This window comes from Anopheles coustani, chromosome 3 (genome assembly GCF_943734705.1).
Source record: "Anopheles coustani chromosome 3, idAnoCousDA_361_x.2, whole genome shotgun sequence".
Classification (NCBI taxonomy): Eukaryota; Metazoa; Arthropoda; class Insecta; order Diptera; family Culicidae; genus Anopheles; species Anopheles coustani.
This window is the reverse complement of record NC_071288.1, coordinates 43,379,120-43,844,221: the sequence shown is the minus strand read 5'-3', so window position 1 is coordinate 43,844,221 and position 465,102 is coordinate 43,379,120. Positions and strand designations below refer to the sequence as shown.

Sequence of the window (465,102 nt, the reverse complement as noted above, 5' to 3'; positions counted from 1 at the left end):
AAAACGCCGTATGGTCGGTACCTCGATGAGATTAAAAGCAAAACCCAAAAAGATAGAAATGCTCAAAAACGTTGCCCTTCATAATCGCTTCCCACATCAGCAGGCATGGCTGTAACGTTATCAGTGCTTGGTGTAGGAAAGGCAACACACACCGCATTGTCATGTGCGTACCCATCACCGGTACACAGGGTTGCAGATGTTGTTGTTTGATGTTGTGCTCATGGCGTTACAATGATAACGGGTTGCATAACACGCCGGCTCTGTCATCGTTTTATCTTGAGTTGTGATTTATGCTTAAGAAAAATAAAATCAGAGAAAAAGGTCGATATCTCACAATCCACAACGGTTTGGGACCCCTTCCTCCGGTGCTTCCCTAGTGATTGTGTTTACATTTCTCGGACCGTTTCACAACGAACAAACATTTCTAGGCAATCAGTTTTCCTTTTCCTGCGCTTATCAAAACTATCTGTTTGAACAGAATTTGAATAGGAATTATATTTCATAGAATGTAAATGATAACAATGTATGTGTAGGATTTCTAAGGAAGTTAACTGTCTTGCTACCAGGAATTCGTATACTCGTAAACATTTATTTTCCCGCAAATCCAAAAGATAAGAATTCACATAGTCTGCCTGAAGTGACGTTCCTTTTAGTTATTTTGAAATTACAACTAGATCTGGGGCTATGGCAAGATCGATTCAAAGACAGGTCAAAGGGTTAAAGCTACTCCGCTGACGCGCTTAATAGTGCACCGCTTGGAACAATTGCAAGGTGTTCGGTTAGGACACCTGATAAGAAGACCTATACGGTGGATTCGCGGAGAGCTCTACAAATGCCCTTTTCCTTCTATTTTATTCTATTTTTAGGGTTTATGCAAGTCATAAAAATAAATAGAGGTATTCATTTTTAACGCGATGATTTTGTTCCAAGTTTATGCCCGGACATACTTTTAGTGATTTTCTATCCCAATATTTATCTGCAACCATATCAAGATGTTTCGACGAGACTATCTTCATATGGAATCAGCCTTCGGGTATGCCTCACCCATCCAGCTCTTCCTGCTTTGATCCGGCTCTGTTGTTTCGTTTGATGTTATTGCTAACTAGCACTACCGAAAAGAATGAATAAACAGTTAAACACATTATCAACTACATGAGTTGATGAATTTGTACATTTCAATTGTTTCAATGGAAATGTACAATTGCACATTTTGCATTAAGACTTTCCCTAACACGCACCGTGCATGTTTTGTAAAAGAACATTGTACGGAACAAGATTGCAACAATATTTGACGTTGTTTATCACAACACCACACTGCTAGACGAGAATGTAAACACAGTGCAGCTTCTTCGTCACACTCATTCGGTGTGATGCACATATCCACACACGGGAAACATAGGCTGTTCGTATTGACAACTGGCTAAACAGTACAATTTGGACGCCGGGGAAATTTCTGCTCCGCCATTGTTGTAACAGTTGGTTTGAAAATAACAACAAACGTACGAGATTTTCGCAAAAATCTCTTAAACAAAATAGATAATTTAAAATTCTAGATCACATTGTCGCGCGAATAGAAACTGCTCGTCTTCGTGAAGTCATGGGATATGGAGCCTGTTGGTCGCCATAATTGGCGAAATTAAGTATGATGGTCTTCCACATGCGCAGCCTTCTTCCAGAACCTATACCAAACGCCTCAATTGCTTGGTCTGTTGATGAAACATACCAAATTTGCAGTTTTATCCCACTTTCCTGGCTGCTCGTAGGAGCTAAACAAAATCACATCAGTCAAAAAAAAAAAAAAAATCCCACGGTTTTCGGCTCGTTACATCGTATGCTGCGACCTCTATTTTCATTAATCTTGGGCTATAGTCTAAGGATAAGATCCATCTGCCTACATCAACATTATTCATTCATACTTGCTTTTCCTGCTGCGCATTTCGGTCATGTTCAACAGACGCGTAATAGTTTCACAACTTTTTTGCAAGAAATTCATCATTGAACATGATTCTTCTTTTGGCCGTTGGATTATGTTAATTTGGCCATTTAATGAATTATTAAAAATAATTTCTTGTTAAAACCGGATAACTGAGGTTATTCCGAATCATCACCGCTTTTGATAGTATCTGTCTGCTAATGTCTGCCGGGAAAATGGGGCTCTCGAAATAGCAAGATGGTGCTGCACGCGCGCATCAGGCTCGCATCGGAGATTCCATGCTCTCCTGCTCAAATGGCGACGTCATGACCATCGCACCGGCGTCGCGGTTCGTTGTGTTGCCAAAGCGTCATCATCCTCGACCGTACACGAACACAGAACAGCGACCAGTTAGGCGACCGCCTACGGAATGACCACCGCGGGGTGTCTAGATGGCGCACAATGGTACCGCGTAGTGACCGTTCGTGGACGAATGTGCGGATATTTTCTCTCTTTACTCGACCCGTTGGGACAGCGGATTGTCCGGCGGTTGTTGCTTTGTTGTGTTCCCGTGGTCCACTATCTCATCGTCTGTTTGTATGTGTGTTTGTGTGTGCGTCTACCGGTTACGGTAGCGAGGGGGGTGCTAGTTGGATGAATCTGCTCTGCACACCTCACGCGCGCGCGCTCCTCGTGCCCACCGTTCAAACCGCGAGACGAAAACTCCGAACCGTGCCGAGCCTCGAGGCACGGAACACGAAGCTGGTCTTTTAGTACATGCGTGACTGTGACGGTGAACGGAGTGCACGTGATGTAATATATAGCTGGCCGCGTGTTTGGTGAAGGTATTCCGAGCCGACTCGTTTCGGCGCTTGCATTCAAATCCGACTCGTTCTCATTCACCCGGATGCTCGGCGAGCAATCAATCGCTTGTGTGACAAACAAATCGACACAACGAACCAGCTGTCTGCGATGCGGTTCGATGGAAGCAAGATTGATCACTTATTGATGGTGAAACGTCAAGTGTCAGACTGAGCGTATCCGCTTAGTAGCGCGTGAGACGGTTTTCAGCAATAATAATTAAGACACCTTTCTGCGGTAAAATCAGTTCAAAGTAGCCAACTTCCGAAAGAAAAGGTATTCAAAGTGTCTACTTAGGTTTAACAGCTACTAAAGTCTCGTTCACCTTGGTGTCGGCAAGAACGGGCTATCTTTTTTCTTTGTGATGTTCTTGCGAAGGAAGGCGAATATTTGACGTTGTTTATTACTGCTTACGTTGCCTGGTTGCTCCAAGTAGCTCCAAGTCGGAAACCAAAGGCAACGGAACGGTGGCATCGGCGTCGTTGTTGTTGCGATGTGTTGCTGCTGCTGGCTTGATTGAATAAATGCGCACTGGAACCTGCACTCCTAGCCTCCTTGCCGACACAAGAAAGTAATACCCCAATTGGGGGCCAAGTACGGACGGAAAGAATAGAGGATACCTATCCAGCAGATGTGCTGGGTTGACGGACAGGGAGGGAACGCCTTGTGGCGACAATTGTGTGTCCCGTGAACAAATCAAGAGATTTTATATTCCCGTTTACTCCACCGTTACGGAACGAGAAGTGCGTAGCAACCTTGCTTCATTTGCGACCGTCAAAGGAGTTGACATTGCACACGCAGTGAGTGAAAGCGTAAGTAGTGAGTGAAAGACGCCATCTTCATTACGGAAAACTATCAGCAGGCCGGAAGTGGATCGATGTGAAAGGATGGTGTAAATGTTTGCATGAAGCGTCGTGTACAGTCCAGCTCGTGCTAAGTGAAGCCACGACAGGGAAAAAGCAGCCACCGTTTACGATTTGCAACCGTTCCTGACTCACCAGCCATGTTTGATCCATATCCCGCTGGGAGCCTCGTTAATCAAGGTAGGTTTGCCCCGCGTTTATTTACTCTTTAATTAGCACTACTCCAGCAAACCGGTGGCGCTCGCCTACATGGCGATGGTTCTCCGCCCTTCCAACCGCGTGGCAGGTTGGGGCGACCGTGAAACGATTTGGATTAAAGGTTACCCAGCACCAAAAGCAGGGCTCGATGAGACGCTCCGGCGCTAAACGCGGCATGCGGTCGAGGACGAGGGTCGGTTTGAAAACATGCCGGTGTTTTAATGCCACACTAATAGCCGATGAGCGGTGTCGATGATGGCGAACAAAACGTAAAACCACCGCAATGCGTTCCGCCATTAATCGACACGCGTGTGGGAGGGCCATCGGGGTGCGGGTTTGGCGCGTTGGCCACGCGACCCCACCGCGGTCGGACCAACGAATGACAAACTGCCGGTTACGGTAATGCTACGCCAGGATTAACCTCGTCCGCCGAAGGGGATGCGACAGTCTGCCTCAACCGTGCCTCAACGGGCATCGAACTGTTTATGGGTCAAATCCCACTTCCCACCCCTTTTGAGGGCGATGTTATCGAGATGGAGAGAATTAACTTGGTTACTTGGCGTTTTGCACAATTTTGGATATCTTGGTTTTGGAATGGAAACAAAAAGATTTTGATTTTAATTTTGTTTTTAAGAGATTTTAATTAGTCTCTCCGGGGAAGGGGAAGGTACTCCCAGCTCTCAGCAACAGTCTCAAACTCCGCTTGAATCGAAAGCAAAATAAAATTAATTTCTCTTCTTATATGACATATTCTTAATGATACGGCTTATCGAGTAAAACTCCCTCATTGAGTAAATCGAGATAACATTTTAATATGAGATGTTTATAATGTTGCTACATCATCAGAACTTCCCGCAGAAAATACGACGCTAAAAATGTTGTGCCTGACGCCGACAAAATGCTATGCCAGCTTACTTATCATCCCTTGCAGAGAAGTCTACTTACTGACGGGACAGAAAGGTCCAAAGTTATGGACTCGATGTAACCACCAATTAAGTCATTCCACTACTCCGGTACGAAAAGTAGGGACAGGGGGTAATGGAAAAGACGCATTCTCGTCGTGGGGTGGCCAGGTAATTGGGTCAGCCGGACAAGTTTGAACCAGCAATTTGACACTCGGTGAGAAATTTGTGTATCTCTCCTTCCCATCTCCACCCGGGAACTGCTTTCACTGAATTTTGGCAAACATTTTTAATATGCCTTTATGAGCCGGTGCTTTGGTCCGCCGTGGCACGATGCTGGACGACCATGGTGGGAAGCTACTCGTAAATCACTGCGATCATCTGGCCACTTTGAGGCTGCAGCATTCTGGGCCATCTCTTTGTGCGGGTGCTTTGATGATGGAAGCGCAAAATGATAAAAAGTGACGTTGATCCATGATTCATTTAGGCCTCTCTTAGGGAGAGTTTGTTTTATTCTGTTTGTCCCTAGGGAAAAGTAACTTCTGAATTTATGACGTTAATTTGGTGCTTTCAGTATAGGGTCGATAGGATTCTAAAGGTTTGGCGCAGGTTTGAAGTTTTTTTTTAATTTGTCATATTTTGTTGAAGGTAAAATTTGGGGTTCGTTCTCTGCCAAACCAATTATGTGTTTGCCTCTCCAAATCCCCTAGAAAATACATTCAATCGCTGTCATAAGCAATCGTTTGATCCAATATAATTAATTGTCGTTTGGTTGGATTTAAAATCAATTAAAGAAAATGTACGAGGCAAAACATTGTAATCATAAATTTAATAACATTATCAACCAGTTCAATTTGAACCGCAAAAAAGCACACATATATTTTCTTTTCACTGTGCCGTAAAACCATCGATTTGTAAATAAATATAAATAGCTATCCAATACCACATCACGCGCGATTGTTTTCTGCAAAATTAAATCCAATCATTGAATCACTTTCCGTCGGTTTGATTGACCACTGAAAAGCAATAAGCCAATATGTTACCCTCGTAATATTGATATCTTTTTTTAACGCCACATTCATCGGCGTTTGATGAGTTTCCAATCGACATCATCACCTTCCGAACGGTTTTATCTAGGAAAGAAATCACTTAGCGTCTGTTTGATTTTTACAAACAAGGAGTTGCCCTGAAGTTGCGCATGAGTTAGGGCAGGACATTAATCGTTCACCGATTTCTGAGCTATGGCATCGAAAAACTTGAGATATTGTTTTCAGAATCGTCAGTCAAACGAAACCCCTCCCCATCGCGCGGGACAAGTGATTGATGAAAGTTTTCCGGCCGAGTGAATCCCGGTGAAAATGCAAGTTGATGAACGTGTGCCACCCCCTCGTTTTGGCGAATCCGTTGCGTCCGTTTCGAACGGTTTTCCGTTTCGGTTCGCAAATCGATAGATCGTCAGCAGCCGACGCGAAGCGAATCGATTGCGAAGGAGTGGGTTGACCTAAATTCTGGTCGCTCGGACCAAGTGGCGAACAAAATTGTCCAGATGGACCAACCGAGGGTGAGGGGAAAGAAGGAAAAGGAGGCACTCCGGGAAATCTCGCCCGGCATGGCTTAAATGTGTACCCGTAAATCCTACCGTGTACGTGTACCGACTGCATTCGCAGGGGATTTGGCGAGTCCAGGAAGCGCGACCATCCTGGTGCGAATCGGGATCACCTCGTTTGGATCGGAACGTGGGATTTGGAAAATACCACTCGAAATGGACCATACGAAATCCTCCGTCGGATCGATTGGTGCTAGGAAACGGTCTCGGAATTTCATCAGTCGAGCAGCAAAACTGTACGCTTCAGGACCAAATCCGACGTGATAAATTGAGGTACATCCGCGTTTCGGTGCGTTTGTTTCTCCGGCTTAAGCGAGGAATAACCCCATAGATGGTGAAAATCAAATGTGAGCGCCACGAGTGTATCCCAAATACGTCCCGTAATCAATTTGGTGCGTTCCGAGTGTGCGAAGCTGTCTTATGTCCATTCACCCAAAATTACATATGTACTCTATATTAATGTCCTGTAATTTATTGGATGTATCTTTGCCATAAATATTTACCTTTCAAAGGAGATTGTTTTTAACATATTTACGATACAGTTAGAAGACTGTGGCCTTGAAGTATGCTTATAGGTATTAAACCAATAGCCAATCTAAGCATAGATAGGATTTACAAAGTCATTTTGAATCATTTCCTCCTCATAGCACATGATCACTTGGAATGTCATAAATAGGTGAAGTTATAAGACTGCTTCCAGACTTTCCTATCAAAGCGGGCAGGACAATACCGCACTGAGTTTTGTGATTATAATCCAATCCAGTGTTATTTTATTCTAGAAACGTGTACCAGATTGTGCTACCTTTACCAAGACTACGCGAAATTCTGTATACGCCCGGTAACGTCTCCATGCATCTTTTCCTCCCAGCTCTGAACCGCACAGCAAGTCCAGATTGAGAGTCCGTTAGATGTGCAATATATGTACGGAACGTGGATGTAAGGGTTCCGTAGGGTAATTACGGTGTGGATGATGGCGGAACGGGGCACACCACGGGGACATTCCTATTGTGTGGACTATTTTTAGGCGACTGGTCGATTTGCGCGACATATACAATTTTAGGTAGCGACTCCGGTCTGAACTCTATCTGCTCGTGCACGCCGGGGCAATCGAGTTTGTTGCTAAGTGGTCCATATTGAAATGAATTTGAATATGTTAGCTTATTTCGCTTTTTGTCACATAAGTTCTAGCCGTATGGCTCTTCTCAACATGTTTTTATGGGCAAAGAGTATGAGTTGCTAGCTTTGGAGATAATTTGTTTGATGGCATGACAAATTGTTTTATTTAATTTCTACTTATGATGTTGTTGCTTCAAATAAGAATAAATTAATTTTAGTTACAACGGTACTTATGTGGTATTCCCCATCATTACGAACAAATGAAATTCTATCGCAAATCCCAAAGGTGTCAATCGCAATTTAGTCGCGCGATTATTGTATTTGCTGTTTCAGGCGGATTATCTTTCATTGCACACAAAGTGCTTCCCATTTACCGCGATTTCACGTAACAACATTTCTGGCGCTATCGCATCGCATACCATCGGATTCCCTTCTGCTACCACGCAATTGTTAAACACGATTTTATGACACACAACATGCAATTATCTCATTCTACCAATTAAAATGAGGCCAGATTTATTATCACACGCGCAAAACCGGCCGACCATCACGTCGTTTCGATCAGAACTGTCTACAAAAAAAAAACATAAACAAAAAATCCCCACTCTCCACCACCTCCGTCCGCCCACCCTTGGGGTAAATTAATTGAACCACTTTAGGTTGGTTCCATCAATCGGAGTAAATGATTCGTATCTTCCACGGCCCCCGGGAGCGCCGTCGAAATCGCTTCATCCGCCGGTTCGCTTTGGAGTGGAAATGGAAAATGTCATGCCCATGGCATCGCCGTGCCGCCGAGTTTTCCATCAAAGTGTGAAGCCTATATCTTCATCGACGTGTTTTAACAGCTTGTAACACATACGTAACGTTGCTTGATTTGCTGACGAACGAACTTGCCCAATGGTTAATTAGCGAGTGTAATGTCATCCGTTTTGCAGACGAACATTGACGAGGGCACTACAATTGCAAAACGCTCGGGGGTTATTTGTTCGTATTGCTACACTGTTCCGATTCATTTCTTCACCACCTTCCGTGTCCCAAACCGAGCAGATATGATTTACCCCCAATCAACATCCCCAAATGCGTATCAATTCTCATTGTTAGCGTGTCATTATAATCCATCATCATCATAACCAAATTAAATGCCCTCCAATCCGGTGACACCGCAATCTATCCACCTACCCGTCGGTCACCTCCTGGAGGCGAGTTTTATCTGAATTGAAGCAATCGCATTAGAGATAACGTCCCTGAATGGGGTGGGAGGGTGTGTGCTTAGTGGCTCCAATATCGGAGTGAAACGGTTCACGTAACTCCGGCCGTGGGCCGACACTCAGGATTCGGGATCGAGCCATCGTGTAGGAGCTCGCCGTCGTTTGTGTAGGCTCCTCGATTTCATGTCCAATTTTGGCCCGACCTTGAGCCACGATGCGGACGGTTTGCTGCTGGTGTTGATGGCAGAAGTAATAATCCGGATATTGACGGCCATTACCTTCTATTTCCTTCTATTAAGTCTAGTGTAATTTCGACATACAATCGTAAGCATAAGCTACTAATTTCTAGTTGATTGGGCTACTGGGTTGTCGAAGCTATCGTTCCTATGGCGAATCCCTCATCGGGCCGTGCATTGAAATAGGGTAAATGTTCACGAGCGAACATTAAGTTAAATTACGTGGAACTAAAGTTGTTGTTACTACAATAACGAATTCAACTTCAGCATGAGATGAATTTTGTTATATATTTCACGTGGTGTATGAAAAGTGTACACTTATAAGTAACAACTATAGTTTCGGAACTGTGAACTTGTCGAATGAAGACTGCGAACTGAAATCGTACATGCAACCGATATTTTATTGTCCAAACAAACGTTGTGGATTTCCGACGGCAACGATTATTTCCGTATGGGCGAGCTGCGCAGTGCTGCAATAAAGTACGATCCGACGTGTTCTGTAGACTTCTACCAATTCTTATCATTTGCAAGTCAGTCCTCTCCTGGATGGAAGCTGCACACAATTCGCTTCACGTGGAACTGTTCTGTTATTTTGTTTTGCTCCGAAGTAAAACAGGAACAGAGAATGCATACCAACCATAAAAGGGGAGTACATTATCATCCGTCAAGTCCGATGCACACATGACATGCATGAAAGTGTGGCAATCTGGCACGTCGGTGATGCAACCGATGCGGATGCGAACTCTTCTCGGCGAGCGCAAAGTGCAATGGTGCAGTCTTGTACCAGTCTGCCACTGATGGACAGCAGATGAGGATTTGTTTGGCATCGTTTTTATTTTTATTTCCACTCAGATAGCTACAGCCAGCTTTCGTTGGCTTTCCTATAGAACATCCTTTTTGGTGTTTGAAATTTTTATGTTTCCTTGACGTGAACAGCATCATACATGTTTTATTCAAGCATTTACTTTCAGCAATTGTATGCTTCAGTATCTGGTTCGCATGAAACAAGCCTTTTATTGCCTCACTCACTAGTGTTTTTGTATTCCACATTGCTTCCACTCGTCAAATTTCCCCAACGTCATATGTCGGGCTTGATGTTACCATTTACTTACTGTCGGTCTGTTTTCAATTCGTTCATCAAGCTAAAGAATTCTCACATAGCTTAGCTTGGTCGAGTTCCCTAACAGCAGTAATCCCTTTTGATGGAAGATATTTACGCATAAAAAACATTCCCTTTTCGACGTGTGAACCGTGTGTAACGCCCCGTAACGCCCTCCGGGCATGTTAATTCATTAGCCTACATAGGCGCACATAGGTCACGGTGGGAATGTGGTAGGTGTCAGTGCCAAAATAAAAACCCACCCGATTGGCGTGTGTCGATGTTGATTAAGTGAACCGGACGAATGTCTCTCTCTCCGAGTGAAGATCCGGTCCATCACCTGAACGTCCAAATGATGGTCAAAAAACAAACAAAAAACAACATGTTAAAAAGTACACTCAATAAAACGTTTCATCAGAAACACCCCAGAAGGAGGGCAGAATGGTAAAGGTAAACATGAAAACCCACCGCCTCCGTGTAGGTGGTATTGGTTCGGCCTGTAGCCTGGTCCTTGCCTTTCCCTCTCGAGCTCGTCCGAAGCGGAACGTTGGATGTTGACATTGAATTTGCATTTCGGCTGCACTGCTGCCCTCGTCTCACATTGCGGCCCGGGACGAGGGTACGATGCGACGGAAGCTGCATGCAACGGTCGCTGGCTAACGAGGGCACTTCGGTTAGGCTTCAGTAGACGATTTCCGGCCGATTTCTGGGCCACCATTGGAGGGCGCTCCAGTTTGGTTTTGTTTTATGCGCTCCGCTTCGCCGCTTTCCGGCGCAATCAAAGTGTAGAATTCGGCGCGATATTGGTGTGATGCAATGTTTAGCGAGGTGTAAGTGATTCTTGATCGACTTTTAGTCAAGGGAAACGTGTTTGGCTTGTTTTTTGGCATACATTTATCCCGCGTCAAAATCGTTTTGGATGACCTTTGTAACACATTTGGGGTGTTTGTTTGAGCTTGCTTCTGTAATCCACTTCAGAGAAACAACTCAAAACTATCCTCACAGTAGCTTAGGATTTAAAGCGATCCCAAACAGCTTCGACCCTTCCTGAAAATGAACTATAAAGCAAAACTTTTCTTAAACACTTTCGCTCCTGATGGGCTATTTCCGTATAACTCCAAATAGGGGCCGCACAAATTTTCTGAACCCATGGCCCGATCGCCTGCTTATGGTTCGGGCGCATCTGCTAGTGACACTATCCGTGGTCAATCGTTGTGAAATTGAATGTGTCAAGTTGGGATGGCTGGACCCGACTCGGGGCTCGATTCTGATCAAGAAAATATGCATCGGTATTTGGTATACCAGCCGAAAATCCCCAGACCCAGTGGCTTATGGTTCGAATTTCGCAACCTAGCAGGGAACTCATGACACGATGGACAACACAGTAATAGAAGGACAACGTACGTTTTACTATTCTATGCATGGAAAATCTGTACAAGTCAGCATACGGAATTGGTCAGGTTGAAATAAAGAAAGACCGACGCTGGGACCGGACGATACGATAACTCCGTTACGGTGCTGCATTTTGGAGTTTCGGCTGGCACCGTAATCTAAGATTCAGTTACTGACGGCGACCTCAGGCTATTCCGAATGTTTCACCCAGAGAGATATAAAAAAGGGAAAGCATCTAGGAGACAAGTCAGTGTGTCATCCACCAGCGGGAAATGTAGTCCCCCACAGCATAGGTATAGCGTTTGCCGGGCAGTTTCAACCGGCCGGCTTGGCCTTGGAACGATTGATAGAAGTCGTTGAACTGAAAACTTTGGTTTACACTTTTGGTATTTTTGATGCGCTTTGAACTTACAATTCTTGCAGAATGTTCTCTAGATGCAAGAACTGTCGGAGATAGGGCTGGTTGTAATGTACCTACAATGTTGCTTTTAAATCTACCTTGTATGATCTACCTTTGCCAAATGAAAATCATACATTGTAATTTCCGAGTAGGATGACCTAGTTTCTCCAACGATAAACAAAAAAGAAGGTAGAAAACCAATCAAGCATACAAGAAAGGTGTCCCTCCTCTGCTGACCCAGGTTTCTGCATCGGCCGTATCGTTATGTTCCAGTGGAAACCTACCGTGACAATGTAGGGCTTAATCAGAAACCTATCCATATCGTTCCGGGTGGCTCGAACGTCGTCGTAGGTCTTCGGAAAATTGAAAAAAAAACCCATCCCCCTAACCAAAAACCAACACCCACGTGAGGTGTACACTTCTACCGACAATTGGTGTAAATTATCTTTTACCTACCACCAACTTCCTTCCCCCGGCCCGGGATAGTGTATGCAAATGGTGCAACGATAAAGTAACGACTTCTAAGCAATTGTCCGGTGCAATCGGTGGCCTTTCCGGCGCATTCCGGTGTCGCTTGCAGTCTGCATTTTAAACAGTTGCGTACCGTCCACGCCATTCGATCCGGGCTCCGGCGAGGCAAGTTGTGAGTGATTCTTTACCTTTACCAACCGTCGCCAGTTTCCGACCGCCAGCGTTATGCCACGCAGTTTGCCAACAGTTTTGTGTGTGATGGAATGTGACCTTTTGTGCCGATGGGATTCCTACCGTCCGTGAGTTGCCTGGGCATCCTTCCCTCAGCGGAACTGGTGATCCGTGCGCTCTGAAAAGCGATGAAATACGGTAAACACTTTGTGGTAGTTTGTTGATTGTATTCTAAATATGCGTCCTATACGAAGGGGCGAGCGACAGTTGAACGCTTGGTTCCTGGCTCAACCAGTTTGTCTGTTGACAGCTCGTTCGAGTTTGTCTGCAAAAACGATACGGCACAACTGGCTACCGCCGGTGGCGCAACTCGAAAGAAAGTGGTGAAAGTGACTCTCGACCGGAGGTCGTGGTCGCATGTCAACGTATAACACGTGTGAAGTGTCCACCATTTTCCATTGTTCGGAGGGAACCGAAAGCAAACAATCATAGCCCCTTGACTACAATTTATTTGGTGTGCGAAAGATGCTTATCGACGCAACAAAACCCATATCTGGCGAATGTTGTCCAATTTAAAGCATGGGAAGGTCCAACCCATAATCCTATCGTTATGGCCGGAAGCCGTTTGGGGGGATTTTCCAAAACAATTCACTACCGAACGATAAGCCAGGTATATTCGCACCGAATAACAGAATTTACGATTGCCGCATTCCATTTGTAACACGTGGTAGTTTGCCGAAAATCATCGCTAAAAGACGTTACACCGGTTCTGAAATCGTATCGCGGTTATGGTACTTTTAGATAACACCACTTTTAGGGTTTACGATTAAAATAGAATCTAATCGTTTAAGCGTGGAGAAGCTTATCGAGCAATGTAACATTTTGTGAAATCATCTACACGATTGAATTCATCATTTGCTCGACAAAAGCAACAGACAAATTATACGAATTTAAAGTGTTGTTGTTGTTGAATGAAAGCAAAAGTCTTCCATTCATCCTATGTTTTTATCTTCACATCAAACACACTTCAACTGCGTTACAGCTGATAAGGATTACGTGTACACAGCGATCTTTCCGTGCGGCCTCTAACGAGTGATAATTAAACTCACAGTAATACGAACACGTTGGAAACCCTCGACGCAATTACTACCCAGAACGAGAAAGGCCATCCTCCCTGGGAAGTACTTTTTATTTCAGTTCTTTCGTAGAACTGGTGCCTCATTCTTGTGCTAGTTCTCCACCGCTGGGTTTTATCGTCGGAACGTCCGCAAAAAGAGCTGCGAAAGCAAGTGACAGCGGTAATCTGTCGGGAAGCTGTGTGCGATGATCCGACAAGCTCGTGCCGAGTGTCGTGACTCTGCGCCGCTGTTGGGGCATAGCAGAACCGGGACTACTCTTCACACTTCATCTGTGTCGGGTGAAAGATTTTGCGCGGCGTGTGTTCGCCAAAGTGTCACTCGGGGAGTTTACCCTGTTTAGCCATACGTAAACGAAATGCGATTCTGTTCGCAGCGGCCATTAAATCCGTTTTAATTATTTCCTCTTATCTCTTCTCATTCAAGTGTGAAATGAGTGGGGTTGTGTGAAACACATGTTTTACTAAAAGTACTTGACCATTACTCAAGTGTTAACTCAGCCGTTCCTTGAGGCAGGTTGTATTAGCATCTTTATTACTTTTTAAAACCCTCAACAACGGCCTACTTAAGAGTCATTGTAATCTTTTAGCCATTGAATTGAAGAGATGTGAATTTCTTAGTGCCAATTTTTATTGTGATTGTTTATTAGGTAATGTTTTACCGAAACTATGCTTCGTAAATCCCAACATTCTGATGGTTTCTTTTAAAATATCAGGTTTAAAAATGTTCTCATATGTTAACATGCGAAACAGTCGAACCATCCACAGTTGCCATCACTCTTAATAGAGGTTTGAGCTGGGCAAATATGGCGTCATGGGCTCTTGTCATCACATAACGGCTCGAGATCCGATGTAAGATCATTTGTGCAGAAATCCCCTCTTGCTGGCACGACGGTTTGCGTTCCGGAGATGGTAAGTAATGAGGCAGAAGTTACATAATTGCACCCACCTTCAGTCGCAGTTCATCCAAAGCGGTACATGCTTCGAGGGGGGGGGGCACGAAGATAAAAGGAGGAGATTCTTGACATACACGATTTGATCCGGATACTAAATTCAGTTCTACCATGGTGGAGCGTTTCTGAGGGGGGGTTGATATCGCCTATGGGACGATTACAACAAGCACGCAGCCGGGGTCGGCTAGCGGAAGGGGAACTTGAGAAAATGTTCAACGATATCAGGCCGCACACCACGAAGCGTTCCATTCTACTCGAAAGGGCTTTGAAATTCGATGTAATTCTCGCCATTTCCTACGAGCTCATTAATGCCATTGTGTATCTCACGCTCCGGCCTTCTTCCCTTTAACTCTTCCATCACCTCCCTACCCGCTGCTTCCTATCACCTTGTTATCTATTGAAGTCGGTGGAATCCAAATTGCAAACGGGGGTGAAAGAAAACTCCGATGCATACACACACCCACTCATCCCATCATATGGGGTGGATAAAAAATACCCTGCACTTGGGGAGAAAATGGAGCGTGAAAATGGATGCAACTTGAACCTAGTTCTCTGTGTGTAGGTGAACCTCTTCAAACACTTATCATGCCCACGTTATTGCTCCATTCGGTTTTCCCAAAACCGCACGGGGACGCGAACGGGCCAAATTAAATGAGCATTCAGTTTTCCAATCCAATTTCTGACGCGTGTATTCCGCCCCGTGTGTTGTGGGCTGCGACTGCCTGGAGGGGATGGAAAATGTGACACACACGAAAACGACCCGTTAGCGTGACGCGATTTCGTAACGCGGCTGTAATCGTTTAGTACAAGCGTGTGCTTGCCCTACACATTTGACAGTCGTTTTGTTTTCCCGTGGTTTGTGGTTTTTCTTTCGAAAGCAAGGTAGGTGGTTTTCGTGTGTAGATGTTACACAAGCGACGTACTTGATTTAGGTTGATATTCGGCTTCCAAAACATCGTTGTCAATCGGTAAGGACGATCGAGTCACTGTCTGTAAGGACTTACGTCCGGCCTTAAAGTTGTGGTATTTCGTAAGCAATCCATTTTCACATTCTGCCCATTTCAACATGATCATTTAGAGCAGGGATCGGCACACGTTTTCCAAAAAGGGCCAGATGATTTAAAGGAAACCGTAGGCGCGGGGCGGATACTTTAAACGATGCTTTAATGTTTTCACCCCCTTTGTAATGGAGAGTGGAACTTTTTAAATAGCAAAGTTACATAAAAAGTGGGAAAAGATAAAGTATTTAAAATGTTATCGATAAACATATAACAGGAACACCTCGTTAAACAATTTTCATCTTCATTTTTCGGGAAGAAAACAAACCTGGCAAATCCGATAAAAATTGGGATGGGTTTTTTTTGTATGAAGCACTAAAATATTCTTACGGGCCGGATAAAATAATTTGGCGGGCCGGATTTGGCCCGCGGGCCGCACTTTGCCGACCTCTGATTTAGAGCCAAACATTTCGTTCTATTCTGGTACACATTTGCAGTTTGATGGAGACTTTGCTAAAAAGAATTCAGCATTAAATTTTGATGCAACTCTGATATCAAATCCGTTGAAAAACTGTGATCTTAATTTAAGAATAGAAATAGCAATGGCTGTGTGAAATTTAAAAAAAAACATGCCCAAAAAATGAACCATAAAGTAAAGAGTATTACAGTACTATTATGCACATTTATAATACTTGTTTTCATTTAAACACGTTTTGTAGAATGTTTGTTTCGTAAGCGAATAAGATCTCTATTCAATAATCGAAATATCAAACCACCAAAACAAGCAAATATAATTTATCACAAACAAGGGATAAATCCTACAAAATTAACTCCTTCCTTTCGAATGTTTACAACCAGACGGACGTCGGCGAAGCAACAGCGTCTTAACGCACGGTCATTATGCCAAAGCCAACACCTGCCGGCAAGGTGATTTGTGCAACGCAACCCGCCCGCCCGCAACGGAAGGATGTGGGATGGATTTTATTTATTCAGTTACAACGCGTAATAAAGTACCTTCCGGCGCGCCGGAACACCAAATTGAAATCCGAAAGAAAGGGAGAAGAAAAACGCAAGAACCTATCGTCTACCGAACGTTTCGGGCGCACTTTCGGTGCTTCGGCGGCCGCGTCGGCAACAGCTAGCTGGAAGATGATATTTTAACGGCCACAATTTTCACCAGCCCGCAGCCGGCAGCACGCCCGGGCCCGGGTGAATGTCTGCGCCGGGTGGAGAAAATTACCCTGGGTGTAATAATCGCACGCCCGGCACCGGCAGATCGTATGGCAAGGTCCACCCGAAAACGATACTAAACCCGTAACTTGGCTGATACCGGGTGCCGGGCCGGGCAAGTGGGCGGTGAGCAGCTGTGTGCCATGTCCCACCGAAGCCCCAAAAACAACATACACAATGCGCTGCTGGTGAAACACAAACATGTTGGCGCTAGAGCCGATTGAAGCCGCAACGGAAAGCGAAGTCGTGGAAGGTGGAAAGCTAGAAATGCACTTTGGTAATGGAAACGCCCCAATCGTTGTCTTTGCGTTGCGTGAAAATGCATCCTTCTGCTACCGGTATCGCATCCACGGGAAGATCATAAAACGGAACGGGAATGTCACCGACGAAGCACATATCTTCCCCGGACAGTCCGCGTCCGGCCATGCTCGACCGGAGCAGTTCCGTGCAGAGATAGTAATGACCGTGCCTGGGTCACAAAATGTCCAACCGTAAATGCAAACCATATGATGCTGCCGCTTTTTCCGAATGAGGAAAAGCCGGCGTCTATTACTGCTTGATGAAATCTGCTTGCGTTCGGAACGGGACATATTACTGGGGGGTGTGCACTTCTTTGCTCCGTAAAACAAGTATTATGGCTGAAAAGGAGACACGGTTGTCATCACACGCCGGGTGGTTGTGCTACTGGTTTTTATCGTTTTCCCTTGTTCTTTCCTACAAAACCATCCGGTTTTACTGTTAGTTTCGATGCAGAACATGTGCAGTTTGCACTGGTATGCAAAGTTATATTGCTTTTTTGTACTTCCAGTTTGCGTGCTACTTTCGCGAGCTCTACAGATCGTTTGCGATTTCATTAGAATCTCTGCTATTTTTACAATTCTTCTGTAAATTTATCAATTTTGCCACAATCTTTTCCATTTTTTAAATTTCAAGCATCCAATTTATTAATTTAATTTATCCAATCTAATGGGTTGCAATTATCTTTTAACTAGTCTTAAAAATTGAACGCACACATTACGTAAAAGATGGTTTACCGAATCAGCAGATGCAGTCATTTTTACAGTTTTTCAAAGAAATTTTCAATTTTACTTGTTGTCAGTGACTTTTTTCTGTCACGTTTAAACATTCACTGTGTGTTAAACTTTTACTGTTGATCTGTATATTGAAGTATTTTGCAATTCTTGCTCATTCATTCATATTTATGTATATTTTTCCTTTTCTGTTACTCCTATTGCAACTTTTAGGACTTTTTGATATTACTCAGTTCTTCAAAACCACGATTTCATTAACATTCCCAGAATATCCGATTCGTGGATTGTTTAATATTTTTTATATCTATGAAAATATGTACCTTGCCAATTGTTCTCGGTAGGAGTTTATATAACGCAATGCTCATCACATTCCAAACATCTAGGAGCAGATTTATGGCATACCTCACGAGCATTATGTTTAAATGAGCCACCCATCTCGAATAAATTGCATCCCGTATGCTATGAATTATAGCTCCGATGATGGCATAGCCTCGGATCCTTGAAAAATCCCCTTGTTTTCTGCAGCTTCTGCAGCTCAACGGCACAAAGATTACTTCTGCAGCTCAACGGCACATTGCATGGAGACGCCCAGTCACTCCCAGCTTGTAAATTTAATCGAACACACGCACACAACCTGACACACCCCAACATTGATCTCTGCGGTCAGGACGTCTATCTTTAGGTCCTTCACTCCCCACCACAGGAGGCGACATTATTCGATTAGATCTGTATCACCATTGCAATGGAACGCTCTTGTGTAGTTTGACTTTATGCTCTGCTTAAGGTGTACGTTTCCTCTTCGGCAACGCGTTTTCTTTGTTCTCCCCGTCAGTTCCGCTTCCCATGTCCTTGTCGAGGGGTTGGGGCGATGAATTATCGTCCTATTTTCGCAAAACTACGCCCGAAGCTGCACCGTTTCCTCGTTGATTACATACCGGCCGGAAGATTCGTGTGTAGACCTTCAACTGCAGGCCATCAGAGTTCGCCCCCGTCCCTTCATAAGATATATATATTTTTTGTTTAATTTTTTTTCTTAGTACAGAGATGTCACAGGTCATACGGAAGGCCTGAGGAAGGAAAATGGTGCACCTGCGGGACGAAGGGCTTATGGGGAGATTTTCCCTATCTACGGCCCGAGCCCTCGACCAACCGCTTGGGCACGTGGGACTTTATTAGATCTGTGTTGTGCAATGCAAAAGGCTAAGCCCTCGGGTGGCTTTTCCGCCCGATGGAAACCGATCGCCCGGGCTGGACCTTTTGAAACCCGGGCCTCCGGTCCCTTCGCTCCCACGGGAATGAAATATTCACCGAGGATGCACTGGCCCATAGATGACGCCATAAATAAACGATGGATAGATTCGACTCGATTTCGTGTTTCATTTGGCCGGTTTGTTATCTGTTTCACTTTTGTTGTTCCGTTTGCCCGTACCGTGGCCGCTCCAACGAATGGTTCCATTTCGAACCACCAGCAAATCAGGGTCCAACTGCACGCTGGCTATCGCAATTGTGACCGACCGGTGCCATTTGTCCATGCACGCCCTGCCACACCTTGCCCAGTTTTTCCCCTTCGTCGACCCGTGTTTGTTCGACGGTATGTTTGATGGGTGATAAATTACCTTCAGCTTGCATTCGTCCGCACCTCACGGACCGAAGCGTGCCATTTGATTTGATAAGTTTCTATTCTACGAAAGCTTTTTTATTTTTCCACACTCGCATTTTCAGTAGAACGTTTTTTATCAGCTTGGTTCCGGGCACGCTGCGATGCACCTGCAGCTGCGGAAGAAAAATGAGTTACCATTAATAATGGATTTCAATTAGACGCCCACATGCAGCGATGACGTTCGCGTCCCTTCGAAACGAGCACCCTTTTTTGCCGAACTCACGCCACTCTGTGACCTTTCACTTTTGCTGCTTGTTTTTAACTTCTTCCCTGTTTTCATAAAGAAACCCAGTTCAAATTGCATATTCAGCGCACTCTCGTCTCAACATTATTTTTTATTTCTCATTTCCACGACTTTGTGCCTGTGTCACGCCGAACCGAGAATCTTCCACCGTCGCGATCCAACGAGCTCGAACGGTCGCTATTCCCGGCACGTTTTCTCGCGAGGCAAGCGGTAAAGTGGCATGGAATTTAAGTAAACGAAATTAAAGCACGATGGTCGCCGCTGTTTGTTTCACAACGATCAGGACCGTGTTTTCCCCAATCCTCGGAAGGATCAAGACGATCAGTGTCGCGGGCGGAACAGATGTCGTATGTGATGGGACTAAATTCATCCAATTTGTCGAAGGAGTTTCTTCGAAAACAAAAAAAAACACCCACCCATCATTTCCGTCCGGGAAAATGAATACGAACCAGCCCGTTTCTCCGTCGTTTGTCAGTGGGGCTTTGGCAGCGTTTTCCTTCCAGTTCTTTCCGCCTTCCGAGGGGTGGTAGGCTCTGATAACATTATTCCAGCCGCTGACATCCAGATCCCGACCCGGGCCGGATTTATTATCCATTCCGATAACGGACGCGCTCCGACGGGGGTGGGGAAACGATGAACATTTCTTCCACGTTCCACCGAAATATGAAATGTCACCGGAGAAGTGCTGTCGGAAAATGTTAAGCTTTCGCTGGGTTCCCACATGGTGGAAAATTAAAAGCCCACCTACACAAACTGTGTGAAAGCCTCCCCAAGGGACCGAATGATTTCACATGCAGGTACGCCACGAGTTGGTTGTTGATAAGAAATAAGGAAAAAAAACACGGTGGGAAAATAAACATAAAGAATGATTCGCGGGAAGGGACAATCATTTGCCATTCAGCGAGGGTTTTGTTTTTCGGGACCGTATGTTAATATTGGTTGTTTTCACAAGACCACAATTGTTTCCGAGAGGCTGCGTCGATGTTTATGCAAAGGTTAACTAAAGCTTAAAGTTGCTTTTTCCTTTCTACACGCAAATGTAACGTTTTGCGTTTCGATGGTTTTTAAATGTTAGAAAAAGAACTAAAATGGAGTCATCCATGAATTTAAAACATAAGTGTTCCATCTTCAGAGAGCTGACAACTGGGAACACCCTTCAGCGGCTATCGAAGCGGATATATTATTTATGTAACTCATCCTCACGCTAACCCCATTCATACGCAGCCCGCCTTCAAATGATTGATGTTCTCGAACAGGAAACACCGGAAGAATTCTCCATCCTTCTTCGTCCGATAAACTTCCGGTCCTTTGCGATCGCTTACAAGGAAGAAACGAACGTTGTGAAGCATCATCATTACTGGACACTACTGGAAAGATGGGCTTCCCGCCACATCCGGCCCGTTCGGTTATGAGATCGATCGATTTTTCGTGTTCTCAAGAGTGAGGTTAGGGTTGAGGGAGGGTTTGTGCTTCGGAATGTTCGCTACTAATGAAACAGTGTCGAAACAAACGTTTATTAGTGTTCGGAAAGCATTATGCCTAACGGGTTTCGCTAGAGGCGGGCTGGGAAAACAGGGCCCCGGGACCAATTAAGGATGATTTATACAATCGTATATTTTGTGCATTTCGCAACGGCGTAGAAATGGGATGGTCTCCCTTTTCCCAGCGACAAAGTGTTTCACCGGAAGAGTGTAAATACTGTCTCCTGCGAGTGGGACCCAAGATGGGGCCTCGTAATAAATCAACATCCGTCAAAAACTGTGTACGGTGCTGGGAAGCGAATGAACCCCCGTTTCGACCGACATAGACTTAAGCCCATGGAAAGCCGCCATTCGTTTATATGGTTCAAAGAAATGGGATCTCGAACCGGGCCGGAAAATGGGGACCTAAAACGACCGAATGCTACCTCCTTCGTACGAGGATCTAGAGGCTGAAATCGACCGACCGCAAAGCCGAGTTGTGCAAATATCAAACCATGCTGCTGGTTGAAGCTCTCATTGGAGCTGACATTTACCTCGGACGAATGAAAGTTTTGCCGACAATTGAATGCACGTGGGAAATGGGACGCTGGCGCTGTTACCGTCACAAGGATTTTTCTCCTCTGCACCTTCACCTCTGCCGGTAATCTTCTGGTACAGCGGAAAATGGAGCCGTTACCTGTCCACATCTTTCTTGGCTTCTTTCATTTTTATTTCTCTCCAGTTTTCCCCTTCGTAAGCGCATTCACTTCCCGCTTTTTTGCGGGATCTCGAGCGCGCACTCAATAACGCCCCAAGCACGAGGGGCACTGAAATTGACATCAAACTCAATAAAGCGTCCCACTTTAGTGCGCCTGCATTGAACGCCCGGGCGGAAAAGCACTTCTCGTTGGTTTCGTAGCTCAAATTCGTGCTCAGTTGATTTCTGACGCTGTACAAATCTGGAAAAGCATTTAAGAAAATCTAGTTCAAACAACGTCTATGTTTAAGTAAGGTGCGCTCTTTGAGAGTCTGTAATTTTTAAGAAAGAGTTTATGAGTTACAAATAACACTTGCAATAATGAGAAAACAAAAATTTCAAAAGATTGAAAAACTAAAATCATCCTCAAACAGTTGCTATGCGAAGTATATAAAAATTCAATGTAAAAATAAACTCTCATAAAATACTAAATCATATCAACTACAATCAGAAGCATCCTGTGGACCTGTGAAAGACCATTAGAGAGGATCACAGTTGATCTCTACATGCGTGCAACCTTTTTCTTGTGTTGAGTATGTTAAAAAAAACACATGACTTTGATTTAAATATAATTAATGTTTAATAATTCAATTTTAAAATTGTTTTATTGGTATTCTTTCTTTTTGGGAAATTACTGTTGGAAAGTTAATTGGACAATACAATAAAACAATTTTCCAAATTTCAAGATCAACCTAAAAGCCTTAACGTTTCTTTATGTAACACATTTTCAACAGTTCAATATATGTAATTTTGATTAATTTTTAATCCATTTCAAAAATATTATAACAAAAACATGTCACACGAAATGTGACATAAAAATCGTACTTAATCGCGACACAATTATAAAGAACAAACTAAAAAAGTTGTTTAATTTTTAACCATGTTTTTTATTCTCTACTTGTTTTGCTGTAATACATAACAAATATGTTTCATTTTCCGTTCGGAAGGTCCGTCTTCGAAAACTTTTCGCTTCCAGTGCAGAAAAATCAACTAACGAAGCAGGTCAACAATTTGCTCCTTGTTATCGTTGGTTTTTCCCCCCCGTTCGGAAGGTTCTGCGGTACACCGGAGTGCTCCGATAGTGCTTCTTCCGGTGAGAAGGATTTTATTTTCAGTTTTATCCTGAACAGCACTTTACCGACCAAGGCCCAGCTCCTGTGCCGTTGGATGCAGAAAACCACATACACTTTAATGCTGTCCAGCTGCCGCTTTCTCAGCTCGCTTTCGTCCGGTGGCATGCCAGCATAATTCATGAGCCAGCGAACTGATTGGCCGAACGGCGATTTGAGTGTAACCGACTCCACCGTATCGCCGAACTTGACCTAAAACTTTCGTTCGTTCGTTGTATAGTCCTTTTTTATTCTACTTCTCGATGCACTGAGTGTATGGGGAACGTTGAAACGGAAGACTTGTCCTCCGGAAGGAACTTGCAAGGATAAAGAAAATAGCAAATCGATAACAATAATTGCACACTTGCGTGGATCCTCGACGCTTTGTCGCCCACTTTTCCGATCACTCCGTCGGTCGATGTTTCGCTCGGATTCAAGCATGAAGAAGTCGTCCAGCCGTGATGGAAAACTGTACGAGTATGGCTATTTCCACCCTTCTGTACCGGCTAGATCGATGGATAATTGACTTTTATCGACAGAAGCTAAAAATAGTCATCGAACCGCTTGTACCATCCGCAAACCGATGCTCTTGAACCACCACGGTACCTTATACCAAGCAAGAAAAAGATACGACGTATGCCGGATGTCTACTTTACGCGAAAAATAAATTCTACCCTAATGCCAAAACATAAACTCTTGGCGAATGAACTAATGCAGCCGGGCAATCACGAGGGATGGAAAATCTCTTAAGATTGTAAACTCGGCCCGGGATTATTATGACTCGGTCGGAGGAAAAGCAGCGCGTTCCTAAAACGCCCGCGGCCAGCAGGGCGATGGAATTTTCCCGTGCGCTTCCGCCGTCCGATGCTGCAGGAAATTTAAATTAGATTTCTATTTGCGATCCTTAAAGCCAGCGTTTGTTTGGCTTTCGCTTCCATTCGCTGGATCTGCTGTTTATCCACGGGAAAAAGGCTTTCCCCTTCCCGTCTGCGGGGCGTTATCATAAATCCCGATGGCGTTTATTCGCAAGAAGATTGCGAACGTCGTCTTTATTACTTCCCCTCGCAAAGTGTTCCATTTTCTGGTAATTTACTTTCATCCCGGATTTGGGTGAAACGAAAGTGACGCATGAAACACTCGTCCGAGGCTTTAATTGCCGCCCAGTCGTCCGGGGTAGTGTTTTCCCCGCTTTTCTGCAATTTACAACATAGTTGAAACATCCTGGGACGTTTATTTGCAAAACAGTCGGCTCTCCACACATTGTTTGACTGATGCATCGGAACGAGACAAAAAAAAGCGGATGAAACAATTTAAACAATTTCATCCAATTCCAGCAAGCATCACTTTCCGGAATTCCGGAACCCTCCGATCCGGCCCGGACACGGTCCCATGCTGGTCCGGAAGTTCGGTGGAAAGTCCAGGATATGTCGGTTGGTGGTCGTTGCTTTAAAGTGCGTCATTTGGATTCGCATGGATTATTCAAAACGTTTAACGTCACCCACCCCCGTCCCACCGCTGCACACTTTGTCAGTTCCGTTCCGGTTCTGGCCACTTGCTGGTCGAAGTTTCAAATGGAAGCACCATGACTGTCGCCCCCCGTGTCTTGACCCCTCCACTCCGAAGAGTTGGTATTCACTTTCCGTGTGGCAGGTCTTCATGTTTCCATTTTATGTATCCATGTTTATGGGCCCTGTGACTCGTGGTTCAACCATTTCCCCGGTGTGCTTTTTCTCCCGAAGTTGAGACATTAAAATTGGCCGGACTTTTAATTACTCCTCGTGCCGCTCCCTGCCGAACCGAGTGGGAAGCGATAGCACGATTTCCCTGTGCGGATGAAGGATCGGGCAAGCCGACCAGATGAGTCGAACGGAACGATGTGAAACATTTTCATTTGAGTCATTGAGAATTCATGTTCGGAAGCGAATTTCCGGCGGGCGGAAAGTCAAAGGCGTTCGCTTCGACGGTGAGTTTCACGATGAATTTAACTGCTACGCCCATTATGATTTATATTAACAGCAATAAATCAAGTGGCGGTACAGGGCAATTAATAGGAGAGGTTTTTCATCCGAAAATTCGGCCAAACCGTTTCGTAAGCGTGCAAAGCAGAAAGGGATGATTTAATTTACAATTAAAATTCCAGTGACGGAAAGCAAGCGCTATTTTTCACATTCTTGTTTTTGAAGACACGATCTATGAATGTTTAATGTTTCAAACCATTCGTTATTGAAAACAAAAAACACATCTTCCCAGACGGTGCTCCGTATTCCGCGACTTCTGCTACTGTCGATCATTTTTAAAGTACGAAAATATCATTACCGTTTGACGTGCCACATCCATTTGCGAATGCTCACTTCCTGCCTGGCAGCAGGAAACCGGTCCCATCATCAAATATTCTCTTTGTTGTGTTAAAAGCTTCGCCGATGATCCTGCGGCGTGTAAAAACGTGGTTTCTACTCGCTTATTCATTTTTTATTTGTTTGAAAATACATGTTTTGATACTTTAAAGAAGCGAAGGGAAGAAAGCTTTGACTCCTGGGCGGTGTCACTTCTAATGGACGCAGGCGAAACACTCTGTAGTTTCGTTCGAGAAAAGTGCCACGACTGGAAAACGGTTCGGTGCGAATGAAGCAATCTACGATGCGACGACCGAACGGAACAGCCTCAATTCAATTCAATTTGTCCACCGCCACTTTTCGGGGTTTTCTCGCCTGGGAAATGGAAAATGACAGGTGACGATGAATGGTTGGTAGGTTACGGTGTTGGTAGATGAAAAAGTCCTTAAGTATGCCCAGATTTATTATGAGAGGCTTTTCATGCAAATTATTGTCTTCGCTCAAAGTTTTTTCACAGTTTTTCATAAAATGTTTATCATATTCTGATACAACGCTACCTAACTGTGATTCAATACTTGATCCTTATGATTGTTCTAAAGATTATAGAAGTTTCGTTTAGATGAATATATTTAAGGTTTGTTTTCAAACTCTCATCAAACCACCTTCAGACGGAATCACTCGCACAACTCTTCTAATCCCTTGCAACGAGCTTTTTCCATTTATCTCACTTCATTCGAATCCTCAAAAAAGTTTAGCATTTGCGGATGCGAAACTTTGCTCTCCTCTCGTGAAAAAATAAATATCCTACAAAACCACCCTTACACGTCATCATTGACGAAAGTTCAATTCCCACCGGAAGTTTCCAGGGTTCCCGGTTCGCGGAGCAATTCTTCAATTTCTCGACGAACGGAAGGAAAACGCATACCTAAGAAGATAAGCGGGGAACAGGGAAGAAAACTTTTTTCTCAGCCAGAGACTTTCTTTACTCTGGCCAGTTTTTCTTTCCCCTGTCAGTTTCAATCAGGACGAGTTATGGCAGCCATCTTGATGCCTCGTCGCCAGCTGGTGTGGGATTTGAGGAGAAAGGTTGATCTTTCTCTTTTGTCGCTTCCGTCGGTAAACGGTTTTTAAGTGAAATTCAGCGACAGCGAAAATGTATTTCTGATCGTACTTTGAAACGAAGAGTGAACCTTTTATTGTCTGCTTCATTTAGAGTGATTTTACATTCAGTTTATTTGTGTGATGAAAATGTTCGTATAATTTACAACTTATAAAGTTTGACCATGTTTCGTACATACTGTTTTTAAAGATTTTTACTTCTTTTATCGCTTGATTCAACCTACAATTTTGCTGTGAACAAGAATTTTAAGCCTTTTAACACGTTGACTGCTAGGTGTTTTTAGCACACTTTTTAGTATGCTAATTTTTTTTATTAAATTTATATTTATATTTAAATATATAACGTATAAAATCAACGGCAGAGAACTGAGCAAAGCAACGTCAATAGAGCTAACCAAGCTTCTCAAAGAATGAGTTTTTAATATTACTATATTTGTTATGTTGCATTTTCATTTACTTATGGGACAAAAACTTTTTAGAACTAACGACAGCTAGCTATAAAAAATGATAGCCTTGGCAGTCAACGTGTTAAACTAAATTAATCATTTCAAATACATTTTCTTAACAAGATGACTGTCACCCAAAAATCGGGTGACAGCAACAATACTCATCAGCCCTTTACACTAACATAGTAGTAGGCTTGTATAATAGTAGGCTATAATAATTACTAAAATGTATCTTTTGGGAAGCCTAGTGTTAGCTTAGGTTTCAAAAACCTTTTTTTAACCAACCCATTTTTAACAAAAATGATTGTACTAAAAATCTGTACTAAACCAGCGTGACAGTCAACAAGCTAAAATCTAAATCATTTTGCTAAACCAGGAAACCATGTTATAGATAATTGGTTAATGAGACATATTTTTATACAAACAATACAAATGTACAAACTCAAACTAGATTTCATGTGTCATTAGTCCCATAGAAAAGTAAAATAACTTATGTTCTACCGCTCAACAAGCAAGCTATTACTATACATTTTGCTAATGATGTAACAGCTTTCTTTGAGCGAAGCGTGTTAATTCCATTTATTAATATCTGCAAACTACACCAACCTTTCCTCGTCATCCAATCATGTGTGATTAGTGGCGCTTCCGTAATGTGCTTCGTAGGGTTTAAATTAATTTTCTCCTTCTTTATCCACCCATCATTTGCAGATGCTACCGGGTGCAGCTAAGCAGCAAACGGAGACGTCCAGCTTGAAGGCAGGACCTTGGAACCTCGGGAGCACTCGCCAGACCCAACCCTCGGTCTCCGCTCGCAACGATAAGCTGGCATCGGCAGGACACCTTGCAGCGTAGTTCAGTGTGCAACAACGTCCGTCGTACGATGCACTCCCGTTTTTGCGGTGCATTCAACACTCACTTCCTGCTTCCGGTACAAACGAAACATTACGACTGCTTTCGTCAGCCAGAAGGTGAACTTTCCGCTTGCGTACTTCCAGTGAAGTGTACGAAGCCAGGCCGCTACAAATACGCACCAATTTTCCTGGTGAAGTGAAAGTCCGTCTCAAGCGGACGTGCTTGGTGTTGTGAACGCCATCGGGGACATAGAAAGTCATACGCTATGACGCCGGAACAGAGATCCATTTAGCGTAAAAGCAAGCGAACGGATACATCCCTTTGACGAAAAACGGATTACCGAACGGGAGGGGGAAAAAATAGTGAATAGTTCCCGAGCGGGCGGGCGAGTTCCTGGTCAACCAAACCACCAACACACATACGCCAAAGGGCGCTGGAAAAAAAAAATACAAATAACACTCCGCCCCGGAGTGTGGTGTAAAGCCGCAGGGACCTCTTGGCAAGCAAGGACAGCCGAGTGGACAACGTTATATGATGAGAGGTAAGTGTCACGTACAAAATCAGAGGATGGGAAAGGGTGGAGGGAGGGAATGAAGAGGTATAGGATATTGGGCACAGGTTGCATGTTGGGGAATTGAAACGTTAGCGCTGACCGGAAGCCGGTACATGCGATCCGGACATGTTCCGGCTTTGAAATGAAACCAACGTATTCCATGGTTGGTTCGTTTTTCTATTGGTTTTGTTTTTTTTTGTTTTTTGTTATCTTTTCCCTCATACGAAATTGTTTTACCTTTTTTTAACCACGACGTGTGAAAAGACAGCGAAAGGTGGACAAGCCTGAAACAGCAAACGTAACGTTGGACATTTCCTTTACTTTCGTCGCCAAAAAACGAAATAAAAAAGCACCAATTCACCCGCAACGATAACATCTGCGCGAACCAAAGTAACATTTTCCTCCCAAAGGCCCGGTGACATCCGTACACTTCCCGTTGGGAATGTGTGTTTGTGTGTTTTGTGTCCTCATAAAGAAAAAAAACATCCCGAGAAGATTCATTTCCGGCCCAGCAGAGAGAGAGATGGCTGGCAAACGAAACGAACGGAATGTTTTTGTGCGGCAATGTTAGCGCATGTTTCATGGTTTGCCGGTTGTAAAGCCGTGTCTCGGCGGACCGGTCGCCAAATCTTGGCCTTGCCAGCGAGCCAAAGATGAAAGAGAAAAGTCCATGGGACGGAGAACGTCTTGTGATGTCTGTTTTTCTTCCGTTCCCCTGCCATTTCCGTTGCGTCGCGTTCGTTTGCGCGCTGCGGTTTTCCGTGGTAGCTGGTTCCGGTATGCGGTTTTTCGCCGGGGAAAATGTTTGCCAAATTTTCTGACACACCTAACCCCACTCCCTCGCTTACCTCTCTTCCTGGTGGAAGAAGAGTTCCCACTGAAACCACATTCCGTCGGAGAACTGTGCTTCTTCGCTTCTCACGCGGAAATTAATGAAAAGCGAACAGCCCACGACACGAGCCCACCTTCTCCCGCGAGGGCTGGTTGGGAAATTAATCCATTTCATCGAATTAGCTGTGTACTCTGGTGGCTGTTAGTTTTTTTTTGTCAATTTTATGTTTTATGTGCCTCACCCTCCCCTGAGAGGTGGCGGGATTCGCGTCGGAGTATCTGCCCAACAAAGGCACATGCGTCCCAAGCAATACATTGGTAGAAGTTTTGTTTCTGCTTTGTGGGAAAATGAGCGATGCCAATAAAAAATCTTACCAACATTTTCTTTACCCAGTCGCTTCGGCCTGATGGTTGACGGAGGTTTGGGAAAGTTTACTGCAGCACCCGCAAACCGAAAGCCAGGCACGTGAACTTGCCTAATTTATAACTTTTCTCCCCAAATTAATGTCCCTCCAGGGTCGTAGCGTGGCTGTTTTCGCGTCGCTCGCGAAATGGCTGCTCGGGGATGAATATTTTACGCACGGTGGTTGTCTGATTGGAACCAGCAGTAAAAATTGTTAGTATTTAGTCTCGTTTTTGCTTGCCCAATGGGCAGCCGGTAACGTTTGCGCCATTCAATGGGCTGCGTTTTAATATTTCAGAAGTATCCAACAGGAGCCGTAATTAAACCAATGTATCGCACTTAAAAGTTGTTTCAAACAGACAAATTGACGAAAAAAAAATTGAGTTAAGGCTTTTCAGGTTGCTCAAAAGTCTATTAAATACAAACTGCAGACATGATTCGCTTTCAACTGACACACCTTACATTTGAAAGATAAAAATTGATTCTTAAAATCGAACCACCAAGAGGGAAAGTATGAAAAACGAACTGTACGAAGAGTAAAACCATGCTATAAGATGAAAAATAGGTTTTTTAGGAAAACAGTGGAAATATCAGGAATATATGCCCGCCTATAATCAGTTTCATTTTTAAGATTTTCATTTCATTCAATTCAATATAATTTATTTGTCTAATATCTGGTTCGTCAAATTGTTCTTAACATAACCCGAGAACCTCAACATAACCCAAGAACTCTGAAACAAAACATAAAGGACGTATTTAAAAAGAAAAACTGATAATCGTAGAAAATCTTTTATGAACTAATCTCTTCTAATTCCACAATTTAAATACATTTTTAAGATAACAGGACGAATATCACTTTACTAGTATTACTTTAAGCATGGACGTATAACTTGGAAGGAAGACTGGCTGATTTTGTGAAAAGTGTCTAAAATAATTATCAAAGACTTTTTAATTCAAACACATGTGTTACATTTAACCATTTTAATTCTCTGTTATTTCCATCGTCATTCTGTCCTTCTTACAAATGCCAGACCCCTTATTCAATCAAATGCTTACGTTCAACAACATTCTCTCCTTTCCTGGTGAATCTCGTGCACAATCTGAAAGGCAAAGTATTTTCCGTCCCTACTTCCGTTAATATTACCAGCTGTTGCGTCAGCTTTGGGCAATAATCAACCGCGATATGCCAGCTGTCTCGATGGCTCCGGGATTTGAGCGACTTCTTCGAGCGCGAAAGGTCAAAAACTTTCCCGCAAAAGCAAGCTCCAGCTTAGGACGCTAAGAAACTGGAAGACGTTATTGGTGAACGGCATACGGAAAATAAGGATATACCCAGCTGGTGCTCGCACCTTCTCCGGAATCGATAACTGCGCGTTACGAAATTCATTTCCGCCTCCGAATCGTTATCACACAAACGTGAAATGTGCTTTTCGAACGAATTAGGTGGGAAAAAAGTTCAGCTAACATCCCTTTTCAATCCCTCAAATGTTACGAACCGCGTCTTATGGTGTCCGAATGATAGAATTCAATTCATTTTGATGGTTTCTCAAGCACGCTGAAACTCTCCGGACACCAGTCATCCAGTTGTTTCATGCAAAACGCTGTTGAAGCTGCTTCTTAAGGCAACCTAGAACTTTTACACACGCTTCGTTCGAAGGAAAGATGGCGTACATAATTCCAGGTTTTACTAGGTATGCTTTAAGCCTTTAAATAGACCCAAATCTCACGCGATATAGCAAGGGAATGGCACTTAATATATCGATGGGAAGAAAAATTAAAATAAAACAGATAAAATCCACTGGTGCGAAACGATTCCGGCACAAATGTGTGACACCGCTCAGCTTCGGGAAAAGAAGCTCTATCCGTGGAGTTGGAATTACGGTGTTACGGGTTGTTATCCTGCTTTTTTTATGACTCACCAGCGCGCCGGAAGCGCTCGATCGAGTGGCAGATTGAGGTTAGATGTTTCGTGTTATAGTAAAAACAAAAAAAAACAAAAAGTTCTCACCATTCCACACCATCCGGAGCCATCCGTTGGTGGGCGCATACGTTACGGATTGCGAAAAACCCCATCGCCACCATCGGGCGATGGCACTTTTCGGAGCGTTTTCGCATTTTTACCAACGACCCGAGCGTTTGTTAAATATGCTGGCAAAGCGTGGCACAAACACAGTTCCATTGAAAACATCGTTAAAAACAACCTCCCGAAAACAAGCGCAGCCCGAAAGTTTTGGCGCCCCAATTTCAGGACCTGCGAAAAGTGTGTGTGTGTGTGTGTGTGTGTGTGTGTGTGTGTGTGTGTGTGTTGGAAAAAAAAAGTTGGCCCCGCCGGGCAGATTACTGCGTTTTCCGTTCCCTTCGTTCGTCTTGTGTTTGTGTTTTTGAATCCATGATTTTGGACCACCGATTTTTTTCTGACATTTTTATAACGGTTGACATGTCTTTATCGACAGCCGACAGCAATATAAACTTTGAGTAATATTTTCATCCCATGGAGCGTCCATTGCACCCAACGTGCCGAAAGATGGTTTGATGAAGGCTCGCGCTGTATTCGGAGCCGAAATTCGCACCGCATTCGGATTTTGACAAAAGTTCAATGGCCTGTCTTTTCTGCGAACCAAACAAGAAAGAAATCAATACCATCGTTCGATTGATAACCTCCTTTTGGGGCTCTCCATCCAATAAAAGTTAACGGTCGGAATATTCTACTGTTTACAGAAGTTAACACCTATCCTGAAGTATATAAACAAGGTGATTTGAAACTATGTGGACATAAGAAATGATTCTAAGAAAAACCAAGCACAGCTTCTAAAACTCGACCACATTTCAAATTTACTTTCGATATTTCAATCTTAATCTCAAAACGCCACAAATACTACTTTCCGTGTTATTTTTTATTTTTTAATTTCAAGTTTTACGTGCCGTATTGTAATATTTTCCGTATTATTAAACAATTCCGCTGCGCGTCGTTTATTTCGAGTGTACCTGCTTCGAAAACACGTTCTCACGTGTTTGTAAACTTTTATTCATATATTTGATATTTGATTTCATATACTAATCGATGCTATTGATCCAATTTTTTTCTTATTATTGACAATTTTTGCTGATCACAATCACAAATAATGCATATGAAAACTTATCATCATTTAATATAACAAATCCTAGATTTTTTCGAAAAAATTTTTCCTCGGTTCTAGACCAAACACTATACAAAACCGCAAAAAAAAATGTGACAATTTTTTGAGCTATCTTCACAACTTGGCAGGACTGTGAAGGGGTTAAATACATATATAACAGAAAATTTCTCTGTTTTCGGTTGTAAAATGTAACCTCAATCAACAATATATTTCCAAGAAAATCTTATTTTTGACTTAATTTGAAAATTAGTATTTTAAATGATTTGAGAACACATTTTATTGTTTGAAAAATAATGTTTGCGATTCGAAATTGAAATTACAGTGTTAAATAAGAGGACTGTTGAAAAAGTCATTTTTTTAAATAATTATTTAGAGGAGGAATTTTAGTTCAAGATTTCTTGTAGGATTATAAATTTTCCTTGACTATTAAAAGGTATTGTACAAGCAGAGTGATTTGTACAGCTTCAATAACTGTAATTAAAAGTAAACGATGAAAATTCAACGCCAAAAATAATCCTTAAATACTATTTCAATTTCGAAACTCAAACAAATCGGATATCCATTCAATGTTCACTCGTTTGTGTGGTTTGTCTCTGATGGTATAAACTGCGTCCCGAAAGTACGCTTCAATATTTTAAATCGCCATCAACACCAGGAAATGCTAAAGCGCACAGTTTGTGCTAATACCTTCATAAGCAGATTTACTCGATCCCCTTTCTGTCCCGCCTTTTCTCATAATCTGAAACTTTTCCTCCATCCTTTCGCTGCAGGTCGACGAATACCGATCGCACTACCGAACACTGGCGCACTGTCCCGCAGACGACATACGCTGTACATCCGCTCCGCCATAATTGTCTTCATTCTGTTTGCGTTCCTGCAGTTCCACGTGATAAACTATGGTAAGCTAACCGGCCGGTCCGGGCGCAGGATCCCGTCACTAATCGATCCGACACTTCCGCACCTTCCGCAGACTCCTCCGATAGCGCGTCCAACGATAGCACCAACTATTCGACGGCAGCGATCCTGCAGATGGTGCCGCCGGTGTTTCACAAATACTTGACCGGAAAGCCTCGCAACTCCACGCACGGTACGTATACTGGGGGCCACTTTGGTTCGGAGCTTAGGAATTCGGGAGAAAATGACTGCCCACGTTGTTTCCGCTTATCATCACCGGGTTCTAACCGATCGAAGCTAGGGGGTGATGTTCTCACCCCGCAAGTCTCCACGGGCCAATTTCGGCAAAATTTGATCTTGTCAAGTCATTAAAGTGACTCAGCCCTGGTCTGGTTCGATGCGGTTGGCTGGCAATCGACTGGAGGCCGTTGTCCGGACATACGTTTCCCAAACCATCGGCTCGGATTGAAGAATAATCATTTATCATTTATCGCTTCGAAAGGGGTCTCACGTGGAGAACCACGTCGCTGGAGCCGGACCGTAACGCCGGGAAGAGAACGGATAACTACATCCAACATTAATGGAACATTGTGAACTTTTGCACCCTCCCTGCCCTTAACCCGAGGCATCTGTGCTATTGGTTTTTCCAACAAACAGTGCCAAAAGGGAAGAACCTATGAATAATTCCGACGCGATAAGTTCAACGGCTCAACCAGTTGCACCTAATTAAATATTGAGCATCCTTTTGTAACTCAATTACCGCCGCGGAAGCGAGAGGCTCGTTCGTGGTTGCAGGAAACTTTCAACTCAAGCCAGCGAAGATGTTACAACGAATTGTTTTGGCGGAAAAATCCTTCCTCGAGACGCTGAAATATTCGCAAAGAAAAAGAGGTTTTGATGGAAAGTTGCATGAGTAATTTTGAAACGTTTTTTTCTCCAGCATTTCTTTGCGCTTGTTGAAAATTGTGTTTCTCACTTTCAAATACGATTACTGCTTCGAATAACGCCAACAAACGCGAAGAAGGATAATATCCGCCCGAGCGAAGTGAATATACTTTTCTGTTTCCCTTCGAACGCCGGTTTTCAGAAGGGAAAAAATTGTTTCCAAATAAAATTACAACTATGAAACTTCTTCTCGCACACAGTTTATTCATGCGAAACGAAAATGAAAAACTGAAGTCCTTCAGCATGTTTCCGTGGCAAAAAAAAACTGTGGATGCAAATGACGCAAAAACATTTACGGTGTTACGTATACTTTCCTACCCTCGCACCAGGCACCGCTGTGCCCCCGTTCCGTTGCATAACGTAATGGAAATCGGATTTATTGCCTTTTTTCTTCCCCATCCTTCGGTGGGACCGATGCTTGCTTTGTATAGTCCTTGTCCATTTCCACCAGCGCCCGGTGATAAGGGCTGTGGAAATGGCCACAGCACGCGATAAACGTAGTGCACCGAAATGCACTGTCTTCGAAAGGCGGCCAGCCCGCGGGAAAACAGGGAAAGCTTTTCCACCTTTTCCACACCGAAAAGCGTGTCACTTTTGATGAAAATTGTGTTGGGAATGATTACGATTTTCGGTTCCCTGTTTTTCCTCGCTTACTTTCCGCTTTCTTTTCATCGTATTTACACCTTTCGGATGCCTCGCGAACCATTGCCTCACGGTGACAGCCGGGAATTGATTTCATGTCCAATTGCAAGCGACATGACGAGGAGAAACGTACAATTTTGATGCGAACAACGATTAACACACCGATTGAGAAGGTGGAACATTTGCATATGCCCGAAAGTATGTGCTTGGCATCCGTTTTAACGTGATGGACACGTGGCGTAGTGAATTCAGATAATAACACCTTTTTCCAATTCCACAACGGGGCTTCATTTTTTTTTTCATTTTTTGTGCAGATATTTCCCAAAGAGTTACGTAGCGTTAATCGCAGGGTTATCAGCATACAAAAAGGAAATCGTTTTTATTTGTAGAATATCGTATTTAATGAGATTTTTAAATATATTTAGGCATAAAGTTTCAGCTGAAAATAATCGGACAATTGTTTAAAATCTTATTATCTTGTTCAGTGCATCCCTACAAGTTTTAATTACTGAAAGCAAATCAATGGTAATCATTACAGACTTAGATATTGATCAAGAAAATGGAAACGTCCGATGTCAAAATGTTTTGCGATTTTCTTTAGAGATTAGTTTACACTGACTTCAATGTTATTATATTTATAAGTTCGTCGGAAAGGAAACAAAAATCACGTATATTCTGTTAACATTACTATGAGTCCTATGATTTATTGAAGACATCTTTCGGTTAGGACAAAATCACATCCAATGTAAACAATTACTATCACCCTACTTCCGTGTCTAACTTGCTAACACTTGCACTCGTTTATTTTATGTTTCCACTTGCAGGCCAAAACGGGACCCATGTCGGAGGCGAGGGGCCCCGGACGGCCAACATCAGCGAGATCCTGCGCATGATACAACGCTACAATGAATTCCAGACGGTCCTGAACGAGGACATCTACGGTCCATTACAAAATGATTCTGTGATAATAGTAGTGCAGGTGAGTGCAGCCGACGCTGGGATCGGGTTATCGGTGGGACGGGAACTTTAGGGCTAGCGTGTCGGTTTCTTGCGGCACGGCGACCTCACCGGAATGCGCTTCAGGCGCATCTGGTGGCACCCGGTCGTCCGCTTGCCGATCACCATCATGTGCTCCTCCTGTAGCTGCTGCAGCTCCAGGTCGTCGTAGCGTCGGGCAACCTCATCGGCGTCCGCGTCGTTGTCGTCCTCGTCGTCCGGTACGTCCATCGACTGACCCCGGCTCAACCGGAAGCGGCAGGAGCAACTGGTGGTGGTGCTGCTAGTGGTGGCCGTCCCACCGATAGTGTTAGTGTTGGACGTGGTTCTACTGCTGAGCCGCCCCAGACGTCCCTGGGAGCGTTGCTGCTCGAGTGACGCAATCCGGGCCGCCGTGCGGACGATGAACGCGCTCGTAAGCATATCGTAGGGTCGTATCTGCCAGATCTGCGGCGGCGGATAGTCCTGGTGGAGGCGCGTGATCCGGTTGCGTGCGGACTCGCCGATTCGGACCTGTGGCCAGCGGTGCTCGTGCCGTAGCGTCTCCTCCAGCAGCTCCCAGTGGTTGGCGTAGTTGACGGTGGACCGAAGGTGCACATTGAAGTCCCGCGGGTGTTCCACCTGATGCCGGACGCCGCTCCTTCGCGACTCCGAACCGGGAAGCAGCGACTGGGAATGGTCATGAAATTCAAATCACAAAAGTGGGAGTAAAAAGTATATGATGAATTCATTATCGTGGACGATATTGACGTCCCGACGAGGTGGTTGGAACCAGGTGAACCCAGTTTATTTCTGATAGAACGAAGCAAAAGACTGTGTAAAGTACAACCAGAATATTGTAGACAAGTTCAATATGGAAAAATCTTCGTCTTCAAGCTTTTCTGGGTGAAATACTAAAGAACCTGAACTTGAGTATTTAGGAGAATCCAACTGTCTGATACTGATGTCAATATGTGCATGAGATACTTTCCAATTTCTAAGACAATACAACTGCGAATTAAATAGACCACGGACTTGCACGAGATCGAAAACCTAGAGGTGTGGTTGGAAACGGATGATCCCAGTCTACTTCTGACAGAAGCAACCTAGAAGATATCTAAAGTACTATCAGAGTATTGTAGAAAAGTTCACTATGGAAACATTTCCTGAGTGAAGGACTAGAGAACCTAAGGTTGAGAATTTTGAAGAAAACCAAATCTAACTTTCTGTTACTAATGTCGATGCTCAGGGTACTATTCAATTTATTAGCCAATACAACTCTGAATTAAATAGACTAGGGAATTCTATCAATATCCAGATCTTTACTCTTTTCGAGTTTCGATAATCTGGTCTTTCCTAAGAATTTTAACTGAAACCAGACACTCACATCTGGTTGAATGCCTTGGATTACCAACAACCCTGTCCGTCGCGGATTATAGTGCATTACTCTGGTGTTGTGTTGCAAAGTGACGTTTTGTAAAACATAGACCAAAAGAGGGGAACAATTTCAGAAACTCTTATGCTTTCAAAAGTTGTCCAGAGGATCGTCATCACCAGTCCGGTAGACAAGACATCGATAGTCCAAGCCATCATTGACACAGCCCCAATACTTACCAGAACGGTCGCCCAGAACTTCCTGCGCGGTACGCGGCCCGCCAACATTCGTCGGATCGCCAGCTCGCTCAGGCTGAACAGTGTGTCGGGGGTTGTGTGGGCGCTCCGGGGAATCCTGTCGCACCGTCGCCGCAACCCGCATCCACCCGGTAACGTTTCCGTAGAAATGGTAAATGAAAAACGAATGAAAAAAACCGTGAACGAACGTTCATCCCTTGTACCAGCTGCCGGCTGTTGTTTGCCTTCGTTCCACAATCGACGTCACAGGGCGCCCAGACGTGGCCAGGGTGTCCTCGCACCGGATGACTTCGCAAAGGACGTAAGCGAACGCATCACCGCGTTCAGCGGCAAAAGTCAACTGCTGCCGCCATTGTTTAATAGAGCGGACGGGAAATTAAAAGTTTCTTCCAGCGACCCGTAAAGCGTCCCGGACTCCAGCCGAAGCGGGAAGCTTAAAATTTCCACCGTCCTATACCTGGGGAGTGGGCGGGTGCAAATAACTTCCGTAATTGGTTAACTCTATGCAAGTGCATGTGCACGGGAGACTATGGGTTGTTTGTGTTGTTTTCATTTTGGCCTTTCGCGTCCCCAGACTCTTGCCCCACAATGTTGATCCAAGGGTGGGAGCGAGGCCGCAGAGGAAAATTGATGTGGCAACCTGGTCGACCGCTCGGAGCCAAGGTCGCCGGTGGCAGGTTCCAGCATAATAAATTGTGGCCAACGCCACGCTTTTCCACACCTTCGTGGGAGTGCTTTTGCCTTTGTGTCGGGAAACTACACTACAGCGTATTGGATAATAATTTTAGCCAACAAATTTGCATGTCCACGTTTTCCATGGCATGGTTTTCCGCTGCTGGCGTGCCTGGCGTGGTGCAATGTATGAACACGTATTTCATTATATAGTGTGTGGTTTTAGAGCGTACATATTCAGTCCAGCTATCCTCCCGACTCGCGAAATAGATGAGTTTAAATTTGTAATTTAAAATAAAGTTCACATGCAACAGTTTTCACACGAGGTTATTTAAAGTTCTGGTTGACACGGACGGTCACTATGCACATTTCATTCGCCACCGTTTTTAAAAAACCCTTTCTAACCTTTTTTCCAAGAAATAGACATTCAAAAACGCATGGTTAAATCCTGACGACTAGAAGCGCTTCTTCACCAACATTCCAAAAAAAAAAAAATTACGACTAGAAGCGCTACTTGACCAAGATTCCCAAAAGAAGTTGCTTCCTTTATTGCCAGCCTGAGACCGCTTCCGGAAGATTAAATCTTGATAACCGGAGGATTACTGTGCTATCATGCCTTTACCACCCTCACCACCTATACATACACACGGAAGCTAAGGATGTTCTTGAACACGATCAGTCACGACCTGGTCGAGGTTGAATCCCTCTCGAAATAGTCCAACGTGTCCAACGGGAGGATATCAAATATCTTCTTGGGTGGAAAACTAATTGCACACTTGTCCACATAAACACACACACACCTACACCTCCTGGCGGGATTTTGTTCTCGCAGTTACTTACCTTCTCCTGCTTCGATACTTCTTGCACTTCGGCTCAAAGTCGGCTGGAAGCTGAAACCTAATCACATTCATCCTGCCGACCAGGTGGCTAACTAGATCTTCTTTTTCACGCTAGAGCCCCCTTGAGATTTCTCCCCCTTTCTACCCCAACGCACCGAACTGACCTTCCGACCCGGGAAAACCTTCTGCACACGCGGACGGAGTGCCCGCTGCTGCCGACCACTCGAGGCACCGAGTTTGGAATGAAATCGATTCAACTCTTGCCCCGGGCAGCGAACCACCTGGGGAACCCTTTACCCTCTCCTCCCCCTGTCCCCATGGACGACCTCGAATATGGCGGAACATACACACACACACAAAACACTGCCGAAAAAAAGGCACAAACTTGGACCGATTGGACGCTTTTTCAATAATAACCGTTCGTTTGGTTTATGGCTCGGTGGGGTGGGGAACACGGTGGCCCTACGCCTGGTCACAATGAAAGCCTCCGAAATTTTGGCTCCTGGCCTACCATAATAACAACAATAATAACCAGGTACCGGTTGGAGAGAGAGAAAAAAAATACAACCAATTCCACAAACACACACACAAGCTTTTCCAGGGGAGGGGATCGTGGGTTGTTGGGGGGGAAGGGGACTTCCAGATCGGATCCGGAAACCGGATCGTCATCCAGTGGTGCCAGTGCTGGCCGGGTGGGAGAGGGCGGGGAAAGACGTATTATAATTCCGGACGTCCTAAATATGTCCGTTTCATGCTTTTCCCCGCCCACCCCAGGATCCACCCTTCTTACCCCCTTCCCCCTTCGGTTTCATCCTCGTTCAGACCTACGTTTATGCAGGCGATGGTTCTGCCGATGGTTGGTTTTTCGTGTCACTTCCCCTTTCATAAACCGGCCTCCAAATCCCTCCCCCCCCCACCGCTCTCGACAAAACCAAATCGAAAGTTTATCGTTTCGAAACCGTTCGACTCCGTACGGTGACGTTATTATAGGTCAGGATTGCACCGTCGGTCGTTCTCCGTCGCGCGTGGAGCAAGTTTTGATTATGGTTCGGTTCCAGTGGCGCAGCAAAGCTGAAACAACCCATCCGTAGCCGCGGATGGGCCAAACTTCGCACCGATACGCTGAACGTTAATTATCCAGCGATAAATTTTCCACTTTTAGTATGAAGAAAACGACGGGATTGGCGAAATCAACCACATAAGAAAGGCAACTTCTAGAGAAAAGAAGAATCCTTTTCATCGCGCGCCTGAAACTGATATTTGTGTCGTTAGCAAGATTTAATGTTACTATCTTTGCCGGTTCCGCTACGAGAACAAAGGGAATTTTGTTCAGAAATCGATATTTCTTCATTTTCCTATATTCTTTATTGACTTTGACTATCTTAACTTTTGCAACAAGTGAGAATTGAAAATAAGTTAATATTACATAAACCAAACCATGGGTCAATACAAAAATTGTATTGGATATTTTTCCACATATTACCTCAATCTTAACGTACAAGATATTACAACGTAGAACTAACGTAGAAATCTATGTATACACACAAGCGAGTGATAACAAGTTTTCATTAAGTAAAGTAATAGCTCTTTGGTCTTCTATTTTTGAAAAGCCTTTGGTGATAGTTTAGTAATTTGAATCAAAATTTCTTCCCCTTTTTTGAAACTACTTGAATGTTCATTGTGGAAGAATATTTTGTTGGCCTGTTCTGCCAAATTCCATCGTGGTTGCCTACCACTGGATGGAAGGTTGGTAGGTTCATTCGCCACTCGAATTTCCATCGGGTGAGTTAATTTTTTTATTCGCTCCCTTTCGACGGCACACCCGGATCGACTCCAGCTCGGGACGGAACAGAAAGGACGCTCTAGCCGGGCAAACCGATGCGCTGCTGGTTATTAGTCGCAAATGCAAATCAAATTCGGTCGTCATCGGCACGGAAGAGAACATAAAATTCGCTCACCGTTCTCACCCGCTCCTTGCCCGTTTGCCTTCCCCCCATACCCCGGGTGGTACGAAAGAATCCCCGGGAGGGATAGCATGACCCGTTCGGAATCCAGAAGGCAAGATCGAAAGTGAACCGAAAACAGAACAACGAAGCGATGGAAAGTGGCAGCGGCACCTTCGGGACTGGAAGCTAAAAAGTTCCCTATCACCTTTCGACCCGGAAGTGGTTTTCTGCTATTATTTTTCGTTCTGTTTTTTTTTTCTCTGTGTGTGTCATCCATTCCAGGCCAGGCCGTTCTCCTGATCCGTGCTAATTCTATCGCGAACGATTTGAGCACGTTCCTACGTTTGAGTGTGGCCATATTAGAGAGAGTATGTGTGGGTGTGTGTGCAGTATGGAGGAAAAAAAACATGCCGGAAGGTATTAAGAAATTTGATGAGAAACGAGAAAATATCCCACGGTGTGTCATCCGTTCGTCGAAAACTGACTCCTGGAGCCAAATCAGGTCGAAAACGTGCCGTTCGCGGGGAAGTTTCAGTGGGATTAAAAATATCGTTTTCTTTTTCCATTCCCCGTTCGTGGCATTGCTTTGCATAAATGCTGAATCGTGGAATTATTAAACCACCCACCGCAAGCCGAAGGGGGTTTATTGTTTACGCTTCCGTAACTTTTGCTCCCCCAATTGCTGGCGATCAGAACGAAAATCGGCTTCTAGGGTGGTGACGGGATGGAAACTGTGCGGGATAAGAAAGCATTTTTGGCATCCCCGTCAGCTCGGTTCGCGATTATTATTACACTTTAATTTTTCGTCAATAGACGTTGCTTGAAAGTTTCTTTTTCGCTTAATTAAAAATGCTACGTATAGGAAGCTTGATGGAGAGGTTTTTTTGTATTCCGGACTTTCGCTGAGGCGTAAATGTATTTAAATCAGTAGGCATTATATACATTTATTCAGTAAGAGGGAATTTAAAAATGTTTCCATTTTTATAGTAACTTTAATTTTATTGACCTGCAAGCTTGCATTTAATATTTGCATTGGCACTTTTTTAAATTTCCAAAATTGTTAAAAATATTGCTGACGATGTTATCATCTTGATTATTTCCTTCCTATATTCGAAAATGTATCGATGTCTGAATTAATTTTCGGGATCTTTTTTATAATTCTTTTTCTAATTCTACACATCCTTTTACTTTTAACTAATGGGCACTGATAACGCTAGAAAACAGATCATCATACTCTATCTAATTTAACATTTTTGTAGTGAACAATTTGGGACGAAAGCTAGCGAAATAGTTCGTTTTGTGGAGCATTCGTTCATTGAATGTCGCATCATTAACAGTCATTAGTTGCTGATTACAACACTGTGGTCTTGAGGGAAAAAGTCTCCACAAACGCTTGAGAGAGCTTATATCGTATCAACGAACATCATGGCACAAGCACACACTAAGAGCCTCGTTAGTAGGTTTACTGCACATTGTAAGGACTCAGGAAAATCGACGATTGATCACCGTCTCAAGATCAAAGTTGACCGATGGAAAGGGCTGTCATTTGCGTCACGGTAATGTAATAACCCGTGCCAGGACGGGCGGTTATTTGCGTAAGAGCGAATGGCCAACGAACGAATGGCCCCGAGTCCCGGGTATTCGAAGACGTGTGGGTGAAGCAATATGGGCCCGCCTCGACCGTGACTCAATTATTACTCCATTAAACCCCGCCAGTACGGAGCGCCAGTAATTGCCAATGTCGCACAATGGCTCTGTAACTAGCCGAAGGTCGAACGTGGCGACAATGACCAGGCGCCTCCATCGGTGGCACAAAAAGCTGGCGCACTAATAACGAATGTTGCCGGCGTGGTTACCGGCTTCATTATAAATGAGTTTCGGTGGCTAGTCCCTGGCTGAGTCGGTGGCACGTGCCTTCTTTATGCCGGGTGCAGCAAATGCTGCAATGGACAGCTTTCTGGAACCGAAGGAGCTTACGTTGCATGCGGAAAATTCTCGCCGTACGGCACGCCACCGAAGAGAATGTTTTCATTTAATTCCCGAGAAAACCCAGTGGTGCCCGAATGCTCGTAATCAAAATGGCAAACACGAACAAGAGGGCGTTGAAGGCTGCGTTGTGGCTCCACTGGCCAAGTCTTACCTATCTAGCAAACGTTCAGCTTCGTTAGCAATGCGTTCTCCAGAGGGTAACAAGCGGGGATTTATCAAGGTTTTCATCCCAACTTAACCGCAACTATTCTTCATTTAAATTTCTCGAGAATCCAATTGTATAGGATTATTATGTTACGATTTAGAAGCATTTGCCTTACATCATATTCAGAAACTTTATCGTTTTTTATACAAACAGATTGCTGCTATTTGTTTTTTATTTGAAAACCTCTTTTCTTCTCGATGAGATCATTTTTTCAATCATTTTAGATACATTGACTTGCTTCATTATAAATATCGTAATAACTGAGTGCTTAAAACATAATTTACTTATGTATTCCTAAGTAAATTCTCTCGGATGGATACGAAACCGCAAAGGGGGTTCCTCGTTTGAAAAAAATCGTTTTGAGACGCTCGATAAACCATAAGAACTTTGAAGTAATTTATTTTTTTATGGTACAATTAACATAGTTAACCGTAAAACAAATATGTATTTAACATTGTCGCAACACGCTAAACAATTATGTATTTAACATTGGTATTACTAGTTCATGCCCAGTGTCCATGTTTAAGGTCATTTGAATAGTTTTGTTATGTGAATATAGTCGATTTGAACCACAAGATATTTCAATTTATTTATTTTTCCTTCCCATTTGGTTCCTTGCATTTCCAGGTACACAAAAGGATAACTTACTTACGGCATTTAATTGTAAGTTTGGCCCAAGCGAGGGACATTTCACGCACGCTGCTCGTCTTCTCGCACGATTTCTACGACGACGACATCAACGATCTGGTGCAGAGCATAGACTTCTGCAAGGTGATGCAAGTACGTACCCGCGCTCTGTGCGAACATTCCCATGCCGAGCAGAAAATTTAGTTGACCACCATTTTGTTACTGTTTCTAATAATTTTCCTTTCCCCCCCAACGGAACGTCGGGGAACGTTCAGATATTCTATCCCTTCTCGATACAGACCCATCCGAACGAGTTTCCCGGAGCCGATCCCGGCGATTGCCCGCGGGACATTAAGAAAGAGCAGTAAGTTTCACAACTTGTGGCTACCGAGCGTGGCATGTTTGTCCTCCGTGTTTCATGGCGTTCCATTTCCCCCCTTCTCCCCTGCCAGGGCGCTGCTGCGAAAGTGCAACAATGCGCTGCACCCGGACCTGTACGGCCACTACCGGGAGGCAAAGTTCACCCAAACCAAACACCACTGGTGGTGGAAGGCGAACCGAGTGTTTGACCAGCTGGAGGTCACCAAGTACCATACGGGTGAGTTACGCTCGAGGGGGAAGTTGGAATTGTTTTCATTGTAGCTTACGAACCTTTCGTCTTTCGGCTGTACGCCATTTTCCACCGTCCATTTCCCTTTGCGCAGGTATGGTGGTATTTCTCGAAGAGGACCACTACGTGGCGGAAGATTTCCTGCACATCCTGGAGCTCATGTTCCGGAAGTCGCAAGACCTGTGCTCGAAGTGCAACATCCTCTCGCTGGGCACGTATCTGAAAACGTTCAACTACTACACGTACAACAAGAAGGTAAATTTCGGGCGAAAAGGTATTTCAAAAGAATGCCAAAGAAAAAGAGGATGGGCGTGTGTGTGTTTGTGTATGTGTGTATGAGAGAGAGAGAGAGAGAGTGAGAGAGACAGTATAGTGGGAAAAAATTAGTACAAACTAGTGTTGTGCTTAATGAATCTTTTGGCGAGATTCATTCATATGAATCTTTTACCTAAGATTCATTCAGATGGATTCATGAATCTTTGCGGATTCGAATATTCAAAGCTTAATGAATCCTTCGAAACCTTAATGAATCTTCATGAATCTTTCATGGTTCTGTCATGAATCTCCCCGATTCTGTCATAGGCGTGGACAATGAGACCAAAAAAAAAAAAAAAAAGGTGGTCCCTCAACCGACTTTTGGTTGGTGACTTTACACCATTTGGTGTGTCTTTGGGATTCATGAATCTCGCGGCGAAAGATTCATGAATCCCTTATAAGGCAGAGATTCATTCAGATTCATGAATCTGAATCCGATTTACACAACTCTAGTACAAACACCTTCGGCACTGTTTGCAATTTTACACTAGAAGCAAGTTAAACAAAAAGCAAACGCCTGCTGCCTTTTATTTTGGTGCTGATAAAAAAAAATACGTAAAACTTTTTTCCGAACCTTTCGGAAAGGAAGCAGAGTCCTTGAAGCGGCAAGGGAAACCACATGCCACATTTAGCTCACAACAGAAGCACACTGAGCACAATGAAGCGTTGTGACACAGTTTTCGTTTCCGGCACACATTTTATCGAATCGCTACTGATCCACACGAAAAAATAGACTTTTTCCTAAGAAGAAACATCGAAACACTTTAAACGTACCGATCTTCTCGAAAGCAATGATGTGCGAGAGGAATTCGGTTTCGTTACCTTTTACCACCTGTACAGTATCGTTCCGATGTATGTTTTGCCAAGATCATGTTTGCGTTGTTTAGTGTCTATTTGGTCCATATTGTTTCGTTTCGTATCACACACTATCAACACACTTTCAAAACCCTCACCGAATAGGCACATAAGTTTGTTTAGGTAAAAAAAACAGCCAACCAAACAAATGTGACGAAACTATTGATTAACCCTTTACAGGTATTTTCAGGATTGAAAGATAGGAACGGAAAGAATTTATTCCGCGAAAAAAAACCCTACTCCGGTGTACAATAACTGATTTGAGAAAACAAACCAACCATGAAAATGGATTATCATATCGAAGGATATCAATTTAGAACAGTTGCTATCGGAATATGGATGAAAATCATATTTTATGAAAATATTTATGGCTACACGATGTCTAAATTTCAATAAGTTCAGCTTATCAATACACCTTAAAGATTGAAATCAATTTATTCATGATTATAAAAAATAAGTTCACGTGATCGGCCGACATTGTTGGAGTATTCTATTTTTCAAACTATTGTAGCAATTTAAAAAATCGAAAGGTTAATGAGGAAACAAATGAATTATGAAAATATGTTGGCTCTTAATGTTTTACGTAGCCATAAAAATTGAGTTACAACATCCACATAATTTAAAAAGATTAGAGAAAAGTAAAATGTCAGGTAACGTAAAGGGACCATCGTCGCGTATACCAACTCACTCAATCCGTACCTTCCTTTCACGAACAGCATACCACAACCCGTTCACCATACAGCGCAAGCTTTTTGCCTTATCACGCCTTAGAGAAGAGGCTTAACCGCCAGATAGAACGACACCCCCCATCGCCGCTTTGCAAATGTATAAATTTTCACATTGAACAATTCACCACACTAACGCCTCGTAACGCTACCGTTACGGTCACGATCGGGAATCGGCTGTGTGCTTACATCAGTCACCCAATCGATGTTGGATGTTTTCCGTGTCGATGTACTGTTGTTTAAGTGTCACAATGGGGGCGAGGAAACAAAGCGCTCCATCACACTGTCCCACTAACCCCCGTACACCCAAGCACACGTACAGAACTGTCACTTACCTTTAGCTGCTTTTTGCGGAAAGTTATACAAGAATATTTTCTTTCTCTTCGATCCGGCCCCTAAACTAACGGTAACAATGTATGTTACATGGGACCACTATCATCATCATCATCATCATCATCATCATCATCATCATCATCTTCACCGTCATCATCTTCATTACCATCATCCTCATCAACCACAATCGCATCGCTGATCTGGGGCTGTCACTCGATCACACGATCGAATAAATTCACCAGTCCTTCGCCAACGGTTGGTATGCGAGGGTCAAAGGGAACCGAATGGGCGGGTTTGCCCCGGGGAGAGCATTCCCTGCCGAGCACGCTCGTAGGTCGCGGGGATCCTTTTCCTTCTCCGCTTCGTACAATGCGCTCGATCGAAGCCAGAAGTCAACGTCGGACTTTCCGGCAAAGCCGCGTTCGGGAACGGTTGATGTGAGCACACTACTCGATCAGACTTTGGACGTGCCCGTGGACTCGGTAAATGTTTTTCGCGTAGTCCCGCACCAGCGCGCACTTCTTCCCGTGGACGTGCCCCTATGGTCCGATCCCTTCTCTCGCGCGAGTCATTCGTTTGAGGCTCACGGCAACGATATCGCTACGTTGTCGGACGTGCGTAACGGTTTTCTGAACACTCCTTCCAATCCCTGGCAACGCCGGCGTCCCTTGCAGCATCAGCACCAGCAGCAGAAGCTTCTCCAGCAGCAGCGCCAACTTCAGCAGCAACAGCAACTGCAACGTCAGCAGCAACAGCGTCAGGAACTGCAGCAACAGCAGCAGCAGGGACAACAGGTGCCACAGACACAGGTCACCACCGAAAAGTACGCGTCCCAGTCGCAATGGGGCTACCAGGTGTTACCGACACTGTACTCGATCTATCAGAAGGTAGCCACCGGTCAAGGAAACCTTTTTTTACTTCTACTCCCCCATCTACCACCGCTATCCACTGCAGATATGTTTGCCTTCTTCTTCTTCTTAAAACAACTACTATTGTTTTAGTTTCTGTATGCTATTATACCACTGCTAATGCTACTACCTTTTGTCTCCGTTACTACCGTTACTACCACTACTTCTACTACATACCACCCGTATTGCTATTTCTTGAAAGCCATTTAAGTTCTTACGTTTGCATCCAACCACCTGATTGATTCTATTTCGTATTCGCAAGCGAAAGTATGTTTCCTTTTCTCTAATCACTGTTGATCGTTTCTTTTACGTTACGTTGCTATGGTTGCGTTGCTATCGTTGCGTTACTTACGGTGGTGCGTTACTTTCGCTAAGTGTCATCCTTGGTTTGGCATAACTTTTAATCCTTCGCTCTATGTTTTTTTCCTTTCCTTGTGGGCAAAAAGAGTAAGAACTTTCATCTTTACGCACCCTGTGCGGTTAAGTTTGGTTTTAAATATTATTTGTCCAGTTAAAGAGGGTTGGTAATTTTTTTCAGACATCTTATGCACTTGTTTTACTAGTGTTGATTGTACCTCACATCGGACGCCCCACAACATCAAACAGCAAAACATATTTCTTTGATAATCACTTCGGATGATTGGTAATTGACAATAAAGTAGAAATGATCTAAATACTCCTATGTTACCTCCGAAGCTGTGCAATAGAAAAAAGCACTCCTTTCAGCAGGATAACCAACGGACATTAGTCGCTATTGTTTGATTCTTTCCACTCGATGCACACTCGCCAACAATTGCGCTGGCGATCCGTTGTGCGATTTTATAGCCTACACGGAAATGGAAACACTTCCAACTCCCGGTGCTGAAACGTACATTTCCCGTAGGTACAATAAAGCCTTCTGCGGGTCATCATTACCGTCCCGGTCCCTTCTCGTAGCCCGTCTAGGGTCGGGACGTGCGCTTCCCGGAAGATGCCGGAAGCTTACGCCATGGGCAGCGTTTAATTATTGAATGCATCATGCAAATCCAGTGCACCGTCTTGCACCTGTAGCCCATTGTCATTCACCCACGTAGCGATATATGTAATGCACCGTCCATTGTCGGCCAACCCAGGCACACACACACACCTACATACCAACTCAGTTTTGCATGGCACCATTTTTGCAACGCTTGCAGCACCCGCCTACCAGAATGCGTTCCCATCCGAATCCATCCTTTCCATGGCTTTCCCTCACTCAAACCATCATCACTATCACTATACTCAGGTCCGATCCCATCCTTTAGCATACTAATCATGTTTACCCTTCGATGCACATAACGCATATGTCATCCCCGTTATCTCTGTGTAGCGTTATCGCACGTGACGCTCGATTGGTGTTTGCCTTGTTTAGTGTTACTTTGGGGATTTTTTTTTGTGTTGGTCTAATGTACAGATTAATTTTTAAGTGAACTCCACTCCGCCCCACTGAGGTAGTCGTTTTTTACCTAAGTGTGTGTGTGTGTGTTAGTGTATTTTTGTACAAATGTGTTGGTCTTGGGTTAGGAAGAAACATTTGAGTGAACTATTTTTTTTTTCTATTTGTACTAGTTATAACTTTTTCCTTTCTTATGCCACAATGTCACATAGACGGTTTGGAACTTTGATTGTTTTGAAATGGTACCACTAGCATAGTTTAGACCTGGTTGCCTGCACGTTCCCGTTACGTTGCGTTACCCGCTGTGTCCCTGCCAAAAAGAGGCTTAAATAAAATACCCTTCGTAGTGCTGCCGTCTCAACTACCGTGTATGGTGTATGGTGGTTATACCTTCCTTCCTATCCTTCCCGTGCGCAGGTTGAGGTGACGCCGTGGGTAAGCAGCAAGCACAACATGGGCATGACGTTCAACCGCACCACGTGGTACGACATCGTGCGCTGCGCGCGCCACTTCTGCGAGTACGACGACTACAACTGGGACTGGTCGCTGCAGCACGTGTCGCAGCAGTGTCTGAAGCAGAAGCTGCACGTGATGGTCGTCAAGGGTCCGCGGGTGTTTCACATCGGCGAATGGTAAGCGAGTGCAAATCTGTCCGTACTCCGATCATACGTTGAACGTTTTTTTTTTCTTTTCCGTTTACAGCGGTGTGCATCACAAAAAGAGCAACTGCGAGTCGAACCAGGTGATCTCGAAGGTGCAGAAGGTCCTGAAGGCGGCCCGTGGCTCGCAGCAGCTGTTTCCACGGTCAATTTCGCTCACGCAAACGAGCCTGGTGAAGAAGACGAAGCTACGCAAGGGCAACGGCGGCTGGGGAGACCAGCGAGATCACCAGCTTTGCTTCAACATGACCCTGGTCGGGCGGTAATGCGCGCTGGAACCGTACACCGCAGGGCATCCTTCCACGATACGCACATTCCTTTCTGGCTGCGCATAGACCGTTCGTGCATGCGAACTACAACGACGATTTTGTGAGCAACCATAATAGCAAAGAAAATACACACCCCATGTTTTAGGGAGAGGATCCGGTAACAGCTCAGACCAAAGTTACGTTTATAGTTTTACGGTTTTGTTTTCCACTTGCGTAGGGTAAGTTAGCCAATCGTTCTCATTGTTTTGTGTAGTTGGTAAGACACAGCAGCTCGGAGAAGTGGTTATTTTTAACGCATGTTACCAAAAAAAACAGGAGGCAGTTCCCCAGGCCAGAATATAAAGTATTAGGTTTAACGCGGCAATATGTCCCCAAAGTTCCACGAAGAGCGAACAGCTTAAGCCCCAAACAGGAGGTTATTACCGTCAAACTAATTGGCAATAGAATGATCCCGTTGATGCAATAAGTGAGAAATTGTGTGTATTTCGAATGGCCTAAATATGATGATGAGGATTCGAGTCCATAAGCGAATATATCGGCCACCACTCGCAGCCGGTGGTCTGACCGTAGCGATTTTACACCTCCGGACTGCTAATTGAAAATGTACCGTACACCTTATTCGAGGCCCGAAATGTGGAACTAACATTCAATCAGCCACCGTTCTAGTCAATAGCACCATGCTTTCGTTCTGTGAAGTGTGTTATTACCCGTCTGCATTGGCAATAGGATTTTCCTTCAAGGAAGGAAGTAGGAAAAGTGTGATTCGAAACGGGGTACCATTTGTTGTTGAACTTGTGCGACTAACGCGTTGTGTTTTTCGTTTTCTTTTGTACCCTGGCGCGGTAGGCGAAATCGGCCGGTAAGACATGCGGTTCGTTTTAGGCGTTTTGAAAAAAGGAATGCTAGGTGTTCCGAACGGTTCCCGAATGTCCCCAAATTTGCGGTAGTCAGTAAGTGTGATGTTAGATGTAATGGTAACGAAAACAATAAAACTAAGTAAAAAAGCACACCAAATAAACGAAAACGATTGTACATACAAGTATGGAAAGTCTTCGAGTTTTTCATGGGTATAATTTTCGTCCAATCTTAAAATTAAACCCATTAATCTCAATGAACCACAACGGGACATTAACTTCATTCGAAGATATGGATCATGTGGAATGGTCAGCGAACAAAACAACGGAAGAATCACTCGATTGAATCTTAATCGTTATCATCTTCGCGCATGTTTTTAACAATCTTGTATTTTATTTGCAAATTTTGCAAAAAAAACTCGCCGCTTCAACACAACTCGGGGATCGTGCTGCACGGGGATCGGATTGTTGATTCCGATTTTGCCCGAAATGAATCACAGAGCCATTGAGTCTGCGCTAGAGTGCCCACCACTATGCATTGTGTTTGTGTTGGTGGCCCTCCGTATTAAAGTTCCAAGTGTACACTCATATTGTTACAATATCATAGTATATGCGTTTTACAATCCATAACAATCTATTTTTTCCTTCAATTCACAATTCGCCGTGTTTGCGGGTCTGTGGCGCTTGTTCGTTCCCTTCGTTCGGTCGTGTCGGTCGCACGTACGTTTCCGTGGCTCGTTGTCGCCGATTGAATTAAATTATCTTCCCGTCAGCTCGGCTCCGTTCCGGCATCTTCCGCATATTTACAGTGACACCAGTGTGAACGCGCTAAAACGGTGGAATAATCTTCGCAAATAACGGGGGGGAATATCAAAGGAATTTAGTGGTGCTACGAAGAAGACAACCTAAAGAACCATGTCGTCGTTCGCTTTGCGACTTGCTCCCCGGTTTGCCGGTAAATCGGCCAACCAGCTCCTGGCGGCGGCCGCGGCCCAAAAGAAAACCTACTTCACCTACTCGAACCAAATCTCGCAACCGCTCGAACGGCAACCGAAGTACACCACTCCCGAGGAAGCGGTCAAAGTCATCAAATCAGGTAAAGGGCTGATTGCTCGGACATTATGAGGCACCCTTTCCGGCCCGTCAGCACTGGCAGGAAAACGTTGATAATGCATACGGTCCACGGCAAATAACGTCATGCAGAACAAAACATCATCTTAAACTTCGATGCTAGAACTACCGTAGATCACAAACCAACGCTCAAGGTTGAATTCGGAAGAAATTAATCGAGAGGCCGTTACGCAATACGTCGAGCTTCCTTCCCGACATACGCACCTTTTGGTCGGTGACGTCTACCATTGCGATTGCGGCAGTGCCATTCTATGTCCGGATAGAAATTGCCAGTGATTCTTCGATGCTGTCCTTCTAATGATTAACTGGTACTGGTTTTACTTATTCCAAAATGTTTGTTTTCGTTTGGCCGGTGTCATTGGCCAAGTGAACTTTGGTGGTTGTTCCCGGTTAAAAACATCGGCTGCCTCTGATAATCGCCCTGCTTCGCGGGGAGACTTATGACCGTACTGTCCTACATAATCTGTTTCATCTGTTCCACTATCGAAATGTAATGACCAAAGACCGACGAGCTGCAGCTGTGACTGTTTGCCAACGTCATCACACAGCGGCTGATTGGATCATTTCCGTGTGTTATATTCCCTTTAAAAGCATACCGTGTACGTTCCGGGAGTTGGAAACGAGCCCCGGGCACAACACTGTTCGCTTGAAACGCGATTAGCGGATGGTGGACTTTGACACACCGAACGAAAAGGAAAGATGGACAAGGAACGAACAAAGTTCGTCCGTAAAAACCGGCGCAGCGAGGAAATGATTGACCCATGACTGTTGTGATGTTTTCTAGTTTTCCTCATCGCAGTTAGCTCTGATTTAGCTAGAATCAACTACAACTTATCAATAAACTTTTTCCAGAAGAAATCAATCTTTCGAATCCATTCCCCCGTATGTCAAATAAACATTTCGTTCCAAGATAAACATGCAGGAAACTGCAATGAACTGGACATGTTTATTTTTTCATAATCCACCGGTATGGTGCTAACTGAAGTGTGATAAGTGAGGGACCTAATTGTGTGATAACTCAATGTGGGAGCTTCAAAAAGGCATCCGCCGATGTGTAAATTGTCGGTTTCACTTGAAGAAATCGTGCCTCCACCATGGTGCACCGGAAGCCAAAAGGGTGGACAGATTTTCACAGGTGTACAACTTGAACCCCTCAGAACGACACAACAAAAACATGAGTATCTTCGAATGTCAATGTCGCGTCCAAACACACCGCGGTTCGCTTTGGCTGGGTGGAATCGGAAAGCATCCACAACACATTACCCAAAAGAGAGTTAATTTTAGAACGTCTATTTTTTTCCTCCCCCTATAAAAACCCACAGTTTTTCTTGGGAAAACTTTTCTAGGTCAGTGGGTGAAGATTGAGGAATCCCTATTACGGGCCCTTCGGTATGGCACGCCCACATTCGTGTGTTTTTTTTAAATCCTTGAATAGAATTAGATAGTTTGTTGTCACCGGTTCCCAACCGGGGAGGGCCGTAACCGGTTTCAAGGTTCACCCGACGCAAACCAGTTCTATACTTATTCCATTAGTATGCAACATCGCAAAATCTCGAACATCTTACCGAGCAAAACATCGAATCCCAATTTAAAGGAATGGTCAAATTCCATTTTCCTGTGCCTTTCCATGTGGATTAGCCATGTGGATCTAGATTCTTTTTTAACCAGATGATTTGGTAGTATGGCTCCGCGCTTCAGGATTCCCTTAAATTATTTAACAACTTTCCAATACAGAGGATTTCGTTTGTCGGTCAATTGCCCTTCCGAGCCGCTAAACTACCCATCTTTTATGGGGCGAATTACGAACGACATGCAATCGAAAAACCGGTGTGTTGCATCTCAAATGTCTGTACTTGCACCATGCGGTGCCGTTTTCGATCGCACGAGTTGCATTCTGGCCAAGGCAACGACAAATGATGACGCGACTGCCGCATAGGTCATTGAGTGCATCGCACGCATGCACACGCCGTAAATGTATGCAAGGGAATTATTTAAGTTTGTTAAATTTGCTTTTGTGGGCTACGAGCGTGCCATTCCGAAATGGAGGTCTGAATTTTTAAAGAAACATAAAACACTGTGTACACTTCGTAGATATCAAAAGGAATGAAACCACTCAAATCTCGATCGTAGGTTATCGCCAAAACATCAGAGTATTTGTTTTCTTTAGTGTACATCCTTGTCCTTGATATGTTTTTGTCTCAAAACAATCCCTCCAAAGTAGAAAAAAAATCAACAAATCTTTTTTCTTACGTTTCTAAATAACAGTAATTCAAAAATTTAAAAAATTATGTATCTCATGTTCATTAAAAGTTAAACGTTCTAATATTATAACTACGGATAAATTCCAACATACACTTCACAAACCCAACTACAAAAACGTACCACTTTGTTATTGAACAATCCGTGAAACGTGATTGACGAGCGTGTTGCAGGCCATATTTTTAGTTACTTCAGAACCTATCATCGAAGAACATCGGTGGCGTTTGAAGCAAAACCCCCACACGTGCTGTTGTTGAGAAAGGCAAATAAAAGCTGCTTGATCAGCTGATGCTAGCAGAGTTTGTTGTTGGTGAAGCGTACTAATTGATAAAACCTCACATTCGTCGATCGGTTAAATGAATACTTCACGAACTACAAACAAACAAACATAGATTCATTTCCTCAACCATCGGTTACATGGTCATGGGTAGGAAATCATATTTTTCAGAAAAAGGATGGAAATACATTGGAGGCGATTTTTGTTCTCTCACTCAATCAACAGACAGCAATCTAGCGTTTGTCTTTAAACCGTTTTTTTTTACAATTTCCTTCTGCATAGTTATTAAGATTAGATACGGCTTATCTGCAGACATCTGGCCGTAACCTTCGTTTGGATAACAATGTTACGGAACGGTAGATGATGAGCTGCTTGGATTGCACTTTAAAGTAGACTGTTAAAAATCTTTATTTCAAATGTATACTACACAAGTTCTCCGAATTCGAGACGAGAAAAACTGTTTTGTTTAGAGAAAAAAATAAAATGTTTCAATCTTTGTCATTACCTGTTCAACCAAAAATAATCGCTAACAACAAATATGCTACTCTACTTTTATCCTATACCGCACCAATAAACCCGTAGTATGAAAAGTGGAAAAAGTATGTCATGTTTAACTGAAATGCTCTGCTAGTACATCTTTCCGTATGGCACGAAATCAAAGTTCTGACTCGGCACGTTTCCTTGCTTACTCGTAGGTGATGTCGTGTTTGCCCAGGGAGCCGCTGCAACCCCGATCACGCTGCTGGACGCGATGACGAAGCACGGCATGGAGAACAACCTGCGCGATATCACCGTAGCGCACATGCACACCGAGGGACCAGCATCATACTGCAAGCCGGAGTGCAAGGACGTGTTCCGCTCAAAGTCCCTGTTCATGGGCGGCAATGTGCGGGCGGCGGTGGCCGACGGTCGCGGTGATGCCGTACCGATCTTTCTGCACGAAATTCCGCTGCTGTTCCGCCGCAAGCTGATCCAGCCGGATGTGGCGATCGTGTCGGTGTCGCCGCCGGATCAGCACGGTTACTGCACGCTCGGTACCAGCGTCGACTGCGTCCGGGCCGCCCTGGAGAACTCGAAGGTGATCATCGCACAGGTAAACAAGCAGATGCCGCGCACGTTCGGTGACAGCATTATCCACGAGTCCCACTTCGACTATGCGGTCAACGTGGACATTCCGCTGCCGGAGCACGGTGGCCACGCGATGTCCGAGGTCGAGACGAAGATTGGCAAGCTGATCGCGGAAAACCTGGTCGAAGATGGGGCGACGCTGCAGATGGGCATCGGCAACATCCCGGACGCGGTACTAAACGCACTGCACAACCACAAGGACCTCGGTATTCACTCGGAGATGTTCGCCGGCGGTGTTGTTGATCTGGTGCGCAAGGGATGTGTTACGAACGACAAGAAAACGTACCACCGTGGACGCATCGTGGGCTCGTTCCTGATCGGCACGAAGAAACTGTACGACTTTGTGGACAACAATCCTTTCATCGGTGAGTGTTGGTGTACGTCAAGACAGCGAAATGTCTCTTTTCAACACGATTCTACCGCCTGCTTTGTTTTCGTTGCAGAAATGTTGGAAATTAACTACGTCAACAATGTCGGCATTATCGCCCGCAACCCAAAAATGACGGCCATCAACTCGGCCATCGAGGTTGACCTGACCGGACAGGTGTGTGCCGATTCGATCGGCACGCGCATGTACTCCGGCTTCGGTGGCCAGGTGGACTTTATCCGGGGAGCGGCCGAAGGTTTCGACGGAAAGGGTAAACCCATCATCGCTCTGCCATCAGTCACCAACAAGGGCCAGAGCAAGATTTCACCGATTCTTAAACCAGGTGGGTAAATTTATTAGGTGTCCATTTATATTTCTTGTTTAGCTCACACAACTTTACTAACATTTGTCCTAGTATCTTTGAAATATGCAATACAGTTGTAAGCATTAATTTCCACGGGTCACATTGATCAAGCGTTACACTTTTGCTGTTTATAATTTTAAACCGCTCTGTTGGCAATAATATTCACCCTACACTTCTCGTTATTTTTGCAGGCGCTGGCGTGGTCACCTCCCGTGCCCACGTGCACTACGTCGTCACTGAGTACGGTATTGCCAACCTGTTCGGACGCAGCTTGCGTCAGCGTGCGTACGCTCTGATCCAGATTGCGCACCCGGAACATCGAGAAGCTCTCGAAAAGGCCGCCTTCGAGCGCCTGAAAACGATGCCCACCCCGAACTAAATGGTCCCACTTTTGCACCGGTGGCATCATTAGCGGCATCATCATCAGCACCATTATCATCCTCTCAACGCACCAATCCGAAATGCATTGCGTATTCGCTTGGATGGCTAGGCGGAACCAAAACCCTCCCGGTGCTGAAGTGAACATTTCGGTCGATATCGATTCAAAGCAATGAATTATTTAATCGAAGCACGCGTTGCACACACCAATATCACGTTGCAAATTTTGGGGAGGAACACAAACACACACACAGGACAAGAAAAAAACCCGCGCTTGGAGGGTGAAAAAGTCAAGCATAAAGTTCTTTATCGTTATCTTTTTTAATTATTTTAATCTGTTTAAAACGAAATTTACAATGTGGCTTCACGTCCTCGGCAGCTTCGATGGAGTAACTCTCTCATCGAGGTAAAAATTGAACAACTCTTTCTGTCGTAAAAATTATCAGCGAAATTACCAAATAAAGCAATTTATCGTTAAAGGATTTATTCTTTTTTTTTGTTTGGCTAGTTTGTAAAATTTTGCGAGACCAACTGAAGCAAGTAAAAAAAATGAAATCATAGAATATACAGCAAAACTGCCATGCGAAATGAAATCAAATTTCCTTCATGCAAAATATGCTTTTGGAGGGTAGATCGACTGGTCCGGAACTAGGGATAATAATACCTTCAATCACATTAAATGCAACATTTAACGTTCCAATTATAGAGCGAATTCTGCCAACTCACCAACTTCGGTCGCATATCGTTACAGACCGTGATGGATAGGAAACAATGAAAGTTCGCAAACACACGTGAAACTAATAAAATGCGTTTGTTCCTCTATAAGCAGCTAGCACTGACCACGGTAGTCAATAGTGGAAGGACCTAACTTACTAAAAATTTGTTAGAAAAAAATTATTAGGACAGAAACTAGTAGATAACATGTTTGAAATAACACAAAAAATCACAAATTAACATGAAACGAACTAGCTCTCAATCAAACCTGGTGCATTGCCTAGATAACAACTAATAGCTGTAGAACGGGAAGTTAAGGGCGTATGTTTTGCGTAAGACACAATGGGTAGATCTTTAGCAGTGTAACCATATTAAATGCGTAACAGTAGTAGCAGCAACAAACAGTGTTCAAAGTAAATTCCGAACGTTTGAATCGGAGCCTCAGAATCAGCTTTTGAAATAAAGTCATTACATTATTGAAATTGAACGTTGGATTTTGAAAGCTGGAACCTGGAATGTTATTGTGCCCGAGGGAAACCCAAACCCAAACCAATTACCCTCGACAAAGTGGGGAAACCTTCGCCTAATTTAATTATCAACCATTTCGATGTCCATTCCTTCGTCCGAAACCGGTTGAATTTAAAAGGCTCTAAAACATGTTGGTTTGTCACGATTTCAGCAAGGTCTTACCAACAGAGGTTTCCGCAATCATTAAAAGTAACCTTCAGGAAACGCATTAAACGGGCAATAAAATGATCCGTACCCTCTTTCTTCGTGCCGCACTATAATCGCAAACACGTTGATTGAATCTACCAAGTTCCTCGAAAAGTTTGGTGTCGTTCGCGAGCTCTCTCGTAGAACGTTTTAGCCTAAAGGTAGATAATTTCAACAGCAATTTTAAATTGTTTCCGTTAGACCAACCGTCCGTGCAAGCCAGAGGTTTCCCGCGTCGACACTGATTACAAACATTGATTTACACAGTAGTTGGGAATTTCTTTTATTAGTTGATTTTATTTCTTAGTTCATTTCTGTCCATGGTTGATGAATAATGGCCGCACTTACTGTCGATTGAGCGCAATGTGTAGAGAACTGTTTGTATCTGTTTTCTGTTCCGCAAACAGATTTGTGCAGCTCATTTGTTTCCACAGCTTGCTTTTCTTTTTTTTTTTTTGGTAAAATTATGTTCATGCTTTAGTAGATCCTTGCCATCATTATTTGCCTAATGGCTACGAAATTTACGATTTTTAATGATGTTCCAAATGCCACCTTCCCCTGTGAAACGCTGGACCAGGTAGGAAGACACCGGTTGCCCGTTAGGTTGTATTTCATTTCACGCACTATCCTCGCCATTACTTACATGAGAACTGTCTGAGATGAGCTGTTCTATGACACCCCTTTGTTGAAGCAGTCACAGCAAACTATGTTTTTCCAACTTTGAAGAAAAGGATTAAACCCCAACCCCGGCTGTGGATCCACGAAAACTCGGAGTAGCGCAAATAAATCAAAAAGTGAACGTCCCGCAGCCACAACACGCTGTGTGTTGCCAAAGCAAAGTGTAAGCCTTCCACCAATTCGTTTACCCATTCTTCGGCCTTTAATTTTTACAGTCGTTTATTTTAGTTTTCAATTTGACCTGTCCAGGGCAATTGTCCCAGTAGTGTCTGAACATCTTTCCTTTCTTCCCTTTTTTTTTGTTTGTGTTCATACGTGCACTATGGCTAAATAGTATTTATAGCATTAATTATCTTCAAACGCATTCGGGAGTCCGCTGTTCAGAGATACCGATAGTCAAGGGTAGAGCGCACTCCGCACTGGTGGATAGTGTTGAAAAGCAAGGAATATTTACCGCAACCGTTGATGCGACAAAAGGGGGGGGGTGACAATTATTATTCTACTACTCATTCGTTAGTTCTCCGCCATGCCAACGATTGGACACCCCTGCCTGTTCACCCAAGGAACGGGCGAAGAACAGGAGAAGTTTAAATTGAATTGTGAAGGAGAAAGACGCCAACTCGTCTGTTTAACCTGGGGGGCTGTGCTCTGTTTGGTGCCAAGGAGCCAACCAGATGTGTGTCTCATAAACCTATCGACGTTTCTCGGATTTTGCATTCCGGTTGGTTTAGGTAGTTTTGTAAGTGGGGGATGATTTGCTGGCGGTTCTTTTGTTTTGTTTTTTTTGTTGATTTTTATCTTTTGTAATACATATGATTAAAGTGTGGTGAGGAATGACACGCTTTAAAGTGTCGACACAGAGTGGACACACCACGGCGCCGCTTATTTCCTCTTTCGGTTTTTGTCATTGCCCGCCGGCCCTCCGGCACCACCCGCCGCCGGTTTGCCGGGACCCTTCGAGTTGTTGGTCAGTTTTGGCTTCTTCTTCTGTTGCGCGCCATCCTCATCCTCATCCTCGTCGGCCTCCTCCTCGTCCAGTCCCTCCTCCTCCAGCTCCTCCATGTCCTCGAACTCCTCCACCAGCGAACCGAGCAGGTGCTGACCGTGAATGTGCACCGGTCCCTTGCCCTCGACCAGCGTAAATGTGACGGGTGCGTCGGAGAACTCCAGATCCATGCGGCACTGTCGCGTCTCGCCCACCTTCAACACGGCAATCGGAATGCGGAGCGTGTCGCGGATGGTCATCGTCTCAACCTGTACCACATTAAACTCGTCGGCGGCCGCTTCGTGCCCCAGGATGCACTGTTTAATTACGAGCTTATGCGTCCTCGGGTAGCTTTCGGACTTATTCTCCGGATCCCAGGTCACTGTTTTGTTTCCCTCCTTCAGGGTCGCTCCTGCAAGATAGAAAAGAAGAAAAAAAAAGTTAAGAATAAGGACCCCATAAAAAATGCACGCAAATAAGGTTCTCAACATCAACAATTTAAAATGTTCATAAGCATCGCCCATTAAGTTCGTCCTAACATTTCGAAGAAATTAACAAATTCAACGTACACACCGGTGGAAAAGCAAGCGCCGCCATTTCCATGGCATTTTTTCCCATAACCCTTCAACAAGCGCCGATAGAGGCGCGCGAGCGAGTTGTGTGTTTAAAGCCGGGGAAAAGCGGAACAGGACGAAGTAAACAAAAACGAAAACTGTTCTGCACCGCTGCACGCACACACGCTCATAGCAACCGGGCACCGACGCGTGCATCGTTTATAACCGTACGAGTGTTAGTTTTTTTTAAATATCTTTTCTTTTGTATTTCAGTAATTATGCTTACGAAAAAAGGCGCTAACGAGGAAATGACCAAGCGTAGAGATTATTCGGGAAGGCTGCGTTAAAATGATACCCCACGGGGTAGTCTCCTCGTTTGCGTACTCATGTGTCAAACAGAATAAAAGATAACCTCATATTGAGGCTGCAGAACAAGCACAGCTTCAAGCTTTGTAAAAAGCAAAAAAAAAAAATGAGTACCGTTCCGTTGGAGGAAATTAAGGTTCTTGAGAAAGTAGAACAGAATGCCGGCTGGATTACTCAATGGTCAATTCATTCGTTGCCGGGTGGGGGGTCGATACTGCATAAGGGACTACCGGCATGGCGGCTCAAACGATGCTCCGCGACGCCATGAGAGCTCATCATCAAACGTACGTAACCTCGAATAAAATCTCGAATCAACACAAGAGTTGAAATATGCTGCCCGGGGGGCCCTGAAAACGCCACCATATAGTCCAGCTTTTGGAAACAAGCTTTGAAGCACGGTTATATGGCGATGGCGACGGCCATTGACGACCGACTCGGATTGGTCGTTTACGGTGAAGCGCGTGCGGTACCCGCGGTGCGGTTGGCGGCATTTTGCACCGTCACTGTACGCTCGAATATCTCTCGAAATAAATCGCACCCCGAGCCGAACTGCATCGTAATGGGTAGAAAACAACTTTTACTCACCGTAGAAGTACTCGTCGGCCATTTTAATGTGCGGATGGTTAACTTTTACAAGATTTTCTTCAGCGAAGCAAATGGACGCACGACAACTTTGCACCACGTTAGGGCTACCAAGAGAATGATATCGACATCCGTTTTCACTAGTGTTGGCAGAATCGGGATTCGGAAGATCCGAAGATTCAATCCCTAGACGGTTTCTTAGAATCCCATTCGAATCCCATTTGACGAATTCTACAGATTTGATTTGTTTGGAATTCGAATCATATTTGATTTGTTTGGAATTCGAATCAGATTTGATTTGTTTGGGACTCGTATCAGATTTAATTGGTTTGGGGCAGTTTATTTGAATTATATGTGACTCATTGTAGACACGAGGTGAGTCGAAATAGTCACGCAACAACTCGATCTAGAGACAATGTGATTGATTTCAATTTACTCAAACCGAACGCTGGGTAGAATAGATTGGACATGGATTCAGTTTTTTGCGCGATTTTAATTAGTAAGTTGATTTTCAAGATCAACAGAACTACTTACAGCGGTGAACCTGACTTGGGAAACGTGTGGCAAGTTTTTATTACGGAAAAAGCGAGTTATCAGTTGTCATTTGATGGGGATTCAGATTAGGATAAACGATTGGTTCACATCGTCTCGCGACTGTTTTATAGATTGGGACTCGGATTTGGGGCTTGCATTTACCCACCACTAGAACGAATCTGACAGCGCAGCTTGGCATCAACAAGATTCTGAAACCTTGGTCACAATTTGAAATACAGTCTGTTCCCGAGTTACGCGGTTTTTGCGTTCCACAGAAATCCGCGTATCTCGAATTTCCGCGTATCTCGAATATTGCTTGACACATAGTTTATATTAGGAGTTAAGAGATCGAGCTATTGTGTACATGTATCATAGAATATTCAAAATTTTTCTTTGTCCATTAATATGAATGCAATGCAAGCGTATTCAAACTACATAAATTGCAACAAACGAAATTAAAAGCGTAAGTTATGCAAATGTGTAATTTACACATTTTTTCGTGTGGTTGTGCATCTCAGGAATTTAAATCGATGTAATAAACCCAATCTACTGTCAAATTTTGAAAACCGCGTATCTCCGAATCCGCGTAAGTCGAGAACCGCGTAACTCGAGAACAGACTGTAATGGGTGAAAAAGTAATTTGTTAATAACTTTTTAGTGCCTTGGCCAATTTTAGAAATAGACCCCTTAAATGAGTGGTCTTTTGAAGGCAACAATAAAAGGTCTTTTCATCTGGTTGGCAAACGGATTTGTTAATGCCACAGTTCAATTTATCTCTCTCCAAGCAGATTTTACCAGAACTAACTAAAACAAATAACTGGAAATATGATTGGCAATAACAGAAACAAACGCATCATCACTTTATTCATGTTGCTGGTAAAGATTCTTTTTCGATTCTATTCCATTCCATACTCTGGGTCCACACTACAGCGCTACGTCGCCTGACAGGAGCTGAACTCCATATAAAAAAAAACCTTGCGCGATGTCGCGCGAATCGCGCTATGTTTTTTTTTGCATGGAGTTCAGCGCCTGTAACACGCCTTCCAGACTGCACCGTCGCGTAACGCGACGTCGCCTGACAGGCGCTGAACTCCATGCAAAAAAAACCTAGCGAGATTCGCGCGACATCGCGCAAGGTTTTTTTTATATGGAGTTCAGCTCCTGTCAGGCGACGTCGCGCTGTAGTGTGGACCCCGAGATAGACAGCAAACGATGGTAGTCTACTGTGGCCACAAACAAATTAATTTAAAAATTGAAAAAAGGTGCATTAATCTATTGAATCTGATTACTAAAGTAAAAGCTTGATTAGGCAAATCTTTAAAAATATGATAAAATAAACAAATAAAAATCCGTTACACTAATCGTAGGCATGTAATTGCTGTAGGAAACGTAACGGTAGTTTCAAAACATAAATTTATGTCGTACTAGCTGATTAACCCGATTTCATCCGGGTAGAAATAAATTCCAAACTGAAGAGTGTTTGCATTCAGTATCAGTTTTCAGTTTTGCAATTTTAAATTTTATTATGTGCTGAAAATTTTAGTATTAATTTTAGTCGACGATACCATGTAAATATACATTTTGCATTCATTACTTAAATGCTTGCACTAAGCTGGAAGAACAGTTAAAATTAATCCATTAAAGCAAGTATGAGACAAACTGTGCCTAAACCACAGTTGGACCAGGACAACAGATAATCGACTATTATTTAAGAGGCCCTCTACCATCACCCCGCAATAATTACGGTGTTAAATACAGTCGGACGTCGATTATCCGGGGCCGGATTAACCGGTGGGCGGATTATCCGGGGGTCTTGCAACTGACAACTGCACAACCGGGCTAACATGTTTCCATGAATATTAGGTTGGTTCACAACATTTTGTAGCAATAATGTGTCAAATAAATTTTATCGGATCGAAAATAGCAATAAAAATACCATAGGAAAATAATTCAAACATTTTTTATGATTAATCAACTAACTGGAACTGGTCAAAAGTGAACTAGCCGAGACTCAAACCAGGTATTATAAACGTATTTTAGTATATGTTCGATTATCCGTGGAATTCGGTTATCCGGGGACCTCTCGGTCCCGACACCCCCGGATAATCGACGTTCACCTGTAGTGTCTTTTTTAAAATCCGTCACATCTGTCGTGGCATCATCATGTTTTAGATATTTTCTATCGTTCAGGTGATAGAAAATTATAGGCAGGAAGGAGGCATAAGAATGTTGGACCTTTCGCACTTGAAAATTTGGCTTTCTTATAATTATGTTTGGTTGATTTGATTTGACCGATTTTGTATGATTGGGAATATTTATTCCGTAGGAGAGATGAGATTGAGCACTCAAACTGTGACCATTCGATTTAGTAACCCCAAATTGTAGAAAAATGATACCCATATTGCATTGTAACCATTGTTGAGCTAGAAGGCAGGATGGTAGCCCTCCTTACCCCTTCCGCCAAATGGATGAAATATTATCACATGATGGCTAAATGTCAAAATAGTGTGTGGTCCAATTTTTGTAAGAACCCATTCCATAAATGACGAATTATTATTATTTTTCATCATTTTAAGCGAAAGGTGTTCGAAAAAGGGGCAGGGGCATTCGGCAAAAAGGGGCATTCGAAAGAATAAAAAATTAGCAACATTCCAGTAAAGTTTGGTACAAATAGACTTAGTAGATTTTGCGTAGCATACATATGATAAGAATGCACTTTTTTTCGTTTAGAGCATTGCTATTTTTTTTACTGAAGAGGAGAATGGTAAAGGGAGTCTGAGGTAAGATTGAACATTAAGAGTGAAGCCATTCGATTTAGAGACCATGAATAACTCGAAATTGATACCCATATTGCATTTTTCCGATTTTTGGGGTAGGGGGTAATATGAGAGCACCCCCTTTCCCCTTCCCCTAGATGGATGAAATTTTAACCCATGGTATGTCCCTATGTAATTAATATTTGTACCATGTTTTGTGAAAATCCGTTCAATAATTGTTGAACTATAATTGTTTTTCATTAATTTCAGAGGGTAGGTGTTCGGGAGGGGTAGGGAGGTATGAGGATATCAACAAACGAAGTTCAGATCATTCAATCCTGGAAAATTAGCTACCTTCCTGCCAAGTTTGGTGTAAATCGGCTCGGTAGATTTCGCGTGATGCGAGCACATACATATATATATATATATATACAGACAACGGTGACTTTTATATATTAGATTCTAAAATGTCAAAATTGCATAAACACAAAAGAATAAACAAACACCACATAAAAACATAAGCGCATCTGGCGTCGTGTGGGGAATGTAACCCGGTAACAGGACAAGATTCAGTTGAATGTAGTGAATAGTTTTAGTGGAACATCGTTCCCAAAATGCATTTTAAATCTTGTATATTTATATTTTCCGTGATATGGAATGAATGCTGTGTTGGAGGACTAATGCATTTGGATGGGCAAGCATCATCGGCTTTAGTTGAAAAGGGGAAAAAACAACTCGAGGTTAGTTGGGAACCATTTTAAATATCCAAAGTGATAAAACCTATTTCCTTTGCAGTCTTTGAAGGCGAAAACTCTCCTCCCACAGTATGGAAACTGTTGGGTGAAATCATTGGAGGTTTTAGCAGACGGCTGTCGCTCACTTTCCGACGCGGTGCATATCGACATAGCGCTGCGGTTTACCGGCTGCTTTATGGAAATGTCCGGCCAAGAGGATTCACCGGACTGCGTTACCGAGCGGACGGAAGCATTGAAAAAACTATGCATGAGCCAACTGTCTGATCGCACCTTCACCGTATACACGGAGTTCTTTACCCAAACACAAAACATGTGTTTTTTCCTGCAAAACCAAAACTGGCACAGCGAAACCGAACGTACGATCAACCGATTGAGTAGCTTTTCGCGTGCCGCTGGAGAGCAGTTGCAACTGGTGAACGATATGCAAGATGCACTTTTACTGGAACAACACAAACAGTACGCGTTGCAAATGGAACTAATGCGTATCGGACAAAACCTTTCCGATTCACTTAACGGCTCACAGCAGACGATAGTGAGGTTGACCCAAGAATTAAAACACTCCACCGAACAACATTCGCTAGTGCTTGAGGAATTGTTTCGCGAATTCCATCAGTTGCATCGATGGATCGTCGGCCGTTACGCTTTCGTGGATGGGTTGATATTCTACATTTGCTATGTCTTTTTCGTCCTGTTACTCTCGTCCTTAAAACGTACCGCTGATGCTAGAGGGCCTCTTATGGCAATTGTTGTGATGGGTCTGTGCTTAGAATGGTCCCTGTACAAGCATCAAGAAATAAGAAACGATATTAAACAAGACAATTACCGATGGATCATTCGACAAATGAGTTTTATCACTTCCATTATAATACTTCTTTATTATGCATATCGGTTCAAAGATTTCTCACGCCATATGCTGACACAAATAAGGGAGCAAAATCGAATAATTATGGAACACATTATTCGCAGGAAAGTTAATAATTACAGCATTGATTCACAAAGAAGTAACGTACTGATCGAAGAAAATATTGTAAATGAACGTCGGACGTCTAGTAGTCAATCTTTCTCCTTTGAGGAAGTCAAGCGTGTACCAAAGAGAACGACCGAAACACGAGTTGAATCGCCTACCTCGACGCGGTACAATTTGAGGAAAAAATAACTTGCCATGATCGCCATTGCTTAGTTTTTAAAATGTTTTTCTCACTGCACAATTATTTATTTGCTATTTATTATAATTTAATTCCATTTTATACCGTACGGTAACGCTTAAACCGCAACGTAAAGTTTCAGAATTTTACATTCCAAGGAAAGTACCAAAGCATAACATCTTCGCAACATTCTTTTTAGCATGCGACCTAATATATTGTAAATTATGCAAACTACTTGCCAACCTGTAGTGAAACAAATCTGTCGAAATTCGTGCTATTTTTGTAGGTGATAAATTTAATTACGTTTACGACTTACAAAAAAACTAAGAGGTATGCAAACTAAATATATTTTGTTCCAAAGCAACATGGTATTATTTTATTGATATTCCACGAATCCTCCGTTGGAAGTGTATTCTCGACTCCGGGTCGGTGGTAAAATATTAGTATAAACCTTCATAGTAATGCTTATCCGCTTCGTAGATACGCTCCAGCACCTCGTCGACTTTCACGTCCGTGAAGCGTTCGACCCACGACTGAATGTATCCGGAGAAGTTGGCTTCGTATGTTTTCAACTTAACGTTGCCTGAATCCGATTCCACTTCCGTGTTCGCCTGTAGGAAGATCAATCGTGGTTTCTTATGGAGCAGCACAATGTCCCTCCACTTGGCCCACGGGTGCGAACCACCTTCCGACACTTCCGAGTAGTGGTTGTACATATCGGTGGCCGCCTTTATATTTCCGGTCGATTTGTAGAACTGCAGCTTCAGCAGAAACTTGCGGATGGCCTCCTTTCCGACAGTTTCGATCTTGCTGCGGTCGAACTTGAGCAACAGATTCTTGCCTTCCTCAGTCTCCTGCACGTTGACCAAACCCTCGCCGGCTTCTAGCAATACCTTCATGATGACAAAACGGGCCTGATAGTGGGCCTGTAGCCAAGCTTTCTGGGCCGGATTGTACAGTTCCATCGCCACTCCAACGCCACCCCAAACAAGTAGCAACCAGTTGACGTAGATAATGTTCTCAATCTCCTGTTCATCCGTATGGCCGAAGATCTTCAGTACGTCACGATTCAGGCAGAGATACAGTCCGACCGCTTCGGCACGGCACTCTTCGTACGAGGAACCGAGCGATTTGAACTTCGAATCATATGTTTCTCCCGGTTCGTACCAACAGTCAACTGGTTCGCCGGTTAGCGGATTCGTCAGCTTTTTCAAATCAAAATTGTACTCGCCCGCCTCGTTGATGCGCAACAGTTTTCCGCTTCCATGACCGAGCAGCTCGTGAAGACCGACCTGAACCTCGAACGCTGCCGCCTTGTACTTCTTCATCAAGGCTTGATCCTCTTCCGTTAGGAAGGGAATCGCATCGGTTTTGTTCGTATTTGCAAGCACATTGCCGAGGGATACATTTTTAAAGCCTTCATCCTGACGAATCTCATCATCTGCAATGAAAATTAAATGTTGAACCACTTTTTGTCAAAAACCATTTTCCCACGCATAGAAGACACGACTGCTTACAGTTGGGAATGTTGATACCACATGGTACGCCCGATCCGGCAAACGTAAGTATATCTAGGGACGTAAAGTCCGGCTTGAGGTAAGAATCTTTCTCGTAATCCTCACCCCACGGTAGCAGTTTGATGAAACTTTCCGCGTTCGTCACAAGCGTCCCAAACTTGGCCGACATCTCCTTGTTTACCATAGCTACAAAACCTTCGAATTCTCCACGCTGCCCAACGGGATCTCGGTACGTTTCGATGAATCCAATGTACGTCTCAATAACCGGTCCCTTATCCTTGATCCAGTATCGCGATCCTGTTTTGTGCGCATCTAGACTGCCCTGGCGGAAGCTTTCAACGTATGCCTCGATCATGTGCTCTTGGTTCTCGTTGGCGCAGTGCTTTTTGGCTTCCTCCAGCGCATCAGCAACCAGTTGCATCAGTTCCTTGTAGTCCCCCCGTGTGATTTTAAAAATGCATCCCTTATACTCTTCCGGTTCACGCGTCAAGCCCTTCTTGTCACCTTCCTCGCTCGAAGCCAGCTTGATGTCGTAAACCGTCTTGCCATTCTCTTCCGTTTTGAACGTACGGCAAATGTACGCCTCGAACTTTTGCTCCTTCATCCATTCGCTAATGAGCTCCGTATCTTCACGCGTTACATTGCTTGAAAAATATGTCGTTACGCCGGCGTCACAAAGCCCGAGCGTTTTCGTACGCTCCGTAAGCAGGAAGATGGGAACCTTTGTCCGTTCCCACAGCGAACCAACCAACTCGTTGTTTGCCTTATAAGCAGCGGAGTGCTTGACGATCAACTCGAACTTATCTTCATCGAGGTTCGGGACGATTTTACTGTCACCCATTCCTTTGTAGTTACCGGCGTTCGCCAGGAACCCGCAGGTGTATACCAAGAATGCCTACAGAAAGATGGATCCGTCATCTGATTACGATTTATTTACAACAGGAAGCTTGCCGATCTTGGGCAAACAACCGCGATAAGATAAACGCTCAGTCCATCGTTCTTTTCCTTGTTCAAATACTCACCGTAAACTCATCTTCTGCCACGCCAGCAGAAACGGCAGATTCTTTCAATGTCTCCACTGACTCAGCTAGGAAGATCCGGTGCAACAGGGAAAAAATGAGGGGCGATTCGGGACTTGATTGAACCAATGCAACCAATCCGCCAGTCCATGATGCCTACAGGAACCACATTAAAGAAAAGTAAATTAAAACCCATAGCAGAGTGCTGAGTCAGCGCAAAATATATTTTACCTTGCTGAAGAAGTGGGCATATTGCTTCTCTTTCTCCGTGAGATTGTTGAAAGCGGTGGCACATTCAAGCTCGACGATCGGTTGGGTGTTGGGTAGGACGTACTGCGCCTTGTCGGACATATTCAAAAATGCCTTTTGCAGCGACTTTGTTTCTGCTTCGATTAACGATGTTACTCCTTCGAATGGAAATGAAAGATTAGCACAGAAAACAAAGTGAACAAAATCAGGAAAATTAGCACGACTGATGCGGAGGTCCTACAAAATGATGAGACGGCAATACTGCCGATTATTTGGCATTCGGTAGACAACAGTGCGGCTGTCATTTGCCTTGAACTGACAGTTATGGAAGCGAGAGTATTTCTTATTTCTAACAATTTTTATGTAATCTTCAACCATTTGTTAAACTTATCAATCTCTATCTAAAACAATCTTATCATACCATTTCATGCTGATGATGTGAAAGAATCACAAATTTTACTTAATTTTAGTACTGGCCGTTGGAGAAAACTGGCAGCCTATCAAAAAGCCAAAATGACAACCGATGCTGGCACTTTGGCTAGCCCAAGTTGTCAAAGCAAGCCGTCGCGTTCGCGCGCTTTTCTCTTGCCTACCAGTAGCAACAGCAGTCATGTAGTGAGTTTTGTATTCCTCGAAAAAATAGTCCTAAAACACATTAAAATGGTGTCTATAGAAACAATACGCGAACAGTTCGATGAGCTAGGCATCGAACCTTCAGATGAGATTATTAACAAGAGTAAGAAAGGATGTGATCACTGCAATATTCAGTGATTTTGGTTACTTGCGTCAACAACGTTACAATTACGATTTTTATTCCGCTTCTTTGTAGGTATCGAGATCTGTATCAACAACGATATCAACGATCCGGTTGAGTTTGTAGAGCAATGGATGGCGTACAGTGTTTCGAAGTTAGGTGGCGCCGAACCCACGGTCGCTTTTCTAAACGAAATGGAGGCTCATGAGTACACGAGCAAATCCTCGCGGAAAGCTAAAGTAAGCAGTCTAGCTGGTGTTCCACTGGGTAATGTGGCGTCCCCACGTTTGGACACAAAAGTGGCCAAAATAACAACATACCGAAACGTGGATTCTACGGAGCAGGATGTGCTAGAAATGTATGGCTGCATAACACCAAAGGTAAGTGATTTAACTATTTTCTATAATTTAGCTTTATAAGAAGCGGTAAAGTTGTATGATAATTTATATTGCACCATTGGATGTTTATATGCTACTTTTAATGGTTGCTTTTAAAATGTTACATCCAAACTTGTCATTCACAAGTTGATCGTACAGTAAAAGTCCCAACAAAAAGTCTACCTAAAGCAGGGTTATCGAACTATGCAATAGAACTAGCACACATCGTAAACGTACCTTTAAATGCCTCCCGGATTGTTGAACGTAAATCTTTCTGCTCGAAACATGAATGCAGTTCGGCAGAAGGAAAAAAGTAGAGAAATGTGAGATCGTTAAACTGAAGAATCAAAACAAAGAAGTATCCCCCACCCCAAACCCCAGCTACCTCTGGTGGCTTGTATGTGTGCAAGAGGTCATTGGCAACGGATCGCCGGAAGACAAAAGCTGAAGAACCAACGAGCGCCATAATACCATGAGTACTATCCCCTTCAACATTTTCTTTTGCCGATAACAAAAGAGATTCTTTTGGTAGCTCCAATAAAGTATCCCCTGCGGCTCATCGATGTCGATCGTCTCCCCTCCAGGTTTCGGGACACAGCACAACGTCAAAACAAGACTCTTTAGTCTTATCGAACGATGATGATGATGATGACTGTTGTGGTGATGATCGCATCCGCTTGGCCATTGCACTACGTGGTAATGCATTCTCTTTCGTAAGCATCGTTCGTGCTGCATCTCGGCACGATCTTAGCATTATTGCAGCTCAAGAACGCAACACAACATCCCCCTCTTGCCGTCTGGTTGGGGGAGGAGTGAAGGGATCGTATTCAATTTTCTTTCATCGCGCCCTTTCGCAACGCCTGGAAGCGCATGCCAAGCTAGTTGTATTGAAAAGGCAATACGTAAATAAGGGCACACGCGCTCATATACAGAGAAAAACCTTGAACCGAAGCTTCAAAGAAAGCATTACTGCAAAATAAACCCCGATGCAAATTATTTGACCGGAAAGTTAGACGACCCTTGGCAGATTATTTTAGTTTCACTTAGTTTGTTTTGAGACCTGGCATGTGATACACCCTTTGTATATATCTAATCCATGACCCATATCTATTGAATGGTGTTCTTTGGTGATATCGGTTTTTAACTGTTTTCCATCCTTGCATCCACCTCGGACTGAATTGTATATAAAAAAATATTGTTTGGAAATGTTGGAGGTTTCATGTTTGCGGAAGCGTTGAAATCTTTCGTCTGAACTTCTAAGGAATTGAGTGTAACCTTTTTCTGTATGCTTCAATATGTTCATTTCATTCTTGCTGAAGTTCAAATTTGATTAATGTCTCAACCAAACTAGAACTCACATTCTTCGTTTCTTTCCCACTGATGTTTAAAAGAACTTTGTGGCGTTTAAATGTTTAAATTGACCAGGAAAAGCTCGCAATGGATTTGAGGTGATTTTCCTAAAGTTAAAATAAAACAAAAATGTCACAATAGTCATTGTCCAGTTGCGATACAGTTTGTTATATGCAATTGTTGATGCTACAACAGATCATGTTGGTGTTGATGCAAAAGAAATCAAACATGCGATTGAGAAACGCTGCCCTTGACCAATTGCACACTGAAGGAAGCGTCAGGGCGAAAACATGGCGAGTGTTGTAATCTTAGTCCACAGGTACTGATTACCGATAATTTGGAGCTTCCTCTCTCATTCGCGCACATAAAAACACACACACTCAAGTGCAAAAGCCTACCGTTGCCCTGAGGATCACATGATCGTTGGTTGTTTTCGCGTTTGAATTCTTCCCCGGTTCCGTCGTAGAGGGGTTGGTACTTCCTTCGCGGGGTGAGTTCTTTTTTTCTACGGCTCGGTTCTCACGCCAAAAGCCCTGATCGTCCTTACTTCTGCCCATCGCCATCACCTGCCTGTCGCTTTCCGCGCGGCTTCGGTTGGATTCGCCGGCATCGGATATCTTTCGTGTCAGCAACGTTTTCTTATGTACAGGAAAGAGCCAGGTGAAGCCATCCCGGTCTATTCCCCTTTTTCCTCCCCGACTGTCTTACGATACACAGCCCGTGTGGTTCCTGGTGGCAAGGGAGAACTTGTAAGTGTGCGGTTTTTGTAACGAACCCAAGCGCACACGTCTACCAAACAATTTTCAGTGCGCGAAACCGAACCTGTACCATCGGCCCAACTGTGCTGGCCAACTTAAAGGAATGGAATATTCTACTGTCTTGGAACTCTTGAGGAAAATGAACAACATTAACGTAGGAACGTGAACAAATGAAAAGGGGCAGTTGTACTGTAAGGGAAAAGTGTTGTCATAACTCCTTTCCTTTGGTCCATCGGCTGGCATCCTGTGAGTAAAAGCGAAGCGATATAGAAACAAGCATTTTCCAAAAGACGCCATCGACTTTTGTCTGCGCGTAAGCATATCTTTCGCATGTGCTGGTGTCCCTTTTTACAATACCCTAAGAAACCATCATACACATACACAGATAGAAGCACCTGCAAATGATCGTGCCTCGCTCGCCGATCCCCTGCTAATATAATCTTGCGCCTTTTCTGTGCAGAGCCGAAACATCCGTAGAAGGTTGTTTTCCCCTTGGTTCTTTGCTACGATTACATTCTCCTTCTTCTTCCCTTCTGATGTTTACGACACAACAACTCGGCTGGGCAAGGTGGAAGAGAAGCAGGAAAGCCGCTCGTTGGTTGTAAAATTTTGAACTTGCTCAACCGACGGTCGGACAATGGACCAGAGAAAGGTAGCCAACCACCTCCTCCACCACCACCATCCACATGCTTGCCTGCCCTCCCTGTGGCTTCCCAGGAAGCTGGGATGCTGCGCCCTTCGGGTGACCATTCGCTCACCTTTGGGAGTGTCCTGTATCCTGTCTTGTGTGTTTTTAAGAAGCTTCGTTTGCTCATAAACAGGGCAGTAATGAATATTCGACCGTTTTCGTTGCTGTCCATGAATTTGTACCGAATACTTCTCATACAATTATTACGATTTCTTATAACAATGAGTCTTTAAGGGGTTCACATTTTTAAGGGGTAGTGTAGCGAATACACATATTTTCCTCCTTACACTCATTTACGGATCGTTTATTCACCTGGGTGTAGGATTGCTTTCAATCCGCTGTCTTATTTCTCCCTACGCTTGTGATGTCCGAGGGCAGTGTTTCTGTTTTAATGCTGCATGCATGTCTTTACCACCTTCCACTCGCCCCGCCACGACTGTCCTCATCATGTATGTTGTTTTCCCCGCATTTTATTTTCCTACACTCGCTTCGTTTGGTCCGGAATTAAAGGACGCACCGTAAACATATATCCACGTGAAAGAATCTTTCCCTCTCGGTGTGGTGTAGCATAAAGGGTCATCCTCGTCGAGGTCACCACCGTTGGTCCGCTTCCATTAACGGGCTTACGTTCTCCAGCATCGCCTTGCTCAGACCCGGTTTCCCCCCGCACGCATCGCGTGCTTTTCTTGCTGCGGTTTTGTTTTTCTTTCGTTTTCTTGTCTTTTTGTTTTGTCTAGTGGCTTCTTTACCGTCGCTCCCTTTATCAATTCCACTTCCACTTCGAAACCACTTCCAGAATATCGTTCGTGGTGGGTTGTAATGATTTTAGAAAAGTAAAAAATGAAAGGTAATGGAAGATTTTTTTCCGCCTTCGTGTTCAGCCAACAATCCAGCACGCAAGCTCAGCACCTTCAGCGTAATTTTGTTGTTGTTGCAAGTAATAGTTTCTACCGCCCCCCCCCCCCACCCCCACCCAAACCCCCCCCCCTCCCGCCCTGCCAGCCATTCACGATACTTGTGGTTCGTCTTTTAGGAACATAAAGAAAAATGTACCTTTCCATTCTCTTCATCGACGATCATCGCGGCGATCTTTTCTCCTCCATCGTGGAGGAGAGCGATCTAGCGTCTTCGTTATGTAAAAGTCCTCTGTCCTGTGCTCGGTGTGCTCGGTGTGTTGGTGCTTATTAACCGTTCTTCTCCTTCCAAAACCACCTGCACATTGCCCGGCGTCTTATGTATCAACATGTTTTCACACGAAATCGCACACACAGCCAGAGACGAATCCGGCTCTTCTCTCAGGGTCATGCAGCACAAGAAGCTCTCCTGTAAAGCCAACCCAAGCGCGGCGTCTTTCGTGTAATAACCGTTGGCAACATTGCGTTCGCGAACGGCAAAACGTGAAAGCCAACGAAGCACATGATGCAAACGGGCAATTAAGGTAGCAGAGTGTAGGAAATTCTGTTACAGTTGCGAAAGACCCAAGCACTGTGTTTTATGGTGGAAGAACTGTACCGTTTGGTACCACATTTATCTTAACATAAAGATAGTCAACTGTTTGTGACAAAGAAAACTTTGGGGAAAAGGACTTCTTTCTGCTGTACACAGTTTTGTATACTTTAGGCTTTCCTTTTCGTCTTGTCGTTGCAATCTTTTATGGTTGGGGACTTTGGGGCTATTGGATCGAACTAGGATATATCAAACGACAAAAGTTTTTCGACCGTTTTCGGCTGCACCAAAACCGCCAACAATGCCATCAGGGTTAAGATACATTTCGTAACCAGTGGTGTATCGATGGTTGGTAGCCCAGAAAATTATGGCACTGTTTCCAGCACGAGCATGTAGTGGTGCTGATGATCGACCAAAGTTGCCAATGTGTGTATCGGGGCCGGTGGTTGATCTCTTCGCATCAAACCATTCTACGATCCATCATCACGATACGAAGGAGTATCCATCATCCAGAAAGCCCAAATCATAAGGAAGCAGTGAACCCAAGCCAAAGATTTGAATATAAAAGGTAGCGCAGATAAAAACGAACAAAACGAAAAGAAGCCCACATTGGTGATGCAAAGGAAAATCTAAATCCTATTAAGACTATGTTACATGATGGACCATCGCTTGAGCTTGTTTGTCTTGAATAAAATTCGACAAACACTAGCTATAAGATAATCATTCTATTTGGTATGGATATTTAAAAATAACTGAATATTTTTGAAAGCATTTCTCCGCGGTTTCATCTACATGAGTGTGATGTTTGAATTATCAATTTGAATTCCTTCCATCGTTGGAGTGCTCGGAGCTTTTTTCTAACATCACACTGTTTCAAGGCTGTCTAGACGATCGCGACCGTTGCTGATATTTCAACCGTCCTTTTTCAGTTGGATATGCTAGTGTTTTCTTTTAGTTCGTACACGTTTTGTTGTTCATACTAAGCATATTTCAGGTTTCCTTTGCAACAGACGATTTATTTTGGCATTCACCGTTTTTTTTTTGCTCTCTAAATCATTTCTACGGTTCGTCCCCTTTTTCTGCATTTTTTTTACCTCTTCGCTTCTTCATCGCAAAATCCGCTATCCTGTACTTCTCGTTTATTATTCTTTATCTTCATGCCTCAAAATGCGTGCTTCATAGTTTATGAGAGTTTGACCAGTGTTGCGGACCATCCAACGTCGATCGACGGGGAAGAGTTGAACGACTTTTTCTGTTTCGGCCGAATAGAAAACGGTGGAATAACTCTGCGTTTAAAGCGTGCTAGAGTCGTCCCATAGCGTTTTTCCTTTTACAGGAGGAGGGTTTTCCACTCTGCATGCCATTATCTTGCCATTCCGCTTCTTGGCTCCCGGGGCTTGCAATACAAATCTCAAGCGCACGTGAAGCGTGGTGTGAAGTAAGTTTTCCGTTTGTTTCAGTATTTTTCCACTCCAGCTGTTACTAGCGTTGGCATTGTTTTGCGAAACCGAGCATAGCATTTGCAACAGATACAACGTACACTAAGTCCGAATCGGTAATACTGGATTAACTACTACGAATTTTCCAAAAAAAGCAATGCCCATAGTGATGTTTAAAAGGTTCCACTATCTCTAGTAAAAAATTAAACAATCTTAAATTCTTGATGGTTCTAACCTCACTAACCAATTGCCCATCGTCAGAGGTTTTCCTTCTGCGGCCAGTTTCTGGCGGATGTATGTTGCTGGGACGAACAAATCTCGATTTAGTTGCATGACTAGACTTTATTTCATCGGAAGCTAATCAAGTCTTTCCTTTCCTTCGCACTCTACCTTCGGTTCTGCCGGGGTAGCACGGGTTGGTCTTATAGCTAAAGGTTGTGTGGTAATATCCGGGGCGGTTTGAAGTTTTTTTAAATTCTTTTCTTTGCCGTACCACATTCTAGTTTGCTGTGTTTTTTTTTTGCGCTGAGTTTTCGGTAACACCGTCAAACCAAGGCAACAAACAGCATGCCCAGCACCCGTGGAAGAAGAGTATCTGTAACGGACATCATGGTCTTTAGTTCCACTGACGTCAGGAAATCGGTTGAAGCGTGCGAACAGAACCAGAAAAGGCGCTCGAAAATGATCATTTTCACGTTTTTTAATCGCCATGGCCGGTCCAATGTAGAGCTACAATAGTTTGCAGGATTTTCAGAAGGGAGGTTTTCCAGCTCACAATACACAAGAGTACTGGCTTTCTCTCCTTTTCCATGTTGATTTTCAACTTTACGGCCACGTGTTTTGTTCGTCAAAACGACATCCTTGTTTAGTGTGTTTCTTTATTTTAACTCTGTTCTATCCTTTTCAGCAAATGAATTATGGGCCCCTTTTCCTTTTTTACTAATTTTTTATACATTTGTTTGCAAGACTAGATACACATAGTTTGGTGTGTGCTAAATTTAGCTAAAATCGTTTAGATAGGTATTGTACGCTATAATGTAAGGTTTTGAAGAGGAAAACCTGAACAAGATTGACTAATTGGATGGATGGTCCTCAAAGTTCAACTTTTTCTAACTTATTCTTTTTTGAAAATCAAATTTTCTACACCTTGTTAAAGTATAATATTATTCATGCTTGTTCACTATATCCCGTCATCAGCAAATGCCGGCCAATTACAATTTTTGTTTCGAGACACCCTGTACAATGGTGTCGGTTTCCCTCCTGTTTTAGTCCAAGTTTCAGTTAGTACGTGGTTTATCAATTGAATAGAAATAATAGTAGATTGAAAATGTTTTTTTAACTCATAAGGCTGCTTTTAAATCTGGATTATTCTTTCACTTGGATTGGTAAGAAGTTCTTTTTGTCGATAAAATTGTCAAAATGTAATCCCTTTTTCCCCCGACACTGACACATCCACACGAGAGGCGCGAAAAAAATAACACAAGCCGCACATACCTACACACAATAAGAACTGGTGAGTATATAGAAAGTTCGTCGATTAATGAGAGAGTAGGAAGGACTATCCAATTATTTCACGCTGGTAGCGACACACTAGAGCAGGATAGCGATGCTCCTAGAGCGAATCTTTTGCAAAATCGTTGTCTCTCAGCTTGCACGACTGACTTGCCATCTCACTTCGTCGTACTACTTCTCAACTTCTCATGTGTCGGTATCCGGTTGGCTTGGTCAGAGCGAGAACGCACAACGTCAACTCGCTCCGTAACTTAACGTAAGTTGTGTGCGCAGTTGGTTAAGCGATGTACATAAGCCGGTCAAGGCACAAATACCAGCGCAGCAGAGCTGATCACGACATAGGGGACTGGAGAAATAGATGTAATGCAATGATGGATTTAGTTTAGCGTCGTCTGTTCTGTGGTTCGTTGTGTTACGGAATGGCTTTGCTTTTGAACAAGGGCTGCATGGAACGTTGGTTTTGGCGGTTCTCTGCTTCCGCCGTGGCGGACCCTTGCTTTTGTTTCACCACGTCGATGACCCCCGTATCACTACCGCACCGTTGAAAAGGCGTACAATGCGCCTTTTGGAACTATTCCTCGTAAGTTTAGCATTTTCCATGTGAGATTGAAAAATGATTTAGCTAAAAGTAAAAGCTACAACCAGTGTCTTGAAAGAAGAACAAAATGGAGTTGAACAGAACAATGAATGGTTACGGTTACCCTTCACGGCGAGAGTCCAATGGCCTCTTTTGGACAATCGGTGTTCTGTGTATTCGACTGTCGATGCTAATGAACTCGCGCAAAGTTCCGTGTAATTTACTGCCAGACACGGCAAGAGTGCAAATCGCAAGTACTGCTTATGCCCCGCGATCATGGAGAAAAAAAGCCGTATGATTGCAAAAGAAAAGAAAAATGGCCGCCGCCTGTGGAAGCGGCCCCAAGCGCCCCGTTTGTGTGACTTCAGCAAATTGGCGGCAGAGAGTGGCGAGCGTTGGAATCCGTAACGTCACCCCTTCTTGGATCCCTCCCGACAGCACACCACGATCACCGCCAACCAACAACCGGCGGACACTTGAAAGCGCGCGCCTTCCTGTCCGGCCCTGTCCTATTCTGTCTCGCGATACGTCGTCATCGTTCGCCGTCGCCATGCCGGCACTGTTGCTTGCACGGATTTGTGCTCACGCACACCAGGTCAAGCGCTTGCGCGCGTGTAGTTGAGCCTAATTAACGGTCGTTCGCGGAGCAGTGTCTTCTCTGGAATCGAGGAAAGGAAGTCGTGCGTTGCTGTGATTGTTGAAAACATTTTTTTCTCGAAACAGTTATTCGTCGTGCTTTCGATATGTTCTACACGTGATTTTTTCGGTGGTTCTTTTGCGCACTGGATAAAAGAACAACCAAGCTAGTTGAGATCGTGTGGAGTGAGCAATCTGATAACCCTACGTACTGGACTATTGGACGTTGGATCACCCCGTTGGATCAACTGCAGAGTTTTGGTTCGTCGAAGAAATAAGAGTAAGTGTAGTGAACCGTTGTCGGTATGTGGAGTGGTTATTTAATATGGAGTATTTACTGCTTATCGTCATTTTAGAGGATATTAGAATAGTATCAATGAATAATGTGAAGAAAGCAGATTATATCGAACAAAAACCGTATTATAGAAAACATGAAAGCGAAAACAGCGCGCGCGCATGTTTTGGGTGACTGAACCGTGTTCACATCAAAGAAGCAAAGAAACCAGACAAAGCCTACTTGGAAACCGAGTGGCAATCGAAGTTTCGCATCTGGAGTGATAAAGACAGAAAGCGTGTTGTTGGTTGGTTTCTCCGTTTCGAGTTGTTTCCCTCCGTTTGTGCCGCCTTTTGAATTCTGCCATTCTGTGGCCGGCGTATTGATGCATTGCGTGATAGGGGATCGTTCTTGGCTCGTTACTTTACGACGAGAGGGGAGACACAACAGCAAAGCATGAACAGTAGTTTTTCGATTATACTTCAATTGAAACGCTACGACGAAGCTGACGGACAAAGAAAGCGGATGGTCAAATTGGCATACGAGATCGACAAAAACGTAGTGAATTTCTCAGAATGCGTCGAAAATAGTTTTCTGTGTAAAATGTAGCGTTTCTCGGATGTGTACCGAATTTTCATATCGTCGTTTCATAGCTCTGGTATTAACCAGAAATTTGAGTGAATCGAAAGACGCGTTAATGTGTGCGTGTGTGTACCGCCACGATTCTTTACGATCAAAGCCACGATCCCATGACACGTGCGCGCCCTTGATGAATCTTCTAGTTAGTTTCATCATGTTATCACACATCTTTCCCAGCGCGCACGATGCTTCTGAAGTACATCGGTAGATGACCCCTGTTTGAATAGTCCGCGCCGGAACCCATACAGCTAAATGGCCAACGTCGCTATGTAAACTGGTGAATAACACACAAAGACTGCACACATCTTATGATGAAGATTTTTTTAATTTGTTGGCCAAGAACACTAGACGAGAGCGATGATATTGATAACATCACAGATGATTTTCTTTCGCGTGGATCTGGGACCGTAGTTGTCATAGCATTTTACGCCTTACTTGCTTGATTACTTTAAAACACTTGCACTGATTTAGTCAGCCAAAATGACGGTCAGTTGATTAAAAATAAACTAGTTCTGGAAAGGCCCGCCAGACATTGACTAATGAAGTATTTTTTCAGGCGTTATGTTTTTCCATAGTTTTATATCTGTGTATCTCACTCGGCGTTGCAGTTGTGTAGTGAAACGAACCTAAGTTTTCCGCGGCGCTACCAGCGCAGGAACCGGCTAAAAGAGACGATGTCGTTGATAGAAACTTGCGCATGCACCACGCGTGTGCTCGCCGGCGAGTTCTTCGGTCCACCACTTTTGTTTTCTTCCCCGCGACATCAACGAACACATGCTCTGCCGCATTGCGTCACAAGAATCGATGGACCGAACTAGGGAGGAACACACATCTTGTGTATGTAACAATGAGGCTGGGAGGATGATGCGGTGCATGGATAGCTCTATCTCGCTTTGATAATGGTATATTCGGTACCCTGTTCCGAGCACACTGAGAGAAGGAAAAAGATAAGGACCTCATAGTAACCGCAAGGACGTAAGCAGGCGCAGAGATGAGGCGAGGGTTGCCAGCTTGCTGGAGCACAAACATATGCGCGCTGATAATTCTGTGAACTACCGGGTTCGCTATCGACAGTCAGTCCCGTATTCCCCGGTCATAAGTTCTCTGTTGGATGAATGGCGGTGGTGGCTTGTGCTACTGCCAATAGATAGGGCTGTGGCGGAGGTAGAGTTGAAGACCGGAGGGGTACCATCATATTTCTAGATAATCTGCCGCGTGTGTCGACTGCTTACTGCTTATTGAGTCAATAGATTACCGTCACCATTCCCCTTGAAATATCCATTTAGAGATGTAGTTTTATGGCAATGCACCAACGTTATCCGTATGACGGCCCGTGTCATTTTTTTGTTTAAGACGTGGATAAAGCTACAGTTTTATTTAATACTTGAGTAAAGGATTTTTTTTTTATATAAAAAAGAGGATCTTAACTCACAAGCCATTTGCGGTATAAAGAACTAACCGAAGAAAAGCGACGGCGACGATGCGCGCAGGAAGTAGCAAATCGATTCGCCTCAGCATCATCAGCTACCACAAACAACCGAACTGCCGGGTTGGCCAGCACACACATAGGGGCGCGCAAAGGCAAATCTCTAATAATGGGGTTGGGAAAAATGCCATCATCACTGTCGTCATCATCATTGCCATCATCATCACCGCTGCTCTTAATGCGTTACTACTGCGGTAGTCCGAGACGTTTTCCAGGAGGAAGCAAAAGCAACAAGTCGCTGGGGTTTTTCTTAAACACCATCATCATCATCATCGCCGCCATCTTGCTTGTTCGTCGCCGCCATTTTTCACACAGCTCTCGCAACCGTATCGTCCAGCTTCGGATGGTGTCCGGTGTGTGTGGTTTCCATGGGGCGCATCAAAGAGCATGTAAAAAATTGTCTTAGCTGCTGACTTGTCGATATTCGTTCGAAAGCCACTGAGGTGTACTGTTTCTTTTAATTACAAAACTCCATACAAACACCACACACACACAACCGGGCTTTTGCTGCCCATGCACATGCCTAACGCCATGGAGATGCCGGTCCGCGCGTCAAGCCTTCTTCGATCTTTTCTTGTCTACTCTGTTCGCGTCTGTTTTCTGATCTTCACTTCCTTCTCAGAGAGTAAAATCGACGAAACACAGCGAATCACAAGAGAGAGGAAAGGAAAGAGTGAGTTGGAGCTTAAAGAAAGAAGCTCACCTGAGTGCGGCAAGCAGCGCGCCAGGGTTAGGGGTAGTAGCAAGAAAGCTCTTTCCATTTTCTTCCTACCCGCAGCATCACTTTCGGTCATCGTTAAGGATCACTGTGGTTAGGTGATGTTGTAAAAAACGCTATGACCGTTCTCCATGACGCTAGCGCTTTATGAACCATCATCGGCGATGGTTGGTCTATGGTGTAGAGAAGAGGTGTAGTATTGGGTACTTGTATTGGACGGTAACGACTTTCGCGCTCCTATACAGTCGGTGGACCGGAATATACAGAATCGGAATGGTTCTTTTCGGACTCGAGAAAAGCCCTTATATTAGCCTCGCGACGGTTCACGGTGGAAGAGGAAGAATTCGATATGCGAAACAGCATAAAAAAGAGAACACTGATCAGACGTCTACGCTGAGGGAAAAGGCAGCAACCCCACGTAAGAGGGAGAAACAATTAATTTCCTTTGGCTTGCTTTTGAAATACAAAGAGGAGGAGGTGAACGGGTAAAGAATTAAAATCATCGTGGACTAGGGAAAAAAGGTAGCACATCCGTGTTATGTGTGCGTGTGTTTGTGGCTGTTCGCCTCTGCTTACGGGAGTGAAGAAAGGGCAAGGGACGGGGACTTGAAATGGTAGGGTAAAGAGTTGTTGTTTTTCTGGAAGAAAGAATGATTGGTCAAGGCATTATTATTAAGGGTTGACCGTTTCTTCATCGTGCGCGTCGTCCTTAGGCCAAGAGAAGCCAAAACGAATCGAAAAACAACAGATACAGCTTTGGTAAGAGTAAGACAGACAGCAAGCGCAAAAAAGATACGGTCTTCGCCACCGCACCATCAAAACCCGCTATCGGAAAATATGGGGGGGGTATACGATCGCGCGCGGTCGCGTGGATTTTTTCTTTAACTCTTTCCGCGGATGTTGCTGGATCAGCATATTTACCCTCCCTTTACTTTCTAGAGCGCGCGTGCCTCGGTCATCGTCTCTTTCGTCATCGATGCGGTTTTCTTTTCTTCCGCAGTAGTCGACGACTTTGTTTCACGTTTTGGTGCCCTGAGAAGAACGTGCAAAACAAGCGAACACGCTTGTGTGTACGCTACGGGGGTAGTTTGTTGCTGTAGTTGGGGTTTATTTCCAAGTGAACTGTCGGGTTCGCCACGATCGTTTGTGTTCGAAAGGAAAGATTACAGAATTCGAGATGCGCGCAGTAGGCAACAGAAAAAGAAAACTTTTGTGTACTATTTTTATTTAGCACTACAAAATGGTTGTAATCATTCTTTATGTTTTCTGTTTACGATGTTTGTTTGTCTTTTTCTTTTTGGCCTCCAAATCTTCGCGATTGTGGTAAATATGTCCGATTTGTTGTTGAAATTGAACTGTATGTAATAATGGCCGAACCGAAACTGGATGGACTTTTGCAACGCTTTAGTATTTTCCCTTGTAGTTCTATACAATGTTCATTGTTGTCATCAGCTTCCACAAGTAATTTACTACATAATTATGTTTTCAGTGTTGCGTTTTCATAATATATATTTGTGTGTGTACGAGTGGGACAGAGAAAAGGAAACAGAGAACTTGGGCGAGAAAACGACAATAAGCAACTATTCCGCATCGCGTCTCTGTGTGTTCCTCCTTTAATCGCGATCTTTTCTGGGGCTTTCAAAAAGAAGCTTCTCTGCTCTGGGTTCCACACAAAACAAGTGCTTGTTTTTTGTTCCTCTCTTTTCTGCTTATGCGAGGAAATAAGTTTTGCTGCCTTCAAGTGGTCCGTTTTATTTTTCATTCTTGGCTTGTGGTCGATTCTACGGAAAGGTCGTCAACCTTCGCCTTGATTTTCCGCCATACCCTTCTATCTCGCTGCTGTATGGCTGGGTGGCCTCTCTGGACCTGGACACTCTGCTGTGCTCTGGGGGTGGTGAAAAGCCAAATACGGCGCCTGCCCAACCCGAGCGAGTAGGGGAATGTAAATCTTTGTGTACATCGTGGCAACATTTCATGAACATGGGCTAGAAAAAATAGGTATGGTTTTGTTACGATCAGTTATGAATTTCCGTCACTATGAAAGGTGTTGGAAAAAGAAAGATTCGTGTGGTTTTAAGGGTTGCAAAACTTCAAAAGGAATGGAATTCAACTTTATTATCTTTTCAAAATTTTAATGCAAACTTACAACCGAAAAAGTGGGTGTGGAACGGAAATAGCTTTGAAGAAAATGTATTACAATACAGCCATATGTGTCATATAAGCACGTGTATTGCAACATTTGTAGTAAAAAATATAACGGTCAACAAATACTCTACCAACATGATTCATCCATGGTATGAGATATCCCAATTGAGGGGTAATCTCGTGAAAAAAGATGAGTAAAACAAGCGAAACCTCACCCTGCTTGTCATCCGAAAACAGTTGAAATAAGTAAAGTATGAGAAAATCGAAGTGTAATAATCATTGTCAAATTTAAAATTTTGTAATAATAATCTTATCGAAGACAGAAGCGTTCAAGTTGGTTTGGAGCAAAAATAAAATTGAAATAAACGTGAGCTAAAAACAATTCTCCATTGCGCCGATAATGGGTGTGAATCTAGTGCCTTCACAGTGTTTTCTATATTGTGACTAGATCCACACTCATTAACGAAACTCTGGAAGCACATCGGAAAAAACGCGGCGAAGTGAATTTCTGACGAAAAAGTGTGCATCACAGTATGCGGAAGCGTCATCTCTAATGGAATCTAAACATACCTCGTCGTGCGGTCCTTCGAAATGCAGTGCCATGTGGTCGTGTATGAAGCTCCTCTTGTTGGTTTCGCGTGCGGCCGCCCCGGTGATTGTTGCATTTAAGAAACATAGTCAAATTTGGTGCCAATTAAACCCGATGTCAAAACAATCATTCTTCATCATCATATTCCCGTGAGAAATTCAATTACATGGCGTCCGGTTTGGGTCGAATGAAATCACTTTGAATTTTGCTTTCTTTACACAACAGTCGTCTAAATGTTCAGATAAAACTTTTAAATTTGTTTTTAGGATAAAAAAACTACCTTTTACAAAAATAAGTCGAGAGAAGTCGAATAGAGAGAGAACATACCACCGATGTCCTCCTTTTACAGGTCGTGATCATCATATGTAACACATGGAGGGAGGGTAAATCCAGGAAAACAGGAAAACCAGCATCATCATATATGCTTCCTCGCGATGGAGTAGTGAAAACCAGCTCTCTAAGCTGCACGAGAAGAATCATTCGACATCATCAACACACATTCACAAACTCCACTTTGTGGGCGAACATGTTTCTAGTGCACGGTTTCAGTTAAAGTTTCGTGACTAGATTACATGCTCGTCTATTAAGTTGAGATCAAACGGCGATCGAGTATAGAGGAGTCGACACCCCAGGAAGGAAAGGAGTTTTTACACGGTATATAACGGTGACCTGCATCGACAGCGGGAGTGTGTAGTGTTTTCATCGGCCGTGGGAATCGGGCAGAGCATAACGAACCGCGTGTGTGATAATCGTGTCTTCTAAACCAAACGAAAACTAACCATCCCTTGCTCCCCTCAGATATGTGGAAGACTCGGACAACAAAGTAAAACGATTTTTTATAGCGAGGATATGCTGGTTTTGATCATACGAGAAACGATTCATTATTGAAAAATTGAGATAGCTAAAGGAAGAAATCTTCTATAGAAGTATACGAAGTTTTCTTCTTCAAGTTGGGTTCCAAACACCCTAAATACTCCACCGTTCTTAAACCGATTTAATTCAAGGGGAGTAAAAAAAACGATGATTTTATGTTGTACAACCTTATGTGTTGTAGCAGTAGAAAAAAGGTACAAATAGGCGCGGAAAACGGAAAACCGGCCTTTACTGTCACAAACAAATATCGGGGAATAAAAAAATAAATAAATAAATAAACTTTCCATCAACCATACAGGGTGGCCACTCAACCGGGAAAACCGGGAAAACCGGGAATCAGCCTTGAATTTAATTTTTCCGGGAAAAAAACCGGGAAAACCGGGAATATTTTTCATATAATATTTTTTTGAGATTTACATATTTTATTCTCGTAGCGTAATTAAATTTTCCTTTAAAATTGTCACTACATTTCAATTGTTAAGGGCGACATTTGTTGTCAGCTGTTTGAAGGTCCAATGTATCCATATTGCGTTTTCGTTTCTTCCAGTAGTGCCGGCGTAGAGGCAAAGCGAGAAAGCATGATGATTTTGTCGCCAGGGAAGCAATGTGTACGAAAGACAAACGCATCGAGGGTTAACATTCGTAACATGGTAACGGGGATTTCCAGTTGAAATTGTAAAAGCATTGATCATCTGTTTAAACACTCGATATGAAATGGCAAAGCAACCAAATGTCTTTGTATATGCTTCAGATAGTAGCCAAAACAGTTATTTTAAATCTAGTAAATCTACTAGCTGAAAAGCTAATCGCTTCCTATGATATTGTACGAAAATATTCACAGCGTTCAAATCCGTCCTTTGAAATTTCAATTGCAAACTCCTGTCCTTCTACCAATATTTCCTGATGAGATCCTTTATCCTGTTGAGTTTATAAGGTTGCTTGTTTCGGGACGATCGCACGCGGTGCAATCTCTTGCTTCACTTGTTATGAATGTGTCACTATGGATGTACCTTTCGGATGTGATCTGATCGATTTATATGCTTGCAGATATACGGAAATAATTATGTATGTTTCATTCTATTTGTCAGTAATGGTTTGATATGGATAAAGGTTTTTGTTTTACCTTTAACTGTTAACCACTCTCTAGCAGGTGTATTGGTTGTTTTGGTATGGGATCTCATTGTATTGCGGCATTCGCTAGACGAGTGTGCTGATCAGTTTTTATTCTTGGTGAAATGTAGCTCATTTGAGTTGTTGGTGTGTTTGCATAAAATTTTGATAACGTGAATCATTTGTATCGACGTGTTTATGAACGTGTCTTTTGATAGAAATATTAGAAGATGTACAACAGGTATGCTACATCTCCCTTCTTTTGTTGAAAAATGTTATGATTAAGCAAATTCTATGAGCGAAGGAAAAACATTTTTCATTTCTAATTTTGAGCCGAATTAAAAATTAATTTGTTATTTATGTCATTAATGAAGTTGTTCTTTAACATTTTTATAAGGATTTTCTTTTAAAACATATACGCTCAAGCAATGTGTGTTGTTGCAATGAAAGTTCAGTTTACGATGCTCTATAATCCCAAACCGTATGTGTTGTCCCTGTTTTCCTTCGGTTTTTCAATAGTTTTTGTTTTTGAAAATTTTGAAGTTATTTCCTAAAAGTATTCTTTAAGACATAACTTACATGCAGTTTTGACCTACCTAAAAAACCATAGAGACATATAACAGCCAAGTTTATCTACTATAAGCAATCGAAATGTAGTGAACCTGCATAAACTAGAAAAAACCGGGAAAAGCTGGGAAAAAACCTGGAAAACCGGGAAAAAACCGGGAATTTGAAATCATAATCTGAGTGGACACCCTGACCATAGTAGACACATCTTTCTAAGATTACCGATAGTTTGTAACATATGCATTTAATTGATTTCTGTCGTTTAATTTCAGACGAAAAAATCTACATCTTATTTGCAACAAAACAAAAACACCCCGGAATGCATTCGAGGAGGAAGTGCATTTACAACCGTTACCTATTCGCCACTGTAAGTAAAATGGGATAAAATATCAGAAAAATGTACGAACTAAAATCATCAAAAGATCACAATAGTCATCAACTGATTGTTCTTCTTTGTTTCTTAACCCTATTCTTAAAGATCCACATCATTGAAGAAAGTCGCTCCCGATGCACCGAGCAAATCCGGCCAGGTCGTGTACACGTACGGCAATGCGCAGCTGCTGAAACAGATCAATTGGTTGCCCTCCGGCGCATCGGACGACGCGGATGCAAAGACCGAAAGCGAGAAGCGCACGAAAGAATCGGCTGGCAATGAAAGACACCACCGCGCGGGCGGAGTGAGCGTGTCCTTCAAGGCGGAAAAGTTCGCGAACGATAGCAGCAAGTACATGTTTGATTCTAGCTACGATCGTGTGATGATTCTGAGCGATCGGATCTACGAAACTGGGAACGCCATTTGTCGCCGGTTGGTTGAGGAAACCGATGCCAAACGGGAGAACACTACAGATGCGGACAGTGCCGGATTAGGTGCATCTTCGAACTCCTCCACGTCGAAGACGGTCGAGGAAGGGGACGAGGAAAATGGACAAGTTCAGGTGAACCACGAAGACGACACCACAAGTTCGTGGTTTGACGGGGTGAAGGTGTGTCACGTGGATTATCCGAGTTCGGAACCCATCCGTGTTCTGGGAAGAATCGTTGCGGACGAACCAGCTGCTGGTGGAGAAGCTCCTCAGAAGAGCACGACCAATCGGTTGTTGTCAATCGTTGATTTTGACGAAAACACGCTGCGCTGGACAAGGCTGGACCTCAGCAAGATCGTCACTCCCGGCTGGTCGCTCTTTCCGGGCCAAACCGTCCTGCTAGAGGGTATCAACCCCCGGGGGACGCTGTTTACGGTGCAGCGAATACATCACGAGCGGATACTCACCCTTCCACGCACTCCGATCGGTCTCGAGCGGCCGATAACGATGGTTATAGCGAGTGCGCCATTCACCGACCGGGACGATCTGTTGTACGAGAAACTGTCCGGGCTTTTACAGTACTGTACGAGCGATCCACCCGACGTGCTGCTGTTGACCGGTCCATTTGCGGACGCCAGTTGTTCGCTGTATGCGGATGTTGCGGAACCGTTTGAAGAGTACTTCGAGAAAATCATCGCCACGATCATGGGTGCGGTCGGTGGTCGGACGGAGGTGTGCATCGTGGCGAACCACGACGACCTGGTCGGTTCGTTCGTATATCCCACGCTGCCGTATAAGGTGGGAAGTTTTTACAAGAACCTACACCTGCTGCCTGACCCGTGTGTGATCAACGTCGGCGAGGGACTCGAGGTCGGCGTTACCACGGTGGATATCATCAAGCAGCTGATGGATGCGGAGTGTACGGCGGCGGGTGGTGGAAGCGATAAGATCAAACGCGCGTATAACCATCTCTTCCATCAGGCGACGTTCTACCCGTTGAATCCACCACCGGAGGATGTACCGCTCGATGTGGACATGTTGAACGAATACGGACGGTTGAATCGCGTCCCCAACATTATGGTGTGTCCCAGTGCCTTGAACCGATACGTGCGGGTAGGTGTTACTAAATGCAAAATATACAACAAGTGTTGCCTCCCTACCAACGAATTTCTTAACCATTTGCCTTTTATTCTGTCCATTCGCTATAGGAAATCAATCGATGCGTATGCATAAACCCGGGCTTCGTGGACGGTCACTCAATCGAGGGGGGGTCGTACGCCCGGTTGATCATCCATCCACCGGATACCAGCAGCGAGCCGCAGGATAACAAAGTATCGACTACCACCTCATCGCAACATCAGCCATTACCAACGAGCTACATCGGATGCCAGATTATCAAAACATGAGCCTGTAAGAAACTGGATGCTCTTTTTTAATAAATTGAAGTGTGTGAACCGAACAGACAAGAATGAAAATCGAATTTTAAACCTTATGTGTGGTGCTTTTTTGCGGATGACATTAATGTATGTTCTTTTTAGCTAAGGTTAATGCCACGTAGCAAGAAATGAACTATTGAGAACTTACTAAGAAAGGGGAGAAGTGGTTAAGATTTACTGCTACACTCCCTCCAAGTCGTTTACGTACAAATTTGACGTGTTCTACGTTTACGTGACGCGATGATGGTTTTTTTCGGTGGCAGCTGCTTTTATTTCAACTTACCGTATTTTCACGTTGATTATACTAAATTTATCTTCCAAAATTAACTCTCTGAAGTGGTGTAGGGTTGTGCTGTATTAAACATTACTTTTTGTATTAGAAGTGACATTTCCAACTCGTATTATTATTTTTTTGCAGATTAAAATCTTTTAAAAGATATCTTCAATTGTGTTTCATTTAATTCTTTATTTGCGTAAAAATTGTCCCGTTTTACATCTTTTTTTTTACTCAATTCGTTCAGCATAATGTCCCCGTGTCTCGTGTGTGTACGTGTATTATGTCCCCTTATCCCCTGCATAATCATCACAGCATTTCCCTCCAGAGTTAGATTAATTTGAATATGCTCTTTTTTTTTTTAGAAAAAAAAAACCTAATCTTCCTCTCCTCGGTAGTGGTCGGGGAATACCTTCAGCGGAGCACGTGAAATACTATATGCTTTGCCTGTTACTGCAACTGTTCCGGTCGGTGGAAGCCAGAGACGCGCGAGTCCGTAGTGTTGTGCTTCTACTGCTGTGTAAGGAGTATGAACTTGGATTGACTGCTGGTGTGTCTGTTGGGTGGGTGAGATTTCGCAACATTGTGTCCAACTGGTTCCAACTATTATTTCCCGGCTGTAGCTGGTGTTTTAATTTTTTTTTGTTTTACTTCATCTGCCCTGCAGATTACTGGAAATAGTTTTACATAAAAATAGGCTTATTTGCTCTTTGTTTGTCTTTACTGATTTTGTGTTTTGCTTTGTTTTTATCTTTTGCTGATGGTTTCTTCGGCCCTGCTTGCGCGGACCGAACATGTAGTACTTTTATTTGTTCGATTGCTTGTATTTCCGGTAGGTGTAATTGGGTTACAAAAGTTTGTTTTCTTTCCATACTTTTTCTTTTCCTTGCATCCTTATCAGATCAGGTACTTCCCCAAGTAAACGGCGGTTAACATTTCTACATACTAGTGAGAAGATGGAGTAAAAGTATTATTCGATACAGTAGTTTAGCAGCCCCCCCTCTCGATGGCGTGCAGAAGAAGCAAAGTAATGTACCTCGATGGGAACAATAATAGAGCATATTCGCCCTCGTGTGTCTCTATGCTGCGGATACATCCACAGTTCGTCTTGCTGCAAAGAAACTTTTGCGCGATAATTGAAATAGCCCATTCGGGAAGAAATTGTTGTAGTTTTATGCGCATCATAATTGAAGTTGTAAGTATAGTTGCGTGTGGGACGATCATCACACAAGTCGTCAATTAAGGGACATTTTATAGATGCAAAACCGACGGGGAGCAGCAAGAAAAAATGACTAACTTTAAAATAATAGGTAAGACGTATTCGAAAGGGAGTTGAAAAAAAACTATTGAAAGGGAAAACCGTTTACCCGTTCTAAAAAGCGGTTTCTTTTCTAATTTCAGCCGAGTGTTGCAATGGCAGGCAGAGGCCTGCTTGGAGGCAAGAAACAAGAGGGAAGCGTGCCCACTACCAGCTTTTCTATTGGATGCAGGTTTTCCGGGTTCCGAGATGAAATGGTCTCCAGTAATCTCACAGCACCCAACTCCATCTCATTGCAGCACGACGCTGGCCATGCCGCCAGCCAGAGTCCCCCTTGTGCCTCCAACGTCGGCCACAGCAGCACCCTCAGTTACACACGGTTGATCGACGATCACATTCAGCTGCTGGTGGTCCCGTGGTCATTGCTGCCGATCGAATGTTGACTGCAATCGTTGCTGGAGAATCCGCTGCTGCTGTTACTGGCGCTGCTGTACGAACTGTAGAGGTCAGGGATTTCTGGCAGGATACGGTTGTACTGAGCCGCTCGGTTTCGCGTTGTCTTCTGTTCCTGCTGCGCCGACAACGACGACGCGGGTGTCCTTGCCCGGAACGACGTCGACGGAGGCAGCAGAGCCGGTAGTTTCAGCACACTGTCAACGATGGCGTCGGGACGCACGTGCTCCGGCACGTCATCCATGGTCCGATCGCCAACGATCCGCTGCTCCGACGGTAACGGCAGCCACACCGTCGCGCCCAAGTTCGCCTCAATTCCGCCCTAAAGTGGTAGTGTGGTGTGTTTGTGTGTATGGTTTGTTTGTTCGTTCCATTCATTCCGTTCGTTCGTTCGTATATCGCACATACACACCGCCCATGCACACATACCCATGCATACACACATACACAACGCGCATATCCCCAAGAGGAGCAGCAGCAGCAGGGGACACCACCAACGTCATCGTGTTGGCGGATCAGGAAGGATACACGTGTTTGGATTTTTTTTTAAATCGTAGCATGGTTTTGTTTTTCGTTTTGGTCGATACGCCGATTTCATGCATCGTCCGCCACCGGGGAGAGTTCATCACGATCGGCAGAGCAGCATCATTTATCATCGATAGGTTTAACGTATCGGATACGTCGTTCGAAACAGTAGTAAAATATATTTACCAATAACGCCCGTAATTTAATGGAACCCCTCCCGGAATACCATCCAAATATTGTTGTCATCCAATACCACACGATCATCATCGCCATCATCCGCATTGACGTCACGGGACACACAGGACACACGGGGTTCGCAGGATGTTGATGTTGGTAGTCATTTTTTTTTGTTTCCGTTTGATCGATCATCAGCAATGGTTTTTTTCGGGTGTGTTGGGTCCAGATACCGATTGGCGGCCATAGTAGAAGTAGTAGTAGTGGTAGTAGTAGAAGTAGTAGAAGTTGTCGGTTTCAGGAAAACGGGAATGGGAAGGAAAGTTTTGCTTCAATCAAATGAAATCAAACTAGAGAATACTTGCGTACTACATATTGCGTACGCGTTATATAGATTTGTATGTGGTTGGTTTAGAAGAAAAAATATGGCACACCTTCGCCATAGTACACGCATATATTTGTCGCTTCACTTTGTTCATATTTGGTAATCGATTGCGCGGGAGCTACGTACTGTTCAATGTTTGATAAAAATGTATTTTTTTGTCAAAGGTTGTGCTAGAACTAGTATTTTTCGCTAACGATTTTTATTTATGAACCTTGTATTAGCATGACATGAGAAAATCATAAGAAACATTTCAAACTTGCGCGAAACGTGCAGCCCGGGTCACAATGGTTCCGATCGGTTATGGTTTGGAATAACAACAGGAGTAGATATTTAAGCAAAACATGTTCCATTTCCACTCTTAAATTGCAATTGTTGTACATAGGTACGGACGGAAAGACACAGTCGTATTGGGATCGGATGGAATGCGAGAAGGAGATATTATTTAATTCAATCAATAAGGGGAACAACTTACCGTTACCGTGTTTTTCTTTTGTATTTGGTTAAACATTACTTTGACTTGTGGTTACGTACAAACCCAATTTTTGGTTGGGTGCTGCATTCGTTAATTTCTACAATTAGAATGGCGCTATAGGAGGAGGTTGTGGTTTGGTAAAGGGTAGTAGTACAAGTAGTCGAAGATCATGGAGAGCAACAAATGGGAAATGGGAGTTAAATTTACAATTTCAAACAAACTCTCAAACGCCTCGCGTTCTTCATTTCACCCACCCACCCACGCTAAGTTTTCATTCACTCGGTGGTACTTACATACGCACACGCACAAAAGGAAAGTTTCACTCGAGAGCAAGTTAGCGGTGAGAGGGCGATGTGATGCTAATTTGTTTGCATTTTCTTTGTTTTCTGATTTTTTTTTCCTTCTTCAGGTGGATCGATCTCTAGGAGCAGACATGTAGTATCCCCATTACGCGTGGATGAAGGATGACATGCGGATGGGAGAGTTCCGGCGGTCTCGGATGTGCTGTCCGGTCGGGCCTTTGTGGTTTTGTGTGTGTGTGCCGTTTGTGTTACCGTGATCGTACTGTTGGCGATGGCCGTGAACGCTTTTTCCGGATGGACAGACACACACACGCACACGCATAACTTTTTAATGGTAGTACATATGAGATGGAAAAGAGGAAAATCTGAGCGCCTGTCCGTGTCTCCCCGGGGCTAGTGATACTTTTGCATGTCAGAGGTGTCATATGCCAGTAGAGTAGCATTTTTTAAGCAATTGGTTTTTGAAGAGACACGATTTCTCCATGTGAATTCGAATAGATTATCATTATAGAGGAAAGTTTTGTGAGTAGTTTAAAACATGGCAACAATTTTTTGCATCATTAGACTATCGAACCTCTTTACTTATAGGGCATGTGCATAAATAAATAATACATTTTGAAACTTTTTACATGCTTGAAGAGCTCAGAGGAATACAGTCAATATAGAATTTTCTTAATGATCTCAAAAATTTTAACCCACTTCAAAAGGCAACGCAAAATTACATGTTAGATACTATGTATGAAGTTTGTGTTATTGTACCTTTCAACTTAAAAAGGAAAACCAACTAATGCGAAATACAGTGTAGCATTAGATACCATAATGTAATTCAAATCATAAATCGAAAATATTTTACGCTGATGCCTCTGACATGCAGTGTATATTTCCCGAAGATGCAAGGATGTGCGCAAATGGATGATGGATGTAGCTCTGGAGAAGCCATGATGTGATGGAGAGAGATAGAAAGAGATATACCTGTGCTGGTGGATTATGTCTCGTGGGTCGCCGTTTGCCCGGTTCCGATCCTCGTCCCCTGTGGGGTCCCCCTAGTGGGGACCTGGATCGCTATTGCGGCGGTGTCCAAACCAGTCTCTCTACCTCTCTCCTTCTCCCTACTACCTCGCCGTGTCTTGTTTGTTATGTTTTACCGATTAGCAAAGACGCCACATTACCATTTATCCCCACAGCCCTCGAAACACTCACCGCCGCCGGTGACACACTGACGGACGTGGCGACGACGGATCGTTCGCTTGTCGTGGTTGGCGATTCGGCACTCACCTGAATGTCGGTCTCGAGCTTGTCGCCAATCATCACGCACTGGCCGGGCGGTACACCTAGATAGTGGCAAGCTGCGTAAAAGATATTACGATCGGGCTTGGCCCACGGTAAGTCAGAGGATACCAGTATGCAGTCGAAGTACTTGTTCAGCGCCAGCCGGTCGATCTTTTCCCACTGCGCCGCGGTCGGGCCGTTCGTGATGATACCGAGCAGGTACTGGAGCCGGAGCGTCTGCAGCATAGTTTGGACCTCGGCCGGGATGGCCAGGTAACGGTAGCGCCACTCGAGCCAGCGTCCGTACAGCTCCCCGGCCAGCTGCTTGTGCGTGCCGGGCAGCACGTCGTACCAGAGCTGCGAGCGCCACTGGGCCAGCGCCATGTCCGGGTTGTCCGGGCAGCGCCGGAACGCGGTCAGGTAGTTGGTGGCCGTCTCGTTTGCCACCTCGCGACTGAAACCATGGTCTTGGTGCAGCAGGTCGGCCACCTGAAGGAGAGAAAAAGGATAAGAATGGGAGAGAGTTACTAAACGAACGAGATGATCTGTGAGTAGCAAAACCCTCAGCCGGGTGCGATCATCGAAGCCAATGTTTATCGAAACCGACTGTAGGCAATAACGGAGGAATGCAATAACAAAAACCGGGAGAAAAATAAGCACCGGAATGTACAGTAAAGTTGAATGTTTATGGCGATCTGCAGATTACGCACAGCCAGACAGATCGATCGATTGATCTTTGAAATTTGGCAGACTTTTATTGCCTATTGGTTCGAATTATTAAATTAAAATATTATGATAGAAGCTTTGAATTGCGCCTAGAAATATTTTTCCAAATTATATTGTTGTTTCATGAGAAAATCATATTGTATGTAGTGTAAATAAGAACTTACGTTTTCAAAATTATCTTTTCCTAGAATTATCGTTATCTAGAATAGAAACACGTTTGGCAAGCTGCCAAAATTTGAAATCAATTGCTTGGTAAAACAAAACTTCGTTGGCATTGACTGCAAGGTAGTTTAAATAGCAATGAAGAGAATGACCATATATATAGTCCAGTAACCGTACTGTGGCTCTTTTCTGTGACCCTAAAGCGTAAAAATAGGTGCCTGATCCAGGAGGATGATGCACATCATAGAGTTATTTATGACCGAATTCTACTATTCCAACCCATCTTGGCAATGATCGTTAATGTTCTCCCACCATTTGAAGGATGTCAGGCAATCGTGTAATGAAAAAATGAAACAAATACTCCATCAAATAGTATGAGCATCGCGAAACGAGAAAAACAAGCTGTAAAACAGGGTCAAACATTTCTCCACCGAATTTTGTTGCACCCGTGCACTTGGATTCGTTCGTGGCCAGCGTAGTGGACGTGGTTGGCTCGGTTTAATGATACTTTTTTGCCTCAGAATCGCCAACAAGGCTGAGGAAAACAACCCCCCCCTCTCACATTATGCGCAGAAGGTGGATGCCACTGCGGGCAGCAAATGACTACCAGTCTACCAATTTCCCACCGCTGCACATTTCTCCGACGTACACGAAGAAATTTGTTTCTATTTTCGGATTTGCTTGTGCTCCATGGAAACAACACCAACCCACTGATGCTGGCGGCTGTACGAACAGCCGTCTTTGTCGCCGTGAGTTGTATTTGGCCCCATTTTCACACAAATGGGTAGATGATCGCACTGATCTCTCGGATGCGTCGGATAATAGCCAAGAATGGAAAAGTGCATCATCGTTCGCTCGCGTCGTGTAAATGGTTACAACACCCGCCACAAGAGGTCGTGCGCACCTGTAGAGCTAGATCTTCTTAGGTAGGTTGCTTGGATCGATATTATTTTAAGACTGAATTTTTATAAAAATGAAACGTGCATATAGGTCGAAATACTATTACTAGAGATCCTGTGGGTTGGTTTTAGCTGTGTTTCAGGCAAAGGATCGAAAAGAAAATTTAAATCTGATGGGCGGATCCCCAAGACATTTTTTCCATCTAATTTTCTGTAGCAGTGAACAAGGGGCAGTTTCTCCAAAACAAAAAAATAATGTTTAGATCACCAACTACTGAAGGACAGATCGAGCAACGTTTTTCTAGCACCACTCTTTTGTCCCGTTGGACCATCCCATACTTCTCCCGGCGGGATTTATACCCCAAGGGTTTCTTCGCTTGAATTGGTATGACGATGGAGCCGTGTGGTGCAAGTGTGGAATAAGTGACTGCGACACATTCGCCACTCCGTTTGCTTGGAGAGGGGCCACCTTTCCTTAGCACTTCCCAGCCTTTATTCTTTGCTCTAACCAAATTTCCAACTCGCCGAAAGCCGATGACGATGTAGTTTGAGTTAGAGCTCGTCCACGGACCGGCACACCGCCACGCACCATGCGCTTGAGGAAAGTTCTATATTTAACGTTCGGGGGAAAACGGCTAACACCGAGCAACGAAAACGCAAGCGCAAAGTCTCACGATCCCACGTTGTTGTGCAGAGTAGAGAGAAATTGTTCGATTGAGACCGGCTTTCGTGTTTCTTTCTTAGTTTTTCTTTCCCGCAACTAATCTAATTCTTAGTGATGTTTTCCGTATTGGATTTTTTTTGCACCGCACAGCTAAAAGTAGGCCATCAGAAGCGGATGGACATGGTTCGTTGCTGGAATAAAATTCGGTACCATTGTGGTACCGTTTTGATAATTCAAAGTTGCAACGTTACACTCCTGGCCGACTACGAGACGAAACTAAAGGCAGGTTTTTATATGTAGAAAACACTCTTTTTATTACTTCGTTCTTATGGCAACACCTCCTTTCCCATACTTTTTGTTTGTATCAACATACAGGCACGCTATAAGCGAGAATGATTAATTATAAAATAGATGGATTTAAAAATGCAGCGAAATTCACAAATCAAGGCAGATGAATCGGGGACGCATGAAAGAACGGGAGGGAAAAGAAAGAAAATGTGTGATTCAGCATATGTCGGCTCCCTGTGGCGCCCCACAACCTACACAACCAGAGTTTAGTCTCCAAAGAGTTTCTTGCCGAGGTCCATCATTCGGTGGTTGCGACACACTTTCAGTGCGTCGGCCTTTTTGAGCACGGGCGCGACGGCCGGATTGGCATCGACAAGTTGACCCAGGAAATCTTCGTAGGCCAGCTTCACGTTTGGCGGCAGCGTGCCGATCTTCACCTTCCGCAGCGTCTCGATGATGCCCTCGGCCCAGCCGCTCTCGATGGCAAACTCGGAGATCCACGGTATCAGCCGGATAATGCCGCTCATGGTTTGCATACCGAGGAACCACAGCTCCATGATCTCGAACCAGTGCTCCTTGTACTGGAGCGAGACGACCAGCGCCTGCGGGTCGTTCGACTCATCGATGTTGTAAGCGTCCCAGAGGAAGCGGATCGTCGTCTGGATGTAGCGGCAGATGGAGAAGTCGTTCTTCTTGATCTTGGACGACTGCTGCTTGAGCAGTAACAGCCCCAGTACCGCCAGGTGGCCGTGCATGACGAGGTTGTCGGGTGTGTCCTTCAGCTCCGGAAGGTGCTCGAAGATGAAGCGCAGCAGCTGCGCGAACAGGGCACTTTCCTCGACCAGCTTCGCCTCCAGCACGGTGATGTTCATCAGGATGTTACACAGGCTCACGATCGCTGTCCGGGAGTCGCGCATGTCGTCCAGTTGCTGCGGTGTCATCTCCGGATCGGGCTCATTCATGCGCTTAAGGCGCTCAGCGCGCGGCACCGGTGGCTTCTTGTAGTGCGCGATCGACCAGTGAAATAGCAGGCAGTCGTATAGGACCTGCTCTTCCTTTTCACGCAGAAAGATTTGGCGCGCCTCATCCTCGACCACCAGGTGGCAAATCGCCGGCAGCATCACGCGCAGAACGTCAGCTGGTGGCTGCTGCTCGTGATCATCCACGTTGTCAGCCTTGTGAGCGACTCGGTAGTCACGCGATTCGTAGAACGATTCGTTGGCCAGCTTAAACAAGAACGGCAACACCTTTGCGGCGTGATTTTTCATCGCGGTAGGTTCCTGCGCCATCCAGGCCGTCAGTACTCGCACCATGGCGTACGCAAACGCTTTCTCCGCCTTCTGCAACCGGTCCTTCTTGGTGTCGTTGGCAAGCTTGACAAGCACGCCAAGCACACCGGAGAATGCACCCTTCAATCCAGTGTACACCTGCTGCTTGTCCTTCTGGTCCAGGTCGAGTTGGTCGGTCGACATGTAATTGATCGACAGCTCGAGTATGATGAAGCAGGACGTGATAAGGTCCGCCTGCTGCATGCACTGGTTAAAGCTCTTGTTGTCCATTTGCATGCGCACCTCGATCGCGGCCAATTGCAGTAGTAGTAAGAAGAACTTCTTCGGGTTCTCAGTATCGTGCAGGGTCCACTCGATGCCCAGCACATCGACCGCGTTGGCTGCCAGCTTGAGCGCGGGATCACGCTGTGCCTTGCCGATCTTGCTGGTAAGAATATCGCTGATACCCTTGTAGAGACATTCAGGCCAAATTTCGCCCTGTACCGTGCGCGAGACAAGATCGCGCCGGCAATGGAACAGCAGGGCGCTGATCATTTCCGCTAGCTCGAACTTGCGCTCCGCGTGATCCGTCTCAAAGTCGAGCGAAACACGTTGCAGCAGCGCGTGGAACAGCTTCGGGTCGGCATTGTCCCACGAGTTAGCACCGAAGCGAGCAACCAGCGTCACGATCAGCGTCAGAGCCTCGTCGATCTGGAAGCTACGCTGCGTGTACACCTGTGCCATCTTAGTGATGATGTCGTGCTGGCGCAGTGCGAGTCGGCCACTCTCGTACAGCGAGATACTTTGCAGACACTGGTACGCCTCGTTGATCACGATCAGGTTGTCATCGTACTCGTCGTCATCGCAAGTCGATACGATCCCCAGGAAGACCGGGATGCTGTCCAGCATATCCTGGTGCGTCGCTAGCTGCTCGTCCTCGCAGAAGCAGCTCAGAATCGAAAGTGCCACGCTCTGGTAGACGGAGGCCGGACAGTCATCCGGAACGTCCTTGCTGGTGAGCAGCTTGCGCAGAAACTCGAACCCGATCGACTCGAACAGCATCCGCTTGCCGGCCTGGTTGCAATCCTTGCCCTTGATCAGTTTCGTTACCATGAACAGTGCGGCAAACTTTTCCGTGTCACTTTTCGCATTCTTCAGAATCAGCGAGCACTTTTTAATGGGTTCACTCACTTCGCCCGACATTTTGTTTGGTGCTTTTCTAAAACGTTTTCTTCAATTAATACCGTGTTTCGTGTCGTTCGTTTTCAGATACGTCGATCGGCGTGCCACAGAGACAGTCGATTCTTCTTCTACTCCACCACACTGCTTCGATTTGCTCCAAATTTAGAGTTTTTCTCTAGTCTAATAAACCCCTAAGCAAAGTCCCGGATCACCAGTGTATCGAATCACGAACCGTACCGTAGCGCGCCGTGTTCTCGACTGACTTGGAATATCGGAGGAAAATGTTCTCAACATTCCCATCCGAAAAGCGGAAAATATCGTGCCGTGTCGGCACGGGTTCTCTCCGGCGAGGGAAAATTTTCCACTGACGAAGAGATGAACTTGCGTGAAAATAGATTCTCTCTTCTCGGATCAGTGAAATTTTTTCACGAAACTACCGGCCACACGCGCGTCACATTCCCACCCTCGTGGTGGAGGAACTCTTCCTCTTTGGAAGGAATGATTTTCACTGCTTCCCCCTAGACCGTGTACGGAAGTAAACAAAACCCACGCAGCAGCATCGGCAGTAGTGCATAACAGGGTTATTTTGATGAATTTCCACTTGTTTTGAGTTCTCGCGCCATCAATAGCGTGCGGGGAACTTTAATAGATCGACGACTTATTCGAAAGCGTTTTCCGGCAAGAAAAAACAACACAACTCACATAGCCCGAACGCAAAGTGAAGAAATATAAATAAAACTTGAGAAAAATCACCGCGAGCTGCGAGGAGGCCGCGGACGGATGAACTAGCACGTGCGCAAATCGCAACGAAATGTCAAAATCGTGTTTCACGTTCATTTCTGTTTCGAAGGTACAACCCTTGAAGAGGCGGGACAAAATCTAAAGAGCTTGTTTTTGCCCCTGAAACCAGTTTTCATCCAAATGGTAAACTTAGAGATCGCAGTCAAACGACGTGGCAAAATTTACTTAACTATTTTAAGAAAATCTATCGTTTCTATAGCACTTGTGTCAACCGCACAAAGCTACGTGACACCTGCCATACCATTGGCCACCAAGGGTTAACATACACCCTGCGTGTGCAGACACGGAAGGTAGGATTTTCCGTGCTTCAACTGCACGTTTTTCACATTAAAGCACCATTTTTAGATCATCATTCACTGATCGCTCTACAAGCGTGGCGTACTGCGCGGTACAGCAATTTAAAGCGACATTGTAATTGAATTGACCCGCAGGGTCAAACAATTCCATTCCATAGACCGATTTCAGACGTATAGCAGTAGCTCCCGTAGTTTACACTCCTATCACTTCAAAATTCCATCCAACACACATTCATTACGTAAGTTTGTTACCAGAATACACATTTATCTGACTAGACCGTGCCCTTTGTTGCTCTTATGGGCCAAGCAAATGCTGCACTTACCTTGCTGCATGCCTTTGCATCGGCTTTCCTGGTTGCAATCAGAGTATTGTCAAGGTCGAAGAAAATCGCTGAAATCTTCGAATCACAGCTGAGCCTCTTGATAGCACCACGGAATGTAGACATGTTGTGAGATATGCCTGTTATTGTTACGTTTTGTTTATTGTTTTGATGCTACGCACGAGCGTTTGCTTTTGTTTGCGCCCTTTAAATGCAGTAGTGGCTTCACAGCGTTCTGCTGACTCGACTACAGTCAGGCGAATGGGGGATGTTCTAGCAAGTGGCTCGATGAGTTGTTGGTCTAACACATCCTCCTGATGAACACAAACGGTAGAGAACCTCTATTGAACAATACAAATTGTAGTAATAATTTTGTTATCACTATGATATACGATTATGAAAACAGATTAGAAATGGTATAAGCCCAACTGAATGTTAAAGTTTTTATTTAATTTCCAATGATTATTTCAATTGAATACAAAACAGTAGACCATAGGATAATATTACCTCGACAGGTGAAAATCCCGATGAACGCAACTTCTGTGGTTCACTTCGTTTGACAGCTAGGGATGAATACATGCGTAACGTTTCGTAACGTCTGAAATGTTTAAACAATAGAATTTTCCCGCGGTTTGTTAGTTTTAAGCTGGCATTGGTTTAGTGGCGATATGTTATCAGAGAGTAGCAGACCAGATACTTCTAGTTAATTTTATAAGTTTCTCCCTTTTTTTTAAAGTAATGCTGAGGTGTTTGGAGTTGCGAAATGTCCGAAGTGTTCTAATTTGTGTGTTACCTTTACAAAAATGGTCTGTTTAGTTATAAAAAAAACATGTTTCGCTATAGACTACAGGAGTATAAAGTTGCTAAAAGTGCATATGTTTGACGCTAGTGGACTTTACAACCATCGAATTGGACCTGCAACTCTGTGAGCTGAACAATGTTCTCCTTGCAACGTATGTAAGTTATAACTTACTTTTAATTTCCAAGTAATTACTTGTTCCATTTTTTATACAAAAATACGGTCACCATTATGCTTTGACTAGCATATCCTCCACCTGCATGTTTATTGTTGAACCGATAACTTTTGTTTTACAGTTTTGCCTTCTTTTCGTTAACAAAAATATCCGGGGTGAGAATAAGCGCATTTCCAGGAACGCAAGCGTACTGGGCAAAATCTTTCACCCCCTCTTCCGCTAGTACTTCATCGTCGATAAAGAACCGGCCGGTGCTAACTCCCGGTGGGCGAGATAAAATCGCATACGCAGCATCAGCCATGATATCGGGTTTTCTCGCATAGGAATGACCTTCTTTTCCGTGAAGCATCTCCACCGCTGCAGTAAAAACGATCGTACGGGGCCACAAAGCATTGACAGAAATGTTGGCGGTCTCATACTCCCGGGCCATACCGAGAACACACATTGACATCCCGTACTTGGCCATCGTATAGGCAACATGATTACTAAACCAATGGGGTTCCATGTTTAACGGCGGCGAGATGTTTAAAATATGGGCATGTCGACTCTTGCGCAGGTACGGGAGACATTCTTTTGACCTGAAAAAGTTTTATCCCGGTCAATATATCCCCCTAGATCGGTACAATTGTCACTTACACGAGAAAAGTTCCCCTGGTGTTGATATTGTGCATCAAATCGTATCGCTTCATATCCGTTTCCTCAGTAGGTGTTAGCGAAATAGCACTCGCATTGTTGATCAGGATATCGATACCGCCAAATGTGGCAACTGCTTTCTTCACTGCAGCCCGCACCGCTTCCTCACTGCGCACATCCACTATGCACGGCAAGGCCTTTCCACCAGCGGCCTCAACTAAATAATGACATAGAATGATAAGATAAAAATCTGTCTCCCGATGTAAGGATGATCTTACTTTCGGCAGCTGCTGTGTAGATCGTTCCTGGTAGCTTTGGATGTGGTTCGGCTGTTTTGGCCGCCAACACAATGTTTGCTCCATCGCGAGCTGCTTTCAGAGCGATCGCTTTCCCAATTCCACGGGAGGCTCCAGTTATAAACAGGGTCAAACCAGCAAGTTTCCTTCAACAGAGATCGGCAGTCGATTAATGTTTCAAATCCCAATCCTACTAATCCGTCTACTCTTACCCGTTGTTTTGCATTTTTGCGTTTAACCTTTTACCTAGAGGAGAACCTGTCTCTACAGATGTGAACTTTAGCACCACCTAGTCCGACCGTCATTGACTGTTGGTTCGTGTACGGTCGGAGGATGACTTGAAGCACTGTTATCTACCCTTTTACCTCCTGCACCAGCTAGTCAGCCACTTCTGTCGTTTGTTCCACCGGCAGGCATATAAACATTTGATAGCAGCACGGATGGGATCGAGATTTTGGACAAAGTATGTGTTTGTTGAATGGAGCTTACGCGTATCAGATGCTTACAGGTTGCTGACATTAAATTGGTCACTGCCCTCCAATGAAGTTTGTGGAGCTTGTCTGTCAAAATGATAATTAAAATCATTTTGAAATGTTGCTTTCAGTTTTTTACGGTACTTATTAAAGATAGAAGATGTAAATGCTTTTCTATACAACAAAAAAACTATCTTTATCCTTTTGTATGTAATTAGGTGGTTTTATTAGAAGGAACAGTTTCTTCGATTTCGTTCCGTTGATGATATGATTTGAAATATTGTTTGATCAATTTAGTTGCTCTGTTCTGTTCATAGTATAACACATTGTCAAAGATAAATAATACATCATCAAACTATTCATCCCAGAAACGAACTGTCTAAATTTTAACAAGCATGCATTTTCAAACCACCGCCTGTTTGCAGTGTGACGTTGATCCACTTATCAGCTTCTAGAATACCTTTCGCCTTTTGTAAAATGGTTGCCGGGAGTAGTTGTTAAAAAAATGACTACAGTTTTGCCTTCTTTTTGTCAACAAATATAGTCGAAGTAAGGGTGGGCGAATTTTTCGGAACATGAGCATATTGAGCCAAATCCTTCACACCCTCTTCCGCTAGTACTTCTTCATCAAGGAAAAATCTTCCGGTGGTGACTCCTGGTGGGCGGCACAGAATCGCATACGCAGCATCAGCCATGATTTGCGGGCTCCTCGCATATGTAATGCTTTCCTTTCCACGACGCACCTCCACCGCTGTGGTAAAAACAATCTTGCGAGGCCATAGAGCGTTTACGGAAATGTTGGCGCTCTCATACTCCCGGGCCATACCTAGAACACACATCGACATTCCGTACTTGGCGATCGTGTAGGCTACGTGGTCGCTAAACATTTCCGGGTCCATGTCTAGCGGTGGCGACATGTTTAAAATATGGGCATGTCGACTCTTGCGCAGATACGGGAGACATTCTTTTGACCTGGAATATGTGAATTTATCATATACTACTTTGCGCTACGATCAATAGAATACCATCTTACACGAGAAAAGTTCCCCTGGTGTTGATATTGTGCATCAAATCGTATCGCTTCATATCCGTTTCCTCAGTCGGCGTTAGCGCAATAGCACTCGCATTGTTGATCAGGATATCGATACCGCCAAATGTGGCAACTGCTTTCTTCACTGCGGCCCGCACCGCTTCCTCACTGCGCACATCCACTATGCACGGCAAGGCCTTTCCACCAGCGGCCTCAACTATAAATAATGGAATAGAATGATAAGATAAAAATCTGTCTCCTGATGTAAAGATGATCTTACTTTCGGCAGCTGCTGTGTAGATCGTTCCTGGTAGCTTTGGATGTGGTTCGGCTGTTTTGGCCGCCAACACAATATTTGCCCCATCGCGAGCTGCTTTCAGAGCGATCGCTTTCCCAATTCCACGGGAGGCTCCAGTGATGAACAACGTCAAGCCAGCAAGTTTCCTTCAACAGAGACCGGCTGTCGATTAATGTTTCATTCAGTAAGCATAAGCCAATTGTCTACACTTACCCGTTGTTTTGCATTCTTAACTGTCACCCTTCTGGTTTTAAGGGAAGGGGGACCAGTTCTGCAGATGTAAAACTTAGAAGTAATTGATGACCACGACCACAACTGACTACCGCTACTCCTTGAACGTTGAATGACTTAAAGCAATATTATCTACAAATGTACCTATCTCGCTGGTACCTCACTCCCTTTGGTCGCATATTTTGCTATTTACATTCGGTTGTACTTCTGTAGATGTTTTTGGCACCATACACTTTTGGAATATTGTGACGATGTAGTAGTAGTAGTAGAAGATAACTTAATCAGGTGCGTGAATTGTCGGCCTAGGAGCTCTCAACGAGATTGGAGAGAATTTTGTATTGTTCCGCATTAAGAGAACAGTTTGATTGAAACTTAGATTTCATAGAATTTTTAATTATTTAATATTCATTTATTTGATAGGTTTTCAATCACGTTTGGATGTTTTTGATGCCCATCAAAATGGTTTTGAGGTAGTTTCAAAGATGGTTCTGGTAAATTTAGGTTCACACCTGTTCATAAGTCAACATTAAAATTTATATTGAGTCTGAAAAATAAAATAAACCAATGAGTGAATGTGTTTAGGTGTAGTGATGTTAGCAAAATATAAATCATTTATTAAACCCTGCATCTCACAATGAAACAAAAGAAATCATAAGATAAATACATTAAACTCCCTCACATGCACACACTCATACACACCCCGCCTAAAGCTTGGCCTTCAGACCACCCATAAGCTTCTCCAGTTTCATTGCCTTCTGTAGATCGCCGGAGATCTTCAGCTTGCCCGTCATAAATGCATTCGCCGGCTTCAGCTTACCGGTGAACATATCGAAGAAGTGCTTCGAGTCCATCGTCAACACGGCATCAGCCTTCGACGGTGGGTTTCCCTTCCCCACCTGGCCGGTACCATTCTTCAGATCGGCAAACCACGTGCCGGCCTCTTCACCCTTCACCTTAAACTCGTACACTGCGCCGGTCTTGCGCACGATCTCTTCGCTCAACATGGATTCGATTTTCTGGAACAGACCTTCAATTTTGCCACCGGCCGCAGCTGCCTGGGGTTTCTTGAGCGATGCCGCATGACTTCCTTCCGCCGCAAACTCAACCAACTTCTCGGGCGCAACGTCGAGGAAGAAATCGGGCATCAGCTTGTCGGCGTTCTCGGGCACACAGGCGTACTGCTTCAGGTCGGTAATTCCTTCCGCCGTCAGCACCTCATCGTCGATCAAAAATTTACCACTCTGCTTTTTCGGTTCCTTCGACAGGATGGCGTACGCTGCGTCGGCCATGATATCGGGCTTGCGTGAAAATTGATCACTTTCTTTGCCGGTCAGCATCTCCATGGCGGCGGTGAAGATCGCCGTCCGAGGCCATAGGGCATTGACGGCAATGTTTGCGCTCTCGAACTCCTTCGCCATACCGAGCACGCACATCGACATGCCATACTTGGCCATCGTGTAGGCGACATGATTGCTGAACCAGTGCGGAACCATGTTTAGCGGGGGTGAAATGTTCAGGATGTGCGCGTGGTTGCTTTTGCGAAGGTAAGGAATGCATTCTTTGGACCTAAAGGGTAAGGAACATATGAGGACAAACTTGTTTACTAGGGGCTAACACAGCCATAAAGAGCATGTTCTACTTACACCAGGAATGTACCTCTTGTGTTGATGCTATGCATCAGATCGTAACGTTTCATGTCGGTTTGTTCCGTGGGTGTAAGGGAAATTGCACTGGCATTGTTGACTAAAATATCGATGCCACCGAACTGGGCAACGGCATTCTGGATAGCTGTGCGGACTGCTGCCTCGTCGCGGACATCTACAACACAGGGCAGGGCTTTGCCACCAGCTGCTTCAACTATAAAAGAAGATTGATGGTGTAAAAAATGATTCCCATAGAAGATTTTTGGCTCATTAAATTAATGAGCGCCAATTACGTTAAGTTTTTTGCCTCACTGCCTAACAAATTTTATCCAGTTACTTACTCTCCTTTGCCGCTGTGTAGATTGTTCCGGGTAGCTTAGGATGTGGTTCGGCCGTCTTCGCGGCGACAACTATGTTTGCACCATCCTGGGCAGCCTTCAAGGCAATCGCCTTACCGATGCCTCTCGATGCGCCCGTAATGAAGAGAGTGCGCCCGGCAAGTTTTCTATAATTTTGATAAAGAAATGCAACAAAAAACAACGAAGGTTTTAAAAAAGGTGTAACATGTTGTAATGTGCCGAAACAGGTCGATGTAAGCATAGAGTGCCAGAAAACCGGTTTGTCTCTTCCGTAAACACACACAGTTCCGAGACGGTTATTGTTGTGGAAGGAAAGACTATCATTCGTCCATCGATCTTCCGACGTGGCAGGCAGCACATCGGCGATCGATCATGCAGAAAAGATGCTTATGCTTCATGGTAAAATTCACATGCAACCACAGCGTCTACTGACCGCAACAAACAGCACACAGAAGGACAAGCTTATAATCGCTGTACCGTGATGCTGATCGACCTTTGTACCCGGACGATATTACGTTATCTGACGCCGGCATGGCAGATAACGCTGCCAGAGTCAAAGTCCCGACCAAAAGCGAAAGGATTCATTGACTTCGGGCGATGAATTAACCAAATTATCCTTCTTATCACTCGGATTTTACTTACCCTGTGTTGATCATTTTTCGTTTTGGCAGTGTTGGTCGTAACTGGTTGTGATGGGTGGAACGAGGTGCACGGACGGGGTGATGTAAATAAATTGAACAGAGAGGGGAATGACTTTCCCGGTCTAGCTTCCCTACGTGAATGACAGTGAAAACATTCCGGAACGCCGCATTTGGTGTGCGTTTCGTTCAAAAGGGATCAAAGTCTACCTCCTACGGTCCATAGAGTTGGAGGTAGAGTGTCTGCTAAACGTTTTCCCCATTTTTTAGTTAAAATGGCACACCAGAACTGTCGATTACTATCAGATTTGTAAACATGTTTTCCATTACAAGCTTGTTTCATTTACGAGCTATAATTCGTTTTTATCATTTCAACATCGCTTCGATTTGTGTATGTTATACAACCTTGCCTCAAGAAACCTTGAACCATACTGACATGGCTATTCCCGGTGAAAATAGTATACTATAAAATGGCCTATTTTTATGTATGCTATGAAACACATGGTGTGCTTTATCGATAAACAAAGAATTGCTCAAACGATTTTGTTTCACTAAGTAGCAATGTAGTGTTTGTGTATGATAACTGATAAAAATTTAATATCCCAATGAAAGGTTATTTTGTGGATTAAAATAAAGCTTTAGCAAAGGCGTAGTATATAAGACTCCGTGGCGCAACGGTAGCGCGTCTGACTCCAGATCAGAAGGTTGCGTGTTCAAATCACGTCGGGGTCATCTTTTTTGGTTGGAATTTTAAATTTCCTGAGAGCTTTAAATTATTGGCGAAAACGTATCATTTTGTCTAAATACATCATTAAAATAGCTAATGCTTTTTCTGGTTACTCGGCGGTCCATGGTTATTGATCTTATCTTGGGATACATCAGTACGGTAGTTTTCAACAACATATCCAAATCCTGCAGTTTTCTTGGCTCCACATGTTTTGATAGTGTGTATTATCGTAGGTTGGAGCACATCTGAGTTCAGACCAGTTTCTTATTTATGTTGTTTGAAATCAATATAAAAAATTTTCTGTGGATGATTAAAAAAATCGCCTGCCCCGAGTGAGGATCGAACTCACGACCTTAAGATTATGAGACTTACGCGCTACCGACTGCGCTATCGAGGCTTGCGAAAGTGGGTTCTTATATAGCTTTAAAAGCCGCACTATTGATCACAACAACTGAAATCGCCTGCTTTAGGGCTGGCACACTAATAAACACTAGTAAGTCATCATAAAAAAACATTGTTCAAGAGATTTTACACTTTAAGTGTGACATTCGTATGTATAGGAACCAAAAGCATCATTTCTTACATTCATTAGAAATACTTTTATGCATAATTAACATCGCGAGATAAATGGTAAAATATCTTTAGATTTCCGAAACCTCGTATCGGATAGTTGGCTGAGCTGTCGTTCAGTTGTTTGTTTATATAGATCGGAAACTTTGATAGTAAATCGATTTACAGTTGACCGGCGTTTCCGGTTTGATGTTTACGGGTCTTTTTGCCCATCCTTCGAAATGGGTTGTTGCTATTATCTGTGTTCAGTGGGGTAAACTGATCCAAACGTAAGAAACCGTAACGCCGAACATATAAATCGATGGATGGCAATAAGATTCTTGTGAATCTCGTCCGGATGCATCTGAAATTTGCCTCTGCTGTTGCTCGCACGTACCTCTTTGTGTGTGCAGAAGTGTACGCTCCAAACGGCAATGATCGGGAGTAAAAATATTTATACATGAACCCGTACCAAATTCCCATAAACCTCTCCTAGTCTGTAGGATGTGTAAGTAGGAGAAGGGATAAGATATCGAATAAAGAAGAAGGAAACGCGCGCGTCCGTTCCGAATTGACGATGGGGGTGGCCATCTGGTTTTTTCTTCGACTTATCTCCGTGGAAAGCGATTAGAATGTATCTAATATTAGCCATTGCGCATCCGCACGCGCATGAAACACGAAAGATACCAACATACCACCGAGGTCTCCCGTCACCTTTGTGGCCAAGTTAGGGAAATACACCCGAAGCGGTGGCTGTTATTCTACATCGCACGGTTCAAATTTCGGATAATTATACTGCAAAAATGAGACACCCCAAAACAAGAACACAAAACACGCTGGAGTATATTTTGAAGCCGATCTTTTACTTTATTCCCAGAACTCTATCGTTTAGTTTATCTCTCTAATCTAAAATGGCACAGCCTCCCTGGTTCTTGCTAGAATTGAGATGAAAAGCAGCGGAGAAATGCAGCAGCAAGTGAGTAAGTACTGGAAAGTATTTTGTATATTTACACAGTTCATTTGGTTTCTGTTACCGATAGTATCTAGAGAAGTTATATATTTTTTTAAAAGATCCCAAATGGATTGGATTTCCTTTTCCTCTGCCGCCCAATGTTTATCTAATACATGTGCTAAATTATGCGAAGCATTCGTAGTATGTTTTGTAGATTATGTTTTGCATAGTTTTGTCATTTTCGGGACTGCTTTTAAATGTCTTAATCTTTCATTCCGCCTAGCTCGGTTGTTGCGCAAAGATGGAATATTTACGTCACCTATTGAACCAAAAATAATTTTCACTGTTTTCCATTTGACAGTTTGTAGACATATATAATTTCATTTGTTTGATTTGGAACACAAAAACACCATTGCTGGACGCGTTCATCCAAAATGAAATCTTCCTTTTCTTGTCGCGAAAGGACAGTATGTGCCTCATCGCCCTTGCGGCGTTTACTTGATCGTAGTTTTGGTTTCCAGCGCCCAAACGTGCTGCGGCCATCCGGTACGTCCTTTCACCTTCCGTGCGCCATTGCTGACATCTCCGTTGGTGGAAAGATTCTGTGGAAAATGAAACGAAAAACACGAAAAGAGAGTCACAATACAATTAGCATTATTGACAAATGATTTCTAAGTGAAGCCTTAAGCCTATGCCTCATGGGTGGGAAGAACAAGAGAGACGGTATAAAGTATTTTTCAACGGCCAAAGGAAAACGCCGCCGATCCCAACATGTCAGCGTTATGCGAAGTTTCTCACGAAAAGTTTCACGCACTTCGTTTGTCCCGCACCATTACTCTGGCGGCTTCGTTCTAGGATGGATCGTGGCTATGAGATTTGTAATCGGAAAATGGGTTTCCACTTGAGATAACATTACTTTCAGTTGTACCGAAACACTCTTCGCGTGTCCCCCCGTCGAAGGAACCGATGGGAACTTCAGCTTTTGTGACGATTAAAATCGATGGGTTAAAAGATTCAGTTTTGAGAATATATATCCGTTTCTATTGCTCGTTTTGCTCGTTGTTAGATAAAAAGATTTTTTCCGATCCGCGGTTGGTGCTTCCAGCGATCAAAGGGCGCTACATCAATCAAAGAAATGTGGGACAACTCCGATCCCGGAAAATGACGGGCGGAAATAAACTATAGGTCTGGCGCTTCATACTCTACAGTAATGGGTTCTTCCTACGCAGTAGGAAGTAAATATACCGCTGCCTGCGGGATGAAGATCAGCATCGAGCAAGTTATCATCATTTGTCTGATGAAAATTTTCAAGTGCAGTTTTATCGTTCGAACGTTCCCTTTCGTTCCCTTTCCCGCCCCAATGTCAAGTGGTTTTCTGCATGCTCATGGGAAGCAAGCTAAGCTACACGTTCGTTATGGAAAAATGGATAGTGTTTTGATTACCCCATGGGATGGAAGCGGCGTATGGGACAATTTTTAATACCGAAAGTGTACTGTCGTACGATATACCGTATTGTGGTACGTTGAGTGGATCTTCCCGTTTTGGACCGAGCAACACTTCAAGTTTTACTTCCGCAGGAATCGTTTCATCTGCGAGGCACCGCCGCTGAAAGTTACGGGCTGATTGAAAGGCTTCTCAGCCAGAAAGATGTTTAAAGTCTGAGCCAGTTATTTATATCAATTGTTCGTATTTTCTTTCACTTCCAGGCAGGTTGCATATGTTTCCAGTAACAAATGGGTTTACATATTTCATTTCTATAAGCAGGGAACAAGGTTTTTTAATTGCCGAAGGTAAAAAAAAAACTAGAACAGGTTGCTAATTGGAACAAGGAGAATCGAAGGTAGGAATTTTAAGTAATTTAATAAATACCAATGCACCGAAAATGGGCGTCGTTAATGATGTTTTCGGGGTTTTAAACGATGTTGATGTCGACGGTTCAATCATTTGACCTCATTTATCACATAGTTGCACCCTCGCGGTTGACGATCACTCATCGCTCTTTTTTTGCCACGTGCCCACTACATGGGGGGTTACATTACATACTGTTACATGATACATCCTTCTTCGCTAAGCGATGCAAGGAGCATGCGCATACAATCGGCAGGCGGGAGATGATGAAAAAGGGGCGTTTCTGATATTGGTGACAAGTCAAGACGGTGGGTGGAAATTGTTGTTGTGTAAGCGTGATTAAATTGGTAATCTGAGGTTGGCAACTTCGAAGACTCCGTGGCGCAACGGTAGCGCGTCTGACTCCAGATCAGAAGGTTGCGTGTTCAAATCACGTCGGGGTCAATACAAATCCATAAGAGTCTCTTTTTTGCCGCATTCTCTATGTTTTATATTATTTTTCAAATGGCTCGTGCAGGAAAACACTTTAACATACTTTCAAAATTAAAGTTTGTAGCATTCTCAGCTCCGTTAATCCGTGCTATATTTATTGTACGATTTTGGTTCTGTATTACTTTCCTTCTGTGCATCTATGTTTTAGCAAATAGTTTGTTTGTGTTTCCGTCATATTTTTCTTATCTAGATTATACTACTTATGGTATTTATACTCTCGTTCATACCTGTAAAGTGGATTAATTATGCTCTTCTGCAATCCAGGTACGAGGCAGTTTCTGAAAATATCAAATTCTGGATGTCCTATCGTTCTGTCAAAACGCCATACATTCACACAAAAAATCATATTTCCGAAGGGGAGGTAAAAAAATACTACCTGCCCCGAGTGAGGCTCGAACTCACGACCTTAAGATTATGAGACTTACGCGCTGCCTACTGCGCCATCGAGGCTTGTGACGAAGGTCGTGCTATTTCGCATCCACTCGCTTTTGCTCGCAACAAAGGTTCTATCTTTTGGTTCTTCCTCGCTGACGAGATATATCCCGCCATCCTTTGGGCGTTCATTTTCCCACCCAAATCGTGGTCACACATACACACACACACACGCTTTTCTCCTTCCGCCGTAATTGGCGTTCGATGTTCCAAGATGGACTGAACGTTGGTCAATCCGTGCACAGTGCAGCACGCAGACCCTTTTTCCCAACCCTCGACACACTCTCGGGTCCGCTCTTCTCGTGAAAAAGGGGCCGGAAAAGTCGTTAACAATCGTTTAAATAAAAGGAAAGAGTAATAAAACACCCCTTAAACGACCGAACAGGTCCCAACAGGAGTCAAGTGCGATTGTGTTGCATTGTGGGTTTGCGGGTATGACAAAACAATCAGCGAATTAACTGCCATTGCATCAGCATCATCATCCAGTGGCACGCGGCGTGGAAATGGTGTTGCTTTTTCCAAACAACAAACCCACGGTTGCATTGCGCGAATAATCTAATTACTCGCTATTAGTGGGCACTTTGCGGTATTAAATAAGTTGTATCTTCTGACGCGGCTCCGGGGCTGTGTGACTGCCGAGGGTAATGAAAACCCGTGGAAATATTCACACCCTCGACACCACCCGCCCCGATGGATATTTGTCTGCTTTCGAGCGGGCTGCCAAGGCGGGTGCTAAAACCAGACCCGATTCGGTTGGTTGGCGCTACAAGAACTGGTGTGCAACTGTTGTTTGGTTGCTGTTGCCGATTCCATCCTTGTACGCACCGAAAATAGAAGCGCTGGTTTTCCAGACTGTTGGTGAACGGGATCTTTCTTCCCTCCCCCCTTCTCCGATTTCCGTTTGATTTGGACGTCCCTGTCATCTGAATTATGCGCCAACGCAAACGAGCGGAGCATAAACCAGACTCTACCCATAAAGATAATGATTCAATTAAGAATATTTCCCCGTTTCATCCCCCCGGTTGCAAGCAAAAAGCTTAGCTTTCGTTTCACTTCCAAAAACTGCCGAAATTAACTTAATATTCTACTCCCCGCTTATGGGAAGGAATCGGCAACTTCCAGTGGCTGGCTGGCCACTATCTAGCTGGTACTTACTTGCATCAGCGTCTTCTGGGCGCGTCGTTCGGCGTTGATCTTGCGCGACGAGGGCACCAATTCCGCTCGGAAGTCGCACGACGGGTCCTGGTTTCCGTTGACGACCGCCAGCAGATGGGCGATGTAGGAGATGGCTAGCCGAAGAGTTTTAATCTGTCCGGAGAAGGGAAGGGCGCAACCATTAATAGTGATTCATTATCGTTTTCATGTGTACATTGTGTTCTTTAGCACTTTTGGATCAACGTTTAGAAGAAGCTTCGCAAATGTGGTTAGGGTTCTGGTTTTGGTCAAATGTAAAATTAGCTACTTTTTAGCTCACATTGTTTAACCAAGTGTGTCAGTATCTATCCAGCTGCGTAGAAGACCCTTGGGAGAAATATGATTTGCCTTCCTTTGAGCGAAAGTTCAACATTTTCTACTTTAAAATGTTGTCTTTTACAAGCCAAGCTTCTAAGGTACAAAATTCTACCATACCTTGGATAGTTTGGTATCGTTCGGCACGTTCGGGATGCGATCCCTCAGCGAGCTGTAGGCCGAGTTGATGCTCTGCGTCCGGCGACGCTCCTTTTTGTTGGCGGTGTTGCGGCGCTTGACCACGCGAACGACGGGCAGTCCGTTGCCGGGGATCACTCCGGTCGATGATGGGGTCACCTGGAGGTGCGCCGAATGATCTTCGCCACCAGTGCCGGATACAATGTCCAGCGATGTTCCATTCCCTCCGCCGTAGTATCCTTCGTCAGGGATGTAAGCTGTTTGCGCGTGCAAAGAAATAGTGCAGGATTTGATGTTGTTAAACATGGATTGATTAATTTTATGTTAAAATCAAATTTTTGAACTCATTTTTTCTACCTAACGAAGAACGATTTTACATGTTCGCTAATATATTCATAACCATTTAAAATTGTACAAATATGAAGTAGGAGAACAATATCATCAACGAGGAAATTTCAATAACAGCATTTTGGTTTTTTTGTTGTAGAACAATTTCTGATACTAACCTGTTTATTTTTCAAGCATGAAAACAAGGCTTTAAATTGTTGCTAATGGTTTAAACTAACAATCATTCAATAACCTATCTTATATTGTTGTCACATTTGAACAAACATTTATCACATAAAAGAAAACAATGTTTAAGTTTTCGTCTAAATGCTTTATAGACGTTGCGAAAGATGAAACGTTGCATTAAAGGCAGATTCTTTGGCATATTGTTTATATTTCGCATCCCAACAAGTTTTTTCATCAACTTTAATTGTCATTAATTAAAATAAGTATTGAAATCTCACTGCTGCTAATTACGCAGATGGGGGTGTATCATGATTGTTCCATTTTCCTATTTGCAAAAGATTAATTAAGAAAACTTTAGCAGAAGTATTATGTCCCTGCTTTTGATGCTCTTTCGTTGTTATTCATCATTTCCTTCATAACTGTGTTTTTACACCTATTTGATCTAAATCATTTTTATCTGAGCTTTGCGAGCAAGCAATCTAATCTTTGCTACTGATCTTTGCGCATGTTGAACAATGAACAAATTTGATAAGAGAGTACTTATCATCGAAGATACATGTAAAAACTATGTAGTGTTCAGTATGATGTGAATAAGTGTTCAAGTGGTACACCAAACTCTGTCTTGAGTAGTACTTTTGGACACAAGTTTATAGTGTAATGAACCATTTACCAACCTAACTTACCGGCGCCTTTGTCGTAAACCATCGTGCAGTACATGGACGGTGGCGTTTGTTGGTGCTGGTGGTGATGATGCTGGTGTGGTTGGTGCTGTCCATCGTGTGCCAAAAGTCGGGGCTGGTGGTGATAGCCGGCGTTCGGATGACCTCCGTAGGGTGACGAAGACGTCGACGGGGATGCGGACGAAGACGACGACGAAGACGATGAGCAGGAGGCGACGGACGAGTAGGAAGACGACTGGTCGGCCGGTTGGATGGTCGCGGATGGGATGTGTCGAAGGCCCGGACGCACCAGGACACCCCCCGTACTGCCGCCGAGCCCCAGCGCCGTTTGGGTCATCGCTGCCGAAAGCGGTTGGGGCGGTGGCGGTGTCGAGTAGCGATCCCGGTGGGTGGGATCCGGTTGCGATTCACTCGAGCTGCACGGTGACCCCCAGTAGCCTTCTTCTTCCAGTAGGATGCCGTGGCCACCGTGACCGTTCACCGGCGTTCCTGCTGCTGACGGGGAGAATAGAAAAAAAAGAAACGGGAAAAAGGCCATCAGTATAGACAAGCGGGGTTCCGAAGCAGCAAGTTTTCCCTCCAACGTGAAACAACAATAATAAACAAATCCCACCGCTCGGTGCGTGCGTTCGTTTTCCCGGGGTCGTTGGTCAAGTGTGGTTTAGGATGGAAAGGTAAGTTTATGAAGTAGAGAAAAAAGGACTATTTACTTCATCTTACCGAGAGTTTTTACTTTCAGTGACCTCAACACGAGCGAGCGCGTAAAGAAGAGCAACGTTTCCCCGGAAGGCCAGGAAAAAACCCGACCCCAAAAGCAGTGTATCGTATCTTAATGATTTGTTTACCATAGGCGTACGATACAATCACAGTCAATGGTGTCTCGAGTCGTGCGGAGTTTTCCTTCAGTTCTTCTTGCCTAATTCTGGACGGAAAAAGAATATCGTCACCGTCGGGTTGTCGAAAGGCGCACAAGGAAGGCGCACGCACGACCGTACAAAGCACATAAATCCCGGACCGTTGTTTATGTTTGGTTTGGCGGCGACAGAACGGGAGAGAGAAAAGGTCGGTGAAAAATTCGAAACAAATTCAGGGCCACAGTGCACTTGCCACGGAACCACCAACAACCGGCACCTTCCTTCGATGGGAAATCGGTGTATTTTTTCCGAAAAGGATGGGAAATGATAGAAAGCAAAGTATGAGCAACGAAAGGATTAGGATAATTCCCCCGTGTGGGATCGTAAGGAGCGTGAAAAGTGTCCGGTTTCCGGAACTCGTCGGGCTGCTGCTGAATCCTTTACACCCAAACCCCGTTATTCGATAGCCTTGCGTTTGCGGGCTGTGGAAAATGAGAAGCTGTTGAAGATACCACCTCTTGAGCGTAACATTACTACGTTCAAAGTGTGTTACTCGACTAGAGAAAGTCTCGGTGAACTAACGACAGCGCAACAAGGACTCGCATTCATTCAAAATACTGACAACCGTCTGATTTCCTGACTGCTAGCATGATGAATGAGTGATGTTGTTTATTTTCGGTGATGATTTTTCGGTCGATTTAAGATGTTTCTGATTGTAATCTGGTTTTACTCGTGTGGCTGCTTAATGCCGGTAGAGTACGACGGTGTCAGGATATCGCTACTTGAGAATGTTTATGTTAAGAGAAAGTAGGAAGACGGAAGTATCCCTTTCACGGTACAACGCTAGCTGAATGTTTTCCGGAAAAAGGAAAACGGGATAGTATTGGGTTTGTTTAGCATAAGAGGTTGCATTTTGGTTTTAACTACGGACTGTTGATAAAGCAATGAACGAATGGAAGCTAAAAATTTGGAAAAAAAAAAATTCAGTTGCATCGGCCGGGAATCGAACCCGGGCCGCCCGCGTGGCAGGCGAGCATTCTACCACTGAACCACCGATGCTTGTTGTAGAGGTGGGTTATTATTTAGAATAGTATGTGCAAACATGGCCTTATCACAATGTGAAAGATAAGAATCTAGAATACACGACAAAATGCCATGGAAGTACAAAAATCTCTTTTATTTGATACTACAGATAGTCAACAGCATCAAACACAATTTTGGTACGTTGTCTGTGAGTGTATAAAATCATATATGATATATGAAAAAGCACCGTCATACACATGGTTAATTTCATGTTCGTCCTATTGGTAATATCCACACCCAATGGCCATCTTCAGGCACCCTCATTTCGTCAACATTGTATTCAAAATCACCAAACGATTAGTCACGATTGCCGGGAAATAGTATCGAAAAATATCAAATACACCTCCACGCCATGAGTCTTCTCAGCGGTGAGTGACGGATTATTGATGGACCCTAGGATTCGGTTACCTCAAACGTAATGAAAGTTATCATCAAACTGCTGCAGAGCGACCACAGGCCGGCGCAAGTAAAACTCCAACGTAAACTGTGAAACGAAGCGAGCATTGCACTAGTGCGCCGGAACAGTCCCGTCCCTGGGCAATGCCGTGGTTCCTCTTTTTTACGGCCGGAAGATCCCAGAAGCCCCCGGGAAGTATGCGGACGGGAACGTGTGTTCCCGGGACCTTGGGTGTTATCGGCACTGGGTTGTTTGTTTTGGAGCTACCGTTCGAGCCGCTTGACGGAGGTAATAATTCGGCTAAATTTAGAGAGTTCCTGTTGAACTCTCTTCATCGAGGTATTTTTCTTTTTCCACCTCGTCCATCTCTTGGGTGGTTTATTGTTATACCGTTCGTTTACTTCATAGTTGCCTAAACTTTTCTTTTGTATACAAAAAGAAATAATCCTTCAACAGCCGGCCGAATGGGTTTTTTTCGGAAAGCGAGTCTCGAAACACAGCTCTTCTGCAGGAGCATATAAGAAAGTATTCTGGTAAAATTTTACAGTTTTGAGGGTTTGAATTTGAAAAAGGAAGTAGCTAATTTTACGCGCTCCTGTCGAATGTCATTTTGGGAGAAATATTCAATATAATAATCTCTTTGAATTGATCAAACTTTGTAACACTTCTAAGGGCTTATTAAAAATTCTATTTATGTTTCTAAATCAATCACACCGTCGAAAAACACACGTTGATTTGCACACCTGGGTTTTGTGAATCTGCTGGGTAAAGCTGCGTATAGTAGCCACCATTGGTTTCATAGTACGGATCCGGATCACAAACACGTTGACAAAGATCACCACCGTCCGACGAGGCCGATTCAAAACTGGACATCTTGTTGTACATTTGGAAACACTCTTCAGCTGGTAATTGTCTTCTCGTTCTTTTATTGATAATGATATTTCTGATCGTTTGCAATTCTTTTTTTTCACGTCAACTTGCCAGTTTGAATATTTTTGTTTTCACTTTTTTTAGTTTAATTTTTGTAGCATCATTTTCTCAACGCTTTACTTTTCTACATGACACCCGTTGTCACATTTAAAACGATTTATGAAAAAACTCCTTTCACCAGTTTCGTCATATTGAACTTATTTTGAATAATACACATCACCTCAAGAGGAATGAATGAATCTCGGGAAAATGTTCTGAACCGCTTTCACGCACGCACGGTTCAAGCACTCGACGAAGACTAATGCGCTTCCTTACGTCTAACTTACGTTGTTGGTTTGAATATTGCGCTGTTCAGTCCTCGGAGAAATGCATTCCCGCCGTTCTAACCGAAACCGTTTCCCATCGAAACGTTCTGCCGCCTGCTCTGATTGGACGATTGAACCATGGAGGTGGAAAATTCATAAGACGCACAGTTTCCTCTGTTTTCTTTCTGTTCGCCTTGCTGATATTGGTTTTTCCGTGCATTGGTGCAGGGGCATAATATGGTAATATTTACGTTGAACTGTTTCTGCTGCAATTTAAAAGCAAAATGACGGTGAAAAAAAATGTGTTTGCTAAATGCTCCATCTCGAACTGTTGGGAAAACACACATAGTGCTATCTCTTTCCCGGTAGGCCACGCCCTTTTACGCAAGGCAAATATCCGCAAAAGTGTGCGGAGCGGCTTAGTTTTTCCACCGGAGCGAGACTGTTCAATACAAGGGTGCATTTTCCTATTCACGCCTGTGGGATGCGAGCACGAGTTTTAGCAAGTGAAATAATTATGAAAACAATTTTGCGCTAGGCAGAATTTTTAAAAAGTAAACTGAAATGGAAAACATAACCATGTGGAAACGTAGATAATTTCAAGTTTTGAAAACGTAGATTAACAGTTATAAACATAAAGGAAACTATTTAATTTAAAATATCTTCAACGATGATTCACTTATCGAAAACTGCACACCTTCCATTCCACAATCAAGGAAATTCAATTACTCAAAAACTAACTCATTTAAAAAAAAACACCTAGTGTTTAATACAGTTATGGGAATCAATCGTTAAAACAGTGTTTCGAATAAAATAAATTTTTATTTTTACATCCTTTTGTATTGCATAGCTCATCAGTTTGCATCAGTTAAATGCATAGCTGAAACGGGTTAGGAATTTCGAGAAGGACAAATGAATAGGTATCGAGGTCGAAAGGATCGTTGGGTTGATTTTTCCACTTGAAACATCACTGACGCATCATTTTCAACATTGGAAAATTTCAAAGAGCAAGACAATCGTTGGCGGCATTTCCAAGGGTACATTTGGTTGATGATACGATTTCTTTAACCTTTTCTCTCTTAACTGTGAATGGTCGTGCATCTTTTTGTGAACTGTGCAACGGATGCATTTTCCCTTTCGCCACAAGTGTGTCTTCTGCATTTTCCACCGTGAATCACCCGAGGCATACAAGCAATCTGTTTACATGAGGTTAGACACGACCAGGAAAAGTGATCCGTCGGATTCAAGTGGTTTCGTGTCATTTTCTTGGTTTGTACCACATTTTTCCGGCGTTTTGGATGAAAGAACAGGTTAAAAATAATTAGTTAGTGGCCTTAGTTGAGTACATCGGATATGTGTGGAAAGACAAATTTACATATCAAAATTTAATTGTATATGAAGGTAATGAATTTCATATTACAAATATAAATGCCATAATGTCAAGATGCCGTTGAAGTCTGTGCGATAAAGTTATTGTTTTCATTTGTTTGTGCCAATAACCACTTCAAGCTGGATTTGGAGAAAGGCCACACAAACCGAAATAATGCTCATAAATTTTAAAAGGCTCGAAACCAAGCGTTGAAATTTATTGCTTTTCTCCTTCGAGTGTGGCCATAGTTGTTGAGAGGTTAGTATTCGTCCTTTTTCAGCCTGACGCCGTCGTCTCAGGAGACAGGCGGCTTTCGACTGCACACACATTTCGTCAACTGCTTCCACATGTTTCAAGTGCAATCACCATAGTTGAAACGAGAGTGTCAAAACATTGCCTATCGTCCGTGGCTAGAAATATTTGTGGTGAGGACGAATGGTCGAATTCCACTGTTGTGGGTTTGATACAGTATTTATTGTTTTTCTTTGTTAAAAAAAAGACGGTAGGGGAAATGTCGTGGAATTCCTCCATAAGTCTATTCAAAGCAAGAACTTAGATTTACACAGTATTTACGGCAAAAAGTCTATTGTACATTACATTTGAACATGTCTACAGTATGTACCTTTGAACAAATCTGTTTTGCTTTAAGGTTGAAGATGTTTCTAACCAAGGAGTATGCAAATATTTGTAGAATTAAAATTGCAGTAGAACCAACTAAATTTAATTGAACAATGAACATTACAGACAACCTGTTGTTCGATCGGTCTGATGTGAAACATTTAAAAGTAGCTAAAGTGAGGTTCGAAGTACGACTACTTTTCAAAGTTTATAAATAATAATCCGGTTGAACTTTAGTACAGTTACATACTTGAATTTATCAAATACAATTTACCACATTGAATTGAACAAACCTTTGTACCATCGCCAGTCCTAGCCGTTATTTCAACGTTAACTAATGACAATTGATTGATGTTTACTGACATATCTATGGGTTTATTTCTTACATTTTATTCTTACAAAATATTGGTATTTTACTTTTCTGTGTGTCTTGACGTGTTAATAGATAATTTATGTATGTTTTGATTTATTATAATATCTATCTTTTCAAATCGCTAGGTTCAACGATTCCTATTATAGGAACTAGTGGGTTCAGTGTGGTTGCGTTTAAATTTAAAAATGTGATTCAGTGACTTGTATAGAGGGTAGTTGGCGACTCACAAATATGACTTTGCGAGCTATATTGTGAGCTGTTGCGCATATTTTGCGTGTGTAGTTCGGTGAGAAGTGTAATGTACAGTCGAACCTCTCTGAGTCTAGAATCCCTTTTAAATTCTGTTATAATTTAAAAAAAAATTAAGCTAAAACAAGAATTTAAAACTCTTCGTGCACAACACAAGTATGTCGAGTAGAAAATACAAACCTACAGTTCACAACTAACATGCAATATACTTTTTTTATGATTGATTTTCAATTAAAATGCATTGAAATCACTTCTTTTTCTTGGTTCCCAAATTCTGCCCCATGGGAAGCTTTGTTACTGAAGTGCCTGTTTGATTTGATTCTCTGTACCTAGTTTGTGTTTTTAATACGCATACCTAGCAACAGTAACGTGTTGTACCTACCGTTCCCCGTTACAGTTACTACTGTCGCTATATCGGACCGCGTCAGTTGCAAGAGGACTGCCGAAGGTGAAGCACGTTCGCCTGTAGTGCTGAGTAAGAAATAGCTTTTTTCGAAAATTAAAGAGACGTACTGTAATAAGGGGTGTGTGAGTGTGTGATCAGCTGTTGTTGTGGGGCATAGGAAATTTATTGAAATGGCCGTCACGGCAATGCTGGAGAAGAAATCGAACATCACTGAGGCTTTGTGGAGTGGAAATGAAATGAATCTCTTTGTCACCGTTTAAATGGATTATCCTGTGATTGTCATGAAGGGGGGGTTTACGTGTTTGCAACCCCAGTCGGTCTTATCGAGTGGTAGAGTGTTAAACATGCGCTTGTGCAATATCTAGTTGCATTAATTGATAGTTATACAGAACGAGTGTAATTTAGCACAGCTGTGGACATCGATTATTTAGTATCCAGTGTATTTGACCCTTGTTATTAGCAATCGCACACATTCGCGATTCCACGCAGCAGTGTATGTGCAGCGAGGGGCGGCTTTGTTGTCTAGGGGCGCGGTGCATTATTGTTTCTTGTGCGATGCGTGGATCCATCCGCGCCGTGGGCTGTATTGTTGGAAGAAAATCGGCATGTTGAAAGGTAGTCTCGTGCGAAGAACTACCTTTGGACCAGCTGACAGCTCGTGTCGCAGTGCGTCGAACTGTTGCAGTTTGTGTGTTTTGCCGCGCACCACACATTTTGCATGTGCATTTTTGTTAGTGTCTATTTTTCGTTGTGTCGTTTCACTCGGCCCATCGTGTTTCCGTTTCGTTCCCTCTGTGGTTCGGACCGGCGTGTTGAGTGGAAAATTTTCGTTTCCTTTCTTGTGTGTTATGTAAAAAATCAACGGGTACCGAAAACGTCGTCTCGAAAAGGGATGACGCAGGTTTTCCCATCTGACGAATGCCGTTTAGAGTGACGCAGAAGACTCCTCGCAAATTGTCTATCGGCACGATGGCACCGGGCAACCGTGTGCTGCCTGCTGCGTGTGTCCTTATCTCCAACTAACGTGTGGGAAGGCGGGCGTGTAACACGTGAAAAACGAAGGCAAAGAAAAACAAACGACAAACCAAACAAATTAAAACGAACCAAAATAAAGCAAGTCCGAAAAGTCAATGTCAATGACGCGCACAAATTGAATGTTGTTTAGCACACCTCAGGGGGGAGCGAGAGTAATGCCATCGAGACCTTTTTGCCACGGAGAGAGCGGAGCGGAAAATAGAGAAAAGTCTATTCGGCTTCGCAGCTGATCGAAATTTTTCGCACAAAGCCACGACAGCTGGTTTTTTGTTTTTGCCGTGGCAGTAGTAGTGTGTCGTCTCGTGAGTAAAGACGCGCATCGATCTGTGATCTTTGCTGATCGATTGGCGTTCTATTTTCTTCGGGAATGTGGATTCTGGTTGGTGCTTTTGTGTCTGAAATTCTCTTGGTAGTTACGCGAACGAGTTCTCAATAGTGCATCAGTGCAGGACATGCCATAAATGGCACGTGTTAGCTAGAAAAAAAATAAAGCAATTTTTGTCTGTACGCGAATTTGTGTGAATATGTTCCGACTGCGCTATATAATTCTCTATGTCGTTTTCTTTTAAATTTTTAGTGTTTTCGCCTTTGGTTAGTGATAAATTTTACGTTTGAGTGTGCCCCAGCGTTGATTGTATAGCAAAAGGCTCATCAGAACCTTAGTTCCGTTCGTTTACTTTTATCCTTCCGAATGGTTCCACCCGACCGGAGACACTTTCGTTTATTTTCCCCACGTGGAACACTGTAGTGGTGCATATTAGCCAGCGCGACGGTTGGTTATGTGACACATCGACGCAGAGAGAATTGTGGTTCGGCGGCAACAACAATAGAACGCGATCGCGAGATAGATCACACACCCGTATCTCCCGGGGCACAGGTAAAGCGCTAATTAATTTGTACATTCAAACGGGGGCTTTGGTGCTTCACACCAAATTAGTTGATATTTCTCACCGCGCCAGGGTGTGAGATACGGCCGAAGCCACCGGCATTGGCGTTGGAAACGTGTCGGTGGCCCGTTTGCTTATACCACCCGAGAAATAAACAACATTATCGAAGTGGCCACCAACAGAGGTGAAGGAATCGAATCGGGGCCCGATAACGCGGTGATAAGGTGATATCCTGCGTTTGAGCTTCTGGTTGGTTGGGGCACGTCGTTGTTCGCTGGCACTGAAACGCTGTAGGTCAAGGCAATCCAACCGACTGATAAAGATTTTTGGGGAATATTTAAAAAAGATGTTGGGCCAATGTGGGTTTAAAGGTGGCTTTGGTAAAATTTATCAACAAACTTGTACATCAAAAGGTCTTGTGAACAGTTTATTCTTTAAAAGATTTATTATGTTTCGTTTAGTCAATTTTAAACCGGCAAAAGATAATATTAAAATGTTGAAAACATATTTTTATGTTAATTTCAATTGATTGTGTTCGATATTTTTCAATCTTAATTCACTGATTGTTTGAAATTAACATAAACACGCAAGTAAATTACAAAAAATCAACAACTGTATATTCGCATTTTGTATCCCTTATATCTAAAATATCGTATATTTACGAAAGATGCATTATTATGCTAAACGGTGTTTTTTGCCTTCTAAGACTTAAATAGGTTTGGAAATGATTGTACATTTTTCCAATGCCAGGTTTCCAGGCCACATGTTTGTTAAGCTTTTCACGTTGTTTTAAATAAAATGCGTTACAAGTTAAAGGATTAATAGTTCGTTGAAATAAATATACATTTGTGTTTGTGTCTAAGACTATGTTTCAAACATCTTGCCTGTTGAAACACGATAAGACATAAAAAAAAATCAAATGAAATGTCAGAAGAAAAAAACCTCAATCTTGACGACCTACCCTATACATGTTTCTGTTAGGGAACACCATTGGAAGCTCAGCTCAAACCTTCAATCGAAAGCACTTCTTGTTGTCGACAAGACTGCAAATTGCATGTTTCTCCAACGCAGCTGTTCCAGCTCCAAGTGCTGTTCGTTTTCGAGGACAAAGATTTACTCCAGAGAAGTGCACGGCAGTTGCGTGTCTCTAACGCTTAAACGCACGATATGTCTCACTCCTTCAGGAATATAAATGACAACTGCAGACCGTGCTCCATCCCGTCCAGACGTTCACGCTCCTTGCTGATGCTGCGAAGGGTGATACTTTATGCCAACAACATCCACTCAACAAGCAAACACACTTTCACGGCGTATCGTTGGGAAGTTGTATGATAATTCAAACAAGGAATGAATAAAAAAACACACGTCAACAAGTAGGAGACGTTTACTGGTGGAGTTCAAGGGCAGCATCGATTGGTGGATTGGCCTAGAGCACGCATTTTGCTCCCGTTGAAAATGTCGTCTAACATTGATCGGATGTGGGAAGACGACTATGTGGCTAAAAAGGGCGGTGAGGCCGGCCTCGGACGAGTTTATTGTGGAATGCTCGATCAACCAACCGGAAACGAGCGAAAGAAAACGACTCCATTATTCAACAACAGCCTTATTCGTGCCCTTGAGTTGATCGACACGGTCCGTATTACTGTGTGTGGTTTTGTGAACCTCGTTGTTAAGTTGGAATAAAAATACGATCGCAGACAACATCCTTGACGACTGTGAGGAAGCCTAATGGGGGTCATCCATCGGTTGTTAAAAGGCGTAATGTGCTGCTTCGTAAAACAGAACCAGCATTTTATTAGTCCGTTGAACAAAGCGACTGGCAACAAGGCAGGCTTTTTAACGATTGCAGTTGATTGTTGCTTTAATACTTTTTGATTTGAACAAGGTGATACCTTGTTCCATATTTTCCAAAGATAATAGCGAGAATAAGTTACACCTCTGATTTGTACATCAAGGAATTTTTTCCTATAAAAACCATAGATTCCAAATTTGTAATGAGAAATCAATAGTCGCCCACCCGGAAAGGATGACGAAATAGTTCTACCATAATGCCGGTACTATTCACGCAACGTTCATACACCATGTAATAGTGTTCGGCTTCGTTTGCATTCGTCGATTGCCTCCGTTCCACCAGGTCCAATGACCGGAAAATTGGCTTCGAAGCACCCGGAACACCAACCGTAGACGAGAGGGAGCTCCGAACGCGTCGTGGCCCTTGCTTTCCACGGACACAAGGGCTGAACACAAGGGGGCCGGTTCGTAATGATCGCAAATCACACCCCCGGTGTGTCTCTTCTGGCCACTTCAGCCGCGTGCCGGTTTGCCATCGACAGGATGTTAGGTGTAATTGTTGTGAGTTGCCAGCCAACCACGGCCATGGTGTTGTTGTGCAACTGTTGTTGACGGGTGGAAGCTGTTTCGCAATGATAATTGTCCTTCTAGGAATGGTGTTGGGGAACTTTTGCTATGCGGCGGACAGAGGGTGCATAATAAGGGAAAATACCTGCCTGCGAAAACGTTGATGTAAGTACAACGAGCAAATAAAATGCAACGACATGACGATCATTAATGACCGCCTTCGATCAGCTGATGGAAAAGGGATTTTGCTATTTTGTTCGCAGAATTGTCGTATCACGATCGGTAATGATTATGTTGTACACGGACGTGAGCAAGGCGAATTTATTACGTATCTCAGGGTTAACGTTGTTCGAATCTCTTACAAAATGATCTTACTATGAAGGGTTGGCTAGTGAAAATTCGCTACACAAATTATTAGCGTTAACATGACATGTTTGCAAAAGGATGAGAAAGAGCTAACCAGTTAACATCAAGAATACATCAAATTGAATGTTTTAGAAACATCAAAATATATATATATATATATATATATAACTTGATTACGAAGAGTTTGAACAAGTATAACATTTTAAATGAATAGGGACTGACAAAAGACTAAATTGTAGATAGATTGGAGAAAATATATTGAGCTTGTTTTTCATTTTTGTGTGAGCCTCTGTGATTAAATAACTTTTTTATAAAAATTATGCTTTTTATTTTAAAGCGAGTAACAAGCGAGTGAAATTTTACTCTACTCGAAACGTTTTATTTGTTATTATTTTCATTAAAAAACATATTTTAAACCCAAGAAAAGGTACTAAGATTGTTCGGATTCAGCGAACATTCATATCATATTGGTTATCTTTCTTCTCCAAGGTAAAATTACAGCTTTCTTAAAGCCTTAAGGCGCCTTTTGAATTTTCCAACCAAGATTCGCGTTAGCTGAAAACTTACCTTCACCTTTAAAGTGATGATGTCTGTTTGGATTTACTGTTTTTAAAAACATTTTTAAATATACTTTTAACATAAAAGTAACAGTAGAAATATAATAGAAAAATGAGTCCAAAGTGGTTCCAGGCAATCATGCCAAGATGTTATTATATTCTCTGCACAGTCATCTTGTTTTTTGTGAACAGACCATCGGGACAGCCGTAGTGGTAAACGATGTTTTTCCTAGTGTGTTTCCTAGAAAATCGGACCATTTTCACATCGACGGTACAAAAAAAGTAAAACCGATTATATTTATATTTTTCCCTTCGTGGAAGGATGACACTTTTGGACCGCTTTCTGGTTCGTTTTGGAAATTTTCCAATGGAGTAACAAGTCCGATCGATGATTCACCCCCAAAATTTTCCCTCATATTTCGGACTCGGATTGCTTCGCCGGACGTTTTCGATTTGTTGTGCGTCGCACGTGTGTCTGCCCCGATATTTTACCTACCTTTGCGCCCGTAGACACCCGGGTTCCGTCACCTGACATGGTGGCCTAATTGCAATTAGAGTGGACAGTGAGTGGGGGTTTCTTTTTATCTATCATAGATGTGCGCTTCTCGAAATCACTTTTTCAGTCCAGCTTAGGCAAAGTTTTGGGCAAAATGCCAACGTACCGTGTGCGGTAGAACGCGATTAGGAAAAAGAAAAGGAATGCTTGCACTTGCATTTGATGATTAATGTGTGTAGGATTGGATGTTCCTTTTCTCACCGAATTGAGATGGGAGCAACGGTTTCTCTTTTATGGATGCAGGAATATTTTGATCGTGAATTGAACTCGTAAAACACTTGTGAACTGTGAAACGGAGAAGATCACATTTTATTGTTCGATTTTAGTAGTGGTTGGTTGGTTGGTTGGTTGGTGTAAAACATTTATTTCCAACACCCAGGCAACAGTCATTTGCAAAAGCTAACGAGCTAGTTGTTAACTTTGGGTTCAAACGAAGTGAAGCCAACCGAAAAACATGATACCAACGTCATGCGATTCGAATGTCGACGCAAATGGTTGTGACTGTCGTTAACGGCCGGTGGCATGGTGGTGGTTCTGTGAGACGACATTGTGAGGGGAAAAATGGACGAGGTAGAAGGACAAAGACCCGCCATCCGCGGTTTAGAACGAGGCCGAGTTCGATCGGCTACAAATCACGCCATTTGGGGGTAGGGTTTGGTGCATCATCATGATTCATGGAAGAGGGAGGTCCTACGGTTGGTAGCTTTTTTTTCGCATGCAACCATTGCAACGAAGTTCAACGACACCATCCACAGGGCAGGGTGTTGCGGGCCGCATGGATTGGAGGGGTTGTACACGTCTGTAAACGCGGAACGCTGTGAGGACAACTGGGGCATTATGGGGAGCAATGTTTTCGGTGCAACAAAGGTAGGATAAGAAAAAAAGGGTTTGTTGTCAACTGTGGAGGGGGTTTGGAGAAAATAAAAAAACTTCATCGTTACCATCGCCGTTGCTTGTTGCTGGGCAGCAGAATAATAAATCACGTTTTGAGGCTTAGACGCGCCCGCGCACGAAGGTTAAGGCTTTTTTTGCATACTTTAAAGACGTCAAATATCAATCACCTCTTAGGAGACGAAATTGTTTGCTCCGACGCTGCTCAGGCTCTGGTATTTTTTCAAAATAAATATTCCACATCAATCGATTAGTTACTTTACGTGAATGAAATGAGCATTGTATAGGTTACGCTTAAAAAGAAAAGTCATACTTTTATCGTTTATTTGTGTACGGTTTTTGATTTCTACGCTATTAACACTTTGAATTCAGATAAGTTAGAAAATAAATTTGCCAACCAAATGGTAAGAAAAAGACGGTTTCCTTAGTCCTGATGTACGGTGAATATCTACTATCTCATAAATTAACAATTCAAAAGCCTCGGCCTCGGCACCCACCTCGGCTATTAACATGTTCGAACTTTGACACCTTTTGGTGGTCATGACTTAATTATATTTACAAATCACCAAATCGATGATAAACCACAAAAGTTACTTTTTAGCGAGGATCAACTAATTAGGTTTTTTTTGTGGACAAACATTCCAATGCTCAAATGTGAAGCAACGTTTATAGAAAACAATAAATGGACCCGATGGAACTGCGAGTGAGTTATGAATTTGATTGGATACGCGTTTGATGATTGAAAAAAATAATAATGAAGATAGCGCTAAGATATTTGCATGGTCGAAAAAGGCTTTATTTAAATACCCACCGTTTTGGTGCTTCTCTTTTAAAGACCTTCCTATTTCGTTTATTTTCTCCAAAGTCGAAAGCCCTTGTGCGCTAAGGTACGGGTTCAGAATGCCATCCAAATAGCACGACACCACGGAATTGCGTCGCATAACGAAGCGTTAAACATGCGTTATTTGCATACCACAATTTACCCGAAATATGTTGCCTAACGTGGATGCCAGGTAGTACTGACAATTATTTTATCTACCTCCCACGTGGCTGACCTACTCTTGCAACTACAACACGCACCTACGGGACGAATGCAAACACTTGCTCGTACGAACCGTACTCTTATCAGCCCACATCGTCATCCGGGATGCGTAATTACCATCTCGTCATGCTCTGGTGCTGGCACTACTGGCCGACATTTTACACCTACCCTCGGGTAGGTGGGGTGGTTTATTTTGTTGTAGTATTTTCCCCCGACGTTGAGGCATACGTTATCAGCTCTTCTCGTGTTCATCATCATCTTTGGGGAAGTCCGGCAAGGGAAGAAAAAAAAAATCCGCAAACAAAAACATTCGTGGATCGAGTGGCAGCGCCAAGGTCAGTGCTATCACCCTAGTATTGCTATTATCATCGTTTCCTATCGTCTTCGTCGTAGGGGAGGTGTACTTTGGTGGTGATGACTCTAGCGTGAGGTGTGCTCTGGAGGAAACAAGATAGATCTGTAAATAATCGCGTGTGACAGGTGTAATGCGAAGTTCGTCATTTTCCACGAATCGGTTGGAAAACATACCGTCTCGGGGTGATCGGGGAGGCGGGATGGTTTCTGGGTGAAACTGGTGACATGCTCTGGCACAGATACGTACAGTGTATACCGGCGGCCTGATATGCGGCACTATGGTCGTAATCCTCTGTACACAACCGCTAAGACCCGGAACATCCGTCTTAAAATCTTTTGACAAACATCGTCTGGGCTGTTGAGAGATTTCTGACAGCCTAAGGATCGTGTGGGAAATATCATGATTCGAAACAATGTTTCGACAGACTGCGTTCATGAAGAGAGTTACAATTTAGAACTAGAGTTAGATTGTTGGTTACACGAATGGATGGCAATAGTCAAAGGCGGTTTTTAAAGCTATCAAACAACAGAAAAGTATACCAAATAAATGGTCTTTGCTGGTTAAAAATTTGTTTAATATGTAAAAACAATTTCCTCTTAAGAAAACATGAAAAAGGGTGTACTTTCGTTAACTACAAATATGTCGGTGTGCCACAGCTGCAGCGCGGATGGCCCGGTCTTGCCATCTGTAATGTAACTGTAATTGGTTCTCCTCCAAGCCACTGAAATCGAAGTATTTGGGCATGTAACTGTAAATGTTTTTGTTACCATAAATTGCGCCCGATTAAGAGAACAAAGATATTTAGCGGAAAGTTTGTTTAAGCTAAGATATTGCTATCTTTCGTAAGCATCCATCATTAATTAGAGCAAATGTTTTAAATTAATCCTGTTAAATCAGTAAAAAAAAGTACAATAATTGGTATGCAAAATATACGAAAAGAATTTACAATTTTACATTTACACAATTTACATCAATTGTCGTCGTTTACTTACATTTCGCATATCGATGGTTTATATTGTAGTGAATAAAAGAATGTGCTGTTAGTGCAATTAATTCAATTATATTATTGTTTTACTTTTTCCGGAATGTTTGCAGAAAAATCTTTTTTTTTTTTCATTTTCCGGTCGATAACAAAAATGTTTTTCGAAATATGAAAATTTTATAATTATTTTTCAGCAAGAAAACAGCGGAAAAGTAATTATAAAATTTTGATTGCCTAAAATGTGAAGTAAAATTAGGTAGAAATATACTAACGTACAGGTAACGCCTCTGAGGACGTCACTGACCGCACGGTTGAGCACACCGAGGACGCGAAACAAGCGGTCTATCATCCGTACGAAAAACGAAACCTTGTGCGTCTGCTGTGAAAAACGAAACCTTGCGCTGCTGTGTCCTTGTTCCGTTCACGGAAACGCTCACGTTTTACCCGTTTCGTCCACCGCACGCCGCCGATAGATCACCGCCACCCCCGGGTCCGTTGTCATACTATGGGCAGGCTAATCCGTTGTCATAGTTTGGCTCTTAGCGACGTAAGCCCAACCTAAAACGAAAAAAAATCCCCCTGACGAGCACACGCGCGCTTACGTCCGGGGAGGGCGCCAAATTGGCCACATGAGCCATATATTAGACATTAAGGTGGATACGGTTCGTGGGTTTGCCTTAGTTGTAAAGCTGGCCAAATGCCAGCAGAGGCCTAAGGTAGTGGTGGTGGGTGGGTTGGTGTCATAGTGTGTTAGTGATCGAAAGTAAGACATCTTCGCCTCGGAGTGCCGGCAGTTGTGTCGCAATGCCGGCTGCTCTCGCGAGTCGGCCTCGCATCATGGCGCGATATCTTCCACTCCCCGGGCTCGTATGTAACGTTCGTTTGGAGGAGAAAATGTTATCAGCCTTGTTCAATGTCAGCTTTGGAAGGAACGGAGAACAGAGGGCGGGGGAGAGTTGTGTACGTTCGTGGGGGAAAGGCAAACGGGCAAGCATGAACTTTGCGCTTCCTTTTCCATAGCGATGCGATTGTTATGGCCCGTGGTTTGCTTTAGCATTTACGAAGAAAAACTGGATCCGGCGGCACCGATGCCTTGAGGGTGACATGTTTGGCTTCTGTTTTTTTTTGTACACGACTCCTTTTTTTAACGGGAGGCTTCCTTGAACTTACGTCGAGAGTTGGTTGTTAGCACAATTTCACCGGAACAACACGTGCTGTCGGTGTGTTTTTCTTTATTCAAAGAAATCCGCATGTGTAACCCTCAACTCACCAGGATTCTTTTTTCTTTCCGCTTATTTTTCCAGTGAAAACATTAGCTGCTCCACCGGCAAAAAGGAGCTCGGGGGAAAGGAAGTTCCCACACCGCCGCCTCGTGGACATCCTGTGGTGTGGTCGAGCCGGCACCGGATGGAATCATCGTCCGCAGCGTGGCAACTGGTGCTGCACCGAACCCGGCAACGAACAGCGGTTGAAACATTGTGCGCCCCCCAACGGCCGGTCGGTGGGCGTCACGGGAGGAACCTCACATGCCGCACGGACGCCACTCGTCAGTAGTAGCTCCCATCAACCTCAGTGAATCGTCCGCCCTGCGTTCCGACGGCTGCCATTAGGCCATCTTCCCGCAGCAGCAACGTAATGGGTGAAGAAAGCCTCGAACGTAGCGATGCGGGTGGGAAGGTCCTGCAGCCGCACGTGGCCGACTACAGTCCGGTACGGACGCATCATCAGCCCGAGCAGGAGCCGGATGAAGGGCTGCAGCAGCAGGCTCCGGAGGGTGGCAATCAGCAAAATGAAATCGGAAGCCTTGGGCTGAAAACTGTTGGTAAGTTGGCATGGACACTTACGTCGATCTGCATTCTTGAGTTTATTTTAGTTTACCTATGGACCAGTCCAGTTCCCCGAACTGAATCAAGCGCCTCCCTGCCGCACGAGAAGAGTTCAAAAGTGTGTTGGCACGTGGAACCAAACCGTAACTTATTGCGTGACAATCGAACCACACCGGCAAGATACACACTACGAAAAAGACGTACACATCCCGGCGAAATTCATTTGCGTCCCATGACTCGATTAGATCTCATCGAGGTTGTTATGATGGCGTTACCAACCCGCGCTGAAGGGAACGAACGCAAATGTGTCTCCGAGTGTGCCATGCGAAATGATTAAGGTCAATTGAATTGCTGCCGGGCAGCTTGAGAAACGGCGTAGCAGCGCGCTAAAGATGCTGGCCCGGCCCTAACGAGACACACGCACCCTGTCTTGTGACGCATGGCGTTGGTGGTGGGCAACTGCTTTTCCCGAAGCAGCAGCTCTTATCGAATGTTCCAGGAAACACTGACCACGGGTACGCGTTATTGGAGCAGAGTAGCGATTGTTGATTGTAGTGATGAGCAATTCCTTGGTTTTTACGCCTCCTCCCGCTTCGTGCGCCATAGTTGACGATGATTAATCTGTTTTTCGTTGGCGCGTTTTTGAAGGCCCGGTCCTTTAGGGCAGTGCGTCTAATATAATGTTAAAATTGGAGCACGTTTGATTTGTTGTTTTGACCTTTTCGTGGTCCCAGGGCGCAAATACCGCAGATGGGTATCGGTTGTTTGTTTTGTTGCAAAGTTTGTCTACGACGTGAAATTAATTCTCCTAGCAATGGCGTTATTGAAAGTTGATGACGTCTGAAGATTATGTTTTAATTCGTTGGACACTCTTTGTATTCGCCTTTTATAAGTTGGACGGCTGCGGGTTCAGGTTAGATGAAACCACGTTTTAACAGCGTAGGACGGTGCAGGTACGCGTAAAAGTGAAAGGGAAAGTTATTCACGCGCGAGCAAAGCGACAAACTAATTAGGTTAGGACAGCAACGATTGATTGCGCGGCTCCCGAAACATTTTGTGCTTACGAACGCGACCTTATTTGGTGTAAATGTTGGTCAAGGACAGTGTCTGTAGATACTGGTGTGTTGTTGTTAGTATAAAAGGTAGCAACAGTGTCCCATCCATGAGATGACTTTTACGGACAGTAACGAAAAGTTGTAAATGTCATGTAAATGGCCATAAAAGTATTCAAAGGATCCCCAGTGTGGGCCACGGGTAACCGAGCCGGTACGGCAAATGGCAAATGAAACCGGTTGAGTGGAAAAAATTGGCGCATAAACAGGACACCGTTTTGCCGAACCGAATTTGTGCCACTTTGTTGGCGCTGATGCATCGGGACGGAAGCAGCGTGTTAGGACGTGCTTCCCTATTTATAGGACGTAACCCACATTTTGGATGGCGTGAAGCGATAGGGCGTGGAAACAAAAGAAAAAAAGAAGAAGAGATTGTAATTCAGACGGATTTTGTGAGTGCTTTTCCTTCCGCCTTCACAAAGAAATCGATATTGAGTGTAATTGCGAACGAATAATGATAGTTTTGTGATGCTGTCCGGTTCATTTCGTGCTGTGGAATATCATTCATCCGCTTTTCATGTGTCCGACATCCAAGTACGCAGCGCGATCTTAGATGGCATTGAAATTTCGCCACAGCATTCATCCACCGTTGATCAATGTCTCCAACGAGATGGCTCATTGCACGCAATCGACCTGATAATCATCAGAGCGTGGCAACAGGCGGATGTGTTTGCTGTCTAATAACCAACCGGTCCCGGAGATAGTCGCCATCGGCGTAACACGCGGATGGTCGGAGATAAAATCGACGTTTACGAATCGGTCCCTTGGCGGGGGCCGCATGTCTGCTCAATTGGTCACTTGATTGACCGGGGAACAAACGTTATCAGTTGACCGTAGATACAGATGACCGAGCGGTGAAGATAGTGCTGGCCTTCAAACCGGGCTATCGTGCAATCGATAAACAAAGGGGTCTTTGCAGGGAGTCTTTTTCCTCGAGGACTTGGGATTGCCTGGTATTTGTCATTCGCATTATTTAAGGTTTGTTTAACGTTGCCCTTCTGCCTGGGACCTGTCTTATTTTGATAACAAACTAAGGGAAATGATTTTACGTATAATATTAACTCTTGGAAATTAATTTTATAATAAAATGTGACGTGCAAAACTCTTGCTTTAAAATATAGGAATGAAAACTGTCGAAAATCGAATAGAAAAATTTCTTAATCAATTATAAACAAGTAAATTTGGCTTCTTTCTTTGGTTACCTTAATCATTAGATAAGTGCCGAAGAGTCACAACGCCTCAATATATGCGAAACGCTTTTTTCTGTAAATTTTCACTTCCTTCAATGGTGCATCCTTTTGTTTGTCGAGTAGATAAACTTTTTAAAATTTAAAGTACCACCGTTAATGTCATGCCTAAATCTAGACATTTTATATATGTATTGTATGATAACTTTTCGAGTGTTTTGGATTCTTCCCGCGATCTTTGCTTTCTGCTGCATATTTTATGATTACTCGTTAGTTTTACAACCTTCAATTTTCTTCTCCTAACTCCTTCAGTATGTTTGTTTAGTTTAAAAGTACAATTCTTTTTCAATTCTCTAACTCCATGTCACACTCCATACAGTCGTGTAGAGGCCATAACACTTTCGGATAGTTGTTATTATTGCGGATTGATTGTAGTCGGCTGCGCGTATTTACGAAGCACGTTTGTGCAATTCGTTGAACTTTATTTACTTGACTTTCAGTTCGCAGGAAAGTGGCGTGATAAGAATTCCATTATGCCCCCATCAACGATGCAATAAGCTGAACGGTGAGGCGCAATTTTGTCTCCCCGAGTGACGTGATGCGGGCATGCCGTTGATAACAAGATGCCGCCTCGTGCTGGCAAGAGAGGGAGGGGAGGTGGCAAAGAAACATGAAACCATTTGCTTGCAAACACTTGGTCGTCTAAGTAGTTGCGTGTTGTGTGAACTTTGGAATCGCGTGTGGAACGTCTCACAGGCTTTGCACAGGCGTGAATCAGCTGATTGCCACTGAGCAGGGGAGGCAAGGCATCAGAAGAAATACATTTATTGATTTAGTGTGATGAAGTGCTGGAGCGTGGTTGGGGACATTATTAAATTTGAGCGATTTTTTTTAGATGAAGTATTCTACCATGGGGTAGAGATAGAAAGGATTAAGTTCATCTGAAGCTTTTTTTATCCCATGGGCTAAGGTGTCCTCATGTCTATACTTAAACCATTTCCATTTAAAGATGGAAAGAAGGAATCATTGGGAATGTAAGAGGGAAACGCCAAATGGAACGAATAAAAATAGCACCGTCTTATCTACTACCATCGTTCGCCTCTCTTTGTGCTCAGCTCTGCGTTCCCTTTTTAAAAATCCTCGTCGTCAAATTTTCTTTGGACATTCACTCGGACGTGTGCCACACTGACGATGGAAGTGATGCGTCCATCGCTTGACCGTCGGTCTATTTTGGTGATGCCGCCCCAGCCAACGATACAGGTTCACGAACGCAAGTGTCCAAAACTGGCTCACGGGTTTTCCAATTTCCAATGCGTGTACTGCTGACCATCCACGTCGCGCTGTCCATCCGTTTCCGATCGGCAGTTAAGTTTTGCACATACCGTGAATTTATTCTCCCCTCCCTGGATGACACACCATCTTCCGTCAGCCAACGGCGAAGCGCACAAGGTTAAGGTTGTCTGAGCGATTTAGTCGTCGACACGTCCGAAGGTGAACTGCACGCCTGGGAGAGGGGGGGGGGGGGGGAGGAGGACGATCACGTTCACATTTCTTTTTCGTGGTCGCAAGTATTTTTACCTCCATCTCGTTGGAAACCGCGGTCAAATTGGCGAATGTACGTCGTCGTCATCGGGCGCGATGGGAGTGTGTGCATTATTTACGTCTGACCCACAAAAGAAGTCAACGGTTTGTCGTTTGAGTTATTTTTTTTCGTGCACTCTTATTAGTAGAAAAAATGTGGTGATCCAAATCACATTTAATCCGCACATTCCAAACGGAAGATTCTGTACTGTTTGTGTTACCTAACGGTTTGCGGAGGCATCTTTGACCGACCGGACATCATCCGGGGAGGTGTCAAATCTTGGCTGGAATCTTCCAATCCATCCACTTTGTTCGGAACTTCGCGCAAACAGTCGAAGCAAAGGAAGCGGTTAACTTGTGAAGTACGCAAATGTAAACGAAACGAAGAGAGCCTTTATGTTGTTGTTTTTTTCTCCGGCGGAACCGGAACCGACTGGTTTCGCTGGCTCATGCGCACATGCTTTGTTTACGTTTTGTTGTTGATGTTGTGTGGTGTGAAAATGCACATCGAATCACTGCTGGCTGCGATGAACACTTGTTAAGAGTTTCGCACATAGCACGAGTTTGGTCTACTTATGTCGTTCTCTATTCTTCAGTTAACGTTAGTTTTATTACCTAAACGTTTACAAATTTTCCATATCAATATTTTCAAAATATATTATTAATATTATTCGCAAGAGTATTTTTTAGATTTTTGTTTGCTACAGACAAATTGTGTATTGCTTTAGAAATCCCTAAAATTGGGGAGCAAAAGACAACAAAAAGCCATGTAACACAGCAGGCACAGGTTGCCTTCAAAATTCTCCAACAAGGGGAGAGCGTTGGCTGCGGCTCTTTAGTGTTAGCAACAGGCTGCGTACACGGAAGGTTCGTGTATTGGCTATAACGTAGTTCGTTATCACGATTTGTAATTTGTTGTTGCGAATACAATTTCTAATAATTCCACCGAAGTTTAATTGTTCTATTTTGTTTCTGTTCCGTTATTAAACATGAAGAATAATCAAGCAAAATAACAAAATCTTACGGTTGCGGTTTAAAAGTATGAAGACGGTGTAGAAAATTAAAGAAAATCTCTTTATGTTATGCAACACACAAGTTTAATTCTTATACTTACTATCTCCTTTCTTCTTGTAGATCCGGCACCAGCCATCGCTACAGTGAAGGATGAAACAAACACGCTCAATAGGGTGCACCCGCCGGCCCTGGTGCTGGTGCCACAGGAAAACTCGCCCGCCCGCAACCAACCCGTAAGCGCGGCCGAAGAAAGCACACTCCCCAACGAGACGGGCGAAAGGAATGGAGGTACCGTGGCGCTGTTGCCCCGCAACGGAAGTGCGGTAAAGTTCGGTCGCAGCGTTTCGAACAGCACTTTCCAACCGAACGGCCACGGTGGAGGACCGGCGCCCGACAACAAGGAGCTCGATCCGGAGGACGGGACGAACGAGGACGACTACGAGCTGGTGCCCCCGGACGGAGGTTGGGGTTGGCTCGTGCTGGCCGGCTCGATGCTGGTCAACATCCTCGTGCCGGGCACGATCAAGAGCTTCGGCGTGCTTTTCGTCGAGTTCCTGGAAGCGTTCCAGGCGTCACCGTCGGCCGCCGCCTGGATTCCGGCCCTGTGCTACTTCCTGTACAGCTCGCTCGGTCCGCTGTCCAGCATTCTGTCGGTGAAGTACAGCTACCGCACGGTGACGATCGTCGGTGGGACGTTCGCGGCGGTCGGTATGATTATCACCTACTGGGCGACCTCGGTCAACTACCTGTACGTGAGCTACGGCGTGCTGGTCGGGACGGGCGCTGGCCTTTCCTTCCCGCCGACCGTCTACATCGTGACGTCGTACTTTGTGCGCCTGCGGGGCCTCGCGAACGGTCTGTGCATTTCGGGCAGTGCGCTCGGGTCGATCATCCTGCCGCCGGTGCTTCGCTTTCTGCTCGAAACGTACGGCTACCGGGGGGCCTGTCTCATCATGGGAGGCATCACGCTCAACGTCTGGGTAGCGGCCATCTTCTACGAGCCGGTTGAGAAGCACATGAAGCGCGTCCGGAAGCGTATCCTACCGCAGCTCGACGAAGAAAACGAACCCCTTGCCACGGTGCACCGGGGTGCCGGAGGTGGTGGAGGCGAGGACACCATCCTTGAGGAGTGCGAATCGAACGATACGGATCCGCCGGGCGCAGTGGAGGATCCGGATCTTGCCCGGCAATCATCAACGCGCCAGCTGGCGGCAGGCAGCAAGAAGCCCAAGTTTGCCATCATGGGCGACGACACGCCAACCATCTCGACGCCAACGCTCGAGCACAAATCGCCCGACATTTTCCGCTTCAATCCGAAGAACGGCCTGCTGGATGGGTTCGCCCGGAGCGTCTCGGCGGCGGCCGTCCCCGTTTCGTACGGGCGTGACAAAGAGGAGCTGCTCGGTGGTGGAGGCGGCGATGGAGGGAGCACACGCCGCCAGCGGAAGATTAGCACACCGATCAAGGAGGAACACCGGAACCTTACCTTTACGAGTCAGCTCAGCTCGACTTCGATTCCGCCGAACGACAGCTCGACCGGGCTCGGGTCGTACTTTCGGCTGAACCGGTTGAACTCGATTCGTAGCGGGCTGCATGGGCACGGCGGAGGGACATCGAACACGACGGGGGCATCCGGCCGAGCGCCAAAGCGATCACCCTCGACGAGCAGCTTCCAGTACATGAGCACGCCGTTCCACGGTAGCACACTGTCCACGCACCAACCGAAGGAGTTTGCCTCCCATCTGTCGCTGCGTTCGTTCGGGGGGAGTGTAACGCGTGGCAAGTCGAATGCCGCCGGTGGTGACGATGACCCCACGAATGCCGGCGGCACGATCGCCGACGGCACCGGCGGAGCTGATGGGAAGAAGGATGGCAAATCGAGCGGTGGCGGGGCCAGCATGGGAAAGACATTCTTCGACCTTTCGCTGCTTTCCGATCCCACCTACCTGGTGATCCTCATCTCGAACTCGACCAACGCCATCGGGTACACGAATTTCATCATCCTCCTACCGGCGTACGCCATTTCGCTCGGGTTCGACAAAAGCCTGGCTGCTTACCTGCTCTCGATCGTGTCCACGCTCGATCTGGTCGGTCGGATCGGTGGTTCCGCCCTGTCCGACACCAATCTCATCCCGAAGACGTGGTACTTCGTCGGTGGCCTGTCGATCAGCGGGCTGGCGTTGGCGCTGCTACCGACGGTGCGCGACTACACGATGGTCAGCGTGTTCTGCGGGCTGTTCGGGCTAGCGTCCGGCACGTACGTGGGCATTACGGCGGTCATTATGGCGGACATGCTCGGTACCGAGCGGCTCACCTCGTCCTACGGTATCAGCCTGTTCGTGAACGGTATCCTGCAGCTCGTTGGGCCACCGATCTGTGGCGTTATCTTCGAGCAGATGGGACGCTACCAGCCACTGTTTACGGCGCTCGGATTTATCCTACTCGGTGGTTCTGCCCTGTGGGGCTTTATGCCGTTCATTAACCGGCAGAAGCGTCGGAAGGCGGCGGCGGAGGCGGCGGCAGCTGAAATCGAAAAGGAAACACTGAACAACAAACAAGGGACAACGTTGTCCCCGGTACGAGGCAACCATGAGGACGATAATGACAACGACGACGACGACGACAATGGCGGCCCGAAAAGCACCGGAAAATCGCTCATTGCCGCCTAAATCCATTCATGACGATCGGGTCCCGTGTGGAGGAGAATTTGTTTTACTTTGTAGACGCTAGCATTTTAGTATTCAATATGACAATTCTTCGCATGGAAAGGAACCAAACCTCAAACCTTGGACGACGAAACAACCAGTTTCGTTCAGCATCCTGCCTTTTCCGTGCAGAAAGCACACGACGGACAGGATACGGTTCTTTGTGTGTATGTGTTTGTATGTGCAAAAGCTAAGAAACGCTAGTATTAAAGACCAAGCATCCAGAGACCAAGGGAAAAAGGAGGGCGAAACCAACAAACAGAAAGTGACCATAAACTAACGTAAGAGCAAGCGAGGCAGAAAAGAAGGAAAGTAGATCGCAGTAGTCGAATTTTAAGAAGAAAAACAAAAACGCGTCAACGGACCGTAAAAATACCTTACATGAATCAAAGAAGCGCGAAACCGGATGGTAGTAGGCGTTGGAGAAGCTATATGAAATAGTATTACATACGCGTGGTGGTGAATATAAGATGAAAGTGCGATTTGTGAAAGACCACCAACTCCTTGCTGAACAGTTTGAGCTAACACAACTTAATCAATTAATCTTAAGCAAAACGGTGAATACAGGCCAGATCCTGGGTTCGCCCGAAACAGCTGTACAAGGCGGAAGGTCGGCAACCGGTTGCTATGTTTATATTCTAAATTGACATTTCATTGCTTAAGGTGCCTCCTGACTGTTGCCTGGATTAAAGAGAGCTAGAATATCGATCGCAGCTTGTCCTTCTCTCTTCCTCTCTCTTTGTTTTTCCTCATCCAGGATCAGCCAAAAGTGTGCACGATTAGACAATTTTCCCGGCGAAGTAAAATAGAGTTAGTCGACGCTCAAATCAATCATACTATACTCCTTCGTGGAGAAAGGAAACGGAGAAGAGGAACACTAATAAGGATGAATCAGAAATGTGTGCATGTGTGCTTGATTGTGTGCGCGATATTGTGTGATTGAAGCCGAGCGAAAAGGGAAAAGCATTTTAAATGTTTCGTAGAACAATGTAAGAAAGTTAGGGTTTATCGTTGCTTTACCGAAGCCAAGGACGGATGTATACAGGACCGATAGAATAGCGCGAGATGCCATAGAAAAATGATATGACTTCCGCTCAATCAGTTAACGACGATGACCGACGGGGAAGACGTGTTTCTTCGTTTGTTGGACACACACTGTGGCCGTTTGAGTGCGCGGAAGGCTAGCTATAGTTAGTGCTCCGGATGCAATTGATGAACCTCTCTTCGGGAAGAACACAAGAAAATTACCAAAACTGCGGTGCGTAGCAACCGTGGGGGGTTTCTTTTTTAGGGTTAAGTGCGATATTATGTGTAGAAATGAAATATTAATATTTTTTGTCAGGCGGAACTCAAACAGGATGTAGATAAAGTACCGATACAATATATATATAGAACAAGCGATATAAATGTTCACTGACCAAATTCTTAATTTGATCCGAACCGTTACACTTATTCCGATGTTATGTTTATATAAACATAAATCGAGAATGGTAAGTTCACAAATACCCAACAGTTCTGATCAGTTTTTTTTAAATAACAAGAATAAAACAGAAAATTGTGGCAAATGGCGATCAACATCGGTTTAACTTGTATGTAAAAATTCTAATATTGACAATGGAAATCGGTCCGAAATCAAGCGAATATTGTGCGATTTCGATTGATCATACCAGGAGATCAGGATCGCCAGGAGGTAACCGAAAGTGGATCACTAATATTAGTGGTGGCCTCTTTCTGTCCCTTGGTATGCCCGACCATTCCAACGTTATCACACCGATGACATAATACTCGACGCTGATTGGTTGGATTTGCGCAGCTTCCTTTGGGGACACCAGATGGCATCTCCTATCAAACCTGCGACCCTGGTACGAACACGGCCAAAAAAGAAATATTTTGCGTCCGAGTTTTACGTGAAATGCTGATCGATTCCGATGTTTAACACCAGGAGATACGGATTGCAAGAAGGTGTCCTACATCCACACTTTTTTCTCTTTCCGGCGCCTTGGCTGAAGCGCACCTTGAAGCCTTTGGCACATTTTGAAGAATGAAATTGAACTAAATGCAATTTAAAAACACCTTTTAAATCGGGAACAACAAATATCGAACAATCAAACGCATCGCCATTGCAAGAATATTTACCCATGCACGCGTGTTCTTTTTTTTACATTTATTCGCTTCAGTTATACTTTATTTAAATCAGAACATCTTCATATACACTGTCCGTTATGCAGAATACAGGGTTCGCGCCACGACGCCTCCCACAACTCCGTACTGTTTTATTCTTTTTTTTTTGTTGTTGTTTATATACGCTTTCAGTTTAATGTTTTGTGAGATTTCCGTGGTTCTCTCGGGTTGAATGTTTCCTTCCATAAACGTCCGAGGTCTTACGAATAAGTTCGATTCGCATTCGTATGCTTCGTGGTTTCGGGAAGAGGTTTTCACGCGGGGCACACGTTCGTTCGTTCGTTAATTCGTTAGATTTGCTGTAGGTGTTTACTGCGAGTTTACTTAACACGTTTGCTGCTTCCACCGCGAGAAACAGCAATGTTGATTTATGTGTCGTTTTGTTTCATTATTTCAATGTTTGCTTCCTCCAGGCATGTTTTCTCTTATATATTTACTTTACTCTTTTTTTTTCTTTATAAAACAACGGCGATGTTCAACAACGATTCGTGTTGATTAATGGCTAAATCATTGCAAAGACTGGGAAAAAATACTAGAGCAGACAGGATTTTTATATATTTTCTAAACATGAGATTTCCACAAGTGGCCTTTCTTCTCGCAAACGCAAAAGTTTCGAAATGTAATCTCCAGGGGGTTCTATTTAATGATTATTCGTGCGTTTTCCCTTCGCTCTGGTGTAGGTGAAACATTAACCGTTACATGGATGAAACGACTTCCGTTATTCGCCAACGAAACCCTGTGACCTCGCATAGTACCATCTTGTGTTCCGGGTGTTGACAATTGCAGTATTGAAAAAGATAAACAAAAATGCACACACATTCATACAAACACAGCTTTGCTCTTATACATTTTAACCCCTAACCTATTGCAACATGATCGGGAGTGGTTAGGATTTCCGGTTAACCACACGATTTACAGGGGACACAAACATTCACGAAGGCATATCAGCGTTATCTCAAGTACACTCACAGTTTGTTAGGCTCCTTATTTTGTAACGCAACATCGAAAAAGAGGTTAGCCATTTCCCGAGGGAAAGCATTTCACATCGATATCGGTTCATTTTATTGTGGTGTGTGTGTGTTTTTTTAAGTTTCTCTTGAAATGTTACTATAGAAACTAGTGTTACTGGAGGTAAGAAAAATTACTTGGATGGTAAGGTGCACAACACATCGAAATGGTAAGGAGCACAGCATATTCTTGCGTAGAAATGACAAAGGACACGACTGCGGTGAGTGCTGTAGGATCGACTTTAACTAAACCGACCACAAACTCCAAACGCAACCTGTCTGTGCACATTACATTGCACCCGTTTTTGTCCACAATCAACCTGATTTGCTGCATAATGTTGGTTTCTTCTCAAAAGTGTTTGTTTGTGATACTTTCCGAGCGGCTTTAGTTTGATGTCATTCCACCTTTACCTGATGCAGTTTACTTTCACATTTTGTTATGTCAATTTGATCTGAACCTTGAATCTCTCCACGCTGGTGTGCTCTTATGTTTTATCTTCGTCTTCCTGTTGTGTAACAAAATCTGACTTCATCCCCACGCCATATGGTAACATTGTATTATTAGCTGTTTTCTTTTTTTTCTTCTGTTATGATGATACAATTAGTGGTTCCGTCGTCGGTCGGAATCTTGTCCTTGCTTTGATCGATGTTTGTCGCGAGATGATTATTGGTTGAGTGCTTATTTCCTTCCCTACTCTTATGTTCTCTCCGGTTGGTCAGTGAAACGGACTGAAGCGATGGTAACCGATTCTACACGTATTAAAAATAATTCAAATACGAGCTAGAGCGTATTAAATTGGCCCCAAAAAAAAGTAAGACAACCTAACATTAAACCAGCACGGGTGAAACGGTTTGTTTCGTTAAATGCCTCCGCACGCCTACTGAGTCCCTTTTCTAATAAAAGAGGGAGTGTCATCTAGTTCGAAAAAAAGTTCATTGCGAACGTGATCCCACAAAAACCGGTACATTTGTTTCGCGAATAAATGCTCATCTCTTTGAAACGGACAACAAGTATCGTCTAGTAGCCAAGTAAACAATTACCGTCTGCTAAGAAGAAAACTAGCATAGTTGAATCCTGTTGGCAAATTTTCGGAATTACTTTTTCTGTGATTTTGATTTGAACAGATTGCTAGTTTTCACTATGTCTTCTCTTTAGTTTTACGTTCAAGCACCTATGTTCTGCATTTCTTCCTTCGCTTCTACCATCGTTCAATTCTATACTTTTACAGCCCTACCATATGCCTACTGCCAGTGTGTTCGAAACTTTTTTTTTCCCCTTTTGTCCATTAGTAGCTCTGTTGTCCATTTTGTTTGTGGTTGTTTGGTTTTTTGTAGGATTTGGATTTTGGGGTTTTTTTTTGTACGGTTCCACCCGTTGTCCGCCTCGCGTGTTGAACGTGTTTTGCCATCGCTACCGTCAATAGTTACTTCTTATATAAGGAGTATAAAAAATATACATTTTTCTGATTTTACGTTTTGTTGTTTAACTCTCTCTCTATCCCTCGTTCTCTTTCCTGCTCGCTCTCTCTTGTTTTTAATTTCCTTTCCCTTTTTTTACGTCACGTTTCTGTTGGCTAGAGCTACACACTACGCACACGCCGTTCGTTTGTTGTCTACAGTTTTAGTTTCACTTTAGTTGTTCTCCTTTAAGGTTTGCTTCGTTCACTACTTCACTACTCTGCTTTAGCTAGGTATGTGGGTACATTTGCTCCATTTATTTGTTCGCTTGCTCCACCAGTAGCTGATCTGTCTGTTGATCTTTGTTGGGTTGAATTGTGTTGTTTTTATGTTTTACCGTTTGTTTGTTGCTTCATTCTACAAAATTCTGAGCTCGAAAAGAAAAATATTACACCTATTCCTAGTGGAGAGCTGGACGGGACGAGAGCGGGGGACCGCGTCTAAGAAGGAAAAGATACTTTGGCGCTAGTTGAAAGCTGCTCACTCAGCTGTGCCTGTCTCCACCTATCGCGATCTTTACCGCTACGTTCGGTACACTCTGTTAGAGGAGGCTTTCTACAGTTCGCTACACGCAAGCGGATACTTCTGGCTGTCTGTTTGTTTGTGTTTTGTTTTTTGGTTCAGCAAAGAAGATTTTTATGGAAGAGATGGATAGTTTGACGAGATGCTAAAGATGCTATTTTACATAGACAGAAAACGTCTGCGTGGTTCGATTCGCTTCTAGGCTCGATCGTGATGTTTGTTTGTTTGGATTTATACAGATGTACTTGTGTATGTATGTGTGTGAGTGTGTTTGGTTTGGGGATACATTTGGTATGTTTTAATGATGCATCCCGGGCTCTGCTTCTATATCGCTAATGCTATGGCATCCTTGAACTGGGAGAGACTTTCTATTACTTAATGACATCGAGTAAAGCCACGAGTTGACACACTTTAAAAGGGAAAATGAAAGCACCTGCTTTCGGAGGGCGGAGGAGTCTAAGAAATCTGTATCGTACGCGAATCGTGTTTCTTAACGCTTAACGTAACGCGGTTGAGTGTACGAGTGGTATAACGAAATCTCTCAAAGACTAGCGTGTGGGTACTAGGGAATCTTATGTCTCATGTGTATAGTTTGGATGACCAGACGAGACGGACCGATACGCGTTGGAGCTGCATCAGCCACCATGTATAAACGGGCGAGTGGCGCGGTTTTTTGACTACACTTTACACGATCGAAAAATTTTGTTTAAAAAAAAAAGAACTGTCCCCAGTAGGAACGAAAACTATTTAAGCTAATAAAGATCGTTAATACACTAGCTAAAACTTTAGCTCGCCGTTTATTTTACTATCTTCGCGGGGATAATAAACTTTGTCCTATAACATATCCGTCCTGTCTCGCCCATGTCGACGGGATGCTTTTTTTTAAATGTGTTTGCTACTTTTCTTCTTTAGGGTTTGTACGTTTTACGAACGACGACATCGTGCGGTCCCTAACGGGGGGCAGGTACCTGAACACTGTGTTACATAAATGTTTAGTTTGTTTTTTTTTCTCTCTCTTCGATTCGCCCAAAAATGTTGTCCATTTTTACCCCACATTACTTGCTTGCGAACTTAAAACAGTGCCGTGTGTTATGTTGTTCCACATTGAACTATGTTTTGCCACATTGAACTTCGCACCAGAATTAGCCAATTCGATTGTAAGAGTAAACTTTTGGTGTTGCTTTTTCCTTTCTTCTTTCTCTGCCTTGTCAAACATTTAAAAGTTCGAACGTCACGTTGAAAGTTTAAATTGAATAATGTTTGCGTCTCTTTCGCACAGGGTTTAAAGAGATGTTTGGAAATATAGGTTTATAAATGCAAAATTGTTTCGCAGCGATTTATGTTTTGCTAGTTTGCTTGTAACCGTTTGTAAGACCGTAAAAAGATGGGTATCGTTTTTTTTTTCTTTTCGCGAATAACGAGGGATGTGTGGCAAAAAGGTACAAGGAGGTGAGATAAAAGATCCAAACGAATAACATACGAGTGCACTGGGTGAACATAATACGAGAAAAATATCTGTACCTAACGAAAACTACCACCGTTTGCGCGTTTAATTACCCTGCGTTTGTGTTACGAGAAAAAAAGTGTTTGAGTTGTTTAACCATTAAAGGGTGTACTAGTCCCAAAGGTTGCAATATTTGGTTGACTTTAAACAGTTTTGCTAGTTTTTACTTTCTGCTGGTGGTCGATTTTGACCTCGTCACGATCCCGTGTCAAGTTGGACATTTTGCTAACTCATTCTGGAGGTGAAGGTGGGGTTTTTAAAACACGCAAACGTACGGTTAACAAAAGAAAATTTAACTGCCTCTCTTAAATATGGTTCGGGGAAGCATATGATTTTTAACAAAATATCGATTAAACAAGATATAACTTAAAGCTAAGCAACAAAAGTACCGTTAAATGTTCATACCCATAGCCCAAAACAAACCAGAAAGGTTAAGAAAGTAATATACGCAATAATAGAGTGAAATTAACTGAAACAAGTTACGCTAGTTGTAAATATCGTTTGAATATCCATGATCCTTATTTGTTTCGCATGCTGTCTCTTTCTTGTTTTCTTTTCATATATTCTCGTATATCGATTTGGAAACGTACTGCATTGAAGTATGGTTAGAAAAGGTAAAGCTAGAAAAGTAAACGCTTCAAATTTCTCCCGCCTATATAGTCTCAAGTTAACTGTGTATCCATATTTGTTGGGTGTGTGTGTGTTTGTGTGTTGGGGTGTATGTGTATGTTTTTCCACGTTGTCCTGGTTTGTGTAACCGATCGCTTCGGTGTGCTGTGTGCCTTCCGTCCTTCCGGAAGGCTTGTTCCAAAACAGCTTGTTCCGTCAGAAGGAGCGCGTCACGGTTCACGTTCACAAACCGGAAACTGTTACACTCTCGCGTCCGTCACTTTATTATGCCTTTGCTCCGGGGATTTTGCCGAGCACCTTCGACAGGTCGACCCCGGTCAGGGCGTTGATGGCCGGCGGCAACTGTCCGACGAGGCGCGCCACATCTCCCGTCGTCTGATCGTTTCCACCGATCAGGACAATTTCCTCCGTCTTCGCCAGCGGGGCGGCCACTTCGGCAGCGATCTACAAATGGAAAAAACATGATTAGAAACAAACCGATATGATTTAGTTCATTATATAGGGTTTGTTAAGAATATGTTTCCTTTTTTTGCTCGAAGAGTGTGTTTCATGTTGTAGTGCTCGAGTTTTGTTTCAATTAATTATACAAATTCGCGTGGAAAACCAACGAACAAAAGTGTATGTTGGAGGCACCTCGATTCTTACAGCTTGGCAAAGAAAAAACTGATGCATAAGCAAAAAAAAGGATGAATCCTACCTTCGGCAGTGATTCAAGCACGATGTTCATGATGGCCGCATCGCCGTACATCTTGTAGACATTCGCCTTCATGCGCATCCGCTCGGCTTCCGCCTTGCCGACCTGCTCGATGGCGTACGCCTCGGCGGCACCGATCTTCTTGATGCGCTCGGCCTCAGCCCGCGCCACTTCGACCGTCTGCGTGCGCTTGCCCTCCGCGATCGCCTGCACGCGGAAGCTTTCCGCCTCCGCCGGCAGCTTCACCGTCGCCGACAGCTCGCAGTCCTTGCGGTTGATCTCCTGCGTTTCGATCTCGATCTGCTTGCGACGCTCGACGATGTCGATCTGGATCTCCTCGTTACGAATTCGCTGGCGGATCTTGGCCGCCTGCAGCTCGTACGCCAGCTGTGACTCCGCTTTCTGTGAATTAGAAACGCCAAATTAGTCCCGGTACTACCACCCTCTCCCTCGAAAAGTCTCCCCGCTTACCGCCGTGTTAATCTCCTGGTCAAAGTTGGCCTTCTGCAGCTTGTACATGCGCGCGTTGTCCTCGATCTTCGTGTCGGTGGAGTACTTCACGTCCATGGCGCTCTTCTCGCACTCGGCCTCCCGGATGCCGGCGTCCCGGTTCGCCTCGGCAACGCCCGCGTCCGCGTCTCGTTTCACGCTCGCCGTCTGCGCCTTGCCGAGCGACTGCAGGTACTGCACATCGTCGTACACGTCCTTGATCGTGAAGGACAGGATCTCGATGCCCATCCGGCCGACGTCAGGGGCCGCGACCTCGCGCACCAGTGCCGCGAACTGGTCGCGGTCTTTGTACACCTCCTCGACTGTAAGAGTTCCTGTTTGCCGGAAAAGAAATTGTGAAAACGGTTAGTGTTTACGACAACATTGTTGGGATATTGAAACATACATCTCCCGTGTTCAAGCAAGATGAAGAAGATAATATTGTCACACCGATTTTGTCCATTACTTCATATTAAAAGTTTACAACGGAGATGGAAGTGTTCAAATAAAAGGGTCGAGTTCTAAACTTATTTATTTTTCTTATTCCTAACTATAGTTATGATCATTCACAGCTATTCTCCTGGTATTGCATTTTTTTTCTTTTTTATTGCGTCGTATTACCTTAGTTGTCTCATCTGTATCGCTACGACGGGATTTTGCATATTCTTCTTAAAGAATACAATGTGCTACAGTTGAATTTTGTGTAGATATCATTTGTTTCTAACACATCACCAAGTCCAATAATGCTACCAAGCGGAAAACCTGAGCTAGAAATAGCCTTTGAAACTAAATCAAGTACAACATGGATTATATAATCCATCTGACAGGATGTTGAAAAATGACTGGAGGTAATGCTAACACGGTGTGGTCTACTAGTTAGTATATGCTAATTTATGATTGAATGCTATACAGCCAACTGCATTTGTTTAAGGTATGTCTCGGACATTTGCAAACATTGTCAAATTGTAACTTCATTTGATCAAGCACGTTGTTATGCATACGTTGATGTATAGAAAAGCTCGTTGACAGATTTGTTCGATTAGCATTTTAACTTATACTATGCTTACAAGAATATATACTATATTTGATTACGATCCTGTCTTGATTGCGAAATGCATTGCGATAACTTTTCGCATCTCTTATTGTATATCCTTTATAAGAATCACTTATAGATAAGTGATAAAACAGTCAGATTAAAATAACGAAAGAATATGTGTTGAAAAATAAAGTGACAAGATAAAGTGCCCACTTTAGTTTTTGTATAGTTAGGATAAAAATAAATTATAATAAATGCATTTTTATATTTAATGTGTACCTTTGACATTCAGAACCAATTCAATGGGCTTTGGAATGTTTTACATCAGATTTTGAAGGTGTAGACGATCTAATTTTTCCAAAGTGCGTAGACACTTTATGAAAAACTCAAAATTTTGAAGTAGGCATTTTATCCTGTCGCTGTTTGTTTCAACATATTTGTATTTATTTTTTCCATAAGTGAGGCTTTTAACGGATATACAAAACAAGATACTAAAACTAATCACAATGCATTTGCTTGGATTTGAACGAAAATGTTGAGCAACAATCAAGGATCTCAAGGGTGAGATATCAGTTACGTCAATTTATGGTTAAATTATACCAACAAATTAATTTTGAAACAGGCATTGATGCTATCGTTGACTAACATGATCTAATTGTTAACTCACTCGATCGGATTAAGGCTCGCCAATTTGATAAATAACTTTGGGTTTGCTTTCCTAAAAGCTTTCCTCTTTTCTAAATTCATTCTAATCCTAGACTACATATGTTCTGAACCTGTCATTGTCAAACTTGTTCTGAGTGTGAAATAATTTGATCGAATTCAATCTGACACGATTTCATGCATACATATGTGGTTGAATTCTACCCACAAATCTAATTTTGAAACAGATTGTGCTTGATACATTCGATGCAATTAATGATCGGTAGGTTCGATTAGTAATAAAGCCACAAGAACTTTTTGCCAACTCTCAACACAAGCATACCTCAGGACCTCAGGTGGTACATTTGATTTTTTGAACATTCATTTTGAGCTCATTTCATTCATTAGAGCGCTAGTATTGAATTATAATCACAATTTTACGCTCTCCAATTAACATTCCAACATGGAAGTGCATTTGGAGTGCTTCATAGTAGAGGTTTTTTTGTTGCATTTGCTTGTCGTGTGTGTTGGTCGCATTTTCCACGTTAATAAAATAACTACCACACGACGCAACATTGACCTAAATTTATTTGAACTTGACTCATCATCACATTGTAAAAAAAACTCACAAAATTCACACGTACGCCCACGGTGGTGACACTCTAACGTGTACAAAAGGGTCCCAGCGTTAGATTCACCTCTGCCGAGAGCGAGAAAACGGTGTAATTGAGCTAAATAAATGCTGTTGCCCTTGCCAGACCTTTGCTTGTTGAGCCAATTGATGATGGAGTGAGAGACCGTCGATCCAAATATAACCATTTCGGAAAGAAAAGCAACTTAACAAAGGGAATTAAGATGTCGTCTAACACCCTTTATTTGTTAACGTTAAACTGTTCGTCCTTCGGCAGCGAAACGTGGTATGGAAATTTGAATGTGATTTTGATGGAACCGTCTCCGGCAAAAAAGGCCCCACCGTTAGTGATTTTCGTTGCTCGAGTATGTTTTTGGGGTTCGAGCGATTGATTACCTTTTGATGATACCATACGTGGCGCCAAATATCATGCCCAGCTGCAGCATGCCCATCCAAACCAGTCCCATCTGTGGCCAATCGTTAGCAGGAGTTCGTTGCCAAAGAAGACGTGACCGAGGGAAACACTTCACGTGCAATACAGGGGGGTGTTTTTAACACTGTTTGTTGTCACTCTATACTTCGTATTTGTATTTTTAATCGATGGTACAAGCACCACTTATCTTTTCCAATCCAACGGTTATAATCGCAACTGAGGGAAATAATCACACTCGTAAATAAATAAGTACGATCCACAAGAAACTAGAATTCCAGCATTACAATGTAACAAGTTCGCAATCGATAAGGCAACGTCGACTTGCAACCATCAGTTGGCTACTTTATGAACGACATGCCACAAACACACATAACGGCACTGAGAACACTGTACCCGATGCACTTTGCATACTGCACTTATGCTTAAAGCCAAGGCAAACCGACCAAGAACTCGTTCTTCACGGTCACTTCCGATTGCAGTGTGCACAACTCACTGTCGTAAAGTGAAGTAAAGCCTAGTAACTCGCTGTCGATATCCACCGGGTTGGCAGCCGACCGTGGCCGAGGATCATTTGCGAATGAAAACGTAGTAAAACGAACCTCAAGCTATATACCGACTGGAACCCGGAACCCCCGATCGGTTATTGGTATTATTGGGGCAACTGTGCAATTTCCGTGCTAAGCCAAGTTCCGCACCGCAATCACAGGTGCAATTGACGAGCAGGATTATTCGTCAAATCGCGCTGCAACCATCGCACCGCATCGCTTATCAGCGCATTGGCACAATTGTCTATGAAGTCAGTCTGCATGGCTGATAATAAATCATACAGCTGACAGTGAACTGCAGCATTCTTCGCTAGTCTTATCTCGGACAATATAAGAACCCGCGTGGCGGGTTTTGCGCGGTGTGTTGATTGCCACCCCAGCAAACCAGTCTCAGCTGGAGCTATCTTTCTTATCCGACGTCTTATCGTTGCCAAAAATAAGCTCTAACCCCCGTTTGGGTGAGACGATTCATTGCCAACGACCATTGTGGACTTTGTATGAGCTTTGGACGGGAACTAAACTACAGCAATTCAAGCAGTGGCCCTGTTCGTGATTAGAATTCTCAGAAAAATCGCGTGTTTCCCCTTTTTTGGGGGGGAAGGCCCAACATCGTTATCAATAATGTTTAAATATCAAACATTTTTAGCCGGCGATGAGAAGGAGCACAACTTTCAGTAAAAGAAAAATCGATAAAATACATTTCCGGGTACGTGGACATAAACATCATCGGATGGCCTGGGGGAGCGCATAAACAACGTGACAAGAAATTGGCATTAACAGACATCCTCCTCAAGCATGGCTTCTTGCAGAACAAGCCTATGTCAAGGAATGCTTAGAGAGTAGTACCGACTAGTTTCATAGGGAAGTAGTCAGACAGTTATTTGCCAAACAGAGGCAAAAAGTGACTGCCCTTTGTTGACCGGAGCTATAGTTTACTTTTGTCCACTATGATTGCGAAGAGTGGACGTCAATGGTCTTTTGAATATGACATGAACCGCTGCAGAGTTTGGCGTACTTGCCGAGGATGACGTCGGTAGATCGCTAATCTACGGCATGTCGTCCTCATCCACTTGGTCTTGGGTGAACGGACCGTTCGCCGGAGTGGCGAATCGGACATGTTGAGTCGATTCTCCGTTACACAACACTTGCACTTGAAGGGGTTGAATATACTTTCATTTGCGAACTGTCAACGCTGTAACGTGTTTGAATAGCTAGAAGTTTGTTATAAGGTTGGCTGCACTTTCACTATGTTTGAGAGAATCGATTGATCTGTTGGACACACAATATCGACACTTTTACCATCGATTGCAGAACGTGTGGGAACGGGTTGGAACTGCCAGTAACCGGAAGATACTTGTGCTTGTAGGAGGAAACCTCAGGCAACCTTGGGTAACGCTTGCTAGTACTCGCTTATCAATGTTTACCGCCCGACGGCGCTTGACAGACTGACGAGCAGCGACGGGTGAATGGAGCATCGAACCGAAAAGCAGCGTGAGTAGTGAGCCGGCAGAGACACCGGGTGAGATCTCGCGTTTGTGAAACGTTGATTCCACCATCGCGCGAGGACGTACAGAAAGGCGCGAATTTAACAAAGATTCCATTCTTGTACGTCACAACATAGGTCACAATATACGTCACACAACATGCCCTTCAATTTCAGGAACTCGTTCAGGTCGCATGTTTGGTGGTCCTAACGGTCGTTATACAAGACGATGTGCGCAAACCCGTAATCGAACTGGGGGAAAACACATTGTTGCATAAATAAACAACATAGAATAGGTCAACGAAAGAGCCGGTATGTCTTTTTTGTGGTCTGTATTGTAGAAAGTTACTGTGTAATACTTTGAAATTAAATTTTTCCTCTTTGAAATACTTAAACTTGACACATATTTTGTTAAACTAGTTCCTCTATGCATGATGAAATGCATGACGCAAATGAGTCAGCAGCATGCAACAGTGGCGCAGCCCTTAATCGAAACGGGGAGGCAAACCCATTCTTTCTTTTTCTCAAATTGCACACTTCTGCACATTCGGGCGGACGTGACTTTGATCCGTTTAGTCATGGCCGACGAGATGGCATTCCGCGTGTTCGGTGATCAGGCCATCGAAATCGCTTGCCGAACGAAAGCATTACTTTTGTTGATATACATATTTTCGGGTTCTTCGGTTTCCATCGCTTCTATTTATTTTACCTCATTCGTTTGCCACGTGGTAAACTGTTGGGATGGTTCTTCACTCCAAGATTTTTTTTTTCAAAATTTTTTCACTTCTCTTTTTACACTCCAAGACAAAACCACCGAAACTGGGTCCATTGACTGTGTATGAGACTGAACATGGGTAATTGGAGGACAGAAATATATTATTTTGGTCCAGCAACTGCACATATGCACGAGAGGTTCGGACAATGACGTGTGACAAAAGTGTGTCCCAAGGGATTAACATCCCATTTGTTTAATAGGACCAAAATAGAACGGATGTTGATGAATGATGACGATACATGACTTCACAAAAACAGTGATGACAAGGGAAATGTAATTCACGCCAGAGATGTACAGAAAATAAGGAAAGTAGTGTAATCAATCCAACCCAGTAATTTATTGACCAACTAAACATTTCTCCCAATACTCCTTGGCAACAGTCCTTGGCTGTCGAAGATCTAATGACCATCAATTTACCACCCGTAATGAAGTTAATCGAATCATATATCCATTTCTTCTGGCGGTGACAGCTTGCTCCGCTATTACAGAACCATCGCTGCATCGACGCCACTACTTACCGAGGATGGCTCGCAGGTGGCCCTCGAGCGTTTGCAGGATTGTCATCTTGATCTCCTTCACCGATTTGCCCAGGAATTGTTCGCTGGCGGTACCGAGCAGCTCGTCGGCCTGATGGTGAAAATAATAGACGTTCATCATCTATAAGAAAAAGAAATGAAACGAGAAAGAAAGACAAACAGTCGGGGATGAGAAACGGCTATCCGTCGCGAGGCCCGTTTGGGAGTTGAGTTTGGCTAGGCTCTTTTAGTTGATTTTGGTTTTTGGCTCAACAGTCATTCAAAGACTAAACAAAAACGAACTGTTCCGACAGAGAGTCACATCAAGTGGCTATTCGGTGTGCCGGGTCCCTAATGCAGAAGGCTTGCTGCGCTGAACACGCTCAAATGCTTGCTATTGCTTGCTGGCTTGCTGGCTTGCTTGCTTGCTTGCTTGATCTGAGGCTCCTAAGTAACGGCTAAACCGAATGATTTCAGTGCATACGAGAAAGAGGAAGGCTGTTCGAAAGTGCCGAACGTGTAAGAAAATGAAAATCTTCCTTCCGTGAATATGAACAACAAGATTTAGGTAAAAATTGCAAGACAATACGAAACCAAGATAGTCATATTCTGTAATGTTTTGTGTTTTTTAAATAATACATAAACATATTTGATTGTCTGCATCTTCTTTTTATATTTATGAGCGATACGTGAGAAATTGAACACAAAAATTGAAGAGCGAGTCATAAAATAAACCAAATTAATGTAGGTCATGGAGCAGATTTAAGATTCATCTTTTTATTGATTATTTGTTATTTCACTTTAGTGTGATGTATGCATGTTTCTATTGATTTAAAAGTTTTAAGGCATTTCTTGATTATTTCTTAAAAGAAAGAGGATACATTTTATTTTAAAAGTAATTTTCATTCCACTCAGGGTTCAAAATTTGAAGAAACTGTAAGTTGCATTTATTTTAAACTATTTTGGAAAAGAAAAAGGAGTAAAAACACGCACGCGTTGCAACCCTAACGGTTGGCAATTTTCTAGAGCTATTGAGCGATAGAAGATTGAGAAAAAATAGGGCACATGGTACAAAACGAACCATTTCAAAACAGGTAAAGATTGGAAAGAATGTCAACTATACAAAATCACACACACCGGTCAGCCAATGGAACTCACTATGGCACGCGACTGGACACACGAAATAATAAGACTAGTTAACGAAACAAAAAAAGAGATGAATCAACTAAACCGAACGTAAAACCTCAAACGGCAAGCACTCTAAAAAACGGGTTCAAGGCAGATTTAATCAAATCTTGGACCGTACTGTCGATCCCTAAACGGATGGTACACAACAACAAAAAATTCGTGGTAAAACAAATGCTGTCCTATGCGAGCATCCGAATAGTTATGGTGGGCTTTTTATTAAAATAGTTGTTCTAGCATCATCGCATCATTTCATGACCGAACGCTAGTGCAGACCGCTAATCTGGTCCGATACTATTGGCTAGCTAGCTCTAAGATGGGGTAAACTAAAGGTCTGCCGAGAGACGAAAAGAAAACCAAACGGAAATAGTGACGGATATTGGTGATGATGGCGCATTGATGGTGGCGGAAAGGCAAGCGGAAAGAGGGAGATCGGGAGTATGGAAGAGACGGGGAGGCGAGGTTAACTAGGAAGGTTGATGAATGATAACCGACTGAAGAGGGAAGCTAATTTCTTTTTCATTTCTTTTTCTTATAGAAACAATAAAATAAACATGTAGGAAAATGGAAATTAAATAAGATTGTAAAATTAATTATGACAGATAAAGAAAGAGATAAAAGGCATTAAAAAATATATAAAACTGTTAACAAAGCAAACAACGACTACTACTGCCGAGGGAGGCTAAAAAAGAGAGACAAAAGTATAAGATGAAAACAGAAGATATTAAGCAGCATATAAGTACAATCGCTACAAACTACAAAAGGCGCACTACTAGCAGAAAAGAAGACATTTGCAGAAGACTCCACAGCTTGCGGTGTGTTTCGATGCTGAAAACAATAAGCAAACTATAAATCCAGCTGCTCCAAGTTTGCGTAACAACTAGCACCGAATAAGTTTACGGGATGCTAAACGGCGGAAGCAGAATCGAACGCACTGACTGAAGAGCAGGACCAGCGCCATCAGGGCAATCATCGTGAGGAGAGTGATGTTCGCTTTCGTTAACCCAAGGCTCCGGTAGAACTCGTGCCGATAGTTGCACGCCAGCGGACCATTCCGGCTGTAGCTCATCGTGTACGGAAGCGAGCTATCGTGCAATCGCTTGTGCACCGTCCAGAGGGGAGCATAGATGGCGGTCTGGTAGAGTCGGCGGTAGTCTTCGAAGTGGCGCATCGTGTGCCCAACCACCAGCATACCCTCCGAGACGCTGTTGTTCCCGTGCTCGTAGCATCCGTACACGACGGCAAACTTGCCCGGCCGGGCGTACACCAGCTGCAGGTGGGTCTGGTGTGGAACCGGGGTGGCGGGCAAGACATCCGGTGCGACCGGAGCGACCTCGGTGCTCTCGGGACAATCGCACGCGAGCGTAATGTTGATGTAGTCCGGCGTCCAGTCCAGGTGCGCCCGCAGACAGTAGCCGTACGGTGTGTGGTTGCGAAACACGACAAACGGGTTGCCGGGCAGACGATCGGGCACGAGCTGGAAGATGGAACCGCTGAGGGAGAATCCTCTCGCCGACAGCTCGACCGATGGTAGGGATTCGCAGTGTCCGTCACGGGTGATCGCCAACAGGGAACGTCCGGCGAGAAGCAGCAGCGCAACCGGCAACATTCGAGCGGACCACATCGGAATTGGAGGTGACTACGCGTGACTATACGAGGAACTTTTACGAATGAGACACTACCCTCCAATGACCATTGACCAGGGGAAAACACTAGGGTCCGCTTCATCAGGATATGGTAGCCTTCCATTCACAAGGTAATCGACAAATTCATCAAATCGTAATTATCGAACCACTATCCAACATAAAAGCATACAGGGAAAGTAAAGGCACCAGCTAAAGCGCTACCTGGTGGAACGGCAAAGCGGCCAGATGGAGCCGAAGGGAAAACGAACGTGCGTGATAGTATCCGCATTGTGAAGGTGGAGTAGTGAGTGTTCAGCTTGCTAACGGAAAATCACATTAACGGCCAGGACAACGCTAAGAAGACGATAGCTAAACGCACATCGACACACACAGACACTTGTTGCTCTAAAAGGAAAGTTGCCAGCAAAGGTGATCGCACACACACACACACACGCACTAGTGCTAGAGTTACATCAAGATGCTAGGTAAAAGATGAACTAGGAACTTACTTTTTCGTTCTTCATCTAAAAATAAAATCAGACAGTAAATTGCTATCGGATAAAACGGAGGGTTCTTATGTCTAAACGCCTACGGAAGGATTCAAACGTGTTATTAAAGGGAAGACGGAAGCGCACGCGCCCGAGACGATCCGAATTTGGGTTACATTTTGCGCGGGGGTAGGGAATCGCAAAGGAAGGCCGCACTACGGTACTATCTAAGTAAACGCCACAATGCAACTATCACTTACTCCAATCGTCATGCAGATACAATCACGCTGTAAGACTCCCGCCGTAGGAACGAAAGTGATACAAGGAAATGATACAAAACAAAGTTCTAAGATGGCGGCGTGGGTTTGATATTAGGTTTAGTTGTTGTTGTTGTTGTTGTTGCAACTACCATTACCAGATACCAACGTCGCGTTTTTGCTTTGAATTCTTGGCAGCAGATAAATATAGGTTCATAAAAAAAGGAAACCAAAAAACCCAATCGAACTGCCTGTAGGGTGTGAAATAGGATACCATGCTAGTAAAGAAATATTAGTAATAAACTAGAATCGTTAAAGAAAAGTATAAAAAATGTGTAGAAATATCAGTAGAAATACTTATTAGTTTGCAGTATGTAGTGAGAGAAAGAAAAAACAACACTATCAAAAAGACAATTACACTAAATAAAAAAAGAGCCGTTAGTTAGTTAAACTGACGGGCCAAACACGATGGTGGGTCATTTTTTTCTGCGGCACGCTACAAAATACAACACTATAAAAGTAAAGAAAATTTAACGTAGAAAGAACGAAACCAAAGGAGGAAAAAACGTAACGCCACACAATCGGAACTACTCGAACCTGCCGCCCCGAGAACAGGGCAGGGTCGGTTGTCCGGTTTCGGTGACGTTTTTGCTATAAATACCTTCATGATTTTGCACTGTGCCACGCCGGTGACGGTGAGCGGGACGCCCTGGGCCGTTTCGACCATTTCGCACATCGGATTGAGGGTCATCACTTCCAGCGAGAGGCGCTGAACATCGGTTACCAGCCACCAGGCCCATGCCCAGCCGCCAACGATGGTGCGTTTCTTCGTCGAGCCGCAACATCCACCTGGGGAGCGGAGAGAAAAGGTCGGTAAAAGAAGGGAAACATATGTTGGTAAGTTGGGACAATTCTTCTCGCGGGGTCCTTCGTACCGAAGGATGTTCGACGACGCTGGGTTTTTGTTATGAGATGGAAGAACCGCTTGTTAAATGTTGCTCCCGAAAAGGAAGTGTTATGAAGATTGCATAAATTTAGGCGCACCGTTCACATCGGGTTTTTCTTCGGAAACGGCTGCACAAATCGTGCAGTAGTGACGCTTTTCTTGATGCTGTCACCAAATTGTTTTGAGTTTGAGTGCACACTAGATGATTTCACTACGGGTGCTTTTAACAAATTGAAATTTATTACTTGAGTCACGCGTGTCAATCGGGCAGGTTGTTTGGAGGGAAGTTGCTGAGAGTATCACGACAGAACATCCAAGCGCAGACAGTGGAGTATTTTTTCCGCTAACTTGTTTCACCGATACCATTTGTTACACGATTCGAAGCATTTTTCTCAAACAAAACACTAAAATAAAATATGTTTGTTGAGGAAGTTTTGCAAAGATTCTCTGCAAACAAATTTTTTCGAATAAAATTGAAAAGAAAAGATTATTTTAATATATAATATTCTTTGCAGATATCCAGAAAAGTCGTAACAGTAGAACCAAGTCCGGGTGGAGGCAGACGGGCAGGTTTGTCCGATTATTCGGAAAGTATTTGCGTAGAGAAGGAAGTGTATGCGGTTGCAGCTGTTCAAAGCCCGTTCGTGTGCGTGAATGTAGATGTCCGTTCCGATCATGGCTTCCACCCAACATGTGACGCGGTCTTCGGCCCGACTGGCTGGAAAAACTGATCCGTTGTCCATTGTGAAACCGATTAAAAAGACTGCAGCCTCCTCTATTACCAAGAGAATTGACGAGATCGGCGAAAAGGTTGAACTCATGGCTTCCGAATTGGATCGAGAGCGTGAATCTCGTCGGGTGTTGGAGGCGCTGCTCAGCGAGAAAATTGAACTCCTGGTTACTGAATTGGACCGAGAGCGTCAATCTCGACAGGCACTTGAGGTGTTGCTCATGCAGCAGCAGCAGCAGCAGCAGCAGCAGCAGCAGCAGTATTCTGTCCAGCATGAACAACAGCAGGAGCAGCAGCAGCAGCAGCAGCAGCAGCAGCAGCAGCAGCAGCAGCAGCAGCAGCAGCAGCAACAGCAGCAGCAGCAGCAGCAGCATCAAGAGCAAACTGACGCGCCTTACACGATCGTAAAGAGAAGGCGCAGGGACAAGCGTAAGGGTAAGGGTAACTCATCGAAGGCTACACAAGAGACTGTCTTTCTAGCTGGCGAGAAGTTTCCACGAAAGAAACGCGCGAAACCGGAAGCGATCTGTGTGTCCCCAGCTCCCGGGGTGGGATATAAAGAGATATATTTCGCAGTACGGAACGATCAAAGGATCTCCAAGTTTATTAAGAAGGGAAACCGAACCGTGAAAGACGAGCTTGTGATGGTCCTTACGCGAGATGCGGATGGAATGGCCACTAAACAAATTTTAGAAGAGATCGTTCCAGTAGGGTGTAAAGTGTCCCTCTTGGTAGAGTCCGTGAGCATTGTCATCCGAGGGATCGACATGCTCACATCAAAGGAGGAAGTAGCTGAGGCCATGACTGAAAAGCTGAATATCCCAGTTACTGCTGAAGCGGTCCGACTACGAAGATATGCCCAAGGCGATCAGAAAGCGTTGGTGCGAGTGCCGAAGAGACTCGTCGACGCCATCGTCGGTAGTAGATTGAAGATCGGCTATTCAGTCTGCAGGATACAAGGAGCAGAACAGCAACGCCTAGAGGATGTTCAGTGCGTCAAATGCCTACTTCGTGGGCACTACGCTCGTGATTGCAAGGGCCCAGACCGCTCCAGAATATGTCGTCGGTGCGGAACGGAAGGCCACAAAGCTAAGGGCTGCAACAAAGCGGCGAAGTGCATAACCTGCGGTGGGCCACACCACACGGGAGCTGCACAATGTGGATCCCAGCCATCATTTTCGCAGTAATTCAGCTAAATCTGCGGCAGAGCCGGGTGGCTCAGGACCTGCTCACTCAGCTTGCTCGTGTGAAAGAGTCGGACGTAGCTCTATTGTCTGACTTCTACCGCTTGCCCCAGAACAACGGGAACTGGGTTGCAGACCCTGTGACTAGGACGGCGATAGTAGCACTTGGAAATCACCCGGTACAGAAAGTGCACTGCGTGGTAGAAGGTATGGTGGCGGCTGACGTGAACGGCATCACGTTTGTTAGCTGCTACGCTCCTCCCGCGTGGGATTTGGCAAGGTTCCGGACTCTCATGGAGGCGATTGTGTCAGCGGTACGCGGATGCCCACGAATTGTTCTTGCAGGCGACTTCAACGCGTCGGCCGTGGACTGGGGTCGTCGAAATACTTGCCGCCGAGGAGAAGAACTACTTGCGACGGCCGAACTGCTCGGTGTAAGATTGCTTAACCGGGGCAATAGACCAACCTTTGTCGGCAACGGAGTAGCTGCACCGTCGATACCGGATGTGACGTTCGCAAGCTCCAATATCGCGGCTCCCGAAGACTGGCAGGTGCTCAGTGATTACACGAACAGCGATCATCGTGCCATTATGTTTAAGGTCGGTTCTTCTCGAGCGACGAGATCCTCAAGAATGGACCGTCGCGCACCACAACAGAGTGGAAGATGGGACGCGACGACATTTGTCCCTGAAATCTTTATTCACTCCTTACGAGCTCACCGATTCGACGAGTTGGCGAACGACCCAGCAACGATGATACGGCTGATAACGCGAGCGTGCGACGAAACAATGCCACGAATCAGCGGATTTCGTGACCGCACAAACGCATACTGGTGGACAACGGAAATTGAAGGGTTACTGTCATCATGTAAGCGCGCCGAGGCGGTTCTGAAGCGCACTAGGAACGAAGCGTTACGCGAGACGAGAATCGAGTTGCTGCGCGCAGCCAGGAAGGCACTACGCTTGGCTATCAACATCAGCAAGCGCCGGTGCGCGGATGAACTAGCAGCTTCCGTCGAAGACAATCCTTGGGGGGATGGGTACCGCATTGTCATGTCATGGGTGCGGGGCGCGCGTGTACCTCAAGAGAAAAATCCCGAGATTCTCGGGAGAATAGTCGATGAACTTTTCCCAACGCATCCACCAATGGTTTGGCCGGAATCATCCGATAACCCCATCGCAGTCTGCCGACCAGTGACGGAAGAGGAGCTGGTTAATATTGCATCCGGTATGCATCCCAAAAAGGCTCCAGGCCCTGACGGTATCATGAATGTTGCTGCCACTGCGGCGATAAGAGCGTTCCCAGAAGTGTTCCGTCGCATTTTCCAGGACTGTCTCGATCGCGGCCACTTTCCGGACCAATGGAAACATCAGCGGCTTGTTCTGCTACCTAAACCTGGAAAACCACCCGGACGACCGTCATCTTTTCGACCACTGTGCATGCTGGACACCGTTGGCAAAGTGTTCGAGCGTGTTATCCTTAGTCGTCTCAACGATCATTTGGAAGACGACCCTAATGGTCCGCATCTCTCTGCCCGTCAATTTGGGTTCCGAAAGGGGAGATCGACGGTAGAGGCGATCCAGGAGGTGGTGGCCAGAGGCAGACATGCAATGTCTTTTGGACGAACCAATCGGCGAGATCCGCGATGCTGCATGGTAGTGACATTAGACGTTCGAAATGCATTCAACTCGGCTAGTTGGAGCGTGATCGGAGAGGCTCTTCACAACAAGCAGACACCCGACTTCTTGATGCGGATCCTCCGAAGTTACTTCGAAAACAGAGTGCTCCATTACGCCACTGATACGGGGACCAGATCGCGCGCAGTCACAGCTGGGGTGCCACAGGGCTCGATATTGGGTCCGACGCTGTGGAACGCAATGTACGACGGTGTGCTGGACGTGGAGCTGCCAGCGGGATCATCCATCGTGGGATTTGCCGACGACCTTGTGCTGACCGTCGCTGGTCGCACACCAGAGGAAGCAGCCAATGAAGCTAGTCGTGCTATCACCTCGGTGCAGCGGTGGATACAGGATCACTCGTTATCACTGGCGGTTGACAAGACCGAGATTGTGATGGTGAGTAGCCTGCGGCGTGGACATCCGCGCATTCCTGTTCGTGTCGGGGACGTCGTCATCAGTTCGCAGCGCAGTATTCGATACCTGGGAGTCAAGATCGAGGACCATCTCCTGTGGACACCGCATATTATACACGTCACGGAGAAAGCCACCAAAGTGAACAGGGTTCTTCAGTATCTACTGAAAAACCACGGAGGCCCATCTAGTACCCGAAGGCGAACATTGGCGAGCGTTGCTTCCTCCATAATGCGGTATGCGGCGCCAGCTTGGTACTCAGCGCTGAATATCCAAAGTAACCGCAGATTATTAAACCGTGTGGACCGCATGTCAACTAAGATGGTCGCTAGCTGTTTCCGGAGTGTGAGGTATGAGGTTGCCAGCGTTGCAGCAAGCATGCCACCTATATGCTTGTTGATCGACGAGGACCACCGGTGCTACGAAGCCAGAAGTCAAACAGGAAGAGCGGCAAAAGATATACGTAAGGAGCAACGAACTGTCACATACTCGAGGTGGCAACTTGAGTGGGATGACATCGCCATGCAGACGTCAGCTAGCCGGTTCGTAAAGTGGGCGCATCGTCTTCTACCCGAAATAGAGCCATGGGCAACCCGGAGTCATGGGCTGGTTAACTTTCACCTGTCCCAGGTACTCACGGGTCACGGATTCTTTCACGAATTTTTGTTCGTGAAGGGGTTTGCTCAATCCCCGGACTGCATCAGGTGTACAGGGGTCGTCGAATCGGCAGAGCACGTGCTATTCGAATGCCCAAGGTTTGACGAGGTTCGCAACCGTTTGCTGTGTGGGTTCGGGTTGATCCCCGTCTCAGCGGACAACCTGCAAGCGTATATGCTTCATAGTCGCGAGTCGTGGAATCGTGTCGCAACAGCAGCTTCGGAAATAACCAGGGTGCTACAGCACGAATGGCGAGTCGAGCAGCAACAACGAGCTACTGCAGCAGCAGCAGCGACAAGAGCAGACGCAGCGGAAGCGGCGTGGAGACGGGGACAGAGTCGGCCCAGGCGGATTGGGGGCATCCCGAGACATCGACCGGCTCTGGCTGCCCGGCTTCATGCAATGGCGCCTAATGCAAGAGTAGCCTGGAACAGAGAACATCGGAATCTACTCCAACGTATGAGGCGGCTGCGGAACAGGACGGTCCGACGAAGAAACCATGAAGTGCTCGAGCGTAGAAACGAGGCGATGCTACGCGTGCTCGAGGCGGTCAATGAGCAGGAGCTGGAGGATGCCAGACGCGACCTCGCTACTGCAAATGCTCAGCTAGTGCCACCACAACCGGCGCAGAGGAACCGCTCGCGACGACGCAACCATGTGAGGCGTCAACCTGAACAGGTCCTTCCTCCAACTCCGAGATAAGTCGGGAGGGAAAATGCTGGGAGCTTCCAGCGTGTGCTTCGGGAAGGTTTTTAGGGGGTAGTAAACGGGAGTAATTCAATTGGTGGGCAACCATGTCAATTGTATCCCGTTTGAGTCCATCGTCGAGAGCAGGATAACTTTGGTCTGTTGATCCAAAGGTTGTCTAGAAGCCTCTCGGCGACATTCGCTTTCCCCCTTCAGGGGATCGTCGCGTGCCACAACGTCCGTAAAAGGAGATTTTTGTCTTTCCGAAACCCTACCATCCTAGCTCTACCTTATTGGTGCACATGCGGGATGGGGACAAGGGGTCAGAGAGGTCGCCTTAGAGGTCGATCATATAAAAAAAAAAAAATATGTTTGCCAATAAACCTAAGATCGAATTATCTAGCGGGTTCCTCCCGCCCCATTTGCTTCGTTGTAATTGGCTGAGGTAAAAAAAGCTTTTAATGTTTGCATCGGGACGAGAGCCTACGGCATACCTCCTGCAAGAAAAACGGAAAGAAAATGGAATGTATAGAAGGACAAAAACAACCACTCGTTGAGCGGTGAGACGAACGCGACGTGCATCATCGAGAACACGTTTTCGCAGCTCCAAGCCCGTTTGCTTTTCCACACCGTACACATGTAAATGCAAATGGTATATGGGATGAAAGGTACACCAAGACATTTAAACAGACAGTGAGCAAACAAAACACACGCGTTAGTGAATCACCGGCTTCTGCGTGAATGATAGAGCGATTGGGAGTTTTCTCTGGCCCGGATAAGCGAAGGGCACGAGCGCCATACACTAAACGGAAAGTGAAGTTGGCAAGTGCGTCCGGTGCGTGGTAAAATGCACGTACGCAAACCTTGTGGTTCAGACCACCGTCAGTGCTGCGTCCTGTCCACTGGGCTGTCCGCTTAGGAAAATGGCCAACTAATACGGAGCAGGAAAATCACGGTGCTGAACCGGTTGAACCGGGCCAGCCCGCGGTCAACGTACCGCTCTGCAAACGGTGGTTACGGCGAAATCGTCCGACTGTAACATTGACATTGGACTTATAATTTTGTTCACCTCTGAACAGGTCTGCCTCAAAACCTGTGCGTGTTTTTGTTGCTTTTAAAGCAGATTTAATTCTTTAACCTCATAAATCTACAAGCTGAAAAGGGTGCTTTTTGGTATAATTTAGCCCTTTTTTCCAAAAGTTACGTCCTTATCTAAGCAGTGAAGTCTTTTGAATCATAATAGCCTTTTGAATTTTTATCATTTCACGATTCTTGTGAACTATCATACAATCCAATTTGAAAGTAAATAAGTTCGAAGGTTGTTAAATACGATCGAATTCAATAAGAAATTGAAATAGTCGTTTTTTAATGTAGACTGCAAATATGGATGCTGTAAGGACTTAACATTTTCCACTTCACTTTTGGTCTCGCAGTAGTTTTCCGACCCGGGGAGAACGTTTCAAAGGCACAGATTGAGAAACATCCAAAGCCACCAGGGATCGCACCTTGTGACTCATTCTGGTGGACGGCTACAATTTATTGTGAAAAAAACATGATGTTATAATGTGCGGTTTTTCAAGTCCAATGCCATTACCGAATACAGTTCAGCTTAGGGACAGAACCCGCGGACCACAACAAGCCGTGATCCATGAAAAGTCCCTATCGAAGCTACACCGCGGCGAAAGGCAGCGAACGAAAAAGCGAGACAGGTTCGTTGCAGAAGATAGCCAGCGGAGATGGTAACGGTATCACCGAAGAAGGGAATCCAACGTACATCCGATTCAACCCTCTCTGCCCCGCGTGGTGTCGGGAACTAGCGGGGGGGCGGTCAGACGGCCATACCACGACCAATAAAACCCGAACCGAGCGGATGGAGCAGCAACGCTGTATCGAAAGCGCAAACTCCCAACATTCCGCCGGATCGCCCGGATCGAACGCGACGACGTTCGTCAGTCGCTCTCCAGCTTTCTTCGACCGCTGAACCCCTTTGCCGAGTGCGTAAGCCTTCCGTTTTTGTGTTGTGTTTTGTCCGTTGATTTGCTGCAGCACTCGGTGTTCCTCTCGGTGCAACATAGTCGACATCCGTGCGTGCGTGCTTGAAATACTTGACTCCACCAGAATAGAAGAAGAGGACTCACGGGACACGAGCCAACGGCTTTGGGGCGCGAGGAAGTAACAACGTGAACGGAGGACAGATCGTCTTCGAGGTTGAACAAAAGCGGCTGGAAGGTGGAAGTCGCATAATATCTAGAACGGGAGAAACCTCGCACGGGGGACCTACTTTCGAAAGAACGCCCGGACCGGACTTGGAGGAGGAGTTGGTTGCGAGTGTGTTTGTGATTCGGTGGTGGACCATGCTGCATGCATTAACGTGTGTCCATATGCACGGTTTCGGGGCAGGGCAGATAACGGGCGGCCGGTTGCGGGACGACGGTTTCTGTGCTTATGACCCATTTTCTTGTTTTGGGATGCGGGCGGGAAATTGAGTCGCCAACACCGCTAGCTTTAGCTGCTCAGCTGAGTGTGAAGTGCGTTAAAGTGTGCTGAAATCCGGACAAAGGCACGGACCAATTGATGTGCGTTTTTAAAAACTCAACTTTTACTTAATAATAAATTGACTTTAAGTCCATGAACAAAACAATCAAAAAGTCGTTATTTAAGTTCCACAAACTGGCGAGCCGAATCAAGTGGAAAAGTAGTTAAAAATGAACCAGGGAAGAGCTCAAAACCAATAGAAAGCTGCAGCGGCCAATTTTCGACACAAGCCACAAGACAAGCCATCATCAAAACAACGGAACTGCATAATTCAACCCGACCGGACCGGTTTTTGGTGTGTGCTTTCCTCGCTTGCCGACGTTTCATGCGCTCAACTCTTTTCGACAACGCTTCCCTCTCGCCACACGTTTTGGGGCGTCCCTGTCCGATATCTCGCGATGCAAGCGATCCGTCAGTGCGCGCTCGGGAGGAAATGAAACTAGTTTCGTTTCGCCTTTTATGATCTCCCGGCGCGTTTGGTATTATGTTTAGAGGTTAAGGTCGTTGGCACCGGTTTGTTGTGGGGCTTGAAAGTCTCGAAGGTGTCAAACGTCAAGAGGATCTCTTCCGTGACCTAACCAACCCACACCCGAGCCCCGCAGAGGGAACTGCTAAGCCCTTCCATTCCGGTAGAAGATGAAAGTGACAGAAAGTGAGCGGTCATCGACGTGTCAACAGTTTTCCCTTTGGGGCCGAGATCAAGCTTCAGTGTGTGTACGTGTGAGAACTGGTGGTGCTGTAAGGGCTGTACCTACGCGCGTTTCATGTTGCACCAACAGAAAGTCACGGCAACTTCCGACCGGGCGAAAGTCCTACAAACTGGTTCGTGTTTTTATGTGCCATTTGGGTATTCTTGCCTTACGCAAGCGGCAATGTAACGTAATTTGGGAGACGCTTTCACAACGCCGCAAATGGTTATGACGGTTTTGATGGTTCCTTTTTTCCTCCCCCCACCAGCGCCCCAAATTAACTTCCGTTGGGTCGCGTCTCAAAAAGGAGATTAATTAACGACAATTTCGGCAGCCGATTGGACACACTTTTCACTAGTTTAAGCGACGGTAACGAGTGACAGAAGTGTTTTACAATTTCCCCTCACGTAGCGCGTCCCGGGGTGGGCTTTTTAATAGCAACGTATAAACTCGCCATGGCCATCACGGACAAACGGCGGGTACTTTCCAACCCACGGTCGCGGCGGCGGCGGCTGACAGCGACAAATTTTTCGGCAATCGTACGTGATCTGGTGCAGTTCGTCGAATTCGGTCGAAAACGGCGCTGCCCATTTAATTCTACCCACTCGGCCGAATCGTGGTGCAGCGTGGTGTACCGCGACCTAATCTCGCCCAACGTCAACTGGGTGACATAAGCGAACGAGCGGCGATTTCACGACATTTATCGGGCCCACTATCGCAATCGATCATCGTCGCCGCGAAAGTGCCCACGTTTATATCGCCGTCCAAACGTGCTACTCTACTCTACCTGCCATGTGGGCGCGCATTCACGTGGTTTCCTTTAGGGACGGGCTGCTGGCCGGAGGAAAACCCATCGCTTAGCGGAGTATCACGAAAGTCGATATGTCCTACGCATATTTAAGTGAGCTCCATTTGGCAATGGTGTGTATGTAATGATTAGTGCACTGTGAATCATTATTATTATGGATGGAACAATTTTATGGCAGCAGCTGCATCCGTTCGGTAATGCAACGAAATAGGTGTAAATGATGAAGAAATATAGAAAGCAAGCGTGTGTACCATGAACACAACTGTTAATGAAACAATGTGAAATTCAACAGTAAAAATTTATACTTGTAAATAAAAGCAGATCGGCTGAACAAGAGTTCTCTCACAATGGACCAAAACAATACTTCTTCTTGGCGTAACGACCTCTTGGTCATGCCTGCCCCCGTTAAGGGCTTACGAGACTTGTTTCCCTGTTGTAGTACGTGGATAGTTAGTCTTCTCGTACAGGGGAGAGTCCGGTCTCGGTTGGGATTCGAACCCACGCCGTCGAGGTGGTGAGCCCCGGCGTGGGCCGATTTTCTAACCGGCGCTACCGCTCGGCTATCGCGGACCCCCGCGACTAAAACAATAGTGGTAGCTTTTTAGGAGAACAGTGTAAGAGTGTGGAAGATTTCTACAGGCCCACAAATCCACGTAGATGGCAAAAGTCAATGAAAAAAGGCGAAGATAATTAGACGATATTTGCAACACTCACATTCAAATATGTCAACAGTTTTGGTGAGATGCAAATTTCACTTTCATTGGAAATTAAGCGCTAATCATTAAAGAAAACTGTTGTTTTGGTCAGTTGTGACGAAAACGTGAGAAACTATTCGATCAATTAACACATTTCTTTGTTTCGTTAAAATTTAGGTACGTCGAAGGTGGCTCCGTGAAAGGGATAACACAGCGAATATGTTTAAAAGAATGTGTGCAAGAAAGGCTAGCGGTTAGTGGTTAACTTCGCAAAGTGAAAAATTCTTTTTTGTTGTATGTAATTGATGCGAGAACACCAAGAGACTGACGTCTTGATGACTCGTAATTATCCTGGACACAAACCAACCTAGCTAGCGACAGAACCTAATTGTTGTGGTCTATTTGAAACAGTGCAAAAGTGACGACGAATTGAAGACACAGACAAAGAGGCAACAGTGAATCCTTGGCAACCGTGTGTGTCGTGTTAGTATAACCCCTCGGGAGTTCACTTCAGGATGAGTGAACTTGTCGGTGCGGCCATTGGGTCGGTGGCGACGGCCGCCTCGAGCGTTGGCTGGTTCGTGCCGATGCTGGTCGCGGCGATCGCGTACTTCCAGTACGAGGAGTTCATGGATCCGGAGGCGCGCGTCATCGACGTGCCGACCGAGGTGATGCTGGATAAGTACGACTTCATCATAATAGGTGCCGGGTCGGCCGGTAGGTTGAATGGACCGTTGATGGCAGCTGTCGTTGGTCGAAAGTGATCGTGACCGTTTCTTCTTCTTAATGTCGACGCAGGGGCCGTTCTGGCTAATCGTCTAACGGAGGTGGAAAATTGGAACGTGTTGCTGCTGGAGGCGGGAGGTGACGAGACGGAGATATCGGAGGTACCGTTGATGGCCGGTTACCTGCAACTGAGCAAACTCGACTGGAAGTACAAATCGGAACCTTCGGGAACGTTCTGTTTAGGTTTGTGACTGTCATAGAGGAGCTCCGCAGAATGAATGCTACTAACTCGTGTCGCTTTTCTCCATGGCAGGCATGAACGGAGGTCGATGCAATTGGCCCCGGGGGAAAGTACTCGGTGGGTCGAGCGTACTCAACTACATGCTGTACCTGCGCGGCAACAAGAAGGACTACGACAACTGGGAGTCGATGGGCAACGCCGGTTGGGGCTACAAGGATGCGCTGTACTACTTCAAGAAATCGGAGGACAACACCAACCCGTACCTGGCGAACACTCCGTACCACGCAACGGGTGGCTATCTGACGATTGGAGAAGCACCATACCATACGCCACTAGCGGCGGCCTTCGTGGAGGCGGGTGTCGAGATGGGGTACGAAAATCGGGACCTGAATGGCGCTAAGCAGACCGGATTCATGATCGCACAGGGTACGATCCGTCGTGGGGGACGTTGCAGCACGGGCAAGGCGTTCCTCAGGCCGGCCCGCCTGCGCACCAACCTACACGTGGCCATGTTTGCGCACGTAACGCGCGTCATGATCGATCCGATCAGCAAGATCGCCTTCGGCGTCGAGTTTCTGCGGGACCGTAAGATCCACCATGTGCGAGCCTCGAAGGAGGTAATCGTGTCCGGAGGCTCGGTAAACTCACCGCAGATATTGATGCTTTCGGGCATCGGTCCGAAAAGCGAACTGGCAAAGCACCGGATACCGCTGATCAAGGATCTTCCGGTTGGCGAGAACCTGCAGGATCACATCGGGCTCGGCGGGTTGACGTTTATGGTGAACCAACCGGTGTCGATCGTGGAGAACCGGTACCACTCGATGTCGACCGTGCTGCAGTACGCCGTGCTCGGCCAGGGTCCGCTGACCATTCTCGGTGGCGTCGAGGGGCTGGCGTTCGTCAACACCAAGTACGTGAACGCCTCGGACGACTATCCGGACATCGAGTTTCACTTCGTGTCCGGCTCGACGAACTCGGACGGCGGCAACCAGCTGCGCAAGGCGCACGGGCTAACCGAGGCGTTCTATAACGCCGTCTTCAAGCCAATCAACAACATGGACGCGTGGAGTATCATCCCGATGCTGCTGCGACCGCGCAGTGTCGGCACGATCAAGCTGCGCAGTGCCAACCCGCTCGACTACCCGTACATTTATCCGAACTATCTGCACGACGAGCACGATATGCGGACGCTCGTCGAGGGTGTCAAGATCGCGTACGCACTGTCGCGCACCCAGACAATGCAGAAGTACGCCTCCACGCTGAGCGCCTACAAGTTCCCGGGCTGCGGACACATCCAGATGTTTACCGATCTGTACTGGGAGTGCATGATACGGCACTATACCTGCACGATCTACCACCCGGTCGGTACGTGCAAGATGGGTCCGTACTGGGACAAGCAGGCCGTCGTCGACCCGCAGCTGCGGGTGTACGGGATCCGGGGGTTGCGCGTGATCGACGCCAGCATTATGCCAAAATTAGTCAGTGCCAACACGAACGCACCGGTGATCATGATCGCCGAGAAGGGCGCCGATATGATCAAGGATTTCTGGATAAAGCGCGGCGTGGCATAGGGCGTCGTGCGTGTCCACGATATTACACCTCTGCTTGATCTGTCTCTCAAGCAAATCTGTGTAAAAAAAAGTCTCTTATCTTAGCGTTAGTGGTATGTGTGGATGCGGGAAGTCAAATGTGAAAACTGTGCGAACGAGAGAAGCATGTGTGAGACCCTTGGAATAAGTGATTTAATTTATTGACAGAACCAGTTATGTAGATCAGTGGAACTAGAGCAGGGGTCGGCATACATTTCCTAAAAGGGCCGGATGATTAAAAAGAAATCGAAAGCGCGAGCCGGAAACCTTAAACGGTTATTTAATGTTTTCAAAGCAGTACTAAACCCTTTTCAATGAAGTATCAACTTTCTAAATAGTAAAGTTACATAAGATAAAACATTTCAAATTTTATCGTTAAAGTTTTTGAAACATCCTACTTATTTTCGTTGAAGCTTGTTCCTTTTCAATATATGAATTTTGGTTTGTGGAACTGTAGCTTTATTTTTTCAATTGTACTTCAAACCAATCCTCTACTCAATTTTTTAAAAGTATCTTAGTTTTACTTGCGTACTCTCAGTGATTAAAATAACTCCGCTTCGAGAAGTTTATAATATTGCGAGCCTTATGCTATTTCGAAATGGCTTTGAAGATTGTATTCCTTGAATGCAGGTATTTTGGACACAAAGTAAACGAGTAATTGCCACCAGAGTTTGGAGGAGACTCATGAGGCTAGGAAATTTTAGAACGATCAAAGTCTAACAAAAAGTATACGAGAAAGTCACTTGGTATTGAAAACCACGTTCAACTATTTAATTCTTCATTTTTGGGAGGAAAAAAAACCTAACATCGTGAAAAAATTCGATTCAAATTAAGAAGGATTATTTGTATGAAGCATAACAAAATAAAATCAGTGTGCGGGCCGGACTTTGCCGACCCTTGATCTGGAGTATAATAATAAAAAGATTAAACACTCATGATACTATAAATGGCCTTAATTAAATCACCGTAAAGCTAATCTTCAAGTATCGTAAGGCATTTTCTGTACACGGTTTCCCTTCATCGCTGCCGCAGAATAATCGTAAAAGATCGTGCTACACTGGCGCAGTTCATCGGCATGGGCGGTAAGGTCGGCCGCGTAGGCCGCCTTCACGATATCGGCCGCTTTCTCCGCCGTGGCGATGGTCGGCACGTTGGTGTTGCCGGTAGGGATGACGGGAAAAATGCTGGCATCCACAACGCGTAATCCTCCGACGTGGTGAACCCGCAGGAATCGATCTACCACCGCCTGCGGATCGGTGACCGGGCCCATCTTGGCCGTACCGCACGGATGGTAGATAGTTTGCGTGTAGTGGCGCACGAGGCAGCTGAAGAACTCGTCCTCGTTTGGCACCGAATCTCGCCGGCATGGCGAACGCGAGTAGTCGAGCAGTGTGGCGTTGATTCGACGCATGGCGGCCGTCTGGGCGAGGTTTTGGGCAAATTTCAATCCCTCAATCTAGGCACGTCGACGGTGCGAAAAAAGATGCATACACACAATAAAAGAAACCAAGTGCAGCTCACACGAGGATGTTCCACTGTCGAGCGTTTTCTTACCAATATCTGCATATCCCGTGGATCGGCAAAGTAGTTGGGATATATCCGAATGTGATCCCGGGGGCGTTTGCTCGCCAACTCCAACCATCCGGTGCTGTATGGACGCGAGAGCATTGGAATAACCATGTAGGAGTTCTGGTAGACCTGCTGCTCGTACACCTCGCCGTAATACTGATCGGAGATGCTCGAACCACGCTTGCCAAACCTTCCTCCGTCCGTGAGGTCCGATATGCTGGCGAGAAACACCTCAACATCAGGCCAATCGGTCGACGGATCTTGATACTTGGTGTTGAGAAAACCTATCACTTCGCACAGCGGCATACCGTACAGGGGACCATTCTGTTCGAGCAGAAACCGCCGAAGCGTGTCTACACCGACCGATTGGGCGAAATCGTATGCCACTGGGCTTGCACCGGACGGTGGTTGGACGGTGTAGCCACCTGCGCCGGTTGCCACGTGGTCTTGTAGGTTTCGCCCCACTCCGGGCAGCTCCTGTAAGACCGGTATGTTGTGGCGCTCGAGCTGCTTACGGGGTCCCACACCTGACAGCATCAACAGCTGTGGACTGTTCAGTGCACCAGCGGAGAGGATAACTTCCTTCGAGACCATCACGTAGAAGCGGCGGTTGTCCTTCTCAAATTGCACACCGTAGGCGCGTTTGTCGACGGGATCGATCAGAATCTTTTCGACCATGCTGTTGATGGAGATATGCAGGTTTTTGCGAGCTGCGGCCGGTCTCAGGTAGCCCTTGGCCGTACTACAGCGAAGCCCGTCCCGGATGGACCCGTGCGGCACGGCGAAACCACTCTGCACCGGTCCATTCATTTCACCGTAGCGATTCGTAAGGCCCATCTCTTTCAAGCCCTCCAGCAGGTATCCCTGCAGTGCCGTATGGTACCGGTATCGTTCCACCGTGATGGGACCACCGGTGCTGTGGTATGACAGGTTGCTAAAACTGGGATCGCGCATATCCTCCAGCTTTAGGAAGTAGGGCAGCATATCGTCGTAACCCCAGCCCGGATTGCCCAACTCACGCCAACCATCGTAGTCCCGCCGATTCCCGCGCACATACAACATGGCATTGATGGTCGAGCTGCCCCCTAGTGCCTTACCGCGGGGCCACCGGCACCGGTGCTCTTCCATCGCGAGACAAAACTCTTGCGACGGTTCCGTGCGAAACTTCCAATCGACGCGCGACGTCTGCAGGGTCGGATAGAGGAATGGCACCTCCGTCAGAAACGTTTCGTCCGTACCGGCCTCCAGCAGCAGCACATCCCAGTGGCATATCTCCGACAGCCGAGCGGCCATGACAGCACCGGCCGAACCGGCACCGATCACCACGAAGTCGTAGATGTCCTGTACGAACGCGCCCGGGATGGGTTGAACGCGATTGTGAAAGTCGACGATGTCGGGCCGCTGGAGCCAGATACTGGCGTCAATCAGCAGCAAAAACACCGTGCCGAGTCGCGAGCTGTAGAGCAAACGCGTCCGGACCTCGTACGTAGCGACGCCGTTCATCTTTCCCAAATAGAGGTAGAACGAATACACTCCGAATAACAAAACCAACGAATTCCCGACGCTCCGAAAAACCGAATTATGCACCAGCCAAGGGCACCATCGCAACTGGACGACGGAGCGTCCTTACATTTGCATGATTGGTAGACAAGTTTGTTTTGATCTTTTTTGTGAACTCATTCTATGTGCAGGGCGCAGAGCCAACACCCTTCTAGAACATTTGATATCTATGTTATTTACAACGTACAATAAAGCCTTCTGAAGTAAGGGAAGATAAGCAGACCTTCGAGGAAACTACATTGGAAAAATTCAGATAGGCAAATTGTTAATTTAAAAGCCGTGAATCTGATGCAAGATTTGTAGTTGAAGTTTCGGTGCTCGGCGTAAAGCCCTACCGATCGCATGCAGTTCGACCTCGATTCACAGCAAACGGTAGCTAGCAATTATGCCGAACGCAGCAGTTTTGCGTGGAACGGTTGAAAACTGCCGATCGGTAGCGTCACTCGTGACAACTCCGATCAACAGTGCGCGGTGTAGTGTCGATCGAACCGTTCGGCGGAAAGTGGTTGAATCGAAAACGAAAAGTGATTGTCGTCCACCCGGCTCAAGCACCAAGTAAGAGAGTGCAAAACGATGGGTTTCGGGCCGGTTGAAAGCCACAACACCAGGATGCGCATCATGCTGACGCGTCCAACCAACGTGCTGATCATGCTGCTGCTGGACGCGTGCATCTGGCTGCAGCGCACGGACGTGGTCGACTTCCGGAATCGCGTGCAAGACATACCGTCGCAGTTCATCTACGACGTGTACGACTTCGTGGTGATCGGTGGCGGGAGCGCGGGTGCCGCGGTGGCCGCCCGGTTGTCGGAGGTGTGCGACTGGAACGTGCTGCTGCTGGAGGCGGGCACGGACGAGACGTTTCTGAGCGACCTGCCGTACCTGTACCCGGTGCTGCAGAAGGGCCGGCTGGATTGGATGTTCGAGACGGAGCCGAACGAGCGGTTTTGCCAGGGAATGCATGGGAATCGGTGCAGTTGGCCACGGGGTAAGGTGCTCGGTGGTTCGTCGGTGCTGAACGCGATGATGTACGTGCGCGGCAACCCGGAGGATTACGATGGCTGGGAGCGGCTCGGCAATGCCGGTTGGAGCTGGAAGGACGTGCTGCCGTACTTTGTGAAGATGGAAAACGTGCGCGATCCGAAGATCGCCAACAAACCGTGGCACGGTCGGACCGGTCCAATGACGGTGGAGCTGTTCCGGAACCACTCGTCGCTGCAGGCGTACTTTTTGCGCGCGGTAAAGGAGCTGGGCGTGCAGTTGGCGGACGATATCAACGGGCCCGACCAGCTCGTGTTTGCGCCCTTGCACGGCTCCGTCCGGGATGGGTTGCGGTGCAGTACGGCCAAGGGATACCTGCGCCCGGTTGCGAACCGGAAGAATCTGCACATCTCTATGAACTCCGTCGTGGAGAAGGTGCTGATTGATCCGCGCGATAAGCGCGCCTATGCCGTGCTCTTCCGGAAGGGTGACCGTCGCCAGTACGTGCTGGTGACGAAGGAGGTGATACTTTCGGCGGGGGCACTCAACAGCCCGCACCTGCTGATGCTCTCCGGCGTGGGTCCACGCGACCAGCTGGAGGCGCACGGTATTCGGGTGATCCACGAGCTTCCCGGCGTAGGCCAAAACCTGCAGGACCATGTGGCGGCCGGTGGTGGTGTGTTTCTGATCCACAACCCAGCCGGTCCAACACCTCTCTCGATTCGGCTGATCGAGGTGGCGGACGTGTCGACGGCACGCGACTTCCTGTTCCACAACCAGGGCCGGCTGGTGGCGATGCCTTCGTGCGAGGTGATGGGCTTCATCAATACCAAGTATAACCCACCGGGGAGCAAGCGGGGCGATGTGCAGATATTCATGTCCGCCCAGTCCGACATCTCCGACGGTGGGACGGAAGGGATGGCCGGTGCCGGCCTTACCTACGACTACTACGCACGCAATTTCGAGTCCTGGGTGTACCACGACTCATTTCTAGTCATGCCGCTGCTGATGCGACCGGAAAGCCGTGGATGGCTTCAACTAGCCAGTGCCGACCCGATGGAGAAGATTAAGATATATCCCAACTACTTCGCGGTCGATCGTGATCTGGATATATTGGTAAAACGCGACTACACGGAAGTTTGAATCAAAGCACTTACTTCGAACTATGCTCTTGTTATTTTTCTCCATTTCTTCATCCATTCTAGGTTGAAGGGCTCAAGTTCGGAGTTAAGGTAGCACAAACGTCAGTGATGCGAACGCTGAACGCAACTTTTATCTACGACACGTTGCATGGTGACACGTGCCAGGGACGTACTGGAGATGACTTCTTCCGATGTCTCATCCAGCACTACTCGCAGACCATCTACCACCCGGTCGGGACGGCCAAAATGGGTCCAGCTACGGACCGTATGGCGGTTGTGGACGAGCAGTTACGAGTGCACGGCATCGGTGGCCTCCGCGTGGTGGACGCCAGTATAATGCCAACGATCACGACGGGCAACACGAACGCACCGGTGATCATGATAGCAGAGCGGGCATCAGATCTGATCAAGTTCGCTCACCTACCGGCACTGCTAAGGGAGGAGCACTATCGGCAATGCGATAGCTATAACTTCCAATACCATCCGCACGGTAGAGACACGATGCCGGGTTCGGAAGCACAAGCATCGCCGAAGGTTGCAAATCGTAGAGGGTAATCACAAAATATCCGTTCGTACCATTGTAAACCCCTTCAGGTAATCAACCAAACCCGGTGTCTGTGCTTAAGAAGCAACCAACAGATCATCCTTCTTATTTTATTAGTTGATAGAAATTGTTTAATTTTAGATTACCGATGCAGAAACAAACCTTTAACAATGAATACGGGGACAGAGAAGAAGTATTAAAACGATAACTAAATGGATGAATTTCATTCATCCTGCTATAGCGAATTTCAATTTATTTTTCTCACATTAATCCGAAGACATTCTCAGTTATACATTGAGGGTTAAGTAGGTTATATAAATTGCGTGCACAAAAACACATTTCGCAAACCCATTCTTGGAAACGTTCACAGATCGTACAGTTATTTGTTTGACGTTGCACAGAGTGGCGTCGACAAGGCGCAAGTAAAAATCTCTACTGGCATTCCTTATAAGCCGAGTGCGAATACATTACATCTTCCGTGGTGCCTTTGTGTTTGGAGATTATTTAAAGTGGTCTTAAAAAGATTCTGGTTTTTGGAACAAGAACGGGACATTTAACGGCACAGTGAGGCAAGATACCCCAGGGGGTTAATCTATTTTAAGCTGAATTAAGCCAAAATACATTGAGTTATATAATGTGTTTATTAACGTATCCATCTAATACATTCTATGTGAATTTTACGGCACAACAAAGGTATAAAGGTTTTGCTAAGGCGGTTTGCCCTGTTTTAGCATTAATTTTTTTTTTTTATGTGGCACGACATCCCCTAGTGGGACAAGGCCTCTCTCCGAAGAGAGTTTGTGTGACCGAAAGACGGTATATTATAGATCGGTGGTCAGCCGTTCGTAATACCGGAGGGTGCCAGACTCGAGATTCGATCCCACACCTGTGGTGTGGTGTTTCCTCGCGCTACCGCTGCGCCATGGGCACCCCCTTTTTAGCATTAATAGATCGGTAAAAATATTCAATAACTGTTCGAAAACCAGCAACGAACTTATACCCAAACTGTCTTTCCAAATTCTCGAAACTGTCTTTAAAATACATCTAATACAAAATTCAAACCAATGTGTGTTATGCGGGTTCAATATCGAACGCCCCACAATTGTCAACGGAGTAAAAACCAAAAGGACCTTCGTAAACCTTATTTAATAAAAATATTTTTTTTTTCATTTTCATTTCAATAATCATTTTAATGTTTAAAAATCCAACTATGAATGAATTTTGAATTTTTAAATGAATGAAATGGAAGAAAATGATATTTTTCGCTTAAGGGGGGCATGTTGCCCCACATTACCTTATATCTACAGAACCGAACCCTTTGTCAATACAGCATTATACCGTTAGTTATCTTGATTTTTTTCGGGGTTGCAAAAACCAAACTCGCAGCCATCGAGCAAATGTGTAATCCAATGTAATCTTGTGCAGTCGAACTTCTCTCTTCACCATAATTCGTTGGTTGATTTATTGTGTTAGGTAGCTACAAATATGGATAAAACCGGTTTTTTTGGTACATACATAAAAGCTTGACCTATCATCCACAGGATATATGTATGTGTACCTGCTTCACAGTGCACTTTGCCTGTTCGTGATATAAAACCAAGCCATGCACTCGAGACGAACTGCAGTTTACCAGTGGCAATGTAGAACGTGGAAGATACCATCAGCAAACCTTTTTCTTTCTAAGTCATTCGATATCAGAAATACTCACAGCGATTACGAATAAGGGGTTTCACGGGATGGATAGCGTTCTTAACGGGCAATGTGCCTCACCAAGTATAGGACCGGCCAACCAGCTGTTTGGGTTGCTGTTGCAGACGATTCTGACGGCGCAGTGCACGATTTCCACGCCGGACATGTGGCCCAAGGACTACGGTCCGACGGCCCTAGTCCATGGGTTGGACGATTACGATTTTGTGATCATTGGAGCTGGATCAGGCGGCTCTGTAATGGCCAATCGGTTGACGGAGAATCCAGTGTGGAAGGTGCTGCTGCTCGAGGCCGGCGGAGATCCTCCGATCGAGTCGGAGGTAGGTTATTAGAGGTGGCTGTAACAGATGCATGTCATCGTCCAGGAAGTTTATTGATATATTTCTGTTTTCGTCTTTCCCTTCGTTAGCTACCATTTTTGTTTTTGAGCTTGCAACATACGCCCTACGATTGGCAATTCTACGCAAGGTCTCGGAAGGCGCGAGCCTGCCGTGCGTCACCAAAAGGATGCTATTGGCCACGGGGCAAAATGCTAGGCGGCTCAGGGGCGATGAACGGAATGGTGTACATGCGGGGCAACGCACGGGACTACGATGATTGGGAAGCACGTGGCAATCCGGGTTGGGGTTGGAAAACGGCTCTTCGGTACTTCCGCAAGTCCGAGGACAATCGCGATCCGAAAGTGGTGCGGAACGGAAAATATCATGGCACCGGTGGATATCTGACGGTGGTTTCCGCTGCAGGAGATTCGGCCGGAATGCAGCGGATGTTCGAAGCGGTGCAAGAAGTCGGTTACCCGGTGCTGGCGGACTTTAATGCCGGAGGACGGATTGGCTTCGGGCGCATGCAGCGCACCATAGTGAACGGGACACGGTGCAGTCCGGCGAAGGCTTTCCTCGTGCCGGCCAAACAGCGGCCCAATCTGCAAGTGATCAAGAACGCGCTGGTAACAAAAATCTTGTTCGATCAATCGAAACGTGCATCAGCGATTCAGTTCACTATGGGCAATGGCGAAATACGCTCCGTAAAAGTGAAACGGGAAGCAATTTTGTCGGCAGGAGTCATCAACACACCGAAGTTGCTAATGCTGTCAGGAATTGGGCGGGAGAAGCATCTTCGTGTGCACAACATTCCGTTGATCTCCGATCTTCCCGTTGGACGCAAGCTGCAGGATCACGTCACCGTGCCAGTGATTTTTAAATTCAACAGAGACGTGGCCGCAAATTCAAGCCTTCCAACGGATATTTTCGAGTATCTTTTGCACCGTGCTGGTCCACTGTCCGAGCCAGGACTGACCGGACTTGTTGGCTTTGTGAACACACTAGACCCTCACGATCCGTATCCGAACGTGCAGTATCACCACTTGTATTCGCCGAAACGGTCTGGTAATGTGAACACTTTTCTCATTGCAGCAGAAATCAACGAAACCGTTGGACGCGTGCCAGCGATGGCGAATGCTGAGACAGACCTTCTTATGGTGCTAGCTGTTCTTATCAAGCCTAAATCGTGGGGAAGCGTAAAGCTACAGTCATCTAATCCACAGGATGAACCGAAAATCGAGGCGGGCTATCTATACCACCAGGACGACGTACGGGCGCTCATCGGGGCGATACGCGTTCAACAAAAAATTATGTCGACTCGTGCAGCGGCACCATTCAAGCCCGAGTTGCTGAAGTTGGATCTTCCGGCGTGCAAACGATTCCCGTTTGATTCCAACGCGTACTGGGAGTGCTACACTCGAGAGGTGTCCTTTACACTGTACCATACTGTTGGGACTGCCAAGATGGGTCCGGACGGTGACCCCAACGCAGTGGTCGATTCCCGTTTACGAGTTCGTGGCGTTCGAGGACTGCGTGTAGTGGACGCCAGCGTGATGCCGGAGATTGTGAGAGGCAATACGAACGCTCCAACTATCATGATCGCCGAGAAAGCATCCGACATGGTGAAGGAGGACAACCGAGGCAACCTCTAGAATTGTTGCCGATATAAGAATGAATGTTTAGCGGATTATATTCGAATCTATGATAAGGTCTGCTTTATCTTTCGATTCCGTGACATCAAGATCGTTTTTAGTAATGACGATCCCTAACAGGTTCATTAGATTCTATTCTACGAGTTACGTGGACATGGTCTGAAATCGAACCGTGCCGGTACACCAATTCGAAATATACATTTGATCCCGTAGATCCCCTAATCGTAGCATATAGCGTTGGTATAGCTTGTTGTGTTTACCATCATCCGACAGATTTTGCAAAAAAGACCAGCGTGAATGAGTTCATTTGACAAACAGTTTACAGCTAACCAGTAAGAGTCCAAGAGATTTATTGCTTGGGAATCTCCGGCGGCCTAATTATATTGTTTAGCCAGTTGTTATAATAGCAGCCTTATGAAGTTGTCAAAACAATAGTCAAAAAACAACCTATGCTTCCTGTGTGTGGATATGTGCATCACACCGAGTGTGTGTGTTGAAGAAGCTGCGCGATGTTTGCATTCTCGTCTAGCAGTGTCATGTTGTGATAAACAACGCAAAGTATTGTTGCAAACTTGTTCAGTACAAAGTCCACATATACAGCATGTACGGTGCATATTAGGGAAAGTTTAGGTTTAATAGAAAGTGTAGAATTGGAACGCAATACGTCGAGCATAACGTCGCCTTCTAGGTTCATCGGCTCCTCACAAAATATCATCTTCAGCTTATGGAAACTATAACTACGTAAGAATGTTTTCATACGATTTGTTTGTTAACCCAAACTTCATCCAATCATGTGTTCAACTCATTCTATTCCTCAGTACTAGTTAGCAATTACAACAAACGGACCAATGCAGAATTAAAGCAGGAAGAGCTGGATGGGTGAGACATTTCACCTCAACGCCGTCCAGACATAAATTTGTAATAAAATCAACATGGTAAAAATAAACAACTCTAATTATCTGTGTGGGTTGTATACAGCTTGAAAATAGAAAAAATAGAAGGGAAAGGGCATATGTAAAACTCTCTGCTATAGGTCCTCTTTTCAAGTTCCCTAACAGAGCACCTTGCAATTGTTCTATGCGGTGGACTTTTAACGATTTTGTGTCGGCGGGCTCGGTGTCTTTTTATTGCCTCACAACTACAGGGGAAACATCTGTCATGCAAAACAAGAAGAAACATCTAGAGTGATCGAACGCTGGCATCGGGAATATGGTAGAGCAGAAAATTTTACGTCTTCGAGATACCTGCGACCGAGCAGCGGCAGTTCGCTTCCGTTCGTCGGCCAGAGTGGAGCAGATTGGACTGCTGCTCACGTAGTGATTCTGTACGCCCAGTAGCTAATCGGACGTGTGTACCTTCTTTGCATAGACAGCATCACACAACGAGCAAAACGCAGTTTCGTAACGATAAACCGAAAGACTCAGATCGAGTGCAGTATCAGTGGATACGAAACATTCAAGGATGGAAGCTCTTATTGGCGGCCAGTGTGCCTCTCAGAGCCTGGGACCCGCCAACCAGCTGTTTGGACTGCTCGTGCAGACAATCCTGGCGGCACAGTGCGCTATCTCTCCTCCGGACATGTGGCCCAATGATTATGGCCCAACGGCCCTTGCCCAGGAGTTGGATGAGTACGACTTTGTGATCATTGGCGCTGGCTCGGCCGGGTCTGTGATGGCCAATCGTTTGTCTGAGAACCCAGCGTGGAAGGTACTGCTGCTCGAGGCTGGAGGAGATCCACCGATCGAGTCGGAGGTAAGTTATGGGGTTGCTTCACGATGCGTGTTTCCTACTAACTAACGCACCCGATTTGGCTTTGGTGGTAGATGGCAAAAAGGTCGCTTATTAATGTAACGCTTACATTCGCTTGCCTATTTTGTAGACGTATTTTGTGTTTAAATTTTCTAATTATTACCCCACTCTAGATTCCTTTTACGTTTTTGAGTTTGCAACATACGCCCTACGATTGGAGTTACTATGCAGAATCGACTAACGCGCGCGCTTGTCGTGCGTCACCAAACGGCTGCTATTGGCCACGGGGTAAAATGTTAGGTGGTTCTGGGGCGATGAATGCTATGGTGTACATGCGAGGAAACTCACGGGACTACGATGATTGGGAAGCACGTGGCAATCCGGGATGGGGTTGGAAATCAGCCCTCCAGTACTTCCGCAAGTCCGAGGACAATCGCGATCCGAAAGTGGTGCGGAACGGAAAATATCATGGCACCGGTGGATATCTGACGGTGGTTTCCGCTGCAGGAGATTCGGCCGGAATGCAGCGCATGTTGAAAGCTTCACAAGAAGCCGGATACCCGGTACTGACGGACTTTAATGCAAACAAATACATCGGTTTCGGGCGCATGCAGCGCACCATAGTGAACGCGACACGGTGCAGTCCGGCGAAGGCTTTCCTTGTGCCGGCCAAACAGCGGCCCAATCTGCAAGTGATCAAGAACGCGCTGGTAACGAAAATTCTGTTTGATGAAACAAAACGCGTATCCTCGATTCAATTCAGGTACAGTAATGGTGAAATTCGCTCCGCGCAAGTAAAAAGAGAAGCAATTGTTTCGGCTGGTGCCATTAATACACCACAATTGCTCATGCTGTCAGGCATTGGACGTGAGGAGGATCTCAGTCCGTACAACATTCCGTTGGTCTCCGATCTTCCCGTTGGACGAAAGATGCAGGATCACGTCGTCGTACCGCTGATTTTTAAATTAAACAGGGACGTGACCGCGAACTCTAGCCTGGTGAAGAGTACCTACGAGTATTTTTTGGACCGTGCTGGTCCACTAACGGAGGAAGGTTTATTCGGCCTCGTTGGCTTTGTGAACACCTTTGATCGTCGCGATCCATACCCGAACATACAGTTCCACCACATTTACGGCCCAGCGCGATCCGACCCGAAGAGTAGTATCCTTTATGTATCAACAATCAACGAAACGATTCTGCGTGTTCCCGCGATGGCTAACGCGCAGTCTGACATTGTTATTGCTATATCCGCTCTCCTCAAACCTAAATCGTGGGGAAGCGTACGGTTACAGTCGTCCAACCCACAGGACAAACCGAAAATCGAGGCGGGTTATCTCTACCACCAGGACGATGTTCGTGCACTCATTGGTGCGATACGGGTCCAGCAGAGGCTTTGGTCGACCCGTGCAGCGGCACCATTTCAGCCGGAGTTACTGAAGTTGGATCTTACGGCGTGCAACCAGTTGCAGTATGACACCGACGCGTACTGGGAGTGCTACGCTAGAGAGATGTCTGCGACGCTGTACCATCCGGTTGGGACGGCCAAGATGGGTCCGGACGGCGACCCCAACGCAGTGGTAGATTCCCGCTTGCGAGTTCGTGGCGTCCGAGGGCTGCGCGTAGTGGACGCCAGCGTGATGCCGGAGATTGTTAGTGGCAATACGAACGCTCCAACTATCATGATCGCCGAGAAAGCATCCGACATGGTGAAGGAGGACAATCGAGGCAACCTCTAGAACCTTGTTACCGATATAAGAAAGAATGTTAAACGATGTGTACTATATTCGAATCTAGTATAAAGTCTGCTATATCATTGTATTCACTGACATAAAGATCGGTTTTATTAATGACTATCAATAACAGTTCAATTAGATTCTATTCTACGAGTTACGTGGACTTGGTCTGAATTCAAACCATCGTGCACACATGAAAGCTCAAGAACATGTTCAATGACTCAGATATTTACTATTTATTTTGATGTCGAACGGTGCTGATACTTTACTTACTTTCATTAATTGGCGCTAGAACCGCTGAGCGGTCTTGGCCTGACGACGCCCCATCCGAAAAGTCTCACGGCATCTACGCCATCCTTCCAACTCAATTTACGCCTACTACGCCTTTTCTGTCCTTGGGGACAGCGTAAAAGGACTTTACGGACTGTGTCGCCCGGTGCCATTCGTATGACATGACTAACCCCCCGGAGCATGGCGAGTCTAATTCGTTGTACGATAGTGGGGTCTTCGTACAATTCATAGAGCTCGTCATTAAATCGGCTCCTCCATTGTCCCTTCTCTTACATATGCGTGAGCACATATGAATGTTCGGTATAGTCCCAGCTTCGACTGTCTTAACAGCAATCATGAATGGTAAAGATTTCTCAGACTGTAATATGACCGGTTGGCTGCCAGCACACTAGTCCAAATTTCATTTTCAATGCTGTTGTAGGTGTTGGCCTTTGACCGAAGATAGGTGAAATGTTGGACGACTTCAAAAGTGCGTTCACCTACTTGTCCTGAACTAATCATCCTGATTTTTCCCTCTATAATCTGCGGTTCGAGGTTATTCGCCGCTTGCTCAATCCTTTGGTATGCTTCTGCTGCTTAGGAAAGCCTTCTACCACTAATATCAATATCATCAACGCATGCCAAGATCTGGATTAACTTATAGAAGATGGTCCTCGAACTTTCCACCTCCGAGTCTCGGATGGCTCTCTCTAGCGCTAGGTTGAAGGGTATGCAAGCAAGCCCATCCCCTTGGCGCAGTGGTAGCAAAGGATGTACAAAGGTTTTCTATCCACCTTCACCTGACAAGTGACGTTGGTTTTGGTCAATCAATCTTGGTAATTAATTTAACGCCTATTTCAAAAGAGCTCACGGCTTGATACAGTTTTACCCTGGCTATGCGGTTTTAAAATCAATGAAGAAATGGAAAGTATTTTGTTGTTACTCTGCTATCTTTTCCAGGACTTGATGATGAAAGGACCGAATGATGAAGATCTGATCAGTGGTTGATCTCCCTCTGCGGAATCATCTCTGTAAGTTTCCTACTATCTCTACAGCGTATGGGTCAATTCATTCTTGGAGAACGAGGGAGAATATCCCCTGTAGTTCCTGCAGTCTAACTTAGCTCTCTTTTTAACCCCATATACGGTATATGATGCCGATATTCCAGACAAACGGCATCAATTGTAAAAAAAAGTATCAATTCGCTATCCCATATCTCACATATCAGCCGATGAATTTCGTTCTCTAGATATGCGCTTCCGTGTGCCAGGCGACTTGTTGTCCTTGAGGCGACAGATAGCCTTTCGTTAATAAATAAATAAATAAATAAATAAATAAATAAATAAATAAATAAATAAATAAATAAATAGATTGTTGACCAAATCTCTATCCTTGCTGCGCCAGCAGGTCATCTTCATAGTAAAGGTGCCTCGGTGGGCTGCAATCGCTTGGTAAAACCGTCTTGTGAGTCCGAAACACACTCTGGTTTCCTCGAGTTTTTGAATTTTAGCATCCTCCCACAATTGATTTTTTACCGTGCTGATACACCAATTCGAAATATACATTCGATCCCGTGGATCCCCCAATCGTGGCATGTGCGTTTGTACAGTCGTGTTTACGAACGTTGTGGTACTACGCGAGACAGTACAAGTCTTGCATAATATCGCACAACAGATGTAGCGAAAAAGACCAGCAAGAATGAACTTATTTGACAAACAGCTAACAGCCAACCGATGTTTTTAAGTAAATGTTATGTAACGAATGTTTTTAAGCAAAAGCAAAAAGATAGCTGCCTGCCGTTGTTTGCTAAAAACACAGTCGAACAAAATCCGAATTATGGCGATGCGAAATAAGTTGCATAACGAAAAATGGAAACTGAACAACACTGGCAATTTGCTTCGAAGAAAGAAAGCGCAGAACGGTCCATTTGTAGCAGAATATTATAATCTGGTAACACAACAATGTTAGGGAAGTCAGTAAACTGGAGGTATCACAACAGAACATGTCAGAACATGTTCAACAATAATATGTTGCACCAATTAAAGCAAATTATGGATTGATGAATTCACGCACAATCCAATACGAAACAACGAGAGCACGACATTGTTGATAAGCGTAGCGTTCTGCAAGATGTTGTAAACAATCTTCAATTGTTTACACGATCAGCATAAGATCCGAACACGTATCTTAGAATCAAAAGAAGGTTAAACACAACATTGAAAAAATAACGAAATAACTAAATTCGAATTGAAACATAGTAGCGCAGATCAAGTATTAGCCAACGCGTAACATAAACATACGACCGCCCACTTACAACAAATAACCATAGCACAATGCTTGACCAAAACTAGCAACAGTTTATACAAAATATAATAAGTTGGCCACAAAACAAGTATACATAAGCTGACCAGACCGAACATGATATTCAGTAGGCCAGTCACAATTCAACAGTTGACCAGTTCATCAATCGGGCGGAAACCAAAATCAGTGAATGTTCAGTGTTTGAGAAGTTATCACACATTTAAATTAATTTAATCTACCTTAAGCATAGATGCAGCACAATGAAAAACAAGTAATGTTACATAGGCGTTTCATTATGTTGTATGAAGGATCTACTATTCAATAACCATTGACGTAAAGGTGGGGCCACGACAGAACTCGGCCCATGAGCGCGCTCACCACCTTAACGGTGTGGGTTCGAATCCCAACCGAGACCGGACCCTCCCCTGTACGAGAGGACTGACTATCCACGTACACAAAGGGAAAAAAACTAGTAAGCCAGTAAGTGCCGGCATGACCAAAGATGGTCGTTACGCTAAGAAGAAGAAAACGTACATTAATATAGAAATTTAGTAACATTAGTTTAGTTTGCATGACACGTGATGAGCCCTACAGTTAAAGGTAGATCTAGTTTGAGGTAATAGTATCACACCGAATACCTCACTCAAAAGAATCATGTTTACGATTCAACACCTTACCGTGAATGGTTGCAAACAGCGACAAGTAAACCGAAAAACAAACACAAACGCAGTTGAATATACTAAGATGAGGAATACATTCTAGGTTAGAGATAATGTACGTTTTGTGTGTACGTTAATGTACAAACAAACATCAACCAACCTCGACAAAAAGATGATCTGGAAAGCTGCTTCTGTAATATGCAAATAGAACATCACATGAATCAATTCAGTGGTTCACAAAAAAAGAACAAAAATTAACCATTGGAGAAAAGTCGTTGTAAACAATTTGTACGATGCAAACCAAAGAGGCTTATTAATTTATAATATTTCTTGCCTTGTGTGCAATGAAAGCTAATATGATGATCGGTTTGCAACTGAACCCGATAAACTGCCTGTTATCATATACATGCAATGTTAACAAATTATCTTGAAAAAGACAAAGAAAGTTTAACCATACTAGAATTACGGTACGCCTTAGGCGTATCGATCTTGTTGAGTGTGTATTGAATGTTACTGGTGTTATCTGGTATTCGAACTAAAAAACAACCTAAACGACGTCACCCAAGGGTGAATAATTGATATACTACATGGGCAACCAGAGGATGCTGCCACGGGACTTCGGCGTCTTTTCATTGCCTCACAACTACAGGGGAAACATCTATCATGCTAAACAGGAAGAAACATGTAGTGTAGAGTGAACGAACGCTGGCACTGGGAATACGGTGGAGCAGAGAGTTTCATGTCATCGCGATGCCGGCGGCCGTTAGTTCGCTTTCGCTCGTCGGCCAGAGTCGTGCAGATGAGACTGCTGCTCGCGTAGTGATTCTGTACGCCCAGTAGCTAATCGGACGTGTGTACCTTCTTTGCACTGACAGCATCACACAACGAGCAACACGCAGTTACATAACGATAAACCGAAAGACTCAGATCGTAAACAATATCAGTGGTTAAGATACTGATTCCAAGGATGGAGGCTCTTATTGAGGGCCAGTGTGCCTCGCAGAGTCTGGGACCGGCCAACCAGCTGTTTGGACTGCTCGTGCAGACTATCCTGGCGGCACAGTGCACGATCTCTCCTCCGGACATGTGGCCCAAGGATTATGGCCCAACGGCCCTTGCCCAGGGGTTGGATGAGTACGACTTTGTGATCGTTGGCGCTGGCTCGGCCGGGTCTGTAATGGCCAACCGGTTGTCGGAGAACCCAGCGTGGAAGGTACTGCTGCTCGAGGCTGGAGGAGATCCACCGATCGAGTCGGAGGTAAGTTATGGGGTCGCTTCACGATGCGTGTTTCCTACTAACTAACGCACACGATTTGGCTTTGGTGGTGGTTGGGACAAAGGACGCTTATTAATGTACGCTTACCTTCGCTTGCCTATTTTGTAGACGTATTTTGTGTTCAAATTTCCTTATTCCCTACATCGCTCTAGATTCCTTTTACGTTCATGAGTTTGCAACATACACCCTACGATTGGAGTTACTATGCAGAATCGACTAACGCGCGCGCTTGTCGTGCGTCACTTAACGGATGCAATTGGCCACAGGGTAAAATGTTAGGTGGTTCTGGGGCGATGAATGCTATGGTGTACATGCGAGGAAACTCACGGGACTACGATGATTGGGAAGCCCGTGGCAATCCGGGTTGGGGTTGGAAATCAGCCCTCCAGTACTTCCACAAGTCCGAGGACAATCGCGATCCGAAAGTGGTGCGGAACGGAAAATATCATGGCACCGGTGGGTATCTGACGGTGGTTTCCGCTTCAGGAGATTCGGCCGGAATGCAACGTATGTTGCAAGCTTCACAAGAAGCCGGATACCCGGTCCTGACGGACTTTAATGCCAACAAACACATCGGTTTCGGGCGCATGCAGCGCACCATAGTGAACGCGACACGGTGTAGTCCAGCGAAGGCTTTCCTTGTGCCGGCCAAACAGCGGCCCAATCTGCAAGTGATCAAAAACGCGCTGGTAACGAAAATTCTGTTCGATGAAACAAAACGCGTATCCTCAATTCAATTCAGATACAGTAATGGCGAAATTCGCTCCGCGAAAGTTAAAAGAGAAGCAATTGTGTCGGCTGGTACCGCTAATACACCGCAATTGCTCATGCTGTCAGGCATTGGACGTGAGGAGGATCTCAGTCCGTACAACATTCCTGTGATCTCCGATCTTCCCGTAGGACGCAAGATGCAGGATCACGTCACCGTACCGCTGGTTTTTAAATTAAACAGGGACGTGGCCGCGAACTCTAGTCTAGTGAAGAGTACCTTCGAGTATCTTTTGGACCGCGCTGGTCCACTAACGGAGGAAGGTTTAACCGGGCTCGTTGGCTTTGTAAACACCTTTGATCGTCGCGATCCATACCCGAACATACAGTTCCACCACCTTTACGCACCAGCGCGATCCGACCCAAGGAACGATTACCTTTATGTATCAAAAATCAACGAAACGATTCTGCGTGTTCCCGCGATGGCTAATGCGCAGTCTGACACTGTTACTGCTATAGCCATTCTTCTCAAGCCTAAATCGTGGGGTAGCGTGCGGTTACAGTCGTCCAACCCACAAGACAAACCGAAAATCGAGGCGGGTTATCTCTACCACCAGGACGATGTTCGTGCGCTCATCGGTGCGATACGGGTGCAGCAGAGGCTTTGGTCGACCCGTGCAGCGGCCCCATTTCAGCCCGAGTTACTGAAGTTGGATCTTGCGGCGTGCAACCAGCTGCAGTATGACACCGACGCGTACTGGGAGTGCTATGCTAGGGAGATGTCTTTGACGCTGTACCATCCGGTTGGGACGGCCAAGATGGGTCCGGACGGTGATCCCAACGCAGTGGTAGATTCCCGCTTGCGAGTGCGTGGCGTCCGAGGGCTGCGCGTAGTGGACGCCAGCGTGATGCCGGAGATTGTTAGTGGCAATACGAACGCCCCAACTATCATGATCGCCGAGAAAGCATCCGACATGGTGAAGGAGGACAACCGAGGCAACTTCTAGAACTGTTACCGATATAAGAAAGAATGTTAAACGATGTGTACTACATTTGAATCTAGGATAAGTTATGCTTTATTTTTCTATGCGCTGGCATGAAGAGCATTTTTAGTAATGACTATCGATTACAGGTTTCGGAATTCCGTGCGCACACGAAAGCTGAAGAACATGTTCAATGACTCAGATGTTTACGATTTGTTTCGATGCCGAACTGTGCTGATACACTAATTCAAAATATACATTCGATCCCGTAGATCCCCCAATCGTATCGTGTGCGTTAGTACAGCTTGTCGTGTTTACGAACGTTGTGGTACTGCGCGTGAGCCAGTACAAATATTTCGTACCATCACCCGACAGATTTAGTAAAAATACCTGCGAGAATGAATTCATTTCACAAACGGCTTACTGCTCACAAGTAAGAGTTCAAGAGATGTGTTGCTTGGCACTCCACGGCAGCCAAATTGTACTGTTTAGCCAGTTGTCAAAACGAACAGCCTATGTTTCCATATGCATCACACCGAGTGTGTGTGTATGTTTCGAAGAAGCTGCACAGCATTCTCATATCGCAGTGTCATGTTGTGATAAACAACTTATAATATTGTTGTTCAGTACAAAGTCCGCACACACAACACATTGCGGTGCGTGTTAGGGAAAGTTTGAGTTTAATAGAAAGTGTACAATTGGAACGCAATACGTCGATTGTAGCAACGGCTTCAAGGTTCATCGTCTTCATCAAAATATCATCTTCAGCTTATAGAAACTATAAGTACGTATTTTCATACGATTTGTTTGTTAACCTCAACTTCAACAAATCATGCTTACAACAGTTTATTCATTCTTTTCCGCAGCGCTAGTTAATAACAACAAACGGAGCAGAGCCGGATCAAACCAGGAAGAACTGGGTCAGTGAGATATTTCACCTCAACGCATACCCGAAGGCTGATCCCGTGCGAATATAATCTCCTCGAAACATCTTGATGTGGTTGCAAAAAATGGGATCCAAAAACACTAAAAGTATGTCCAAGTAGGGTAAGTGCACCCATAGTGGAGCTAGTACCAATAGTGGTTGTAGTGGAATAAAATCCTAGCTCTACGCCGATATATATACAATGGAGTTATTTGTTCTTCTATGAAATGTTCTTTGATCTTCTGCGGAGTGTTAAAAAGATGAACCATCTTATTCCGTAATATATAAGCTCCAAAATTCATATTTTCTAAACAGGTTGTCCCAATATGCTGCATTCCTTAAGAACCTATAACGAATATCATGATTTCCTTAAGGCTATAAATCACTACAAAATCATTAAAACCATATGATTTCGCTTCTTACATACGCCAATACAATTGATTTATACGAACTTAGTGCATTTTAGCATAATTTTATTGTATTTTTATAGTTTTTACTATAGTGCCACTATAGGCACAAAAACCCAAGTTGTTCCTATAGTAGCCATAGATTTTTTCACAAGTATATTTTAGTTTTATTCCGGTTTTTGACCAATGTAATCAGGTAAATTTAGTGATTTTATTCTGTTTCAACAAAATGAACAAAGCGGAACTGGAGAGAAGGCTCAGCAGAAGAAGCAGAGGAAAGAAAAAAGAAAGCGGGCGAAGGATACGCTATAATGCATATACTATAGTTTTAGCTATAATATTCAGAACATTTTTTATGAATTAAAATTGGACATATTTCGGTAAAACAATACAGTCTTTTCAATGACAACGCATTGGTCAAGGAGTATTTTACCATTCTTTTCGAAATATGCTTCAAAAATAGGTTATAGTCAAAATATATTCAAGTTTTTCGTACTACCACCACTATAGGAACACGATAGCACAACTATAGGAACCATACCACCATAATAGGAGCAACCAACTAGGAAGAAAAATACGCTTTTTTTCGTGTATTTTGTACAGTTTACAGCGAAAATAGATGTTTTTCAGAAGAAAAGTTATGTTTCGATCATAATTGATTCAAATATGTAGAATATTGTGTTCTGAACACTCATAAATTACACCTATTTGGTATTTACAGTACTAAGTGCACCACTATTGGTACAGTTACCCTATACATTTGTAATAAAAACATCGTGGTAAAAATAAACAACTGTATTTTTCTTTATGTGTTGTATACAGCTTGAAAATAGAAAAAATAGAAAAAGGGAAAGGGCATATGTAAAACTCTCTGCTATAGATCCTCTTTTCATGTTTCCTAACAGAGCACCTTGCAATTGTTCTATGCGGTGGACTTTTAACGATTTTGCGTCCGTGGGCTCGGTGTCTTTTCATTGCCTCACAACTACAGGGGAAACATCTGTCATGCAAAACAAGAAGAAACATCTAGAGTGATCGAACGCTGGCATCGGGAATATGGTAGAGCAGAAAATTTTACGTCTTCGAGATACCTGCGACCGAGCAGCGGCAGTTCGCTTCCGTTCGTCGGCCAGAGTGGAGCAGATTGGACTGCTGCTCACGTAGTGATTCTGTACGCCCAGTAGCTAATCGGACGTGTGTATCTTCTTTGCATAGACAGCATCACACAACGAGCAAAACGCAGTTTCGTAACGATAAACCGAAAGACTCAGATCGAGAACAGTATCAGTGGATACGAAACTTACAACGATGGAAGCTCTTATTGGGGGCCAGTGTGCCTCGCAGAGTCTGGGACCGGCCAACCAGCTACTTGGACTGCTCGTGCAGACAATCCTGGCGGCACAGTGCACTATCTCTCCTCCGGACATGTGGCCCAATGATTATGGCCCAGCGGCTCTTGCGCAGGGGTTGGATGAGTACGACTTTGTGATCGTTGGCGCTGGCTCGGCCGGGTCTGTGATGGCCAATCGGTTGTCGGAGAACCCAGCGTGGAAGGTACTGCTGCTCGAGGCTGGCGGAGATCCACCGATCGAGTCGGAGGTAAGTCATGGGGTCGCTTAACGTTGCGTGTTTCCTCCTAACTAACGCACACGATTTGGCTTTGGCGGTGGATGGCACAAAGGTCGCCTATTAATGTAACGCATACATTCGCTTGAGTAGTTCGTAGGCGTAGTTTGTGTTTAAATTTCCTAATTATTACCCCACTCTAGATTCCTTTTACGTTTTCGAGTTTGCAACATACGCCCTACGATTGGAGTTACTATGCAGAATCGACGAGCGCTTGTCGTGCGTCACTGAACGGATGCTATTGGCCACGGGGTAAAATGTTAGGTGGTTCTGGGGCGATGAATGTTATGGTGTACATGCGAGGAAACTCACGGGACTACGATGATTGGGAGGCACGTGGCAATCCGGGCTGGGGTTGGAAATCAGCCCTCCAGTACTTCCGCAAGTCCGAGGACAATCGCGACCCGAAAGTGGTACGGAACGGAAAATATCATGGCACCGGTGGATATCTAACGGTGGTTTCCGCTACAGGAGATTCGGCCGGAATGCAACGTATGTTGCAAGCTTCACAAGAAGCCGGATACCCGGTCCTGACGGACTTTAATGCCAACAAATACATCGGTTTCGGGCGCATGCAGCGCACCATAGTGAACGCGACACGGTGCAGTCCGGCGAAGGCTTTCCTCGTGCCGGCCAAACAGCGACCTAATCTGCAAGTGATCAAGAACGTACTGGTAACGAAAATTCTGTTCGATGAAACAAAACGCGTATCCTCGATTCAATTTAGATACAGCAATGGTGAAATTCGCTCCGCGAAAGTTAAAAGAGAAGCAATTGTGTCTGCTGGTACCGCTAATACACCGCAATTGCTCATGCTGTCAGGCATTGGACGTGAGGAGGATCTCAGTCCGTACAACATTCCGTTGGTCTCCGATCTTCCCGTTGGACGAAAAATGCAGGATCACGTCGCAGTACCGCTGATTTTTAAATTAAACAGGGACGTGGCCGCAAACACTAGCCTAGTGAAGAGTACCTTCGAGTATCTTTTGGACCGTGCTGGTCCACTAACGGAGGAAGGTTTAACCGGGCTCGTTGGCTTAGTGAACACCTTTGACCGTCGCGATCCATACCCAAACATACAATTCCACCACCTTTACGGTCCAGCGCGATCCGACCCGAAGAGTGATTATCTTTATGTATCAAAAATCAACGAAACGATTCTGCGTGTTCCCGCGATGGCTAACGCGCAGTCTGATACTATTACTGCTTTAGCCATTCTCCTCAAGCCTAAATCGTGGGGAAGCGTACGATTACAGTCATCAAACCCACAAGACAAACCGAAAATCGAGGCGGGTTATCTCTACCACCAGGACGATGTTCGTGCGCTCATCGGTGCGATACGGGTGCAGCAGAGGCTTTGGTCGACCCGTGCTGCGGCACCATTTCAGCCTGAGTTACTGAAGTTGGATCTTACGGCGTGCAACCAGCTACAGTATGACACCGACGCGTACTGGGAGTGCTATGCTAGGGAAATGTCTTTGCCGCTGTACCATCCGGTTGGGACGGCCAAGATGGGTCCGGACGGTGATCCCAACGCAGTGGTAGATTCCCGTTTGCGAGTTCGTGGCGTCCGAGGGCTGCGCGTAGTAGACGCCAGCGTGATGCCGGAGATTGTTAGTGGCAATACGAACGCCCCAACTATCATGATCGCCGAGAAGGCATCCGACATGGTGAAGGAGGACAACCGAGGCAACTTCTAGAACTCTAGGATAAGTCTGCTTTATTTTTCTATACGCTGGCATGAAGAGCACTTTTAGTAATGGCTATTCATTACAGGTTTATTAGATTCTATTCTACGAGTTACGTGGACTTGTTGAGAATTTCGTGCGCACACGAAAGTTGAAGAACATAGAACATATTCAATGAGTCAGATATTTTCGATTTATTTTCATGTTCGTGCTGATACTCCAATTCAAAATATACATTCGATCCCGTGGATCCCTCAATCGTAGCGTGTGCGTTTGTAAAGCTTGTCGTGTTTATGGACGTTGTGGTTCTGCGCGGGAAAGTACATATCTGGCATAACATCGCATGCGAGAATAAACTTATTTGACAAACAGCTTACTGCTAACCTATAAGAGTCCAATTGAAGTATTGGTTGGGAATGTTTCTAAATAGAAGGAAAAGGATATCTGCCTGTTGTTATTTGCCTAAATCACAGTCCAAGCAAAGCAGAATTATGGTGGTGATCAAAAAGTTGCTTCGCAAACCATGGAAACTGAACAACACTGGCGATTTTCTTTGAAGAAATAAACCTCAGAACGCTCCAGGGGGTCCGCGACAGCCGAGCGGTAGCGGCGGTTAGAAAATCGACCAATGATCGCCGGGGCTCACCATCTCGACGGCATGGGTTCGAATCCCAACCAAGACTAGACCCTCCCCCCCCCCACCTGTACGAAAGGACTGACTATCCACGGACTCAAAGGAAAAAGGAGTAGTAAGCTCTTAACGGGTTGGTGTCCAAAGATGGTCGTTACGCCAAGAAGAAGAAGACTTACACTAATATAGAAATTTATTATCATCAGTATGGTTTGTATTATACCACATGAGACCTACAGGTAAAGGTATATCTAATTTAAGCTAATAGTAGTATTCCATAAAAGCAACAACGGCAAGCAAACCCAAAACATACACAAACGTTGTTGAATATAGATAATGTACTGCATATAAAAAACGGTCCATACATTCTGACAGCGGTCCATACACAGAGATTTAATTGCACACCGTACTGTGGGACATTCAAACGTTTTAAAAGAGTTTACTTTTCTCCCTTATCTGCAAACGAATATGGATTTACTGTTTGTGTTCCCTGCTTTGTGTGTTCAGCACTTGCCGGAGTGTGAAAAATCAGGCACATCAGATCTGGACACATGAATCAGTTCAGTGGTTCACAAAAAAAGAATAAAAATTAACCATTGGAGAAAAGTCGTTGTAAACGATTCGTACGTTGCAAACCAAAAGGGGCTTATTAATTCATGATCTTTCTTGCCCAGTATGCAATAAAAGCTCCTATGATGATCGGTGTGAAACTGAACCCGATAAACTCCCTGTTATCATATACATGCAATGTTAACAAATTATCTTGAAAAAGACTAACAAAGTTTGACCATACTAGAACTATGGCGCGCCCAACGCGTATTGATCTTGTTCTAGTGTGCATTGAATGTAAAAAACAACCTAAACGACGTCACCCAAGGGTGAATATTTGACATAATGGATGGGCAACCAGAGGATGCTGCCATGGGAGCTCGGAGTTTTTTCATTACCTCACAACTACAGGAGAAACATCTGTCATGCAAAACAAGAAGAAATATGTAAACGAAAGCAACATACAAATTCAATATGAATCAGCGCTTCAGTACAGCTGATAAAGGGATATAATTAAATCGACCACAACAAGAGAAGGAAGAGGAACTGAAGCTAGTTAAACGCGTCTTAATGCGACACCGGTCCGTCCGCTACGGTGCCTCTACTAACACAGCGTTGGACACAGCGTGCGAAATGATGCCGGTCCGCGGTCGGTACTACCACAACGTAAAACCAGAACCGCTGCATCATCTAACGGGAGAGTGATCGAACGCCGGCACCGGGAATACGGTGGAGCAGAGAGCTTCACGTCTTCGCGATACCGGCGGCCGAGTAGCGGCAGTTCGCTTCCGTTCGTCGGTCAGAGTGGAGTAGATTGGACTGCTGCCTGCGTAGTGATTCTGGGCGCCCCCCCTTTGTTCTGGGTAAGTGGTGGTGTGGGGCGGTTTGTGGTTTCGCCGCCAATAGAAATGGAATGACTTTTGCCCTCAGGAAGATTTTGCTGCTCGCGGTGTCGGTTCCAAACAGGCGTGTTTTATTTTTCAACACTAATAGTGTGGTTGTTCAGCAAGCGTGTTTTGTTCATATTCCGGGCATACATAATATTGGATGGTACACTTCCGTTTAATAGCATTGTTGGCTCCGTCTTTTGTGCGTCATCTTGGCAGCATTTGGAACACAAGTGAAATATGACTAACGCAGTGATAACTTGTTCATTATCCATTGGCCAATGTGCATATTTTCGTTTGATTCCGATAAGCCGAAATTGTTCTACTGTAGGGCAAAGTAGCAACATGCACTTCCTGTGCACGGTTGCACTAACGGGTGGCTCAAGGTTAAAAAGGGTAAACAAAAACATCACATTGTTGCCCCCGTTCAATATTTCTTGCTATTCATGCGTGCATAAGATCGCCTACCAAGACACGCGTAATAAATTTAGGGTTAAAAACCAGTGTAGTGGCGTGCACGGATCGCAATTTCTTTTGAAAATTTTCGACACCGGTTTATCAAACGGTGTGTCATTAGGTAGGCCTTAGCCTTCACGATTACAAGTACCGGAAACCAGCTACTGTCGCCCGTGGTTTTTCATGATCGCTTGTTTTGCCGGTATCGCAGTAACAAACTCGACGAAAAGATACCTTTTCAAAGACGTTTTTAATTTGCCAGCATTCAAGAAATCTATACGTGCTGACAGGAATGACGTGTAACTTCTTAGCTGCGGTTCAGTGGCTAATGATAAGTTCTTCTGATAAGGTGTATTATATCATGGTGGAGCTATCGTACCACCGGGGCAGTACAACATCTACCTACAACCCCCGTCTGATAAGCGAGGAACGATGATGTTAACCCTTCACCATAAAGCGGATAAGCACAACAGGGGTGTGCCATAGGAATGGGAACATACAGCAAGCAGGAAGCATACCCCACCATCTAGAAGAGGTACATTGGTGTACGATGTTTTTGGCGGTTCGGGGACGACATTGGATGGGTCGCGTATGCGATATGTGGTGTCTACGTAGCGTAAAAACTCAAGTTTTTCGGCGTACCTGCGAACGAAATGAAAGAGGAAAGAATAACCATTAGTTTAATATTAGCGAGCATATTTAGAATTAGCGCATAAAAGAACATTAACGAAATTAAGATAGGTTAATTTGGTTATTTAAATAATAGTAATGTACAGTCGAGCACAAAACCGGTTTGATCGATTAGAGGGCCATAGATAACGCATGACGGTAATGGATATTTGCATTTCGTGTTTACTGAAACTTCATTCACCTACTGCGATGCGCACTCGTCCCTGTGCAGCCTTGCCGGGTGTGTAACGATATAAAACCGAGTCACGCACTCGAGAAGGAGTGCAGTGTGCCTCTGGCAGCGTTGAACGGTGGAGATTCCTCCAACGGCTATAGTTTAAAGAACGGTTCAACGCTGCATTCATTTACTTTTTGCCGTTAAATTGCGCAGTAGCTAATCGGAAGGGTCTACCTTCTTTGCCTTGACAGCACAACACAACGAGCAACACGCAGTTACGCAACGATAAACCGAGCAAGTCAGATCGAGTGTAGTATCAGTGGATACGAAACTTACAACGATGGAGGCTCTTATGAGCGGCCAGTGTGCCTCGCAGAGTCTGGGACCGGCCAACCAGCTGTTTGGGCTGCTCGTGCAGACAATCCTGGCGGCGCAGTGCACGATCTCTCCTCCGGATATGTGGCCCAAGGATTATGGCCCAACGGCCCTTGCGCAGGGGTTGGATGAGTACGACTTTGTGATCGTCGGCGCTGGCTCGGCAGGGTCTGTGGTTGCCAACCGGTTGTCGGAGAATCCAGAGTGGAAGGTGCTGCTGCTCGAGGCTGGCGGAGATCCACCGATCGAGTCGGAGGTAAGTCATGGGGTCGCTTCACGATGCGTGTTTCCTCCTAACTAACGCACCCGATTTGGCTTTGGTGGTGGATGGCACAAAGGTCGCCTATTAATGTAACGCTTACGTTCGCTTGCCTATTTGTGACGTATTTTGTGTTCAAATTTCCTTATTCCCTACCCCACTCTAGATTCCTTTTACGTTTTTGAGTTTGCAACATACGCCATACGATTGGAGTTATTATGCAGCATCGACGAAGGCGCGCGCTTGTCGTGCGTCACCAAACGGATGCTATTGGCCACGGGGTAAAATGTTGGGTGGTTCTGGGGCGACGAATGCTATGGTGTACATGCGGGGCAACGCACGAGACTACGATGATTGGGAAGCACGTGGTAATCCGGGTTGGGGTTGGAAATCAGCCCTCAAGTACTTCCGCAAGTCCGAGGACAATCGCGATCCGAAAGTGGTACGGGATGGAAAATATCATGGCACCGGTGGGTATCTGACGGTGGTTTCCGCCATAGGAGATTCGGCTGGAATGAAACGTATGTTCGAAGCGGTGCAAGAAGCCGGCTACCCGGTCCTGACGGACTTTAATGCTAACAAACACATCGGTTTCGGGCGCATGCAGCGCACCATAGTCAACGCGACACGGTGCAGTCCGGCGAAGGCTTTTCTTGTGCCGGTCAAACAGCGGACCAATCTGCAAGTGATCAAGAACGCGCTGGTAACGAAAATTCTTTTCGATGAAACAAAACGCGTATCATCGATTCAATTCAGGTACAGCAATGGCGAAATCCGCTCCGCGAAAGTAAAAAGAGAAGCAATTGTGTCGGCTGGCGTAATTAATACACCGCAATTGCTCATGCTGTCAGGCATTGGCCGTGAGAAGGATCTCAGTCCGTACAACATTACATTGGTCTCTGATCTTCCCGTTGGACGGAAGATGCAGGATCATGTCGCCGTGCCGTTGATTTTTAAATTAAACAGGGACGTGGCCGCGAACTCTAGCCTGGTGAAGAGTACCTTCGAGTATCTTTTGGACCGCGCTGGTCCACTAACGGAGGAAGGTTTAAGCGGACTCGTTGGCTTTGTGAATACCTTTGATCGTCGCGATCCATACCCGAACATACAGTTCCACCACTATAACGCTCCAGCGCGATCCGACCCAAGGAACGATTACCTTTATGTAGCGAAAATCAACGAAACGATTCTGCGTGTTCCCGCGATGGCTAACGCGCAATCTGACACTGTTACTGTTCTAGCCATTCTTCTCAAGCCTAAATCGTGGGGAAGCGTACGGATACAGTCATCCAACCCACAGGACAAACCGAAAATCGAGGCGGGTTATCTCTACCACCAGGACGATGTTCGTGCGCTCATCGGTGCGATACGGGTGCAGCAGAGGCTTTGGTCCACCCGTGCAGCGGCCCCATTTCAGCCCGAGTTACTGAAGTTGGATCTTACGGCGTGCAACCAGCTGAACTATGACACCGACGCGTACTGGGAGTGCTACGCTAGGGAGATGTCTTTGACGCTGTACCATCCGATTGGGACGGCCAAGATGGGTCCGGACGGCGACCCCGACGCAGTGGTCGATTCCCGTTTGCGAGTTCGTGGCGTCCGAGGGCTGCGCGTAGTGGACGCCAGCGTGATGCCGGAGATCGTTAGTGGCAATACGAACGCCCCAACTATCATGATCGCCGAGAAGGCATCCGACATGGTGAAGGAGGACAACCGAGGCAACTACTAGAACTATTACTGTACGATGCGGGTAGAAGCTTGCACCCTGAACAACACTGTCAAATGACACAAGGAACTAGAACTTTAAAGACGGATCCAAATGCACACTCGATTGTATTTGCACTGCGCTTATGACTGGTTGTTTGAAAAGCACTGGTGATGAAGTGTGATTATTGTGTAACGATAATGGAGACACTTGTCTCTTATCTGGAGGACTTTACTCCCGGAGAACGGAGTACACATTTCACGCACAAACTGCACGGTCATGGATGAGTTTGAGTAAACATTGTGTTCACATATGGCAAAATTGTAAACTTTTGACTATTCTTCCCGATACGACAGATACCGTCAATGACTCATTCGCTACAACACAGCGCAGTCGATTGGGCGTACCATGTGCAACGGTCAAGTAGTGCTAGTTTGGGTCTGAGAAATGGTACGTTCTGGCCCCGCGGACGCACGCTTGGCGGTTCCGGAGCAATAAATGCGATGTTGTACATACGAGGAAATCGGCGAGATTATGACCGCTGGAAGGATCTGGGAAATCCCGAGTGGGGCTGGGACGATGTCTTGGAGTACTTTAAAAAGTCGGAAAATATGAACGTACCGGAGCTCGTTCGTGGCAATGGGTCCAGGTACCATCGCACCGGGGGCTATCTGAATGTGGAGCAGGCTAATAGCGGTCCAGTGCTTAACCAATTACTTAGACAGGCAGCGGTAGAGTTGAAGAAAGAATGGGTTCCGGATTTCAATCGGGATAGACACGTTGGCTATGGCAGTAGTCAGCTTACGATTATGGGAGCGACTCGCTTCAGCCCGGCGAAGGCGTTCCTCGCACCGATTAAGAACCGGTTTAATCTGCACGTCATCAAGCATGCAATGGTGGAGAAAATCATTATCGACGAACGCAACGTCGCTACTGGGGTGAGCTTTGTTTTGCAAAACAAAATACGGATGATTGCTGTAGCGAGCAAGGAAGTCATTGTTGCAGCAGGATCGATCAACACACCCCAGCTGCTCATGCTCTCTGGAATTGGTCGAACCGAGGAGCTGGAAAAATTCGATATTCCGACCAAAGCGAACCTGAATGTCGGAGGAAACTTGCAGGATCATGTGGCGGTGCCGTTGTTTTTCAAATTTCCCGCCCTCCAACAGGATGCCAGCAGCATGTTTTTGACATTCAATGAGATCGATTCGTTGTACGAGTTTACGTTGAAAAATCGCAGCCAAGGTGTTGGTAACGTGCAATACCTGGATACAATGGTTTTTCTCAACACAGTGAACGCGAGCGACCGCTACCCTGATGCGCAGGTTTTCAACATGGGCGCTCCGAAGGGTGACGACTTCGTTGGCCGTCTGGCTAGAAATTTTGAATACATCAAAGCAATCCGCGACTCCCTGGAGGAAGCCGCTCGAGAGGCACCCGTTATTTACACACATATAACGACACTGAACCCGAAATCAAGAGGAAAGATACGCTTGGCTAGTGCCGATCCCCGAGTGCATCCCGTGATTGAGGCGAACTATTTTGAGCACGAAGACGATCTGCAAACACTGGTCCGTGCTATTCGACAGCTACAGGAGTTGCTGAAAACGACGGCGTTCCGCACAAATAAAGGAGAACTACATCGGGTTGATATTCCTGGATGTCACCAGTTGGAGTACGATACGAATGACTACTGGGAGTGCTACGTTCGTCATATGACCATAACCACGTATCATCCCGTCGGAACGGCGAAGATGGGACCTTCTACCGACCCGGAAGCGGTCGTCGATTCGAGGCTGCGGGTGAAGGGCTTACGTGGTCTTCGAGTTATCGACGCTAGTATTATGCCGCTGATCGTCAGTGGAAACACGAACGCGCCCACTATCATGATCGGTGAAATGGGTTCCGATTTTATCAAACAAGAGTATGCGTAAGATTTGGAAGTCGCTTGCCCAAATTATTGTCTAATTAAAAACGAATTTGAAACCTCATACTTAAAATTCCAAATGATAAGGCGACTAACTCTTGTACTTCTACCATCGCCAGATTAATTGATCCTTTCCTTGACTAACAACTGAATGAATACAGCTATCCTTTTGCATGCTCCCGACTTTCCTTCTTACATCCAACTCTCCTCTGCGTTATGTTAATCCTTGGGTCAAACGGTACGAATGCTCACAAAAATCGACTCCCCTTGCAGATTCCGGAGACATTCTTCACCATTCAGAAAACGGACGCCGATTGGGAGAATTATGTCGAGCGGACCCCGCACGCCAGCAGAGGTTCGAAGGATGGAGGCTTCTGGCCGCGGGGTCGTACGCTCGGTGGTTGTGGTGCCATTAACGCCATGCTGTACGTGCGCGGTAATTCTCGCGACTACGACAGCTGGGAGGAGCTCGGCAATCCGGGCTGGGGATGGAAGGAGGTGCTCCCGTACTTTAAGAAGAGCGAAGACAATCAGGATGAGGAGCTGTTAAGGCGCGATGGTGGCAAGTTCCACGCCAAGGGTGGCTACCTGAAGGTAAGCAACTTCGAGGTGGAACATCCGCTGGCCGATATGCTTCTGTCCGCGTTCGACGATGCCGGGTTTGAGCGAACCAAGGACGTTAACGGTGCGCGACAGGTTGGTTTTGGCCGGCTCCAGGGGACGATTATCAACGGTACACGCTGCAGTCCGGCCAAGGCGTTCCTGGTGCCGGTAAAGGAACGCCCGAATCTGCACGTCATCAAGCACGCAGTGGTCGTTACGGTGGAGCAGGATCCATCCACCAAGCGGTTCAAGTACGTGAATTTCCTGATCGACAACAAGGTGCTGAAGGTGGCACATGCCCGTCGAGAGATAATCTTGGCGGCGGGTGCGATCAACACGCCGCACATCCTGCAGCGCTCCGGTATCGGGCCGAAGTCGCTCCTGAGCAGCGTTAACATCCCTCTGGTGGCGGACCTACCGGTGGGGGAAAACCTCCAGGATCATCTGTTCGTGCCGGTGCTCTTTAAGTTCCACAAATCGACGGCTCAAAATTACAACCTGCAGCAGGAGCTGGCCAAGAACATGTTCCAGTACATCATGACCCGCTCGGGACCGATGGCCGGACACGGCGTGACCAGTGTGACCGGGTTCGTAAACACGCGTCTCCCGACGGATCCCTTCCCGGACATCGAGTATCACTTCTTCCAGTTTGAAAAGGGTTCCGGCAAGTCGGTGCTGTTCTCTGACAAGGTCGGCTACACCGAGGAGATTTCTCAGTCCATGCTGGAGGCGGCCACGGAAGCGGACGTCGTGATGGCCATCACAATACTACTGAATCCTAAGTCGAAGGGACGCGTCACGCTTAACACGGACGACTTCAACGAGTTCAATCCACCGAAAATTGTGAGCGGCTACCTCGAGCACCAGGATGATGTGGCAGGGGTTCTACGCGGTATTCGCCATATCAAGAAGCTCTTGGACACACCTACGTTCAACGAGCACGAGGGTGAGCTTCATAGGATCAAGATTGCCGAGTGCGATCAGCTGCCGTACGACAGCGATGAGTACTGGGAATGTTACGCGCGTGTCATGACCCTCACGCTCTATCATCCGGTCGGTACAGCCAAAATGGGCCCAGATACGGACCCGGAAGCTGTGGTCGACCCGAGACTGCGCGTAAAGGGTATGGAAGGGCTGCGTGTCGTTGATGGTAGCGTTATGCCAAATATTGTGTCCGGTAATACCAACGCGCCGATCATGATGATTGGAGAGAAGGCTTCGGACATGATCAAAGAAGACTGGGGTGCTGAGGCTAAACATACTGAGCTTTAACACTTTGACTGCCACGCTTGTTTCAGCAGTGTTTTTCTAGTAGGCCATGCTGTTTTTAGTACACGTTTGTAGCTATTACAGCTTTTGTGTTTACGTTGTTCTATTTTGACGTAACAACAATTTAAAAATCATGTCAGCTGGCAAAAAGCAACGATAGCAATTACACTCCGGGAGACACTGGCAATCAAAAATGATTACTTAAATATTAATTAATTTGAGGAACTTCAAACCTTTTAAAATGAAACTATTGAGCAATCACGAACAAAAAGATTTGATATACTCGGTAACTCTCTCATTCACATACTTCCTTTTCAAATACTCCTTTTTGAGCAGCCATCCATTTAACATTTCATAAATTTGCATACTTTGGATGTCTAAATAAATGTTTTCATTAAATCGCCTATCCATTCTGTTTTTGTTTGTTTTTCTTTTCTGCTTGATTGTTGTGGCGTATTGTGAGAATCAAAATATTGTGCAAACATTTGTATGTAAAAAAAAAACAAAATTACCGGCACTATCTTACACCAATTAGGTCCCTTATCTGGCGTTCAGTATGATGAATAGCTCGCACGTGTGGAATTATTACGCTGAGAAAAGTTCGAGCGCTAGCAAGGCGTACAAGGATGGAAGCTACTGGCCGCGTGGTAAAATGTTGGGGGGTTGCAGCAGCAACAACATCATGTTGTACGTCCGAGGCAACAGCCGGGACTATGACCGATGGGCGGAACAGGGCAATCCCGGCTGGGACTGGAAGAGCGTGCTGGAGTACTTCAAGAAGTCGGAGGATAACGGGGCGCAGCATTTGATTCAGGAGAAGGGTGAGTACCATTCGACCGGCGGGCTGCTGAAGGTGAACTCGTTCATGTCGACCGAAATGACGAAGCTGGTGATAACGGAGGCGGCGTTTGAGCTGGGCATACACGAGATCATGGATATCAACAGCGACGAGTACATCGGGTACAATGTGGCCCAGGGTACGGTGCACAAGGGGAAACGGTGGAGCACGGCCAAGGCGTTCTTGAACAGCGCGAAAGAGCGGCCCAATCTACACATCGTCAAGAATGCGCACGTTACGAAGATTAACTTCGAGGGAACCACCGCCACAGGAGTGACATTCGATTTGCCCGACAATGAAGGACTGAAGGTGGTGGCTAAGAAGGAGGTCGTACTTTCTGCTGGTGCGGTCAACTCTCCCCAGATCCTACAGCTTTCCGGTTTGGGCGCAAAGGAGGAGCTAGAGCGCCTAAACATTCCACTGGTAAAGGATATTCCGTCGGTAGGTGAGAACCTACAGGATCATGTGATAGTTCCGCTGTTCCTATCGCTTCACGGATCACGCCCGATCGAGCAGCATATGGATGAGTTGCTGGATAGCATCTACAGCTATTTCCGGTACGGACTGGGATCATTCGGATCGGTTTCCGCAACGGATCTGTTGGGCTTTGTCAATACCGTGAGTCCAACCGCCAAGTTCCCCGACATACAGTACCACCATATGCTCTACTTGTGGAAGACGCCCAACATTGAGAAGATTACGCAATCGCTCGGTTGGAACGACAACATTGCCGCTCAGATTATAAAGCAAAACCAGAAATCGGAAATTCTTACGGTGCTGGTTACGCTACTCAATCCCAAGTCGAAGGGTTCGATAAAGCTGCGTTCCGCCAATCCGCACGATGCGCCGATTATCAACGCCAACTACTTAGATGACCAGCGCGATGTGAAAACGCTCATCAGAGGTATCAGACACTTCCGCAAGCTGCTCGATACCGAGAACTTTAGCTACCACGAGCTGAAGGACTTGCATCTGGAGATTGAAGAATGCGACCGGCTGGAGTACGATTCGGATAGCTATTGGGAGTGCTACACTCGCTATATGTCCACCACCATCTACCATCCGACGAGCACGGCCAAGATGGGTCCGGATGGAGACGCAGAGGCCGTGGTGGATTCGAGGCTGAAAGTGCGAGGCGTACAAAATTTGCGCGTGATCGATGCCAGTATCATGCCGGACATTGTGAGCGGTAACACGAACGCACCAACCATCATGATCGGCGAGAAAGGATCTGATTTGATAAAAGAGGATCACGGTATGAATGACGCTCCGAACGCTCATACCGAACTTTGAATTTGATGAAAATAAACTTGACTACTATGCGCAAAGTAAGGCATTATAATGTTTTTCGGTGTTGTGTTATTTTCATGACAAAACGTGTTGAAAAGATTCCCAAATAAGTTAAGCCTCGCCTATTTTGAATTGTACAATTATTACTTGATCGGTGATAAAACATTTGGAAAACTGTTCTATAAGAAAAACGCAAACCCTCTGTCGTGAATATCGCATCTGTACATAAAAATTCAAAAAAAGCTTGAGATCGAAAAAACAAATAAAAATGACGATTTTTTTTTTTTATTTAAACTTGGTAAAAAGATGACGATTTAGAAAAAAAAGACAGAAAATCCATGACGATGTAATCGCTAAGAGGTCATTTTATTAATACCTGACAGACTTGTAGGTATTTGAAAGCGTCCCACTTTGTGCATAACCTCCACCAACATCAGTATCGATCGGCTTGCATGCTGATAAAAACGAACTGCCTGCACGTGAAGGAGTTTAGTATAACAACAATAGCGTAGAACGTCGGATCAACAGTTGAACCAACTGCGGATCAACAGTCGGAAGCAAACGAATCTTCTAAGAATGGAGCCACTCTTGAACGGCCAGTGTGCCTCACAGAGTCTGGGTCCGGCCAACCAGCTGTTTACGCTACTGGTGCGAACGATCCTGGCGGCGCAGTGCACGATCTCTCCTCCGGACATGTGGCCCAAGGATTATGGCCCAACCGCCCTTGAGCAGGGGTTGGATGAGTACGACTTTGTGATCGTTGGCGCTGGCTCGGCCGGGTCTGTGGTGGCCAATCGGTTGTCGGAGAACCCAGCGTGGAAGGTGCTGCTGCTCGAGGCCGGCGGAGATCCTCCGATCGAGTCGGAAGTAAGTATTAGATACGGTATTAGTTGATTGTTTTCTTCGCGAAACTTCGACGAAAAGAAACCAATAACATGTACGTAAGCATTGAATATTATTAGCATTGCTTTAGTTGTATAGAAAATGATATATTGCTGTCTATGGTTCCAGACTAGAGCAACTAATAATAAAAGAGTATACAATTTTATTCAAGGAATTATAATTATATAATACTTCTGGTATGTTATGTGGAATACAAGCAGCAGAAACTGGGAGCAGAATAAAAAAAAGTGGCATTTACTAAGTTAAATTGCAAATGAAGCCCACGGTCAATGGAATCTGGTAGTATCTAGGTCTTCGTGACGACCGAGAGCTGTCTTAAACGGCTCACAATAAAAGTAGCCCTGACATAGACGATGTTCAGTGAAGCAAAACGCGTTGGATTGAGGAAGTTTAAGGAAGGGATTGCAAAAAAAAAGAAAAAGGTTGAAGAACAACACAATGCACACAGACGCGTCACGCAATCGTCTACGGGTAACCACAATAAAAAATAACACATATATAGCAAAATTCGTTCCATGTAATCTGCCATGTTCTAAAATAACTCTTCTACAGATAGCATCCATGTCGGGAACTCTTCAACACAGCGCAGTCGATTGGGCGTACCATGTGCAACGGTCGAGTAGAGCTAGTCTGGGTCTGAGAAATGGAACATTCTGGCCCCGCGGACGCACGCTTGGAGGTTCCGGTGCCATAAACGGAATGCAGTACGTGCGAGGAAATCGGCGAGATTATGACCGCTGGAAGGATCTGGGAAATCCCGAGTGGGGCTGGGAGGATGTCTTGGAGTACTTTAAAAAGTCGGAAAATATGAACGTACCGGAGCTCGTTCGTGGAAATGGGTCCAGGTACCATCGCACCGGGGGTTATCTGAACATCGAACAGCCTGTGGATGATACGGAATTGAACCAGATATTGCGACAGGCAGCGGTCGAGTTAAAGAAGACATGGATTCCAGATTTTAACCAAGATCGGCACATTGGATACGGCAGCACTCAGTTTACGATGATCGGTGCGACTCGGTGCAGTCCAGCGAAGGCGTTCCTCGCACCGATTAAGAACCGGTTTAATCTGCACGTCATCAAGCATGCAATGGTGGAAAAAGTTCTCGTTGATGAAAGCAATATCGCTACTGGGGTGAGTTTTGTTTTGCAAAACAAAATACGGATGATTGCTGTAGCGAGCAAGGAAGTCATTGTTGCAGCAGGATCAATCAACACACCCCAGCTGCTCATGCTCTCTGGAATTGGTCGAACCGAGGAGCTGGAGCAATTCAATATCCCACCTAAAGTGAACCTGAGTGTTGGAGGAAACTTGCAGGATCATGTGGCGGTGCCGTTGTTTTTCAAATTTCCCAATCTGCGCCAGGACGGTAATAACACGTTCTGGAAGTTTAATGAAATCGATGCTCTATACGAGTTTACGTTGAAAAACCGCAGTCGAGGCATAGGAAATTACCGCTACCTGGACACGATGGAGTTCTTCAACACAGCAAATGCCAGCGACCACTACCCGGATGCGCAAGTTGTAAATGTTATTTTTCCAAAGGGAGAAGGATCCATCGGCCAACAGAGCAGAAATTTTGAGTATATTCGACCAATAAGCGACTCCCTGATGGAGGCTGAGCGGGAGGCATCGGTGCTTTGTTCGTACATTATTGCGCTTAATATAAAATCAAGAGGAAAGATCAGCCTGGCCAGTGCCGATCCCCGGATGCATCCCTTGATTGATGCGAACTATTTCGGGAATGAGGACGACCTCCAACTATTAATCCGTGCTATTCGCATCCAACAAGAGCTGCTGGGAACGAACGCGTTCCGCACAAACAGGGGGAGTCTACATCGGGTAAACATTCCGGATTGCCAACAGCTGGAGTACGATACGGATGAGTACTGGGAGTGCTACGTGCGCCACATGACCATCACCGCGTATCATCCCGTCGGAACGGCGAAGATGGGACCTTCTACCGACCCGGAAGCGGTCGTTGATTCGAGGCTACGCGTGAAAGGCATCCGTGGTCTTCGAGTAATCGACGCTAGTATTATGCCGATGGTGGTCAGTGGAAACACGAACGCGCCCACTATCATGATCGGTGAAATGGGATCTGATTTTATCAAGCGAGAGTACGAGTAATATGAGGTTTCCTATGGATGTAGTTTTTAGCTAATGATCTGGCAGAACTTGGAGTAAAACAGCAAGGATAATCTTGGAGAAAACAGAAATGGTCTGATGAAAGAGGACTGCTTTCGAAATTAGATAATCAAATTCAGCTCGAAGCGCGCACCAGCAAGGCCCCTAAAAGTATGCAAGCATCGACGCACATGGAATAATTTGATAAAATATTGTTCTAAACGGCATGCATGTCATGGAAATATTCGTCTAGGTCTTTTGTTATGAAAGAACGAATGTATAGCATTTTTTTTTAAACATTCAAACGAAAACTTTTACATAACTTCTACAAACAGGATACCAATGGAATTGACAATTAGCTCTAAGGCTCAATATCAACAAAGCCGAACCAATGTTGAACTTGCGCTGGGTGCCGTTAAATGGTTCATAAAATATTCCCATCGGTTTTACTGATGTCATGCTGATAAGCCTTGAACGGGGAGAAAGTAATTCGGCTTGCTCCACAACATTCCATCGCATAAGACACTGTTGCGTTACTTAACTTCCGATTTGTATGCGTAAAACAAACGAAAGAAATTTTACGATGTTATTCGCATGAAATACAAAACAATGTATTTCATGCGTCGGGGAAATGGTTGGACAAACGTAATCTTCGGTAAAGTACAGCGAAACATAACATTTGTGAGATATGTAATTGAAAATTTTAGGCCAAATTTAATTTCTGCATTCTTAATGATTTTAAATTACTGTAATAATTGCAATTAAATAAATTGCTTTATCAATATTACCCGTTCCAAGAATAAACATGACAGTTTCATGGCTGGAAGAGTCAAATTACCTGTAAGTAGAATGAATAAAAATATCTTATTAGATAAATTGCAGCTGATTTCACTAATGACTATGCAACAGTGTGGTACTTTCACCATAACTAAGATCGATCCCACAGAAACTAGTACAGATTGTATAACATTAACAGCCGGTCGTAAGTATGCTGGCTCAAATCAGGTAGCAAATTTTTGTCACAAAATGGCCTACAGCTATCGAGCGAATGAGGAGCACCACATGTAATACCAGACTGCGTAAGGAACAACGTCGAGTTGAAGGTGCTAGTTTCTAGAGTTACACGGCAGTGCAACGAACAACGTCCACGAAACCGACGGCTGGCCGACTCTTGCTGGACACACCATTGCAACCGCTTTTACACCCTCGAGCACTGCAAAAGCGGGACGAGAGTGCAACAGCAAGCCAACGCCAACCGGTTGTTGCATTTACCCAAAATAGTCACACCGTGCATGACGCGATAGTGCAATCCGAAGCCGCCGGGGGTTGGGGTACTTTCCATCGCAGAGATGGCCGGGCGTACGATAAAAGTAAAGATGTTCCATCGTAACCTATCCCAACCGAATCGGTGTGTGTGTGTGTGTGGGTTATTATTTAATGCGATTGGATAAGATCGTGAAACCGAGGCTAGCGAAAAATGTTGTACAAATATGTAAACACTGAGAGCATTTCAATTCGATGCTAAATTTGGTCGAGATTAAAAGGTAAAGTGAATGTCGACGGTTTCGGGTAAATAAATGATGGGTAAAGTTCAGCGATAAAACATTTACTATGTGCTGATATTTACAGCGCGCGAAGATGAATTCGTCCGAAAAACGTAGCCGATAGCAGTCACTTTCGAATGTCAGCACAACACGGTCAATATCACCAGCCAAGGGAAAAACCTGTTTGTAGTTTCGTTAGCTTAAAACATCCCAAAAAGGTCAACTTCTGCAAAAAATAAAAATAAATAAAGAGCGAACCATTGAGTTGGCTTGCATTAGGTTTTTCGACGAAATATGCAAAAAAAAAATCAAGTGCAAGAAAAAAAAAGGAAAAATCTCCCGAAAACCCGAGAAATCGAATCACCACCATAAAAATGCAGCTTAGCTGCCAAGGTTGGCCGTGCATTAATTGTCGTCATGATGACAAGCCAACCGATTGAGCGTATCGATCGCTGTTTAGCGTTGCCCCCTTTCCCTCCGCTGCCCCAGCTCTCACCAAACACCCAACCCACCACCAACGGCGGGTGCAGCTTCACTCGATTATCGAATCAAACGGAACGACCGCGGCCCGGGCGAGATCTCGGTGAAGGTCAATTTCATCGTCTTCGACGCCTTCAACACGAGGTGGTGCCGGGGGGCAGCGATGAACGAAAAATTGATTGATTCGATTGTTGCCGCACCGGTCGATCGCCGAAAAATGGAGCCGAAAAGCGAATGAAACACCATACCCATCGAAGATACACATTGGTGTGGCACGCACGAGGAAAGGCCGCACGCCCAAAGACAACACATAACTTTCGGCGGTTTTCATTTCATCGTTTGCTGAGCGTAAAACCGAAGCAAACAAATGCTCCGATGGGCCGGGAAAGGCCAATCGGATCGGCCGGAAGGTCCCGCCGGTTCGTTCAGGGAAGCGGAACATTTCGTTCGCACGGCGCGCAAAGCTGTTGCATTGAGTCGGATGGATTTCCTTCGCAAGCCCTCCGTGTTAAGGATTTCAGACCGAAAGACCGTGTGTGTCTGTATATGTCGGCGCCCATCAGGAAGGCCTGCCCGGAACAATTCGATTATGCTACGATAAATCAATCGAACCGCCGGCCAGCTCCGCATATGACCTTCCTTGGTTTGCACAGTTCGGTAAGGGTACCGGAAAAAAATGGATAAACCCAAAAACACGCGCGCCCACACAGCCGCAAGTTGGGGCAAGTGTTGCATATTTTAATTTACGAAAGGCTGAGAATTTACCACACAACCCACTCGACATGCTTCCAACTCGAACGCTTCCAACAGGGCGCCGGAAACAAGGTGAAATAATGCGGAACGAACGAAGAAGTCCGCATTGAGCAGCCATGTACCGGCAAAAGAAAGAAGAGAAAAACCAATATACACTTTTCTTCCGCACGCAACGTGGTACCAAACGCCCGAAGAGTAGTAGCTCCTTCATGTAGCCCTTTTTTTCGGGTGCAAAAACTCGGCCACCGGTCGAAAGGGAAGTCTTTAAAGCGCTTCCCAAGAGCCGAAGGATTTGTTTCAATGAACACATGGCGCGGTACAAGTAGGAAGCGGAAAAGACAGTACACAACGGGGAAGTGCACCTGTTGGGTGTGCAGCAAAACAAAAAAAAAACGGCAGTTTGAAAGACACATGGTGTGTTCTTGAAGTTTTCCCAAACATAAAACGTCGTGTCCCATCTGAATCAAATTAATTTTGGCAGATAGATTGGATTTCTTGGTGCGTCAAGTGAGTCAATCTCAAATCCAATTAATTTCACTGCAGTTCGTACGGTTTGAACTTAACCTAGAAAGGAAATGAGAAGCATTGGCGTTTGTCCCTGTACAGCGTCGTCGAGAGCGAAAAGCATCACCGCACCGAAGGCAAACACTCCAGTGCACGTGAAGCAATGGAGTGTAGGAAAGACTACCGCCAAGAAGTGGTTGGTGTTTTCCGATCCTCACGACTACACACACACAAGAAGCCAGCTTCTCTCGATCCAATACACATGTACCTATCATCATCATCATCATCGTTGTTGTTTGCTATGGCGGATCAGCTGGCGTTTTTCCGTTGCGCTCGAAAATCATCTCAACCACAGCGTGGTTCTAGCAAAAGAGAAAGAAAACTCCCTTCCCCTTTGCCACGGCTTCCTTGTGTGGGTCCCCAACGGTAAGGCACACCCGGCGCTAAAAACCTAGAAAGCCTCCCCATTCTATGAGGCAGGGGGATGCCGTGAAATGTGCACGACACGGTTTGGTGTATATGTTTGCGTGACGCATGATGTGTTGTCGTCCGTGTCACGGCAACCCCGAGCCTGCCGTTGCCGAAGCGGTTGCTCGAGGGCTCGAGGCGCGAATCAACAATGTCGGCCCGCCGGACGCGAAGGCAATCATCGCCGCGATCATCAGGCGCGCTCGAACGGCATTATCATCAACGTCGTCGTCCCGCTCGGCGAGTTTGCTATTTTGCTTGCCCCGATCAAACAACACCGCACCGAAACGACCGCCAAGAGTACCACCACCACCACCACCACCACCACCACCACCAACACGGGTTTCCATGCTCGACGCAGCAGCTCAACCGCAGCAGCACTCCAAAATTGCATAATCCACGTGCTGCCTCGTGCGGACTCGATCAGTCTACTTTCGTCGATCGGCGCGATCGGTCGATATATTTCGTTCGCACGTACGATCGCGGTATAGGACATAAGGAGTTCGGTTCCGTGAAGCAGGGTCTTAAATTCCCCACAGGCGAAGGTCTTGAATTAAGTTTTCTCAACCCCTGAAAGAACTCTTCCTTCGTCCTTCGTGAAAGAAGCCATTTCCCAACCATGAACATTTCCCGGACGTTGGGCATGCAATAACGGCAAATAAATAGTTTGGCTAAGGCCATGGCATAGCCGGAACTAGTGAAATTCCTAAAGTGCGAGCAGTTGGTGAAAAAAGGGAAAACCAATCCGAACAAAAAAAAAAACCACCACACACACAAAACGCCGCAAAAACGCATCCGAAAGAAAACATCATAAATCGCGGCGAATTGGTTTTGGGGGTTTTTATTTCCCGCCTGGCAGAAAGTGGACAACGATGCGAGTGGAAAATTGGTGAAAGTGCGCACACCCGGAGCTACTGGGTGCGATTTAGTTCACGCGATCGAGACGCCGCGTGCGAGCGATACTAGCGAGATCAATCGAGCGGAAGTGTGTCGTTTGTGTGCAGGAAAAGGCAAAACCAACCGCAAGAGGGAACTGCGCGAGTCATCCAAATTTTTGGTGGAAAGTGAATGATGTGAGGCAGAAATCGTAGGCCACGGATTGGAAGGACCCTCTGAAGATATACGGTGTAGACGGTGTGAAGATTATAGTTCCTCGAAGAACCCTCATTAGGGAGGTTAGGACTACCAAATGGCAGTCGCATTCGCGAAACTCGTCCCCCTGCTGGCGGGGGCGGCCTTAAAGGCGACGCCAGTTGCCGCCTCCATTACGACTGCGGTCGGGGCGGCCATCAGTGCGGCGACGGCTGTCGTCGGCGTCGGCAAGCTGGCCATCGTGCCCATCCTGATAGCGTCGCTCGCGTACTACAACTACGATCTGTTCGATCCGGAGAACCGGCCGTTCAATGTGCCCGACGTGGACCGGGAGTATGACTTCATCGTGGTCGGGGCAGGGTCGGCTGGTGCTGTCGTCGCCTCGCGGCTTTCGGAGATTGGCGGCTGGAAGGTGTTGCTGCTGGAGGCGGGAGGCCACGAGACCGAGATCTCAGACGTGCCTATTCTGTCGCTGTATCTGCACAAGAGCAAGCTGGATTGGAAGTACAGGTAGGTCGACATTGCGCCAGCGGTTGCAACGTGGTGCTGTTTTTTTGTTCGTCGTCAACTCCCAACGACAAGAATCTGGCCAGTTCTGCAATTTCGGAAAGTCGTCGGGCAACTTCTCCTGCTCGTTGCGAACGCGTTGTCGCAATTGCACGAGGCAAACGAGATGCAGTACGAGTTCTGGCGCAACGACACGCCAGGCACCGATGCACTTTTCATTTCTACCATTCGAAGTGCATACAACCGGAGTCTCGGGCGATTCGCCTTGCCCGGTGCATTTGGAGTTTCTTTTTTTTCGGTCACCTCGTGAGCGTTCGGGCGTACACAGCGGAGCGAGAAGTATGCTGGCTGGTCCGCTGGCATGTCATCCAAGACTCAAGAACTGACCCTGAGAGCCGCTTTGTTCAGTGGAGTCACCGTGGCGCACGCACCGCCACTGATCTCTCTCCTTCCCTCCGCGCTACCTAAAACCGCCCAAGTGCCAAGCGTGCGGCTATCGATTAACGAGTGGAAGACGACGTGCAATTGCGCAAATACGATGTGCATGCGCACGAAGGCCTGGGCGGTGCGGTGTGGTCCGCTGACGCAACAACCCCGGCGTAAGGATTTCTCGCCCGCGGAAAGTGCTAAGTGAAGATTTTTTGGGGAACCTTCGGTTCGGCCCGCACAATCACTGTACGGCGGCGGTGACCTTAACGGAAACACTCAATCGACCAACGAAAACCCTTTTTTCTTTACCTCAAGGACTACAGGAGGGTGGTACACTATGGTATGCAATGTCTAACTAAATGTGCTAATGTGTAACGGATGGAGTGCATGATTGGGTTCAATTTCAGTGTCAATATTCAATATTAAAGAGTATTTTTTGAATTTGAGTTTTCTCGGATCATTGAGCCAGCAGGATAACAAACAACTTTCTTTAATTAAATACCAGTTATTTTGAGGATCATGGATCGTTAGGTTAAACTGATAATTTGTTTCTACAAAAATGGTTATACATCCGTACAGTTATGTAGCATTTTAAGTTTCAAGGAAGTCTGCTTCGAACAATTGTGTGAACACAACTCAGATTAAATGTCCGAATCCATCTTTTAAAATGTTTTAATGCCAACAATTACACTTAAAGTAAATATGTTAAAATTTATCATAAAATTGTTACGACATGTAAGCTCATTTGAATATTTTCCAGTGGTGACATTCTCTTGCGCAAATTCAGCAGCAAAGTTGAACCTACCAAAACAATACCATAGTCGTGCGAATGATATCCTACTAATTGGGTAAATGCTCATCCCCAATGTAGGTACCTAGCTCTCCTCTGAATTTTTAACTAGCACTATCATCTTCGTTATCATCTTTGTCGGTGGTGTGAGATCTTATGCAACCCGTGCTGCCTCCGTTTTCGCAGGTGAATATCATCTTCTGCCTAACAAGCCATGCCGCTCGTGTCAGACATACGATCGCGATATTTTGCGTCTTTTCCAACCCGTCTGGAAGCCGGTGTTGTTTGTGCGCCCGCCTGTTGTTGGGTTCAGCTCTCGGCGAATGTCAAATATTTCCACGACTACCAAATTGGAAACATCACCTACACCGGCGTGTGTTTGCGTATTTCCATCAGCAGCTGGTTGTTGATGAATTTTCGGTCCATTAGCTGTGCGGAGGTTTGACTTTGTGTGCCGCATTTAATATTCACCTGCAAACGCCGCACCCGCGGTGAATTTGTATAACAATTAATTTGACAAAATTACAAACTGCCTCCACTAAGGTTCAGAGTCGAATTCGATTTTGCTAATACTCGAGTGGTTTGAATATGGTGCCGACGGAGGCGATTAATTGCGCCTGCTCTTAAGAAGTGGTGTCGAAAGTGATTGACGTCGAATCCATTTGAAGAGATTGAGAAGCAAAGGGAAGTGGGAGGTTTTAAATGGACCAAATCATTTATCACTCAGATCAAGGCGGACGGACACCAGTAGACCATTATTAGCGCTGAAACAAGAAGTTTCTTACGACAAGCCTTTTCAAGGCTCCGTTTCTTTACAAGTTTGCTACAAGTATATCTTTTAAAAGAAATGAAGAATGTGATAATTAAAAAGCTTGTTAATAATTCATGTGGAAAAACAACGTCGACCCAGTAAAACGTTTGAAAGCTTGTTCCAACCATTATAAAAATTATAGCGATTCGAAAGGTTTCTCAGTTCGGGCTGCAAAATACAGGTCAACTTAGCACGTAGTGACCTCCAATTCTTTTCTTCGCAAAACAGAATTAAATATTTTCGCGAATCCAACCTGGGTTGCTATAAAACTACAGCTATTCAAATTGCCAAAACTTCAAACCTGTTAGATGACCTTATTTAAGCTCCGCAAACTCACCGGTCCATGGGACCCATTCTGCACGAGTTAGGGGCGACTTTATTCCGGTGCGTTTATTCAAATTAGCCCATTTCTAGGAGGGCCACAAGATCATCGACCATCAAACCCGTTTCTTGCATTTAATCGCTGGTCATGCCGACCGACCGTATATCATAATGGCGGTTATTCGATCACTAACAACAGAAACACCTCGTATATACTTGACTCGGTTTGAACAAAAACAAGCGATGAGATGAATCACGAATTCGCTTAAAGGCCTTTGATACCATCAGTGGTGGTCAGTGGAGGGAAAGGAGAACCGCAATCGGGATGGTTTGACCGGATCCGAACCGGTCCCGCCGTGATATTTACATATTTTTTGCCGCAACCTCGCCGTTGGCAATCTGGCGTAGACTATGGCGTGGACTGCAACTATTGCCTTTTTTGCCTCCACCATGGTTGTTGTTGACATAACTTTAATTTAATTTCTTCAGATTTTCATATTAGGATCTGCATTAATCTGACTACACATGTCTATCGAAACATGTTATCAGTGTTAAGTTAAAAATAGTCCAATCTATTTGAAAAGGGCCTACAAAAGTAGAACTACAAACCATGCGAAGAAAACATAAGAAACAAAATAAAAGAAAAACTTTCCTTTGGCTGTGAATCGATCAATCAAGTACAGATCAATTTAACTCTTCCGATAATGCGTTTGAATAGTGCGTCTGTAGCGGTTGTGTAGGGGAGATTCCCTCCGAGTCAGCTGAACTAGAATAATTAGAGCCCCATTAGGGGCTCCTAAAATTATAGTAGCACGCGGGATTTATTGCTAGGCCCATTTGCCCAGACGCATACCATTACGAAAACCGGAAAGGCGTCAAGTTCTGGTAACCTCAATGTCGGGGAAGCCTGCGTCTTCCGAAACCAAACCACTACTATGTTGATAGCACCCTAAAAGGCACGGCGACTTTAATCTTCCCTCCGTTTCGTTTTGTTCGTTTTCGCAGCCCTTTCTGTGGCTGGCGAGATGTTTGAGTTCATTTCAAGACTTTGAATCGTTTGATTCGCCCGGTGGAGCTGTAAAGGAGAGGAAAACCAGCACGCACCATGGGGCGTTGCTACATTGAACTTGGGCTGAAGGTTGCTGGCCGTGGACGTCCGTTTTTTTATGTTTTGAAGATCGCACCATACGAAAGGTGGAAACACTGATGATCTTAACGCACTCTGGGGCCGCGGGTCAACCTTCAACCTGGAGTACACGAGACAGCCGACAAAGATGGAATTGCAGACGAAATGGTGACCATGATGATGATGGTGATGACGGCTTTCTTATGATTTTGGCGAACGGAAACTGACAGCCACTTCATCAGCAGCAACGGGAGTTCTGAAGACATGCTCTATATAGCAGAACACTATTGCTTCGCTATAGTCACCAAACAAAGATTACCTATGGAGCCTACGAGGTCCTAACGAGGTGCCTCTCGATAAGTAAAAGTGTTTGTTTGCGGTAAACTTCATGTTCATCCGGTTTCAGAAAACGGTAGACAAAAGGGGTTTGACAACGGATATTTGAGTCTGCCATGCATACACCACGTTGACCCAAGAAGAAGACTATCTGCTGCACGCCCTTGCTTCTTCGGAATCGCTGGGCAAGGAAGCGTGTTGAATAGTTGTTGAACATTTCCCGCTAGTTTCTAGCAGAAACAAAAAACGGAGAGTCCATTGCCAGCTTGAGGTATCTCTACAGTCGAAAATCATTGGACGGAACCAACATATGCCGGCGAACTTTAAATTTCTTATTCCGTTACTTCATTCACGCAGCAGCCAGACATATGCTGTGGCACGCGGCAATGATCGTCAGAATGTGATAACTCCGGGCCCTGGCCAGACAAAAGGCACCGCTGTTTGGTGGCTTACTTTTCAGTTTTCAATTTAATAAAACCTCCCAATCAGCGAATACTGCTCGGTTGAAACGGCCAATAGATGTTTGCTTAAGCGTTGAAGCAAGTTTATCGCCTCATAGAGCAGACGATTTGACGGCAAACGCGCCAAACTACCTTAGCACAGTGTTTAAGCGGGACAGACTTACGACAAACACGCCCTTACGCAAGCATATATTTAATGGTCCATCGGGACTGTCTTGAATTTCGCCGCCCACCGAAACCGAGGGATGCGAAAGGTTGCGGACCAATCGGCGAGACGTCCTCGAACCGTTGCTCGCATGGACTGTGATTGGAGCCGGTTGTGTTACAGCATGCTTAGGGAAAGAAGCGCCATCGATCGCTAACTGGACACCACTTAAAATAGGCAAGTTTAGGCTGAACGGTTCCGTGCCATAAAGATGATTCAGCCATGTTTTATAATTTGCAAGTCTCATGCGTACTATATTGTTTATTGCCTCACACTTAAAAAGAGAAGTTATTGATATTATTATTCTACAACTTTTCTATGGCAAACAAAACAAAATTACACTATTTCATAAAAACGATTGAATAGTTAAAGGTTTTGATTGGAATTTGTTTTCCAAAACAAATAACTTTTCATTTTAATATAGCCGCCATTCGGTGCCAGAACTCGCTTTATCTTCAATTAGCAGGTTAAGCATCTGCAAATATGTTTAAACTCATTAGGAAAAGATATCATCGATGTTGGCAGTGCCGTAAACTCCAGGAAGCGAGATCAACTAATCCAAGGAGTTAGCACACACTTAAAGGTTTTCAAAGGTGAGCAATGCTGTAAACCTTCACTTCGCTCAAGAGCATAAACACCAGCGTTCGTCAATTTGTGGTAACTTCCCCATGCTGAACCCGGCGTAAACGAAATGACCTCCCCCCGGACTGATCCTCGGCTAACGTTTGGGATGTGGGGTAATTAAAACGATCTCGCCTAACGTGCCGGAACGCGTTACTCCACCTTTCCACGGCAGGTTCTCAGTCCGATTTTACTATGCCGCCATAAACCTTGCACCCTGCCTTGTGTGTTGCATGCAATTTGCTTCCTGAACCGGTTTGTGTTTTTGGGACCCGCACGGTTCGGTTCGGGGTTTTTAGTGCCTAAAGTTAAAGGTTTTGTCCAAATTACGTCCTCCCTTCCGGGCATTACGGGGTTGGACAATGTCAAGTTCATGAAGCAATCCTCACGGGAAGGTCTCACAATGTCTGCAGGTGGTGCCTGATGATGATGCTGCTGTCCGGCATGAAGAATGCCAACTCAGACAGACAAAAAAAGAGACAACATCCAAAGATGTCCACGCAAAGTCCACGTTTGTTACGTCGGCGAAAACCATTAGAGGCAGTGCGCGGATACCGAAATTGAGGAAATCTACTCTCATTGCCGCGCACGAACTTGAACTTTGCGCGCGTAGGCTGCTGAAGGCTTTCACCGGAGGGGGTTTTCGGCATTGGCGGACGATGGCACAAATATCATGCCTTTCCTTCGTTCGTGATGGACTGGGGTGATTTGAACTGTGCTATTTGCACGTACTTAAAAAAAATATCTAATTGAATAAAAGATGTATTCGGCGACGCCTCGTGTGAAGACAAAGTAATAATCGATATCTGCAGAGTTCGCCTTTTACACTTCATTTACTCCCCGTAGTGACTTTAGTACTTGTAGAAGAAAATTATCTGGGTTAGTTTCACGTGCATCGGAAATTGCTAGCGAAACTTTCCATCTTGCGATGGCTGGTTTCGCGAATGATGAACTTTGGCATCGATTTAAAAATATACGCTTACACATTATGGTCCATTTGCAATTTAACACGATCAGTTGGAGTCACGTTTCCAAGTGGTTGTATTTTTTACGAGCCATCGATGAGTCGCTTAAACTAAATTTAACGCTTTCTCGATTTTTGACTCACCCAGTGCCCTGGCGCAGAGTCGACGGTCGGCACCGAATTAGTTGTACACGAATTATTTATATGAAGACGTTACTGGTATCGGTTTATGGCAAAATTATTGATGCTCGTGGGTTGTAAACCAGCCTTTAAAATTCCACGCGACTGCTGACTTTATATTGGTACAAACAAGAGAACGGGTTTTGGTTTTACTTTGCTCGGTCGTGTCTGTTCAAGACCTACCCCAACACACCCTGCTGTTGGGTCAACGGAACCGGTTTTCCACACACGAAAGCGTTCCACATCGACACTGGGATACCCTTCTGAATCTGGGTTTTATCTTTATCTCTTTAAAGATATTCTCTCCTGTTTTGCTGCGCCAACTGGCTTCTGTCTGTCCCTTTGTGGAGCATAACACAGGTGAAAACCTGAACCCATCTACGGTAGATTCTGATAATGGTTGGCTTTTTATGGAAACTCCCCGTTATGAAGCTAACGAAGAATGTGCTCGCCCAATAATCCAAGATCGTGATTGGTAACTCGTCGAGCTCGTTAAAATTTGTGGCAAGAGAACTGGACCAGGAAGCTTAGGTAGAAAGATGAGCCACACAACAATGGTGCCCCGTTGCCGCGAGGCTGATTTGCATGGAAGCTTCAATTAACGCACCAGACAACGTGCTTTTACTTACTCGACATACCACCACCAACCAACCAGGCAGGTAGTAGGCAGCCGACACCAACGGATCACTTTCCTTTGAGGTTGCTGTTTTAGGGTAGGGATGATTTTTCCACCATAATACATTGCATAACACGATGCGCTTGTAGAATACCAAACGGTGCTGCCGTGAAATCGAACGCCAGGCCGCAAACGTAATCGCACTAGCACCGGGAACATTTCAACATGGCCTTACGGAGAGAGTGCTGAAGGTACTCCAATGCGGACGACAGTCGCTGTTGGGCCATAAACTTCGACCATAATGGTGGTGTTTGTGGAATTAGCTGGGGACTTGAAGTTACGTTCCAAATTTGAAACTATAACCCGATGGACCAATTAGCCCAGGTGAAGACACCTCGAGCGGAATGTCTTCAAACGAATGTAAATTGTTTCAAAAATAGGTGTGAAAGTGATCGTTCGATCCCGTTGCAGCGGCGCAGATAAGCGAGCTTCATTAATGTACCGCTCCCTAATTGTGCACCCCGCTCGGAAACATTTCGGCAGATTAGGCAACTGCTTGAGCTGATTCCGAACCATGGACACTCCCGCCTGACTACCTGGTCGTTCGATCAAAAAACAAACACATTTTTCTTCTCCAAACCATGACGACCTTCGACGTACGTGGGATCGAACGGATTTGTGCAAATTACTTCGAAAGTCCCAGACATAGCGAGAAAGAGAGAGAGCGGGAGAGTTAATCGAGCATGAAATGGATTGGTTCCGACTCTATTTCTTTCGGGCTGGGGCTAATCGCTGCTGCCGCCGAACACCGACAGTTTGTTTTTGTCTATGCACCTGATCTTTTGGATGGAAACAGCGAAGCAAGCAGTATGGGATGACGGAGGGGAAACGAGAACAAGGTCTTTAAAACATTTAAGTGAACAAGGATGATAAATCAGAAACGATATTATTAATGAAGCGTTTGACACCTCAAGATGGTAGAGATCAGCTGGTGGTGTGTCCTCCGAAGGCGGACCTAAACTGTCCAAAGATGCGTCATCCAAGAAGGGCACGACACAATCGATGAATGAGGTAACACACACCTGTCAAGGAAACTGTTTGTTTTTTACTATAAAGGAACGAGCAGAAAAAAGGCACACCAACCTCGTGTAATCAGTTAATGTTCGTTGATGTCCGAGGGTGGTTCAACATACCGGCTCTCTCACTCTGACTCTAGCTAATCGAGCGTGCCACGAAATTGCTTCAATTTTTCGTTACATAACGCCACACGCGGCACACAAGAACCTCGCACTACCGGAGCCCTTGTAGACGCAGCGTTAATAACAACACACATACCGTGTGCACATACCAACATCTTGTGGGGGTGCACCAATTTCAATGCTTCTTGCTCATCATATGTTCGACCGTGTCGGCATACGCGTCCCCTTTCGCAGATACACAGGAATCGGCCGACTTGCGTGGCAAGAAGTGGACACGGTTCTGCTGTTCAAGGTTGGAAAAGTGGTGCGTACGTGACCGTTGGATCATCTGATCCAGCCATGGGTAATGGCCACCCGCCCCGCCATTGGACAAGCGATGCACTCCATCGAAGTACTTGACGGTGGTTTCGGTAGCATTTTCGGCGCACGAACACGCTCTCACTTAATTACACGCACTCACTGTTGCCGACCGCGCAAGTTTTCAAACCAACCAACCAAACCGCAGCTGACAATGGTAGCTTGCGGTTGGCGTGGACTACTGGGTGATACGTGACTGTGAGGTGATCTTCAAAATCTCATCCAAATATTGGCCGACTGTTATATAAAACACCATCGCCAAAGGTGTGTTCCGGATTATCGTTTATGCGTCCGGATAAACCCTTGTGTGCAAAAATTGAAGGCCAACCGAGTGCTTAGCGGAGGTACCATCGATGACGTAGTGTCACTGCTGCCGCCATCGGCATACCAGATGATCAAACCAGATTTATCGGAAGCACTTCAAAGCGCCACGGGCAAAAATACCTCGAACACTCGGTCAACTTTCGTGTGCGTGTGCAAATAACACACAAGGCAGCCAAACTTGACGCGGCGAGGCACTGGGTCCTATTATGTATGCACGCCGGTTTTTCGGATGACCTTGCCTACTTTGTCTAGGATGACGGTGCGGAATAAAGCAACGGCTCTTGCAGCAAAGGTGAAGATGCTGATACCGCCGGTGGTTAAAAGCGACGTCGCCGTGTTTGCTTCTCCGGTCATCCGGCGCTGGGGAAAATGTCGAACGCGTTAATATGACAAAACCGGTGTGTATGCACAGAGACAAATTTGTCCATTTGTCCATGCCTATGAATGGCTGCTGGCTGTACAAAACATCTGTTTACGAACCACGGTTGGTACCCGCACCCGTGACTCGCTGTTGTTAGGACATGCGTTAAAACCCTTACGGCCGACTGTCAAAAGGCGTGGGTTTTGATAAAGGAGTCCCCAGCGACACCAGCCAGTCACCATCCCAAGGGTCAATAGTCGTGACAAATTTGAATCGATGAAATACGACCCAGACCTACTACGTAAGACAGTAGTTTGAAGGTCAACTCAAAAAACAAAATTCATGAACCAACCTCTTAACCGCCCATTTTTGACATAAAGCGTAAATGGTGGCTTCGAAGTTTACAAACTGCACAGAAAAGGGCAGCAAAACGGAGGGGAAAACAGCGGAAATAAAAGCCTATTTATTAGGTTTGCATGTTGATATGATCGTTTGATATTTTGAAATGAATTCCAAACGATGGACCATCGCATGCGTTGTATAGAAGGGTGTTAGACGAAAATCATCATTAATCATGCTCAGCACAAGGATAATGCGTTTCTCGATGCATGGCATCGTGCGTGCTGCAACCATCCGCAGCATTTTCACTTCCACCGTAATCCACAACCACGGTCCAAGATTAATCTGCCGACGATTGTTGGATCGCCTGGTCGGAAAGAGAAAGGTCAAATCGTTTCCACGATTAGTTCATCCGATTGGTTGCAAAGGTGGGGATAGTGAATGATGAAATGTAGGTCAACCCATAATTTTGGCATGTTTAATGTTTAAAACAGTCTGGATCGAACAGCCATGACCGGTAACTCCGTCCAACTCCGTCCTTGCAGTGGAAACGAATGGAAGAACAAGCAAAACAAACGAACGGTTTGCAAATGAACTAATCCTTCCGTTACACATTCGATTCTCGTCGATTGGTTTCAGAACTCAACCACAGAAGACGGCGTGTCAGGCGATGAAGGACAACCGGTGCTGCTGGACGCGTGGCAAGGTGCTGGGCGGCTCGTCGGTGCTGAACACGATGCTGTACATCCGTGGCAACAAGCGTGACTTCGACCTGTGGCGGGCGCTGGGCAATCCCGGCTGGGGGTACGAGGACGTCCTGCCGTACTTCCGGAAGTCGGAAGATCAGCGGAATCCCTACCTGGCGCGCAACAAGCGACAACATGGAACCGGTAAGTATTTCGATGTGCCGACTTCGAGAGATCCGACCCTAATCGCTGGTTATTTCTTTTCACAGGAGGATTGTTGCAAGTGCAGGACGCCCCGTACCTAACGCCACTCGGTGTGTCGTTCCTGCAGGCGGGCGAAGAGATGGGATACGACATCGTGGACGTGAACGGCGAGCAGCAGACCGGTTTCGCCTTCTTCCAGTTTACGATGCGCCGCGGAACGCGCTGCAGTACCTCGAAGGCATTCCTGCGTCCGGTGCGCAACCGCAAGAACCTACACGTGGCGTTGTTTGCACACGTGACGCGTGTCATCCTCGATCCGGTCACACGCCGGGCGCTCGGTGTCGAGTTTATCCGCCACGGAAAGACTCAGCAGGTGTTTGCGACGCGCGAGGTTATACTGTCAGCGGGCGCCATCGGTACGCCGCATCTGCTGATGCTTTCCGGCATTGGACCACGGGAGAACCTCGACCGCGTTGGCATTCCGGTGGTGCACGAGCTGCCGGGCGTGGGTCAGAACCTGCAGGATCACATCGCCGTCGGAGGGTTGGTGTTCCGCATCGATCAGCCCATCTCGACCATCATGAACCGGTTGGTGAACCTGAACTCGGCCCTCCGGTACGCCATCACCGAGGATGGGCCGTTGACGAGCAGCATCGGATTGGAGGCGGTCGGGTTCATCAGCACGAAGTATGCGAACCAAACGGACGACTGGCCCGACATCGAGTTCATGCTGACGAGTGCCTCCACGCCATCGGACGGTGGTGATCAGGTGAAGAAGGCGCACGGCCTTAAGGACGAGTTCTACGAGGATATGTTCAGCGCGATCAACAACCAGGACGTGTTCGGTGTGTTCCCGATGATGCTGCGGCCCAAGAGCCGCGGGTTTATCCGGCTTCAGTCACGCAACCCACTGCGCTATCCGCTGCTCTATCACAACTACCTCACCCATCCGGACGACGTGGGCGTCTTACGAGAGGGTGTAAAGGCGGCGATCGCGTTCGGTGAGACGCAAGCCATGAAGCGGTTCGGTGCCCGGTTCCACAGCAAGCAGGTACCGAACTGTCGCCATTTGCCGGAGTTCACCGACGAGTACTGGGACTGTGCGATCCGCCAGTACACGATGACGATCTACCATATGTCCGGCACGGCCAAGATGGGCCCACCCGACGATCCGTGGGCCGTTGTCGATCCGAAGCTACGCGTGTACGGCATCAAGGGGCTGCGGGTCATCGACGCCAGCATTATGCCGCGGATCACCAGCGGCAACATCAACGCACCGGTCATCATGATCGGCGAGAAGGGAGCCGACCTCATCAAGGAGCTCTGGCTGCAGGGAAAAGCGCGTCGCGGCAAGCGGCAGGAGCTTTTCGCCAACGAAACGATGACCGTCAACGCGGCGACGAACCAAACTGAGCAGCTTGACAGGGCAAGGTGCGCTAACGAGACCACGGTGAGCTAGTCTGCAGCGTCACGGGGTCGGAAGTGGTCCTAGGAACTCCAATGCCAAATTTAACGACGATGGTCACTGGTGGTGCGAATGTGAAGGAGCGAGCCATCGTGCATATCGCTTCGCTGTAAATACCATTGCAACATGTTACCGCGTAGGATTAGGCTCTAAGAACAGGTGATTGAAGTTAGGCGATAGAACTAGGTGGGGAAGCGGATGCTAGCGTGTAGGCCGGATCAGCTAAAACTGTGCGTCGAATCGCACGATAAGACACTGACTGACTGAACATAAGTTACTAGTAATGTTGAAATAAATGTTATTTCATTTTTTATTTCCATAAAAACATCATTGTATTGTTTAATAGAAAGAAAATCGAGACATAAAACCATTTACAATAAATAAACAACATACAAACGATGGAAGAACTACCAAATTTAACGATAACAGTGTTATGGAAGAGCAATGCTATAAATGAGACCGATCGATGAATCGTTCATCCTCGATTGCATACTTTTAGGCTGCATGATCGTAACGCTCAAATGGTAACGCCTGTGATCGAAACGCCCTCAGAGCTTTGAAATGTATGGGAAACACTTTAGAACATGTGCTAAAAAAAGCTTGCACAAAGCTTGCGAACCAATCAAATTCATTTCAATAGGTTCACAAAAATAAATTTTGAGGAGTTTCCCCAGATCTGGGTGACAAAATAGTTTTTCATATAGACCAAATGCGATACACGGGTGCCTGACGAATTTTAAAAGTAAATTTCTCATGTTTGCGTAACAATATTCAGATAAATCTGATAGCACTGGAAAGGTTGCTGTGTTAGACATCAGAAAACATAACCAGATATAGGCAAACGTAACAATGCCGAAATAAGAGAGCAATCGGTTTGCCACCATCATTTTATTTGGCAACGGAGCGAGTTTAGCGCATTTTGTTCAGCCGATAAATGTGTCGGAGAGATCAGTTGATCGGGTTATCATGTGAATAAGCTAAACTTAAGTATGTCGAGTGTACCAATAAACTTCGAAAAAGAGATTATTATGCCTGTGATTTCCAAAACTGTCAGATTCATCTGAATATTATTGAGAAACAGTTTTTTTACTTACTGCCAAAATTCATCATGCACTCTGCACTACTGAAACTGAAAGAAGTATTCGGTATGTTTTTTATCCCCTCTAACAAAACATTCCAATTCTAGTTTTGAAAAATACCTAAGCTACTTGTACAACTACTTGTGAATATCCAAACTTCCCTTGAAGAAAAGTTACCAACGGCTTCGATACTATGCACACCTTAGCGAATATTTTTGCATATTTATCATCACTTCAACCATAATTCAATCAATTTGGTTTCAAATAAAGCCATAAATTATATTTGTCTTTCAAATTAATCAATCTCCTTTCATCATAAGGCAGTATGATGCAACATTCGGACGCCTGGAGGGAATAAAATGACAACTTGGTCCGATATGAAAACGACCGGACATCACCCGAGGAACGAGACAAACCGGCGATTATTGATTTGCCGTAACAGGAGCGTTAAAAACATCTCGAAAGCAGCACTGGATACGTTCCAGAAGTGGAAGTGCGGAAAAGAAAAGTTAAACCAGCTGCGGGAACTTGGGTAACAGAAAAAAGAGGCTTGGCCGAGACCTTTCTCAAAAATAAGAGAAAAACATTCAACTATACTATGATAAGCTACTAGGCGTGGTGCGATCTTCCCGGGAGCGCACATGACGTGACGAGCTACCTTCGGCAAAAGATGAAAACACAAACTGGCTTAGCGGGAGTGAACAGCAATATACTGATTTGCTCGTCTGACGGCATACAGCAGTCTCGCAGTAGATCGTTTGTACAACGGTGGGTGTCACATTCGCATTTCAAACTCTCGACAGCCACTTGGTGTGTTGTCCTACAACCGTTGTGTTTTGAGCACCCTGGCCAATTTTTTGGCTGCAATGGATTCATGATAGCACTTGTGTTTTTCGATGATTCTTTGAAATGTCCTTTTCACAAGATGTGTGCACTTTTGGTTTGCTAGCTCTATAAGAGAAAACAGCTACCAAAATGAATAAATTTCCATGCTTGTTAACCGTTCCACAGGTTTGCCCGAACCTCACTCGGACTGGCGGATGGTTTTTGTTCTACTTTGCCCACTTTGTTTCTACTTTCGTTGTACGGCGTTGATTCTGAGTGCACCCGCTTCAAAAACACACTCTTACACGGAGCGAGTATTATAGTTTTAAAAAAATGCTCTTGAAATTTCCGTTTATAAATAACTTTTTGAAAGTAATCTACTACATATTTTGGCTTTTTTATGTATGGAGTTCTGTGTACACTAAAAAAGTGGTATTACATGTAACAAATTGTTCTTTTCAAGAATTTCTAAGAATTTCCTTTTATAAATAACTTTCTGAAAGTAATTAAAAATGAAATAAAATTCATGGTAGCATAAAAATATGGGCATAGTTGTGTCAGTGAAGTGATCATCATTGAATCAACAAAATTTAAAAAAAATGAAAAATTTGCAAATTCAACTACACGAAAAATAAACACTGTGACAATTTTTGAACCACTTTCTCGAAATGGCAATGAGTTCAACAACGAGAGAAAAATCAAAGTTTGACAGCATAGGATGTACGGGATTTTAAAGGTAGTGTACGTAAACATCTCGGGTTTTACCTCGCTTGCTATGGGGTTAAGCAGTTTGATGTTTACTCTCGCTGCCGGTGTTTATCTTGAGAATATTCGGATTTAGCCGAAATTTGTTCCGCAACGCCGTGTGCGCTCCCGGGAAGACCCTTCAATTCGTACGCACTTCGGTCAGACTGGTTCGTTCGGCTTCGGCTTTTGCGCGACCGCCAGCCTTTCCTAGGCGTTTATTGACTTTCCTTGGCATATTTGTGTAAATTTGAGGCGTTTGTTTGTCCGGTCAAAGCGATCACAAAATGGTCACTTTTCGTAACCGGAGCGAGGCGTGACCGGGTCGAAAAAGTTGATGGCCTTTTGGGGCGGGAAACCGTAAGGGAAACATTAGTGACAAACATTAGCGGGTACGTTCGAAGGTCACCCGAAAGCCGACACCCTTGGGGAGGAGCTCGTCACCTCAGCGAGGTACGCGGTATGTGTCTCCCGGAGACGCTCAATGTCAGCCCCTCCTGAAGGCGGAAAGAAGAAGCAGCAGTCCAACGTCGCAGGGTGTGTTTAATCAACGCGTCAAGGGCGCTCATATGCCGGGACGGTGACAAATATCGCCACGTTCCATGTGGCGATCCGATCATCGTGAGAAGATTACAATTTCTCAACCAACCAACGCCGTGTCGTGTCACCTCAGGCCATGGAGGAACACATTCCTGAACACCACACCACACCACCACCGGGCGGGCAACATTAAGACGGAGGCAATATGCCAAATTCGACCTTGACGCTTAGTGCAAAGCGCAAGACAATTGCGCACGAACGCACCATCGGCGACGTCGTCTTTCGCAGCTCGTTGAAGTCTTAAGCTGTCTTAAGCCGTCGCACTTACCCTTCCCGTGATCCGACGCGAACCTGCCCGGACAGGGTGGGACTAAATGTCAGCAAACGTCACATCGTGATTTCCTCGGGTTCCGGCTCGAATTTCCTACTTGCCTAACCGATGCCAACCGTGTGGCTTCCCCGTCGGTTCCTGCACACGTGCACAGTTTGCAGCGCAACCGTGACTTAGGAAACACCACCCAGCTCTCGATCGGCACAAGTACTTCCCCACTTACCCCACAAACCGGTTCTCGATCGAGGCCCTCCACTTTACGGAAGGAAGCACGGACGAAGGAAGTGCCTCTTGGGTGTTGGAGTTTTGCGAGCTGAAGATTGATTTCTTAAGAGGTCCTTCCGTTGCAGCTTGCCACACCGTTGACCAACTCAGTGTATTTGTTGTGTTTGTGTTTGTTTGTGTTTATGTGTGGGTCCATGTGAGGTAAAACCCGCGGAACGGAAGGAAGCACAAGAAGCCACTTACACAAGAAGGTTAGTGGTATGGGCTTTTTTAATCGACCCAATTATGGGAGCGCTCGCAACCGAAGCCAAAGCAAAAGGGAGTGAGGGCGAAGAGGAATTGCTTCATTATGATCTACAATTACACGACACCCGAGTGGCTTACGGGTGTAATAATCTTCTCCATTAGGCAATGCCACACATTGAACCGTACGTTGGCTGAGGTGTTGCGGATTTTTCTCTCACACTTCCAATCGCAAAACCGTTCCAAAGTTGAGTGATCGATCAACGGGTCCTCGGGCGTGGGGGAAAAAACAAAAATGAACATTCGAACTAGCTACGGAAAGTGCTTTATCGAACGTATGTATCTTTCCCGACGCCCCAGGAGAGGCGTAACACAAAAAGTTTGGGCTTTCGTTTCGTGGTTACTGCAAAATATGCAACATCAACTGCATAGACCTCCGGGGGGAGAAAAGAAGGTTCCATCCACGCCGGGGTTGACCCCGCTGGCAACAAAGTAAAAGAAATCTCAACTCAACCCGGAGAAGAAAACACACAATTTCACCCTCCCTCCCCCCTCGCCGATTGCATCACAAATATTTGACCAGCGGAGAAGAAGTGCGCGATCAACGGCGAAAAAATCAAGAAAAACTATCTTTAGTCCCGCTCCGACGCACCCGAGCCTCGACCGTCAAGTAATTCGCCTTACCCCGGAGGGTGGCTGAACTTTTACTTTTCAGCTGTCCAACAACAGTGCGCTAGGAAAAATGTCCCGCCGTGGCGGGATGCGCCACGACGACGCCTCCAACCGTACGATGGACCAAACGTGATGTTGCCAGCATGGCTTGCGCAACGCGCGCGTCTGTTTTATGACATCCAATGCAACGGATGGGCGCAAATTCGTGCCAAAACGGTGAACGAACGCCTCGAGCACGGGTGGTGGGTATTCTTAAGTCGGTGCGAAAAATAAAACCGGACAATAAACTCCCTGTTTTAACCGTTGTTTGGTTTCCCTCCACCTCAGCCGTCGTCCATCGAGGTACATTTATTAGAAAGAGTTATTTGAAAATAAAATAAAATAAATGCAAACATCCATCAAAAAAACAGATGACCTAACAGAGATGATAAAAATGCAATAAAACCATAAAAGTTTCACAAGCTGTGATAAAAAAAAACACATACACACAAACAGTTATGCTGCCCCAAACGCGCACATGTGTAAGAAGCGCCACCGATAACCCGACATCGAGGAAAGCACATCAATCACACACACAACGGGTGGAAAAAGCTGACATCGATCGGATCGGGTCCCTCAATTAGGGTCATTATGGTCGGTTTTTCCCAGCCGATTTGCCTATCGGCCTGAGTGAAAAGATGCAAAACCTGTGCAAAGAATCCGTTGCACTTTACATGGAAAACTCAAACGTCGAGGTCGAAAAAGAAAAGCACACCCCACCGGCGAACAGAAGACAGGGAAGAAACACAAGCGCAAATCGCAATCCATCTTTGGTGGAAAAGCGAAAATTAAATCTTGTAAAACGTGAGAAAAAGTACACCTTCAAGCGAGGCTGGGGGGTTTCTTTTTCTTATTCTTCGATCACGTGGCTGAGTGGGGGAGGGGTGGGTGTATCGAAACGATTATTTCAACGCATACCAGGCGCGAGCGAGCAGTACGGGAAAGTCAGCCTCCGCACAATGCAGAGGCAACATTGTATGGCGCAGCAAACATTGACCGCATTATTCGACGCTTAAGTATGTTGTCTTTAAAAATGGCTTTATCGGGTCAGGGCGCTAATTACCAGACGTAGCGAATCAATCTACCTCTGAGAGCCTCCACACACACGCACGCACACACATGCACACTTGCTTGTTTTAAGAGGCAAAGAAAAGGCATCGTTTTGTACATCGTGAGTACGATGTCAAGGTGAATCGAAGGGTGTGGGTTTGTTCTCGCCCTTTACTTGCTTTCATCGTTGAAACATCTTTCACACGGCTTGCAGACAAATCGCACAACAATGTTGTAAACTTTGTTTACTAACATTATCGCGATCGATGGCAAAGTGACAGTCGGGGGGGGTTCGAAATTAGACGGATAGGATCGCGCGAAATGAGTCCAACAGAAGGAGCGGAAGAAAGCCATAAAAAAGGTGTCGCAAGAAAACATCGCTTCTATTCTGTTGGAAAAGCGACAAGAGGCAGTTTAATTTTTGTAACGCCGCATAGTACGGTTTTCGATTAATAAATAAAGTTACGAGAAATTTGCTTAAATTAAAACTTTTCCAACAAATGTCGTACGTTGCTTTCGGCAAACATTGAAACCAAACCAGTGGAAACGAAAAAGGACGACCAGGTCGGCACCAAATTACACAATCGGTTGCAATAATTTCGTTTTCTTCGTTTACCGTCCGTTAATAGTGCAAAACCCATTCATGCAACAAGTAAATCGCATTTATGTTCCCCACCGGTTCCCCAAAGGCGGAACAGTTCCGCCATCCAGGACGTGTTGTGGCTTTTTGCAACGACCGAGCAACACCGCAATGTTTGCTACACTTTACGTTTACTTTGCGGCGGTGTTTTTATTCCCGTTGCGTGGAAACAATGCTTTTAAAAAGCGACAACCAACGTCCAACTTGAACTTGAATGAAAGTAAAAATTGTAACAAACGCCTGGGGCAAACGGTACGGGAATGGTGCACAGGAATGGGCCGACGAAAGGGGAAACAACGCGGAAATGCAGCGGAAAAGCGGTAGGCAAAGACGCACCACACCGTGCAGCAAATGTGCAGTTTGCGGCCAACGGGTTTCCCTGGAGCGTGTGATTTATCCGCCCCAGCCCAACATGCGGCGGCGGTGCTTGGAAAACCCCCACCCACTCTTTAGGGGGGGGCCCTTTCGCTTGGGCGCCGGAAATGCAGGAAATGTAGTTTTCCATTTCTCTTTCACTCGGTCGGCGTACACCGAAACAAGCATCCGAATTCGAAGTGTAGGATTATTTTAATTGACGGTAAATCACGCAGCGGGGGGCCAGCAAATTGAAACCCTCGACCAGCTCCTGTAGTCCATGCCCTTGTTATCAGAAATGAAGAGTGATTTTTTTTTAAACTAGGAAAATACATCTCCAAACTCCTAAAGACATACGTTCGCGGACGCGACGAAGACCTCGCTTTCGGGGCGATCAAATTGATGGGTTCAAAGTTGGAAAGTTGGTGCTCCGACAGTGGCACGTTTTTGTTTTTTGCTCAGGTGAAATTTGGACGATCGCCGGTTACGGTTCGCGCGGCCACCGAGTGTGTTTTATGTGTATGAGAAAAGGCCAAATTCGGACGCAACATCGGCATGCACTTCGGCGGCCCCGTGGTGTGGTGTGTAATCAGTCGACGCAACAGCATCGGTTCAATTGGTCCCGTCGCTTCGCTGGGCTTATCCGAACCGTCGCTCGGGTCGCCGTTGAATCATCATCAATCAATATAAAGCAATTACCTCCTGACGAACGACTCGGAAGGCTCTTGTGAGGGGATTTGCCCTAACCTGTAGCTCGAAAGTGTCTTCCGTGTATGGGAGGCGAGCAAGAGCAGGCAGATAATTCGGGGTTCAAACCTGCACGAAACGAAGACGCGCATCAGCATTGGCCCGGGAAGGAAGGCAAGATCGCACGAAGTTCCGTTTTCCATCAAGTCCATATGTCCGCTTTTCATGGCACGAGAGCGACAGTGTACAAAATGGAGACGACAAATGAAAAGTAAAGGTTAGTACGAAGGAAGCGGGAGGGGGGGATAAATTAGGGGCCCGAAACAGCAGTACAAGCGCGTTGGTACTGGCGTTTACCGGGAACGCACAGTGGATCGATACCGTACACATGTGAGCATATTGCCATTTAAATAAAATCTTTGAAATCAAATTCGGATCGTTTATAGATTTTATGTTTAACGTTCGTGAATTATAACCTTTACCAATAACATTATTGGAAAAAACGTTTCAGAAAATAAATTTCGGCCGTTGAATTTAGAAGCTATGTTACATCTTTCACTTTTCAAGATAAATTTCGAAGAAAGTGGATGTTCATAACTTCCACAATAACACAAATAAAATCCTATAGTTATTAAATTTTTCAAGCATGCAAAAGGAGTTCTTGTTAGCTGGGTGGGCCTTTTTCCAACCTTAGTTTCTGAGGTTTGTAGTATATTTTAGAAAAACTAAGCCTTGACAACCGATCAAGGCGAGAAATAGACACGATCATTGACTTCCCCAAGTATCGAATAAGGGGCTAACCTTCAATGTAATTTCAAAGGGCTGACAATGCGAAATAATAAATCATTATACTTAAACTGGCAATCTATTACATATAGATTAGCTTTTTTTATGCATGGAGTTTTGTGTACACTAAAAACTCGACCAATACGGAACCGTTACTTCTGAAACTTTCCACACATTAAGTTTAAGTAATGCAGATCTTGTTGAAGGTTTCTTTGATCACTATATTTTGATAAAATACTCTAAATTTTACAATTTAAACTCAGTTTTACTAACACAAACCAAACAAACATGTAAACAAATGTCAGGGTGTATCCACCATAGCTACAACAAGGTTTATACATCACGGGGAAATTGAAAAAAATATCAGACATTTTAAAAATGCCGTTATTGTAACTACTACAATAAATCGAATTTCAAGTAAAGAGTAAATCCATAACTCTTTTCTCAACCTCTTCTTTTCCGAGCCCATGAAGTTGAGTGGGACGACAAGCTAGTTCAAAATAAAATCCAATGTCCGCCCCCCCCTCGACCACTGTGTGCATTGGCCATAATTTAGCCTCTCAACTTTGCTCCCCACAATTGTTGCGCAAGCCAAACACAACGCAAGCCATCCACAACCCGGTGTTTCCGATCCACGCAACAAACGATCTTTAATAGCCGATAGTTGGGTTCGTCTCGTGGAAGAAACGGAACCCCGGGAAAGGGTGATGAGAACAATTGCGAGCGGGAAACGTTATCCGATCGATGGAAACGCCAGGGAGCGCAGGTGTGCGGGGATGACGTGTTTAATAGAGTTAACCACCCCGAAGAGGGCTTTATCTTTGCCTTTCCAAAGCCGTCCAAGCCTATAATTAAGTTCGCCACTGTAATAGGAGCGGCGCTCCGTCCGACCACTTTCTTCCGCTCCGCCCGTGCGTTTCTGCGACTGGGTAACATAATATGGAGAAATGAAAATAGATCCACAGCGTCTCGACAGGTTTTTCCTCCGGGGTATCGGAAAGGGATCATTATTTTTCGTGGTTCAATTTTTAATTTTCTCCTCGCGCGGAGTGGGCCTTTGCACCCTGGGTGGTGCAGCGGAGATCAAGGTGAACGAGACGGGGCAAGGTGCAGAGCATGGGAAGATCAATTGAGGTAGCAACGAGGTTCCGAAAAAGTAAGTAAGTAAGAAATCTTTCTATAGCGAATATTCAGAATTCCAAAAATAAATCTTAAATTGGCGTGGAATGGTCTTCTAGTGCAATATAAAAAAAAAATATTGTAAGCTTTTGTCTACAGTTAGATAAATTTTGTTATCCAAAGAAAAGAATCGGAAATAAGAAACGGTAAAATAAAAATGGAATTAAAAAACCAATAAATAAAATCAATTGCCTGTGGAAACGTCAAACATCTTCTTAAACAAAATATAATTTCAGGATAAGTAGATAACCCCCCGTCGGTCCCAAAGTTCAACTACGGTCCCAAAATTGGTATCAGCACAAGGGAGCGGCCGAAATTACCCTGGAAGCGTTTACGATCATCTAGTTTACACGATAACAACGACCGGAATTACTATAGCGTCATGAATGGAACACACAACCAGCGATCATTATAGAGAAAGTGATAGATGATCGGAGCCGAAAAAAGAACGCACTTTCAATACATTCAAAGCCCTGCCCGTTGATAACCTTTGGGTCGTTATCAGAGGCTGGATCAACTTCCACGCACCGCAAGATGGCCGCACAAGGTACACTTAACCTATGATTGATTGTGCGTTTCGTAAGCGCCCGGGCGAAACCGATGAATTCCGGCTCCGGCACGGCTCTCTATGCAAAAGGGCTTTCAACGCTTTTCCGATTACGGAACACCGATAAGACGTGTTTCCGCAAGCAAAATTATGATTGCATTTTCTATCTTCGGAAGGCGCGCGAAGCTGAGGTTGATTCAACTGTGACCCAAATGCAAGATCAGACCATTCGGGTGGGTTTTTTTTTAGCGTAGCAGGTCGGGAAAAAGGGATGCAAGCGCATCCGTAATATGTTGCTTCGTTTTGCGCCGATAAAATATACCGAAGAAGTGGGTCGAGCGATGCATTAACATATAAAGTAATAAATAAAAAAACCATCGCCCGCCAGCCACATTGACCGACATAGGCTCCGCTTCGATTGGACCTTAGATAGTGCCACCGGTATGTAAAACAGGATGCCATTTGATCATATTTGGCACTCCAGAAAAAAAACCCCGAAAGAGGATAACAAATAGTTGGAACGATGTTGTAATTTTATACCGATCCGTGAAAAAAAAGGTAAACGAAGCGTGCATTTGATGTTTTATTGAATACAGCTCAAACATCTCTAATTTATTGCCAGAGGGTTACGCAAAAACCAAACGTAAACCCCTTGGCTTGGTGTCTTGTTAAACAAACCCAAAACCCCAAGGCAACGCGAAAGTAACTACCGCGGCAGGAAATCGAAAATCGAGCGATCTTATTAGAAATGAAAAGAAATCATCTCCAAGCCTTGGTTTGCGATGAAAAGAAATAAATAAAACACACAAAAATGTGTGTGGAGATGATGCGACGGTGAAAGCATCATCGTCAACCTGCCCCAGGTTGTGTACCAGTTCAACTCGTGTTTGCGGGTGGAGGACAGTCCCGGTGACTTTGGCAGGCGGTGCGTAACGAACCACACGCGGGGTTAACCGTGCGCGCTATCGTTTTAATTTCTAGCGCGAACCGGTTGCTCCGAGCGGTGGACGATGTATAAACCACAAAAGGTTGTAACTTTATTGCTGTATTTTGGGGGAAAAAACAAGTGGAAAAATGCTCGTCAAAAACCCTCAACGAGGTCCGCCTACGAGGCTGCCGAATTATTACAGCTGGGTTGGTACTGGTGGCCGCATAAATCAAATGTAACCGATAAGTTTCCACGACCACGTGTCGGCCCGTTAACGACCCGTCGGGCCAACCCTTGCGGGTGGGTTGAGCGCTGGCAGCGAAAGTTGTTGCCGCAATTCGACAGCAACAGGTTGACCCTACCCTCCCCCTTTCCCCCCCTGAGGTGAGATGGAACGGGCGAGATAAAGGGAAAACAAACCTCTTTCACGCACCAGCGTCCATCACACCGACGGTTACGTGGCCCCGTCTTCGGCCTGTGACGCGATGACCATCTTCGATTGGATGGTTGTCTTCGGATTGGTTTCCTCCCAAATCGGTCGATACTGGTGGGCTTCCAGTGGGCAAAAATTGTCATCAACACCGTGAGCCATTTTTTTTCGCTCTCGCTTCGGCAAGGTATACGTTGCGCCATTAGTTGAATAAACAGCGAACCCCAACGATCCAATCCGAGCGAGGACTGGGAAAACTCGACCACATGCGTCGAGTCGAAACGAAAGTGAAAGAAGAAGAAAAAAAAAAACGTTCCGATGTTTCCGTTTGCATTCCGTCGGTTCGTTGTGGCGCATCTCGCGAGGATTCCGTGGGCGCATTTCACTTTCCGTGCAGACATTTTCACTTTCTGACACATTCCCGGGCCTTCCTGGCTGGCGACCTACCGAACGGCTGCCCGGATCTCAGCTGGCGCGACCGGAACCAGGTGTGAAGTGGCGATAAGTGAGGAAACAGTTTTGTGATAAATAGGACCCCGTACCAGTGGCCAACAACACCTTCCGCCTCCCGAGTGGCCGTGCGCTTATAGACGTGTGTTGGTCGGATGTCACATGACGTGAACTGAAGCAGAGTGTATAACTGCCGGTTAGGTTGCTTCCGGAAACATCGCTGGTTAACAGCGTCTTGAAAAGTGTTTCGAGGTTGTGGGCAGGTTTGAAGCACACCATCACAATCACCTCTTTACGATAAGTAACCCTTCCCTCAGCGCAAAGTACTCGTGTTATACACCTTTTAAGATCGCTAAACAACATAAATCCAGATTTTTTGCGGGTTCGTTTACGCAAATGACGACTTTTGCTCTTCTGACGACAGAAATTACATGTCTGTTGATAATTTGTTTATCGCGACTCCATTACCTGAAGAATTTTGCACACGAATAGAAACAAAACATAGAATAATTACAATCGCTATTTTTTATCATCATATGCTACGTTTAAATGATTTATTACTGTTGAAAAAAGTCAAGCACGTCATCCTACAGGCTGAAATAGTACGAAAGACTTCATCTTGTAGCTGTGCGCAAGCGACGAACCACTTCTGTGCTGTCAACTGCTTCAAAATTTAAGAAATTGTTTGGTCGATTAATTTTAATTTGTTTTTTTGTATTTAAAAAAAAAATTTCATTGCAAGAGACATTCATGTCAAAACACTACGTTTAAACAACCCAAAGGCTGACCTAATCAGAAGAGACTACATTCTGTAACTGTGCGCAAGCGACGAACCTTTACCATCGACTGGATTTAAATTTAAGCAATGGTTTGGTCAATTTAATTTTCAACTTTTTTCTTGATTTTTAAAATAAATAATAAGATATTATTACATTTTTGCGAGCAGAATTCTATGGTGAGTCCTTAAGAAATCAGTTTAAGGGCAATTGATTTTTAAGTTTAAGGGCAATTGAGTTTTTTATCAGTTTAAGGGCAATTGAGTTCGCAAGTTGTTTTATGCAAAATGAAAAAAAGGTACATTTCAGGGTTTAGGCAACATTTCTTCTAGTATTGTTTCACGTGTGTCTTACACACACTCATCATTACACACTAGTCCAAACGTGATGGTCTTTCTGGCAAGCATCACTTCAAACGGTACACAACACTGGATGAGTTTAAGCAAACAACGCAAAGAGGAAAACGCCACCATCTGTTTGGTGATCCTTTTTTTCCTTTTTCCCCACAAGCGCAAACGTTCGGTGGATCGATCGAAACTAGATGACTTTGGTCACGTCCAACCGAAAGGTTCGTACCGAAATCGTAACCGTCGTTCCGAGATGGTGGTGGTGTTCGACCTCACGGTACATGACTTGGCGCCATTTCTTCCAAACTCCTTTTTTTGCGTCAGCGCTCATCGCTTATTGCAATGTTTTGCGTACAATCGACCCACCGATGCAGGTGAAATGTGCAAGCATTTCTTTACTTCACCGGCCATAAACCCCAGGCCGGAGCGATCGGATCGGTGTTGCCAACACGTATTGCTTTATACTGCGGCTACGTGCTGCTACAAAGTGCTACCTCCTCTGGAAGCTTCTGGTATGTGCCAAGCAAACCCTAAACAAAAACACGAAATTACCCCATTCAGTAAGCAAAACGATCGTCTTTGTCTGACCGATCGAAAGGTAAAATTGTCTAGTCAAATACAAATATAATCCCCTTTCGGAAACGCAAACACACACACACACACACACACAAAGGCGCAAATGGTCCCATCGCGCATGCCTTCCACCCTCATTACCTAATAGATCCGGGCGGATTATGTTTTTCTTGTCTTTTCTTGTTCCGCTGGTTTCCTTCGCGCTGCGAAACCATCCGGCAGGGGGCGCCCGTGAAGCCTTCCGCGTCCAAAATCAAACCGGACAATCTCGCCCACTTCGGGGGAACCGAGGGAAAGGAAAGACCTCGAAAGCGAGGGGAATTCAAAAGCGCCAGCCACAACATGAATTTGCAACCGGATACTAATCAACGCAGTTTGTTGCTAAAAAGGTATCTGCTGCTACCACCAGATCCACCTGGCGCCTCCACCACCCACATTTGCCAACGTTCATGGCGGGGGGGAATGTTCAACCGATTGATTACACGTACGCGGACGAAGTACGTGCTCGGTGTGCGCCGATACACTTACGCGAAGGTTCGCCAGAAGTGCGCAAACGTGTGCGCTCGGGGAAAACGATCCACGAAGGCGATAATACACCCCAAAGGCAACCGTCTTTCCTCGCTGGCCTCAGCGCTGGTTGAGTCCGCGGTTGCGTCCGTTACGAAATTCGGCAATGACAGTCATCCGCGTCAAAGCCAAAAGGCTTCCTCCCGACGTTTCGCTTGTTTCGCTTCCTTCCCGAGACCGGTCAGCCCGATGTTGGCGATGACAGAGTGGTTCACAATTCAACACTCACTCTCTCTCTCATATTCCTTCTCTTCATTCATCAACAATAGATTGATGGTTTTCCGGAGATCCATCTTAAGCAGTGAATTGAGGATACTTCTTCCCATCTTTAAGCAGGCATCGCAACATCGCTTCAAAAAAGACGTCTTGTTGTTGACGGAAGGCAAACGAACGGTTGAGGACTTGCCTGTCGCTTGAACGGAATGGACAGTGGCCGATTCGGGAGACCCTCCAGACCTATTCTATTATTTATTTGTTTGTTTGTTAGAGCTTGTAATACTTCAGATATGTTTGTAACATTGTCTTTTGATTGCATGTTTTTTTTAAATAATTCTGCCACATGTTTATCGATATACCTTAATGTTAGCAGGAATCAATTCTTTTAATTCTTCCGATTTGTTTTCAAACTCCATTACATATCTGACAAGGAAAGTTTGTTGTTCCACATGGGAAATATTAAGAAAAGAGTCTTAAATATTTTTATAACAGGAAGCCACTTTAATTTATTTTACAATTTCCAATTACCATTATAATGTCATGTGTCACTTCCCATTTCCTTTTCCATTATTTGCATGTTGTTGTAAATGAAACTTTAGAAATTCGACATATTCTGTTAAGCAATCTAAACTAGATAAAAAATTTCCTTCTCTCTATTCATTGGATGGAGGCCATCCAAATCGTTAACCGAGCGGGCTGTTTGGAAACTATTTTTTTTAACACTTTTCTTCGGTAAATGTCATGATTTTCCTCTTGGATTAATACATTCAAATCCATTCTATTGTTAAAAAAGGATTTTTTTTATAAAGTGCTAATACCATGTGATATTTTGATATCTTTTATGATCACACAATACATTTGGAAAAGCTAGCAAAAGATTCAATTCTTTGATCAATTCCAAAATGGGTGTCGGTGCATATAGTTGCTGGAGGCCCGTGGATCGAAGGCACTTTGAGTTAAACGGAAAGATCAGATGGAAACAATACAAAAGAAAACATATTATACCAAGGCTTAAAGGTGAAAATGGTAATCCAATATCAAAGTATATCAAACAAACTTTGGTCAAATTATACCAAAGCAAGAAACATAGGTGTTAAACAATATCGGTGAATACTTTATCTATCTTAGGTTTTTACCTCGGGGCCGAGCACTAAGTCCACTGATAGGTGGATTTGTCTCTGAAAATGAATGCAATCTTAAACCTATGCAGCGATGCTAATGAAGGTACATCGAATCAGCACTGGTTTATTTTGTAGACCGTTACTTTTTTGACGGAGACAAAAGTGTCACAAAACTTGCTCGTATAACCTTTACAACTTCTCAGTAGAGCAAAGCATTGCTTAACGCGGGGACACATTTTGCAACATCGCCCGGGGGGACTTTGTAAAACGATTTGGATTTGGAGACGGCAACGACCGCTTCTAAAATATCCGCAAAAGTTGCACTAAAATCCAACCTGGTAAACTTGTTGTCGGTTGCTAGACTCTAACCACGACACACTCACGCACGCTCGCGCACTTTTATCGTGCTATCGAAAACCGCTTCGTCGGCGAGTGAAAGTAAATGCGTCTGCTGTTCGCCCCAAAACGGGATACGGCGCGATACGTTACTTGTGTTCGTTTGTGTCGGTGTGTGTGTGCGTTGTGCGTTGTGACTGACGCATATGCGTGAATTTTTAATCACCAACCGAAAGCAAACGTTGACTGAACCTCCTCAAACCCGCTCGGTGCGAGAGGGCAATGTCGTGGTGGCCTTCGCTGTTGACTTGCCTTTTTAGCTTTTATTCATCCCCGTGGTCGATTTTGTTGCCCGGTGAGGTTTGCGATTCGTCATCGCGTTTTTTCAACCGGGAGAAGGGAGATGAAAGAGATTCCCGTTGCCACGTTGACGCAACGGGAAGCGAACGAAGAAGCTGGACAGCTTCAGTCAATCAGTGAACGCTGCTTGGTTGTTTAAGCAAATTGAGTTCATAACGGATTAGGAATGTTGTTGTTCTTTATTTAATTTTAAAATCACCTAAGATTAAAAGCTTGTTACATTTAGTTTTAACCCCATCCTATTATCTACATGAAATGCCTTATTTCGAATAATGGAGCATAACGAAGGTATTAGACTCAAATTGTTTTTCTTCGCAATAAAAACACAGCCACACTTTACTTTTAGGGAACTTTATAAACAATCAAATGATAAACTGGAAACTTTCCTTCACGTTTTTGCATTGCAAATTTGTTCAAACACGTGCTTGCAAAAAAGCTTTAAAATCAAACTTCAACTATTACAGTGATTTTCAACAGTCGACGCGAAGATTCGCAAACGAAAGAAAATTTGAGTACACAGAAATATTTACATTTTGTATATAAAAAAAGGAAAACTATCATCTATGGAACATTAAAACCATTTACTATTCCTTTTATCCTACGATGGCAAATTTACGATGTTATAACGAGCCGGCAACAATCGGTCTTTATTGGCATATACACTCATGGAATAACAGTTTTCGGTTGCAAAACATAAAAACGGAGGAAAAAAGGTTGTGTTAAAGTAAACACAAAGACCGATAAAAAGTCGACCTGTTTTTTGTTGCGCAAATTAAGGATACATTGTCCATCGGGACGCGTCCCGAGATCGGTCAGACGTGTGTCGGAGAAGGTTAGGATTATGCAAAGGCACCCCAACCTAGCGGTATTACATAGATGCCTCATCATCCCAGCGGGAGGTGGGGAGGGGTAGCGCAGGAAATTATCCGTTCCCCCTTCATCCGTGATGCATCCTTCCGTACCCGGCTTCCGACGAAACGGACGGACATTATAAAATACTGTGTCAATAAAACTGTTATTTCAGTGAAAGCGTTTGAAAGTGAGCCGCCGGCGACGAACCCACTTTTTCGATGCACCGACCGAAAGGGGGGTAAGTATTGGAAAGGCATTTTATTGGTGCCATTCGTGGCGCGATGCATCCGAAAAACGCTCCCAATACATCGAGCTCATTATCGTAGCATTAACCCGCTTGCGTTGTTGGAGGGTGGCGAGAGAGAGAGAGAGATTTTTTAAAAACATTTAAACCCAGCCATTTACATTTATTTACACTTTTCGCGGTCGATAATAGTGAGGTGGAAATGAAGAGATATCCAATTTAAACAGATATGATTTTACGCCTCGATTTCCGGAAATTCTCACCAGTGAAGGGTTAAAGCAGTACGATTTTCTTAAACCATTCCCTTTGCGGTCACTCGGGTGCACGCACTGCAAGTGGAAACCAGAAAACCGGGCGAGAGTTGTGCCACCGCAAACAGAACAACAGGTACATTGAAGTGTGTTTTACGGTGAAACGAGACGTGCGCGATGCGCAACAACCACACAAGAAGCCCGAGAAACGCGCGAGGGGAAGAAAACGCAGACACAAAATCGAGGTCACCAGCGTTACCGAAAACGAACTTTCGTCGGGTTCCGATGCAAACGGGTTTCCGTAGCGTGGGTTTGCTTTCATCCTGTGACCTACATGTATCTTTTTTATCCGACGCCAATAACAGCGAGTCTGCTGCACAGCATCTCCTTCGTGCATTCTTGAGCGAATATGGCCGAGAAGCTGTTTGCGAAAAAGAGTAACACGCCAATAAAAAAGTATTTTTATTCTCGCCTTGCTCAGTTACTTCCCGAAGCGGGTTTGTCTGAGAATGTTGGCAATGTCACAGGGTTATTTGAAGTTCCTACGTGCACCGTTGCCACACTCTTACAAATGGAATGCGGATGATCGTGCGCAGATCTCGATGAATGAACCGCAAGAAATAGTTCCTGCGAATCATTTCTCCTATTCCCACCGAATGACAAAAGGACTAAACACAAGCAGTCGAAGCGACGAAGATCGATTCGCGATCGGGAATCGTGTGTCCGAAATGAACGCTGCTGGCTTCGGCGGGGTTCATCCACACTCGTGTGGAGACTTGTGCGAGCAATCAGACGACGAACCCCCCGCGAGGAAGCTGATCCGGTGTTGTGTGGCCATTGCGAGGTGGATGTGGTTTGTGTGAGTGTGGTGTTCTTCTCCGCCAATCAACCCCTCTTCCCCAACCGTTTTCAGCCCCCGTCGTTTTGGGGGGTCGATTTGCCCGGTGGCAGCAGCAGCTCGTGTCGTCGATTTTGGGGAAGGGGAAAACGAGCGCGCGCAAGCAAATCTCGTGGCCGCGGCTGTACGCTCGGGCTCAGATACGTTTCAGCAGCGAACCGGTACGGAATCACCTGTCGGAACACGCACACGGCAAAGCGGAAACCTAACGGAACCTGTACGGGGTGCGCGCGCGCGAAAATAAACCCAAAACTAACGAACGCCAAAGTGAACTTACAAGAAAGAACAATTAGATTGCAAAAAAAAAAACACAAAAATCGAAGCAGATTGCAGAAGTTTAATAAAGGCAATACGATCAGCTACGATCACGCACCGAAGTGACTGGAGCAGGCTCGATCGGTACAAGCGGAGGGCAGACCGATTCTGCCAAACAGAACCGAAAAACGCGAGTTGATTCCTTGATCTTTTCCGAACGCTTGGAAGAAACAACATAGAGGAAAGATAACCGAACCCGAACCGGGCCAATGCGGCAATTCTTGAGCGAACAGAGAACACGCCAGAGTGTGTAGTGTAGTTATTTTCGGTGCAAACAAAAAATAAAATAAAATAAAAGAGGAATGGATATACCCAATCCACCCGGAATGGAATGTGCACCATAATCTTAGTTGATGATAATTTCGTAAATTTCCATTCCCGGAAAAGTGGCTCATCGGGTGCGCGAATCGTACAGCGTTGTACATTGATGGGTTTTTGTCCAGCGAAATCCACCGTTGCTCTTCGGCTTCGGTAGCACAGGTTGGGCAGAGGTTGAGAGATAGAGAGAGAAGAAAAATTAAGAAAGAAAACGTAAGTGCAACAAAATGTTCGTGAAATCGACGTGAAGCCGGTGAAATCTGACAAGAAAAACCACCCCTTAAAATATATAAAAAATAAAACCACGCAAATGTGAAACCGTAAGAAAACCACCCTAAAACGGAAACGCAACCCCTGCGCCGTTGCCGTTGCGCGCCCGCAAACAACACCACACAAGCGGATAAATAGAGGCCAACGGTGCCGATAGGTCGCGCGTCGCCATCGCGTAAGGCTTGTGGCCTCCCAAAATTGAAAGCCAACCCCCGAACGCACCGGACGGGAAATGCGCGCAAGTGATGGGCCGTATAATTAAATGGCCGACAGACGAGGAGCGCCAACGGGGGAAAAAAAAAATAGCAAAACGCGAAAGGAGAGTACAGACTCGATGTGCGAGGAATTATTAGCGCCCAAAGGATAGGAAATGCGTTCATCGTTAGCACTTAAAGTTTGACCCGAGTGAAGTTTGGCTTCCTGGTATACATTTTTTCCTAGTTTATACACGACTACATGTCGTTTTTTGGAGGTTTGCGATTCCTTTTCCGGTTGAATTTAACGTGGAGTTTTTCTTCTAAACATCCAAAAGAACCTAAAAGAAACCCGAAGGGAAAGAAGAAAAAAAACTTCCCAAAAATAGTGCAAACTGGTCCCAAAAACCTATCCAGTGCGGTAATAATTTACGAACCCAGCATCGCACCACATATAAGTACATGTGTGTGTGTGGTTGAAATATTTTCCACCACCATGGCCGTTATGATTTATCGAACCGCGCCAACCGGCAACAAACCCATTTTCTTTGGGGTCGAAGGAAAACGAAACATCCCGGAAAACTCGATGGCAACGCTTGGTGTGTTTTGGGGGGGACGCACGGAAACGGCAGTGGGTGGATCGCGATCGGAGTGGCATCGCGGAGTGATAAAACGCTTTTCATTTTCGCCCAATTTCGGTCGCCCGACCGACCGGTGGCCGAGTCGGAAACAGTTTTTGGTCAAAAAGGAAAGCGCTCGTTGGCAGTATCTTTGATTGCTATCGTCGGTTTTTCTCTCCTCTAAAGAAACTGAGGGAAAAAACCCCAAAATTTCAATTTGTCCAACGAGAGACACTCCGCTCACTCGAATATAAGTGTGTGCAATGAAGAGAAATCGGCTCACTTTATAATCATCGTCTTTTTTCCACTCCCCTTTTTCTACACGCCAGCAGCAAACAGTGATTGAAGTTCTTTGCCGGTGTTAAAGTGTTTTCAAATAAGTGACAAGTGTTGACAGAATTGATAAATTGCCGAATTGCAAAATTCAATAATACTCAAGGTGGTTCAGAAAAACAAACAATAAGTCAACAAGTTCATATCTTCGTCGTGCAAACCGGAGAGATTGCTTCGATATCTTGCGTGATCTTGCGACGCTCGCACACCAGAAGGAAAACTCCACAGTGTAAAGCAGCGTTCCTTGCAGCCGGAGTTACCTTCGGGGTGATCGCCTGCCACTTCCACAGCCCACCGGAAAACCAAACCAATCTTACTTAGGCGGACCAACAGCGAGCGAGAGACAGCCGATGATGGTTCTTTGTTGTTTCGGATTAATGCTTTGAACAACAAGTAAGTAGCAGGGTGTCGCTGGTTGTGGGGGAGGGCCACACGCATTCGCTTTTTTTCCTGGGGGAGCTTTTGGGGACGTTAGTGTGCGTTGCTGAGCATCCATCGGCAGCGACTTGTCGGTCTTTTGATTTCTGAACACGCGTAAACCAAGTGTAAACCGTACTCTGTAGTGAACAAATCGGCGGACGACTAAGAAGGTACCGGTCACGGTTGGGTGAGGATAATTAAAGCATCTCCACGATGAGGAATAAAAGTGAAAACGACGCTCCAAAGCCAAAGAAACATGCTTTACGAAAAATTTTCTTCGAGAATATTATTACAAGACCTGTTTCTCTGGTTAAACTTACTTGGCAGATACGACGCGTAAAGGTTATCGGTAAGGGTTCATCTCATTCGAGCCAGTCACCCATCAAAATGGGAGCGTTCAAAATCGCATTATGATCGTTAAATAAAAAGAAAGCTCAAAGTAAAAAAAACACGCCAGCCTACGAAACGTTTTAAACCCCCGTTTAAAACACCCTCCATCTTGGCGACAGCTACTTCGCGTCACTTTCGCGCAAACTTGTCACGACCGGTTGCTTTTTGTCTCGCCAGAATCAGCCAAAGTAGGGAAGTCCTTTTCCCGGATACCTTGTACTCGGAAAAACTTTCATTTTCTATCCCGACCTCCGAATGGGGAAGAAAAGGCAGACAGTTCGTGTGGCCGCGTCGTTGACTAAGTGATTGCGCTGCGCTCATTCAAAGCAGCTGAATGCTCAAAAGAAATAACGTATAGCAAAGAAAGATGGTGTTTTCCTCTTTCTCACCCTGCTCTTGCGCGAAGCATTCACGTAGCGCACCAGTACGAATGGAAAAGCGAACGGTTGTACGAGGGCTGACGTCCAGAGATAGGGTGTCAGATTAGGGTAGGCGAGTTTGTACTACGATTCCGCCGCATCGCCTCGCGTTTGGTTGCATTCGACGGTAGGCAGGTTTACGGTCGGCCAGTCCACTTCCGAGGCGGGCCAGAAACAGCGTCGGGCCATTTATCAGGCACTTGCATGCAGGCTCGACAGGGGCCCGGAACTAGCGCTTAATGGGGGAAATACATACCTTGCAGGATAAACTGGTTTTAGTTGAAATAAACGTTGGCAAAAATGGCATAAAAACTAAACACTAGGGAAAACTAAATAAATTTATTTTGAAATGCATTAAAATAAACAGAATAAAAATAGTTTGTACGAAAAAAAGCATAGCATAACTCTTTTTGCAACTAAAAGATTAAATTATTATGAAATAACAAAGGCTGATGGTTTGAAACTCTATTTAATAATTGCTGCAGCTTGAATAATACTAAGAAAAAACTGACTAGATTAAAAAAAATTGAAAAAACATAGCTATTCCCTTTTTTCAACGAAATGTTAAAATAATGATGCAATAAGACATGCTGATAGTTAAAAAATCTATAATCTAGCCGATCTAGCATTTTTCAAATGAGCAAATAATGAGAGAAAAAATTGATCAATTCCTCAAAACTCTCTTCGATGGTGCAAGCCATTCCTTCCCATTTAAAGCCGGCCCCATGAATTTCCTCCACTAATCAGCTGCAGCTCCGTGTGCCGGTCTATCAGAAGCCAGGTAGGAAATACTTCCACCAGTGGGCCAATTATGGCCACGGGCACCCACTGGGGAAACGGAATCGTCGGCTGCAGGCTGGACTTCCTGCACCCGAGTCAGCCCAACGTGACGTTCGTCGCTTGGTTGTTTTTCGTTCGCTTGTTGCGACGAACGATGCCGTGAAGAGGCCGCTCTTGCACGAGCTTCCATATAAAACTAGGAAGTCCAATGCCAAGGAAAGGAAGTTCGCCTGCGGTGCCTACGAAGAAAAGGCATGGCCAAGAGCAATGGAAGGCGGACCGTGCGCTCTACCGGCTTTCGTGATCGCGATAATGGTCGTAAAATGGTCGACAATGCGCCGAGGGTTGCGGTATGATATGACAAAACGGCGGCCTCCCCACCCTCCTGATGAGGGGGCGGGATGGTGGTGCATCAAATGGGAGCCTCGAAAGCGGAAACAAAAAATGCACCCCCGTACTGCGAGGTCTCTCGTCACGTTTAGCGCTTCGTAGCAGCTCCTTCCTGCGTTGGTGCAGTGTCTTTGAAGCGAAAAATGGAATGCGCATTTTTCTTACCCCGTACCAGACGCACACACACACACACACATGCCACAGCGTGGTGTAAGGCACAGGAAACTTCCATTGGGAGAAAAACAAAGAAAAACCCGTGCCCCGGAGCTGGTCGTTCGAAAGCAAGGGAAAAACACACTCACCCTGTGGCCCTTTTGCATTGACCGGTAACGAAATGGTGGGAAAGGGGGGAAGGGAATCCGAGAGTTTTTTGTAAAAAATGTACAAACCAAAGAGACAACACGCTTGCAGCAGTGACAGCGTCCGGAAAAATGGAACGAAAAACACGGGAAACCCCGACGGATGCTAACGGCGCAAACCTTCCGGACGGTACGGTATGAAAACGGTCAGAAGTAAACTTTTCCCGCTGAAGAAGAAAAGCGTACGGCAAGCAGCGTAGGTTTCACTTTCACCCCGTTACGCTACACAAACCGACACAGTTGCAGACACAGGAAGGAATTTTTCTTGACATAATATATTGTGTAGAAACGTGCGCATTAGATCGGAAGTCGTCCGTCTACTAAATGGATTTCGTTAAGGGTTTGTTTGTCCGTCCGAACCGCTCCAAGCTATTTGATGATGATAGTATAAGGATGTCTGTCAACATTATCTGCCTGTTTCCCAGTCCGAAATGTGCCTTTAAGTTGGAAATCAAACGAGAAACATTATGGTTGCCAAATGCACAAACACTTACGAAAGCATTGGCAGGCAAAGGTGAATGCACCGCTAACAATGGCGATCACTTTTGCACAACCTCGCAAACTGCAGGGTGGAAGGAAAGTGATGCCGACAGAAGGCGCGCTAGCTTACGCAACACGCATCTCGATAAGACTAGCGTTATTTTGCACCGAAATCGGCTGCATTATCCACTTCGAAGGCATCAGGGTGGCCGGCTTATCGAAGAAAAAGGAAGCAAAACCCCATATCGAGCACCGAAAATGCCATTCAAAGTTACACGATGCCGTCCGGGTTGGGCCGGGCACGCGTCAACCGAGCGAGCGGGTTCGTCGCTTGTTGCCACTTCTCATGCAGCTTTCTCATGTAACGGCGCGTATCTCTGAATAATTCATCCATCGTGTTCCATGGCCGCGCGCGAACCGGGAAGCACTCGACGACACCTTTTTCCACTGCCCAAAGGCACTTACCCACACATACACGAACACGTGGGCCGTGCGTGGGCTTTACATTTTACACGAAATAATTAAACCCAACATTAACGATAACGATTGCTTACACGCGGTGAATGCGGGGCGGGTAGGCGATTAAAGCAAAATCCACAAAATATTAAAGAACACGACAAACTAAAGCGAATGGATGCCGGTGCAGGAAGTGAGAAAACAACGCGCCACGGACATTAACACAAACGCCCGGCATGCCCATTTGTGCTGGCCAGCGCGGACAATGTTTGTGGATGGAGAAAGAGAAATTCGGAATTTATTTCACCGGCAAAACGTTTCTGTCTACTACGGCGATAGGGCGCGAAAGGAGTGGCCGGATCGTATCGGTTCGTTTCTAAGCCACGGTTCGAACTTAGTGGCCACCGGTGTTGGAGGGGGTGTGTCTATCTGTGTGTATGTGTCGGTCATCGAAAATGAGACCAGCCAACTACTGCGCAGTATCGTTGGGCAAGAGTTAGGCGACGCATGCTTATCACGTTGCTTCATAATTGGTCACGTCCGGTCCCGCAACATTGTCGACATCGTGTTCGAAAGACAACATTGAAAAAATCCAACTCGATCGTCGCTTGTAACCGCCGCACTGGGGAGGTTTGCTTTCCATCGAAATCGGGTTTGTTTTTCTCTCGCATCGAAACAATCAACAGTGAAGCGAACGGACGTCAAACGGTTTCGTCCGGCTGCGATCTCGTCTTGACGTCGCGTGCAGAACAAACAAATATAGGTCGGGATTAGAAAAGTGGTATGGGTGGGAGAGAAAAGAAAAGCGACACCGCCGAAGTGTGTCGAATGAAAGTGGGAGTGAAAGAATTCCTCCCAAAAACGCACGCAGCGAAAATGGAAGGAGAAAGAACAACCCCCCCGCCGTGGAAGGCAACTTCTCCCCTCATTTCATCTGCTTCTCCAATGCTCGGTTCCATCTGCATGATATGTATGGAGAAATTCCACTCCAACGCTCTCCAACGCCACCGCCGCGCTTACAAACACATTTGGGTCACGCATAAATAAAATATCTCCCCATAACGTCAACCCCGGGCGAATGCTTGAGGATCGAAGAAGAAAGTTGACCATCGCGTCGGGCGTTAGACACCATCACCAATCGGTCGATCCGTTTGGAATAGGATGAGTTGTCCGGGTGGATTGTGGTGACATCCACAACAAGCAAACAACGAAACAGTGATTCGGCACAATGTGCACGAGTGACTGGAACTGTTTTGACACGCTGAAGGCCGAGTCACCTAAAAAGCGAGTGACATGACAGCTACAATACTCATCAGCCCTTTACACTGTTGTAGTAGTGAACTTATATAGTAGTAGCCCATAAAAATGGCTAAAATGTACCCTTTGGGAAGCCTAGTTTTTGCTTAGTATTGGAAACCGTTCGTTTAACAATTTTTTTAACAAAGTTATAACCAAAATTATCTCTTCTAAAAACCTGTACTAAATCAGCCTGGCAGTTAACACGTTCCGTACCGCATCACCCAAATATGGGTGACAGCAGTTTTAGTACAAAAAAGTTTTTGACCCATAAATAAATGAAAATGCAACATAAAAATTATCATAATATTTTATATAAATTTTTGGGAAGGTAAGTTATTGCTTGGCCTTCGAAAACAATTGGTTTAACAAATATTATAAACAAATTGTAATTTGAGAAATTGTACTAAAAATTGTGCTAAAACGCTTGGTACGGAACGTGTTAATGTAACGACAACGCAACGGCAAGACTTGTCAGACTTCTGACGCCTGCTCAAGTGGTTCAAGTGCCGTCTCTGTACCTTGTGTTGGTCATCGATGTTGGATGTTCCGTATTTGTCACGTATGTCGTTGAATCCTTAGGAAAACTTTTAACTTTACGCACCTGGAATGAAAAGTAAAGAAGGGAGAAAAGCGTTAGTAAGAAAATGGTAATCATGAATGTACTTTCGAGAAAAGAAAACAAATTGGAGCTTAAAGTAGGAATGTTTTTCATAACACCTTAAATTATAAAGACATGATGATTATTCCTATCTTCAAGCACGGTGAGATATGTTATAGATAGATGCAAACATACAGCGCAATTATATACAGCGATGTATATCTTCATTGATTTAAGCAACACAAAGCCGCCGATTGGACCTTAGACACCAGATGGCGTATTTTGATCGGAGATAATTAACATAATTTTCCATCGCCCCAGCTCATCTCGTGCAAACCAGTCGACCTTTCTCGCCAACCGGGCGGGCTTCCCTTCGAAACCCTATTGCATAACCGACGTTTTTCGGTCTGCCGCTGGAGGGAATTTCATCAAAAAGGAAACCGATGTCCACTCGGCGTTACGCAATGGGTGGTTTTGACAATAAGCAAAAAAAAAGAACCAAAATCGTCGGCGAATGTTTAAAACATATTTATTTTCCCTACGATTGGGACATCCGATCAAAGCTGGGAAAAAGAAAAAGACCTTCGGCAAGGAACCCAAAGTCCCACTCGAAATTTGCCCAACGTTCGTAGGTTCACCATTGGGCACGCTCGTTTTTCCAGCGGTCGTGAAGAAATATCGAAGCTTGACCGATCGCGGCGCAATGGCGATGATGGGTGCAGAGACACACCAATCGGAACGTTTTGCGGTCAATTTCTTTGCTCCAAATTCCACCGCGGACACGAGCAATTTTGGTACACGTCTGTGTTTCAAAACTGTACCAACCACACTCCCAGTGACGGCGGGCCATTGGCAGGCAATGATCAATTAGAAATTGGAAGTCTTTCCCAAAACTATCGCCCCGGCCAAATGTTCCGATTGCAATCATGCCAGAGTGATTGCTGCACTTTGCGTTCGATACGGCCATTTCGAGACGATTTGGAGGTGTTTTTCGTTTTCTTTCAGCAAAATCTCTCACATTAGCATGGCTCACACGGGCCGACAGGCGCCAAAGGAGTCTATGAAACTCGAGCTACCGCCTTCCCACTCCGCCTCCTTATTTTCGAGATCGTTAATGAAAGTGAAAATGGCTACAATTTTCCACCCGCAACAAGCTCGTTCATGGGCAACGAAACTTACTCCAGCCGGCTTGGAAACGGAAAGTGTCAGAAACACACGAGCAACAGGGGCATTTCCGGCAGATAGTTTGACCAAATAAATACCCGAAAGTGAGCATGTTGTTTCACGTTGCCATACGCGATTTCTGCAGACTCTCTTATTGATGCGATAGCGCGAAGTTGAAGGTGAGATACAGTTTTTTTTCCTTTAAATTGAGCCGCTTCAGAATATAAACGTTTAACGTGGGCAACTTTTCAAGTTAAGAAAAACGGTACCACACGCGCCTCAATAGATAAACACGATGACTGCCAAGCGTTTTTAGCAGACTTTTTTAGTACAATCTTTTTTAATAAAATTTGTTTCTAACAATTAATCATCCAACGATTTTTGAAGCCTAAGCAATACCTTAGCTTCCCAAAGAGTTGATATTAAATATTACTATAATTTTTATCTCATTTTCATTTATTTATGGGTCAAAAACATTTTAGAACTGATTTCTGCTGTCACCCACTTTTGGGTGACATGGCAGTCAACGTGTTAAAAGAATTGATAGCCTGTTTAAGGATAAACAGTTGCTCGCATTAGATGAAATGAATATGAACAATATGAAAACTCTTTTGCACCAAAGGAATGTTAAAATTGAAATAGAAAATAGTCAATCCAACCTAACCTCCCGAAGCAAGTATTGCCACGTTTGAACAATTTTATACTTTTGCTACGTTTATCCGTATAACATAAACCATGAAACAATATATGAAATACCCATTTTATTCAGCACGTTATAAAGGTCTTGCTAAAGAGCGGCGTTGTTTTATATTTTTATGTTGTTAAAAAACGAGCAAATTACCATTATTCGGCATTCTTTTTTCCGAGCCAAAACCGGCGCAATTGCCTTTCTAATGGGCCGCTCTCTTCCATGATCGCACGATAAACACGTGTGGTGCATGGTGAGCAGGCGATCGAATAATTGAACCCCAAATCGGCCGATCGATCGGTGCGAACGAAATGAGTCGCTGCGCGATCGATTGATAAAACGATACGGCGCAGAGTTCGAAAGCAGATGGTTTGCACGCATGCACGCACGCACGCACGCACACTTTGTTGCTGCACGATGGAATGTGAAAGTGTTTACGAGGAACGGTGGTGTGTGGTTTACGTGCGGTATGAGATGTTTGGTTCCGATTTTCTTCGCCTTGCCCCAAGACGACGCCGGCCAGACCAGTTTCACTCTCTGTTTTCGCTGTGGAGCCGAGAGGGCGGGGGGTTGGGAAGGGGAGGGAAAAACTAAACAACGGTGTCCAAATATTCCAAACCGACGCCATTTCCTTCAAGCGGAGTCGCCAGCAGACGCAGCGGAAGAGCTGGTGGAAGCGAATACGAACGCCGATTGACCGATCGTTACTTTCAGCACGACAACCTTCTTCCGCAAGCGGGAACCACCCGGCACCGATTGGGTCTCGTCATAGCTGCGGCTTCGGGGGGAGAGGGAAAACCCGATCGACGACCGAAGTGCGCACCCGGGTTCCCGGAAGCCGTCACGATCGCTCCCCAACCGCCGCCGGACCGGGAGTTGCGACCCGGCCACCCGACGGAGCGCCTCGATGAGCAGCAGCATCCACCCGGCCCGGGGGCAGGAGGTGCTGGAGGAGCTGGAGGAGGAGGAGGAGGAGCAGCAGCAGTCGGCGGGCCGGGGTCCCCGCTGAGCGTCTCGCCGATCACCAGCTACCTGCGGCGGGCCGCGGCCGCCGCCGTTCCCCGCCGACGCACCAAAGCCAAGGTTCGCTACGGGCCGTTGCTGCCCATTCTAGCCCTTAGTGGCGCTACGCCTGCCAGCTCATGCACTTCCGGGATCCGCGGGGACTACCGAGTGAGTGGTGCTTGCGCCAAGGGTGTGCGTGTGTGTGTTTGGGTGTGTTGGGGTTTGTGAGTGTGTCTGCACAGACGTTTGCTTTTTTGGTGTGATGGGTGTTTTTCCTTGCTTCCTATATATCCTGTGTGTTTGCTGTTTTCTTATACGCTGATTTGCTAGCTCTAGACCATATAACGGTTTTGGGATACTAGGGCTTATTTTTCACCGGTACTATGAACATTGACGGAATGGAGATGGAACAACCCTCTTCAGAAGAGCATTTTCGATAGTTCCTTCAATGTTAGTACATGTTTGCAAGGATTTACATACACTAATACCAAAGTTTTTCAATGTACTAAGAACCTAAGTCACAAGTTCTGAATAAGTTTACTGAATGACAAATCGCATGCTTCATTCTCAGATGCTGCATTCGGACTTGATAAAGAATGAAAAAGCATCAGAGCATCTTCAGATGAAAACCTCGTTGGGTCATCAGAAACTCTTAACTTCGTTTCGATCGTTTAGAACTCCCTAAAAAGATGGCCCTCTCGTTTGGCACATTAGGGATAATTGCTTATCGTGCATCAGGGATAACGAAACAACACTCTTCCCTCCTTGGTAAGGAATCCATGTTGATTTTGTTACTTAAAGTTCTCAAACACGCAACTCCAAAAGGAGGGCGATGCAAAGGAACTTGGTTTTATATTGCTGAAGTTGTGGGATGACCCAGCTATACCCCAACTTGTTGTTTCGGGTTCGCGGGTTCTCAGTTCGCCAATCATGGGCTTGTACAGGCTAATCTAACGACAATAACGATGTTAGGCACCATGCACACAGGCAGCCAAACATGGCGACTGGCTGGCGACCAAAATCAAGGAACGCTACGGGCTGCTGCTCCTCATTCTAGCTGAGAGATTTTGAGCAGTTTTCTCTACAAAGTTTCCTATGAATACTGTTGACAGTTGGCAGTCCCTTAAGTACGTTGAATAATAAGTCGGATCTTACATAGTGCCACTTTTGAGATTACGGTCACTGCCATGTATATGATATGATGATAACTCCTGTTCGTTCCTGAAGGACTACAAATAAACTGCCGCAGAACACCAATACTGCGCGTAGACCTTACGCTTGTCACAATGTCACAAAGCAAAACAAGATTTTGATAGAACCGAAATTGAGTGTCAATTCAAATAAAAGGATTGATCGAATCATACACGCTAAAACAGGCTGGATGAGAGGATTACACGATATATATGTATATATATAAGACCAAAAGAGAATCCAGAAAGCAAGCATGTTGGTACACGACCTACACAGCCCCAGAGAAAAACCAACGATTTAGGATGAACGTACAGCATACGATGGGGCTAACAATAGCGATACGCCACTTTGTAGTAAAGAATCCATGCCGATTTTATTACTTAAACTTCACTAGCTCTCTCATCTGTTTGGGCGCTGCCAAAAGGAGGACGTCGCTTCAGGCAAAGTAACATGCTGTTGGGGGTGCAGAAGTTGTGCGGTGTACTAATTAACCCTTACGCGGGGTCTGACTCGCGACGGCGGCAGCGCAACGGGCTTTCAGTTCATCGCTCATGGGTTTGGATAGGTCGATCACCTCCTTCTGGCCGGTGGTCGGGTTGGTAAGAGTGGCCGTCGCCGCGCGTCCCTTGGCAGCGGCGATCATGCGCGGTACCGATACGCACAGGCAGCTGGTGTAGTCCTTGCAGGTGAGCTGCCGGGTGTAGGGAGCTGACTGGGCGGAGGCGAACGCAGCCAGGCAGGCGACGATCAGGAAGGCGAAGCAGAACAGCTTACTCATCGTGTCGGTGTGTTTTGGCAAGTCGGATTGTAGTCGGGATGTCCAGGAACTGAATGAATGTTCGATCCGACGACGGTGTACATTTTATACAACTCAACCGGCACACAACATCTTTCGAATTGAACGAAAGTACGTCACTAGCGCAGTATAGACCGGCAGAGGAACAGCGCTAAGGATTGTCCGGAAATGATGATGATTGTGCGCACGAAGTTGGTACTTCCCAACGCATTTCTATGCGGTTGATTGTTTTTCGTCAGTTTTTAAAGAAACTCGTGCGTAAGCCGCTAGAGCGACATGAATAACAAGTATTGAAGCTGTTTCCTAGGTGGAGGTAGAATTACACCAGGCAACAACGAACTGCTCTTTGATGACTTAGTCTACACAGTGAAGAATCTGCCAAAATGTTTTGCGCTATACATGAATCTACCTCAAAAACCCCTCTGTCTATGTGTAGTGTGCTAAAAATGCAGTCCAATTCTAATGAATGAAGTGAAACAGTCCTGGAGAGTTATCACACAACTCTATTGAAGAAAAAGGTTTTTCCTAACCGGAACTTCTTCACGACTTTGAAGTCCCCTATGGCCAAAGATCTAGTAAGTCAAGATGCAGGGTATAAAACGAACGCCTGGCCACGGCATTGCACTTAAGTCGTCTTCGGAACACACACAGGTCAGCCTCGCGCTTCGTACCTCGCCGTACTCTGAACCAAGCACGCAACGTTCGTTACTTCTACTAAACCCCTACAATGACTAAGTTCATCTGCATCGTGCTGGCACTGGTCTGCCTTGGCGCAGTCACCGTACACGGACAGTACACGACCGACGTGAAGTGCACCACCCTATCCGAGTGCATCTGCAAGCTGCCGAAGATCATCGGAGCGGTCGCAGGACGGAAGGCCTCGGCCACCATCCGCAACCCGGTCAACGGCCAGACGTACACGCTGGATCTGTCCAAGCCGTCGCAGGCCGTTGCCGACTACTGCGCCCAGCTGCAGCGCGGCCAAACCCCGCAGGCACTGCCCTTCGCGCCGCCCGTGAACGGAAACAAACTTGCCCGTAAGCATCCGACGGATGTTGGTACTACTTGAAGAACATTATATTTCATTTCGTATAAACTTTACAGAGGTTCAAGCGCTCCTGGCCGCTCGTGGAATCAAAGGTTAACGAGTCCATCGAACAACCGCTACCGAAACCAACCGCTACGAACCTACGGAAATGTATTAGCAAGCACGTCCTAACATCACTGACATAGTCAGAACATCGACTAGCTTATAATAACGAGTAAACAATAAAACTCCATTGGCATGGATTTCACAAAAAAAAAATAGATTCGTTTCACTGGCATATGAAGTTGTCTATGTAGGCTACAGGTGTGCAAGAAACTCTATTAAAGCCATATATCGAGCATTGGATATTTGGATCTGATACATAGGCGGGAAATGTTCATAAATTCCTTTTCGCATCCAAGACATGCTCGTTTTTACATGACTTTAAAATCTGGTTTTATGAACCAGTAGTTACTTTTCTTTTAACCGCTACTGCAAGTGCTTCGGCAATAAAACCATCATCGCAAATGTCATCAACTCCTCGGGCCCCTTTCCCGCTCTGTCCGCTCGTATAGCTCAATATAACCTTTTACCGCCACTTTTACTTTCATTTTCCGATACGTTAATTAAACGTGACCATTAACTAATCGTTCCGGTGGCCACCGGCCACCACGAACCACGGTCGTCCGTTTTCGAAGAGAGTAAAAGTTAAGGAAACATGGGGCAGCAAAACAGGGAAACATAACGCAGAGGAGGGGAGAGCAAAGTAAAATAACTATGTTTGCACCAGACCTTGGGTCCGTCCGACATGAAGCTTTTCCCTCCTCGTAAAAAAAGAGGAGGGAGAAGAAAACGGGAGCCTGCCCGAGCGACCCGCACAGGGAGGTATAATATAACGCTGGCATGTGGTCATGAAACCACTGAAACCGAGAGAGACCACGCTTTGGTGAGTGTTTCCTTATTGACATTGAATGGTAAACACGGCACCATCGGCCGTGCGTGGGGCCTGAATTTTCCTGTGCTAGAGCTGGAGTGAAACTGCATGCGCGTGTGTATGTTTAAAAACTTAAAACCACACTCACACGCGCCCTAGGGCAGAGATGCCTCGCCAGCGTTGCAGAAGGAATTGAGAAAAGCTTTATCCACGATCATTTACGGGCTAAAGAAGTGCCGTTTGTGGTTTCGAGGTCCCGACCGTACACACGCCAAGTAACCTGTTGTTTATGGTAGGCAACTCGAGGTCCCCCTCTAAATTTTCCAGCCCAATGAGCAATTTGGGACGATTTTTCACCTTTGCAGGACGTTGGGGCTAAATCTTGCATCGCAAGGCTAGCAACTCGAAACGAAAATAATACAGTCGAACTTGAAATACTCTCCGATAATATATCACTGGTTAGGGAATGCCATAAGTATCAAGTAAAGCCAAAAAGACTCATGCCAGAGAAGGAATTTGATAAGGAGTTTTAAGGTACAAAACGGAATCCGGGAAGTAAGGATGTATGTACTCGTTCTTCACAGAGACACAGATAAATCAACGTTTAAGGTTTTGATGGAGATAAATAACGACTCGCAACGTTTTGGTAACTGATCGATTCCAATTTTATTACTTCAACTTCACATGCTCGCTCATCATCGGCAGAAGCTTAGTCACTGCCAACAGGCAGAAGAACGTGTCGTTAGAGCATTGAAGTTTTGAGTTGAATCAATCAACCCGATATAGGACTCCTGGTTATAGGGGGCTGCGTAGTGCGTTGCGTCTGAGCGGAGGCGAGCGCTGCCAGGCTGGTGAGAAGCAGGAAAGCGAAACGGAACAGCTTGCTCATGGTGGTGGTGTTCGTTGACAACTTGGACTGATGTTGCGATGCCCAGGAACTGAGTGTATATTATACCATCCCCTATGATTCGAACTACTTATATGCCCAGCAGGACCACATAGTTGCCTGTGGTCTGAATTGAACTACCGATTGAACTTCAAATCGAATCATTGTGCTAATGATGGGGAGAGTCCGATGAGGCTATATAGCGAACTAAAATAATCCATTATTCACGAAATTATCTCCCCTGAAGTAAACAAACTTTCAATGAGACAAGTCTGTTAATAATGAATTCTATCAACTCACGAAGGAAGTGAAAAGGCGATAGTGAGTTAGTACTAAATTCTATTGCGAACCCGGATCTTCCTTGGAACATTTAAAGTGTTCATTATCTTTCCCAAACGAAATGAAAAAGGTAACACTGAGACTTTATTTTAAAAAACCTTATCTAGTTTAGGCACACTAGGTGTAGTTAAGGATAAATGGCTACTGTTGTTTCGGACTTCTGAATTAGAGTTGTTCTTCTGAATAGAACAAAGAGATATTAGATGAACAGCACTTCAAATCCCATCTATAACTTTAGCTTTACAATAGAGACCTACATTCAAGGATCGTCCGTGGATTGGTAGTTGGAAGAAAGACAATAATTGAGTCGTCAACTGTGACGCAAATGTTGAATGTTTAAGCTTGTTTGCATCCGCTACTGTCCCGTCACAATGAAGATGTTCAACTCCAATGGAAGAACTTGTTAGGGTCTCCTCTATAATGACCTCAATTCCTGTGATATTTAACGGAAAAAAAACCCCTCAGCTGTTCCGCCACGAGCCGTTCAAGTTCATCCCAAGCATTCTCTACGATTAACAAAATACAACAATCATCATCATCACCATCATCATCAACCACGTGCCACCCGGCCAGTGTTTTATCACGTAACGCACAACAACCTTCGGTCGCTGAGATGATGGTCAGCCGAGCGGTAATCAGCACCATCAGCATCACGAGCATATGAGGCCGCAGACGCACCCCGGGGGGAGATTGCTGCTTTAGGGAGCTAGTTGGTTGTTTCGTTTCGTTTGAGTTTCTCTGGGGGGCTTGGTGTTCTTCTTCGCTTGGAGTTTTGTCGAGTGGCAAAGAAACAGTTAGTCCTAATGGGATTACGATTACTGGCGGGTAATTACGATCGCCACCGGGAACATGAATAACCTGAAGCCCGGACTCGAGCGTCGCCGCTATCAGACCCCCCTCCCTTTAAGGGAATCTTCTGGTATCTCGCGGACGCGCGTGGTAGACGTCCCGGGACCTGCGCTGGTTCTTCCTGCCCCTACTGATTGGTGTATTTCGTGTGCTATACAAGCGTTATACTAACTTTCTCTGTCTTTCTTTTCTTTTTTCTGTTCTCTCCTCTCCTCTCGCCTCACCCCACCCACCCCTAGAGCTTCAATAAAATGGGCCAGGAGAAATCTCTGCCCTCCAGATGTACCTCCGCACATGACTACCACCATCACCACCATCATCACCACCATCACCATCACCACACGAGCTCGTCGACTTCCTCCACGACCTCGTCCGCCGTACCGTCCCGCTCGCCGTCCACCGCCTCGACGACCTCGTCCGCCTCGTCCGCATCGGCCGCCTCCTCGTACAAGAGCGTCGAGCGGCAGACGAAGTACCTCAACGAGCATCTCTACATCAAGTCGTACCTGGACATCGAGGAGGAGGACCGCAACGCAAAGCTGCTGTTCCAGAAGGTGCGCCCCGGCGGTATCCGCAACTACACGCCGAAGATACTGTCCGAGAACCCGAAGCAGGATCTCGACGTCTGGATCTAGGCACCCCGGGTTGGTGCCGGGGAATCGAGAGGGAGCGAGAGAGTTACAGAAACCCGAAGCTACAGAGTCCGCGCGTGACTCCAGGGGCCATCCTCGGTGAAGCGCTCTTCTCCAGGCGTACCTTAGCTTCCACCCATTCCATCCTAGCCGCCCGATAGCAGAATCCCTACCGACCCGCACGCGTGCAATGGCTCTTGGACTCGCTTCCGTAGCGGCAGTAGCTGGAGGACTTGCGCACACGCCAATCGCACTGCTCACACTCATACCACTTTTAGCTGTAGGAGTCAATTACTATAGATACCAAAGTGTGGACCCGGAGACGAACCCAACCGACCAGGAAACGGTGAGTAGTACCCATCCCCATGCGTGGCAGCTCCCGACTCCCAGATTACTCTGCTGACACTCTGCTCTGCTCGCTTGTTCTTGTTCCCAGCTGAGGCGATACTATGACTTTGTCGTCATCGGGGCCGGTTCGGCCGGAGCCGTGGTGGCATCGCGGCTGTCCGAGATCGGCGACTGGTCGGTGCTGCTGCTCGAGGCCGGCGGCGACGAGAACGAGGTGACGGACGTGCCGTCGCTGGCCGGCTACCTGCAGCTGACCGAGTACGACTGGAAGTACCAGACGACGCCGTCGGCCGACCGGCGCTACTGCCAGGCGATGATCGGCGACCGGTGCAACTGGCCGCGCGGCAAGGTGATGGGCGGCTCGTCGGTGCTGAACGCGATGGTGTACGTGCGCGGGAACCGGCGCGACTACGACGCGTGGCTCGAGGCGGGCAACACCGGCTGGGGCTACGACAGCGTGCTGCCGTACTTCGTCAAATCCGAGGACAACCGGAACCCGTACATGGCGCGCTCGCCGTACCACGGCGTCGGCGGCTACCTGACGGTGCAGGAGGCGCCCTGGCGGACGCCGCTCTCGGTGGCGTTCGTGCGCGCCGGCGAGGAGATGGGCTACCCGAACCGGGACATCAACGGGGCGGAGCAGACCGGCTTCATGCTGCTGCAGGCGACGATACGGCGCGGCAGCCGGTGCAGCACCTCGAAGGCGTTCCTGCGGCCCGTGCGGCTGCGCAAGAATCTTCACATTGCCATGCACGCCCACGTCACCCGGATCCTGTTCGACGAGCAGAACCGCGCGTACGGCGTCGAGTTCGTGCGCCACCAGAAGCGCCAGTACGTGTTCGCGCGCAAGGAGATCGTGCTGTCGGCCGGGGCGCTCAACACGCCGCAGATCCTGATGCTGAGCGGTGTCGGACCGGCGGACCATCTGGCCGAGGTGGGCATTCCGGTGCGCTCGGACCTGCCCGTTGGCGACAACCTGCAGGACCATGTCGGGCTCGGCGGGATGACGTTCCTCGTCGACCAGCCGGTCACGGTGAAGACGTCGCGCTACAGCTCCGTGCCGGTCGCGCTGGAGTACTTCCTCAACGAGCGTGGGCCGATGACGTTCCCGGGCATCGAGGGGGTCGCCTTCGTCAACACCAAGTACGCGGACCCGTCCGGCAAGTGGCCCGACATCCAGTTCCACTTCGGCCCGAGCTCGGTCAACTCGGACGGCGGGCAGAACATCCGCAAGATCCTGAACCTGCGCGACGGCTTCTACAACACCGTGTACAAGCCGATCCAGAACGCGGAAACCTGGACCATCCTGCCGCTGCTGCTGCGCCCGAAGAGCACCGGGTGGGTGCGGCTGCGCTCCCGCAACCCCTTCGTGCCGCCCTCGATCGAGCCGAACTACTTCGCGCACGAGGAGGATGTGCGCGTGCTGGTCGAGGGCATCAAGATCGCGATCAACGTGTCGTACACGCCCGCCTTCCAGCGGTTCAACTCGCGCCCGCACGCCATCCCGCTGCCCGGCTGCCGCCACCTGCCCTTCATGTCCGACGAGTACTGGGCGTGCACGATCAAGCAGTTCACCTTCACTATCTACCATCCGGCCGGCACGGCCAAGATGGGCCCCAGCTGGGACCCGGGGGCGGTCGTCGACCCGCGGCTGCGCGTGTACGGCGTGTCCGGGCTGCGGGTCGTCGACGCCAGCATCATGCCGACGATCATCAGCGGCAACCCGAACGCGCCGGTCATCATGATCGGCGAGAAGGCGGCCGACATGATCAAGGAGGACTGGGGCCGGCTGGTGGGCTGGACGGCCGCCGGAGGGGAGGGCAAAAAGTGACCGCCCCAAACCCTCGCCTCCCATGGCCGCGTACCTCGGACGGTGGTTTCACATACCTCGAGCTAGTCATATAATCGATACACATTCGATGCTGCCGATCTGCGGCGTCACGGGGCCGACGGGAGAGGGCGAGGGAAGCCCAGCCGGAAGCGGTGCGCAGGGGGGACATGGTGTTGTCGTGTTTCGCATGCTGTAACATATGTGTTCTGTATAGTAGGTAGTAGTGCTACCGTCAAGGACAAACACCGCCGAAACCGGGAATGGCGTTCCCGGGGAGTGGCGGACGGGGCGGGGCGGTACATCAACGAGAGTGATTGTGTGTGAACGCAAAAAATGTGAAGTTTTTTGTTTTAGAAAAATTTTTACAATTTCCTTTGGAGCAACAACCGACAAACAGGCAAGGAAGAGGAAAAAAGAAGAAAACAGGCCCGCAGTACTCCAGCACTAGAGAGTAGATATAATTGTAGCTCGTTCATAAGCAGTAGCCAATTGTGTGTGCGTGTGTGTGTGTGTGTGTGTGTGTTTGTGTTAATCCAAATGGATTGTTGTTGTAAAAATAAAAAAATATGTGTGGATGAGTTGTGTATATTACGGAGACAAAAAAAAATAAAAGAACAAACAGGCGATAGGAAACATAACGGGGGGAACAACCAGCAAATAAAACAATCAAACATTCATGAGTGTCGACATCGGAGCATTCGTTCTTGTGTACAATGGAAAACGTTACCAATAAATAAAAATGGAGTGGATATAATGAACACTATTAATTCCTTCAATCGATCTTACGAAACGACTGAACACACAATCCGAAAAGAAATGAATACAAAGAAGATAATTTTTGAATGAAAAAAATATACCAAATTTATATTGCACACCGCCCAGAGTAACCACTTGCACAGGGCCACCGAAAATGAAAGCGTGATTAGACGCACGATCTAGATTGAATGTAGGCTAAAAGCATCCGCTACATATCAACGCTTGCCTCATTTCCGTAAGGAATGTGCGCACGTGTTTTAGTACAGTTTTTCTTCCTCCCGGCCTGCTTTGCGCACGTACCTTATTTGGCATGGCTAGGCGTAGTTCATTAGACATTCTACGCGGCAGGTTTCGTATTTGTGTGTGTGTTTGTGCATCTATGCTCAGCATTACCGATCACCGATGACGGAAATTTCAGTCTAGCAGATTTGCCTACGCAGCATAGATGAAGACACATTTTACCAAAGAAAGTTATTTAAATTTATTTCAGAGTAAAACTGTCAGATCAAATATCGTAACATATTTCCCAATTTATGTCCGGCAATCGACAAGTTATGTGGGGCACAATATGTTGTGTATTTTGTATTGCCATTTTTTAAAGTAAGTTCATCAGTGTGCGAAAAAATAAACACTTTCCTTTTTCCTAAATAATTGGCTAGTCGACGTTCTAACTTTTTAATACATTCAGATCAAACACGCCTTGAAGTATGCAAAAGAATAAAAGAACTATTTTAACAACATGCGCCTCAAGGTATGCAATATAGTATAACAGTAAACAGCTTCTCGTTTGTTTGACGAACAGTTTCAAATCAAACTTTAATGAAAAAAACCGTACCGAAATTACAGTGTTTTCTCAATGTTTACAATCAGTATTTCAGTGCAACAATATCAGATCAAAATATTAAAAAAGGTCAAAATTTAAAACTAGGGGATACACACTTCTGATCAGCCACCCTTTCTCAAATGCAGTGAAACCTCACATAATTTTTTTTTTCATAACTTTCAGCAACTACACACCATTTCCGAGCGCGGTCAAAGGATCCTAAACGATGAAAATGAAAGGATAAAAGCATTTTAGATGCCAAATCCCTGCCAATGTCAGTTGTACTACTGTAGGTTATTCAATCGTTTTGGTAGTTTTTTTGGGTTAACATATTTTTTAAACTTTATTTTATCAAATGTTAATTCTTAACTAAGGATGTAAATGTTTTCTTATGTTTAAAAAGGGATCTGAGTTGAGCGAACTGCAGTCTCATATAAAGTTGAAAAGGGATAAACTAAAATAGTATTTTGCATTGAATTGAATTGTCATTTGTTATTATCAATAATTGATATAATTTACAAGCAAAAAATGTTTGTATACAGTACACCCATCCTGATGTTAATCATCCCTATTTCCATTCACGCCACAACAACAATCCATTGTGAGGAAAGTCACGTCACCTTCCATCTGCTACCGGAGTCATCGACTGTGGTTAAAGTTACCCATGTACCATACATTATTATTGTAACACCCTTCAAGGTTACCGCCGGCCGGGGCCCAGGGATAGCCAGCGCCGAGGTGTGTGCAATCGTACGCAAGCATGTGTCCGGTTCCGAGCGAACCCGCGATCGCATAATCCGATGCAAACAATTGCATAAGGGACCGTTGCCGGCGTACGTGAACAATGTCACACCGACGGACCGGGCACGTCAAGTGGGTCTGGCCGACATCCTGCCGAAGTGGAACAAGGGACCGAAAAAAAAGGTACGAGGAAATAAAACCGCAACACATCAACCATCATCCGAACTGCCGATTTTTAAACCCTCCCCAACACGTTCCTCCTTTACCGCCGGCTTTGACTGACGTTTGAATTAGCAATAGAAACTACTTTGGGCACATTTGGATCCGCAGCGCCAAGACGCACTCCGAGCGTCGGTCGTCCGTGGTGCGATTGAAATGGAAACGATAGGTGAAAAGCGCTCGCCCCACGGGGGTACTTGGTAATAAGACCTCTTGCATAAGCCGGAATATAAAAGGCCGATTTCTAATACGGGAGTGTTCCGGAAAGATTGGACTATCCTGGGGAAAACGTGCACATGGAATGCCGCAATGAATATAATCAAATTATAGTACAGCAGGGAACTGACAAGAACCATTTGAGGAGTGTTATGCAAGGAAGTAACACACAACTGTTAACGAACAAGCTTTCCGCATATGTGTCGAAATCTTTAATAGCTATCTGGTAAAATGCATCAATCATTTTATAAGAGTATTGGGATTTGTTAGAGAACAACCCAAAGATAAGATATTTTGAATCAAACATTGGAAAACACTCTAAAAATTAATAAAATTGAATAAAGCATAGTACATCAATTTTCACGAAACATACTAAGCATACAAACAAATTTATTTCAAATAAGGATAAAATCTATGCATCGCGTACCATGTAAGTATTGACGCTGATATGTTAATAATAAAAACTAGCGTTTGTTTGCATGCTGAATCGCTGACAAAACGTAAACAAATCGCTAACGATCCCCTAAACAGCCTTCACATTTCGCATAATAATGTAAAATATTTCAAGCTCCAATTATTGTTTTGCTCCACCACACGCTAGCCACAAGCAAGCGACGAGTTTTTGTACGGCCCGGGATTGAAACATTAATAAAACAGCACCCTGTGTCGATGATTGGCGCCAAACGGTGGGTCGAAACGAGGTTCGATAACGAATTACTTTTGCAATGCTCACGATGCGAAAAACAGATTTCAAAATTATTGCAAACAATTGATGATTAACAAAACATAACGCCTCAAAAAAAGAACGAAAGGTTATGAAAAAAGGTCGATCATAATAGATGGCGTGTGCTAACTGTTTTGCTTATCTATCAACAACAAATCAACACCTTATTCAAAGAGTAAACAATTTATACATTTCAATTTTGTTTTCATACAAACTAAATATAAAACAGGCGTTGCAAATCGAATATGAATAAAGCATATAGAGGATACAAAAATAATATTATGTTTTTGCATAGTTGAGCGGATATTAATTTCAAAATTGATAGCAATTTTAAAGGAAAAATTCGTATTACTGATAGAAAAACTTGAGATGTTAAAAGAAGAAACAGTAGAACAGTAATTACCACAATAATTAATACCACAAATCTAGAACAGTTTAGAAAAAGGAAAAATAATACTATTGTGCTTTGAGAAAAAATAATTGTTTCTCCGTTTTTTGTTAATTATTTTTACCGCCTCATTTCCGGATGATTTTCCCCAAGCAGCTCTACAGAAAAATAACAAGGAACAAAGGGAACGCGAGGATAATTCCTTACATTACTAATCAGGCATCCCATCGTCCTCGCCAATCGTCACTACGCAAAGCAATCCACCGCGTCATTAACGGCGTGTGCGCGAATTAATTATTCCGCTTGATTATTACCGCATCGGCACACTCGAACTCAAATATCTATGATTAAACCGTTAATACAATCCGCCACTGTCACCCCGTGTGCGTACAAACCCGCGCAACCCGCACGCACTTCGGGCAATTAGCACGAGCGTCCGATTTTCCGGTCAGATCGGAAAAGGGTAAAAAAAGGCCTAACCTTGCGAGAGCAGACCAACGGCTAGCTGGTTACTAATGAAAGCACCCTCGGTTGCGGAGGGGTAGGATTAGGCACCCTGGCACCGGGTGGGGCCGTGTAATGTTTATGCTCTACACTACCCCTCGTGTTCCATTCGGCAGCCCATAAACCCACGACGGCAAATGCGTGTTTGGCGTCGCGCGGGAAGCGGGACCGTTTTGTGCGGTGGTATTTCTGGTTGCATTATGCAAATAAGTCCCCTGGGTGCCCCCCACGTGATCCTGGGAGCCCTCTCTCTCACTCACCGGCGAGCACGTGCTCGTTTGCTATTACCAGCGCGCTACGCTCTGTCTTCAGTGTGACCAATGCTTTTATCACCCGGTTGCGTACGTGCGCCAACGCACGCCACACAAAGTGCAATCCCTTTTCCGCGAACAGGCGCGGTTTCGGACTTTAGATAAAAACAAAACGCTCCGCTAACCAAACGGAACCTATTGACTTACATTCCCAACCGCACGTGAATGTTTCGCTCGAGCAGCAGAAATGACTCCTGCCAGCCCTATCTCATCCGACGCTTCTAAACGCTTGGGAAAGCAGCCGATAACAGCCGCCGGGAGATACCCCAAACTGACCGGCATCCAGCAACCGCACAACCGAGAGCGAGAGTGAACATCGCCGTAGACGTAATCGCGTCTTCCTGCGATACCCCCGATCGCACTCTTAAAGGCGTCTTGGGTTAAGCGGCGCACCAGAAGGCGGGCCCGCTCGCGCGTAATCACAGACACAGGCCGCCCATGCAATGGTCACTAGTGAGGGGCATAAACCTAAGAAGAAGAAGAAAAAGACGGTGGAAACCCCAGTGTTCGCAAGCGGCAGCTAGGTTAGGAGTCCACCGGTTACGTGCCAGCCACCAGAGTCGGCCGCTTTTCGGAGTCCAACCGTCCAGCACGGCCGTGGTCGGGCGGGGTTGTATCGTGCCGGTTCCACTAGGTGCGACCGACGGCCAGGTCGACCATCGATCGGAGGATCGCGCATGCGAAACACATTGCGTCACAACCGAAACGTCCAGTAGGTTGTTGGAGGATGCAGTCGAGAGCGAGGAGCATGTTTGTATGCAGCTCCAGCGTTAGCGCACGTCGGGGATGCGCGACTGCAGCGCACGGATAAACCCACGCAAAGAAATGTTTCCCCCAACCCCTTCCCGCGGTTGATAATGTTTTGAAAATCATTTATGATAATGGGCACTTTCTTCATCCGACGGAGTTAGCCGAGATGGTTCCCTTCACGATGTAACACAACGCGCGATCGGTGGATGTTGCAATTCGGAACGAAATGCATCGCGAAATGCATCATCATCCGAGCTGATGCGGATGGGTGGGAGGAGCGACGAGCGGCCCGGCAAAACGATCGTTAAATTATCGCTATCACTCAGCAACGCGTTTCCCACAATCAACGTCACGCACGCCCACAATTGTAAGTGCTTCCGCAAATATGCCGATTATGCGCCAAATGCAACAAACAATTATCATCGAGCGTAGGAAAATAGAAACTTAGCATTGAAACCATATCTCACCCAACAAAGTTATTAACCGATGAGTAAAACTATTCTGCTAGACTAGAATAGAAATCTTTTATTTGTTGAATTTCAAGGTATAAAGTAGTTACGAGCTTTAGGGTAGAACCCCATTTTCTCTCAATCAAGTAATAATTTGCTTTGGTAAATTAACTAAATAGTAATTTTCAGCTGAAAATAAAATTTTTGTTGAGTTTATTTTCATCTTTAAATTTAATCAGTGTTTTAAAACATTTTTAGCACAATCATTTTTATTCAATAAAATGTATTAAACCAAACGATTTCAAAACCTAAGCAAAGAATAACCTTCCCAAAGAAAAAATGGTTTTGATTACTTTTATACTGCATTTTAATTTATTTATGAGGTAAACACATTTTAGAACTTAACGAAAATGATAGCCATAGATAGAACTCAAAGTGTTAAATATTTGTAATGTATGAGCAAACGGGATAATGATGATGCAAATAAATTAAATATATTATAAAGCGGAAACCGAAAGGAGGCCTTCTGCTTTTCATGTGAATTTTAATAAGTTAAATAAGTTTATTTTTATACATTTAAAACTTGAATGTTAGTTGCTTTAATTTACTACCACACAAAAATTGGGTTAAGATTACACGCTCCCGTATGTTAGAAAACTTACTGTGTTCTTATGTGTTATATAAAATGTACATTTGCTATTTTGCGGATTTCTCCCTTTTACTAGAATCTAAATATCACGTTAAATAAATCTAAATTTTAATATCCGATAAAATGTCGAAGCAAAATATACTTAACAGAAAAAAGTGAAGATATGACGAGAAACATTGTGCGTTTAAAGCAAATATTTCCAAATTTTCAATTGAACAAATAGACAGTTCCTAATCTTTCAATTAAAAGGAATCATTAACCATAAATATAAATAAAAATAAAGAAACACCAACTTGTTATGTCGAAACGAGAGCCAATTTCAAACATAATTAGATAGATCATTTAAACGTGAAATCGAATTTCATGCAGCTTCAAAGAGGTAAAACGCACAAACAAACAAAAACTAGCTAGCAAAAACATCCCATTTCTCCCAAATGGCACGCACGACGGAAAGTATTTTAAGTCCACATCCACCACCTCAACCACTTGAGCGACCCTTTCGTAACAGCTCTCGAGTGTTCGGCTACCGGAAGACTGACATAGACAATGACGATCCCCCAGACACACGCATTTCCACATTGGATAAAGTGCTCTTCAAAAAGTAAAGCTCTTCCTCTTTACGCGGACTGACGGCATCGCCGTGTGCGCTAGCGCTCTTATTTTCCCATTGTGCACATCTCACACATCACGAGCATCATCCCTTCTGGCTCGGGGCAGAGGAATCGATCGATCAAAATCAGAAACGCCTAGGCCAAACACGGCCATCAGCGCGCTCTCGTGCCGTTGCATCATCGAGAAAATTTTCGCAGTTTCGTAAGCGCCGCGCCACGACCTCAAACACAAACGGATTTTGGCCGACCATGGGGTGGCCACGGGCCAACCGGACGGAACCGGACCGAGCGGTCCGAAGCGGGGAGATGCGTCTTTGAAACGAGATGGGATCGAATTGTTTGCACTGGTTGAGTTTGTTGAGTACACATTCCAACGATCTTTTGAAAATTCGGCACGTATGGAATTATAGTTTGAATAGTTTACTAAACCGTTTATGGCATTATAAACGCCTTGGATTAATGTATACCGTTCCGGTTTCGATTTGTCACGCAACGAGTACAACCACACAGTAAAGACAGCAATCATTTCCACATGAAACAATGTAATAAAATTATTTTAAAATTAGCAAATTTAGGATAATTTTAATGTACTATATGAACATAAAATAATCAATTACCATTTTATAAGAATAAGCCTACCAAATACAAATCGTAAGAACTCCAGCAAACAAATACATCCCATCGAAATGTCTCGAATAGTTCGTACAACGCGCATCAATCCGCTAGCCATTCGCTTGCCATCTTTTTGCAAACATGCCGTTCCTTTTCTTTTTCCTCTTTCCACTCGGCTGCTTTTTTTTATTTCTTGTCTCTCGTCCAGTACGCGCACCACTTTCAAGGCAAGCTCCCAGTGAAAGTGCTTTTGGCGGAATGTGAGCAATATTACATCATCGGCATAAGTGGGTCGAGAAAAAAAAAACCCCCCCACTGAAGGCGAGAAAAAACGCTCAAGCGTGCGCGGTGAAAAGAAGGAAAGAAAGAACTTGCGGCGAAGGAAGGAAAGTAAACACACCAGAAGCTGCTGTCGGAAAAGCCCAAAGATCACCTCCCAAACAGCTGGCGGAGCAGCCCAGGCTAACGGTGCGCTGCTGAATGTCCCGCCCGTCTGTCCCGCGGTCTCCGAAGAGAAAAAGCACTCCGCCAGCCAGCCTACACGCGAGCCGCAGCATCGATCTTGGATGGTTGATTATGTATGAGTGCCATTTGCGCTAGGAAGCATTACTGTGTGTCCGATTACCAGACCGTTTGCTCCAGGAGCGGTGCCCGCACCACGGCGACGTGCACGACCGTGGATGGCAAGAATCGAGCCCCCTCCCCCAACAGCATCATTACCCGGCATCAACGGCCACGACCGGTAGCAGCGCAAACACCCCACGGAGAAGCGCAGCCGCGTTCGGTTATTACCGCCTTATGCAGTTGCTGACTTATCGCCAGCACGATAATTGAACCTCGTCCCACTGCCGGCTTGTGTGGTGCTGCTCCGGCGGAGGAGATGCATCCTATGAGCGTCACATTGGTTACAAAAACGCTGACGAACGGGGGAAAAATATAGACAAAAATATAATTACCCGTTCGTCGCTTGTTTGGGTGTTGAAGTCTTTCGTTTGTTTTGCCTTAAAATTGCCGTTTTCCTGCAAAACCTTTCTGAAGGGAAGTAGTTGGTATTTAAAGCGCACAAAAATAAATGGAAAATACTGAATTCTTATGAATTTAATTAATTTATCTACTTCTTAAAACATAGACTGAATTTTTTATTCAAAATAAATTAGATAAATTGGTATTTTACAAGATCATTATTTTGAAATTAAATGCATAACATAAAAATTCCCAACACCACAGGATTCCTAGTAAGACTTCATATGCTTCCCTCGCCTCGAGAATTCCTACAAAGTGGTACAAGACAGGGCTATAAAAATACTTGAAAATAGCTCCAGTTTTATAAAACAACTGTCCCAACGATCGCTTAATGAGACGAGGCATCATTAATCGGATTAGCGCCTGTGTCTACTTTTTGTGCTGCTGTGTGTGAGTTGGGTCCGCTACCGGACGTTTTCGTTGGTCCATTGGTTCCAAACCGTAGCAGTTTAAAACCCCTCGCGCACATCGCTTCCCCGAAGAGCTTCCGAAGAAATTTCAGGCCGTACACCCAAATAACCTCGAAATGCGCTAATGTGCCGCGACAGCGTGCGTTTCTCGGGGTGAATTTGACACGAAAACGGAGGAAAAGGGCGAACACCGGAAGGGCCTAACAAAGGTAGTCCCCCAGAAATCCCAGCCACTTTACTATGTACGCGCGGACCCTTGGCCATCGCTGGGTGGGGACTTCGGGGCAAATCGGAAACCCCTTAACGATAAGAAAGGTAGGTAAAGGCCGGCCAGAGGTACGCTTGCTTAGTCCCGACCGGGAAGATTATGTGGTTGCATTCGCTAGCGCAATGTTTGCTCCCGACAGCACTCCCATGTTGCCTCTGTTGTTTATGTGACGTCGTCTTCTTGAGCCGCCTCAACCAAGTCACTTCTTCGAACATCGACAGCACCAGCAAAGAGAACATGCCACCTCAAACCATTGGCTGTACACCCCGAAAACCCTACTAAACAAATGGCTCCCTCGGTTACTCCCGCCGTTGGGTCTTACTCTCACTTTCAAAGCACCGCGGACGTTCGGCAACGTTTGTCGTTTTTCTTCTGCCCTTTCATCTCTCCACTCTCACTCTCAATGGAATAAGAAATAAAGCGGCCACCCCGCGCCACAACGACCACTTTCCACCGTCCAACGGGTGCAGACGACTCTACACACCGCTGCAGCTCGGTAAGCCTCGCGCATTATTACCACCGGAGGAGCCCCGGCTCGCGCCTGAAGACGCCGGGAGTGGAAGGGGCGGTAACGTAGAAAAAACATGTCCCCACTACGAGCCACCGGCGCAACCGATGGCGCGAGTGTTCAGGTGATTTTTGTGTAGTATTGCCATTAGTCTCACTGCTGCGGTCGGGCCCTGAAGACGTGCAACGGCACGCACAGCCACGCGGAGTTGCCTTGTGCATTGTGTTTTGTCGGTTTTCGGACGCTGAAGTAAGTGAACGTGTTTTGGAAGAGGACCGTGGGTTGGAGCTGGGGGACACACCAGTGAGATAACTTCGCTGAAGGAGAAGCTTACTTAACCGTGCCATCGTTCATATTGAAGGATCCCGATCGGACGGAGAGGACTAGAATTCGGCCAAATACCGAAACCGACGCCAAGGTTGTTGCGGAGGAAGTGTGCCACCAGGATTTGCGCGCGGCCGCATTGTGATTGTGTGTGAACCTCTGGCGCGTTGTTTATTAATAATTTGTTTGTGCGCGACCTTACCGCGTCTTCGGTGGCGTGCATCGGGTGATGGTGCGGGCAGGGAAGTGCAATGGGCTGCAACCACGCAATGATAAACGCTTTAGGATGGCGTGCGCGTGGAGATGATTATTGAACGAAGCCGTGCTCCAGTTGTGCGCTCGCATGGACGACCCGTCGCGCGGTATTTTGTTACGAATTCCCTATCATTTAACAAACTCAGCCATTCTGGTGCACCTGGGCAAGGTGACCACACATTCGAGGCGCCATGTAACCGGCGGCAACATTGTAGACTTAAAACGGAATGTTATTTGAACGATGCACGCATTTGCATCTGCATAATACTGAAATGGATAATTTAATGTGATAACCTAGGTTTTGAAAAAAAAAAATTATAAAAAAGTGGAACTTTTTAAATAAAGGGCTCTACAAGTTACAGTGGCAGGCAACCAAAGTCGGACGCTTAAAAATCGGACAATCGTTTAAGTTATCTTCTTCCTCAGAGTTGATAAAGACACGAAGGGGTTTCTTCTATCTTTTCTCTTTACGAATATTGACAATGGATGCTCGAAAAACTTCATTCGTGAAAATAATGGAAAATGAATGAAACAAGTCTTTATTTTAAATCAGAAAATCAAAGCCGGACACCATACCAATCACAAAGATTGTTTTTTTTTTATTATTATATATTTTTATTATATTTAAAAAAAATATATTTTATTTGTTAGTGTTTTAAGTGTCATTCGTTAGTATTTGGAAATCTTTTTTTACATTTTCTAAAATTATTACAAACAAATGTTTTACACAAAACCTAAAAAATCTTTCCATTGTTCGTTCACTTTCTTCCCATTATTTCCACAGATAAAGCATTTCAACTAATCAGTCTAGCATATCAGAAAAAAGAAAAAACTTGTAAAATTTCGTGTCGTTGCCAGTTTTAGAGAAGAAGATATCAAAACTTAAAGCCTTGTTCGATTTACTGGCGTCCGGCATTGACTGCCTGTCACTGTACCTTTTCTGAAAAGTTTTAGAGAATAGTGCAATGGAAACCACAAAATAACGACATAAATCCATAGAACCAGTGGCATAGTTAAAACCCTTTCATTAACGAACCAACAACTCTTAACCATTTTCGCCATCATGATCATCTTCATGAAGACCGTCATTGAAATCAACGGTGTACTGGCGTGCGTATGCGTGTGCAATTTCCCGCGTTTGTCATTTGTTTGACTTTATGGCACATAACTACGCCCACCTAAGAGCGCACGCAAACACGCCATCGGAAGTAACATTAAGGTGGCGTTTACGTGCCGCTCACGCAATTGTTTTTCCTTGCGCTCGCAAAACAGTTGACATTTGTTACCACTTGATTGTGGACATCTTTGGCCTCGCAGAAGTACGCAAATATTGCACCCCGCAAGTGGTTGAAACAATTGCACATGCATATTTTTCTCGCGCTGTAAACAAATAGCAATGGGAGAATGTTGGATGTTTTCTTCACACCTTTGTTTCAATAAAACCATCGACAGATCGCTACATTTTCATCAACTTTGCCTCGAAGCAGCGTGGCGCCTTAACTTAATATGGCGCTGTCGATTGTGTCGATCAGGGAAATGCTCACCACCCTTTTTCCATGCACCCCCGAGTACGAATCGATCGATATTTTACACCTAATTAGTGGCGCTCTCAGCAGGTGTTGAATCACTTTATTTCGCAGAAGAACATCATCCAACGCAAACGGTACGAGTTAAAGAGGACGCCATGCTGCGATCATCAACACGAACCGGCGGTCGGAAGTGATGGAAACAAATTTAAAAAATAAATAAAATATAATCAACAGTGGACAACAGTTGCAGCTAGTGTAAAGTGTTCCCCGGTGGTTGAGTTTGTCCTCCGGCAGCCGCTGGTAACGGCAAAGGCAGCGTCGAAGGAAACATACCAACGAAAAAGAGGCAAATTCAGCCAAGAAAGAAAGTGTTATTTGCAGCGCGCGAATCGAAAGTGAAGCCGGAGACATAGCAGCGAGCATAACGGCTTGCGTGGTACCACAATTCGGCCGTCAAGTCGCCTCCCCCCCCCCCCCCCCCAACCCCCCGTTGTAGGAGTGCGTTAGAAGTGATATTTGTTACAGCATAAGTGCAACATAGTCGAACCGACTGGAAACTCGGGTGCGCGCAGTACGCAGTAAAAACAACAAACATAACGAACAGGCCTATTACCGTTGGACACAACAGTGGTGTTTTGTTTTATTAGAGCAGAAAATTCAGCTTGCAGCACGGCGTACATCCAGTGCAGGCTGGATGCATTTTCGTACGCAAAGCGCGCGATCACCTCACCCCCATTGAGATGGACGACGAACGTCAACGGCAGCTTTGGATTATTTTTCAAATGTAAGTAAACAAATGTCTTAAAGAGGAGTAATAGTAACGGCCAAAGGAAAAGGAAAATTTAGTCCATAAAAAGGAAAATTGGGTGACATTCAAGAATGCGTAATATTTGGAGTATTTCAAGTTGAAACCGTTTTCCGTGAAATCGATAACATGTGATGCTAACGAGAAAAAAAGGTAAACAAGACAGTTCGTTGAACGACATATAAAGGTTAAATGGTGGTTCGTGTAACATAACCTCACCGACCTAAATAAACACACACCAAGAGCCCGCCGGAGCCGGGCCAATGTCACCCACTGGCATCGAAAGGGGCCCCCGAAAAATTATGCAAACCCTTTCCTTCCCGCGCACGTAATCGATAACAGGAGCGACCGGCGACTGTTCGACTGACACACTTTGCGTGGTTTGCGTGGTTTTTGTTTCTCGTTCGCGTCATTTCCCGTTTCGCTCACGGCACCAGCGGTTACGATTGCGATCAATGGTCGTTTTTATCGGTCGACGCATCTCGCCGTCCGGCCCACCGAATTTTTCCACCGGCCTTTCCTCGGCGGGCGCGAAATTCCGGCACCGAGCCAACAAAAAGCCGCGAGACGTCAACAAAAGTCGGCGATAAATGTGTCACCACACCAAACGGGGACAGGGAACGCGCTCCGAAGGGTTCCATCACCTGCGCGCACGACGGCAACCTTCGCGCGAGCGCGCACGCGGTTATGCAAGCGTGCGCGCAACATTATTATCGGTCATTATATCACTTCAGTGAACTTCAACTCGCCAACGCCACCGCTGGGAACGGGGTTGGGGATGTGAAAAAAGGGTGGAGACGCCTACTTTCTCATGCGTGCCGCCGCCCGGTCATGCTGCTGTCATGCAGTCCTGATCAACCCTTACGCGGGACGATTCGGCTTGCGGGAATCGTCGCCATTTCTTAACGGGGGGATTGGATTTTCCAAACCACCTGATAAGTTTGCGAAACATGTTTTACTAAAACAAGTGTGGAAACGTGCGTTTTACGTCAGGAGATTGCCAATGAAGGCTAGGCACACAGCACATTTGAATTTCATTATCGTTATCAGTTTTCAGCAGCATCGATCAATGAGATGGTATGCAATATTGATATTACAGTTGATTGTTGGTTTTGTTTCGCACGAACTGAATAGTTAGGCATTTTTGTGTGCTTAATTACTGAACATACGTCGACCATGCTCATAGTATAGCGGTGGTGCGAGAATATACCACGCCGGAAGTTGTGGGTTCGATTCTCGATTTTGACAACGTTTGGTTTATTAAGCCGGTTAATCATCGGTCTACAACTTACCATCAATCAAAAGGTCATAGGATTAAGTCTCCTCGGAGAATATTAAAAAAAACAATGACCTCGCCATTCAGGTCCTCGTTGAAGAACGTCTCAAGAAGACTATTTAAGGACCATCAGCAATTTTCAAGAACCAATATAGAGATAAGATATCAGCATGAAAATTACCCGGAAGTTCAATTTTTACCAGAAAACAAATATAGTGCAAAATATAGTTCACGATTTTCTTAAATATGGTCAAGTTTTTGCGTTTGGATGCACTCCACAAATGATATACAATTCATCATGAAATCCAATATTTTTGGGGCATTGTTTAACATATTTCAGAAGGTAATTGTTTCCAGCACGAAATTGATCAAGAATTAAATTCAAGTAAATTGGATTAACCCATTCGATTCCGACGTTTTCTCGCAATACCGCTGAGGCTCAGAGATATATAGAAAAATATAAATAATAAAAAAGATAAAAGAGAAATATAAATACAAAATGATATCTCAATTAATTTGGAGTCGTTCACATTTGGCATTTTCTCAACGAAAGTAAACTGAACCATCTGGAAACCGGTCGATGACGTTTTCCTTAACGTCATAGTGTCGCCGAGTCCGCAGAGTGATACGTAACACCACGCAAAGCGGCCATGCGTAACGCGTAAGAGAGATGGGGGTGGGTAACAACAGCAACGACAAATAAAAAGCGTCGAAGCAACGAATGCCGGCCCGTCTCGAGAGGATCTGTGCAAACTGAAGTGAATCGAACACTTCGTCTGTCGGCGATGACGGATTCCGGCATTCAAACGGAGCGGGAGCAAGATGTATTCCTGCAGTTTCACTTTTTTTTTCTCGTTCAAGGTTAAACTGCGTCTGCAAGCGCTACCCACTGGAGTTGGCCCGTGTGGCAAAAACCAGAATCGAACCAACCCGGCGGTGGTACCGTTTGTTTTCCGCTAAGATTCGTCGACACTTCGGACGAAAATGGGCAACTCGGGGGAGGTGGAAAAACAAAAATGCGCGACCTATTTCGGTGGAAGCTGTCGAACAGGTTTTTTGGACATGGCAATTTTTCGGCCCGAACATGTCCTCCTCCGTTTGTTGCACCGTTTCGTTCCGCGTTGCTGGCGAACTGCAGCCAATGAGAGGGAGGGGGGCAAGGACATTTGGAAAAGTGAGAAACATCAGAAAACTCATCAGGAATACAGCATACTTACGGAGGGTAGAAATAAAAAAAGCCTTACTGAGAAAACAATCCTACGGATACAGAAACAGAAAGAACCAACAAAAATCAAATAACCGTAAGCGTAACACATTCGGCTACAGGGACGACTTCGAGTTGACTTGGTCATGCTGTCGATTCGATGCATTTTCTGTTTTTTTTTTTTGGAGACGCTGAATTGGATTGCCGGCGTTATATAAGATCCAATCGAGACCGGTCGATCAACCAGTTTGCGATCATCGCGGGGTGATCGGGCGAATATAATGCCATCAAGTGTGTTGCAACAGGTTACGGCTTTTAGTGCGAGCGAAGGTCACCCGAGTCTGGTGAGAAAATAATGCTCTGGCTCGTCGGGGAAACAGTGGAAAACCCATGAAACGACATCGATCGCAGCATTTTGGATGTCTGGGAACCGATTTCGTTTTCTTTAGTCGCCGTGTTTGCTCTTATTTTGCAGCAAGTTTCACACTACGTTTAGTTGCATTAACATTCAGTTGAATTTCAAGCATGAAGTTTTGAAATTTATCCACATTAAAAATGTTCATTCAACAGTACCAAAAAAATGCGTTAGAGAACAGCCAACCCCAGAGGATTAAATTGCAACTGAGCTTCTGGAAAACTACTCCCATTACCAAACGTTACACGAGCGCACCACCAACATCACTCGAAACAATTAAAGTGCAATCGAAACCCACAGCTTTTACTTTTGCGTGAAAGGCGTATCATCGCCATCGGACAACAGCAATCGGCCAGGCCAGCAAGCCGCATCAACAACCAACCGCCTCCGCCACCGAGGTACTGATGATGCATAAGTGCCATTATTTCACGGGTTTCTAGTTTTTGCGTCATCCGCATCGGGCGGGTCGAAATAGCAGAAGAAAGCACACGAGGGCTCGCCATCGAAATGTACGTAGCATAACACCTACATCTAGCATATATGAGCTCGTTTTTCTGAGGTAACTACATTTGTAGCAAAGTATCTAGGGTTGTAAGGGTTGACCATCACATGCAGTTGCGATTAAATTTGAGTTACAAAACCGGTAAAAGGTTCAATAACCCCCAAAAGTCGCCCATAACAATAATTAAATCCGGTTCGGGTTTAAAACCATAAAATAGCGTTTGAAAACTCAACAAATATTGTTTTTAAATATGCAAGTAGATCATTAAGATCATTGCGAGATAACGACGGCTTCCTCGACGACTAAACTTGTCAAAATCAAAGAAAAACTGAAGAATAACTAAGACCATCCGAATTGTTGTTTCATATCCACTCAGACTTACGACAGGTTTTAAAACAACCGGTCAGTTTTTCGCTTTTTTCAATGTTTTGTTTACTTTTTGTACGGCATTTTGACACGCCACGCCAAGAAAGAAGTCGTATGGAATCGGATTTTTACCTCTTTTATAAACGGTTGGCCGGCTCATACGTAAACAAGCTATATTTTTCGGCTTATGCAATAAATGTTCATGAATCTTGAATGGAGATACAATTGCACAACGATAACAATGATTTAAAAAGCAAGCATTATCTAATCGAAGGAAAAAGGTAAACTCCTTCCATGAAATAATCAATAAATACGAATTAAATTAATTAAAAATAATGTTCCTTGAAGGAGATAAACAGTGCATAACACTACCATGATTCAACGTCCCAACTGACGGGATGGTGTAGAATAATAAATCCTTCAAATGTATCCAGTCCAGTTGCCGCGGCTGCAAGTCGTCCCGATCGTCGATTGAAAGGTGTTAGCGCCAGCAAGCGCGAAATAACACGAAGCACAACATCATTTCAGTAGGGCAATTTATGAAATGGAAATGGTACCTACCTCGCTCCGTCTCCCCCATGATCCTAACATTGATGTGTGGCCCCCCGGGTGCCTTTGCACCACCCGGTCCTGTCTTGTTTTAGCCCACTTTACTTCCGGGTAGGCGCCCTGATGCCCACTTACATTACCGTAGGTGCGCTCCGGCAATAAAACGTACATAATTCATGCGCATTTTGGAATTGCTCGACAACTAACTTTGCTCTCCCTTTCTCTCAATCCGCCGACGGCACTGGATGGATTAATCCCGAAAGCAGGGAATACGAGGAAGTAAACTCGTGTTGCTTTTATTAGCGTCCACGAAATGTAACGCCGCGGATAGATATCAGCATTTTTATGACGTCTTAATTGGATCGGCTACCGTGAGAGTTTGCATTCGCGAACCTATCATTAAACGGTATCGAATGCTTCGAGCCACGACCGTTCAATGAAGGTACTTACAGGCGAAATGTTCGCTCCCGTTCGATTCGATACAGGATGTTTAACTTTCCGTGCTGAGAGAACGCTCCTTCAGTAGTCTACATTGTACAGATCATGGTTTAAAATTAAATCCATACCTTTAAAATCTGGTGTATGATGATTGATGACTTTTGTTTGCGTAGTCAATTGTTTGAATGTACTTTATGTCTATAAAGAAAGTACAACACACAACGTTTATTCGAAATTGAGTAACAAAATTAATAACATGCCAAGGGTTCAAGTCGGGCAACATTAAAATCGTTACTTGTATCTTATCATGTAGACTGATGACTATCATAAATTCAAAACTGAGAGCTTCGACACGTACAGTTTCTTTTTAAGCTTCCCGGTTTAGTCATTGCCTGGTGTTCCCATTAGTGGAGAGAACCATTTATCACCTTGGCAATCATAATCTATTTGATGTTTCAACGAGAAAAAGCACATTAGGGCCTGCTTGTCTAGGGCATACATGGTGCGTCGGCCAACAATGACATAAGTCGTTGTTTAAAAAACACAGCCAAGCAAAAGAAACGTTCAACCAAATCAACGCGGTCGTGGAAGAGAATGTGTTAATCTCTTATGACACGTTTAATTTCTTGTATTAAACAAAGAGCACACTAGGGAGGCTACAGCAAGCATTAATAGGTTACGTTATCAAACGACGTTTCTTTTTTTTCTTCTACACACAACACTTCTTCCGTGGAACCCCGAAGAAAACCAATTCAATATCCAACCAGTTCTCCGCTGCAATTGTCGCGATGGCGCCAACCGACGAAGACATTGCCGGGTACTGCTTGCATTATCTTACGACGCACAAGCGCTGCTACCCTTCACCCCTTTTATCCTTTTTTGCGAAGGTGGTGCCACTTTATGCCACTACAGCGGTTACTTCGTTCGTCCGGGACAAGATAGGCATCGCATACACACACACAAGCCATCTTTCGTAGCGAGATAACTTTTACTTTCCTTGGCACGATTTGCATGTAATAAAAATAAAACGAAGCCCGATCTTGTTCGATGCGGGGTTGCCACCGTAATCCGCCGGACGGGGCCGTGGCCTGTAGGGGAAACCGAACCGTCTGACGTCGAGGAACAACGTAAGCCACGGGTACTGCTTGCCACGAGGCCTTGTGCAGTGGAAGTGCACCTCACGCGCATCTGGAACGGGTTGGCTCTGTGTTCGTCTGCATATCATTCTCCGGGAAGTACGGGTTGGCCTAGTTTACCAACCGGAATCCTCCATCCCGTGCCACCCGGGGATGACGCTGATGCGACGATGATGATGGCGCGGGCGATGATGCAACCACCTGATGATGCAGGGCCCAACACAGGAGACACGTTTGCTCCAACTGTGTCACAGCGTATTGCATTGTCTTTACCCGCCACTGGCAGCAGCGGAAAGCCCCGGATGAGGAGTTGACGTCGTTGGTTGACATCGACCGCCGTCTACCGGTTAAAGCTGGAAGTTGGGATTGACGCGGTTTTCTCTATCGGTCCCCGGCCTGCCTTCACATCGTTTAGCGCCACCACGGACGCGGTTTGATCTTCTTCGGTTGCGTACAGGCAATTTTTCGGTCGGCCGTAAGCAGGAAGCGTGAGAAAAATGGTAATTACGGCGAGTGGATGTGCTTAGCTTTCCAAAACGACGCCAGATGATTTGCTTGCCCCTTGCGTTACACAATGATCTGATAGGACTTCAGATGAAAGCTTTCGGAGCTAACTGAGAAAGACTAAACGAGGAAAACCATTATAAATGTTAGAAATGCACCAGAGATAAAAAATTTGCTGTGAGATAAGAGACTATTTTTGTAAGAAAATAACATAAAAAATAAGAAACAACCAGTATAAATGTGGTAAGCAAGAAAATTGATTTAATAAAAATACAAACAAGTCCCGACTAGAATAGCATTCGAATGCTTTTTAGCGACATAACATGGCCTCTCACCTGTTCAACAACAACAAAACAAAGTGCATACGAAAAGCTCCACACACTCGCGAGATTCTGAGGTCCAAGCGAAATCGGATCCTTTTGGAGCAACCCACCCAGCCCACATATTTGCACTTTCTTTTGCGCCCCCTGTCTATCGGTGGAGACATGTTTGCCGAAGTACGGAAGCGAAATCAAAATGCATTAATCATAAGCCGTAGACAGAGAGGAGACAATAATCAAACAAACGGCAAGCTGGAAGCGCGACCAGGAAACAACCCGTTGGCGTCCAGGCCCATGCCAACGGAAAGGAGGGCGTAGTTTGGAAAACAAAAACCGTGGTCGTTTGCATTCGAGAAGTAGCAATTGCAATAAATCCAGACCGGTTGACAGCAGGCTTCGGAATATCATTCCTACCTTTCTGACGCAGCAAGGTGACTTGCAAACCCTAATGCAACTTTCTAGAAAATTATCTTGCCCACTACCTTTTTCTTAGATCTTCGATCTATTTAATTAAACAGTTTTGTATCGCGTAAAATGGATTGATTGGGACAAGAGTATTAGTGACAGTAAATAATTGCGTTACAAATTTGGCTTTTGTGCGTCGATGCAAAGCTGTGCAGCTGGCAAAGGTACAAACATAATTTAACAAAAGTGCAACAATGTCGACCTTATCTATCTAGTTCTGATTTCCCACATTACCGACGTTGAACATAAACATACTTTCACTACCGACGGCATTCCTGCCACATATCAATTTACCAGGCCACGGTCGTTTTCATGGTTAGGAACTCGATGTTTCGCGAGCTAACAACATAGCAAAATAAAACACGAATTCACTTCGTTTTCGTTAAACAGCATTGTCTCCGTGTCTCTGCTTTCCTCGCCTCCGATAGACACCGGAGTTTGTCCCCTACAGCATGCAGTGGAAAATGTCAAGCAAGAAAAGGTTAGGCACCGTGCGCTTCCATAATCATCATCAAAGTACAAGCATTGTAGTACACAGCGGGGGCCAAAAATAAACCCACTCGGGGTTGAAGCGATAGACTTGGGCCGCCCTGCCACACATACTCACACACACACACAGCAATTTTCCACTTCTCTAGGGTTTCCGTGACGCTCGTACAAATATTCGCGCTAATTTCCGTGACCGAGCGCGAAAGACCTTGTCGGCGGTCTCGCTGCGACAGAAACCACAATCGTTCGGTGTGAAAGATTGGCGTTCAAGGCAGCCGAACCACGGGACTCATGCGATGAAAATGGTGCGCGGTAATATCGGTAAATTCGTAGACCTTGGGGCGGTAAAATATCCTTCCAGGAAAGCAGGACACCGCGAAAATACTATTTACAGATTTTTCAAAAGGATCCCTACTAGACATTATGGGTACTTGTGCGTTTTGAACAAATGTCTTGAATAGTTGCAAACCAGGTACAACATGTACCGGGGTATGGATTTGTGTTCATGGATATTAATCGAACATACAGTCTGCTGCAAGTAAAATCGGACGCTCGAAAAATGAGACGGTCTGCTGTCTTTCCGCAAGCCTACAGCATTCCCGGAACCGAATGTTGACCATCAACGTATACATTTCTTTTCATTAACTCTTCCTCTATATAAGAAAATTTAAAACGGAATCAAAATCTATAGTTTTACTGAGATACGGCCCAAATTGTGCGCGAAGACCCGAAAAGCGGACACGCAAGTAAAATCGGACAGGTAGGTTTCTTTGCCGTTTGGTGCACTTTAAGTGGCCGCATGTCGTTCTAGCACCACATTTATGAGTTGGCCATTATTGTTCTTTGTAGTTGCAAGGTAGACAACAAAATTATGAATCAAAAATAATCAAATTTTAATCAGAAGCAACGTACTTAACTTTGTTAGTATCAGGTGGGCTTATGCCCAGATTATGATCAGTAAGATGGCCCAAACATGAAGGTAAACTAGCTGCGATGAACGCAAAATAAAATTGAATAATCTTATGAAATTAATGTTTGTTAATTTCATTACTGAAGACCTGGGTTTAACCCAATCAATGAATCATAACCCAGTAACCCACTTGGAAACATGAAAAGAAGAGTCAATAAAGGAAAAAAACAACGGTTAAATGAAGAAAATTCATCAAACATATTTACATAGTCAAAGGTATTATCCATTAGCTTTCATTTTAGTAAAAAAAATCTTGAAGTTTGGCCCTGATTGATCAATCATATGATATCGTAGCTCCGTCGAAGTCCATGGGAAGCTGCAGTCATACACGGCATCATGAACAAGGGGTATTACATCAATATTCTCACAATTAAGTCTAAACCTAGCACCTAATAACTAATATTTGAAGTAATATTTTGTATTCTACAAAGGTTATAATCCAAAACACACATTGCTGGATACTAGATTATGGGTATTATTCAACTGCCCAAACTGCTCACTACCGCCATCCAATAACAATACACTTGTGGGTAACAAAGCACTTGTAGGAACTTATGGTGGTGGTTGCACGACTACAAACCAATTTAAAACATCTTGTGATAATTGAAGGAGGTAAACTAAAGAGTTTATGTTAAAAAAATTACAAAAATTAAGTCGGAAGCGAGCCAAAATGGCTACAAGTTTTTATCGCTACAAGCGAAAACTTAAGAAAATATTGAATTTTAATCTCCTGTTTTGATTATTTGCATTACATGCATTACATGCAAGTAAATTGTGTCTGAAAATTATGATAAAAAATCATTGTCAGTTAAGTTTTAACAAAAACATTGCAAATACTCCACAGTCAAATAGTAACATTTTTTATTTGCATACACACCTACCTTATTGTTATTTTTTGAGTGGTTTTTTGATGGTAATGTCGATACCTATAAAATAAATACAAAGAACAATAGTGGCCAACCCATAAATGTGGTGCTAGAACGACATGCGGCCATTTAAAGTGCACCAAACGGCAAAGAAACCTACCTGTCCGATTTTACTTGCGTGTCCGCTTTTCGGGTCTTTGCGCACATTTTGGGCCGTATTTCAGAGAAACAATAGATTTTGATTCCGTTTTCAATTTTCTTACATAGAGGAAGAGTTGATGAAAAGAAATGTATAAGTTGAAGGTCAATATTCGGTTCCGGGAATGCTGTAGGCTTGCGGAAAGACACCAGATCGTCTCTTTTTTCGAGCGTCCGATTTTACTTGCAGCAGACTGTATAGTGTGTTTCACACTTTAAGTATCGTTAGAACACGGATCAAACAAATCTCCAAAGCGGGAACAGAGAAACACAGTACATATCACTGTTGTGTTGTGTTGTGTCGTCGTTCGATGTGAAGTACCAAATACGCCTACAGGTATGCAATAAACAATACACCGGCCTGAAACTACTTCGATAGTGGGACCGAATTGAACATGTACATCGTGTTTTCCTGTCTTGTTGAATGAAAAGGATCTTAGCGTTTGTTTATACGTGTAGTAAATGCGTTAAAACAACAATTCAATGTATATGACGTACTTTCTAAACGAACAAACACAAGTAACATGCCAGCTACAAAGATTATCCAGTCCAAAATGATAAATATATGGATAATTCTATTAGCTTATGGAGCACTTTGGCGCAAAGTATTACGATTTCATAAAACTAGGATTCACGTAAATCGTTTAATGATTACGATACGATGTGTTTGCAATCTCCCCTGTCACATAGTGGTGCAAAGTTAAATAAAGCCCCTGTTTGCACACCACTGACCACATTGTAAATTGATTTCGATCATTTACTGCCAGGGCAGCCCACACCTTCATGCCGAATCGAAGTGTGGCGGTGCACGGACGGAGTTCCGTACGCAAATTACATCTTTCTCGTGCGCCCGCGCGTCGGCTTACCTGAAACGAGAAAAGGAGTAAAAGAATGTGTTAATATTATTGCATTGACCGGTACTGTTTACACACATAAAGAAAGAAAGGGACAAGTACGAAGGCGTCAAACATCGGTTCGCTGTGAAAGGTGTATCGCTAGCAGATAAAATGCGTGCATTTAATAATAAAACCGGCAAATTACTAGTTCAATATATTCACTCAGCAAAGTGTGTGTGTGTTTGCGTCTGACACCAGTTTTATTTTCCTTTGTTTCTATCTTGCAGGTGATCAATCGTCGTCCGTCCATTCAGTCAACGTTAAGCAAACCTCAACTCGGCAGCGAATAGCGTACAACGACGTGACAACAAGTTTTCACAACCCAAGAACAACGTCCGGCCTGCGCCGGGAGTGCGGTTACTTCGACGGTGCTTAAAAGCATGTTTCCATGCACCGCATCCTTCGGCAAGCAGGAGCAGATTTCACATCGAACGCGAACAGCAAGACATTGGCGCAAATATCCCAATTCCTGAAGAATCAGGACGCGAGTTATTGCGGCAGTTTGGAGTACTGAAAACGCTCAGGATTAATTCCGACCAATTAAGTTTTTTTTAGTTTGGTTTAGTGGTTCCCGCAAATAGAGAGTATTGATATAGACCGCCAACCACCACCGAAAACATGGTCTTTAACGTACTGATAGCATCGTCTGTGATCAAAACGGCCACCGTCGTTGGCTCTAGTCTGTGGCTCATCCCGTTTCTGCTGGGAGCCATCTCCTACTACCGGTACGATCGCGTCGACCCGGAGTCGCGCGTCATCAACCAGGACGCGCTGTACGCAGAGTATGACTTCGTCGTCGTCGGCGGCGGTTCGGCCGGCGCCGTCGTGGCGAACCGATTGACCGAGATCCACCGCTGGAAGGTGCTGCTGCTTGAGGCCGGGCCGGACGAGAACGAAATCTCGGACGTACCGTCGCTCGCGGCCTACCTGCAGCTCAGCAAGCTCGATTGGGCGTACAAGACGGAACCGACCGGCAAGGCGTGCCTGGGCATGGTGAACAACCGGTGCAACTGGCCCCGGGGGAAGGTGCTCGGCGGTTCGTCCGTGCTCAACTACATGATCTACGTGCGGGGCAACCGGAACGACTTCAATCACTGGGAGTCACTCGGCAATCCGGGCTGGGGTTACGAGGATGTGCTGCAGTTCTTCGTGAAATCGGAGGACAACCGTAACCCATATCTGGCGCGCAATCCGTACCACGGCCAGGGCGGGCTGCTGACGGTGCAGGAGGCCCCGTGGCATACACCGCTGGTGGCGGCCTTCGTCGAGGCGGGCACGGAGATCGGGTACGAGAATCGGGACATAAACGGCGCGAAGCAGACCGGCTTCATGATCGCGCAAGGTACCATCCGGCGGGGCAGCAGATGCAGTACGGCGAAGGCGTTCCTGCGGCCAATCCGGCTGCGCAAGAACCTGCACATAGCGATGAACGCGCACGTCACCAAGCTGGTGATCGATCCGGAGACCAAGCACGCGGTCGGTGTGGAGTTCATCCGCGGTGGCAAGCGGCATGTGGTGCGCGCTCGGAAAGAGATCATCATGGCGGCCGGGTCGATCAACACACCGCAGATACTGATGCTGTCCGGCATAGGACCGAAGGCGCACCTGGACGATGTCGGGATCCCGACGCTGCAGGATCTGCCGGTGGGCGAAAACCTGCAGGATCACGTCGGAATGGGCGGGCTGACGTTTCTCGTCGACAAACCGGTCGCCATCCTGCAGAACCGGCTCGAGGCGGGCTCGGTCACGATGAACTACGTCATCAACGAGCGCGGACCGATGACCATACTCGGCGGGCTGGAGGGTATCGCGTTCGTCAACACACCGTTCGCCAACGTCAGCGACGATTGGCCGGACATTCAGTTCCACATGGCGCCCGCGTCGCTCAACTCGGACGGTGGCGCCCGGGTCAAGAAGATCCTCGGACTGAAGGAGGACCTGTACAAGGAGGTGTTTCATCCGATCGAGAACACGTACAGCTGGACGATCATGCCGCTGCTACTGCGACCCCGGTCGCGCGGCTGGGTGCGCCTGAAGTCGAAGAACCCATTCCACTATCCGCTCATGAACCCCAACTACTTCGAGGACCCGTTCGACGCGGCCACGCTCGTCGAGGGCGCCAAGATTGCGCTGCGTGTCGGCGACGCGAAGGTGTTCAAGCAGTTCGGCAACCGGGTGCACCGGAAGCCGCTGCCCAACTGCAAGCACCACAAGTTCCTGTCGGACGCGTACCTCGACTGCCAGGTGCGCACGATTTCGATGACCATCTACCATCCGGTCGGCACTTGCAAGATGGGCCCCCACTGGGACCCGGAAGCGGTCGTCGATCCCCGGCTGCGCGTGTACGGCATCTCCGGGCTGCGCGTGATCGATGCCAGCGTCATGCCGACGATCGTCAGCGGCAACACGAACGCGGCCGTCATCATGATCGGCGAGAAGGGCGCGCACATCATCAAGGAGGACTGGTTGGGGCACGACCGGTAGTGAGAACCGGCGAGCTGCACCCCAAAGCCAACGAAACCCGTGCCATCCAACCAAGCCTATCTTGTCAATATCCTTATCCACCCACCCGACCCGGTAGGAGCGTAGTCCCAGTTCAACTCTCATCCAATGTAAATAATTCCGCCACTCGCCGCAGAGTGCATCAATCCTTCCTAGAATTAAAAACTAAAACGGCCAGAGAATATTCCCCGCTCCAGCGGTCGTCCTAGCATTATGTTGAAAACTTACTTCCAGTAACTCCCAATTGGTAGATAACAATATATCTTAGTTCTTAGAAGATAGCTATTTCCCTAGGGTGCGAACAGCGTGTCTTTGCGTGTATATAACGATTCTTCTTGTTGTGTTTTTTCCTTGTTTACCAGTAGAAAAGTAGAATAATAAACGTTAAACAGAAAATACTCAACACCTGCAACCGACTCCGGCGTTATTTCTTGCACGAATTCACGCGCATGAGGCCTACAATGATATAACTTTCAACCGTTGAGAACGGAGGCAAGTATGTTAATAATACGTCCGTAACCACACAGGAATTGCACACGATCTGGACGAGGTGGGAGCGACTCCGTGAGCCAGTGTTTTTCCAAGGTTACACACAACCGCAAACTGAAAGCAGAGATGCAGCCGTCAGCACAATCATCGCCAAGAGTGAGAATGGTTTGCGCACGAAGTCTATTACTCTGTCCGAGTGATCCCGGTAGCTCATCAATCGTGTAATTCTGGACGGCGTTTCGGTGCGTACGAGTACTTGCACTAAATCATTGCCATGTGTCAAATTGAAAAATACAAAAGGCCACACACACTGCAAAGTACATCCGAAACGAACGAAGCGAAAGTGCTTGATCATGGAAAGAGTTTAACGATGACAGAGACAAGGTTAGCGAGCAACAATGAGCCACAACAAAGAGACTGATGTGGTTTGGGGCAAATAGAACAATTAGTAATACATAATTTCCACTGACGGATAGCGTCCATTTATAGTGGTTCGCCTAATTGACATTTATTACATGCCATATTATAAGCAGGCGCGCTTAAGCACTTTTATGTCATTCTTCTCTCACGACTATCAGCAACTTCCTGTTCCAGAAACTTCACAAAACACTTTCTTCAGCACAGTCACAGGCCACAGTGGAGGTAGGACAATCACCCATTCGTACGGCAAAACCTTGATCCAACCGATATTTAATGCCATAACCTTGACCAACTCTTTCGAACGTGCATGTGAAGTTGACTCACATACGTTCGTGCGGTGGTAAATTTTGTGTTGTTTGTGTTTTAATCTCCATAAAGTCCTTTTGCTCATCTCCGAAAGTCCTTCGCCGACGACGATGACGGTGACTTTCGACGACGTTGATGTCGGGTGACGTTTTGTTGATTTCATTTCCCTAAGCCAGCGACAGACCAGCAGGGGGAGAGGTCAGCATCGTCGGGTAGAAAGACACTTCAGAGGCACTTTGAAGGCTCAGTCCATAAGCAAAAGGGGATGTTACCCCGGCATTCGAACTCTCTGTTGGGTCCTGCTACGAAAGGGACGAGGTTCAAGGTCACGGAATCGTAGTAATTACCCAACATTGGTCCCCTCCCGTTCAGCCGGATCTGGACAATCCTCCCGCTGCCTTTGACCTTTCCGATTTCGATCAGTCGGCGCAATGATGGAAGTCATAACGAGAAGTTAATTTTGCGCCCGCATTTTGATGCATCCGACGGCTGGTACGAACTGGGTAGAAGGTGCATCATCAGGCGGTGGTACGCAGGACGATTATTAACTCGCGCCTTTCTTTGTCACGCGTTCCGAGAAAACGTTCAGCAATGCTTAAACTCATCGTTTCCGTCAACTCCCACCGTTTCCTGAACCCCCGCGATGCAGATGATGCGTTGCGGGGCTAATATATTTTACGACGGCATTTGTAGATCCTAGCCTTTACACATTCGAAACCGGTTACTCTTTTACAGGTCGCTGCACCGGTTGCGAGAGCGTTAAATTTACATTCACGATTCGCCGAAGACTCAACTGTATCAATCGCAATGGTTTCAAAGCATATAAAAACAACGAACTAACCGGGCATTCATAGTTGAAGTCTACAAATATCTACTATGATGCTTACCACAATGGTTCTTTGTTTATTGCTGAGGGTACCGGAAACACAGGTTTACCACTAAAATATACATTGTACTGCACAGGTGCTCTTAAGATGTTGTTATACTTCCGTTAAAGTTCTGCTTGACATTACAAAACAGGTTTTTCTATGTTTATTGGAGATAATTTACAACCTGACTACAATTACCTGGAAAAGCATCGAACTAAACCTCCTTGGAAAACCATACAGTAAGCACAGCTTTTCCGGGTTTCAGGCTATCGGCTTCGTAGTCATCGACGCATAACGTATCGTGAAGGCAATGACTTGTAACAGAGTGTATCTATTCAGATGATAAAGGATTATTCCAACGAACCGTAAGCCACAATATCCGTCGATCAATCTAAAATATCCTTCAATTTTAATTTATGCATCCTCCTCTTTGCGCTCAGTGTTTGAGTTAATTTGACTTTGAACAGAATAAAGGTACCGATAACTAACTAAAATGACGTCGGTCCGATCACATAGCCAAGGATACTGCATTTATTGTTACGTTCACTTCGAATTCGCACTTTTCCAAGGAAAAACCCATCGGTCCGCGGACGGTTACACTTGGGCAACTTGTACTTGAAAGTAATTAATACTCCTTGTGATGTAAAACATAGTTGCATCATTTTCCGCAACCATTGCTGCATTTCGCATCGACCGAAAAGTAGCACCCCAAAAAGACGAACGCTAAACAGGTGACTAAGGGACAGTGGCGTACGTGGTTCGAAGCACATCGCAAAGTTTGAGAGCCTGCGGCTTCAATCCGCGTGGAGTGTGTTAAAACCCGATCCTCTCGTATCGAAATTCGAAAGTTCTAGAGCAGAGGTCGGCACACGTTTCTAGAAAAGGGCTAGATGATGAAAAAGAACCTTAAACCCTCGGGGCCCAGCTACCTTAAACGATGTTTTTAATGTTTTAATTGTGATATTAAACCCATTTTTAATCTAGTATCAATTTTCTTCTTCGAAAAGAAACATAAACATGATGTATGAAATATTTCAAAATTTAACTTCTAATCGCAAGTTTGGAAACTTCTTTCGTTTAATTTAGTACGTTATCAGCATATTTTTCGTTTGTTGTACTTTGAATAAATGTCTTTCATTAAATTTTAAATTAATCATTTACTCACATTACGTATCAATGTTTTTCTGGCTTACTTTCAGATATTAAAATAACTAAGCTTCAAAAAGTTTTGAAGAATCTGAACCATATTTTGTTTCGTATTTTACTGGAAAATATTTCCTTAAAGTAGTTAATTCTCCACGTGTGTCGCGAGACGGGGTAATTTTAGAACGATTCGGCTCACATTCGGCTCAGAAAAGATAGCCTGATCGATAACGTGCACAAACGCCAAAAAAGAGAACTTCACAGATCAGCTGGATGCAGCTACCAGGATGCAGGTTACTTGGTTGGTATTGAACAATGCTTTCAATAGTTTCAACAGACATTTGTAGAAAGAAATAAGTTTGACAAATTCGATAAGAACTCCGATATTTTCATTTTTAATTCAGCCGGATAAAATCAGCTTACGGATTTGGCTCACGAGCCGGACTTTGCCGACCCCTGTTCTACAGCGTCAGCCCGCAAGGGGGAACCAGTTTCCGTTTGGTTTTAGACGGAACGGAAAAATGGGAACACGCACCCCTTTGGAGCGTGCCCTAGCGGATGATGAAGATGTGAGCGCGCGCGTTTTGTAATTTGCATACACGAAACGCGGTTTGCCTACAGGGGGTGTCTAAGAACGGCGGAAATCCATACGAAATACAGATTGTGAAAATCAAACCTTTCCTCCTGCGGTAGCGTGAAAACGATGCAGTTTTTTTGCTTCCTACTTCCAGGCGATAGTTTGGTATCCCCAAAACAAGGTTTAATGACCCGGTTTGCCTGACACTTTTAACAAGTTTTTGCCAAAACGCACGAAAACTATATACAGTTCTACGCGTTTAACACTCACGCATACCATCGTTTTGGATGGCCATGTACACACCCAAACGTTGATGTCCACAATGGGGGGGTTTCCGACCACTCCGAAGGCCAAACTGGTCGACCTGATAACAGATTAAACGGTTAGAAAGCAGACCAATACATCCACACGCTAGGCTCGTTCCTAAGCATTCACAAATCTACGTCATTCTGACAGAGTGATACCAAAAGTTGAAATTTTGGAGATGTAGTTCTCCCGTAGGGCTCGTTCATCCCCAGCTTTGTGCGAGCAGGGCCCATAGTGAGCCCTTCGCGAGAACTCGTTCTTGATCTATCAATGTTGGCCTTGAATCATCTTTTCGGGGCGATAAAATTCCATCGGCGATTTAATTCAGTGACTAACCAGAACGCGACCAGCCCGGACGCGGCTGCTCGGCTGCGGACCGGATCCAGGCACCGACCGAAACCCAGGGTGTGACCATCAAATTAGTGTCGCTTAGAGTCGCAGCGTGAGTGAAGGACGTGTTGTCAAGCATGTTGCCAAGGTGTCTAGCGGCGACCGCGTGGTTCCATTTGCTAATTGTTGCAACTTTGGCAACGTTATCCTGGGCACAGCTTCCCGGTGGTCTGCAGCCCCTGTTCGACTTTATGCGGACGGGCGACGAACGGTTGACTCTGGAAAAGCCAGACACGTGGCCCTTAGCGACGGAGTATGACTTCGTGATCGTGGGTGCCGGATCGGCCGGGAGTGTCCTCGCGAATCGTCTCTCGGAGGTCGCCGGCTGGTCGGTGCTGCTGGTCGAGGCCGGAATTCGGGAGAACCAGCTGATGGATATTCCGATGTTCGCGCACTACCTACAGACGTATAGCGCCGTCAACTGGGACTACCGGACGAAGCCGAGCGATCGCTACTGTCTGGCGTTCAAGAACAATCAGTGTCGGTTTCCACGCGGCAAAGTGATGGGCGGTTCCAGTGTCCTCAACTACATGATCTACACGCGCGGGAACAGGCGTGACTACGATCGATGGGCCGAGCTCGGGAATCCCGGCTGGGCGTACCGGGACGTGTTGCCGTACTTCCGGAAGCTCGAGAACAGTGTGGTACCGAACGCGGATCCCGCGTACGCTGGCAAACGGGGCCCTTTAACGGTGTCCTATCCACCGTACCGGACTACCGTGGGTGCAGCGTTCGTGAGGGCGAGCGTCGAGATGGGACTACCGTACGTAGACTACAACGGTCTGCGGCAGATCGGAGCGTCGTTCGTGCAGACCACCACGAGGAACGGGCAGCGCTTGAGTAGCAACGCGGCGTACCTCTACCCGATTCGCAACCGGACCAATTTGCATATCAAGCGGGGCGCTCACGTCACGCGCGTGCTGATTGACGCGGCAACGAAGCGCGCCACAGGAGTTCAGCTGTACGCGAACGGTCGCTATCTGAAGGTGAGGGCGCGCCGTGAGGTGATCCTCTCGGCCGGCACCATCGGATCGGCGCAGCTGCTGATGCTGTCCGGTGTCGGGCCGGCCAAGCACCTGCGCAAGAAGGGCATCGAGCCGCTGGTGAACCTCGCCGTCGGGTACAACTTCCAGGACCACACAGCGGCCGGTGCGCTCACGTTCCTGCTCAACAGCACCACGACACTCACCTCCCAACGTATCTTCACGCTGGAGAACTTGATACTGTACGAGCAACGTCGGCGGAACGGTATGATGACGTCCTCCGGGGCCTGCGAGGCGCTCGCCTTCCTCGACACCGAACGTCCCGGCACGCAGGATGCCTGGCCCGACGTCGAACTACTCCTCATCAGCGGTACGCACGCCGCCGACCGAATCTACGAGAGTAACTTCAACTACAAACCGGATACGTTTCAGCAACTCTTCGGTGAAATCGAACAGCGCGGCATGGAAGGGTACACCGTGTTTCCGATGACGCTACGACCACGGAGCCGTGGCCGCATCACACTAGCCTCCGCAAACCCCTTCGACTATCCCATCATCAATCCGAACTACTTCTCCGATCCGTACGACCTGGATAACTCCGTCCGTGCCATCCGGAAGGCGATCGAGCTGAGCCGAATGGGTCCGTTGCAGCGCTATGGAGCCCGTCTGCACACCACTCCGATGCCCGGCTGCGAGGACTACACCTTCGACACGGACGACTATTGGAAGTGCTTTACCCGCCACGCCACCTACACCATCTACCACCACGTGGGAACTTGCAAGATGGGATCGCGGACGGACCGGACGGCGGTGGTCGACGCGCGACTGCGAGTTCACGGTATCGGCGGATTGCGAGTGATCGACGCCAGCATCATGCCCGAGGTTCCAGCCGGCCACACCAACGGACCGACCATAATGATTGCCGAGAAGGGCGCCGACATGATAAAAGAAGATTGGCGCATCAAACCATCAACCTAGCAGCCGACCGCAACATCAGCATCAAACTATTTATTGGACGACACAAACCAAAGTCACGAAAGAACACATTGTTAGAATACATTATTTTAAAGCCATCCGATTTTACGCTTTTTTCTATTTTGGATTCAAGTTTCAGTCGAGAACCGGTGTTGATTTTACAATCCAAACTGACGCGCAGAAAATAAGCGGAGCTTATAAGCATTTCAATATCTGGTATAGTTTGATCACCGATTTCAAAGCGTCGACATCCATTTTATAATACTCTTTGAAGAGATACAAAAGATTTATTTTAGAACTTGTTGTATCAGAAGAAAATTTCAACATTTTTAATATAAAATTTGCTAAACCATCGGGTTTAGAAAAGCAAGCAAAGACAAAACATTCCAAAGGATACATTATTCGAATAACTATAGTCTACGAATACATAATTCTACTACTTCATCAGTTTAAAAGGCTGATAAGGAAGGAGGCTGTCACCCGTCACCATGGGTAACGTTGCAGTCCACGTATTAATAAAGCTGCGTTGCATTGAAAAGCTCCTAACGGTATGTATAATTCGAAAACATCTTTAGGAAAACTATAAACAAAACTATTGATACGTAATGGGTTAATGCTAGCAATTTAAAAACGCCCGTAATCCATTCGCCTGATTAAGTTATTCGTGTTTCGTCACTTGGCAACACATCGCTGGTGGTTCTAATGAACGCAAGATGAGAAGGTCGCATGAATGAAAGGAGGATTTTGATTAGGTTGCCTCCTATCATGTTCTGATTCACTAGCGCCGCACGACGTAGTTTTGTCATAAGGCTGATTCAACTTTTTTCGTATTTTTACATATATCGATAATCAATTCTTCCCCCCGGTGAGTTTATCTTATCATTTTGAATTGTATTTAAAGTTGTTAATGATCAGAAGTCGTGTAAAGATTAAAACCGGAGCTGCGAAATTCAGCAACTCTCGCGAATCATTTCATTTCCATATCATATAATTTCGTATCAAAGTTCAACGACAACTTTTGTGCCAGAAATCGACCGCTTATCGTCACGCACGAATATCTTGAAATTTGTAGCTGGGCAGCTTAGTCTTAGCTTGGACTTGTAAAACTGTTGGTTTGCTAAATTTTAAAAACATTTTGTTCTAATTGATTGTACTAAAGATTGTACCAAAAATCAACTTGAAACCCAACGTTCCACACATCACGGTTAATGAATACGGTTATCAAATAGGGGATTTCATGTCCACCATAGTGATTATACTCAAGTGTCAAATATTGTTTATAAACAAAGACGACGAAAACGACGAGCATTGACGACAATTTTCCCTTTTCTGGAGGTCCCAGCCTTACTCATCCGGTACCTTGATGAGAACGCCTTTCTCGGACAACTGCGTATCGGCGAGTATTACATTAGACCATGGTTCCACATAGTTAGTGACGGGCAATTCCGATTTTCATAAAGAAACTCATACATTATACCACTAAAAACACTTGACAGTCAACGTGTTAAAAGAAATAGCATTATCACCTTGTCATCCGCACAATTCACGGTGTCGCAACATTTTACGACTGTTTAATCATTCTTTTTCAATCTTTAGTCGAATTTACGTATGAACAGCAGCCTGTGAAATTTGTGTACATTCCATTTGATGTTTGTTTACATCCAGTAGGATGTGGCGCGTGTCAGGTGACAGCATTAACAGCACACCAAAACACAAAAAATAACTTTAACAAAAATGAGGAAAATTCCTCAGGCGTGAAGGCGTTCTTTTATTTTGAAAAGGATCTCACGCAAATGAGATGTAATATGAAAAATATTCATTCAGAGCATATCCACTTTACGGCAGTATCAATCAGTGCATGAATCTGTAGCAGAAGGACCTATCTGTAGTAGGATATCTGTGTCGATTTCATAAAGGAAAGAGGTGAAATGAAATGAAATAAAAGATCTTCCACTTCCGAGGACAATCCGAAGGCTGGTAGCATTTACGGAATAGAAAAGAAACCGGGCCGTGCGGAGGTCGAAATTCCGCACCGGCTCCGGAAGAGAAAGAAAGTGTGGAGTTGTAGAGTCCCGAAGGTACACGGACACCCAGCAACACACCTTCTTTTTGGCACATTCTACAAGCGGACGCTCGAACCGGTTTCCCGGGGGGGAGGATTTTCCCGGACGATTTTGGCATGGATGCCCCGATAAGCCATTCGATCGGGATAGATAAACTGGTATTGCGAGGCGTGCGAATGTTTGCTAGCCCCGCGCAGGAAGAAAGAAGGTTCCGCGAGCGGCTCAAGTTCAAGTTTACGTTCGAGGTGAGTGCGCGTGAGCGAGAGCCGACATTCAATTCTTCGGGCATCTTCGGCCGGCGGCCTCCGGACGGAGAGTCGACCTTATCTGCCCCCTCCTCCTCACCCCCTCCTGAGTGTTGAGTCAATGCAAAACGCACCGACCACAAATGCACTTTCGATGCACGCTGCTAGGAGGGGGTATGCACCGGTGCACTCACGAAACCACTGGGCACTCGCGCACACGCACATTAAAGTGCATACACCGCGTCCGTGATGGCGAGGGGCGATTGTAAGATGCGATGCAATCAAAAGGTAAGTGTATGATGTTGCTACTATGAGACTATGGCTAGTATCGGTCTCCCTTCACCCTCCCCTGCCCCTAGACCGGGTGCCATACCGTTGCAATGCCTTTCACTTGCACAACGGGCCTACCGCCGCCCCTCGCACCGCATCCTCCGCAAATGCAGCGGAAATACCCGAGTGCAAGCTCATCCAATGTACCACGGGCGTTTTTCCCGCACTATTTTCGCAGTCCCCCCTCCTCCTCACACACACACACACACGCAGGCAGGGGAGGGGAAACTAGGCAAGCAAGTAGGTAGCAGGGTTGCTTTTGCCCCGGAATCTGGGAAGAAGCGAATGGAGAACAGAATTATTATTCGCGTGGTGTGGTGCGCGAAAATAGCGAACCAGCTGAATCTCGTTTCGCCCTTCGGACCGCCTTACCCTTATCTTTCCCCTCCCCCTCCCCCCCTTCTCGCGTGCATATGTGAGGGTATTCCCGCATCTCGGCTCCACGTTCGGTTCGGTCGGTTAAAAACGACCGCCAGTCATGGCCGCGAGCTTCAGTGCGGCTGTGGACGCGAGTCGGTGGCGTTGTAGTAGATCGGACTATAGTTCCTTTAGAACAGTTCCTTTCGTTCCCCCCCGGGGTGACATTTCGTGCGGATCGGGTGTACAGTGCAGGAGAAGACAAGGTTACGGATAGAACCATTCATTCGAGATTTCCAAGGAAGAACTCGGATCTTCGGAAAGTGTCGATTGTTCGGGAAGAATCCCTTGAATGGTCCAGAGTGAGTGAAGTGTTGGACTAGGTCAGTGTGCGTCGGTACGATAGACCAAGAGAATGATGCAGTACGCATCGCTGTTGATGGGCATCCTGGGGATGATAAGCTTCAACCGACCCCAGGATACGGTACTGTCGGTGCTGAGCTTCCTGCAGGACGGTGGCGACCGGATGGGTCGCGAACTCCCGAGCCAGCAGAACATCCGGGAGGAGTATGACTTCGTGATCGTGGGTGCCGGATCGGCCGGGAGTGTCCTCGCGAGTCGCCTCTCGGAGGTCGGTGACTGGTCGGTGCTGCTGATAGAGGCCGGACCGGGTGAAAACTTGCTGATGGACATTCCGATGTTCGCGCACTACCTCCAAACGTTCAATACCGTCAACTGGGACTACCGGACGAAGCCGAGCGATCGCTACTGTCTGGCGTTCAAGAACAATCAGTGTCGGTTCCCACGTGGCAAAGTGATGGGTGGATCCAGTGTCCTCAACTACATGATCTACACGCGCGGGAACAGGCGTGACTACGATCGGTGGGCCGAGCTCGGGAATCCCGGCTGGGCGTACCAGGACGTGCTGCCGTACTTCCGGAAGCTCGAACATAACGTCGTGCCGGACGCGAATCCGGAGTACGCGGGGCACGACGGCCCACTGACGATATCCTATCCGATCTACCGGAGCGACGTGGCCAAGGCGTTCGTGGCGGGAGCGGTCGCGGACGGTGCACCCTACGTCGACTACAACGGGCCCAGCCAGATCGGGGTGTCGTTCATCCAGAGCACCACCAAAAACGGCAAGCGGGACAGTGCGAACGTGGCCTACCTGTACGATCTGCAGAACCGCAGGAATCTGCACATCAAGAAGATGGCCCACGTGACGAAGATCGTGATCGATCGGGCATCGAAGCGCGCGACCGGGGTGCGCTTCTATCACGCCGGCAAGTTCTACTCCGTGAAGGCGCGCCACGAAGTGATCCTCTCGGCCGGTGCCATCGGTTCGCCGCAGCTCCTGATGCTGTCGGGTGTTGGGCCCGCCGAGCACCTGCGCGACCAGGGCATCAAGCCGATCGTGGACCTCCCGGTGGGGCACAACTTCCAGGACCACACGGCGGCCGGCGGGCTGACGTTCCTGGTGAACGGCACGGAAACGATGACGCACGGGCACATTTTCCGGCTGGAGAACTTCATGAAGTACCAGCACAACAAGCGCGGCCCGTTCACCTCGATCGGTGGCTGCGAGACGATCGCGTTCTACGACTCGGAGCACCCGAACGACGCCAACGGCTGGCCGGACTACGAGCTGCTCCAGATCGGCGGTACGATCGCGGCCGACCCGACCTACGAGCTGAACTTCAACTACAAACCGGACACCTTCCGGCGGCTGTTCAGCGACGTCCAGCGCTACAACCAGGAGGGGTTCACCGTGTTCCCGCTCATCCTGCGACCGCGCAGTGCCGGCCGCATCACACTGAACGGCACCAACCCGTTCCAGCATCCCGTCATCGAGCCGAACTACTTCTCCGATCCGTACGATCTGGACATTTCCGTGCGCGCCATCCGGAAGGCGATCGAGCTGAGTCGGACGGGGCCAATGCAGCGCTACTCGACCCGTCTGCTCGAGCGCCCAATGCCGGGCTGCGAAAACTTCATCTTCGACACGGACGACTACTGGAAGTGCTTCTCGCGGCACGCCACCTTCACCATCTACCACCACGTGGGCACTTGCAAGATGGGACCGCGGAAGGACCGGACGGCGGTGGTGGACGCCCGCCTTCGGGTACACGGTATCCGAGGGTTGCGGGTGATCGACGCCAGCATCATGCCCGAGGTACCAGCCGGCCACACCAACGGACCGACGATCATGATCGCCGAAAAGGGCGCCGACATGATAAAGGAGGATTGGAACGAGCTGAAGCGAAGATGATGCGGAGCGGCAAATCCCTATCGAGTCTCCATCAACAGCGTGTTATCGCAACAGAAAGCCTGCACACTCCTGCATTCCTAATCCCGATCTCTTCAGGGGAGCTATGGTGATGATTATTTATAGACTAAACAGTATTTATACACAATGCGCAAGTGTACGAGGGAAGTAATTTATTTCACCTAGTCGATAAGTTAGTTCCAGTAATTAAGGTGCAACGCTCATTAGCGTTTAGACAAGAAATAAATTTACAGTCAAACAATCAGACTCACGAGTCTACGAATAAGCTAAATTGTGTATATACCGGTCGTTTCCTTAATTCATACTCTGTACAGAAAGGCAAGACTATTATTGAGAACATCATAGACTCCAGCTATTCCTTCCAAATTGGATAAAAAACCTCCTCCGATTAAATGCTTTTATATGTCAAATTTAACATTCGATACAAACGATGATTTGAACTGAAACCGTTCTGTGCAAAGATTCAGCTGATTTAAGACCGTAATCAATGACATTTTGGTACATAATTTAAAGTTAAATTGAAGTAATAAACAATAATGTTATTAGATTTCTTACCTACAATTATGTTACAACACAATCCATTTGGTCCTATCAAAAAAGGTGTCGTGTTCTTCCAATTCGAAAAAAAAAATTAGTGAACTCTGTGGTTGTGTTACAATAAAATAGAGTACTGTACCTAATCGATCTATTTCATCTATTCTTCGTGATGACAGACTGAGATACAGTTTATTTTATTGAAATTTCTTCTTTATTTAAATGTTTATTCTTGATGAGCTTGATATTAAATAACAAAACTCAAACTGCCGTTGAAACGTTAGTTGATAAACGTTGCCTGATATTTTTAAAATCCTGAACTTTTGTTGATAATAAGGTTAATTTTCTATATTAACCCTTTCACGACCAAGGGAAATATTTTTCCCATCTACAAAACTCGTTACTGTTTGTTCAACTATTATCAAAACGATACCTTTGAAACGAAACATCAAAGAAAACATTATGTCAAAGGACTCAAATGTCTTTCTGAACGAATAAACAAAAAAGAACTATTAAAATTAATTGCCCAAAAACCAAACCATTCGTGCGTTCAACCAACAACAAAAAGTTAGTATTTGGCAAGTTGATGAATTTATTATTTTTTTCATAGAAACGGCTAAGATCTGTTATTTAGAGTTTTTATCATGTAATTTGTAGTGGAAAGCAAATAAAAGAAATTCCGATATCATAACTATACTGGTCATTTATTTACTTTTATGGTTTATAGGGTAAAATATTTCCCATGAAATTATAAAAAAAACCTACACATACTGCTAGGGTTTTCTGGTGATATTCTCTTATTTTACACCCCAAATAGCCAAAATATTGTGTTGTATTGCCAATTTTAGGCCTGAATAGCTTACGGTCGTGAAAGGGTTAACCAATTGATGTGCAATAAAATCCAGGATCTGATTGATCATGTAAGAATTCTCGAAGTCTAGTAATGAGCGAATGACAGATTAACAGTAATCAAGCTCAAGCAGATCAATTAAACAGAAAAGTAACAAACAGATCAATTAAACGATTGAACCAAAGACCAACGGCTACAAAATTGAATCAACGCGCGTTGCACAACATTGCGCGAGCACCGAAGGCCTTGCCCAGTGCATCCGCCAAGTGCATCCGTCAACCATCACGGACGTACAGTTGCGAGTGTCGGAAAATGGATGAACGATGTTCCCATGGCGCTGATACGCAACACAATGCTAGAATCCATCGCGTCACGGATCGCAAGAATGAGTCGAGGAAAAATTACAGTCTAGCACGTGGCAAACTCACCAATAGCGATGCGTTTCCGTCTATCGAGTGCCGTCAAAGCGTAAATTAAATATACGACTTCCAGCGCGATTAGCCGCGAACCCAAGACCCGGCATGCGAGATAAACGATACCGGTTCCATTCGACTAGATTACACCGATTACACACGTTGCCGTAAGCCATCGAGCAAACTGAACTGTATTACAATGAAATGAATGAGGTGGAAGAAAAAACTAACCACGAACGGTTGCCCTTCTGCGACAATCGCCAAATGCACCCGTTTACTCCGAAAATGCATCAAAACAGGCACAATGCACCGATATTCCTTTCACAAACCGTTTTCCAACTATCGGCAGGACAAGCGGTGGAAGACAAGGGAAAGATCTCATGGCCAAGGACACACACTTATGTATCAGAGTACAGACAACGCTGCATTGCGAGGTTGTTGCTCTGACAGACCACCGCCAAAACCGACAACAAATGTTAAAACCCTTTATCAAGGAGAACTAGTTGAAACGAATTGAGGTAAAAATATGTACGGTTTGTTCGTTTTGTTACAGGAAGAGTTTTTGTTTTTCGTATCTAGTAGCTTCATCAGTAAGTTTTTGTCTCGGGCACTTTTCAGATAATGAAGGTCAATACTACCCGGTCAATAATGAACAACAGAAGCGTAGGAGTAGTTTGAAAGTTGAGATCATACTCGAATTGCTTCTGAATTGACAACACAATTTGTAAAAAACTATACATAACGGTTGTCAAGCAGGTGTCCTAGCTCAAATTATAATGCCTTAATTTGTGGCAAGACGCGCTCCAATATTTTGATCCACCGATTTTGATCCAGATTCAAACAAAGATCTTTAAAATTTGTGTTAATTAACATAATTTAAAAAAAAAACTATTTTAAACCCTTCTTCACCAGAAGTCATTTTTAAAATTCTTAGCCCTCATTGAATTGTTTAAAGGAAAATTACCACTTTATTCAACGCGATTGTGTGTAATTGGCTTATCCTTTTCCGTCGCTCTGACGTACGGCAACTACCGACCGGGAACTACCGTGTGGGGATAGCTGGTAAACTTCCCACATCGGTGTTCAGAATTTCAATTCGATGCAACCACTAGTAAGCGAACATATTCATTTAATGTCGGTTCTTTTTGTTTGTCCAGTTTGCACGAACACAACGAAATGTCAACGCCGGCGACGCGCACTATAAATTACTAGTCCGAGGCGGATTAAGGGTTCTAAGGGGCTCAAGTAGCCATTAGTTGATGTTCGAAATCATCTTTTTTTTTGTCCGAGATCATCAATAACTTTCGAACAGGCTGCTTACGAAATTCGATGTGTTTTCTTTCTTCGTGGTATCAATTACGTTTAGTTCTAATAAACCGTTACGTTTAGCAATATAATACATCGATTGTCCTCATACTCCTCCTTTAACGAGATTCAGCTCCTCCTTTAACGAGATTAAATGAGCCAAAGTTCTGCAAGACATTTAATTTGCATTTCTTGAAGCCCTACGTAAAGCTGGAGAGTGTTTTGAAGCGAATTTCATAACTCTAATAAAAAAAATTAAAACTTTAACTGGCTAATAATATTCAGAAGAATGCACTGATGATACCTCGGTACCATTTGCTTCGAGTGTGGACGGAACTGCAGTGGCTTGCCGATTCCGGATTAAGTACAAGAAGTCGAAGCTCAGCCCGCAACATCGGCAGACTTGGGTTGAATTTGATATACGATACCATCACTGTGAAATAGACATGTCGCAGAATGTTAAGTTCAGCGATGAAATCAAGCTGAACCTTCATGACTGGAACTGAACCTCCAAGACTGGAGCTGACCCTTCATGGTATGACCCTTGTAAGACGGCCCCAAGAATCAGTGATATAACCCAAGGTTTGTTCTGCCCAACAGAACAGTGCCGATACAGTACGACATGTTCTTAGGCTATATCCGGGTCATGATGTAGGCCGGTCCAACAAATAAGCGGAAAACACGCATTGCATAATTTTTGTCTGCAACTGTACCTGATGGAAAACCCATACAGAATCTGTTATGTTGGAAAAAAAACTGAACATGCGTCAATTTTAAATTGTACTTGATTTTTGACGGTGCTTCAAATCAAAAGACCTCAATGCTGGAATAGCAACAACGCTTTTGTATTGCATACCTTTAGGCGCAGACTACGGTCAAGTTAGAGCACTGCGCGGCTATCGTAGAGAGGTTTCAAGTTTGGTTTATTATTTAGAGTAGTGTCAGTGGAAATAGAAAAGGCCCTGCAATAGAGCACTTTGCCCAGATAGAAAATAGTAACCTCTCTTTCTCAAACCCATGAGCTCAGATCATCACAATACTGTTTTCTACACTTTGTGTAAAGCAACATAGCGAAGAAATCACGCAATCAAAGGAAGAAAACTCGACATACATGCTGCAATGCATTCGTGCACTTACTAAATGTAGGTATTGGATAGCAAACCATATGAGAAACGAAAACATTTCAGACTTACACTCCGCCTTCTTTCACATTTTACAACAACGTACCTTTGGTACTTGTGTAACAACAGAGGTTAAACATTGAACCTTGTAAAATATAGCCACCGGCCGAGGGTAGGAAGGATTTTATTTTCTTCTTTATGACTAAAGTTACAATACGAACGATTGATGTTAGAGGTACAAGTGTCTTAACAAAATACTATTCTCCTAGTCGCATCGAGCGGCTGAACATCAATAAACAATATCCACCAATAGCTATTTCCCCTATCCGCTAAAGCGATACAACTTTATGGCATTGACCGTCAGATGATGCGTCGGTGGGCTGGGCTAGCGGTAAAGTGGATCGGTAGCGTCGTTGTAAACGATTACCCCCAAACCGAGCGCATACGAGCGGAAGAAGCATCGAAAGGTAAAATGAAGACGAAACAGAAGAAGGTCCTCGTGGTGTAGGCGATGGGATAAAATTGAATTTCAAATCTATTCGTCCCTCCAACTCCATCGCATCGGTGCCCTTGACCATGGCATAACGAACGACAGTTATATCACGCGAGGCCAAGCCCGGCTCATCGGAAGTAGTCCAATCGGCTGCCATCGCCTTCGACGGAACCGCCCTCGGGGAGTGACACACTGGCACAGACACATACGCGCACAGACACACACACTAGTTATTGTAAATGATTAAAAACTAGAAAACCACCGTGCGGAACGGGCTACACTAGTGCTAGTTGACTCGCGTGGAGACGCCCGCGGCACGGCCGAGCCACTCCTGGCGGATCAGGTCGGCCAGCTTCTCACCGATCATGTATGCGGTGGCGGTCGGATGTCCGCTCGTCGGATAGGGTATGATGCCGACATCGGCCACCCGCAGCCGTTCGATGCCGTACACCTTCAGCGTGGGGGATACGACCGCTTCCGGATCGCTGGCCGGTCCCATCTTGCACGTCGTCATCTGGTGGTGGATCGAGGTCGTCTGCGTGCGGATCGCGCAGCGCCAGTAGTCGTCGGTGTCGAACCGGTGCTGGGCACAGTTCGGCAACGGCACGTCGTACAGCTTCGTGCCGAAGCTGCGGGCGGCGCGCGTGTTCAGCAGCGGCATCGCCGACCGGATGCCGCGCAGGATCGTCTCGACGTCGGCCGGATCCTTCAGGCTGTTCGAGTAGTAGCGCGGCCAGTGCAGCGGGTTGCAGCTCTTCAGCCGCATGTAGCCCTTGGACTTGGGATGCAGCAGCACGATGTTGACCGTCATCACGTCCCGCTCGTTCGCCTCCAGCGGCTTGTAGATGCTGTAGATGTGGTCCGTCAGCCGGAAGCCTCGCCGGATGCCGCTGCCACTGTCGGCCGCCTGCGAGCCGCCGCTGAAGATGTACTCGATGTTTGGCAGCGACTCTGGGGTCGGAGCCTCGGACGTCGAGAGGTTGCGAATGAAGGCGACCGCCTCGACGCCACCCGTCACCGTCATCGGCCCCTGGCCTTGCAGGAACGCCAGGAAGTTCTCGATCGTCAGTACGTTATCGCCGTGCAGTGACAGCTGCGTCGTGTTGGTCACGAACGCAAGCCCGGTGAAGTAGGTGTGATCGTACAGCGTTTGACCCACCGGGAGATTTTGCAGCACGGGCACGCCGATCTCGTTGAGGTGCTGACGCGGTCCAACTCCGGAGAGCATCAGAAGTTGAGGCGTCTGCAGGGCGCCGGCCGTCAGCAGAACCTCCTTGTCCGCGTACACCGTGTAGCGCGTCCGGTCGCGCACAAACTCCACCGCGTACGCGCGTCGACTCGCCGGATCGATCAGCACCCTGGTCGCGCGTGAACTCGTGAGGATGTGCAGGTTCGGCCGGTTGAGGATCGGCTCCAGGAAGGCGGTATACGCCGTCAGCCGTCGACCGGTGCGCACGTTCGACTGAATGTACGACACGCCAAGCTGTGACTCGCCATTGTAGTCGACCTCGTCCACGCCGAGCTCCCGCCAGCTGTCGACGAACAGTTGCGCCAAACGGGTCCGATAGGGCAGGTGTCGCACGTCCAGATTCCCATCCGCACCATGGTACTGGCTGGACGCGTTCCCGAGGTATGATTTTTCGGATCGAATGAAGTACGGCAGGATCTCGTCGTACGACCAGCCATCGTTACCTGCCGCCGCCCACTGGTCGTAGTCGTACTTGTTGCCCCGCACGTACATCATATAGTTGATCAGTGTGGACCCCCCGAGACCCTTTCCCCTCGGGTAGCTGCACCGTTGATCCTTCATCCCTGCGAGCCCACGAGGGGCGCGAAAAAAGGGAGGAAAATTAGATCGGAAGCACCACCACCACCACCACACCGCACCCGCTTACCCCAGCACGAGTAAATCTGCGGCTCGGCAAGATATCCCCAGTTGTAGCTCGTCGACTGCAGGTACGCGGAGAAGATGGGCACCTGCACGAAGATGTTCTCCTGCTCGCCCGCCTCGATCAGCAGCACGTTCCACTCCGGCACCTCACTGAGCCGATTAGCCAGCACACACCCGGACGGGCTCGCACCGACTATGACGAAGTCGTACTTCTTCAACACCGACGCCCGCTTGGTGCTGCTTTCGCGCAACAACCGCACGTTTGCTTGCGGGTTCGTCGCCTGCCCATCGTCGCCAGGACCTGACGCATCCGGACACTGGCCGCGCACTGATGCCAAAACCACACACACCACCACCAACACGTCTCGCGTTCTCGCCATAGCACCACCGCGATCCAATTCTCTGCTCCGAAGCTGGTCCGAAAAACTGAACCGTTCCGTTCGGTGCACGATCTAAGACTAATCGGTCGCTAATCACCAATCCTTATGTCACCGCTGCATCTAGCTTCCCATCACACCACACCCCCGTCCCAAAATGCCCCCAAACACACACACACACACACTGGCGCGCGCGCCGACTAGCGCGAGCGATCGTTCAACTATTCCGACCAGCAGCACGCACGCACGTATTGGTGGTTTGGCGACCTTTCGGCACGGAGAAGGAGGAACCTAGCCTTCCGAAACTATTCCGCACCACTTTCCTTTCCGTTAGAGATGATGATAAAAAAACCGGATAAAAATAAAAGCATACAGCGAGTTCGAGAACCGTAAAAGTGTTCCGACCACCTTTTTTTGGTGGTGTTTCGGTTTATTATTATATTTGGTTTCTGGGCATTTCCCATGCGACAGGTTCCAAACTGGCCGATGGCTGCAGGGTCGATAAGAGGTGGCGCAAGTCTACACGACACGCCGAGCTAGCAAAATAGAATACGCACCACACCACGCAAGTATTTAGCGTATTATGGTGGAAATAAAATGGCCAATCATGTGCCATTGATATTAGTCGTAACATGACATTAATGAACTTTAACAAAATGGTCCCCCATTCTACAAACCAAGCAAATACAAGATGATAATTGGTTTTGTGCAACAAGCGAATACCTCCTTAGACGATAAAACAGCCAGAAGCCAATAAGAACACTCCTAAGCTGGCTTCAAATCTCAACCAAAACATTCCTGCACGTATGTTAAAGCTTGGTAATCTTTTATGGGGCAGGTATATGAATGAAGACGCCATAGCAGCAAGAAAAAACACCCAAAATTAACATTTTATGCGAGCGGTCGTTTTCCGTGACACCCGCCCAAGAAGGAACTATTCATAATTGTAAATTATGCTAAACGAATGTAAAACTCCCACCCCTAGCCGATATGGTTTTCTATTTTTATTAGCCACCGAAAACCGGATAGAGCGAACCTTCCGCCACAAATGTGACGATGCGACCCACAGTTCATCGATTCCTACTAATATCCTAAACGGTTCCGCAGGAAACTTGCATCTTCCGGACCACCACCAACCAACGGTGAATCGGAGTGCAACTGCTATCGATAACCATTTACAGCCAGCCAAAGCTGATGCGTGCGTGTGTGAGAGTAAGCGTCAAATTTAGGACCTTGACATAGCTCAAATTGATTTAATAAAAAAACACACACATCCACAGAGCCGATGGACCGACCAGGCAGCGTTTTTAGCCGGTCCTCGTGTTGTCACTCTCGCTAACTGTCCATTTTACAAGTCCACGAACGAGGTCGGCGATATGGGAGCTCAGGATTTAATAGCTCCCACCTTAACCGCTCCACATTGTTTTGTGGGTCAACGTCAATTTACGGATCAGTAGCGCAGCACACGGAATAAAAAATAATCAAAACTACCTTCTCCTAGCTTTCAGCTGCCGAAGGATGAAATCAATCAATCGGAGCATTCGGTAGCATTGAGATGGCTACAAACGATATGGCTTATCGGCGCTGAACAAACAAACGCTCGACAGCAAATGGCGCGCTCGGGTCGCTAATGCCAGGCAAACATGGCGAATTGACAGGCTCTTAAAATGTCCTGCCACTCACCAAATTCGTATCTTCATTTAATCATCCAGAAAGATATTTCTGCGCTTTTATAGCTATTTGGTTAGATGATCCTGTCATCAAAACACATGGAAATGTAAGTTTATAGCATATTTATTAGGGAAAGATTGCTACAAACTTTACCTTTTTTTGCCGACGAATAAAAAGTCGGTTGATTTTTGCCAGTTTCGCGTGTTGTGCTTTATGAATCTTTAGGCGGGATTCATTCATATGAAGCATTCACCTAAGATTCATTCAGATTTATTCATGAATCTTTTGCGATTCGAAGCTCGAAACATTGATGACACTTTCGAAGCATCAATTAATCTTTCACGAAGCTCCCAAGAATCTTCATGATTCTTTGATTGACGTGGATCAAGCGGCCTCAATAAAGTGAGAGTCTTTTCTAATGTCCTTTTTTTTTGCTTCTTGGGCTTAACTTAAATTTTGTTTATGTTAATAAACATGAACATATACAAAAAGATCAAAGAATCTTAGAATCAAAACAAAGAGTCATTCAGCTTCATGAATCTTAATCGGAACAAGAAGACAACGTTTGCATTTGCTTTGGTGGCGTAAGATGGTGTAGCGAAGAAGTGCAGTGATTGACCTCGTGTGGTGCTCCTTTTCTGCACCAATTCCCACGCCGTCCTCGCGTAGCTGAACACCCACGGCTGATGACCTTTCGCCGAACCGGTGCCCTGTGTCACTTCTCCTTTCCCGAGTGCCTTTGCCATGGTCCGAAACCATTTGTGATGCTCCTGTTCGCACATCCATTGATAATCGAGCCGGGTGAATGGGATTTCCGAGCTCCCATCGAACACGTTTGCGTTATTCAATCGGACCGCGCTGTGACAATCCTGCGCTGCATAGAACATATCGGTTATGTTAAAGTAATCCTGCGCCATGCTACTTTCGACGTCCGCTTATCTCGCGCCGGTTATTTTGAGGTCGAGCACATTCCAATGCGATGTTCCTTTTTTTTTCTCCTGCATACGAGCCATTAGGCTCATCTCAACGCTCGTCCGACGATGTTTCGACGGTCATATCGCTTAATGAAAATGTGGATAATTTTATTTCGACTTAGCAAGAAACTCCCGAAAATTTGTGTCCATGCTTATTTTATGTTATTTTTTTGTTTTTTTAAATGATAGACGTGGTTTTCTAGAATGGTACAGACAGATTTCCTCTAACTTTGCTCTTTTCACCATTGAGTGAAAATTTGGCGTCTTTAGCCTGTTTGGTGGGCATTTACTCTTATATTATAGTCCGTACTATAGAACCTTCTAGAAACGTATTTGCATCATGGTTAGAACGCTGAAACGTTACTCTGGAGCTTTATTTTCTACTTTCGAATAGTAGAAAGGATCCGAAGGCGGCTCCTTTGGTCGTTTTATGCATCTAAAGCCATTTTATACATCATAGCGACGATGATTTTCACCTGTCATGTACGTTGGAACCTCGCGTTTTCAATTATTCTTACATAATTACTGATTTGCTTTCTTTTACGAACTATAAACTTTATCAAAAAAAATGTAATACACCGTATACGTTGAAAAGCTGAACGGGAAACTTTTTCAGTAATTCCTGCAGCTCCGACAGCGGATCCTTAATCTATATTAACGAATTGCTAAAATCACTAAGCACTTATCTAACAACAGTAGTGGCCCATTATTTAAAAAACATGTTTAAAATTTATGTAAACCTATGAAACGGCACTGTCAGACGGGAATGCAGAAGTTGAAGAGAAAGCTAAATGGGTTTAACGTTCGGCTAGTAAACGTAAAAGTGAGCGTTAGCACAAATCTTCTCCGTTGGTACCTCTCGTAAAAGTGAGAAAATGGGGGAAAAAATGCTCCTTGAAACGAACAAACCATCGATTGATCTTACCGTGGCGATGACCAAGCACCGATCCATGCACGCCATTGCCAAAATAATAAAACCAATTACCAACCAACCAAGAAGAATACACCTGGTGCGTAGATCCGTAACCTAACCTATGACCGCATTCAACCCGGGTTTTTTTCGTACATTTTTTCAGATTTGATTTGCGCCCAGTTCAAACATTACTGGAATACCAGTGGTCCCCTTTGACATTTGAAGATATTTTTGCCAGATTCCGGTATTCGGTCTTGAAGACAAACATATGATGTTTTATTCACGTACACATCGCACATATGTTCCGATTCGCTGCAGAGTAGATCTCAAGTAATATACATACACTTGGAAAAAGACATAAATAAAGCGTAGAGAATAAACGATACAGGAAACGTAAAGTTTACACGAGCATCACTCACTGTCGGCCGAATTATTGCAGAAGGAAAGATTTCCATTAAAGAACCATTCATCTTACACTCGGGGTTCGGCAAACCGCTTCCTGCCAACCTTTGAATTCGGCGTTTTGCTTTTCGCAAAACTGAATTTACAACATTCTTGTGCCTACTGCGGACTTCAATAAGTTACTTAGAAACTCACAAGGAAATGAACCTTCCGCAGCAGTAGAATAAGGTTTAAAACATTATTGACAATTAATTTGTCATTATTTTTAGAAAATCATCACTTATCAATTAGCGGCTTATATTATACCATACCAGTGCTAATTTTATAAAAAAATATGATAAGATATTCGCACACAACAAAAACAACTTCTCGGCAATTTAGCCTTTTCAGAAAAAAAATCCCGATCTTTGACCCGGGCAAATTTTCTTCCAAACTAAGAAAAAATTGCCAACCCCAGCACTACACTGTCGCTCAAACGTTCCGCAGTGCCCTCTTCATTTAATTAGCAGTTTATGGTCATGTGTGCTGGTGTGCGGAAGACAAAAACTCGTTTTCGACAGTTACTGCTCGCGATGCTTTTATCACATGGTTTCTCATTTACCTTTCTTACTGCTCTCCGCAAGAAAAAGTACTAGAATCATGGTCCGTTCAATAAACGTGATAGCATCATTCATTAATTCATTCACTAAAGGGCTGATAAGGTACAATGGGTCGGAAAAAAATCATTATCTCACTGATTTAGTATATAAAATCAATTTCTTCCGGCCTCGTAAGACATGCAAACAATGTAATTTTATCTTCTTGAAAAAAGACTGTACAACTTACCCACACCAAGAATTTAATCGGATTGCGTTCTTAACGAGAACTCCCCGCAGAATCGCAGAAACCGGTCCGCAGTTTGAAGTGGACATTCTTGCGATTCGCATGTTTTATTTAACATTCTTGGTCAGCTCTTTCGTGCGCTTACATCCGTTCGCAGAATGCTTTGGACCCTATGGTTCATCACAGTAGTCGGTGTTTCCTTGCCTCATATCGCGGATGGCTTTATTTGGTTACCTCTGTACCGAAAACAGTTGTTACTCAATAGTCAGGTTGCCCACCAAACGGGTAAGGAAATTAATGTTTGACCTCGGTGTGTTGTGTGAAAAGTAAGCAATTTTTAAACTCCTCTAGCGCCTCCAATAGCAACGGGGAACCGTAGAGGCGAGTACGACTTCGTAATCGTTGGTGGCGGAACGGCCGGATCGGTGGTGGCGAGTCGACTAGCCGAGCTGCGTCAGTGGCAAATACTGCTCGTCGAAGCTGGCAGCGAGCGCCCGAACGTCAATGATGACAGTTGGAACCTCAAAGCAGAGCCGCAGCCGAATGTTTGTTTCGGTAAGGAATCGAGACTCGAGGTGAGGTCTTTAAAACAGTGATCCGGAGCAATTGTGTTCTTCCTTCCAGGTATGCCGGACGCACGATGCGATATTCCGCAAGGAAAGGGGCTGGGCGGTAGCACCCTCACCAACAGCATGCTGTACGTCCGGGGTGATCCGGCGGACTACGATGCGTGGGCAACGGAGTTCGGCAACAGAGATTGGTCCCACCGGAACCTGCTGCCGTACTTCCTGAAGCTGGAAAACACTCGCACCAACGCATCGTCCATGCGCGAGGACCGTGGCAAGGGTGGTCCACTTCCGATAACCGGTCTGCGCACCAAATCGCCCCCGGTTGAAGCGTTTCTTGCCGCCTGCAACCGGCACGGTTTACGTACCGCAGACTACAACAGTGAAGCGACGGAAACGGTCGGCTACGTGCAGCTCACTCGGCGTCGCGGAAGGAGGGTAACGTCAGCCGACGCATACCTTCGACCGGTACGCACCTTCTTCACGAACCTACACATCATGACCGACGCGAAGGTGACGCAGCTGTTGATCGATTCACACACGAAACAGACAACCGGCATCGTAGTGATGCATCAGGGCATCCGACGGGAGATCCGAGCCACGAAGGAGGTGATACTGGCGGCGGGTCCCATTTTCACACCGCACCTCCTACTGCTATCCGGAGTTGGGCCGCGGAACCAGCTGGATGCTCTGAACATTCCGATCGTGCAAGAACTTCCGGTGGGTGTCACGATGAACCTGCGTACCGTGTCGTTTCCGTTGCATTTCGCGACGAACACAACGGTGCCGTACCGAGCACGTACTAAGCTGGAAGCACTCGCGTTCACAAGAATTGCGTCCGCAGCAGACGAAAACATTGGTTCCTCCCATGAGATACTGTTCCAGTACGAACCGCGGGGAACGGCAGAGGCTTTCTCCATCGGGCTCATCCATCTGCGACCCTCGTCGAGGGGTTCCGTGGGTCTAAATCCAGCCAACCCTACGGGTAACCCTCTGATCTACGCCAACCTCTTCCACCATCCCAACGATATGGAAGCGATTCTGCGGGGCATCAAAGCTTGCCTTCAGATTGTACAAAGTGTCGAATTCGAACAGCTCGGACTGACGGTGAGGAAGCTAAATGTTGATCCCTGCCGACAGCTCCGCTACGCTACGGATAATTATTGGCGCTGCGTGGTGCGCTATGAAATGCGCGTCGCCGGCCAACCGTTCGGAACCTGCCCGGTGGGGAGGAGGGAGGACGCCAAGGCGGTGGTGTCGGACGAGTTGAAGGTTCATGGCGTCGAAAACCTGCGCATCGTCGACGCAAGCGTGCTGCTGCCAGTGGCCACCGGCCACACGCAGGCGACGGTCTACATGGTAGCGGAAAAGGCTTCCGATATGATCAAAAGCTATTGGGACTGGGGCAACGAGATAGAGAGGCGGCGATAAATTGCCCCGCGACGTAGTCCTCGACGGAAAAATTCAACGTTTATATCCACACAGCGCAGCTTACGCGCGTGATGTCGATGTCTGTTACTGGCCGGCGTCGACAGATTATAATTGCGATTTTATTCATCGAAGAGGCTGTCTTTGTCTTGAACTGATTTTGTCTATTTCCATATTATTCCATCAATTTATGCTGTTCTCTCAACCCTCTACTCATCAGGATCTCTAATCAGACCTTCCTAATTTAATAATAAGAATCGTTTGTAATTCACATAAATTTATGCACGCGAACTGCCCTATGTACTCGGACTAAATTCATCAATTTAGATAAAAACTTAAAATATAGTTAGCATAAAGAACGTGATCGCATACTGTCACCAATAGGAGACTTTTTGTCAGCAAATAAATAAATCATTTATTCTGAAAGGTTTAGTACCACTGAGAATTCGAGTTTGTTCATTTCCCACCCGATATAAACAAAACATAAACCGATGTATATCAAAAGTGCGGCTAGCGATGGTTCGTTTGTCGACATTTCGCAAGACAATTAAATGTCCCATTGTCCAAAAGCAATATTGATCATACGGTTAGTATTACTCCATCAACATGTTAATGTTATTCGTCATACTAAACGTCCCACACTGAAGAAGGAGCTGTTTTTGTAACAAAACAACGGTGAATAAATTCAAAAATGATGTCTTCAAATGATGTGCCGAGCCCCTAAATGTAGGCACCAGTACAAACTCAGTAGCGGATTTTGTGATGGTCGTTTTATTGCCAACCGAGTGCACTAAATGTGGTATAACAATTTGTTTAAAACATGAGCCAATGTGAAGTTTCCGTTTAGGTGGAAACAAAAGATTAAAACATATTTTGTTCATTAACATAATGTCTCCTAACCCAGACAACCAACTCCATCACATGATCTTCATCACACATAAATAGTTCTAAATCACTTGGGCTACCGCTAACTCGGTTAGCTTTGAATCAGCTTAGGTTAATACAGCAAACAAAGTCGTACTTACTCGGTATAGCAGTCGTAAATATTATAAAAATGTTTAGCATGGATATGTTGTGTTGATTGTTAGTTTTGTTGAATTGTTTTTACTCCAGCAGTTTGAAATCATACCTGTAAAAGACAAAAAAAAATTGGGTTAACACTTTGACCTTCTGGTAATAGCTTCAAAATATTTATTCTAACCATTCCTATATACGTTGCTTTTCTCAAAAATCTATGGAAAGAAAACTCCAACCACTCATACCATTAAAGAAAAAAATAACAACGCACATCCGGGAGCGTTATTTTTACGAGTGGTACTTAAACGGAAGCCTGCGACTCGATTAAGATTTCCTCATTGTCAAAACGAACCGATCCAAACTTACATAAAAGTATCCAAATTAATGGAAAAAAGGTTGGACGTCACTTGCCCGCCATCGCCAGTACTTGCCAATGTGAAAAACGGTGGATACACATGTTTTACGACCAAAGGGGGCATCCGTTGGCCCATCTGCCAATCTCTGGTGGCCGCCGGCTCAAGGTCGAGCGCCTGTACCCACCCATCAGCCGAGGAAGTGGACGGAGATGCTGGGTACAGAATTTCAAAGAGCGTCTGGCTGGACTATTTACGACGCAGCGTATTCGGCGACATGATTCTGAACGCACGAACGGCCCCCATTTGCATATGTTAGGACGTTTGTCATGCTTTACCGATACTTTTCAAGTATGCCGCCCGTACAAAGAAGTACACGGCATTACCCGAACACACACAAACACACACTGCGAATGGGAAATTATATTCTTCTTTGCAATATTATATATTGCAAAATTTAATTCCACCAATGGCAACTTGAAACTGATAACGATTGGTGTCATGAGTTTCTAACCTTTTTCCCTCCTCGGGCAATGGGCTGTAGAATCTAGCGGTCTACACACCACTATACCGAGCGCCAGCATGTACCACCCAATTAAACCATGTGTGCTCTACAAACAAACTACGCTACAGTTCCAGGCGAGTCTAAAACACCCGTCCAGCTATGCTGCTCGCAATGGCAATCGAAAAAGTATGTTTGCTAACGGGTTGTGCCAAAATGGTCTAACAAGAGAACTCTCTCAAAACGCTTCCCCCCGACCCCCGCATGAGGTCACACACTTCCGTGTGGAACGTCGACTCCGGACGCTTGTCAACAAACCGGGACGGATGGAAGATTCCATACCAGACGATGGTCCGCGCTTGATGTAGCGGAAAATATGACTAACCATTCGAAGACTTTTGACTCGCACCGAAAAGACAAAACACCATCGACCTCTGGCGGCTCTTCTCGAGTTCTTTTCTTTTCCCTTAGGTTACTACCACTCTATCACAAATCTTCCAACCACCCGGCCAGAGACATCATAATTCGAAGTGTGGCGTGCCGTGGTTCCGTCACACGAACCAACGCTTATCGAACCGGTTTCCGTGTTCCCCTGCTGCTCCCCGCTCCGGTGCAGCTGGTGGCAGTTGAACTACCCCATCGTAGGGCCATTGGCTTTTCTAGCCGTGCCGAGGGGGGGGAATGCAGCTAAAGACGTGCGATAAATTATGTAATTGCAATCACTCTCTCGCTTTCTTTCGCTGCTGGTCTCTTACATTCTTTGTCTTTACCGTCCGGCTCGGTACACGCAAGGAGAAAGAATACCCCGCTGGCCATCGAACCCATCGGTACAAGTGTGCTACGTGCCGGGGTGTGGTCATTGGCCAACGAATCGCCAACCAACCTGTAGAATGCATTCTGAGTACCACCTCGGACCGGCCTCAATCCACCCTCGAACAACCTGCAAGGACAAAGCCCACTTCTTCGCTGGAAGGAAGAAAAAGTCAGCAAAAGAAAGAGCCAAGACAAGCGACAAGCGAACCTTTTTTCCTTACGAGCAAACAACAACACGGACTAGGAACGGCGAAGGCGAAGAGAAAGTGCAGCGGCGAATGTCGCATCTGGGCGCGAGATTAATGCGAAGCCGACGGAAGACTGCCGGCGCCAGCAATGTTCGCGACCTATACGAGCGAAAGACTTTATATTTAATCAAAAAAGAAGAGAAAAAGTAGCTTTCAGTGTGAGTAAAAATACAAGCCTAAGCATAAACATGAAGTCTGCCTGGTTTATATTCGACCCCGGTGGGCAACCATCAACCGGCTCGTCCTTCCTTCCTGGTACGACCAACAACACCACCAAGGGACGAGTATGGAGGTTAATTAGTGCCTTAGTATGTTCCATGCGCCCATTTTGTTTTGCCGCACAGGACTGCCATTCCATTGTCAACAGCGCGGCCTCTAATGACTTCTTGGTCCAAAATTGAAAAATAAAAATAAAACATTAAACCCGCGGAGAGAAAGTCAGTTGCCATTTGACACAAATTTGCCTCGCACAATCAGATAATAAAACTCCACCGCCAGTAGTTTCCGACCGTTCCCGTTTTTCCGTGACCCAGAGTGGAGTCACTCGTGCATGCGCTAATTGTTCTTAGCCACGTTAATTTGTATCTTTTTAGCACTTCTGGATGGTGCAAGGTTTTTTGGTATTTTAGCTGAAACGTTTTTTTTTTTAAATCGAAATATGAGTCCTCAGTTCATAGAACAATTTACAAGTCCAAGTAAAGATAAACATGAAACTCTAATGTAAAGTTTAGGATCTAATAGAGAATTGCATTCATGAATCTGAATAACTCTGTGCATTGCATAAATAGATCTATCAAAACCAATAGTTTGGAGATTCAAGAACTTCTACGGATTTGTATCTCCAAAGATTCATGAACCAATTCCAATGAAGAGTTCTCTCCGTTTTCTCCTTAATCTAGACCTAGGTCAACACAGAGCAGCCTTCGTTAACGTGAACTAACGGTAAACGAAGAACACCTGAAATCGTAGTTTGGATCTGTTACACAATACTAGACACACCCCTAAATACATAGAAAATTTAACATTGCTCTTTTTCTAAATTGTTTCCTTTGAATCACAGTTGGAATGTCAGCTAGAACATACTATTTAACGGGAATGGAAACCCATTCTATAATAACGCTTGATGACGGCCCAGATTTTTCTTCTCGAGCGGTTGATCATTAATCGGAAAACATAATAAGATTGCGAAAGCGATTCTTATTTAATGAAGGTACAAGTCGGAGATAATTTACCATTTCCTCTGGGCTCCGTTTGAATCTTTCATCCTTCACCCGTAACACGGCGACACGAAAAGACACACCTCCCATTAATGTGTTCAATATCAACAACGTGCTGATAGCCCAGCCTCGAACGCGCGAGATAAGCCCCACAGGCTTCCCAAATTCTTACGTCGCAGTTTGCGTTTTGCAGTACATCTTGCGAACCTCTGCGATTGACCCTTGAGTCAGCGTAAAGAAGAGAAGCGATCGATCATTGTACACGGCGCGACTGTGCGTCACGCGTTAGCGTCCAAGATGACAACTTCGTCGCACGCCGACACCTCCAACCACACGGGCACATCGACCGAGTGGATCCGTGGAAAGAAACCGGACGTCTTCCTCGCTCCGCGAACGATCTCTCTTCAAAAGTCCAGTGGCCTCCAGCGGCAGTCAAGTTCATGGTGGCTTGGGACCAACAACCGGCGTTCAGTTGCGCTCGGGACGCGGACCGAGGTGGACACACATTTCACTTTGCGTTTGTCAATCGTATTCCTTAAACTGCAAATCGTGTTTCAAACAAACGGTTCGGGACCGGGAAGTGACATTATTGTGTGTGCTATTTTGTGATCGACATTCTGGAACAGCACGATGCGTCGCTTTTGGATAGCGGCGATCCTCATCGGCACATTTGGTGTGCTGACGACGAACGGATTGTTTCTGCTGCTCAAAACCCTTGCCCATGCCGGACGCTACCTCAACGAGCATTACGACGGTACGAGCACCTCGCGGTGGGACCTACTTCCGATTTGCGGGTCGGAACTAGCTTACGCCTACGCGCAACTTGAAGCGCATAACTGTTGTGATGCTGTGCGCTTTCGCTTTTCTCTCTGTCACCCATAGCTTCCTGCTTAGTGTTGGATTAAAGAAAAAGAAAATCAAACTCTTCGCGGCAGTCTGGCGAGTTAGTTCCACTAACAAAATCAGCCACTCGTCAATGCCACGAACAGGAAGTTGTGTACTAAAACCGATGCAAACGAAGAAGTGAAATTCCTCCCAACCGTTTTTCTTTACCATGCAGTGGAATAGGACTCCTCCTCCTGCTGTGTATTAGAGGTTTAATGAGAGATTTTGCTTCACCCCTTTTTCCTCCCCAATCGCTGTGTCGCTCCCTGCAGATGGCTATAGGCAGGTGCAGGAGTATGACTTCGTGATCGTTGGAGCTGGCGCGGCTGGTTGTGTGCTGGCGAATCGGCTTTCGGAAAACGCCGAATGGACGGTGCTGCTGCTGGAAGCGGGCCCCGGCGAAAACGAACTCCAAAACATCCCAATCCTGACTACCTTCCTGCAGAACTCGCAGTACAACTGGGCCGACATTGCTGAGGCACAGAACTCCTCCTGCTACGGTAAGTGTTAAAGGTAGTTAATTTATGTGCAATTACTCCAAAGGGATCCTCCGGAAAACTACTTTGAAAGATAAATACCATACCAAGTCAGTTAGTGTTTATAAGATTGTGTTTACTCGAGTCAATCTCGATTGGTGGTACAGCTGACATCTAGCTTTTTGAAAGTAGTAAAACAAAAAAAATCCTGATTTAATATTTTGTTTGAATTTTCCACATGAATAAGTGTGCACATAATATTCCAATATAACTGATTTTGTGTACGTTTAAGAAAAGTAAAAAGTGTGAACTAAATAGGAAAAAACTAGAAAAAAAAACAAAAATAAGAGAAAAATCTTTGCCCTTAGTTCAGGCAAACAATACGGAACACAACCAACTGTTTTCTTTCAGAAACAAACAAAAATATGGACTTTGTTTGTTTTAACCTAAAGAAAGCTTATCAACTTATTTATATGATTAAGAGAATTTTGAGTGGCAAAACAAGCGATCGGTTAAAACAAACAAATTTTTAACGCAACATCATTCTAATGCCATCAACCAATGCAAGAACATTTTTTTAGTGACAAAACATCCTCAGTTCGTCTATGCCTCTCTCCGAAGAGAGTTACTGTGACCGAAAGACCGTATATAATAGATCGGTGGTAAATGGTAGAAATACCGGGACTTCCCATAGACGATACCATATTTTTCCGAGTGTAACGAAAATCCCCTATTAGTTAAAAAATGACCAAAGTTTGATTAAAGAGGTCGTTGTACAGAGATAGTAACTTTTCAATACTAACTTAATGGATTAACGGTTGTTTATATTTGGACATTTCGAGAGTTGTTTGCGCAACACAACATTGTGTTTGACAGATTTATTGACAACTGATTGATTTTTTAATGATTTCTGGTATTCTTCTTCAAAAATCGTGCAATTTAACCAAGATGCCTCAAACAAAGAAAATTTTGTATAAATCCAGTTTCAAATTAAAAGTGATTGCATACGAATTGAATATAAGCATTTTGGATCACCTCCAAGCAGATCTACGATTATAGAATGAAGGAAACAAGTGAAAAAACTTCGTGCAATACCTCTAGAGAAAAAAGCTGATCGTGGTGCAACTGGATAGAAATACAGAAACAGTCCGGTGCATGGGTATGCACGAAGATGATATTGGAAAAAGCAAGGTGTAATGCCTAGGAAAACTTGGAAAATTAAAAACAAATACTTTTTTTTATTAACATTCACTAATTTTTCTAGGGAGTCGTTGTACACCGAAAAATATGGTGCTTCAAATTTTATTTTGAGTTTGCAAATAGAGCACCAAACAAGCAAAAGTAGTAGTAACAGTTGTACATTGTTACTTAGCATTTCCTTGGGGAGTCGCCATTTGTAACAAATCTTAACACGTCATTTCTTCAACTCCACTTGCAGGAATGATTGATCAACGGTGCAGTCTACCACACGGCAAAGGTTTGGGAGGATCGACGCTGATCGACTACATGCTGTACGGACGGGGCAATCCGGCCGACTACGACCGTTGGGCGCAGATGGGCAATCCTGGCTGGGCCCATGCGGACGTCTTCCCGTACTTCCTGCGCTCGGAGCGGGCAGCCCTGCGCGGGTTGGAAAACTCCACCTACCACGGCACCACCGGCGAGCTGCACGTCGAGTTCCCCCCGTTCCGCACCAACCTGGCGAGAACGTTCGTGGCCGGTGCCCGGGAGGCCGGCCAACGCAAGCTGGACTACAACGGCAAGTCGCAGCTGGGTGTGTCGTTCGTGCAGACGACGGGCCGCAACGGGATGCGCCAGACGGCGTACCGGGCGTTCGTGGAGCCGGTGCGGAGGGACCGACCCAACCTGCACGTCCAACCGTACAGCCAGGTGCTGAAGCTGCTCATCCATCCGGACACGCGGACGGCGTACGGCGTCTCGTACGCCCGGAACTTCCGCAACTACGAGGTGCGAGCGCGCCGCGAGGTCATCGTGACGGCGGGCAACCTCAACACGGCCCATCTGCTGCTCCTGTCCGGCATCGGGCCCCAGGAGCACCTGCAAAACTTCCACCTGCCCACGGTGAGCAACCTGCCGGTTGGCCAGTCCTTCGTCGACAGTCCCGTCTTCAACGGGCTCACGTTCGTGCTGAACGAGACGGGCCAGGCGCTGCTGACGGACAGCCGGTTCCAGCTGCGCTCGCTCGGCGACTACTTCCGGGGCGAGGGTCCGCTGACGGTGCCGGGCGGCGTCGAAGCCATCAGCTTCGTGCGCACCGAGAACGCCACCACAGAACCGGGCGTGCCCGACGTGGCGATCGTCTTCTCGACCGGCTCGCTCGTCTCGGACGGCGGCCTCGGGCTGCGCAAGGGCAAACGCATCAAGACGGCCATCTACAACAAGGTGTACCGGCCGCTGGAAGCCCTCCGGAACGACCAGTGGACGGCCAGCATCGTCCTGCTGCATCCGGCCTCCCGGGGCCACCTGAAGCTACGCAACGCCAACCCGTACAGTGCGCTCAAGGTGTACCCAAGCTACCTGGCGGACGAGCGGGACGTCGAGACGCTGCTCGCCGGCGTCAAGGAGGCCGTGCGCATCTCCAAGTCGCCCGCCATGCGGCGGTACGATGCGCGCGTCCTCGGCATTCCGCTGCCGAACTGCGAGCAGTGGGACCTGCGGGATGACGACTACTGGCGCTGTGCGATCCGGACGCTCTCCAGCACGGCCTACCAGCAGATGGGCAGCTGCCGGATGGGTCCGCTCGGCGACCCGCTGGCCGTCGTCGACCCGGACCTGCGCGTGCACGGCCTCCAGGGGCTGCGGGTGGCGGACGTGAGCGTCGTACCGACCACCATCTCCGCGCAGTCGGCCGCCATCGACTACATGGTCGGCGAGCGGGCGGCGGACATCATCAAAGCCCAGTGGCAACAGGAGCAACAACGCCGGCAACCGTGATTCACTAGACTTTATTTTGCCCCTTTTTATTTCAATAAAACCCACTATTTATTTACTTTGCCAACTCTAACAGCGGACTAGCCTGTTTCCCCCGAACGAAAGTGAAACGCTATGCGATCATTTCGCTGTCGACAAATTTACATTCCAATAGCCTGTTGATATTCCATTTCGCACCGTAAACTGTCTTTGCTTTCAGTTCGCAAACTTTACCATGTGTGTGTGTGTGTGTATTTTGCTGATGTCTTTTCCACATACGTTAGCATCATCTTTTTCTCATCGCAGCCAATCGCGTATACGATGGGAAAGGCAGGGGATAATTCCATTCCCGGATCGGATTTCAGGTGAAGCAGATGTTTGCATGTTTATTAGTATATTTACCTCACCCCTCGGGTCATATGAGTCACAAGTGGTTCAAGTAAGTCCTCCAAATGAACATTTATATACCGCGCTCGAAAAAAAGACAAGCTCCCATTTGCCAGTAGGAGGAGACGAACGTTTCAGAAAGACCGCGGTACTTGAGACGAATTTACACCACAGCGCCCCTTTACAGCGTGAATGCGTACGGTGAGTGTCATTCAAAAATTTCGCTGAGTGCTTCTTCAACTGCATCAATTATCGATTCAAGTGTCTATTCAAAATAAACTACGCACATCGTGTCTTTATTATGCCCTTAGGAGAAAAAGTAACACGTGATGTTTTCACGCGAAGAATTACATCCATTCGGATTGTTCCGCTCGGAAGTAGCAATAGGAAACAAGAACGATAGTATCTGCATAGCTCGGATATTAAAATGCATTACGGATTCGACTGAAAAATTCAAAACAAACTATTTCTATTTGACTTGATGCAAACATACATTTGCTCATATGATAAAATACTCTATTTTATATATTAGCTTTTTTTACGTATGGAGTTTTGTGTATACTAAAAACGCGACCAATATTGAACCGTGGAATCTGAAACTTTGCACACATTTAGTTTAAGCACTGCAAATGTAGTTGAAGATTTGTCTGATCACTAGTTTTTGCTAAAATAATCAAAAATTACAATTGAAACTTAGTTTTATTAACAGAAACAAAACAAACATGTGCACATGTGTCAAGGTGTATCCACCAAAGTTATACAACAAGGTTTATATAACACGGAAAAGTCGAATAAAATATTTTTAAATATGTCACAATACCATTAAATTAAAACATATCTCTCAAGTAAAGAGTTCAAACTATAGTTCTTTTCGCAAACCCAAAGCTAGTACTCTATATTTGCAAAAACACATAAGCTCACATAATAAAATACTCTATATAATATAATATTTATAAAAAAGATTAAGTTCGCCTTTTACAAAACAAATTATTGGAATCGTAAGTTAACTTAAGCTTACATTAAATTTTCTTGCAGCGGTTTGGTTGTTGAGCCACAATCGGTTAAGGGTAGTGGGGACACTCAGAAACCAACAAGGACCATTGTATAGAAAGGTGTGGGAAAAACAAGACGATGAACATGAAAAAAGGAATAACACTAAATTGTATATTGCATGTATGTTGGAGAAGCTCACGAAAGTAAGAAAAAGGTTAAACCAGAAGAATTAAGTAATAGATATGTATACTAGCGGTTCTTTTCGAAAGTATTTTTGCTCTTGCCATTTCCTCATTAGTCGGTAGTAAGGTTACCATGTTGGAAACCATCGAAGTAGTCATGCTGGAGAATCTTCTTGGCGGAGATGCGCTGCGTGGGATCAAATTCAAGACACTTCTGCAGCAGATCATAACCCACCGAGTCTAGGTTCGGCACATGCATGTGGAGATTGTACTTAGTCCAGCATGGAAAACTCGACCTATAGTTCGGTAGCGACGATACACCGGGCCAAATCTCCTCGGTCGGGGTGCCCAGGACACGAAACATGCGGAACAGCTGATCGATTTCCGAGCCACCCTTGATCAGCACATTTCGCGTCACCATCTCGGCGAAGATGCATCCGATCGACCAGATGTCGACGGCACATGAGTAGAAATATGAACCCAGCAACACTTCCGGCGCTCGGTACCACAGAGTGACGATTTCGCGCGTGTAGTTGCGCACCGGAACGACGAGTGTACGCGCGAGCCCGAAATCGGCTATCTTAATGACACCCGCCATGTTGACGAGCAGATTCCGCGGCTTCAGATCCCGATGCAGGACGCGCCTCTGGTGACAGAATAGGATAGCGGACGAGATTTGGTACAGGTAGTTCTTGACCAGCGCCGGGTCACACATCTTCCCGAGCGGTAGGCTGTCGATGTACGTCCGCAGGTCCATCGAGAGGAATTCGAAGATCAAGAACAGCCGGCTCTCATCCATCACCACGTCCTCAAGCGAAACGACGTTCGGATGCTTCAACTCCCTCAGGATGGATATCTCTCGAAGGGCGGTCGATGGTATGCCCTCGCCATCTATCGCACCTCGGATCTTTTTGATTGCCACAATCTGACCGGTGTTCTTGCGTCCCTTGTACACTATTCCGTAGGAGCCTTCACCGACCATTTTGATCATTTGAAAGTTATCCATGATTCAAAAAGGTTTGAATTATCACTCCTTTACTCCACCGCACAGGTTTTACGTATAGCACACCTCAAAGTAACACAAGTGCCTGCTATGACTACTTGACAATATAGAATTCACCAACATATCAACTGTATCGACCAATTTTAACCGGGAAGGAAACGATTTGGAACCCTAAGAAAAATTTTCCACGGCCTACTTATGACACGTTGCTGTATGTCAGGGGTCGGCAAAGAGCGGCCGAGGGCCAAATCCGGCCCGCCAAATGATTTTATCTGGCCTGTAAGAATATTTAAGTGCTTCATGCAAAACGTCCATCCCATTTTTTATCGGATTTGTTCACGAGGTCAGGTTTGTTTTCTTCCCAAAAATGAAGATGAAAATTGTTTAAAGAGGTGTTCCTGTTATATGTTTATCGATAACATTTTAAATACTTTACCTTCTACTACTTTTTATGTAAGTTTGCTATTTAGAAAGTTCCATTCTCCATTACAAAGGGTATTACTTTGAAAACATTAAAGCATCATTTAAAGTATCCGGCCCGTGCCTTCGGTTTCTCTTTAATCATCTGGCCCTTTTTGGAAAACGTGTGCCGATTCCTGCTGTATGTCATTCTGCCTTTGCCGATACAGACTGACGGTTTCCATTCAATTTGCACTTTAAATGAATTGCAAATGAACTCTGTAAATGCATGGAATACGCGTTATCCTTGTATTTCTGATTTGTTTTGTGTTTTAGATTGTAGACAACTAAGTTTAAACAAATTCCAATAGTCTGAAGCTACCATTTTTTTGTAAATACATCAGAACTGAGTAATTTAGATTTAGATTCATAAATCTTTATGACTCTTTGCGTTGAATGAAAGAATGTGAACCATTGAATGCGCGATTCATGAATGTCCATGTAAACGTGAAGATGTTTGGAATGTTTGTGACTGGTTGAAATATGACATTTGTAGAGTTCAATGGAACTCTGCATAAAACTCCATATCTATTCGCATTGTTTTAGAGAAGACTTGCATAGTCCCAGGAAAATAACACTGTAAAACATAAATCGATAAACCTATCTGGCAATACAAAGCAACATTCTCATATTCTGCCTCATGGGCAATGCAAACACAGCTTAAAACATAGGGAGATTGTTGAGTTGGTCGCAATTGAACCAATTAGTTTAGATTAAATCAGTCAATTAATGATTGAAAAAGGGGAAGGAAGAGAAAAGGCAACCCATTTGAAGGGTTTTTTAGCTGCAAGAACGTAGCTAAATTTGAACATTTGAACTTACTTAACCAAGACCATTGAACAAAAACTTATAATTTCAACATCTTCAAAAGCAAAAAAGAGTTGCTGCTCAGATGAGACGGGCAATATTTCAAAACAAGGATTAAAAAAAAATATGCCACCAGAATCCCACACCTGGCAAACCACTTCAAAACGAATTGTTTCATCGTCACATGTGGCTTCTCAAAGGCGCTGCTTCCTTCCGGCCGGAATACAATTGCACCAGCCGTAAAGGACGTCCCGGAATGTTAACAGCGTCAGTTACAAAGTGACAATAACAAGTGTATCACTTTATGTGCTTCCCTTTTTTATGTGTGCTTCTCTTCATTCTTTTGGAATGCCAACTTGGCCGGCCTTTATGTCGAAGTGAGGCACAAACACCGCTGTGTGTCTTCCAGCCCAACGGATGGCGGATGCACTGTAATGAAAAACAATATAAAACTGGTAAAAGATTCGTCAATTATTCAACGTCGCGTATACGTCCTTCTCAAGCCCTAGCCTCGTGGCAAGCGGGCTCCGGGGACCATTCGTCGGAACAGACAGGAGATCCGTAGGCTTTTCTCTGGAGGGTAGAAAAAACCAACAATACGGTCCATAAAAAGAACGCTCTCAAGCTTCGCCGTATCTCCTCAGCGACCGAACTTCACTTGCACTTTTCCGTACCAGAAAAGACGCCCGGCCGTTTTCATTCCGGATGATGTTTTTCATCCGGACTTCAAATGGGTGATGAAAATGAGGGAAGCTCGGCGTAAAACGCCGCCTTCTCCCCTACCTAGAGAAAAGCGAGGAGGACGACGAGAAGGATGACAACAACCGGAGGCGAAGGGCGGAAAAAAAACTCACTTCAGTCGACGCTCCCTACTCTCCTGGTCCTAAGCCCGAGGGGTTAGGGATGTACTGCCTCTTGGCAACGCCGTTGCATATGCATCCAATTTCCCCGATCCTGGTCTTCGGTCCTGCCGGCCGCGTTTCGGGATGATACAACGAAAACCGGGAATCCCTTTCATCCGACAACCACGCCATGGACAGTCATCTTCCCGTGGCTCAACCGGATTGCGGCTAAATGGAGCCAACCCTCTACACACGCACCCTCAAACACACACACACACACTACAAACCGCGTTCATTTTGTATGTTAGTTCATTTTTCACTGCCCCGCAGGGCTACCGCTCGCTTCCGGGACGTGGACAAGAATGGTGCCGTGCCCAGAAGGCAGTCAAGTCTGCGCTCTTCCTGCGTTTCGGTCCCTTCCCTTCCCGCGGACGAACCAACCAACGTGTTTTGTGTCGTGTGGTTGGACGGCACCGATGTCGGGAAACTCGCGAAAGAAAAGCCCCCGAAGGGAACGGAGAACAAACACACACCAACACACACAAATACGAACGCACGGGCACGGGCGAGGGAACCATTTCCAATCTAATCGTCCACGTAGTCCTGCAGGCGAGGCTTGCGTTACACTAATCACCGTGATGAAAGATTATGATGAACGCTGCCGCCTGCCTTCTCCACTCCCATGCAGGCCACCCTCTTTCCAAAGCCCACGGTTCCGTGTTACCATGGTCATTAAATTAACCTTGCTAGGACGAAGACAGAGAGGGAAAGACAGAGAGAGATAAAGCGAAGGAGCAAGGGAGCGTCGCGTGGTGGGGTGGAAGGTGTTTATGAAAAGAATGGAAGGAAAGGTTGAAGCCCTGTGTAAGGATGTTTTCTTCGATCGACCCTTGCACACGTACGCTATTTTCCGTGCCATTAAACCATGGAAAGCGTTCGTTCCATCGTATTGAGGATATTTGGTCTTTTTCCATCATCATTTAGGACACGTTCCTTCGTGTCTTTCGATACGCCACAGTAAAATGCCTTTAATGTCCTTTTTCTCCTACTATTTTTCCTTTTTCTCCTGTTCGGTTTTTGCATTGAAAATCCACAAGGAACGGAGCCAACAATGGTTGGCATCTTTCATTCCAATACCGAATAGACACAAGCTACGGAGGAGGACAGTTGTCACTGCATTTATGTTGCAATAATTCAACCCTTAAACCACCGATGACAACATCCCGCGTAAACCAGCGCATCTAACGCAGTGTTCGATCGCAACATTCAATCCCATTTGCATTCGCCTGAGAGCTGCTCTCACGAAAAGCAACAAAAGGGGTTCAATGATTCCTGCCCTTCGACGGCTTTCCGGAGCAAATATTTTCTAGTCGACGAAATGGAAAGAAAAAAAAACACCACCCTTCACTAACAAGACCCTAAATTAATTCTAAATACCAGAAAAGCTTCCCCCTCGGCACAACATTACGCGAGAGCCCCGTGCAGACGAAATCTTTCATTCAACACAGTGAAAACCTTTCTTTTCGCTTTCCGTTCACTCCCTGCTGGATGTGGGTTTCGATATTTGTGCAGCACTTCCGAGCCAAATGGGTTTGCTGTATGGCTCCGATAAAACGTATAAATTCTCCCGGTACCCTTGGCCGGGGCTAAACAGTCCAACACTCGACGGTAGCATAAACCACGAGGCCGGGAATAAACTGAACCGCTTCGAATGCAATACTTTAAATATGAATATTCACACTCAGGTCCCTCGGGTGAGGGGTAACACTGGCGAGAAGTATACCTGCACCTGTGTGCACGGGGAGTATTACGCGAAAAAAGATATAATTTTCACCATGCAAGGACAAAACATGCAAAAAAAGAACCTCCCACAGCCCATACACTTGCTTTCTATTGGGGTGCGGTAGGAATGTGAGGTCGTCGAAAAAATGTTTCGCCACGTGGCGGATACTTTGCTTGAGGGATGAAAAGATTCCCAACCGAGACGCTAAGAGGGGATGATGGGTTTTTTACAGCTGCTGAATGTTGGGTGAAGGAACTCCCCGAGAACTACCTCCCCTGGTCGAAGGATGAGCGCTCCGTTGCGGTAATAAAAATACATTTTTCACGAAGTAAAACATACAGAACCAAGGCAATTAAACTAGGATAAAATGAGAAGGAAACGATAACGTGGAAGATGCAGCTAAATCAAAAAAGAGATAAAGAAAAGTAGCACCAGGTATGAAAATAACGATTACAGGGAAAACAATCACAAAATATAGCATTTTTTTCTAAAAAGTTGAGCACATTGAAAAACGAAAAGTGTATAAAGAAAAAAAAACTACTATAATCGAGAGTGAGACATTTTGTTTGAGAGCCAATCTCCAAATGACAGTATCAGACAATCTACGACATTACTAATAAACAACTAAACCTTAACGTCAATAGTATTGTAATGATTCTTTTAAAAAATGGAGAATCAAAGACATGGCATAAATTCAAATTATTTGCCCAACTTTTTTCACATGTATTTTAAGTTGAATTCAACTGGATTTGATTAGAGGTTTTACGAAAACAAAAGTTTCGACGAATAGCTAAATAGAACTGTTTCATTTTGGGAAATATTTGATAATGCGATTCAAAATCAATTCGAAATTATCCTGTACAACACATTTTGGTGTTCAAAAGCTAGGAAAAATATATTCTCAATTTCAAACGTTTGTTTGTTTGTTTGAATTTGTTGCAAAAAATCGTCACGCACAATATAAAACTGCCCTCTAAAACAACTTCACTATAAATGGCTAATTAAACTCTTCAGTCCGTAACACAAAAAGCTGTCCTTAAAGGCATTGAACATGAAATTCAAAATTGGCATGAAATTCAAAATTAAATTTAAATATTATGTCTCGCAGGGCTAATAATAGCTTTGAATACTACAACCCACCCCAGAAACTGAGAGATATCTTTTTCTTTTAGAAATCCCAAACAAATCCCCTCTGCTTTGGAGGGATGTTGTCCAAACCCTTTCTATTATTAGACCATTTGTGTTGAAAAACATGTTTTTAGCAAAGAATCGCTGCCTCCAGCCGGTATCTGCGGATCATAATCATTGTCCTTTTGTAACCTCTGCTATTTTGTTTTAGACGGTGTCTCCTGTTTTTTTCTCCTCTGACCCAGTTTAGCTTCAATACGCCACGGTGGTCTGCGCTCGTACGCCATACTAGCAGGAAATAAAGTACATCCTGCCGCCGCTCCCCGACTTGGAAAAGCTATTGCCGACGAGCATGCTGCGTCTGCCGTGGACAGCAGCAGATGGGCCTCCTGTCAACCAGCGGTGATGAAGTACGGAGCGAAGTTAAACACCACCGCCAAGCCTAATGTTGACCTCAACCGGGACAGGGCGGAACGGGCTGTTGATAAACATGGGGAGGGAAGCTTGTACTCTCGGAAGCTGCCGGGAACGAAGCGGACACGAGGGAACCGTAGTAGTATCTAGTGGACATCAATATGGAAGTCGATGTTGCGTGCTATTTTTAGCCTCCCGAATGGTACCGGATGACGTCAATGACATGACGACTACGCTTCGCTTCATCATGGGCGAATTTTCCTGCCACACGAAGCGGTGGGGCAGCGTTGTGGAAATGGCAAGAAAAACTTCTCCCGACAGCAATGGCCAACGGTTTGCCAACTACGATGGATGCCGGATCGGATTCGCGTTGGAAGGAAAAATCGAAAATCGAACACGAGATCGGCACGTGATGGTGTCGACCGTTGAAGGCGCGCGCATTTGATTAGAGTTCATTTGTTTTCCATCATAAGTTTACCGTTCCACTATGGGAAAAGAGGCGGCGAAACGATGCTTCGATAGAACCGGGATGTCGCCAACCATCGGAGACTAAAACAAGAGTCAACAATCAGGGCAGGTATTGCTTTGCCATCTATTTCGCTTGACATATTGCTAGTCAATAAGTCGGATAAGTTTTCCGAGTGATTGATAATAGTTACATACAATCAACACTGAGTTGATTAAAAAGTCGGAACGAAACCTACTCCACAAACCGTCCCAGGACGTACGCGTCATTGATTGTGTTGTTACTGCTACTGCTGCTGCTAATGACAATGACGCAAGGAATAATTTATAACTATTGTTGTGACATAAATACCACACCATATACGACCGCCGACCTGGAGGCTAACCGGCGAGTAACACAAGTATTGATTTTTTGTACTACTTTAGTCTTGCTGCATTTGTGGAAAATAGGTGCTGGCACTGGCAATTTAACCCTTTCAAGACTGTAAGCTATTCAAGCCTAAAATTGGCAATACAAAACAATAGTTTGGCTATTTGGGGTGAAAAATAAGAGAATATCACCAGAAAACCCTAGCAGTATGTGTAGGTTTTTTATAATTTCATGGGAAATATGTTACCCTATAAACCATAAAAGGAAATAAATGACCAGTATAGTTAAGATATCGGAATTTCTTTTATTTGCTTTCCACTACAAATTACATGATAAAAATTCTAAAAACAAGATCTTGGCCGTTTCTATAAAAAAAATAAAAAATTCATCAACTTGCCAAATACTAAGTTTTTGTTGTTGGTTGAACGCACGAATGGTTTTGTTTTTGGGCAATTAATTTTGATAGTTCTTTTTTGTTTATTCGTTCAGAACGACATTTGAGTCCTTTGACATAATGTTTTCTTTGATGTTTCGTTTCAAAAGTATCGTTTTGATAATAGTTGAACAAACAGTAACGAGTTTTGTAGATGGGAAAAATATTTCCCTTGGTCGTGAAAGGGTTAAACGATGCAGTCCTGAAGCCCAGGGTCCTTGAAAGCAGAAAACATTACTGATCGTTTTTTGCCAGCAAAAACACAAGTTCCCGCCCAAAATGGTCCTTGATGTTCAAATGTATTTTACATCAAACAAATTATTACTAACCAACCCTAATGTACACGATCGCACATCCGGATATGTTTTGCAACTTGCAATGTGCAATTGCTCTCTGGCTCGAATGCCAAGCTTCCTGAAAAAACTATTTGCCTTAACGAGATTGTTTTCTGTAAAATGGATGAAAAAATCAATTCTTTGTCTTTAGCACTCCATACTTTTTCTTGAGCACCCTCAAATCTAGCACAAATTTTTGGAGCTATTACAAACAAATTGTTTCGCAGCTTTTTTGCATCATAATATTCAGAAGAAAGGTTCGGTATCGAATAAAGAGAGTAATTTGGTGGCCACCGTCACTTTATTTTGTGCCGGAGCCATTGTAAACGATTTTATTCAGCCTGTGAATATGTCGGAAGGATCAATTTTAAGGGTATCATGAAGTATAGGGTGAATTTAAACAAGTTGAGTGTACTATAAGCGTACAAAAAGGATTGTTAAACATGATTTGCTACCATTAAACCCATCCATCAACGAATCGTTAAACCACGGCGTTGAATCAATAAACTTCGATAAGGTATTTTTAATTTGATTAGCAAAATGTAAGATTGAAAATTATTGTTTTGATTTTTATAAATTCAGGATATTTTTCTGATTTTTTTCCTGACCCAATAACCTGAGCTGTCAAAATCATCTGAAGATTGGTACGCAAAAACGAGAAATAATTTGTAATTCAAACAAAAAAAATTGTAAAAATTCGTCACGCACAATATAAAATGGTTTCCTATACATTTTCCAGAAAATTCTGCTTATGTTTGCTTTATGTTTTGGTTGCTATTAATTCTGCTTTATGTTTTGGTGATTAATGTTTCGCTGCATCTTAGCTCCATTTTTCATCAAAAGATTTTAAAACAAAAAGCCATGTAAAAAACACATTCCGTGTGGACCGTAAAGTATTTTTATTACACACATTATGGTTAAAGCTGTGAGATGGCCTAATGAAGCCTAACATTCGAACCCCGCAACCGGCATCGTGTATCGTCAGCGTGATTCCTTTACACCAATATGCACCACCACCGTTGGCCTTCAAAATTCGGCACAAAACCCGTTCACTGGTGATGAAATTATAGGCCGGCGAAGCTACTGACGCCGAAGGCGCCACAAACGGACCAACCCATCTCTGTCCCCCCTCCCCGCGGGTTGTCAGGATGACGCGCCCCGTTACTCGGACATCCTGGCGCCAGTACTAGTGTGGCGTGTAGCGTTTTACGACGGCGGCGCAGGGGACGAGTTTTCTCCACTTCCGTCTGCCCCCGACTGCGCAAACACCGAAACGGGGAACGGTAGGAGAAGGAGGTAGACCTTTCGCAAACGCATCCGGTTACTTAAAGTTTGTTTTTGCTTCTTCTCCTGCGCAGCAAGGAAGGGCAAGAAAACGCAACAAAGGCATGGTACAAGGGAGGAAAAACGGTCTGGACTGCGAAACTTTGGTCTACGCACATAGAAGTGGAAAATTGGACAAACTCCTTCCAATACAATGCAAAACCGAACGGAACCATTCTCTAAGAAACTTTCGGGGCGATCCATCAGATATTTATCACCTGTGTCGAAGCGAGTTCTTCCCCGGGCGTCATATTTCCATCGTTTAATTAGCAAATGTGCTCGCGACCTGTTTTTTCGCTCAACTTCCCTTCCTGGCGGCCTCAATCGCCGACGGTCCGATGGTTGGTAACAACCATTCTGGGCGAGCCTGTAGGTAGCTGTCAATCGTTGAAATAAATAAGATATCAGCAGCTCGCAGGGGAAAACGAACAGCCAAGCACATACACACTGCTTGCCTAACAACAGAGTGGCCCAGCGAGTTTGTGCCGAGACAGGCCCCCATTCCGAGCTTCGGCTTAGGTTTCCGAAAGTTCTTATCACTTGGGAAAATCGTGCGTAGGGTGAAAGGGACTTTCGTTGTACGGTACGGTTATGTCTTCTCATAAAAAAAGAAACCCTACAGTTTTAACCATAAGACACACCAAAACCAAAGGCTCCATCGGTGGGCAGACTCTACTTTAAAAGTAAAAAAAAGAACTACACAAAGACCATGACACTATAAGGACGTGGACGCTATTTCTTCGCTACCAGTCGCTTCATGGGGTCGATCCGTTAAGCACTTCTTGCATGAAAGGGGAGTGGGGGATAGTAGTTAAGTATCGTTTTACACACATTCCACCATCCTCCCTCCAGGTCACCTCGCCCACCCTTCAGACGGTGCGGAAAAATGGGACCGGGTGGATCGATTTTTCACCACAATCTCCTCCCGGTGTCGCCGTTCCGTCACAGAAAGAGCTTGTCGGAGGTCGAAAAGGATACCGAGGGAAAAGCGGAAACAAAACCACACACACACACAGACACACATAAACGCACACATACTACAGATAGATAGATGCGAGAAAAGCCTCTCAAGTGTTGTGATGTGCCGTGCGGGAAAGTGGAACGCGGAAAGATGATCCAGCTTGCGCTCCATTGGATCTGTGGAAAACTAAACGGTGGCCAGCACAACCGAACCGGCACTTGAGGCGTCGACTTTTCATGGATGGAACAGTTTTACTTTTTACACTCTGAAGGAGGAAAATTCTATGGCAAACGCCAACCGCATTAACCTCTTGAGTTTAAAAAATCTACCCTTGACTTCTTCTCAATAGCGATTGAGGTTTAGCTCTGTTTTGAAGGCAAATGTACGCATTATTCCGCCTTACAACATCTTAGGCATAAGGTAGCGGGTAACAAAAGATAACAACATGAAAACTTCTGCATAATCATCGACAATCTCGACATGCTTGATATAACCGAAAGCATTCGTACGCGTCGATAAGGAAAATTGATCGGCACGTTGATAACGGTGGGACATGTGATTGAAAACATTGGTAAAACAAGCATCTGATCACTGTACCTGATACGATGAGGGCCTCATTCGGTCCGACGGTGTGTATGTTTCCCATGGTTGCTACTGGTCCTTTGTCGGGCTTCCGTTGACTAACTTTTCCGGCTTGCTTAAGCTTGCAGCTAACGATGGGATGGGGATGGATGCTGGAGCTACCGCTACTACTGGTGGTTCAGAGGTCGGCTACCAACACGCACACCATTAAGAACGCACGTGATAAATGCAGCTACGCGCAAACACAGCTACACCACTCTATTCGCACTTCGCACAAGGATACCTATTTTTTCAATAATTTTCTTTGCTTTCTTTGCACAAAAACCGCGACTGTCGAACCGCACGCACTGGAATCAATTGGAACACCTACAAAATATAGCTTAATAAACAAGCATGCTATGAAAAACCCGAAACCAAATCACCATTGAAACCTCCGCACATTCATTATAAGCATAAATCTATGAAAACAGTTGGCAGAGCGCCATCGTGTGTTTGATTCTGATTCACAAGACTCTGTCGTCCACTTCCGGGGGGCACGCCACAGGATACGGGGAAAACGAAAGGAAAACCGTTCGGTGTGCGTTGGCGGACGAATGTTTCACTTTCACTTGGTGAGCAATAAAAAACAAAGGTTATTTTTGGCACATGGCTATGTTGGGGTTAGGGAAATTGGGAGCTCGCTAGGGAAAAGATTTTCGTAATTTAACTGCTTCATCACAGCCCTAACGCAAAAGAGTATTGCGAGTAGTATCCGCTATACAACTTCATTACTAGACATTTTCCTTTCTGTCGCTCCAACTTTTCGTCCCATGCTCAAAGCATACTCGAAACATTAATCAAACAAAAATACATTACTGCTGTGGATTTTCCACTTGCAGCACACACGCACACGCGCACACATTCACCACGCTTTTCCTAGCTTTCCGAATTTAGACTCTCGTCATTTCACTCGCGCGGTGCTCGATGTCCTTCCCGTCTGGCGAGAATTTACCGCAACCCAGCAGGCTCTGGGTTTTCCTTTCGCTTATCCTTTGCTTCCTCCCGCGGGAGATGCAGTGGTCCATTGTATTTATTTTCACCATTCACACCTTTTTACTTCATTATTCGCCCTTGCCCTCGCAGCACAGGTGAACACTGGCCTATTTGGTGCCCGGTCGACTGTCAGAAAAGCACTAACGCAGTCCAACGCCGCTTCGGGGCCGCAGTTTTTCCGCAGTTTATCGTGATTGTCACTTTTTCACTGAACGCCCGAGCGCTTTTCCGCGGGTACAGTACCCGATAGTAGGGGACGCGGGAAAACACTCACACACTGCCTACAGTCGCACGCTCTCGCACACAGGCAAACGCCCGCGTCACCGCGATGGGGAGGTCGATAACGCGCCGCTTAGAACGGAGCGGTATGGAGCAGCACAAGCCGAGTATGGAACAGAACTGCCAAAAGGGAATTCCCAAATGTTGCACACTGCCCATACAAAATTAGCCAATGTGAACTGCGATCTCCGCTTAATTGATCAATTTGTCTGCTAGGGAGTGCAGAGTCGGAAAACGCTAGGCGGCTATCGGAGAGAGCAAAACAAAACACCCTCGTGATGTAGTTTGGGGCTTGGGCGGCAAGAAAACCTCGCGGTTCTGAACATCTTCCCGTCTATCGGTGATGAGGTCATCGCGGTATCATTCGATTACACCTCGAACACAGCGCAGTATAGTTTCTTTTCGTACAATCTCATTTGACGATTTGTGACGATTTTTGTAAGTAACCAACCACAACACGTTTACTAAACAGATGTAAAGAACAAACCTGCACCTCAGTTTTTTAACATTTGCTGCTAACTTTTTGTTGACAGAATCAGGATTCGGAAGATTCGAAGATTCAATCCCTAGCCGGATTCCAAAGATTTGAATCCCATCTGATGGATTCTAAAAATTTGATTAGGCTTGGATTCGAATCAGATCTGATTGGTTTGGGATTCGTATCAGATTTGATTTGTTTGTGACTCGATTTGATTCGGTTCTGAATTGATCCCAATCTATTTGAATCTATTTGAATTTGCTTTTTGTTAACAGATCTGACCAAGATACTTTGAATCCTGGAGTATTTCGTTCTCGTACCAAGGTGGCAACATGTTTAAAGGTCGATTCATACCAATTATTTTGATTAGGCAGCAAGAGGCCAAGATGAAGAAATCAAAATGTCATCAAAAGTTGATGTAATTGATATATACACCTAGGTATTCTACCTTCAACCGGTAATAGCCGGTTCTTGAACCGGTAATATGCTTGTTTGTGTGTGTGCAATAGGAATAAATAAATGCCGAATTGTTGGTCACCAAGTACTATTTTCTGCAAAATTAGAATCAACGGGAAAATGTTTCCTCAACCAACGCTGTGTGCCTTAAAAAATCCTTTATTTTAAGAGCTAATTTGTGAAAATCGGTTCAAAGACTACAAAGTTATATGAAGTTTGCAGTTTACCGTAAGCATCTTTCAAGATTTGTCTGTCTCTTTTTCACACAAATCATTTTCTTGCAAACTTCCACACCTGGAGCAAGACGTGTAAACAGGGATGCAGTACTGGTTAGGCAGCTTCAGAACAAGTCGGCTTCCAAAAAGCGACATCATTTTCGGTAATTTTACTTACTCTTGGCCAGCAAAGCGCTACGGCACCGGCTGTATAATACTAAGCGTAGTCCGATTTCGCGCCGGCGGTGTGGTTTTTTTGTGTGCGCTTTGACCCTCCCTATTCAACAGTGCTTTCTTGCCGCTTGCTGTGTTGTATGATGCATAATCGTTCAGACCGATTGCCGTCGTCGAACTCGTGTTGGCAAGCCATACAATAGAACTATTGTGCTCCTCGGACAACGCACTTGCACGGTAGAGAGGAAAACCCCTAAATGCAACTGGAAGCATTTGCTACACTTGCATTACAACAACAGAAGGCCGTGCCTTACAGAATTGCTTGTAAAACCGCGAACCCCGAAGGTAAGCGCTGCACGACATTTTGGAGATCACCATATTCTCGATGCCTGTCGGAGGCTATTTTGTGTTGGCGCAATTCCAGGCGAAGGTCATTCCGTTTCATTTGTTTCATCTTTTGTTTTATCAGGAAGCGGAGCTTAAAGAAGATCCAAAAGAAAAAAGAGGCAAAAAGCAGCGCATCGGCTGTCATTTTGCAAAGCTGCAAACACGCACACAAACACACCAACAACGCACGGCTTGGATAGTGGTTCTTCACCGAAGAAGTAACAAATAGGAAACAAACGCGTAACCAACGACCGAAGTACGCCGCCAAAGGTGCGTCATCGAGCGCGCTCCGATTAGATCGAGTGACCATTGCCTGCTAGCAACATTATGCCGGACTACAGCGACCTGGACAGACAGATCGAACAGCTGAAACGATGCGAAATTATCAAGGAACACGAGGTGAAGGCACTGTGCGCAAAGGCTCGCGAAATCCTCGTCGAGGAAGGCAACGTGCAGCGTGTTGATTCACCGGTCACGGTGTGCGGTGACATACATGGCCAGTTCTACGATCTTAAGGAACTTTTCAAGGTCGGGGGCGACGTGCCGGAGACGAATTACCTGTTCATGGGCGACTTCGTCGACCGAGGCTACTACAGTGTAGAAACATTCCTGCTCTTGCTCGCCCTCAAGGTGCGCTACCCCGATCGAATCACGCTGATCCGAGGCAACCACGAGTCGCGCCAGATAACGCAAGTATACGGGTTTTACGACGAGTGTATCCGGAAGTACGGCTCGGTCACAGTGTGGCGCTACTGCACCGAAATATTCGACTACCTGTCCCTGTCGGCCATCATCGATGGGAAAATATTCTGCGTACATGGTGGCCTCTCTCCATCCATTCAGTATTTAGATCAGATTCGTTCCATCGATCGCAAGCAAGAAGTGCCCCACGACGGCCCCATGTGTGACCTCCTGTGGAGCGATCCAGAAGACACCCATGGCTGGGGCGTGTCGCCGCGAGGGGCTGGGTATTTGTTCGGCTCGGATGTAGTTTCACAGTTTAACGCCGCCAACGACATAGACATGATATGCCGGGCTCATCAGCTCGTCATGGAGGGCTACAAATGGCACTTCAACGAAACTGTGCTCACAGTTTGGTCTGCCCCGAACTATTGCTACAGGTACGTTTACAAATAGTGGGCTGTTTAAATTCTTTTATCTCACACGTTTAACTTCTATATTGCAGATGCGGCAATGTAGCAGCTATACTAGAATTGAACGAAAACCTTCAGCGGGACTTTACTATTTTTGAAGCGGCACCGCAGGAAAGTCGTGGTATACCATCTAAAAAACCACAGGCGGACTACTTTTTATAAACTCAGAAATCGTCGAATTGTGTTCCGTTTTATCTTTGTTTCCTCCCTGTACACTGTTAGAGCAGGAAAAGGAGCGTCCATACATAGATTACGACATTGACCCATACAAAAGAAAAACTTACGAATAATTTATACCTTTCGTACGCGACGTGCTCCTTCTTTCGCTCTGTTACCGGTGTCTTAATATATATATTTTTCGAATGTACAGCGTGTTTATCGTCCTTTCTACCACTTGCGACATGTATCCAATTCTTCTATGTAACATTGTATGTTATTGCCCCGTGTAGAAGAAATCGAGATTATCGTAAAGCAGTTAAAAATATTTGACTGATATTTGCTCTACTTTTAAAGAAAGACTAAGAACAACCCTTGCTTATTGCTATTATATTTTACCATCCCATTAAGAAACCGCCAACTATGTTATCGAAAAGGTATTATGAAGCGGAACAGAAAAAAAAAATGAAGCGAAAGAGAGATTTAGCACAGAGGGGGATTTTTAAGGTGATTAGATGAAACAAAGCCTGTACTGTAAACAATAATAAACTAAGAAAGGCAACGGACAATTGTCGTGCTTGACTATGAGTTTTTAGCTTCACCTTTGTTTAACCAAATCGGGGTTTGGACAATCTACCAATGAACATACTACAAACAAGAATGTTGAATACGGTTCCACACATACTTCAGATTCATACTATACATTCTGTGGGTCAATAAGTTCCCATATCTTTCTATTCATCGCACACAGGAAAATAAAAATAGGTACAACGTTCTTTGGGCTGATAGAATCTTACCGGCGATGCAGACTTTTGTGAGTATCGTACCATGTATACATGGTTATATATAACAGCAAAGATGAGAATATATTTTTGTAGTATTAGAACTATAATTAAAAATTGGTTATAATATTTCGCTTTTTATTTGTCAAAATAACCGATACCGCAGCATCATAACATGTTGGTTAAATCACGAGGTAACTTTTAAGGTATTTACACACTTTTTATCTATATTACTAAAATGACCTAACAGGGCGAACACACAGAGGCGGTAACTATCGGCGCTTAAAAATATTGGACATTATTTCGCCACATCGAGCTGATATTTTAAGGTCAGCCTTTGGATCGCCACGTGTTGCGCCAATGTTTACGATCCCAACTGGTAATCCCAGTTCCTTTGCCTGCAGCACTATCCGGTAGCCAGAAAACACCGTTAAACTGGATCCTAGTACTAGAACGCCATCCGATTCGATGATCATCCGCACGATTTTCTCTATCCGTGGCATTGGCACGTTGTCGCCGAAAAAGACGATCTCCGGTTTCAAATTGCCGCCACACTGCGGGCAGGGAGGAATTTGGAAGCCCTCTACATACTCCATCGAAAGCTCAACGTCACCGTCCGGTCGCATCATGGTCGATTTATCCTCCATTGCTGGGTTCAGCTGGTCCAGTATCTGCTGAAATTCGTGTCGATCAATGCGATACCCGCACCCTTTGCCTCGCTCGTTCTGACTTCCAATGCATATCACCTCGTAGCCGCTGCCGTGCAGCTCCACCACCTCCTTCGAACCCGCCTTGCCGTGCAATCGGTCGACGTTTTGTGTCACAATCCCACCGATGCGTCCTTCGCGTTCCAATCGCGCCAACGTGTAGTGGGTAACGTTAGGAGCGATCGACGAAAACCGTGGCCACCCGACATAGTTTCTCGCCCAGTAGCGCTTCCGGGTGGCTTCCGATTTTACAAAGTCACCGTGCTGAATTGGTTTATGATTCGACCGTGCGTACAGCCCCACGCCCTCCGAACGGTAGTCCGGAATGCCCGATTCCGTCGATATACCGGCACCGGTCAGCACGAGGATGTGGGGTTTATCTACGAGAAATTTCTCCAACCTCCGGCAATCACTCTCGAGGGCTGGCTCGTGTGCAGGCACGTAAATTGAGCTGGAACTGAATCTCTTTCCATTGCCGTTTTGAAGCCTCAGTCCAGCGAGGATCCTCATGTTGGACACTGATTTCGTTATGTTACCCAATCTTGTAGATTGCACAGACAGACTTTCGACGAAAGTTCAAAACAGTTGCCTGTTTGTAAAAAATGTAAACATAAATAGACAGAATGACATACGTCAACCAACTCGATAAAACATGACCGTTTAGTTCTCTTTTTTGTTTGTTCTTTTTAAAAAGAAATCTTTAAAAATGTAACAATTTTTCAAGGCGTTATTTTCAAAAAATATAATTTATTTGTCAATTAAACCGTTATATAAAACATCAAATATTGCCTCACTCTTCAACCGGGAGCTGTTCCTCAGCTGGTGGTGCTGGGTTCGCTAGTTCGATCGGTCCCGGTCCCTCGCGAAACGGATCCAGCGTAAAATTCACCTTTCGATAGATTTTTTTCAAATACAAGCATAGCACATGATCGCACCAGGTTCCAAACTCGAGATAGTATTTCAAACTATTCTTGTATAGCTCCAGCTTCAACAGCCCTGCTTTCATCTGAAACGATGGAGAGAGGGTTTCTTCTGGCTCAATTGACGTCATTTAACATTTCATTTCGAATTACCTCACAAAATCGGACATCGTTGACCCTGCCCGGTGTATGGTGGACGGTATAGTAATGCTTGTAGAGGTCCTTAGAGCTTTCAAACTGGTGCTACAAAAACCCATTATGTTTGTTTAACGAAATAATACATCAACCAGTGCAATCAAACTCAGTAAGGTAATCACTTACATCACAACACTTTATTTCCACCTTCGGCAGTCTGCTATGTTTGATATAATCCGTCGAGACAGTGGTATACTTGTACAGCAGACTCGTCATCAGCTCCTCTATGTTCCACAGGTTCATCAGAAACTGCTTGTCGCACAGATCCCACGTTTCCACGATACTGTCGTATCGCTCGAGAAAATATTTTGTCTCGATTATGAAGTTGTATGTCTAAAACGATAGGCGATTGTGGTTAACGCTAGAAACGGTTTCCGCTTTGTTCAAAATAATCAGCTTTCTACTAACCAAACGCCACTGCGCCACATCTTCGGGTGTTTTGGCACTCTTGCGGAACTTGATGGTGTCCTCGAGAATCATCTTGTTACCGTTAGCTTGCTCGCACTCAACTGAACGTTCGATGATCAAGATCATTTCCTTGATCCTAACCACTTACTTTCGATTGGATGTAACAAAAATAGCTTTCATTTAGCGGAGAAGGCGAGTAAACAGATTCTTTACATAAAGAACGAAACCGAGAACACACCACATAGTGGGCGTGTTAAATTTTGCCTACGATAGCAAGCAAATCAAAAGCAATGGCGAAAACATGCCGGCCGATTCTTGAAAATAGGTTTATTTGTACGTGCCTCATTATTGTCTTATCGTATACATACACCATTCTTTCCGTTACCCCTGTTTGCTAGTAGCACCTAACACAAAGCACACATTAAAATTACCGTACAAATTATATTATCTTAAAGGCTACACGAATGTAAGTGCATTCCTCATTCCAGCCGGACCGATCGGCTACAGGTTGAACGTGTCCAGTGTGATGATGATCTTTTTCAGGATTTTCTTCAGATACAGACAGAGGTAGCGGTCGGCTACGGTACCATATTGCACGTACTCATTTACCCTCCGGTTGAAGAAGGCAAGTTTCAGCAGGGCAGATTTGAGCTAAATGATTTAAATAAAATAGTGAAACAATAGTTGAACAATGTGTTCTTACGTTAATTCTTGATGATAAGCTCAAAATATACATACCTCGCAATTATCTGTTTCCTCGAAGTGGGACTTCTTGTGTCGGCACGAGTGGTGGTGTAGTCGCAGGTCTTTAACTGTTTGAAATTCAAGCTTAAAAGCAAACAACAAAAAAAGCGAAGAAAACAGTCAATATACTAATTGGTTCGAAAGCTTCCGAAACAAGTGAAGAAAGACAAGCTAACATTCGCTTTGGTTTGCTAAATTTAAATCGGAAATCGACGGCACGACCAAGCAACCGAGACAATGTGCACCGATCGATTTGTGAGTCTCTCTTGGCATCCGTTGATCGCTATCAGCTATTTTCTGCTCGCCAATTCTCGGCTCGGACCTTCACTCAGACCTACTTAGTTGACCGTGTGCACCACGATCAAGTTCACGTCGAACAGTCCTTTGTTGTCCTTCCGCCCCGTCACACACTTACCCCGCAACATTTGAGGTTGAAGAAGGGCTTGCTCTTCCGGTCGCCGACGCCCTCGAGCGAAAGCGTAGTAAACCGGGCGAGCAGCTGAGTCACGTTTTCGTGTATCTCGATAAGGTAGTGCAGGAAAAAGTTTCCCGACAGATCCCAGTGGCTGATGATCGAGTCGAACTCGTCGAGGAAGTACTTCGTTTCCGACACAAACTTCTCCACCTACACCCAGGCCGGAAGAGGGGCAAAAGTTAACACAACGAACACGTGCTGCCCCGTTTACAGTTACTTACGTCTCGGGTTTTCACTATTTGTTCCATCGTAAATTATTCGCTAGCGAAGCGCCTATCTGTTAAAGTTAAATTTTAATTGAACTTATTCGAAACCCTGGCCCAGATACTGCGCTCTCGCCAATCGAATAGGGGGTTAAAGCTACCAAGTAGTATCAGTAGCTAACGGAAGCTGGTGTGATACTGATCTACATCGAACCGATTGGTTCAGCAAGAAAACTTTTGCGCTTCCTGCGGAAACGCATCGCCGAACTCGGCCGTAGGCAGTCACACCAAAGCCGAGTACTGTTAACGGAAGGAAATAGAAAAGAAAAGGATACTCGCTCCGATCGGGTGCGATCGGCGTTGCCGTCCGCCCTAGGGTCGATCAAGCCTTCAGGGATATATTGTCCCTTTCTTTTTATTCATTTTTTTCTATCTCTCTCGTTTCTCTTTCTCGTGGGAATGTGAAGGGCTCGAATAGATCGCTTGATTTAGTCTAGGTTTCGGTTTATTTTAGAACTTCAAGGTGCACGATATTTTCTTCGAAATTCGCTTCAGATCGACGAGCAGAGCGCAAGTGTACTCTTTACCAAATCGGGTGTACTCGTCCAACCGGTGACGCATGTGGTCCAGCTTAGCGAAGGCAGATTTTAACTGAAATATAAATTTTACTCTTATCGATCACGTTCACAATACCGGAAACTGAGCGGTATCGCCCCTTGCTTACCTCCAGCCTATTTGTATATACAAGAAAAGCCTCATTATGGACGGTTTGGTAGTGCTTACGAAATTGCTCGTTGTTGGTAAATGGAAGCTGTGGAAGAACATAAATAAAAACGTGGTAGGAGATATTCTCGTTCAAACTGGTGTAAATTAACGGTGTGCTCTTACCCCACAACAAAACATTTCCTTTTCCGGACGCGTGCTGCCATCATCCGATGGAGCCGCCTCGAACTTGGCGAGTAACGCTTTCACCTTGAACCGTATCTCTCGCAGATAGCTTTTAAAGACGAGCTTGTACAAATCCTTGTGCAACACGATACTATCGTACTCCTTCAGGAACCTTTTCACGTCGTTTTGAAAGCGATCTAACTGTGAAACACACCACAAGCATTTGCATAAATTATCACCAGATCGATAAAGCATAAGGAAGTGTTGGTTTGACTAACATTTTTATACTTGTTACTATAGTTGTAGATGTTGGTGTGGATGTAAACGGTGGTTGGGACACCCATTGGAATCAAACAGTGGCTGGTTAAACTAAGGGCCCGAGCTTTACGAAATACCAACAGGAACTGAGGATCCTATCCAGATCGAGCGTCTACCAAGATTGGTCGGTCAGGGACATATCGACCAAAGCTCACAATCGATTGTCCACTGCGCAATACAAACTAATTATACTCTGATTCTACACATTCTAAAAATAGTACTGCTCCCGTGCTACTCCCTTCCGAATTGTTCGATCTTACTACCACTTTGGGCCACCTTCCAAAGTAAGGCGCATGTTGTTGGCTATCTTCTTGAGGTTTACTATCATCACGCTGGTTGACTCCGTGCCGTAACAGATATACTCCTGCAAGCGTCGGTGAAAAAACTGCAATTTTCCATGTCCGGAGCGGAGCTGAAAAATTACCAATCCTTGCAACAATGAAATTTGAAAGTGAAATTTACTTCTGAGAAAAAAAACCAACCTCCACAATGCTCGGATGAATGAGCCGGGCAAAGTTATGGAACTGGAAATAATGCCTCCGTAGTTCTTCACAATCATCAAAGAAGACTCCACAACAAAACTTTTCCATAAACAGCTGTTCCTTCAGCCCGCTACACCGGATATGCTGGAACTTCTGAAGCAAAATGCCAATATCGTCGTAAAGATGCTTGAGGTCACGCCGGAAACTGCGGTGGTAGGCAAGCGAATGTTCTACGATGCGGTTGTACTCTTCCAAAAAGTGCTCCACATCGGTGGTAAACTTATTCAACTGAAGAAGAGATACACCACTTTATTACCAAATATCAAAGCCACTGTACAACCACATTTTTTGATGAACGTACATTCCTATACTTATCGCTGTAGTCAAGCGTTCGCTTGCGGACACAAGTTGGAGCACAGACCATTTCCGCTTTTTAGTGGACACCCGTTTGATCAGGAAGTGGAAGTGAAAGTGAAACCGGATTCTCATGGTCACTTGGTTAGGATCTTTAAAGGGCCAGAACTGAACGTTTCCATTACGTTGGCATCCGTTCAATGTGCTTTATTTACTCGTAAATGCATATGTAAGATCACCTATACTTCTATGCTTAAAAGCAGCTTACAATCCGCTACTTTGTATCTTCAGACATATCTCAAGACCCTTCCCAATGGTCATCAGGGTTTCCAAAGTTTATAATATTAAAAAAACGAAATGTTCTCTTTTTCAGGGGTAACATTTATTCCTCACTTCTTCACGGTTAAACACAGGCTTTATTTGGGTTAGTAGTTAAAATTGACATCGACATCCTTCCCACGAAGAAGAGTGTTAGCACCAGACGGTTAGAGTATGATTTCATGTCGCTGTATCGGGTGTTTGCGTCCGACAAGCCTTACGAGCTAGCTGGGTGCAGTGTGTCCTCTCCGCGTCAACCGAGATGACCTGCGAGCACCGTATTGCTCTTCCGCAGTAGTCGCTTCAGCGAGAAAATCAGATCGTTGTTCATAGCCTTGCCCAGTTCGATGTACTCCTTGACTGCTTGCGTGTATTCCTGAATGGCGGCAAGCTGTTGGAAGATAAATTCAAAGCATTTGGTTTACTCTCAAATTTACAGCATCATTCAATATATTTGGCTTCATACCTCTGGTAGGGTGATCGCTTTGTCTGCGTCTTTGTGCGCTTCTTGGTAGTGTTCATCGAATTCCTCCGTGTTCAGAAGCTCTTCGGACTGTTGGATTTCACAATAAGTTCAATTTAATCAATAATTGCTGTTCGGGACACTGACGATCGCGACGAACCTACCTCACCACAGCATTTGATGTGCTTGTAGAGAAAGTCCTCGCGTACCATCGTATGCAGGATGTATCGGTGGAGCAGTGCTACCAGCAGCTCGCGAAGTTCATTCACCGTACACAGGTAGATACTTTTGTGCTTATCCCGACCCTCCACCAGATCATCGAAACCTCCCAGGAACTTGTTGGTTTCCTCCAGGAACGACTTCAACTGCCGTTGGATAACGAACAAGAAGATACAGAGATATATAGGTTCACTCCTTATCACGTAGCATATGAATACTAACCCGAGCGAATGGAGAGACCGCTGGTTCTGCTGCTTCTTCCGGTTCCGAATCCGACGGTTCATCTCCGGATGGCATATCTTCCTCCTGTGCTTCTGCGTCTTCGATGGGCTCTTCCGTGGCCTCAACGGTTTTCTTATCCTCCTCGGCCATGTTGTATTGCTGCTCCTCCACTGAACCGTCGGACGCCAAATGCGAACAAGTGCTTTGAGTTTAATTAGCGCAGTAAGTGCTTCCTCTCGTGGCTAGGCACCGCTACTGGTGGGTGTTTACTTTTAAATGCTACACAGCTTCAATTCATGGTACCTCCTAAGCTATGGCTGAACAGGTCTCGTTTCCTGAGGATGTAAAATTATCCCTCGTGGCCACGGACTGCTGCCGGCTGTTCGTCGCAAGCTCGTGGATGGCTCGTGGAGATCGTGCCCTACGGATCTCTCGTGCGAGGCATCACGAAAGCAAGGCACGTTCGTAGTTTACAGGTGCCTTGATCCGATCAAGCTATCATTATTCATCATGCAAAGAAAGATGTGCTGGGTGTTCGAGCACGAATACCAACATCTAGCAGAAAAACGCATTCTTCCTCAAAGGACGAAATCTCGTCCCAAACCAGTTGTTTGTGATGCGAATTTCCTCGCCCCGGCTGAAGGATAGTTCAAACGATGGTCGCCGTATGGCCGACGGAATGTAATCGCGAATGTCGAACGCTGCAGGCGTGGCGCTAACGTGGCTCAGGATGAAAGTGTTTGTGCAGCTCATGGTTTGAAGTTCAAATCAAGCCGATCATCATCGAAGCCTAAAAGTTCGGTTTTCCTTGGTAGCCACATTCACCGTAACTTTAAATTCCCCCTCATTGAGACACGCGAAACCTGACTTTCAAATCGTTTGGCGCCAATGACCTTTCGTTTGGTTGCATGTGTCCTGGCACTGTGCCCAACGAACTTAACGGTACCCGGTTAGCCGAACGAGCTTGCTGTCGAACTCGTGCTATTGAGAGGGGATGGCGATGACCGTTGCATTCCACGATCCTCACCACCATTGTACTGCAACCGATCAGTAAGATCAGTGATCGCTTTCCAACGTCGCAATACGTTAAATCAACTCAACCTAACGATGATACCGGATGTCCACAAGCCCGACCAAGCGCAATGGGATCAGGTAAACGGCGAACATTCCAGACTCGGCGAACAAATATCATTCTAAAAACAAATGATTCTCTTCCACCCTACAAACAGTTGGACCAGATGGTTAAAGAGACTCGAAACTTTCTGACCGAATATGACGAGATTGTGCTGCACAAAGAACTCTACCGTACCCTGTTCGTGTATCACCTGACCAACCTGCGCGATGAGGTGATCATGCTGTTGAAGAAATTTACTACGTTACCCACAGATATTAAGGAGGAGAAAGAAATTGAGTGTTGCGGTGTAAGTTGCTGATTAGCAGGTCAATTTTGGCGAATTTGAATTTATCGTTTGCTACTATAACTGTTTGCAGCTGATGTATAATGATAAGGACGCATTCAAAAAACACTATGAAGATGTGCATAACAAAAAGGTCCTCCAGTCAGCATCCTTGTGCGAGGTATGGGTTAGAAGAATACTATGCTCTTATCCTTTGTTTAATAATTTTTCTTTCCAACAACAGCTTAAAATGTCTTTAACTAAAATATCCTTCTTCGAGCGACACATTAAGGATTATTTGGCCGGAGGGGAGGAATCGAGCTGTGAGCTTCTATTGAATCTGCGGAGGATATTGAGACGGCTGGATCATACACTGGAGTTTTAGATTTTCTGTAATTTACTTAAGATTATTGACTATTAAATACTAATTGAAATACGATGAAATTAGCTTTGATTTATATATATTTTACTTCTTGATGTATGTGCTTATGTTATTTTTTTCGTATATATTTACCCATTTATTGGGATAGCAGAAGGATAGTTTTTATTTATATTATTCCTTTAGTACCGAATAATGGATATGATTCTACGGAGAACTTTTGTCAGATGAAAGCACAGCCCATTGTTTGCTTGTAAACCTGATTGAAGGAAGTCATCAAGGGCACGTCGAAAAACTAGCATCCGCAGCAACGCAGCCTTCATCTGCGAGATGATTGGAAACCAGTACAAAAAATACCATCTAAAGAACCTCTTACAGGTGCATACTAACCTCACACGTGTTGGCCGCTAGAAGGTAATTCTTTTCGTGTACAGCATAGTAGTGCAGCCTAAGGGCAGCCAGGGTTCGAAACTGATCGTCACAACAAATCAACGGGAACTTTTCCTTGTATCCCTTCACCCGGACGGTGTACTCGGGTATGTCCTCCGGCTGTTGGTCCTTTTTCTTCTTACTCTTTTGCTTGGCCGTTTCCGGCAGGGGAAAGCCAAACTGATCCACGGCGACGGTTTCCGGTTTCGGTTCGGACCATTCAATCGTGGTAGAGTTCATCAGTATTTTTATGATCCGGAGTCTTATCTCCTGCAAGTAGTAGTAGTAAAACGTACGAAAAAGATCCTTGTGGAGGACGATTTGGTCGAAGTCGTCGTGGAATTGCTTCACAGTCGCTATCGTTTTCTGAAGCTGTTTAGTGGAAAAGTAACGCCAACATAATTGATCAACATAACTTCAACGTTCCATCACACAACAACTTCAAACAAAAAACTCAACCTTATCCCAGTCGGCTGCTTCCTGGGGAGTTTCGAAATATGGCCGAATGTAGAGATACTTAAGCGTCAACATCGTGGATCACACTGAACTGATCCTGCTAGAACGTCCTGCCTGGGAACCTTCTATTTGGAGCCGGGTTCCGAATCTATTTTTATCACCCCAGCAGTACATCTGAGTAAGTATTCATTGTTGAGAACCTGCCGGTCAAGAACACAAACTGGTCCATGTTTTATCTACTATTTTATTTTCTCGTATCGTTTGCCAGATACTAAAATAGGACAATCTGTTTACTTTACATCATTCATCCAAATCCTTCGTGAAAGTAGTTGAGGTTGCACCCATGTTTACTGTACTCCTTACACTTGGCCCGTATCTCTTTCGTCAGCTCTTTCGGTCCACAGCTAAACACCGATACGGATTTCCTGTGATGGACGAAACAATACAAAGCCCCACAGATGTTAGTGTTCGATTCAATGTTCGAGAGGTACCAGCTACCTACTTGGGATAGAGAGTAACAAGATCGATGAATATGTCGTCCCAGTTTGGTCTACCTTTGTGCATGCGTGAAATAATCGACGGCATATCACCGAAACACTCGACGAGCAGATTTTCATCAAAGTTTTGCGTCCAGTAGAGTTTTACCCAAAATCGGTCCGGTTTGTTTTGTCTCCAGAGCTACAAAAGAAGGGAGATAAGGAAGGGACTTTCATGCATTAATTTCGGGAAAGATTTTTAAAGCGTAGTTCTTTTGAAAGAATTTTGATTTACGCTTGAATCCATTACGCGAACGAGTTTGAATAAGAGTAGAAAATTTAAAAAAATATACAAAAAATTATATGAATATAATTAATGAATTTGAAAACTATTGGTACTCAAAATTAAGTGGTTGGCAAATAATTGTGTTGTCTTAAACATAAATTAAACGGACTACAAATAATTAATTTTTCTGAATACAGATAGTTTCTAATGAATTCGGTTCTACAAGAAATCATCGTTACCTTCTCTTGCAGTCGTGCGATCTCGTCCGTAAACCAAAGAAACGATTCCATGCTTCGAGCGATCCAAACGAGATGTACTCTAACCGGATATTCAATGTTTGAGCTTCTGCAATGGATAAAATGCAGCAATTTAATACTTTTACCATGCAACACTATGTTCTTACACTATGTTCTTACAACAGTAGCCGCATGATCGTAACAAATGGCGTTATGCCAATACCAGCTCCGATAAAAAGAATTCGTTTGTAATCGAGCATGGAACTCATAACCGACGGATATGGTCCATCCAGGAGAAAATTCATTCGTCCGTATGGATCCATTTCTCCAACGTTACGTCTGGCATGCTCCCGTTGGCCAATTCTCTCGTACAGTTCCTCTGTCCAATCACCTCGAACTTTGATCGTTAGAGTAAGATTGTTGCTGGTGTCCGTTGGTAGCTTAAAGGAGCGCTACAATATTAGTACTTGAAAACTACTGAAATGCCGATGCAACTAATACCTCGGTTATGGTGAACGGATGCCATTCGAGGGCCGAAATCGAGGGACACTGAAGCAAAACGTACTGCCCGGGCCGAACCTTTACCGTCGACTTCCGCAGGAATTGGAGACGAAGATGCACCGCCCGACCCGCCATCGTGTAGCTCTGCACCATCGTGACCCGGTAGCGATCGGAGTGCGATGTAAGGTGGCGGTAGCTAAGGTCGACCAGATAGACCAGCAACCCTACCAACGGCCAAATCCAGGCACGTTTAAAACCGACCCCAAACTTGGGTGGCTCTTCGCATAGCACCATAAGGTCCTCGTTGCTGTGGAGTGTAACATTGTCCAGTAGGTCGCAAGCGATCCGGTGCTTATCGGTGTTCGTTTGATGTTTAATGATATTGCTGCAAGATGGGGTCGAAAAGATGGGCACAGTTTAGGATCGGGAGGGAGGGTGCTGGGATGTAACTAAGACGCTGGGTAAACCTGAGCGGATGATAAAACATCAGTCCATAGAAGACCAGAAATAGATGGTGCGTGGTAAGAAAACTGTTGTAAAAACGATCCCGTACCGATCGTCTTGCCAGGAATGCGATGGCAAACAGGGTCAGCAGCATAATGCATCCGGAAAATCCCGTCGGGGTCGTAAACAGTAAACGGGCGACACTCTGCCAAGGAACGCACCGATGCAAAAAGGATAGCTAATCATATACGTATCTACGCAAGGCCAATAAATACTCACGTCGTCCGGTCCATTCGCCCAATTGATCTCACGATAGCGTTCATCGTAATTGCCAACGAAATTAATTATATTTACGAAGTGAGCCACACTGTGGATGACTGAAGGAGTGATGAATGAAACCAAACACCACCAAAGTTAATCAATCGGCACACGGAATAGGTTAAAATGAATAATCATTACTCACGTGCCACAATCAACAGACTGAACCCAAGAAGTAGATGCAATACTTTTGTCTTTTCCAAATAGTGAATCAGGAGCCGCATAGAACACCTTCCGAAGATGGCGTGGAGTAGTGAGTTAAACGTTTTGCACGTAGGTAGAGTTATGAGCGCCATCGTAACGTTAAGTACGGGAGCCGTTCCACGCGACACACACAAACCATTCTGTTCAAAATATTTAAAGTTACTTAATCAATTTCATACAGAAGCAGGATGTGCATTTACCTACCCCGAGAATTCGACTAAGATAGAAGTATTGTGCATCATGGTGGTAATTGCTGAATGCCTTACAGAATATGAAAAAATTAAAGCTGGTCCACAGAAACTACAACAAGGAAAGAAACGCAAAAAAAGAAACAATTTTTCTCATTGCTGTGAGACTTGCACTAATTATAAACTTTGTACAACACTAGCTGCAAACTATGTTTCGGAAACCCACCGCCAGAATATATTTGAACATAAAGTTCCGCGACGAGTGGTAAATTTTATTGGCCCGTTCCATGGCCAACGGTGCACTGCCGTGCCAGCGCAAACTGCTCGCAAGATCACTTGAACATGCCTCGAAGATGAAAGCGGACCAGACACAGATGTTTGGCCCCGAATGCTTATTGGTACGGTCAGCACATACACCAAAGCTGACCGAGTTACGACGAGTTATTGTTTATACTACTAGTTGTCGAACCCAATCAGATGGTTTGTCGCCGTCCAGCGCGATTGATGACGGTTGGGACCGAAATAGAACTTTTGCCACGCGCACAATCCCACAATGTTCCACATGTGTTATCCGATCATGTTTTCAATTGAACGGAAAAATCAATGAAAATCGATTCACTATCCGCCACGACCAAAGATGTTAAATTTTTAATTTTTCATAAATCACTACACTGTAATTTTGGCTTTTTAAACCAATATCGAATACACTAACATGCAACCGCTGACAATTCCACCGAATTATACATCGATCATTCTGTGATCGGTTTTTAAGTAAAACGACTGATGAATGTTAGCTCGTTCCCAACCGGCTACGGCTAGTTTCTGGTCAGTCAAACCAGGAGCCCAGAGAAAGATTATCCAATCGCGACTTTCCACGACAGCGGTTCCCTTTCTACTGATACATGATTCGTGGTTTCCATGACCTCGCGAGTTGATTCGTTTGCGCCAGACGAATGTTAGACGCCTAACGCGGACTAGTGTATGTTTTAGTGACTGCGGTATGATGCTATTGTGGAGTTTCATCAAGAAATCCAGAGAAAAAGAAAATTATATGCATATGACGATGGTACCAACAGGAAAATGAGCCGTTAGAGCACTGAGTCGTAAAAAAGCAAAAAAAAAAAAACAACGCGCATGGAGCGCATACATTTCTTCTATGCGCTTTTGTGCATTTCAATTGCATGATGCGGAGCTCACCTGCTAAATTCTAAATCAAACTAAAATAAATTAAAATGTTGCAATGAGTTACATATAAAATTCACGTAAAACACTCTAATTTATTCGCGGCGGCCTAGTTGCCAGTAGTTGGGTGGAATTGCGCACACTACAACTAGTTTTAAAATCAAGTTGGTTTAGAATGTTACCAATATTAGAGGTATTTGAATTATTTATCTCGCTTAAAAAAAATATAAAATTATAATCCAGTCACATTTTTACTTTGAGCTGCTTATTGCTTAAATAAACTATCCTTTCCAAACGCGAGGCGTTGTTAAATAATTTAGAGCTTACAAGACATACTTCCAGTATCTGGGAGACATTCCGCAAAATCTCTTAAACGAAATAGGTAATTAGAAATTCTGGATCACATGTTCATGGTCTCGCGTATACAAATAGGAGTCATGGGCTATGGATCCTGTTGGTCGCCATGATTGGCAAAATTTAGTCTTCCTCTCGCGCGTTCCTCCAGAACATATACCGAACACCTCAATTGCTTGCTCTGTTGATGAAACATACCAAATTTGCAGTTTTACCCCACTTTCCTGGCGGCTCGTAAGAGGTAAACAAAATTCAAACTAACTGTCAAAAATATTCCCACGCGCTTCCGGCTCATTACGTGGTATGCTGCGACCTCTTTTTTAATTAAACTTGGGCAACACTGTACAACTTGACGTAACAATTCATGTCGTCCAATATTTGTAATTCCATCAGTCCCACTTGACTGCGAGTTCGATCGCTACATGGTTTAAATTGAAATAATTGTTTGAGTTCTGTGTATGTTCTAGTATTTTTGCTGCAAAAGATTCACTGTCAAATCCGGAATAACAATGGTAAAGCTCCATCACATTATTTAAATAAAAAAGGAATTAATTTCTATAAACAAACTATTATTTCAGACTATGCACCAATTGGCAACAAACGTGCTAATGCACGCATTAATAACTAACCTCGATTCGTACGCGCCAGGTAGCAAATCCATTGATCCTTACACATTGAGCCTTCTCGAACTGCTCCTTGAGAAGATCAAAGATTTTCTCAATGATACTCACCTGGAGCTTTTCAAACTGCATAAAAACGAATGGAATATCGCCACGATGTGTTACCAACAGCTGGAAAAAGTGGATTGCCGATTTTGTGGTGATTCTTTTAATGAGTGTGTTAATGCGCTAAAGAACTTTACGGAACATGAGTTGAAGAAGAAAACCAAGGTCGAAAAGGACGAGCCTCTGGCTTCGTACCTAGGGATAAACTGCATTCCTCGATCGATGGAGCAGCTTCCTAAAACGATTAAAAAGCTTCTTAAAAAGGACACCAACACTGTTTTAAAGGAAATTCAACTGGACACATTGTGTGGCAAGGACAATCCAATAAACGCTATCGTAGCAAGTGACATACAAAATGTTGTTCGGAAGGGGTTTCCACTTGCTAAAGTCTACCCGTTTGGCTCACGATTCGTGGGTACGGCTAATTCAGAAAGCGATATAGATATTTACATAGATGTTGAAGGGAATTATGCGTTGACAGAGTATGGCAACAAATGCTCTTCTTTAAGTCCTGCTGATACAATTGAATCAATTAAATGCGTGAAGAATCTATTCCTTGATAAAATCGATTGGTTAGTCGATAAGAAATTATTAATGGCACGAGTCCCACTGCTGTGCGTTCGCTACTTGACATACGGTGTAAAATGTGATTTATCATTTACAAATGGATTGGCGCATCAGAACTCAATTTGGCTGGCTTACATGTTTGACCTACAACCAAAGAGTAAGTCAAAAACGTCTTGTTTTCGGAACGATAATTTAATCAACTGATATCCTTTTAGGTCGTTGGCTAATTTGCTATCTGAAGAAATGGAACCCAGAGAGTTGTCTGAATACGTACACAATATCGTTGCTCGTAATCTTTTTCTTCCAGTGCCGTAATCAACTTCCCAGTGTTCATATGCTGCAACAGGATGTCAATACAGTAGGCAAATTTATTGACGGTAAGCTAAGATTGGCCACCGAATTTAACAAAACTTAAATTTGTGTATTCTTCTCATCTGCAGGTTGGAATATCGATTTTGCCAGGCCTACTCTAGATCAACTGGGTTACCAGCTGTGCAATGATCCAATGCCATCGTTAGTACATCAATTTTTCACCTTTTACAGCGATCAGTTCTCGCTAGAAACAGATATCGTTTGTCCGTTTCTAGGCCGAACTGGGATAAAAAAAAGTCAATTCCAAGTAACAGCATACGATGAACTGCCCTCCGAAATGAGTGCTCTTTTGGTGTACATGGAAGAACACCAAAAAGATCCAGACATCAAACGCCATTTTGCCTTTAACAAGCCATTCGTTGTACAGGATCCATTCGAGCTGTGCCACAACGTTGCCAAAGGTGTTGCCGTCGATAAGGCTTCCAAATATTTGCGTTTATTTGAATTGAGTGCCAAATATTTTTGTTAGTGGATAACCATGATCGTTTCTTTATTTTTACTTATGTTTCATGCCAAAAAAAATTAACTATGCAGTTCCACTATAGCAGAGGATGACCTAAAAAATGAACTAATGCGGTCACACAATCATTTGCAAACAAATTTACCAATTCAGATGTTGTTGTCTCGTTTTGTAAAGAAATGAAATAATATACAAACCAGATGATGCATTTATGAAAACTATTTTTTTATTAGTTCTCAACTACATAAATCATACATTTATGCTTAAACATTTGAGTAGCCTGTCTTGGTTTTACGATTCAGGAACCGATACAGGTACGAAATGCGTTTCTCCAAGTCGCGCCATTTAGTAGGCCTGGCCACGGGGTAAATTGTTCGACTCAGCATCTTTCGTTTTCTTAGCAGCACTTGGTATTCGTTGCCGGAAACACCGCGTAACCAGGATGGTACAGAATACAGCACACGGGTGGGATGCAGCCTATCGTTGCCTAGGATGTCGATGTAATCGTTCTGTCCGAACAGTGCCCGCTTCTCGCACCACGCATTTTTTGGCCTAAAACGCAAGATGGAGCATAAGTTGAACTGCATCACATACGGTACGGGATGACTATTGGCTGTAAACATACTTGTAATCAGGCATCGGTAGCTTCTGGCCATTATCTAAGTGAGGTAACAGTCCTCGCTGAAGAATTTTGTCTTCGTAGCCATACCGGCGCACCAGCGGACCGCGAGCAATTTTGTCGGCATGGTACCTGTAGCGTACAGCAGTAATTTGAGGAGTCCAAAGGGCACGAGTAATCGATGATAGTATATTTCCCGCTATGGACATTTTTAGTTAATATTTGTTTAGTTTACTTGAGAAATAATTTGCACAGACTCTCTGTCTGCAAAGAAAAACAACATTTGACAGCACGAAATGTCAGCAGCTGACCGAGCCGCTTTCGGCAAACACAAACACACAAACCATTGTTGCAGAATGCCTATTTTTTATATATTTTAGTTTTGAAAAAAAGCATTAAATGTTAAATTTCATAAGCAGAAATTGCAAGGAATATTGTTTGCCGCTTGGTTATGCGTGAACGAATTTGTTTTCTTCACACACCGTGTGATTCAAATCGGTGCGTTGACAGCTGTCATATTCAAATGCACACTGCTGACAACATGGAAGCGTGGAAGCACCGAAATTCCGTCAATCCAGGCGCCGCCAGCACTTTGCGCGTTTCTTCTTCCTGACACCGATTGGCGCGCTGCTCCGTCGCAGCTGCCGTCTCGTTCTCTCCTCTCCTTCTTGGCCCTCGTGGAGAAAGATTTGCAAGTCGCAACAGCGGAAAACAGCGTGTCGCATGGGCCTGCAGTTCGTTCCGTTTCGTTCGAGTGCAGCCGGAGAAAATTAAACGAGGTGAAAGAAAATCCTGCCCCCACCTGTGTACTAGTCGGCTGCACGTATTGACAGGCTAAGCAGCCCGTCCCAACGCAGTGAGCCAATTATCGCTACAAAATAGTAGCGATAGCAACCACACCGAGAAAGCAGCAGGCAGCAGGCAGCAGCAGCAGTAGCAGCAGCAAGACACAATACACGCGCGCCTGCAGTCGTGGTGAAAAAGTTCGCGTATAGAGTAGTAAATGCGAAACAATGGCTGCGGGTGATCAGGACAACTTTCAGCAGCTCATGAGCTCGCTCCTGTCGACGGATAATGAAATTCGCTCGAAAGCTGAGGTACGTACAACAGGGTGCCAAGGTCGGGGATGCCTTACTCGAAATTGCGTCCCGTGTAGTGTGGTCGTTTCGGCAGCTCCTTTTCAGTGTGGTGTGTCTCATATGTCATGTGCCGTGTGTTTCCGGTTTTACTTCTGCCGCCGGCAGCTCGTTGCCGGATGGTGCGTAATAAGAGAATGTTGTTAAAAGGTGTTTTTTGGGGCCTACTCCGCATGTTCAGGCCAACGCGTCAATGGCGTAAGTGAATCATGGTAGTTCGATTTTTTTCATTTTTCGAGACTAGGAGAGATTTATTGTTGGAATTAAAAAACGTGTTCTATCATTTCATCGCCATCGTGGGGATATGATCGTTCGTGTACCTCCCATGTGCTGGTGGTCGCATGCCAAATTTGAACATTTTTCCACCACGCCGGGTCGGGTGTGACCTTCCGGCGTGTGTCTAGAAGCTCACGTTCTCATAGCCATGATACGTCATCGCACACCTTTTTTGTCTGCTGACGGATCGGAACAGGAAAAGCACGAGGAATAACTCGAAAAGTGCGATTTGGTACCACTACACAACCGTGTAACATCGTAAAATAGAAGGCGTGTTAGTGGTGCCGTTGCCTCGTGTTGTGCGTTGCAGCCAGACTAAATATCGATGAAATGGTTTCGTGCAAGAAAAGTCGCATTTTATCGATTTTCCAAGGAGACATTTTTTTTTAACTTGTCAGTATTGAAAATCGACCACACTCTCCCTGCTTCGACGAAGCCTACTCTGATTATGCTCCGTTGTCATGGAAGTATGTCGTCTTTACTAAACTCCCGCCTGCTCACCTGTATTTCTTATTTTCTTCTCGCACGTGCGCCATCGATGAACAACAAAAACAACAACAACATGTCATCTGTCGCCGGCTTTCGTCGTCATATTTTCCGGTCCGCGCAACCATACAGGAGGTGTACAATGCGCTGCCTCGCGAAACAAAAGTACCGCACCTGCTCGGTACGATACAGAATCCGACGATGTCGGAGGAGGCTCGCATGCTTTCGGCCGTGTTGCTGCGGCGTCTGTTTTCCGCCGAGTTCACCGAGTTCTACGAGCCACTGCTCCCCGAGGCCAAGGAGCAGCTGAAGCAACAGATCCTGATGACGCTGCAGCAGAACGAGGCCGGCAGTATGCGGCGCAAGATTTGCGAGATGGTGGCCGAGGTCGCCCGGTGCATGATCGACGACGACGGTAACAACGAGTGGCCGGAGTTCCTTCAGTTCCTGTTCCATTGCGCCAACGGTACGAACGTGCAGCTGCAGGAGGCTGCCCTGCGCATCTTTGCCTCGGTACCGGGCATCTTCGGTAACCAGCAGGCCCAGCATTTGCCGCTGATCAAACAGATGTTGATCAAGTACTTGGACGCGTCCAGCGATCAGGAGGTTCGGTTTCAGGCAGTCCGTGCGTACGGAGCATTCATTCTGCTGCACGACAAAGAGGAGGACGTGAAGCGCCAGTTCGCCGATTTGCTCCCGCAGGTGATCCACATTACGGCCGAGAGTATCGAGCTTGGTGACCCACAGAACCTAATGCAGCTGCTGATCGACATGGCGGACGGAGTGGCGAAGTTCTTCCGGCCACAGATCGAGCCAATATTCGAGCTGTGCATGAAGGTGCTAAGCACGCCGGACATGGAGGACAACCTGCGCCACCTGGCACTGGAAATGATGGTGTCGCTGGCGGAGAATGCGTCGGCGATGGTACGCAAGCGGGCGGACAAGTACGTGACCGCGCTGGTGCCCCTCATCCTGCAGATGATGACCGATCTGGAGGACGATGACGAGTGGTCGGTGTCGGACAAGATTACCGAGGACGATACGAGCGATAACAACGTGATCGCCGAGTCGGCCCTCGATCGGTTGGCATGCGGGCTCGGTGGCAAGACGGTGCTGCCGCACATAGTCAATAACATTCCGAACATGCTGCTCAGCCCGGACTGGAAGCAGCGTCATGCCGCCCTGATGGCCATCTCTGCGGCTGGTGAGGGCTGCCAAAAGCAGATGGAGGTGCTACTAGAGAGCATCATGCAGGGCGTACTGAAGTACCTGGTGGATCCGCATCCGCGCGTACGCTACGCGGCCTGTAACGCCATCGGTCAGATGGCGACCGACTTTGCGCCCATCTTCGAGAAGAAGTTCCACGAGCAAGTAATTCCGGGGCTGCTGCAGCTGCTCGACGACGTGGAGAACCCGCGCGTCCAGGCGCACGCCGGTGCCGCGCTGGTCAACTTTAGCGAGGACTGCCCGAAAAACATTCTCACGCGCTACCTGGACGCGATTATGGCCAAGCTGGAGATGATTCTGACCACCAAGTTCAAGGAGCTGGTCGAGAAGGGCACCAAGCTGGTGCTGGAGCAGGTGGTCACGACGATCGCGTCGGTGGCGGACACGACCGAAAAGGACTTTGTGGCGTACTACGACCGGCTGATGCCATCGCTCAAGTACATCATCCAGAACGGCAACACGGACGAGCTGAAGCTGCTGCGCGGCAAGACGATCGAGTGCGTCAGTCTGATCGGGCTGGCGGTCGGCGCTGAGAAGTTCATGTCGGACGCGTCGGACGTGATGGACATGCTGCTCAAGACGCACACCGAGGGCGACCTGCCGGATGACGATCCGCAGACGTCCTACCTCATCTCGGCCTGGGCGCGCATCTGCAAGATCCTCGGCAAGCAGTTCGAACAGTTCCTGCCGCTGGTCATGGGTCCGGTGATGCGCACGGCGTCGATGAAACCGGAAGTTGCCCTACTCGACAACGACGAAATGCAGGGCGTCGAGAATGATGCGAACTGGCAGTTCGTGAACCTCGGCGAGCAGCAAAACTTTGTGATCCGCACTGCCGGACTGGAGGACAAAGCGTCCGCCTGCGAGATGCTGGTGTGCTACGCACGCGAACTGAAGGACGGTTTCGCCAACTACGCCGAGGAGGTCGTCCGGCTCATGGTGCCGATGCTGAAGTTCTACTTCCACGACGGCGTGCGGACGGCGGCCGCCGAATCGCTGCCGTATCTGCTCGACTGCGCGAAGATCAAGGGCCCGAACTACCTGGAGGGCATGTGGCTGTACATCTGCCCGGAGCTGCTGAAGGCGATCGACTCCGAGCCGGAGGCGGACGTGCTGACCGAGCTGCTGCACTCGCTGGCCCGCTGCATCGAGACGCTCGGTGCCGCCTGCCTCTCGAACGAGGCGATGGAGGAGGTGCTCAAGATCATCGACAAGTTCATGACGCAGCACTTCCAGAAGGAGGAGAAGCGGGCCCAAGCACGCAAAGAGGAGGACTACGATGACGGCGTCGAGGAGCAGCTGGCCGAGGAGGACGATGCCGACATCTACCTGCTGTCCCGCATTTCCGACATCGTGCACGCACTGTTCGTCACATACAAGGAAACGTTTATCCCCTCGTTCCACCGTGTGGTGCCACACTTTGTCAAGCTGCTCGGAGCGACCAATTCGTGGGCCGACCGTCAGTGGGGATTATGCATTTTCGACGACCTTATCGGTAAGCATCGGTACATCTAGGATTTGTTTCGATTTGCAGCATTTTTATCCATTCCTTTTCATATGATGAAAGTACACATACGTCTGAACCAAGTGTGATTATGAATTTCTTATATGGCTTAACCTTTTCTGATTCAATCGGTTCTTATACATGGTGACGTAGCAAACGTAACGTAGAACAAAGGTTATAAGAGTGTTTTGTTTCCCACCACATACAGAATTCGCCGGACCTATGTGCGCTCAGTATCAGAGCTTCTTCCTACAGCCCATGCTGGAGTACATCAAGGATGAACAGCCGGAAGTGCGACAGGCGGCCGTATACGGATGTGGTGTTTTGGGACAGGTAAGCTAATTAATCCAAATTCCTTCATTCATTCCCAGACAATTTGCTCACTAAAAATTATAAAAGGGTCGTATTTAGGACGTTCCTGTTCCAAAGTGCAATTTGGAAGAAATCAAAAAATTGAAGAATTCTTTTACCTAAAAATCAACTCGAAATAACGAATGCACACATAATCGGTCAAAAAAGGAAAATAGCTTTTCCAACCGTGTTCATCAAGAGCGAATTTCAACGCACTTCCAGTTGATGTCATCTTTTTTTGTCGGTTATCGAATTTTTTAATTCCTTTTGGTTCCATTTCACCGGTTTTGCCATTCGTTTATTAAACAGCGCAACGACAAACAGCAACTGCAGTCGATGAGTCAGTCCGCAACTGTTTTTTTTTTCACCCTTTGTTTTAACCGGTTTGTACCAATTTTGGAAGGCTGCAACCAGAACTGTATTTCGGGAGGAAGGTTTTAATGATGATTTAATGTGTAATTTATTGGCTCTTTATTTGTGTGCGGTTGCCTCCTTGAGCAAAGCCATGACCAAATCTGTTATAAAAGTGTGCCGAAGCGGAACACCGAAAACACGAACCCAGTTCTATACTGTTTCTCATTATTTCTTTCATCCCCTTTTCGGTTGCATCCCACCACATCATGTCCAGTTTGGAGGCGAACAGTTCTCCGTTACCTGTGCCCAGGCCATCACGCGGTTGGTAGAAGTCATAATGGCACCGAACAGCCGCGAACCGGAGAACGTGAACCCGACGGAAAATGCCATCTCGGCCGTGACGAAGATATTGAAATACAACAACAAGGCTATCACAAATCCGGACGAAATCATTGCGCTATGGTAAGTGGAGGAATGTAAGCGCGTGCCTAATGTATGTTCGAAACAACCTTGGTAGCATAATTTTAATATGATGAGAAAGGATTATTTAAACGTCTTACCATTTCTTGCTGGGGAATGCAGTTCCAAATATGGCTTAACCTTTTCTGATGTGTGTTTCCAATGAAACCATCTCCATAAGCGTTGAACCCCAGAGTCATTAGTACTGTATTCACTATAGTTGTGCTGCTACCCTCTTTCTCCCGCAGGTTCACCTGGCTACCGGTTGGCGAGGATGAGGACGAAGCGGTCTACGTGTACGGCTACCTATGCGATTTGATCCAGGCGAACCATCCCATCATACTCGGCGAAAACAACTCCAACCTGCCGCGCATCGTATCGATCATCGCGTCCTGCTTCTACCGGGAGGCGGTAACCGTGCCCCACCCGGAAGCGCATCGGATGATCACGATCGTGAAGCAGATCGAAACCAACCCGGACCTGTTCCAGGCGTGCATAAATCAGCTGACGGCGGAGCAGAAGACGGCCCTCGAGGCGGCGTACCAGGCGGCGGCAGCCGTCACGGCAGCTACGGCATCGGCAGCTGGTGCAGTCACGCAGTAGAGCCAATCTCTCCTTCTAGCCCCATCACTCCCTCCCCGGCCACCCGCCTCCTTTCCGTTATCCCTCTTTCCTTGCCCCTGCTTGCAGAGTATCCGTAAATTGCAAGTATCGTTTTCTTTTTCATCATCACACGGCATTAAAGTGTGTGCACACGTGTATCGATAGGGAATAATTATTATAATAGGATGTATCCAACCAAGGGTTAATTGTATTTGAACCAAGGATGATCGAGAGCAAGCAAAAAAAACATCATGTTATGCATGATGCGATATAAAACAGAACACTATTGAGAGACAGTGAGAGACGGAACGAGAAGACCTAATTGGATATTTTTGTTTTTGTTTTGTTTCGTCCTAGGCTAGAGTAACGTTGGTCCGAAGTCCGAAATCCCCCTGTATTGTGATGGGACTTTTATTACTACTCTTCCCGTGCAGGACAGCAGGGTTCCTCCATCCATGTAATCCCAGATAAATTTCTTATAGTCTTCGATGTAAAGTAGACGATACGTTATGCTTGTCCAAGGAAAACAAACTTAGTTCTCTTATGTATTCATTTAAATCTGATATTTGGCTGAGGACAAAAACATGTCTGTGTTTAGTCCGTTTTCTCGAGGAGCTTTTGTTTATTTGTTTATATACATTTGTTTTACTTCGTTGTAAAACGCCGCCATGTGCGTTGGTAGAACTGAACTCTCCTATTGATTGGACCACCAGTACCCTCTCTCTCTCTCTCCGGTGCTTGTGTATATTCGTTTCGGTTTCGTTGTTGATGTTGGAAACCTTCCCGACCACCCCTCTCGATGGTCAAAACACTTTATGCGCGAGTAGATAAAGCAAGGAGTTTGATTTTAACAGGAAAATAAAATTGTAAATAGGGTGAAGCATAGCTCAAGAAGTTCTTAATTTTGCAATAGAACGTAGGAATGTAAACGGTTCGTTTGCTGTCGTTTGTGTTACTTTCAAGCGGCTCTTCTATGCGACGAAGCATTTGCGAATGGTGGATATGCGCTCCTGTCTCCTTCCTGCCTTGCGTTACTTCCTAACATTTTGTCGTTGTAGATTAGCTGAGTGGAATTGTAGCAGAAACAAAAAAAACAAGACACTATATGCATGTGTGTTCTGAACTTTCTGGCGGCTTTCAATGTGCTGAAAAATGCACAAAATCCAAGCAATTAGAGTCAGCAATTTTGCGCCGAGATTGATTGGGAAAATGTAGAATTGCAGCGGGCACTAAAATGGGGTAATGGAAGAATCCACCCATTCTTTTTGTGGGTTATGTCTTACATGCCACGACGTACACCAATTTCAAATCCTTGTAGCTGCAACTGCACGCGGTAATGTAACACGTTGTAGGAATCTGTTTGTGAAACACAAGCACTAGGTGTTTCGATGCGAGGAATCAGGATGTGGATAGGAATCGTCGTACCGGTGGAATCAATAGCAAGGCACGGGTCACTCTGGCAGTAGTGGAAACGCTTCCTTCCTGCACAGCGAAAATAGGCAAACCGATTGATTTATCACGAAACCGATAAACACCTATCGAGAATGGTCCTAACAATTCTATTCACATATTACTATTGGCGATAAGTCAAAACCGAAAATATATTCGAAATACCCACACTGGGAAAATAATAATTCTAGCAAATGTGGTTTATTTCTTATCACCGCGCTATGGAATGTGAATCGGCAGACAATAAACAGCAGATTGCATTTTATCATTCTGGGAGACGAGGTAAGTTCTATTTTAATCGGATATTGCACACAAACAAAACGAATTCAATGATAATAAAGAACTTGCTTGTTCGATAAACGATACTGCGCGAAATATTGAGTTACCATACGATCATTCGGTTCGTTATAAATCTACCCTGGGCGGTGATTTATAAATTCATTGGGTAATTATTTAACGTCCGTGTGGGCATGAAAGCATATGCCACTCTTTTTAACGAGCTCCCTTATTAGTAATGCAACAGACCATCAATCGTTTTGAAAGTGTATCGATAGGAAATATTTACGCGAAATTTATTTATCTGATTTAAAACGATGTATTTGAAATGCTGAAGAACCCGACCGGATTGAGCCACGCGAAATGCCGCGAAATGTTTGCATTGGGCCAAGATGGCCGATTTGAGCTACCATTTGATTACTTTGACATTTCCGGTAGGTACAAAAAGGTTGGATCACCGTTGTCACTCTATTTGGTTTTGACAAATCCAAATTCCACCAAATGTCGATGATTTCGTTTGTTTGAATCGTAGATTGTTAAATACTTCAGGGAGTGTGGCTAATTGAGTTGATTTACTAATATAGCATCGATTCATATGGCTGTTAGTAGCTCATCAATCTTTTTAGATTATTGTTTGAGAAACGAGAATTTCAAGATGGCGCAATGTATATTTGTCAAAGCGTTGTACTTGACCCAACCTCACAAACAACCTTGATCGCAACATCGGGTTCAACCTCCCAACTTTCGGTTCTACTCGTTCATTCGGGTTACCGTATTAACACAGTTAACACCAGGAACAAGTAAGTCTCATCTTTTATTCTTTTATTCAATGCCTTAAGTGAAGAAACTAACATATTTGCCATGAAAGTTCTTCACCGATTGAAGGCAATTTTGTTCAAAGATATAACTTTAATTAATTATGGCGTTGAACTTCGTCTAGCTTAGTTTAGCGTGTTCGGTTGTTCAATCGATTGGCTTGCTGCTACGCCATTTTTTGCCACGTGTTTTAGTGAGGTTAATTCGATGAAACTCGTGGTTGTTGTAGACTCGTTCACTATGTGAAGGGTAATAACGTGCATTAAGTTATCTGTTCTAACTCTTCCCTTTTGTTTTTCGTCGATATTTTGATGGTCAAATCATGTTGCTGCGTGAAAGTTGAAACCTAACCTCCAAAAACTTCCCAGCCGTCGAATGAACGCTAATCGATTTTCGTTTTTCTTCTGCTCAGAATGGCGGACGCTGCTCCAGCCCGTGGTGGATTTAGAGGAGGATTTGGATCGCGTGGTGGCGCCCGCGGTGCCAAGGGCCGTGGACGCGGCCGTGGTCGTGGCCGTGGACGCGGAGGCAAGGAAGACTCGAAGGAGTGGGTGCCGGTGACTAAGCTCGGCCGCCTGGTGAAGGATAACAAGATCCGCTCGCTCGAGGAGATCTACCTGTACTCGCTCCCGATCAAAGAGTTCGAGATCATCGATTTCTTCCTGAACCGTCTGCTGAAGGACGAGGTGCTGAAGATCATGCCCGTTCAGAAGCAGACGCGTGCCGGTCAGCGTACCCGCTTCAAGGCGTTCGTTGCCATCGGCGACAGCAACGGTCACATCGGGCTCGGCGTCAAGTGCAGCAAGGAAGTGGCCACCGCCATCCGTGGTGCCATCATCCTGGCCAAGCTGTCGATCGTTCCGGTTCGTCGTGGTTACTGGGGTAACAAGATCGGTAAACCGCATACCGTGCCGTGCAAGGTAAGTGTTGCCTTAATGGTTGTGATGGTGTGGTGTATGCTAGAAGAAAACAGTTCCAAATGATGAGAAAACTTTAAAACTTATGCGGTTTTCACGGATAGGTGGGCTTGCATGACCACTGGTATGACGTTCTATAAGCGTCTGATGGAACTTTGCTAAAATTACTATTCTTTTCTTTCATCCCTTTATTGGAAATGCTACTTTTCCCACTTTATTACACGCGTCGCTAATGAATTTCCTATTTCGTTTGCGCCCCTTCTCCTGCAGGTTAGCGGCAAGTGCGGTTCCGTTCTGGTGCGCCTGATTCCGGCCCCTCGTGGTACCGGCATCGTGTCGGCCCCGGTTCCGAAGAAGCTGCTGCAGATGGCCGGTATCGATGATTGCTACACGACCACTCGTGGTTCCACGACCACGCTCGGCAACTTCGCCAAGGCCACGTACGCCGCCATCGCCAAGACGTACGTCTTCCTCACGCCGGACTTGTGGAAGGATCTGCCGCTGAACAAGACTCCGTACCAGGAGTTTGCGGACTTCCTCGACAAGACCAGCAAGACTGGCCAGCGCATCATTGAGGTGTAAACGCTCAATAACCCTCCCCAGGGTGTGTGCGTGCGTAGCCGGAAATGATGTGGCGTCGTGTGTCGACGAACGGACGAATAAAACGGAAATGATTCGTTTCCAATAACATTGAAACGAAGATGGTAATTTGATTCTTTATTTTGGTGTGGGGTTGGTGGTCCGAAAAGGGGTTTCAATGATGGTTGGAATGTTTGTTTTTAACGCCGCGTTTAAATGAGATTCTAACAACGAGGAAGAATGGGGGGAGGGACCTATTGTAATAATTTTACCATTCGTTTCGTTATCTTACCTAGTGCTCAAGATATGATTCTAAGATCTTTATTGTCCCACTTGCCATAAGAGGCTTACAAATCGAAACAAATTTTCAACTGGGTGCCCTGTCATCGTCGTTTTACCAGCAATTGATATCGCATAGGAGCCTATGAAAGTGGCACTTATTAATTTTAATCACAGCTTTGTTGTTTCCCCAACGGCTGCAATCCAACTACTTTAGTTAATCAACAAAAAAACGTAAAACTTTATTGAAGCTCGGTAATACATACAGTAACAAAGTAGATAATACATAGCCTTTTCATTTTGGAATCGTTTTCTTATACGCCTCGCAGGACGCGAACGCGCACGATCGCGCCCCTTCGTCAATCTAGATCGATCAAGCCCTTGTGCGCGAACCGTGGTAGATTTTTGTACAGGAAATCGACGTACACTGGCGTGCGGTAACACTTTTTGAACTCCTCGATCATCTTCTCCGTGTCCGCGAAATCCACCTCAAATCCTTCACCTTCCGCGGGCATTTCCATGATTTCGCTTAGCTCCACACACATGAACGGCACGAAGGTAGCTGCCAGCAGGAACTCTACAAGGAATGAATCGTTTTTTTGTGTGTGGTTCATCTTCATCGCCGGTTCCATTAACAACCTTCAGGCTTCAGCCGACATCACTTACCTAAGTGGCCACACTTCAGAATCTCCGTGTGCAGATCGTGCAGTGTAGGTACCCGGCGTAGGTAGCCAAACTTGCGCAGGCACTCGGTTAACTGCTCGTGGTAGAAGCTGATCAGCTCGTCCCGGTGTGCCTCTCTGGTCGGAATGGATACGGTGTTGTACATCGCGTAGATCAGATCGATCGCCGGCGTCCCCCAAACGCTCAGCTGGAAGTCGAGCTGTGGAAAATATCGGGAGCATTCGAAAGGCGCGTGTCTTGCACTTCAAATTTGGCTTCTTCACCACCTTGTGCCTACCAGCATAATGTCGTCCAGTTTTCCCTCCGTACGCTTGAACATCATGTTTTTGAAGTGGCAATCGCCGTGGTTCAGCACATGCACAAGCGACGAGGCATCGTACGTGTAAATGGCGGATGCGCGGTCGAAAATTTTCTGCTTGATACTGCGTATCCTTTCCGAGTACTGCTCGAGCCCGGGCATCTCCGTTACGATCGTGGACAATGTTTGGATGTTGCTCTGCCACAACTGCAGAAACTCATTCGATTCTTCGAACAGATTGTAGACACCCTTGTTTAATTTCTTCATTTCAGGATGCTTTTCGTACGGGAGAAAGGAAATCAATTGAATTATGTGTGGTAAGCCTATAGACCAGATGCAACATATGCCTTGAACTTACCGTGTCAACCAGAAACATTGATGCCGCGTGCCATCGAGCCAGCTTTGCAAAGACGACCTTTGCTTCCTCGTAGTCCAGCTGCTTCGTTTTCATCTCGTAGCCCAGCTTGGAGATGTCTTCGAACACCATGACCCACGCCGGTAGTTTTTCGTGGTACAGGAGTCTGTCGAGCGGTAAGGGGACAAGCATGATTCATAAATATTAACCATATTCTATAGGCGGCTTGGTTTTTAACTTAATCTTTTGCACCGTTTAACGTTTCCTCATACGAATACGAATTGATAACATGAAAAAATAACCCGCCGTAAGATGATCGAGCAACCACATTCACGGCCATTTTCATTCGATTTCATTCAATTTTTCTGCGGTTTGTCTAAGGCATCGTAGATAGTTTCTGGAATTATTTCCGACTTTGGGGCAATTGTGGTTATTATTCGTGAAGCATCATCCATATTGATTTACATATCCATATGGGATGGAGCAAAGCTTCTCGAAGCAGCCAGTACTTTGTGCTTCCCTATTATATTACAAGGGCAAGGACAAGGGTGTTCGCAAAACCGCTAGAAACACTACTGTCATATTGAAATCACTTAAACTGAGTATGCTACGCACATTGTATCGACACATCTGATGCTCATTTCACACTCCAATGTTAAAAATTGTACAGTCCGGTCGATGAGGGTTTACAAATCTTTTTACTCCCCCATTTGTATGTTTCAAAATGTTGACCCATGTTCTAACACTCCAATATAAAGATTAGACCTTCGCGAAAAGCGTTTCACCTTCTTTTCAATTGAAATTCTAACATCGATATGTTTCCTATTCACCATTCAGCTTAAATCGCGGTTTAAGGGCCACCAGTGATCAGGGGAAAAATCAATTACTCTTCCGCGAAATTTCACCTTGGTATAATGGAAAACTATATACGTTAAGAGTGTCTTAAATTATTATTCATCTTTTAACCCTAATGTCTATGACCTACGACCTCGACGCTTCCGGGTACGTCGAAATCATTGAACTATGGAGAGTAAAATTAAGGTATATTAAACCAACATATAAAACATTCAAACAAAAAAAGTTAAAAACAAACCACATACTTCTCTAATTTTTCATGCTTTATCATCGCTTATATTAGGAAAAGTTTTAATTTTCCGATTAGTATTAGATCATATATTAACGTGGCTTAGATTTTCAAGTTTTCGTCCATTTCCATAGAATAAATGTACGTTGAATGAATATTGATATTTCCAACAAAGGTACTTCAAGAAATTAGGGTTTAATTTGTTTTGTGTGCGGTAGTAATTGAGGCCTTGCACGATCTCCCGTGATTCGTTAGCTTCTTGATACCGCTTTATTGAGTTTTCTCCTGATTGAAAAAAATGGCATCAGCACGCGCCTTTGAGAAGCGTTTGAAGCCTTTTCGGGTTGGTTATCATCGCGAAACCCGTGTTTTTACATCCAAAATCACATTGATTTTCACCGTTCGGAAGTCGCTGCCTGCCAAATATGGCCATCAATAAAAGGTAATGAGTGTCTCCCCACCGATATGCTCATTATCTTGATTGTCGACGTTTTCACCAAGTCACTGGAGTGCGCCCAATAGCACGCGCCTTGTCTTATCAGACAATTGGAGCCCTTCTTCAGAAAACGACCGTAGCCATTGAAACCCGAGACGTGTGCCAATTTGTGTCCTCTCTCTCTTTCTCTGTGACTGGCCCGTTGCCGTTACCGTACTGCTGCTTACCTCGCGCCCAGCACGGTGTGGTCCCCGACGGACTCCAGCAGCCGGTGCATGGCCGGCACGATTTCGTTGTACATCTGTGTCTCCGTCTCGAAGACATACCCATCCTTGAGGATGTCCTTCTTCACGCCATCCTCCGTCGGGAGCGTTTTGACGATCAGTGATACTTCGTCGGCGCTCCGGTCGTGGCGCACGATCGCGCGAAAGATCACGCTCGCAAAGTGATCGCCCGGTTTGGTGCCGGGCACAATCCGGAAGTCCTGCACCTGCAGCGTACTGTCGCGCTCGGCGTGCCGCAGGACTTTCTCGAAAAACACCCGATCCATCCAGCCGGGCGCATGCATTTCGTCCTTGTTTACCGCCATCGTGGAAGGTTACACTTTTTGTTTTGTTTCACTTGCACAAATTTGCACGCCAAACTCCCGACTTGTAGGTCAACAACGGTTTCTTTCGACGCTAGAGAAGGAACAAACAACAAAACGCAGAACCAACGGATTTTTTTCACGTGGAGAATTTGAATGCGCTACCTACGACCGTCGAGGCGTAACTGATCGATTCTTCGTTCCCGCGATGCTTTGCAGCAGCCGGTCGATGGTGGTGGTGGTGGTGGTTTGGTTGATGAACAGCTCTTTTTTATGGGCACGCGAGTCTCGTGTAATCAGCCAGGGTGGCGTTGTCAGCAACAATAGAACCGCTCGTACTCGCGACAGCGTCATCTTGACAACCGGCGGTGGTGGGTTTTTTTTTCGTTCTGTTTTTAGAGGTGCCAAGCGGTCAATCGACTCGTGACGTAACTTGTTAATGCGGTAAGATCATGGGTTCGAGTGTGCTCGTTTGTCAAGACACCGGCGTACGGATGCTGTGTGAGTGTGTCTGGGGTTAAGGGTGCCGGTGGCCGCGATTTACTACAGCCTTGAAACGACGGAGTTCGAAGCGTGGAAACTCTAATCGTCACTATTTGACACTCTATGATCGTGTTGACGACGAGTAGCATGATGAGCTTGGGCCGGCCACTTAAATACCGTTGATCAAATCTCTTATTTTTTGTCTTCCTTCCTTTCCCATTGGGTCTCGATCAGTTACGCGCTCGCAAATAGAATTGCACAAACAGGACCAGAAAAAGATCAAGGCAGAAACAATCTAGTCATTTTTCGGTTGATTGTGATTGATAGGCAAAAGTGGGGTAGCCGGCCTTTGGAGGATAGGAGAATCGACCGGATGTTCGTTGTTAGCGTGTTCGCTCAAGCTGGAAAATATTTGAGTCATAAAAATTTCGGGGAGCAATGTTCGTGAGGAATGTGTTATGTTTGCGATTATTTTAAATATTTCGTTTCGTTCGATTGTGTTATCACCCAAAGTTCGATTGTGTTATCCGCCGTTTAAAGCATGACCGTGTGAACTGTCTGAATTAAGTATTCTCTACGTTTTCGATTAGCGCAAGTTTGTTCTCCGAACAAAAAAAAACTTTGAATAGCCTTCGGAATGCAAAAAGTTTATTAAGGACGTTCGAAAGCGCTGGAATCTGGGACAGATCTATTTACTATATTTGAACTGTAAGTATAATTTCAAAATGGTAGTACTAATAGCAGTATCTAATTTACTTTTGTGTTAAAATATGTAAAACCTTGATCTGCCAAAAATAAATTGAAATTTTTGCAAACATGTTTCATATAAAATGTTTTGTTCTAAATAATTGAGTTGTGTGATAGATTGGTGAGCAAGAAGTACTGTTATTTAAACGTAAACCTAAAGTTGCGGCTTAAAAGAACACCGTCGCTGATACTTTATAATTAAAGTGAATTGTTAATTGTTAAGTTGAATAATTTTGTGCAATGCTTTCTTAGACAACGATTCTGTTCCGAATGCGGCGTACGGTGCCCAAGCCAGGGGCGTCAAAAGATAAGGCGGCAGTACAACACCTGATTGACGGTATGAGAGTGTTGCTGTTTAAATGCAATATTGCCTCACGGTAGACCACCGGCTATCATTTTTGTGATCGATTTCACAACGGACTTTTTTTTCCGGCTGATGAAAGGTAGTTGGTTTCACCTTGACGTGCTGGAATCCGGTTCGGACATATAGATAAATCGCCAGTCATCGACATAGAACTGTTTTACCATCCAATGTACGATTGCGCGTAATCACATGGTACTGGGTCTATTCACATTTTTAAAGCGTTCTAGCGTGCCCGATCTGCCGCCCTAGAGTAATATCATCTGTTTTAATGGCGGGGATGAAAGTCAACTGCTTTCGCATGTCAAGCATCATGCCCCTTGCGGTGTTTGAAGTGTTTGTAGTTTTAGTTTTATTTATTTAGTTACCGCCACGAGTGTGGTGTGGGGGCTGGTTGGGTCGAAGAAGGAAAATGTTCGTTCGACAAGCAAACATTTATATGGCGGGAAAACTTTGCAAACATGCCCGTGTGGTTACAGGAGGTACAGGAAGGGTTCTAAAAATACATTTATTTCTGCAACTCATGTGTACCGGTACTTTTCCTCACAATACTCGTTGGACAATATCGTCCGTGGAAAGAGTTGTAGCGGAATGTGAAGCAAGATGTTCCGTTGGGATAAAGTGAACTAGCATGTTTTTAGATCAATTATACTATTTAAAAAATATAGAATGTAATCGCATATGTTCATTAGCGTGCTTAATACTTGAGTTTCATGGCCACGTGCTTATGAATTGCACGGCCCTGCATTAGTATTAAACAGTCAAGTAATGAATTTTGAACAGAATTTGATTCATTTTCGTTTCAAAATTTTATCTCATCTGGAGGATATATGAACCGGCTTATGTGGAGTAGATAGAATGCGCTGCTGTAAATGTTAGGCAACACACTCAAGTTTTCACAATTTATTCAATATGGCACTGTCCCAATTGAACGTTTGTACGGATGTTGGATTCACAACTCACACATAATTAATTTTATATATTTTATACTGTAATATATGATGTAGAATTCATATTTGAATGTCATTTTAAAAACTATACTGAGCAAATTACGTCTCTCATAGGCAATCAAGGTTTGATCGTTTTTTTTTTAAATTTTACTGCACTCTTCCGAATATATCTACCGGTATGTTGTCAATGGCGTGGCTATTGTTAGTTTTTAGCTCTTCCAGGATCCGAAGTTTGTCGATCGTCAATGTTTTAGACGATAGATTTGAGGTAACGCAATAAAAAAGTCGCAAGAAGCAAAATCGCTAAAGCGCGCATTCCTCAACGGAAAAAGGCGCTCGTGTTAATGTAGGCTTGGCGGCTAATGTTCGCTACCGGTATGTCAGGTGGTAGACGACTTGTAATTTGTGTGATAGCAAAATTTCGGAAACCCAGCGGTTAAATAAGATTATTCCCATTTTATTATGACTACTTTTCACAAATTGGTGGATATTTCAAATCATTAAGTTGTCCTGCCCCACCCTGTATAATGAATATTGATACATTTATGTTTTGTATTGATTCTACGGTGGGAATAATAAAATCTAATCAATAATGTATCATGTAATGAATAATCATTTAACAATACTTTTCCTCGGAGCATAACCGCGGGAAAGGTTACAACATACCGGATTCGATGCTCGCAAAAAAAGCTCGGTTTTGTTTAGTATTGGTTTGAATGGAGTTTCGTCATCTCTTTCTTTCTATCCACCTTCATTCCATCTATCTCTCGTCGACCACGTGCGTTTTTCTCGCAGGCAACACAATGAACCGTAACGAGGACGGGAAAGACCTCCACCAACATTCATCTTCACTACACGTGTGTGGAGTACGGCCGTCTGCTCCTGTGGAATGTTGCGGGCAAGTTGATAATAATTTCTATTAATAAAAAAAGAAACAAGGAACAAGAACAACCTTCCGCGGCCATTCAACCGCCTCAGCGTAAATTGAGTTGTGCACGGCAGACAGGCATTTTTCGTGTGTTTGTCCCGCCTTCGCGGGGTGCGATTTTTGACGACTATAATCGCCGAATTCCCGACCGAACGGCGTTCTGCGGGAAGGGTACAATTTCGCGTGTGGTTGTGTCATGGTCAGATGGCGTTGGCCACGACGATCAGCAGCAGAGTGGCCAATTATCTCTGCGTTAGCTGAACAGTACGCTCGTAGTGGTGCCCTCGCGTTGTGTGATGTGCGGTGGCATCCGCAAACGAATATTTCACAAACCCCGATCGGTCGTCCGTCGCCGAACGTGTGTGAGAGTTCGTGATTAACTTTGTTGTGCTACCAGCGCAACAACCTTCAACACTATCAACACTCTTATCAACGGGGAAGCCGCGGGCTCCAGCGATATCTTATGCCGGGGACAATTGGCTGGTGTTTAAATTCCCCAACAGGGTTGTAGGAGACCATCATTTCAGATTCAGGTGTCTCAGTTCAGGTGCTCGCAGTTCCCGGACAGAGTATGGATGCGGCTACGATCGAACAACAGTTTCCTTTCCTCACGAAAGAGTACCTGCAAGGGATTCTGCGGCGTGAACAGTGCGAGAGTGCCATATCGGTGGATGATTTCACCGTGGTCGCCCCGTTGGCCAAGGGTGAAAATTATTCTAGTGATATCTTGCGTGTAACTATCAAATATTCCACCGGCAGCCACAATCACAGGTACGAGAATTATATAATGAAGCCAGATTTTACCAATAACCCCAACTGGTTCCGTTCCAGAACGCAAACATACATCATCAAAGTGTCCTTTGCTCGTGAGGAGGATGCCGACCTACTAGATGCGTACGATGTGTTCAAGCGAGAGATTGCCGTGTACGACGTGGTGTTGCCGAAGGTGGAGCAACTTCTCGGGTCCATTGGCTATGGCAAACGTTTGGCGCCGGTGTAAGCATCCGTGGTTGCCGTTTGCCCGATACACGCGTGATATACTCTTCACTCTTGCAGCGCTCATGCTATCCATCCCACCACCGTGAAGCACTTCGTATTCGAGGATCTTTCCCTGCAGGGCTACAAGCCAGCCGCGCGCTCGGTCGGGCTGAACTTCCAGCAGTTACAGATGGTGCTGGAAAAGATTGCCAAGTTTCATGCGGCCACTGCAGTTTTGTATACGATTGTACGTCAGCGGGAGGTTTGGTGGTTATAGACTGAAGCAATGAATGTCGTTTCGCGTTGTTTCGTTGCAGGACGAGGAAAGTATGGCAACGCATCACTACCGGAACATTAGCGAGGATGTTCCTCATTTCTATCCGTTGTTCCAAAACAGCATGGTGGGGTGCGGCAAACAGGCAGCTGGCTGGCCTACGACCAAGGGCAAAATCGCCGACAAGCTGCTGGCACTAGAGAAAACCATCGTGGCGAAGGGATGCCGTGTGTACACCCGGCACGAGCCGGACTTCAATGTGCTAAACCACGGTGACCTTTGGGTTAACAATGTGATGCTCAAGACAGAACCGAGTGGACGGTTACAGGACGTGATACTGGTGGACTATGCGACCGGATTTTTCGGCTCACCAGCGATCGACCTGAGCTACCTGTTGTTCACTTCCGCCGCCAACGACGTGACGATCGAGGACTTCGATCTGTTGCTACAGCATTACCATGGCGAGCTGGTGGATACACTGACCAAACTCAAGTACAGTAAACCGATACCCACCCTGCTGGACATTCAGGTCGAGATGCTCCGAAAGGGACACAACGGGGTCATGTTCTCCACGTTCCTGATACCACTCCGTTTGTTGGAGGACACTTCGAATGCTGACCTTGGTGGACTGCTCGGGACGACGGAGGAAGCGATCGCTTTCCGCAAGCGTCTTTTCTCGCATCCAAGGTACCAGGATCGTATGGAGTACCTGTTGAACTTCTACGATCGCAAGGGCTACTTGGATTGAATGTTTGACTCGTGAGTTGAATAAAACCGACGCTTAATTAATGAGTCCATATGAAGCAACAGATTTCACTTCACGTTTTATTTCCCTAGTCCAGAAATCCTTGGTGCAAGAAACGACTCAGAAGGGGCTTAATAATATCCTTAAACTGCTCCTGATTGTACAGTTTCCGGCGGTATGCTTTGGCGTCCTCCTCATTGCTGTAAACGTTGATCGCCTGGTTGTAGTCCGCGAACAGGAAAGGAATGAAACAAACCGCTATTGCCAACTCGAGGAATCCGGCTCGGAGCAAGTCGCAGTTTATGTCCAGGAGCGTCGGCGCAGTTCCCATGAAACCCACCCTGGACAGCGTGTCGGTAAACGACTGATGGTAGAGCTGCACCAGCTCAGCCCGTTTCGTCTCGCGCGTCTCACGATCGCACACGAGGTACAAAAAGTAAAGCAAATCCACGGCCGGCGTTGTCCAGCAGCTTAGTTGATAGTCGTACTGAAAATAATCGAAAGCACCATTCCCCATCAGTCGTGAACCACACCGATATTAGCGTTAATTTCGTGACGTACAAAAATGACGTCCGCTACGCGATGATCATTGTCGAGCTTGAACAGCATATTGTTGTAGTGGAAGTCTCCATGGTTAATTACGCTGATGGCGCACCCGTTCTTAGCTCCGTCGTAAATTCCAACGCCTCGTTCAATGAAGGTGGGTTGAATATTACGAAGACGTTCCGCGTACTTGCCGTAGCCGTCCCATTTTTCCAGTTCCTCGGTAAAAATGGAGAAGTTTTCCAACATAAACTTCACCCCTTCCGAGGGTTTCTGTTTGAACAACCCATTGTTAATTGCCGGCCGGTTGTTGACGAAGCTGTACGACGTCGCATGAAACTGTGCGAGCTTGATGAGAACCAACTTCGCATCCTCCGTACCCAGCAGGTTGTTTTTATGCCCATAATGGCGGCTCGTTAGATCCTCCAGTATAATGTACGGCTGGGGTTCGCTAGCGGCGTAAATTAATCTACGAAGGAACCGGCAAATGATTAGATACGCCGAGTGAGTCGATTGCCATAGTGTATGGGACTTACTTTGGGCTGAACTTTTTGGCATCTGTGTCGCTCGGTGTTGCTTCCATTTTGGCCACGCAATCCCGGTACACAGCCAGCTCCGTATCGTACGACAATTCGTCGGCTATGCTGTTCACCTTCGAAGCCATCAGCTTCACGATCAGCTTGATTGATTCGGTTTTTCCCCGACTGCGATAGCTCACCGTAGCCCGGTAGATGATGCTGGCGTACTGCTGGGCTGCATTTCCGTGCAACGCAAGATGGACATCTTCCACCACCAGGGCACGGTCGGCGGTGTGCTGCACGAGTGCCTTCTGGAACAGCTGATGGGTCAACCAGCTGGTTGGATCCTTGTTGGTTGCAGGCATCCCGAAAAAAAAATGAATGTTTTACCGCCGAGCTGTACAGTTCACCGATCGGTACAATATTGGGTGAACAGTTTAAAACGCTTTCCAATTTATCTGAGACGTCAGAAATGGGTATCTTATCGAAGAAACAACAAGGTGCAGTACGTCTGTAGCAGCTATACGTAGCTACAATTGTAGCTCAATAAATTCATTCTACTGATAACCTTTATAACGCTCCCTTCGAAGTGTTCGTCACTTTCTCTCTTTCAAGTACTTATGATATAATTGGAAACACAGTGACCCGTACACTATGGACTATTGAGCCGATCACGTGCTATGAGGCATGGAGTAGTACGAAACTATTTTTGACATGACCTAGCAGTTTTATAAAAAAAAAAAAATCGCTATCAAAACACAATGGTCTGAAAAACGTGCACTTGATATGCAGCTACATACTTATCGTATGACGTATCATCATCATAAATTCGTTGGTGATACCATTGAAACAAAGATTACAGATCGTACCTCTTAGGTAAGTCGATCACGTGAAATTAAATGCACAAAGAATTCGGTCAGGTGTCTGAAATCGGATGATTCTCTGTAATCTCTAAACACGATATGTCGAAAAGCACAGTTTGCAAGTAGATATTCTGGAAACTCTCTGGATGTTGATGTACATTGCATACATTTTTATTCTTAATACAATAAATATCTTCAGTTTAATGTTGCAATGTCATGACTTTGTTTAACATGACGGTCGCATTTAAATATTCTACTCTAAAAGACCTTTATATACGTATCCAGGAATGAGTCCTTTCATAAGCGACTGATACTCTTCATTTTCGAGCCCCACGAAACCGACATCCCCGGTGGCCAGCTTTTCCGGAGGGATCTTAGTGAAGTCAATAAATCGGAACTGCAGGAAACAGGTGTAGTGTAGGATATCTACAAGCAACAAACGAAAAAGATGGTCTCAGAACTGTTAAGGTACCTTTCGTCGCCACAACTTACCTAGGAATCCGTTGCGGAGCAGCTCCATCTGCAGGTCCAGCATCGTCGGTACGTACCCGAGGTACCCGAGTGCCTTCAGCGTGGCGCAGAACTCCTCGTGATAGAACGAAATCAGCTCATCCTTGTGGGCGGCTTTCACCTTGTAGTGAACGATGTTGTTCAGCAGGTAGTACAGATCGATGGCCGGCGTTGACCAGCAGCACGCCTGGAAGTCGAGGAACCGGGTCGCAACGATGCCATTTTCATCGTTGAACTGGTGGAGTAGATTTTTCGCATGGAAGTCACCGTGGTTGAGGACATTGTACAACCGGCCGGGCGTTTGGTAGCTGTAGATGTTATGCAACCGATCGGAATAGTCGCTGGTAGCGCGCTCGAACGGAGCGACAAACTTCTCGCAACCTTCCCATGTGCGCAGGGCGTCGACGAATGCTTTTAGATTTTTGCCAAACATCCATTCGAGCACCGGATCCTTTTTCTTGAACAAGTCCGTTTGGAAACCTTCGAAGTCGGTTTTCTGTGGAACAATCGAAAGATAGTTAGTCAAGCTCGGTGCATACTTGACAACGACCCACTTACATTCTTGCTCAGGAAAAACGAAGCCGCATGGAAGCGTGCAATTTCGATCGTGACCGGTTTCGCTTCCTCGAAACTTTCGATCAAATCGTGCCCCTTCCAGCCGGCCGGTGCGAGATCCTCCAGGACGATTACAGACCGGGGCGACTCGGCCGACTGCAGACAGGTCGGCAGCATCACCGGCTTGCCGTTGTCTTCGAGGACACGTTTCATCTTTGGCAAAAATTCGTTGTACATTGTCACCTCCTTCTTAAACAGCTCCCCGTTTACTGGCCCAGCGACGACGCCCCCCTCGGGGAGCGTTTTAACGACCAGCTTCTTGGTAGCGTTGCCGCCGCCGGCCACCTTCGCACTCCGATACTCAACCGTGGCGCGGAACGGTTGGCTGGCCAGATATTCGCCCGGTTTTCCCACCTGCGTAATGTCGACGCTGTGCACGGTCAGATCTTTGTCGCCCTCGGACTTTCGCAGGATCGTTTCAAGGTACGCAGCGGTCAGCCACTCCGGTGGCGGCGTTGGTTTCGGTCCGGTGCCCTCAGCCTCAGCCATGACTAATGAAGTTTAATGTTTCACAAATCTCGCACAAAAAATATACCCGAAAAATGTGCTGCGTAATGCACGTGTTGACGGAACGCAACGCAAACCAGTTACTGAAGGTGACTCCCAAAAAGTGGATACCTTTTATACGCGGGATGGTTTTGTGTACATTCGCGTCCGTACGGGTTGATGATGGTGGTGCGAGTTTACAAAATCGATTGCACGTGAACAGCGGCTCAGGGTTGGGCAAGAGATTGACGGAGTTATCGGCCCCCGAGCGACACATAGAACATATCCAACAACGGTGATGGTATAAAGTCTTATCATTTCGGAAACGGGCTACAGTCAACCGAATGTTTTTTCACGCCTCCAGGAAATGACGATTAGCGAACATGAAGGTGTGTGAAATCGGTCAGGTTCAGTCAGCCTGACTCAACGTACAGCTGAGTACATAGAAGGCTCGATCGTTGCCCATTTTTGGCAAACGCCGGTTGCGCGATGTTTGTGTGTACGGTGCCATGATTCATTATGATTTGTGTTGTTGCCTTTTTATCGTCTGGTATCCCCGAAAGTTGCGATAAAAATTCAATTTCTTTTTATCAAACTCATCTAACACTTAGGAAATCATTCAAAAATTGTATTTGAAAATTAATCTTAGAAAATATGCTTTTGAATGATTTTAAGTGCCGTTTTGAGTAAATTCTTTACTTTGTCTACTAGCATCCGACACGATAAGCTAAGTTTAAATCTCTATTCCACACAATCTTCCGTTTGCTTTAGTATACGTTTCAAATCTACGTTTATTTCCTTGAACAGAGTTTTCAATCATTCCCAATGTGCGTGCTATTGAACCACAGCCTCCTGTGCCATTTATTTGTTTCTGCCTGTTTAAAAATAAAACGTGTACTGCGTCATTTTACGTAGGAGATTGATCAACCGGGTCCGCGAAGGGTCACTCTGACTTCTTCTTTTTGTATTTTTGTAGCTCAATTAGTGATAAATATTAAAATATAACTAATTTATGTTTTCGCTCAAAATTAACAGTTTTCTGATAGTAATTTTGTATGAGTATTATTAGGAGAAATAACAGAATGAGAACAGGTAGCCTTCAACGAACCGTTCACGCACTGTGCGGTGCTATATATCTGCTTCAATTATCTAACCGTTCGTTTCTTATTGTGTTTTCAATGGAAACCGTTTCTAGTAGCATCGGCCGTATCGACCTAGACAACCCGGGTGGGAATCTTATCATCGACTCGATCGTGATAGTGCCTCAATAACACAGCATTTGCGATGCTGACCGTGTGGCTGATGGTTAACTTATAAATACACTCCGAAACTATACGGCATAGGCAAACGGGTCCACAAAGCAGGTGCTAGTATTCGGAAGGTGCACACCGACGATCAGAGCCGGATTCGACAATGGCACACAGCGTGGATGAAGCGTTCGCTCCAGCCTGGTTGGATGATAACTTTTTCCGCACGGTCATACGGAAGTTTACGCACGATGAAGCAACACAGCTGTGCCACGGCTGTAAGCTGCGTCCGGGGACTGCTTCTGGAGAACACTTTGCGAGTGTCATGTACCGGACCACGATCCACTACCGTTCGGGTAAAGGTAAAGAGGCGGCCCTCGATGTGATTATGAAAATCAAACCATTCCGAGAAGGGCTCAAAAAGGATGTCCTCAACGACGGCGACCTGTTCGTGAGGGAGATGCGTGTGTATAGCCAGGTGTTGCCGGAAATGGGTCGGCGATTGAAGGAAATTGGTGAAACGATAAACCATCCGAGGTGAGTTCAGAGAGTGGCGATAGCTTGACCATTTCAAATCCATTGCTCGCCATTCTTTTTTGTAGACTCATTTACGCCTCAGAGGTGCCTCATACCATTCTCATACTGGAAGACGTCAGTGGAAAAGGCTGGCAAACTGGACAGTACATAACATCGCTAGAAGAAGTGATACCGGCAATCAAGACCATCGCAAAGTTTCACGCGGCATCCGTTGTGCTTCAGCAAGATGTGAGTTTTGATTTGAAATAATTTATTTAAAACTTTCTCACTCAAACATCATGTACGACATTCCCTAGAATCCATCATTTTCCATCGAGTACCAGTGTAGCGTGATGGAAAAATTGCGTGCCCTCGATGGAATGCTCAGGAAAAGTTTCGTCGATTTGCTGGCTTTCATGCGATCGACGGACGGGTTCGAGCAACTGGTTGCTCCCGTCGAGAAGCTGCAAGGAACACTTCTGGATGGGCTGATCCAAAGCTACGCACCCTCGACCAGCTGCATGAATGTACTCGTGCATGGTGATTTTCACTCGAAAAATCTGCTCCACCAGATCACCACCGCTGGGAGTCAACAAATTTGCGACACCATGCTGATCGACTACCAGATCTGCAGCTGGACCACACCGGCCGTGGATCTGTTCTACCTGCTCGACACGATCGTCGACCAGGCGCTAAAGGAGCGGTACCGGGACGAGCTGATCTACGTGTACCACGAAGAGTTTGCCAGCTTGCTGCGCCGTCTCGGCTACCTGGGACATATCACCACGTTGCTCGAGCTTCAGATGGAGCTGCTTCAGAAGGGTGCTCTTGAATTGTTCCACTACGTAGCGCTTTATCCATTTCGGTTCGTCGATCGGTCGACGGTGGACTACGAGCAGCTGCTGTCCGGTGCGGCACAGAATCCCGCCGCGAGCAGTCCCGTGTACAAACGCGTCATGCGAACCGTACTAACGCGCTTCCTGCATCAGGGCGTGATGGAAACGGCGTAATTTGCATCTGCATCGGCTTTCGGTGGCGTTTCTCCGTTTTGGAGCATGACGAATCACAACACTGCACTCGGGGAGAGCCACGTGAGTAGAATTCACTCCATTATCGGGCGTCCAACAAAGAAGCAATTGCACATTGCATAACGCGTTATCTTATCGTAATGCGAACAAGTATAAGTCAAACCGGACCGGGATCGTTTGAATGTTTCGGTGTGCTGGGTTTATATACAGTGTTTTACTTAACGTGAAGGTATAATATTCTTTCCCAGAATGTTATGTAAATTTAATTACAATTTTTTTTTTCATTTCTGTGCCAAAGGGAGGCTAAAAAACTATGATGAAAGATAAAAAATATAAAATAAATTACAATGAAAAAAAAATCTTTGTGGAGCATTATTTTACTGTATTTGTTGGAGAAAATGTATTGTTTCCCAATGAGAACGCCCTGTGATGCAAATTTTAAATTTCTATTTTGGTATGCATGAATAGAAATGGTGCCAATCCCGGTAAAAACAAACCGGTTCCGTAACTAACACTGCGAAAAGTAAGTAACACTTGCCATGCTGTTTACTTCGTGTGGCCTGAGACCGATGAGGAGCAGTTCTGTTGATTGTTTAACGCTTATTGAATGCTTTGAGAGTCGTGGCATGGGCCCTTCAGTTCTTTCCGTCATTCGCTCGAAGCAGACGTATCCGCAGTGAGATTTAAACCATTGCAGCAACAAATGGAATATAATCAAGACGAACTATCGGCACCGGTGTGGTTGAACGATGAGTTTTTCCAGCACGTCATACGATCGTTTGCCCACGATCCGACTATTAAACTCACGGCCAAGTGTAAGCTACGACCCGGGACGAAAGCGGGTGACCATTTTGCCAGTGTAATGTACCGAACGACGGTACGCTACCGATCGGATGGGGAAGAAACATCGCTCGATCTGATCATGAAGCTCAAGCCGGTATCGGAAGGATTAAAGAAGGATCTGCTGGAGGGGGAAGACTTTTTTGGCAGAGAAATTCGCATGTACAACGAGGTGCTTCCGGCGATGGCTCGAGTGCTGGGCAGTATTGGCGAGGAATACAATTATCCAAGGTACTATGGACGGTTGCAATGTGCGCAAATGTACGTAAAACACTAATGGAATTTGTTTTTTACCACTTCAGACTGGTTTACTCTTCCACTGAGCCACACACGATCATTATTCTCGAGGACATAAGCTCCAAAGGATGGGGAATAAAGGGGTTGATCAAAAGTTTCGAAGAGATGAAACCGACAATTAAAAATATTGCTAAATTCCACGCAGCATCCGTTGTACTGGCTCATAATGTAAGCTATGGCCATAGTAAACCAGCGTGTCGGGTCATTGAAAAGCATCTCAAAACTACTTTCTTTTTGCAGGATCCGTCATTTGCCTCGCAATACAAATGCACAATTCCTGATACGTTCCGTTCAATGCAAAGCATGACCGATGCGTGCTTTCTAGCATTTTCTACATTTCTTCGCGATACACTTGAACTCCCGGATCTGGTGGGACCGGTTACAAATTTTCACCAACAAATAAACGATCGTCTGCAGGCAGCCTACGGAACCTCATCGATCTGCGCGAACGTACTAATTCACGGAGATTTTCATTTCAAAAATTTACTTCACCTCCAGCCAGTGGACACCATTGTCGACACCATGTTTGTCGATTATCAGATGTGCAGCTGGAGCTCGCAAACGGTGGATCTTTTCTACCTGACCTACATGATACCGGAACAGTCGGTAAAAGAGAGCCACCGGAATGAAATTATCTACAGCTACCATACGGAGTTCAGTCGCATACTCGAGCGCCTAAAGTATGGCGATCGGATACCATCGCTTATGGACCTGCAAACGGAAATGCTCCGAAATGGTGCTCTTGGTTCGTATAACAAGAACGGGTAACATGCGCGCGTTATATGTTAATTTATGTTATTTCAATGTTTTTCAGAACTGTTCCACTATATTGTATTTTCTGCCTTTCGCTACATCGATCTGTCCACGGTGGATCCAGAGGCGTTTTTTCTCGGGCACATTGAAAACCCTGCACTGACAAAGGAAGAGTTTCAGCGTGCTATGAAGGGGGAAATTAAACGGTTCCTGTACCAAGGAATAATCAGTTAGTGTTACAAAAGCTACGTGTTCAATGAATTACATTGTAACACTATAATTTTTGGATTCAATTTCGGAATTTTATCTTTTCAAAGTGGCCTTTGATCTGTATGCTAAACTTTGGTATCTTTAATGCTCCCCCCTCTTTGAAACTGATTTCGATATAATAAATATGAAAAAGCAGCTATAAAAAAATTAGAATATGTTGTAATTCTTTGTCCTACATAGGTAGAAAACAAATGGACATTTAATTTACTAACATTATTAGTAAAATTGAATTGACGGTAGTTTTGATGAAATGATAGCCAGATATAGAATGCCGTATACATAGCTTACATGTTTGACTAACTATCAAACTAAAACAGTCTAATAAAATGGCTGGCATAATTTCTAATACGCATTGTACCAATGTCTATGGAAATGATGAAATAAAACTTTCATTGTGCACGGCGCATAGCATTACATAGAATATTTTAATGTTCATTTTTCATTCAATTTAATTCGATTTTACAGTTAAAAATAAACAATTATAATCATAATAATTGGGGGTCCGCGACAGCCGAGCGATAACGCCGGTTAGAAACATCGTTGGTAGGGGAAGGGGTGGGGGGGAGGCGGGGTGTTGATGCTCTCAAAATATGCAAATCAGAATATTTCGAGCCAAATTTAAATAAATTCTACTTTGCGGACAACCGCATGAAATCTTATTAATTCAACTCATAAAATTTGCTTTATTACGATCAGTACGTTTCATTCGAACCGGTAGCTGATATCATTATCTTGAGCGTCTCTACACATTCACTGATAATGCCAGTCACGGGCAAATTGTTCTCATCCTAATGAAGTTTAAAACAAAAACCGCTTTGCTAGCTACAGAATCGCACGTAAAATCGTGCCCCTTCAGTTGCCTACCAGCGCTTGTTCAAAGAGGACGTACAAAGGCCATTTAATTCCACTACGAAATGTCAACATACAATCAAGATGAGTTGGTCGCTCCGTCCTGGCTGGACGATGTGTTTTTCCGTGATGTGATGCGTCAAGCAAATAACGATCCAACGATCGAACTAAGCGATCCTTGCGTTCTACGCCCTGGTACTAATAAGGGAGATCACTTTGCAAGTGTTATGTTCCGCACGACCGTTAAATACCGTTCGAAAAGAGTCGATGGGGAGCAATCAATTAACCTCATCATGAAAACTAAACCAGAGGCGGAAGGTCTCAAGAAAGACATGCTGGAAAACAACGAGTTGTTTGATATCGAGATCCGTATGTATAGCAAGGTGTTGCCTGAGGTTGCGCGATTGTTAAAGGAAATTGGCGAGGAGTACAAGTATCCAAAGTGCGTAGTGTAGTTTCAGTGTTTCAGCAACGTTTACTACAGGAGTGTGCTTGCTTCTAACCCACATTAGGTACATCTACGGTACGCTTACACCTCACACTGTCTTCATCCTGGAGGATATCAGCAACCAGGGCTGGGTCATGGACGACTTTATCAAAACGTTCGATGAGATGAAGCCGATCGTGAAGGATATTGCCATGTTTCATGCGGCCTCCGTTATGATGGAGAGCATTGTGAGTTCAAAGACGTAATGTGAGTTCGAAGACTCTGTAGCTCTAACTGGCGTCGTTTACAATTTGTTTGATACAGGGTCAAATCGTGTCTGGTGAATTCAATACCATTATGGAGGATATGTACAAGAATTTTGATTCAATGGTCAAGAAAGGTTTCGGCGACCTACAACATCTAGCACAAACTTACCCGGAATTCGCCCACTTTGCAAAACCATTGGAGAACTTTCAAAACAAACTACCCGAAACTTTGGGATCGTGGTTCAAGCCAAGTAAAACATTCCAGAACGTGTTGATCCATGGAGATTTCCATAGTAAGAATATGTTACACCAAATCGACTCGGATGGACGGCACACGGACACTATTCTCATTGACTACCAGGTCTGCAGCTGGACTTCACCGGCGATCGATTTGTACTATCTACTCGATATGATACCAACGCAGGACGTCAAGGATAGTCATCGAGATGAGCTGATCTATTTGTACTATCAGCAGTTCTCGGGACTGCTCAAACGGTTGGGTTTTCTCGGTAAAATACCAAGCCTGCTGGATTTGCAAATCGAACTCCTGAGACTTTCCGGACTGGGTAAATGTTAATAATTTTGTATTGATAGTGTTGTATTAAATAAGTCTTTAACGAAAAATGTAATTTCAGAGTTGTTCCACTATGGCGTGTTTGCATCGTTTCGCTATGCGGATCCTAGCAAATTGGACATTGAAGCTCTATTGCTCGGTAAACTCGACAATCCTGCCCTCAGTAACTCAGAATTCAAGCAGTTGATGCACACCGAGCTGTCGCGGTTCCTGTACCAGGGTACTTTATCTGTTAATTGATTTTGTCGGCGATCGTCTTACAATGAACTACACACTGGAAGAATCAATAAAAACGAGATTATCCCAAGAATCGCCAATGTCATGGTGTATTGTTGAATTCTAGACAGCTGATAACATTTATTGCTACCTACACTAGTGTGTTACGGATGTACGGCTTTTAACGGTGATTTTTATCAAACTTTATTATGTCGTGAGCCTGGTGCGCACGCCTCCCGTTATTTAATCTGAGTTTTTTTTCAATCCATATGAGTTGCTTGTGTGACAACCATAGTGCACGGCGACCCTAATCAAGTTAGCAGCCTTGGACAACTGAGCTACTAACTGTACTAAAACGGAAGAACGAGCCGACTCGCTCTAGCGCGTTAGAACGAGTTCACCCGAGCGCGCGTAAGGATACCGATCGGTAGGATTAAAACCGCGTGGCTTAAGAAGCACACTCTCTTTCTTAACGTGCTGGCCAAGTGATCGGTCGTATCCGCGTCGCACAAACTAATTATTCCTGTAAAGTGATAGCAAAATAAAAAAATTAACCATGACCACGGTCGGGCACCCTAGAGATCTTTCTCCTGGTAAAATAACAATAAAGAAAAAAAAACAATTTCTCTTTTTTCAGAAACGGAAACAGCGCGTTGTTTCGAATTTGGGGAATATTGTTTCAATTCATAATTTTGAAAAAAGGAGGAAGAAGAATTAAATAAAAACATCGCTAGATGAATGTATGGAAATTGCTGTTGAAAACAGCTTGTAGTAGTTCTTCTTCTTCTTGGCATAACGACCTCTTGGTCATGCCTGCCCGTTACGGGCTTACGAGACTTGTTTCCCTGTTGTACGTGGATAATCACGCCGTCGAGGTGGTGAGCCCCGGCGCTCAAGGGCCGATTTTCTAAGCGGCGCTACCGCTCGGCTGTCGCGGACCCCAGTAGTTAGATGTAATAATTTTCTCTCTTTTCGCTTCATCTTTTTTAATGAAATGTTTAAATACTAATCGGGTTAAAGGGAAAATGAACCGGCCGGGAAGCGTGCTGTCAAAAAGTGATGGCGATCGGAAGGTCGGTGGCGTCAGTTCGATGGTCAATGATGGTGTTTTCGACGAGGTCGATGCGTGAATTCTAGCACGGCGAGTATGCTGGCGATGCAAGGTAAGGCTTCGGTTAAGCGGCGTAAGCAAGCAGGGCTTCGCTCGAGTTTCACTGGTGGAGTTGAGGATTAAAGTGATATCGTAATGAAAAACACGTGTGGTTTCGTTGGCGGTAGAACACAGAATGAATTCATAATGTATTTCAGTATTGACAAATGTGTCAAACTGACACATAGGGTTTATACACAAAGTTTGTTTCTCCAACACGCCCGCTCAAACCTTGTAGTCCCAAAAACGCCCGCTCAAACCTTAGAATCGGACAATCCTAGACATGTACGCAATCTCGTGAAAGCTGGTGCAGGTAGACCTTTTGTCAATATATCCGCTTCCTGTTCTACTGTTGGAACATACTGCAACTTTATGGTACCCTTTTCTACTAGGTCTCTTACAAAGAAATACTTTACATCCACGTGTTTCATGCGCACTGAATCCTTTTCTTCTTGTAATGCCCGCTGCCACAATATCCAATCGTCTCTTTCCTTTAGTTCAGATATTGATCCAGGTATGTTATCAACATAGCACAAAGCATTAAGAGCAAAACTGGCATTAACTTGATAATCTTTATGCCACACAGGAGCATTTCGTTCTCGAACAGGCCTGGTATTAGAATTTTCTTCACCTTCAATTATTTCCTCTTCACCAGTGTCGTAGTTTCCTTCGCTTCCTGTGCTCTCCTGATCATTCATAACCTCTATGTTATGATCATTGCCTTCATTTGTTTGCTCTGCTTCCTCTTGATCTAAAACAACTACATCAATGTTATCGTAGCTTCTGGAACACTCACTCCTTTCGACGTTCTTCAGAGTTTCCATTTCCAGAAAATCAACATCTCGCGCTACAACGATGGACTTCTGTTCAGGATTCCATATTCTGTAGCCTGCCGGTGCGTATCCGACAAATACGCCTTTCCATGCCTTAGCATCTAGCTTCTTGCGATTTTCTTTCGGTATATGGACGAACGCCGGACAGCCAAAAACACGCAACTTAGACAAATCAGGTTTGGTACTTTCCCATAACTCAGCTGGACTTTTGTCATCGTCATTCGCTCTTGTTGGACAACGATTAACCACATATCCTGCTGTTTCGACCGCTTGTACCCAAAAACATTTGTCGATCTTTGCACCTTCCAACATTGCCCTAGCTCGCTCTACAAGTGTGCGATTCATTCTTTCACTAGTGCCATTTTGTTGTGGGGTGTATGGTATTGTGTACTCTATTTGAATTCCTTGCCGACGACAAAAGGCTTCAAAATGGCGGTTTTTAAATTCTCCTCCATTATCACACCTTAAACGCGATATTCTTGTAGAGAATTTTGCTGTCACTAACGCCTCATATTTTACAAAAAGTTCAAACACCTCATCCTTACGTTTCATGGGGTAAACCATGACAAAATGACTCCAGTCGTCAATAAACGTCACGAAATAACGTTCACCATTTGGACCCACTGGTGTAATTGGTCCGCATACATCCGAGTGGATCATTTCCAGTATACGTGTTGAGCGTTTTCCTTCGTATGTTGTAAAAGGTTGACGAGTCTGTTTACTCATTACGCACGTTTCACACACGGTAGTAATTTTATCCGAATCGTCACACTTCACAGAATCTAGGCCTTTCACAAAATTATGTCTAATCAACTTTTCTAGTGTTCGATTATTCACATGACCAAACCTACGATGCCACAAATCAAGGTTTTTCGTGATTCGTCCGCATGCCACCAAAGATTTCTTTTCATTGCATTTTTCACTGACTGCATCCAGTTCATACAGCTGTCCCCGACGCGAACCTGTGGCAACAAGCCTTGTGTCTTTCCATATGCACACTTTTCCATCCTCGAACACTACTTTCATACCTTTCTGTTCAACTTTCAATACCGAGAACAGATTGAAGCGTAGTGCGGGAACAAAAAGAACGTCGTTTACCGTACACGGAATACACACACCATTTACTATTGAAACGAGCCGTATTGTTCCAATGTGCCGAGCTTCGATCGACGCGCCATCTTTTGCAACTGCTATTCTTATAGGAACTGGTAACGGAGACAATGATTCAAAAAGACCTTTGTCTTTCACTAGGTGGTCTGAACACCCCGAATCAATAACCCATTGCACCTTCTCCTGTTTTTCCAATAACTCATTGCTACTGACCAAACTGACGAACGAAACACTGCCGTTGCTTGCCAAATTCGCCTTTGGCTTTCTATTGGGACATTTTGAAAGTTTGTGGCCTTCTTGTTGGCACCCGTAGCACTTGAACATTTTCTTCGTCTTAAACACTTTCTTCGTACTCACAAAAGCCGGTGATCCGCTTTCAACTAAAGCCGGTTCCATACCTGAGCCTCGTTGTTTAATCTCTTCGTCCAACAGACGACATTTTACGAATTCTAGATTCAGGTTCTCTTCGGGCATGGTTTCCAACGCGGTCACTACCGTTGAGTACGCGGATCCAAGAGTCAAAAGTAAGTGGCAAACTACATCCAAGTCCTCGATCACTGCCCCTGTTGCACGGTATTCCCGCACTAAGCGATCAAATACTAGGAAATGATCCTGCAGTGTTCCGCTCTCAAAATGCAATGAGAGCATTCGTCGCTTGAGGTGCATTCGGCTGGCGATACTTTTCCGCTCGAAAATGCGAGACAAAGCGTCCCAAATAGCTTTTGGTGTAGGTTTATCCTGTACATATTCCAGCTGGGAATCGTGTATCCTTGACACCAACAAGCTTTTGCACTTTTTGTCCATTTTAATCCTTTTCTCGCGCGCCATAGCCTTTTCTCTACTTTTCTCTGCTGTATCACCAGGAGCATCACGCAGCTCCTCGATATCCGCCGATTCTGTTTCTACACACGTTAAAAGATCACGCTCTTCCAATAACACACGCATACGGAATTTCCAGGCATTGTAATTAGAGCCATTAAACAATGGGAGCAGAAAACGATCATTTTTCTCATCCTCCATTTTGTTACACTGGGACCATAACCTAAAGTGATATCGTAATGAAAAACACGTGTGGTTTCGTTGGCGGTAGAACACAGAATGAATTCATAATGTATTTCAGTATTGACAAATGTGTCAAACTGACACATAGGGTTTATACACAAAGTTTGTTTCTCCAACAAGGATCACCGTGGATTGTGTGTATTCACTTGCTCTTACTCAAAGATGACACAATCCTGTGATCACGTCGGGTCACCAGGTTTATCGTGTCTTGGCCTCACTTCGATCGATCACTTGGCCAGCACGGTAAGGAAGAGAGTCTGCTCTCAGCGCCAGGCGGTTTTAATCTTACTGATCGGTGTCGTCGAGTGCGCTTTGGTGGACTTGCTCTAACGTGCTAGAGCGAGTCGGCTTGTTCTTCCGTTTTAGTACAGTTAGTAGCTCAGTTGTCCGAGGCTACTAACTTAACACGCCAAGCGTTTTTAGCACACTTTTTTAGTACAATCTTTATTAATATAATTTGTTCATAACATTTATTAAACCAACGATTTTTGAAGTTTAAGCAAAAACTTAGCTTCCCAAAGAATTTATATAAAATATTACTATAACTTGTATGTTGCATTTTCATTTATTTATGGGTCAAAAACTTTTTAGAACTGATTTTTGCTGTCACCCACTTTTGGGTGACATGGCAGTCAACGTGTTAACTAAGGTCGCCACATGTTTAACTAACTAACAAACTAAAACTGTCTAATAAAATCACTGGAATAATTTCTAATACGCGTTGTACCAAAAAAATATAAATTTCATTGGGTGAAGGGCAACATTACATGGGACAATTTATTTTACATTTAATATAATTTGATTTTATAGTTAAAAATAAACATGTATAATTGTAATAATGGGCTCTCTAGATATGCAAATCAAATATTTTCAGCCAAATTTAAATAGATTCTACTTTGCGAACAACCGAATAAAGTCTAATTAATTCAACTCATAAAATTTGCTTTATTCCAATCAGTACGGTTCATTCGAACCGGTAGCTGATATCATTATCTTGAGCGTCTCTTCACAGTCACTGATAATACCAGTCACGGGCAAATTGTTCTCTTCATTATGCAGTTAAAAACGAAAACCGCTATGCTAGCTACAGAACCGAACGTAAAATCGTGCCCGTTCAGTTGCCCGCCAGCGCTAGTTCAAAGAGGACGTACAAAAGCCATTTAATTCCACTACGAAATGTCAACATACAATCAAGATGAGTTGGTCGCTCCGTCCTGGCTGGACGATGTGTTTTTCCGTGATGTGATGCGTCAAGCAAATAACGATCCAACGATCGAACTAAGCGATCCTTGCGTTCTACGCCCTGGTACTAATAAGGGAGATCACTTTGCAAGTGTTATGTTCCGCACGACCGTTAAATACCGTTCGAAAAGAGTCGATGGCGAGCAATCAATTAACCTCATCATGAAAACTAAACCAGAGGCGGAAGGTCTCAAGAAAGACATGCTGGAAAACAACGAGTTGTTTGATATCGAGATCCGTATGTATAGCAAGGTGTTGCCTGAGGTTGCGCGATTGTTAAAGGAAATTGGCGAGGAGTACAAGTATCCAAAGTGCGTAGTGTAGTTTATGAGTTTTAGGAACGTTTACTATAGGAATGTGCATGTTTCTAACCCACTCTAGGTACATCTACGGTACGCTTACGCCTCACACCGTCTTCATCCTGGAGGATATCAGCAACCAGGGCTGGGTCATGGACGACTTTATCAAAACGTTTGATGACATGAAGCCGATCGTGAAGGATATTGCCATGCTACATGCGGCCTCCGTTATGATGGAGAGCAATGTGAGTTCAAAGACGTAATGTGAGTTCGAAGACTCTGTAGTTGTAATAAGTTTCGTTTACAATTTGTTTGACATAGGGTCAAAACGTGTCTGGTGAATTCAATGCAGTAATGGAGGATATGTACAAGAATTTTGATTCAATGGTCAAGAAAGGTTTCGGCGACCTACAACATCTAGCGCAGACTTGCCCGGAGTTTGCCCACTTTGCAAAACCATTAGAGAACTTTCAAAACAAACTACCCGAAACTTTGGGATCGTGCTACACGCCAAGTAAAACATTCCAGAACGTGTTGATCCATGGAGATTTCCATAGCAAGAATATGTTACACCAAATCGACTCGGATGGACGGCACACGGACACTATTCTCATTGACTACCAGGTCTGCAGCTGGACTTCACCGGCGATCGATTTGTACTATCTACTCGATATGATACCAACGCAGGACGTCAAGGATAGTCATCGAGATGAGCTGATCTATTTGTACTATCAGCAGTTCTCGGGACTGCTCAAACGGTTGGGTTTTCTCGGTAAAATACCAAGCCTGCTGGATTTGCAAATCGAACTCCTGAGACTTTCCGGACTGGGTAAATGTTAATAATTTTGTACTGAAAGTATTGTATCAAATAATTCTTTAACGAAAAATGTAATTTCAGAGTTGTTCCACTATGGCGTGTTTGCCTCGTTTCGTTATCTAGATCCTAGCAAACTGGACATTGAAGCTCTATTGCTCGGTAAACTCGACAATCCTGCCCTCAGTAACCCAGAATTCAAGCAGTTGATGCACACCGAGCTGTCGCGGTTCCTGTACCAGGGCACTTTATCTGTTAATTGATTTTGTCGGCGATCGTCTTACAATGAACTACAGACTGGAAGTATCAATAAAAACGAGATTGTCCCAAGAATCGCCAATGTCATGGTGTATTGTTGAACTCTGACGACTGATAACATTTTTCGCTATCTAAACTGGTGTGCTACAGACGTGAGGCCCCTAATGGCGATTATTATCAAGTTGTATTGTGTCGTGAGCCTGGTACGCGCGCCTCCCGTTTAGGCGTGTGCAACGGACGTTATTTATTCTGACTTTATGTTTTTTTAAAATCGCTACGGGTAGCTTGATTTTTAATCGCTTTTCGCGTGCCAGGCGTGCCGTTTCGACTAGGATGTGACGTGCTTGATAAGATAGCGATTCGGGGGAGCCAGAAGATATCTTTTGGACGCTCTCATCCATTTAACACTAGAACTACCGCGGGTTTTACGCTTGAAACTTTAGCTCAAATTATTTTCAATATTAAAAAGAAAATTTTATTTTTGAATACATAAAAATTAACATTCCATTCTATTTGTGAAAGTTATGCATTAACATTTGGTAGAATTGTTCAGCCTTAAGAAATAAATGTGATTGAAAAAGTACCTGACCAGTCAAAATGACAACCATTAATTGTATATTTAAATTGCCCGACAGAATGTGCATCGAACACGCGGATGCAAAAAAATACTTCAGTACATCTCACAGCCGTTGTAATCTTTGGCGCACATTCGTCTGTGCAGCACACTCGTGCAGTTTGCGGAAGCAAATGCAAGTGCAAAACAAATGCACTTCTACTACAGAGACACTTGTATCGATAGTCACGGCTCGACCCTTGTTGGAGGTAAAGACTTTCTAATGCCGAGAGTACAGTCTAGTGGAAGCGTTTGGCGCGGTTAGAAGCCAATACATTTACCTCCGTCCCACAGTGGAAATTTTGCTATCTCATAATAGCACGATTCAACATAATCCGGACGAACTAGTTGCACCATCCTGGTTGAACGATTAGATTTTGCGTGATGTGATGCATCTAGTGAACCACGATCCAACGATCGAACTGGTCAGTGAATGTGCACTATGACCGGGCAACAAATTGGGCGAGCATTACGCCAGCGGTATTTTTTTAACGAGCATAAAATATCGAAATCGAGAAGGAACTGTTGGAAGGATACTACCGGAGATTTCACGGTTACTTAATGACATTGGCGAGTATAAGTATAAGTATCCCAGGCAAAACCCTAATGTACTATTGAAGTGTTTAGGCAGTGTTTTTTTAGTTTTATCTCTTCAACAGGAAGTGATTAAACTTATGGAAGCCAAACTATCGCGCTTCTGGCATGAAGGAACATTGATCGAAACGTAAAGCGACAGGTAAAGTATATTATCAGTTCTCGTATATTTCAGTTAAGACTGTCTACAAGAATGAGATGTTCAGAAAAATCAAGTAGTTGTTTTTTTCTTGAAGCAATCGATTTGATTGAGTCTGTCCTACGTCTGTATTCGCAACCGTAAAAGAGGATGGAACAAACGTAACTAAACATTTATGCACCTTTTCGCAACACACAGAGGGCGCATGATGAAATGCGATTGTTTGCGGAAACTCTAAACTCAAGTCTACCATCCTGAAAAAGACCATGAGTCCCATGTCATTTTTTATAATCGATATAATTGCGAGTCAAGTGGCAATAAATAAAACCCCAGATTGGGTTTCTAAAGTGGCTGACCAACACATTCTTTCCACACTCCGTGGTACACATTGGCGCGCCGGCACATGCATGCTAATCAAACACATAGACAAATAAATGCATAATCAGTGGACATGCTGGAAGAAAAGTGATGTCTCATGGCTGCTTCGAACCGCGTGCGGTATTCTTAGCTATCTCAGTCAAGTTGAATCTGCGCGCACAATCAGTTACAAATTTGCAGTGCCTCGGTTCAGTTCTCTCTTAATCCCGCAATGGCGTACAATCAGGACGAGCTGGTGGCACCGGGCTGGCTGAACGATGAGTTCTTTCGTGATGTATTGCGTGAGGCAAATAACGATATGTCAATCGAATTGACCGGCAAATGCACACTTCGTCCTGGCACGAAAATGGGTGATCATTATGCCAGCGTTATGTTCCGTACGACCGTAACGTATCGGACGAAAAAATCTGATGCAGAACAATCGATCAATCTCATCATGAAAACCACACCGGAAGCCGACGGCATCAAAAAGGAGCTGTTGGAGGATGATACGTTTTTCAATACTGAAATTCGAATGTATAGTAAGATTCTACCGGAGATGGCACGGTTGCTGAAGGACATTGGTGAAAAGTACAAGTATCCTAGGTAATTTCAAACGTTGGTTATTGAAGTACGATGCGCGATGTGGATTGTGATTTGAACCTTATTACAGATATTTTTACGGCGCACTGAAGCCGCACGCCATCGTTATCTTGCAAGATATCAGCAACGAGGGATGGGTGATGAGTGGTTTTATTGAAACTGTCGACGATATTAAGCCAATCATAAAAGATATTGCCATGTTCCACGCAGCTTCCGTTGTGATGGAGAGTAAGGTACGTTAGTATCCTCCGTGCCCAGACACTTCGATTTCCTTTTCACTATCGTTTTCCATTCTGCCAGGATCCTAACTTTTCGACCGAGCACAAGCTTTCGATGGCAGACAAATTCTTGAGCTTCGAACAGATGATCAACAAAGGGTTCCGTGACCTGATGTACCTTACGAGAACCTATCCGGAGTTTGCACGATTCGCTAAGCCTCTGGAGAAATTTCAACATGACCTACGCGAGCTGTTAGAATCGATGTATACACCGAGTCGAACGTTCCAGAATGTGCTGACTCATGGAGATTTTCAGATCAAAAATATGCTCCACCAAATCGACGCGCACGGAAGGCACGTGGATACTATTTTGCTCGACTATCAGATATGTTCGTGGACTACGCCGGCGATAGACTTGTACGGGCTGTTGGACATGATAGCTTCGCAAGATTTGAAGAATAGCAGTCGGCATGAGATAATCTATCTCTACTACCAGGAGTACTCGGGCCTGCTAAAGCGGTTGGGATTTGGGGGCAGAATTCCAACGCTGTTGGATTTGCAAGCCGAGCTGCTAAGGACTGCAGGATTCGGTGAGTAGTGTTACAGTTTTATCAAGCCACTTCGGTACGCGACTATCATATGTGTGTTTTTATTTCCAGAGATGTTCCATTACGCCGTGTTCACGACCTTCCGATTCCTGTGTCAGGAGAACCTCGATATAGAAGCGTACATTAAGGGTGAAACCGAAAATCCAGCATTGGACAACCCAGAGTTCAAGAAATTAATGTTTGTGGAGCTATCGCGACTTTTGTACCAAGGAACAATATGTTAAGGTTAAATAAAGTGAACACGTGCTCATCGCTAATAATGGAATGTATACTGTCGTATAGCTAGAAATAGTAAAAAAGAAAAGTACAAATTAATTTATTTTTACTTTGTTTCAATTTTAAACATCTTTTAGTTCGAAATATTTCTCACATATCACCTTCGTAAGAAAACGAATGAAACTAATATTATGTGTTATAAAGTACGATTTGGCCATAAAAGTAAAAATATAATTCACTTATTATTTTTGTAGACAATAATCCCCATATTGGTTATTACATACCAGATCAGATCTGTAGACTCGATCAAAAAACAGTCGAAATATAATATAATTATCGCATATAATTTCTAATCATTTTTCTATGCCCTCCAAAGCCTCTTCAAGCAATCTTCACATATCATACCTAGGGTCAATTAAGCGTCGCGACCCTATCGTGGGTAATTGTGGGAGAATCGATCCCGTTCAATAGATGTAAGGCAAGGGGAGGTAATATACACCACCGAAGCGAAAAAAAGAGATTTTTTTCCGTATTTCCGTTCTCTATCATCTATTTTATTCTCAAATTGTTACTAACAAAGAACAAGAGACGAGTGCATAATTCAGCTAACTCTACATGACGGTGCATTTTACCCAGCCGGTGTTTCTTGCCCCAGTTTCTCCCAGTGATATGTTATATGACTCCTTTATGTAGATAGTCAATTGATAAATGGGTGTAATAAAATATATTTTCCAAAGTGCTTCTCCAGTTGACCCTCAGTTTAATGCATGCGGATGGTATGATATGCCAAATATGATTCTAGCATAATTATTGGTAATTTATTTTCTTTCATCTTTCACCCGAGTAACGGCGTACGCTAAAGAATAAGAAACCGTTTTAATTTAAATTATATACATAGTTTTCTTCATTAAATCGAACAAAAAACTTTCAAGAACTGTTATGGTGGGTCCAGCTAGTGTTTGGAAGCCGTCGACGGGTGCACAGTTCATTTAATTACGTTGATTTAGCGCTAGCATTGTAAGATGCATCTTTCCAGAAATGCATCACGGTTGACTCTGTTGTTGAAAAACGGTGTGTATGTGTGAGGTTGTCACAGAAAGCGGATAGAAACGGTAGCACATGTTTGCTCAGGGTGTTATCGGCGAGTGAAAGTAGAATGCAACTTAAAACTTTGATCAAAATCGTGTGGAGATTGTTTTTGAAATTTAATCATTTGTGTTTAGAAAATATTGTATTAAATTTGAAGGGAACAAATAGTGAAGTATTGAGATTTGAAATTCGACTCTTTTTCAAAATTATACTTTGTGAATTTATTTGATGAAATTAAACAAACCTAAGTCAGTGGGGACAACACTGTGCTTGTAACAAAAAATGCCAATTTCGATTGTGTATGTGTTTGGAGCTTTTCTCAGGGGAGGGTGGCAAACAACCATCGCATTTTGGACGGTGGTGTAGGTTTCACTTGACGCCCCGAGTCACTGTGTAGCTGTGTGTACGTAGCGGTTCCGGTCCGGCCGCGGACCATCTTCTGGCCACGCCAGTCGTTCAGCAACATCGCGTTTGATCGAACGCCGATTCGGAGGCCGCTAGCCGAGGTGTGGCCGATAATTTCCTTCATTTTTGTCGTGAGTTGCTATCAAACGGGCTGTTGTTTTTTGTGTTACCTTGTGCGTCTTACCTCGAGTCGATAAGAGACCAAAAAGATATGGCCGAACCGGTACCAGAACTGCCGTGGATTAGTACGGATTACTTCGTGCGCGTACTGGAAGCGTATCTGCACGCGGACGTAACCGTCCAGCGGTACGAACTGGCCGCCGGATGTGCCGGTGGGCAGAACTTTATGAGTGCGATCGTGCGGGCCACGGTGCACTACACACTCGGATCTGCGCCGGAAGCAACCCGGCCGGATTCGGTTTCCCTGATACTCAAAACCAAGCTATCCAATGCCGAGCTAGCGCAGGACGCGGACCTGCTGAATGTGTTCGGTATCGAGAAGTGCGTGTACGGGCCGGTACTGAAGGCCGTCCGGGAGCTGCTAACCAGCTTCGGCGACTGCACGCAGTTCGCACCCCGGCTGATCTATGAAGATGACCATGCGCTAGTACTGGAGGACCTAGCGGTGAAGGGATTTCGGCAACCGGATCGAACGGCGCGGCTAGATCTGGCCCATCTGCGGGTGATCGTGACAAAGTTAGCCAAGTTCCACGCCGCTACAGCGGTCCTAGAACGAAAGGTAGATTCCGGACGTAAATCTTCCGTGGGGTTGTTCCCCGACGAGTAGTAAAGAGTGGGAACAGTGATGAATTAATTGAGCTGAACTGCTTTAATTGCAGAATCGTGAGTTGTTCAGCATGCTCGCTAATAGCATGTTCACGAGTGAGGACAATCCGGTCCATCTGTTCTACGCCAACGCCATTCAGCATTGCATCGAGCAAACAGAGCGAGTCCCCCAGCTGGCTCAGTACTCCGGCTTCCTCCGGAACTTCCTCCAGTCGGCCATCGAGCGTGAGTCGAAGAGCTACGAGCGTACGGCGGGAGGGTTCAATGTGCTCAATCATGGTGATATGTGGTTAAACAATTTGCTGTGGAAGTATGATGCGGAAGGTTCCGTGGAAGACGTCATAATGGTTAGTGCCCAAAGGTCTATAAATCGCTACTAAACGTATTTCGGTGTTCTCTCTGATACACCTTCTTGCTGTCTTCTTTAGGTGGACTATCAGGAGAGCTTCTTCGGCTCGCCAGCGTTCGACTTGACGCACCTTCTGCACTCCTCGGCCAACACCGCAATTCAGCGTGCTGGTTTCGACGAACTCTTGCAGCTGTACACGGACGAGCTGCGGAACGCACTCCGGCAATTTAAGTACGATGGGCCACTGCCTGATCTCGCCCATATGCAGGCGGAAGTGACCGCCAAACGCGATCATGGTAAGCACGCCAAATGGCAGCACCGATTTGCATAACAAACCAGCCTCGAGCTGCCCTTAAATTGGTCGGTTAATCTACTCACAATATCTAACATTGCAGCGTTGATCGTGACGACATGCATTGTACCAGCGCTTATAACGACAGAGACCGAGTTGGCAACACCGGAGAACATGCTCGGCGATGACGAACAGGCCGTCCGGGCGAGACAACTTATTTTCAGCAATCCGGCATTTATCGAAGTCCTAGAGGTTTTGCTTCCCAGGCTCGCCATCGGGGACGGTGCGGCTAGTGGGTGATCGAGCGATCCTTAATCGGTCCACCATCATCGCCAAGCCGCCTACAGATGTGTTCGGAAGGGTATTAAATTGTACGCAGTATTTCCAATGGGTCATGTACCTCACCGGCCGTGTGGACTGCACTTTGCAGTTCCAGCAGCTCTAGCACAACCAAAGTAATGTAGGTCACGAGGTCGTAGGAGTTTAGTACAAATAAACAAACTTTACTTTCTTCCCGATCGATTGCACAAACACGAGGCACAAACAACGCGAGAGTTGGCTCATTTTGGGGGCGAAACCCGTCGAACGTTATCACTTTCAAACTGGGGGTTCTATTTCTGCTGATTCATCTAAGAGCGGTTTACCTCCGATAAGACGTAATGTGTTTGTGAAGCGAGATAACTGTGCAGTAATGGATGAAAAGTATTTCATAATTGTTTATTTGATTCAGTGGTCGATTAGTGACGACTTAGCTTGCAGTATTCTGTTGTGGATTAACAAATAAGTTCTAATACAGTGGATCTAGCAGACCCTTTCGGTCGAACTGTGGCAACAAACCTTGGATAATCTTCCGATACTTGTCATTGGACACGATCGTTCGCTTGTATATTTGCGCACGCTCGTCATCGCCCATGAGCGCGTCAAAGTCCGCATTTTCCGTCTTGTCGTTCATCTGCACCGGAAGTGCTATGAATGTTGAATAGACACCTGAAAGAATATGGAGAGATTTTTTTCAGTAACACAGTATCAGCATGGTCCCATAAAGCGTGCTTTCATACCGTAGAACATTTTGCGCATCGACTGCTGAAGAAACTGATATAGGGTTGGAAATGTTCCAAGGTACTTAAGATCCCTTACGCACGTTCTTAGAGCATAGTAGTAGTACTGCAACAGCTCATCGAGGCAATTCTGGCGTATTTCATTCCTGGCCGATGTGTAGTACAAGTAACAGAAATCGATCATCGGCGTCCCGTAGCAGCAGTACTGGAAGTCCAGCAATACCGCGTCGATCGGGTTCGCGTGTGTGTCATATTTGTACAGCAAGTTGTTCACCCACAGATCACCGTGCACGAACACGCACAGATCGTTCGCATCCGGTTCGTTGTCGAACACTCGTAGGCCATACTCTACAAAGTTCGGCCGTAGGATTTCCAGCTTCCGGCGATAGTAGTCCCACTCAGGTCCCCAGCGAGCGATCTCAGCAACCAGAGCGTCAAAGATCCGCACAAACATCGGATGAAATGCTTCCGTTTCACGCGTCATCATACCCGTTCGGTAGTGGTCGAAGATGGTCGGTTGCTGTTCGCGTAGCTTGAGCGATCCGGCATGCAGTTTGGCCATAAGCTTAAAGGCCATCTTCAAGTGAACCATGTCCAGTCCCTTCGTACGATCGGCCATTCTGTATCCATCCAGGGTGAGATCCTTGAACAAAATCACTTCACGCTTGCGATCGATGGCCAACGCCGATGGGTACAACTCGCTCCGCTCTCCGACACACTGCATCATGCGCTTCAACTCCGGCACGATGTACTGATACACGTCCATCTCTTTGCGCTGCACATCATACTGGCGCAATTTTTCGCCAGCCAATCCTTCGGTGATCATTCCTTTTACGATGAACGTCCTAGTTATTTCATACTGAGAAAATCAAACCATTATACAGACGCCCAAGCTTCAATTTTCGAAAGATAATTACCTCTTCCTTTGCATGGTACACCACCTGGATACGATAGATAATGCTGGCAAAGTTATCACCCTTCGGCACGGCGTATTTCAAAATCAGCTGCTTTAGTTTGATAGACTTTTCTTTCAATGCACAACGTAGCAGCTTTTCAACGTACTGCTCGTCCAGCCAGCTCGGAACATCGGTGACTTCATTCTGGCACGCTGGCACAGTGTTTTCTGGCATCTTCTGGCAAATAGTTAATTAGACACCACCTGGTTTGTGAACCAAAGGCAAACTGCTTCTGCTGTATGACCTATCATCCAGCCGTGCCGGTAGTTTTTATATCAACCGAGAACAACGTCCGTTGGGTAGCTTTAGTATCATAAATTGCGGTCACTTCCAACCGACTTCTATTTACTCCTATCCCTTGTCATCATTCATTGTGCACTCATTTGAATGTGCAATTGCATCAGGCATCGTTTGTTGGGCAAAGCTTACACGGAGATCAACAAACTACTTTTGGATTTACCTTCGAGCGAAATTCTACTATCTCTAGGGCTTTCACGATACATATCTTTCAAATATTAGTCAAGAAATGACAACTCTATTTGAGCAATGTTATTACATATTTTTTAGTCTATTACGGGAAGCCCAAAGACATTATTTATTCTACACGCGTGTCGATTTATATAACGATGTTGATATTTGCTTATCGTGACGACATCCATACAGAGAACCTCTACTGGCACGTGGCAAAAATCAGTGTCAATTGAATTATCTCGGTAAGACAAAGCTGTCCCGTTGGAATAATATTAGCACGCTGTCTGCTTATACTGGCCGGCAGAAGGACTCAACCGGAGGCCATTTAATCTAGGTAGCCGCCAAGATCAAACTCTCGTAACAGCTCGGGCAGCACACTGACGTAACGTGGATTGTCGAACAGCTCCCGTCTGCTGGCTTCACTGCGGTCACCGTCACCCAGCAGTAGGTCCATTTCGGCATCTTCCGAGTTTTCCATCATGGCAAACGGTAACTGTTGAAAGACGGCGTTGACGCCTGCAACGTAGAACGCAGAATTGCGAAAACGAGGATGACAACGAGGATTCTTATCAGAGTGTTCCAACAATGGTTAATACCACTTCCTCGCTGAATGGCTTGGAGACTGTGCCTGGACTGTGTACTTACGGTGGAAACCTTTACGAATAATCTCCACGTGGACGTCTGGAAGGTTCGGAACAGGGCCACGATACTGTAGCCGAGTCAGTGTACTGCTGAGTGTGCTATGGTAAAGCTTCAAAAGAAATAAAAGTTTTAAAAGTTGTTTGCGAACACTAAAATCATGCTTAGGTCGGTCCAACCTGAATTAATTCTGCTTCGTGCTTTTTCCGCACTTCCGGTCGTACGGAACCGTAGAGGAAAAAGTTTAAATCCACTCCCGGCGATCCGTAGAAGGACAGTTGATAGTCAAGCAGACGAAGATCTTCAACCCGGTTTGCCTCATCGTATCGGAACATCATATTGTTTATCCAGATATCGTTATGGTTGAGTACGCTGAAACATTCATCCGTACGCCGGTAGACGGCACATCCGTACGGAATGATCTTATCCTGCAAACGTTCTAGCTTTGCCAGCACCGTGTCCCACTGGCCATCCACATTCCACTGGGCAACCAAACGCATCACCTGCTGAACGCATCGTCGATAGTAAGGAAGAAAAGTTTGCTTGCTGGGATCGTCCGAAATGCAGCCTTCCAGCATAAGATCGAACAGCTGCGCGTTGGAATCGAACAGCAACCGGGAGCAGGCATGTAACTTGGCCAGCTTAATGATCACCAAACGGCTAGCATCGAGTTCTAGTCCCTGCCGTCTATCGGCCATTCGGAAACCGTCCTCGCGGGCATCTTCAAACAACAGCATCTCTTTCGGTGTGCTAGTGGTAGCCAAACAGATCGGAGAAATGATCGAGCTATCGCCGATCGAACGCAACAAATCATAGATCCTTGGCAAGATGTCCCGGTATATGACCGTTTCCCTTGGGTAGATACTGTTCTCTTTCATCACTTTCTGCTGAATTTCACCGGCCGGGATGACCTGGCAAAGGATCCAAAAGAAATGAATTCGGTAACAGTTGCAAAAGCAAACAACATATCGACCGTTACCTTTAATATATAATTCTTCTGAATTTGTTCATCTCCAGATGCACTTGCAAAATGCACCGTCAGGCGATACATTTCACTAGCATAATTGTCCCCCTTTTTGGTGGCAAAATTCACTTCGTACGAAACCATGTGCGTGAGATTCTGATGACCGGCAAGTAAGGTTTCCAGAAGCTCCCGAGTCATCCATTGCAGCTCGACCATTTTGAATGCTGTGCAGTTGGTATTTCACAATATTGAAGCACTGGTTTGAATGTTTCACAATATTATTGCCAAGTACCACCGTGAGCTAACGCTTCCAGTGCAATACAGCGTGCTGGGCACAAACGGTTCCTATCTGAAGACAAATTCGTTTCTCCCAACAATGATAACGTTATCCGACAATGTGTGACGAAAATGATTCCCCCCCAATAAACGAGCGGTAAATTAGCAACATCTATGAGCAGCCGACTGATGAGGTTTGTCTCAAAATGGTGAGCACGAAATGTTGGGAAAAGGATTTGTATACACAAAAATGTAGAACATGTTTTTCGGTATTGGAATTCATCATCAACTTTCGGGGTTCAAGGTCAACGAAACATGTTTCATTTATGATTAGACGCACACAACTACAAGCTTATGTATCGCGGAGATCGAATAACAAAACAGCGTTGAGGTAATGGTAAAAAAGAACCACTTAGGAACATTGAAGATAGGTGTTGTGATTGACGAACGCCGCATTATCGGACGAGCGCTGTTTATCTTTTCGTGAGGCTAAATAAATATAGCAACAACATAAAGCATTCCCCTGCCCAGTCGAGACCCTAGCTTCAGTGTGTTGTACGTGTTCAGTGTCATAAACGCGCCATGATGGACGCTCCTAGCTGGCGCACGGTGGAATTTTTTAGTGCCATAATCGAAGCCGAGTTCGCCAATCAAAACGATGGACCGATACACGTCAAAGGATTGCACATCGGTGAGGCCAACAGCGAAACGGCGGGCTATATGTCTCTCATCCACCGAGTAACGCTCGAAGTGGAAGTTGGACCATCCCGAGAGATCAAGACGCTGTCGTACATCGTGAAGGAAAAATCAGACCAAGCGTTTGGTGGTTCGCTGAGTGATCTTTTGTCCGTTTTCCCGAAAGAACGCGTATTCTACGAGCATCTGCTGCCGGAATTTGAACGTCTCTGGTTAAAAGCGGGTGGTGTACGCTTTGGGCCAAAGATGTTCAAAGCAACCGATGGCCATGAAACGGTGATCGTTATGGAGGATCTCAGCCGAAGCAACTTTCGGATGAGACCGAAAAGATACGGACTCCCAGTGGAAGATGTTAAAGCGATCCTTTCCAAGGTAGCAAAGTTTCACGCGACGTCTGTTGTGTACCTGGAAGCGGGAGGTAGTTTCTCCGAACACTTTACCCGGGGAGTCTATTCAGAAGGGACTATCGACGCCATAGAAGATTACTACGAAGTTCTCTACAGTGCTTTTGTGAAAAGTCTCGAGGCGCGAAAATTAGCAGAGGAATATCTTAACGCTTTGGTAAGATGTGGAAAGTTCTTGAGAGTTTAATCTCTTCTATTTTAATTCAACGGATTTTCGTTTTCAGAAACAAATCGATGGCCGCTTGCTAAAGGAATGTTGCCGAGTTTTGCGTGTCAACGCAGCGAATTTCAACGTTCTAAACCATGGTGACTTGTGGTCCAACAATGTGATGTTCGATAACGATAACTTACTTTTGGTAAGTGTGAGCCAAAACGATTAAACTTGCATCTTATTGCATTTTATTTCTTCTTTCCCAAAATAGCTGGACTTTCAAACAGCGTTCTATGGGTGTTTTGCTTCGGATATTCTCTACCTGCTAGTCACAACCGCCACTGAAATACTTTGCGATGAGCTGGAGGAACTGCTGCAGTATTACTACCGGCAGTTGGTGAATAGTTTTACCGCACTTGGCTACAATAAGCCGATACCGTCGTACGACGAGCTGTTCAGGCAGATACAAAAGTGTGGGGTACTCCTTCTACCGCCTTTATCGGAAGCCGTGGCGATCATGATGACCGGTCTCACGGAGGCCAGCGATATGGAAAACATAACTTCTGATCATCCGGCTGGAGCCGCCTTGCGGAACCAAGTGTATAGTAATCCGGCCTATGTTGCACTAATAAACAGGCTCCTACCAAAGTTGTTCAAGTTGGGACTATTTACAAACTTGACCGATAGACCTGAGTCTTGAGAATGGGTCCTGTCCTGACTTTTTCTGTTTTCAAATAAATATATTTCTCTTTTCCTAGGTCGTTTTCCGGGCAATTTAAAATTAAAAAATACCATGTTTATTTCAAAAAGTGTGACGTGTACATACTATCAATGTAGAAACTAAAATAAACATAAATGCTAGTTTTTTAAAATTATGTCATGTTTAACTGAAAATGTGTCGACCCCTGAAGCGGATGCTAATTATTGCCGTAAGAAAATTAAAGCTCCAGCGCTTAGGGGTTCTTGGCGCACAGGGAGCATCGGCGTATTCCAGCTCGCGTTTCAAGGTCGACCGACAAGTGGACACACACAGCTATAACTTCCAGAATTGAAGTTAGTAAGAGCCCCAACATGATGCGGGGTAATGTGTAGTTGTTGAATCATGATGGTTCCATTATCGACCGGGCATTGTTTATCTTTTCGTGACGCTAGATAAATAGAGTTACAACATAGGGCATTTCCCTGCCCAGTCGAGTTCCCTAGCTACACTGTGTCGTAGGTGTTCAGTGTCATAGGGTTCCACGATGGAAGCTGCTAGTTGGCGTTCTGTGGAGTTTTTTAGAGACATAATCGAAGCTGATTTGTCTCCGCAGAATGCCTGTCCTGCGGTTGTGAAAAAAATACGTATTGGCGAGGCAAACAGCGAAACGGTGGGCTATATGTCTCTCATCCACCGAGTAACGCTCGAAGTGGAAGTTGGACCATCTCGAGAGATTAAGACGCTGTCGTACATCGTGAAGGAAAAATCAGACCAAGCGTTTGGTGCTACAGTGGTAGATGTCTTGTCCGCTTTCCCGAAAGAACGTGAACTTTATGGACATGTGCTGCCGGAGTTTGAACGACTGTGGCTCGCAAAGGGCGGTGTGCAGTTTGGACCAAGGATGTTCAAGGCGACCGATGGCCACGAAACGGTGATCGTAATGGAGGATCTCAACCAAAGAAACTTTCACATGAGATCGAAACGATACGGACTCCCAGTAAAGGACGTTAAAGCGATCCTTTCTAAATTGGCAAAGTTCCACGCGACGTCTGTGGTGTACCTGGAAGCGGGAGGTTGTTTTTCCGCGCACTTTGCTGAGGGAATTTTTAGAGAAGATACAATTGGAGTCATAGGAAGACACTACGAAGTTCTCTACGGCGCCTTCGTACAAAGTCTACATGAACGAGGTCTACCAGAGGAATATGTTACGCCTTTGGTAAGCCAGGGAAAGTTAACTTTTTCTTGCAGTCACACAATGTTTTTTCGTTTTCAGAAACAAATCGATGGCCACTTGCTGAGTGAATGCTGCCGAGTGCTGCGTAAGGATTCCGCGAATTTTAACGTTTTAAATCATGATGATCTATGGCCATGCAATATCATGTTTGGGGAGGATGATGTTCTGTTCGTAAGTAAATTATTTGATCGCACATGTGTGGAACAAACAATCATAACTACTTATCACCTATGCTTGCAACAGCTTGACTTCCAAACCGCATTCTATGGGTGTTTTGCATCTGATATCTTGTACTTTTTGATCTCAACTGCCACGGAAATGCTTTGCGATGGACTGGTGGAGCTGCTGCAGTACTATTACCGTCAATTAGTGGATAGTTTTCAAGTGTTAGCTTATGGTAAGCCGATACCGTCGTACGACGAGCTGTTCAAGCAGGTACAAAAGCATGGAGTGCTTATTTTACCTACCCTGTCGGAGGCCGTTGCCATGACGATGGCCAATGTCGTGGAGATTGTCGATATGGAAAAGATAAGCACTGATCATCCGGATGGAGAAGCCTTGCTGAAACGCGTGTACAATAGTCCGGACTTTGTTCAGCTAGTAGACCGGCTCATACCAACGTTGTTCCACATGGGACTATTTTCCAACTTGACAGACCAAAACGAGGGATGAAAGAAAGCGAATTTAAAGAAAATTATTATAAACATTTTAATTTAGGAGGTTAATAATTTATTTAAACATTTAACTTGTACATTGAAAGAAATCCAACTGGACAATGCTAAAAGTATTATATAATTTCGAGAAATAGTTATTCACTTCAGTTGACAGAAGCGGCATCAGGTGTCAGTAGACCACGGTTCTTAAAGTACGGTAGCAGCATTTTCATCTGCTCCTTGTACCGGTCGTTGTCGAACAGTAGCTTCTGGAACTGGCGTCCTGCCTCCGTTTGTGCGACAGCAGCCTCCACCGACGCGTCCTCGCTGGGATCGGCCAAGACGTACGGTAGGTCGATCACGGTAGCTTTGATGGCCGCCAGAAGTCGATCGTTGAAGGCGATTTGCAACCCTTGCAACGTCGGCATCGGTTTGGTGTATCCAAGAAGACGCAAGTTTTGCACCAGTTCTTTCTGGTAGAATCGTACAAACGCTGCCTGCTCTGATAGCTTCAGGCTTTGACTAACTGAAGAGAACAACAGCTGGATCACATCGAAGACCGGTGAGCCCCAGGTCGGGAACTGATAGTCAACCAGGGCCACCTGCGCAACGGTGTCGCTAGCGTAAGAAAACAGTATGTTGTTCATCCAGACATCGCCATGGTTCAGCACGTTGAATCCATTGGAATCGACGGTCCACGTATCGACAAGAAGCCGATAAATGTGCCGTGAAACCCGCTCCAAATCTTCGGCATACTCTTCAGCAAAGTCCCACCCCTTCATATATTCGAACAGGCTGTCCAGTGAGGGCTCGAACAGCTTGTCGGTTTTTTCGGCCATCTGATAATCGCTGTATGACTCGGTAAGTATCGCCGGAAGCGGCGGACCACTCTCACCGTAGACGGCTGATGCCGCATGAAACTTTGCCAAATGCTCGAGTGCGGCCTCGGTGTGAGCTCTGTCCAAGCCTTCCTGCCGGTTCGCCAACCGGTATCCACTCACCGTGAGGTCCTCCATAACAATCACCTCCACCGGCAGCCCGTTGGGCGGCTTGTAATAATTTGCCGCTAGTTTTACCGTGCTTCCCTTAGCCCGGTACAATGCCTCAAAAGCTGGGATCAGCGTTTCGTAGAGATACCGTTCCCTCACGTACATATCCTTATCCAGCGAATAGGCAGCGGCATTTCCCTTCGGCGGAGCTTTTACGATGAGCGAAAGGGTCTCCTCTGTAGCTGTACTGGCTCGGAGCATATCCACCTTTACGGAGTACAGAGCGGCCGCATAATTGTCGCCCTTCTTCGCAGCGTTCTTCACGTACGCCCCTCGTACGGTGCGTTTCTCCACGGCGTCGTTGCCAAACTTCTGCTGCACCACGTGCTCGACGAATTCCCTGTCCAGCCACAGTGGCAGCTGCAATTGTGGGTCGCAATCGATCCCTGCCGCACGTTGCACTCCCAGCTCCAGGATGTCAAACGCACCCAAATTGTAGAAATGCTCCATAATCTGCGTCATTTGTCGCACATACTCCGGGTTGTTGTACAGCTTCAGTTTGAAGTTGGCACCGGCTTCTCCCATATCGAGCATCAGATCCATCGACGCATCGTCGGTTTTCTCCAGCAGCACCACCGGTAGGAGGGTCAAAGCTATCACGAAGCCAAACAATCCGTGACCGATGACGTCCGAGTGTAGCTCCTTTAGCGTAGGCCGCTTTTCGGTGTAATCCAGGAAGTTGAGGTTTTCCATCAGTTGTTCGTGGTAGTAGCGAATAAAATAATCCAACTGGGGAAGGCGAAGATCACTATTGACGGAGGTCATCAAGAAGTACAGCAAATCGATCGCCGGGGAAGACCAAAAGCTTATCTGATAGTCGATCTGGGTGAAAATCATGACGGGTGTGTCATTATCAGGAATTCATTTTTTGATTAATGACACACTTACCAGCACGATTTCATCAATCGCATTGTCGGTGGTGTAGTGAAACATGATGTTATTACACCACATATCACCGTGGTTTAGTACATTGAATTTTTGGGGATCAGCGCGCGAGACTTTAAGTGAAGCATCGAACATATCCATGCCCCAATGTTTCTGAAATGTGGAGAAAAATTAAATGGCTTTCATATAGCTATGAAACGTTAGAAGTACATGATCTCAAAAATTAACATACCATTAAGTTGGCAAAGAACTTGCCCTTCTCCGACCAGCCGCTTACCACCATGTACATAAACGCACTTTGCATCGCCTGAAGCTGTTCGTGCATTTTGCGTCCCTTCTCCGCAAACATGCCCTCGAGCAGCCTCTGCTCCGAAGGCCCTCGCTGGCCATAGTAAACCACCGACGCAGCATGGAACTGCGCCATGCATCTCAACACCGTTAGCGTATGGTCCATATCCATACCCTGGCGTCGATTCACCAGGCGGAAGTCGCGATCCCGCATGTCCTCCATTACGATCACGTCGGTCGGCTCAGTGCCGTGTTTCAGGCAGCGAGGTCCAAACATCACATCCGTTCGGCCACGCTGATGGTAAAGTTGTTCCAGGCTCGGTAGCACCTTCCCGTACATCGTCATCTCCTTCGGGAACAGGTTCATCTGCTGGATCAACTCGTCCGTCAGACCGAATTTGGGTAGGGCCTTCACGATTAGCGACACGGTTGTGTGGCCTTCGGAACCGTGCACCTGCACCGACACCGCCACACGGTACAACACCGACGCATAGTTGTCGCCAGCTTCCGTCGCAGGTCGCACGTCCAGATCGGCTATCGTAAAATCGGTCACCGGGAGCGTCAACTTCGCTGCAATCGCATCCACGAAAAACTCTTTCGTCATCCACTCCGGGACGGTGGCCTTGGGAGGTGTAGCCATCGTTATTTTTACTCAACAGATGGGGCGGGTCGGGTTAAGACTTTTTTTTATCCACCAAGCACACACTGTTCGAGGTGATCGCCGCAACCGCGGAAGAAAAACTGATGGGACCGCTTACTCTCCGGCCAAATATATTTGAAGATAAACACTTTACCTTTTTTACCATCGAGGCTGAATGTGTTGGGATCAGTAAAGAAAAGGATCGACGTTACATGGATCTTATTTGTAGGCAGTGCAGTGAACACTGGAGTGTTCAATGTTGGTAGCTTGGTGTCATATGAATTTCAATTTGTGCATTTGCAAAATGCAAATAAAAATTTAAAAATATTAGTGTTCTCGTAATACGTTAATAAGTTAGAGTTGTTTAAAAATATCAATTACGTAAATTGAAAAAGTATACAATATATCATTTTGAGAGTTCTTGCTTATAATACAAAAGATTAGCGAAAGTTGGCTATTAGTTCTGCCTTAAATATTTCTGAATTTTTAAAAATATTTATTTAAGAAATACATACTATCTCATACTGGTGGGATTGATTTTATGACGTGTTCGTTGTTATCTGCTGCATTATTATTGGATTCCCCACGCCATCCCGGTTAGCGTCATTGCTTGGAACTACCACATTCTTGCGCAACTTTGACCGATATTGAAGGCATGTCGCTCTTCGCTTATCGGCCCGGTCACGTACAAAAATCGCGTGATATATCCTTCTATGGTAAAGTTAAATCTATTTCTGTGATAATAACCACCGTAACGATAAGGTGCTCATGCCTTGTTTGTGTCTGACATAGCTATATAAGGAATTTTTTAACCTATCAACATGGTTCCTCTAACCGGGCGGCTCTAGGTCCGCATGGTAAATTATTTACGATTTTCAATCTTTTTTTTCGCGTTTCAATTCAAAACATAGCGCGCATCGACTCAATGGGACACATGAATGGCTGAAAACTGGACAGTCATGCTGACACATGTTAGATCGATGCGTAAATTCGACATTTGATAACGCGTGCCAAGTAGAGTTGTGTAATTCCGATTAAAATTCGAGATTCTGAAAGACTCTTTGCTTCGTTTTCGAGATTCAGGAATCTTTTAATGAAAGATTCACGAATCCCACAGATTCATTAATTTTGAAGAACAAAACAGAAAATCCCATAAAATGGGAAGAGAGACACCTTTTTTTCGAGGCATAATCCACACCAACTAATCATAAAGATTCGTGTAAGTTTAATGAAAGATTCATGAAGAATCATTGATGTTTTCAAGATTCAGCAATGTTTTAAGATTTGAATCTCAAAAAATTAATGAATTAATTTGAATCTCAGGCGAAAGATTTATATGAATGAATCTCGCCTAAAGATTCATAAGGCACAACACTACTCAGTAACATTGAAGCTAGGTTATTGTGACTGACGAACGCCGCATTATCGGACAAGTGCTGCTTATCTTTCCGTGAGGTTAAAAAAAGCAACAGCATAAAGCATACCCCTGCCCAGTCGAGACCCTAGCTTTAGTTTGTTGTATGTGTTCAGTGTCCTAAACGCGCCACGATGAACGCTTCTAGTTAGCACACGGTGGAATTTTTCAGTGCCTGTTAAAAAAACTGGGTCTTATTGGTACACTTAATAAGTTTCAACTACTTATTTGTAAGAACGGAAATTCTGAACACTGTGTCTTAACGTAGTGGTGTTAAAATTTATCTCGTTCTTCCTCGGCGGTGGCACAATCCAAAAAGAACGACTTTCTCGGCGGCATATAATATATATATAATAGATCATCGATCTGCCTCGTTCTCCATCCTCTCACGCTGGGACGTTGACACGACCATGCTTCTCGTGCCTCATCTACAATTGGAGTAATAGGAAGACACTACGAAGTTCTTTACAGCGCCTTCGTACAAAATCTACATGAACGAGGTCTGCCAGAGGAATATGTCACGCCTTTCGTAAGTGGTGGGAAGTTAACTTTTTCTTGCAGTCACACAATGTTTTTCGTTTTCAGAAACAAATCGATGGCCACTTGCTGAGTGAATGCTGCCGAGTGCTGCTTAAGGATTTCGCGAATTTTAACGTTTTAAGTCATGATGATCTATGGCCATGCCAAATCATGTTTCGGGAGGATGGTGTTCTGTTCGTTAGTGAACTACATTTGAGCGCACATATGGGGAACAAACAATCAAAACTATTAACTTATGTGCTCGTGTGCCTGTTGCTTGACTTCCAAACAGCATTCTATGGCTGTTTTGCTTCGGATATCTTGTACGTTTTGATCTCAACTGCCACGGAAATGTGATCATACGACGAGCTGTTCAAGCAGGTACAAAAGCATGGAGTGCTTATTTTACTTACCCTGTCGGAATCCGTTGCCATGACGATGACTTGACGTCAGGATGCCCGGCACCCCATATAGCTCAGCTAACTCGTGGTTTATCCTTCTCCTCCACATGCTTTGCGCACACGCACCACCAAAGATAGACTGGACCATTTGGATCTCAGGAGCTTGTGGAGCCCATAGTGGGCCTGATTCCCTTGAACAATGCGCCTCAGGATTTCGCAGCTTACGTTGTTGTCCGGAACTGCGACAGTGCCGAGGTAACAGAACTCCTCTACTACCTCAAGTTCTCGGCCGTCCACTGATACACTGCTCTCCAGCCTGGCTCTGTCACTATCCCAACCAAGGCCGTACCCTCCCCTGTACGAGAGTTTCAGTCGACTGTATGCCTCGCACACCGTACTAGTGTTCCGCCCGATGAGGTTGACGGCTTCCGCGAAAGCGGGTGTCTATGGTATCGAAGGCCGCCTTGAAGATCTGGAGGATCTGCCATAGAATAAAGATCTGGTCGATGGTGAATTTGCCTCCAACAAATCCAGCTTGGTAGCTTTCAACGAAATCTGTAGCAAGGGGCGCGCAGTCTGCAGAAGAGTATCTGGGATAGGATTTTGTAGGCACCATTGGCTCGAATATTGCGACTGTGGCGAAGATTGCAGTGATGGCTCGAAAGTTATCACAGTCCATTCTGTCACCCTTCTCGTACACTGGGTGGATAACATCCAGATTCCAGTCTTCCGGTGTCCTTTTCTGCTCCCAGATTTTCACAATTAGCTGGTGCATACTGACGGCAAGCTCTACCGAACCCATCTTTAATAATTCGGCCACCAGCCCATCGCTGCCAGCTGCTTTGTTCAGTTTCAGCTGCTTGATGGCACTAGTAACTTCGCCCAAGGATGGTGGGGGCACATCGTCATCTACCTCCTGGCTAATATGCTGCTCGCTTCTCCTTGCGTCGTTGCAGGACTCCCCTAATTCCGCTCCGTTTAGGTGTCCGTGAAGTAGCCCTTTCACCTTTCGATCACCTCTCGTTCGTCCGTAAGAATGCTACCGTCCTCGTTTGGACACATTGGGATGTTTGGCGTGAAGCCGCCTCGTGTCTTCTTCAACATCCTGTAGAATGGGAGAGTTTCCACTAATTGAGGAAGCTGCACCATCAGTTGTTCGTCCAACTGCTCGATGCGACGCTTCTTGCTCTTGAAGAGCAGGATTTGCTGTTTCCTCAGTCGTTTGTAGTGTTCGAACGTTGTTCCAGATGGGACTATTTTACAACCTGACTGACCATAACGAGGTATGAAAGGAAGCCAATTTGTGGAATACTACTAGACACATTTTAATTTATGAAGGTTAATAATTTATTTTAAAATTTAACTTGAGTATATGAAAGAAATCTAATTGGAACTATCAATGCTAGCAAAATGTTTTAAAATTTCGAAACATAATTATTCACTTCGAATGATAGAAGCGGCATCTGGTGTCAGTAGACCACGGTTCTTAAAGTACGGTAGCAGCATTTTCATCTGCTCCTTGTACCGGTCGTTGTCGTACAGTAGCTTCTGGAACTGGCGTCCAGCCTCCGTTTGTGCGACAGCAGCCTCCACCGACGCGTCCTCGCTGGGATCGGCCAAGACGTACGGTAGGTCGATCACGGTAGCTTTGATGGCCGCCAGAAGTCGATCGTTGAAGGCGATTTGCAACCCTTGCAACGTCGGCATCGGTTTGGTGTATCCAAGAAGACGCAAGCTTTGCACCAGTTCTTTCTGGTAGAATCGTACAAACGCTGCCTGCTCTGATAGCTTCAGGCTTTGACTAACTGAAGAGAACAACAGCTGGATCACATCGAAGACCGGTGAGCCCCAGGTCGGGAACTGATAGTCAACCAGGGCCACCTGTGCAACGGTGTCGCTATCATAGGAAAACAGTATGTTGTTCATCCAGGCATCGCCATGGTTCAGCACGTTGAATCCATTGGAATTGACGGTCCATGTATTGACAAGAAGCCGATAAATGTGCCGTGAAACCCGCTCCAAATCTTCGGCATACTCTTCAGCAAAGTCCCACCCGTTCATGTATTCGAAAAGGCTGTCTAGTGAGTGCTCGAACAACTTGTCAGTTTTTTCGGCCATCTGATAATCGCTGTACGACTCGGTAAGTATCGCCGGAAGTGGCGGACCACTCTCACAGTAGACGGCTGACGCCGCATGAAATTTTGCCAAATGCTCGAGTGCGGCCTCGGTGTGAGCTCTGTCCAAGCCTTCCTGCCGGTTCGCCAACCGGTATCCACTCACCGTGAGGTCCTCCATAACAATCACCTCCACCGGCAACCCGTTGGGCGGCTTGTAATAATTTGCCGCTAGTTTTACCGTGCTTCCCTTAGCCCGGTACAATGCCTCAAAAGCTGGGATCAGCGTTTCGTAGAGATACCGTTCCCTCACGTACATATCCTTATCCAGCGAATAGGCAGCGGCATTTCCCTTCGGCGGAGCTTTTACGATGAGCGAAAGGGTCTCCTCTGTAGCTGTACTGGCTCGGAGCATATCCACCTTTACGGAGTACAGAGCGGCCGCATAATTGTCGCCCTTCTTCGCAGCGTTCTTCACGTACGCCCCTCGTACGGTGCGTTTCTCCACGGCGTCGTTGCCAAACTTCTGCTGCACCACGTGCTCGACGAATTCCCTGTCCAGCCACAGTGGCAGCTGCAATTGTGGGTCGCAATCGATCCCTGCCGCACGTTGCACTCCCAGCTCCAGGATGTCAAACGCACCCAAATTGTAGAAATGCTCCATAATCTGCGTCATTTGTCGCACATACTCCGGGTTGTTGTACAGCTTCAGTTTGAAGTTGGCACCGGCTTCTCCCATATCGAGCATCAGATCCATCGACGCATCGTCGGTTTTCTCCAGCAGCACCACCGGTAGGAGGGTCAAAGCTATCACGAAGCCAAACAATCCGTGACCGATGACGTCCGAGTGTAGCTCCTTTAGCGTAGGCCGCTTTTCGGTGTAATCCAGGAAGTTGAGGTTTTCCATCAGTTGTTCGTGGTAGTAGCGAATAAAATAATCCAACTGGGGAAGGCGAAGATCACTATTGACGGAGGTCATCAAGAAGTACAGCAAATCGATCGCCGGGGAAGACCAAAAGCTTATCTGATAGTCGATCTGGGTGAAAATCATGACGGGTGCGTTGTTATCAGGAATTCATTTTTTGATTAATGACACACTTACCAACACGATTTGATCAACGCCATTGTCGGGGGTGTAGTGAAACATGATGTTATTACACCACATATCACCGTGGTTTAATACATTGAATTTTTGAGGATCGGCGCGCGTAACTTTAAGCATCGCATCGAACATATCCATGCCCCAATGTTTCTAAATCGTGGGGAAAAATTAAATATTGAAATATCTATATCCGATACTTTGGAAGTACAAACGCCCAAACATTAACATACCATTACGTCGGCAAAGAACTTGCCCTTCTCCGACCAGCCGCTTATCACCTTGTACAAAAAGGCAGTCTGCTGCGCCTGAAACTGCTCGTGCATCTTGCGTCCCTTCTCCGCAAACATGCCCTCTATTAGCCTTTGCTCCGAAGGCCCTCGCTGGCCATAGTAAACCACCGACGCAGCATGGAACTGCGCCATGCATCTCAACACCGTTAGCGTATGGTCCATATCCATACCCTGGCGCCGATTCGCCATGCGGAAGTCGCGATCCCGCATGTCTTCCATTACGATCACGTCGGTCGGTTCGGTGCCGTGTTTCAGGCAGCGAGGTCCAAACAGCACATCCGTTCGGCCACGTTGATGGTACAGTTGTTCCAGGCTCGGCAGCACCTTCCCGTACATCGTCATCTCCTTCGGGAACAGGTTCATCTGCTGGATCAACTCATCTGAGAGGCCGAGTTTAGGCAGGGCCTTCACGATTAGCGACACGGTGGTGTAGCCTTCGGAACCGTGCACCTGCACTGACACCGCAACGCGGTACAATACCGACGCATAGTTGTCGCCAGCTTCCGTCGCAGGTCGCACGTCCAGATCGGCTATCGTAAAATCGGTCACCGGGAGCGTCAACTTCGCTGCAATCGCATCCACGAAAAACTCTTTCGTCATCCACTCCGGGACGGTGGCCTTGGGAGGTGTAGCCATCGTTATGTTTACTCGATGAATGGGTCGGTTCGGGTTATGACTTTTTTTGGTGTCCACCAAGCGATAATTGAATGCGCGGTTTCGGAGTAGCAAAAACTCTTGTTCGATGTGATCACCGCAACCGCGGAACAAAAACTGATGGGACCGCGGACTCCCCGGCCAAATATATTTGAAGATAAACACTTTACCGTTCTTACCATGGAGACTGATTGTGTTGCGATCAGTCAAGAAAACGATCGACGTTAGATGGATCTTATTTGTAAACAGTGTAGTGAACACTGGAAATTCAATGTTGGCTGCTTGGTGTCATATGAATTTCAATTTGTGAATTTGATTTTTTAAATAAAAATTTAATCTGTTTTCTTTCTTGTCATATGTAAAAATTACAGTTGTTTAAATATATTAACTACTTAAAATGAAAACAAAAATATACATTATTTCATTTTGAGAACAATGATAAATGAGTTCTTGATTATGGTTTTGGTTTTAAATATTTATGGTTTTAAATATTTCTGAAATTTTGAAAAATATTTATTAAAGAAATGCAATCCATCTCACACTAGTGGAATTGATTTTATGACGTGATCTTTATTATCTGCTAGATTATTATAGGCTTCCTCACACCATCCCGGGTAGCTTCATTACTTGGAACTACCACAGTCTTAGACAATTTTGACCGATATTGAAACCACGCTCTTCGCTTATCGCCCCGACCACGTACAAGGATCGCGTGCCATGTCCTTCTATGGTCAAATTAAATCTCTTTCTGTGATAATAACCACCATAATGATAAGGTGCTTATGCTTTGCGTGTGCCTGCGATAGCTATATAAGGAATGTTTTAACCCATTAACATATTTCCTCAAACCGGGCGGCTGTAGGTCCGCATGGTAAATTATTTACGATTTTCAATCGTTTTTTCTTCGCGTCTCAACTCAAATCATAGAGCGAATTGACTCAATGGGGCACATGAATGGCTTAAAACTGGACAGTCATGCTGACGCGTGTTAGATCGATGCGTAAATTCGACGTTTGGGAACGTGTGCCAAGCAAATACTCGGTTGTTCGTAGCGTACGGTTGGTGTTTATTTGTGACTCTGTTGTTTATATGTCGTCATGTCGAGGAGGGAGGAACTCCTACCCCTCCTCAGGTACTCTTGTGGTGAAGAATGCCACGATTGCGGAAGAAGGGAAGCAGCATCTTTAGTTGCTCCCTCAAGTCATCGTTATCTAAAAGAAGCTTTTGAAATCGTTGCCCCGCTTCGGTGTTGCTGCCGATGTCCGTATCATGCGATGCATCAACCGCATCCGGAACTAATAGGAATGGTAGCCCGACCAACACTATCGTTAACCCGTACAGAAGAGCATCGTTGAAATCTACATGAAGCTGCTGCAACGTCGGTAAGGGGCGCCGGTAGCCGAGCAGCAAGAGATTGTCCACCAGCTTCTCCTGGTAGTAGCGCACGAAGTAGTTCAGCTTCGCCAGCCTCAGCTCCGGACACACGGAGGTGAATAGAAAGCTGTGCAGATCGATCACCGGTGAGGCCCAGCAGCACATCTGGAAATCGACCAGGGTGACGCCGGTCGCACGGTTTGCGTTCGAACCAGTGCCATAGCTGAACAACATGTTGTTGACCCACAGATCGCCATGGTTGAGCACACAGAACCGACCTTCCCGTGGACTGATGATCTTGACCAGCACACTGAATACATCTTTGGCTAGTGCCTGCAGATCGGCATGGTACTCCGCTGCCCAGTCCCATTCCGCCATGTAACCGATCAGGTTGTCCAGCATCGGCTGGAACAGTTCCTTGCCCATTCGGTCCATGTTTTCGATCACTTTCGGTGCGACGAACTCTTCCGACAGGGTGTTGCCCTGCTCCACATAAACCGCGGACGCGGCATGGTATTGCGCCAACAGCTCCAGTGCAAGCTCGGTATGGCTCTGGTCTAGTCCCGCGCGGCGATCCGCCATACGGCTACCGTCTTCGTAGGTCAGGTCGTCCAACACCAGCACATCGGCCGGGAGTTTTTCGCACACCTTAAAGCACCGCGGACCGAAGTGCACTTCAACTCCCCGTTCCCGGTAGAGCTGCTCGAACGCTGGCAGGTACAGCTTGTACATCTGAACCTCGCGCACCGAGTACTGAAGGTAGGACATATGCTGCGCCAACGCACCCTTCGGTGGTGCCTTGACGACGGTCGAGAAGTTTTCGATGACGCCCGTGCGACGGTTTTGCACCTCCACTCTGGCACGGTAAAGCACCGACGCATAATTGTCTCCCTTTTTCGTGGCCAGCTCCAACCGGACGCCGCGAATCGTACGCTCGTTGGCCGCACACGCTCCCAGTTTGGACTGCACGACGTCCTCGAAAAACCTTCGATCGAGCCACAGTGGCAGGTCCAGCTTGCCAACGCACTCGATCTCCGCCGGACGCTGCACCCCAAGGCCGGTAATATCGAACGCGCCCGTATCGTGGAAGTGCTCCATCAGTACTCCCATCTGCTCGACGAACGTCGGATTGTTGTACATTTTCTTCTTGAACGCCGTCCCGGCGTCGCCCTGATCGAGCATCAGATCGATGGACGCGTCCTCGGTTTTCTCCATCAGGCAGATGGGCAGTATGGAAAACGCCGTCGACAGCCCGTACAACTGCCGGTCGATGAAGTCCGAGTGGAGTTCCTGCAGCGTCGGGCGCACGCCGCCAAAGCCGAGCAGCGTCAGGCTGTCGCTCAGATGACGATGGTAGTAGCTAATCAAGTAGTCTAGCTCGCGCAGCTTCAAATCGGCGCGCACCGACGAGAATAGGAAATAGTTAAGGTCAATTACTGGCGAGCACCACATGCTCATCTGGAAGTCAACCTGAAATCGACAAATTACTTTATAGTTGCCCGTTGCTACGCCTTGACCTATTCGGTAATCTGTTGACCCAAACTAGCAGCAAGCTATTCGTAGCAACAGACGATACTTACGAGGGTGATTTCCCGGATCTTTTTATCGTCGGTGTACTGGAACATCATGTTATTGCACCACATGTCTCCATGGTTCAAGACATTGAATTTGTTAGGATCGGGTTTGGCGATACGTAGCAGTGCGTCGAACATGTCCATCCCCCAGTGTCTCTGTGGAGTGAGGAATACAAAATTAGTCATACATATTGGTATGACGATAAAAAGTAAGAAAAATAATTTAATTACACTGATAAGATAATAAACTAAACTATCTACTCGAATCGGTAATTTTTCTATTTTTTTGAGGATTTTTTTTAACAGCTTTTCTAGCAAAGATCTTAATGGCATCCATTCCTTATCCACCATGTGTATAGGGTAAAGATTTGAAAAGGTTACCATTTTCTTAATAAATTTTCTAGACTATTAAAGGATCAGTTACTTTTAAAAATTCATTATAAGGAATGGGGGTCCGCGACAGCCGAGCGGTAGCGCCAGTAGCGGTAGCGATAGAAAATCCGTCCATGAGCGCCGGGGTTCACCACCTTGACGGCGTGGGTTCGAATTCCATCCGAGATCGGACCCTCCCTTGTACGAGAGTACTGATTATCCACGTACACATAGTGTAAAAAGTCTCGTAAGCCCTTAACGAGGCAGGCATGACCAACAAGTTTGTTACGCCAAGAAGCAGTATAAGGAAAAGTGGATGCGCGTTAGATAATTGATGTGAATAAGGAAAACATGTTTTAACATTGAACTATAGTCTCACTTAAACTCACCATCAGTTCCGCATAAAACTTGCCCTTTCCTGGCCAATTGCACATCGTTTCGTACATGAACACATCGTGCATCTCTTGAAATTGTTCGAACATTTTGCGATTCTTCTCGGCGTACATTCCGTCCTTGAACTTGTCGTCGAACGGTCCATTCTTCTCGTGCAGCACCGCCGAAGCCGCATGGAACTGAGCTAACCGTCTCAGCAGGGTCTGGCAGTGCTCCAGGTCGAGCCCATCGCGCCGGTTGGCCATGCGAAAGTCGCGATCCTGCAGGTCTTCCATCACGATAATGTCCGTCGGGTCGGTGCAGTGCTTCAGACAGCGCGGACCGAAGGCAACCTCCACGCCACGCTCCCGGTACAGCCGCTCGAACGCCGGCAGCATCTCGGTGTACATGGCCGTCTCCTTGGGAAACACATTCATCGACATGATCATTTCCTCCGACAGTCCCATACTGGGAAGCGCTTTCACGATGAGCGACGCGGTACGGTGTTGCTTCGTCGGTTCCACTGTTGAAGTCAAACGGACGGTAACGCGAACCCGGTACATGACCGACACGAAATTGTCTCCGGATTCCGTCGCCGGACGTACGTCCAGCTCGTCGACGGTGAGCGCCGTTTCGGGCACGTCAAACTTTTTGGCCACAGCATCCCGAAAGAACTCGTTCGTCATCCACTCGGGAATGGTGACGGGCTTAGATGACGCCATGTCTACGTTTGAGAGATTAGATTTGCGTCGCGGACGAAATAGAAAATACAACGGGTTACAACCAAGACGAACCAACCGTCCCTCACGGATGCTTGCGTTAAACTAATTTGATGAGGCCCGGACGGCGGTCAGCTAATGTTGATTTGTTTCTCCTGGCAAGGGATGTTATCTATCTTTTCGAACGGAGTGCAAATGGAAATATCAGGCACTGTTCGCAAGCATGTCCCATTTTTTTGTTTTCATGGTCGAAACAATGACACAATTGTGTTTACTTAACGGGCGCTATGCGGGGGGGGATAGTATTTGATTTCTAAAAATACTATTCACTCTACATGCGGCGCTCTGCTAGGGGGATATGAAACGATCATTAATAAAAACCTTAGCGTAGTGATGAACCTTGAACCGAAATATACGCACAAAAAAAACAAGCGGCGCATCAAATTGATGAAATTGGCGCTTTTTGCTAGGCGTATGCTAGATACACTGTACTTAGACCGGACCATAACGAACAATCGTCGTGTGGCTTTTTCCTGTGTGTATATCAGGAGGCTCGCGCTGTACTTAGTCGATAAGATAGTAAACTGCCGCGTGGCTCTAACTATCAGTCAACCGGTAGATCATTTTCATCTTTAACGCGGCGTCATCGCCACACTCGCGGCACGCACCATGTTATCGATGAATGCCCAAAACGGGAGGATTTTGGCACGAGCCGGTATCGGTAGCGGAAAAAAAAATTTCAGTAGAGTAATGCGAGGCAAACACGCTGTGACTATCAGCAAAACAAACAAAATATTCGAAATATATTACCTCAACACTGATTGTAAACTTGTTGAGCTAAACAATAAAAAAAACCTAAAAGTTGTTTTTAATAAGTGGTCCATCAATCACGTCGCATTACAAGCTGGAAGAAGAAAAGATAAGAAAAGCTGGTTAAAAATGCTGCAACTAGCTTAAGGTTTAACTCCTTTGTGTATCTTTCGAACGTCGCAACGACGGCATAAAAGGTCCCAAGAAAAGTTGGTTAAAAATGCTGCAACTAGCTTAAGCTTTAGCACATTTGTGTATCTTTCGAACATTAAAGTATCTATTATTGACACAGCTGTCGTCATGTTCCTTATCCTTATTAGATATCAAAGGATGTTGTGGATAAAAATAGGCTTTTACCTGATCATGGGCCAGTCGCTACCATAATCTCGCCTGTCCTGAGAATTCTAAACTTTCAAAATACCACAATTGTACCCTCTCGAGTGGAGTAGTCTCAGTCACGATGATTTACATAGGTTTTATATATTGCCAAAACTTTACCCTCATTACCATTGGCTATTATCTGTAAGTTTATTATTTGTTCCATTTTACAACCACTGAACCACGTGTTGAATTTGGCTATATTCGAACCAAGGATATTTTTTAAGCGCGCGGTTTTCAAAATATCCTTTTTTCAATTTAGTAGTGGTGGGAAAATCAAATCTCTCAAGAGATTCACATCACACGATTCAAATATGATCGAAGATGCGGATCATCGAATCCGAGTCCCAATCCATCTAACAGTAATGTGTTGATGGTCGTATCCGATTTTTTCTGTTAACAAAATTGAATATTATAAACCTGAAATATCTAGAAAAAGTAATATAATTCATTTTAGTTTCCTCAAACTTTAAAAACTAACACCACGTCCAGACTACAGCGCGACGTCGCCTGACAGGCGCTGCACTCCATATAAAAAAAACCTTGCGCGAAATCGCGCGAATCGAGCTAGGTTTTTTTTTTGTATGGAGTGCAGCACTTGTCAGGCGATGTCACGCTGTAGTCTGGATGTCGCTCCATGGGACTTTAGAACACCTCATTCTAGACTACATCGTCGCGAAACGCGACGTTTCGTGACAGTCACTGAACTCTATACAAAGAAAAAATCTAGAGCGAATTATGACACAGTTTTTTTGTATGGAGTTCAGCACCTGTCACGAGACGCTGCCGTCTATAAACCGTGTCAGATAGTCGACTTCCTCCGATGCAAGTAAGCTGAAATCGATGTCCGTACTAGCACCGATTGTCTCTACATAGAATCATATCGTGACTAATTCAACTCACCTCGGGTTTGAATCGAGTCTCATCAAATTAAAATAGATTTGGATCACGTTTGAAAGAGTGCCAAATGAATAAAATCTAATTCAAATTCCAAACGAATCAAATCTATTTCGAATCCATCAAGTTGGATCCAATCTATTAGCCTCCGTTAAGGGAGCGAATCTTTGAATCTTCCGTATCATGATTTTGCCAACACTAGTAGCAGTGCTTGACAGCAGAAAACCGCTATGACAGCAATTGTCAAAGCCGCGATGCCTCTTGTTTGAGAGGAAAACTGCGATACCGTACAGTTGGTGATAGATTTCGTAAAAAGAAGCTTCATTTCACATCGTGTGTGTGTTTTATGACGGGAAACTTGTAAGGTAAACCGGACAAACAGTGGTGTAAACCGTTCTCGCCGGAAGCCGAGAGAAGTGTTTGGTTGTGGTTTTTCCGGCCACGAAATGTGTGATCCATGGCCAGCCGTGCTGAGTGCACCGTCGACTTCACATTCGCTACTGCCACCACCAACCGAGAATGATCATCTGTTCGAGGAGCTGGTGGAGAACATCGTCTATGTGGGCAACCTGCCGAAAGAAACGGTGCTGACTGATCTGATAGAACTGTTCAAGTACGCCGGACGCATTGAGCGCGTCGCCTGGTACGGGGAGCACCGTACCGATATCAACACGAAGGTTGCCTTCATCCGCTTTCGACACGCGCGCCACGCGAAGGAAGCCGCGAAATGGGATCGAGTGCGCTATCACGACTCCGTGCTGATCGTGATGCAGATATTAAAGGATCAGTTGTTCGACATGAGCGTATCGATAATAGTGCGAAACATCCGCGATGGTAGGTACTGCCTGGGACGCTAGCCAGTGTTGATCTTTTGAGCACACCCGATCGAAGCAGAAGCACCATGATTACATTCGCTTTCTATTGTTTCTACAGATACAACCGACTGGCAGCTGTACGAAGCGTTTCGTAGGTTCGGCAAAATATACGGCATTCTGATACCTACCCATGGTACTGCCTACGTCGGATTCTACTACGAGGAGGAAACGCAACGTGCCCTCGAGATGGACAACAACATGTTCAATGGCAACCGGATGCGGGTGGCAATGCTGCGACGGAATCTATCCCTGCAACAGATCGACATACACGACACGGCCAAAAACGAGGTACGGCTGTTGCGTGATATGCTGCTCGAGGTGGACGAAAAGCTCGAACAGTTCTACACCGCGTACGACGATGCGTTTAACTACTCGTCCAAAGAATACCGCAAATGGAAGCGGAAGCGGCGCCGCGTGACGCCCTTGCTGAGCGAATCGAGCTCCTCGTCGGAGAGCAGCTCGTCCTCTGTGTCGGTCATATCGAACCGGAGCGCCACCGAGGTGAAGCGCATCATGTGCGGCTCGAACGAGGAAAACCGCTGTCTGGGCATCTTCGGCATGAGCCCGGAAACGACGGAGAAAAAGCTGATGAAGCTGTTCTCGCGCTACGGTCAGGTGAAGGACATCAAGCTCATCTACGACGGTAAGACGAACGTGTCGCGTGGTTACTCGTTCATCTACTTCAAGCACGCGAGCGACGCCCGGCGGGCGCAGCGCAAACTCAATGGCACCATGCTTGATGGACGCAAGGTGCGCGTCGATTTCAGTCGCAGCAAGCCACACGAGGCCCGTGCCGATCGCCGCAAACGTTCCCCGCCTCCCGCTGCCTCGACCAGCGTCGACCACGAACGGTGCTGCCACCATGGCCGGGGAACGCACCACAAGAAGCGCAAGAAGCGACGCGTGTGCTACTCATCATCCGACTCCGAGTAGCAGTAGTAGGCCATGGGCTGGAGTGTCGTGCACGGATCAACAAACACACACACACCCACACACTCGAAACTAAGGTGTTTTCTTCGACTTTTTAACCTTTCATTTCATCAGGACACTATGATCGCCTACGAACGACAGTTTAAATTTGCTCACGGCGGCAGTTTCGTCAAGTTTTTTATTTACCTTTTTTCCCTTAATTTTAGGAACCATCTTGTTTAAACGTGGATTGCCTTCGCGAATGGCCTAACGCCTCCCGCAGCCGGGAGTGATTGTGCGCTATCAACTTTCGCATTGAATTCAACTTCCAAAAAAACCCCTTACCTGCGCGCACCAGTCGCAGCAGTCAATCCAACAACTCAATTAAAGCACCATCGAAAGTAAACGCAATCCAAAGCGACATGTTCTAATAAGGAAACAAACATCAATCAAAACTGGAAACAAAAACATAATGATACCGATTGAAGTTGTCCCGTAAATTTACATTTATCTTTATTCATCGTTTATTCGTTGTGCCGGACAGTTCGTTCGTGTTGGTTTTACTATCTCTTTTCCCGCGTTCGATACGTTTTACATCGTCTCAGCTGTATATAAACTTAAGAAGCTATGGAAAAATAGCTAAGGATAAAAATAAACCGAATTGCCGGAAAGGATTGAGGAGCTATACACACAGGAACGTATATTTTTTTTTTGTAATGAAACATGTAGCCAGGACAAAGTGACGTTGGTAGGATCTATATGTACACACACGCGCAGAAAGGCATGACAGTGGACGGCCAGTTTGAGCGCGAAAAAACTAATCCCGAAACGAGAGGAGTGTACAGTTTACCCCTTCGTCGGGAAAATTTTGCGTGCCGTACGCTTTAGGGAAAGTGTGTGCTGTAGAGGGCTGAACAAAAAAAGAAAATGAAAAAAAAAAACACAAACACACACACATACACACATGTGATGAAAGGTAGCATCGCCACGTCTCGTTGCAAATTGCACCTGAAGAGATTATTTTCTATTGGGTTGAAGGAGCCAGGATGCACGGCAAAGGACACAGACGGTAGGGCTAGGTAGAGAGGGGTTAACGATTGGATAGGTTTGGATACGCAACGATTTGTTATGTACATAAGATTGTTGAACGGCGACACCACCGTAACGGTTCGATATGCCAAACGATGTTAAAGGAAACTGTTTTACGGAAAGAAAGTGCACGGCAAAATGAGGAACTCTCGTGTGCGGAACTCAAACGCGAGCTTTAGTGAGGATGGGTGGGTTTTTTTTAGTAACAGGGCGCGCGCCAGTGAATGCGCTAACTTAAACGAGAAACAATAGACTCGAGTACAAGCAGGTACCAGATTCCCGTAACTCTCACAGGCGGGAAACAATAAGAAGACGCGTGTCGGTGTGTAACCGGAAGGATTTTTTTTTTTAATCTCTATAACCGTCAACTCGTGCGTTTTTGACGACACGGTAATGGGGGTGCGTTGGCGCAAATCCCCCTGCCTGCCTCCCGGAAGCCTCCACTCAACACCGGATCAACGCTTCAACGCTTCTTCAACCGAATCCATCAAACCTCCAGGTCAATCTTTCTCCTCTGGTCCGCTGGGCTCTTCCCTCAACCGGTATGGTGCTGCGGTACGGAGGCTGCCCCGTATGCCGCGATGTAGTCGCTACCATTGACGACACCGACGCCCGACGCGGCCACCGCAGCGACGGCGGCCGCAGCCGCAGCAGCCCGCTGTAGCGCCGGATGTTGGTGGTGATGGTGAAGGGGTTGCTGCTGCTGCTGCTGCTGTTGTTGCTGCTGCTGGTGCTGGGCGTTCATGTGGTGCGAGCTGTTCGTCGGACCGGTTGGCGTTGCCGTCGTGGCCGCCGCCGCCGATGACGACGACGACGATTGTGGGGCAGCGGTGCCCGCCGACCCGTGATGGCTGTGATGTGCCGGTTGGTGATGAAGTGGGCCATGGTGATGGTGCGGATGGTGTGGTGCCGCCACCGGCTGCTGCGGGTGACCACTGTGGTGCTGGGGGTGGGCATGGTGATGATGGTGGTGATGGTGCGCATGGTGCGGGTGCACCGTGGGGTAGAGCTCGGGCGAGCGGCCATCGTGCGTCGGTGTGCCGGCCAGCAGCTCCGACATGAAGCCGATGTACGTGATCGCGAGCCGCAGTGTTTCGATGCGCGAAAGCCGCTTCTCGTACGCGAATGTCGGCACCTTGCGGCGCAGCTTGTCGAACGCCTCGTTCAGGTTGAACATCCGGCGGCGCTCGCGGATGTTGGCGGCACGCCGCTGCGCCATCGATGCGACCCGGCGGCGCGTTTTCTTCTGCGCACTGGACGAGCCGCTCGACGGAGCGGGCTGGGCACCGCGGGGCGATAGCCGTTGGCTCACGAAGCTACCCACCTGCTGCCGGGGCCAGATAGCTAAGGGTAGGGAAATTTAGGGAAATTCAAAAGCGAGGAGCAAGGTGAAGTGGAAAGAAAATGAGAAGTACAAAAAGAGAAAGAAACACGTGGAAATCAATAATCAGCCGTCGTCAAAGGTTATCAAAATTATATCCGTCACTCGCCGGTAGCGCACACTCCAAATTCCCAATCAATATTCTCGCCGATTCGCACCGGGGTAATCAACTCAAATCCTTCCCTCAGTTTTCCAATTGCCATCTTCAAGCAACGCCCATCCACGAATGTGCGCTCGCGATCAGCGATCACTGCACGTATACAACCTTCAACAAACGGATACAAAAAAAAAATAGCTGGCCGCATAAGCAAACGCAAGCAACAACCACCCACAACCAATATGGCCGTATATGTATGTACAATGGAAATAAGAAAAAAAAAACGGAAGAAATGTATGCATGCCTGTAGATAAAATATAATCGTATAATCATATTAAACACGATATATCCCATGGAAAACGCATCTGTCCCGAAACGCGTTCCGACGCTGAGTTTGTGTTTTAATTTCCGGTGTATTTACGTTGCTCGGTGACTACGATCGTTCTGATCGTTCCGCCTGTGTGGCCGTTCGATCGCTTCGTGGTGTTTCGTGCCCTTCCATGACGCCATCAAACAAATTGGTTCTACAGGATCTTCCCGTCCTCCGCAAATCAACATGCACACTTTCCGTTTCGTCGCAGGGTCAACTCAATGTTCAAATCAACTACTGCAAGACCACTTTCTCGATCCACTGGACAGCCACCGTCAAACTCAAAACGACCGGGTTAAACACACACTATCCGAAATCAACCGACCCAACCCGCACAACCCGGTGGGAATCAAATGGAGTCAATTGCTCAACCTGCTCACCATGTTCCTTTCCGGTATGTTCACACAAAAAAACACAAATTGCCGCTTTCTGTTCACGATTTCTACCGTTTTGGATGCCATATTACCATTTCCTTTTATCGGAACACAGGTAGACCGATTATGCTGCTTTCTTTTAGTTTGAATGGTTTAATTCCAGATGCTTCCCATGCGATGGTAACCGAATCACGTTGGTTCGTGAGCGAAGGTAAGTGCTTGTTGAGAAATATCGTTGCAAAATCTAGTAACTTAACCGGAAGCTCAATTGTTTGAAGATGTTTAGTTTGCTCAAAGCACAACGCAACCCTGTTCCCTTCGGTGGGTTACCCAAGATAGAAATTAGTTATTGATCCCGGGATGATTTGATAATTTTAAAACAAATATATCCGGATCTACATGGCAAGCCATTTGAATAACAAAATAAGCTCCTAACTGTCCCGTCGTATTTTATAATATGGACTAAAACAAATAATTGTTAATAATGTTCTTGAATAAAACAGTCTGTGTACCGCTGAAGTCAAATGTTTTGCTAGAAGTCGACAGATTTTGATGTTTAAAGTTCTATATAGTTGAATTATTAGTCTTAAAGCTCTAACGTTCAACACTAACAGATGCTCCAACATAACCTAAACTTAAACAAAATAGTAATAGGTTCATAGTAATCTACAGTTTGAAAAACTAAGATCTTCTGCAGATTTTATACAAGTCAGTGCCATTCGATTTGTCCACGAAAATGTCAGCATTGCCTTACCGGCAGGAAAAATATTTTTCCAACAATTAGCCAAATTGAAAAGAAAACGGAAATTTTGCCATGCAGCTAAAACCGAGATTTTCCGAACCAACTTTAACTTTTAATACCTTCTACAGATATGTGTTAATTAATGTGTATATAATATTACTGTCGCAATCAAGTTGAGAAACACAAAAGTGACATTACTTTTAATCGCCTGACAAGTAGTGGCGGTACTAGGCAGCAAAGAATTGGTTTCTAAATCTTATAATTCGAAGATCCTCATTTTCATTTTCAAATAAATAGATGTACGTCAAAAACATATTTATTGTTTCTGATGATGTGGTTTGCTTCTGTGAAGAATCCTCTGATCCTCTGATTCTCTAATTTACAATTCCTGTAAAACTCTGATTTACAATTATAACGCAAGACGTAACTGTTATAAACAGGATTTAAAAACCGTTATAAACACTGAGCTGGTTGGTTGTCCGTAGCTAAAATATGATGCCAACGCGTGTGCATAAAGAAGATTTTTTAATTGAATGAAGAAGAATTTTAAATTAAACCAATTTATCAGTTATGAGGGAAAATCACCTGGAAAAAACACAGGAATTTTTCTACTAACAGATACAGTATATTCCTAATTGATTTTTAGCATTTAATTGTGCCCAAAAATTAGCGATTAATCGCTCTTATATTTTTGTAAATTCTCCAAATTGGTTTATATTGTTTTGCAATATTTCGTTCGTTAACAATTATATTTATTAATCAGCTTCAATCAACATTTTTTGTTAGGTGGTTTAAACCTTTTTTCCATCTAATAAACACTGTACAAAAATAATCTTTTTGTTGTTCAATACATTTCCATAAAAATGTAGTTAAACATATTTTGGTCGTAAAGAAAATGTTCAGAAAACCCTCCAAAATGAGAACTAAAAGTTGCACTTGATTTTTGTTAACTTTACTATGCATTTGAGTTGTTTCCATACTCCCCAATCGATTTTTTTTCGTTGGAAGTTATCCATACCTAAATCTGCACACGGAAAACCGGCCATCAACTCGGGATAGTGCACCATCGGCGACGGATTTTCCTGACCCCAAATGGGCGTAAATGGTGCCACATCCGGCGGGAACGGTGGCTCCATCACTTTCACTGATTTGCTTCGTTCGCTGTTTCGATACCGAGCACTTTTATCTCACATCGACCCGTCACAATGTGGTACAGATGATGTTTTAGCACCTTAAATTTCGCTAATTTAATCGTTTCCTTTAGTATCGTTGATTGATTCCTTTACACCTCTTCTCCGTAGGAACCTCCGGCACAAGTGGTCTCCATTTCGACACCTTTTGCAAGTGACCAACCAACACAATTTCACAGCCTCCGAAGAACTGTTCTGGACGAGCGTCGAGATCCGACTGCCGAGGATGTGACATCGGGACACCCCAGGGAGAACTCGACTCGAACAGCACCAACGGGAACCGAGCACCGGACGGGGAGGGTCTTCGTCGTCGGTGCCTGGTTGCATTATTTTTAATATCCTTGCATCTGTGCTCGGCTGTCGCATAGCGTTCCGGTTGCCCTCGAGTTTTCCCGGCATTCGTCCCTTCCCGGCTAGCAGTAGCAGCACAGTTCGACACGATTGGTGGTAGCAGCTTGCGCGAATGGCGCTTTCCCTCGGCCGGTTCCCAGCTCCCAGCCGTGACATTTTTTGGCCTTTCGTCTAATCGCGGGGATGAGATTTTCCAGCCAACCGAGTGTTTGCCATCGCCTACGATGGAAATGGATTCGGCGGGTAAGTGAAGGAGATAGAGACAAATTTTCATTTCCTTTTTTTCAAACAACGGAGAGACGTGAGGAACAGTTTAGTGCCGAAGATGATAACAAAGTGCTGAAGGAGGAAATTTTCTTCGGACGAAATTGTGATACACCATTCCAGTTGGGGGAGAAACGGTAAGTTTTAACCACACGCTAGTCAAAATATGCGATGGTACAACGTATGAAATTTCATAAATTAGATTTTCATGATTTCCATAAACACAGCGAAGACAGATAAAATTGAAAACTTGCTCTTCTAATACAGTGAGTATGATTTTTATTTTTATTGTATCATCTTAAGAAAAAACCAGTCATTTTAGGAAACGTTGTATTTTATACAAACGCATTATTTTAAGAAAACAAAATAAATGAGTCCCAACCGAAAAACATTGTTTTAAATCGTGCTAAGAAAGAACTGAATCTTTGCTCTTGGTTATTGGTAAGTAGAACTGTTGCAAAAAGAACTTAAAAGTGGTGTTGAATTCGATCACTTGTCTACCAACGAGATTCCTTAAAAACGTCGAGGAGCAAACAAGGTTTGTTTTAATGTTCTTTAAAATATCATATTACACTTTCCATGTTACGATATGACTGCATTTAAAGCAATTACCTTGGGTGCACAGGTTGCGTTGTGATTGATATCGGCTATGAAGGTGGTAAATTAAATCTTCACGAGCAAACATCGCACCAGCATCGCGGCCGCCATGTTGAATTTGCAGCTGGGCGGTTTTGGTGGCGTTTGGCGCGTGCCTTTTTCCTTCCTCGCCGGTTTCCATCGCAACAATCGCACCATCAGCATCTTCCTTGGCATCAGCTTGCGGTATCCATTGGATACCGATAGAAGAAATTCGTTCGCCAGCACGACGACGTCAGGCTGCGCCCAAAACACGGTAAAACCCGTGCAGCTGGCTCCGCCCATCGAAGGGTAACAGATTTCGGCGACCAATAGAAAAACATGTTGCCAGCGAAACCCGCACCCCTCACGCTCCTTCTCCGGATAGAGGCGGCAAGGATAACGCGCAACACGGAGCTCGCACCGAATGACGCACACCAAATGACGCTGTCCCCGCTGGTGTGTTGGTGCACCGCCAGTAGGACGCGACCGTCAGCAGGACAGTAACGGCTGCGTACTTTGCGCGCGCCACCACCGGTGTGTGTGGATGTGTGTGCCGGAAGGAAAAATCGATTTCCCAGCAGCCGCGTTCTGGTGGCGCACCGATGCTAAGATACCGAAAGTTGAATATCTTTAGGATTCAATTGGTCGGGACAGGGAAAATTGAAAGGAAAATTGTTGAAAATATATTTTAAAAATAAACACTTTAAATATCAAAAACAACATTTAAAGTAAATGGGAATATTTGGTGCACAAATAAGTTTAAAAAAATAAAGAAAACGATAATAGAACATTGCTGATAAACCATCATTGAAATATTCATGCTGTGTACTTTCTTGATAACTTAACATAGGGCAATGATTAAGAAATGAAACATTTTGTAAAGAAAGACAAACTCCTGACCATTTAAATATTTTCTGGTTGCAATTGAAGACGGTATTTATACTTTTTTGGGCTTTTCAAAACCAATATTTTATCACTCATGAACATGATATTAGACGTGTTCGACACTGTTTAAATTAAAAATGCTGTAATATTCTTCTGTCTCTGTTAAGAAATTAAAGCTTTGATTGCTAAAGTTAAGCTAGGATGGAAAATATCGAGTTCCGTTTAAATGCATACCGTAATGCTATTTTAATCTAAAGTATGATGTATTTGATGATTTTATTTAACTTTTTCATTAATATTTCTCGTCTTCAAGTTCAAATAATAAATTTTTACTCCACTTTTAAGCTATTTCAATGCGACTGTGGTATGCAGGAATAATTTAAAACCTTTTGGTTCAATCATTTGAATCAAAAGTCATTTAGAAAAATGAAACAAGAACCGATACAATTATTTTCATTTCGAAATATGAAACAAGAACCACCCAAATATATTGAGAAAAATAGAATACCTTCTCCGGACTGTAGTTCGGTGTCAAAAAAGAAAGTTACATTTAAATCACGAATAGCTGACACATATTCTCACAAGTTTTGTCCAACTTCGTCAATCTTAATAGATAATCAAACTGTATCAAATCTTATTTTATTTTATAGATTATGCCTTTCTTCAGTTGGTAATATTTTCAAATTGCATTTGAGGAAAAAGTATAAACAGCGATACTGTGATAGTATTAAACAAATAAACTTTAAATCAAATAACAAAAGCCATTAAGTAAGTTTCCCGTTGATGTGAGCTCGTTATCAATCCGTAAAGGAAATAAAACTCGTGAAGTGTGCAGAATTTAGAAACCAAATAAGCCGATTATAATAACCTATTTCACTTTTGCTTTCGACATGTTGTTTTGCGCTTTAAATGAGCCTTTAAACCCCTACCGCAATTCGTGATTAGCTACATTCCTACATTCTCGGTTTAAAGTCGCTTAATTTGAAGGCACTTAAACGCCATAATCAAAATTAACTTATCGATGTTCGATGTGGATCGTGGATTATGCCGTGATTTAAACTATCTTACCAACCACCCGGGGTGGTCCTAGTTTAAACTAGGCCAAATGAGGGACTTTAAAAGGCTGAGGGTTGGCTTCGATAGTTCAACGGGTTGAGCCACGTGTTTCGTTTTCCCTGTGTTTTTTTCCACAGATCCTACCCTATCCACCATGTCAGCGGCAAAGTATAGAGCCAGTTAGCGACAACAAATAGGAAAACATATTGTAAAGAAACAACAACAGGATAGCGCCGAATCAACCCTCCAACGAGTGCCACTAATAATTCGAGCCCTGTTCGGCGTCGAAAGTCAACATTGGGCGCGCGCGATGCTAAACGGTGGAAAACTGGGAAATCGTGTGCCCCTCTCCCGTTTTTTCCCCCGCCCCGGCGAGGTTGTTTTTACCGCAGCAATTAGACACAGATTTGTCATCGGAATGACACTTTATTAATTTTTCGACACCGACCCTAGCCGGCGGGCGGAAAAGTGTCCTTCCCTTGTTGGCGATGGAAAGAAAAAGCACAGCCAGGACGAACCCTCAAGCCGCAACAGCGAGGGTGCCGAGTGCCATGGAGTTTGTCCTAGCAAACAAACACAATCCTTGCAGCTTCCAACTCTAGAGAAAGTCACTCCGAACAAACGGCCAAAGTTAATCCCTCTTGGCCGACTAGTTGTTGTTCCGCACCTGACATTGATCCGTTCATATCCTGTACCGTGCGTCGAGTCGGATCGCCCACCCACTTCCCACCACCGCCACCTTTTCCGCCAGATGGTCTAAGTCCCGTGTCCTTAAATCACACCCTTCTCAATTTGTCCCCCGCTCCATCCGTTCCGGTTCGATGAGGCGTTGAAATTGAATCATAATTTAATAAAAAAAAGCCCACATCCTTACGAGGGGCGTCAGGGCGTAATAAGTCACATTTAATTTTCACTCTCCTTCCCCCGCTCTTCGGTTGGAGTTGGTTTGTCGTGGGTTTGTTTGGGCGCGACGGAATCGCCGATTTGATATGCTGATTTTACGGCTCGTTTTGCCTCGATTTGTTGCGCCCCTGGCGGAATGGTTGCATCAGATGTTACAGTTTCCTCGGGCAGGTGCCTTTTCTCACGTGCACAATGGGACGCACTACTGCAAGCCGCGTAGATTTGAGGTCACTTTCAAACGAGCGGAACTCGATGCGGTCGATGGAAAACAGGGGACGAATTCTCTGTCAGCCTAGATTTTGTTCAATTAGCAGGATTTTGTAACACTCGGAGCTCGCAGTGCCAATGGCAAGTGTCCTACAGACAACCGGGGGGGAGTCGAGACTGGATAAAGCGATGATCGGACATAATCTTACTGCCGACCATATGCTGCCAGGTGCTGAACAGCATCTGTCCGGTGTTCTGGAAAGCAAAGTTAATGCTCACTTTATTCTTGACCTTGTTTGTGAAGGTAAACTTTTGTTACTTTTACGGATCTTGATCACTTACCATTTATTCTATCGTTTAGTATCCTTATCAGTACGTACGAGTATAGAAGGATTGTGAACTTTTTATGTTGAGACCGGCTTGCAATTCTTATGCATGCAAACCAGAACGTACAATAGGTACAATAAAAAGAAGGATAATAAATAGGAATGTGTTTTGTGTGGAGAATCAAAACAATTGGCTAATTTGATCAATTGCAAATTTAAAATAACAATGTTTTCGTTCTAAAGCTATACATAGTATTGTTTCCTGTTAGGTATTATTTGTGATATTTTAATGGAATACAATAGACAACGAATAATTAGACCCAACACAATATTTGTTTTACTAAATGTTCAGTAATGTATAATTTTGGATGCAAAACAGATTTTTTCAAATTCATTAAATTTTTCAAACATGTTTAAAAATTATAAAATAGTGTACCAAAAAATTGTGAAATGTTGGAAATGGAAAACAATTGGAAATTTTAGTACAATGACAGCTAAAACAGAAGAAAGAACCGAGACACACAAAACATATTTTATGTGTTTAGTAGATTTTATTTATTATATAAATGTATTTAGTAGATAATTTTAAACTACACTTTTTTAGGATACGATCCATGGAAAACTTGCCAACAATTCATAGTGATAAGAGTAAATTCAAAACAGAAGCGAAATCATCCGTTGTGCAACAGGAGAGATAAAATCACTGCATTTAAATCAAAGTATTTATTTTTCTCGCACAACTTCGTCTGCCGACCATTTTAGCTTCGAAAAGAAGGATGATTTTATAAACAAGCATTAGATTTGCTGTTTTTTTACCGTACCAATTCATGAATTCCAATTAGTTGTAAATTATCATTTCGTACGGGATCTAAACATAGAACTGAAAGTAGGTTTTGTAAATTTGAAAATAATTATCGAGGTTTTAAGCTAAACCGGTAAAAACTTGCGCGTGGTTGTAATATAACTTTCGAAATAAAATGATCCGTTTTATGATTGATTTTACCATCCTCTCCGATGTTTCAAATATATTACCGATGGAAAATTACTTTATTTGTGAAGTATTACTTTTTCCCCATTCATCAAGCAATGGAAAGGATTTTACATTCATCAAGGGAATATCTTCTTCTTCTTCTTGGCGTAACGACCTTGTTGGTCATGCCTGCCCGTTAAGGGCTTACGAGACTTGTTTCCCTGTTGTACGTGGATAGTCAGTCCTCTTGTACAGGGGAGGGCCGGTCTCGGTTGGGATTCGAACCCACGCCGTCGAGGTGGTGAGCCCCGGCGCTCATGGGTCGATTTTCTAACCGGCGCTACCGCGGCGCTATCAAGGGAATATATTTCTTTCATTTTTCTTTTCTCAATATTACTGGTACTGACACGACACGGATTTTGTTTATTCTTTGTTAGGCTGCTTTTTACAAACCTGCATTTTTTTTTTATTCACTGTGTACGTTTAAGAAACTATACTCTCCCGTATTCTAACTGCTAGGCTCATAAATCTGTTACCTCTACATCACTACGCAACTGCCAACTATGATCTCAACCAACACACTGTTTTTGCACGCCATGCCAGCCCATTCTCCTGCACCAATCAAATGCAACACACGGAAATGGTGACACTTCTGTCACGCCTTTTTGTTTCCTGCCGTTGTTGTGGTTGTTGTTGCCTGGAAACTCTTCCACACCCCCCGACTACCTACAACTCCTCTTCCCAGACGACTATACACTAGAATTTAACGATATAAATTTACATGGCGTGGTAGTAGACTGCTCTCTCCACCACAAAGGTGTGTTTTTTTTTATTTGTTTTTGTTTTGGGTATGCTTATGTTGTGTTCCCTCGCTTGTGATGACATACGCCGTATTCGATCGCAGCAAAATGACGGTTAGCAGGCATTAACATTAAAAAGAAATGTACACACAATTTGCCCGCAGCATAGCTCACACACTCTTCTTTTTTACAACTGCAACTGGTTTGCATTCCCCTGGAAATTCCGCAACGTCGTTAGGGACAACTTGGGATTACCTGCTTAGAGGAGAGTTCGACTGCAAAAGGACCAAGGGGATTGAACCAACGGAAAAGGAGAAATGTTTGCCTGCCCGATTCCTTAGGAGTGCCGCCATCGTCCGTTTCAAGCCTAAGCCATCCATCATCTAGCTTCGGCGTAGGTCTGCCTTACTGCTACCTTTACATCATGCGGTGTTTGACACACGTTGTTTATATTACACGCCTTAGCGAAACGTATTGCTAATCTTGAAGAACCCGGCGATCTCTCTCTTTCGTCTTGCTTTCGCAGCGGGTAGAAATAATGTCTTAGCTAGTAACATAGAGCAAGAGTAAAAACTTCAACGATAATGAGGATCAGTATTAAACAAAATTGCGCTTCGTGTAGCTCGGGGGTTTGAGCATCCGTCACATAAATCTCCCCGACCGACAGGAAGCAGGTGCATCATAAAAGAACAAAAATTGTTTCATAACTGGTTGTTGCTTAGTGGGAATACGATAAAACTTGTGACATCTTCAAAAGCTCCCAGAAAGGTCCATCATAGCGGACGCTGTGTTCAGGACTGATGGCGAGATAAACGTTCAAGGGTGGGTGTAAAATCAAGTAAATGCCTTTTACAAGACCGCCAGAGTGGTCATCGATATAGGGTAACACCAATGAGAAACACCAATTGATGTACTTTACAAAGCATTCAACACGAGCGAAATTGTTGCCTGAAGCATTATTGTGTGATGTTACTAGTTTTCAGGTTCTGAACGTACGTAGTTTTGGTTTTTGTGTCCTCTATTTAGTTTGTTTCCTCAATGCGTCCCTCATGATTTTTACCGTCGATTTAAATTATTAAAATCTGATCGAAATGACACCAACGATCCGATCAGAATATTGGACAACGAAATTAAAGAACCAAATCCTATACCAACGAAAAATGTGTATTAAGAAATTTTCAATACCGATAAAAACCTTGACCGAACCATGCTTTCTAACTTTAATAGGAATTTTGAGCGAGTGAAAATATAATCTCACTTGTCTACATGAAATAGCATATTGTTTTAGATATTCTGCCGGCTATATTATCTCACTGTTTTACCAGTTTAAACGTTTTGTTAAAACTGTACACAGAGACCATAGAAAAAATCCCTTTTAAAATTCGTAAAAATATTTTTTTAACGCGCTTCCAAAATAATCCTATGAAGGGCTTGGTTTACAAACAAACGAGGGTAGAAGGACATGCTCTGGAAAGCGACAAACGGGTTGTTTTGTTAAGCTATAAACCACAAACTGGCCTTTGTTTCGTGTATATCCATATATTCTTACAACCGACTCGCCACTTGACGTTCCGCCTCAAACAAACGCTAAGAAAATCATGCACTGGAGAGCAACGTGTTTGTTACACGGTCACACATAGTTTTAGGTTATCCCTTCCCTCTCTTCCACTGCTGCCAAGACGGCGATGGTGAAGAATAGTAAAATATAATCTTAAATCAATCTTATGTGTGAAAACTTAAAACCTCCGCTAGAACGTGTGTGTTAACGTCGTTTGTTGTGCACCGTATTACCGCCGTGTCCGGTTACTACTAAAAACACTCGCGATACAAATGTGAAATTGCAGCAACAGAGGCCGGGTAGTGTGGAATTGTGGTAACGGTGTAAGGAGAAACCGTAAAATGATTCCCGAAAGTATGGCCACAACTGGGTAGGGGGGGGGGGTTTGGATTCATAATTATCCTTTTTCCGACACTTTAATTCTAAGCTTATGATAATTTGCTGTTTGCTGTTGCCATTTGCATCTTCCTGTTCTGTAAAATTGAATTCTTCAAAAACAACAACCCCACGGTAGTTGTGGTGAGGGTAACTTCCTTCTGGTTGGTTTTAAGAAAAAGAAAAAAAACTCACATAGTGAATAAGACCGATAAACTTACTTACGAAGCCGTGTACGTTCTAAAACCATAAGATAAAAATAGGCGGAAAAACTGGAACCACCGCCCCACACACACACGCGCGCTCGCTATTGTGTTTGGCTTGTGAACTAAACCACACCACCACCAACACCACCACCGGAACGGCCACCACCTCCACCGGCGGGACGATCGTGCCACTCGGGATCGTTCGGATCGTCCTCCTCGACGAACAGCGATTCGCCCGTGTCCGTTTCCTCGTCATCGATCACCTCCTCGTCCTCGTCGTCACCGAGGATTGGTTTCGCGGTCGGCGGTTCGATCTCGTACTGCTGCGACTCGCCCCGTCCCTTCAGCAACCGCTCCATGATCAGTTGGTTTTCGGTGCGCTTCGCGAGCATCAGATCCTCGTCGTCGAACTCCTCCAGGTCGGTCTCGGTCGCCGACAGTGTCGTCGAGGAGCACGAAGCGCTGGAGCTGAGCGGATTGCGAGCTCCACCGAGCCCCAGGCTGGCCGGGGCTAGGACAGCGCTCGACTTGAGCATCAGCAGCACGTTGTTGTTGCGATGCCGTGAACGGCGCAGCGGCAACCCGTCGCGACCGGTCAGCTTGCTAATGCAGTCCTCCACCATGGCGATGTGGTCGTTGGGCATCGAGCGCACCATGTCCTCGTAGATGTCATCCGGCAGTGGGAACTGAAGCGACTCGTAAGGAGACACAACCTAGCGGAAAACGGATAGGAGGATTTAAGCAATTGTAATATTTTCAAGCTCATATTTTTCATTAAATAAATTTTCAATTTTTCTAGTTGTTATGTTTAATGGGAATATGGTTTAGTGATTGTTAAACATGTTGTAATAAACTATCGATTAAACTATCCGTTCATAAATTCAATCGATAACATTTTATCGATATCCGAAAGATAGTTGATAATAAGTAATACATATTTAAGCTAAGTCAATTCAAAATGTTAGTGAACAACTTTTTTTCATTTTTCTGTTCTTCAATGCTTCTGTTATCTTCGAGTTCATTCTTACGACATCCATCAAAACTATTTATTTCGAACTGAAATGAAAGTGAAAAATGGTATGTTTACTCTCATACGAAGAAAAAGTTCTACCGTGTCGGACAAAAACAACGCGAAAACTCGAAGCCGTGCAAACAAAACCCTGTTTTTTAACAAAATGTTTGTAATTTCGGTTTGAAATGTTATTGCAATCAGTTTCACACAACTTTTCAGTTGATTTTTTTTACAAAAAAAAGCTGAACAAAAGCTAAAGTGGTTTTAGCGACTTCAAGGTAAAACCACTTTAGCTTTTGTTCCACAATTGAAGATATTGCAACAAGAACATAAAAAAGATATAAAAATGATTGGAATAACATTCCAAACTGTAAAAAAAACTAAAATTTCAGGAAATAATATAACTTGTATCACGCATCCTTGCCGGTTTGTGCCATTCTTGCTTCGAGAAGTGTATCATATTATATTATATGAAGAGGATACAAATAGTTGTAAGCATACAAAAGTTGTATAACCTTAATCGATGCTTAACAATTGATTGATATGCATCTCAAAATGCATTTTATGTCATTTTTCAAACATGCACTCCGGCGGTGTGCGGACCAATTCCTACTCAGAGCAGAAGCTAACCATGTTTTAAGCGACAATCGATTGATGATAGTCAAAGTTATTCGCTGAAGAAAAGTGTTCCAATTTACCTCGCGTGTATCTGGCGTCGTACTGCCTGCTCCGCCAACGGCAGCAGCTTGATTCTGTTGTTCGTCGCGCTTCGACGACACCGTCCTTCGGCGTTCTTTCTTCGTTAAACTTTTGTTCAGTGCTGCGGAAAAAACGGTTTAACCCGGTAGAATGGAAATGATGCATTAAGGGTCCGTTAAACTTAAATCATGCGCGGTAATCGTTGCGGAAATGTAACACCCACCATTGATCACATTCGCTTCGGACAGCTCCTGCCCATCGAGAGGTGTAAGAGGAGTTGACGGACAGGCCGGTGAAGACTGAAAGCGTTTGATATTGGGAAAGAGTTAGTTTAGACAAGAGCTTTTCTGTCGGTCATTCACACGCGCAGAGGACGTGGTGTGAATACCTACATCGTGTTCCACCATTGGCGTGGGTGGCGCGGGGGACGTGGGATCGGGCGTATTGCCACCGCTCGAACCGGCGCGACTTTCCGTGCGGCGATTGGCGCGCGGTCGACTCCAGGGGAACTTCATGTACGTGCGGAACTTCTTCCGTTCTTCCTGCAGGGCACGTTCGTGCTTCAGCATGATCGCCTCGTCGGAGATGTCCTCGTCGTCCAGCGCGGGCATCACGAACAGTTGCTGCTGGTGCTGGTGCACCAGATGATGATGCGGTTCCTCCAGTTCCTCCTTCCGCACGTACCCCATAGAGCCGGCAAGCTTCGACGCCTTCGTGCCGTTCGGCGGATTCGATGACTCGCGCGATCGCTTGAGTACGGGTTGGGGGGTAGGAGGCTGTTTGTCGTCGTCCACACGCTCGCTGGCGGACACTGTCGAGGAAGAGGTCGAACACTGGCTCGTATCCGTGGCGGGATCGAGCTTCATCGTGTCTCCGCCGTCGGCCGACAGGCCGGCAAAGGATTCATCAATATCATCCACAACACGCCATCTAAAATATGACACGAAATATGTGGGTGGTTAGAGCTTCGATCTTCCGCCTGTGTTCTGTGTTCTACGTACTTTGGTATTGCGATATCCTTGTACTGTGGAAGCGATACTCTCGTAGAAGCCGCCATACTATATGGTATAATAATGTTGTCGATGTCGTACGAGTTTCGTGGCCTCCTGGAAAAGATAAAATGGAAGCGGAAGCGAATAAGTTAAATAGTTTATAACAACATATAAATTGTAAAGCCGGATAATGTTTACATACAAATTAGCAACTTTCAAACATTGTCAATGATTTAACTAAATTTTTCATGCAAAAACGAAGAACACCATGGGAACTTTTGTGTTTGGCGGAACTATTGTGTTCAGAACAAATTTGATATCATTTAAATTGAACCCTTCGTGGCCTTAACAGTAAACCAAAACCCAAATGGAACAGCAGCTGGTCGTGATGGCCACATAAGAAAAACATGCTAACATAAATAGTTTTTACGCCTATGGGTAGAGTTCTAGCCAACTAACGTAAGAATGCCTGATTGGGTGTCGACATATTTTTTTTAAATACTAAACTGATGTAACTTTACAGTAATTTACATCATTAAATTATCTTGCGTGGTTTTTTTCCTATCCTCTTTTTATAGTTGTTCATTTTTTCTAACGCAAACTTTGTCAGTAGTACTGCTTTTTTAGTAGGACAGAGAACATCAATTATGTTGCTATAAGAGCTGGTAAAGCTACCACTAGTAAGAGTATCCTTAAATATTTTGGAAAATAAATGTTTTGAAAGAGCTTTACTATGCCCGAACATTAGGAACCATCAAGAGCTACGCTGTAAGCTCCAGAAAATGTGACCTCCCATTGCATACCTTTCGTTTCGCTGATAGTTTGGCGTCGGGGACGAGTTCTTGCTACGGCTAACGCCACCATCGTTTCCGTCGTAGTATTCGTAACAGTGTGACGACTTGCGCGACTTATTCTTGTGGTTGCGGCTGTGGCCGTTCGGTCCCGTCCGCGAACCGTCTGGTAGGTAGCCGGACTTGCGACTGTTCGCCAGTATCACATCCCGCCTCGATTTGGCTTTTTTAGATTCTGCAACGACAAATGGGAGCATCATGTTAGATTTGCATGCCGTCTCTGAATGACTCCTACGACGACGCCGTGTCTCCAATCTACTTACTATTTCCACTATCGGTGGTAATGGAGCGATCGTTGGTGTTCTTGTACTTGTTGTTGATGCTGCTACTATACTTCCGCTTGCCATCCGAGCCCGTGTAGCGCTTGCCGTGCGACGTCGGCGCCGTTTCGTCACCGGACGAGAAGAACGACGAGTTGGCGTCGCCTCGACCACCGATACGGCTTGATGCACCCGCTAGGCCGGAGGTCTTGTGCGATGTGGACGACGCCGGAATGGTGACCGGTGTGCTGCGGATCATCCGGTTTTGCCATTCCGGCAGCCGCATAATCGCCTCCAAATGCACACTGTGCGAAATGTCTGGAAATGGGGAAAGAGACATAAATGTTAGTTTTCAGTTCTCACACGGCCGTTATTCAATTCCGATCGGATGCTATATAATTTGTACCCCGCAAAAGAAATGTATCCTTATAAACATTACCAAGCATCTACTCATCATTTTATGCTCAGCATGGAAACTGCACCACACTGTGAGCCATCATTTTTCATCGATTTTCCCTTTGCCAAGCTAATTTTTTCAACCATTATAGCAATTAAACAAACACATATAAAAAGAAAGCATCTTTGGTGCAAGTGCAACATTGCAGTGTGGGGCAGAGTACAGTGGCACGGGCTCATTTGTCCGCCCTTCTGATGGGTCATTTGTCGCTCCCAAAAGTATCTAGCATTTCCCCGAAAACCCTTGGTTCGCTCGTTCGCACTCTCTTGCCACTTGAAGAGTGCACCAGACCCTTTGTGTTTGGGTGCGTGCGGAACGTTTTCATAATAAAACACCGCCAACTTTCCTCCCTTATTCCACCCCAGCCGTGGTCGACTTGGGTGCTGGTGGGGAAGAAAACGGTGATAAAGGGAGGGGGAGAGATGCTTTCGTTATTGCGATCGACTGTTTTCAATGTTTCGAGTTTTCCGCGCGCATGTGCACAGCGCCGGAATGCACATTTTCCATCCCCGGGGTTTCTCTCTCTGGGGGGAACCGAAAACCAAACAACACACACAAAAAAAGCAACAACGCAATACACCTATATCTATTCCCCGGCCCCTCTCTTCACTCGCCACACGGGGAGCAGCAACATTTTGCGCGGGAAAACGTCCGTCTCCGTCTCCGTGTGGTGGCGCGAGCGGTGCGCTGTCGTCGTCCGCTGATAATATGCTGCGCTATGCACCGCCGCCGCCGTCCGCCCGCTTGCCTGCCGTGTATTTATGCTGGCGCGCGCAATAGAAAGGGAAGAGGGGATGGGCGGGAGGGAGGAGGAAGGGCAATGGCACACGTGTTGGTACTTCCACGTACCAGCATCAGACACACGCACACATTTTGCGTGTAGGCGGCGGCGTGACGAACTCTCGGAGAATATGTGTTCCGGTGGTGCGGAACCATCGAAACACAAACCCACACACACACACACACAAGAGGAAGGCCGCCATCGCACAAAGGCGCTGATGTGTTCCCTCCTCCCGGGAGCATTAACACGAGCCCTGGACTGCCACCGTATTACCATACGCAATAGTACAGTTCTGGTGCTTTGATGGTGGTACGGAAGGGGAAAAAAGAAACATCCAGCATAAATGATCGCGATCTTATACTCCGCGTGATCTTGCGTTGATATCGCGCTTAGTGGGCTCTGTTTGGTGTTGTTTTATATGAATATACCGTGTATTGTACAGATTCTATCGAGGATCATGTTTTGTACTTTAATTGCAGTTGTAGCGGACAAATATTTTGGTTTACTTTTACGTTTATGAGTATCAAAAATCTACATTCGTATGTCATTCTCGAGTTTCACAAATCATGTTTCATTTTTTTAACCAGAAAAAATACTTTCTTTTGCACAACTTCCACGACACATTTTCATCTAGCAGATGTTAACTTGAAACTCAAACATTCTGCAGAAAGTACCTAGGTTCGGTGCTTCATTGAAATCGATAGAAATGAAGTCGAAGTAGTAGTATGAGAAAGTTCCTTTTATAACCGCATTACAGCCATTTCAAATACTCATATTCTAACATAAAACCTATTATATCGTTAGTTACTGATGTTAATCAGGTTAATCAATAAAAATATTCGTGCATGAGAATGTTGTTAATTAAGTTTTTCAGTTCCAACCGACGCATTTTCTATTTAATTTGTTTAACACCCATTAACGTAGCAATTGACGGAATTTTCAACGTGCTGTGAAATATGCTGAATTCCTGATGATGATTGTTATATAATTTAATCATAGTAAAAACGGGAAAGTAGATATGATTCCAATAGTTTTTTTAAGTAATGGGTTAATCCAGATTGATCCCAAAGTATATGGCATTAATTTAAATTTCCAAAAAAAGGAAAATATGTTACGATCGAGAATAAACCCTATATTCTGGAGCAGATGGTGGCAAGTTTTGCCTTCCGTACTTGTGAGACCCAAAGTGCGCTGTTTCAGTTCCTTTTGCGTTACAATTAAAAAAGAAAACGCACAACCAAACAAGAGATACTACGGCGGACCATCATCATCTTCCCATATGCTCGGCGGCCCTTGCTGTTGTTGTCCCATATGTAAGCCAACCCCAGTTACGCGCGCGTGTGTGTGTTTGTGAGTAAGTTGTAATTCGTTCGACCGTGTAGTAAAGTGGGAAGGAGAGGAGTGGAACCAAAAAAAACTGACTCACTTTTCCACCCCTAGAATCGAAACAGGCCCTTGTTAAACCATTCCACGGCGATACTGCTGCCGGAATAAAGGCAAACTTGTAACATAAACTGTTTTTAGGTAAGTTAAAGACCTTAGACATTTGAATTATGTCCAGGGTCCAGAGATCGGGGCTCTGACGAAATTGTAGCTTTACGGACATAAAAAAATGTTACAAAATGTTTTTTAAAGGTTTGCATTGTTGGTAATTATAATGCACATTGGACAGCTAAAAGACGCAATAGAAGCGTGAGGATCTGAACAGCAACAGCAGCACCTAGTTCCAACGCTAGCGCATATACCCCATATCCGTAGAACAACACTTGCCGACGTAGAGACTGACAACGTAATCAAACGCTGAGTAATGGTGGCATGACAGAGGCTGCGCGCTTTTATTTTGTAGCACACAGTCGATTAATACACAACGCATACACACACAGACTGACACACGTACGCTCGTATCGTACTTGAAAAATCTCTTCCCAACATAAGATGAAGGCGGGAAGGCAAATGAAAAATATTTAATAAAGCGCGACAAATGCCAAACATTCTTCCACGACAGTTTGCCACGATCTTATCTCGACGATTCATATTTGTGTCAATAAATTAATCCGCGTTCGGAACACCATTCGCTGCAGATGACCTTCTTTTTTCTTACCTTCCGGAAAACTTAACACCGAATGGAAGCAGGGATCGAGCAGGGCAACCCGTTCGGCGAATGGCATCGTATCTAGCGGGTCTCGGGGGGCCGTCGGATCCAGCCGACCCGTGCAGAGGGCACACGGATTCAACGGCCACTGGCAGCCACACTTGAAGTTACTGTTTTGAGTAAGAAGTGAAAAAAAGGGGTAAGTAAAACGAAAAACCATTACCAGCTGTCGGGATCGAGGGGAGAGCATTTTTTATGAAACATCGCGTACCTTGGCCGTGCGGCTCGCTTCGATATGACGTGCAGGTTGTTGGTCGGTAGTAGCTTACGCTTTCGGAACCGCAACCGGCAGTAGGGTTTCGCGCGAGAACAACTTGCCATAAGGTCGTCCTCATCGTCGGTCGCTGGGGCCACAGTGGTTGCCGCCGCTGGGTCAGAGGTGTCCAGGGGTTTACTACTGCTGCTGCCTCCTGGCAGCTGTCCTCGGTAACCATTAATCGACTGTGGAGGCTGCTGCTGCGGATCCTCCGGATTACTGCCAACGGCGGTGGAAGATGAACTAGCCGCCACCGGCGGTTCCTCCAATACAACCGGCCCTTTTTTGGCGCGGATCTTGTTCAGCACTTCACTGTGCTGACGAATCCGGTACTCCAGGTCGGCTATACGGGCCACCAGCCAGGTCCATCGGCTCGCAACCGCCGCCCGATCTTTCGACCATTTCCATGACGCTCGTTCGGTGCTGGAAAAGATGCGTAAGGGAAAGAATTATATTAATAATTGGCAGTCTGCTTAGAAGTTCCCTACATTTGAACACATGTTTTGTGAAGTGAAAGCATATCCTTATTTCTTTTGTTTTAATTACAAGATTGCACTACAAGTGCCTTGTATTTTGTTTCTAATGCCATACCATGCTTATCAATCTCTTCAAGCTTAACACATTCAAGAGCAAAACTAAAACACATCTCAAAGGTGAGACATTCCTTCTCATTGACGTAAGAAAGCTGAGAACTCATTTTAAAACCCAAAGCAATGTAATGCAAGGGAATGAAGGAAAATAAAGATCTTTCATTCATCTGCGGTATATTTAACTCTCCCTTTCAGCATTTCGCTCTTTGCTATTGGTATGTTGAGCGCAGGCACCCGCGCTTTGCTCCGGAATGAGGCACGAGTTTCGATTTCAAGGGCATCAAACCGCGAAATATTATGGCATACTATTACCGATTAGGAGGGTTAGGCCCTTTATCCAACGCTCGAGACGATAGCGGCCTTGACCCGGGAGCTGATAATGGGGGGCCCTTATCACCTTTTTTATGAACTGAAAATTGCATAATTGATTTATGCAACTAACGCCTCAAAAAAAAAAAAATGATAAAATACAACTTAAAATTGATAACTTTTAATCGAGCTGATTAGCACAGCTTTGCTGGACTCATGAAACTGCAGATTGTGCATCATTTTTACTAAACCGAAAACGAAGACGGCTACAATTTTACAAATAATAATCCGATCAAAGTGGTCGTCGGCGCCAGACGGTTGCTAGGAAACGATGATGGCAGCAGTATGATTCGATGATAAACCAAATAATTTACCAACTAGTACGCAACTTGCGCCGAGATGGCAGATGTATTGGAAAACAACAGGTTCCTGCTTTAAATATTGAAGGCTTCCATTTCGATCCAATGCAAGCCGAACGAGAAGATAGTGTTGAAGCAATTTTCGAAATGAGAAAAAAAATTATACCCTTATTATATGATAAATTCCAGCGATAAAGCATGTGCAATGGCAGATATTAATATGGAAAACACTTCCACATAGCGACCCGCTCACTTACATCGTTAGCGGTTCCTGCAGCTCGTTCACGTACGGCATCGATTCATCCGCCGAATCTCCACCGGAGCTGCTGAGCGTCGCGTCCGAATCGATGGTATTCTGAACGTGCCGCAACTCGGCGTGCAGCAACCCGGCCGTCTGCTCCAGCTCCTGGGTGGCCACCCGATCGAACAGAGGAATCGTGTTGGAAATGTTTGCGTAACCGCCTCCATCAGCTGCCGACGACGTGGACGCTGCTGGGTCCGCCAGGGATGGTGGCAAACCGGAGGAGACCGCCGCCGATTTCGGGCCGCAGCTGCTTACGCCGTGAAAATAGCGACTGTGGAGCACGCTTTTGCTCTCCATCGAGCAGATCGTGCTCGAGATTCCTTCCATCCGCTTGCTGAACGTCTTGAGCGCGTTTGCCGAGATCGGTTTCAGTTTTTCTGGCGGGGCGGGCGCGGCATCGGGCGGTGGCGCCTGAAATGGGATGATTTCAGGCCACTTTTCATTCGCCCCGGCCGAGGAGGAGGAAGCGGCTGTCGCGGACGCGTTCCCGGGACCTCCACCACTGTTGTTGTTGTGCATTTGCTTGGCGTGCTCTTTTTCGCGCTTTTTCCAGTAGCGCTGCGTGTGCTCGAACAGTCCGGCCACCTCTTCGCTCACGTGTTGGCCCATGTACCGCGCGATTACCTTGTGGAGTCGTCGGACTAGAAAGTCGTACTTGCGCTGCATCTGCACCTGACGCTTCACGATTTCAGCGTGCAGCTCGAGCCGCTCCCGGTCCTTGTTGGGGGAAGTCGAGGGTGTGGAGGAAGACGGAAGCGCGTGTACGTCCCGTCCATCGCCCGGCCCGACGTCGCACAGATTCGCCACATCGACGTCACTGAACAGCAGCAGACTGTTGTTCTCGAAGCTCTTCAACACCTGCAACAGGTCGATATCGCCGGTCGATATTTCGCGGATCATCTGGTCCATATCCGGTCCGGTCTCCTTCATCAGACCACCGAGCTCGGTACCACCGACACCACCCCCTGCCATGCCGCCCACTCCACTAAAGACTCCGAGCGAGGAAGTCGAAGATTGCGATAGGTCCTGTTGATTCTGCCCCATTTGGCCTATCAAGCCCTGCGGTGGCTGTTGGATCGGGACCTGCTGGTCCGGAAAGGTCACCGGTTGTTGCATGATGATTGGGGTATTATTGATGTCCATGAGCACAAAATCTGAATGCTGTGGTCCGGTGACTGGCGGCGGTTGCAATATGTTCGAGGGCATTGCGCCAACAGGTGCCGCAACCGTGCCTATGTCCATCCCAGCATCTGCTGCGTCCATGATAGCATCCATGGTGGTCGCACCCCCTCCGCTACCAACGAGGGCCGTCGTCTCGTGATGCATCTGTTCAAGCGCTATCTCCACCAGATCGCAGCTACTGTCCTGTTCCAACTGCTTCAGACCACCGCTGGCACTGTTGTTGTTCTGGATATCGTCCACCGTGGTGCTGCCTCCATCGCCAGACGTTACCGGCAGGGACATTCCCATCTCATCCAGAGTCGCTTCCGTCGTGAGGGGTACCGTAGGGGCGGCAACAACACCTTCGACTAACCCTTCCACCATCGGCGGTAGATCCTGCTGGACAACTACCTGTTGCTCGGCGTAGTTCTCCACCACTTCTTGCAACGACGACTGCTGCTGCTGCTGCTGCTGCTCATCCGCCGAGGGAAGCAGTGTCGTACCGCCGAGCGTGGCCGTCACCGTGGCGGTCGTCGTAGTGCTGCTGCTCGTTCTCGGCGATGCACCGGAAGCGGCCGAGGAGGACAGTTTGCTTTGGCTCAGTGGCTCCGTAAGAGCGGGGGCCATCTCTTCCACAGCATCGGATCGAAACGTCTTCGTAGACACCGACGTAGCAGCGACCGCTAGTCCCATTCACCGTTGCTCGCACGCGCGCAGGCAATTCGGTGCTGGCCGCTTGCTTTCCGCCGGTGTGAGAACGTGTATTCTACGCTTCAATATAGCACAACGTTTACGTTCACCACTGGTAACGGATTAGGTAAGTTTCGTCACTTTCGTCAAAGCAGGACCAGGTTGAACTAACACCGGTATCCCATTTGTTCTCACTTTGGACCCATTTTCACCGTGCACAGTCGGAGAGTGTTTTATCTGCAATTAAAGAGGAAAAATCAATAATTAGGATCTCATTTTTTTCATTCAACGAAGTAGCAAAGCGAGAGTTGTAATTATTCTAGCAATAACCACAACTTAACCAACTCGTGGAATGTAGTAAAGAGTAGAACCTTAGATGTACGGAACGCGTACCTTGCTATTCGTTCACAATTTTCGCATCTTTTTATGGAAAACACTTATTCGGAATGTATGTATGTCGTACGATTATTCAATGGTTTGAAATCATCTTATGGCTCTATTGCATCATTGCGTTAACATTGCGTCAGACAAACTATTCACTCTTCGCACGTGTGAGGAGTGTTTCTGATGCTTAGATAAAGCTTCAACCTAACGTAACGCTGATCAGTATTTGGTAATTTTTAAAGAAACCAAAAATCCACAGTTCAATAACGTTTAGGCACAGTTTTTTACACATTGAACCTGTTGATAAACCTGTTTTTCAAATGAGGCTTATAGCCCCACAATTCTTTTATAACTTGAACACATTTTTTGATAAAACCATCACGTCCGACGAAGGAAAGAATCGTGTGGCCATAAAAGCGACAGATGCTTCTTCTGAAGCGAGGCAAGAGACATTCATGCAAAAACATGTTATGTTTGTTCCCGGTGCTTGGCTCATGCTATCCTTCTCACACCTGCGTCAGCGCTTGCAAGGAGAGCACGGAAGAGCAGCCCATTCTTGCCCGGCAAAAATTGTCTGTCCTCTGTACGTCTTCTTGTGGAAACCGCGCGCGCATTCGTTCGCGAACCACCGGCATTCGGGACCGGCATTTTTTTCTTCATGTTGAGAGCGCTATTTTTCTTTTGGCTTCCACCAACGTACTGAGAATGCTTGATTTTTGGCATGGTTAGCGCTTCGTAGTCGTTTAGGATCAGTGATGATTTGAACAAATTTACCTTCAAAAGATAGCTTAATAAACATGTTAAACATTCTTGGAAATAAATTAAACCCCGCAGTTGATTTATGCAATATTAGTTTCAAGTTAACAGCAAGCATTTCCTATCAATTATTGGTGATGAGTTTTAGCCTACGGTTTGTTGTGCAAACTCCTACTGTGGCCATGACGTGAGAAGCGGTGAGCCCGTCCGTTTCCGTCATCGGTGGAGAGTGGGTTGTAAATACAGCTCGGTCGGCGACGGATAGAATTTTTGCGGACGTGGATACACTGCAGCAGACAAGCAGAACGAACCGAGCACTTTGCCAATCCACACCGAACCCCAAGTGCACCGCAGCAGCAGGAAAAGATGGTGTCATTCGCTTCGTTGTCGTGGTTACCGCGATATCATGGCTGGTGCGTTGGAAAACAGACCCGCGCACGATCGGCATTGGAAATGTGGTGCTTCGTCGAGGCATGCACCTTACATTCTGGACCCACGAAAAAATGTTCTTCTGGGTTACTCGCATCTTCTTTTCATGCACATTTTTTCTCCTCCATTTGTGAACGGTTTTCTGGTCCATTCAAGATAAATACACATTCATTTCACCACGAACGCGAGCATCCCGAGTTGGATTGCCTCCGCTTTGCCGCGTATCGCGTGTTCGTTACATAATGCAAACACATTTTTACAGCCACACACAACGTTGGTGTGAGCCCCCATGCAGGAGTGGTTTCGGAGATTTCCCGGGATCATTTCATACCGTTTGTAAATGCATATGGGTTTTCCGAAGGTATTCACAGTTCCATGGCATCAGACAGTAGCAGCGCGAAGGTGCTATGCTTGTTTCAAAACAATGGAATTGAACTCTTCATTATCAAAAACAAAGCGCCCGTGACTCACCGTCATCGTAATAAGCCGAGTTTAATCCTCACACCAATGCATTCGAAACCGGTAGGAGTTCAATTAAACAACAAATAAATCGTACTGTATCTTCATTATAATAAATCTATCTTTATACAATAGGTTTTTAAACAGAACAATTTTAACTTTCGGTAAATGGTTAAGTTAAGACACTTTAAAGATTTCCTATACTACCTACGATGATACGTTTTCAAAGCATTTTATTGTGGCTTTTCAATTTTATTTATTCCAAAAGTTAGTCCAGTTCTCGTAGATGGAATCTTTAGCTTGGTTGCTACAATTTCGTGCGCCTCATGAGATTAGGAAAATGAAAATAAAACCTAGGTTAATAATTTATTCCGAAAAATAGGCTAATATCCTAATTTTTTAAGCTTTTTCGACTGAATTTAGCTTATAAACCTTGCATTTGATAATTGAGCTTTTGCCACAAAAGAGAACAAAAACTATTTTACCAGATTGAAAACGGTTAGGAATTAATATTTAGGTTCGGCTATTTTCTTTTTACATTAAATAGAGATAACTAACTGCTCAAAGAAATGAAAATTCCAAATAAAATCAATATCTACCAAAGCTTATTTTCTTTTTGCAATGCCGGTCAGAACGAAGAACATCCCTCTTGATGTTCAGTTAGTTTATGCTATCTGTATAATGCGTTTCCTTACATTTACTGCGTAAATAATATTTTTAAACAATTTTGTCGGCGACACATGCGTTAGGTGTGTCAATACTGGGAACACTTACCCTGGAAGGGTGTCGAAAAGAACGAAGAGACGCGCGGTTGCGATGCAAATTATGCTGCCTCCTCGAAGAACAAAGCAAGCTGTACGACCGTAACACACTTTTCAACGAAATTCGGACAACTTCTTTTGCCTATGAAGAATTCATTACTTTGAACGCTTGAAAAAATGGCTTTCCTTTACCGGAACACAATTCTCATCACGCTTCCTTTTTTCCTTCCAGCCTCAAATCACTTCACACACCGATGGCACATTAAAATGGTGGTACCATGTATACTATGTACGCTCATAACAAATTCTGCGCTTGTAGTGATGTGCTCCCATGTAAAACCCGGTCCTCGCGGATTTCTTCCAACACACACAGTGACATGCATGTAGCTCATACACCACCACAGACACCAGCAATCGATTGCCGACGACTCCTCCACTTCCCTCTCACTTCTTCACACCATTCACATTCGGTCGCTGCTGGATCCTGCTCTTCTTCACCCGTTGTCAGCTTTTTCCGCCAAAGCGCCTTTGCGCTTCAAAAACTACTTTTGCCTCGAATAACACAATGCTTACAACCTTTTTACCATCCTATGCAAACTCTTCCACTGCTTTTGTGAAAAAAATGCTCTGTACGCACACGTTCTTCGCTCCCGCTCTAGCGCATATCGCCGTCGCACGCGACGAAAACTGAAAAAGATGGCTTCACTTTTTTCCCCACTGCGCTTCAGCTTCAACGGGTAACTATTTCCGATGGCTGACCGTATTTTCCTCTTCACAAATCACACTTTTCACAGTCTACGCCGTTCGAAGATTTCGGAAAGAAAATTTATCACTTCCACTGGGAGGTGTTGACCCGCCGGAAACGACACACTGCCGCAAAAACGCAAAACGCGGACATCGAAGACCACGACGAAAAATGCGCTGTGTCTGGTCTGTCGCAGTTCTAGAAGTACCGCCGCTTTACACTGCTGCTGCTGCTACTGCTACTGCTGCTGCTGCTGCTGGTAGATAAAGTGCTGGCTGATCAATCCTGCTGCTTTCAACTTGCTCGAATTGCGAATGGTTCAAATTTTCGACGGTTCAGCATCGGCTGGGAAACCTTCGCTTGGCTTGTTCCCTCGCACGCTTCTAACGTTGACAAACGAGAGAGAGAGATGACTGATGGAGGCAACTGCTCGAAAGGTATGTTTTCGGACATTAGTTACGACGCCTTTTCGAATGACGTGTTGTTTAAAGCGCGTTCATTATTGCATCTACGAAAACGGTTACGATAGTTTTGTTGATCGAATATTGCCATTTGTTCCGAGTACGTTATCTGTAATACATGTGAAAAAAAATATTATAATTTATGGAATTATATACAAATTTGATTTTACTTATTTTCACTGCCTATCACCGTTTGAAAGGTGCGGCAGATGTTAAACAAAATATCATGCAGTCCATGCATACTGCATGCAGTTCGTTGCAACGATTACACTGTTCGATCAAAATGTTTACAAACAAAAGTAAAGTGTGAAACCGATTCTGGTTCAAAACGAAAGGAAGGCGCAACGGGTTCGCATCTGACACATTACACCGTCCATCGCCTTTCAAAAGTGCGGTGTAATTCGTCTTCAAAATATAAACATTCATTAGCACCACATACGGCAGTAACAGCAAAAATGTTACGAATTTTGAATGGCAAGTTTCATTAGAAGCATAACATGCATTTTCTATGTCTGTATTACTTCAATACAGTCTTTGATCATAATTAGGTTCCATTTCTGGACTGATTTCGTACAGATTGTACTGAATCAATGGCAAATGCAGGCCAACCATCTGGTGCTTGCTGTCAAACGAGGTCAGGGTGCCGAATGTTGATCCCGTTTGTTTTTTTAGTTTTTATAGTTATATTAGCTTCCTATTGCTATAATAGGTGTGCGATAGACTTAAATGATGCACTACAGCAGTATCATTCAACAAAAACCACTTGGCGACAACTGTATCGCACATGATTAGCTACATTGTTGACAAACGATCTTGTAGCAATTTGGTTCCATTTAATGGGAAACCAATATCATTGCTTACACGACTCAAAACGTGTACGAAAGTATGAAATGAACCAATCTACTAAACATGTACATATAACAAAACTGATGACCTAGTGGGTCCTATATTTACCTAGCTTACCTTGACTGTTCCTTTACGGTACACGTAGCAGATCTTTACTCGTTAGTGCTACGAAATATACCTTCCCTGTTGCTAATGGATAGGATACAACCGATGTCCCAGTTATGGACCGTGTGAACTCCATCAGGACCGATTTCTGAACCTGGAACGAAATGTGTTATAAGGGTTCTTGAATACGGAAACAACTGCATAAATCGAAAACATTTCACAAACGAAGGCGACACACACGCACATTTTTCTTTATTTCCTTCAAAGAGAAATTATGCATCTTCTGTAAGGCGATGGGAAGGCACAGTTGTTCTATTTTATTGTAAACAGAAATCTCGATTTGTGTTGTTACCACGACGATCTTGCAGAGTTACAACAACATAATCTGGCTGGTACGGTGATTCCGATGCTGTCAAATTGATTATTTATCAGCGAGGGCAATATGCTTACCGAGATATTCTTGAGAAATCGTTCCGATTATCCTGGATGTCGTTTTTTACGAAACGGTGTTATCCTGTCGATAACAATAAGAACGATTTAGCGGGTTCTTCCTTTCCATTCATCCCGTTCGGAGAAATGGATCACTTTAGTGTTGGCAGAATCGGGACTCGGAAGATTCGAAGATTCGATCCCTAGACAGATTGTAAAGATTCGATCTCTAGACGGATTGTAAAGATTCGCAATCCCATTTGACGGATTCTAAAGATTTGGATCCCATTGGACGGATTCTAAAGATTTGGATCCCATTGGACGGATTCTAAAGATTTGAATCCCATTTGACGGATTCTAAGGTCTAAAATAGACGGGGCGCGTCCGACGCGTCCGCGTCCCGAATGTGATCTACAATCTGTCAAACTGTCAACCCGCCAACGTCGATTAGATACTATTGGAAGGTTCGACCTGGACGCGGACGCGTTGGACGCGCTACGTCTATTTTCGGGCTAAAGATTTTATTCGATTATTCGAATCAGATTTGATTTGTTTTGGACTTGATTTGATTCGATTCTGACGTGAATCGACTCACAATGATTTGAGTCAAATTAGTCACACAACGAGTCGATCTAGAGACAATTTATTTCAGTTTACTCAAATCGAATGCAAGGTAGAATGGATTATTGGATTGAGTTTTTAGCGCGATTTGCAAATTAGGCTTTAGAAAAATTCCTGGAAACTATTTTTTATAAAGAAATACAGTTGGCCCCCGCAGTGCGCGAATGTTTGGGACCGAACGCAATAGCGTATATCGAAGTTTCGCGTATCGCGGATTTCCTCTGCCATATCGTTTATATCTCATATTGAAGAGTTGACACTGAGCATATCTTCTATCAAAATCACTAATAAGTACTATTGTATCATTATATCTCTGTTCAAAGTGCATTTTAAAAACTTCATTCTACCAAAACTGTTGTGGAGACGCAGCTTCATCATCCACTGGAAGCTGCAACGTACGCAGCCATCCTTCCACTCGCCGCTATCGGTATCCGATAGCGGACGAGGTGAACAACAGGATGGCCGCTTCGCTTCCCGACCGTCCTAGCGAGAGGACGCGTATCGTCTCCCGGGAGCTGCCTCGTCCGTACCGTATTCGTCCGTACCGTATTTGTCCATCCTTCACGCGAAACCCGTTTTAAAGTGTAATTGTCTAATCGTTAATTTATAGATAATAAAATACTTTTTTAATGTAACATAAGACACAACAGTGGCGACGAGGATAAAGTTTTAATTTATATCGCGTGTCGTGCGTGTGAAAAGTGGTGGAATCCTATCTACAAAAATTCCGCCACCGAGTGCAAAACGACGCAGATTGAGCGGCATGGAAACGAACGCTTTGCCCGACGAGGAGCAGCGGAGGTCATCCTTCGGACAATCCGGCGTAGGAGGATTGCAACATCCGATGACCTCGAGTAACCCGCAGGCGCCCTGGCAAGCGCCCCGAAGCGAAGCACTGGCGCCATCGTTAAATTTCAACCCGGCGCCATCGACGACTCCAAGCGCGCAAAATGGAGTCCCAGCACCATCTTTCACGAGCCCGGAAAACGCATTCCTCTACCAGATGCTGCAAACGATGTCTCAGCAAATGCAGCAGCAGCAGCAGTTTATGATGCAAGCCCTAAAACAACACACACCGCCCCAGCAGCAGCCCGTGAGTAACCCAGAGTTAATCGTAGATTCCCTGGCGGGAAACATCAGCGAGTTCCGTTTCGACGTCGAAAATGGCATCACGTTCGAAGCGTGGTTTTCCCGCTACGACGATCTCTTCAGTCTTGATGCGTCCAGGTTGGACGATTCGGCAAAAGTGCGGTTACTGGTGCGCAAGCTGGGCACCGCCGAGCATGCTCGTTACGTGAGTTTTATTCTGCCACTTGCCCCACGGGAACTCACCTTCGAGCAGACGACGGCAAAGCTGAAAGCCCTGTTCGGGAAGGCGGAATCGACCCTCAGCAAGCGATATAGGTGCCTCCAGACGGAAAAAAGGCGAACAGAGGACCTAGTGGCTTACGCTTGCCGGGTCAACAGAGCGTGTGTTGATTTCGAGTTACCGGCAATGAGCGAAGAGCAGTTCAAATGCCTCATCCTCGTGTGCGGACTTAAGGACGAGAAAGACGCTGAGATCCGGACAAGGTTACTAGCGCGCATAGAGGATCACCCTGAAGTAACCTTGGACCAGCTCACCGCAGAGTGCCGACGCATAACCAACCTAAAAGGAGACAGTGCCCTCATTCAGGGACACGAACGGCAAGTACAAATGTTGCACGAAGCAAAGTATACTAAAAAATCGAAAAGCTTTCAGCATCACCGTTCTCCACTGCAAAGTGCTCAACCAAGCAGGCCATGTTGGTTATGCGGCGAACTACATTGGACGAGAGACTGCCCGTACAAAACACAAAAATGCCGATCATGCGGAAAGATCGGGCATCGGGAAGGTTTCTGTTCCCGCAAAAGCAGCGGCACCCGGCGAACAAAATATCGAGCAAACCGGCCAGCGACGAAAGCCGTAACTGTCAGCATATGTACCGTAGCCTCATGCCGTAAGTACGTTAATGTTATTATAAACGGAACCAACCTAAAGCTACAGCTGGACACGGGTTCAGACATAACATTAATTGGCCATAGCCTCTGGGAACGCGTCGGCAGCCCGCCTCTAACAAACGCCAGCGTAAAGGCAAAAACAGCATCCGGGTCGAGCCTAAAACTAACAGGCGAATTCGAAGCAACGGTTAGAATCGGTGAAAATACAAAAAAGGCTACAATTCGCGTTTCAGAAGCTGAACTGGAACTTTTCGGAGCCGATTTGATAGACGCATTCGAATTAGGTTCGATGCCTTTAGATGCGTTTTGTGGGCAGCTAGCCACGATTCCGCAAATCGTTGAAAATTTAGAGCACAAGTTTCCGGAGGTATTTCGCGGGCCAGGAAAGTGCACTAAAGCACGCATTGCGCTGCGCATTAAAGAAAACAGTCTACCTGTTTTCCGGCAAAAACGACCGGTGGCATACGCAATGCAAGAGGCAGTTGAGGGCGAATTAAAGCGGTTAGAGCAAATGAACGTCATTACACCGATCGATTTTTCGGAATGGGCAGCCCCCATAGTAGTTGTGCGAAAGGCAAACGGCAACATCCGCATTTGCGGAGATTATTCAACAGGGCTAAATTCGGCATTGATAGCACATGAGTACCCGTTGCCTTTGCCCGAGGATATTTTTGCGAAGCTAGCACGCTGTAGATGCTTCAGCACCATTGATCTATCGGACGCTTTCTCCCAAGTAGAGGTAGAGGAGCTAAGCAGATCGTATCTGGTGATCAATACTCACCGCGGATTATACACATATAACCGATTGCCACCGGGAATAAAGACGGCACCAGCAGCTTTCCAACAAATAGTCGACACGATGCTCGCTGGATTGAAAGGAGTGTGCGGATACATGGATGACGTGATTGTCGGGGGCGAGACAGAACACGACCATGATACAAACCTTTTCAATCTTTTCCAACGAATAGCGGCATACGGTTTCACGATACGCCCAGAGAAATGCTCTTTCAAGATGCGTGAAATCCGGTACCTGGGTCATATTGTGAATCACCGCGGACTGAGGCCAAATCCGGAGAAAATAGAAGTGATTCGTGATCTGCCAGCGCCTAAAGACATCAGCGGCGTACGATCCTTCTTAGGGGCCATAAATTTCTACGGCAAATTTGTCCCTAACATGCGAGGCCTTAGATACCCGCTTGATAACCTGTTGAAAGCAGAAGACAAGTTCGAATGGACGCAAGAGTGCGAGGAGGCTTTCAACCGTTTTAAGGAGATACTGTCGTCCGATCTCCTTCTTACGCACTACGATCCTAGAGCCAAAATTATCGTATCCGCAGACGCTTCATCGATCGGTCTCGGCGCGACCATAAGTCACCAATTTCCAGACGGTTCGATAAAAGTGGTCCAACACGCGTCTAGAGCACTGACAAAAGCCGAGACAAACTACAGTCAGATTGATAGAGAAGGTCTCGCCATCGTTTACGCCGTTACAAAATTTCATAAAATGATTTACGGCAGGCGGTTTTTGCTGCAAACCGATCACAAACCCCTGCTCCGTATATTTGGGTCAAAGAAAGGCATCCCGACGTATACAGCCAACAGATTACAACGATTCGCGTTAACCCTGCAACTATACGATTTTGAAATCGAGTATGTACCATCGGGTTCATTTGGAAATGCGGACGTACTATCCCGCCTGATAAAGGATCACGCTAAGCCAGAAGCAGAATATATCATAGCAAGCATCGACTTAGAAAACGATTTGAAGTCTGTAGCCGTAAATGCCGTCAGCTCATTTCCACTTGCTTTCAGTGATGTTGAGCGTAGCACCAAAAGTGATCCAGTACTACAACAAGTTTACTCGTACGTTCGAGATGGATGGCCTTCAAAAGTATCGTTTGGAGCAGAAATAAGACGATACAGTGACAGGAAGGACGCATTATCAACGGTGGAAGGTTGCCTTTTGTTCGGGGAGAGATTGGTCATCCCTGAAACCCTGCGCACGCGATGCTTGGAGCAACTTCATCATGGCCATCCCGGCATTCAACGCATGAAGGCGATCGCACGGAGCTTCCTTTACTGGCCATCTATAGACGACGACATCGTGGATTACGTTGCATCCTGTGAGCCATGCGCAGCGGCATCCAAGGCTCCTCCACGAGTGGACCCCATTCCATGGCCACAACCATCAGGTCCCTGGTCCAGAGTGCACGTGGACTATGCCGGTCCAATAGAAGGTTTTTGGTATCTGGTGGTAGTGGACGCGCTGTCCAAATGGCCGGAGATCATCAAAACCTCGAGCACGACGTCTTCAGCAACGATAGCAATACTGCGTAGTCTTTTCGCTCGTTTTGGGATGCCATCAACGTTGGTGAGTGATAACGGACCGCAATTCACCAGTGAATCGTTTCAGGAATTCTGCAGCCGAAACGGCATCCAGCAAGTCACATCGCCACCTTTCCATCCTCAGTCGAATGGTCAGGCTGAGCGATTCGTCGACACCTTCAAAAGGGCTTTGAAGAAGGGTCAAATGGATGGATCCTCATCAGACGAGGCGCTGGACAATTTTCTACAGACCTACAGAACGACTCCTCACCCGCTCCTGGACCAAAGGAAGGCGCCCGCCGAAGTTATGTTCGGTCGACAGCCGAGGGTTGCGCTCGATTTACTGCGGCCGCCGACGGCTCATCAGTCACAGCAGAGCGAGAGTCGTAGAAGTTTCCACGAAGGTGATAAGGTTCTGGCAAAATACTTCTCAGGAAACTTAACATGGATTCCGGGGACCATTATTCGAAGATGTGGACGTGTGCTGTACGAGGTAGCAACGGAAAATGGGCGTACAATTAGGCGGCACGTAAATCAGCTACGAAAGCGAAACCTTCGTAGCCCGTCGCACTTGGGTCAGCAAACAACGTCCCCTCATCTGCCCTACGACATAGTGATGGGCGACTGGGGAGCGCCTACGGAACAGATACCGAGCAGTTCCTTCATTGGCCCGGCGGCTCCTGACCCGGCGGATCCGATTCCGCCGCCTGCACCATCCACAGCTGTCTCGCAAGCGCCACTACGTCAGCCGTCATGCGGACCTACGGAAGCAGCTCCGAGTGTTTCGACTCAGCCGCTAACGGTGCCACGAAAGTCTTCTAGGCAAAGAAGACTTCCTCGTTGGCTTAACGATTATCGGAAATAAAAGGGGGAGATGTTGTGGAGACGCAGCTTCATCATCCACTGGAAGCTGCAACGTACGCAGCCATCCTTCCACTCGCCGCTATCGGTATCCGATAGCGGACGAGGTGAACAACAGGATGGCCGCTTCGCTTCCCGACCGTCCTAGCGAGAGGACGCGTATCGTCTCCCGGGAGCTGCCTCGTCCGTACCGTATTCGTCCGTACCGTATTTGTCCATCCTTCACGCGAAACCCGTTTTAAAGTGTAATTGTCTAATCGTTAATTT

At 45.4% G+C, this 465,102-nt stretch overlaps 56 protein-coding genes and 5 non-coding genes across 64 annotated transcripts; 28 read left to right on the top strand and 33 right to left on the bottom strand.

The window, feature by feature from the left end:
• Window positions 1–28,293: 28,293 nt before the first annotated feature.
• Window positions 28,294–51,173, top strand: LOC131272145 (alpha-1,6-mannosyl-glycoprotein 2-beta-N-acetylglucosaminyltransferase). The gene is made up of 12 exons (XM_058273826.1): window positions 28,294–28,303; window positions 33,457–33,585; window positions 33,657–33,773; window positions 35,992–36,146; window positions 44,053–44,205; window positions 44,328–44,416; window positions 44,505–44,650; window positions 44,757–44,917; window positions 45,009–45,017; window positions 47,133–47,777; window positions 49,630–49,844; window positions 49,915–51,173. Exons 1-12 carry the CDS (start codon window positions 28,294–28,296, stop codon window positions 50,135–50,137), a joined length of 2,052 nt encoding a protein of 683 aa, XP_058129809.1. The 3' UTR covers window positions 50,138–51,173.
• LOC131272238 (uncharacterized) lies at window positions 36,200–39,357 on the bottom strand. The gene is made up of 3 exons (XM_058273941.1): window positions 39,287–39,357; window positions 37,757–37,871; window positions 36,200–36,832 (listed from the first exon to the last, which is right to left on the bottom strand). Exons 1-3 carry the CDS (start codon window positions 39,355–39,357, stop codon window positions 36,200–36,202), a joined length of 819 nt encoding a protein of 272 aa, XP_058129924.1.
• Window positions 51,174–51,651: 478 nt separating the features above from the next.
• On the top strand, window positions 51,652–57,380 carry LOC131261337 (4-hydroxybutyrate coenzyme A transferase). The gene is made up of 4 exons (XM_058263346.1): window positions 51,652–52,090; window positions 55,357–56,154; window positions 56,233–56,499; window positions 56,712–57,380. Exons 1-4 carry the CDS (start codon window positions 51,910–51,912, stop codon window positions 56,897–56,899), a joined length of 1,434 nt encoding a protein of 477 aa, XP_058119329.1. The 5' UTR covers window positions 51,652–51,909; the 3' UTR covers window positions 56,900–57,380.
• Window positions 57,381–59,205: 1,825 nt separating this feature from the next.
• LOC131272511 (nucleoplasmin-like protein) lies at window positions 59,206–61,629 on the bottom strand. Its single transcript, XM_058274264.1, has 2 exons — window positions 61,495–61,629; window positions 59,206–60,401 (listed from the first exon to the last, which is right to left on the bottom strand). The coding sequence occupies exons 1-2, from the start codon at window positions 61,514–61,516 to the stop codon at window positions 59,887–59,889; spliced, it is 537 nt and encodes a 178-aa protein (XP_058130247.1). The 5' UTR covers window positions 61,517–61,629; the 3' UTR covers window positions 59,206–59,886.
• A 3,669-nt stretch (window positions 61,630–65,298) lies between these two features.
• On the top strand, window positions 65,299–66,718 carry LOC131260500 (uncharacterized). Its single transcript, XM_058262242.1, has 2 exons — window positions 65,299–65,521; window positions 65,577–66,718. Exons 1-2 carry the CDS (start codon window positions 65,396–65,398, stop codon window positions 66,690–66,692), a joined length of 1,242 nt encoding a protein of 413 aa, XP_058118225.1. The 5' UTR covers window positions 65,299–65,395; the 3' UTR covers window positions 66,693–66,718.
• Window positions 66,719–67,025: 307 nt separating this feature from the next.
• On the bottom strand, window positions 67,026–83,132 carry LOC131260498 (dipeptidyl peptidase 3). Of its 2 annotated transcripts, XM_058262240.1 has the most exons (5): window positions 83,129–83,132; window positions 69,449–69,580; window positions 69,221–69,373; window positions 68,199–69,093; window positions 67,026–68,122 (listed from the first exon to the last, which is right to left on the bottom strand). In XM_058262240.1, the coding sequence occupies exons 2-5, from the start codon at window positions 69,566–69,568 to the stop codon at window positions 67,122–67,124; spliced, it is 2,169 nt and encodes a 722-aa protein (XP_058118223.1). In that variant the 5' UTR covers window positions 69,569–69,580; window positions 83,129–83,132; the 3' UTR covers window positions 67,026–67,121. The 2 variants fall into 2 exon arrangements, with proteins under 2 accessions (XP_058118223.1, XP_058118222.1); XM_058262239.1 differs by lacking the exon at window positions 83,129–83,132 and having other exon boundaries at window positions 69,449–69,696.
• LOC131260499 (DNA polymerase alpha subunit B) lies at window positions 70,067–89,683 on the top strand. The gene is made up of 5 exons (XM_058262241.1): window positions 70,067–70,202; window positions 70,296–70,600; window positions 87,677–87,771; window positions 87,883–89,320; window positions 89,416–89,683. The coding sequence occupies exons 1-5, from the start codon at window positions 70,127–70,129 to the stop codon at window positions 89,611–89,613; spliced, it is 2,112 nt and encodes a 703-aa protein (XP_058118224.1). The 5' UTR covers window positions 70,067–70,126; the 3' UTR covers window positions 89,614–89,683.
• Window positions 89,684–90,219: 536 nt separating this feature from the next.
• LOC131261207 (N-acylneuraminate-9-phosphatase-like) lies at window positions 90,220–101,590 on the bottom strand. The gene is made up of 3 exons (XM_058263176.1): window positions 101,365–101,590; window positions 94,762–95,244; window positions 90,220–91,950 (listed from the first exon to the last, which is right to left on the bottom strand). The coding sequence occupies exons 1-3, from the start codon at window positions 101,485–101,487 to the stop codon at window positions 91,573–91,575; spliced, it is 984 nt and encodes a 327-aa protein (XP_058119159.1). The 5' UTR covers window positions 101,488–101,590; the 3' UTR covers window positions 90,220–91,572.
• On the bottom strand, window positions 97,509–100,664 carry LOC131261206 (neurochondrin homolog). Its single transcript, XM_058263175.1, has one exon. It carries the CDS (start codon window positions 99,963–99,965, stop codon window positions 97,761–97,763), a length of 2,205 nt encoding a protein of 734 aa, XP_058119158.1. The 5' UTR covers window positions 99,966–100,664; the 3' UTR covers window positions 97,509–97,760.
• Window positions 101,591–102,401: 811 nt separating the features above from the next.
• LOC131258596 (hydroxysteroid dehydrogenase-like protein 2) lies at window positions 102,402–103,659 on the bottom strand. Its single transcript, XM_058259950.1, has 4 exons — window positions 103,477–103,659; window positions 103,247–103,410; window positions 102,972–103,185; window positions 102,402–102,913 (listed from the first exon to the last, which is right to left on the bottom strand). The coding sequence occupies exons 1-4, from the start codon at window positions 103,488–103,490 to the stop codon at window positions 102,451–102,453; spliced, it is 855 nt and encodes a 284-aa protein (XP_058115933.1). The 5' UTR covers window positions 103,491–103,659; the 3' UTR covers window positions 102,402–102,450.
• A 318-nt stretch (window positions 103,660–103,977) lies between these two features.
• LOC131258604 (hydroxysteroid dehydrogenase-like protein 2) lies at window positions 103,978–105,403 on the bottom strand. The gene is made up of 4 exons (XM_058259960.1): window positions 105,279–105,403; window positions 105,048–105,211; window positions 104,771–104,984; window positions 103,978–104,709 (listed from the first exon to the last, which is right to left on the bottom strand). Exons 1-4 carry the CDS (start codon window positions 105,290–105,292, stop codon window positions 104,247–104,249), a joined length of 855 nt encoding a protein of 284 aa, XP_058115943.1. The 5' UTR covers window positions 105,293–105,403; the 3' UTR covers window positions 103,978–104,246.
• A 478-nt stretch (window positions 105,404–105,881) lies between these two features.
• Window positions 105,882–108,094, bottom strand: LOC131266756 (hydroxysteroid dehydrogenase-like protein 2). Its single transcript, XM_058269423.1, has 4 exons — window positions 107,941–108,094; window positions 107,281–107,444; window positions 106,940–107,153; window positions 105,882–106,862 (listed from the first exon to the last, which is right to left on the bottom strand). The coding sequence occupies exons 1-4, from the start codon at window positions 107,952–107,954 to the stop codon at window positions 106,001–106,003; spliced, it is 1,254 nt and encodes a 417-aa protein (XP_058125406.1). The 5' UTR covers window positions 107,955–108,094; the 3' UTR covers window positions 105,882–106,000.
• Window positions 108,095–108,596: 502 nt separating this feature from the next.
• On the top strand, window positions 108,597–108,668 carry Trnaw-cca (transfer RNA tryptophan (anticodon CCA)). Its single transcript has one exon. It is a non-coding gene; the product is annotated as a tRNA-Trp (tRNA).
• Window positions 108,669–108,987: 319 nt separating this feature from the next.
• On the bottom strand, window positions 108,988–109,060 carry Trnam-cau (transfer RNA methionine (anticodon CAU)). Its single transcript has one exon. It is a non-coding gene; the product is annotated as a tRNA-Met (tRNA).
• A 1,598-nt stretch (window positions 109,061–110,658) lies between these two features.
• Window positions 110,659–118,996, bottom strand: LOC131259272 (heart- and neural crest derivatives-expressed protein 2). The gene is made up of 5 exons (XM_058260725.1): window positions 118,855–118,996; window positions 115,781–116,266; window positions 114,567–114,841; window positions 114,093–114,245; window positions 110,659–110,766 (listed from the first exon to the last, which is right to left on the bottom strand). Exons 1-5 carry the CDS (start codon window positions 118,994–118,996, stop codon window positions 110,659–110,661), a joined length of 1,164 nt encoding a protein of 387 aa, XP_058116708.1.
• Trnaw-cca (transfer RNA tryptophan (anticodon CCA)) lies at window positions 112,386–112,457 on the top strand. The gene has a single exon. It is a non-coding gene; the product is annotated as a tRNA-Trp (tRNA).
• Window positions 112,883–112,955, bottom strand: Trnam-cau (transfer RNA methionine (anticodon CAU)). The gene has a single exon. It is a non-coding gene; the product is annotated as a tRNA-Met (tRNA).
• On the bottom strand, window positions 117,620–117,690 carry Trnag-gcc (transfer RNA glycine (anticodon GCC)). The gene has a single exon. It is a non-coding gene; the product is annotated as a tRNA-Gly (tRNA).
• Window positions 118,997–132,737: 13,741 nt separating the features above from the next.
• On the top strand, window positions 132,738–142,216 carry LOC131261125 (uncharacterized). The gene is made up of 2 exons (XM_058263044.1): window positions 132,738–133,212; window positions 138,231–142,216. Exons 1-2 carry the CDS (start codon window positions 133,026–133,028, stop codon window positions 140,777–140,779), a joined length of 2,736 nt encoding a protein of 911 aa, XP_058119027.1. The 5' UTR covers window positions 132,738–133,025; the 3' UTR covers window positions 140,780–142,216.
• A 4,713-nt stretch (window positions 142,217–146,929) lies between these two features.
• LOC131258994 (flotillin-2) lies at window positions 146,930–339,910 on the bottom strand. Of its 2 annotated transcripts, none has more exons than XM_058260400.1 (7): window positions 339,901–339,910; window positions 338,118–338,468; window positions 159,577–159,764; window positions 155,364–155,502; window positions 149,283–149,635; window positions 148,815–149,213; window positions 146,930–148,561 (listed from the first exon to the last, which is right to left on the bottom strand). In XM_058260400.1, the coding sequence occupies exons 2-7, from the start codon at window positions 338,164–338,166 to the stop codon at window positions 148,382–148,384; spliced, it is 1,308 nt and encodes a 435-aa protein (XP_058116383.1). In that variant the 5' UTR covers window positions 338,167–338,468; window positions 339,901–339,910; the 3' UTR covers window positions 146,930–148,381. The 2 variants fall into 2 exon arrangements, with proteins under 2 accessions (XP_058116383.1, XP_058116384.1); XM_058260401.1 differs by having other exon boundaries at window positions 155,364–155,472.
• LOC131258993 (glucose dehydrogenase [FAD, quinone]) lies at window positions 170,452–172,474 on the top strand. Its single transcript, XM_058260399.1, has 3 exons — window positions 170,452–170,653; window positions 170,735–170,905; window positions 170,976–172,474. Exons 1-3 carry the CDS (start codon window positions 170,452–170,454, stop codon window positions 172,472–172,474), a joined length of 1,872 nt encoding a protein of 623 aa, XP_058116382.1.
• On the top strand, window positions 198,264–206,196 carry LOC131258990 (glucose dehydrogenase [FAD, quinone]-like). The gene is made up of 3 exons (XM_058260397.1): window positions 198,264–198,332; window positions 199,911–200,290; window positions 204,199–206,196. Exons 2-3 carry the CDS (start codon window positions 200,000–200,002, stop codon window positions 205,798–205,800), a joined length of 1,893 nt encoding a protein of 630 aa, XP_058116380.1. The 5' UTR covers window positions 198,264–198,332; window positions 199,911–199,999; the 3' UTR covers window positions 205,801–206,196.
• Window positions 215,894–257,947, top strand: LOC131259874 (glucose dehydrogenase [FAD, quinone]). The gene is made up of 5 exons (XM_058261481.1): window positions 215,894–216,306; window positions 226,383–226,633; window positions 226,699–228,083; window positions 256,596–257,054; window positions 257,807–257,947. Exons 1-5 carry the CDS (start codon window positions 215,894–215,896, stop codon window positions 257,945–257,947), a joined length of 2,649 nt encoding a protein of 882 aa, XP_058117464.1.
• Window positions 259,601–260,018, top strand: LOC131258997 (uncharacterized). Its single transcript, XM_058260405.1, has 2 exons — window positions 259,601–259,910; window positions 259,978–260,018. The coding sequence occupies exons 1-2, from the start codon at window positions 259,601–259,603 to the stop codon at window positions 260,016–260,018; spliced, it is 351 nt and encodes a 116-aa protein (XP_058116388.1).
• LOC131258996 (knob-associated histidine-rich protein) lies at window positions 263,160–263,543 on the top strand. Its single transcript, XM_058260404.1, has one exon. The coding sequence runs from the start codon at window positions 263,160–263,162 to the stop codon at window positions 263,541–263,543; it is 384 nt and encodes a 127-aa protein (XP_058116387.1).
• LOC131259818 (glucose dehydrogenase [FAD, quinone]) lies at window positions 263,731–265,719 on the top strand. The gene is made up of 2 exons (XM_058261410.1): window positions 263,731–263,886; window positions 263,977–265,719. The coding sequence occupies exons 1-2, from the start codon at window positions 263,731–263,733 to the stop codon at window positions 265,717–265,719; spliced, it is 1,899 nt and encodes a 632-aa protein (XP_058117393.1).
• On the top strand, window positions 289,807–291,672 carry LOC131258991 (glucose dehydrogenase [FAD, quinone]). The gene has a single exon (XM_058260398.1). The coding sequence runs from the start codon at window positions 289,807–289,809 to the stop codon at window positions 291,670–291,672; it is 1,866 nt and encodes a 621-aa protein (XP_058116381.1).
• LOC131258995 (cyclin-dependent kinase 1-like) lies at window positions 327,310–328,203 on the bottom strand. The gene has a single exon (XM_058260403.1). It carries the CDS (start codon window positions 328,201–328,203, stop codon window positions 327,310–327,312), a length of 894 nt encoding a protein of 297 aa, XP_058116386.1.
• A 771-nt stretch (window positions 339,911–340,681) lies between the features above and the next one.
• LOC131272179 (serine/threonine-protein phosphatase 4 catalytic subunit) lies at window positions 340,682–343,018 on the top strand. The gene is made up of 3 exons (XM_058273833.1): window positions 340,682–341,081; window positions 341,206–342,244; window positions 342,310–343,018. The coding sequence occupies exons 2-3, from the start codon at window positions 341,451–341,453 to the stop codon at window positions 342,437–342,439; spliced, it is 924 nt and encodes a 307-aa protein (XP_058129816.1). The 5' UTR covers window positions 340,682–341,081; window positions 341,206–341,450; the 3' UTR covers window positions 342,440–343,018.
• A 321-nt stretch (window positions 343,019–343,339) lies between these two features.
• LOC131272845 (NAD-dependent protein deacylase Sirt4) lies at window positions 343,340–344,471 on the bottom strand. Its single transcript, XM_058274712.1, has one exon. It carries the CDS (start codon window positions 344,430–344,432, stop codon window positions 343,488–343,490), a length of 945 nt encoding a protein of 314 aa, XP_058130695.1. The 5' UTR covers window positions 344,433–344,471; the 3' UTR covers window positions 343,340–343,487.
• A 241-nt stretch (window positions 344,472–344,712) lies between these two features.
• On the bottom strand, window positions 344,713–345,517 carry LOC131261810 (uncharacterized). Its single transcript, XM_058263649.1, has 4 exons — window positions 345,446–345,517; window positions 345,164–345,370; window positions 344,996–345,085; window positions 344,713–344,928 (listed from the first exon to the last, which is right to left on the bottom strand). Exons 1-4 carry the CDS (start codon window positions 345,515–345,517, stop codon window positions 344,713–344,715), a joined length of 585 nt encoding a protein of 194 aa, XP_058119632.1.
• A 429-nt stretch (window positions 345,518–345,946) lies between these two features.
• LOC131259918 (uncharacterized) lies at window positions 345,947–346,912 on the bottom strand. Its single transcript, XM_058261528.1, has 4 exons — window positions 346,886–346,912; window positions 346,605–346,814; window positions 346,184–346,273; window positions 345,947–346,096 (listed from the first exon to the last, which is right to left on the bottom strand). The coding sequence occupies exons 1-4, from the start codon at window positions 346,910–346,912 to the stop codon at window positions 345,947–345,949; spliced, it is 477 nt and encodes a 158-aa protein (XP_058117511.1).
• A 465-nt stretch (window positions 346,913–347,377) lies between these two features.
• Window positions 347,378–348,099, bottom strand: LOC131259604 (uncharacterized). Its single transcript, XM_058261140.1, has 4 exons — window positions 348,034–348,099; window positions 347,756–347,956; window positions 347,592–347,678; window positions 347,378–347,518 (listed from the first exon to the last, which is right to left on the bottom strand). The coding sequence occupies exons 1-4, from the start codon at window positions 348,097–348,099 to the stop codon at window positions 347,378–347,380; spliced, it is 495 nt and encodes a 164-aa protein (XP_058117123.1).
• A 233-nt stretch (window positions 348,100–348,332) lies between these two features.
• On the bottom strand, window positions 348,333–348,979 carry LOC131259626 (uncharacterized). Its single transcript, XM_058261166.1, has 3 exons — window positions 348,917–348,979; window positions 348,556–348,843; window positions 348,333–348,485 (listed from the first exon to the last, which is right to left on the bottom strand). The coding sequence occupies exons 1-3, from the start codon at window positions 348,977–348,979 to the stop codon at window positions 348,333–348,335; spliced, it is 504 nt and encodes a 167-aa protein (XP_058117149.1).
• Window positions 348,980–349,287: 308 nt separating this feature from the next.
• LOC131261794 (uncharacterized) lies at window positions 349,288–350,281 on the bottom strand. The gene is made up of 4 exons (XM_058263647.1): window positions 350,132–350,281; window positions 349,855–350,055; window positions 349,694–349,780; window positions 349,288–349,618 (listed from the first exon to the last, which is right to left on the bottom strand). The coding sequence occupies exons 1-4, from the start codon at window positions 350,279–350,281 to the stop codon at window positions 349,481–349,483; spliced, it is 576 nt and encodes a 191-aa protein (XP_058119630.1). The 3' UTR covers window positions 349,288–349,480.
• Window positions 350,282–351,222: 941 nt separating this feature from the next.
• LOC131259683 (uncharacterized) lies at window positions 351,223–351,913 on the top strand. The gene is made up of 4 exons (XM_058261252.1): window positions 351,223–351,283; window positions 351,361–351,552; window positions 351,623–351,709; window positions 351,773–351,913. Exons 1-4 carry the CDS (start codon window positions 351,239–351,241, stop codon window positions 351,911–351,913), a joined length of 465 nt encoding a protein of 154 aa, XP_058117235.1. The 5' UTR covers window positions 351,223–351,238.
• A 176-nt stretch (window positions 351,914–352,089) lies between these two features.
• Window positions 352,090–352,876, bottom strand: LOC131259602 (uncharacterized). Its single transcript, XM_058261137.1, has 3 exons — window positions 352,796–352,876; window positions 352,298–352,708; window positions 352,090–352,230 (listed from the first exon to the last, which is right to left on the bottom strand). Exons 1-3 carry the CDS (start codon window positions 352,865–352,867, stop codon window positions 352,090–352,092), a joined length of 624 nt encoding a protein of 207 aa, XP_058117120.1. The 5' UTR covers window positions 352,868–352,876.
• A 220-nt stretch (window positions 352,877–353,096) lies between these two features.
• On the bottom strand, window positions 353,097–355,734 carry LOC131259074 (NADPH oxidase 4-like). The gene is made up of 10 exons (XM_058260492.1): window positions 355,672–355,734; window positions 355,462–355,557; window positions 355,199–355,397; window positions 355,015–355,112; window positions 354,759–354,940; window positions 354,292–354,676; window positions 353,971–354,230; window positions 353,794–353,899; window positions 353,295–353,470; window positions 353,097–353,217 (listed from the first exon to the last, which is right to left on the bottom strand). The coding sequence occupies exons 1-10, from the start codon at window positions 355,732–355,734 to the stop codon at window positions 353,097–353,099; spliced, it is 1,686 nt and encodes a 561-aa protein (XP_058116475.1).
• Window positions 355,735–357,424: 1,690 nt separating this feature from the next.
• On the top strand, window positions 357,425–359,161 carry LOC131259037 (terminal uridylyltransferase Tailor-like). The gene is made up of 4 exons (XM_058260450.1): window positions 357,425–357,493; window positions 357,560–358,430; window positions 358,489–358,650; window positions 358,714–359,161. Exons 1-4 carry the CDS (start codon window positions 357,491–357,493, stop codon window positions 359,112–359,114), a joined length of 1,437 nt encoding a protein of 478 aa, XP_058116433.1. The 5' UTR covers window positions 357,425–357,490; the 3' UTR covers window positions 359,115–359,161.
• A 155-nt stretch (window positions 359,162–359,316) lies between these two features.
• Window positions 359,317–359,998, bottom strand: LOC131258672 (large ribosomal subunit protein mL51). Its single transcript, XM_058260031.1, has 2 exons — window positions 359,731–359,998; window positions 359,317–359,657 (listed from the first exon to the last, which is right to left on the bottom strand). The coding sequence occupies exons 1-2, from the start codon at window positions 359,931–359,933 to the stop codon at window positions 359,369–359,371; spliced, it is 492 nt and encodes a 163-aa protein (XP_058116014.1). The 5' UTR covers window positions 359,934–359,998; the 3' UTR covers window positions 359,317–359,368.
• Window positions 359,999–360,375: 377 nt separating this feature from the next.
• On the top strand, window positions 360,376–367,005 carry LOC131260937 (importin-5). The gene is made up of 5 exons (XM_058262799.1): window positions 360,376–360,821; window positions 361,755–364,344; window positions 364,562–364,686; window positions 365,333–365,520; window positions 365,766–367,005. The coding sequence occupies exons 1-5, from the start codon at window positions 360,738–360,740 to the stop codon at window positions 366,118–366,120; spliced, it is 3,342 nt and encodes a 1,113-aa protein (XP_058118782.1). The 5' UTR covers window positions 360,376–360,737; the 3' UTR covers window positions 366,121–367,005.
• A 1,560-nt stretch (window positions 367,006–368,565) lies between these two features.
• LOC131260545 (small ribosomal subunit protein uS5) lies at window positions 368,566–370,285 on the top strand. The gene is made up of 3 exons (XM_058262296.1): window positions 368,566–368,645; window positions 369,074–369,581; window positions 369,849–370,285. Exons 2-3 carry the CDS (start codon window positions 369,075–369,077, stop codon window positions 370,158–370,160), a joined length of 819 nt encoding a protein of 272 aa, XP_058118279.1. The 5' UTR covers window positions 368,566–368,645; window position 369,074; the 3' UTR covers window positions 370,161–370,285.
• A 406-nt stretch (window positions 370,286–370,691) lies between these two features.
• LOC131258907 (uncharacterized) lies at window positions 370,692–373,882 on the bottom strand. The gene is made up of 5 exons (XM_058260301.1): window positions 373,521–373,882; window positions 371,777–371,939; window positions 371,398–371,694; window positions 371,103–371,319; window positions 370,692–371,013 (listed from the first exon to the last, which is right to left on the bottom strand). Exons 1-5 carry the CDS (start codon window positions 373,880–373,882, stop codon window positions 370,796–370,798), a joined length of 1,257 nt encoding a protein of 418 aa, XP_058116284.1. The 3' UTR covers window positions 370,692–370,795.
• A 4,037-nt stretch (window positions 373,883–377,919) lies between these two features.
• LOC131260029 (uncharacterized) lies at window positions 377,920–379,409 on the top strand. Its single transcript, XM_058261680.1, has 4 exons — window positions 377,920–378,119; window positions 378,180–378,344; window positions 378,405–378,573; window positions 378,644–379,409. Exons 1-4 carry the CDS (start codon window positions 377,920–377,922, stop codon window positions 379,346–379,348), a joined length of 1,239 nt encoding a protein of 412 aa, XP_058117663.1. The 3' UTR covers window positions 379,349–379,409.
• A 24-nt stretch (window positions 379,410–379,433) lies between these two features.
• LOC131261778 (uncharacterized) lies at window positions 379,434–380,771 on the bottom strand. Its single transcript, XM_058263646.1, has 3 exons — window positions 380,425–380,771; window positions 379,907–380,357; window positions 379,434–379,832 (listed from the first exon to the last, which is right to left on the bottom strand). The coding sequence occupies exons 1-3, from the start codon at window positions 380,769–380,771 to the stop codon at window positions 379,434–379,436; spliced, it is 1,197 nt and encodes a 398-aa protein (XP_058119629.1).
• Window positions 380,772–381,896: 1,125 nt separating this feature from the next.
• Window positions 381,897–382,883, bottom strand: LOC131261746 (uncharacterized). The gene is made up of 3 exons (XM_058263644.1): window positions 382,338–382,883; window positions 381,983–382,275; window positions 381,897–381,900 (listed from the first exon to the last, which is right to left on the bottom strand). Exons 1-3 carry the CDS (start codon window positions 382,881–382,883, stop codon window positions 381,897–381,899), a joined length of 843 nt encoding a protein of 280 aa, XP_058119627.1.
• A 1,408-nt stretch (window positions 382,884–384,291) lies between these two features.
• Window positions 384,292–385,974, top strand: LOC131260028 (uncharacterized). The gene is made up of 3 exons (XM_058261679.1): window positions 384,292–384,664; window positions 384,730–384,892; window positions 384,961–385,974. Exons 1-3 carry the CDS (start codon window positions 384,294–384,296, stop codon window positions 385,651–385,653), a joined length of 1,227 nt encoding a protein of 408 aa, XP_058117662.1. The 5' UTR covers window positions 384,292–384,293; the 3' UTR covers window positions 385,654–385,974.
• A 400-nt stretch (window positions 385,975–386,374) lies between these two features.
• Window positions 386,375–387,961, top strand: LOC131260031 (uncharacterized). The gene is made up of 4 exons (XM_058261684.1): window positions 386,375–386,742; window positions 386,814–386,976; window positions 387,049–387,553; window positions 387,623–387,961. Exons 1-4 carry the CDS (start codon window positions 386,375–386,377, stop codon window positions 387,793–387,795), a joined length of 1,209 nt encoding a protein of 402 aa, XP_058117667.1. The 3' UTR covers window positions 387,796–387,961.
• Window positions 387,962–388,745: 784 nt separating this feature from the next.
• LOC131261730 (uncharacterized) lies at window positions 388,746–390,187 on the top strand. Its single transcript, XM_058263643.1, has 4 exons — window positions 388,746–389,122; window positions 389,193–389,355; window positions 389,432–389,939; window positions 390,009–390,187. The coding sequence occupies exons 1-4, from the start codon at window positions 388,746–388,748 to the stop codon at window positions 390,185–390,187; spliced, it is 1,227 nt and encodes a 408-aa protein (XP_058119626.1).
• Window positions 390,188–395,494: 5,307 nt separating this feature from the next.
• Window positions 395,495–396,936, top strand: LOC131261714 (uncharacterized). The gene is made up of 4 exons (XM_058263642.1): window positions 395,495–395,871; window positions 395,942–396,104; window positions 396,181–396,688; window positions 396,758–396,936. Exons 1-4 carry the CDS (start codon window positions 395,495–395,497, stop codon window positions 396,934–396,936), a joined length of 1,227 nt encoding a protein of 408 aa, XP_058119625.1.
• A 1,065-nt stretch (window positions 396,937–398,001) lies between these two features.
• On the top strand, window positions 398,002–400,340 carry LOC131260030 (uncharacterized). Of its 2 annotated transcripts, XM_058261683.1 has the most exons (5): window positions 398,002–398,280; window positions 398,849–399,240; window positions 399,308–399,470; window positions 399,538–400,045; window positions 400,115–400,340. In XM_058261683.1, the coding sequence occupies exons 2-5, from the start codon at window positions 398,867–398,869 to the stop codon at window positions 400,285–400,287; spliced, it is 1,218 nt and encodes a 405-aa protein (XP_058117666.1). In that variant the 5' UTR covers window positions 398,002–398,280; window positions 398,849–398,866; the 3' UTR covers window positions 400,288–400,340. The 2 variants fall into 2 exon arrangements, with proteins under 2 accessions (XP_058117666.1, XP_058117665.1); XM_058261682.1 differs by lacking the exon at window positions 398,002–398,280 and having other exon boundaries at window positions 398,711–399,240.
• A 1,644-nt stretch (window positions 400,341–401,984) lies between these two features.
• Window positions 401,985–403,659, top strand: LOC131261698 (uncharacterized). The gene is made up of 4 exons (XM_058263640.1): window positions 401,985–402,536; window positions 402,613–402,906; window positions 402,988–403,204; window positions 403,304–403,659. Exons 1-4 carry the CDS (start codon window positions 401,985–401,987, stop codon window positions 403,498–403,500), a joined length of 1,260 nt encoding a protein of 419 aa, XP_058119623.1. The 3' UTR covers window positions 403,501–403,659.
• Window positions 403,660–403,987: 328 nt separating this feature from the next.
• Window positions 403,988–405,388, bottom strand: LOC131261682 (uncharacterized). Its single transcript, XM_058263639.1, has 3 exons — window positions 405,176–405,388; window positions 404,259–405,117; window positions 403,988–404,187 (listed from the first exon to the last, which is right to left on the bottom strand). Exons 1-3 carry the CDS (start codon window positions 405,386–405,388, stop codon window positions 403,988–403,990), a joined length of 1,272 nt encoding a protein of 423 aa, XP_058119622.1.
• Window positions 405,389–406,010: 622 nt separating this feature from the next.
• LOC131261666 (uncharacterized) lies at window positions 406,011–407,504 on the bottom strand. Its single transcript, XM_058263638.1, has 4 exons — window positions 407,304–407,504; window positions 406,504–407,235; window positions 406,331–406,436; window positions 406,011–406,201 (listed from the first exon to the last, which is right to left on the bottom strand). The coding sequence occupies exons 1-4, from the start codon at window positions 407,502–407,504 to the stop codon at window positions 406,011–406,013; spliced, it is 1,230 nt and encodes a 409-aa protein (XP_058119621.1).
• A 642-nt stretch (window positions 407,505–408,146) lies between these two features.
• On the top strand, window positions 408,147–411,421 carry LOC131261650 (uncharacterized). The gene is made up of 5 exons (XM_058263637.1): window positions 408,147–408,821; window positions 408,889–409,020; window positions 409,087–409,434; window positions 410,051–410,920; window positions 410,993–411,421. Exons 1-5 carry the CDS (start codon window positions 408,147–408,149, stop codon window positions 411,419–411,421), a joined length of 2,454 nt encoding a protein of 817 aa, XP_058119620.1.
• Window positions 411,422–411,566: 145 nt separating this feature from the next.
• Window positions 411,567–414,264, bottom strand: LOC131261634 (uncharacterized). Its single transcript, XM_058263636.1, has 3 exons — window positions 413,569–414,264; window positions 413,340–413,489; window positions 411,567–413,273 (listed from the first exon to the last, which is right to left on the bottom strand). The coding sequence occupies exons 1-3, from the start codon at window positions 414,262–414,264 to the stop codon at window positions 411,567–411,569; spliced, it is 2,553 nt and encodes an 850-aa protein (XP_058119619.1).
• A 3,768-nt stretch (window positions 414,265–418,032) lies between these two features.
• LOC131261618 (uncharacterized) lies at window positions 418,033–420,740 on the bottom strand. Its single transcript, XM_058263635.1, has 3 exons — window positions 420,045–420,740; window positions 419,815–419,964; window positions 418,033–419,748 (listed from the first exon to the last, which is right to left on the bottom strand). Exons 1-3 carry the CDS (start codon window positions 420,738–420,740, stop codon window positions 418,033–418,035), a joined length of 2,562 nt encoding a protein of 853 aa, XP_058119618.1.
• A 635-nt stretch (window positions 420,741–421,375) lies between these two features.
• Window positions 421,376–425,172, bottom strand: LOC131260589 (uncharacterized). The gene is made up of 3 exons (XM_058262355.1): window positions 424,468–425,172; window positions 423,713–423,862; window positions 421,376–423,602 (listed from the first exon to the last, which is right to left on the bottom strand). Exons 1-3 carry the CDS (start codon window positions 425,170–425,172, stop codon window positions 421,887–421,889), a joined length of 2,571 nt encoding a protein of 856 aa, XP_058118338.1. The 3' UTR covers window positions 421,376–421,886.
• A 2,358-nt stretch (window positions 425,173–427,530) lies between these two features.
• On the top strand, window positions 427,531–430,040 carry LOC131261294 (uncharacterized). The gene is made up of 2 exons (XM_058263293.1): window positions 427,531–428,088; window positions 428,188–430,040. The coding sequence occupies exons 1-2, from the start codon at window positions 427,701–427,703 to the stop codon at window positions 429,060–429,062; spliced, it is 1,263 nt and encodes a 420-aa protein (XP_058119276.1). The 5' UTR covers window positions 427,531–427,700; the 3' UTR covers window positions 429,063–430,040.
• A 622-nt stretch (window positions 430,041–430,662) lies between these two features.
• Window positions 430,663–434,227, bottom strand: LOC131261293 (protein Fer3-like). Its single transcript, XM_058263292.1, has 3 exons — window positions 434,110–434,227; window positions 430,924–431,471; window positions 430,663–430,824 (listed from the first exon to the last, which is right to left on the bottom strand). Exons 1-3 carry the CDS (start codon window positions 434,225–434,227, stop codon window positions 430,663–430,665), a joined length of 828 nt encoding a protein of 275 aa, XP_058119275.1.
• Window positions 434,228–442,181: 7,954 nt separating this feature from the next.
• Window positions 442,182–457,401, bottom strand: LOC131271858 (uncharacterized). Its single transcript, XM_058273417.1, has 11 exons — window positions 456,476–457,401; window positions 451,776–453,910; window positions 450,216–450,683; window positions 449,954–450,114; window positions 446,618–446,932; window positions 446,307–446,529; window positions 445,513–445,617; window positions 444,904–445,441; window positions 444,735–444,810; window positions 444,511–444,632; window positions 442,182–443,513 (listed from the first exon to the last, which is right to left on the bottom strand). The coding sequence occupies exons 2-11, from the start codon at window positions 453,674–453,676 to the stop codon at window positions 442,923–442,925; spliced, it is 4,500 nt and encodes a 1,499-aa protein (XP_058129400.1). The 5' UTR covers window positions 453,677–453,910; window positions 456,476–457,401; the 3' UTR covers window positions 442,182–442,922.
• Window positions 457,402–465,102: the final 7,701 nt, after the last annotated feature.

What these genes read in the sequence shown, in the direction of transcription:
- LOC131261778 (XM_058263646.1), bottom strand. Translation starts at nt 380,771, where the DNA reads ATGCCTGCAACCAACAAGGATCCAACCAGCTGGTTGACCCATCAGCTG. An exon ending in GCCAAAAAGTTCAGCCCAAA is followed by an intron (nt 380,358 to 380,424) that starts GTAAGTCCCATA and finishes GTTCCTTCGTAG; the next exon opens with ATTAATTTACGCCGCTAGCG. An exon ending in GCGTAGCGGACGTCATTTTT is followed by an intron (nt 379,833 to 379,906) that starts GTACGTCACGAA and finishes GATTATTTTCAG; the next exon opens with TACGACTATCAACTAAGCTG.
- LOC131272845 (XM_058274712.1), bottom strand. Translation starts at nt 344,432, where the DNA reads ATGAGGATCCTCGCTGGACTGAGGCTTCAAAACGGCAATGGAAAGAGA.
- LOC131258996 (XM_058260404.1), top strand. Translation starts at nt 263,160, where the DNA reads ATGGGCCAGGAGAAATCTCTGCCCTCCAGATGTACCTCCGCACATGAC.
- LOC131272145 (XM_058273826.1), top strand. An exon ending in CTGTGATAATAGTAGTGCAG is followed by an intron (nt 36,147 to 44,052) that starts GTGAGTGCAGCC and finishes TTGCATTTCCAG; the next exon opens with GTACACAAAAGGATAACTTA. An exon ending in GTGTTTCACATCGGCGAATG is followed by an intron (nt 49,845 to 49,914) that starts GTAAGCGAGTGC and finishes TTCCGTTTACAG; the next exon opens with CGGTGTGCATCACAAAAAGA.
- LOC131261666 (XM_058263638.1), bottom strand. Translation starts at nt 407,504, where the DNA reads ATGGTCGAGCTGCAATGGATGACTCGGGAGCTTCTGGAAACCTTACTT. An exon ending in AGAAGAATTATATATTAAAG is followed by an intron (nt 407,236 to 407,303) that starts GTAACGGTCGAT and finishes ATCCTTTGCCAG; the next exon opens with GTCATCCCGGCCGGTGAAAT. An exon ending in TATTCGTAAAGGTTTCCACC is followed by an intron (nt 406,202 to 406,330) that starts GTAAGTACACAG and finishes TCTACGTTGCAG; the next exon opens with GCGTCAACGCCGTCTTTCAA.
- LOC131260937 (XM_058262799.1), top strand. Translation starts at nt 360,738, where the DNA reads ATGGCTGCGGGTGATCAGGACAACTTTCAGCAGCTCATGAGCTCGCTC. An exon ending in GATGTGGTGTTTTGGGACAG is followed by an intron (nt 364,687 to 365,332) that starts GTAAGCTAATTA and finishes CATCATGTCCAG; the next exon opens with TTTGGAGGCGAACAGTTCTC. An exon ending in GACGAAATCATTGCGCTATG is followed by an intron (nt 365,521 to 365,765) that starts GTAAGTGGAGGA and finishes TTTCTCCCGCAG; the next exon opens with GTTCACCTGGCTACCGGTTG.
- LOC131260589 (XM_058262355.1), bottom strand. Translation starts at nt 425,172, where the DNA reads ATGGCGTCATCTAAGCCCGTCACCATTCCCGAGTGGATGACGAACGAG. An exon ending in AGTTTTATGCGGAACTGATG is followed by an intron (nt 423,863 to 424,467) that starts GTGAGTTTAAGT and finishes CTCACTCCACAG; the next exon opens with AGACACTGGGGGATGGACAT. An exon ending in AGATCCGGGAAATCACCCTC is followed by an intron (nt 423,603 to 423,712) that starts GTAAGTATCGTC and finishes TGTCGATTTCAG; the next exon opens with GTTGACTTCCAGATGAGCAT.
- LOC131260029 (XM_058261680.1), top strand. Translation starts at nt 377,920, where the DNA reads ATGGATGCGGCTACGATCGAACAACAGTTTCCTTTCCTCACGAAAGAG. An exon ending in GGCAAACGTTTGGCGCCGGT is followed by an intron (nt 378,345 to 378,404) that starts GTAAGCATCCGT and finishes TCACTCTTGCAG; the next exon opens with CGCTCATGCTATCCATCCCA. An exon ending in CTGCAGTTTTGTATACGATT is followed by an intron (nt 378,574 to 378,643) that starts GTACGTCAGCGG and finishes GTTTCGTTGCAG; the next exon opens with GACGAGGAAAGTATGGCAAC.
- LOC131261337 (XM_058263346.1), top strand. Translation starts at nt 51,910, where the DNA reads ATGTCGTCGTTCGCTTTGCGACTTGCTCCCCGGTTTGCCGGTAAATCG. An exon ending in GGTCAAAGTCATCAAATCAG is followed by an intron (nt 52,091 to 55,356) that starts GTAAAGGGCTGA and finishes GCTTACTCGTAG; the next exon opens with GTGATGTCGTGTTTGCCCAG. An exon ending in TTCACCGATTCTTAAACCAG is followed by an intron (nt 56,500 to 56,711) that starts GTGGGTAAATTT and finishes TTATTTTTGCAG; the next exon opens with GCGCTGGCGTGGTCACCTCC.
- LOC131260545 (XM_058262296.1), top strand. Translation starts at nt 369,075, where the DNA reads ATGGCGGACGCTGCTCCAGCCCGTGGTGGATTTAGAGGAGGATTTGGA. An exon ending in CGCATACCGTGCCGTGCAAG is followed by an intron (nt 369,582 to 369,848) that starts GTAAGTGTTGCC and finishes CTTCTCCTGCAG; the next exon opens with GTTAGCGGCAAGTGCGGTTC.
- LOC131259918 (XM_058261528.1), bottom strand. Translation starts at nt 346,912, where the DNA reads ATGGAACAAATAGTGAAAACCCGAGAC. An exon ending in TCAACCTCAAATGTTGCGGG is followed by an intron (nt 346,274 to 346,604) that starts GTAAGTGTGTGA and finishes TTTGCTTTTAAG; the next exon opens with CTTGAATTTCAAACAGTTAA. An exon ending in AGGAAACAGATAATTGCGAG is followed by an intron (nt 346,097 to 346,183) that starts GTATGTATATTT and finishes TAAATCATTTAG; the next exon opens with CTCAAATCTGCCCTGCTGAA.
- LOC131266756 (XM_058269423.1), bottom strand. An exon ending in CTACACAGCGGCAAAGGAGA is followed by an intron (nt 107,154 to 107,280) that starts GTAAGTAACTGG and finishes CTTCTTTTATAG; the next exon opens with TTGAAGCAGCTGGTGGCAAA. An exon ending in ACAAGAGGTACATTCCTGGT is followed by an intron (nt 106,863 to 106,939) that starts GTAAGTAGAACA and finishes CTTACCCTTTAG; the next exon opens with GTCCAAAGAATGCATTCCTT.
- LOC131260500 (XM_058262242.1), top strand. Translation starts at nt 65,396, where the DNA reads ATGCATTTTAAATCTTGTATATTTATATTTTCCGTGATATGGAATGAA. An exon ending in AGGGGAAAAAACAACTCGAG is followed by an intron (nt 65,522 to 65,576) that starts GTTAGTTGGGAA and finishes TTTCCTTTGCAG; the next exon opens with TCTTTGAAGGCGAAAACTCT.
- LOC131258907 (XM_058260301.1), bottom strand. Translation starts at nt 373,882, where the DNA reads ATGGCGGTAAACAAGGACGAAATGCATGCGCCCGGCTGGATGGATCGG. An exon ending in CACACCGTGCTGGGCGCGAG is followed by an intron (nt 371,940 to 373,520) that starts GTAAGCAGCAGT and finishes ACCGCTCGACAG; the next exon opens with ACTCCTGTACCACGAAAAAC. An exon ending in TCTGAAGTGTGGCCACTTAG is followed by an intron (nt 371,014 to 371,102) that starts GTAAGTGATGTC and finishes CATTCCTTGTAG; the next exon opens with AGTTCCTGCTGGCAGCTACC.
- LOC131259272 (XM_058260725.1), bottom strand. Translation starts at nt 118,996, where the DNA reads ATGTACAACAAGATGTCCAGTTTTGAATCGGCCTCGTCGGACGGTGGT. An exon ending in AGCAGATTCACAAAACCCAG is followed by an intron (nt 116,267 to 118,854) that starts GTGTGCAAATCA and finishes CGTCAGCAGCAG; the next exon opens with GAACGCCGGTGAACGGTCAC. An exon ending in GGTTTACGACAAAGGCGCCG is followed by an intron (nt 114,842 to 115,780) that starts GTAAGTTAGGTT and finishes ACGCGCAAACAG; the next exon opens with CTTACATCCCTGACGAAGGA.
- LOC131259683 (XM_058261252.1), top strand. Translation starts at nt 351,239, where the DNA reads ATGATACCGGATGTCCACAAGCCCGACCAAGCGCAATGGGATCAG. An exon ending in AAGAAATTGAGTGTTGCGGT is followed by an intron (nt 351,553 to 351,622) that starts GTAAGTTGCTGA and finishes AACTGTTTGCAG; the next exon opens with CTGATGTATAATGATAAGGA. An exon ending in AGTCAGCATCCTTGTGCGAG is followed by an intron (nt 351,710 to 351,772) that starts GTATGGGTTAGA and finishes TTCCAACAACAG; the next exon opens with CTTAAAATGTCTTTAACTAA.
- LOC131260499 (XM_058262241.1), top strand. Translation starts at nt 70,127, where the DNA reads ATGGTGTCTATAGAAACAATACGCGAACAGTTCGATGAGCTAGGCATC. An exon ending in AGATGAGATTATTAACAAGA is followed by an intron (nt 70,203 to 70,295) that starts GTAAGAAAGGAT and finishes GCTTCTTTGTAG; the next exon opens with GTATCGAGATCTGTATCAAC. An exon ending in CCTTGAACCGATACGTGCGG is followed by an intron (nt 89,321 to 89,415) that starts GTAGGTGTTACT and finishes CATTCGCTATAG; the next exon opens with GAAATCAATCGATGCGTATG.
- LOC131261294 (XM_058263293.1), top strand. Translation starts at nt 427,701, where the DNA reads ATGTGTGATCCATGGCCAGCCGTGCTGAGTGCACCGTCGACTTCACAT. An exon ending in AGTGCGAAACATCCGCGATG is followed by an intron (nt 428,089 to 428,187) that starts GTAGGTACTGCC and finishes TTGTTTCTACAG; the next exon opens with ATACAACCGACTGGCAGCTG.
- LOC131260028 (XM_058261679.1), top strand. Translation starts at nt 384,294, where the DNA reads ATGGCACACAGCGTGGATGAAGCGTTCGCTCCAGCCTGGTTGGATGAT. An exon ending in GAAACGATAAACCATCCGAG is followed by an intron (nt 384,665 to 384,729) that starts GTGAGTTCAGAG and finishes TCTTTTTTGTAG; the next exon opens with ACTCATTTACGCCTCAGAGG. An exon ending in CCGTTGTGCTTCAGCAAGAT is followed by an intron (nt 384,893 to 384,960) that starts GTGAGTTTTGAT and finishes GACATTCCCTAG; the next exon opens with AATCCATCATTTTCCATCGA.
- LOC131271858 (XM_058273417.1), bottom strand. Translation starts at nt 453,676, where the DNA reads ATGGGACTAGCGGTCGCTGCTACGTCGGTGTCTACGAAGACGTTTCGA. An exon ending in AAGCGAGCCGCACGGCCAAG is followed by an intron (nt 450,115 to 450,215) that starts GTACGCGATGTT and finishes TACTCAAAACAG; the next exon opens with TAACTTCAAGTGTGGCTGCC. An exon ending in CGAAGCGAATGTGATCAATG is followed by an intron (nt 444,633 to 444,734) that starts GTGGGTGTTACA and finishes TTTTTTCCGCAG; the next exon opens with CACTGAACAAAAGTTTAACG.
- LOC131260030 (XM_058261683.1), top strand. Translation starts at nt 398,867, where the DNA reads ATGGCGTACAATCAGGACGAGCTGGTGGCACCGGGCTGGCTGAACGAT. An exon ending in CCGTTGTGATGGAGAGTAAG is followed by an intron (nt 399,471 to 399,537) that starts GTACGTTAGTAT and finishes CCATTCTGCCAG; the next exon opens with GATCCTAACTTTTCGACCGA. An exon ending in GCTAAGGACTGCAGGATTCG is followed by an intron (nt 400,046 to 400,114) that starts GTGAGTAGTGTT and finishes TTTTATTTCCAG; the next exon opens with AGATGTTCCATTACGCCGTG.
- LOC131259604 (XM_058261140.1), bottom strand. Translation starts at nt 348,099, where the DNA reads ATGGGTGTCCCAACCACCGTTTACATCCACACCAACATCTACAACTAT. An exon ending in ATAGTAACAAGTATAAAAAT is followed by an intron (nt 347,957 to 348,033) that starts GTTAGTCAAACC and finishes TGTGTTTCACAG; the next exon opens with TTAGATCGCTTTCAAAACGA. An exon ending in AGGAAATGTTTTGTTGTGGG is followed by an intron (nt 347,679 to 347,755) that starts GTAAGAGCACAC and finishes GTTCTTCCACAG; the next exon opens with CTTCCATTTACCAACAACGA.
- LOC131261206 (XM_058263175.1), bottom strand. Translation starts at nt 99,965, where the DNA reads ATGTCGGGCGAAGTGAGTGAACCCATTAAAAAGTGCTCGCTGATTCTG.
- LOC131272179 (XM_058273833.1), top strand. Translation starts at nt 341,451, where the DNA reads ATGCCGGACTACAGCGACCTGGACAGACAGATCGAACAGCTGAAACGA. An exon ending in GCCCCGAACTATTGCTACAG is followed by an intron (nt 342,245 to 342,309) that starts GTACGTTTACAA and finishes TCTATATTGCAG; the next exon opens with ATGCGGCAATGTAGCAGCTA.
- LOC131261794 (XM_058263647.1), bottom strand. Translation starts at nt 350,281, where the DNA reads ATGGCCGAGGAGGATAAGAAAACCGTTGAGGCCACGGAAGAGCCCATC. An exon ending in CGGTCTCTCCATTCGCTCGG is followed by an intron (nt 350,056 to 350,131) that starts GTTAGTATTCAT and finishes ATCCAACGGCAG; the next exon opens with TTGAAGTCGTTCCTGGAGGA. An exon ending in AAGCGATCACCCTACCAGAG is followed by an intron (nt 349,619 to 349,693) that starts GTATGAAGCCAA and finishes ATCTTCCAACAG; the next exon opens with CTTGCCGCCATTCAGGAATA.
- LOC131258993 (XM_058260399.1), top strand. Translation starts at nt 170,452, where the DNA reads ATGAGTGAACTTGTCGGTGCGGCCATTGGGTCGGTGGCGACGGCCGCC. An exon ending in AATAGGTGCCGGGTCGGCCG is followed by an intron (nt 170,654 to 170,734) that starts GTAGGTTGAATG and finishes ATGTCGACGCAG; the next exon opens with GGGCCGTTCTGGCTAATCGT. An exon ending in TTCGGGAACGTTCTGTTTAG is followed by an intron (nt 170,906 to 170,975) that starts GTTTGTGACTGT and finishes TCTCCATGGCAG; the next exon opens with GCATGAACGGAGGTCGATGC.
- LOC131258994 (XM_058260400.1), bottom strand. Translation starts at nt 338,166, where the DNA reads ATGGGAAACATACACACCGTCGGACCGAATGAGGCCCTCATCGTATCA. An exon ending in CACAGTGCAAAATCATGAAG is followed by an intron (nt 155,503 to 159,576) that starts GTATTTATAGCA and finishes TTTTTCTTATAG; the next exon opens with ATGATGAACGTCTATTATTT. An exon ending in CCACCTGCGAGCCATCCTCG is followed by an intron (nt 149,636 to 155,363) that starts GTAAGTAGTGGC and finishes TCCGGCAAACAG; the next exon opens with GAACTCTTACAGTCGAGGAG.
- LOC131259874 (XM_058261481.1), top strand. Translation starts at nt 215,894, where the DNA reads ATGGCAGTCGCATTCGCGAAACTCGTCCCCCTGCTGGCGGGGGCGGCC. An exon ending in AAGCTGGATTGGAAGTACAG is followed by an intron (nt 216,307 to 226,382) that starts GTAGGTCGACAT and finishes GATTGGTTTCAG; the next exon opens with AACTCAACCACAGAAGACGG. An exon ending in GGATCCGCGGGGACTACCGA is followed by an intron (nt 257,055 to 257,806) that starts GTGAGTGGTGCT and finishes GCGGGTTCTCAG; the next exon opens with TTCGCCAATCATGGGCTTGT.
- LOC131258672 (XM_058260031.1), bottom strand. Translation starts at nt 359,933, where the DNA reads ATGTCCATAGCGGGAAATATACTATCATCGATTACTCGTGCCCTTTGG. An exon ending in CTACCGATGCCTGATTACAA is followed by an intron (nt 359,658 to 359,730) that starts GTATGTTTACAG and finishes CTTGCGTTTTAG; the next exon opens with GCCAAAAAATGCGTGGTGCG.
- LOC131261714 (XM_058263642.1), top strand. Translation starts at nt 395,495, where the DNA reads ATGTCAACATACAATCAAGATGAGTTGGTCGCTCCGTCCTGGCTGGAC. An exon ending in GAGGAGTACAAGTATCCAAA is followed by an intron (nt 395,872 to 395,941) that starts GTGCGTAGTGTA and finishes AACCCACTCTAG; the next exon opens with GTACATCTACGGTACGCTTA. An exon ending in CCTGAGACTTTCCGGACTGG is followed by an intron (nt 396,689 to 396,757) that starts GTAAATGTTAAT and finishes ATGTAATTTCAG; the next exon opens with AGTTGTTCCACTATGGCGTG.
- LOC131261293 (XM_058263292.1), bottom strand. Translation starts at nt 434,227, where the DNA reads ATGGAGCCACCGTTCCCGCCGGATGTGGCACCATTTACGCCCATTTGG. An exon ending in TTTTCCGTGTGCAGATTTAG is followed by an intron (nt 431,472 to 434,109) that starts GTATGGATAACT and finishes CCCTACCCTTAG; the next exon opens with CTATCTGGCCCCGGCAGCAG. An exon ending in CGTCGTCGTCGTCATCGGCG is followed by an intron (nt 430,825 to 430,923) that starts GCGGCGGCCACG and finishes CAGCAGCAGCAG; the next exon opens with CAACCCCTTCACCATCACCA.
- LOC131259037 (XM_058260450.1), top strand. An exon ending in GTTTGACCTACAACCAAAGA is followed by an intron (nt 358,431 to 358,488) that starts GTAAGTCAAAAA and finishes ATATCCTTTTAG; the next exon opens with GTCGTTGGCTAATTTGCTAT. An exon ending in AGTAGGCAAATTTATTGACG is followed by an intron (nt 358,651 to 358,713) that starts GTAAGCTAAGAT and finishes TCTCATCTGCAG; the next exon opens with GTTGGAATATCGATTTTGCC.
- LOC131261618 (XM_058263635.1), bottom strand. Translation starts at nt 420,740, where the DNA reads ATGGCTACACCTCCCAAGGCCACCGTCCCGGAGTGGATGACGAAAGAG. An exon ending in AGTTCTTTGCCGACGTAATG is followed by an intron (nt 419,965 to 420,044) that starts GTATGTTAATGT and finishes CCCACGATTTAG; the next exon opens with AAACATTGGGGCATGGATAT. An exon ending in GCGTTGATCAAATCGTGTTG is followed by an intron (nt 419,749 to 419,814) that starts GTAAGTGTGTCA and finishes ATTTTCACCCAG; the next exon opens with ATCGACTATCAGATAAGCTT.
- LOC131261207 (XM_058263176.1), bottom strand. Translation starts at nt 101,487, where the DNA reads ATGTCTACATTCCGTGGTGCTATCAAGAGGCTCAGCTGTGATTCGAAG. An exon ending in ATGCAAAGGCATGCAGCAAG is followed by an intron (nt 95,245 to 101,364) that starts GTAAGTGCAGCA and finishes TCTCTCCTTCAG; the next exon opens with GTGGCCGACCTGCTGCACCA. An exon ending in AGCTCGAGACCGACATTCAG is followed by an intron (nt 91,951 to 94,761) that starts GTGAGTGCCGAA and finishes CTACCACTTTAG; the next exon opens with GGCGGAATTGAGGCGAACTT.
- LOC131261650 (XM_058263637.1), top strand. Translation starts at nt 408,147, where the DNA reads ATGATGGACGCTCCTAGCTGGCGCACGGTGGAATTTTTTAGTGCCATA. An exon ending in ATAACGATAACTTACTTTTG is followed by an intron (nt 409,021 to 409,086) that starts GTAAGTGTGAGC and finishes TTCCCAAAATAG; the next exon opens with CTGGACTTTCAAACAGCGTT. An exon ending in TGTATAGTAATCCGGCCTAT is followed by an intron (nt 409,435 to 410,050) that starts GTTGCACTAATA and finishes TCAGTGTCATAG; the next exon opens with GGTTCCACGATGGAAGCTGC.
- LOC131258997 (XM_058260405.1), top strand. Translation starts at nt 259,601, where the DNA reads ATGACTAAGTTCATCTGCATCGTGCTGGCACTGGTCTGCCTTGGCGCA. An exon ending in GAACGGAAACAAACTTGCCC is followed by an intron (nt 259,911 to 259,977) that starts GTAAGCATCCGA and finishes TAAACTTTACAG; the next exon opens with AGGTTCAAGCGCTCCTGGCC.
- LOC131258995 (XM_058260403.1), bottom strand. Translation starts at nt 328,203, where the DNA reads ATGGATAACTTTCAAATGATCAAAATGGTCGGTGAAGGCTCCTACGGA.
- LOC131258990 (XM_058260397.1), top strand. Translation starts at nt 200,000, where the DNA reads ATGGAGGCTCTTATGAGCGGCCAGTGTGCCTCGCAGAGTCTGGGACCG. An exon ending in ATCCACCGATCGAGTCGGAG is followed by an intron (nt 200,291 to 204,198) that starts GTAAGTCATGGG and finishes CTCCCCTTGCAG; the next exon opens with ATTCCGGAGACATTCTTCAC.
- LOC131261634 (XM_058263636.1), bottom strand. Translation starts at nt 414,264, where the DNA reads ATGGCTACACCTCCCAAGGCCACCGTCCCGGAGTGGATGACGAAAGAG. An exon ending in AGTTCTTTGCCAACTTAATG is followed by an intron (nt 413,490 to 413,568) that starts GTATGTTAATTT and finishes TCCACATTTCAG; the next exon opens with AAACATTGGGGCATGGATAT. An exon ending in CGATTGATGAAATCGTGCTG is followed by an intron (nt 413,274 to 413,339) that starts GTAAGTGTGTCA and finishes ATTTTCACCCAG; the next exon opens with ATCGACTATCAGATAAGCTT.
- LOC131261682 (XM_058263639.1), bottom strand. Translation starts at nt 405,388, where the DNA reads ATGCCAGAAAACACTGTGCCAGCGTGCCAGAATGAAGTCACCGATGTT. An exon ending in TGTACCATGCAAAGGAAGAG is followed by an intron (nt 405,118 to 405,175) that starts GTAATTATCTTT and finishes TGATTTTCTCAG; the next exon opens with TATGAAATAACTAGGACGTT. An exon ending in GATGCGCAAAATGTTCTACG is followed by an intron (nt 404,188 to 404,258) that starts GTATGAAAGCAC and finishes ATATTCTTTCAG; the next exon opens with GTGTCTATTCAACATTCATA.
- LOC131272511 (XM_058274264.1), bottom strand. Translation starts at nt 61,516, where the DNA reads ATGGCCGACGAGTACTTCTACG. An exon ending in GGCCGACGAGTACTTCTACG is followed by an intron (nt 60,402 to 61,494) that starts GTGAGTAAAAGT and finishes TCTATCTTGCAG; the next exon opens with GAGCGACCCTGAAGGAGGGA.
- LOC131260498 (XM_058262240.1), bottom strand. Translation starts at nt 69,568, where the DNA reads ATGTCCGACAAGGCGCAGTACGTCCTACCCAACACCCAACCGATCGTC. An exon ending in ATGCCCACTTCTTCAGCAAG is followed by an intron (nt 69,374 to 69,448) that starts GTAAAATATATT and finishes TGGTTCCTGTAG; the next exon opens with GCATCATGGACTGGCGGATT. An exon ending in TGGTATCAACATTCCCAACT is followed by an intron (nt 68,123 to 68,198) that starts GTAAGCAGTCGT and finishes TTTTCATTGCAG; the next exon opens with ATGATGAGATTCGTCAGGAT.
- LOC131261698 (XM_058263640.1), top strand. Translation starts at nt 401,985, where the DNA reads ATGGCCGAACCGGTACCAGAACTGCCGTGGATTAGTACGGATTACTTC. An exon ending in ATTCCGGACGTAAATCTTCC is followed by an intron (nt 402,537 to 402,612) that starts GTGGGGTTGTTC and finishes CTTTAATTGCAG; the next exon opens with AATCGTGAGTTGTTCAGCAT. An exon ending in GACCGCCAAACGCGATCATG is followed by an intron (nt 403,205 to 403,303) that starts GTAAGCACGCCA and finishes CTAACATTGCAG; the next exon opens with CGTTGATCGTGACGACATGC.
- LOC131259626 (XM_058261166.1), bottom strand. Translation starts at nt 348,979, where the DNA reads ATGGTCTGTGCTCCAACTTGTGTCCGCAAGCGAACGCTTGACTACAGC. An exon ending in ACAGCGATAAGTATAGGAAT is followed by an intron (nt 348,844 to 348,916) that starts GTACGTTCATCA and finishes TCTCTTCTTCAG; the next exon opens with TTGAATAAGTTTACCACCGA. An exon ending in TTCATCCGAGCATTGTGGAG is followed by an intron (nt 348,486 to 348,555) that starts GTTGGTTTTTTT and finishes GTAATTTTTCAG; the next exon opens with CTCCGCTCCGGACATGGAAA.
- LOC131259074 (XM_058260492.1), bottom strand. Translation starts at nt 355,734, where the DNA reads ATGGAACGGGCCAATAAAATTTACCACTCGTCGCGGAACTTTATGTTC. An exon ending in ATCTTAGTCGAATTCTCGGG is followed by an intron (nt 355,398 to 355,461) that starts GTAGGTAAATGC and finishes TATTTTGAACAG; the next exon opens with AATGGTTTGTGTGTGTCGCG. An exon ending in CTTGTTACTCTCTATCCCAA is followed by an intron (nt 353,218 to 353,294) that starts GTAGGTAGCTGG and finishes CGTCCATCACAG; the next exon opens with GAAATCCGTATCGGTGTTTA.
- LOC131259818 (XM_058261410.1), top strand. Translation starts at nt 263,731, where the DNA reads ATGGCTCTTGGACTCGCTTCCGTAGCGGCAGTAGCTGGAGGACTTGCG. An exon ending in ACCCAACCGACCAGGAAACG is followed by an intron (nt 263,887 to 263,976) that starts GTGAGTAGTACC and finishes TCTTGTTCCCAG; the next exon opens with CTGAGGCGATACTATGACTT.
- LOC131261810 (XM_058263649.1), bottom strand. Translation starts at nt 345,517, where the DNA reads ATGATTCTCGAGGACACCATCAAGTTCCGCAAGAGTGCCAAAACACCC. An exon ending in ATGTGGCGCAGTGGCGTTTG is followed by an intron (nt 345,371 to 345,445) that starts GTTAGTAGAAAG and finishes CTATCGTTTTAG; the next exon opens with ACATACAACTTCATAATCGA. An exon ending in TGGAAATAAAGTGTTGTGAT is followed by an intron (nt 345,086 to 345,163) that starts GTAAGTGATTAC and finishes GGGTTTTTGTAG; the next exon opens with CACCAGTTTGAAAGCTCTAA.
- LOC131259602 (XM_058261137.1), bottom strand. Translation starts at nt 352,867, where the DNA reads ATGTTGACGCTTAAGTATCTCTACATTCGGCCATATTTCGAAACTCCC. An exon ending in AAGCAGCCGACTGGGATAAG is followed by an intron (nt 352,709 to 352,795) that starts GTTGAGTTTTTT and finishes TCCACTAAACAG; the next exon opens with CTTCAGAAAACGATAGCGAC. An exon ending in TAGCGGCCAACACGTGTGAG is followed by an intron (nt 352,231 to 352,297) that starts GTTAGTATGCAC and finishes ATCATCTCGCAG; the next exon opens with ATGAAGGCTGCGTTGCTGCG.
- LOC131261730 (XM_058263643.1), top strand. Translation starts at nt 388,746, where the DNA reads ATGTCAACATACAATCAAGATGAGTTGGTCGCTCCGTCCTGGCTGGAC. An exon ending in CCGTTATGATGGAGAGCATT is followed by an intron (nt 389,356 to 389,431) that starts GTGAGTTCAAAG and finishes TGTTTGATACAG; the next exon opens with GGTCAAATCGTGTCTGGTGA. An exon ending in CCTGAGACTTTCCGGACTGG is followed by an intron (nt 389,940 to 390,008) that starts GTAAATGTTAAT and finishes ATGTAATTTCAG; the next exon opens with AGTTGTTCCACTATGGCGTG.
- LOC131272238 (XM_058273941.1), bottom strand. Translation starts at nt 39,357, where the DNA reads ATGAATGTGATTAGGTTTCAGCTTCCAGCCGACTTTGAGCCGAAGTGC. An exon ending in AAGTATCGAAGCAGGAGAAG is followed by an intron (nt 37,872 to 39,286) that starts GTAAGTAACTGC and finishes ACGGTGCGACAG; the next exon opens with GATTCCCCGGAGCGCCCACA. An exon ending in AGTTCTGGGCGACCGTTCTG is followed by an intron (nt 36,833 to 37,756) that starts GTAAGTATTGGG and finishes GACCATTCCCAG; the next exon opens with TCGCTGCTTCCCGGTTCGGA.
- LOC131260031 (XM_058261684.1), top strand. Translation starts at nt 386,375, where the DNA reads ATGGAATATAATCAAGACGAACTATCGGCACCGGTGTGGTTGAACGAT. An exon ending in GAGGAATACAATTATCCAAG is followed by an intron (nt 386,743 to 386,813) that starts GTACTATGGACG and finishes TTACCACTTCAG; the next exon opens with ACTGGTTTACTCTTCCACTG. An exon ending in GCTCCGAAATGGTGCTCTTG is followed by an intron (nt 387,554 to 387,622) that starts GTTCGTATAACA and finishes AATGTTTTTCAG; the next exon opens with AACTGTTCCACTATATTGTA.
- LOC131258991 (XM_058260398.1), top strand. Translation starts at nt 289,807, where the DNA reads ATGGTCTTTAACGTACTGATAGCATCGTCTGTGATCAAAACGGCCACC.
- LOC131261125 (XM_058263044.1), top strand. Translation starts at nt 133,026, where the DNA reads ATGGGTGAAGAAAGCCTCGAACGTAGCGATGCGGGTGGGAAGGTCCTG. An exon ending in CCTTGGGCTGAAAACTGTTG is followed by an intron (nt 133,213 to 138,230) that starts GTAAGTTGGCAT and finishes TTCTTCTTGTAG; the next exon opens with ATCCGGCACCAGCCATCGCT.
- LOC131258604 (XM_058259960.1), bottom strand. An exon ending in CTACACAGCAGCTGCCGAAA is followed by an intron (nt 104,985 to 105,047) that starts GTAAGATCATCT and finishes CATTATTTATAG; the next exon opens with TTGAGGCCGCTGGTGGAAAG. An exon ending in ACCAGGGGAACTTTTCTCGT is followed by an intron (nt 104,710 to 104,770) that starts GTAAGATGGTAT and finishes CACATATTCCAG; the next exon opens with GTCAAAAGAATGTCTCCCGT.
- LOC131258596 (XM_058259950.1), bottom strand. An exon ending in CTACACAGCAGCTGCCGAAA is followed by an intron (nt 103,186 to 103,246) that starts GTAAGATCATCC and finishes GTCATTATTTAG; the next exon opens with TTGAGGCCGCTGGTGGAAAG. An exon ending in ACCAGGGGAACTTTTCTCGT is followed by an intron (nt 102,914 to 102,971) that starts GTAAGTGACAAT and finishes AAACTTTTTCAG; the next exon opens with GTCAAAAGAATGTCTCCCGT.
- LOC131261746 (XM_058263644.1), bottom strand. Translation starts at nt 382,883, where the DNA reads ATGGCTGAGGCTGAGGGCACCGGACCGAAACCAACGCCGCCACCGGAG. An exon ending in CGTTTTTCCTGAGCAAGAAT is followed by an intron (nt 382,276 to 382,337) that starts GTAAGTGGGTCG and finishes ATTGTTCCACAG; the next exon opens with AAAACCGACTTCGAAGGTTT.